Below are 444,554 nucleotides of genomic sequence, written 5' to 3' on the forward strand. Positions count from 1 at the left end.
GTTCACTCCCCAGATGGCCACATGGCCAGGGCTGGGCCAGGCCGAAGCCAGGAGCCAGGAGCTTCATCCGGGTCTCCCACGTGGTGCAGGGGCCCAAGCAGTTGGACCATCTCCCACTGCTTTCCCAGGCTTGTTAGCAGAGAGCAGGATTTGGAAGTGGAGCCGCTGGGACTTGAACCAGTGCCCATGTGGGATGCCGGTGTCACAGGCAGTGGCTTTACCTGCTATGCTACAGCGCCAGCCCCAAAGGCTGGATTCTTCTCACCATTCAGGGCCAGCGAGCTTACTGCCGCCTCCGGGATGCCCTCCCTGACCTGCTCCTGGCTGCGCCTCCCTCCCCAGCACCCCGTCACCCTGTGTTCCTCTGAGTCTCTTAGCAGCTCTGCAGAACACCTGCACCTGCAAGTATGGGGTTCACCCTGCGTGCAGCAGGCGCCTTGGTGGTGGACGCCCTGCACTTGCCTCCCTCACCGACCAATCCTGAGACCCCGGAGTGTCGCACGCAGGGTAGGCGCTCCGTGAGCATTTGCTGAAGGCCAGCAAGTCCCCACACACACTGAGATGCCAGCGAAGCAGCGTGGCGGCCCAGGAGGCCCGCAGCCTGCCTGCCGGGCCTGTCCTCGTGGGCTGGGCTTTCCTGCAGGAGATTCCTCGGCGTGCAGTGGCCAAGGTCACGGCCAGGAGCACCCGGAGGCCGAGCTGCCGAGCTGCCGCCGCGTGCGTGCCGAGCGCCCCGTGAATCCTGGCACCGCTGGGTCACGGTCCCCGGGCCTGCGCTTCCCGCAGGCCGCTAGCGATCCGCGCCTCCCGCTGGGTCCCTCTGGGTCCTCCGACACTGCTTGGCCTCTGGCCCTCGCGTGTAAAATCCCGATGCTCTTAGTCCACTCCTGCAGTTTGCTGTGAGCTTGGGCTGGGCACACAGGAAGTGCCGGGAGGCAGGAGCCACCACCAAAGCCCAGCCCGGCCACTCCTGCGCCTCCCCCTCACCTCTGCCCAGGTCCTGCCCGGTTCTGACCTGGCCTTTACAGAAACGCCCTCCCGCCAGGAACCCGGGGACAGCCATGGGGGAAGTGTCCGAGTGAAGGAAGCCGAGCTGGGGGACTGCGGCTTCTCCGCGGCCCGAGCAGGCGGGACAACTGGTAACCACCTCCCTCCCGGTCCTGGGAGGCCCGGCGTGGCAGGAGACTAGGTGTGCTGGAGAGGCCACGCCCCCAGCTACCCCGAAAACCCACCCCTCCCAGCATGCATTTGTGCACTGCTGGGGTGGAGCCCTTGTGGCCTGTGGCCTCCCAAAGCCCCGCCTCTCAATGCAGCTGCACCGGGGAGCAGGTTTCGGAGGTGGTCCCACATTCTGGAAGCTTCCACAGCGAGAGCCGTCGTCGCCATCGTCACACGGGTTTGTGGCAGCTGTGACCTGGGCAGTGCAGGAAGCCACCACGCACCCCGCTGCAGCTTTAAGCCGCAACACCGAGAGTGACCACCCAGGCAGCTGCATGGGCGGCACCGAGCCCCTTACTGTGCCGTGGGGGCTCTGGGGGACCGTCCCTGCTTAGCGTCTTCAGGTCTTCAGTCTCGGGGTGCAGGGCTCTGCCTGCAAGTTTCCAGAGCCCCCGGGATGACGAGGGACCAGCGCCCGGCCCCTTCCCAGGCTGCTCTGTGGGGCGGCCGGGTGGGAGCAGCGAAGTTCCAGGATGGAGTGGGACAGGTGGGCTCAGGCCCGGCACCAGCCTCTCGGAGCCTCAAGGATGCCGGTCCACCCAGGTGTGCACGGCTCCACGCAGGTGCATTGGGGCGCTCCTTCCCCGGTGCACACCTTAGACCGCCTCCCCCCGGGGGGGCCTCCCCAAGGCTGCGGGGTGTGTCCAGCTGCAGGCCCTGCTGGGACTGGGCATGGGACCCCAGGCTTGTGGAGTTGGCCTCCACGGGCCGCTGGAGCCAGTGGGGGTCAGGTGCCAACGTTCCTGCTTCCAGGGTTGGGTTCCAGGATCCCCAGAAGCCCCTCCCTCCCGGTCCCTCACTGCGGCTCCTGGGGCCACACCCCCAGCACAGAGCCGGCCTCCAGGCCTTCGTCTCAAGCTCCGCTTTTGGGGGACGCCCAGGCTGGCTCTGGCTTCCTCCCACTGATGCCCAGGCTGCACCCATCTCCCGTGTGCACACACACGCACACGCACACACGTGCACATGCACACTCGTGAACACACACGCATGCACTCACGGCTGTGTCCCAGTCTGCCTCCGAACACAAACCAAACCACATACACAGGGAGAGGACTCGCCAGTGAGCAGCGTGCTGAGGCTCCCGAGGAGGGCACACAGGCCGCAGTGCCCTGGCCGGGCTGGGCGTGCAGTCGGCGGAGCCGGGCCTGAGCAGGGCGGGGGCGCACGGGGGGCTGAGGGTGCAGAGTCGGCGGAGCCGGGCCTGATCAGGGTGGGGGCGCGTGGGGGGCTGGGGGTGCAGAGTCGGCAGAGCCGGGCCTGATCAGGGTGGGGGCGCGTGGGGGGCTGGGGGTGCAGTTGGTGGAGATGGGGCCTGAGCAGGGTGGGCGTGCGTTGGGGGGCTGGGGGTGCAGTTGGTGGAGATGGGGCCTGAGCAGGGTGGGCGTGCATTGGGGGGCTGGGGGTGCAGAGTTGGCGGAGCCGGGCCTGAGCAGGGCGGGGACACGTGGAGGGCTGTGGCTGCCCCACATTGCGTATTTGGCCGAGCCAGGCCTGAGCAGGGCGGGGGCGCGTGGGGGCTGTGGCCGCCCCGCAGTGCGTGTTTTCCTTCTGCAGGCTGGATGAATGCAGCCTCAGACAGACGCTGCCCCGCAGCTGTTTGTGGCGGCCCCGCGGCCGCCAGCGACTTTGAACCGGGGATCGGAATGGAGTCTGACAAAGGGGCCAGTGTGCTTAAGGGAACTTGACCGAGCCCAGCGAGGCCGGGCAGCGGGGTTCGCAGCTGCGCGGGGGAACAGACGTGGGCTGAGAGCTGCCCGGGGCCCGTGGCTTGGGGCAGTAAACCTGACACTTTCCAGATGTACGGAGCCCGCCCGCTGGCACAGTCTGCAAACACACTGTCCCAGGTGTGTGCACACGCGTGCACACACAGGCACTCGCTCTGCAAGGCCGCATTGTGCGGGAGACCCGGCGGCCTCGGTGACACATTCCACACCCCAAGGCTGCACTGGGAACCCAGGAGCCGGATTTCTAAACAGCTCCACTTCAAAGTCGGCCCAACAGCTGCACGCGGGCACCTCGCTCTTGGTGCCTGGCTCCAGGGTGGGTGGAGGGGGACGCTGGGCGTGCCTTCCAGAGAGTTCTTATGAACCTGCTCCAGCATGAGCCCCGAGAGCAGCCCCAAGCTGGCCACGCCCTCCCATGCCCACCTGGTTCAAGCCAAGCCCACGAGGTCTGGATGCACGGGCAAAGGCAGCCCCTGGACTCCAGGAGTCACCCACCGTGGCGTCACCACGGCCTCGCGCCGTGGCAGCCTCTGTGGCTCACCGCTCTGCTCAGCGGTCCTGGCTGGAGGGACAGATGTGCTAGGGATCCCGAGGACCCAGCAGAAGCAGCAGGTGGGGACAGGGTGAGGAGGAGCAGGAGGGGACACAGGCGAGAGGAGTCCCACAGCCCACGTCACAAGGCAGGATGCAGCCATGGCCTCCGGGGACCCCAGAGCAGGCGCCGGCCAGCCCCTGCGTCAAGACGCCTCCGATGGGGACGAGGGGCACCCCGCTGGGAGTGGCTGTGCTGGCTTCTCCCTCTCATCTCGCTCGCGGGGCGCCTGCAGCCCTTCCTCTGTCGTCAAGTGTTCCGGGCAACCACAGGCGCTGCGGTTTGCTCACGCGGTCTTAAGCCGATGGACATCATGGTTGTCGCCCCTAAATCCGCCTTGGACCCAAGCACCGGTCGCTTATGTCTACAGCCGGCCCTGGTCCCGGGCTTGTACGTGGGGGGTCCGTGCCTCCAGTGGGAGCAGCCCCGGGAAACCCACCCCACTCCGCAGGCCGTGCTGCAGCTCCAGCCGCCGTTCCCCTGCCCCGGCTCCCAGGCCCCTCCCTCGCCTCCAGAGACAGCCCTGTCATACAGGCACTGATCCTGACCCCCATCCCGTGCCCGATTCCACTCCTGTGGCAGCTGGTGGGTTAGGGGAGACCCCTGGAGCGGCCGAGAGACCAGGGACCCCCGGCATGTGGCTCAGTGGTCCCTAGGAAGGAAAGGAGCGCAGGCCACGTGTGCGTGGCTCTCGGCCTTGGGAAGGCGGGCTCCGGGCTCCAGGCTCCAGGCTCCGGGCTCCGGGCTCCGGGCTCTGGGCCTTGGGAAGGCAGGATCTGGGCTCCAGGCTCCGGGCTCCGGGCTCTGGGCTCTGGGCCTTGGGAAGGCAGGATCTGGGCTCCAGGCTCCGGGCTCCGGGCTCTGGGCTCTGGGCCTTGGGAAGGCAGGATCTGGGCTCCAGGCTCTGGGTTCCGGGCTCTGGGCTCTGGGCTCTGGGCCTTGGGAAGGCAGGATCTAGGCTCCAGGCTCTGGGCTCTGGGTTCCGGGCTCTGGGTTCCAGGGTCTGGGGTCTGGGCTCCAGGCCTCTGTGAGCAAGGCCTGGATCAAGGGTTTGTGACATCACCACCACCCATGCGCTGTGGGAGGGGGACGATTGTACATGGGTGGGCGAGAAACAGAGAGGCAGAGAGAGAGAGAGAGAGAGAGAGAGAGATCTTCCATCTGCTGGTTCACTCCCCAACTGGCCGCAACCGCCAGATCAGTGGCTGCACTGATCTGAAGCCAGGAGCTTCTTCCGGGTCTCCCACGTGGGTGCAGGGGTCCAAGCATTCGAGCCATCTTCCACTGCTGTCCCAGGCCATAGCAGAGCTGGATCGGAAGTGGAGCAGCTGGGACTCGAACCGGCGCCCATATGGGATGTCAGCATTGCAGAGGTGGCCTTACCCACTACGCCACAGCGCTGACCCCTTTTCATCTCATTTGAAAGGCAGAGAGATAGACAGAGACAGAGATCACCCAATGCTGGTTCACCTCCCAAAGGCCCTCAACAGCCAGGGCTGGGCCAGGTCAGAACCAGGAGCTGGGAAGTCCATCCGGGTCTCCCATGTGAGCGACAGGGACCCAAGTGCTGAGCCATTGCTGCTGCCCCCAGCATGCATTAGCAGGAATCTAGAATCAAGAGCAGAGCTGGGACTCGAACCCGGGCGCTCAGATATGGGATGCAAGTGTCCAGGGCACTCATAACTGCTGTGCCGCACGCTGGCCCCGGCCCCGGCTCACCTATGTCTCTGGCGGGCCTGTGGGGCGGGGTAGACACAGTAAGGCTTGGAGTCAGGGCGGCCCTGCACCCCGGGCAGCCCCGAGGCCACCAGAACACTGGCCTTTGCCGGAAAGAACAGCAGCCAGATCGCCAGTGATGCCCGAGACCCCTTGCCCTGTTCTTCCCCCAGGGCACAGCACGCACGGTGCTCGCGCACGCACACCCGAGGCCGCCCTGCACCTGCAGCCGTTGTGGGCATGGGAACCTCAGAGGGTGAGAGGGCTCTGCAGCAGAGGGCCACCCCGTCCCTCCTCGTCCTTCAGAAAGTTCCAGAAAGCTCTGGGACTTGGGTGGGGTGGGGGTGGGCCCGCTCTGCTGCACCCTGGATTCTGGTGGGGGAAGTGGCTGACCCCTGAGACGGGGGGAATCTGTTAAGACGGAGGCGGGGGCGCCGGTCCCCGCCGTAGCCAGGTCTGAACCAACCTGGGAGAGCAGGCCGCGGGAGGAAGCAGGCGGCAGGTGCCGGCACGGACCCAGGGGAGGGGAGCTCCGCAGCCTGGAACCGGGCGAACGCAGGGCGGGCACGGGCAGAGGAGTGAAGCAAGTCTTTGAGAAACAAAAGCACGAGTTTGCTGCGGAAGCCCCAAGCTTAAGGACTGGAAGCCTTCCAGGAGGAGGAGGGGCCCACACGGCACCTGGTGACAGCTCTGGGCCGTGTCCCGACTTGCCTGACGCCAAGAGTTGCCCAAGTGCAGGTAAAAGCCCAGGCCCTCCCCCGCAAGGCCGGCAGACTTAGCACCTCAAGGGATGGAGCCTGGGATCTGGGGGTGGCCGGGAGAGCAGTGATACTCAGTGGGCCAAGCTTGGTGTCACGGACACCGAGGACCGAGGGGACGGGCTCTGGGCCACGCTTCTCAAGACCGCTTCCCCGAGCAGCGGCATCAGCACCCGCCCCCACCGATGCCTCAAATGCAGGTTCCCAGGCCCGCCTGGCCCACGGCATCACGCAGGATCTGGGCGCTCAGTCACATGTGAGCGCCTCTGTCTGGTTGCACCAGGGAGGGGAGGGGAAGGAGGTTTCTAGGAGGAAGGGCTTCACCTTTGCGACCTTCCCATCCGGACGCCCGCAGCGTGAAGCCCTGGAAACAGCGGAAATTGCGAGAGGAGCAAGCGGAGAGGGCAGAGGAGGGGGACACGAGCCACAAAAGCCAAGAGAGGGAAGGTTCTGGAAGGGCCACGTCCACATGGTGGCCAGTGGAGGGAGCAGGCAAGGCCTCGGAGGCAAGATCCGGGCCCCCACGGGCGGTCACCACGGCTTCGCCCAGGGCTGAGGAGCCCGCGTGGCCAGTGTGGGCCCCTCCTGGGGGGGTGGGGAAGTGGAGGGGGTCAGAGACGGGGAGGGAAACGCCTGGGCCGGCTCAGCTCCTGGCGGATCCAGGGGAGCAGCCAGGGGACGCCGGCGTGTGCCGTTGAGGACGAGGGATGTGGAGGGACAGCCCCGTGTAAGCTGAGCAGGAGCCACGCACTCCCCAGCAAGCGTGTGTCACGGGCCGGCCCCTGTGCCCCAGAGACACAGCCACGTCCCCAGCCTGCAGCCGTGCCCCACCTCACCTGCCCAGGGCTGTGCAGGTGTGGATAAGGGGCAGCCGTGAGGGTGGGCCACAAGCCGGCTAACTTCTGCTTGGGAAGTGGGGGCGACCAGGAGAGAGGGCCACCAAGAACTGGGGGCGCGTCGGCTCGGAGCTGCCCGCACCAGCGTCCAGGGCCGTGGGCAGAAGCTGCTGCTGCTGCAAGAACCCGATGGGCAGGACTGGCTACAGCAGCCTCAGGGAAGCGATGCGTCGGGGGCCCTCCTGATAAATGGCCGTCCACGTGACGGGCGGCCGAGGTGTGCGTCCATGTGATGGGTGGCTGTGGTGTACGTCCACGTGACGGGTGGCCGAGGTGTGCGTCCACGTGACGGGTGGCCAAGGTGTGCGTCCACATGACGGGTGGCCGAGGTGTGCGTCCACATGACGGGTGGCCATGGTGTGCATCCACGTGACGGGCGGCCGAGGTGTGCGTCCACGTAACAGGCGGCTGAGGTGTGCGTCCACGTGACGGGTGGCCGAGGTGTGCGTCCACGTGACAGGCGGCTGTGGTGTGCGTCCACGTGACGGGCAGCCGTGGTGTGCGTCCACGTGACAGGCGGCTGTGGTGTGCGTTCACGTGACGGGCGGCCGAGGTGTGCGTCCACGTGACGGGCGGCCTCGCTATGCATCCACACAGATGGGCGGCCTCGCTGTGCGTCTGTGTGGACAGGTAGCCTCAGTGTCCATGCACATGGACGGGCAGCCATGGCGTGAATCCATGCAGACAGGAGGCCACAGTGTACTTCAAGCCAGGCAGGTGGCCCTGGAGTGTGAAGCCAGAGGTCCCCATAGAGGACCGATATCACCAGACCCTACCAAAAAGCCGAGATCGGCTCACTGGACCCCAGCAGATTCATGACCCGGATGCAGTCCCAGTCCTGGCCCTGGAGCGGGGCCTCCTTGTGCTGTGAGTATAAGGCCACCTTCCGGGGCCAGCCCCGTGGCGCAGTAGGTTAATCCTCTGCCTGCCTGCGGTGCTGGCATCCCATATGGGCGCCAGTTCTACTCTCTGCTGCTTCTCTTCCAATCCAGCTCTCGGCTGTGGCCTGGGAAAGCAGTGGAAGACAGCCCAGGTCCTTGGGTCCCTGCACCGGCGTGGGAGACTTGGAAGAGGCTCCTGGCTCCTGGCTTCGGATCAGCACAGCTCTGGCTGTTGTGGCCAACTGGGGAGTGAACCAGTGGACAGAAGACCTCTCTCCCTGTCTCTCACCTCTCACTGTAACTCTACCTCTCAAATAAATAAAAAAAAATCTTAAAAAAAAAAAAGGCCACCTTCCTTCTTCCGCTCCATTTAGAACAAACGTGCAGCCAACACACACAGCGTAGGGTGTCGCTCCGTGGCGGCGGGGACGCGGCATGGGCAGCATCCACCGCGCTGTGCAGCCACCAGCACTCATCACCAACAGGAGCTCTGCGCCCACTGGCAGTGACGCCTGCTCCCCTCCGCCCCACCCCGGGGGCCTCCGTTACCTCTGTCCCCCAGGGTTTACCTGTCTGGTGCCTCTCCTATGCTCAGCCGTGCATTGTGTGTCCCACGTCCGGCTCGGTGGCTCCGCCCATGGCTGAGCCAGGGCCCATGGGAGGGAGAGGGCACCTGGCTTACCTGTCCATGCCCCAGGAGCCACGTCAGTCATTTCCACTGTGGCTCCGGGACAGGAGGCCACTGCTGTGACCGAATCCTGTCCACTGAGCGTTCCCAGTCCCAGGGCGCCACCGAGCACGCAGGCGAGTGCGGGGCCGGCGCTGCCCCCGGGGGTTCTGCCCTGCACCCCCAGTGCCCGGGAGGGTTTCTGCTGAAGACTTGGGACACAGGAAGCTCACGGTGAGAGCCACGCACTCGGCCCCGAGCCGGGGGTGGGGGCGGAGACAGCGCCCCGGCTGCGCTCCTGGTGCTGGGGGTGCAGGGAGCACGCGGTGACGGCTGGCGGCTTTCCCCCAACCTCCCCAGCCTCCCAAGAACCCCGTGACCCCACCGCGCCGGGCACCACGGGCTCGCCCTGCTGCCCCTGCTGCGTCCGTTGGACCTGCAGCTCTGCCCCTCTGTGCGGCCCTTCTTTCTGTCTGGTGGATTATTTTATTGATTTGAAATGGAGAGAGGCTGAGAGGGAGAGAGGGAGCTGTTCCATCCGCTCCTTCACCCCCCAAAATGCCCACAATGGCTGAGGCTGGGCCAGGCTGAAGCCAGGAGCCGGGATCTCCATCCGGGTCTCCTGCAGGGGCCCACACACTGGAGCCCTCGCTGCTGCCTCCCGGTGCACACCAGCGGGAAGCTGGGATGCAGAGCGGAGCCAGGACGGGAACCGGATGCCGGATGCAAGCGGCCGAGGCAGCAGCCCCAGGCCTGTCCCTCCCACGGGGCGGGTCCTCGGGGGCGTCGCCGAGCCAGTGCCAGTCTGTGCCGGGTCCCCGAGTTTCATAACCCATCACGCGGGGCTGCAGCTCTCCCGGCCGCGGCGGGGGGCGGTGTTCAGCCCAGGTGGCCGCTGTCCGTCTGCGTCTGCTGGGGACACGCGTGACGCCCAGTGGTTTTGGTGGCACTAACGCGAGCCTTCGGGGGAGAGCATTCACATCCCTGGCACCGTCCAGGCCGGGGACACAGCCGCCTCCCCGCCCTCAGCTGCCGGTTCCCAGCTCTGCGCGTGGACGCGCCGGGATTTTGAGGACATTATTTCTATTTTTAACCCACCCGGATGCTCCAGCAATAGTAGCGTCTGGCGTTGTTTTCGTTGGCAGCTGTGTCTTCTGCGGTTACTGAGATACAGGCCCGGGTGTCCGCCGCTCCCCGCCGTCCGCCTGCTGTGTGCGTCTGCGCCTGCGCGAACGCTCACCCTGCTCTGAGCGGCCGCGGCAGCCCCGGGTTCCGGGCGAGCCCCCCCCTCCCTAGTGTGGCTTGCTCCCATGGTGAGCGCGTGGTCCCCACTGTGGCTTTCGATGATGAGAGGGGTTTGGCTCCTCCCACCTCCACACTGTGATTGCGAGGGGGTGCCTTCCCCTCCCCACGGGGCGGGGCAGGCTGAGCAGGCGCCAGGTGGCCGAGCTCACCACCTGGCTGGGCCCCCCGTGTTCAGCCAGGCTCAACGGCATCACAGTGCATGTTCACCGTGGCTTTCTCACTGGGAGACCCGCCTGGGAGACCGGACTGTGGCCAGCTGCCTGACCCCCTGCCCGGTCCCAGCTCCCACCTGGGCCCCCTGTGCCCACCTGAGCTCGGAGGCTGGGCCCCATCCCAGAACCCCAGTCCAAGCCCCGGCCCCAGAGACGCTGGGCTGCAGCTGGGCCCCCTTTTGCGCCCCATGGGCCTCACCCTCCGTGGGCTCTGGATTCTACCCTGGGCTTGGCAGGAGGAAGGGGGGAGGGGGAGATCCATCCCAGGGCCCACGTGTGCAACAGGGTCCCCGGAATCCGCTGGTCCCAGCTCCGGGGGTGGGGGCAAAGGCCGGGGTCAGATCCGTCCCCGCGTGGTTGTCCGAGTGTTCTCAAACACGGAGGCGGAATCCACGTAGTGCGAAACCCAGCACTTGCGTGCACAACGCAGTGGCACTAAGCACCCTCCCCCGCTCCGTGCCAGGCAGGGCCACCCCTCGGCGAGCCGGCACTGCCGCTTCCTCCGCCCGCGCCCTCAGCCTTCGGCCGTCCATTTTGCTTCTCTGGCTTTCTCCGTGCTGGGTCTTCCGCACGGTACGTGGCCTTGCGTGCCAGGTGCCTGCTACCCGATACGATGTCCCCAGGGCCCCTCCACATGGGTGCAGTGTCCACAGCGTTTTGAGGCGGGCTGGACACAGGGGCCAATGACCTGGCCGAGCCCGTGTCTCCCACGCGCGTGGAGAAGTGCCGCCCTGGCCTCAGCAACGGCTCTGGGGACCCTGAGGCCAACCCTGGGCGGTCCTCCAGGCTGGCCGGGCCGCAGGTCTGGCCGGGAGGATTCTGTCCACCCCAGCACCGTGGGGCCCGCCACGTGCCAGTCCCGGCCTGCTGGGAAGTTTGTGCTGCTCCCGAGAGCCTGTTTCTTGGCTCCTGTGCCGATGAGGACGGGGCCCTCAAGAATGGAGACCCCCGGGGCCAGCGCCCTGGGTTAAGCCGCTGCCAGCTACACCAGCATCCCACATGGGCTCTGGTTCGAATCCTGGCTGCTCCACTTCCAATCCAGCTCCCTGCTAATGGCCTGGGAGGCAGCAGAGGATGGCCTGAGTTCTCAGGCCCCTGCACCACGTGGGAGACCCAGAATTCCTGACTCCTGGCTCCTGGCTCCTGGCTCCTGACTCCTGGCTTTGGCCCGGCTCAGTCCCGGCTGTTGTGGACATTTGGGGAATGACCCAGTGGATGGAAGATTCTTTCTCTCTATCTCTATCTCTATCTCTCTCTCCCTTTCAAATAAGTAAATAAATAAAGCTTTAAAAAAAAAAAAAAAAGAGCGGGGACTTCTGAGGACCTCACACCGGAAGACCAGCTTGCGAGTGTGGATTTTCCACGCGGCCTGGGCGCCGCTCTCCTTCCCTCAGAGGGAAAGGAGGGGGCGGGGCCGTGGGACAGGACAGTGCTAAGGAGCCAGACTCTCCTCGTAACTGGACGTGCCGAGACGCGCAGCGGGAGGCGGGCCGGGGAATCAAGATTGTCTCAAGGGCTGGTACAGACGCTCGGTGAACAGTGCTGGAGTGTGCCAGGAGCGACTGAACCCACAGGCAAAGGGCACTTGGGCGGCGGAGCCCCGGAAGGCAGAGCGGGTGTGGCTTCCCGTCCATCCTGTCCTCTTCCGGTGGAATTTCTTTTTAAATTAAGCATCTGCACGTATCAGAGGGATTTCGAGAGGATTGCAATGGCAAGCCCCCATCCTTCGCTGGGAAGGGAAGACCACGTCCCCAGGCCACAGGGGAGCCTGGGTCCCACCAGCGTGGCCAGTACCCTGCTTTTGGTGTGAACAATCCCAACACGTTTATCTGAAGACGTCTACACACGTGTGAGAATCTCCATCCACGCCACGTGTCGTGCTTATTTATTTGAGAGGCCAAGTTACGGAGGGGGGAGGGGAGGTTTTTCATCTGGAAGATGAAAAAGGCCAAAACAGCCAGAGCTGGACCAATCAGAAGCCAGGAGTCAGGAGCTTCTTCCGGGTCTTCCATGTGGGTGCAGGGGCCCAAGGGCTTCGACCATCCTCTCCTGCTGTCCCAGGCCACAGCAGAGAGCTGGATGGGAAGAGGAGCAGCCGGGACTGGAACCGGCATCCATAGGGGATGCCGGCACCACAGGCGGAGGCTTAGCCCACGACCCACCGTGCCAGCTCCACGCGCTGCCTTTTTAAGCTGCGTTTCCGTCGTATGGTCCTGTACCTGCTCTTCACCCAGTGCCGCCCTCCCCGAGCCCATCACGCTGATGCCGGCGACATGGGGCCTCCTGTGCTTGCTGCGTGCGCTCTGCCCCCGGCACGGAGGCCCTGCCGCTTAGCAGCTGGAGCTCCCCTTGGTGGGTGCTGGCGGTGAGTCCAGTGCTGCGGGAATCGGTGCCATTGTCCCCGTCCCCTTGTTCCTCTAAGGTCCTGACCACCCCCAAGCACTGACGCACAAGTCATGAAGAGCTGCAGAGTGTGTCACACACGGTTCACACGGCTGGAGCCAGGTCCACTCCTGAGCCGTGGGTGCCGACGCCAGGAGGTGCCGGTGGCTCCTCGCCGTGGGTCACGACCTGGGACGTCTGAGCAACGCTCCCCCAGGGAATGCATCCGGGGCGGGGCCCTGGGGCTCCAGGTACACGGGGTGAGCTTTCTGGTTGCTGCCAAGGGTTCTTCCAGGGTTTCGTCCCAGGATTGTCCCACGGCGATGAGAGTTACGGCGCCCACAGTGAGCGGGGCGGGGTGGGGTGAGCACCAGATTTTATGGAGAATCACAGAGGATTGAAAATCAAGAGCCTGCTTCCCGGGGGGGCCCGGGATGGGGCGGGGGTCCCATCGAGATCCGGATATCGGGAGCTTCTGTAAGGAGTGCGTTTCGATCGATCGATCGATTGATTCTTTTATTTATTTATTTATTTATTTATTTATTTATTTATTTTGACAGGCACAGTGGATAGTGAGAGAGAGAGAGATAGAAAGGTCCTCCTTTTGCCATTGGTTCACCCTCCAATGGCCGCTGCGGCCGGCACGCTGCGGCCGGCACACCACGCCTATCCGAAGGCAGGAGCCAGGTACTTCTCCTGGTCTCCCATGGGGTGCAGGGCCCAAGCACTTGGGCCATCCTCCACTGCACTCCCGGGCCACAGCAGAGAGCTGGCCTGGAAGAGGGGCAACCGGGACAGAATCCGGCGCCCCGACTGGGACTAGAACCCGGTGTGCCGGCGCCGCAAGGCGGAGGATTAGCCTAGTGAGCCGCGGCGCCGGCCGATGGATCGATTCTTTATGCAGCTTCGATGCGTGAGGGGTAAACCTGGCCCTCCGAGAGCTTTGCCTTTCAAATACGCAAAATAAATCTTGAAAAGAACACAGATACGAACACAGTCTCCCCCCTCGCACCTCCAGGTCATCGCTGTAGATGAGCGGACATGCCTGGGGCTCTGGGGACGCCCTGGGCGTGGACCCTTCAAGCCTAAGTGACAGAAAGCTAGCCCGAACGGAGCGAAGCAGAGGACGCTGCTGCCTCCGCAGCTGGGGGCCGTCGAGCAGGTGGCTGCGGCCCCCCGCACTCCCAGGGCTGACCCTACTCCGCCTCTGGGTGCTGCTTCGCCCCACGCTGGCGTCCTTCCTGGACGGCCAGATGCCCCCGGCTTAGCCTGTGCTCCCTCGGGGGCCAGCAGTCCACATGTTTTGCCCAAACTGCCAACCAGAGTCTCGGCGAGGGCTCTCGCGCCCTTGGCTTCGGTCACACTCCCGTGTGGTGACCTGGCCATGGGCTAGGAACACGCTGAGTGGCCGAGCGTGGCTCACGGTTCCACTCCTGGTGACGGGATGAGGTGGGATCCCGCCATGCGGGAAGCCAGAGCCAGGGAATAATTACAGACCAGGCAGAGGCGCGGGAGCTGGGAGAGCACTGGGACCTGCCCCCCAGGGTGAGTCGTGCTTTTTATTTTTTTAAGATTTTTTTAATTTGAAAGGCGGTGGAGGGGGAGAGGGAGAGCGCACGCTTCCGGATTTGATGTACATTCAGGTTGTTTGCGGGCTTTTGTTACAAACAGTGGAACAGTAAAGTCTCCTGTACGCATCTCACTCCTGCTCTGGTAAACCCAGAACGAATTCTGAGAAGTGGAATTGTGCTTTGTGCTTTTTATAGCTAGAGAGATATTGCCAATCCACTCTCTGTATTTTATACTGAAATGCATGTATGTATATGTGGCTGCACTTGTCCGTGCATGTAAATGTGTGTGCACATGAGCGTGCATGCGTGTACACATATGCATGTCCATGTGTTTACCTGTGTGCACATGAGCGTGCATGTGTGTGATATATGTGCATGTGTTGGTGTGCATGTGAACATGTGTGTATGCGTGTGCATCGTGTGTATACATGTGCACATGTGTTTAGGCGTCTGTGTATGGCTGCCTATTCCAGTTTCTCCCGTGCACCGTGACACTGTCATGTTCGGCTGGGGGCTTCCCTGCTCCCCTCTGGTGTTATCTGCAACGAAATGTTCTCGTCGGGGTCACAGGCTGGGGTGTCGGGGTTTAGACTTCAACACAGCAGCAACACAGGAACGACGTATGATGGGGGGAGGCACACTGGCCGTCACCCTTCGCTACAGAACACGCAGTTTCAACTCGAAACCCTCCCGGCTGCTCCCTGCTGGCTCCCAGCGGCCACAGAGATTGAAATGAGTTCATCCTTCAGTACAGGTGCCCAGGCCCCAGTTCTCATCCTCTGTGATGTTCCCCAAGGTGCCCGTGCAAACACACACACAGGCACACTGCACGTGTGCACACACTACACACACAGAGCACACACATGCACACCCAATACACACATGCACACACTGCACATGTGCACACACAGTACACACGCATGCACACTGCACGTGTGCACACACAATACACACAGAGCACACACATGCACACACTGCACATATGCACACGTGCACACACAACACAGAGCACACACACATACATGCACACTGTGCATATGCACACACAGTAAACACAGAGCACATGCATGCATGTGCACAAGCACACGTACACGCATGCACACAATAATTACAGAGTGCACACATACACACACAAGCACGGGTGCACACACAATACAGAGCATACATGCATGCACACACAAAAACACAGAGCACACACATGCACGCACACTGCACGTGTGCACACACCATAAACACATAGCACACACAATGCACACTCCAGTGTGCACACACACAAGCACACATGCACACACAGGCATCCAGGCCCACAGCAAGATTCCATTTCCATGGAGCTACATGTTGGGTTAAATCGAGGGGAAAAAAGCAGAACTTGGAAAAACGGACTTTGGATGCTGCCCAGCCCCGCTGTTTGAACAAGAGTGTGAGGACTCCGGGCGCTGGCCTGGCCCCCCCCCCCCCCCCCCGGCCTCGAACCCTGCCTCTCCGCTTTGCTCCAAGTCTCGAGCACAAGGGCCCAGTGTGGCGGGAGGCGCCCGGGCAGACACAGGTCTCATTATGTGCAGCCCTGCCCCTGCCCGCCGCCCCTGGAGAGCAGAGGGGACCCCACGGACCAGAGTGCCGACTGCGCCCCATTTCCAGCAGACGCCGCCGCCACTTCCGCAAGGGCCGGGGCCAGGCCTCGCGGGTGAGGGCCCGGCCGGCACGGGCGCCCACCTCCGGGTCGGCGGCCCCACGAGGCATTCGGAGAGACGGGCACGGACTCCCGAACCAGTCTCTCCCAAACCTGCTTCGGCCGAGCTCATCATTGCTGCCGCGCCCTCCGCTGGGGGGTGGAGCCCGCCGGGGTCCGGGCCAGAGACAGGCGGCCGTGTGGACGTCCTTGTCCTCGATGGTCGATGCTGTCTTTGATCAGGTGGAGGAGGACCTTTGCCTACCGTGCGCCCTGTCCCCAGTGTTCCCGCCGGCTGGGCCGCTTGGGCGCGCCAGCGATGCCATGGCTGTGGCTCCAGTCCCCGTCCCCCGTGTACCTGAACAGCACCCAGGGCAGCATCTGTCCTGGCCACGTGCCTTGCTGTGGCCATCGGGGAAGAGGGCAGGGCCGGCATTAGACCCGTAGCCTTCGTCCCTCGGCTTCTGCCGCTCCCCGGGCAGTGTCTGTCCATGTGGCCTGAGCCGGCGCTGCCCTGGCTGATGCCACATGGAGAGAGGGAGCTGGGCCCTCCAGGCCCTGGTCACGCCGCCACCCGCCCCATCTTCCAATGCTTTCCCAGGCCGCAGCAGAGAGCTGGATCAGAAGTGGAGCAGCCAGGACTCGAACTGGTGCCCATGTGGAATGCCAGTGCTGCGGACAGCGGCTTTACCTGCTGTGCCACAGCGCCAGCCCCGGGGTAGCTCTTTAAGGAGCCATCACCCCTGGATTCTCTTTTACCCATGGTGATTTCAAGAGCCTGACGTGAGGGGCCAGCGCTGTGGCGCAGTGGGTTAAGGCCCTGGCCTGAAGCGCTGGCGTCCCATATGGGCGCCAGTTCTAGTCCCAACTGCTCCTCTTCCAATCCAGCTCTCTGCTATGGCCTGGGAAAGCAGAAGAAGATGGCCCAAGTCCTTGGGCCCCTGCACCCACATGGGAGACCCAGAAGAAGCTCCTGGCTCCTGGTTTTGGATTGGCGCAGCTCCAGCTGTTGCAGCCATCTGGGGAGTGAACCATCAGATGGAAGCCCTCTCTCTCTCTGTCTCTACTTCTCTCTGTAACTCTGTCTTTAAAATAAATAAAAATACATCTTCAAAAAAAAGAGCCTGTCGTGGGAGACCCACACTGCAGCACGTTGGAATCCACTGCTTTATGAAAACCCAGCGTAAGAAGTTTGCATTAAACACGGGCTCAGGATGAACGGAGGGCGGCTGTTTCCCACTTCCTGTCGTGGGGGAGATGGCACTCGCGGGGTTTCCCTTTATGGCCTGGCTCCTCGGAAGCTCGGGGCCGAATCAGACGCTCCGTGGTGGACACTGCTCACTCTCACGGTTGCACTGGAGCTGCTGTTTCTGGGGCATGAATCCTTTTTACTGTGTTGTGTAAAGATACTCTTGTCGTAAGCTGTCTCCAAAAACCAATTTTGTGCTGGAGAGGAGAGGGCAGGCGGATGAACGTAGTCCTCAGGGCAGGTGTGAGCTGTGTGCGTGGAGCTGACCCAGTTCCCCGAGGCCCGGGACTGCAAATGCAAACACCGCCAGGGAAAGCAAACACGACTTTGAGTTCTCACAGCGAGCTCTGGGTCAGAAAGGAAAACACACACGTCTCCTGGAACAGCCGTCTGTCTCCCTGCCCGACATCTGTGCTGCTCATGGCCCAGACAAGCCCACGTTATTCCTGACGCCACCTCCAGGGAGGTGCCTGGACGGAGATGTGGCGGGGACAGAAGCCACGAGGGGCCCCACGCCTCGGCCAGCCACCTCCGACGGCCCCACACCTCCATGAGGGTGACCGAACTCCTGGGAATGGCAGCACAGCTCCTGCCCGCTACTACAGGGGTCACTGGGTGTTTCCAGAGCTGGGGCTGAGGGCGGGGGAGGGGGCCAAGGGGAAGAAGGCCCAGACTGGGTGGCCGTGTGTTCAACCTCCGCCTGTGACCCACAGAGCACACGTGACTCGAGCAGGAAGGACACGGCTGATGGGGGCGGGGCCGGGGCGTGCTATGGAGGAAGGGACACGGGAGGGGGCGAGGCTGAGAGCAGGTCCCTGGGTGGCTGCAGTCATGAGAAGAGACGAGACGCAGAGTCGGGTGCACGCCTGGGGGTGGGGGGAGGCCGCGCAGGTGCAGGGAGAAGCCACGTGATGGGGGCCGGCCGGGTGCCAGGGCGTGGCCGGGCCTCACTCTCGAAACCTGGTGAGCAGGCTGGGGCTGCTGCACCCGCCCGGCAGCTCCAGGGACCCCCGAGCAGAGACGGGAAGGGGCGCTCCGGCCAACGGCAGAACAGCCCCAGCAGCCGGTGTCAGCGGAGGTCGGAGTTCAGAGGGGCCGAGGGAGCCCAGGAGGAGCTGGAGGGGCCGGAGCCAGCCGGGCCTCCAGCCGTGGCCAAAGCTCCGGGTTTGATGGTAAGGGGGACGGGGAACTGTCACAGGCTCGGAGCCAGCCGGGGGCAGACTGATGTCTGTTCAAGGTGACTTTGGCTGTTGCGGGGAGAGGTGCCTGGACGGTGGGGCAGGGAGTGGGGGGCAGCAGGGGGCCAGGAGGGCGTCTGCTTCCCTGACTCCTCCCAGAGCAGGAGGCCACGCCCCCTGGCCACAGCACCCTCCCTGCCTGGGCGCGGGGGTTCTGCACCCACAGACCTCGCGCAAGCAGCTCCCGTCTTCCCTGACCGGCTTCTCGTCACCGTGACCGCACGGCCGGGGCGGCCTGACTCCACAGAGACCAGACGCTCGCGCCCGTGCTGGGACGCCGCCCCTTGCCGCCCGGCTCATCGCCCCAGCCCGCACACGATGAGGCCGTGAAGGGTTTTCTCCGCTGTTTTTCACGGGTGCCTGCTGCTGGGCCGCTGGGCCAGGCTGTCTTGGGATTCTCGCAGGATTTCTGAGCCCACGTGTCAGGTCTGGCTGGGGACGAGGATGCGGGCCCCACTGCGTTCTCACATGTGTGTCACCACACGTGTGTGTCACCACATGTGTGCACCGTCATGTGTCACAAGTGCACCATCACACGTGTGTGTCATGCATGCCATCACTCTGTGTCATCACAAGTGTACTGTCATATGTATCATCACATGTGCATCACCAAACATGTGCGTCATGTGTGCCATCACGTGTGCCATTTCATGTGTATCATGTGTGTCACCATGTGTGCATATCACACACGTCATCTCACATGCGCACCATCGCACGCACCATCACATGTGCATTGTCACGTGTGCTACCACGTGTGCACCATTACACGCGTGTGTCATGTATGCATCACATGTGCACCGTGTGTCATTGCATGTGCATCACATGCACCACCATGTGTGCAGATAACACAACTGTATCATCCCACATGTGCACCATGTGTGTATCACCATGTGTATCATCACACGTGTGCCCCACCATGTGTGTGTATTGTCATATGTGTGCGTTAGACTGGCTGGGGACAGCCCTGGCTGGCCTGGAGAGGGGCTCGGCTGGGCAGCGTGCGTGCTGGGTCTTGGCCATCTCACAGCCGGGGACTTGCCATGATCTACAGGGGCAGACACTGCCACTCAAGCTGGTTGGGCACAGCCCAGGGGACTTGGGCTCCCGCCTCTGGCCTGAGACCAGGGCCCCCCAATCTGCCGGGTGGGCTCCCCAGACGCTGGACACCCAGGGGCACTAATGGTCTCAGAGCAGTGGCGTCACTGAGCGCGATGCTGGGCTTTCTGTAGCCCAGTTGGCCCTGGTGCGCTGGATCGCATCATGGCACAGAAGTGCAGGGAACAAGGCTCCGATGGCTGAGCGTGCACTTCTCTCCTGCAGCCAGGAGATCCGGGGTTGCACGGCACCCTGGATGCCAGCGGCCGAGGATCTGCCACTCTGCACTGGGCTTCTTCCTCAAGGTCCAAATGACTGCCTGAGCTCCAGCCATGGAACCTTCATTCCAGCCAGCAAGAAGGAGGGACAAAGAGTAGAGTGACCTGTTCCCGTAAAGACACCTTCCAAAAGCTGCGGGTAATTGCGCCTGGCTCCCGGTGGCCAGGCCTGAAGCACTCGGCACGCCCACTGCAAGGCCGTGGGGAAGGGCGGCGTCCCAGCCGGGAGCCAGCAGCCCCCCCTGAAGCTGGCTCGCACCCGGCTCCTCTTGGAGGCTGTCCTTGGCCACCAGCTGCCGTGCTGTGCAGACGCCCAGGGGACAGGCCCAGCGCAAGTCCAGCCCCGCCGAGCCCCCAGCCCATCGCGGCCCGACTCAGACGTTGGGGCAAGGGTGCCTCCTGTTACTCTTGGCCGGAGCGCTCACCGGTCTTCCCGGCTGCCGCCCAGACACCGCGGGGCAGAGAGAAGCCACGCTCACCGGGCCCTCCCGCCAAGTCTGGTCGTGTTCTGTGAGGGGTGGAGGGAGCCCTGGGGGCGGCAGGCGGGGAGCAGGACTCAGAATGGGGGGAGCAGCTGACCACCCAGCTGACCCCAGGCTCCTCTGATGCCCTGAGACCCCCGGGAATGGAAGGGGGACGGGGCAGACTTCGGGGCACCTGGCAGGGCCTGCAGGCCTGGGGGAACACGGCTCACTCTCAGGGCGGAGGGCGTGGCCGTGCCACTGCACCCCCACGGCACACGTCCGCCAGGCCCCGGGGAGGCTGTAGCTGCCGGCCGGGTTCACGTGGAGGCTGCAGGGAACAAGGCCCCACTGTGGGCCCGACGCAGGAAGGCAGCCGTGCAGGCGGCAGCGCGGGAGGGGCCCGGGCGCCCAGCCCCTTTGATCGGCGGGCGGCGCGGGCGGAGGGTTTTCGAGCCTCCCAGCCAGCGCCCTATCTGCAGGCAGGCGACGGGAAATGCCAGGGATTCAGCAAATATTGACGGAGGGCCGCGCACACAGCTCCTTTATGAGGTGTGGCTGAGACCACAGCGCCCGCTTTCATCGGGAAGCAGGCTGATAGTGCAAGGCGCCCCGTGGAAACTTCCAGAAAATATCTGCCGCGTGCTGGGCTCTGCCATTTTAGAGACTTGGTGTCGGACAAGGAGCGGCGCTCCCTGGTCTTGTGCTGCTTGCGTTCCAGCAAACAATGCCCAGGCGGTCGCCAGTGTCCCCCAGCAAGTCCTTAAACGGAAGGGGACGGGACGGTAGGGAACTGGCATGCCACGGCGGCTGTCAGTGATGGCTACAGTCCTGCTCAGGGCCCCTGACAGCTAGACTGAGGCCCCGGGGAGCCACCCCTTCGTGCACCCACCCCAGGCTTGCCGAACGCTGCCCGGGTGCAGGCTTTGGGATCTATGGCAGAACGAACCAGACAACCCCCACCCCAGCCCGTTCTCATGGAACCCACTGAACCTGGAGCAGGGAGCTAAGCCACCACCCAGTAAATCAATGGTGTTAAATTCCAGCGAGCGACACATCGCAATGGGAACAAGAAGTGGAGCAGGCGGGGAGAGACAGGTGTGCCCAGGCCAGGGGCAGGGGCCGGCAGAGGCAGCCAGGGACAGAGCCACGCAGGGAAGTCGTCCCACGCGAGCCCAGAGGCCACAGTGACCTCATGCTTGCTACACAGCAGGCGTGACCTGGCCCCGCCCCGCCCCAGCACTCCAAGTGCACCCCCACAGCTCCCAGAGCTCCCGGTCACCTCCCCTGATGCCCCTGACACCGAGGGCCTCCTCCAGTCCATTGGACTGCCACCTGCCTGAGCCCATGGCTGCCCCGCTCTGCGACCCAAGATGCCCGGCTCCCTGGGTGACCACCGTCCTGCCTGTGTGGACCCCCGATCTGTCCCTTCCAGGGCCCGCTGCCCCCACAGCCCCTCTCTCAGCCCTGCCTCTTCCTCCAGACAAGCCTGGGGGCTGCGTGGCCTCCGTCCCTTGCAGCTCAGCTTCCTAAGTCTCCCAAGACCCAGATGTAGTGCCATCCCCGTCTCCCTGTCTCCCTCCCCATCTCCCTGTCTCCCTGTCTCCCTCCCCGTCTCCCTGTCTCCCTGTCTCCCTCCCCATCTCCCTGTCTCCCTCCCTCCCTCCCCATCTCCCTGTCTCCCTCCCCACAGGCAATGCCAGAGCACGCCGGAGCAGCAGCAGAAGCCCCTTACCGGGGCCCACGGCCCTGATCACGTTGCTGTCCACCCGTGGGTCTCCCACTGTGCCCAGCCCCGGGCGGCATCCAGCATGGGGTGAGGACTTGTGCACTGGAGAGATGAAGATCCAGCCCACAGCCGCCCCAGCCTGCTGCTACTCACAGGCCACCCACAGACCTCGGGTGGACAGCGGCGGTCAGCTGGGCGTGGAGGACGTGACTTCCCTGCCCCGGAAGGAGGCTCACTCCCCCCCACCCCCCACTGCCGGGACCCCAATGCCGAAGCACCGCGTTCAGTCCTGATCGCAGGCGGGGCTGTGTCCTGTCTTGCTGGACAGCACTCCGCGTCAGTCTGGATTTTGTCTGGGCTCTCAGCGTCCGGAATGCCTGCTCGGGCCAGCGTTGCGGTGCAGCGGGGCCAGCCGCCACCTGCGACGCCAGCATCTCGTTTCAACGCTGGTTCAAGTTCCCGGGGCTCCGCTTCCCACCCAGCTTCCTGCTGATGTGCCGGGAAGGCAGCGGACTGGCGCGTGCCACACCCTGACGGGGTTCCAGGCTCCCGGCTTCGACCTGGCCCCGACCATAGCACCCATCTGAGGGTGAACCAGCAAACTCGCACCTCACCCCCACGTCACCCGACAAGGACCCTGCCCTGGTGCCAGGGTCACCCACCTGCTCCTTACAGCAAAGCTGGGCCCCCGGCCCCTGGGGTTCCCCACCAAGCACGGCCCTGAGCAGCACATGGGGTCCCCCCTCCTGGGTCACTGGTGGAGGTGGCCAACAGTGGCCACTGGGCTCCTGTGTCTGGTGCTGGGTGGGGTGTCCCACATAGGGCAGGGGACCCCTTCTTCACCGTGGGGTGACCGCAGCCCTGGCTGAACCCACTCCACCTGCCTTGCACCATTCCTGCCCCCCACAGCCCAGCCCATTGGCTCCTGGGGCCCAGATTCCGCCGCCTGCCCCCACACACGGCTTCTCCTGGGCTCCCCCGACTGGCAACGCAGACGCCACCTCCCCAGCCCACCCTCAGAAACCCCTCCCCGGCCCAGGCCCCGGGAGTCCCAGAGGAGATGAGGCTGGAGGTGTCAGAGCTGGGTGTGTGGGGGGGGCATCAGCCGTGCAGAAGCCCCGCCTGGGGCAGCCTGGGGGGCGCTGGCCAGGGGCAAGGCCACGAGCCCTGCGTGGGGACGCCCGCTGGGTGTGGTGACTCCTGGGTCCCCGGGGTGCTGATAAAGCCGCGGCCAGGGGATGTGGCCGTGAGAAGGCTGCCGCCAGGGCTGGCAGACACCCACGGAGGTTTCAGAACACGTTCGCCGTGGGTAAGGAGGCGCTGCTGGACTCGGGCCTCCTGGACAGGAGAGCGTGCGGTGCATGGCCGCATCGGCGGCGCGAGCAGGAAGCTGCGGCCGGGGGGCCGTGAGCAAGGAGGGCAGGGGGCACACACACTTGCAGAAAGAGAAGCAGCCAACGCCTTTCTAAGCAACAAAGTTTGAAAAGAGTCACAGGGAGACACGGGGCAGACACAGAGGTACCTTTCATCTGCTGGTTCACTTCCCAGATGGCCGCAACAACCCGTGCTGGGCCAGGACAAAGCCGGGAGCGTCCTCCAGGTCTCCCAGGCGGTGCAGGGGCCCGAGCACTCAGGCCGTCCTCTGCTGCTTGCCCAGAAGCTTCAGCAGGAGCTGGAGTGGAAGTGGAGCAGCCGGGCCTCGCCCACAGAGGCACATGCCATCCCCGCTGCGGCGACGAAGGGCAGGGGCAGCTCTCGCGGTGGGGCCCAGGCCATCCATCGGTTAGGAAGCAGCGGGTTCTGCCTAGACTTACCCAGCCAGGGCACCCACGGCACGCCCAGCCACGAGTCAGCTGGAACGCACCTGGTGGCCCATGACAGAAAACACAGCTTCCGCGGGGGGCCCTCCGCCGTCTCCCGACGCCCCCAGAGCTCGGCTGATGCTGCAGCTTGGGGACGACACCGCCACTCTAGTCCCTTCTGTCTTCACTGCCTTCTCTCTCTCCTCGGGGTGTTGAGGTGGCTGCCACGGCTCCAGGTACACACAGCATCCAGAGGTGAAAAGGGAGCCCTGTCTTCCTCGTGCCTCTCTCTGGGGGCTGAGAATCCTTTCCCAAAAGCCCCCCGCAGGCTTCTCCTCACTGTTCATTGGCCAGAATTGGGCCACATGAGCCTGCCGAAGCCAGAAAGCACCCAGAGGGGAGGGGCCACCTGTTTGCATCAACCAATCAGAATCTGGCCATGTCTGGAGGGGCGGAGCAACCATGGCAGAGGGCAGGCACCCTTCCTAGCGACGCATTCCTATCCCCCCACCCCAACCCCCACCCTACACTGCAAGTTCACGGCCAGGTTCTTCACAGGCCCCGAAACCACTGGCTCTAAACTGAAACCGGAACCTCGTCTTTTTCGATTTCGTTGGTCTTCGGCCTTGACAAACGCAGCGATGCCTCTCCAGGCCACGCCTCACCCAGCGCCAGCAAAGTGGAGCTGCAAACAAAAGCGGGAGGGCCTCCCGGGCTTCCACAACGGATTCTGAGCTCAGCCTGTGTTCGGAAGATCCGTGTTGCCTGTAACACACAAGGTCACACAAAGTTCAGCTGGTGCAGAAGTGGCTGAGAGAGAGAGGGAGGGGAGAGAGGTGGAGAGGGAGGGGGAGAGAGGTGGAGAGGGAGGGGGAGAGAGGTGGAGAGGGAGGGGGAGAGAGGGGGAGGCACGCGGGAGCCCTCACGGCGGTCAGCTTCCCACGCAGTGATGTACAAACACTGCCCCAAGGACCCGTGAACGCAGACGCAGAGCGGCTCACAGAATCCTGCATATGCGACCGGGACCACCCTGGTCAGCCCGCGACGCAGGCCACAAGCCCCCCTCGGCAGAGTCCCACACCAGCCTCGGTGCGAGCGCAGATCCAGCACCAAGCCTGCGCTCGCTAGCCCACGGCAGAGCGGCCCCCGCGCATAGACGGGCGTGCTCCTGGGGCTCCTGTGTCTCACCCTGTGGGGCCGTGATGGCAGTGCCCGTCAGCAGCCAGCCGTGGCAGAGCCAGTGTAACAGCAGCTGGGCACCTGACTTCCAGCCGTGCGGGCCTGGGGGTTTACTGACAGGAAGGAGGTGGCAGGGAGCACGATCCCAGGAGAGGCTGGGTGACAGTGCTGCTAACATCATCATCACCACCACCACCATCACCATCACCATCACCACCACCACCACCATCACCATCACCACCATCACCACCATCACCACCATCCCCATCACCACCACCACCATCATCATCATCATCATCACCATCACCATCACCACCACCACCACCACCACCATCATTATCATCATCACCACCACCACCACCACCATCATCACCATCACCATCACCATCACCACCATCACCACCACCATCACCACCACCATTATCACCATCACCACCACCACCATCACCATCACCATCACCATCACCACCACCACCATCACCACCACCATTATCACCATCACCACCATCATCATCACCACCATCACCACCACCATCACCATCACCACCATCATCATCACCACCATCACCATCACTACCATCACCACCACCACCACCACCATCATCACCATCACCACCACCATCATCACCATCACCATCATCACCATCACCACCACCATCACCACCACCACCACCACCACCATCACCACCATCACCACCACCACCATCACCATCACCACCATCACCATCACCACCACCATTATCACCATCACCACCACCACCATCACCATCACCACCATCACCACCACCACCACCACCATCACCATCACCACCACCACCACCACCACCATCATCACCATCACCACCACCACCATCATCACCATCACCACCATCACCACCATCACCACCACCACCACCATCCCCATCCCCATCACCACCATCACCACCACCATCACCATCACCACCACCACCACCATCACCACCATCGTCGAGGGCATAGCTCTGCAGGGAAATGGCACAGAGTGTGAAGACCCAGGCAGGAATGGAGCACAGGGACCTCTCCTTGGGGGTCCTCTTGGCCCCCATGGTCTCAAGAACCATGCTAGGGGCCAGTGTTGTGGCACAGTGGGTTATGTTGCCACGTGCGACTCTGAGATCCCATATGGATGCCAGTTCAATTCCCAGCTGCCCCACTTCTGACCCAGCTCTGCTATGGTCTGGGAAAACAGCAGAAGATGGCCCAAGTCCTTGGGCCCCTGCACCCACGTGGGAGACCTGGACAGAGTTTCAGGCTCCTGGTTTGGCCTGGCCCAGTCCTGGCCATTGTGGCCATTTGGGGGAGTGAACCAGTGGATGGAAGACCTCTCTCTGCCTCTACTTCTCTCTCTGTGACTCTGCCTTTCAAATAAATAAATCCTTTTTTAAAAAAATACACACCATTCACCAGAATGTATTGTGGATACTTGAAAGCATTAAAATTAAATTCTTCATATTAAGAAATAAAAGAACCACACGCTGCTCACACAAACACAGGCACACAAAGGTCCACACGTGCCCAGAGGCACCACGAATGCCCGCCCACCGACAACACAGACGAGCGTGGGCCACACGATGAAACACAGCCCACTGTCACAAGGCGTGACGCCCCGACACCTGCTCCATTGTGGCTGCACCCCAAAACCACGAGGCTGCGTGAAGCCAGCCGGCCAGGAAGGGTGGCGGGCAGGCCGCAGCGCAGAGCCCGCACACGGGCCCACCTCGGCGTGACGCTGTGCACCTGCTGTGCGTCCTGTACAACTCTCATTTATTTTATAGAAACTGCAGCCTGGCAACAGGTCCGTCTGTGTGGACACAGAGGGACTCGGGGCGGCGCAGACGCGGGGGAGATGAGGAGTTCGCTACGTTTCCACGTCACCAGATCTGTTGCAACGAGCAAGCTGCTTCCATGCACCCCACCTCCTGCAGAGTACATGATGCCTGGTTTGTTCTGTAAAAATCTAATGAATCGGGGGAAACGCTGGCGCCTGTCTTCCCAAAGCGATGCCAGGAGAACCCTTCTTGGAGTTGAACGAAGAGGGATGGAAGACCACTCCCTCTCTGTAACTCTGCCGCTCAAGTAAATATGTAAATCGCAAGTAAATAAATAAATAAAACCACTGCAGCTGATGGGCAGTTTCCGGAGGGTGGCCAGATACAGGATAAATGCTAAATGCGCAGCTGTGGTCAGGGCCACAGAGAATGCTGGGGCAGGAAACTAGAAGGACTCATGTCAGGACGACGACAGAACCGGGCTGGAGAACTCGCATAGATCTGCGCAAGCGGGAGAAAAGTTCGCCCTGTACGGGGCGGAGTTCACGCTCACGGTGCAGTTCCAAGAAAACCCCTCAGAGGATTTTCAGCATAACTTGGAAAGCCGATTCTAAAGTTCATCTAAAATGAAAAGCCATGACATTGTGTGAAAGAACAATAATGAGGGGCCGGCACCGTGGCGCAGTGGGTTAATCCTCCGCCTGCAGGGCTGGTATCCCATATGGGCGCCGGTTCTAGTCCCGGCTGCTCCTCTTCCAATCCCCTCTGTCTCCTGCCAGATGTGCCAAGGCACCAGGCATCCTCGGAGCTCCTGGCTTCAGACCGAGACGGCGCCAACACAAAGGAGGCAGAGCCCAGGCTGCAGAGGCTGGGCCGTGAGTGGTCAGCCGAGCCGGCAGGGCTGCCCCGGCCAGCACTGGCCCTGCAGCCTCAGGTTCGTTTCACAGGTAAATGCATTGAAGTGACTTTCACGTTGTTTATAACGCAAATTACCCACTGTTTTAAATACAGATTAGACACATAAATAGAAGAGAAAAAAATGCCCAGAAAAGCATGTGTGTGTGCATATATCAAATAAATAAAATAAAGAGAATAAAAGAGGCGGGTTTTTGTTTTCTAACCCTCCTGGAGTGAGGCAGGCTTTCTTAAACAGGAAAGGAAAGAGGAGGTGCTGTTCTCACGTGCCCTCTGCGCCAGGGCCCCGCGCTCCTGGGCAGGGGCGGGAGGAGGGCTCCGGGGGCAGGCAACAGGGTCTCCCCCAGCGCGGGCGCCATGTCTGAGCTCCCAGACCCGGGTAGAGAGATGCACACGGCTGTCCGGACAATACAGAGGCTCCAGGCCGCGGACTCGAACCCTGACCCCGTCTCCGCGTGAGGACAGGGCTCTCTCTCCCCAGCGGAGCTTCCCGGAGTCACGGGGAAGCCTGCGTCCGTGCAGTCCGGCGCGCTCACTGGTCCCATGGAAGAAGACTGCACGGTCACCGGCAGCTGGGGCTTACCGCGTGGAATAGCACAGCTCTCTGAGTCTTGTTTTCTGGGGCCGGCACTGTGGTACAGCTGGTAAAGCCACAGCCGGCTGTACCCGCATGCCTTATGGGCGCCAGTTCGATTCCCGGTTGCCCCACGTCCAATCCAGCTCCCTGCTAATGCACCTGGGAAAGCAGTGGAAGCTGGCCCAAGTCCTTGGGCCCCTGCGCCGGCGTGGGAGACCCTGAAGAATCTCCTGCTCCTGGCTTCAGCCTGGCCCACCCTTGGCCTTTGTGGCCATTTGGGGAGTGAACCAGCGGACGGAGGATCTCTCTTTTCTCTCACTCTGCAACTCTGCTTTCAAATAAAATAAATAAATCTTTTCTTAAAAAACTCTCATTTGCCTCCTCTGTAAAATGGGCATACCAGTAGCATCAACTTTGTGGAGCCGAGTGAGCCTCCCACTGTTAGCCGTCGCCAGGATTGGCTTTATTTGCCCCGTGTTAGTCTCCTCCCTCTCACGGCTTCCGTTTCTGCTCCTGGGCCTCCCTTACCTCACCTTAGGGCTTAGCACTGTGGGGAGCAAAATAACCACCCTCCCCACTGAAGAGGCCCCTATCCTAACTCCCTGGGTGGGCTGGTCTCTGCCTGGGGTAACCTGGTCTATGCCTGGGGTGGCCTGGTCTCTGCCTGGGGTAGCCTAGTCTCTACCTGGGCTAGCCTGGTCTCTCCCTGGGCCAGCCTGGTCTCTCCCTGGGCCAGCCTGGTCTCTACCTGGGTCAGCCTGGTCTCTACCTGGGCTAGCCTGGTCTCTGCCTGGGCCAGCCTGGTCTCTCCCTGGGCTATCCTGGTCTCTCCCTGGGCTATCCTAGTCTCTGCCTGGGCTAGCCTGGTCTCTGGTGAAGGCCCCCCTGGAAGCAGTCTGATCAGGACTGAGCGTAGCAGTGTTGTTTGGAGGTTGCCGGCTAAACCGCCAGGGAGTGAGCAAAGGAGGTGACGGGGGAAGGAGGAGAACGCAAGGGTCTTCCTGCCCGCCAGCGCCGCCTGGGCCTGGGGCTCAGCCCCACAAGGGGCCCCGGGGCCATGGTGCAAGGCGACACCTGAGTTACCCCAGCTGGACGGAGAGCACTGCCTTGGACAGCGCTCTGATTAATACATACAACACCCACAAATGCTCGCGTCCATCAGTTTATGTGGCAATAGATACAATGAAGCGATGCAAAAATGTATCCCAACTAAGCCGACCAGGGACTGCCTTCAGGCAAATGCCTCGCCAGCAATCGCCAGCGCTCGCTGCAGTCAGCAGCTGAGACCGAGGAGAGGTGGGGTTGGGGGGACGCCGCATCCCCAGGAAAGCCAGTGTTACACAGGGGTGCACACAGGGCATGGGCAGGGGCACCCCAACCACGGGGCCGGGCTCAGCATCCCCCCAGGAAGCTCTTGGACATCAGCTGCCTAGCCAGTGCACGGCCCCTCGTGTGGATCCGGGAGAGCGGCCACAGCAGCGTCCCCGACCCACAGGGGCCCTCAAGGCTGAGAAAGCATCCCGGCCTGCCTGGAGGACACTAACGCTGGCAGCCACCAAAGGCTCGGGGAGCTGGGTGGGAGCCGGGGACAGGGCCGGAGCGCGAGCAGGGTCCCCGGATGACCTCAGGAGCCCTGCAGCCAGCTCAGGCGTCACAGCCGCGCTGTTTCCTAGCCGAGCCTCGCTCTGGCTTGTGCAGAATTTTTTTTTTTTTTTTTTTTTTGACAGGCAGAGTGGACAGTGAGAGAGAGAGACAGAGAGAAAGGTCCGTGCTGATCCGATGGCAGGAGCCAGGTGCTTCTCCTGGTCTCCCATGGGGTGCAGGGCCCAAGCACTTGGGCCATCCTCCACTGCCCTCCCAGGCCACAGCAGAGAGCTGGCCTGGAAGAGGGGCAACCGGGACAGAATCTGGCGCCCCGACCGGGACTAGAACCCGGTGTGCCGGCGCCACAAGGTGGAGGATTAGTCTAGTGAGCCGCGGCGCTGGCTTTTGTGCAGAATTTCAACACGGAGACGGGGGGGGGGGGGGGGGGGCAGACACATGGGAACTCTCAGCTTTTTTTTTTTTTTTTTTTTTTTTTTTTGGCAAATCTAAAAGCATTTCAAAATCAAAATCAAAGCTGCTTTGGCAAGGAGAAGTAGGCCGTGTGGGGAGCCTGGGTGCTGGGGTATTTGGCACTCATCGCCCGCAGCTGCCAGGCGAGGACCAAGGGGGCCATTGTAGCAACCAGAGCTTCCCGGTGCGGGCGGGGCCGCGGGGAAGCCGTGATGGGCAGGAGCCTGGCAGCCTCGGGAGCACTCGTGAAGCCAGGAGGGAGCACAGTGCCCCCACTCCTGACGCCAGGAGGGAGCACGGTGCCCCCCCCCCGCCCACAGAGCCCTTGCAAACGCTTCTCAATGGCAACTCCAATACGCGCTTTCCATGAACTTTTTCAAGACCTCTTGCTGCCTGCATTACTTTTTTTTTTACACCAGAATGAACCTTTCGTTTCCACTTTTCCATGAACTTTTTGAAGGACCTTCGTACCCCCAACCATTCAATGGCAGCCCCTCCCCTGCTGCCCCACCCCCACCCTGGCGACCCGCTCTTGGTCGCCCTGGGACCCGGCACATCGGCGGGCAGGGGACAGAGTCCTCCTGGTGTTGAGAAGCAAACTGTAGTGTGCAGTTTCGGGAGACAGTGACCAACGCACGCTCCCTGCACAGGTTCCACCTAACCCCAGAGACCACGGACCTGGGCCGAGGGACGCCTGGTGTCCCGGTGCATCACTGCACAAGGCCGGGCCGCCTGAAGGCTCATCCCTCGTGGAGTTCACGGAACATCCACACTGCAGGAGCGAGGCAGCGCCTCCCACGCACGGCCGCCTCTGCTTCCAATTAGCGCCGCAGGCCGCCCTGCCAAGCCCGCCAGGTACCACGGGACTCCCAGCTAAGTGCGGGAATAATTTTTAAAATTCCACTGGTAATGATTTGGAACTAAGAGGGGTGGGTTTTTTTTTTTTTTTTTCTGCTGGGATTGCTAAGGAATTGCGCATTGTTTTGATTCACACAAAAGCCGGGTCCTCTTCAGCCTTGCGCCCTGCATGGACACCCGTGGACGCCCGTGCTGTGCCGTACAACAAGGCTTTAGGGTGGGCTTTAGGGTGGGTGGATCTAATTAAACAAGACTGCTTTCCCCCTCCCTTCTGTCCTGGCCGTGAAAAGCGTCTGTGAGTTTCAAAGGACGCGGAGACACGGGGTGGACCATGAACCCCGAAACCAGGGTGCTGATCAGCACCTGGGGCGGCCCCGGGGTCAGGAGGATTTGGAAGCCTGCTCAGCCCTCCTGCATCACCACGGGGTTTTGCTGGGTTCTGCCCCAACCCCCCTGGGGACGCAGGTCTGCATCCTGGCTGCAGGGAGCCAGGGCTGCTGGACGGGTCAGGGATGGGCAGGGGACTCCGGGAGCCCCCGCAGAGTGGCGACTGCAGACGGCGCGGTGGCGGCCAGCTCTGGCCGGCTCTTCTCGTCACATTGCCGCAGGCGGCGCCCCCATCCCATGACCCTCAGGGTGTGCGTGGAAAAGCCCCAGGCAGACTCCACATGGAGAAGATGGGGCCCGAAACACCCTGATGACACTGTCGGGCCCCCCCCAGCCCACCCCCGTATCCAACAGTGCCCAAAGCCTGCAATGTCCAGCAAACAAGACGACAGATTCCGCAGGGATTATTCCACTGGGGGTTTCTGCCACTCATAAACCGGTTTGTCAAGAAAATTAACAAAGCCTGGGTGAAGCTGTTATTTGTGGGGCCGGCGCTGTGGTGTAGCAAGTAAAGCTGTCCCCTGTGACGCCGGCATCCCGGGTGGGTGCTGGGTCGAGTCCCAGCTGCTCCACTTCCAATGCAGCTCCCTGCTACTGCTCCTGGGAGAGCCGTGGAAGGTGGCCCAAGTGCACCCATGTGGGAGACCCGGGGGGAAGCTCCTGGCTTCTGGGGTCCGCCCAGCCCTGGCCGTTGCAGCCATTTGGGGAGTGAGCCAGTGAATGGAAGACCTCTTTCTCTCTCTCTCTGTAACTCTGCCTTTCAAATAAATAAAGTAAATATTTAAAAACAACTACTCCTAAGGGGCAGATGGCTAGCCTGGTGGTTAGGACGTCTGTGGTCCACATCGGGGTACCTGCTCATGCACACCCTACGAAGCTGCACTGTTGGTTCAAGTGGACGGTTTCCTGCCAGCCACGTGGAAGACCTGGGCCCGGCTCCTGACTCCCGGCTTCAGCCTGGCCCAGCCCGGGCCGTCACATCGGATTGGTGCGATCTGCCGTCCCAGGAACCTGAGGTCATCCCCGGATAGAAGCCTCATTTCCCGCCTGACAATCTCTGGAATCCAGTCGTTCCCTTATTACGTATGAATATAACACGGGAAGAGGGTCTCTACAGGCCGGGGACAGTGTGGGTGGAACCTGCACTCTAACCAGGGCTGCTTTCTGGAGAAGACCTCGGACCCTGACCCTCGGGCAGTGTCTTGGTCTTAGTCAAGCTCACCTTCGTCCACCCAGGAACGCCTGGCAGCCCCCTGCCAGGGGCATAGTCCCTTCCACGGCAGACTGCCTGTCAAATGTTCTCAGGGTTCTACTGAAATCGTGGAAGGCCACAGGCTCCCCAGCCTGCAGGGAGGAAGGGAGAGGGAGAGGGAGGGAGAGAGAGGAAGAGAGAGGCAGAGGGCTATGGAGCAAGACTCAACCCCTCTGCCCTCCAAACGCACAGCGTCTCTCCACCAGCTGGGTTTCTGCCCCTTGCACCCCTCGCCACATTGGTTAAAGTGATGACAAAATGAGGCACACGTGAAAAGCGGCCGGACTGCGAAGAGGACATTTCAGTAGCTCCCAATGCATTGCTAACCTTGGCAGGCTACCTCCCTGCGACCACCAGCCAGAGCGTGGTCGCTGTGAGCCATGCTACACAGCAAGTGCAGAACCTGCAGCCTGGAAGCCAGAGCCATCTCACCGTGTCCTGGGCGTCAGGAGTTCAGGGCTTGGCTGGGTGGCTCTTCTGCTCCACGTGGTATCCACAGAGATGGCTCTGTGGTGCCCTGCCAACAGACGGGCTGGCCCAGGAACCCCAGGATGGGTCCATTTGTCTGCCTGGCATTTGAGGGGATGGTTGGAAGGCTGGTCCCAGGTGACTCATCCATACGAGGGTCACATGTGGCCACTGCCACACGTGGCAGGCTTGGGATAGTCCATTTTCCTACGTGGCAGTGCAAGGCTCCAAGCACAAGCGGATGCTTCAGGGCTTTTGCAGTCACATGGAGTCACCACCACCCAGGTGTTGGGGACGAGGACAAAGTCCCAGCTCTCAACAGCAGGAGGGTAGAAGAATCTCTGGATCTAAAGCTACTGCACAGTGTTAACCATGTTCTGTTGGCCCGAGTGGGCTGTGGTTCTGTGTTTTTTTTTATTTTTTATTTTTATTTTTTTTATTATTATTTTTTTTGACAGGCAGAGTGGACAGTGAGAGAGAGAGAGACAGAGAGAAAGGTCTTCCTTTTGCCGTTGGTTCACCCTCCAATGGCCGCCGCGGCCGGCGTGCTGCGGCCGGTGCACCGCGCTGATCCGATGGCAGGAGCCAGGAGCCAGGTGCTTTTCCTGGTCTCCCATGGGGTGCAGGGCCCAAGCACCTGGGCCATCCTCCACTGCACTCCCTGGCCACAGCAGAGGGCTGGCCTGGAAGAGGGGCAACCGGGACAGAATCCGGCGCCCCGACCGGGACTAGAACCCGGTGTGCTGGCGCCGCTAGGCGGAGGATTAGCTTAGTGAACCACGGCGCCGGCCCAGTTCTGTGGTTTTGAATCATCTTCTACCGTCCCAGACGGAAGAAGGACATGGTGGGAGGACTTCCCGGAAAACTCTCTGGTGGGCAGGTTAGTTCTCAAGAAGAAACCCACCCAGGACGGCAGTGGTTGTCCAGTGTCCAGGGCAGGGCCCATCTGCTGTGCTCAATCCGCGCTCTGGCCTCGGCCCGTCCTGAGGACGGTTTGGGTCAGCTCAGAAGGAAGTCAGAACGCTGGTCCAGACAGCGCATCCGAAAGCTGCGCACGCCGACCGCGGGTCCTGCCCCTTCCTCGCCCTTTCTTTCACTCATTCTTTTTTCCCATCCGTCTTTCTGCTTATTCGACAACAGCTCAGTACACCCTGGGGCTCTGCTGGCCCCGGAGTCGGCCTGACCGGCTGGGAATCTCCGGGATCCTGGGCCGAAGGAAGGCGACGGCCGCAGGTGTTTCGCTCCAGGGAGGAGGAGCCGATGCCGCGCAAGCCGGGACCAGGCTCTGGCGCCGAGGTCAGCAGGCTGTCCTGCAAGGGGCCGCAGAGCCTCCCCGAGCCGCATCAGCTCTGCCCGCTGTGGCGAGACAGCAGCCACAGGCAGTGCGGAGACAAATGCACAGGCCGTGAGCCGATAAAGCTTTATTTAAAATAAACAGAGGGGCCGGCGCCGCGGCTCACTAGGCTAATCCTCCGCCTTGCGGCGCCGGCACACCAGGTTCTAGTCCCGGTCGGGGCGCCGGATTCTGTCCCGGCTGCCCCTCTTCCAGGCCAGCTCTCTGCTGTGGCCCGGGAGTGCAGTGGAGGATGGCCCAAGTGCTTGGGCCCTGCACCCCATGGGAGACCAGGAGAAGTACCTGGCTGCTGCCACCGGATCAGCGTGGTGCGCCGGCCGCAGCGGCCATTGGAGGGTGAACCAACGGCAAAGGAAGACCTTTCTCTCTGTCTCTCTCTCACTGTCCACTCTGCCTGTCAAAAATAAATAAATAAATAAATAAATAAATAAAAATAAAATAAACAGAGGGAGGGGACGCTGATCTCCGAAGAATACAGCAAAAATATTATACAGAGTCGGGCTTGGACAGAGGGGCGAGGGCCAAGGGGAACCAGGAAGAAACGGGACTGGGGTCACGCCTGGGGGGGCCCTAGCCGCCATGTCGAAGCTTCTGGGGCTCCCAGGAGGGGCACTGGGCGGCGGGGCTGCAGGGGACGCCTGAGTCCCAGTCCCAGCTCCGCTCCGGATTCCAGCTTCCTGCTAACGTGCACCCTGGGAGGTTCCAGCCCCCACGTGGAGACCTGGGTTGGATTCCTGACTCCTGGCTTAGGCCTGGCCAACCTCTGGCTGTGGCAGGCATTTGGGGGGTGAACCAGGAGATGGAAGACCTCTGTCTCCCTGCCCTTCAAATAAAATAAGTAATCGTTTTTTTTAATTCTGGGGTTTTGATTCCCAAAGCAATGGACAACCAGTGAAGGCTGTTAAAGAGTTAAAACAGAAATTTGGAAAAGATTTTTTCGGAACTAGGACGCTGAAGGACCCATTTTCTCAGAAGACATTGATTGGGACGGCAGCGCTAGGGGGCGTGTCTCGGGGGTCTTGTGAGCCAGGGAACAAGGTCCCAGAAAAACAGTCTCAGTACCTTTCCAAGACACTAAAACGCTGTCCACACCCGGAAGCGCTAACCCGGAAGCTGCTCCGGGAGCGCCTCTAGCTGTTCCAGGCCGGCTCTCCACAGGGATCCCCGGCATCTCACTTTGCTCACCGTGCAATGCGAGTATTCTTGCGGAGGACTTGGCTCCAGCGGTTTTTAAACCATTCTCTTCCTCGGTGCTACTTTTTCCATTGTCTAGGCAGCTACAGAGATTGTGGGGAGGAAGGAGGTCCTTCGTGACCCAACGCGACCTTCCCAGCCAAGCGGATTTACATATTCATGGCCCCGGGCAGCTGTCACAAGAAAACCTGCAGAAACCAGCCCTGCGCCTGTGGGTGCCTTTCTGGAGCTTGCCCTTGGCTAGACAGCTTGCATTGTTAATGCGCAGGAGAAAGCTTTTACTAAACCGCAGGAGAAGGACGTGGGTCAGTGTGTGCCCGGTGGATGGGGAACGTGAGCTCAATTTGCAGGGATTCATTAAGCGATTTTCTAGAAGAAACAAGGTGACTCTGACCCCCTCGTCAAGAGGGAAAGGGGCTCCAGGAATCACAAGGCCACTGCTCAGGCTCTGACCAAATCAAAAGACAGACAGAGTGGCTCTTGGGGCCGGCGCTGTGGTGTAGAGGGCAAAGCCGCCGCCTGCAGTGTTGGCATCCCATATGGGCGCCGGTTCAAGTCCTGGCTGCTCCACTCTCTGCTATGTCCTGGGAAAGCAGTAGAAGATGGCCCAAGTGCTTGGGCCCCTGCACCCACGTGGGAGACCTGGAAGGAGCTCCTGGCTCCTGGCTTCGGATCAGCACAGCTCCGGCCATTGTGGCCAACTGGGGAGTGAACCAGCGGATAGAAGACCTCTCTCTCTCTCTCTCTCTCTCTCTCTCTCTCTCTCTCTCTCATTCTCTCTGCCTCTCAGTAACTCTGCTTTCAAATAAATAAATAAATCCTTAAAAAAAACTTGTTTTCCAGATCTTGCCCACGTTTTCGGTGGCCTCACCCACACCTTCCACGCCTGCCTCACGTCACTGGCAGCTTCTGATGATTTATGGAGCAACTGAGACTCCAGGGCCCCGGGCTCTGGGAACTGAGGGAAGCCGGCTGCAACCCACGCACGCGAGGTTCTTCAAAACGTTCACGGAAATTGTGTGTCACAGAAAGATCGCAGAAAAATTTGCGCAACAAAGTCAACACATCTCCAAATTCCACGGAGTTCCTGAAGTTCTCGCGTATGTCAATGATACCACAATGTTGGAATCAAGTAAACGTTTTAAAAGCTAAGTCACGAAATGACCGTGCAGTCTTGGCATACAATAGTAGCTACATTAAAGCAGGAAACAAAAAGAAATGCACCCGGAGTCAACGTTCGGGGCTGACGCTGGGGTGATGGCACGGACGGAGGCGGCGCTGTGCGGGGCTGTGACTGTGCATGCCCCTCTAAAGTAGTTACCCGGGGCGGGCATCGCAGTTACAACGCTGCTGGGGACGCCCACATCCCGCCCCAGAGTGCCTGGGCTCGATTCCAGCTCCGCGCCCGGTTCTAGCTTCCTGCTAAGTCTGGGAACAGCCAAGCGAGGGCTCAAGCCCGTGGGTGCCGGTCCCATGTGGGAGACCCAGGAGGAGTTCCTGGCTCCTGGCCTCAGTCCCAGCTGTTGCAGGCATGTAGGGAGCAAACCAGAAGACAGGGGGTTCTGTGTCTCTCTCCCTGCCTCCTAGTAATTTTTTTAAATAAGTGAAATATAAAATGATTATGTTTGACGTTTGCCCTAATGAAAAGGTGGCCCCCCAGTTTGGTTCCTGGTCGGTCCAGCCCAGCCTCTGTGGTTATTTGGGGAGTGAACCTCTTTCTGTCTCTCCCTCTATTGTCAAATAAATCTTTAGAAATTAAAATAATAAGCTTATCTTTTAATTCTATTTTTGTCCCACAAGCTTTTTGAAGCACCCTCGTACAAAGCCAACAACTGAGGACGCCACAGCGAACGGCCATCCCCGGCTGCGGCCACCTCCGACAGGAGCCTGGGGTGACCGCGGGTGCGGGAATGAGCGAGGGGTCGGGACGAAGGCATTTGCGCCACAGTGCAGGGTGCAGGTCGGCAGCATCCGGTGTGAGCGTCTGCATAGCCCGGCTTGGGGTGGGGGACGATCCTGTGCCTGGGCGTCCCAGGCCCTGGGCTCCCGCTGCCCACGCCCTCCCCACGCCGTGCCCCGGCTTCCTCGTGTGTCGCAGCCCATCAGGAACCCGGTGCCGCTGTCGCTTTCTGTGTTTGCAGCCTCCAGCCAGAGCGCTGCCCCCCACAGGACAGAAGTGACCTCCCAGAGAACCGGAGGGGTTTGCAAGATCCACTGCGCTCCCCGGATAAGCCAAGGGTGGTGCCCGCAGCGGGCGCTCTCGGGGCTGGACTTTTCCACTCGGGCACGCGAGGCCGGGGCTGGACCTGGAGCAGCCTCGGCTGGCACGCCGGGGCTCCGAGTGCTCTCCTGTTTCAGAGTGACCCAAAACAGACTGAGCCACACCGGAGCCGGCCCCGGCCTGAAATCCAACCTGGAGCAGCCTCCGGTCGGGCTCCCATGAAAGGGGGCAGGAGAGAGCAGGGCAAACAGACGACGCCTCCCTCGTCTGGCCCACAAACCCCAAAGGCTTGCTTGTCTGAGTCCCAGGCCAGCGGCCAGCAGAAGGCACAGGGACTGTCCCCAGTGCCAGGCGACAGGAGAAGGACGGGGCTTAGATTGTGAGGAGCGGGAAGCAGAAGGGCTGGGGACTCTCCTGTCCCTGCCCAGGCCCCCCGCCACCACTGGACATGGTGCCCAGGCCCCCCCGCCACCACTGGACATGGTGCCCAGGCCCCCTGCCACCACTGGACATGGTGCCCTGGAGCCACTGGCTACCGCTGGACACGGTGCCCAGGCCCCCCCGCCACCAGTGGACACGGCACCCAGGCCCCCCCTACTGCTGGACACGGCGCCCAGGCCCCACCAGCCACCACTGGACACAGCACCCTGGAACCACCGGCCACCACTGGACACAGCACCCTGGAACCACCGGCCACCACTGGACATGGCACCCTGGAACCACCGGCCACCACTGGACACAGCATCCTGGAACCACCGGCCACCACTGGACACAGCACCCTGGAACCACCGGCCACCACTGGACATGGCACCCTGGAACCACCGGCCACCACTGGACACGGCACCCTGGAACCACCGGCCACCACTGGACACAGCACCCTGGAACCACCGGCCACCACTGGACACAGCACCCTGGAACCACCGGCCACCACTGGACACGGCACCCTGGAACTGCTGGCCACCACTGGACACAGCACCCTGGAACCACCGGCCACCACTGGACACGGCACCCTGGAACCACCGGCCACCACTGGACATGGCGCCCAGGCCCTCCGCAAGGTGCGGCCTCCCTGCGGCCTCCTTTCCAACCCCAGCCTGAAGAGCAGAGCCAGTGAGCAGAGCACGCTCGCTTGTGTCTTTCGTTTCCATTCCTCTGGAACTGGGGCGGCCGTGCCCTTGACCTTGACCTTCGAGGTCTTCCACAGCTCGGCCCCGGGGCCGACACATGCCCAGCCTCACGCCATGGCGCCTTTGGCGCGAGCACCCGCGTTTCCCCCCACCAGCTCCAGCTTCCCCCCTGCAGCAGAGGGCCTCGCTCTCCCAGCTCCCCCCCACACCTGTGAGCTGCACCCCTCCCGGCCCCTCACCCTGTGTCCTTTGTGTCGCTCCCCGTTTTCGTGGAGGAACGACACAGGACCCTGCGCTATTCTTTTGTCTGCTCGGCCCTCCCCGGGTTGGCTACCGTCCCTCCCACCTCCGTGGAAGGGCGGTTCCCCCTGCCACTTTCCCCACTTCCGCGGGGGAGCGGCACACCGCCGGCCGGCTCTCTCGGGGGCTGCTCAGGTGTTCCTTCAGATAGATGTTCCCTTAGATGTTCCTGGTGCATGCCGTCTCTCTCCTCCTTTATAGTCCTCCTCCGCCAATCCCAACTCTGCTACCCACACGCCGAGTACGCTGCTCTCCCCCAATCAGGAGCAGGTCCTGCTGCTTATTGGTTGAACTGGAGGCAGCTGCGTAGAAGCTGTTTCCTCCTCTCCCAGCGCCATATTGTGGGAGAGCAGATGCATAGAATAAGTCTTAATTCCAGTAACTTAGTCTAGTCCGAGTTGCTCCTCACACTTTGTCCTGAGACAGCTCGGCTGCCAGGCCTGGTGGTGTAGGTTCTTTCTCTCCTCGTGTCCTCCAAGGTCAGTGCCCGCCCAGGCCTTCAGGCTTCTCGATGCCCCAAGGAGCCCCCTCCATCGCTTCTCCCTCCCAGATTTCCCCTCCACGGGTCAGAATCGCCGAGCGTCTGTGGGGGCAGCGGGGGCGCCCCGAGCCCGGTCTCCCCGCCCCCCGCCCCCCCAACCCCAAGCACACCACCGTGCAGCAGTGGTCCTTGCCAGGCTGCCCGCTGCCCTCACAGGCCCTGGAGAGCACCTGCCTGCACAGCAGAGGACACGGGCGCCAAGGGGAAGGAGGGCTTGTCCCACACCACACCCGTGTCCGGGGACAGTCAGGCCTGGCCCGGCTCTGACCACAGAAGCTGAATGTGACCGCGGGTGCTGTTGAAACGTCCCCAGTAGGCCACGTATGAACAAGAAAGAGCTGACATTGGCTTAATAAACAGGGGTCGCCTAGCCTGATAGATCCAGCATCTCCCCACTGCCCAGCAGCTTCGGTCCCACCGGTGGCGCCCACCCACAGGCGCAGAGCTGTTTCCCGGCACACCGCACCCCCTTACGGGTCACCCCTGGACACCGCTCACCCCCGACGTCTCTGTGACTTCTAGAAACTCCCGGCTGGTCTCCGTGCCCATCCACCTTCCAAAGCCTTTCTTTCCAGATTCCCGGGTTGTCTGCGGCCACCCTGCCCTGGGCGGGGAAAGAAACAGGGTTCCCTGAAGCGTTGTTCAGCTGAAGTACGAACTCGGCCCACAATTCGCCTGCACACTCCCACGGCAACGCGCGCGCAGGCGCACTTGGGCTCTCATAAAGACTTTCTCCTCCTCGCTTCGCCTCTCCTGGGCCTGGGCTCCCACAGAGGCCAGCCGGTCCAGGCAGCCGTCCTGCCGCCCCAGCGCAGACACTGGGCCTGTGGTCGGGTCCTGAGCCTCGTCTCCCAGCGGCCCGCTGTCCGCCCTTGTCCATCCGGCCTGCTCTGTGCTTCTTCAGAAGGAAGAGAACTGCAAGCCGATTCCCTCTCTACAGCTGCAAGTCCCACGAGGCTTGACCTAGGATAAGCCGCGTGGCCCGTCTGTCTCCTCTTCTGCTCTTTCGGAAGCTCTGTGAAGCCAGGATGGGCGGGTGGGTGGACAGACGGACGCATGGGAGGAAGGCAGAGAGGGAGGGAGGGAGGGAGGGAGAACGGATGACAGTGACAGGGTGGGAGGGGTGGATGGATGGATAGGTGGGTGGGTGGACAGACGGATGATAGGGTGGGTGGATGGATGGGGGGGTGGATGGATGGGGGGTGGATGAGGGGGTGGATTGAAGAAGGAAGAAAGAAAGGCAAGAGCTGAGGGCAGCTTATGCCCCTTCCATGAGCGCCTTGGATGGGTCAGGCCTGGGCCTCCTGGTCAGCTGCCCAAGTCTCCTTTAAAGTTGTGGCCACATGGGCCTGGCGCCGCGGTGCAGTGGGTTAATCATCCACCTGTGGCGCCGGCATCCCATATGGGCACTGGTTCTAATCCAGGCTGCTCCTCTTCCGATCCAGCTCTCTGCTGTGGCCTGGGAAAGCAGTAGAAGATGGCCCAAGTGCTTGGACCCCTGCACCCACATGGGAGACCTGGAAAAAGCTCCTGGCTCCTGGCTTCTGATTGGCACAGCTCAGGCCCTTGTGGCCATTTGGGGAGTGAACCAGTGGAAGGAAGACCTTTCTCTCTGTCTCTGCCTCTCATTGTCTATAACTCTACCTCAAACAAATAAAGAAAATCTTTAATAAATAAATAAAGAGTCATGGCCACTGATAGATGCCAAAGGGGCAGAAGCTGTGTCCCCTCCATGGAGACACTGTGTCCTCTCTGGGGAACTCAGAAACTCAACCTCTGTTCCCCCCAATGCAGAAAAATGAATTCCACCCCCCCCACCCCCCCGCTCTGCAGCCAATCCCACACTGCCAACCACGCAGGCCCAAATGCCTGGGCTCGGCGACATTAGGGTCTGCTTTCTGCGCTCCTGCAGGGCCCAGGGCTCTTTGCAAAGCAGCAGCGCACAGTTACCCACGGCGCAGGAGGCCTGCGTGAGGACACGTGCAGCCAGCCAGGACAGCCACCCTGCCTCCGCCTGCATCGCGCTCGGAGCTCTGCCCCAGGAGCGAGCCGGGCCCACTTCGGTGTCGCCTCCTCTCGCAGAGACCATGGCCGTGAGGACGTGAGGGCACGTCAGGGTGAGGGACCCCGTTCTCCAAACGCTGCTCCCCACGGGAGCACCAGGCCCCAAGATGACCCCGAAATGGGGGCTTGGAGAAAAGACGGGCCCCCCCCACCCCCGCCTGTCCAGAGGAAGACAAATCTAAGATCCGTGTGCTCGGAGCAGGGTGAGGACCCTGCACGTGGGACAAACAGCCGGGAACAGGAGAGTGTGGGAAGGGAAGCAGGCAGGCCTACAGCGGCCACAGCGGTCACGCGCATCCCCTGGACCTGGTGGCGGGCGTGGCTGTGTGAGGCCCAACCCAGGGGAAGCTGAGCCGAGGGCACTGGTTTGCAACCTCCTGTGCAGGCTGCGATGGTGGCCAGGTCAAAGGTTTTTGGTGTTTTTTTTTTTTTTTTTTTTTTTTTTTTTAAGGTGAAGGGCTTGTAGTTGCCAGAGAAGGAGAGAAGGAAGGGGAGAGGAGGGAGGAGGAGGGATTAGGGAGACGGAGCCCAAGAGGAGGGCAGCAAGGGACAGGGGAGGGGGAGGGCAAGGCCAGCTCAAGGCAGGGTGCCCCCATGCAGGGGTGCACCGGGCAGGCCCACTCCAGCGAGGCCCCCCTGCCCCGCTGCACAGGCTTCTTTTCATTGGCTTATTCTAGACCCACCCCCTGGGGACAAAACCCCTTCTGAGGCCTGCCTTGCTCGGAGAAAACTGAAAATGAGGAGTGGTGCCTCGCCGCCAGGCCGGACGGCGTCCTTCCTGCCAACGCGCACCACGTGCAGGGGGAAGCTGCCCGGGCCCCCCCGGCGGCTCCTCCGGCCCGGCTTTGCAGTCACAAACAAGGCGGCTTCCAAATTCTGCGGCCCAAGGTGAACCGTGCGCGCGTTCTGGGCAGGAACCGGCTCCATCCGACTTCAGAAGGACGCGGGCCGCGGTGACCAGGAGCTGCTGCCGTGAGCGGCCGAAGATTTATTCCCGAGCCCCGTTTCTCATTTAAAGGAACGCTGCGCCCGGGGAGACGCATAGCTTCCCGACAGCGTGGAACGGAACGAGGCCGCAGGATCCAGCCTCGGCTCTCAGATCAGATCCGCAAGGTAAATAAAGCATAAATCCCCGTTACAACGCGATGCCGGCTAAACGCCTTTGACAGCTCGGAATTTCCCATGGAAACGCTTCCAGCTGTGACCCCCGGCGCGGCTGCAGGGGTCTACGTCTGTTTAGAGGAAGCTCAAACGCGACACGTGGCCCGACAGTGAGTCCTCCCCCCTCCTGGGGCCTCCGCCTCTCCCCTGCACAGGATCGGACAGAAGCAGCCCGGTTCAAAAATCACTGACAAGAAGTGGGAAACCCGGAGACCCCCTGGGCCTCCCCTCACCACTTTCCATCCGCTGGGAGCCGAGGGGAGGTCTGGTGAGAGGATGGGGGCTGGGGGCAGAATGGGAGCCTGCAGGACGGCTGGGCCCGCAGCCTGTTTGTGTCAATAAAGCTTTATTGGCACACGGTCATGCCCACACGTTGACAGGCCGTCCGTGGCCCGCAGTGTACGGCTGGGACAGAGACCATAGCGGCCTGGACACCAAAGCTGTCTGCAGCTGACTAGAAGACCTGCCTGCGAGGAGCCCAGGCCATGGTTCTGCGGCCGGCAGAGGGACACGGGCAGCTGTGCAGCCGCCTGGCAGGGAGCACGAGGGGCGGCAAGTGCCGTGACACCGACTGCCCTGTCTGTGCCCTGCCACGATCAGCCTGGCATTGCTGGCGAGCTCCCGGCTCTGTGGCTCGGCAGACCGGGCACAGGGCGGCTGGGCCCTGGGCTCAGGATGAGACTGACAGCCCGGTCATCCGAAGCGTGGCCCCCATCCACGGTCATGCGGCTGTGTCCTTGTCACACGGCCCCTCTGTCTCCAAGCCAGTCCTTCTCGGAGGCCGTCACCTCTGGGCTCTGACCGCCTTCACCTTGGCGCTCTAGACCCAGAAGCCACCCTGTGAGCCGGTCCCGCCCACGCGGACAGCGTTGGGCTGAGTAACGGGGGCAGGGGCGTGCCCGCAGGGGCGGAGTCTTGGAGCACCTGGCACCTCTGCCTGATCCCCCGGCTTCCCCACCCCACACAGCACCAAGTCTGGAGACAACCAGCAAAGCTTAGCGCTTGGAGGCAGGAGGCCACCCCGGAGCTGGGGCCTCTGGGAAAAGGGGCGGGGCACCAGGGCGCGAGGTGCCCAGCCAGCACCAGCGGTCGTCTCCACGGCCGAGGGTCCCACGCGTGTGGACCCCACCGTGCTGATGCTGTCTCACGCTGGCACGGAGGACTCGGCCTGAGGATCCTGGCTCCCCCTTTCCTTAGCGCGCACCTTCCTGCAGCCCCAAAGCGCTCTCCCTCTTCACCTCGCCCAGCCGAGCCAGGCCTCCTGCAGGCCCCGCCGGGCCCCTGCTCCCGCAGCCGAGCCTGCTACACCCAGCGCCAACAAACCCCGTCCGGCAGTGGGCGCTGAGAGCAGGGAGGGAAGTCAAAGTGAGACTGTGCCCGGGGGACACGAGGGCCACCCCTCAGAGGCAGCCGGGCAGAGGCCGTGGCTGGGTGTCAGCTCCCGCACCGGAAGCCAGATCCGGCCCCACGCCTTCGTCTGCCCGCCCCTCTTTCCAGAATGGAAAGAATGTTTGTCCCCACGTCCTGCCTGCCGGGGGACCTGAGGGATGTGACGAGACCACCAGGGGTCCGTGGGGATGGGTTTGTGGCATTGAGTGCCCAGCAATGAGCCGGCCAAGGTGCCTGGGGAAGGCGAGGCTTGTAGGTCACCTCCCACGTGGCAGCGCGGTGCCCAGGGGTGTCAGGGGCGTCCCCGCTTCTCTCCCGCCCTCCTCGGAGTCACGCCTGCTGCACCCGTTCTCCTGTCTTAGAGGCAGCTCCGAGGAGATGTCCCATCATGGAGGCAGACAGCGAGAGGATGGGGAAGGAAAACCAGCCGCACAGGCCCCCAGACGCAGTGATTTGGCCCCTGGCTCTGCGGGAGCCAGAGTGGAAGCCAGAATCTGACTGGCCACCTGGCGCGACCCAGAGTGTCCCCAAGCCAGGACGAGCCCACCGCTCAGGCTCGCACAAGAAGACGCCAGGGCCGGCGGCCCCCAATCATCTGCAAAGCGGGGCACGGGGGCTGCTCCCCCAGCGAGCCCCGCCCCCTCGCTCCCAGGTCAATCCAGTCACTCCCCCCACCCCGGGTGCCTGGCGCTCTGCTGCACGGCCCCCCTGACAGGGCTACACATCGGCATCTCAAGGACAGAGCTCGGGAAACCAGGGGAAGCCATCACCGCCTCACCCCTTCTAGAAAAAGCCGCCGACCCCTGGCCGCGTCCTTCATGTCGGCTCTCAGCCCAGCACAGAGGTCGTGAGCCGGGGAATCTCACACCCTGGCAGGTGCCATAAATAGAACCGCGTGTGAGCCGGCGTGGGGGTCGACCTTGACTTCTGACAAGTACAGACGCCTTCCCGCCAAGCCTCAGCTCCACGGCTGGGGGTGGGGGAGGGGAGGGGGTGCCCATCCACAGAGCCCAGCTGACCTCCACACAGGGAGTCCCGGGCGTGGCCACCCTGGGCTCAGCACCTGCCAAAGGGAACCTTGGCTCGCCTGGGTGCACCTGTGGCCGCGCTGGGCGCACCTGTGCTGTCACGCAGCTCTGCCTGACTACAAGACACCAGGGGGGAAAGGCTCGGTTAGGGCCAGCGCCTGCAGTGCCGGCACCTGGTACCCTCGGATCCGAACCAGCTCCCTGCCAAGACGCCTGGCGAGGCAGTGGATAGCGAGGGGCCCGAGCACCTGGGAGACCGGGACGGAATTCCAGGCCCAGCCCCTGCCGCTGCGGCCATCTGGGGAGTGACCCAGGGGGTGGAAGACCTCTCTCTCTCTCTCTCTCTCCCTCCCTTTCAATTAAAAAGTCTTCTGTGCTTTGTATTCCTCAGGCGCACGTCTGAATGGCAGCAGCTTGTGTGAACTTCTCTCTGTGCAGCAGCACACTCTGCCCGGGCCGCACACACCTGGGGGCAGAAGGTGGTGGGGGGGTGGGCAGACGGCTTAGCCTCGCTCTGCCCCTCCCTCCCTGCTCTCAGAGGGGCCGCTGTGAGCGGTGTTTGATGACACACAGCAGTCACGAGTGCGCCCCCTGGAGTCTGGTTTTAATGTGCATTTCTTTGAGCCCAGCTCTGGCAGGGTCTTCCGCGTGCCCAGGGTGGCTGGGTGGTCCACGGCCCGGCTGTTTCCTTGGCACCTCCCTCCCTTTCCCAGAGCTCACCCATGTGCACCGTGACACCCCCACCGGGAGCTGACCCTTGCTCTGCTGGGCAGGCTGCAGGCCCTGGGGGCACGGGGTACCCCGGGGGTACAGAGACACTCGCCCGGAACCTGTCGCCCGCAGGGAGGGGAGAGAGAAAGGCCTTGGCTCTGGGGCTTGGGGAGGCACGGCTGTTCGTCGGCACAGTCACATCCGGGCGGCCAGGCACCCTGGAGAAACACTGCCCCAGCCAGGTTCCGACCAGCACCTTGGGGGTGCTGCTCCGGTCAATGCCCCTGCTCCAGTCAATGCCCAGAGACGCGGCTCCGCAGGAGCCCAGCCCATGTCCACGGTGGCTCCCGTGTGGCGCCCCGGCCAGAGTGCCCTCATCTTCCCGACGCCCGGAAGGTCTTCGTTGATTGCACGCAGGATGTCCCCAAGCAGACCCTCGGGCACGCAGGGGTCCCCCATCTGCCGGAATGTTTGCAACCACGGAAGCCCCCGAAGGCTGACGCTCCAGCCAGGAAAGCACAGGGGGTCCCTGGCAGTCCCGGCGCCCGCGTCCCACAGAGCAGCGCCCGGGCTCGAAGCGCAGCCCGGCTCCTCGCCCCAGCTCCCAGGCGATTCAGACTCCGGGAGGCAGCTCAGGTCCTTGGGTCCATGACTGAGCTGCAGCTCCTGGCTTTGGCCTGGCCCAGCCCTGGCTGTAGTGGGCACCTGGGGAGTGAGCCAGGTGGAATCTCCCCTCTCTCTTTCTCACCCTGACGGCCTTGCCCCCGGCTCTTGATTGGCGCTTCACGACTAAGTCGGCAGGTGCAAATCAGACCAAACCTCTCGGAGGCGCCTGATGCGCCCCGACGCCTCCCCTCGCTCTGCCCCACTCGCAGAGGGCAAGCAGCTGGCGTCTTTCTTTACTGAGCCAAGGAAAGCCAATGGCAGTCACAGCCACCGGCCTCAGCCCGAGCCACGGATTTCCACGGCAGCCACTGAAAGCTGAGGGCTTCTTTCCCAAGTCCTTCTCTCGGACCACCCTGAGGCCACTTCTGACTCTCAAAATAATCCCAGTGGTTTGTAAGAGATTTCCACGGGCTGAGAACCCCACCGCTGGCTTCTGCACCTTCCTTCCGCCTCCTTCCACAATCCATCCTCCCCCCACCCCCACTCTTTACTCCCGGCTAATGGGAAAGACATTTAAAAACAGGACAGTGTGTTGCAGTAGACTTCTTGATTCTGAAAAATCAGAGGTGCATTTTAAAGGAAGAGGACTTGTGGGGAGGCGGGGAGCCCATGTTCCTGGGGTGTTGCGCTTGGCTGCCCCCTGGTGGACGCTCTCAGTAGCGACAAAGCCGCATCCCGGGAGAGAGGGAGACGAGGAGGGGAGCAGAGGGAGGTGCAGGGAGGAGGAGGAGGAGGAGGAAGAGGGGCCCAGCACCCCGGCTGTGGCTTTAAGACACCCAGCGTGTGGGGTTCGGTTGGGGCAGCCACAGGGACCACTGCTGCCCCAGAGCGCTGCAGGGCGTGCTCGGCTGGAGAGGTTGCCTGCGCATCTCCCACCCCACCCCCAGGTTCCCAGAGGGCAGCAGGAACTCTCGCAGGATCTGCCTCCAGGGCTCCTCTCTGGTCTCCCGCAGCCAGCGGCCCGTGCACCGAGGCTGAGCCTGCGGAGAACCTTCCCCGGGAGTTGCAAACGGTCAGCTGCTGCCACGGCACGACAAGAGAGCCACCAAATCCGCGGGAAACGCAGAGGCCGGCCTACTTTGGTGCAAAGCATTTGGCAAATCCGTGCATCGCTCTCTCGTAACGTGCCATGTCCAAGAACATTTTGAAGACCGCTCCTGCTCCGTGGGGACGCGGCCAGCTGGGAAGGGGCGCCCCCCAGCAACGCTCGTCCCGGTTTCATTCTGGTTCCCCCGAGGCTCGGCTGACACCGCGGGACAGAGAACCGTCCCTCTCCGGCCAGCCCTGCTGGTTTCATTCCTGTTCCCTTCCTGGTCTCCCAGGGCCCCAGCCCCCTGGTGAGCAGTCCCGTGGGCGGATGTGTTTCCCAGACGGGAGAAGATGGCTGCACCCGGCACGGCCCACAGCCAGGGCCCCGTCGCCCACGGAGCTGATTCTCTGAAGACAGAAGCTGCTTCCCAGATTTATACGCCCTCGCTCGCTCTAACATCTGAGGGTTACACACAAAGCACTGAGATTTTAGAAACTGGGCGGGGGCTGGCGCTGTAGCGGGTAAACCCGCCACCTGCTGTGCCAGTTGCCGGCCTCCCATAAAGGCACCAATTTCAGTCCCAGCTGCTCCACTTCCGATCCAGCTCTGCTATGGCCTGGGAAAGCAGCGGAAGATGTCGCAGGTGCTTGGGCCCCTGCACCTGCGTGGGAGACCAGGAGGAGGTTCCTGGCTTCCATCTGGACCAGCTCTGGCTGTTGCGGCCATTTGGGGAGTGAACCAGCAGATGGAAGACCCCCACCCCACCCTGTAACTCTGCAGTGTGAAGTCAGGAGCCAGGAGCTCCATCCAGGTCTCCCACATGGGTGGCAGGGGCCGAAGCGCCTGAGCCGGTGCCAGGTACACACCCTACCTCCAGGTACATCAGCAGGAGCAGATGGGAGCCCACACAGCCAGGGCGCAAACCCGGCACGGGGGCAGGAACCGGGTGCCCAAGCCGTGGCTCAACGCTGCACACCGAGGCGTCCACACCAGGCGTTCAGAGTCAGCGGCATGGCCGACTCACCCTCACCCACGCCACCGAGGAGCAGGCTCAAGGCCGCGCTGCAGCTTGCTGGGCCCCGGGCACGGCTTGCCTGTGTCCCCCGAGGGCTCGTGGTCCCCACTGCTGATGGTGACAGGTGTGGGGACCTTCCAGGTCCACCGAGTGGGAGATCTCTGGGGGGCCCTGAGGCACGACACAGACGCTCCCCCTAGATGGCGCTGGCCTGTCAGTCACAGGGAACTCCCGCCCCTCCAGCAGACCCCAGGCCCTCCCACCTGCACGTGTCGGTGACACGAGGGAGACCCCAGCCCCACAGACCCCTGTGATGTTGCCGACTCCTCCCTGTCCCCCTGGGGCTCAGAAGAATCCCCAGGGAGGGAAAGAGGCCACATCTTGGCACCCAGGGTGGGGATCCGGTGAGGCTTCTCCAACAGCTGGGCTCACGTCACCGCGAAGTTCAGTAGTCGGGGAGACACTGGGGGAGACCTTAAAGGGCTTTCTGGGAAAACATCTGGCCCAAAACGCTCAATCATTTGAGGCCAGCAAGCGCCCCCTTGTGGCTGCAGGCTGACAGTGTGGCCTGGCCAACAAAATGGCTGACTGTGGGGCGGCCGGAGCCCGGGACGGCTGAACTTGGAAGGCCTGAGGCTCCTGGCCTGGCGGCAGGTGGTACCACCTCCCAAGGCCAAATCCGGATGTCGCTGGCCACGTCCCATCCGCCAGTCCCGGGGCCTCCCCTACCACCGTTCTCTCCAGCCTGCCCCCAGCTGCACAGCACGTGGGACACCTTTGCAGAGGGCCCTGCAGGGGTGCAGCGTCTGGATGGGGGGTGGGGAGACAGCCAGGCTCGGGCTCAGGGTCCGCTGGGCCTGGCGAGGCGGGCGCCCCGTCAGCCTCTGTCTCACCGTTTGCACATCTGTACAGGGGGCACGCTGCACCTGCTCGGGGAGTCGTGGCGAGTGAGTGCCAGAGCTGTATCTTGGCCGCCCGCACCTCGGCACTCTGGGCTGATCCCAGCGCCCTGACCTCATGGCGACATGCTGCAGGCTGCAGCCACGCTGAGGGGCCCGCTGGTCCCCAACCACACGTGGCCACCAGCCGTTCTCAAAGTGGGGTCCCCAAGCCACAGCATCATTGCCACCCCGCCCCCCTAAAATGTATTAGAGACGCAAACTCTTTCCTCCGCGACCCTCAGAGCTCTCCCACAGAAGCCGCTGGGTCTGTCCCGGGAAGTGCGAGGGGCCGTGGGGCAGCTGCAGGTTCCTGCGGGCGCTGGTTTGCCGGCCCCCAGCACTGCACTCACTGAGCGCTCCGGCTGGTTCCTGAGTCCCACAGCCACGGTGACAGTCGCGGGATGGGGCTGGGAGTCCCCTATGCCGCAGCCTCGGGGCGGGACGGAGCAGGAAGCCCACGGGGAGTTTCTGATGCCCGGCTGAGGTCGCCCTGCCTCTTCCTCTCCCGCTCTCCTCGGCGGCACCTGCACAGCCAGCCCAGCTGAGACGGGGGATCTGTGGACTCGGGCGCCTGGGGCTCTTAGCTGGAAAGAATGGCCCTGGCTGTCAGGGAGCACCTGCTGGGAGCGCTGCCGCTTGGGGCCCTGGCAAGGGGTCTCCTTTTCCGCCCACGGCACAGGCGAGGCGATGGCTTTGTCGCTTCATGGTGTACGCAGCTGACCTCGGCTCCCATCATGCATCTCTCCAAGGAGACCGTCTCTCGCAAACGCGCCTTTCGTTTTTTGTAGCGACTTCGTCTCCTGCGGAATTGAAGTCTCACTGGAACGACGCGTTCTATCTTCCCTCTTACGCCAGTGACGGTGAAGGCACCAAGCCAGCACTGGCCTGGTTGGTAGAACTCGATAGGCATTTACCAAGCTTGCAAGCAGCTGCGTCGGGGTAAATGCACTTGGGTTGTCAGGTTCGGTGTGCCACAGGCTGGACCGCGGGGCCACGGAGTTCCGTGACACCTGTGGTGGCGATGGGACGGCACTTGTCGTGAGCCGGAAAATGTTTCATGGGTGAGGAGACATCTTTGAAAATGAATTCAGGGGTCGGCGTAGTGCGTCGTTAGGCTAAGCCTCTGCCTGCGGCACCGGCATCCCATGTGGGCACCAGTTCAAGTCCTGGCTGCTCCTCTTCCCTTCCAGGTCTCTGTTATGGCCTGGGAGGGCCGTGGGACGGCCCAGGTACTTGGCCTCTGCACCTGTGTGGAGACCCAGGTGACGCTCCTGGCCCCTGGCTTCAGATCGGCGCAGCTCCGGGCTGCTGAGGCCATTTGGGGAGTGAACCAGCGGGTGGAAGACCTCTGTCTACAGCTCTGCTTCTCCAGTCAATAAATCTTCAAAGTGAATTCAAAGGGCAAGTGCGGGGTGGCAGTTTTTCTCCCAAAGAACCAACCAAATAAAAACGTTTGGGGAGATGTGCAAGGTTGCCATGGAAAATCCCCAGGAAGCCACCGAGCCCCCGCCCCGGGCCATGGCGACGAGAGGGTGCATCTCCCTCATCACCCCCTGCCTCATTCCAAAGCCCAGTGACTCCAATCAACTTGCGCTCCCCAAGGGGCCGGGGGCTCCACCGCCGCCTGTGAGTCGCGGGCCCGGGACACCGCCAGGTGCCCTGCCCGCCAGTCAAATGCATCCCCAGGGCCGAGGGTGGGGGCCGCTGATTGAAAACAGATCGGCCTGCTACCTCCACAGCTACAGGAGTCTCAGTGAGAAGCGAGGGCTCGGGGTGCCTCTGTAAAAGGAAAACACCTCTCGCGGCATCACGGCCTTCAGACCTACTGGGTGCTGGGTGCCAGGGCGTGCAGACCCACTGTGTGCTGAATATGAGGGTGTGCAGACCCACTGTGTGCTGAGTGCCAGGACATGCAGACCCGCTGTGTGCACAAAGTGTCACAGTTGCAGACCTACTGGGTGCTGGGTGCCAGGGCGTGCAGACCCACTGTGTGCTGAGTGCCAGGGCGTGCAGACCCGCTGTGTGCTGAGTGCCAGGACATGCAGACCCGCTGTGTGCACCAAGTGTCACAGTTGCAGACCTACTGGGTGCTGGGTGCCAGGGCGTGCAGACCCACTGTGTGCTGAGTGCCAGGGCGTGCAGACCCGCTGTGTGCTGAGTGCCAGGACATGCAGACCCGCTGTGTGCACCAAGTGTCACAGTTGCAGACCTACTGGGTGCTGGGTGCCAGGGCGTGCAGACCCACTGTGTGCTGAGTGCCAGGACATGCAGACCCGCTGTGTGCACCAAGTGTCACAGTTGCAGACCTACTGGGTGCTGTGTGCCAGGGCATGCAGACCCACTGTGTGCTGAATGCCAGGACATGCAGACTCGCTGTGTGCACCAAGTGTCACAGTTGTAGACCTACTGGGTGCTGGGTGCCAGGGTGTGCAGACCCACTGTGTGCTGAATATGAGGGTGTGCAGAAGCTGAAGTTCTGATGCGGAGGACAAGCCACACAGCTCCCTTGCCAGTGGCTCTGGGAGAGCGGCCTGTGGTGGTCACCATCTTCCCAGGGGCTGTCGGGGACCTGGGCCCGAGCTTTGTGGAGATGCACAAGCTGCCAGGAAGTGACCCCACGTCCCGCTGTGGCTGGGGACACCCACTCTGCCCCCTTGTGCCCTGTGATTGGACGCTCGGGGCCCTCAGATGGGGCTTCGCGGGTTTGACTTTCCTCTGTCAAAGCGATTGATTGACAGATACCACTCTACTCGCGGAGGACAGAAGCGCTCTGTGGACTCATCCAGCTGGGTCCCTTGGTGAGCTCAGCCCTTGAACTGTGTGGTCAGTGCGTGCTGCTCTTGAACCTGGACAGCGGGGTCCTGGCCCGGCCCCATGCTTTAGAGGTGCCCACTCGGACCCTCAGAGGCCCCAGGGTTGAGCCAGCTTGGAGCCAGCCCCACTGCCCGCCCCGAGCTTCCTTCTCAGGCGACAGCCTGGTCCCCACGTGCACCCTCCCTGGCCAGGGCGTCTGCAAGGTGGCCTGCACGGACGGCCAGAGCTCAGGCTGGAGGCTGGGGCTGCCGCGCAGGCAGGCGGGGACGGGCCAAGTCAGGCCAAGGTCGCACAGGTCCCTCCTGTGCCACGTGGTCCCAGGCGAGCTCCGGGAGTCGTCGGATCTCTGGGCCACGGCCATGGGCAGGATGGCGGAGCAGTCCTTACCCGCTGCTTTGTTGACTGGATTTACGGCTCTTCCAGGGCGGGTGTGCAGGGTCCAGGCGTCCACGTGGAAGTGATGTCACGAGTGGGAGCTCCTGGGGGTGTTTCGACAAACAACCTTCTGGTATATACAGAATAACAGCTTAAACGATAATAATGCATACATGAAAACAAAAGGGTTAAAAGTCATACGGAACTGGTAAGCGGCTGAGGGGTGAGCACTGTGGCTCAGCACAAGCAGCCACTTGGGACACCCGCATCCCACGCTGGACCCGGGTTCAAGTCCCAGCTCTGCTTCTTTTTTTTTTTTTTAACAGTTTTTTATTTTATTTTTATTTTTTGACAGGCAGAGTGGACAGTGAGAGAGGGAGAGACAGAGAGAAAGGTCTTCCTTTTGCCGTTGGTTCACCCTCCAATGGCCGCCACGGCTGGCGTGCTGCAGCCAGCGCACCGCGCTGATCCGATGGCAGGAGCCAGGTGCTTCTCCTGGTCTCCCATGCAGGTGCAGGACCCAAGCACTTGGGCCATCCTCCACTGCACTCCCTGGCCACAGCAGAGAGCTGACCTGGAAGAGGGGCAACCGGGACAGAATCCGGCGCCCCGACCGGGACTAGAACCCGGTGTGCCGGCGCTGCTAGGTGGAGGATTAGCCTAGTGAGTCGCGGCGCCAGCCTCAAGTCCCAGCTCTGCTTCTGCCCCAGCTCCCTGCTGATGCACCCCTGGGGAGGCAGCAGTGCTGCTCACGTACTCGGTCCCTGCCACCTCTATGGGAGACTCGGCTGGGCTGCTGGGCCTCTGCTTCAGCCTGGCCCACCCTGAGGGCGGGTGCCAGGAGCCCCCCAGGCCAACTGCTTCCTGCAAACCTAGCCCCTTCGTGCCCTCTCCTCCCTCCATGGGCGCCGCGTCTTCAGGCCTCTGATGCCTCCTCTCCTGCCCAAGAGGGGCCTGCCCCCACCCTGTGCCTCCTTTCTGGACGCCAGCGCCCGCTGTCACCCAGCCCGCATGAGCCTGGGATTCCAGGGGCATTCTGAGTGCCTGTGTCACACGTCTGAAATTTGAAGGTTGCTAGGCGTCCTGCATTGCCTCCGGCGAGCCCCAGGGCCCTCCCCCGGCCTCCCGGCAGCCTGCAGGATCCAAGGGTGCTGGAACCCAGCGTCTCCCTTGCTCAGAGGGGAAGTGGGAGTCAGGAGCTTGACCTCAGCCATGTATCCGTATTTTTTCTGCCCACGTGGTCAGGAAGCACACGCAGGTGAAACCTCCCTCACAGCGCACGGCGCGGCCGGGGCGGGGGCGGAACGGGCAGTGCGTGGTCACCAGAGGAAAGCCGCCTGCCCGTTCTGCACAGTGTGGGGAGGGCAACGTAGGGAGGGCAACGTGGGCCACAAAGCCCCCAAGGGCGCCCCCCTCCACTCAGCAGCAGGAACACGGGCAGCAAGCCCCCAGAACAGCGGCGTTCCGACACAGGAGGTGCCCACGGTTACGTGGCTCAAATGATAAAGAAAGGTGATGAACTTGGCAAACCACCCACGCGTGCCCACGCCCTTCCCTTCCCAGTCGGCATCGACACCGTGCGTTCAACACCTTGGCATCCAGCAATAGGAAACAACGCCCAGTCTTCACCGGAGGGAAGAGATTGGACAAACCACCCTGTGCTGGCTAAGCCGACTCAGTTGAGGGGGAGGGCCAGGTGCTGCGGAATAAGTGGAGACATCCAGAAAAGGAGCGGCCCCGAGCGGCTGGCTTTGTAACGGCACTGCCCACGGTCAAGATGCAGGAAGCAAAGCTGCTATGGGGGCGGGGGTGCTGGGGTGCAGCGGGCTAAGCCGCTGCCTGGGACGCCCACACCCCACACTGGAGGCTGCTCCGAATCCTGGCTTTCAATCCAGCCCCCTGCTACTGTGCCTGGGGAGGCAGAAGATGGCACAAGTGCTTGGGTCCTCTAGCCATTGTGGCCATTTGCGGAGTGAACCAGTCAAATGGATTCTGTCTCCATCTGTCTCCCTTTCAAGTAGATAAAAAAATAAACATTTTCTTAAGTTCATGGAAAATGGAATTAAAAGATTTTTTAAAGGACAGGATAGCTGGCTAGCCATTTGGGGATATCCACATGGGTGCAGGGGCCCAAGGACTTAGGCCATCTTCTACTGCTTTCCCAGGACATAGCAGAGAGCTGGATGGGAAGTGGAGCAGCCAGGACTCGAACTGGCACTCATATGGGATGCCAGCACTGTAGGCGGGGCTTTACCCCCTATTCCACAGCACTGGCCCTGGGGAAATTTTTGAATCTTTATCTCATTCTGCATGAAATTTGGTGTAGACTGACCAAGGAAACAAATGGAAGCACGCTGCACTGAGCCACCGCACGGCGAAGCAGGGGCCCGGCGCCCCAAGCCCCAGGTCCCCATGCAGCGAGTGGCTGTGCTGGGTCAGCAGCCTTCCACAGCAGGGCTCTCCATCTCCTGGGCCAAAGAAGGCCCTCCTCCCTGGAAAAACAGGCGCACACCCCTGCACGCAAGTTAAGATTCCGGGTCTCCAGGTTCCAGCTTTGAGGGGCTCCCGGTGTGGGGAAATTAGTTACACAAAGCAATTCCAAGATGGTGCCCAGAGGAAGGAAGGTGGGCGGAATCCAAAGTTGTTTACCACCAAAGCTGACTGGCCACGCAACACCAGGGGAAGTGGCGACAACCGATAGCAAGTGTACAGACATGGCCAGTCCTGTGAAAATCGCCCCGTTAACATGACCCTTTCAGTGACTGGTTGGTCTTTATGCCCTGCCCCAATGACTGCAGTTTTGTGTTATAAGAGGCTCTGTTACGCGTGAGATAAATGAGTTCTTGCTGGACTTGGCTCCCCACTACGTCTGATCGTCTCCGGGATCGGGAGGCTGGGGCACGGGCGAGCGGCGCACTGACCCTTCCTTGGACCCAGTCCATCCTCGTGCAGGTGGACTGAGACCCTGCACCCCGGGCTCCGTGTTCCCGCGCATCTTAATACTTCAGGATAGGAGCTGTCACAACACCCAGTGACTGATTTCACAGAAAATCCGCCCACGTACCCTGGGAACGTCACCTCAGGGCCCCTGCCCCTCAGGGGGCAGCTCCGTGGCCTGTGGGTGCCCGAAGTCCTCCCAAGGTGACCACACCTCTTCCGCCCCACCACGTTCACTCATGCATGGTGCCGAGTTCTGGCCCACTTGAGCCTGGACACGGGACCCACTGTCTCCTCCCCCACCGACCCCTTTGCCCATCTGAAAGCCACTCCCTCTCGGCACCCCATCCCCCAGCTCCAGGGAGGCCCCGTCACCCAGGGTCCCACGGGAGACCTTGCCGCCAGACGCCGCCTTCGACAGGCTCCCTCGTTGTCTTCCTGTCATGGACTCCCCTGGGAGGTGGAGTTCTTAGCGTGCACCTGCATCCCGGAACCCCACCCCCACCCCCGGCCAAGTGCACTGCACACACCTCACCCCCGGGCTGCACAGCCTGTAGTGTGCACACCGTGCAGCGTAGTGAGGACGCACAGGAAGGTGTGCAGTGCTGGGCCCCGACTCACCGGAGTTTTTTTTTAAGAGATTATTTATTTGAAAGGCAATGGGAGGTGGTGAGGAGGGAGAGAGAGGGAGTGAGATTGTCCACCTGCTGGTTCACTCCCCATATGGCTGCAGACAGGCCCAGGCCAAAATGCAGACAGGAGCTGCTTCTGGGTCTCCGTGTGGGTGCAGGGGCCCAAGCACCTGGGCCATCCTCCACTGCTTTCCCAGACGCATGAGCAGGAGCTGGATCCAAGGGCTGGCGTGGGCTGCCAGGTCCCACCGTGAACCAGAACGCAGAGTTCCACGGAAGCCAGTGAACACCAAGAGCTGTCAGACCGTGCCCAGCCAGGGCCGACTGCCGGGCCAGGGGCAGGCTGCGTCCACCAGGGCCACGGGGGTCCAAGGGAAAGGCCAGCAAGCACAGGCGAGACGGGGGAAGGGAATCTCTGTGTAAGAGTCTGGGGCACAACATACACGTCAGCCCTACACACACACACACGGCCCACCACACACACCAAACCACCACACACACACACACACACACACAAAACCATTATACACGGCCCACCACACACACACACACACAAAAACACCACACACGGACCACACACACACACACACACACACACACACAAAACCACTACACACGGACCACCACACACATACACACCACACACGGACCACACACACACACGGCCCACCACACACACACACATACGGCCCACCACACACACACGACCACCACCACACGCCCCCCACCCCCCACCACATACACACATACACACAACACCACACATGGAATACCACACACACGGCCCACGACACACACACACACCAAACCACCACACACGGACCACCACACACACACACACACACGACCACCACCACATGGCCCCCCCCCACACACACGGCCCACCAGACACACACACACACACGACCACCACCACACGGCCCACACACACACACAGACGGCCCCCCCCCCACACCACACGGACCACACACACACACCCCACCACACAGCCCACACACACACACACCACCATACACAAACACATGGACCACCACCACACACACAGACCACAGGCCGAATTCACACGACTGCATGGCAAGCGCAGAACCCTGTTATAAAGTGATTTTATTAAATTGATTTGGACATACTGTAGGTCAAATAATATTTTCTGAAGATAACAATTATGGACCTTAAAGCTCGACATAAAATTAGTAGCTTCCAAAGTGTTAGTCATCCTCCCCAGCAACAGCGTGATAAAATAATTCAACTATGTAGAAATATAGAACTCTAGGACTAGCTGGAACTCGGAATCATGGAGCCTGCCATCCTCACTGCGCGAGGAAACCCAGACCCGGAGATTCGGCGACTCGCCCAAGCTCACGTACCTAACAGCAATAAAGCTAGAAATCAAACCCATCTTCTCCTAAAACTAAAATTCTATCAGTGATATTCTCAGCTGGCTGTCAACTAAAAGTCTAGGCTTTTCTCGAACGCTCCACACTACCGTGGCAGGAAGGGGTCAGCGGCCGCGTCCACCGGGCCTGGAGGGGCTTCAGCAGATCCCGAAGCCGGCCCTCCACGGCAGGGGAGCCCTGGGAGGGACTCGCGGGCCGGCAGCAGGAACAGCCAGGCGAAGACCCTCGGCCCCCCACCCCTCGGCCCCCCACCCCCGCTCCGCGTGTCGAGGTCTTAGAGACAACCCCTTCCAGTTCAACAGAAATTAATTCAAATATGGAGACAATCAAGCTTTGCGTGTGAGTCCTCACCCCCCGCCTCAGTCCACAAACAGCGACTCGGTCACCCACTCAGAGCTGCAAAGACCCTCCATGTCCCCAAGGACTTCCTGAGCAAAAGGACTGCATGTGGGAACTCGGCCCGGAACGGGGAGGAAGCCACGTCAGACACGGGTGCTCCTGTCCTCGCTGTGGGGGACTCTGGCCTTCAGTCTGCGAGTCCCTCCGACCTCCTCAACGTCAACCCAGCACCGAGCAGCGCCTGCCTCCCCGCGGCCCACCACCCCCAGCACCTGCCTTCTTCCTGTCCCTACACTCAGGGCAGGTCCTGGAGCGAGCACCCCATCCGGGGCTTCCCTGACCACTAGCTATGTCACCCCACCCCCGCCCCGCCCCCACCACCCCACACCATCACCCTAGTTTATTTCTCCATAGCACTTAATCACTACCTCAAACTACACTACGTACTTGCCTATCGCCTCTCCTGCGCCAGACCAGGTCGGCAGGAGCAGGCCCCTTGCTGTCTGCTTAGAGGTGTCCCCAGCACCAGCAGTGCGCGGCACACAGCAGGTCCTCAATAAATACGCGGAGTGAACGAAGCAAGCAAAGGACGGTGGACTCACGGGGCTGCAGCCCCGCCCGCCGTGGCTGCCCCGTCGCCCACGCAGCACGAAACACCCACCCACCGGCCACTCAGTAGGGCGCCCCTGGCGGCCAGGACCGCGCGCCGCACAGGGCCCGGGGCAGGGGGGTTCTGGATGCAGAAAATACCCCCTTTGCTTGCTTCTTCCTCTCTATTTACATTCAGCTATTTTGGAAAATTCAAGTTAAAAATGTGATGCAGCCACTGGAACACTAAGTCTGAGTGACAGGGACACAGTGATTAGCAGATCCACGACACTAAAGCCGCGTGCAGGGCGCCCGCCCGCCAGTCACGGGCGGGAGTCACCTAAAACCTAGCCGCGAGGTCACGCCATCCAGGAAGGGGTCTTTCCAGGTACTCTGAGGACACTCGGACAACGGGGTCAGGAGCGCTGGGACGCGTGGAAGCTGCGTGGGCTTGATCAGAGCACGACCCTGGGGTCCGTCCCCGATGGCAGTAACCAGGAGGCTCAAGTGAAGGGGAGGACGGGCCTGAGAGCTGCGGGGACAGCCCGGGACCCTTCCGCTCGGAGGGAAGGCGGCTGGGAAGGCCGGGCGGCGCCCACGGCCTGCGGTATCTGCACGTGGGGGATTCCTGCTGGACTCCCACACGCACCCCTGAGCAGGGCCCAGCGCCCGCATAGGCAGACCCTCACAGGGACTCCACGGTCACAGCCAAGTCCAGGAACAAACTTGGCATGAACCAGAAAGCGACCCAACACGGCCTCCTCAGGGGGACGCTGGCCAGGGCCGCTGCAGGTTATTTCTTGGGACAATGTGGGTATTTACAGGGTCTCCTTCCTAGTGGCACTTATGGGTTTGAAGATTTTTAACTCAGCACGCCTCACATAACTGCTATCTTGAGATGGTTCCGCTCCTTGGTGTGGACCCTCTGGTGGATGCACAGGCTCGTGCTCTGGCTGAAGGCCTTGCCACACTCGTCACATTTGAAAGGCTTCTCCCCCGTGTGGACCCTCTGGTGGATGCACAGGCTGGAGCTCTGGCTGAAGGCCTTGCCGCAGCCACAGCATCTGTAGGGCTTCTCCCCCGTGTGGACCCGCTGGTGGATGCACAGGCTGGAGCTCTGGCTGAAGGCCTTGCCGCACTCGTAACACTTGTAGGGCTTCTCCCCGGTGTGGACCCGCTGGTGCATGCACAGGCTGGACGTGTGCCTGAAGGCCTTGCCGCACTCCTCGCATTTGAAGGGCTTCTCGCCGGTGTGGACCCTCTGGTGCATGCACAGGTTGGAGCTGTTACTGAAGCCCCTTCCGCACTCACTGCAGACATAGGGCTTCTCCCCGGTGTGCACGCGCATGTGGATCTGCAGGTGGGAGCTCCAGTTGAAGGCCTTGCCGCACTCGTAGCACTTGTAGGGCTTCTCCACGGTGTGGATCTTCTTGTGCCTGTTCAGCTTGGTGGTGGTGCTGAAGTCCTTGCCGCAGTCGTCACACTTGTACACCTTCTCTCCTGTGTGGTCTCGCCCGTGGCTGTGCAGCTCCGATATGTGGAAGAAACCCTTGTCGCACTTGTCACACTTGTGGGGCTTCTCGGCCGTGTGGCTCTTCTGATGCATAAAGAGGTCGGCTCTCTCCGAGAAGAACTCCCGGCACATGGGGCACTTGTAGATCATCTTTCCTATTTGGTATCGCGAGTTCGAGAACACGTCCGGACACGCCGGCTGCGGGACTGCTGTCTGCCAGTCTCTCACTTGGCCATGGCGGCCGCCTATCTGGGGCTGGCTCCGCTGGGCGGGCGTGCGGCCAGCCTGAGCGTCTCCCTGCCTGCGTTCCTACGGAAGGCTTCTTCCTGCATAGTGCCCCTCCCAGCGCTACAGCGGCATTCGCCTCGCGCGCCTCTGGACTCACTCACGAAACCCGCCTTGGAGATCCTGAGTTGTCAACATTCCCAGGGCTGCCAACGCCAGAGCCGGCGGCCGAGCCCTGGGGCCTCCGCTCGTGGGGAAGTCCCAGACGCTCCCTTCGAGGGAAAGGACCGCACAGTGTGTCCCCCGCGCTCGAGGGCGAGCGTGCCGGCGGTCAGGAGCCCCTCAGCCTCGCCGGAGTCAGCACATCTTCCTGGCCCCTGCACGTCGGCCGGGCGCGTCCGGGGAGCGGCTCCTGGGCTCCGGCGGGGAATTCCCTCGTGGGCAGCACCCGGCCTCCTGCAACGAGAGCACAAACAACTGCGCTGAGCCTCTTCTGCGGCGCCCACAGGCCCCACAGGCCCCCTGCAAAGCGACAGCAGCGACACAAACCTCTCCTGACCTTGAGGCGCGACTCCCTGACCTCGCGCGACGGCGGCTCCTAGACGTGCAGGTCTGGAGAAGAGAACCGAGATGTCAGGCCTGCTCCCGGCCCAGCTGTGTGCCCCAACTGCAACCACGGACAGGCAGAGTTATCCAAACACCAGCACGGAGAACACGGTGGGGCAAAGGGACCCTCAAAGACCGACACCGGAGTGTCGCCAGCAGCCCGCCCTGCCCACTAGGACCTCCCTGCGGAGTGCAGCAGGCACAGTGCCGGTGCCGGGCTGTCACTGCTCACCCACAGCGAGGACACGGACAGGACGCACCTGCTGCCACGGCGTCCGCAGGGCCCGGCCGCCTCGCTACGGCTCTCCACACCCCAGGCTGCCTCAGGGCCTTTGTGCACATGGTGCCTCCCCATGCTGCAGGGCTGTGCCAGGTGCTGCTGCCTGAAGTAGGAAATGCCCCTGGCGAGTCTCCTGCATCTCAGAGCACACGCAGCTGACAACTATCTCATCTGTCCCTGCTTTCTGATCTGTCCACTGCGCGAGGAGGGAACTCAGCCAGGAGCTCAAAGCTTCTCCAGAGACAGACGCCTAGAAAAACCACACTCGCGTCCATCTTGTCTGTGGGGCTCTGCCCAAGGACACGGGTAAGAGCAGGAAGCGACTGACAAGGCAGTGTTTGCCACACCGCGTGGGGGCCACGCAGGCCCAGCCAGGCCCTCCCGCACCAGCAGACACCGCCAGGGCAGGAACCCAGGGCCGCTGCACGGGAAGCGGGCCCTTCCTGGCTGCGGCGGCCTGGGTCTGCGTGCAGAGAACTCGGTCACGGTCGCCTGGAGCGCCGACTGACCACCTGGGTGGCAGGAGGGAACGCAAACGAGGTGAAGACTTGGGGGAAGACACTTGGCTCCACCGCGCGGGCTTGGGAAACACACAAGTTGACAGATTCCAAAAATAAAAACACACAGAACTGGAAGAGAAAACAGCCTCCAGAATCCTCAAGCGAAATAGAGAATGAGCCCTGACTGTCCTGCTGGTGAGGCGAGCGCAGGAGGGCAGGCGTGCACACCCTGCAGGCCCAGCCACTGACACGGAAGCCAAGCTCCGCTCCAGCCGGCCCTGCGACAGCCCGAGAGGCGGCCAGTCCTCACGGACGCTGCTGGGAACCAACCGCGAGTCGACAGAGAAAGTAAGCACACGCATCAGGTCCAGGGGAAACCTCCCTCCAGTCTCTTCTCTGGGAGCTCAGCTCGCCAGCACAGCCTGGAGGCAGCAGGACCAACGGAATTCGCACGCGGAGCCCTGGGGGAAGGGAGGTCTCCCTTACACAGCAGACGCCCTGGCCACACGGGACAGGGACAGCGCCGGTAAAGCCATCAGCTGAAACACCGCATGAGACCTACACACCTGCTGTTCCCCACAGCGCGGGGCAGCGGGCAGGCAGAGAGGAAACCCCGATGCTGGACCAAATGGAAGTAGTGAGGGCGCCAGCTCTGAGCCTGAAAACTGGCCGGCAGCAGGAAGGAACCCAGCCCGGATCCTGGTTTCCTCCAGGGGCTTTTGCAAGGCAAGGAAACCCCTCTCACACGAGGGCCCTTAAGGAAACACCTGCCTCGGCCCACCAAGGGCAGAAGGCTGGCACTCACCAGGGTCAGACAGCAGTCACCGGTAGCCCCGACCAGCCGCAGCCTGCCCCGGCACGGCGGCACAGGGCGGGTCAGACCTCATGGTCTACCAAGGGGACCTTCGCTGCCATCTGGCGCACGCCAACCTGCCACTGAAGACACGGCGGAGGAGTGGGGGCGGGGGCGGGCCGCCTGGCAGCCGTGGGAACCTACACCCACAGGGACAAAACAATGCCGCCGGAGCGGGTCTCAGGACACTCGGCAAACACCAGGAAGGGGCAGCAAAGGGCAGAACTGCTGTGGGCGCCAGGCCTCCAGGATGGACGCACAGGTGACTGGGACGCCCCGCGTGCGTGCGGCCGCAGCTCCTCGGGTTAAACCCTACCATCATCTCCCTGCTCGTCCTGCGGCAGCAAAGCCCAGGCACTGCGGAGCTGCAGGGGAGCTAAGGCCAGCCCCAGTCCAGCCTCAGCGTGTCCAGGACAGCGGCAGGCAGGGCCGGGGCAGACACGGCAGAGGACAAAGCTCGTGGGGCTGCAGGCCTCCCTCCCTCACAGGCCAGGCCCAGCAGGCAGGTGTGCCGGGCCCCCCGGGGAACCACGGGGCAGGGGGCAGGGGGCAGGCAGGGCGGTCATCAGGCCATGAGGAGAGGCTGGCTCTGCTCAGAGCAATGGGGCTCCCGCGGCTGCCCCTCTCGAGGAGGAACCGGGCCGCCACTGCGTCCGGGTAACACCATCTCCTGGTCTCCCACGGGGGTAGGACACACACCCTGCAGGCAAAGAAAGCACAACAAAGCAAAACAGAGTCTGGCAAGTGTGTCACGTGACTAACCAAAGCCAGAAAGACAAACCAACGACCACGCGGTTCCTCTGCTGCAGATCCACAGGCCCCTGCCCCCATCCTCACAGGAAGTACAGGAGCCCCTAGGCCGCACGCACGCTCCCCAGCCTCCTCCCCCACGTCACAGGCTTGGCCCACCGAGGCCACCTGGCACCCCAGGCAGCAGCCGTCACTCCTCACTCGGAGTCAAAGCCCGGCTCTCCTGCTTCCAAACAGTGCCGCTGCAGGCAAGGTCTGCCACGTCCACTACCAGACGAGCCGTCTCCACGCCTACAGCTCTCCGGCCTAGGACAGCGCGCAGCACTGACCTCAGTGCCTGGGTACAGCCAGCACCGCGCGTCCCTCCTCCCACCTGTGCCAGCAAACACAGGGGCGCGCGGCCGTGCACACTCTGCTGCCACCCTCGGTGGCCTCGCTCTACCCAGCAACCACGGGTTGTGAGAGCCGAGCTCCCCGGGCCCTGCCCTCACTCCCAGTACAGGCACAGGTGCGGCCAGGACCCGGCTCAGCCAGCACGGAGGCGCGCGACCCGCCACGACCTGGGGCGGCTGTGCTCTCCTCGCCACCGTGCCCATCGCCCGCCGCTCACCACCCAGCAGTCAGTGCGGCACCGGCTTCCCAGCAGCCACTATCGCGCTCCACCTGCCTTTGTCCTCTGCCAGAGCCTGAGTGGGACTCCAGCCGCGACACACACTGCCACCACCGCCGTCAGAAAGCACCGCCCAGGCCCCTGCCCAGGCCCCCAGAACTGCAGCTGCAGGCTGGCACCGAACGCGGGCCTCACGGCGCCCAAGCTGCCGAGGCGCTGGCCGGGGCCGTGTGTCCTGGGCGGGCCTGTTACCTGAGTGAAATGCTCTTCGTGAAGTGTTCTTGTGGAAACCCCACCGCACTCCACCCTCCCCAACGGAGGGGGCTGGGCAGTGCGCACCCAGCTCAACGCCTGCTGTCGGGGACAGTGGCCCGAGACCCCCTAACCCAGCTGGCACCAGCTTCCTGAGCAAGGGGGACCTGGCCTTCTCTCGCAGTCGCTCCCCCGGGGGCTCCAGCTTCGGAGGCAACGCTGTCCCTGCGCAGGCGCAGAGCTCTGGTGAAGAGGCCCTCCGGAGCCAGGAGCCCGTGCAGGCTGCAGACGCCCAGGTAGAAAACTGCCTGGTATGAAGGGACTACCAAGCCTCGGCTGGCCTGGCACCGCGTCAGACAAAGCCACGGGTTCCAGAAAGGCCAGGGAATTCCTTTCCAGCTTCATTTCTGCGCAGTTACGGTGACCAAAACAGCAGCCCCGGAAGCGCCGTGGGTGGAAGCCTGTGCCGCCGCAGCGACCTGCCAGGCTGTAGGTCTGCCTCTGCCCAGTGTGCCGTTAGGAAGCGGCCATTTTTCATTAGAATGTCACGCGTCAGCACGCCACGGTTTACTACTCGGGAATGAATTACTGCCGGGGCCAGCGCTGTGGTACAGCAGGTTGGTCCACCACCTGTGATGTCATTTCCGAGCAAGCTCCCTGCGAATGCGCCTGGGAAAGCAGCAGGGGATGAACCCCGTGCGTGAGCCCCTGCACCCACAAGACGCAGATGGAATCTCAGGCTCTGGCTTTGGCCCGGCCCAGCCCCAGCCGTTGCCGCCATTTGGGGATTGAAGCACAGGATGGAAGACATCCCCTCTTCCCCAGTAACTCTGCCTTTCGAATAAATAAAAATAAGCTAAAAGGTTTTTCATTTACTTATTCCCTTCATCTGAAAGGCAGGGAGACAGACAGAGCTCTCCCATCCACTGGTCACTCTATCTGAAGAGGAATGACCGGGCCAGACCAAAGCCAGTGTCCAGGAACCCCACCCAGATCTCCCCCAAGGATGGCGGGGCCCAGGCACTTGAGCCATCACCTGCTGCCTCCCAGGTGTGCGTCGTCAGGGAGCTGGAAGAGGAGTGCAGCCGCACTCTCGCAGGGGATGCAGGCGTCCCCAGCGACATTTAACCAGCGCAAACGTTCGCCCCCAAGTCCATTCTGTGAATGAGGAAAAGTGGGGTGGCCCAGTGCCTTCCCAATGCCCACTTCTGCTGTGAAACTTGAAGCAAACTTAAGGGATAGTCATCGAGGTCCTCCACGATACTTCAGAGACTTTACACACAAGAGGACTAAGAGCTGAGCACAAGAACCACACTTCACAGGGCTTTTTTTTTTTTTTTTTTTTAAGATTTTATTTATTTATTTGAGAGGTCGAGTTACAGACAGTGAGAGGGAGAGACAGAGAGAGGTCTTCCCTCCGCTGGTTCACTCCCTAAATGGCTGCAAAGGCCAGAGCTGTGCCATCTGAAGCCAGGAGCCAGGCGCTTCCTCCCAGTCTCCCACGCGGGTGCAGGGCCCAGGTCCTTGAGCCATCTTCCACTGCTTTCCCAGGCCACGGCAGAGAGCTGGATTGAAGCGCAGCAGCCGGGACCGGGACCAGGACCAGGACCAGAACCAGCACCCATATGGGGATGCTGGCGCCACAGGCAGAGGATTAACCTGCGCCACAGTGCCGGCCCCTCACAGGGCTTTCAGAAACTGTCACGGGGCCAGCGCTGTGGCATACCATGTTAAGCCCTGGCCTGCAGCACCAGCATCCCATATGGGTGCCAGTTCAAGTCCTGGCTGCTCCACTCTGATCTAGCTCCCTGCTAATGGACCTAGGAAAGCAGCAGAGGATGCCAAGTGTTCAGGCCCCTGTCACCCACCTAGTAGACCCGGACAAAGCCCCTGGCCCAGCCCCGATCACTGCGGCCATTTAGGGAGGGAACCAGCTGATGGATGACCTCCATCTCCCTCCCTCGCTCGCTCTCTGCAACTACGCCTTTCAAATAAATCAATCTTTTACTTCGGGGAAAAAAACGAATCCGTCCCATCAGCCAGCCACTCAGGGTGCACCTCTACCTTGCACCATGTCCCCCGCCTAACAGTCCTCCTCAGAGATGACCAGGAAGCCCCAGGAGGCCAAGCCACCGATGTGAAGCAGGCCTGGGCATGCGCACTGGCCCCTCGCAGCTGCCAGGGCCTGAGGCCACAAGGACATCAGATCTGCTGTCGCTGGATGAGGGGGCACGGCCGAGGCAGCAGGCACCTCCAGGGCTGCGTCACAGGGAACCCAGCTACTGGGATCACACAGGCCTGACCCAGTGCTGCTCGGCTCTGCCCTGTCTCAGAGTAACAGAGCTGTGACCGTGGAATGCCACGGCCACGCTGCCCTGCCTCGGCGCACCACCTCAGCATCCCAGGGTGGGTCACACCCCACACAGGCCTGACCCATGCAGCTCGGAGCTGTGACTGTGGAACGCCACGCCATGCTACCCTGCCTCTTTCATCAGCACCCTGGCCTGGGTGCACCGACTCAGCATCCCAGGATGGGTCACATCCCACAGGCCCTGCACGGTCCCTTACGACAGCTGCTCCGCACGACCTGCGCCACCTCGGAGGTGACAGGCCACACTGACACCCACCTTAGAGGGTGCCAGCCTCCCACCTGGGCAGTGGGCTTCCAGAAAGCCTCTGACCAGGCTTCCCGTGGCTCCTCCCACTTCTTCTCCCTCGTCGGCAGGTGTGCAAAGCCACAGGCCACCCCACTTTTCTCACTCACCCAAGTGACCTCGGGGGGCAGCGGCTGACACGCTGCCAGGGACACCTGCACTCTGCTGCAACACCTGGGCCCCTGGCACTCACGCGAGACCAGGACCGAGCGCCAGGTCCTTGGCTCCAGCCCGGCCCAGCCCCAGATGCTGTGGGCAGCTGGGGAACCTCCGTCTGCCTTCCAGACACACAAAGTGAACTCCAACACAGAAGCCGCGGCTGTGGGCGCCCCCTCTGCCAGGCCACCCAGCTCACGGGGGAAGGCGCCGGGCACCCACTGGACTCAGAGCTCTGCACAGCAGCACTCCCCGCCACAGCACGTCCCAGCAGGTCCCAGCACGTCCCCAGGCGCTTCTGACGACCAGAGCAGCCTCAGAGCCTGCCACCGGCTGCCATGCCCAGGCCCCAGCGACACTCAGACGCCCGTCTGCTAGCGCCTGAGCGCGGGGCGTCTCACTCAGCAGTGAAGAGGCCCACATCTGGCACCCGAGGTCCATTCCCGGCTCCTGTGACGCAGATCCTGGAGGCAGCCTCATGGCTGGAGGAGCTGGGCCCCGCCACCCACGTGGGAGACCCCAGCTCCAGCCTGACCCAGCCCCAGACACTGCACCGCTGGGGAGTGAACCAGCAGGTGGGAGCTCGCTCTCTCAAATAAACATCAATAACAGGAATAACTTCCCCAAAGGTTTTTTTTTTTTTTTAATTTTTTTGACAGGCAGAGTTAGAGAGAGAGAGAGGCAGAGAGAAACGTCTTCCTTCCGTTGGCTCACTCCCCAAATGGCAGCTATGGCAGGCATGCTGCGCCAATCTGAAGCCAGGAGCCAGGTGCTTCTCCTGGTCTCCCATGGGGTGCAGGGCCCAAGCACTTGGGCCATCCTCCACTGCACTCCCTGGCCACAGCAGACAGCTGGCCTGGAAGAGGGGCAACTGGGACAGAATCTGGCACCCTGACCGGGACTAGAACCCGGGGTGCTGGCGCCGCAGGTGCAGGATTAGCCTAGCGAGCCGCGGCGCCGGCCCCCACAAAGGGTTTTGAAGTAAAAACGTATGCTGTTCAGAGGAAGTTCTGACTGAGCAGGATTCTCCAGCCAGACTCAGGATGTCAGGCAGGGCCCACTCTTGTCCCCTCTGGAATGAGCTCAAACTTACAGGTGGCACCTCGGACGCCGTCCTGTCTGCATCCCTGCCCCGGTCACTGGACGAGACCGGAAGCCAGACGAGAAGCCGTTCTGGGTCTCTTGGAGCAGGTGCCCTGTGACCATCCTGAGACCACTCCTACCTGGAGCCCTGACGAGGCTCCCCGCGCCCCTGGTTTCAGTGAGCTGCGTGGGAGAGATGCTGTCTTCCTGTGCTGGGAAAGCGGCTCCTGGCGTGACCCGGCCCAGACTCCTCACGTGGAGAAGCCACGTCTGGTCTTTCGGAACTGGAGTCACCACGGACGTGAGGTGGGACCCAGGGAAGGGGACAACGAGGACAGAACAGCAGCACCCCCTTGAGGCCGGGGCTGGGACCTGGGCTGCTGCAGCGGCACAGGCGGCGCGGGCACACGGCCACCCTCCTTCAGCAGGGATAGTGCAGCGCGCAGCTGGCTGAGGGCCGAGGCCCGCCACTGCCTGGGTCAGGGCTCACGGCAGACTACTCTGCACCCTCTGCTGGGACAACCGGGGCGAGCGCCCCAGCACGGCTCAAGCTAAACGCTTGCTTCCTCATTTCCTCGGTTTCAATCAGGCATGGCACACGCACCCACTGGCCAAGATGCTCTCTCCCAGGGGCTCCCGGCCGTGGGGCTCTTCTCTGATCTAAGGCCAAGGCCACCGCGCATGAGTGCCTGACTCCTGCCCCCACCTGCGCCCTCCTGACCCCCTCAGAGAACTGGCCTTCACACACCGAGCTCAGTGGCTGTCCCGTGTGCATGGCACCACCCTGGCCTGCTGCTCGGCTCCGCGTTCAGCAACCCCTGTGCGAGGGACAGACGGCCTCCCGGAGCCGGCCCTGCCCACAGCCCACGCCAAGCCCAGGCTTATCTTATCATCTAGCAAATGTGTAACACACGATACTTGGGCGGGCAGGACACCAGGCCTGCGGTCAAAAGGCCCAAGTTCATGGTCATGTCCTTGCCGGGACCCTCTAGCCGTGTGACCACAGGTGATGCACCGCATCAGCCCCCAGCTGACTCAGCTACAAAGCAGACAACAGCGCTCCCTCGCAGCAGGCCATCAAGGTCAGAGGCTGCGCAGAGGCACAGTGCCGGGGTGACTGGCACGGCCTCTACTCCAACACCACCCCGACACCCAGAGCGTGTGTCCATACCCAGTGCCCCGGGCCGGGGGAAGAAGTCCACCCTCCGCGGCCGACTCTCCGGCCTTCCCCGCCTCCCATACCCCGCCTGCTCTGGGCTGGGGCAGAGGCAGCCAGGCCGGCTCTCAGGCACCACGAGCGACTCTCGAGGGACCAAGCCCACGCTCAGGCCCAGGAGAACAAAGAACAGACCGGCGCTCACGTCAGCCCGGGAGAGGGAGGAGGGGCGGCCACAGTCGCGGGGGCGGCGATCCAGAGGAGACAGCGGCCCAGCAGCAGGACCCCCGGCGCCCCCGCCCCCGCCCCCGCCGGTCAGGGGAGGGAAGAGCTGGCAGCTTTCCGAGACGGGTTTTAAGAGCCGTGATCCGAGCACGGAAGATGGCCCACCTCATCTGCGTTAGGCGGACCGTCCAGGGAGTTACCTACATGCTCCCCGCTGTGAAAACTCCAGAGCGCCCACCCCCTCCCTACAGGACACCCCCGAGGCCCTATCCTGCTCTCCAGGAACCGGACTACGCCAGGTCACGCCTGCCAAGCCCGGGACGGGGCAGACCTGAGGGGCAGGCTCGCTCAGGAAGCACCAGGGCCATATCACTCAGCCGGAACCAGAATGCTGGCCAGGCCTCGGAGGTGGGGTCTCAGGATGAGGGCCCGCCCACAGGGGAGCTCCCAACAGACTCTGGAAGGCGGCGTGACCTGGGAAGAGTTCCTTACCAGTGGCTGGCGCGGCGTCAGGCAGGGTCTTGGCAACCCCCTCCCCCCACTTCCGGGTCTCTTGGAGCAGGTGCCATGCGGAGCCGAGGGTCCCACCCCCGGGGCAGCACTGCACGAGCAGGGCCGTGTATCTCAGAGAACCCCGTTCTCCCGAGGCTGGTGGCAACCCTGTGCCTGAGACCTGAGTCTGGGTCCTCCCCGCCACAGTGGAGACAGCAGGCCGGGGCACCTGTCAGTGAGCCACCCGACAGAGCCAGCGACAGGGAGGAGCACACGGCCATCACATCCAGCTTCGAGTGTGGCCACCTGGAGACCAGCGCAGCACAGGGTAAAGAGAGAAGGCCGCCAGGCCCTTCCCCAGAGCAGCCCCAGCCTACCACACAGCCACTGAAGCCACGAAAGGGAGACACCACCAATCCACGTGGCCTTACCCTTCCACAAGGACACAGTCACTGGGCTCAGGGCGACAGGGGCCGCTCACTGAGCCAGTTCCCCTCATGGATGGGGTAGAGAAGCCATGAAGGGAGGGGGCCCAGAGCCTGGGCGACGACCTCTAGCAGCAGGGCGAGGAGAGGTTTTCCTGTCTCCCGAGTACACACGGGAACAGCGTGCAACGCTACGGCACGTGCGAGCCACGGCCACGGAGGCTGCGGCCGCACACAGAACATGCCGGAGCTCAGCAGTGCAGCTAACGACGACCAAACCCCCGACCAAGGTCCACGCTGTCCTCCGGAGTCGAAACTTCGAGAAACGATTCCAAATACAAAGCTTCAAAGACAAGCAAAAGAAAACAAGTGCTCGTGCCGGGAATCCAACGGCTCTGAGTGGCGCTGGCGAGGAGACTGACGCCAAGCCACAATCCCAGGTCCCCAGAACTCCCGCCCACGGCGACGGCTGCGGTGCAGACTCTGAGAAAAATGCCAGAAACCTACAGAGTAACAAACTCAGCTTTCAAAGAGGTTCTGAGACCTCAGAGAAGATGGGGACGATGGGAGAGAACGGGCGGGGCCGGGGCCTAGAGGGTTACGGTGCCGCTGGCGGTGCTGGCCCCCGCGGCAGAGCAGGGGTTCTGGTCCCAGCTGCTCCGTCTCTGACCTGGCTCTCTGCTCATGAGCCTGGGAAGGCAGCAGGTGAGGGCCCCGCCACCCATGAGAGAGACCCAGATGGAGCTCCTGGCTCCTGGCTGGCCCAGCCCTGGCTCTTGTGGTCATTCGGGCAGTGAATCAATCAGCACACAAAAGCTCTCTCTCTGCCTAACATATAAAGCTTTAAAAACGGCAAGACAAGGCAAGACAGACGGCACAAGACAGCAGGCGGGACGCACTGAGGCTGTTTCGCCCAGCACAGGCCTGCGAAGCAGCAGACGACGAAGCTCCCGGGGACGCTGAGCGCCGAGGGGGACGCGCTTAGAGAACCTCCAGAGACCGCTGCGGCTTCAACTCCTCAGAGCAGACTCCCTGGCGGGGACATGGGGAGAAGCCAGGGGCACACTTACGCAGTGACAGGATCCAACCCGAGACCCTCCAGAGGGGCGGCAGAAGCAGGACTCACGGTGGCTGCAGGGGACAGCGGCCTGAGGACCCTGCTGGGCGAGAGGAAAGCAGGTGGCCAGTTAGGGTCACCAAGTCTTCTGAAAGCGGCTACAGCGAACAGCGGCCCCAGCGCAGAGGGCGGAGCAGGGTGACAAGATGCCGGAACGGGGCACTGGCCGTGCACGGCGCCCTCCAGGCTGCAGGAGCCCTGACACCACAGCCAGCCTCTCGACCCGCGGCATCCACACCGAATCGCAGGCTCACAGGGCCCTGGTTCCAGCACTCACACCGACCCAAGTGCTGAACCATCGCCTGAGGCCTCCCAGGGTCTCCACCAGCAGAAGCTGGAATCGGGAGCAGAGTCAGGACTCGAACCCAGGCCCTCCAATATGGGAAACCTGTACCTTAACTGCTAGGCCAAACGCCCACCGGCCTAACTCAGGATCCTTTTTTTCTTAAAAAAAAAAAAAAAAAACAACTTACCTGAAACACAATTAGAAAGGGAGAGACAGAGAGATCTTCCACCTGTTGGTTCACTCCCCAGATAACCACAACAGTCAGGGCTGGGCCAGGCCAAAGCCGGGGTCGCAGGGACCCAAGGACTTAGGCATCCTCTGCAGGGAGCTGATCAGAAAGAACTGGAGCCAGTGCTCATAGGGACGCCAGCATGGCAGGTGGCAGCTTCACCCGCTGTGCCACAAGGCTGACCTCCCAGTGCTCCCTCTCTACTTCCACCCCACCCACGACACTGCTGACGTTCCTCCCTGACCCCGCTGGCCACTGCTGTCTGCAGTCGTCCGGCTCCTGATTCCGAGTTGCACTGTCGCTGCAGAAACTGTCTGGGCCAGGTGTGCAGTGCAGACGCCGCCTGCGGTGCCCACAGCCCAGTGCTGGCTTCGTCCTGCTCCACCCTACTCCAGTCTCCTCCTCTGAGGACTCTGCCAGGAGACAGAAGGCTCCCGGAGCTGGCCACCTGCCACCCACACGGGGACCTGGACGGAGTTCCCAGCCCCGGCCGCAGCACCGCAGGCATCTGGGGAGTGAACGGGTAATGAGAGCTCTCTCGTCTGTCTCTGCCTCTCAAATAAATTTTAAAAAAGAAAAACCACTGAGAAGCCCCCTACTCAGTCTGCCGGGGAGCTTCCGTGCCTCTGCGAAGCCCAGTGCTGCCAGGGGCTCCAGCTCAGCTCTCCTCCACTCCCACCTTGCCCACCAGTTCTACCATCTCAGCCCCGCACTCTCACCATGGCTGCAACTGCTCCTACCGCCTCCAGAGGGCGCTCCCACACCTGCTCGGAACCAGCAGGGACGCAGAAGGGCTCACCCACAGCAGGCAGTGGCAAAGCAGGGTGACTACTCCTACAGCTTCCTGATTCTACTTCTCAGCCTCGGGGCTTATCACGAGGCCCGAACCGTGTCCAAATATAAAGCTATAGTAATTAAGTTGTTGCTTATTAGTTAACTAAGGAGCCCGTCACGTTTCAGCCGATGCCAAGTACGTGGAATCCCCGAAATACTCTTAAACCCCGTCAAGTCCCGTCCTACCCACATCTCAAATGGCGCTGAAAGCCAAGGACCAGCAGGGCGTCTGCTCTGCAGCAGGCTCCGGCCGGCTCTGTGAACCTCTACCCTGAGTTCCCAGGCAGACTTCAGCCCTTCTGGGACCCTGTTGCAGAACAAGGTGTGGAGACGCACGCCGTGAGCCCGCGGGGACGTGGAAAGGCCAGGCGCTCTAGGCCGGCCTACAGGACTCCCCGTAGCACGCCGGGAGACACGCACACTGTGCAGTCCCGAGGCAGATCAGAGGTGCAGGAACCCCACAGCGTCAGACGGAGACACACACTGCGCTGGCCAGCACCGCGGCTCACTAGGCTAATCCTCCGCCTGCGGCGCCAGCACCTGGGTTCTAGTCCCAGTCGGGGCGCTGGTACTAGTCCTGGTTGCCCCTCTTCCAGGCCAGCTCTCTGCTGTGGCCCAGGAGGGCAGTGGAGGATGGCCCAGGTGCTTGGGCCCTGCACCCGCATGGGAGACCGGGAGGAAGCACCTGGCTCCTGGCTTCAGGTCGGCGCAGCGCCGGCAGTAGCAGCCATTTGGGGAGTGAACCAACGGAAGGAAGACGTTTCTCCCTGTCTCTCTCTCTCTCTCTCTATAACTCTGTCTCTCACTGTCTAACTCTGCCTGGCAAAAATTAAATAAATAATAATAATAATAAAAAAGCTCAACTGCCAATGCTCCAAAGCTGGATCTCTCCCAGTTTGCACAGACAGGCATCTGCGACCGGGCACTAGCCTACATCTGGTGCAGTGAGCCAGGCTCACGAGCCCACGAGCGGAACCAGTTTCACTCCTGATGCCAGGTCACACCTCCAGGCCCCGGAGCCTGCCGCTCCTGCCCACCCGTGACTCCTCTCTGGAGCACCACCTGCGCGTGTCTGCTGCTCCCGCAGGCCGCGCAGTGAACACAGCCGCGGGGAACTGGCAGGGGCGATCTCAGGACGGCCTCTTGAAGCAGCCACACCTGGGCTGAGTCCGCCACACCCAGCAGTCTCGAAGGCAGGAGGAGGGCAGAGGGCAGCTGCCCTGACCTCTGACCCCCGCCAAGCAGCAGCCTGCGACGCCGGGTGCGCTCCCGCACACAGCACGTTTCGCCATTTCCGGAGGGCGTTACTTGCTCCCAACCACACGTGCTCCGCTGAAGGCATCCTCTGAGGTGCCCACGCAGGGACGTGGCACAGCCGCCCAACCTCCGTCCCACGCTAACAGGCGGGCGGGTGCTTCCACCTGCACGCAGGGCCAGGCCCCACCACCTCTGCTGCCGCTGCGTGTGACAGAGCAGCTCGTCCACACAACCACTCCCAACACCAGGACCTCACGGGAGCCCGAGAAGCCTCCAGCACCCACCCACCCAGGCTTCCAGATCCCTGCGGGATGCCGCCAGTCCAGGACAAGCTGGACATGCCCAACGTTAAAACAACTGACCAGTGTGCGGTTAGCTCAGAGAACGTACCCTGCACCCCACCCAGTCATACACACACACACACACACGGCGAAATCCCTGTCCATAACCCACGTGTCCTCGAAGTCCTTCAAACACAGCAAATCCAGACAGGAATCCGTCCCGTCCTCACCAAAGCCCGCCGGCCCCCAAGTACAGGAAGTCACCAAGGCCCCTCCCGGCACTCTGCCACCTTCTCGGGGTTCACGAAAGCTTCCAGTCTCACTTCCCCCAAGTCCATCATCTCCTCCGCTGCGCTCTCCCCGCCTGAACACCCACATCCCACATGGGGTGCCTGGTGCAAGCCCCAGTGCCCTGCTTCTGACCCAGCTTCCTAACGTGTACCCTGCGAGGCAGCGGACGGTGGCCCAAGCATCTGGGGCCAACACCTACATGGGACATCCTGATTGGCTTCGGGCCGGCCCCGTGCTGGCCGCTGTGGCAGTAAACTGGCAGGTGGAAGATCTCTGCTTATCTCTCTCTCTCCCTGCCCTTCAAATAAAAATAAACTTTGTGAGCATCCCTTTGATGATTCCCAGCCGGCTGCCACATCAAGAAGTGTGTTTCTAAGGTTCCTGATACACAGGGCCAGCGTCACTCAAGTACTAGGTACCACAAGATGCGTAGTCCAAACTAGACCTCTATTAAACTCAAGTGAGAAACTGTCACCCTTTTATTTCAAAACCATGCTCATTACCTGAAAACTGGAAAGTATCAAAGCAGTCTCGCCTCTGTGCACCCCCAGGGCTCCCCATGCCTTCTCCCAGACAATACAAGTTCTACTTGTATTCAGGACACACTCAACTATTTTGTCCTGCATTTTACAAAAAATGGGATTAAACTTGCTTTTCTGGCTCAATAGCACATTCTGGACACCCATCCAGGCAACGTCAAAGCACCCACACCCATCTCCTGAAGCTCCACACGAGGGGCCGAGTGGTGGCCCAGCAGGTCAGACGTCCAGCTGTGATGCCCGCGTCCCCGCTGCTCCACTTCTGACCCGGCTCCCTGCTAATCCATCTGGGAAAGCAGAAGACGGTCCAAGCACTTGGGCCCCCGCCACCCACCTGGGACACTAGGACGGAGTTCCAGGCTCCTGGCTTCAGCCTGGCCTAGCCCCAGGTGGTTTGGCCACTTGGAGAGTGAGCCAGCCAATGGAAGAACTCTCTCCCTAACTCTTCTCTTCCAAATAAAATAAACAGATCTCAACAAAACGAAACACTACTCGTGAGCAGGCTACCCGGGTCCCGTCCCTGGCTGCGCTCCTGACTCCCGCTGACGCAGACCCTGGGAGGACGACAGCTCACGTCGCCGGGTCCCTGCCGGCCACGCTGGAGGCAGGACCTGAGCTCCCCAGCTCCCGGTCTCCACTGGCAGAGCTGGCTCAGGCCTCGGGGTAACCCAGCGAACAGCGCTCGCTTGTTCACTCTGCTTCTAAACAATTTAAAAAATCATTGTATTTCAAGGTATATGAACCAGAACTCACTGTTACCTCCTTTCCCTCATTATAAATGCTGCTGCAAGAAACCTCACTCACGTCACCTGACGTCCTCTCCGAGGTGGTCCCCAACCACCTGAGCCAAGGCAGACCTGTGTGTGTGTGTGTGTGTCCCCGACCACCTGAGTCAAGGCAGACGTGTGTGTGTCCCCGTCCACCCAAGGCAGATGTGTGTGTGTGTCCCCGTCCACCTGAGTCAAGGCAGATGTGTGTGTGTGTGTGTCCCCAATCACCTGAGTCAAGGCAGACATGTGTGTGTGTCCCCGACCACCTGAGCCAAGGCAGATGTGTGTGTGTGTGTCCCCGTCCACCTGAGCCAAGGCAGATGTGTGTGTGTGTGTGTCCCCGTCCACCTGAGTCAAGGCAGATGTGTGTGTGTCCCCAACCACCTGAGTCAAGGCAGACGTGTGTGTGTGTGTGTCCCCGTCCACCTGAGTCAAGGCAGATGTGTGTGTGTGTGTGTCCCTGACCACCTGAGTCAAGGCAGACGTGTGTGTGTGTCCCCGACCACCTGAGCCAAGGCAGACCGGGGGTGGGGGGGTGGGGTGGGGTGTTGTCCTTAATCACAAGTGAAGCTGAATTCCTCGTTTTGTTATTTTCATTTCTCAGAGAACTATTCGTATTCTCAACCCATGTTTTAATTCTGTCAGTTCTTTTTATCCTTTATACATGTTACGGAAATATTTTCCCCAGTCATTTGCAGGTTTTTTTTTTTTTGACAGGCAGAGTGGACAGTGAGAGAAGAGAGACAGAGAGAAAGGTCTTCCTTTGCCGTTGGTTCACCCCCCCAATGGCCGCTGCGGCCACACACTGTGGCCAGCACACTGCGCTGATCCAAAGCCAGGAGCCAGGTGCTTCTCCTGGTCTTCCATGCGGGTGCAGGGCCCAAGGACTAGGGCCATCCTCCACTGCACTCCCGGGCCACAACAGAGAGCTGGACAGAAAAAGGAGCGACCAGGACAGAATCTGGCGCCCCGACTGGGACTAGAACCCGGGGTGCCGGCGCCGCAAGGTGGAGGATTAGCCTAGTGAGTTGTGGCGCCGGCCAAAATATCAACTTTGATTATGGTCAAATTTCTCTTTCTTCCTTTACAATTTTAGGTCTTGGACTAAGCAAAGGAACAAGACATCCTCTCACACAACAGATTCTCTGATACTTCCTTCAACCTTTACAGGCTTTTCTGCTGAGTTAGCTCTCTGAGCCATCTAAAAGCCATTTTGAACACAGAGAAGCAGGACCCTTCCTTCCAAATAAAGAGCCATTTATTCCTGCCCAGTACCTTGAGTTCTAATTTCCCACTGTTGGAAAATGCCCACTTTACCATAAAGCTCTGGACGCTGTCCCTGCGCCCCGCTTCCCGTGACCGTGGCCTGCATTTCCGGTACAGCCAGTCCATCGCTCCTTCTCTAGTCGAGAAAACAACTTGAGCCACTCCAGCGAATCCACTCCTCCAAAGAACTTTAGAAGCAACTCAAGTGGCCAAAGAAAATTCCCAGGGGGATTTCAACAGGAACCATGCGGGACAGGGTTGGTGGGAGGGCACCGCGGCCTCCGCACCGGCGGCTTCCCTGCGGGGAACAGCGGCCGTCTGTGCGTTTACGTAAGGCAGCTGTCCCGTGACTTCCGGAGTCTGACTTCAGGAGGTCTTGGTACAGTCACATTTTACTCTAAAATGTGCTCTAGTTGACTGCTGTTAAGACCACCAGTGAGATCAGCTTTGCAAGCACTCAGCAAGCCGCGGGGTGCGCTGTCTGCACATCCGCACCCTCGTGGACGTGGGCTCTCACTACTCTCAGTCACGTGAATTCTTTACGCACACTCCCTCAGCCATCGCCTGTCTGTTCCTGCTCTGTGGCTTGGCTTTGAACCGCGAGGTTTCCTTTCCCTTTGCTTCTTTAACAGTTTAGAACGTGCATGGGACCTGATGTTATTGTCTCCATCTTTCTAACAGCAAACGTGATGCCCTGTGCGTGCCTGACCACCAACACCTGCGAGGGAGGGGCTCTTCCCTTCGGGTCATGCTCCACCCACCTGGGCAGCACCACAGTCCTCTTCCCGGGGCCCAAGGTCCACCCCACTTCCTTCAGACCTGCGGGCATTTGCGGTGGCTCCTTCATCCCCGACTCCACTGCCCACGAGGGAGCTGATCCGGGGGACACTCGACTGCTCCTGTGACTGGTGCAGGCGACGCTAGAGCCAGGACCATGCTGTCCTAACACCCACCTCTGCAGCACACGCAAGTGTCGGCCCCTGGGCGCCCTGCAAGGACATCCCGGCTCGGGGACGCGGCTCCCACAGCATCCCGTTTCCTCAGGCAGCGTGGTCGCAGTCAGGTTTTTTGTAAATTTGTTTTCAGTGCTTTCTGCTAGGTTACTTTTGGTATTCAGACAGCTATTCCAATGGGGTACACGCATCACACGCCTGCATCATATACCTCATATACACGCATCACACACCTGCATCATCTACCTCTTATACACGCATCACACGCCTGCATCATAGACCTCATATACACACATCACACGCCTGCATCATAGACCTCATATACACACATCACACGCCTACATCATAGGCCTCATATACACGCATCACACGCCTGCATCATCTACCTCATATACACGCATCACACACCTGCATCACACTCCTGTATCATATACACACATCACACACCTGCATCATAGACCTCATACACGCACACAACTGCATCACATACATCCTATACACGCATCACACCCACATCATATACATCCTATACATGCATCACACACCTGCATCTACCTCATATACACGCATCACACACCTGCATTATAGACCTCATATACACACATCACACACCTGCATCATAGACCTCATATACACACATCACACACCTGCATCACACTCCTGTATCATATACACGCATCACACACCTGCATCATATATATCCTATACACGCATCACACGCCCGCATCATAGACCTCATATACACACATTACACACCTGCATCATAGACCTCATATACACGCATCACACACCTGCATCATAGACCTCATATACACACATCACACACCTGCATCATAGACCTCATATACACACATCACACACCTGCATCATAGACCTCATATACACGCATCACACGCCCGCATCATATACATCATATACACGCATCACACACCCACATCATATACTTCATATACAGGCATCACACACCTACATTATATACCTCATATACAGGCATCACACACCTGCATCATATACATCCTATACACGCATCACACCCACATCATATACATCATATACACATATCACACCCGCATCATATACACGCATCACACCTGCATCATATATACGCATCACACACCTGCATCATATACACACATCACACACCTGCATCATATACACGCATCACACCTGCATCATATACACACATCACACACCTGCATCATATACATCCTATACACACATCACACCCACAACATATACATCATATACATGCATCACACCCGCATCATATACACACATCACACACGTGCATCATAGACCTCATATACACGCATCACACACCTGCATCATAGACCTCATATACACACATCACACACCTGCATCATAGACCTCATATACACACATCACACACCTGCATCATAGACCTCATATACACACATCACACGCCTACATCATAGACCTCATATACACGCATCACACACCTGCATCATCTACCTCATATACACGCATCACACGCCTGCATCATATATATCCTATACACGCATCACACGCCCGCATCATATACATCATATACACGCATCACACGCCCAGCCCAGCATCTGCTCGGCTGTTTCCCTTCTAGGAATAGCACCTGCAAATCCTTCCTCTGTTTTAGGGCCCCACCTCTTATTTGTCACTATGGCAAAACCTACCAAAACCACGTTAAATGATGTCTCAACTTTTATTCTGACCGCATGTTCTGTTTAGCCTGGAAAATGAGGTTAACATTCCCATGCCCTTTTGCATTAAAGTGCCTTTTTAATCCCACTTTTGATTCCACCTTAAGAAAGGAGTTAATTTTTAAATCAACATCTGTCTGACCTTAGTGGAGCCGGCAGTAGGACTCAACGTGAACCCAAGGTGAAGCCCTGGTCTCTTCTGGAAGGCCTGCCTGGCCCTCCCCAGCTCTGCGCCCCAGCTTCCCCACCCCCACCCCAGTTCCGCACGGGGCAACCGGAGCGGCTGTTAATAATTCAAATCTTCTATGTCACGCCACTGCCTCAAACCAACCCTCACAATGGTTTCCCATTTCACTGTGGATAACACACAGCACCTCGGCCTGCCCTGCAAGACCCTACTTGATCTGGCCCGGAGCCTGGCACACTGCCCCTCACCCACTTACCCGGTCCACACTCTGCTTCCAGCCCCTGGAATGGGCACAGCTTTCCCCCTCAGGGCCTTCCCACACGCTGCTGCTCCGCCCGGACAATTATCCCCACCTCACTCCACAGGCCGCCTACTCACCCTTCCAAGCTCAGCGTCTTGGTTCTGCCCCTCCCCAGACCCTCCCGGGCCTGCTCTCCCCAGCCTCACGGGCCCCTTCTTTCACAGGGCATTCGCAGCAGCTCCCCAGTTGGTGAACGCGCTGTAGCTGTGCCATCCTGTCTCTGACCCCACCCCAGAGAGGACGGGGCAGCCGCTTTGTGGCCATTCAACAGAACTAAGAAAACCAGCTGCAACTGCCACCACGACCCCCACTGGCGCCCCAGAACGCTCAGACAGAGCCTCCTAACTCGGAAAACCCATCTTCCAGGAAGGGCACGAAGCCGGCGTGGCCCCGCTGCCGCCCGGGAGATCGGCCTGCGGCTCAGATCAGGGGCTAAGCTGGGTCACTGTACAGGTGTCACTGGGTGAGGCGGCCTTCGCGGGCAGCTCCGCATCCGCCTTGCTCTCCAAGGCGTGGGAAAATGCTCCGTGTGGGGTTCTCCAAAGTTACTGCTCACAAAACCACGAGCCGCCAAGCATTCAAAAACGACCACGTCCAGGACTCGGTGATGGGCACATCTGGTCACACAGAAAACACCCAGCAGTGCCCGGGTCCCGCCGGCCTTCAGCCGTGACCTCACCTCGGCCTAGGCACTTCCGCACGCCCACGGCCCCACGCAGCTGCCCGCAGACAAGCGAAGCTGGCAGAGGCCAAGGGCACGGGACTTGTCAGGGGCCAGTCCCAGCGCCCACAGGTGAATTTCACAGCCCGCGAGAACGCCCCTGCAGGCGCGGGTCTCCTCTCTAATTAGCACAGGTCTGTGCGAAGGGTTCATCAGAGACCACCGCCGCAGAGCTGCTAGGAAGTTGACTTCAACTGCCGCCCTGTGGAGAGCGGCTGGGTAAGCCACTCCGTGGCCAGAGCGCGGAGGGACACGCGGCTCTGCGAACGAGTTGACGTCTACGCTAACACTCAGAGCCGAGGCACGCTGGCACTCGTCAGAGCATCCCACGGGACGCGCGTGGAGACCGGGAAGGGCCCGGGGGGGGGGGGCTCCGGAGCATCTACAACCGCAGGTGCCCGCACCCGCGCACACACTTTTCCTATCTGGAGCAGCGCTGGCGGGGGCTTCGACCATCCCCGAGATGCGACCCTTTTTCCAAAAATAAAAACAAGTCAGCGCATTTACGAATTTCAAAACCCTCTCTCAAGGCTCAAGTCACCGGTGCGTGGCGCAAGGTCACCCGTGCGCTCCCCGGCGGCGGCGGCGGCGGCGAGGGAAGCCGAAATCCGTTTTGTAAAAAGCCGCTGGCTCCCGAGGCCACGGCCGACTGTCACGAAGTACCGCACCGCGCCGCTCTCGGAGGCGTGAGCAGGCCCCTTTGTTGCGCCGGGACAGGCCACGGCCAAAGTGGGGGCGGCCGCGGGGCTCACAAAGGAGCGGGCCGCGAGGGCAGAGTCCTCCGGGGCCGGCCGGGAGGGCGCGGCGGGCGGCGGGTGGGGGAGGGGGAGGGGAGGAGGAGGAGGGGGCGCGGGAGCCGCTTACCTGCGCGAGCGGCCCTGGTCGCGGTCACACAATGGAGGCGTCCGGCGGCGGCCCCGTGCGCCGGGTGCGCGGCGGGCTCCTCGCGGCCTCGGCCGGGCCGGGCGCTACAAACACACAACAGCACAGCCTGCGGCGCGCCGCCGCGCCCGCCCCTCCGGGGCCCGCCTGGAAGCGCTCCCAGGCGCGGCCCCACGGGCCCCGGGGCCGGCCGCGCTCCCCCTTCCCCCGGCCCCGACAACAATGGAGCCCGGCCCGGGAGTCCGGCTCCCGCGGGGCCTCGCCCTGCCCGCCGCCATCGGCGACCCCAGGCCCCGCCGCCCGCCGCCCCGAGGCCCGCGGCCTGGCCGGCGGCCGCCCGCCCGCGGGGAGCCGCGCCGACCCCCGCGGCGCGCCCGAGGGGCCCGCGCGGCCCCAGGCCCGTCCCGAGCGCCGGCTTGTTTTTCTTTTCTTCCCACCCCCGCCCCCCGCCCCCGCCCGCACCCCGGAAAAGAAGGCCGGCGACAGCTCAGCCGCCGCCAACTCACTCCAAGTGAGGGGTGCGGGCGCCCCAGGCCGCGGGCTCCGCGCACCCACCCTCTCTCTCCTCCGGGGACACCTCACAGGTGCGCCTCCGAGCCGCGCGCGCGCGCTCCGCACACCCAGACGCCTCCGGGGGACAGCGCGCGTGCGCACGCACGCGGCCGGCCGGCCCCGGGGGAGCGGGACCCGCACGCATGCGCGAAGCCTCCGCGCGCGCCCCCCCACCGCCGGTCGCGCGCCCGCGCGCCCGCTCGCTTCTCCCTCCTCTCCCCGCCCCCCCCCGCCGCGGCCCGCCCTTGCCCGCGTTGCCCGGGGCAACCGCAGTGCGGCCGCACCTGAGCTGTGCGCCTGCGTCCCACCGGCCCGACCCTCCCTCCCCCTCGGCCCCGTCCCCCTGCCCAGCCGCAGCCCCGGGGAGCCGGGCGGCGCCCCCTCCCCGCCCAGTGAGTACCAGCCGGCCTCCCCGCCCCTCCCGGCGGACGCCGAGCCGCCGCCGCCGCCGCCGCCACACGCCGCAGCGCGACCCGGCTCGCCGCCGGCCGGCTCCCAGGGTGCACCGCGGCGGGCGCTCGCTGCGAGCCGGCGAGATGCGCTGAGCGGGCGGTGCCCACTGACCTCCCTCGGCGGCCCGGCCGGGCAGGGCCGGAGCCGAGGCTGCCCCGCCCGCCGCCGCCCCGCCCATGGGCTGCGGGCCGCCGCCGCCCGCCGGGAGGAACGAGCCGAGCCGGGGAGCCGCCTGAAGGACCGCCGCGGCCGCGCCCGCAGGTGAGGCGGGGCCCGCGGAGAGCCCAGTCCGGCCCCGCTCACCTGGCCCCGCTGGACAGCGACGGAACAGCCGCGCTGCGCGGTGCGGGCCGGGGCGCGGGCCGGCGGCGGGCGTGGGGGGGGGGTCTCCTGGCGCAGACACCCAGCGGGGCGGCCGCGGCGTCCGGCCCCAGGCGGGGGAGGCGAGGCCGGCCCGGGGCGGGATCCGCATTGCAGGTGCAGCGGCGGCGCCCGGGGGGGGGGGTGGCGCTGCGGGCGGCGGAGCCCCCGGCCGCCCCCGCCGCCCCCGCCGCCCCCGGCTCTGCGGGCTCGCCTTCCTGCTGCCCGCGACCGTGGAGTGGGCAGCTGCGGCGTTCGCCGGTGCGATGCGGAGTCGGCTACCGCCACGGAGCGGGCCGGGGCGCGGGGGGGGGGGGCAGCACCGCGCGCCGGGCTTGCGGTTGCGACGATGAAGGTTTCACCCCAAAACCAAGGCTTGAGCGCGTCGCGCATTCCCGGGAACCCGCGAGTGGGAAGGCTAGCATGGCCGCTTTGAAACGTGCGGTGCGAAGTGGGCTTATTAGGGAGCGGCGTTTGCGGCTGTTCCCTTTGGGGGGGCGGCACAGTCAAGAATTCTGCGTTTTCTCGCCGTTGAACTGTAGGAGGGAAAGCTGCCAACATTTACAGCGGTTTTTACTTCTGATTTGAAATGTACGGATTTTTTTTTTGTTTGGCTAAATGTTGCAGATGTGTTTGGAGGAAACTCTAGGCTGTGTCTTTATCTGTACACCTGTGCACAGGGGCGGGGGCTTCAGAAAAGCCTGCGGACGTGGAATTAAAAGGTAACTTTGTCTCGTTGCAAAATTTGAAATCCATGATTTATTTTTTCGCGATGGCTCGCCCCACGAACTCTTTGAAGGCCCCCTGTAGTTAAACACCCTGAAACCTTAAGGTAACTATTCCTCCACATCGCTTCTTAATCACTCGGGAAGTTTAGGCTTTTTTTTTTTTAGGACAGTTATTTCATTTTTACTGTTAGGTTTAAACAGATTTTATTTTTTTTGGAAATTAGATGTTTTTATTGTTAACTCTTTTTCAGAAGCGAATGGGTGCTTTTACTCAGATGGTCCGTCTTGGGCTCTTGGCTCTTTTCTTTCCTGAATCGGATCCATGGGATTTTAAGGTCATTGCCTCCCTGGGGTGCGCGTGCCCCAGCACTGATGTTAGTGACAGCGTGGATGCTTTTAAAATCCAGTTATCGAACGTTGTTCTCTTAAGTCTGGCCAGAAAAGACTTTCTGGAACCAGGTCTGCCCGGTACAGAACGGGCACGTCTGGTAGCCAGGCTTCCTCCCGTCGCCCCACGGCGTCCCCGGAGGCAGAGGCTGGCGCCGCCCGTGCCTCCGCGGCAGCGCTGCAGTCCGGGTTTGAGGCGGCCCCAGGCTGCAGACCAGCTGGGCCGGCGCCAGCCTCCGCACCTGCGCCCCGGATCCCCAGTCCACCTGCGGGGAGTGAGCGCGTCCTGGCTGTGGGTCCTAGTGCCAGGGCTCCGGTGACTGCTTCGCGCCTAGCAGGAGGCAGGTGTCCCACGCCTCGCCTGGGAGAGCTTCCCGCGGTGGGAAGGGGGCCTGCGCCCCACTCGGGGGCCTGCTCCCTCCTCGGGTGCCCCACCTAGCAGAGCCGCTACCGGAGTCACAAGGGCGGGGAGCCTTGGGGTTCCAGTGGCAGCTGGATTTGGGGAGCTGTGCATCTCCCTCTGGCTCTGTGGTTCTCACACTGGCTTGTCCGCCATGCACCCGAAGCCTCAGCCCCGGGAAGGTTTCTCAGGCCCGCCTGCCCTCAGAGCTGGGTCTAACTCTGTTGTGCGTGAGTGTGGCGCAGTGCAGGTCACAAAGCTCCTCTCGCCTAATAAAGACTTTTTAGTTGTGATCTGATTTTCTCCCTTTGACTTTTATTTTCTACAATAAACTTTTAATCAGATGGAAAATTATCTTTTCTAGGAAACCAAGCAGAGGAGTTTGCTTTTTAAAAGCGTTAAAAATGGGCTGATGTCAGCTCTCCTTCTGAGTCAGGGAGTTGTGAAGCTGCATCTTTTTTCTTAGATGAAAATGCTTTTTAAAGATGCTAATTAAGAGGTGATTCTGTGCTTGCTCTGCGTCTTCATTCCTCTTTATTTCATTACTCCAACATGACTCAGGTTTCACAGCGAGACGTCCAGTCACATCCACCCACAGTGAGCTGCACCGAACTATTCCCCAGTGCGTCTGGGAGAGTTTAGGTACCTGCTGGCAGCCAAGAGGAAGCTTGAGTAGTGTCCCGGGGACGGGAGAGCTGAGGTGACCGACCTCAGCTCCAGGAGTAGGGGGGCCGCGGCCAAGGGGGGATGTCACTGGGTGGCTACAGCTCCCAGCCCCGTAGTGCCCGAGACAAGTGCAGCGAGAGCTAGCAAGGCCAGTCGAGTTAACCCAGGGTCTGAGCTGACTCAGGAAGAAGCTAGAGAAAACACAACTCTGAGGTCATTTGTACATGCACTTCATTTAAAAAAAACTTGAAACATCAGTCCTCTCTTCTGTAGCATGAGAGCGTCTCATGCCTCCGTGCCAGTCACTGCATCCGAATTCGGGTGTGAGAAGCGAAGTGACAGGGACTCAGAGTTTGCACAGGAACGCATCGTGCGTGTACCCGTATGCGTGACAGGGAGGGAGAAGAGCACCCAACTAATACAGTGAGAAAACCTTGGAGGTAGTTAATCAGGGAGAACACCACGGGTGCTACTTTACGTAGATTTGCCAGGACAAAAGATGTAGGAGTAAGGGAGCCAGGCAGGTAGCAGCCTCAGTAGAGGTGAAGGCTTCCAGCCCAACCCCTGAAGACGTCACACAGATGTGTTCGCGTGCCCTTTAGAAAACCGTGTGCATTCTTAACGCAGACCCAGACTTGATGGACTCAGCTGTCAGGAGCTCTCTGAGAGGGAGATGGACATGTGTACTCCCAGGCTCCCGCTTACCAGAACAACTTTATGGAGCCGGAAGTGTCTACCCTGTGTCACTGTCAGGGAAGAGGGTCAAGCTTTTCTTGTTGTTTCTGAAGTTCTTTATCCTCGCTGAATTCTCGAGACAGCTGGGTTGAGGAGCTTAATGCTGGCAATAAGGCGGGGAGGGCAGAAGGAACTTTGGAGAAATGGAACGTGGAGCACAGCACGTCCTGCCCTACAGGTGTTCTCGGGCCACACGCGGGCTGCCGAGCTTAGATCTGTGCAAGACCCTTCTCCTTTGCACTTCGCATTCCTTCCCGTCCATTTCCAGGGCGTCCTAGGCTCTTCTTACCATGCAGGGAGTGTCTGGGGCTTCCCTCTAAGCCCATTTTCTTATGTGGCTTTGCCTTGGCATTACTGCTACCTACCCACAAATAAGCAATTCCTAGTATCAGTACAAGCTGACTCTCTTAAGATTGATTGATTGGTTGATTTGAGGGAGAGTTAGAGGGAGACAGACATAAATCTTCCATCCTCTGGTTCACTCCCCGAATGGCTGCAACAGCCAGGTCTGTGCCAGGCCTAAGCCAGGAACCAGGAACTCCATCTACATCTGCCACATTGGTGACAGGGACCCAAGCCCTTGGGCCATCTTCCTCTGCCTTCCCAGGCGCCTTAGTGGGAGCTGGACTGGAAGTGGAGCAGCCAGGACTCTTGTGCACACTGGTATGGGTGTGGGTGGCCCTGTGCCCCAGCGCTGCACGGCATTATACTCTGATCCCATCTGGGAAGTCACTCAGGGCTTGTGAGAAAACACTCGTTCCCCCAGATGACGTTCCATCTCTGTCAAACCGTAATCATCCCAGGATCGCCATTGCTTTCTAGGGGCTTCTAAGCTAGTTCTTCGCTGGTGAGTCGGTGTAGGAGGTGAGACTCCTGCCAGGCCCTGAACGTGGAGGGAGGCTCCTCCTCACCCCGGCTGGAGGTGGTTCCCCTGCCGCGAGCCGCTTTTTACACAGCGTAAGTTCTGTGCATTGGTGAGAAACATGAAGACACGATTTGCGTTCCCATCAACAGGACTGTGACCATGGATGAGCACAGCCTGTGCTCCCCGGAGGCCCATCTGTCTCACGCAGTGAGTCGTTCTGATCTTCAGTTGAGTCCCCGTGAACAGCCCAGAAAGTTCCCGTGGAGTAGAGCGGCAGCTCCGGCCACTGAGGGGCTGACTGCTGACCGCAGGCAGGGCGGGCGGGCTCTTTGGGAGGAGAAAACGGGTCTGTACCCTCCTCAGTCTCTGCCCTGTGTGGTAGCTACCACGTGGTTTTCACAGGGTCTTTCAGTTCTGGGAGGCTGTGGGTCCCCTCAGGGAGGAGCACACCCAGACTCTTGTTGGGGGCAGAGGTTTTTTAAGGGGAAGACAAACCAGCAGGTGCAGGAGAGCCAGGCGGGAGAGCTCCTTGCAGGCAGGCTGAGAGCCGTGTGCCTGGAGGGCGCCCATCTCGTGCGAGGTTCCAGGGCGAGTCAGCCGCCAGGATGCTGCCGGGACCTTCCTGTGCAGGGACCCCGGCGAGTCTGGAGCTCAGGTGCCTTAGCGGGAAGCCAGGTCTCTCTGGAAGCTCCTGAGCCGTGGGTCCGGCAGGGGCTGCCAGTCCCGGCACGTGCGTGGAGTGGACTCGGTCACAGGCCTCTTGCACGTGGGCGTGAGATGCACGCTCTTCAGTCACTGGCGTTTCCCAGCCACAGAGCCAGTTGCACACACCTTAATGTTTGCCCATGTGAGACGTCCCAGAAGCCTGTGTGGTCTCGGGGGGGGGGGGGGAGGGGCGTCCCTGGGCTTTGTTTACGTGTGTGCGTTCTGTAGGTGGACTTGCAGCCACTTCAGTTTCTGCAGGATCCTGGCCAGGTTATTTTCTCAATTCTGGGATGACAAGTCATTCCCTCTGGCCCCGGGTGAGAGCTGGATCAGAAGTGGAGCAGCCGGGACTTGAACCCGCGCCCATATGGGATGCCGGTACTACAGGCAGCGGCTTTACCTGCCAAGTCACAGCGCCGGCCCTGACTCCGTCCTGAGAGGACCTGTTCTCTTGTGGGACCTGATCTGGGGCAAGGACAGCATGGAAGGGAGTTGCCGTGGGGACGGACAGGGTCTGGAAGCATGACCAGCGAGAGCCTTGGCCGTGCCACTCAGCCGGGGAGGCTCCCTGAGCAGGGAGCCCTGGGCATCTTCACAGTCGTCCTGGAGCGTGAGGCTGAGAACAGAGCGCCCCAAGGAGCAGCTCTCCCGGGGCTACCAGTGCCCTCCACACACTTCAGACACTTCCCCCCCACCCTGATGTTAAGGTGTCTAAGTGGCTGTTTTACACTTTTTTATGTAGGGATTTTAAAGTGTGGTTGTAGACTGTTATCAGACATGGTAGGTATCCATGGTGCATCGATTGGTTTTGCCTTGTAGCTGGTCGTCTGTGGGGATTGTTGGGCGGCAAGGTATTTTTTTTCCTGTATGAATTTTCATTTCTTCATGGGCCTTTAAGTAAAGAGAAATTATTGTCTAATTAGGAAACGCACATGATTTCCACTACGGAATAACCCCACTGTGGACGCAGCAGCTGTCAGCAGCGTGCGTCTGAAGGCGCTTCGCGGCTTATGGGACAGCGCGCCGCAGTGTGTGACAGCCCTGAGGAGCAGCTGGGGCCCGCGCGAGGAGGTCCCTGCTCTGGTGAGGGCGCAGGGGTCTGTGGTCGGGTCTGTGAGGCAGGTGTAAGGAGCCAGGGCGCTGCACGCCCTGTAGTCTTGGGACGAGCACTTCTCCCTGTTGTGTGATGAACGGGTGCAGTGTTGTGGCCCCCACCCCCACCCGCGGCCTGCAGTGCCAGCTCCAGTCGTGCGCTGCTGGTTTCCCTACGGTGCCTGGCTCAGAGATGCCCACAGAGAGCTCCCTTCATTGCCCAAACACGCACTGTAGCTTCGCTCAGCCCCAGAGGGGGCGGCCCAGCCTCCTCTCACACCAGTTCACGGAGCAGTGTGTGGAGGGCGAACTTGGCGACTCGATCCTTTGTATTCCTCTGCCTTGTGTGGAGACCCTCACTCTTGTCCTTAGTGCAGAAGCTCTTAAAGAAACGGCACATGGCTTTTCAGCCGGTACCTGGGTCACTGCACTGCCCTCTAGCCTGGGGCTCCCAGCCTGGGGAGTCGTTCTCACCCGGTGAAGACCTCGGCCACGCGGAGGCCATTTGACGATTCACCAGCTCAACACTGATTTCTGTACTTCTCCAATATATTTGTGCGAATTATAAAATGTAGATCATGGCTTTTTGTAAACAGTTTCCTGGTGACCATGGAGCCTGTACTTTTCTTTTCTCACCGCCTGGAATGCTTTTCTTAAAGTGTAAAATATTAGGTATTTTGGCATGATTTCATGAATCCCTTGAGTCTTTAAAAATCCTCATTAGGTTTATATATTTAGTGATTCCTTTCCATTGGAGAGATTAGGAAGGGACGCGGCAGCATGCCTGGAGCCTCGCTGCCTGTCCTGCACGGCGTTCCCCTGTGGCAGTTTCGGGACGGGCGGCCTTTGACTGCACCGTGGCATCGGCATCGCTGCGGGAGGCCCCAGCGCTCTGTGCACCCACCTCTCGGGGTCGGCTCACCGCGGTGCTGTGTACCCACCTCTCGGGGTCGGCTCACCGCGGTGCTGTGTACCCACCTCTCGGGGTCGGCTCACTGCAGTGCCGTGCACCCACCTCTCGGGGTCGGCTCACCGCAGTGCTGTGCACCCACCTCTCGGGGTCGGCTCACCCAGTGCCGTGCTCCCACCTCTCGGGGTCGGCTCACCGCGGTGCCGTGTACCCACCTCTCGGGGTCGGCTCACCCAGTGCCGTGCACCCACCTCCCGGGGTCGGCTCACCCAGTGCCGTGCACCCACCTCCCGGGGTCGGCTCACCCAGTGCCGTGCACCCACCTCCCGGGGTCGGCTCACCCAGTGCCGTGCACCCACCTCCCGGGGTCGGCTCACCCAGTGCCGTGCACCCACCTCCCGGGGTCGGCTCACCCAGTGCCGTGCACCCACCTCCCGGGGTCGGCTCACCCAGTGCCGTGCACCCACCTCCCGGGGTCGGCTCACCCAGTGCCGTGCACCCACCTCCCGGGGTCGGCTCACCCAGTGCCGTGCACCCACCTCCCGGGGTCGGCTCACCCAGTGCCGTGCACCCACCTCCCGGGGTCGGCTCACCCAGTGCCGTGCACCCACCTCCCGGGGTCGGCTCACCCAGTGCCGTGCACCCACCTCCCGGGGTCGGCTCACCCAGTGCCGTGCACCCACCTCCCGGGGTCGGCTCACCCAGTGCCGTGCACCCACCTCTCGGGGTCGGCTCACCCAGTGCCGTGCACCCACCTCTCGGGGTCGGCTCACCGCGGTGCTGTGTACCCACCTCTCGGGGTCGGCTCACCCAGTGCCGTGCACCCACCTCTCGGGGTCGGCTCACCGCAGTGCTGTGCACCCACCTCTCGGGGTCGGCTCACCGCGGTGCTGTGTACCCACCTCTCGGGGTCGGCTCACCCAGTGCTGTGCACCCACCTCTCGGGGTCGGCTCACCCAGTGCTGTGCAGGAAAGCCAAAGCTCACGCCGTCAGAAGGCGGAGGTCGGGTCTGCATTCTCAGGCAACGTGCTGTTTGCAGGGCTTTTCTCCAAGCAAAAGAAATGAGGAAGTGCCTGGGCTTGATCCGGTGTGGGGGCAGGGGAGCTGCGCCCGTCTGCACCCCTGCCTCGCCGGGAGCTTAATGTGGGAGAAGAAGGGCGTCCAGGTGGTCCTTCCCCTGCCAGTGGCGTCTTCCCAGGGTCAGGAGCTGTCTGTCACAGGAAGGAAGCCGTGTGAGGTCAGGGCTGGTCACCCCACCACTGACCAGGAAGCCCAAGCAGAGTCAAGTTGCGGTCCAAAGGGAGGAGGGGGAGACCTCTCTCAGACTCGGTGGCCTCTGGCCCTGGGTTTCCTACCTCCATCGCCATTTGGAACCAGGTGATTCTCTGCCATCGGGCCAGCACCCCGACCCTCTCTCCACTGGATGCTCCCTGAACGCCTCACCGGTTCCCACAGGGAGAGTCTCCCTGCACGCTGCACGTGGTCAGGCACGGTGCTGGGGCCTGTTTGTGAAGCAGGCAAGGACCGAGCTCCATGGGAAGGGGCACTATCAGATCTGCGTTTGTGTCCGTCTTCTGTGTGGAGATACCTGGCCGCACCTGAAGAGTGTGTCTGTCCATGGATTACCCGGGCAAACTCACAGCGAACTTCTCGGAGCGAGAGGTCGTGGCCCAGAGGACTCAGCAGCCTCCAAGGCCGGTGTCTGACGCTCGTCTGCAGACAGACACAGCCGCGATTTTTCGCCCGTGGTTCAGCACGAAGCACAGTGAGCCCGTTCTTGAGCCCCCACTCAGGTTATTTTTCACAAGCACCGAGCAAGAGGGCAAACCTGAGGACCCTCCGGCTTGAAACACAGGGAAAGAACCTTCCGCCTGGAGTTCAGGGAGTGGGGCTCTGCACGACCTCACCCTGCGTACACACGGCACGGTGACCAGCTCAGACACTGGCGCCAGGGCAGTTCCGGAACAGGCAGCCGTCTGTCCTTGTGGGCATGGGTGCTGTGTGCCTACGGAAGAGGGTACTCCTGTGGGCATGGGTGCCGTGTGTCTAAGGAAGACGGTGCTCCTGTGGGCATGGGTGCTGTGTGCCTAAGGAAGAGGGTGCTCCTGTGGGCATGGGTGCTGTGTGTCTAAGGAAGAGGGTGCTCCTGTGGGCATGGGTGCTGTGTGTCTAAGGAAGAGGGTGCTCCTTGTTGTGGGCATGGGTGCTGTGTGTCTAAGGAAGGGGTGCTCCTTGTTGTGGGCATGGGTGCCGTGTGTCTAAGGAAGAGGGTGCTCCTGTGGGCATGGGTGCTGTGTGTCTAAGGAAGAGGGTGCTCCTGTGGGCATGGGTGCTGTGTGTCTAAGGAAGAGGGTGCTCCTTGTTGTGGGCATGGGTGCTGTGTGTCTAAGGAAGAGGGTGCTCCTTGTTGTGGGCATGGGTGCCGTGTGCCTAAGGAAGAGGGTGCTCCTGTGGGCATGGGTGCCGTGTGCCTAAGGAAGAGGGTGCCCTTGTGGGCATGGGTGCTGTGTGTCTAAGGAAGAGGGTGCTCCTGTGGGCATGGGTGCCGTGTGTCTAAGGAAGAGGGTGCTCCTTGTTGTGGGCATGGGTGCCGTGTGTCTAAGGAAGAGGGTGCTCCTGTGGGCATGGGTGCCGTGTGTCTAAGGAAGAGGGTGCTCCTTGTTGTGGGCATGGGTGCTGTGTGTCTAAGGAAGAGGGTGCTCCTTGTTGTGGGCATGGGTGCTGTGTGTCTAAGGAAGAGGGTGCTCCTTGTTGTGGGCATGGGTGCCGTGTGTCTAAGGAAGAGGGTGCTCCTTGTTGTAGGCATGGGTGCTGTGTGTCTAAGGAAGAGGGTGCTCCTTGTGGGCATGGGTGCCGTGTGTCTAAGGAAGAGGGTGCTCCTTGTTGTAGGCATGGGTGCCGTGTGTCTAAGGAAGAGGGTGCTCCATGTTGTGGGCATGGGTGCTGTGTGTCTAAGGAAGAGGGTGCTCCTTGTTGTGGGCATGGGTGCCGTGTGTCTAAGGAAGAGGGTGCTCCTTGTTGTGGGCATGGGTGCCGTGTGCCTAAGGAAGAGGGTGCTCCTGTGGGCATGGGTGCCGTGTGTCTAAGGAAGAGGGTGCTCCATGTTGTGGGCATGGGTGCTGTGTGTCTAAGGAAGAGGGTGCTCCTGTGGGCATGGATGCCGTGTGTCTAAGGAAGAGGGTGCTCCTTGTTGTGGGCATGGGTGCCGTGTGTCTAAGGAAGAGGGTGCTCCTGTGGGCATGGGTGCCGTGTGTCTAAGGAAGAGGGTGCTCCTTGGGGCGTCAGCAGGTGGCACCGTGCCTGGCACTGGCCCTCAGTAGAAACGGCTCCGTGTCTCACCTCTGCCCCGAGATGCAGGCTCTCCCACCGCTTCCTGTATCCTCCAGGCCTTAAGTGGAGATTTTGCCTCTGTTGTATAAAAGCCTAGCGTCTTCCATTGCCTGTGTCTTCTGTCCCAGCTCCCTAGCCACGGTCAGTACGCAGTGTGAGCCCACACGAGCTCTTCTCACCCTGTTTCCCACCACTGCCCAGAATGATCTTTGCATGTCAGAGCTGTCCCTCTCAAACGTCCCATTTACCTCACCGGAAGTGCCCCTGCTGTCCGAGCCCTCCATCCTTGGACACAGCTCTGTCCCCGCCCTGCAGTCAGCCGTCCATCCTGGCAGTCCTTGCCCCGCATTCAGTAGCTGCCTTGTGTGCCTGTCAGGGCGGAGGGACAGGAATGCTGCAGAGACAGGCGTGGCCCTGCTCTCCAGGGCTTTGCAGTGGCTGTGGCTGCGTGCATGGACCCCTCTCCAGGCCTGCCTCTCTCAGGAGTTGCATCATGGTGGCATCCCCAAGTTGTAGTGCAGACCTGGATACACAGTGGCACGTTGGAAACATGCTGGCTTGATCTTTAGCATACTGGTGTGTATTTACAAGGGGGACTGACCTATGGTAGCAGGCCTCATAGACTCTGAGAGTTAGTTTAAAGGCAGAACTGATACTGACAGCCATGACCATAACCTCTTGGTGGTTTCCGTGGCGCCAAGGCGCTGGGATTCATGGAACAGTGCCTTTTTCTTTTTTTGACAGGCAGAATTAGAGAGAGAGAGAGAGAAAGGTCTTCCTTTTCCATTGGTTCATCCCCCAAGTGGCCGCTGCGGCCGGCGCTGCGCTGATCCGAAACCAGGAGCCAGGTGCTTCCTCCTGGTCTCCCGTGCAGGTGCAGGGCCCAAGGACCTGGGCCATCCTCCACTGCCCTCCCGGGCCACAGCAGAGAGCTGGACAGGAAGAGGGGCAACCGGGACAGAATCCGGTGCCCCAGCTGGGACTAGAACCCGGGGTGCCGGTCTGCAGGCAGAGGATTAGCCTAGTGAGCTGCAGCGCCGGCCGGAACAGTGCATTTTTAAATGGAGACAGTTCTGAAATGGAAGTAAGATTGTCTTTTGTGGCAGATAGAGTTAGCTTGATGAAACTCGCTGCGTTGCCCTTGCTTTTCTCACTTTGTCCCAGCCCAGGCAGAGCATTGTCAGAGCACAGCACTAGCACAGCCTGAACTCCCCAGTTTCTGCCCCCTGTCGGTGGCGGGGATCCCCAGCTTACTGGCGGCGTGGCCACGCCCCACAGCTGACGTCGGCCTGGGTGTCTGTGCTCAGAAGTGATACAGTGGGCTCGAAACAGACACATTTCACAGCCGTCCATACGCTGCACCCAGTAAGATGCTGCTGTGGGGCGGTGGGGTCCCAGGTTGTTCTTATTCCAGTTTCCTGGCCTCTGTATGAGGTAAGAATTCAAGGCAAAGACGTGCGTAGCGTCCAAGAATGGGAGCAGGAGTTACCGAAGGAAGTAGAGCAGGGTCAGACACGAGAGTGAGGCGCCTCGTGAGGAGAGGCTGCCCCCACCCCTGGTCAGCGGTGCCCTCTGTTGGAAAGGCCGCGGTGCCCTGGCTGAACATGTGGATGGGGTAGAGTTTCTGTGAGAAAGTTTCATGGCGTCTGCACGTGGAGCTCAGTGTACGCGTGTTCATCATGGCGTCGGCACATGGAGCTCAGTGTACGCGTGTTCATCATGGCGTCGGCACGTGGAGCTCAGTGTACGCGTGTTCATCATGGCGTCGGCACGTGGAGCTCAGTGTACGCGTGTTCATCATGGTGTCGGCACGTGGAGCTCAGTGTACGCGTGTTCATCATGGCGTCTGCACGTGGAGCTCAGTGTACGCGTGTTCATCATGGCGTCGGCACGTGGAGCTCAGTGTACGCGTGTTCATCATGGCGTCGGCACGTGGAGCTCAGTGTACGCGTGTTCATCATGGCGTCGGCACGTGGAGCTCAGTGTACGCGTGTTCATCATGGCGTCGGCACGTGGAGCTCAGTGTACGCGTGTTCATCATGGCGTCGGCACATGGAGCTCAGTGTACGCGTGTTCATCATGGCATCTCCGCGTGGAGCTCAGTACTCAGCACTCAGTGTACGCGTGTTCATCATGGCGTCTGCACGTGGAGCTCAGTGTACACGTGTTCATCATGGCGTCGGCACGTGGAGCTCAGTGTACGCGTGTTCATCATGGCGTCGGCACGTGGAGCTCAGTGTACGCGTGTTCATCATGGCGTCGGCACATGGAGCTCAGTGTACGCGTGTTCATCATGGCGTCTGCACGTGGAGCTCAGTGTACGCGTGTTCATCATGGCGTCGGCACGTGGAGCTCAGTGTACGCGTGTTCATCATGGCGTCTGCACGTGGAGCTCAGTGTACGCGTGTTCATCATGGCGTCGGCACATGGAGCTCAGTGTACGCGTGTTCATCATGGCGTCTGCACGTGGAGCTCAGTACTCAGTACTCTGTACGTGTGTTCATCATGGTGTCTGCATGTGGATCTCAGTGTACACGTGTTCATAGTGGCATCTCCGCGTGGAGCTCAGTACTCAGCACTCAGTGTACACGTGTTCATCATGGTGTCTGCATGTGGATCTCAGTGTACACGTGTTCATAGTGGCATCTCCGCGTGGAGCTCAGTACTCAGTGTACGCGTGTTCATCATGGCGTCTCCACGTGGAGCTCAGTACTCAGTGTACACGTGTTCATCATGGCGTCTGCATGTGGATCTCAGTGTACACGTGTTCATGACGTCTCTGCGTGGAGCTCAGTGTACACGTGTTCATAGTGGCGTCTCCGCGTGGAGCTCAGTACTCTGTACGTGTGTTCATCGTGGTGTCTGTGGTGGCGATGGCGTGGGTGCAGGTGGGAAGTGGGTGACTGGATTAACACACAAGAAGAGGAGTTAGCATGCAGGCTGGAGACACAGAGACTGCTGGACCCTCCCCGCTCCTCTGCCCTTCACTGACTCCCTGCCTGACCTCTTCACCCCTCCCCCAGCCCAGGATTTTTCATCCTTTAATCTTCGTGGGAGGCGGAGAGAGGATGGTGTATCTGCCATATCTGCCTGGTGCGGCACTGGTCTTGTCCCTGCCTGTCCAGGGAACGGAAACCTCTTGCTAACTGGTCTGGAGACTGGGTCTCAGGAGGTGGGGTATTGCCCCCATCATTGTCAGAGGTGGAGTCCCTGTGTAACCATGATTTCTGCGAGTAACTTGACAGTTAAGATGGGGCCCAATTGGAAAAAGAAAAGGGAAAACATATTCTTCCTAATTCTGCCTGAATGGTAAAAGCTGGAAGACTTTCCTTACCAAAGATAGAGAACCACGGCCTGGACATAAATGCTCGTGAGATCTTTCCAGGAGTGCAGTGTTGCTAAAGGCGGCAGATTCCGAAAGTCTCTGTACAGACGCCACCTTGCTCTGCCAGCAGATAGTCTGGGGCTACTTCGTTTTCCATGACCACTTTGGCTGGGGAGCCCAGACAGGTGTAGTTGCTCTGGCACCTAGCAGGAGTCTAAGCTCTGCTGCCCCAGGCGGTAGACAGATGTCTTAGAGCAACTTCGTGAGCGTAGCGGCAGTGTGCTGAGATTCGGGAGAAGGGGTGGATAGGACATATCCACTGGAAAGTTCAGTAGCCTTGATACCTTTCCATGAGGAAAAGTGTATAATACAGAACAAAATTTACTTCTGGCTTTTTGCAGAGATGTTGGGATCCTCAGGTGGCTTATAGGAGGAGGCGGAGTTACCCTCTGTGTGCCTGTGAAGACCCCCCACGTGGAGGTTACAGCTGTCTCCAGGATCTTGGGGACAGCAGCCGCCTTCGCTGCCCTCTGCCGGGCCTCCGCTCCCCTGCTGCCGTCTCCTGCCCTGCGCAGCACTCGGGAGGCTCCCGAACTGCCCGCAGGAGGCTGAAGTCACGTCCTCACTGTTCACGGGAGAGTCCGCGCGGTCAGTACGCCCTCCTCTCCATGCGTCTGCCTGCGCGTCCTCACTGTTCACGGGAGAGCCCCGCGCGGTCAGTACGCCCTCCTCTCCGCGCGTCTGCCTGCGCGTCCTCACTGTTCACGGGAGAGCCCCGCGCGGTCAGTACGCCCTCCTCTCCGCGCGTCTGCCTGCGCGTCCTCACTGTTCACGGGAGAGCCCCGCGCGGTCAGTACGCCCTGCTCTCCGCGCGTCTGCCTGCGCGTCCTCACTGTTCACGGGAGAGCCCCGCGCGGTCAGTACGCCCTGCTCTCCGCGCGTCTGCCTGCGCGTCCTCACTGTTCACGGGAGAGCCCCGCGCGGTCAGTACGCCCTCCTCTCCGCGCGTCTGCCTGCGCGTCCTCACTGGTCACGGGAGAGCCCCGCGCGGTCAGTACGCCCTTCTCTCCACGCGTCTGCCTGCGCACGTAGACCCAAGAAGGCACATTTGGAGTTTGCGTAGGTGATCACCTCGTTGGCCCTTTCAGCCTCACAGGCCAGAGTGCTGGTTGGCAAAGCCTGAGCTCCCACCCCGGGAGCGAGATCCACTCTGGCGCACCCTTTCTAACTCCTTCCTCCGTGCAGCTGCTGCGGCCAGCAGACTGTTCAACGTCTGGGTTTCCCAGAGGTCCCTCAGGTCCAGGGGGCCTGCTGAGCCCCTCTGCTCTGCGGTGTCTACGCACGAGGGCCTTCAGGTGGCACAGGGTAGCTGGATTGAGGACGTGGCGTGCTTTGAGAGTTACTGCAGAAGGGCCTGTACTCAGTGAGGCACCGTCCTGTTAGCCACAGATGTCCTTTAACCTCCGGAGCCCCTTGCGTCTGGTGTGGACTGTGAACTTCAAGGGGAAGGCCTGAAGTCAGCGTGGCGGCTTTCTCTGCAAAAGCTCAGTAGTGTCGCTCCCCCTCTTCGTGGAGGAACGACACAGGACCCTGCGCTGTTCTTTCGTCTGCTCGGCCCTCCCCGGGTTTGCTGCTGGTTCTTCCCGGGTTGGCTGCCGTCCCTTCCACCTCCGTGGAAGGGCAGTTCCCCCTGCCACATTCCCCACTTCCGCAGGGGAGCGGCACACCGCCGGCCGGCCCTCTCGGGGGCTGCACAGGTGTTCCCCTTAGATGTTCCTGGTGCATGCCGTCTCTCTCCTCCTTTATAGTCCTCCTCCGCCAATCCCAACTCTGCTGCCCACACGCCGAGTACGGTGCTCTCCAATCAGGAGCAAGTCCTACAGTTAATTGGTTGAACTGGAGGCAGCTGTGCAGAAGCTGTTTCCTCCTCTCCCATCGCCATATTGTGGGAGAGCAGATGCATAGAATAAGTCTTAATTCCAGTAACTCAGTCCAGTCCGAGTTGCTCCCCACAAGTAGCAGGCACGCAGGTCCTCCCGTGGCCTGAGAGTCCAGCTGCTCGGATAGTAGGTCCCTGTTGCGGAAGCAGGAGTGCACTCGGCTACCCCGCTTCTGTGCTAGAGTGAAAGGCTCATCTAGAGTCGAGATTCCTAGTGTGGGAGACCTGATCAGCAGGTCCTTAGTCTTTGGAAAAGCCTCCTGTTGCTCTCCTGTCCATTCAGGTGGGTCAGTCCCTTTAAGCCCTCACATAAAGTTTTGGCTCTAAACTTGAATCCCGGGATCCAGAAACCTGCCGTTGTCAGGAATGCTCTTAGCTGGTGGCCCTGTGCACAGTACAACTGCCTTTCCTGAAGTGACAGGACAGGCTTCCTCAGGGACAGACCATGTCCCCAGTAAGTTGCTTCCTGTCTAGAAATCTCAGCTTCGGTTGGAGAAACGTTGCATCTTTAATCCTCTGAAAAGTTAAGACCTGGACGGTGTTTTTGTCCAAGCCCTCCTTGGAGGGAGTGCAGATGAGCAATCATCTACGTATGGAGACGGCGCCAGTCTTTAACAGGAGCCGTGCTCCTGGCAGGGCATTGCCCGCGGGCGAGAACTGTCCTTGGTGCTTTGAGGAAGGACTGTCCAAGTGTACTGCTGAGTACTGTTTGAGGATGGATCAGTCCATTTGAAGGCAAACAGATACTGGGATTCTCGGTGTAATGGCATGCAGGAGAGGGCACCCTTCAGTTCCCGGACCGAGAAACAAGGCACCTGCCTTCCATATCGAGCAAGAACAGTGCAGGGATTGGCACAGCAGGGTGGAGGGAAATAGCTGCCCACTGACGGCGCCGAGTCCTGAGCCGTCGTGTGGTCACCCCTCTGGCTTCGGGGGCAGGGTGAGGAAGCTGGCACAGACCCAGGACTCGTGTTTGAGGAATCTCAATCAGAAGTGGGAGTCCTCACTTAGCTTCTGGATTTAAGGTGCAGGAGTGTCGTCTTGGCCTCTAAGGACCGTGATGAGGCCAGCACGTTCCCGACCCCAGATTTGAGGGTCTGCTCCAGCTTGGATTTCAGCCGGGACTTGTCTCAGTGCTCCTTAGCATTAGGACAAGAGACTCAGACTTCGGGGTGATTGAGCTGAGAGTGGCGCCCAGGGATGGCAGCGAGACCTCGAGTAGAGGTGCTGGACGCCGGCACCGCTGGGCATTGGTGCGAGGGCAGCCGTCTGGCGATGCAGAGGCAGAGAAAGTTCTTGAGAGAGAGGCCTGCCCTCGGCTCCTGTCATGGTGAGCAGTTTGAGGACAGGACTCCGTGTGGGAATTCAGTGCAGGGCGGCCCCTGTGTGAGTGAGGAAGCCAGTAACCTTACCTGGGACGCTGAGGTGCTTATCTGGGCTGTGGGAGCTGCCTGGCTGCCCGGCCTCTTCAGCCCTCAGGCAAGGGCATGAGGGACCCGGGAGACCACCTCCCTCAGAGCGGAAGAAAGCCCCGTGTCCACTGACGCAAGGGCCAGATGGGCTGTCGGGCAGGGGCGTTCCAAGCGCCAGTGTCCCAGCTCCTCACACCTGAAACACTCTCTATTGGGCCCTGCGGCAATAGCAAGACACCCTCGGGTGACTCCGAGGCCACCGGGTCTGGTTGTGCAGGCCGCTGTCCCACGTTGGAGCACCCTCCTCGTCAGCCCTTTCTTTTGAACACCTGGAACTCTAGATCCGTATCCGATTCGTGGGAGCCTGGGGTCCCCCTCGCCAGTTTCTGAAGCTTCCTCAGTACCTGTGCTGAGTAGATGGAGAAATGGTACCAAACAGGGCCCGTTCTCAGGAGCGCTAGGTCAGTGTTCCTCCAGGCGTCTGCCAGCCGTCCTCGGAACGGGCGTTTTCTTTCCTGTGCCGTCTCGCCTCCCAGGCTTGAGTGCATCCCCTCCTCCACTCTGCTGGCAGAGTGTGCGCGGTCTCAGTGCGTCATTCACGGTGGCCTCTTGGGCAGCCCCAGTCAGGTGCTGCTGTTGGCACTGCTGGAGCCCCAGCACAGCACTGAGGCTTTGGGGGTCATCAGAGAATCAGCGGGAGCCTCAGACTCACTGCTTCCTTCTGAGGTGCAGCTGGTGGTTACGGCAGGGCCACGTCGGAGACCAGAGCCGGGGCCCGAGGCTCCTCAGTGGATTTGGTAGGATCTTTGGAAACATCCCCAGCTTTGTTGACAGCAGTTGAAGTCAGTCATGGAGAAAGGACATGTCCACCAAAAGCCTCAGCACCTCCATTTGCGACCTGTCTCGGGACAGAGCCTACTGACATCTGGCTGGAGGAGGCCCCACTGCGAATGACGAGTTGCGCTGACTCTGGGAGGGGGGACAGGGTGGGTTGCACGGTGGCAGTCATGGGAAAACAGGCAAAGGAGAAGCAGGTTCTGAGGGTGCAGGGGAGGACCTAGCGACCCCCAGGGATGGTCCCAGCATCAGGACATGCTGAACTCAGGGTGATGGAGGGCCCACCAGTAGTGGGTCATCCACTGTGTCTGTATGTTGCTCCCTTACGTTCCTGGTCTTTAAGAGCAGTGGTGCCCACAACTCCCAAGAGTGGGGTTTTCAAAGAGGACTACAAAGACCTGGATGTAAGGAACTTGTGCCCAGTTTTGTTGTCTCTTAGGAAAGAGTCAAGATGTGAGTAGTATTAAGGTTGAGTCCCGTGTAGTGGCCGGGTCTCCCCATTTTCTAGTTTATGTCTTGGCCAGAGAATGTTGCAGGAGGAAACAAGTTCTTGGTTGTAGTATTTAGCTTGAGAGGTTCCCGGTTACCAGAAAGCATGCCAGGGCTGGGCCCATGGGAGTGGATGTGGTTACCTGTCGCTGGAAGTCTGTCCATGACCCAGGGAGAGGAGAGGAGGGCATGGCTCTGCGTGAGCCCAGTCACACAAAAGCAGCCTGCTGGAGCCCTGTGTTATGAAAGATTGGGCATCTAGAGGTCTCCCTGCACCCCAAGTTGGGGCTCCCTGGGATCCATACCCCAGCCTTTCCACAGCCTCCCTAAGGCTGATCCAGCCCTGAAATCTTACACATCTCAGATGCAGCTGTCCGTGCCCCGGTTATTCCCGGGGACTTTCCCCTCCATGCCTCGGGCTCCTGGGTCACAGTGGGTTGCACCACACCCAGGGCTCAACTTGAGTCCTGGGGGGCGCTAAGCTGCGTCCAGGAGTCCTTAGACCTTCGAGCTTCCCCATGCCTGGGGTACAGCTTGAACCCTAGGGCAATGACTTGCATCCAGGTATCCTCAGACTCTGGAGCTAAAACCCACATCTGAGGTCTGGCTTGAACCTCGAAGCTTTTGAAAGGAGTGGGGAGCTTGGGCATGAGAGATGCCAAGCTCCAGCCAACTGGTAGCAGCCTGAAGCATAAGCTGACACTGAGAAACAGGGCCTAGAGCTGCCCCTGGAAGCCAGAAACCACAGACATTCCAGCTCGAATGGCTTGGAGCAGCCTGCATCAGCCACCCATGATGGGGCCAGAGCTCCATCCTGCCTCTGGACATTTCTGCCAGGTCAGGGTTATGAGCCGGGCAGTGGACCCACTGCCCCAAGCAGACCATGAGCTGGCCACTGGGGCTTGGGTCAGCGGACAGGGGAAGGGAGGAATGGCAGAGTGTGCTCCCCAGACATGTTGGCCAACCAGGCAGGTAAACTGTCCCCACCCAGGGGAGGTACAGCAGAAGGTGGGCACCTGGTCCAGCCTCCAGAAGCCGGCTGATTCCGGTCTGTGATGTCCCGCTTCCTGGGAGCTGCCCCAAAGCCTGGACGCTGAGCCCTTGCACTGGGCCCACAGATTTGGGGTGCCTGTGCTTGCTCCATGGCCTTTGCTGTCCCGTGCTGCTCCTGGCTCCATGTGTCTGCAGCCACAGAAGAAGGGCAGGCAGGGTGGCCACACGTTCACCACCCGCAGTGGCCAGACCCTGGCACCGTGCTCCAGAAGCAAGATCTGGCTCACCTTTGAGGAGCCCAGCAGGGGTGATCTCACAGCCTGTGCCAGCTCCGGGATGCCAGGTGGCCTGTGCGCTCCCTGCTGAGAACTGGGAACTAGCCAGAGGCCTGTGTCCCCACCGCAGGCTAGCGCATCTGGGCATAGTTCTCCCTTGGCTTTCCCAGGTTGCATCTGGCAGCTGTGACTGGTGACCACTGCCTTTCCTCACTGGCTGCTGCCCGTGGCTATGTGCTCCGTGGAGCTTCCAGCCTGTAGCTGGCTTCAGTTACTAAGACATAGCAAAGAAGTCCCCAGTTTAGCATTTCAAAGGCCCGCCAGAGATGCTGAGCTGAAGAGAAGAGAGCTTGACCACCCTGGCATGCACTCCCCAGATGTCCGTGCTGTGTGTGTGTCTCTCTCCCCAGCTCTCCTGGCTGGCTCACCACTTAATGCTGTGGGACTTGGGGTCCCCCAGCTGTTTCATTCTTGCCTCCATGTGAGGTAAGAATTCAACGCAGAGATGTGGGTAAAGTGCGAGAATGGATCAGGCTTTATCTAAAGAGAGAGCACGTTCAGACATGACTGTAGGAGACACTCACCCCGAGGAGAGGAGTGTGCCGCACCGTTCAGTGGTCCCATTGGTGTGGTGCCCTGAGTACAAAAACAGGGTTTGGGCAGGGTTCCGTGCACACAGTGCTGTCGAAAGTTTCGTGACATCTGCACGCGTGTTCACGCCATCTCCACGGGCAGGTCACTGTACAGGTGTTCATTTTGCTGTCTCCACGTGGGGCTCAGGATATGTGTGATCATCATGGCGCCTCCACGTGGAGCTTGGTGTACACACATCATGCCGTCTCCACGTGGAGTTCAGCGTATGCGTGTTCTTTGTGGCAGAGGCACAGGTGCACCACGGGAAAGCGGGTGTGCTGAATCGACACGCGAGGGGGTGGAGTCAGGGTGGGAGACCACAAGAGACTCCTGGAAGCTCCGGCTCCTGTCTCCCCATGCATACTGGATACTGAGTGCCACAGGCTGCAGGAGGGCCTGCCAAGCCCACACTTTGCTTCCTGCAAAGAGGGCACTTGAGCTTTTAGGTGGCTTGGTAATTTTTAGCCTCTTTATTCGACAGCTTTCCCACTGACCCCAGTTAGTTTAAGGCATGCTTAAACTAGCTGCACTTTTCCCTCCCCCCACCTATCCTCATGCCAACCCAGACTCTGCCTGTACATCCAGCGATACAAAGTAAACCGCCTGTGGGGTGAGTAGGTCACCACGAGTGCCAGCCTTGGAGAACACTTTCTTAAAGACGCGGCTCAGAGGTCAGAGGCAGGCGTTACGCTGGGTGCTGAGGCAGCAGGGGAAGAGAGAGAGAAGGACCCTTCTCGTGAGGTGTGCGTGCTGGTGAGAGATCGGTGGCCTGGCTGACGTTGGCCAGGGACGCTTGGAGTCGTGGCGAGGCCCAGGATCATCATGGGCGTTGGAAGGAAACGGCTGAGCAGCGGCCACAGCAGAGCCCCCGGGGGGCTCCAGGTGCGGAGGAGCCGGCAGAGGACCTGCGTGCTGGGGAAACAGCAGCAGCGAGCCGTGGTTCTGGGCAGGTGCTCGTGCAGCTGTGGTAGGCGCTGGCAGTGCCAGGCTACTTAAATTTTACTGAATCCAAATAAAAACAAAATGGAAAGTTCACACGCCACGTGTCAAGTTCTGGATTTGCTCTGTGCACCTGGGGCTGCTTGACTGGACAGAGTCGAGTGTTCTCGTCATCACCAGGTTGTATTGGACAGTACCTCTTCAGATAAGCTCACCCGAGTGTCACACACCTGGAGGCATGGCACCACCTTCCCATTTGGCAGACAGGGAAAGTAAGGCACAAGGGGTTATGTGTGATGTGCCCAAGGCTGCAGAGTGAGTGAGCGCAGAGCTGGGGTTCTGAGCCTGGGGCTGACCCTTGCCCTGCTGTGAGCATGTCAGTCTGCATCATTGCACGAGGGGCCCGAGCATCCCTGGAGTTTGACGTCCTCAGGACCTCCTGGAATGAGGGGCAGCCACGCCCATTAAGCAGTCACGCCCCAGCTCATTTGTCACCGTAGCTCACAGGTGAGGATGGGACATGCCCACTGCACAGTCCACCTTCAGCTGACCGTGGCGATGTGCAGACCACCCCTTAGTAAGATCTTGTTGCGTGTTTTGAGAGGGGGCTGGAGGAAATTTTGAACAAGGGATCGGGTCTTTCTGACTGATGGCGCAGGCCTGTGTCAGTGCCGTCACTGTGTCTGAAAAAAGGCGTCCAGGGGCTGGCATTGTGGTGTCATGGGTTAGCTGCCACCTGCTATGCCAGCATCCCACGTGGGCACCAGTTCAAGTCCCAGCCGCTCCACTTTCAATCCATCTCCCCGCTAAAATGCCTGGGAAAGCAGCAGAGGATGGCCTAAGTCCTTGGGCACCAGAACCCAAACGGGAGACCTGGAAGAAGCTCCTGGCTCCTAGCTGCAGCCTGGCCCAGCCCTTGCCATTGCAGCCATTTGGGAAGTGACCAGAAGATGGAAGACAGAGCGCTCTGTCTCTCCCTCTGTTTCTGTAATTCTGCTTTTCAAATACATAAAATAAATCTTTAAAAAGAAAGGCATCTACCCGGCACCAGGAAAATTCTGTGTGGTCTCAGCAAGGCATTGTAGCTCCCCTCTCTGCACCTCAGTTCCCCATCCGTGGAGTGAGGAAACAGACGGTGCCTACTGTGGGCTGTTGTGGAAGCTCTCCGTGCAACCCGAGACACAGCGTGAGGCACGCCTGGGCCACATGATCAGGATGCACAGGACACAACAGGAGTGCCTCTGCTCCTCCCTGCTTCCAAACACCGCAAGTTTGGAAACCAAGGCCGCTCTAGGGAGGCCCAAGGCAGAGCAGTGCCAGCCTTGGAAATGGCTTTGCTCTCAGCTCCTGTGCTTGTGAACTTAGGCAAGTGCCTTACTCCTCCTTAACACGGCCGTTGTTGCGCCTGATGGCTCGGCTGTTTGGAGAGTGCAGTGATGGGCCTGGCCCGGACATTTGGTGAATGCGGTCAGCTTCTTGTGTTTAAAATGTGCTTTTGAGTGCTTTCCTGCCCAGCTGCCCTTACCCACGGTGGGTGTCGAGACAGAATTGATGGTCATCAAAGCCGACCTGTGTCCAGCTTGCCCACCATTAAATGCAGTGGTCACACCCTCAAAAGGCCTGGGGCAGGAAGGGGGCCTGCACATAGCAGCTGCTGCGCTGAGATGGGAGCTGCTTCACCCCCGACCAGTGAGAGAAGTGGTCGCCACACGGGACCTACGGTGCCTTCCTGCCCGTCTGGAACACCGGGCGCCGGCTGACCGGCAGGCCAATCAGAGCTGGGTCCCCTGGAAGACGCCGATGCACGTAGCCTGAGGATCGTGAGCTTCACGTGGAAACCTGGGCACTCGGAACCACACTTGCTGGCTTTCCGAAGCGTGGCTGTGTCAGCTGCTTATTAGTGAAAGTATCTGAATCAAAGTGGGCCCGGAAAGAGTGCGTCACAGCTGAGGATTATAGTTGGTCATGTGAAACGAACAGGAGGTCACATGACAAAGGAAAACAAAACCAGGCCGCTGTACAAGTGGGAAGAGTGGCAGAAGCCCAGACGAAAGATGGTGACCTCCCGAGAGGTCAAGGACAGAGGAGTGTAGGCTGTGGTGGTCACTTCCCCGCCCCAGCTTCTTGCACGCGGCTCCCACAGCTGATTCTCGCTCTGGGAAATCTGCTCGTCTGTCTGGTGCTTCTGGGCCATGGCGATTGCCTGAGACTGAGGACAAGCCCTCATGGAGCAAGCACACAACTGCCCCCCTTGGGTCATCCTGACCTGCCCTGGGGCCTGGCGCTGCTTGCAGTTTGCGTGACAGGCCGTCCTGACGGGCGGATGTTGTGCGGGCAGCTCTTCTCTCCTGAGCATGGTGCACGTAGACTAAAAACTGGGATGTGTGACTCTGGGAGTCCTCTTGTTCCCCGATGGGATAAAGAAGAGAGAGCACAGGGCTGGCGCCGCGGCTCAATAGGCTAATCCTCCGCCTTGCGGCGCCGGCACACCAGGTTCTAGTCCCGGTCGGGGTGCCGGATTCTGTCCCGGTTGCCCCTCTTCCAGGCCAGCTCTCTGCTGTGGCCTGGGAGTGCAGTGGAGGATGGCCCAAGTGCTTGGGCCCTGCACCCCATGGGAGACCAGGAGAAGCACCTGGCTCCTGGCTTCAGATCAGCGCGATGCATCAGCCACGGCAGCCATTGGAGGGTGAACCAATGGCAAAAAGGAAGACCTTTCTCTCTGTCTCTTTCTCTCTCACTGTCCACTCTGCCTGTCAAAACAAAACAAAACAAAACACAGAAGGAACGTCACGGGAGCGGTCTGAAATGTCCGTCAGCGCACCCACTCTGCACGGCGCGGGCAGCCCCGGACAGGAGACGCTTGGGAACAGACAGTCCGTGAGGGGACCGTCATGTCGCTGGTGCAGCGGGGAAGGGCAGGCGGCCTGTGTCCACCAAAGGCTGCCGGAAACGGAGATCCAGGGACTGGCCAATGCCTTCTTAAAAGAGTAGGTTTCTCTTTTTAAAACACTGCCACGTAAGACGCGTTACTCCACAGAGACGTCGGATAGATGTGTGTTGGCGGCCCCCAAAAGGGGTGGTTGTTTACTCACTGAACCGACTGGCAGTGGACTGCTGGCGTGACTGCAGCCCTCCACAGCCTCCCTGCTCTGAAGCAGCCTGCACTGTGGGGACCTGGAGCCCAGCGCAGAGACGTGGAGCCAGCAGAGGGGCTTTGCCCGATGGCACAGCTTAGGTCTGTCTGAGACGCCGAGTCTCGGTGGGGCCTCATGGGTCGGGTCTCCTGGAGGTGACGCTGTGCAGCGCCCAGTCTTGCTGCATGTATTCTGTGGCAGCCAGTGAGATAATTGGCTTTTGTGTGTGTGTGTGTGTGTGTGCGCGTGTGTGTGTAAGCAAACCATGAAATGTGTGCTGGCTAAGTTAGTGTGGAGTTTCAGTTGATGAGTGCCATTTCCCCTGAAAACGGGTTTCACTGTCAGGCAGCCCCGGGGAGTCTAGGAGGGAGGCCCGGTCAGCTGAGGCAGCTGCGGAGGTGCCGCTGTTGGGCTGACCATAGAGAGAGATTTTTAAAGCAAGTGACTGAGGCTTGGGGCCTTGGAGCTGCGATTCAGACTGTAACCATCAGGCACTGAGATGTAAGGAGCAGTTCCTGTTTCGTTGGTGTGAACAGACGTTTTGGCGTTTGGGTTGGCCAGGTCTTTAGTCATCAGCCAGTGGACAGCTTGGATCTGCAGCCACATAGGGAGTGGCTAGGACCTGCCTGTCCCTTCAGTTGCAGGGACATTGCCTGCTCTGTGAGTTGTGTCTTGAATCCGTTGGCTCACGGTTCATTTTGACAAAGGACGCTGCTACCAGGTGCTGAGTGTCGGCTCCAGTCTATGAAACGGGTTATTTGGGTGGTCCCTGGAGGGTCGTCAGCCTGGGGCTGCTCCAGGGACACAGAATGGGAGGCGGGTGCGAGCAGGCCCCAGCAGAGCCACCACGGCCCTGCCTGCACACAGCACGCCCTGCCTGGTTCTGAGGGCAGGAATGGGAGCTGCGTGCCTGCCACCTGGGTGGGGTCTGCATGGGGTGCCGGTGCCCTGACTCAGTGGAGGCACCAGAGGACCCGAGCGTGTGCCCCTCTCAGGCTGAACAGCCCACTTAGCACACTCCCCAGCAACCTGAAATACAGCCTGCCTTCCTCCTGAGACGTCTTACCAGCATACAGACATCCGACACGGTTTTTAAATAGACGCCAAACAGAAACTCTCAAAGTATGCGATCATCAGAGTGCAGAAAACCCAGTTAGTAACTCCATCCCCTAGGCCTCCGGTGGCTGTGGACTTCCCAGGCGGGCCGGGTCGCGTTGCACGTCTGATTGCCAGTCTCTGGGCACGTCTGTTGCAGCCTCAGCGTCAGGCCGAGCATGCCCGCAGGGGAGACGCTGTCAGTGCCTGCAGCACTCCAGGTGGGCTGCTGGAGGATTGCAGGGAGGCACCGAGTGCATTTCTTTTCTTTTTCAAAGATTTATTTATTTTGAGAGACAGGTCTTCCATCACTGGCTCACCCCCAAAATGGCCACAATGGCTAGAGCTGGGCCAATCCAGAGCCAGGAGCCAGGAGCTTCTTCTGGGTCTCCCATGCACTTGCAGGGACCCAAACAATTGGGCCATCTTCCACTGCTTTCCCAGGCACGTTAGCAAGAAGCTGGACTGGAAGTAGAGCAGCCGGGACTCAGACCTGTGCTCTGATACGGGATGCTGGCACTGCAGGCGGTGGCTTTACCCACTATGCCACAGCACGGGCCTCCCAAGTTTTTCCATCTTCTGCTGCTCCTCCCAGGCCATTAGCAGGGAGCTGGATCAGAAACGGGGCAGCCAGGATATGAACTGGCACCCATATGACATGCCAGCACCACAGATGGTTGCCACAGTGCCAGCCCCTGCATATAGCTTTATTAAAGAAAGACTTATTTGAAAGTCACAGTCATACAGAGAATGGGAGAGAGAGAGAGAGAATCTTCCATCTGCTGGTTCACTCCCCAGCATGGCTACAACAGCCAGGGCTGGGCCAGGTGGAGCCAGGAGCCAGGAACAACATGCTGGTCTCCATGTGGGTAGAAGGAACCGGAGCACTGGGGTCGTCCTCCACTGCTTCCCTGGGAGCGTTCCCGGGAGCTGGATCCCAGCGCAGCAGCCCGACTCCGGCTGCGGCTCGGATAACGGGGTGCCGGGCGGCCTGCCTGCGGGCACTGCAGAGCGGCCGGACGTGCAGCTTCTGACATACTCTGCTGCTTAATCTCTCACGGATGTCTGAGTGCTCCTTGCGGTAAGTAAGACGTGCGCAGTTCAGCGGCGTCACGCCAGCCCTCGTCAACATTCAAATGACTCTCGTGATGGTCTTGTGAAAACGAAGACTTCTCTCCTCTTTCTACTGGAGTTTCCTCTTCCAGCTTCTAGAAGCATCCCTCTTGGAAGTCGTGTCTGTCGCCCAGCCAGAGGATGGGGGTGCCACAGGCATCTCCTCCAGCAGTGTTCACGTGGAGACCCTCGGCTCTGCGGCGCGTGAGCCACACGTCCTGCTTGGTGTTTTGTCTGGACGCCCCGCCCTCGCCGCCTCGCGTGTATCCCGTGGGTGCTAGGACGACCCTCGTGTCATAAGAGAGGAAGGTGAGGGCATGGACGGGGCTCACCTCGGAGGTGCTCAGTCAGAACCGGCTCCCGGGTTCCGGCTCCCACGCTCAGCTCATCAGCCCCCCTGTTCCTGCTGGGTTAAAGCCCGATTCTGTGAAGATGACATTCTTGCGTCTGAAAAACAAGTGCACCTTTTGCTTTTGACACTTTTTATTCCAATTGGTGATGGTGTTCACCCGTTTCACCAAAATATTCCCAGAGTCACTGTCAGGTGCCCATGCGCCCTTGTGCTTGCTGCCCTGGCTTTGGGATCTTCCGCTCGCTCACCAGTTGGATTTCCGAGCACATGTGTAGTAGTGACGGTCGGCTCCCCCAGGCAGGTGCCTGTGAGTCCAGAGTCATCCAGCGAGCGCCTTCAGGGCGGCAAAGAAGGCTCCTTTCTGAGAAGCAGGCACTTTGGACTGAGAGTCCGTGGCCTAATTAGCCGTCCGCCTTTTTTAGCCTCTCGTAGAGGACTATGGGTGGTTTCAAAGGAAGAAGTAGGTTTTGCTGTCCCGAGGGCGCCCTGCTCTGCCTCTCTCTCTGCTCCCCAGGCAGCTGGAGGACGGGCCACCGGGAACGCCGCCGTGTGCGTGTCTGTGCCCTCGGGAGTTTTAGCATTGCTTCGCTAGCTCGTTTCCTTACGTGGGTGATGCTTGGGAAATGCCCTTGTGGGGCTAAGAAAACTGCCTGGAGGTTTGCTGATGGAACAGTTGACCGTGACTTCCGTAGAAACAGACAGCTGCTGTTTGTTGAGCTCGTACTGTGTGCCAGACGCTGGCTGAGTGCGCGTGGGTAACCCTGGGAGTCAGTCCTCAGGCGGAGCGGGCGGCAGAAGGCCGTGTTCACCCGACACAGTTGGACAGCCCGCGTCTGTGTGCTCGCCGCCCTTCTGTCCCGTCGTGTCCTGCCTGCCGCCTGCGTTCCCTGGCAGCAGGGCCTGAGCTATAGGACATCAGAGCGGAACAGAAAGTTCCCAAGAGAAGGCCCGGAGCTGCTGGTGCAGGATGCGGAGACGCGGCGGTGGGGTCAGGAAGCCAGAGGGCGGCCGGGCTCCAGGCGCTGCAGCCTTCCTGGCAGGGGAGAGCCGCCTCGAGCGGGTTATAACTTATTCATGACTAGAATCTAAAATAGCTTGCTATAACTAATTCAGAGCCACCACCTGAGTACTGTGCGCTGTGGTTTTTTCCAGATTCTAAAATTATTACCCTATTTCCAAAGGCTTTGTGTTCAGCTAAAAGGTAGGCCTGGTTCTGATCACCCAGGCACAGAATAAAGGTCCCGTTTCCAAATGGGAGCCCCTCTCCTGCCACCGGTGCTTCTCTTCTTTCCCCGAGAGACGTCGCTCGTGGACGCCTTGCAGCACTTCCCGGCGTTGTCGGGAAATGCTGGGGTGAGGTCATGTTCCCATCAGTGCTCTGCAGTGTTGTGATAAATGCGGCGGGATTCTGGCTCGGCCTCCAGAGTGCGACGTAACGCATGAGTTCAGACGTGAAGCACGAACGGAGGTGAGGTAGGCGAGGGGGCGGGAGGAGGTGTGCCGAGCGTTTCAAGGCGTGCAAAGGCCCTGCATTGGAGGGGCGACAGAGCACACTGGGTGAGCCCACGGCCTGGGGGGGGGGGTCCACTGGACAAGGATGGGGAGGGGCAGGCCGACACTGGGGTGGGACGTGTTACACTCAGTAGCCAAAGCGTGTGCAGGACAGATGTGTGTGGTAGAACAGCTGCTAAGGGAAAAAGCGTAGTTTGGAAAGAGGCAAAGATAGGTCTAGCCTGGGTTCTCTGCGCCGTGACTTCAGGGCCCTGATGCTGACTCCACCCCGGAGGGCTCCTGGGCTTGGCGAGGAAGAGGGGACTGTGCCCTGGCCCTGTAGGATCCCGGAGATGAGACACGCCTGTGGCTGGGTGCCAGGTCTCAGTCCTTGTTCCCAGGCTGGCCTTGCAGCCTTGCTAGGGTGCTGGCCTGGCCCACGACTGCCCCTCCGCCACCTTCTGGGAGACGCGGCTGCAGTCGAAAGCAGGGCTCACTGCCGAGCCTCTCTGGTGGGCGGCGGGGCTTTCTGGCAGTGTGCGGGCGGGAGGGTCTGCCCCCCGGGCCAGCGCTGTGCTGTGCTCGGATGGGCGTCGCCTGGGCTCACGCTGCTGGGGCCCGGCCTTGCCTTCTGGGCCCACGCGTCGGGGTGAGAGCGGGGGTGTTCACAACTCCAGAGGCGTCTCAATTTCTCCACGCAATTCAATCCCCAACCCACAGCCCCCGAGAGCTGGGAAAAGCTGCCGGCCCAGCCGCGTGTCCCGACTTGTGTTCCTGTCTCAGTGGGATGTGCGCCTCAGTCTCCTCCGAGGGGAGGGAAAGCAGAGACAAAGCCAGAGGCCGTATTTCAGCTGGCAGCGCCCTGCAGGCGGCTGGGGGATTCCTGGCAGGCCCCGTGACCCTGCGCCGCTGGAGAGCCCGGGGCGGGGGGCAGGCGCGTCTTTATGGCTCCGTAAGAAGCTGTGGTCGCTAGAAAGTGGTGGGGTGCTCCGCCTGTCCGGGGGCTTCAGAGCCTACAGCTACAGAATTTGGGACCAGAGGCCTGTTTCAAGCCTTAATCTGAACCTACAGAGTGAACGTGAGTTGTCAGGCATCTAACACCTAGTGAGTTCACTGCAGGGACAAAGGGCTGCGGCTCACCTCCAGCACCCTGCTCGGGGTCTGCTCCTCCCAGGGGCCGTTCCTCCCGCTCCCACCAGAGCTCTCTGGGAGGTGTCGAGCTGTGCGCATTCCCGAGCATGGCCCTGGGACGGGCACGCGGAGCTGAGGGCAGTGTCCCCACGGGGAGAAGAGGACCCATGTCCAGGCGCTGCCATCTGCCGTTTAGAAGTTGCTGAGCCGGCGCCGCGGCTCACTAGGCTAATCCTCCGCCTAGTGGCGCCGGCACACCGGGTTCTAGTCCCGGTTGGGGCGCTGGATTCTGTCCCGGTTGCCCCTCTTCCAGGCCAGCTCTCTGCTGTGGCCAGGGAGTGCAGTGGAGGATGGCCCAGGTGCTTGGGCCCTGCACCCCATGGGAGACCAGGAAAAGCACCTGGCTCCTGGCTCCTGCCATCAGATCAGTGTGGTGCGCCGGCCGCGGCGGCCATTGGAGGGTGAACCAACGGCAAAGGAAGACCTTTCTCTCTGTCTCTCTCTCTCACTGTCCACTCTACCTGTCAAAAAAAAAAAAAAAAAAAAAAAAAGAAGTTGCTGATGGCCCCCAGCAGTGCTTAGCACCCAGACCAGTTTGCATCAGGACAAAAGTCAGGATACGAGGTTCCACCATCTGTGGCGTGTGTCTCGGACACAGCGAGCCCTTGTGCAACACGTGCTCCCTGGGTGCCCCCCGCAGCACACAGTGCTCATCCGTCCACCCCTGCCCTCGTCCAGCCTGCCCACCCTCTCCTGCCTCGGCCTCCAGAGCACCCAGCTGCTCCCGTGGCTTCGTCCCTGTTGCTGTCCTGGAGTGAGGGGCTGTGTCCTACGGTGACTACAGGTCATTAGCAGCCGAGGGTAACAGCGGAAAAGGTCACCAGCGTTGAGCTGCGCGACTCACTTGCCCTCAGGATAGCAGAGGTGTTCTATCTTTAGGAACAGGTGAGAAAATAGTGATTTGGTTCCTACTTCCAGATGTGATTTGTCCCTTGGGCCCTCAGTAGACTTTTCTTACTTGGATGTACCCTGACGTGCGGGTGACCCTGCTGTGCAGTTGATCCTGGCATACAGGTGCACAGGTGGACCCTAGTGTGCAGGTGACCCTCGTGTACAGGTGGACCCTCTGTGCAGGTGACCCTAGCGTGCAGGTGACCCTCTGTACAGGTGGACCCTGGTGTGCAGGTGACCCTGGTGTACAGGTGACCCTGGCGTGCAGGTGACCCTGGTGTACAGGTGGACCCTAGTGTGCAGGTGGACCCTGGTGTACAGGTGACCCTAGTGTACAGGTGGACCCTCTGTACAGGTGGACCCTGGTGTACAGGTGACCCTCGTGTACAGGTGACCGTAGTGTGCAGGTGGACCCTAGTGTACAGGTGACCATAGCATACAGGTGGACCCTAGTGTACAGGTGACCATAGTGTACAGGTGGACCCTGGTGTACAGGTGACCCTAGTGTACAGGTGGACCCTAGTGTACAGGTGACCATAGCATACAGGTGGACCCTAGTGTACAGGTGACCATAGCATACAGGTGGACCCTCGTGTACAGGTGACCATAGCATACAGGTGGACCCTAGTGTACAGGTGACCATAGCATACAGGTGGACCCTCGTGTACAGGTGACCATAGCATACAGGTGGACCCTAGTGTACAGGTGACCATAGCATACAGGTGGACCCTAGTGTACAGGTGACCCTGGTGTACAGGTGACCCTCGTGTACAGGTGACCCTGGTGTACAGGTGGACCCTAGTGTACAGGTGACCCTGGTGTACAGGTGACCCTCGTGTACAGGTGACCCTGGTGTACAGGTGACCGTAGTGTGCAGGTGACCCTAGTATACAGGTGACCCCGGCGTGCAGGTGACCCTAATGTTTGGTATCTCTTCAGTAGAGCCTTTTACATCAGCACAGAGAGAGAGAGAGAGGGAGGGAGGGAGGGAGAGGGAGGGGTCTTCCATCTGCTGGTTCACTCCCCAAATGGCCGCAATGGCTAGAGCTGCGCCCATCCGGAGCCAGGAGCCAGGAGCCAGGAGCTTCTTCCAGGTCTCCTATGTGGGTGCAGGGGCCCAAGTGCTCAGGCCATCTTCCACTGCTTTCCCAGGCCACAACAGAGCTGGATCAGAAGTGGAGCAGCCGGGACTTGAACCGGCGCCCATATGGGATGCTGGCGCTGCAGGCCAGGGCGTTACCCGCTATGCCACAGCGCCGGCCCCCTGTCCTGGTCCTGTCGCCAGTGCTCGTCCCTCACTCCCCTCTGGCACCGCCTTTCCGGCCCTGCTCTGCATGGCGGCGGAAGTGTGCACCTTCAGAACGAGCAGGCAGACCGGCGCCCACCACGTAGATCATCGGGCGGTCACATCAGGCTGTGACAACCTGGGATTGTCGCAGACTCCAACGCTGCCCATGGCGCCGGGCAACAGCATGCCATGCACGGGAACCCTGGAGAAGCAGTTTCTCTCCGAGAGTGCCCTGGCAGGGGGACTGGGGGGTGTGCTCCGAGGCCCTGGTCACGAGAACAGTTCATAGCAGATAACCCGTCTGTCCCTGGTGTGCCTCAGCCCTGCACGCGGCGCCTTGGTTTGCTCTGGTCGCCTCTCCAGGCAGATGGCTCACTTCCCCCACCTCTCCCGGGTCACGGGGGGGCCACAGCCTTGACGGGGGTGACCGAGGCCTGGGGGTGAGGACAGAGGGCAGGGACCGGGGGCAGGCCCTGTGTGGAGCTCCCCACTCTGCCTTCTCCCTCTTGCCGTCTGCGGACAGCACCAAGAGCCAGGTGCAGCCCGGTGCCCGGTGCCCGGCTGTCCCCTAGGGGGCAGTCACGTTCCCCGCCCTGGGTGTGGCAGTCACAGCCTGCCTGAGGCTGGCAGCTGGGTCTGAGCCTGTGACCCCGGCTCCTCAGGCCACCTCTGCACCCTGCTCCTCTCCAGTAGAGTGACGTGGCCCTGGACAGGGCTCCACGCCTGCGTCCCCGGCCTGGTGTCTGTGCACCCACCACGGCTGTGGCACGCGGCAGGCACTCAGGGAGTGGAGGCTTCAGCGCCCACGGCTGGGCCTCCTGTCCAGGCTGCACTGTCTCCTTGCGCTTCCTGGGGGAGGCCCGCGCCCCCTGCACTGAGCCAAGGAGAGTGGGTGGCAGTGACCACGGTCTTCCCTGCAGGCCACCTGGGTGTCAGCATGGCGGCCACGAACCTGGAGAACCAGCTGCACAGCGCGCAGAAGAACCTCCTGTTCCTGCAGCGGGAGCACGCCAGCACGCTCAAGGGGCTGCACGCCGAGATCCGGCGCCTGCAGCAGCACTGCACAGGTACCGGGCCGGGCCGCGCCCCTGCGCCCCTGGGTCTGCCCGCACAGCGAGATGCCCCGTGTCGGGTGCGGAGCGCCCTCTGGGGGATACAGGACCTTGAGAAGATTGAGACCCAGTGTTGGGATCGCCAGTGCAGGTGGAGCTGGTCCCCGAGGCGCAGCATGCGTGCTGTGAGCTGCTCTGGTTCTGGGGTGTCGGGATATGTTTGGGGGCCGTGGGGAAGGGGTCTGGGGAGGCAGGAGGGTGCCATTAGCCCCCGCTCGCCTCTGAATCGCCTCTGTGGGGTGGGACTCGCGGCGCCCCCTGGGGCGTTCTCAGAGCCAGGAGGGATTTGATGTGGACTGACAGAACTGACTGAATTTTCCCTCTTAGATTTGACTTATGAGCTGACGGTCAAAAGTTCTGAACAGACAGGTAAGAACTGCCCCAGCCCCCGCCCTCAAGGTGGCGCTGCCCTTGGTGGGTGGCGCAGCGGTGGTCGGCACAGAGCACGGGCTGTGCGGGTCACCAGGCAGCCAGGGCGCCCTGCGGAGGGTGGGCGGGCCTGGGCTGTGACCAGGAGGCCGCGGCTGCACCTCGTGACTGACACGCGTGTTTTTCTGCTTTTCCTGCGGTGAATCCACGTTCCTCCTGAGACAGCAGGGGGCTGAGGGCAGGGCCGGGCAGAGCGGCTCCACCTCTGTGTCCCCCTGAGCACGCCTCTCGGTGCGGCTGGGCCGTGACCGTGACCTCAGTGCTGGCAAGTCCCCAGAGGGTCTGGAAGGTGGTGCAGACGGGCCTCCTCCAGGGCCCCTTAGGCTCCCCCTGCTGGCAGCTGGGGCTGTGCGCCCCCAGGGCGGGGCACGGGCGTGTGTCGGCGCCCCCTCTCCTCACCAAGCGTGCTGGCTGCGTGGCCGAGCGTGTTACGTCCCCTAAGTGCTCCCGTCAGGAGCCAGACGGCCCGTGTGTTTGGGGGGCCGTGGAGAGAAGGCACTGGCCTCATGGGGCCTCAAAGAGGAGGGAGGAGAGGAGCCGCGCGTGCATGGACGCGGCACGCCCCCACCCCGGCCCGTCTGCGGGGCCCGTCCTTGTGTGCGGCCTGCCCGGGCGGCCCCCAGCCCCAGGGGCTCAGTGCTGATGATTTGCAGGGGTGGGGGAAACCATTGCTTTACTTTGTTCTCTCCCGAAACCACCTGTCCCAGACAGCTGCAGGATGCCGGTTGGAACCCAGCTCCTGCGTGGTGATGGCCAGGGTGTGGGAGCAGCCTGGGATCTGTGTTTACGAAGCCGCCTGGCAGCGACCCCACCAGATCCAGGCCGGCACCGCGGTGCCTGGGTTCAAGTCCTGCCCCGATTCCAGCTCCCTGCTAGTGCACACTGAGAGCAGTATTTAAAGTCAGAATGACAAGGAGCGAGAAAAAGGTCTTCCATCCACTGGTTCACTCCCCAAATGGCTGCAACGGCTGGGCCAGCCCGAAACCAGGAGCGTGCAGCTCTGTCCAGGTCTCCCTGTGGGCGCGGGGACCAAGCACGTGGGCCGTCCTCTGCTGCTTTCCCAGGCGCAGGAGCAGGGAGCTGGGCTGGAGCAAAGTAGCCGAGCCCGGAGCTGGTGCCCGTTATGGACGCCGGCGTCTCCGGCCTCAGCTTAGCCCACTGCCGCGGCGCCGGCCCCTCCGCGCCTCCTGAGCCGTGCGCGCTTCAGAGGCCGCTGGGGTTTTGTACTGTTGGCAAATGGGGGGGGGGGGCTCCTGCAAACCAGCAGTGCACTCCCAGGCCCACGCTGGCCTCTCGCCCTGCAGGAGACGGGTCTGCCAGGAGCAGTGAGCTGAAGAGGAGGTGCGAGGAGCTGGAGGCGCAGCTGAGAGCCAAGGAGGACGAGAACCAGCAGCTGCTGCGCGAGCTGGAGCAGAGGAACGCCGCCATCGCCGTGCTGGAGCACACGGTGCGCGAGCGCGAGCGCAAGTACCTGGAGGAGCTCAAGGGGCGCAGCCACAAGCTGAGCGTGCTGTCCAGCGAGCTGGAGCAGCGGGCCGGCACCATCGCCTACCTGACCGCGCAGCTGCACGCCGCCAGGAAGAAGCTGCTCAGCTCCGGCGGCACCTCGGACGCCAGCCCGGCGGGCAGCCCCGTGCTGGCCGGCTACAAGCCCGCGCCGCCCAAGGACAAGCTGCCCGAGACGCCGCGCCGCCGCATGAAGAAGAGCCTGTCGGCGCCCCTGCACCCCGAGTTCGAGGAGGTCTACAGGTTCGGGGCCGAGAGCCGCAAGCTGCTCCTGCGGGAGCCCGTGGACGCCATGCCGGACCCCACGCCGTTTCTGCTGGCCCGGGAGTCGGCCGAGGTCCACCTGATCAAGGAGCGGCCGCTCGTCATCCCCCCCATCGCCTCCGACCGCGGCGCGAGCGAGCAGCACAGCCCGGCCCGCGAGAAGCCGCACAAGGCCCACGTCGGGGTGGCGCACCGCATCCACCACGCCAGCCCGCCGCAGGCCCAGGCCGAGCTGGAGACGCTGGCGGTGGACCAGGTGAACGCGGGCAAAGTGGTGCGGAAGCACTCAGGGACGGACAGAACTGTGTGACGCCGGGGCCCGGGGTCCACGCACTGTGACCACGACCAGGAATCATCCGCTCCTCGTGTCTCCTGCCCACGCATGCCTGTCCACCGCCCCCGCTCTGGCCCCAGCGACGTCCCTGCTGCAGAACGCGTGACCAGACGCCCGCAGGCTGCATCGCTCGCTTCTGGTCCCACTCCGTGTAGCCCGAGCTCGCTCGCGGACCAGGCCCAGCACCACCGACGTCCGTGACACCTGACAGCCACGCGCCTCTACAGGGTGAGCGCAACACGTGCCAGCCTCGGCCCTGCCCCCCGTGCTCTCCTGACAGCCCCTCCGCGGGCGGCAGCCGTCACCCAGCAGCCGTGTGTCACAGGCCCAAGATGACGCCTCCTGTCACCACCCCAGTGTGTGTGCATATTTTTTGTTAGTGTTATCCAAAATGTTCAAGATCCCAACAAACTTTATTTTCTCAACCCGCCTTCATTCTGTCCTGTGTCTTCTGTTACATCACAGGGGGGTACGTGAGGGTGGCGGGCCGAGCCCTCCTGCCCGGGGAAAGCCCCCCTCGCCCCCTGCTGGGCAGAGCCCGCCCTGGGCGGCCAGTGGCTGCTGACCCCACCCCAGAGACCCAGCGTGTTAGGTGGGAGTGCAGGCGGGGCCGAGATGCGTGGCCCAGAGAGAGGAACTTGAGACGTCTTGAAACACCGCAGTGTTTATGTTCTACTACACAGAAGCCCAGAGCAGTAAACAGTCCAGCGATCCGGGCAGAGGGGCAGGGCGGGGCGGGCGTCAGTCCGAGTTGAGGGTGAGGCACACCCCCTGCAGCACCCAGTGAGAGATGTGCCTGGTCGTGAAGAGATCCGCTTCGAACACCAGGCCGACTCCCATGGCGTTGCGTCTCATGGACGTGGTGTAGACGGGGGTGCGGAAGGTGTTCTGCGAGGGAGCGGTGGGTGAGGGCCCCCCAGACACGGCCGCTGTGCCCGCACCAGGAGGGAGGGGCCTCCCCGGCCCGCAAGCTCAGCCCCGGCGTGGGGCCCGCGGGGCAGGCGAGAAGGGGCGGGGCAGGCCGGCACCTGCAGCTTGAGGCGGTGGGCTTCGATGGGGATGATCTTCAGGATGGGCAGGTCCACGACCAGCACCTTGGGTTTGCTCTTGACGAGGCAGCCTCGCTCTGTGTCCCAGTCAGCACCCTCCAGGTACAGCCCCGACACAAAGCACCCTAGGGAGCAGAAGGAGCCACGTGCGGGGAGCAGCCCTAGCAAGGGACCCTGCAGACCCGCAGGTGGGGAGGGGCGGGGAGGGCGCAGCGCTGGGGACCTGGCGTCGGGACACAGCAAGAGCACGGAGACTGGTCGCCCCGAGCCACAGCTGGCACCGCGGCAACCCCAGCACCCCGGGGAGCCTCACACAGAGTGGGCTCCGAGGCCCATGGAGAGGCAGGGAAGGCGCCTGTCCTGTGGCCCCGGGGCGAGGGGCCGCCCAGCCTGCCCGAGCTCCAGGGGGTGGGGCCAGCAGCCATCCCCAGCTGCCCTTGCCCAGTGGGTCACCGCCCCGGCTCCCAGGGAGCCACCTGCTGACCCGACTCCCTGCCAGAGCCAAGTCTGGCCTAGGCGCCTGTTCCCACAAAGGCTCAACCCCAGTCTCAACAAAGAGAAACGTGGGTGCCAGTGTCAGGGCCGGTGGGGCGCACACAGTCGTCGGCTCAGGGGGAGACTGTACCTTGCCCCGCCCGCTCGTTCACTTCCTCTGCATCTTGGAACTTGGTCACTTGCGTGAACAGGGTGGACCGGTCCAGGGGCCAGCCGTTCTTCCGGCACGTGGCCTGCACCAGGGCCGTGAGGTAGGATTCCGGGATGTGCAGCCCCGAGAGCCACATGACGCCGGGCTCCCCCTCGGTGACCTGGGGGAGGGCAGAGCAAGCGTGGGGGCTGGGGGGGCTGCCACCAAGTGCCAGAGTCAAGGCTGACCAAGAAGGTCACAGTTCACCTCGGCAGCGATTGGCAGTGCACGTGCAGGGAGACCTGGCTGGCTGCCAGACTCCAGATGGATCCGAGTGTAAAGAGGAGACCCTGGAAAGACCTGGCCCCTGCTGGGCGCGGTCTCCTGCCCTGGGGGCGGGGATACAGCCCAGAGCCGCGAGAGCTGGGGAGAGCGGACTGCATGGGAATGCAAACCTACAGGCGGAGAAGCCTGCAAAAGTGCTCCCAGCGCTGTCGGCTGAGGGCTGAAATGGGGCCAGGGCTGAGCCGCCGCTGGGGACACCGTGTGGCCACTGGGCGAGTCCCAGGTACTCCATGCTCCGGTCCAGCTCCGTGAAGTGGCAAAAGTGCACCTGCCGCCTGGTGGGAGACCGGGTGAAGTTCCAGGCTCCTGGCTTTGGGCTGGGCTGGCCTGGCCCGGCCCTGGCCGTTGGCAGCCATTCGGGGAGTGAACCAGCATTTGGAAGATGTCTCTCCCTCCGCCTTGTCACTCTGCCTTTCAAATAATAAACTTTTAAAGTCAATCAAAATGACAGAGGCCTGAGTCAGGTTAAGACACACAGGTAATTCACAGAAAAGAAGCCAAGCCTGTAAAATACGCTCGACCTCAGCACAGTTCCAGGGATGCAGAGCAGAGCGCTCGCTGCTGCCACCGCCCGGCCCCCAGCGTGTGCAGGACGCAGAGGTCTGTGGAGAACGAGGCGTGTCCAGAGAGCCCCAGGGAAGCCCGTCCCCACTCTGAGTGCACACACTCGGTTCCGCCCCTCCCGCTGCTGGAACTGACCGTGGGGTGTGCACGCGTCCGTGCCCCGCGTGTCGTCAGGGCGCCTGTAACGAACGCCCTCAGAAGGGCGAGCCAGGCTGCAGGATAAAGTCAGCCGTGCAGGGGCCGCACCCCCGTCAGAGGCCAGGTTCGAGCCCCAGCTGCTCCCCTTCCGATCCAGCTCCCTGTTAGCTAATGAGCCTGGGAAAGCAGCCGGAGACGGCCCAGGTGCTTGGGCCCCCACACCCACATGGGAGACCCGGATGGAGTCCTGGCTCCTGGTTTCGGGCGGGCCTGGCCTTTGGACACTGGCCGCTTGGGGAGTGACCAGTGGAAGGAAGACCTCTGCTGTGTCTCTGTGTGGCTCTGCCTGTCAGGTCAGTCAGTCCATCTTCACACGTGCATTAGCGCCACGGGAGAGAAGGCACAGAGGAGCCCGCCGGGCAAGGTGGGAGGTGCTGGAGGACGCCCCGCCCCCACTCACCCACGACGTGTACTGGCTGAACCTGCGCAGGAAGTACACCATCCAGTTTCCCAGGGACTTGAGGGTGTCGGGGGCCAGCTTCCTCCAGATCCCGGGGATGTGCCCGATAAACAGAGACCGGGCCACGTCATCCAACTCGTTGCTCATCCCAACCTCTCCGGCCAAGGCCTGTTGACAGAGCCCAGAGCAGTCGGTGGGGCAGGCGGGGCAGGCAGGGCGGGGCGGCCGGGGGCGGCGGGGCTGCGGGCGCCCGGCGCGAGGGGCTGGCTCACCCTCTGCAGCTCGGCCAGCGACCGCGTCATCCGCACCACGAGCTTGTTGAAGCGCTCCAGCTCCTGCAGGAGCACCACCGAGGTGGGCGAGATCCCGAAGCCCAGGTGCTTCCTGACCTGGTCCAGGTCGAAGCCCCTGGGCAGCCTGTGCTCTATGTCCTTGGCCACGTGGCCGATGTAGTCGTCGCGGCTGATGCCGCTGCTGGATTCCCCTACAACCAGGACGCTTCTGAGGGGCAGCAAGGCCTCCGGGCCCGGGGCGGGGCCGCCCGAGCCTCCAGGCCCAGGAAAGGCGCCGCGCCGCCCACTCACCCGTCTGCGGCTGCAGCTCCAGCAGGTGCCCCCACATGTCGCGGGCCGCCTGTGTGTAGTAGCCGATCTCGGCGTTGGAATGAAGGCCGAACACCTCGGGCGTGTTGGCCAGAGGCAGGGCCTCAATGGCTTCTGGAACCACAGAGAACAAGCTGGGCTCACACTGCAAGCCGCCCCCCAGTTCCTGAGCACCCAGACGTGCACCGCGCCGGGGGGCGTGTTGCACACGCCCCAGTGCCAGCCCAGCTGGATGTCCCTTCCCTGTAATGCCAGTAGCCTAGTGAGCTCCCCGCCAGGCTCGGGTACCCCGGGAACCCACAGGCCCTCCCTCTCTCCCTCCCGCGCAGGAAGCCGGCAGGCCAAGAGCAGCCGCTGAGCCCCCTCCCAGGCCCTCCGCCCTCCACGCCTGACCAGCCTTGCAGCCCCAGCAGGGGAGGGGTTGGAAGATAACCACGACAACCACGGGACAGGAAACAGCCGAAATCCACGGCTTCCCTTAGAAGCCCCTTTAAGAATCCTTTTTCCGGGGGCAGGCATTTAGCGCGGCAGTTAGGACGCCCCTTGGGACGCCCGCATCCCACATCAGTGTCGGTTCAAGGCCCAGCCGCTCCCTGCTGTGGGCGCCCTGGGGGACAGAAGACGGCCCAGGTCCTCGGGCCCCTGCTGCCCACGGGGGAGACCCGGATGGTGTTCCAAGCTCCCAGCTTTGGACCGGACCAGCCTTGGTTGTTGCATGCATTTGGGGAGTGAACCAATGAGTACGAGATTCTCTCTCCCTCTCTCTCTGCCTTTCAATCAAAATTTAAATAAATGAATAGAGTCGTTAAAAAGGCCTTCTCAGGTCTGAGAAATCTCACCAACGAATTTCTCCTTGACGTCGCCGACGGGGATTTTGTAGTCCACCTCCTCGTTCCGGAAGAAGTGGAACGGCTGGAAGGTGTCGAAGATGAAGTCGCCCAGGTACTCGTCCATGTAGGTGGTCAGGATGCGGCGGTCGAAGCTGTCGATGGCGCGTCCTCCGTACATGACCTGAACCAGAGGGCCGAGGGCCGGCTGCGGGGGGCTCGCGGGGCCACAGCTCCCGCCCATCGGCTCCCATCAGAGGAGCTGCTGACAAATACGGGGGCCTCGGTGGGGCCTCCCGAAGTGACAGCTCCCTCAGAGAGCCTGGGGACCCCTACCAAACGGATCAGACAGGCCAGCAGCAAAACAAGGACCACAGAAGCCAGCAGCCGTCCCGGCCACTGCCAGCGTTACGGCAGAGCTCATGGGACGCATTCCCGTGACCCCGGGTCAAAAGCTGTGGACTCCACGTCCCGAGACACGCCCAAGGCGCGGCTAGGCAGGGCCCCGAGACTCCAGGCCGCTGAGGGGCCACGTGACGGGGGCCCCTCAGGACCGGGACCATCTCACGGGCTCCGCAGCCCCCACCTCTCCGATGAGGTACTTGAGGCTGCCCCACGGGATGCGCGGGTCGCGCTGCTGGAAGGCCTTTGTCAGATACGTGTTCAGGATCTCCATGCAGACCTGCAGGGGGGAGGCCAGGCCCGTGAGAGGCGGCGCAGCCCGCAGCCCGCAGCCCGCTGGAGGCGAGGCCGCCGCCCAGCCCCCGCCGCCGGGGGCACCTGGAAGTCGGACTCGTTGAAGTCGTAGTACACGTTCCAGCCGATCTTGCCGAACTTCCTCCTCTCCTGCACCACGGCGTGGAAGAAGGCCAGCACGTAGACCAGCGGCTTGAAGGCGGCGTGCGGGCACCGCTCCAGCAGCTCCTGCGAGATCTTGAAGTACGTGGCCCTCATGTTCAGTTTGAGCCCGTTGGGCGGCTCCGTGACAACCTGAGAAGCAGCCAGCTGTGGTCGGAGGCCACGGAGCCCTGGGCCACGCTGGGCAGGCGCCTGACGCACGCAGCCATCCACCCCCACCCCCGCCGAGGCCCCGGCACCAAAGTCAGAGGCCACCGTGTGCAGCCAGCGCTGGCCCCAGCTGGGCAGGTGACCCAGCCCCGCTCTCAGCTCGGGGTCCCCAGCTGGGAGTGGCAGCAGCTACGGCTGCTCCCACCTGCGCCAGGAGAACGGCCCCAGGGGGCAGCAGTTGGGCGGGGCCCAGAAGCCACCCGGGGCTGCTGCAGGCTGGGGGGGCTCTGTCATGAGAGGGGAGGGGGGTTCCACAGGTGTGACCGGGGGCGAGCCCGCCGAGACACTGTTGTAGCCACACAGAAGTGGCAGACACGGCCTGGGAGTCCAGCACTGGGCTGACAGGCGGGGGACAGCGGCCCCTCCCCAGCACCGGGCTGACAGGCGGGGGACAGAGAGAGGGGGTGGGGGTATCCGCAAGGTTCGCACAGGTACATGCACACACACACACACGCAGGCAACACACTTCTACACGTGCACACACATACAAATGCACCCACAGACCACGTACACACACACACACAGATGCACACGTGGGCGGCACACGCACACATACATGGTTGTGTATATGCACACACATGTGCATGTAAATGCACCCAGAGACCACACACACGCAGATGCACACGTGGGCGGCACACGCACACACATAGTTGTGTCTATGCACACACATGTGCATGTAAATGCACCCACAGACCACGTACACACACACAGAGATGCACACGTGGGCGGCACACGCACACATACATGGTTGTGTATATGCACACACATGTGCATGTAAATGCACCCACAGACCACGTACACACACACAGATGCACACGTGGGCGGCACACGCACACATACATAGTTGTGCATATGCACACAGAATGCACGTAAGTGCACAGGCAGCCACATACACACACGCACGTGCACACACTCGCACACACACACTGGCAGTGGCCCTGGGACAGGGCTGCGGTGTTGGGGTGCACGTCCCGGGCCAGACCTTCAGGGACTTCTGCAGAATCCCAATGGGGAAGCCCTTGGTGGGGTCAGTGGTGAGCCACAGGCGGAAGTCGGGGTGCGGCTTGGTGATCCTCTCCAGGGACTTCTCCAGGTCCTTCAGCCACCTGACCAGGAGGTGACAATTCTGCAGCATCAGCCACTGGCCGCGAGCCACGGCCGTCTCCAGCAGCTGCAGCGCCACCTGCGCAGGGGGAGGGGGAAGAGAGGCAAGGGCTTGGGCCCCGGAGCCAGAGACCCACCCCGCCCCGGGCCGGCGAGGGGGCGAAGGAGCCCTGGGAGACACGGCCCTCCACGCCCCCGCCAGTCGCACCTGCACCCCTGGGCCCCGAGGCAGGGCCCTGACCCAGGCCAGGTGCACCAGGCGGCGCGCACGCCTCTGCCCCGGCGCTTCTGGGCTCGGCCTCACAGGCGGCGGGGCAGTGCTGATGCCGAGCAGCACGGGGCAGGGGCCCAGGGAGACCGTGGTGGTGCGGGGGAGGGCCCATTGTCCTCCTAACCTTCGTTACTGCTCTGTCGGACACACACCCAACCCACACTACTGCCCGGTTAACGCGCTCCTAGCCGGCCAGCCACGGCCCAGGTGCACAGCCGCGTGTTACCTTCTCTTGACCTTGACCCATGGCGAGGAATTTGAGGCGGTTGCCTCCGAAACCACATCGCTCGGCTAACTTCATGAGGTCGCTGGCAGGGTCGGAGCCGGGGCTCAGGATGAACACGATGGGGGAGTTGGGCGTGCTCTGCTCGAAGATGGCCTCGAAGCTGATCATGGGGGGCTGCACGTACCTGGGGGCGGGAGGAGCACACTCACGAGGGCGCAGCGCCCTGGGCCGCCGCTCCAGTCCCATCCAGCCCCTGCTGGCGGCTGGGGCAAGCGCTTGGGCCCTGCTCCCGCATGGGAGACCTGGAGGAAGCTCCCGGGTCCCGGCCTCAGCCTGGCTGTTGCGACCTTCTGGGGAGCGGACCAAAGGACAGAAGCACTCTCTCCTTCCCTCTCCCTCTCTCCTTTTCTCTCCCTCTCCCTCTCCTTTTCTCTCCCTCTCTCCCTGTCACTATGCCTTTCAACTCGATAAATCTTACCAACAAAACAAACAGCTCTCCCTGGGGGACAGCTGCAGGCCGGGAGCCCGCCCGTCTGACCAGCACCGTCTCCTCCTCCTGCCTGCCGCCCTGGCGGGCTCTTTGCCCGGCCTGCCCTGTCCGGGAGCCCGGTCTCTCCACAGAGGGCCCCTCTGCCCCCCTGGCGCGGCTCAGCGCCCGCGTGTTGGGCTCAACAGGTTTATCCGGGGCTGGGCGCCTCGGCACAGAGCCTGGAGTCACCGGCCCTGGCCCGCGCACCCCACATCTTGAGTTTTGGGGTGTTAATTTCCTGCTGCTATGCCTTGCATTGGGTTTGTCCCCCAGGGCTCCTGTGCAGGAGCTTAGAAGGGGGGGTGCTCAGGGAGGCCGCCCTGGGAGGGGTTAGGGCCGCTGTCCCAGGACCACTTACAGAGCGAAGCTGCCCACGTGCCCGGCCCTCCCGTGCGTGGCCACTGCCCTCCCCACTTCTCTGCCGATGCCGACACCAGAACCAGAACCAAATAAGTTTTTTTCTTTACGCATTACCCAGCATCAGTTATTTGGGTGTTATTTCATTTAGTTGAAAGGCGGAGAGGGAGGGGGAGGGGGAGGGGGAGAGAGAGAGAGAGAGAGAGAGAGAGAGAGATCTTCCATCCACACGTCACTCCCCAAGGGCCCCAGCAGCCAGGGCGGGCCAGGCCGGGGCCAGGAGCCAGAGTCTGCCCAGGTCTCCCGCACGGGTGCAGGGGCCCAGGCACCTGGGCCGCCATCTGCTGCCTCCTGGGCGCATCCGCAGGGGGCTGGGTCGGAGCGGAGGTGAACTCCACCCCAGGACGCGGTGTCCCTGCGGCAACTTCACCCACTGCGCTACAACCCCACCCGGTCAGCTGGGAGCGGCGGCATAAACGGACTAAGACCGTGGCCAGCACCCGAGCGTGGAGAGGTCCCATGCAGGACTCTGGGTGGCTTCCTTCAAAGCCTGGGGTCTCACCTCTCCGGCCCTCTTGCCACCTGCCGGCAGTGGCCAGGAGCTGAGCAGCTGCCTATGTGGACCAGGCCCAGACGAGGGGCCCTGCCGCAGGCCCCCCCCCCCTTTCCCCCGCTGCCAGCCGCACAGGCACAGCCCTGTCGGCGACCGCGAGTCACCTCCCTGGCCTTGCACTCAAGCCAGAGCTGCCGTGTGCTCCCGGGGCCCGCCGGGGCACACAGAGCACCTGCCACGAGCCTGGTCCCGACTGAGACACGCTACACGTGTGAACTCACACGGATCCTGCACGCTGAGACACGCTGCACGTGTGAACTCACACGGATCCTGCACACTCGCTCCCCAAAACAGCTACGTGAGAGCTCTCAGCCACCTTTGCCCTGGTCACGTGTTGAAATAACGTTTTGGTGTTCTCGGTTACTAAAACACGGTGTCAAATTCTGCCGGCTGCTTTCTCTCGCGGCCACCAGGCCATCTGAAGTGGCCCGCGTGGCTCAGGTTGCATTTCTCCTGGGCACAGCCGTCTGGGGAGGCCACCGCTGGCGGGCGGGGCTCACACGGAGGGGACGTCAGGTGCGAGGCCCACAGCAGGAGGGACGCGCTTACTTCTCCCCCATCGTGAGCGTCACGTAGTCGGTCACGGCCCGGTACACGCGGTCCACGCGGAAGCAGCGCAGGACGAGCAGCCTCTGGAAGGGGGTGACGCTGCTGTCGTAACCCAGGGGGAGCGGAGACTGCTCGAGGGAGTCCAGGTCGTACCACTGGCAGGACAGAGAACACGCACCCTGCGTCAGCTCGGAGGTCGCCGCAGCCCCGCCTTCGCGCGAAGGTGCCAGCAGCCGCGGTAAAGGGACGAGGGCCTGCAGGTACGGGGACCAAGCCCAGTTCTGACCTTGGTCTCGCGTTTCCACTCCGAGGAATCACAAACGTCACAGGGAAGGACCGAGCCTTGTTCACCCCGTCAAGCACTGTTGGTGCTCAGTGACTGCTCTGGGATGTGGGGGGGGGCTGGGGGGCAGATGGACGAGTAGGGAGGTGCATGGGTGGCGTGCAGGTGGATGCATGTGTGAGTATGCGGGTGGGTGCATGGACAGACGGACAGGTAGGTGGGGTGGGAGGGTGGGCTGATGGACGGAGACAGATGGGTGGGTGGACAGACAGGTAGGTGGATGGACAGATGATAGTTGGGTGGGTGGAGGGAGGGAGGGAGGGAAGGACAGATGGATAGGTGGGGGGGTACATGGATGGAGGGACAGATGGACACTTGGGTGGGTAGAGGGATGGATGGAGGGACGGATGGGTGGGTGGGGGATGGGTAGGTGGATGGGTAGGTGGATGGGGGGTGAGTGGACAGGGAGGATAGATGCTCAGATAGGTGGATGGACAGACTGATGGTCCTCCCACGTAACTGTGACTTAGACAAGGAAGAATCCCACCCCGGCGGCTGGAAAGCACGGAGGACACTGAGCGGCCGTCACGCACTCGGGTTAAGACGCTGTGCAGGCTTGCAGATGGCCGAGGAGACGGCGCGCTCACCTCCTGCCAGGCCGCGGGGTGCTTCTCCACGTCGTCCGGGAGGTTCCCGAAGGTGTCGGGGAACAGCTCCGACAGAAGCACGATGTCTTCCCAGCCCTGCTCGGACAGCCACGCGCACGGCTTCTTCCGTCTGCTCTTCTCCAGGGAGATGTTTCCTAGCCACGACACAGCGAGCGCAGTGACCCCTCTCGCTTCCGCGGGCCACCAGCAGGGACGAGAGCAGAGAGGGGTGGCCGCTCTGAGCCCCGCACAACCTCCGAGACCTGGAGGTTGGGAACGGGCGGGCGCACGGGGAGCCACAGGCAGGAGGGAGGCGGCGGCTGTTACCTTTCAGGAAGAAATCGAGCTCCTCCTGGGGGACCCTGCCTTCCGCCTGCTCTATCTTGATGGTCATGTTGAAAGAAAACAGCAGCTTGTGCCGCTCAAACAGCCCTGCGGGACCAACGTTTGTGGGTGCCGGCGGCCCCGCGTCCGCCTCACAAACCAAAACCCTCCTGGGCGGCGGGCTGAGCCCCAGGCCCCCCGCCTGCCCCCCCACCCTGACCCTCCTGGACAGCGGGCTGAGCCCCAGGCCCCCCGCCTCCCCCCGCCACCGACCCTCCTGGGCAGCGGGCTGAGGCCCGGGCCCCCCGCCTGCCCCCCCCCCCGACCTTCCTGGGCGGCGGGCTGAGCCCCAGGCCCCCCGCCTGCCCCCACCCCCGACCCTCCTGGGCAGCGGGCTGAGCCCTGCGGGGACCTTCCTGGGCGGCGGGCTGAGCCCCAGGCCCCCCGCCTGCCCCCCCACCCACCCTCCTGGGCAGCGGGCTGAGCCCTGCCGGGACCTTCCTGGGCGGCGGGCTGAGCCCCAGGCCGCTCATCTGCCCCGCCGGGACCCTGCTGGGCGGCGGGCTGAGCCCCGCTGGGGCCCTCACCTGTGCAGCCGTAGTTGTAGATGTTGAAGGTCAGCGTGTCCATGATATTCTTCAGCCTCTTGAGGAGGATGGAGTCCGGCAGCGACTTCTTCAGGGACAGGCCGAAGACCTCCAGGAAGGCGGTCAGCGAGTGCTGGTACATGGAGTTCACCAGGGCCATCTCGGACAGGACGAAGAACAGGATGGCGCCGCGCCGGGCGGCCGGCCGGTAGCCGTCCCGCAGCCTGTCGATGTCCAGCGCCGTCTTCTCAGCCAGCTTCAGCTTCTCGGACACCTGGGGAAAGGCGCCCGTGACCCGGGGCCAGGGAGGCGGGGGCGGGGCGGGGGCTGGGAGGCCCCGGGCGAGTCTGGGCAGGCCCGGCTCCCTCGCCTAGGCCCCTGGCCTTTACTCCCAGCTCAGCTCCCCCCAGGGGGTGCAAGCCCAAGTTCAAGGGAGGAGCGAGCGCCCCCGGCCACAGGGGCTGGTCCAAGGCTGGCGCGCGACTTCAGTAACCCTCTAACCCTCACCAGGGGAGCGAGATTAGTCCTCGGTGACCCCCAAGAGCTGGGCCCGAGGCCAGAGCAGTCTTGTGACCGTGAGAGGAGCCGGAAGAGGGTGAAGCTGACCCAACAGAAGGCCCAGCCCGGACACAGACACGCGTGGAGTCCTGGAGCCAGTCCTGGGCGCCTCCGCTCCCCAAGATGACGACCTTCCTTTTACTTATTTATTTATTTATTTATTTTTTTGACAGGCAGAGTGGACAGTGAGAGAGAGAGACAGAGAAAAAGGTCTTCCTTTTGCCGTTGGTTCACCCTCCAATGGCCGCCGCGGCCGGTGCGCTGCGGCCGGCGCACCGCGCTGATCCGATAGCAGGAGCCAGGAGCCAGGTGCTTTTCCTGGTCTCCCATGGGGTGCAGGGCCCAAGCACTTGGGCCATCCTCCACTGCACTCCCTGGCCACAGCAGAGAGCTGGCCTGGAAGAGGGGCAACCGGGACAGAATCCGGCGCCCCGACCAGGACTAGAACCCGGTGTGCCGGCGCCGCTAGGCGGAGGATTAGCCTAGTGAGCCGCGGCGCCGGCCCCTTTTACTTATTTTTTTAAGATTTATTTATTAATTTGAGAGGCAGAGTTGAGAGGGAGAGGCAGAGTTGAGAGGGAGAGGCAGAGTTGAGAGGCAGAGGCAGAGGCAGAGGCAGAGGGAGAGGGAGAGGGAGGGAGAGAGAAAGAGACACGGAAAGACAGAGAGAGATCTTCCCTCTGTGGTTCACTTTCTAAAAGGCCACAATGGCCAGAGCTGGGCCAGGCCATGCCAGGAGCTTCTCCCAGGTCTCCCACGTGGGTGCAGGGGCCCAGGCACTTGGGCCATTCTCACTGATTTCCCAGGTGCATGCGCAGGAAGTTGGATTGGAAGTGGAGCAGCTGGGACTCGAACCAGCGCCCACATGGGATGCCGGCGCTGCAGGCCGCGCCCTCCCTTTAACTTAAGCCACACAGGGCTGGGTTTTCCGCCCTCGTCAGTGGACAGAGGCCCTGGGAGCACCGTCAGGACGCCTCCCCTTTTCCTATCACGCAAATCCTCAGTGACTCGAAGCCCGACTCTGATGAGCTCCCAGGCGGAGGGGACGGATCCCGGGTGGACGCCCCCAGCCCCCCGGCTCCCGAGCCCCCGAGGTCACGGCTGGATTCTCCTCGGGCAGACGCGGCACTGTGCGCCGGCCGCGGCGGCTACCTCTGTGGCCTTGGACTTGGTCTCCTCCAGGGTGTACACCAGCTCGGCATTGTCCAGCATGTTCCCCGTGGACGTGGCCAGCTCCCGCAGGAGCGAGTCCTCCAGGTCCCGCAGCAGGTTCTTGTTGTCGCTCGTCTCCTGGATCAGGTGCTCCCGCTGCTCCTCCAGCTCGTGCCGCTCGTGGGCCACCAGCACGCTCAGCAGCTGGTCCTCCAGGCCCTTCAGCGTGACTGGGGGACACGGGTGGACCTCACCGGCTGCGGCCAGGGCAGCAGCCAGGACCTCTCCAAGCCACTGCCAGGGCTCCAGACAGAACAGGCGGCTACACGGCCACACGGAGCCAGGTGGTGCCATGAAGACGCCCCCACAAAGGAAACACCGTATGCTGGGGGGCCCGGGCTCAGGTGCTCAGCCCCTCCAGGCAGCCGGCAGACAGCCCTGGGGGAACGCGAGCAGCGGCATCCAGTTCCTCTTAGAGGGTGGGAGGGGGCGGCAGGGACCCCAACCTAGCCCGTGTCCGCCCACGCCCCTGTGGAGCCAGGTGGCATGGCCTGCACCTGATCCCACGGGCTGCAGTGCTGCCCAGTGACATCCCAGTGGCTCTCCTGAGACCACCGAGGGTGGGGTCACTCCCCGCCCCGCCCCCTAGACCCCGCCCACTCTGCCCCAGGCCTGTCTGTCCTCACCCGTGTAGTTGATCACCATGGCCTTCCCGAACACCGACGGCGGGTATCTGGGGTTGGCCAGCTTGGTGTTGAGGTAGAGCCGGAAGTTGGAGTCGTAGTCCACCTCCTTGTCTCCCAGGATGATGAACTGACGACCTTGGGTGACCTTGATGTTCTTCTCTAGGACGTTGTCGATCACGGGGTCGATGTACTCATCCACGTCGTGGAACAGGAAGGGGGTCCCGTACTTGACCGACATCTCCAGCTGCTTGAGGAAGTCGGGGTCATTGAAGGAGGCCACCTGGAAGAGAGGGGTAGCACGCTGGGTGGCAGCTGGTGGCAGGGAGGGGAGCAGGCGCATAACCTGGGGGCACCCAGGGCAGGCTCAGGGCAGCCCCTCGCTCCACATGCCCGGGAGACCCCAGAAGGGATCCCAACCCTCTGCCCCATTGTGCCCTAGCACCTCTGCTGGCCCTGCCTCCCTCCCTCCCCACCCAGGAACTACAAGGGGACCCTGGGGAGCCGGGGGCGGGGCTGGAACGGGGGTGTGGGGGCTGAGGAGGGGCGGCCCCGGGGGGGGGAGCGCCAGGGAGCCCCATGAATCAGCACGTTTGAGCTGTCCCAGCCACGTGAGCGCTTAGAGGCACCTGCACACCTGGGCGCCGGGGCCGGCACAAGAAAAGGTAAAACTGAAAACCGCAGATTTGTCCAGCAGGAAGCAGCCGGGCCCCACCACCCTCTCCTGGGTACGAGGGGGCTCTGAAAGCTGCTCAAACGCCATTCTCTGTATTGTCGTTACCATCGTATCCATGTGAGAGGCAGAGAACGGGATGAGCGACATCTGCCACCCACCAAGTGGCGCCCCCCATGCCCGCAGCTGAAGCGGGAGCCTGGAACGCGGCCCGTGCCCACCGTGCGGGTGGCAGGACTCCCGCACGGGGCCATCACGGCTGCCTCCTGGTGTGCACCAACAGGAAGCTGGGCCTGAAGTGGCGCCGGGACTCAACCCGAGGGCTCAGATAGGGACGCGGGTCTGGGCCGGAGCCGGCTGTCCAGCAACCGCCCTCGCTCTGTCTCCTGGTTCCGTTTTCCCACAAGCTGCTCAAGGCCGCTTGTGCACCTAGAAGGTTGAAGACACGGCGGCCCCAGAGCGGAGAAGCCCGGCGTTTGTCGGGTGACAGAGACACGCATGTGGCCCGGTCGTGAAAAGGAACGAGCCAGAGTGGACGGCTCTGCTGGGAGGGTGGCCGCCGACGTCCCTGCGGACGCACGGCCCCGTCCCAGAGCCCTGTGCTACAGCCGCAGAGCCGGTGGGAGACCCAGAAACTGGGCAGACGGACGCGCACGTGAGAGGCGGCTGGGGGCACCGGGGAAAGCCGGGCGCTGGCCCTCGGGAGGGCATGGGGGACGCAGGGAAACCGCCACCGGGAGAGACTTTCAAGAGAGGGAAGCGTGGTGAGCAGCCTCTCCAGAGAGTCTGCGCCCAGGTGCAAAACCCACGCCGAGGCTCGGCCAGGACACAGCGCCAGAGGCCAGAGCTGGAAGCTGACCGGGAGGCGCCTTTCCTCCAGAGACTGCCCGTCCGGGTCCCTCCCCCCACCAGCACCCGTGAGAGGGGATGTCCCCAGGACCCAGCGGCCCCGGTAATTCCTCCTTGCCACGTCAGAGCCAGGGAACTCGGTCGGACCTCAGAGCTGAAGGAGGGCACTGCCCCAGAGGAAAGAAATTCCATTCCCGCTCCGACAGCAGCGAGAGATCAGAGACCCCTGGAAGACCGTCTCACTTCGGGTTTCAGAGCGTTTTCTAAATTCTAGAGCATCCACACCCACAACGATGGATGAAAGGGAGGAAGCAGAGGAAGGGGGGAGGGGAAGGGGGAGGGACGCAGGCCACAGCATGGACAAACAGCTCAGCACTACGCTGAGTGACAGAGCTGGACGCGAAGCTGCAGCTCCGCGACCCCTTTCCTAGGCAAATCCGCAGGGACAGGAAGTGATCCGTGACGGCCAGGGATGGGGGGGAAGGGGGGGGCAGTGGTGGAAGGTTTGGGGGCGGCGGCAGCTAAAGGAGATGCATTTCCCCGGGGGACGACACACGAGTTCTAAGATGGACCTGACGGCTGTCACACAACTTTGCCGGTGCTCGGACCCCACGCTGAACCCCGCGGTGCGTGGGTGACTTCTCCGTCAACCTGGGCTCTCGCCCTCCCTGCCCACCGTGCCTGGGCGCCCAGGGCCCCCAGGGACCTGAGAGAAGCAAGAGCTTGGCTGGGGGGTGGGGGACGCGGGAGGAGCCCCTACCCGCAGGTTGTTCTTCTCCTCCTTCCTCTTGATCCAGTTGAGGGCCTGCTGCTGGGGGTCGATGCAGAGGGGGAAGCGGCTGGCGCGGGTGGTGAGGATGCCGTTCTGCACCGAGAGCTCATCGGGGGGCAGGCCCTGGGAGCCCCACCTGCGAGGGCAGTGGGGTCTGCCTTCTGCAACAGCCCCCCCGGCCCCTGGAGACGAGCAGCCCCCCGGGCACCCTCACAGACCCTGGAGACGAGCAGCCCCCGGCACCCTCACAGCCCCTGGAGACGAGCAGCCCCCGGCACCCTCACGGACCCTAGGCACCCTCACAGACCCTGGAGACGAGCAGCCCCCGGCACCCTCACAGCCCCTGGAGACGAGCAGCCCCCGGCACCCTCAAGGACCCCGGGCACCCTCACGGACCCTGGAGACGAGCAGCCCCCGGCACCCTCACGGACCCTGGAGACGAGCAGCCCCCGGCACCCTCACGGACCCCGGGCACCCTCACGGACCCTGGAGACGAGCAGCCCCCGGCACCCTCACAGCCCCCCGGGCACCCTCACGGGCCCCGGGCGCCCGCCGCACACCTGCTGATCTCCACGTCGTCGGTGAGCAGGTTCTCCAGCCGGAAAGGCTGGCTCAGGGGGATCTCGCGCTCTCGGATGTCACTCTGCCACACCTGATTGACCATCTCGTCCCGGAACTCCCAGGTGAAGGCGCCCTCGTAGCTCAGGAAGGCGGCGCACAGCAGGCAGTCCCCCAGCAGCTTCACGCGACGATGCATCAGCTCGTCCAGGTCGCTCAGCCACCTGGGCCGGGCGGAGGCCGCCTGAGTGCCGCCTTCCGGCCACGCCCACACCCTGCTGGACCCCACGGCCCACGACCCTGCCTCGGCCACACCTATCCGGCTACCCCACCACACCCCGTAAACACCGGCCAAGGTCGTGTCCACTCCGAAAGCTAAGTGCTCGCTAGAGTGAAACGCCACGGGAATACCAGGTGTGTTCTGCGTGGGCCGCCCGCACTCCTGGTCACACGCAGCGTCCTGACAGAGAACTGGGGCCCCAAGGAGCGCAGACGAGGAAGCAAAAAGAGGAAAATGGTTCTGAACAATGAAGAACCACCACCAGGGCTGGCGCCGTGGCGTGGCGGGTACAGCCGCCGCCTGCGACACTGGCATCCGGTATGGGCGCCAGTCCTAGTCCCAGCTGCCTCACTTCCGATCCAGCTCTCTGCTGCGGCCTGGGAAAGCAGTGGAAGATGGCCCAAGTGCTTGGGCCCTGCACCCGTGTGGGACACCTGGAAGAAGCTCCTGGCTCCTGGCTACGGACTGGCTCAGCTCCAGCCATTGCAGCCATTTGGGGAGTGAACCAGCAGATAAAAGACCTCTCCCCCTCTCCCTCTCTCTCTCTCTCCCCCTCCCCCTCCATCTCTATAAACTCTGCTTTCAAATAAACAAATGCATGCGCACACACACAGAAGTAGCTGAAGCAGCTGACACCTTGCTAACAGGGCAAGGCAGAAGGAAACGTGGTTTAAAACACGCTCTCTCTGGGGAAGGGAGACCACTGGTCCATTTTGCAATTTCCCACCCCGGTGGACCCAGGGACCTCCAAGCTCAGCAAGTGCTGTCAGGGTCCCCAGTGGCCACACGTCTCCCAATGCCTGGTCAAAGACGTGGACCTAAGGCCAGCGGGGACACCGCCCAGGCCAACAGAGGCCTCCCGGGCTTCAGAGACGCTGACAACCTCCTGTTCCCACGAGCAAACACGATTCCAGCACTTTCCACACCACACCCACTCACGCCAATCGGAAACTACGCGGCCAGGTGTCATGTCTGGGAGGACACCAGCCACGGGGCCCTGCGGAGGTGTCTGTGAGTGACAGACGGGGGCTCTTCCCCCACACTCAGGAGCCGAGGACTGAAGGTCACCAGGAAGCAGACACCCCCTCCAAGGCTCCTCTCTGGGTGCTACTGGGTCTTCCTGCCTCCTTATCCCTCAGCAGTCACTCAGTAGACCCGGGGACTGGTGAAGACGGGGTCTGCGAATCGACCATTGGCCGCCTTAACCTGGACAACAGCGAATGAAGGCCTCGTCCCAGGGTCTGCAGATTTTAACACGGAATAAAGAGTGCAGGAGGTGAAAAGTTCCACAGGTGGGGTCAGCCTCAGGAGGATCGCTCGCCTGGGCGGGGGCGGGGCAAGGCAGGGGGAGGAGCCGCCTGCCTGGGCGGGGTGTGGGCAGAGCAGGGGAGGAGCCGCCTGCCTGGGCGGGGACGGGCCAAGGCAGGGGAAGGAGCCGCCTGCCTGGGCGGGGTGTGGGCGGAGCAGGGGAGGAGCTGCCTGCCTGGGCGGGGTGTGGGCGGAGCAGGGGAGGAGCCGCCTGCCTGGGCGGGGTGTGGGTGGAGCAGGGGAGGAGCCGCCTGCCTGGGCGGGGTGTGGGCGGAGGAGGGGAGGAGCCACCTGACTGGGTGGGGGCGGGGCAAGGCAGGGGGAGGAGCCGCCTGCCTGGGCGGGGTGTGGGCGGAGCAGGGGAGGAGCCGCCTGCCTGGGCAGGGTGTGGGCGGAGCAGGGGAGGAACCACCTGCCTGGGCGGGGTGTGGGCGGAGCAGGGGAGGAGCTGCCTGCCTGGGCAGGGTGTGGGCGGAGCAGGGGAGGAACCACCTGCCTGGGCGGGGTGTGGGCGGAGCAGGGGAGGAGCCGCCTGCCTGGGCGGGGTGTGGGCGGAGCAGGGGAGGAGCCACCTGACTGGGTGGGGGCGGGGCAAGGCAGGGGGAGGAGCCGCCTGCCTGGGTGGGGTGTGGGCGGAGCAGGGGAGCAGCCGCCCGCTGGGGTGGGATGGGCAGGGGTAGGAGGGCGGCCCGCCGCCGAGCTGACCTGACGTTCTCGGACCCCAGCCCCGAGATGAGCTTGTCGGCGGCGATCAGCCGCCTCTCCATGATCTCGGCTTCTTCCTGCAGCTTCTGCTTCTCCAGGATGGCGGCCTCGTACTTGGCGCCCAGCGCCTCCAGTTCTCTTTGGATGGCAGCCAGCTCGTTCTGGATCCGCTCGAGCTCCCGTTTGGTGAGGTAGAAGTTCCGCTCCAGCCTGGCCACCTGCCGGAGGGCGCTTCAGTCGCCGCGGTGCCCACCGAGGCCCCTCTCGGGGCACAGGCCCCCCGTCCAGCTCCACGTCCCAGTTCAGACGTCTGCTGGGCTGCCTGTGACTCCACCCAAGAACCCAGCAGCTGGTCCCACTGTGGGTTCTAACTCTCGAGTCATAAAGCAGGACTTCAAAAGGCGGGATCCACCTTATGACCATGTCCTCAGGGACACTGCAGGGTGCTGGGGGAGCCTGGGGCACCACTGAGCACCCCACAATGCCAACGACTGACCCACCACAGAGAACCATGGGGTGGGGCTGGGAAACCCACATCTCTTTAAAGTTTTATGGCCTGATTTTATTTATTTGAAAGGCAGAGAGAGAAAGAGACTGGTCTTCCATCTGCCAGTTCAGCCGCCGAATGCCCACAGCAGCCACGGCTGGGCCAGGCCAAAGCCAGGAGCCCAAAACTGAATCCAGGTGGCAGGGACTCAAGGACCAGGGGTGTGGGTCAGCAGGAAGCCAGGACTGGGCTGCAGGCAGGGCCGTGACCCCCGCCCAAAGGACCCTGGAGACCTCACATGGAGCCGGGTTCTATCGCTGAGAGTGGACTCGCAGGGCGGTGGGGGAGACGTGGCCGTGGCCACACAAGGGGCCGTACCTTCTCTCTCTTGGGCTTGATTTCTCTGAAGACGTCGCAGTAGCCCATGACGGCCTCAACAAACTTCAGCATCCCCAGCCCAGCCTTGCTCACGGCCTCCATCTCCTCGATGGTGGTGTTGAGGGTCCGCAAGAGGCCTGGGGAACAGGGTGGGGTGGGGTGGGGGCCGTCAGCTACCCCCAGGAAAGTGGGGCGGGTTCATCAGTGTGGCCAAACCACACGGAGCACATGGGAGGCCTGTCACGGCCACCTAGGGCGTCCCACGACCCATGACCTCCGAGCATCGCAGGGAGGGGCACGCAGGGCTCAGGCAGCAGCCAGTTGGGATTCGGGGTGGGGGGGGTCTGTCCCCTGCGCTTGCGAAGTGGGCAGGGCTGCAGCCTTCCACAGCCAAAGACGGGGCCAGAGACTACCAGCTGACAGGAAGTGGCAGGAGGTCAGGTCACAGCCGCCCTGGGCATAGCCACACCCAGGTGGGCCCCTAAAGAGGGTCTGCTCTCCCCTCTGCCCTACAGGGGCTGCCATTTCCCTCTGTCCTCCACAGCCCCGCCTCCTCCCCACAGCCCCACCTCCTCTCCACAGCCCTGCCTCCTCCCTTCACAGCCCTGCCTCCTCTCTGCGGCCCCACCTCCTCCCTCCGCCACACGCTCTCACTCTTGATGTTTTTCACTTGGCTCTGGGAGATGGCATCGAAGTCAAGCTCCATGAGTGAGCGCAGGAAGTTGGGGTCGGACATCATGCCCTTGGCCGTCTTCCAGTTGAGCTCCTTGTAGCCCTTCATGATGAGGATGCACTCGCACACGGTCTGCACCTGCTTCGGGGGCTTTGCGAACGACCTGGGGAGGAAAGAGGGAACGGCAGGTGTCACTTCAGCCAGCAGGAGTCCCCCCAGCCAGCAGATGTCACCTTGGCCAGCAGGAGTCACCTCTGGCTAGCAGGAGTCACCCCCGGCCAGCAGGTGTCACACTTGGCCAGCAGGAGTCACCCCTGGCCAGCAGGCATCACCCCAGCCAGCAGGCATCACCCCCATCAGCAGGCGTCACCTCCACCAGCAGGCGTCACCCCCACCAGCAGGCGTCACCCCCATCAGCAAGCGTCACCCCCATCAGCAGGCATCACCCCCATCAGCAGGTGTCACTCCCATCAGCAGGCGTCACCCTGGCCAGTAGGCATCACCCCCATCAGCAGGTGTCACCCCCATCAGCAGGTGTCACCCCCATCAGCAGGCATCACCCCCATCAGCAGGCGTCACCCCGGCCAGTAGGCATCACCCCCATCAGCAGGTGTCACCCCCATCAGCAGGCATCACCCCGGCCAGCAGGCATCACTCTGGCCAGCAGGTGGCCCCAGGAGGGCACCAGGGAGCCTCGATCCCAACAGCAATGTGGGCTCTTGGCCGGGCACTTCCCTGAGGGCAGGTATGGGTCTCACCTAGCAGGCTGAAATCGCGTGGTGGGGTCATCAGATTCAAACCCAGGCTGCCCAGAATCAGCACTGCAGGGTGGAGCCTGAGACCACACTGTGGTTACAACGGGGTGATTCCTCAGCCTCTAAGCAGTGGCTGCTGTGGCCATCAGCACTGTCATAATCTCTGTCATCATGTCTCCCCAGGCACCATGAAGAGTCGGGCTCCAGGGCTTGGGTGCCCTGCTCTGTTCTCACAGCCTGGGAGGCCTGGGAGAATTGGGGTCCCCTGGGCTCTTGTGAGGCTGGGCCACCCCTTCATGGCACTCTTCGGCTTAGCGGAAGCTGGCCAGTCACTGCTTCTCCAACACCCAGACCCCCAAAAGGAAGAGGAGGGGGACAGCTGTGCTGGCACAAAGCCCAGGAGTCCTGAGCCAGCCTTGCAGGCACTGCCTGGCCTTGGTCTCCTGCGGCCGGCGGTGGGCGGAGGTCACGGGCTCCACAAAGCCGTGAGGAAGGCAGAAGCTGGAGGAGGGAGCAGAGCAGAAACGAAAGTGAGGGAGCAGGAGGGAGAAGCGCGGGGGTGAGCACGGCCCCTGCAGGGGTGGGCGCCTGGGCAGAGCCCAGCCTGGTGAGGAGGCGACAGAGGCAGAGAGAGAGGAGGAGCAAGAGACACAGAGAGAGAAATCGAGGCAGACACAGAGCGTGGCAGAGCGAGAGAGGAACGGCTGACCAAGGCCTTTCTGCCCTGGGAAAACCCCCCACCGCCCGCCCAGGACTCTGCCCACGCCCACAGACAGCGCGGGGAGGGCACCACACAGCCCGGGGACAAGCCGGGGCACCGGCCAGGAGGCGGGGCAAGCCCAGTGCCAGCACGGCCCTGAGTCATGAAGGAGACGCTCCTTAGGCCGGCACAGGCTGTCGGGGGAGCTGGCACCGCTGCCGACTGCCTGTGAAGCTTTCCTGGGGGTAGGGAGGGGGCCTCAGCACAGCCCTTCCTTCCCCACCTCCTCGGACGCCACTTCTCGGTGCACGGTGCACCGGGGCCACCTGGGGGAACAGCTCCAGCCCCGACCGCGGGCCGGTCCACTGCCCACCAGCCCCAGGGCCTGCTCAGAGCCGACGGGCAGGAGCCGACACTCAGCCGCTATCCAGCAAAGGAAAGGAAGGGGAGGAGAATCCGAGGCCAGCAGCAGAGGGAGCCCTGCACCCCGGCCGGCAGAGGAGCGCCGGCCTCCGGCGGGCGTGCAGCCGGTGACTGAGATGGCGCTCGGGGACCTCCAAGTCCCAGATCAGAGCTCCCAGGGTCAAGCACCCCCTCCACTCTGGCCCAACTCCCACCTCATGCGCACCCTAGTGTGTGCAGTGATGGCTCAAGCAGTGGGGTCCCCACCACATCCACGTGGGACAGCAGGATGGACAGCTGCCCAGCCCTGCCTACTGAGGGTATTCAGGGAGTAACCTGCCACATAAAAATAAGCAGGGAAAACACACACACATGTACGCATGTCCCCCACGGGCAAACATGCACACACATGCACACATGTACCCCACGGGCAAACACACACACATGCACGCATGTACCCCACGGGCAAACACACACACATGCACACATGTACCCCACTGGCAAACACACAGATGTACACACGTACCCCACGGGCAAACACGCACACATGCACACACATGCGTGCACCCCATGGGCAAACAGGAAAATGCTCTGCCACTCATGGCACAGATAAACACCAAGGACGCAGCCTCCCCTCCCAGCGCCTGGGCCCAGCACCCAGCTCCAGCTCATCCCCAGGATGGGCGCTCGGCCTGCCTGCCCTCCCAGCGCCTGGGCCCAGGCCCCTGCTCCGGCCTGGCAGGCAGCAGGTGGCGGCTCAGGTCCTCGGGCTCCTGTCACCCACATGGGAGACCTGAATTGAGTTCCCAGCCCCTGGCTTTGGCCCAGCCCAGGCATTGTGGCCTTTGGGGAGTGAAGCAGCGGATGAGAGCCCTCTGCTTCCCAAATAAGAGAAAAACAGTAAAGCTGACCTCCCCGCCATACAACAAGCTCCTGGACACGCGTAGGCACACGACAGTGAACCACGACCCAAACACAGACAAAGCACACGACAGTGAACCACGACCCAAACACGCACAAAGCACACGACAGTGAACCACGACCCAAACACGCACAAAGCACACGACAGTGAACCACGACCCAAACACGGACAAAGCACACGACAGTGAACCACGACCCAAACACGGACAAAGCACACGACAGTGAACCACGACCCAAACACGCACAAAGCACACGACAGTGAACCACGACCCAAACACGGACAAAGCACACGACAGTGAACCACGACCCAAACACGGACAAAGCACACGACAGTGAACCACGACCCAAACACGCACAAAGCACACGACAGTGAACCACTACCCAAACACGCACAAAGCACACGACAGTGAACCACTACCCAAACACGGACAAAGCACACGACAGTGAACCACTACCCAAACACGGACAAAGCACACAACAGTGAACCACGACCCAAACACGGACAAAGCACAGAGCAGTTCACAGGAAAGGAGATCCGTGCAATTGCCACAGTGACTTCCAGACATGAGGACCCCCCCCCCACGCGTAGGAGAAATGCAAATCAAAATGAGACCCTTTGTGCTAAGAAAGCAACATCCCAGCACTGCACTGCGCCCCCTGTTGGTGAGGCTATAAAAAGGCAGGCACTCTGGAAGTCCACCCGCCCGGAGGCCAGCTCCGTGTGCACCCCCAGCCTGGGCAGTGCCACCTCCAGAACCGAAGCCGCAGGTGGACCTGCCCAGTGCGTGGTGGACTTCGGTCTGGCTTGGTCTCCGCCAGGCTGTCTGTAAAGCAGGGGCTGCCAGGTTAGCTGGGCGCAGGCAGCCTGGAAGTGGGGGAGGGGGCTTCGCCGCACTCCCCCCTGCAGAGTTCCAGTGTGCACCAGGACTGCAGGTGTTCCGCGTTCTCCAAAGCCTCGGGATCCACGGTCAGGGGCCGGCGCTGTGGCGTAGCCGGTAAAGCTTCCACCTGCAGTGCCAGCATCCCATATGGGCACCGGTTCTAGTCCCGGCTGCTCCTCTTCCCACCCAGCTCTCTGCTGTGGCCTGGGAAAGCAGTGGAGGATGGGCAAGTCCTTGGACCCCTGCACCCGTGTGGGAGACCTGGAAGAAGCTCCTGGATCCTGGCTTTGGCCGGGCTCAAACCCGGCTGTTGGGGTCACCTAGGTAGCGAGCCAGCAGATGGAAGACCTCTTTTTGTAACTCTGACCTTCAAATAAATAAATAAATAAATCTTTAAAAACAAACAAACAAACAAACAGGAATCCAAGGTCAGGTGCCAAGGAGACCCTTGTGTACCCGGGTCCTTGACCAGGGAGAAAAACCCTCGGAGTGGACGCTGGGCACAGTGGCCAAGCCACCACCTGGGAATCCCAGCTCCCGGCGTCAGCCTGGCCCAGCCAGGCATCTGGGGGTGAACAGCCAGATGGGAGGGCTTCCTGCGTCCAGGAATAAGCACAAGAGGAACGTGGAGTCCTCTGACGGATACAGGCTGAATGAACGGCGCAGCGGCCGCCACCGTGCGACTCTTCCCAGCATGCCTTCTCAAGGCCGTCACCCGGGTAACAGCTGACGCTGGCACGGCACTGGCCTTGTGCCCGTGGCTGTGACAGCTCCTCACCCGGGAGCCCTGTGGTCTCCAGAGAGGACCAAAGACCCTGAGACGTGGCACGGTGACGGCATCCTTGGTTCACAGGGAGGATGGGTGCCCCGCCGAGGGCCACTCGGCACCGGGGGGCGGCCCCAGGCTGTGTGTTCCCTGCTCTCACCGCGGCGTCCAACACAGCACCCCGGGGTGAGCCGGGCCAGTCACGACGCCTGCCTAACTTCAGGGGACGCCTCACGCTCCCCGGGATCCCGGGGAAGCCAGGGGTCGATGGGGGGCACAGCCCCTCCCTCCAAAGACACCCCCTCACGGTCCTCCCAGCCGTCTGCTCTCAGTGCCCAAGTCCTACGACCCTGGAAAATGCGCCGCGACTACGCCGCCCACCACCCAGCCTCAGTCTCTCCGCTCAGCCCCGACCGTCACACACCCATCCCCAAGCCCCCACCCCCGAGCGCCACGCTCTGCAGAGCGCAGCACGCGGCCTCCCCAACGTCTCCGGCTGTGCTCCTTCCCGGAGCAGTGAGCAGATTCTGTGTGGGAATTCACCTGCGTTTCACCCACAGGGCCACACGGGCTCCCACGGGGCTCCCACGGGGAACACGGGGAGTGCAGGGAAACCTGAGGGAGCGGGCAGCTGGGAAGGCCGAGCAGCGGCCAGCCACGTGGGGGAGGGGCTGGGTGGGCAACGCAGGGCGTCTCCCTGCTAAGGCACCGTGGAGATCCATGACAGTGCCCCGGGGAGACCAGGCTGTGCAGGGTGCGGGGTGTGGGTCGTGCACTAACCTAACCCTAACCCTAACCCTAACCCCTGCACTGGGGGTGACTCGCCGCCTCCCCTGCCTCCTTCCTGACGGTAGGAGCCCCCTCTGCTTCTGGGACATCACTTCACACAGTGAGCTGCAAGGCACCTGCCCCCTCCCCCCACTCAGCTAGAATGGCTCCCTGGCCTTCGTTACAGGTGTGCAGGACGCTTGGGCGTGGTTTCGGTGCCAAGGGCGGGCTGCCCGGCTCTGTCCCCGGCCCTGTCTCAGTCTGCAGGTGGGGGCAGTTAACAGTTCCTGAGAGGGAGAGCTGAGCCCCCCGCCCACCCGAGGGCCACGATCAGCACGGCCCAGGCGCACCGGGCGTCCGCAGTGGCCGCCGGATCTCGGCCCTGGAGCACCTGGCGGTGGCGGCTACCTGATCTCGGTGACGTCCGACTTGTCCAGCTTCTGCAGCTCCAGCTTGGCGGCCTCCAGGACGGGCATGACTTCGGCCAGCGCCGTCTCGGCCTCGGTCTTCTCCACGGCGATGATCTTGTTCTGCTCCTCCACCTCCATGGCCTTCTCCTCCGCCAGCTGCTTCTTCTCCTCGGCTGCGGGGGGGGGGGGGGGGGGGCGGTCAGGGCAGCCGGCGCGGGAGGACGCGCTCGCCACGGCCCGCGTGTCCTGGGCCCACGGGCAGCCCCGGGAGTCCTGGTGGGACGGCAACCCTCGCAACACCTGGGCGGCTGCTCTGACCCTGGCCTTCCCCGGGGGGCCACGGGGCCCCGGCCGTTCCCTCCCGGGGCGGCCACAGGCTCCGAGAGGGCTCCCGCCCCACAGTGCTGGCTGCAGACTCCCATCTGCCCCTCCTGCTCCCGGCCACACCCCCAGGCGCCTCCCCCCGCCTCTTCCCACCTCAATCCCCTTCTCCCAGGTTCCTCAGGCCCAGCTGGACAGCTGCCCTCTTTGAGGGGGCCCGGCCGCCTCAGGCCCACTCAACCATCCCTCAGCTCAGCTAACTGGCATCATGACCCCAGCGCTCTGCAGCTGCCTCACTAAGGCGGACGCATCTCCCCTGCCTGCTCCTCCACGCCCACGCCACGGGCAAGTGGCAGGCTTGGAGTCCTGGAGCAGGAGCATGGATGCAGAGCGAGGGGCGCGGGCGCCCTCAGGAGGGAGGAAGAGGAACTGCAGGTGTTGCAGGGCAGGGGACGGCAGGGACCTGGGGGCCACGCCGCATACTCACACTGGGCACATGCAGGGAGAGCCACCTGAGCCGGAGATACGTGGGAACCACCCCACCTGCGGAGCGCCCCAGCTCAGCAAGCCAGGTGCCAGGTAGAGACCAGGGTGTCCCCTCCCCACCACGGGCTGGGACCCCACAGCGCAGGCCCGGGAGCAGAACAAAACTCGCAATTCTGGGACTATCACTGTGGCATAGCGGGTAAAGCCCTGCCCGGCAGTGCCGGCATCCCACATGGGTGCCGGTTTGTATCCCGGCTGCTCCACTTCCAATCCAGCTCCCTGCTGATGGCCTGGGAAAAGCAGAGGAAGATGGCCCCGGCACCCCACACAGGAGACTCAGATGAGGCTCCTGGCTCCTGGCTCAGGCCTGGCTGTTGCAGCCATTTAGGGAGAGAACCAGCAGATGGAAGATCTGTCTCTTTCTAACTCTGCCTTTCACAACAATAAAATAAATGCCAAAAAAAAAAAAAAGTCACAGTTCAAGTATGGAGCGTGTGGACTGCGACCGCTCTCCCAGCGTCATCAAGCTGGAGATCGCTAGGTGGGACCACAGCCAGGCAGGGGCCCTCTGCCAGGCCAGCTGCCTCCATTGCACGGAGCAGAGACCGACACGGTCAGGTCAGGAGAAATGAGACCTCATCGGAAGGAGACAAGCTAATGCGCGGAAATGTGGGGCTGAAAGTCAGGGATGGGGTAGCCGGGGCCCAGGGCTGGAATCAGCCCATCCCGGGCAGTGGGTGCTGTCACCTGGCGGCTGCTAGGGTGACAGGGCGGAGGGGCAGGCAGGGCGAGCGGCTGAGAATGGGCGGGAAAGGTTGCCGACAACAGAAATGATAGCAGCGGGAGCCCAGAGGCCCCGAGAGAGGGCTGCGGGCGGTGTCTCCGGCAAGACGTAGGTGGCCAGGCAGCTTCCTGGCAGCAGCGTGGTCCAGGTCCCTGGCTGCTCAGCCAGGAGGGCCCGGCCAAGGGGCCCGAGAAAGGTCCTGGATGTCCCAAGGGACCACCGCCAAGGCCAAGCGCCGGCCCGGCTGGCTCAGCTCACAGGGCTCGGGAGATGGCTGTCCTGCTGGACAAACCCCCAACGCATTCCCCACGCAGAAGTGACGGATGTAGGGGTGAGGCGGGCGAGAGCCGCACAGGCACCTGTCGGCGCACCATGGGCTCAAGCCACCAGCTCGTGTCTGTGCGCAGCGGATGAGACCGCGCGGACGCCAGCTGTGCCAGACCGGCAGTGCAGGGGCCCGGGCGGCTGTGCCCGGCGCCCGTCCCCGCTCACCTATGGCCGTGTTGGTGACGATCTCTTCCAGCAGGGCCTCGCAGGCGGCCGACTTCTCGGCCAGCACGATCTTCTGCTCGGCCAGCTTCTGATTCAGCTCGTCCAGCTGGATGGTGGCCTCCTTGAGCTTGTCCAGGCCGCCCTCCAGTCGCTTGCACTGCGCTGGGGGCAGAGAGAGCCCCGTCACCGTCCAGGGCCAGGCCCTCCGGGGGCCTCGCCGAGGTCCCTCCACCCCGGGCTCACGGGAAACGAATCAACGCTGTGTGTGTAGGCGTCCCCGGTCCCGCCCGGCCCGAGACGTGAAGTCCCCGGGGACTTCAAAGAGTTTGTGGGCTGGTGTCGGTGCCGAACAATCTCGAAATGAGGCCCCTGGCGCTTCTCACCATTGCACCTCCCTGGGGCGCGGCCGCAGCTGGGCCTCGCTCTGAGAGGCGTTTTCCAGGGGCGGGCGTCGGGTGCAGTGAAGATGCCACGGGGGACGCCTGCACCCCTCCCAGAGCGCCAGGGCGCAAGTCCTGGCTCTGCTTCTGCCCCTGCTTCCTGCCAATGCCCCTGGGAGGCAGCAGAGATGCCCAAGTGCTGGGGTCCCCGCCACCCATGCGGGACATGGGGACTGAGTTCCGGGCTCCTGGCCGTGACCAGGCCCAGCCCTGGGTGCTGTGGGCATTTGCTAGGAGATCTCTCTCTCCCCTTTCAAACAAGTAAATTAAAATGCATGTCATTGCAAGACTGAGTGTGCAAGCATGCTCCCCATGTAACAGCCACAGGACAGGCCCTCCTCCTCCGCCTCCACCCCAGGGTCTCAGCGACAGCAGGAGCTGTGCCGCCCCCTCCCAGGGCGCCCAGTCAAGCCCCACCCACTCTGCTTCCCGTCCAGCCTGGGGAGCCCCGTGCCGGCTCCGGTGCTTGGGCCCTGCTCCCCCGGTTGGAGACCTGCGTGGAGCGCTGGGCTCCTGGCTTTGGCCGCCCAGCCCCAGCCGTTGTAGGCATCTGGGGAGTGAGCCAGCAGACGAAGGCGCTCTCTCACATCCCACCCTACCCCCAGCTGTAGATACACATATGTGTGAGTATGCAGAGCGAGGCCTTCCAAGTAGCTGAACTCTAGAAACCGGTGAAGGCCAGCACCTGAATCCCGGCCCCGCCCTGGAAGCACGACGCCGCCGGCCGCCCCGCCCCCATCTCTCACCCCGGCCCCGCCCCGGAAGCACGACTGCGCCGGCCGCCCCGCCCCCGTCTCTCACCCCAGCCCCGCCCCTCACCCCGGCCCCGCCCCAAGCACTACGCCCCCCCCCCCCGCCGGCCGCCCCGCCCCCATCTCACCCCGGCCCCGCCCCTCACCCCGGCCCCGCCCCGGAAGCACGACGCCGCCGGCCGCCCCGCCCCCGTCTCTCACCCCAGCCCCGCCCCTCACCCCGGCCCCGCCCCTCACCCCGGCCCCGCCCCGGAAGCCCCTCACCTATGTTGCACTGCGTCTTCTCGTCCAGCAGCTTAGCGTACGAGTGGATGAAGTCCAGGTAATTCTTGGGGGTCACGTAGTTGCTGCGCCTCAGCTTCTGCAGGAATTGTTTGCTGAATTCGTCCACAGATTCGTGGACCAACACAACGTGCTCCACCAGGTCGTCTATGTTCCCTATCGGGATCATGGGATTGTCCCCTACGGGGAAGGAGCGAGAGAAGGCGCCTCCTGAGGACAGGACGCGCGTGCTCCCCGACGCGAGGAGCAGAATCTCCACCTGACCCCACGACGCCGCTCCGGGCCCGAAAGACAGGACTCAGCCGCTGCCACCACGGCCGGCGGGGCCACCAACCCCGACGGCCGCCGGTGATGAGAGGGCACGGCGTGCTGCATCCAGCCCCGGAAAGAAACGAGGCACTGACGCGCTCCAAGTGCGGCCGAAAGCCAGAATCGGAAGGGGAAGCGAGGCGGGAGTCCGTTTCTACGCCACCCACAGGACCAGCAGACTCGGGCGGCCGGGAGGGCGGGCGCCAGGGCCAGTGTCGGTTTGGGAAGACGAAAACTGATTAGAGACAGACAGTGGTGACACTGGCCACGTGCGCACTCAGAACCGGTTCAAAGGAGCGCTTTTATACGCGTTCGATCGCAATAAAAATGATGTGTTAAATTTCCTTTATCTGAAAGGCAGGGAGAGAGAGCGTCCACCTGCTGGTTCAGTCTCCAGACGCCTCTGAAGGCCAGGGCCGAGCCAGGCCAAAGCCAGGACGCAGGAGCTCCCACTGGGCCCCCACATGCGTGGCAGGGGCTCATCAGCAGAGAGCTGGAACTGTAAAGGGAGCCGATCGAAACCAGCACTGCGGCGCAGGACGCAGGTGTCCCGGGCAGCAGCTTCGCTGCCGAGCCGAACGCCCGTCTCCAGAAAGCATCGTTGTTGTTTTTAACGTGACCCAAAGGAAGGGAGAGGGCGGCTACGAACCCCGCGTGGCTCGGATCTGCCGAACCAGGAGCCAGGTTCTCCTCCCAGCTGCAGGAGGACCCAGCGAGGCAGGAGGGGCCGGGGGCTCACTCGGGCTGGCTAGAGAGTTGTGGGAGGCACCAGGTGCCTCACGTCTCAGAGATCCGTCCAGGTTCCGGGATCCGGCCGTGGGTTCCACAAGGGCCACGGCTGCCTCACGAACCCCCACGCTCTGGGGTGCACTCCTCCAGCCCAGACTACCAGGGCAGGGAACCTGCAGTTCAGTGGCAGGCACACACACGTTCCGGGCGGCGTTTGCTGACGACCGAAAGCAAATCCAGGTACCAACACATGGGAGTGGCCAACACACCAATGAAAACCGGGGTGTGGCTGTATCGGGGGCGGCAGACTCTGGCCCAGAGGACAAATTTGGCCCACAAGGCGGTGTTGCGAATAAAGCTTTATTGGGAGGCAGACGTGGCCATCCACTTACACACTGACACTGCTGTCACAACACAGTGGCAACAGGGTGGACGATACCTGGCAACCCTTGGCTATACCACCAGCAGGGAGTCGCTCCACCCAGCCCTTGAGCCTGACCTGACCTTGACCTTGACCCTAACTCTACAAGTGCATTAGGATTCAAGTTATGACGTTGGCTTGTGGGAAAATGGAATTAAAAAGTTTAGGGGCTGGCACTTTGGCATAGTGGGTAAAGCTGCCACCTGCAGTGCCAGCATCCCATATAGGGGCTAGTTTGAGTCCCGGCTGCTCCATTTCCGATCCAGCTCTCTGCTATGGCCTGGGAAAGCAGTACAAGATGGCCCAAGTCCTTGGGCCCCTGAACCTGTGTGGGAGACCTGGAAAAAGCTCCTGGCTTCGGATTGGCCCAGCTCCAGCCGTGTGGCCATTTGGGGAGTGAACCAGCAGATGGAAGACCTTTCTCTCTGTCTCTCCCTCTCTAACTCTGCCTCTCACATAAATAATTAAAAAAAAAAAAAACAGATGAGGCCTTTGGTGTCTCCACCTTACAAGGAAACCCAGTGCAGCTGTCCTTGGGCATCCTTGGGGCCAGGGTCAGCAACTCTGTCCGAGGAGAGCCCGACAGGGACAGCACAGCCTCTGTTGCAGTCACTCAACTCTGCAAGTGCAGCCACAGCCACTGTGTGAACCAACGAGTGAGCCTCGTTACCAATAAAACTTTATTTAGCAAGGCAGGCAGCGCCTGCTGCCACTGACACCTAACCCATCCGTAGCCTGGATCGTCCTCCGGAGTCTTCTGACATCACTCGGGACGAACACACAGCCCAGGAACTGCCTTTGTGCTCGCGGGGGCCAGGCTGAGAATCCCTGGCCCAGGCGAGGAGAGCGGCTCGGGAAGGGCGGGCCTGGGCGCTCCCATCCCGCTTCAAGTCTCAGCTCTGCTTCTCTCCCAGCCCCTGCAAACCGTGTGCTGGGAAGCAGCCGTGCCAGCTCAGGTGCCTGGGTCCCTGCCGCCCGTTCTGGCGTCCTGGCTCCGGGCTATTGCAGGCGTCTGGAGAGTCAACTACTGGATGGGAGATACCTCTTCTCCCTGTTTCTTTCACGCACATTGAAAACATAAGTGGGGCTGGCGCTGTGGCGCAGCGGGTTAACGCCCTGACCTGAAGCACTGGCATCCCATATGGCCGCCAGCCTGAGACCTGGCTGCTCCACTTCCTATCCAGCTCTCTGCTGTGGCCTGGGAAAGCAGTACAAGATGGCCCACGTCCTTGGGCCCCTGCACCCGTGTGGGAGACCCAGAAGAAACTCCTGGTTCCTGGCTTCAGATTGGTGCAGCTCCGGCCATTGCAGCCAACTGGGGAGTGAACTAAGATGGAAGACTCTCTCTCCATCTTGCTCTCCCTCTCCTCTCTCTGTGTAACTCTTTCAAGTAAAATAAATAAATATTAAAAAAAAATAAGTAAAACTTTAATGAACAATTGCCTCGCTAATTAAAGCCCGCAGCACAGTCCCCACCCGTGACTCACCTAAAAACGACTTGGCCACGGCATGCAGGGCCTGGGAGGGCCAGGGCATGAACCAGTCGATGCCGGTGTTATTCACCAGACCTGGAAGACAGAGAGGGAGGGACGAGATGGCGCTGCGCACCCACAGAGGCTCAAGGACCCCGCCGTGGTCTCCAGCAGCCGCCGCTGGGGAGGAGCTGGCCCGGGCTGAGCCACTCAGCCTGGACGATGCTGACATCTGGGGCCAGGCTGTACCCTGCAGGGTGTGGGACAGCATCTTCTGCCCCCCACAGACACACCCCAGGTGCCACCCCTGTGCTGAGCTGTGACAACCAAAACAGCTCCAGGCCACAGTCCCCTGGGGGCAAAACCCACGCCCCCTTTCCAACAGCAGGAGCCACGCTTTCCACGGGGCTGGTGGAATTTTCTAGGGAGGGGGGAACCCGCAGAAAGCGCCCCCTCCCTGCCGTGGACCTTCCCCCTGGGGGCGGGGGCGCATGCTGCCGTGGGCTCGGAGGGAGGCAGAGCGGGGCCAGAGCCCCCCAGGGCGGGCACCCTGCTGCTTCAGAGGGCGGGGCTGGCGGGCTCCATGCCAGGGTACCTGGGAAGTTCCGGCACCGCGTCCTCAGGGTGTCCCCCACGGGCGACATGCCCAGGACGATGTGCAGGTTGTTGGCGCTCTTGTTCACGAAGTACTGCCACAGGGACTCCTTGGCCGGGCCCAAGCCCAGCCTCGCCGCCTCCTGTCCGATCTGACCGAGGATCGACTCCTTCTCCTCCTCCTGGAACAGTGCAGGAACCATCCCTGGGGACACAGACGCGGGCTGGAGTCGGGGGCTGGCACGCAGGGTGGGGCGGCCGGGAAAAGGCAGCAGGTGCCGTGGTGCGCAGGAGGGTATGGGTCCCGACGCTGAGGCCCAAGGCCCAGTCACCCGCCCCGGGCAGAGTCCTCCGAGCCTCAGTCTTCCTGGCCGTAGAATGGGGAGGCAAATGCCTCCTGCCTGCCTGGAGGGGCCACCGTGAGGCTGGACAGCGACTGCGTCTGGGAGCAGGTGCTCCGCTGCAGGCGGCTGCCCCACCCGCCCTGCACAGCCCAGGAGGCGCCTGGCCCGGTCCCAGGCGCTCTGCCGTCACCGCCTGGGCAGCACTGTGCTAGCAGCGTCTAGGGGCGGCAGTCAGGATACCCCGAGCTGCGCCGCCCACAGTAGCTCACGTTTTCTCTCCCGCCCCAGAAGCCTGCAGTGAGACAGGATCTCTCTCTGAAGGCCCTGGGGGAGGAGCCTCCTTTCTTTTCGGCTCTGGCAGGTGCTTGGAGAGGGAGCTGCCACTCTGGCCTCGTCCCCGTGTCTGCCCCCCCCCCCCCGCAAGGACGGCTGTCCCAGGTGTAGGATGCACCCTGCATCCAGTGTGCCCACCTCTGCAGAGACCCCTACTCGTCCTAAAGCCCCACCCACATCAGGACCCGCATGTGTCTCTGTGAGGGGCCAGCGTCCCACCCTCCACGGCAGCCCTGAGCCCCAGGTCCTCAGCTGTGGAACGAGAGCCGGGGCACCTTCCCCTGCAGCTGCAATGCCCAGTGAGCACTGGGGAGGGTGCCCGGCGGGGGGGCAGGGACGCCCGGCTGTCCCCGTGACGGCTGTCCTGACGGGGGGTGGGCTACCGGGGTCTCATTTGCACAAGTGAAGATGATCAAACCCACTGCAGGGGCCGCAACCAGGGAGAAACGGGATGCGGGGGTGCGGGGCCCCGGACAGGGTCTGCAGGGGTCACGCTGGGAGCTGGGACCGGCCTTGGCCTTGACCTTGACCTTGGTCATACCCGACGTCAGCATGTTGTTGATGAGCTCCAGGAAGCCCTCCTCAGCCACGTGGGCATCCGTGAACAGAAAGATCATCGTCTTGTTCTCGACGCCAAGTTTGACGTAGAGGTTCTTCAGATCTTCCCGGAAGTTGTTCTCCGAGTAGCCTCGGCTCAGCAGGATCTCGAATACCTGCAGGCACAGGGGGCGGAGTCACAGAGGTCGCCGGTTCAAGTCCCAGCTCCTCCACTTCTGATGCAGCTCCCTGCTCAGCACACCCCGGGAGACGGCGGGTGACGGCTGGGTCCCTGCCGCCCAGGTGGGAGACTTGGACTGAATTCTGGTCTCCTGGTCTTGGCCTGGCCCCGCCCCGTCTGTCATGGGTGTTGGAAGAGTGAACCAACAGATAGAAGATCTATGTCTTCCTCTCTCTCTCTCTCAGTCTCTCTCTCTTTTTCTATTACTCTGCCTTTCAAATAAATATTTTTTCAAAAGAAAAAAGGAATGGAAAGAGCAGTGTCCGTGGTGAGAACAAGGTCCTCGGAGTCACAAAGAGGGAGGGCGGCAGGACCTGGGGAGCGGGAGGGAAGCGGCGCTGGGCCCAGCCACCACAGGTGTGTGTGTGTGTGTGTGTGTGTGCAGCCCCGAGTGTGCAGCGCCCAGCAGGAGGCTCGCAGTGACGGCCCCCTCGGGGGAGGGGCGCAAGGCGCTTCGGTGAACTTGTAATTCTTAGAAAACCCGTGCACGCAGACAAGGACGCACACGCGGCAGGCGGACTCGCCTCGTAGCCGGCCGTGAAGGCGGCCAGCCTGGACAGGGACTGCTTCCCGGAGCCCCCGACCCCCACCAGCAGGGCGTGGCCGCGGTCCATGCGGATGATGCGGTGCACGCGGGTCAGGTGCTCCAGGGCGTCGTCGAACAGGACCAGGTTCATCTTGGTGTTGCTCTCGTTGTACTCCTCCAGGATTTCCTGAGTTAACACGGGGGGGTGGGGGTGGGGCGTTCGGCTCAGCAGCGAGGACAGCACCGAGGGGCCTGCGGCCCCCATCACAGTGCCGGGTCCCCCCATCACAGTGCCGGGCCCCAGTGCCAGCTCTGCTCCCGGGTCCAGCTTCCCGCTGACGTGCACCCTGGGTGGCGGCCGCCAAGGCTCAAGCACCTGGGTCCCTGCCGCCCATGTGGGAGACCCGGATGGAGTCCCCTGACTCGACTTTGTCTTGGCCCAGCCCTGGATGGCGCAGGCACTCAGCAGGGAGCCAGCGGATGGGGGAGTCCCTCCGTCTCTCTCCCCCTCTCAAGATGAAGGAAAACAAGGCCCCCGGGCCCTGCGCCCAGGATTCTAGGAAGGAGGAGAGGTCTTCTCTCCTGAGCATCCATCGGGGTTCACAGTCAAGGTTGCCATCTGCTGGTCTCTTCCTGGCCAGCAGGGGGCCCCACAGGTGACAGGGACTTAACCAGCAGGAACTGCGGAGGAGCCCGGCCCGGGGTCCCCACGTCTGGCTCTGGGTCAGAACCCCGCAGCAGCCCTTGGGGCTGGACCAGGCGACTCTCGGTGGGGGCTGTCCCCACTGAACGAATCCCCACGGCAGCCCCGGGCAGCACTGGGCGAGTGGAGCCCGCGTGCGCAGCCCCCACACCCAGCCTCAGGGGTGTGACCCGTGGGCCCCCGCGCACACCTGGAACAGGGCCTTGGCCGCCTCGTAGTCCTGGATGTCCTCGTACACACGCGTCTCCTCCTCCTGCAGAGCCGTCCGGAAGTCCCCGAACAGGACCGGGTCCCTCATCACCGCCTCGGCGTCCTCGCTGAAGTGCTCCATGACCAAGCTGCCGATGTGCTCCTGCACCTTGCACCCGGGACCCCGGGACGACCCCATGAGGACCCTCGCTCGGGGCCGTGACTGCCAGGTGAGCTCGGGACTCCTGCGCCACCTCCCCCACCCCCCCCGCCTGCCATCCCTGGAGCCCTACATGCACAAAGCAGCGGGGCTGCCCCGGCGCCAGGCCAGCACTGACCAGCTTCTTGTCCATCTCGTTGATGAGCCGGTCGTGGAACACCCGCAGACACTCGTTCCTCCAGACACGCACCATCTGGGCCACCGTCTGGAACCTGCGCCGGGAGAGGCGTCGTCCGCCACCGCCACCGTCACCATCACCGGGCCAGCAGTCGGCCCTGGCGCTGCCGCTCTCCCCCCGCCCCGGTCTCACACTGACACAACCTGGCAGCCAACGGGTGAAACACAGAGAGCGTGAGGGCAGCACCCACGGCCACCCACCCACGGGGCAGCCGGGAGCCTCCTCCCACAGCACCAGCGACGTGGAATGGGCTCCCGACCCCACACGCCCCAGCCAGTGAGCCGCTGGCATTTAGTCAGCACCCGCTCCATCCGGCCCCATTCCGGAACCTTTCCTGGTTTCTACCCAAGAGGCGTCACTGCCCCCAAAACACCTGCAGCTGCCTCCCCCTGGGGGTCACTCGGGACGCTGCGAGGGTGCCCAGAGCAGTCTGGGAGCACAGAGAGCGGCCGGACGAGGCACGCACCACGAGCTAGGCTCTTGCACACCCCTGTGGGAAGGCATCGGTCTTGCTTCCTGGAGAAGACTCCCAGACCCGGCCATGAGTCCCTTCTGTCCCCGGCGCGTCCCTCGCCTGAAGACACTCACGACAGAAGCAGCCGCAACCGGCAACGAACACCCAGCCTCAGAACCGGCGATGTGGGCCCACCCCGGGGCGCTGACACCTGTCCGCCTGGCCAGCCGGTGTCTCCTCTTGGCTCAACAGCTTACAGAGCACCAGGCCTTAAATCAAGGGGTTCTCTCCTTTCTCCACCGAGCACAAGCGAAGGCATCGGGTGATGCATCCAGCACCGCCCTGAGTCGTGGGACTGACTCCACGAGCCACGGAACACTCACCGCTCCGGGTGCGTGAGCACGAGGCCGTTGAAGACCCGAGAGAGGTCGCGAAGGTTGAAGATGTAGTGGAACTTGGACGGCGTGGGAGGCAGGTCCTGAACAATGTTTTTGTAAAGGGTCAGCGTGCAGGTGGTCAGCTCGCCACTCACAGCCACGATGCTCTCGTGGAAGGTCTGTGGAACCAAGACACCCCCCACCCCCAGCCAGCATCAGCAGCTCAGCCACACGGCGGAACACGTGACCACAACGAGGGGGGGACCCCTGACGCTCGCTGCAGTGCGGACCCCCCCCCCCCGCCCAGGGAGGGAAGCCAGCCCCACGGGAGCAGAAGGCAGATGGGTGGCTGCCCCGGAACCGGCTTCCTCTGCAGGGAACCAGGCAGTGGTGACGGCGGCACAGCACCATAGGTGCAGCCAACGCCTCCCAGGTGTGGACTAAAAACGCCCAAATGATGAACTTCACGTTATGTGGATTTTACCAAAACTTTTAGAAACTTATTTGAGAGGCAGAGCGACAGAGAGAAATGCAGAGATCTTCCATCCGCTGGTTCACTCCCCAAAGGCCCACAGCAGCCAGGGCTGGGCCATGCTGGAGCCAGGAGCTCCCTCAGGGTCTCCCGCGTGGGTGGCAGGGGTCTCAGTGCCGCCTCCCAGCGTGCGCACGGGCAGGGAGCCGGGCGTAGAACCAGAACTCAGACCGAAGTTTCGGATCCAGTGCAGGGTTCAGGTGTCCCAGCGCTGTGTGCTGTGCCATACACAGTCCCTCCACACACTAGAGGTTTAACAACAACAGAGCCCAGAGAAGCCGACCATGGGATCTGGTCTTCTCGCCCTGGATTCTCACGCTCACCGACGCGGCAGCGCGCAGTGAAACCAGAAACCTAAGCCCGCTCTCGGTCCGAGGTTACTAACCTGGAGCAGACCCCACAGCGCTGGATTCGGAGCCTTCAGCTAGGTCACAAAAACCCAGGTGCTCACGAGGCTGGCGCTGTGGTGCAGCGAGTGGAACCGCCCCCTACAGCCCCGGCTGCTCCATTTCCAATCCAGCTCCCTGCTGTGGCCTGGGAAAGCAGTGGAAGATGGCCCAAGTTCTTGGGCCCCTGCACCTGTGTGGGAGACCTGGAAGAAGCTCCTGGCTTCGGCCTGGCCCAGCCCCTGGTGCTGTGGCCACTAAAGGAATGAACCAGAGGATGAAAGATCTCGCTCTCTCCCTCTCTCTAACTCTTTCAAACAAAATATTCAAAGAAAAAAGAAAGAAAAGAGAGGAGAGAACCCAGGCTCTCATAGCTCCCACTGACCACCCCTGGCCAGGCACGGCTTTGCCTTACTGCCCTGTCCCCTGGCCTTTGAGGCCAGGGCCAGGATGAGAAGGTCATTGTTCAAATGAATGGGTTCCATTTGAGGGGACAAACAAACCCTACCAACTGTAGCAGGAGCCAGTACCTGGTGAGCACGTGCTGGACAACATGCCACACGCGTGTGTGTGCCACATGTGTGACCTGCACTTTGCTTTCATCCTGCCAAAACCCGTGTGCAGTGGCGCCATCATCACCTCCCAGCTCAGGTGAGCACGGGAGCCACAGACAAGGGTCTCAGCTGAGAAGCAGAACGGGGGCTGCCGAGCCCAGGCCCTCAGACCCACTGCCCAGACTCCACACAGGACGCCTGCCCAGGCCCATGTCCGACGCCCACGGCCCAGGGTCCCTCCTTCCATTGCAGTAAGTTACAGTTGTATTGTATGACTGCGTCGGTAGAAAGGTGAGTGTTTTTCCTTCTGATTTGGGGAGAAATTTAAAAGCAAATGTTGCAGCCGGCGCTGTGGCATAGCGGGTAAAGCCTCTGCCTGCAGCGCCGGCATCTCATATGGGCGCCAGTTCGAGTCCTGGCTGCTCCACTTCCGATCCAGCTCTCTGCTGTGAGAGGCCAGAGCCACGCCATGACAGGCTTCTCACAAGACAAAAAAAACAGACTAGGCCCAGGATGCGCCTGGTGTGAGAAAATGAAACCTGACACCGGGCAGTCCTTGGTCTGGTCCGCAGGACCAGGTGGAGGCAACCAATAAGGTGGGCCTTCCTTGGTCCTGCAGGGCCAGGGGAAGGAAGGAATGCGGACGTAATACTTGTTTGCCTGGGAACTATAAAAACCCTGAGGACACAGAGAAGGGGGTCTTGGTCTCCCAGCACTACACTGAACAGGAGGTCAGGCCCCAGCATGCTGGACCTACAAATAAAGTCCCTTTGTTCTTTGCATTACGGTGAGTCTCACTGGTTCTTTCTATCTGGGCAATCCAGAACACAACGCTGCTATGGCCTGGGAAAGCAGTAGAAGGTGGCCCAGGTCCTTGGGCCCGTGCACCAACATGGGAGGCCTGGAAGAAGCTCCTGGCTTTGGATCGGCACAGCTCTGGCCATTGCAGCCATTTGGGGAGTGAACCAGCAGATGGAGGACCTCTCTGTCTCCCTCTGTGCCTCTCTATACCTCTGCCTTTCAAATAAAATAAATAAATCTTTAAAAATAATAAAATTAAAATACATCTTCATGGGCCTGGCCGCACAGGTGAGGCAGCCCCCGGTGGCCTCCGGACCCCCACCCCCACCCCACCCCTACCCCCACCCTGCCGGCTCCCCCAGCTGTGACTGCTCACCGAGGTGTGGCCTCCCGACTCCCCCCCCCCCCGCCGGCTGCCTCAGCTGTGACTGCTCACGAGGTGTGGCCTCTGGACACCCCCCCCCGCCAGCTCCCCCAGCTGTGACTGCTCACGAGGTGTGGCCTCCAGACCCCCCCCCCCGCTGGCTCCCCACGATGACTGCTCACCGAGCTGTGTCCGGACACCCCCGCCGGCTCCCCGAGCCGTGACTGCTCACCGAGGTGTGGCCTCCGGACCCCCCCCCCCCGCCGGCTGCCCCCCGTGACTGCTCACCAAGGTGTGTCTGGACCCCCACCCCCACCCCACCGGCTGCCCCCGTGACTGCTCACCGAGCTGTGGCCTCCAGACCCCCCGCCGGCTGCCCCCCGTGACTGCTCACCGAGCTGTGTCCGGACCCCCCGCCGGCTGCCCCCCGTGACTGCTCACCGAGGTGTGGCCTCGCAGGATGGAGCAGTAGATCAAATGCAAAGACTCCTCCGAAGGGAAGAGGACGTTGAAGACGCTGAAGAGGGACAGGAACCTCGGGTCCACCTCGTTGCGGCCGCCTCCCGCCTTGCCCATGGCAGCCACGAAGCCCAGGTCGCGGAGGGTTTTGCAGGTCAGCTCCTTGCCCCGGTCGTACAGGTAGCCTTTCTCCAGCAGCAGCTTGAGCAGGGCGATCGGCTGCTGGGTGCCGTATTCATCCACCTTGGTTTTGTTGTGGAAGAAAAGAGAGCATCGGATCACCAAGCAGGACTCCGAGCGGCCCTACTTGAGCCCCGGCGGCAGCTCAGCCCCCCCCCCCCACACCCTGGTTTGGTCTTGGGGGCCTCTCGAAGCTTGCACTCGCACATTCACTCATGGGTGTGCTCCCCTCTCGCGCTCCCTCCAAGCTCCCTGAGGGGAGGCACAGGAGGCGCTCAGTAAAGATACTCAACTGGATGGCTGGGTGGGTGGGTGGGTGAGTGGGTGGGTGGATGGGTAGGTGGGTGGGTGGATAGATGGATGGATGGGTGAGTGGGTGGGTGGGTGGATGGATGGGTGAGTGGGTGGGTGGGTGGGTGGGTGGGTGGATGGATTCATGGGTAGGTGGGTGGGTGGGTGGATGGATTCATGGGTAGGTGGGTGGGTGGGTGGATGGATGGATGGATGGATGGGTAGGCGGGTGGGTGGGTGGATTCATGGGTAGGCGGGTGGGTGGGTGGATGGATGGGTAGGCGGGTGGGTGGGTGGGTGGATGGATGGGTAGGCGGGTGGGTGGGTGGATGGATGGGTAGGCGGGTGGGTGGGTGGATGGATGGGTAGGCGGGTGGGTGGGTGGGTGGATGGATAGGCGGGTGGGTGGGTAGGTGGATGGATGGGTACGTGGGTGGGTAGGTGGATGGATGGATGGATGGATGGGTGGGTGGATGGATGGATGGATGGATGGGTAGGTGGGTAGGTGGGTGGGTGGATGGATGGATGGGTGGGTGGGTGGATGGATGGATGGGTGGGTGGGTGGATGGGTGGGTGGGTGGGTGGGTGGGTGGATGGATGGGTGGGTGGATGGGTAGGTGGGTGGGTGGATAGATGGATGGATGGGTGAGTGGGTGGGTGGGTGGATGGATGGGTGGGTGGGTGGATGGATTCATGGGTAGGTGGGTGGGTGGGTGGGTGGATTCATGGGTAGGCGGGTGGGTGGGTGGATGGATGGGTAGGCGGGTGGGTGGGTAGGTGGATGGATGGGTACGTGGGTGGGTAGGTGGATGGATGGATGGATGGATGGGTGGGTGGGTGGGTGGATGGATGGATGGGTGGATGGGTGGGTGGGTGGGTGGATGGATGGATGGATGGGTGAGTGGGTGGGTGGGTGGATGGATGGGTGGGTGGGTGGATGGATTCATGGGTAGGTGGGTGGGTGGGTGGATGGATTCATGGGTAGGTGGGTGGGTGGGTGGATGGATGGATGGATGGGTAGGCGGGTGGGTGGGTGGATTCATGGGTAGGCGGGTGGGTGGGTGGATTTATGGGTAGGCGGGTGGGTGGGTGGATGGATGGGTAGGTGGGTGGGTGGGTGGGTGGATGGATGGGTAGGCGGGTGGGTGGATGGATGGGTAGGCGGGTGGGTGGGTGGGTGGATGGATAGGCGGGTGGGTGGGTAGGTGGATGGATGGGTACGTGGGTGGGTAGGTGGATGGATGGATGGATGGATGGGTGGGTGGATGGATGGGTGGGTGGGTGGATGGGTGGGTGGGTGGATGGATGGATGGGTGGGTGGGTGGGTGGATGGATGGATGGGTGGATGGGTGGGTGGGTGGGTGGATGGATGGATGGATGGATGGATGGGTGGGTGGGTGGGTGGGTAGGTGGATGGATGGATGGATGGGTGGGTGGGTGGGTGGATGGATGGGTGGGTGGGTGGGTGGATGGGTACGTGGGTGGGTACGTGGGTGGGTGGGTGGGTGGATGGATGGATGGATGGGTAGGTGGGTGGGTGGATGGGTACGTGGGTGGGTACGTGGGTGGGTGGGTGGGTGGATGGATGGATGGATGGGTAGGTGGGTGGGTGGATGGGTGAACAGATGGGTGATGCACACACAGGCGAGTGAATAAATGGGTGGAAGAACAGAATAACAGTAAACAGACGGACAGATGTCTGGGTGGGGGGTGCTGGCTCTGCACTCTTGGGGGGGGACAGTGGTTCTGCAAAAGGATGCAAACGCCTGTGGCCGCGCATTAAGGAAACTTCGCCCCTCGCAGGCTCTGGCTCCAGAACACCCCGCTGCGCAGCCTAGCGCCCTCTCCTTGGTAAACCCGGGGTGGGGGTGGGGGTTCTCGGGCAGCGTCTGCCCCTGCTTCCCGTGTGCGTGGGCTGAGCACACGGGGTCGCCACCTGAAGCGCAGCTCATTTGGGAACCCCTTCCTTGGACGCACGCCAAGCACGCAAAGGCCGCCTGTGCCCTGCCCTGCAGGACAGAGCAGCCGGGAGGGCCCGCGTGTGCCTGCGCGCTGTGCCGCCGGCCACCTTGGGCATGTTCATGTCGTCCATGAACACGAGGAGGCGCTTCCCCATGGGGGGGCCGTAGGTGTCTTTGGTTCGCTTCTCCACGCTGGCTTCCAGGTTTCTCTGGATGTCCATGGACGTGGTGCGGGAGGAGAAGTTGACGATCAACACGATCTGAGGCGGAAAGGCCGGGTCAGAACACGGGGCCCCTACGCCACCGCCCACCGTGCAAACTCAGGGGTCCCTGCCACACCGGCTCGTCCTCACCCCGCGGGAAGCCTTCCCGTGGGAGCAAGATCTACCCTGGGCACCAGCCTGAGCTCCAGCCGCCCAGCGAGGCGCCTGTGTGTGCTGTGGGAAGCCACCGTGGGCGGGGGGCGCGGTACACGCGTGGGGCAGGGACGCCCGTGGGGAGCGACTTACGTTGTTTTCTTCATTCAGATTTTTGAGGAAGTTCTGGGTAGTGGCCGTCTTGGAGGTGCCGGATTCTCCGACCAGGATGACCGGCTGCTTGACTTTAACCATTTGCTCCAGCATCCAGGTGGTGCGGGTTGTGTCCACCGTGTGAACTGGAGGGCGACAACCAGGGTGGGCGCGCGGCAGCAGCACCCGGAGCGTGAGCCTTTGGCCACTGGGGGTGTCCGAATCCCCCGAGCCCCACCAAACGCATCCTCAAAAGCTGGGCCGGGACCCCAACAGCACACACGCGAGTGTGACCTTGCGACCCCCTCCTAGGAGCCGTCACCCTGGCCGCCGCCGCCCGCGGCTTTGTGGAGGCCTAACTTCAACGTGGCACCCACACCCCCGTGTAAGAAGTGTGCGTTGGTGGCTGGCATTGTGGCGTGGCAGGTTACACCACTTCCTGCGACTCCGCCACCCCCGAGTGGACACCAGTTCAAGTCCCGGCGGCTCCACACCCACCCAGCTTCCTGCTGATGGGCCTAGGGAAGCCGTGGAGGACGGCCCAGATGCTTGGCCCCTGCACCCGCTTCAGAGACCTGGACAGAGCTTCAAACTCCCAGCTTCAGCCTGGCCCAGCTGCAGCTGTTGTGGCCATTTGGGAAACGAAACAGCGGATAGAAGGTCCTCATATTCTTTCTTCTTCTCTCTCTCTCTCTCTCTCCCCCTCCCCGTCTCTCTCTCCCCCCCATCTTTCTCTCTCTCCCCCCTCCCCGTCTCTCTCTCTTCCCCTCACCCGTCTCTCTCTCCCCATCTCTCTCTCCTCCCCTCACCCCTGTCTCTCTCTCCTCCCCTCTCCATCTCTCCCCCCTCCTCCTGTCTCTCTCTCTCCCCCGTCTCTCTCTCCCTCTCTCTCTTCCCCTGTCTCTCTCCCCCTCCCCCGTCTCTCTTTCCCTCTCTCTCTTCCCCTGTCTCTCTCTCCCCCCATCTCTCTCTGTCTCCCCCGTCTCTCTCCCTCTCCCCCGTCTCTCTCTCCCTCTCTCTCTCTCCCCCTCCCCTGTCTCTCTCCCCCTCTCCCTCACCCCTGTCTCTCTCCTCCCCTCTCCATCTCTCCCCCCTCCTCCTGTCTCTCTCCCTCTCCCCCGTCTCTCTCCCTCTCCCCCGTCTCTCTCCCCCTCTCCCCCGTCTCTCTCTCCCTCTCTCTCTTCCCGTCTCTCTCTCCCTCTCCCCCGTCTCTCTCCCTCTCCCCCGTCTCTCTCTCCCTCTCCCCCGTCTCTCTCCCTCTCCCCCGTCTCTCTCTCCCTCTCTCTTCCCCTGTCTCTCTCTCTCTCTCCCCCTGTTTCTTTCTCTCCCCCCCCCATCTCTGAATATTCGTATGATCAGTCCACACCAGGAAGCCAGGCAGCTGGCACTCACCCAGGATGTCAATGAACTTCCTCTCTGGAGAGTGAACGTACTCTGGGACTAGTTTACTCCATGGGATCCACTGATTCCGTTTGGGGTCAAAGTGAAAGTCATACAAGGTTGGAAGGTGACCTGTGGTGAGAAGGGGCTGTCTCGCCTGGGTCCGAGACAGAACCGGAGCCCTCCCGGCCCGCGCTGTAAACGGACAGACACTGGTGGGCACCTCCAGGCGACTGCCCCTCGGGCAGTACTTGAGCCAAGGCTACTCAGCCCGTGGACGGACACTGGCCACCGGGAGGGAGGTCGGGCCGTGCAGGGCGGGCTGGAGCCAGCAAAGGGACACTGTGTGGAGCCAGAGCGGCAGGTGCGGCTGGGAGCGGGGTCGCAGCTGCAGGGCGCTCTCCCCCATGGGAACGGGGCAGGCTCCCCACAGACCCTAAAGGACTTGTCCCACCGTTCCCTTCCCCCTTTGGTTGAGACCCCGGTGCCAACCAGACCCTTCCCGACTCCTTGCAATGCAAATGGCACAGCAGAGAAGTGGCACAGGGCGGCTTGTGACACGATCAGAGGGAGGCTGCCGGGGCTTCAGAGAGCCCTGCTCTCCCGCCAGCTGCCTCCCCCCCCCCAACAGTGGCAAATTCCCTCCTTCACCGGATAAAAACTCTTCAAAGGACAGACTGGCGCCAACCTCTGCTTCACGTAAAGCAACCTGTCTCTGTGGCCGCCTCTCCTTTCCGGGGGTGCGAGAGGCCAGAGCCCGGAGCTCCTCCAGACCCAACGGACCCCTCCCTGGTGACGCGGCAAGACCAGCGAGACCGGACAGGAAAGGGGTCTCAAGGGAAGAAGACAGGAAGCCAAGGAGCCTAAGGGCAGCAGGCAGGGGTGAAGGGTCAGAGGGCACAGAGAGCCGGGTTGGGGGGGGCACCCAGAGCGCAGAGGGAACACAGGGAAGTCAGGGCAGGTGGTCCTGAGTGTCCATGGTGAAGGGGGGAGGGGTTTGAGGGGGTTGGGGGAGGCAGGCCTTGAGCGGGGCCGGGGAGGGGGAGCAGCAGGCCCCACAGTCAGAGGCAGGAAGTCCTGGGGGGGGGAGCCATCCTGGGGGGGCACAGGCCCTTCTCTGGGGGCCCCCACTGTCAGAGGCAGGTAGGTGGTCCTGTGTGTGCACGAGGTGGAGGGGGCAGCTGTGGAGGGGTTGGGGAATAGCAGGCCTGGCAGTCGGTAGCAGGGAGTCCTGAGAGAGTGGGTGGCCGTCCTAGGGGGGCACAGGCCATCCTCTGGGGGGGCCCCGACAGTCAAGGGCAGGTGGGGGGGCGGCTGTCAGGCAGGGGACAGCAGGCCTCACAGTCAGAGGCAGGAAGTCCTGGGGGCACAGGCCATGGCGGGGGTCCCACAGTCAGAGGCAAGTGGTCCTGTGTGTGCACGAGGTGGAGGGGGCGGCTGTGGGGGGGTTGGGGAGTAGCAGGCCTGGCAGTCGGGGGCAGGGAGTCCTGAGGGAGTGGGCGGCTGTCCTAGGGGGGCGCAGGCCATCCTCTGGGGGGGTCCCACAGTCAAAGGCAAGTGGTCCTGTGTGTGCACGAGGTGGAGGGGGCGGCTGTGGGAGGGGGGTCAGGGAACAGCAGGCCTCACAGTCAGGGGCAGGAAGTCCTAGGGGAGTGGGGGGCCATCCTGGGGTGTGAGGGTGGGGTTTGGCTAGAAAGGACAAATCAGAGCTGTTGGGGCCACTGAGCTACGGGGAGAAGCCCCTGTCGGGTGGTTTTCACTTCTATGTCCAAAAAGAACCTCTGCAGAAAGAGAGGAGACCCCGGGGGAGCTCCCGGCTTCAGCCTGGCCCAGCCCGGGCTGCTGCGGGTCTCTGGGGAGTGAGCCGGTGAACAGAAGATCTGTCTGCCTCTCTGCCTTGCAAACAAAATGGAAACAAACCAGAAAGGCGGGAATCGTTCCCTATTTATAAAAAGTAAAAAGCCACAGCAGCCCAGACCCCTGCCCGGAAGCCCCTGGAGCAGGGCCCCTACCTGGCAGTTCCCCGGGCCGGGCCCAAACCCCTTCCGTGTCCGCGGTGGGCAGAGAAGCGATGCGCTTGATGCATTCGTCAAAGCGGAGCCGCCCGTCCTCCAGCAGGGAGGCGCCCAGCGAGCAGTACAGGGCCTCCAGGAAGCAGCACTCCAGCACGTCGGCGTCCTCCCCCTCCCCCTCGAGCAGGGCGTCCAGGATCCTGGTGAGCTGCGCCACCTGGCTCGCGGGCAGGCACCTGGCTCAGCCCGGAGAGTGCACCTGCGTGGGGTCTGTTCCCGCCCCAGACCCCCGGGTCCTGGAGCCCAGCGCCCGCGCCCACGCCGTGCTGACGGCGCCGGCGCTCGGCTGGCTGGCACGCACCCCCTCCCGAGCCCACGGGTGTCCGAGCGTGCATAGCGAGGGCCGCCCACCATGTTGAGGTCGGTCTGGGGCACGATCGTCTTCAGCTTCTCGGCCTGCCTCCCGTCCACGATGCCCTCCACGATCACGTTGATGAGGTAGGGCACGTACTTGTCGAAGAGCCGGTCCAGGTCGTTTTGCTCCACCTGTGGGAGAGCGCGTCCCAGAGCGTTCCCAAGGCGGGAAGCAGCTTCTGATGGATGGCGCGCTTGGCCAATGGGAAGCCCCAGTGATGGCGCCTTAACAGGTGTAAGGACATTTGTCCTTCATGTTTCCATGCCGGGCGTCCACCCCACTCCCTGGGAGAGGAAGGGGAGGAGGAGGAGGCGAGGGATGGAGGAAGGATAACAGGTCCCACTGGACAGAAAGGGGTACGCCCATGGTCACCCAGCAAAGAATGCAGAACCTCAGAAGGCCCTGTGCCCTGTAGGGCAGCCACGGCCTCCAGGGACTGCCTGGGGCCTCAGCGTCCCTCCTCCCGGGGGACAGCATCCCCGACAGTGGTCCCCTCGCTCCCTGGGTCTTCTCTTCTCGGGTGTCATCCTGTCCTGGTTCCGACTTCCCCACTGCCCAGGGCCCTGCTACAGACACGGCCAGGTCACCCGCGTCCCTTTGACAACGTGCTCTGGTATCCCAGGTGCGGCTGGGCCACAGACTGCACCTGCCTGCCACACCCATCCCCGCCCGTCACCATGACAGCGCCCCTTCCAAGGAGCCTTGTGACACATGGTGGGTGGGCTCTGAGGTCTGACACCGTGAGATCCTGGGGCCTTCCCACGTGGCACTCACCCAGCTGCTCCTGGACACACGCTCGTCGGTCACCACCCTATGTGCCAACCTGGCAAACCGTTACTGGCACACGGTCACCCCCACATGTGTGTGCACCACGGCAGCAGAGCGGAGCAATTGCCAGAGAGACCACGTGGCCCACACACAGGGCCAGCGATGTTTACTGCCGACCCCACGGCCGGAAAGCCTGTCAGCCTCTGCTCTGACCCTGGACATCCTCACCCAGCCCGCCAGCTGTGAACCCGACACACGTGTCGACCGTGTTTCTGTCTGGTTTGGCTCACAGACAAAGCTGGCCAAGGACGAGGTCTTGGCCTCCAGCTACAGCTCCCTCGGGGCTGTCACCGGCCCCGCCGATGGTAAGCTCTCTCCAGAAACCATCCTCACCTTGTTCTGTCGCTGACTGACCCATTTTTTCCAGTATGGCTGGTACTTCAGGTTCTTGGGGTCCACGTAAACCATGCCACACCGAGACACGGTTGCAGGGGAGGCGTACTGTAAATCTCCAACCTGGGGAACAAAGAAGACCAGTCACGCCTGCAGCTGGACACGCGTGGACTCAACGCTGGGGGGAATGAAGACGACCGGTCACGCCTGCAGCTGGACACGCGTGGACTCCACACGCGGGATTCACACCTGCAGGAATCCCAGGTCTCACCCAGGCTAATGCGGCCTTCAGGAAGCTTTTAATCAAACCCCTAGTTTCTGACAGGACAACTACGCTTTTTAAAGTTTTCCTCTACTACGGAAGTAATGCGAGAATTAATACATTGTAGACTATCTGACAAAAAATAGAAAAGCATACAGAGGGAAAAAAGCTACCACAATCCCACCACCCAAAAAACAAACACCATTTCGGTTGTTTCCTTTCTGTCTTTATTTATTTTCTTAGTGTGGTTGAGATCAGGGAATCTGAAACTTGACGAGCACACAGCTAAGCCAGCAATATTAAGAAATACACATCTAGGGGCCAGTGTTGTGGCGCAATGGCTAAAGCCGCTGCCTGCAGTGCCCACGTCCCATATGGGCACCGGTTCGCGTCCCGGCTGCTCCACTTCTGATCCAGCTCTCTGCTATGGCCTGAGAAAGCAGTACAAGATGACCCAAGTCCCTGGGTCCCTACACCCATGTGGGAGACCTGGAAGAAGCTCTTGGCTCCTGGTTTCAGACTAGTTCAGCTCTAACTGTTGCGGCCAATTGAGGAGTGAACCAGCAGATGGAAGATGTCTGTCTGTCTGTCTGTCTCTCTCTCTCTCTCTCTCTCTCTTTGCCTTTCCCTCTCTCTTGTGTAACTCTAACTTTCAAATAAATAAATAAATCTAAAAAAAAAATACACATCAGGCCAGTGCCATGGCTCACTTGGTTAATCCTCTGCCTGTGGCGCCAGCATCCCATATGGGCACCGAGTTCTAGTCCTGGTTGCTCCTCTTCCAGTCCAGCTCTCTGCTGTGGCCCAGGAAGGCAGTGGAGGATGGCCCAAGTGCTTGGGCCCTGCACCCGCATGGGAGACCAGGAGAAGCACCTGGCTCCTGGCTTTGGATTGGCGCAGTGCCAGCTGTAGCAGTCATTTGGGGGGTGAACCAATGGAAGGAAGACCTTTCTCTCTGCTTCTCTCTCTCTCTCTAACTCTACCTGTCAAATAAAAAAATGCATATCTCTCTCTTCTAAAAAGCACATGGCTGAGTCAGCCGATCAGATAACTGTATGTGTAAATACTCGTGCACTCACAAGATTCAGCCAGCCGAGTGAGGACAACATTAATATTAAGAATGAAAGCAGGGAGGACCTACTGGGAGAGCAAGGTCGCCCACCACGCGGAAGACGAGCCGCGGGAGCCGCAGGGTCTGCGCGCCAGTGCTGGAAGGGGAGTGGATGTGAGACAGATGACCAGCGGGGAGAGCAGGGATGCCCAGGGCTCCGAGTCCACACATCCGCGCTGGAAGGGGAGGTGAGCTCAGTAACCGGAGACATTGGCGGGGAAATGGCGGACAGAATCTAGAGGGAAGCAGGCTTTGAGGCGGAGAAGTTCACCAGACTGACTACAGGAGAGAAGAAAAAAAAGGGGGGGGGGGTACTGGTACAAACAAGTTTCTCTCTCCACCAACCTTGCAAAGGCGAGCAAGAGACAAAGAGCAGGCCCCACTCGGGATATACATAACAACATGGGAGAGCTAAGGAACTGAGTCGCTACAATTCAGTAGCCTAGGCAACCCAGTGGGAGTCCTCAGCAGAAACTGAGCCCGCACAGACTCTTTGGGTAGAAGCCAGAGATCAGAAGCTAAATACCATCAATTCTGCTCAGCCATGTGGTATTACTTACCTCCTGAATAAAAAATAAAATAAATAAATAAATAAAGAGAGAGAGAGAGAGAGAGAGAGAGAGAGAGAGATTCACCACACATAACCTGAGGGTGTCACCTTTGCACACCCGTAACCCGGAAGAACCAAGCAGAGCTCTCAGGCCACACCCATCTCAAGCCTCCAAGGCTCCTCCAACAGCAGGTGGTCCACTTAACACAGACATAGTATAAAAAAAAAACTCACAGTGAGGGAAGAAGAATTAACAATGCCAACCAACAAACACAAAAATCGAGGGAACAAGGTCAACGATGACACTATGACGCCTCCAAATAAACAAAACACCCCAAGCCAAGATTATGAAGATGATGAGATAGAAGAAATGCAAGATACGGATTTCAAAAAATTTATGATAAGAACATTTAGAAGTTTTCAAAAGCAAATCCTTGAACTACAGAAATCCTTATTGGACAGGATTGAAAATCTCTCTCGTGAAAATTAAATTTTAAGGAAGAATCAAAATGAAACGCAGAAACTAGTAGAACAGGAAAGTGTGATAGTGAAGAGAAATCAAAATGAAATGAAGAGCTCAATAGATCAAATGACAAACACATTAGAGAGCCTTAAAAACAGAGTCAATTAGACAGAGAGAGAATATCAGACTTAGAAGACAGAACACAGGAAAACATACAGTCAAACCAAAGAAAAGAAGAGGAAATAGAAATCTAAAAAATAGGCCGGCGCCGCGGCTCACTAGGCTAATCCTCCGCCTAGCGGCGCTGGCACACCAGGTTCTAGTCCCGGTTGGGGCGCCGGATTCTGTCCCGGTTGCCCCTCTTCCAGGCCAGCTCTCTACTGTGGCCAGGGAGTGCAGTGGAGGATGGCCCAGGTGCTTGGGCCCTGCACCCCATGGGAGACCAGGAAAAGCACCTGGCTCCTGGCTCCTGCCATCGGATCAGCGCGGTGCGCCGGTCGCAGCGCGCCGGCCGCGGCGGCCATTGGAGGGTGAACCAATGGCAAAGGAAGACCTTTCTCTCTGTCTCTCTCTCTCTCACTGTCCACTCTGCCTGTCAAAAAAAAAAAAAAAAAAGAAATCTAAAAAATATTGTTGGGAATCTACAGGATACTATTAAAAAAAAAACCAACATTCGAGTTCTAGGAGTTCCTGAAGGCATGGAGAGAGAGAAAGGATTGGAAGGCCTTTTAGTGAGATACTAGCAGAGAACTTTCCAGGTTTGGAGAAGGACAGAGACATCCTAGCACAGGAAGCTCATAGAACCCCCAGTAAACATGACCAAAAGAGATCCTCACCACGACATGTTGTAATTAAACTTACCACAGTGAAACATAAAGAAAAGATCCTAAAATGTGCAAGAGAGAAACGTCAGATTACTCTCAGAGGATCTCCAATCAGACTCACAGCAGACTTCTCATCAGAAACACTACAGGCTAGAAGGGAATGGCGAGACATAGCACAGGTGCTAAGAGAGAAAAATTGCCAGCCCAGAATATTATATCCTGCTAAGCTCTCATTTGTGAATGAAGGTGAAATAAAGACCTTTCATAGCAAACAGAAAGCGAAAGAATTTGTGGCCACTCGTCCAGCCCTGCAAAAGATACTTAAAGATGTGCTACACTCAGAAACACAGAAACACGGCCATCAATATGAAGAAGGGAAAGGAAGAAAACCTACCAGTAAAAGAGCATGGGAAGCTCAAAGCATATACTAGAAAATATCTCCGGGAAAATGGCAGGGCAAAGTCACTATGTATCAATAGTCACATTAAACGTTAATGGACTTAACTCTTCAGTTAAAAGACACCAATTGGGGCCGGCGCCGCGGCTCACTAGGCTAATCCTCCGCCTAGCGGCGCCGGCACACCGGGTTCTAGTCCCGGTCGGGGTGCCGGATTCTGTCCCAGTTGCCCCTCTTCCAGGCCAGCCCTCTGCTGTGGCCAGGGAGTGCAGTGGAGGATGGCCCAGGTGCTTGGGCCCTGCACCCCATGGGAGACCAGGAAAAGCACCTGGCTCCTGGCTCCTGCCATCGGATCAGCGCGGTGCGCCGGCCGCAGCGCGCCGGCCGCGGCGGCCATTGGAGGGTGAACCAACGGCAAAGGAAGACCTTTCTCTCTGTCTCTCTCTCTCACTGTCCACTCTGCCTGTCAAAAAAAAAAAAAAAAAAAAGACACCAATTGGCTGATTGGCTTAAGGAACAAAACCCAACTATTTGTTGCCTACAAGAAACACATCTCTCTCACAAAGATACAAGTAGACTGAAAGTGAAAGGTTGGAAAAAGATATTCCATGCCAACAGAAACCAAGAAAAAAAGCAGGTGTAGCCATATTAAAATCAGACAAAATAAACTTTAATACAAAAACTGTTAAGAGAGACAAAGAGGGGCACTATATAATGATTAAGGGTTCAATTCAACAGAAAGATAGTTATTATAAATGTATATGCACCTAATTACAGGGCACCGGTCTATTTAAAAGATATGTTAAGGGACTTAAAGGGAGATTTAGACTGTCGCTCCCCCTCTTCGTGGAGGAACGACACAGGACCCTGCGCTGTTCTTTTCGTCTGCTCGGCCCTCCCCGGGTTTGCTGCTGGTTCTTCCCGGGTTGGCTACTATCCCTTCCACCTCCGTGGAAGGGCAGTTCCCCCTGGCCACATTCCCCACTTCCGCAGGGGAGCGGCACACCGCCGGCCGGCTCTCTCGGGGGCTGCACAGGTGTTCCCCTTAGATGTTCCCCATAGATGTTCCTGGTGCATGCCGTCTCTCTCCTCCTTTATAGTCCTCCTCCGCCAATCCTAACTCGGCTGCCCACACGCCGAGTACGCTGCTCTCCAATCAGGAGCAGGTCCTGCTGTTTATTGGTTGAACTGGAGGCAGCTGCGTAGAAGCTGTTTTCTCCTCTCCCAGCGCCATATTGTGGGAGAGCAGATGCATAGAATAAGTCTTAATTCCAGTAACTCAGTCTAGTCCGGGTTGCTCCCCACAGATCCCCCTTTCTTTTTATTTTTTGGCGTTGATACGCGCCTGTCTTCGGTGTCCCGTGGCACACACTCTGCTCTACTTGCTAGAGTTGCCACAGGCTCTTACAAGTCCTATCAATCAGGCAAACCGAATCCGGGTCCTCTCTTCGCCATGTTGTGAGGAGGTTTTTAGGCACTGATGCATGCCTGTGTTCGGTGCCCTGCAGCGCATGCTCTACTCTGCTAGAACTGCCTGCAGGTGCTTACAAAACCTATCAGGCAAACCGAATCCAAGCCTTCTCATTGCCATGTTGAGGGGGAGGCCTTTCTATTTCTCTATTTCTCTATCTCCGGGCATTCCTATTTCTCCCATTTTACTTCTATCTTCCAGCATTCCTATTTCTCTCATTTTACTTCTAAACTTCTGTTTCTCTTATCCCCGCGGTTTCCCGGCGCCCGCCCGAGGCTGCTTCTCGGCACCTCGCCCCGCGGCAGCTTCACGGCTCTGCGTGGCTTCCCGGCGCCTTGCCCCGCCGGCGCCCGCCCCGCGGCGGCTTCACAGCTCTGCGCCGCTTCAGCCCGCGCTTCTTTTTTTTTTTTTTTTTTTTTTTTTTTTTTTTTTTTTTGACAGGCAGAGTGGACAGTGAGAGAGAGAGAGAGAGAGAAAGGTCTTCCTTTGCCGTTGGTTCACCCTCCAATGGCCGCCGCGGCCGGCGCGCTGCGGCCAGCGCACCGCGCTGATCCGATGGCAGGAGCCAGGAGCCAGGTGCTTTTTTCCTGGTCTCCCATGGGGTGCAGGGCCCAAGCACCTGGGCCATCCTCCACTGCACTCCCTGGCCACAGCAGAGGGCTGGCCTGGAAGAGGGGCAACCGGGACAGAATCCAGCGCCCCAACCGGGACTAGAACCCGGTGTGCCGGCGCCGCTAGGCGGAGGATTAGCCTAGTGAGCCGCGGCGCCGGCCCAGCCCGCGCTTCTCTCATCTGCGCGGCTCGGCTTCGCGCGCACACTCCGCGGTCTCCACGCACTTCGCGCCCGCACCACGGCCTCGCGCCAGCCCTGCGTTCCCTATCTATTCACGCCCCGTGCTCTCTCTGCACGCGGCGGCTTCCGCGAATGTTTCCGCCACCACCGGCATTCAGTCCAAGTTCCCCGGACTAACCTGGTGAATTTCAACCTGGCGGCCCATGTCTCTGCCTCTGGTTCCAGATCTTCGCCTCTTGCTCCCCGGGGTGACTTGAAGAATTCCAAGGTGGCTTATATCTCCGCCTCGGCCTGCACTCGCGGCTTCATCCTCCCTAACATTTTTCTCTACCCGGTATGTTTCCTTAAGTTTTCTTCCAACAATATTCCTCTCATTTCTCCTGGCTACTCCCCACAGTCCGTATCCGAGTCTAAGTTTCTTCTAGGTTTCACTTTCACTTTCAACCTGCAGTCCGTATCTAAGTTTCTTCTTGCTTTCACTTTAAATCCTAACTTCTTTCCCACAGTCCATATCCGAGTCCAAGCCTCCTCCAGGTTTCACTTTCGCTTTCAATCTCCTAGCTTCCCCGCCATAGTCCGCATCCGAGTCTATGAAAGCTTTCACTTTCGCTTTCAATCCTAACTTCTTTCCCACAGTCCATATCCGAGTCTATGCCTAGGCTTTCAATAGCTTCTTCCGGCACCTAGGCTCTTTGCTAGTCTCTCTCTCCGGTATTTTCCCACTTCTTCCCGTTTCTTCCCTCCTAAGTTTCCTATCCGAGTCACGGCACCATTATGTCGCTCCCCCTCTTCGTGGAGGAATGACACAGGACCCTGCGCTGTTCTTTTCGTCTGCTCGGCCCTCCCCGGGTTTGCTGCTGGTTCTTCCCGGGTTGGCTACTATCCTTTCCACCTCCGTGGAAGGGCAGTTCCCCCTGGCCACATTCCCCACTTCCGCAGGGGAGCGGCACACCGCCGGCCGGCTCTCTCGGGGGCTGCACAGGTGTTCCCCTTAGATGTTCCCCATAGATGTTCCTGGTGCATGCCGTCTCTCTCCTCCTTTATAGTCCTCCTCCGCCAATCCTAACTCGGCTGCCCACACGCCGAGTACGCTGCTCTCCAATCAGGAGCAGGTCCTACAGTTTATTGGTTGAACTGGAGGCAGCTGCGTAGAAGCTGTTTTCTCCTCTCCCAGCGCCATATTGTGGGAGAGCAGATGCATAGAATAAGTCTTAATTCCAGTAACTCAGTCTAGTCCGGGTTGCTCCCCACATAGACCCCAATACAATAGTACTGGGGGACTTCAATACTCCACTCTCAGAAATAGACAGATCATCCGGACAGAAGATCAACAAGGAAACAGCAGATTTAATTGACACTATTGCCCAAATGGATCTAACAGATATCTACAGAACTCTCAATCCTACATCTAAAGACTTCACATTCTTCTCAGCAGTGCATGGAACCTTCTCTAGGATTGATCACATACTAGGCCATAAAGCAAGTCTCAGCAAATTTAAAAGAATTAGAATCATACCATGCAGCTTCTCAGACCACAGTGGAATGAAGCTGGAAATTAGCAACTCAGGAAACCCTAGAAAGTATGCAAACAGATGGAGACTGAACAACATGCTCCTGAATGAACACTGGGTCATTCAAGAAATCAAAAGAGAAATCAAAAACTTTCTGGAAGTAAATGAGGATAACAACACAACATATCAAAACTTACGGGATGGCCGGCACCGTGGCTCACTAGGCTAATCCTCTGCCTTACGGCGCTGGCACACTGGGTTCTAGTCCTGGTCGGGGCACTGGATTCTGTCCCGGTTGCCCCCCTTCCAGGCCAGCTCTCTGCTGTGCCAGGGAGTGCAGTGGAGGATGGCCCAAGTCCTTGGGCCCTGCACCCCATGGGAGACCAGGAGAAGCACCTGGCTCCTTCAGATAGGCGCGGTGTACTGGCCGCAGTGCACCGGCCACGGCGGCCATTGGAGGGTGAACCAACGGCAATGGAAGACCTTTCTCTCTGTCTCTCTCTCTCACTGTCCACTCTGCCTGTCAAAAAAAAAAAAAACTTATGGGATACAGCAAAAACAGTATTGAGAGGCAAGTTTATAGCAATAGGTGCGTATTATCAAGAAATTGGAAAGGTACCAAATAAATGAGCTCTCAGCGCATCTCAAGGACCTAGAAAAACTGCAGCAAACCAGACCCAAATCTAGTAAGAGAAGAGAAATAATTAAAATCAGAGAATAAATTAACAGGATTGAATCAAAAAAAAATACAAAAAATCAGCCAAGCGAAGAGCTGGTTTTTTGAAAAAATAAACAAAATTGACACCCCATTGGCCCAACTAACTAAAAAAAGAAGAGAAAAGACCCAAATCAATAAAATCGGAGATGAAAAAGGAAACGTAACAACAGACACCACAGAAATAAAAAGAATCATCAGAAATTACTACAAGGACTTGTATGCCAGCAAACAGGGAAACCTATCAGAAATGGATAGATTCCTGGACACATGCAATCTACCTAAATTGAACCATGAAGATATAGAAAACCTAAACAGACCCATAACTGAGACAGAAATTGAAACAGTAATAAAGGCCCTCCCAACAAAGAAAAGCCCAGGACCAGATGGATTCACTGCTGAATTCTACCAGACATTTAAAGAAGAACTAATTCCATTTCTTCTCAAACTATTCAGAACAATCGAAAAAGAGGGAATCCTCCCAAATTCTTTCTATGAAGCCAGCATCACCTTAATCCCTAAGCCAAAGAAAGATGCAGCACTGAAAGAAAATTATAGACCAATATCCTGATGAACATAGATGCAAAAATCCTCAATAAAATTCTGGCCAATAGAATGCAACAACACATCAGGAAAATCATCCACCCAGACCAAGTGGGATTTATCCCTGGTATGCAGGGATGGTTCAATGCTCGCAAATCAATCAATGTGATACACCACATTAACAGACTGCAGAAGAAAAACCATATGATTATCTCAATAGATGCAGAGAAAGCATTCGATAAAATTCAATACCCTTTCATGATGAAAACTCTAAGCAAATTGGGTATAGAAGGAACATTCCTCAATATAATCAAAGCAATTTATGAAAAACCCACGGCCAGCATCCTATTGAATGGGGAAAAGTTGGAAGCATTTCCACTGAGATCTGGCACCAGACAGGGAGGCCCACTCTCACCACTGCTATTTAACATAGTTCTGGAAGTTTTAGCCAGAGCCATCAGACAAGAAAAAGAAATTAAAGGAATACAAATTGAGAAGGAAGAAGTCAAACTATCCCTCTTTGCAGACGATATGATTCTTTACTTAGAGGATCCAAAGAACTCTAAGAGATATTGGAACTCACAGAGGAGTTTGGCAAAGTGGTAGGATATAAAATCAATGCACAAAAATCAACAGCCTTTGTATACACAAGCAATGCCATGGCTGAGAAAGAACTGCTAAGATCAATTCCATTCACAATAGCTACAAAAACAATCAAATACCTTGGAATAAACTTAACCAAGGATGTTAAAGATCTCTACGATGAGAATAACAAAATCTTAAAGAAAGAAATAGAAGAGGATACCAAAAAATGGAAAAATCCTCCATGCTCATGGATTGGAAGAATCAACATCATCAAAATGTCCATTCTCCCAAAAGCAATTTATAAATTCAATGCAATCCCAATCAAGATACCAAAGACATTCTTCTCAGATCTAGAAAAAATGATGCTGAAATTCATATGGAGGCACAAGAGACCTCGAATAGCTAAAGCAATCTTGTACAACAAAAACAAAGCCAGAGGCATCACAATACCAGATTTCAGGACATACTACAGGGCAGTTGTAATCAAAACAGCATGGTACTGGTACAGAAACAGATGGATAGACCAATGGAACAGAATTGAAACACCAGAAATCAACCCAAACATCTACAGCCAACTTATATTTGATCAAGGATCTAAAACCAATTCCTGGAGCAAGGACACTCTATTCAACAAATGGTGCTGGGAAAATTGGATTTCCATGTGCAGAAGCATGAAGCAAGACCCCTACCTTACACCTTACACAAAAATCCACTCAACATGGATTAAAGACTTAAATCTATGACCTGACACCATCAAGTTATTAGAGAACATTGGCGAAACCCTTCAAGATATTGGCACAGGCAAAGAATTTCTGGAAAAGACCCGGGAAGCACAGGCAGTCAAAGCCAAAATCAACTATTGGGATTGCATCAAATTGAGAAGTTTCTGTACTGCAAAAGAAACAGTCAGGAGAGTGAAGAGACAACCGACAGAATGGGAAAAAATATTTGCAAACTATGCAACAGATAAAGGGTTAATAACCAGAATCTACAAAGAGATCAAGAAACTCCACAAAAACAAAACAAACAACCCACTTAAGAGATGGGCCAAGGACCTCAATAGACATTTTTCAAAAGAGGAAATCCAAATGGCCAACAGGCACATGAAAAAATGTTCAAGATCACTAGCAATCAGGGAAATGCAAATCAAAACCACAATGAGGTTTCACCTCACCCCGGTTAGAATGGCTCACATACAGAAATCTACCAACAACAGATGCTGGTGAGGATGTGGGGAAAAAGGGACATTAACCCACTGTTGGTGGGAATGCAAACTGGTCAAGCCACTGTGGAAGTCAGTCTGGAGATTCCTCAGAAACCTGAAAATAACCCTACCATTCGACCCAGCCATCCCACTCCTTGGAATTTACCCAAAGGAATTTAAATTGGCAAACAAAAAAGCGGTCTGCACCCTAATGTTTACTGCAGTACAATTCACAATAGCCAAGACCTGGAACCAACCTAAATGCCCATCAACGGTAGACTGGATAAAGAAATTATGGGATATGTACTCTTTAGAATACTATACCGCAGTGGCCGGCGCCGCGGCTCACTAGGCTAATCCTCCGCCTAGCGGCGCCGGCACACCGGGTTCTAGTCCCGGTCGGGGCGCCGGATTCTGTCCCGGTTGCCCCTCTTCCAGGCCAGCCCTCTGCTGTGGCCAGGGAGTGCAGTGGAGGATGGCCCAGGTGCTTGGGCCCTGCACCCCATGGGAGACCAGGAAAAGCACCTGGCTCCTGGCTCCTGCCATCGGATCAGCGCGGTGCGCCGGCCGCAGCGCGCCGGCCGCAGCGGCCATTGGAGGGTGAACCAACGGCAAAGGAAGACCTTTCTCTCTGTCTCTCTCTCTCACTGTCCACTCTGCCTGTCAAAAAATAAAAAAAAAAAATAAAAATAAAAAAAAAAAAGAATACTATACCGCAGTAAAAAACAATGAAATCCAGTCATTTGCAACAAAATGGAGGAATCTGGAACACATCATGCTGAGTGAAATAAGCCAGTCCCAAAGGGACAAATACCATATGTTCTCCCTGATCGGTGACAACTGACTGAACACCAAAAAGGAAACCTGTTGAAGTGAAATGGACACTATGAGAAATGGTGACTTGATCAGCATAGCCCTGACTGTTAATGAACAACTTAATACATTATCCCTCTTAGTAGTTTTTTTTTGTCTGTTCTACTTAATACTACTGGTTTAATTCTGTAATTAATACACAGTTATTCTTAAGTGTTAAAATTTAACTGAAATGTGATCCCTGTTAAACATAAGAGTGGGAATAAGAGAGGGAAGAGATGTACAATTTGGGACATGCTCAATCGGACTTGCCCCAAGTGGCAGAGTTAGAAACATACCAGGGGATTCCAATTCAATCCCATCAAGGTGGTATGTACCAATGCCATCTCACTAGTCCAAGTGATCAATTTCAGTTCACAATTGATCATAATGAAAGGACTAAGAGTCAAAGGGAGCACATAAACAAGTCTAGTACCTGCTAATACTAACCGATAGAATAAATAAAGGGGAGAGTGATCCAACATGGGAAGCGAGATACACAGCAGACTCATAGAATGGCAGATGTCCTAAACAGCACTCTGGCCTCAGAATCAGCCCTAAAGGCATTTGGATCAGGCTGAAAAGCCCATGAGAGTATTTCAGGCATGGAAAGCCAAGACACTCTGGCAAAAACAAACAAACAAACAAACAAACACCTAAATGAAAGATCTCTGTGGGTAAGATCCCAGTGGAAAGAACAGGTCTTCAAAGAAGGAGGTACCTTTCTCTGAAGGGAGGAGAGAACGTCCACTTTGACTATGACCTCGTCTAAATGAGATAAGAGTCAGAGAATTCAAAAGGCTTCCATAGCCTTGGAAACTCATGACTGGAGCATAGGGAGATTACTGATGCCATAAACAGGAGTGTCAATTTTTAAAGTCAACAACAGGAGTCACTGTGCACTTACTCCTCATGTAGGATCTCTGTCCTTCATGTGCTGTACATTGAGATTTAATGCTATAACGAGTACTCAAACAGTATTTTTCACTTTGTGTTTCTATGTGGGTGCAAACTGTTGAAATCTTTACTTAATGTATACTAAACTGATCTTCTGTATATATAGAAAATTGAAAATGAATCTTGATATGAAGGGAAGGGGAGAGAGAGCAGGAAAGGGGAGGGTTGCGGGTGGGAGGGAAGTCATGGGGCGGGGAGCCAATGTAGTCCATAAGCTGCACTTTGGAAATCTATATTCATTAAATAAAAGTTAAAAAAAAAAAAGAATGAAAGCAAGTCCAAGGACCACAAACACTGGTAATGGATGCAGGGGATGGAAGACATTCAAGAGCAGAATCCAGGGAAAAAAAATAGAGGCTCAACAGAATGCCTGATATGACAGAGGATTTGAAAGAACAAACAAGGATAAGATGAAGCGAACAGCATGGGTGGGGAAAAACAAAGGCAATTACAAACTCCAGGCAAAACAAATGGCTCTAAAGGAGCGTATTCACTGTGGCTGGCCCCATAGCAAGTAGCTCCATATTTACAATCATGTAAATTCTGCTCACTGCTAACCAATTTAGCAACCAGCAATCTGAGGAGGGAAGGTGGGCTAGTGGTACAAGAGAAGAATCCTTCTTTGATAGCTGTCAACAGATAAGGTGCAAACTTGATCAAGGAAGAAACAGCTTGCTAGACAGGCTGTTGACAGGTACTAGGACAGTCATCAGGAGAAAAAACTCAAAAAAAAAAAAAAAACAGCAAAAGTGGCCACCTGTGGGATAGAGGTAATGAGGCCAGCAGAGACCAAGGAACTGCACTCAGTGTAAACTCTTTCGTGTTGTTTCTCTGACAGTCACCTATGCTTTTTACTGCTCCAATAAACATCTAAGTTTTTAATTGAAGAAAACCTTGTTGAACATTTTGTGAGCACTATAAAAACTTGAGACATGGAATTCAAGGCCATGTTGATTTTGGCGTGAAACTCCCTGAGGGCCCTGCACAGCTTTCTCGTCCTGTGCGTCTCATGGGGAGGCTCCTGCTCCTCACCCCTACTCACCTCGAAGAGCAGTGCGCAGTGCGCCTGGAGCCGGATGCGCTCCCCGTTGGCCAGCGTCAGCAGCTTGTTGTCGTCCATCACGGAGTTCATGTTTTCCACCCACAGGGCGTCCACGTCGCCGTCAAATAAGATGTACCTGCAACGGCCACAGGAAGGTGAGCCATTGGTGTTCCCTCCACATCCACATGAGGCATCTCCCCCCAGCCAGAACCGGACACGCAGCACCCTACTGGTCCAGGGCCACTCCTGAGTTTCTCAAGGAGGGATCACAGGAATGAGTGACGGCCAGCTTTGGCTTGTGGCACCCGCAGAACGTCCCCCACTCAGCCACACGGACCCTCACCACAGCGTGTGGAAAGGGAAGCTGGGCACCATCAGCCACATCTGCCAAGGAAAGCCGGGCTCAGAGAAGCATTCTAGCACTTTCCATGACACTCTGCTGCCTTGCCGTGCAGCGTGGGACCAGGAGCCTGGCACTGGACAGCACAGTGTCAGCAGCCCAGCTCAGCCCCTGGCCTTGGGCAAGGCTCTCTCCCCAGGCCTCCGTTCCCTCCAGGGGAAGCTGCAGACAGCCCTGGAACTCCCACACCACAGAATGAGGACAGATGGGTACCAAAACCACAAAGCACAAGTGGGAACCTGGCGCTCCGTGAAGGAGCCTCTGGGACTTGACTCGGTCTGCTGGGGTCCCAGCAGGGAGCTCCGATATAAAAGTTCTTCTTTCCCCATTTATTTCTTTTTTAAAAAGATTTATTTATTTATCTGAAATGCAGTTACAGAGAGAAAGGGAGAGATACAGAGAAAGGTCTCCCATCTACTAGTTCACTCCCCAAATGGCCTAACAGCTGGAGCTGGACCTGGCTGAAGCCAGGGACTTCCTCTGGGTCTCCCTCGTGGGTACAGAGGCCCAAGGACTTGGGCCATCTTCTGCTGCTTTCCCAGGCCACAGCAGAGAGCTGGATCGGAAATAGAGCAGCCGGGACTCAAACCGGCACCCATGTGGGATGCAGCATGGCTTCAACCCACTGTGCCGCAACACCAGCCCCTCTTTCCCCATTCCTAACCCCAGCTAAGTATCGCTAAGCCGCCCGGGCGCCCTCCTGCTCGCAGCAACCCTTACTTGCGCTCCTTCTTGTCGGTGGGCCTGTTGATCTCCCGGAAGATGTTGGACAGCACCCCGTCCGTCCAGTCCCGGGTGGTGGGGTCCAGGATGCCGTAGAGCTCTATGACGCTCACAGCTTTGGGATTCAGGATGTACAACTTCGTCATTATGCCGAGCCTGGAGCAAAGGCGAGGCTTCAGCCGTGGCTTAGGCAAACCTAGTGCAAACATCTGGGTTGGGTGTGGGAGGGGCTCCATGCTTTGGAAGATGCAGTCCATGCAAACCTTCCCCGGGCTTCTGTTTGCTCTCAGCTGTGCACACGAAACATGAAGGAACATTCTTTTCTCTCAGCAGAAGCACGGCCCCAGCACACGTGAGGTCTGTGCAGGAAGCACAGCTCCGCGTCACTTTCACATACGTGTCATACTCCTGCACATGCAGGAAGCACGGCTCTGCGTCACTTTCACATACGTGTCATGCTCCTGCACATGCAGGAAGCACAGCTCCACGTCACTTTCACATACGTGTCATACTCCTGCACATGCAGGAAGCACAGCTCCACGTCACTTTCACATACATGTCATACTCCTAAACATGCAGGAAGCACAACTCTGCATCACTTTCACATACGTGTCATACTCCTGCACGTGCAGGAAGCACAACTCCGCGTCACTTTCACATACATGTCATACTCCTAAACGTGCAGGAAGCACAGCTCCGCGTCACTTTCACATACGTGTCATACTCCTGCACGTGCAGGAAGCACAGCTCCGCGTCACTTTCACATACGTGTCATACTCCTGCACGTGCAGGAAGCACAGCTCCGCGTCACTTTCACATACGTGTCATACTCCTAAACGTGCAGGAAGCACAGCTCCGCGTCACTTTCACATACGTGTCATACTCCTGCACGTGCAGGAAGCACAGCTCCGCGTCACTTTCACATACGTGTCATGCTCCTGCACGTGCAGGAAGCACGGCTCCGCGTCACTTTCACATACGTGTCATGCTCCTGCACGTGCAGGAAGCACGGCTCCGCGTCACTTTCACATACGTGTCATGCTCCTGCACGTGCAGGAAGCACGGCTCCGCGTCACTTTCACATACGTGTCATGCTCCTGTACGTGCAGGAAGCACGGCTCCACGTCACTTTCACATACGTGTCATACTCCTGCACGTGCAGGAAGCACAGCTCTGCGTCACTTTCACGTACATGTCACATCACGTCATACTCCTGTACGTGCAGGAAGCACAGCTCTGTGTCACTTTCACATACATGTCACATACGTGTCATACTCCTGTACGTGCAGGAAGCACAGCTCCGCGTCATTTTCACATACGTGTCATACTCCTGCACGTGCAGGAAGCACAGCTCCGCGTCACTTTCATATACGTGTCACATCGTGTCATACTCCTGTACGTGCAGGAAGCACAGCTCCGCGTCACTTTCACATACGTGTCATACTCCTGCACGTGCAGGAAGCACAGCTCCGTGTCACTTTCACATACGTGTCATACTCCTGCATGTGCAGGAAGCACGGCTCTGCGTCACTTTCACATACATGTCATACTCCTGCACGTGCAGGAAGCACGGCTCCGCGTCACTTTCACATACGTGTCATGCTCCTGCACGTGCAGGAAGCACAGCTCCGCGTCATTTTCACATACGTGTCATACTCCTGCACGTGACACCTTCATGCCAATGTTTCCCAAAGGCGCAAAGGGGACAATTCTGTCACCAGACGACACAACGTTCAGTCTCCTGGTGGCAGGACATCTGCTGTGTGTCACCAACTCTACAAGTCAAGCAAACAGGGCACTTGCCCTTACCAGGCCCGACCTCGCTAAAGGAAGACGTGGTACAATTCACCCCAAGAAACACAAACCACGGTGCACAGCTACAGCGGCACGCCTGCAAGTTACATGCACGCACTGTTACACGCGCACACACAGCATGTGACAGTCCCTGGAGTCATCTAGCAATGAATCAACCACAGAGCGAGTCGCGTGAGGCTGGCGTGGCTCACTTGGAGCCAGGGAGCCCTCGCCCCCGGCGTCCCTGACAACACGAAGGAAGGAAGATGCTTCCGCTCACTGACTCGTTCCGACCAAGACCACCTAGAAATTGGAGTCACCAAGACCTTTGCTGGAATACTCAGCCTCCCCCAACTCTGTCTGGGCTCCCGTGCGAGTCGGGAGAGAGACGGGAGGTCAGACCACCCCCACCGTGGGCACCAGGCCGCTGACCCACGCACGGGGGCCTCGGGTGCAGCAGCTTTTTGGGATCACTCTTCCCTTCGAGCAGAGTCGCCCCTGCGGAGCCAGGGACACCAAACCCCAGGGCAGGTGACCATCTCCCTGGCCACTCTGAAGCATCGCGACCCCGGGCTTGTTCTTTTTTTTTTTTTTTTTTTTTTTTTGACAGGCAGAGTGGACAGTGAGAGAGAGAGAGACAGAGAGAAAGGTCTTCCTTTGCTGTTGGTTCACCCTCCAATGGCTGCCACGCTGCAGCCGGCGCACCGCGCTGATCCGATGGCAGGAGCCAGGTGCTTCTCCTGGTTTCCCATGCGGGTGCACGGCCCAAGGACTTGGGCCATCCTCCACTGCACTCCCCAGGCCACAGCAGAGAGCTGGCCTGGAAGAGGGGCAACCGGGACAGAATCCGGCGCCCCGACTGGGACTAGAACCCGGGGTGCCGGCGCCGCAAGGTGGAGGATTAGCCTAGTGAGCCGCAGCACCGACCCCGGACTTGTTCTAAAGCAGCCACTCAGATACTAGGGACGTGGGATTTGATTGTCAAATGTTCCTTGCAAGCAGTGGGCAAACAGTCGTGGCAGTGTGGCCGTTTGCATCCTGTGACACGCGGACTGAGCCAGCAGCAAGATGAGCATAGACACAAAGTGGACTTGGGACAAATTCACCCTCCTAAGAAGTCACAGCCCAGGGCGGGACCTGGTGGCATGGCCAGCAGCCCCCCACCCCCAATGGCGCCCACTCACCTGGTCTGTGCCTGGCACAGCGTGTTGACGACCACGGACTTGCCGCCTCCTGTGGGCCCCACCACCATCGTCGTGTGGCGGGTGAGCATGGTCTCAAACAGCTGCACCACTTTGTCCACCTGGGAGACAGCGACAGCTGTGTCGTCACACGTCCTTAAACACACTGCTCACCACGACAGAACCCCCACACCACACAGCTCGCCCATTCAAAACACGCAGCTGGGTGGCGTCTCACACAGTCGCAGAGCTGCGAAACCACCCCCACCACCAGTTCTAGAACATTTTCAATTCCCTCCCCCCCCGAGCACCCTGTACCCACTCCTGCTCCCCCGCCCCACCCCAGCACCCTCTCTTCTCTCTCTCTCTGGATTTGCCCATCCTGGACTTTTCCCATTAATGAAGCCATGTGACATGTGTCCTGTGCGTGGCTTCTGTCACTCAGCATCGTGTCTGCAAGTTCCCTCCGTGCCATAGCGCAGGTGTCAAGATGTCACGCGCTTTTCTGGCCAGATCACATGCATGCTCCATCGCGTGGCTGGACCACATCTGTTCATCTGTTTGGCGGCTCAGAGACTGCGCTGTTTCCACTTTTTAAGAACAAATACGAGAGGCTGGCACTGTGGCGCAGTGGGTTAATGCCCTGGCCTGAAGCGCCGGCATCCCACGTGGGTGGGCGCTGGTTTAAGACCCGGCTGCTCCACTTCCCATCCAGCTCTCTGCTATGGCCTGGGAAAGCAGTGGAAGATGGCCCAAGTGCTTGGGCCCCTGCACCCACGTGGGAGACCTGGAAGAATAAGATTCACATAAAATTTTGTATTTTGTATTTTCGCGGCCTTGGCTGAGAACGTGGCCCGCGGCCCAGATGTTCTTCCGTGCTCAATACACAGGCAGTGAACCAGATGAAGTACCCACAGTTTTAAACTCATTCGAAAATTGAGATTTTTCACATAAAATGTCATGATTTTCTGTGACGTATATGCCACATTTATAAAAACAAAATACAAAATTTTATGTGAATCTTATCAGCGCAGCTCTGGCCATTGCAGCCAATTGGGGAGTGAACCATCGGATGGAAGATCTTTCTCTCTCTCTCTCTCTGCCTCTCCTCTAACTAACTCTGACTTCCAAATAAATAAATAAATCTTAAAAAACAAGTATGAAAGGCCTCTTCTTTTTATCAATTTTAGTTATTTGAAGGGCAGAGATCTGGCATCGGCTGGCTCACTTCCAAACGCCCATGTCTTGGGCTGGGCCAGGCCAGCTCTGGGTCACTTGCGTGGGTGACAGGGACACAAGTACTTGAGCCCTCAGCGCTGCCTCCCAGGGTGCGCATCAGCAGGAAGCTGGAATTGGAAGCAGAGGTAGGACTTGAACCCAGGACCCCCAGCATGGGCTGTAACTGCTCCCCCAGTGCCCATGCCGTGTTTCTGTTTTCTGGTAACGTTGCTGGGAAAAGCTGTTAGCAGAGTTCTGAGTAGAAAAACCCCTCATGTCCTGGGCAGACCCGAGAACGGAACCTCCGGCCCACACGGCCACGCCGTGTCCAACCTGCTGAGGACCCGCAGGCTGGCTCCCACAGCGGCTTTGTCACTCCACGCCCCCGCCTCAAGGGACGAGTTCCTGGCTGGACAATGTGCTCACCTGCACGGGCGGGACCGTGTAGCCCGAGGCTCACCTGCACAGGTGGGACAGTGTAGCCCGCAGCTCACCTGCACAGGCGGGAGAGTAGCCCGCGGCTCACCTGCACAGGCGGGAGAGTAGCCCGCGGCTCACCTGCACGGGTGGGAGGGTAGCCCGCGGCTCACCTGCACAGGCAGGATGACGTAGCCCTTGTCCTCCAGCACCTGCTCCACGGCGTCGTTGAAGTCGGGGTAGCGGACCCGGGGGCAGTCGAGCCCCGGGAACAGATCGGAGATCAGGCCCAGGAAGAGGGGGACGTCCTCAAATACAAACTTGGGCAGGTTCATGTCCCGCAGGGCCCGCATCAGAACCACGTCCTGGACGAGACCAAGCGGCGTGGCCAAGGTGTGGGCAGAGGCCGTGGGTGTGGGGCCGCCACCCCTCCCATTCTCACACCGCGGCCTCGGCTGAGAACGTGGCCCGCGGCCCAGATGTTCTTCCATGCTCAATACGCAGGCGGTGCACCAGATGAAGTACACACAGTTTTAAACTCATTCGAAAATTGAGATTTTTCACATAAAATGTCATGATTTTCTGTGAAGTATATACCACATTTATAAAAACAAAATACAAAATTTTATGTGAATCTTATTCTAAGTGTTGATGGGCCATTTTTCAAATGTCTGAAATTTTACATGAAAAAGAAAATCTAAAATGAAATAGGTAAAAGTGAAACATCAAAATTAAATTATATGCAAAAATAAAACAGAAAGCCCTCAAGCGTGGTCACAAAGCAGACACACGCCCTGCTGCCCACACGGCAGGTGGACCCAAACCCCTGCCTTGGGTAAGTCCATCTGCCACGTAAGAAACGTGGCCGGTCCTTCTGCCACTTAAGAAACATGGCCAGTCCTTTCACCTGCGTGGCAGAGGGAATATCAAACCCCACACGTGTGGCTCATGGATGCCATCTGCCTGCACCCTTCTGCCCCTGACCCTGAGACCACGGGTGGAACGTAGCGGCGGAGGCATCAACACCTTCCGCCTGGAATGAGGACACTGAACCTGACCCTGAGGCAGGAAGTCTCCAAGGGGGAGAACCACAGGAAGAGCAGACGACCAGAGGCGCAGCAGCTGCACCCCCGCACGCCGGCTGAGCCCCGCGCCGAGCCGCCCGCCTCCCCCAGCCCGGCGGGGGCCCTACCTCCTTCAGCTCTGAGGAGCCCCTCTTCAGCTCCCCGGCCATCACCAGCACCGACTTGAGGGCCCGGAGTCCGAAGTCGTAATGGTGCTGCTTGGACAGCTGCTCCCGCGCCAGCTTGTACAGGACGGTCATCTTCTTGGCCAGCGTCTTTGCCACAGGAAGTGGGGGGGGGGGCGTGAGATGACGCCAGGCAGCAAGCATCTTCACGCAGGAGCGAGACCGCACACTGGCGTCCCCATGCGGCCATCAGGGCAGCAGACTGGGGCCGTTCTCCCCAACACCTGCCTTCCCAAGGCGCCCCGGCTCTCCCCAGGAGCCAGGGGAAACCTAACGGCCTCAGTTCAGAGAGTAGGGCCCTCGAGCAGCAGGCTCTGACCGAAGCCCACCGACGAACCTGCCTGCCCCCGTGTTTGGGGACAGCTCGAGGGTCAAGGAATCAAAGCCCCCAGGACCCCCACCCCACTCCTGCTGGCATAGAAACAAAAAAGGGGAGCTCTCATTCCAGACGCAAGGTCCTGGCGCCAACAGGCAGCAAGAGCTCCGCAAAGCAGCCACGCGCGGCAGGGGACGCCCTCATGGCCCCTTATGTCAGCAGCACTTTCCAGAACCTTCTGGAAAGAGCTACGTGCGTGCACTTCGTAGGTATTTTTGATGATCATAAACTGCATATATATATATATATATATATATGCCACATATAAGGGATTTTCAAAAAGCTCGTGGAAAATAATGTGTTATTAAAAAACCATGTACTGAATTCATTTTTTTTTTTTTTGGCACCAAACTACTCCATTTGCTTCACTCCCTCTCCCGTGGCCACCCCGATGCCCCCGTGTCCCTGGGGACACACAGGAAGCCCGCCCCGAAGGGCTGCCTGCTGCAGCGTGGACGCAGTGCAGGCATGGGCACGGAAGGCGTGACTGAGGGGTACGGAGGCTGTGTGAGTGCCGGGGACACGGCAGCAGGGCGACTGTGGTGACGCGGACGCCCGCCCACACACATGGTGACAGAGAGAGGAAGGTGAAACCTGGAGAAGCCGCTGAGCTGACGGCAGGACACAGGGCTCTGTGTCCTGGCTGGGACAACGGACCGTGGCCACTGCCAGTGTTCAGAACGGTCACAGTCCAGGCACCTCACCAGAAAACCAAGCACGGCTTTCAGTTTGTGTTTCTTGGCACCAGAATGCTCCTTTTCACTTCGTCCCTCCCCGAGCTTTCTGCAGTCCCTGCACCACCCGCCACGCAGCCACCAGGAGATCTGTTGCCATGAGCCACCTCCTGCCAGGCTTTTCCGACACTAAAGTCGTCATTGCTTTCACAGAGAGAGGGCAGGAGGGCACACGGGGCCCAGGAAGCCAGCAGCGCGGGCGGCCCCACCTTGGCCATGAGGAAGCCCTCGGAGAACAGCATGATCTCGCAGATCTGCTGCAGGTCCGGCACGATCACCACCACAGGCCGGAACAGGGCCTTCACCGACTCGGGCAGCTCTGTGCGGCCCGCGTAGCCGGGGTTCATGGTGATGAAGATGCCCATGCGGGAGTCCAGGGAGATCTCCTGCCCCTCGAACTGCAATGTGGGGGCGGCGGGAGGAAGAGAGTGGAGGGAGAAGGAGAGGCGTCACCAAGCTGCCCAGCCCAGGGCATGGGCGGCCAGGTGCCCGGGGTGAGGTGGGTGTGGCCATGGGGCTCCCCTAACCTGGGGCCCCAGCTCTGGGGGGGCCCAAACTCTGGGGAAAGCCCACGGCCAATGCGGGGGCCTGGCCCCGACCACCGCAGTGTCCGGCCTGCGCACGGCTGCCGGCCCCGCCATCTCACCTGGAAGGTGGTCAGCTGGTGGATCAGGGCGTTCCGGATCGTCTGGATCTGCGACGAGATGACGGAGAGCACGGACGCGTCGATCCGGTTGAACTCGTCGAAGCAGCCCCAGGCCCCACACTGCGCGAGGCCCGAGAAGATCTTCCCGACCGCCTGGGGCGAGAGAAGCGGCCACGTTCACCCCCGAAACGCCCGGCGCGCCTCTTCTACGCTGAAGCCACCCACGAGGGTCGGCGCGGCACAGAGGCGGCCGCCCCCCGGGCTGATCTTCCCTGCAGGACGCCCGAGCGCCACGCCACATGACACACGCTCACATTTTTGCACAAAATGCAGATTTCCAGTTACTCTCGTAATACTAGCAAGTCGTGTGCACTGCGCCACGTGGCGCCAGGGAACCAACGCTGAGCTCAGCTCTTCTCCGGGGCCACAGCCCCCCCCCCCACTCCCTAGCGCCCTGCTCAGCTGCTTTACTCCATCTGCCCGAGCCTGGCTCCACCTGCGGCTGCCAAAGCAGCCACGTGTGCATTCTGAGGCTGCGGCAGCGAAGAGCTCCCTACTACGCGCTCCCAGCCGCCAACACGCCGCACACGGAGGACCACGGGCCCCGCTCCTCTCCGCCCAGCGGCCTGGGCGCAGAAGCAACAGCAAGGCCTTACTTTGTAATCCATGCCCTCGCCGCAGTTGGTCACGACGCAGAGTAAGCCCAGGGCTTTGGCGAGGTCCTTGGTGGTCTCGGTTTTGCCGGTACCTGCCGGCCCAGCCGGGGCCCCTCCCAGATACATGGACAGTGCCTGTCATGGGCCAAACGCAAGCATCCGGTCTCTGAGTCACGGCAGGGAAGGTACAGTGTCCAAGTTCACCACTCTGACAGCACACGTGGGACTAGGTAGGCAGAGATGAGTGACAGGCGGATGGATGACGGACACAGAGCGAGCGAGCGCTCACTGGGGATCTCAGGGGCCCACTGCGGGTTCAGCGCTGCTGCAGGCTGGCTGTGACGGCAGAGCTCACATCTGAACGGGTGACCGGCGTGGAGAAGGCGGTCCTCCCCCGTGTGGGCGGGGCCTCCAGCCCACTGAGGCCTGGACGGAACACACAGGTGGAGCAGGTGGAACAAGCCCCCGGGACTCCTGAGGCAGGAAGTCACCGTCTCCAGCCCCTAGGCCCTGGCTGGAGTGCACATCACTGCTGCTGAAGCCACACCACTGGGCTTCTCAGCTCTCCCTCCAGCTTGCAGGTGGAGGGGGCGGGGCCCGGCAGCCTCTACAGCTGTGTGAGCCAGCAACCTAGTAACAAATCTGCACATGCACACACACACGTGTGTACACACATATAAACACACATGCACATATGTACACATACACACATCCATACACACAACACATGCACATATAAACACACGCACATATGTGTACATACACACATACACATCCATACACATACAACACACATGTACACATATAAACACAATGCACACATGTACACATACACACAACACATGTACACACATATAAACACATGCACATATGTATACATACACACATACACTTCCATACACATACACACAACACACATGTACACACATATAAACACAATGCACATGTGTGCACGCATACACACATGCATGCACACATGTGTACACACATATAAACACATATGCACATGTGTACACATACATCCATACACATACACACAACACACTTGTACACACATATAAACACAATGCACATATGTATACATACACACATCCATATACATGCACGCATAACACACATAAACACATACATATATACACATATACCAACACATCCACCTACACACAGAACACATGTGTACACACACATAAACACACATGCACATACACACATCCATATACATACACACATAACACGTGTACATTTAAACACTCATCACATATGTACACATACACACACATGCATATGGATACACACATACACAAATACACATCCATATACGTACACACAATATGTGTACACACATAAACACACATACACATGTATACATACACACATGCATTCATATGCATATACACATGCATATATACACGTATAATGCACATGTACACATACACATAAACACATATACATACACAGAATACATACAGACATAGATACACACGAATACACGCATGTACATACACATGTAACATGTATGTACATGCAACACATGCATATATACGCATAACATGCACATGTACACACATGCATGCACATACACACAATACACACATCCATATGCCTACACACATAACACAAGCATACATGTGCATATGCAGACACGAACATACACACATGTATATACACATACATGCACACACATGTGTGTATACACATAAACACACCTACACACTTGTGTGTGCATACACCTATGCATACATGCACACATGTGCTTACATACACATACACACATACATTTGTACACATGCACACACATACACGTATGCACACATACACACATATGCACCTATACACAGACACACACACGAAGGTCTTCCAAAAGGTCAAGGGAAATGTGTATTATGAAAAAAACTATGCATTGATTTCAAAAAATTTTTTGCACCAAAATAAATGTACCCTGTTAAAGAAATTATATTTTTAATTAATTGTTTGAGAGTCAAAGAGATTCAGAGGCAGAGAGAGGGCGCTCCCATGCTTTGGTCCACTTCCCAGATGCCCAGGGGAGTGGACGATGGCCAGGCCTGGGCCAGGCTGAAGCTGGGAGCCTGGAGCTCCACCAGGCCTCCATGCCTGCATTACCAGGAAGCCAGGGTCGGCAGCCAGAGCTGGCACCAGACCCAGGCGCCCGGGTGCGGGACGCGGGCACCTGAACAGCCAGGCCAGAGCCCCAGGCCACACTCAGCTTTTCGTCCATTTGCCCGTGGACTTTCTGGAGCTGCCCGTGGGTCTGTATTGGTGCTGTCTCGGCGGGGAGGGGCCCAAGCATACTTTTTTTTTTTTTTTTCAAAACCAAAGAGCAGTGGGTGGTGCGGGCTCCATGGACGCCCCCTCCTGGGCTCCTGGACCCACAGAGGTGATGAGACAGCTGGGGGGGACACATGATGGGTGGGGGTCACAGCTCAGGGGCTGGTGGACAGCACTGCTTGGACAGGGCCGAGTTTGCCCTCCGTCCCGAGGGAGAGCCCATCTCTGCCTTGGAAGGCTGCACCGCCCCCCTCCCACAGTCCTGAGACCCCCCCCCCCCCGACTCCACAGGGACCAGAGCCCAGGGACCAAGCTGCACACAGGTGACACTCACTACCGGTGACCACCGGGTGGCGTCCTGGGCCCTCACCTGCGTGAGCGTCAGGTAGATGCGGTCGGTGAGGGGCGTGATGACCAGGCGCCCGTTCAGGCCCATGTACTCGTAGCCGTAGCCGAAGGTGCCGGTGCACTGGCGGATGCTCAGCTCGTCCGGCTCGCGGTCCCAGTAAAACCGCAGCTGACTCTCCCACTCGAACTCCCGCGCCTCCATAATGCTGGGCAGGGAGAGACCAGGAAGAGGAGGAGGAGGAGCGGGCGGTGGGGTGGGGTCGGGGGCAGAGCGGAGGCAGCCGCGGCGCGCCCAGGGCCCCACCTGCTCCGTATGAACGAGTCCACGATGTCCCTGGCGTGCACGTCGATGATGAGCACCGTGTTGTACTTCTTGCGGTCATTCTTGCTCAGGGGCGTGGTGATGCGGGTCACCAGCTGGTCGATCTGCTGGTGCATCTTCCTGCCGTAGTTCTTCATGGCCTGCTTCTCCCCGTCCTGCACCTTGCGGAACACGTCCTCCACCTCCCAGGTCCACCACACCTGGCTGGCCACCAGCACCACCATGCCCTGGTACAGGAGCATCCAGTCCACCCTGCGGGGGAAGCAGAGCTGTGAGGGACGCGTGCCGGCCCGGGGACAACTGCCAACGTCGGTGCCGGCAGGGATCTCTCTTCAGTCTGTGTAGGGCAGGGAAAGGAAAGCCTTCAGCTGGGGGCCAGCACTCTGGTGTAGTAGGCTAAGCAGCCGCCTGCAGCGCCAGCATCCCATGTGGGCGCCGGTTCAAGTCCCGGCTGCTCCACTTCCAATCCAGCTCTCTGCCATGGCCTGGGAAAGCAGTGGAGGATGGCTCAAGTGCTTGGACCCCTGCACCCATGTGGGAGACCCAGAAGAAGCTCCTGGTCCCTGGCTTCGGATCAGCACAGCTCCGGCCATTATAGCCGTTTGGGGATGAACCAGCAGATGGAAGATCTCTCTCTCTAACTCTGCCTTTCAAATAAATAAGTGAATCTTTAAAAGAAGAAGAAGAAAGCCAGCCTTTACTTGAGCAAAGGCCAGCGAGATGCCCCTGACCACCCAGCACAGCTCCAGGCCAGCGATGATACCTCTCCTGAAAAAACAAACAAACAAAGATGCCGCAGGGCCACGGCTGCTGAGAGGCACGAGGCGACTGCAACCTCTCTTCACAAGTCTCCGAAATGACCCTGTGTCACAGGAGTAGTCACAGGTGCACAGCAGCAAGCAGAAAGACATCCCAAAGGAGCCGAATCGCCTCTGCGCGTGGCCGGGCTCGGCCGGGCTCCCAGCAGCTGAGCTGCACCTGCCGCCCCGTCCCACCCGCTAAGTCGCAGGAGAGCATGGCGGGGCGGGGCGGGGCGGGGCGGGGCGGGGCGAGGCGCTGGCGGCTGGTCCTCCAGCTCCTCGACTCCCTCTGCACCTGCTCTCCTCACTCCAGCGATTCCCATGGGCAGGCCTCCAGTCAACGGACCTGGGCGTAGTGCAGGTGGGGGACAGAACTGTGTCCCAGGTGGGGGACGGAGGTGAAGCCCAGATGGGGGACAGAGATGGGGCCCAGGTGGGGGGAAAGAGGGGGCCCAGGTTGGGGGACAGAGGCAGAGCCCAGGCTGGGGGACAGAGATGGGGCCCAGGTGGGGAGAAAGAGGGGGGTCAGGTGGGGGGACAGAAGTGGGGTCCAGGTGGGGGACAGAGATGGAGACCAGGTGGGGGGACAGAGGCAGAGCCCAGGTGGGGGGACAGAAGGGGGATCCAGGTGGGGGACAGAGATGGGGCCCAGGTGGGGGACAGAGATGGGGCCCAGGTGGGGGACAGAAGGGGGATCCAGGTGGGGGACAGAGATGGGATCCAGGTGGGGGGACAGAGGCAGAGCCCAGGTAGGGGGACAGAAGGGGGATCCAGGTGGGGGACAGAGGCAGAGCTCAGGTGGAGGGGGACAGAAGGGGGATCCAGGTAGGGGACAGAGATGGGGCCCAGGTGGGGGGGGGACAGAAGTGGGATCCAGGTGGGGGGACAGAAAGGGGATCCAGGTGGGGGACAGAGATGGGGCCGATGGGGCCCAGGTCGGGGGACGGAGGCAGAGCCCAGGTTGGGGGGGCAGAAGTGGGATCCAGGTGGGGGGACAGAAAGGGGATCCAGGTGGGGGACAGAGATGGGGCCGATGGGGCCCAGGTCGGGGGACGGAGGCAGAGCCCAGGTTGGGGGGGCAGAAGTGGGATCCAGGTGGGGGACAGAGATGGGGACCAGGTGGGGGGACGGAGGCAGGGCCCAGGTGGGGGGACAGAAGTGGGATCCAGGTGGGGGGACAGAGGCAGGGCCCAGGTGGGGGGACAGAAGTGGGATCCAGGTGGGGGACAGAGACGGGGCACAGGAGGGGGGACGGAGGTGGGGCCCGGTGTTTGGAGCACAGAACTTCACAGTCTACCCTAACCTCACCTTAGTGAATTCTATTCACATGGCTTCCTGTGCTTTGCCCACCACTAACCCCACAGTGCCATCCCTGAACACCAGCGGATGCTGTCTGCGACCATGGCGGTGGGAACAGCTGGAGGTTGGGTGTAACTGGCACCTGTTGGGTCCCCTAACACCTGGGACAGTCCCCTGTCACCAAGATAGAAGCATCCGCATCGGACAGCAACGGTGCTGGGGCTGAGAACCCCGCCCCCTTGTGTGTCACTGGTCCCCACGGCTCAGAGCCACCTCTAGCACCACAGAGAGCCCAAGGCAGGCGGCCAGGCCAGAGAACACACGTGGCAGTTTCCGCCTTCCGTGGACGTGGTCAAAGGGTGGAGCATGGCAGGGCAGGCCCCACCTGTCTCAGTGCCGCCTGTTGTTGAATTTTGCAAGTCTGCAGAGTGGAGAAACCAGCTCCACTTCCGATCCAGCTCCCAGCTAGCGCACCTGGGAAAGTGACAGAAGATCTCCACGTGGGAGACCAGGACGAAGCTCCCGGCTCCTTCCTGGCTTCCGCCTGGCCCAGCCACGGCCATGGTGGCCATTTGGGGAGCGAACCAGCGGATGAAAAACCTTTCTCTCCCCGCCTGGCTCTGTAACTCTGCCTTTTAAATAAACAAACAAGCCTTAAAAAATAAACACCACCCCCCCCAGCAGGTTCCTGGGCCCCAGCCCAGAGCTGGATGTGCATGTGGGGGAGGCCCCGGGGGCCCTGGAGCGCACTCCGAGAAGCCCTGAGTGCTGGGGTAATGCCAGCTGCCTGCCAGCCCACGTGCCGCATTCCAACAGCGGGCCTGGCTGGGGCGTCGGCTGGGGCCTCACCTGCTTCTGTCCTCGCAGTAGCGAAAGATGGCCTCTTTGGTGATGCGCCTGTTGGACCTCCTCATCTCGGTCAGCACGGCAGTCATCCAGTCCTCCACGCGGCCCTCGGCCCGCACGATCTTCCCAAACTCCATCACTTCCCCTTCGGCCGAGATCATGGCGCTCACCAGCTTCTCGCCGCCGTCCCCGTCGCTGAACCGCAGCATGGCTATGTTGTCGTACATCTGCAACAGCAGCCGGGCGGGTGGGCGGTGTGGGCACGCAGGGGCCGGGCCAGCACTCCTTCCCCACACGGGGGCTCCAGGGCACAGACCCCCGGTAGATTCACGAGGAGAGGAGAAGCCTGCACGGCCTGTACCCGCTGGACACAGAGCAGGCGGGCGGGGCAGGGTCAGAGACCTGGGGGTGGGACTTGCAGCCCCCCCCGGCCCCCCACCGCCCCCCACCAGCGCAGGCCAGGAGCACTGGATGCAACCCCGTGGGGCAGACGCAGGGACTCCTGCCAGCACAGGAAGGGGCCTGCAGACCCACATCGTGACTCTGCTGCTCGGATCAGAAAGAGACGAGAGGGGCGGGCCCAGGGGCACAGCAGAGCACTGCCTACAGGGATGGCATCCCATGTGGGCGCCCGCACAAGTCCCGGCTGCTCCACTTCTGATCCAGCTCCCTGCTGACGCGCCTGGGAGAGCAGCGGCAGATGGACAAGTGCTTGGGCCCATGCACCCCCACGGGAGACCCAGATGGAGCTCCTGGCTCCTGGCTTTGCCCTGCCCTGGCGACTGCAGGCATACGAGGGAGTGAACCAGCAAATGGGAGATTCCTCTCATGCATTCTCTCTCTCTGCCTTTCAAATACATAAAAATAAATGTAAAATTTTAAAAGAATGGAAGCCTCCCCTTCGAAAAAGGGAAACATGCGTGCTTCTGGAAGGAACCCAGCATCCCCGAGAGGGGAGGTGTGGACAGAGCTTGGTCCCCACGCTGGGCTTACGTGGCCCTGAGGAATTCCTGGACGACCCTGGTCTCGGCTGGGGGAGATCTGGCCCCGCGGGGACTCTTCCGTTTGTCCTCACCGAGGAGGAGATGGCCTGAGGCAGGTACGGGCCGGGAGCACGGCCAACAGCCCCCAGTGCACGGGACGCGCCGGCCGGCTCGCCCAGCCTGGCGCCAGCAGTGCCACGGCCCAGGGGCCAGCTGCAGAGCCCACGGGGGCGTCACCCGCTCCCTGCCCGAGGGCAGGTCTGCTCTGATGTCTCCGCCCCTGTTCTGTGGGCTCAGGCAACCGTTTAAAAGTGATTTGAAAACACAAAACTCGCTGTGGGAGCGGGCGCCCGGCCCGGCAGTGAGAGCGCCACGTGGGATGCCCACACCCCGTATCAGAGCGCCGGGGCTCCAGGCTCAGCCTGACTCCGGACCCAGCTCCCTGCTCCCGCGGACCCGGGGAGGCAGCAGGTGATGGCCGTGTGGGAGACCCAGAAGCTCTGGGGAGTGAGCCTGTGGATGGAAGGTGTCCGTCCATCTGTCTGTCTCTTCAGCTCTCTGAGTAGCTCTTTCAAATAAGTAAATAAATCTTTAAAAAAAAAAAAAAAACTGCAGCAGCCTTTCATGGTCTCTGTTTGTTTGTTGTTAATTATTGGGAGGCAGAGACAGAGCTGGAGAGTGCTCCTCTCTGCTGGCTCTCTCCCCTGATGTCCACCACGCCGGGCTGGACCAGCCCAGACCCACGAGTCAGGAACCTAATCCAAGCCTCCCATGTGGGTGGCAGGGACCCCACTGCTTGCACCATCACCATGGCCCCCCCGGGGGGTGCATCAGCAGGAAGGTGGGGTCAGGAGCTGGAGGCCGGTGTCCAACGCGGGACGTGGGCGCCTTCCCCACAGCCACCACCGCACAGCTTCAACCTGCAGGCCACGGCTCACAGCGGAAGGACAGGCGGGGGCCACAGCAGGAGGATGGGCGGGGGAGGACGGGGAGAGGGCAGCGGGAGAACGGGCCGGGGGTATGGCAGGACAACAGAGGACAGACAGGGGCACAGCAGGAGGACGGGTGGGGGGCAGGGCGGGAGCATGGGCAGGGGCACCGGGGGTCATGGCGGGAGGACGGATGGGGGCACAGGGGAGGACGGACTGGGGGAGCGGGATGATGGGCGGGGAGGATGTGAAGGGGGCACAGGTGGCGGGGGGGGGGGTTGGAGGGGGAGGAGGGGCGGGGAGGGGCGGGGCCGACCTTGATCATGTGCTCCTGCACGCAGAGCGGGTGGCTGCTGCCCAGGATGCTGAGCAGCTGGTCGGGCTGGGGGCGGGGCGGGGGGCGGGGACCGTGGGGAGGAGGGGCGGGGACCGCGGGGAGAAGGGGCGGGGCGGGGGCGGGGCCGACCTTGATCATGTGCTCCTGCACGCAGAGCGGGTCGCTGCTGCCCAGGATGCTGAGCAGCTCGTCGTCGGAGATGAAGAAGAAGCGGGGGAAGGCGTTCCTCTTGGTGTCCAGGTAGTCGTTGAGGCTCTTCTGGCACCGCTCCAGCCCCTCGGCGATGTGCTGCAGGTCGCTCAGGCGGTTCGGGGCCTCACAGCACCGCTTGATCACGGGGTCCTTCAGGGTCTCGCTCATGATCTGGCCAGGGCGAGGAGACGGCGTCAGTCACCGCGGCATGGGCACCGGCGGGCACAAAGCTGGCCCAGGGCCCGGCGCCACAGCCAGGCGGGCCACGGGCGGAGCCCGTCAAGCTCTTTTTGGAAAAACAAGTATTTTATTTGAAATGCAGAGAGAGAGAGAGTCTTCCGTCTGCTTGTTGACTCCCCAAATGGCTACAGAAGCCAGGGCTCGCTCAGGCCGAAAGCAGGAGCCAGGAGCTCCATCCAGGTCTCCCACGGCGGGGCAGGGGCCCAAGGCCTTGGGCCACCTTCCACTGCTCTCCCAGGCCACAGCAGGGAGCTGGGTCGGAAACAGAGCAGCCGGGACACGCACTGGGGATGCCGGCACTGCAGGCAGCAGCTTTACCCGCTACGCCACAGCGCCGGCCCCGGGGCTACCAGATTCTTAAACAGCATCTTCCAGCTCCACAGAACTCTGGCTGCCGCTGTCTCCTTCCACCTTCTCTGGAGGGCTGGCCTCAGGCAACCACCCCAGTTCTGCTCGCCGCTGTGCCCTACGCGCCCGCCGGCAGCAGGCTGACACGGAGCAGCCCCTCACCCCTCACCCGTCAGCGCTTCCTGACTGGAGGGAGCCAGCAACGCCACCGCGCACCGTCTGCACACGGAGAACACTCCCTGCCGCTCCCCGTGCGGCAAACGCAGAGCGAGCGACAGCCCTGGTGCCCATCCAGCGCCAGGGAGGCGGGCACTTCTCCAGCTGCCCGTGTATCCAAGTGTGCCCAAGACGGCGTGAGGAGCGCTCACTGTGCCGTGAGACCATCGTGTGTGTGTGTGTGTGTGTGTGCGTGTGTGTATTTATTTATTTACCTATATATTTATATAGCAATCGATATTCTGGAAACACACGCGCTCAACTGTGTGGCATCTGGGGGTGGCACTGGGTGCAGCAGTGGGGGAGGGACATCCACAGGTTCAAGTCCCAGCTCTGCTTCTGGTGCAGCCTCCTGCTCACGGGCACCCTGGGAGGCAGCAGGTGACAGCTCAAGTGCTGGCCCTGCACCCACGTGGGAGACCTGGATGGACTCCTGGCTCCTGGCTTCAGCCTGGCCCAGCCCTGGCTGTTGTGAGCATTTGGGGAGTGAACCAGCAGGTGGAAGATCTCTCTCTCTCTCTCTCTCTCTCTCTCTCTCTCTCAGTATGCTTGTCTGTGTGTCTATCTTCCATGAGAAATGAAAATAAAGTAAAAATTTTTTAAGTAAAGTAAAATGGTCATCCTGAGCAGGAGGATTATGGGTATTTGTTCTTTGCTCCTTTTTTTGCCTTTTTATAATTTTCAAATCCTTCTATAATGAATTTCAATAATTACCTTGTGTTTTTTTAAAAAACGGTTTTTAAAAAGAGCTTATGCAAAGGCTAAGAAAAAAAATCACAAACTCCAGTGGACAAAAAGAACAGAGGGGCCGTGGGGGGGGGGGGGGCTGTGTCCGGAGAGAAAGACTTCATGGCAAAGCCAAACAGCACAGGGCTGTGCCGAGGGCAGCGGTGGGGACGGCAGCCCAGCCCCGCGCGCATCTCCTGCGAGGACGTCTACCCGTGCCCCCTCCGCTGCACGCCACGCCCGGCTTCCAGCCCAGAAACAGCCAACGCTGAGGCACAGCCCGCGCTGTCCTGAAGGCAAAGGACTCTGGGAAAACAGAGCCCCCACTCCTGGAGCACCACCACTGCCGCCACGTGTCACACTAAGCCCGGAACACCACAGAAGCCAGGAGCCACCCACCCCTCATGACACTGAGACCATGGCGTGTGAGCGAGCGCACTGTGGGAGTGCAGTGTAGACACCTGTATGAGCGTGTGCACTGTGGGAGTGCAGTGTAGACACCTGTGTGTGTCACACCAAGCCCGCAACACCATGGAAGCCAGGAGCCACCCACCCCTCATGACACTGAGACCACGGCGTGTGAGCGAGTACACCATGGGAGTGCAGTGTAGACACCTATGTGAGCATGTGCACCATGGGAATGCAGTGTAGACACCTGTGTGAGTGTGTCACACCAAGCCCCGGGACACCACAGAAGCCAGGAGCCGCCCCTCATGACACTGAGACCACGGCGTATGAGTGAGTGCACCATGTGAGGGCAGTGTAGACACCTGTGTGAGCATGTGCACTGTCTGAGTGCAGTGTAGACATGTGTGTGAGTGTGTGCACCATGTGAGGGCAGTGTAGACACCTGTGTGAGCATGTGCACTGTTTGAGTGCAGTGTAGACGTGTGTGAGTATGTGCACCATGTGAGGGCAGTGTAGACACCTGTGTGAGCATGTGCACTGTTTGAGTGCAGTGTAGACATGTGTTTGAGTGTGTGCACCATGTGAGGGCAGTGTAGACACCTGTGTGAGCATGTGCACTGTTTGAGTGCAGTGTAGACATGTGTGTGAGTGTGTGCACCATGTGAGGGCAGGGTAGACACGTGTGTGAGCATGTGCACTGTTTGAGTGCAGTGTAGACATGTGTTTGAGTGTGTGCACCATGTGAGGGCAGGGTAGACACGTGTGTGAGCATGTGCACTGTTTGAGTGCAGTGTAGACACCTGTGTGAGCATGTGTAGCATGTGAGTGCAGAGTAGGCCCCACCCCCACCCCGCCCCACCGCGCAGGCCCCCACCCCGCCCCACCACGCAGGCGCCCGGCACTTGCCCTTCTAAACACCCTGTCGATGTTGTCGAACTTCTTGGCCTCGTCCGGGAGCTGAGACCGGATGTCTCCGCCGATGAAGATGCTCTCCAGGTACATCCACTTCCTCTGAACCGACATCCAGACCTGCAGGGGACGGACGGGCATCAGCGGGTGCAGCACCACACCGGGGCCGTGTGGACGGGCACCAGCGGGGGCAGCACCCACACCGGGGCCGTGTGGACGGGCACCAGCGGGGGCAGCACCCACACCGGGGCCGTGTGGACGGGCACCAGCGGGGGCAGCACCCACACCGGGGCCGTGTGGACGGGCACCAGCAGGTGCACCACGGACACCAGGGCCGTATGGCAAAATCCCAGCGCTGGCACGCGCTCAGCTCCACGCGGGCCAGGGCTTTCCAGGGGTCGCCTGACCGACCCCTCTGTGCCAAGTACACCGTTGTCCCCATGTATCCACGGCGCTGCTCTCCTTGGGCTCAGGTGTCCACGCTCACCCACGCCCACGAGGGTACAGGGCAACGAGGTGCTGAGAGAGCACAGCGGGCCGGCGCTAGGCTACCACCCGCAGCACCGGCATCCCCAGGGCTGGTTTGAGTCCCAGCTGCTCCTTTTCCAATCCAGCTTCTTGCTAATGCACCTGGGAAAGCACCCCACGATGCCCCAAGTCCTTGGGCTCCTGCACCCACGTGGGAGACCAGGAAGAAGAGCCTGGCTCCTGGCTTCGGATCAGCCCAGCTCTGGCTATTGTGGCCATCTGGGAGACCTCTCTCTCCCTCTCTCTCTCTCTCTCTCTCTCTCTCTCTCTCTCCCTGTCTCTAACTCTGCCTCTCAAATAAATAAATAAATGTGTTTTTTTTTTAAAAGAAAGAAGTTAACATCCACCACAGTTCTATGTGTGCACAGGAAGAAACACAGCACACAGCGGGGTCGGCTCTCTCCACGGCTTTGGGCGGCCGTGGGAAGCCCAGAACGCGTCCCCTGTGGGCAGGGAGTGGGAGACGTGGAAGACTGCTGCAGGCGCCTGCCCACGTGTGGCGACACCCACGGCTCCTTCCAGCCCAGCACAGGGATGAGCCCGCCGGGAGCCCGGGATCCGTGGCAATCATAGACAGGCTGGGTGGAAGCCCACGCAAAACCCACGCCGCGTTCCCTCCGCTCAGCAACCCCAGCCTGAGGGATGCACGCGGCAGAACCCAAAACAGGGACTCCAACAAGCAGCTGGACACGGAGGCGACAGCAGCCAAAGGTGGCACCCGCCTGCCACCAACCGATGACGGGACCAATGAGACACGTGCCACCCGTCCCGCGGGATCTCACGGCGCCACGGACAATGGCAGCAGGGAGGGGCCCTGGAAGCACTGTGCTAACGGGCGCCAGACAGAAGGGACCACGCGTCGGCGGCTCCACCCGTGGCAAATGCACAGAGAAGGAACAGACTGGTGCTTGCCGGGGAACCGGGTCTCCTTCTGATCCGTGGATTCAGATTCTGGAACAGGACAGAGACGGTGGTCACCCAGTGTGAGTGTGCCGAATACCACCGAACGGGGCACCTGAGCCTGGCTGCAGTCTATGGCGAGTACATTTCACACGGGTAAAAAAGCCTTCTCAACTGAGCAGGAAGACAAACAGCGCCACGTCTGCTAAGAGCTTCCGCTGATAAACAGGACCTCACCAGCACACCAGCATCACCACGGAGAGCCCGGCATGCTGGGAGGCCCGGCCTGGGCCCGACGCCCAGCCCAAGCTCAAGCTGTGCCCGGGAGCAAGGTGCTTGCCTGTGGCCTGTGCGGGGGAGAGACAGCCACACAAAGGTGGTGAAGGCGCCTGGGCTGCTCCCAGGTGGCTGGACTCGCCTTGTCCACCAGTGAGGAGAGCCCCAAACCACCCAATACGGTAAGAGCTTGTCCGGCGCAGCCCCGTGTGGCAGGCCAGGTTGCAGACTGCAACAGCGGATGACAACACGAGGCAAGCAGAAGAAAATGTACGTGAGGTGAACCTCAAAAGCCAACGTCACACAAGCCAGAGACAGCAGACGCAAAGGAGGGGGCGGATTCTGACCTCAGAAGTATAAAGTAGAGAGAATCAGAGAGAAGAAACTACAGTGAATGTTCACAATTCTCAGTGTGATTTTAAAGGAGACAAAAGCATCCTTGCGACAAGAACAGAACAGCACCAAACAAGAGCAGGGATGTGTGAGAAAGAAGCAATGGGACTTTCTGAAATAAAAAATACTAACCAAATGTAGTCTGGGGTGACCCTGCGCCTGGTGGGCGCCCGTCTGCCCAGCCCATGCAGGCGGCTAACCTGACTGCTGGCGGGTGGCAGGAGCCCCAGGCCCACCTCCCTGACCCTGCCTCCTGCTGAAGAGATCAGGGAAAGCGCTCCCGGGTGTGGCCAGGCCCCTCAGGAGGGCTCCGTAGGCTCCGTGACCCGCCATCTGATGGAGAAGCTCGCGGCGCCAGTGTCGGCTCTCTCCTGTGCAATCAGTGTTGCCCTGAACTAGCGACGCCCCCTCCACCTGCCCTTCAAAAGGTGTGCTTGCTCGTTAATAAAGGGACACGTTTACCAGCACTTGTCTCCAGCACTTCCTGTCGAGAACGCCATTGCCCCACCCATGCCAACAGTGCGTGGGCCTCGCAGGACAGGCCCACAGCAGTCATTGCAATTAAAAAAATAAATAAATAAAATAAAACCACCTCGGTCACCCATCTGCTCCCCCAGAAGAGAACGCGGGAACGGAGCCGCTCCGGCACAGTGCGTGCGGGCCAAGCTGCGCCCGCGCTGCCTCTCACCTCGATGACCTCGCCGATGAGTGAGAGGCTCTTCTCCCACTTGTGCACGGCCTGCAGGAAGGGGCCCACGAATCTGCTCCCCGAGATGCTCTGCAGGTTCACGGTGTTGTCGTCCAGGCTCTGCACGATCTCCTCCACCGACCCCAGCACGTAGCCGCGCTCCTGCGTGCCCTTGTAGTACTTGACCACCGTGAACTTCATGTTTTCCCACGTGTCGAGGATTTCCTTCACGGCCTGCCCGGGGACAGACAGGACGATCAGGCCCGCTCGGGGACCCCAGCGCAGCCACTCCCACAGCCGCTCTGCGTTCTGGGGCAGGCGCTCCGGCACGGCCACCTGGCCTCGGTTACTCAGCATCTGCCGGGCTCCAGGTAAGCATGCTACACACGTGTCCTCGTTTATTTGGTCCCAGGACCGTGTTTGCAGTGTGCATACAGGCATGTGTGTACCATGTGTGCATGTGTGTGTGATGTGCATGTGTTCACACCCATATGTTTATGGACATAAAGAAATGTGTGTGTGCGTGTGCATGCATGCCCTTGAGTGTGTGCACATGTGAGCCATGTGTGCATGTGTGTGATGTGCATGTGTTCACACCCATACGTTTATGGACATAAAGAAATGTGTGTGTGCGTGTGCATGCATGCCCATGAGTGTGTGCACATGTGAGCCATGTGTGCATGTGTGTGATGTGCATGTGTTCACACCCATATGTTTATGGACATAAAGAAATGTGCGTGTGTGCATGTGCATACATGCCCATGAGTGTGTGCACATGTGAGCCATGTGTGCATGTGTGTGATGTGCATGTGTTCACACCCATACATTTATGGACATAAAGAAATGTGTGTGTGCGTGTGCATGCATGCCCATGAGTGTGTGCACATGTGAGCCATGTGTGCATGTGTGTGATGTGCATGGGTTCACACCCATATGTTTATGGACATAAAGAAATGTGCGTGTGTGCATGTGCATACATGCCCTTGAGTGTGTGCACATGTGAGCCATGTGTGCATGTGTGTGATGTGCACGCATATGCATGGGTCTATGCACGTGTATGCATGCATGTGCATGCCTGTGTCCATGTGTGTGTGCATATGCATACATGTCCATGGGTATGTGCACGTATGTGTGTGCAGGTACATGGACGTGTGCCTATGTGTATACCATGTGGGCTTGTGCACGTGTGTGTACTATCTGTACACATGCATGTGCACTTACACGTGTGCGCACACTTTAAAACAGGGAAGAACATGTGCTAACACATAACCACAGGTATCTTCAGGAGGCCGGATTACTCGTGATTTGTTCATTCCTGCTGCTCTGGGCCAGGACCACCCACCACTTCCGTAGCAAACGAAGCCATCATTAGCAAAGACCGGAAGTGTGCCTGAGGCAGCGGCAACGGCAGCTCCTCGTCCCTCAAACTCAACGCACACCGGGCACACGCGCCTCGCCTCCGAACAAAGCCCGTCCGCCCCTGCCCCCGCCCCGCCGGCGCACCTTCTCGATGGCCACCTCCTTGACGGCGGCCGTGACGATCTCCCCCAGGACGTCCGCGTGCCTGTGCAGCTCCATGGCGAACATGTTTTCCAAGGTGAACGTCTCCGTCATCTCAAAAAACACGCCCGTCTTCTCCATGAGCTCCTTCCAGTGCCTGCGGGGAGTCGGGCCCCCCTTTACAGAGGGGACAAACCCCGCCAGGCAAACCCCCGTGACGCAGCCGAGTTCTGAGATACGAGGACACCGCCAGCTCACGCGCCCAGGCTGCCAGAGGGGAGCCCAGGACACGCCATCCTGCAAGACACCGCCCTCGCACCGCTGCACGGCCGGACAGGGAAGCGCACCAGTGCGGGGCCGGCGCTGAGGCACAGCGGATAAAGCCACCGCCTGCGGTGCCGGCAGCCCCACGTGGACGCCGGTTCACATCACAGCTGCTCCACTTCTGATCCAGCTCCCTGTCAAAGTGCCTGGGAAAGCAGCGGAAGATGCCCCAAGTCCCTGGGCCCCTGCACCCGTATGGGAGACCTGAAGAAGCTCCTGGCCCCTGGCTTCAGCCTGGCTCAGCCGCGGCTCTAATGGCCATTTGGCGAGTGAACCAGTGAGTGGAAAATCTCTCTCTGTCTCTTCCTCTGTCTATAAAACTCGGCTTTTCAAATAAGTAACTCTTTTAAAAAAATGTTTTTTTATTCTTTTCATGTATCTGCTAGAAATTTGTAAATTACATGAGTTGGGTCCTCAAGAAGTTCATGAAAAACGTGTCTTATGAAAAAAACAGGCACAAACTTCAAACATTTCTTGTTCCACGGTGAGTGTGCGTCACAGCCCTGCCTTCCAGGAAACACCTGAACTGACCTCACGTGAGCGTCCCTCTGTGGATGGGGCCTGCGTGGGCCCCTTGCCGTTCTTCTGTTTTCCTTGCGAGTTTCCAAAAAAGACCCCCTCCCCGCGGGCAGTGGCAGCCGGGGTGCAGGAGCACGGTCTCCCACGTCATCACTGCCCCCACCCCAAGGAGCTGCCCAAGCCTCGGCCATGCATCTAAGCAGAGGCGATGAGCGAGGGGCACGTTCCCCCACACACGCACACACGCACACGCACACGCATACATGCACACGGGCCGCAGCGGGGAGCACACACACACACACACAACCACACGGGCTGCAGCGGGGAGCTCACACACACACACACACACGCACATGTGCACACACACACGCACACCCACGCGGGCCACAGCGGGGAGCTCGCACACACACGCGGGCCATGGCGGTGAGCTCACACCTGTCTCTCAGCGCCTCGTGCTTCAGGTCCAGCAGCAGAGGGATGGAGTCCTTGAAGGCCTTCATCTTGGCCTCCAGGTGGAAGGCCACGGACAGGCCGCGCACCGACCGCGGCAGCTTCCTGAGCGCCTTGAAGAAGCCGTCGATGCCCTCCTGCAGGATCTGGACGTTCAGGTTGACCCAGAGCGCCTGCGACCACTCCTCCTTGGCGACCTGGAGAGGCGGGGGGGGGGGGGGGCGGCTCAGTCGGCAAGGCCGCCTGGGGGGCACGGGGGCTGCGGGACAGCGACAGCCAGGTCCAGATGCCCGGCCACGCCCGGAAGTGCCAAAACACTCTAGCTCCGGGACCTGGACCTTGAACCAAACCACACCAGCTTCTGTGAGCCCTTCCAGAAGGGTCTGCAGGGCCCACTCCAGAAACACACATTCCCCTTCTAGACCTAAGTGAGGGGTGGGGACAGACAGAGGAGCTGCTGGGCTCCTCGTTCAGACGCCGGGACAGGTGCCGCTCCTCCCTGGTCACAGTGGCTGGGCAATGGCTGACCCGGCCACCAACCACACCCGCGCGCCGGGGGGGGGGGGGGGGCGCTCCACCCACGTGGCAATGTATGGGGGCGGCCCCAGGAGATGGCTGCACACTGGTGACTGGCGGTCACTTCTACACCTGGAGCCCTGGGCAGACCTCTCTCTGAGCCGCAGACAAGCACAGGTGTTCCAGTCTCTGAAACCCGTGCTGGGGTCTGAGTGCCGTGGGCGGGTGGGAGGGATCCGGGCACGGCTGCTGGCGGAAGAATGGAACAGCCCCCTCCCCGTCCCCTACAGCCTCCTACCCCCACCCCCCGAGTGACACAGTCCCTGGCTCTTCACAGACGCTGGTGGGGGGAGGACAGAGGCAAGCGCAGGCTCAGTGCCCCCCACCCCCACCCCAGCTCTGGCCAGCATGGCAGGGGCCTGCAACGCACTAAGTCACTCTCCCAGTGAATGAATGAATGAATGAATGAGCGGTGGGAATTAGCACCGGGAACACAGAACTAAAGAGAGCCCTAGACGCCACGCTGTTCCCGGTTCACACACCTTATTTGCCCAGTTGTGGGGACTGCACGCGTGCCACACAGGATTAACCCTTCACCGTCTTGAGACGGGCAATTCCTTGCCGTCCGGCACTTTTCGGTGCTGGGCAGCTGTCACCACTCCCTAGCTCCAGAACTTTCCAACACCCCGGGTGGGGGGGGGAGCCTGAGGCCCACCAGCAACAACTGCAGCCCGCCCCCAGCCCTTCAAGGCTGCCTGCTGCTCCCGCATTCACCTTCAGGGACTCGTAGAGGTCGTAAATCATCCGCAGGCCGCTCATCTCCTTCTGCACCTTGAGCAGCTCCGGGTACATGGTGATGGGGAGGTCGAACAGCTTCTCCGCGTTGGCCAGCTGCTGGCGGCTCCTCTCGTGCTTGGCCAGCTCTCTCTCGAAGCTGCCCAGGAGCTCCACTCCTGGAGAACACAGGGACGGTGACTCACCAGACCTGAAGGCCTACAAGGCTGGGGGACAGAGGACCAGCGGTGCGCGTGCACTGTCCCTGCAGCCACACGCAGAAGCACTGACTGCATCGCAGCCAAAGCCAAAGCACCGATCGCACCTGCAGCTGGCAGGGGAGGGCCTGTCGATTCTCACCCCCAGAGCGGTCGAGAACGGAGCTTACGTTAAGGGGACGCGCTCTGGCCCTCGCGGTGGTCTGCGTCCCCAGCCTTGCTGCCCCTGGAGACCTCCAGGGCAGCGACGATGTCCCATGCACACTGCTGCTCCCAGTCCCCACGGCCACCCCCTCACGCCATCCCCGCCCACAGTCGCCACCCAAATGCCTTCCTTTGCAGTATCCCTAAAGGGACGCAATTGGTCCCCCCCCCTTTTTTTTTACTTGAAAGGCACAGAGAAAGGCAGACAGACACACACGTAGACAAAGAGATTTCCCTCCCACTGGTTCACTCCCTAAATGACCCCGACAGCCAGGGCTGCACCAGGCTGAAGCCGGGAGCCCAGAACTCAATCTGGGTCTCAGGCACCAAACACCCGCCCCCACCCCGCCCGTTTCTTCCGTGTCCCTGGCAGCCTTGAACTTGCTCCAGTCTCGTGGTATTTGCGGAGCTTTGTCTAGAAGATTCTCAGTGTTTTTCTTGTCACCCTTTTCTTCTGTTATTTGAAGGGCAGGGCAAACAGGAAGTGGCCAGGGTCCAAGCCCAGGAATGAACGTGAGTGTGTGCGGAGTGAGGTGGGCAGGAAGCAGGACAGGGACAGGGGTGGACCTCTGAGCAGCCCCGCCCACCGCACCTGTCTCGGTGCCTCCACACAGCAGGTCCACAGATGCAACCTCCAAAATCGTCCACGGAAACAGCAGTTAAGGAAGAAAGACACTTAAGCCATGTCTCAATGGCCACTTCCCATAAACCCCTGCAGCGAAACCTTGTCTGGGGCCAGGACGGGGCGCAGTGGGTTAAGACACCGCCTGTGCCGCCCGCATCCCATGTGGGTACCGACTTGAGTCCTGGCTGCTCCACTTCTCATCCAGATCCCTGCAGATGTGCCTGGGAAAGCATCGGAAGCAGGGCCGAGTACCTGGGCCCCTGCACCCACATGGGAGACCCAAACCGAGTTCCAGGCTCCTGGCTTCAGCCTGGCCCAGCCCTGGCCATTGTGGCCATCTGCGGAGTGGACCGGCAGATTAAAGAGCGACACCCTTCTCTCTCTCTCCTGCCCCACCCTGTAACTCTGCCTTTCATATAAATAAAATAAATCTTGAAAAGAAAAAAAAAAGAACATACATCATCCAACAGCCCCATAAAATCGACGGTGCCATTCCTACCTTTATCAAGGTCCTCACCAACAGACCCGGGGCCTTCGCTGTAAAAACTCTTGGCAAACTGCTCTATCTGGTGTCTGTAGTTCATGATTTCGCCGCGAGTAATCTGACAACGACACGGGGGTGTCGGCCCAGCCACGCACGGCTCAGCCACGCTCGGCCCGCCCAGGGGCTACGCGGGGAAGGTACCTCCGTGAAGGTTCTCTTTATGCCCCCAAGCGCGTGCTCCACGTTCTCGGAATCGGTGAACAGATTCAGCCACGTGCTCTCCAGCCTCTCCACGAGCTCCCGCTCTGCCTCGGTCGGCTAGGTTCCAAACGGTAGAGCGAACAACCCGTCACCACCAGCCCAGAAACGACGCTTCTGGTCAGCGTTCTGCCCTGCGTCTGAAGGACTTTGCCTTCCACAACACAGCCTAGGTCGTTCGAACCCACTTAAAGAAAAAAAAGCTACCTGAAATGTTAATATTGCATTTTATAATTAAAATAATAAAAAGTTTTAATTTTTTTATAAAATGAATTTTAGAGATAAAGAGATGACCCAGAAAGCCCTGCTTAAACCGAAGCCCAGCTTCAGATCAACTTAATCGGATTAGAATAGGTCAGTTTTGCAGGCTGGCGCTGTGGTGCAGCGAGGCACCTGTTCAAGCCCCCGGCTACTCCACTTCTGATCCGGTTTCTTGCCAATGTGCCTGGAAAAGCAACGGAAGACGGCTCGAGCACTTGGGCCCCTGCCACCCATGTGGGACACCCGGATGGAGCACAGTTATTTTTTCTTTCTAACACACACCAGGACGGCCGTGGAAGACGCCCAAGTGCTTGGGGCCCTGCGGCCCACGTGGGCAACCAGGATGGAGTTCCCGGCTCCTGGTTTCAGCCTGGCCCAGACCTGGCTATTGTAGGCATTGGGGAAGTGAACCGGCATATGGATGATCTCTCTCTCCTCTCTCCCTCCCTCTCTCTCTCTCTCTCTCATTGACCAAGGAGAAACAAAGACTATCAATCTAGAGCTGCATAGAATTTACGTGTCAGCACTCAAGTTGCTGAGCTGCTTCAAACTCCAGCACCCCTAGAGGCCTCGTGGTGAGGGAGCAGCGGCCTGGCTTGAAAGCTGAAGACCTCCCATCAGACAACCGTGCAGGATACAAAACCCCACCCCCACCCCAAACCCAGCTGTGGACTCTGAGCTCCTTGCAATCCATGTCAATAAAAACAAGGACGGGCCGGCTGGATCATCTGCCAGTTTCCTTTGTCATCTCGCATCTCTCTCCTCTGTCTACAACTCTGCCTTCCAATAAGTAAATAAATCTTTCATTAAAAAAAAAAAAAAAGAACAAGAGGTTGGAGAAGAGGAGGAGGAAGAAGGGAAGACAAGACTGGAGGAGGAGGAGGAGGAGGGAAAGAAAAGGGGAAGTAGAATTTGTGCAGGTACCGACTGCTCTACAAAAATACCACTCAAACACGCACATCGGGAAGCAACCTGAGCTCTTGTCACTGTGACTGCGGGGTCGCCACACACGCATGTCCTGTTACAGGCGGCCGCACGCCTGAGCAGCGCCCCCAGTGGGGGCCTTGGCCGCCCACGCCCTGGCGCCGACTCACCAGGATGTTGTACATGGCCATGGTCCGGTACCGCTCCTGCACGTCCCTGTATCTCAGCTCCATGACCAAGGACTTGCTTCTGATTTCGGCAATTGTGGCGAGCACAAACTTGAGGTCTTCCAGAGTGTTGGGGCTCTTCTTCAGGTTTTTGGCCAAGTGCTGGAAGGCGAAGTTCAAAGGACACAAAAGGGACAGAGAAAACTCAGCCAGGCCGCCTCCTCGGCCAGACGCCCCGGTGCTGCCGCGCCCGGCGCCCGGGTACCTCCATCTCCTCGTGCAGGCTGTGCAGCTCCTCTCGGGCCGAGTCGTTGAGGAGCCGGCCGAGGGAGATGACCCAGGACTTGGCGTTCTCCTGCACGGTGCTGGCCAGGGGCCCCAGCTGCAGCCTGACGCAGTGCTCGTCCTTGGTCAGGGGGTGGCGCATGACCTCGGAGGCGATCTTGGAGTAGAACTGCAGCTTCTCGTCGTACAGCACGCAGGCTGGCTTCCTGGCCGCAAACTTCTCCATCACGATGGCCTTGTCCAGCTTCCAGAGCGGCCGGTACCGCTTCCACTTCTGCAGGTACTTCATGAGGTTGACCAGGAGCCTGTGCACGTTCTGGGGGATCATGACCGCCTGCTCGATTATCTGCGGGTTCTGGGAGACGTCGCTGTAGAAGCTTATGACGACCACTTCTTCCTCCTCGCCCTTCTGCGGAAGGCACTCGATGCAGCTGCCGTTCATCCATCGCACAAAATGCTGGAAAAGCAAAGACGGGGTGGGGGGCCTGCGTCCACCCCTCTGTCACTCAATCGCTAAGTCTCCCGAGTGCTGGAAAATCGCTGAATTGCTAAGACATCGTGCCGGACTGCAAAGCTGACCCCAGTCCTTGGTCCCCCCCGTCAACAGACGGACTTTTACTCCCCGGCCCAAGCTGGCCTCGGGACTGGACCTGACCAATGTGGCAGGAAGCAAGTGCTGAGCCCCTGGCCCGAGAAGGCCTGCAGCTGTCACCCTCTCTTGAAATCCTGCAACCACCAAGTGCAGGCACTGGAGCCAGCCTGCCACGCTGAGAACTGAGAGCCCAGGCGCCCCGAAGGGCAGGACCGGGTCGCAAGGCAGGACGTGAAGGATTCCATCTTGGACCTGCCGAGTCCAACGTCCCAGGGGAGACAGCAAGTTGGCAGAGGTGTAGAAAAACGTGAGTGACAGACAGCTCAGAGCTGGGGTCGTCCCTGTGATAAAAAGCCACAGGAGGGGCCGGCACGGTGGCACAGCAGGGCAAGCCACCACCTGCAACACCAGCACCCTGTATCGGATGTCGGGTTCCAGTCCCAGCCGCTCCGCTTCCAATCCAGCCCCCTGCTAAGGCACCTGGGAAAGTGGGGGAGGACAGCCCGAGTGCTTGGGCCCCAGCACCCACGTGGGAGGCTCCTGGCTGTGGCAGCTATTCGGGGGGTGAGTCAGCGATTCCGTGTGCATGTCTGTCTCTCTCCCTCATCTCCCTCTGTCCCTCTACCTTTTAGATAAGCAAAATAAAAATTTTTTCTTCAGAAGCCACGGGACTGGTCACGATCAAGCAGAGGCCGACGGAAAGGGGCCGGGTCAAGCTTTGGGCCGCTCGTGGTTTCAGACCCGTGCAGGGGGCAGCGGGCAGACACAGGACCCGGCGGCCCCGGGCCCCCGCCCCGAGGAGCAGCGCCCCCACCTTGGTCATCTCCATGCAGCTCCGCACGCAGTGCACACACATCTTGTCGATCTCGTTGGCATTGGGGTGCAGGATGATCTCGGGGGCGGTCAGGATGGTCTCCGTTTGGAACAGGGGGACATTCCCAAGGATCAGAGAATTGAAGGACTGCAGATTCCTGGGGGAGGCAGACAAGAACGACCCGGACCTCGCGGGAGCCGGAGGACCTGCGGCAGACCCCAACGTGGGGCAGTGCCGCGGCCGCAGGTGGAAGGCTGCCAGCCAGAGGCGGCGGTATCCGACGCACGGGGCCATGTGCTCCGGGGTGTGTGTCCCAAACTTAGTCAAGCAGTGCATTTCCACTCTGGGGACCTCGACCACCTATCGGCTGGGGAATGAGTAAAAACGATGACCCAAAAGCCGCTCAACTCTGGCTCGGGAGGACAAACACTCGTCCTGTCAGCCGCTCTGTCCTCCCTGGCTGGAGCCCCGACCCCGTGACCCCCAGACCTGCTGCCCCCTTCCCTGCCCCGACCCCGTGACCCCCAGACCTGCTGCCCCCTTCCCCGTCCCGACCCCGTGACCCCCAGACCTGCTGCCCCTTCCCCGTCCTGACCCCGTGACCCCCAGACCTGCTGCCCCCTTTCCCACCCCGACCCCGTGACCCCCAGATCTTCTGCCCCCTTCCCCGCCCCGACCCCATGACCCCCAGACATGCTGCCCCCCCTTCCCCGTCCTGACCCCGTGACCCCCAGACCTGCTGCCCCCTTCCCCTGCCCCGACCCCATGACCCCCAGACCTGCTGCCCCCTTCCCCGTCCTGACCCCGTGACCCCCAGACCTGCTGCCCCTTCCCCTGCCCCGACCCCACGACCCCCAGACCTGCTGCCCTCTTTCCCGTCCTGACCCTGTGACCCCCAGACCTGCTGCCCCCCCTTCCCCGTCCCGACCCTGTGACCCCCAGACCTGCTGCCCTCTTTCCCGTCCTGACCCTGTGACCCCCAGACCTGCTGCCCCCCCTTCCCCGTCCCGACCCCGTGACCCCCAGACCTGCTGCCCCCTTTCCCGCCCCAACCCCGTGACCCCCAGACCTGCTGCCCCCTTCCCTGCCCTGACCCCGTGACCCCCAGACCTGCTGCCCCCTTTCCTGCCCCGACCCCGTGACCCCCAGACCTGCTGCCCCTTCCCCCGCCCTGACCCTGTGACCCCCAGACCTGCTGCCCCCTTCCCCTGCCCCGACCCCGTGACCCCCAGACCTGCTGCCCCCTTCCCCTGCCCCGACCCCGTGACCCCCAGACCTGCTGCCCCTTCCCCATCCTGACCCCGTGACCCCCAGACCTGCTGCCCCTTCCCCCGTCCCGACCCCGTGACCCCCAGACCTGCTGCCCCCTTCCCCCGCCCCGACCCCATGACCCCCAGACCTGCTGCCCCCTTCCCCCGCCCCGACCCCATGACCCCCAGACCTGCTGCCCCTTCCCCTGCCCCGACCCCGTGACCCCCAGACCTGCTGCCCCTTCCCCATCCTGACCCCGTGACCCCCAGACCTGCTGCCCCCTTCCCCCGCCCCGACCCCATGACCCCCAGACCTGCTGCCCCTTCCCCTGCCCCGACCCCATGACCCCCAGACCTGCTGCCCCCTTCCCCTGCCCCGACCCCGTGACCCCCAGACCTGCTGCCCCTTCCCCATCCTGACCCCGTGACCCCCAGACCTGCTGCCCCTTCCCCTGCCCCGACCCCGTGACCCCCAGACCTGCTGCCCCCTTCCCCCGCCCCGACCCCATGACCCCCAGACCTGCTGCCCCTTCCCCTGCCCCGACCCCGTGACCCCCAGCACAGCCAGAGGGACTTGCCTGAAACCTGTGATCCCACCCCACACCCCCCCACTGGAAACACTCCCAATTCCCGTCGCTCTCAAAAATGAGAGAGAACTAAAGAAAAATACTTTCTCAGGAGGCTGAAGCCACGGGAGAAGTCCCTGGGTGGTGACATGAAGGCCACCCTGGATGCTCTGAGCATAAGAGCAGTGGTGGGGGCCGGCACTGTGGCATAGCAGGTAAAGCCGCCACCTGCAGTGCCGGCATCCCATATGGGCGCCAGTTCTAATCCCAGCTGCTCCTTTTCTGATCCAGCTCCCTGCTATGGCCTGATTAAGCAGTAGAAGATGGCCCCAAGTGCTTGGGCCCCTGCACCCATATGGGAGACCTGGAAGAAACTCCTGGCTCCTGGCTTCAGATCAGCCCAGCTCCAGCTGTTGCAGCTATCTGGGGAGTAAACCAGCAGATGGAAGACCCCTCTCTCTTTCTCTCTCTCTGCCTCTCTATAACTCTGCCTTTCAAATAAAAAAAAAAAAATCTTAAAAAAAAAAAAAGCGCCGTGGTGATGGATTTCAAAGGCTGATTTCTCAGGTCACCCCTAAGCTGCCAGCCTGTGCCCCGGCACAGCTCAGGGGCCACCGCTGTGACCAAGTCCGGCTGCTCGGCCCAGCCGCTGGTCTTCCAGGCCGGGAGGGGGGCACGCGGGCTGCCTGGTGTGAAGCTGGCACACGACACACACGTGACGAGCACGCTCTCCAGGGGTCGCTCCAGACCAGCAGGAAGGGGGCAGGGCCACTCAGGCGGTGTGAGCGTGGTGCCCTCTGGGGCTCCGGCAAATACCGAGTGACAGCAACTCCCCACCACCAGGCGAGCACAGACACACGCGGCTTCCAGACGGCCGAGGTAGAGGTGGGGCCGAGCTCCCTGGTGGCCGTGTCCGGGGACCCCAGGGCCTCCCGAGAGCGTGCGCCCAAGGCCGGCGGCCAGGACACGGCGGGCAGAGGGCCCCACCTGAGCACGAGCTTCGTGAGCGCCTCGTAGATCTTGCTCTCCCAGTACTCGTAGTAGGCGGCCAGCTTGGGGGCCTTGCCTGTGTTGGTGTGGACCACCAGCCCCTCGACCTTGGTCAGCAGCGGCCCGATGGCCAGGTACCACCTCACCATGTGCTCCACGTCCTTGGCCCGCTCCCGCTCGATGTGCTCAAAGAACTCCTTCACACCTGCGGAGAAGGTCACGTCCAGACATCAGCCCCCGACCTTGACCCCGAAAGCAGAGGACGAGCCCACCCCCACCCCAGTGGTCAGGGCCTGGCGTGTGCACAGGGATGCCCGCCCAGGTATTCCACGCACGGACGGTGGCCTCGGATCCTGGGCAGCTTTGCCTCTCGACCACGCCTCGCTGCTTCAGGAAACCCGTGTGACTGCCTGGGTACCCACAACACGACCACCACACAGAAGAACTCTTTCTGACCCTCGGGCGTGGGATAGGACAGCGGCACCGTGGCAGCCAGGAGGACGCCCGCCTTCTCCCCACGCAGGCCCGGGCAGCCACACCCACCTGGGATGTCCTCCTCGCCCTTGGGCACCGGGTACTTGAAAAGATTGATGGACTCGATGAGCGTGAGCCTGGAGGAGATGTCGTCCGCGTTCTTGTGGATCTGGTGCACGAGGGACTCGAACTTCCCGATGGCCTGGCGGCACCGGGTGATGTAGTCGGCGATTCCTGCAGGGACACAGGCAGGGGCCGGGCTTCCGCTGCGTCTCCCCGGCGCTGCCCACAGCCCCGCAGGGGCCCTGGGCCCCAGTCAAGCCCCTGTCGAGCTGCTTCCTTTCCAACTGTGCCACAGGCATGGTGGCAGTGTGCGGGGGTAACACTCCGGGTGCTCCATCTACACTGCCCGCGGCCTGCCAGGGAGACAGCAAGCCTGGGGACGACACCCCCACAGCGAGGAATGGCCACCAGTCTCGCACTTTGTCCAAAAATCTCAAAACTGACCACAGACTAAACTGGAAAACATGAAACTGGCATTTTCCGGGGGGAGGGGGAGTCTGTGAGAGGTAGGTGTAGGCAATACTGCTCAGCTTGACACCAAAATGGGAATCCGGGGGGACAGGACCTCACCACAAGCCAAAACGTGTGCTGAGCGGGAGGTCCCGCCCAGTGCACAGAGACGCGGCACGGGCGGCAGGAGACGTCCACCAGCCGCTTCCCCAGCCGGGGCCCGGGAGAGGGGATGTGCGAGGAACTCAGAGTTCGGCAGCAGCAGTGCCAACGATCCCACGGAAAACGCAGCAGTTCCGATGGCAGGCAAGGGGCTGGGTAAAGGTGGTGCCTGTGGCGCCGGCATCTCATACGGGCACCAGGTTCCTGTCCCGGCTGCTCCACTTCCCACCCAGCTCCCTGCTGACGGCCTGGGAAAAGCAACAGAGGATGGCCCAACTGTCTGGGCCCCTGCACCCATGTGGGAGACTCGGACGAAGCTCCTGGCTCCTGGCTTCAGCCTGACCCAGCCCTGGCCATTGTGGCCATCCGGGGTATCAGCCAGCAGATGGAAGATCTCTCTTCTCTAACTCTTTCAAATAAATAAAAATATCTTTTTCTAAAATAAAAAAGATGCCAGTTAAGACACCTGTGCCCGACGTCAGAGTGCCTGGGTTTGAGACTCCCCTCTGGCTCCTGACCCCAGCTTCCTGCTAATGCAGACTGGGGGAGGCAGCAGGGGATGGTTCAAGTAGTTGGGTTCCTGCCACCTACATGAGCAGTCCAGATAAGAGCTCCTGGTCGTGGCCTGGCCTGGCTCGGCCCTGACTACTGCGGGCATTTGGGGAGTGAACCAGCAGATGGAAGCACTCGCTCTCTAAATATAATCTTTAACCTTTTATTAAAAGATTTTATTTATCTGAGAAGTAGAATTACAGAGAGAGAAAGAGAGACAAAAGTCTTCCATCCGGCCGGCGCCGTGGCTCACTAGGCTAATCCTCCGCCTGCAGCATTGGCACCCCAGGTTCTAGTCCCGGTTGGGGCACCTGGTTCTGTCCCGGTTGCTCCTCTTCCAGGCCAGCTCTCTGCTGTGGCCTGGGAAGGCAGTGGAGGATGGCCCAAGTGCTTGGGCCCTGCACCCGCATGGGAGACCAGGGGAAGCACCTGGCTCCTGGCTTCGGATCAGCGTGGCACACCAGCCGCAGTGTGCCAGCCATAGCAGCCATTTGGGGGGTGAACCAACGGAAGGAAGACCTTTCTCTCTGTCTCTCTCTCTCTCTCTCACTTTCTAACTCTGCCTGTCAAAAAAAAAAAAAAAAAAAGTATTCCATCCACTAGTTCACTCCTCAAATGGCCACAATAGTCAGAACTGGGCTGATCCAGAGCCAGGAGCTTCTGCCAGGTCTCCCACGCAGGTGCAGGGGCCCAAGCAGTTGGGCCATCTTTTACTGCCTTCCCAGGCCATAGCATAGAGCTGGATTGGAAGAGGGGCAGCCAGGACAAGAACCAGCACCCATATGGGATGCCAGTGCCACAGGCAGAGGCTTAGCCCACTAAGCCACAGTGCTGGCCTCAAAATTTTAAACTTTTTTTTTTTAAAGATTTATTGATTTGAAAGTCAGAGTTATACAGAGAGAGGAGAGGCAGAGAGAGGTCTTCCATCCGATGGTTCACTCTCCAGATGGCTGCAATGGCCGGAGCTGTGCCAATCCAAAGCCAGGAGCCAGAAGCTTCTTCTGGGTCTCCCACATGGGTGCAGGAGCCCAAGGACTTGGGCCATCTTCTACTGCTTTCCCAGGCTGTAACAAAGAGCTGGATTGGAAGAGGAGCATCTGGGACTAGAACCGGCGCCCATATGGGATGCCAGCGCTTTAGGCCAGGGCGTTAACCACTGCGCCACAGTGCCAGCCCCTAAAATTTTAAACTTTTTAAGTAAGAAAATAGGTGCCAGCTTTGTGGCACAGAGGGTTAAGTCACTACTGACAATGCCAGCCTCCCATGTCAGGGCACCGGCTCGAGTCCCAGCTGCTGTTCCCAGTCCAGCTCCCTGCTAGCATGCCTGAGAATACAGCAGGTGATGGACTAAGTACTAAATACTTAGGCCCCTGACAGCCATGTGGGAGACTCAGGGGGAGCTCTAGGCTCTGGCTTCAGCCTGGCCATTGCAGTCATTCGGGGAGTGAACCAGTGGATGGAAGACCTCTCTCTCTCTCTCTCTCTCTCTCTCTCTCTCTCCTTCTCACACGTAACTCTCCCTTTCAAAATAAATAAATCCTTTTGAAAAACCGTATCAGCCGGATCTGTAAACACAGGTAAACGATGATTCCACAACAGCCTGCAAGAATGTGTGCCCCCCGAGGCTATGGGGCGTGAGGAGGTCTGTCACGGTACCGAGCGAGTTCCAGTTCAGCCGCTTGTACCCGGACCGGAACACCCTGATCAGCTCCTGAGAGTGGTCGTCCAGCAGCACGGTCTCGGCCTCGTTCAGCGTGCCGATGAGCGCGTGGTAGTGGTCCAGCATCTGCTGGATCCCGTGCGTGTACCTGCGGGGGAGAAGGGGGCGCACCTGCGTCACCACCCACCTCCACCCCAGCGGCTCCCAGTGAAGCCCGCCAGACACTCAGCAGCCAAACCCACAGGGCAACCGGGCCTGGGACCTATAGCTCCGACCAAGAGAGCCACAGGCACTGGGGACGCCACCACCCTGCTCGCGACTTCCTGTTTGTTACTGGCAGTGTACAAGGCGCCTCATTGTGGCTTCTGGGTGGATGAGTGAGTCCACACCTTCAACACTTGCTGGTTTGAATTACAGAGTCCACAGAGATGGAAGCCGGGGCCAGGGTGGGGCAGGGTCCCAGGTGGGGCGGGGTCCCTGGGGACACGGCAGCAGCCTCTCACCTTAGGAATTTGTCCTCCTGCAGAGCCACGTTCCTTGCCAGCTCGGGGACAATGAACCCCAGCTGCTCCAGGTACTTGGCTTCATGAATGATCTCTTTCAGAGCAGGAGCGAAATTGATGATGAACACAGTGCCCCTCTCGGGGGCCGCCGAGGCCTCGTCCGGGGCGGTGGAGGACTGTGGGACAGATAGTTCAGGTTCAGCACATGAGGTGGGGGCACAGAAGCCACCGGGGCCACGTGACCTCTGCAGAGGTGAAGGCGGCTGGGGAGCCGGCCGGCATGAGCCTAGACACACGGGATCCCAGCGCCGACAGTGGAAAGCTGGGAGATGCTAGGAGATGCGGGCAGGTCTGGCAGGACTGGGTGGGGGATGGGGCAACAGCCACCATATTTGGGCAGAATTTCAGGGACCAAAAACCCAAAACTGCCATGCCCAGGTCTTTCCTCCTGACAGCGGGGGCACAGTCATCCTCCCCATCCAGGGGTCCACATCACGGATTCAACCACCCATGAGAAATACTCAGAAAAATGTAAGTCTGTAGGGAACAGGCACAGAGCTCCCTTCCTGCCATTCAGCCTGAACAGCACAGCACAGCTCCTTACACAGGAGCCACCTGGCGTCTGGTACCCTGGGTAACTGGAGACTTAAGGAGAACGAGAGGACTGTGGGAGCTACATGCAGGCCCCTGGGAGCTACATGCAGGCCCCTGGGAGGTACACGCAGGCCCCTGGGAGCCACATGCAGGCCCCTGGGAGGTACAGGCCGGCCCCTGGGAGCCACATGCAGGCCCCTGGGAGGTACAGGCCGGCCCCTGGGAGGTACATGAAGGCCCCTGGGAGGTACAGGCCGGCCCCTGGGAGGTACAGGCCGGCCCCTGGGAGCTACATGCAGGCCCCTGGGAGGTACATGCAGGCCCCTGGGAGGTACAGGCCGGCACTGTGCCTTTTTTTTTTTTTTAATGCCAGGGGCAAAGAGAGCTCCAATCCCCTGGTCATGCCCCAGATGCACGCGCTGCCCCAGCCCCTCTTCTCCCCGCCCAACCCTTGCCCTGCTCGGCCTTTGATCCTGGAAACACCCGTCCACGGCAGCTCCCCACACCACAGGCAGTGATGCAGGTGCCGGGCCGCCCGCCGCTGGGGCCCGGGGCCGAGGCCTGGGGGCGGCACCTTGGTGAGCAGGCTCCTCTTCATGAGCGCGGGCAGCGTCTGCTCCGTCATCTCCCTCCACTGCAGGTACTTCCGGTCCTCGTAGTCCTTCATCGTCTTCCCCACCTCCAGGTACTTCTGCTTCACCTACCGACCATTCCAGGCAACCGTCAGCTCAGCCTGCGGGGCAGCGTCCCCCACCTCTCCACCTGCACTGCACAAACTCATGAATCAAGTGCACTGCTGAAGGCTCGTGGAGGAGGGGCCGGCGCTGTGGCGCAGCGGGTAAAGCCACTGCCTGTGACACCAGCATCCCCCGTGGGCACTGGTTCAAATCCTGGCTGCTCCGCTTCCCATCCAGCTCCCTGCTATGGCCTGGAAAAGCAGCAGCACATGGACCCACGTGGGAGACCCCACTTCATGCCACAGTGTCTGGGTTCACAGGCCACAGCCACACTTGCACATGAAGAGACTGTTGGGAAACCAGGGTCTTACACTGTGAGGTCGACCAGTTGCCCAGAGATGGTGCAGTTCCCCACCCCCCTCCCTAAATGTCCAAAATAGTTATTACTTGGGTCACTAAGGATAAGGTCTTCTAATCCCTGCTCTTGGTCATACAAATTGTGGGAAGGAACAGTATCACAAGCAAGTGGCAGGCTCCAAAGAGACTGAAGACCAAGTACAAGGAGAAGCCCAGGTCACCACTACCTGACAATGCCAAACAGAAAGACCACAAAGGTAGTTTCACAGATGGGCCCTGGGCTGGCGCTGCAGCACAGTGGGTTAAGCCACCACCTGCGACAGCGGCACCACGTGGGCTCCAGTTAAATCCCTGCCGCTCTGCTTCTGCTCCAGCCCCCTGCTAATGGCCTGGGAAGGCAGTGGAAGATAATCCAGCTTCTTGGGCCCCTGCACCCATGTGGGAGAGCTGGGTGGTTCCAGCTCCTGGCTCCAGCCTGGCCCAGCCCCAGCCATTGCAACCAGCAGATGGAAGATATCTCTGTCTCCCCCTCTCTGTCACCTGCCTTTCAAATAAATATTTTTTTTAAAAGAAGGGGGGTGGTGTCCTGGGGCTGGCGCTGTGGCGTAGCAGGTGAGACTGCCGTCTGCAGTGCTGGCATCCCAGGTGGGCGCCGGTTTGAGTCCTGGCTGCTTCACTTCTGATCCAGCTCTCTGCTATGGCTTGGGAAAGCAGTAGAAGATGGCCCAAGTCCTCGGGCCCCTGCACCCACAAGGGAAGACCCGGAGGAAGCACCTGGTTCCTGGCTTCGGATCAGCACAGCTCTGGCCATTGTGGCCAATTGAGGAGTGAACCAGCAGATGGAAGACCTCTCTCTCTGCCTCTCCTTCTGTGTGTAACTCTTTCAAATAAATAAATAAATCTTTTTAAAAGGGGGGGATCCTAAATTGGGGTACACAGGAGGATCCCCCTAAGGAGCAGGCATGGGTTTGAAACCAAGCCGCTTCTGTCCATGGCTTCTGGAAGGTGACGCCACCGAGATCCACAGTTCTCTCAGATGGCATCAGCTGCCCCCAGCCCCCGTAGGCTCAGGACATGCCAAAGAGACCTACTTCCTGTGACACTACCGAGATCCACTGTTCTCTCGGATGGCGTCAGGTGCCCCCAGCCCCCATAGACTCAGGACGTGCCAAGGAGACCTACTTCCTGTCCCCGCTCACTGTCCAGTATCTCCTCCACCTCCTGAAATCTGAGGATGGTGTGCTTGATCCGGTAGAACAGGGAGCGCTCCCAGTAAATGGCGCCTGCGACCGGCGGGTGGTTCTTGTACAGCGGAGGGTTCTCCAGGTTCTGCACGAAGATCTTATTCACTATGTCGATCTGAAAAGCAACCACAGGTGTTCTGCACGAGCCACAGACACTACCTCGTCAGCCAAGGAACACTGGGGATTTGAGTCTATAATGAAACAAAAACCGGAATGTCAAGAAATATCCTGGGGCCAGCACTGTGGCATAGCGGGTAAAGCCACTGCCTGCCACATCAGCATCCCACATGGGCGCCGGTTCGAGTCCCGGCTGCTCCACTTCCAGTCCAGCTCCCTGATAATAGCCTGAGAAAAGCAGCAGAAGATGGTCCACGTGCTTGGGCCCCTGCACCCGCGTGGGAGACCTAGAAGAAGCCCCTGGCTCCTGGCTTCAGTCTGGCCCAGCTTTGGCCACTGTGGCCATTTGGGGAGTGAACCAGCAGATGGAAGACCTCTCTCTCTCTATCTTGTAACTCTGCCTTTCAAATAAATAAATCTTAAAAATACGAATTCTAACACCCAATGATCTCAAGGAGTAAAAACATAAAATAAACAAACATTCTAAGATAAACAACAGTGCGTCTACTCCTCACACACCACCTGCTGCCTCTGCTCACGCTCCCGGGTAATTTTCTTTGGTTTAACGCACGCGCTGCTCCCTCTGCCTCACGGAGCGTGCGCACCATGTGCACTGGTTTGACTGGATCACCGGAAGCCCTAGAATCCTGCAGACCTGACGGGTGGCAGCCTGCCTCTGGGCTCTCGTTCAGGTATTCCAGTGTGGTTGGCCCCATGACGCCCATATCCTAATGCCCAGAACGGCAGACGTGCCGGGTCCTGGGAGGATGGGGTGTGGAGGCTGCGCTGGAATTCAGGTTTGCCGATCCGCTGGCTGCCCGGATGCTCTGTGTGAGCCCAGGCTCCTCACAGGGACGGGAGCAAGGAGGCAGGCTGGAGGATCTGGGAAAACCAACAAGCCCCTCCCCTGGAGCTCCAGAGGGGAAGCCAGTGCAGCTGCCACCCAGCCCACAGTGCACGGGAGGCGGTGCGTGCCGAGACCACGTCAGGGCCTCATCCCGCCCCTGTCCAGCCTCCGTGGCCTGCCTCTCCCCGCATTCTCATTGTGTGGTCTACATGGGAGCCTCAGCACCTTTTGGGCTGTTTCTCCCACTAGATACTGATTTCGTGGAAGGCGAAATCTGAGTTTTGTTCACCGCTGTGCTGGGGCTGCACGCGTGCCAGGAGAAGTTTCCTGGATTAATTACAAACACAAACCGGATCCTTGGACACGGGAGGCCGTGGCTGGCACTGCTGGTGCCGTGGTTGCCACTAGCCCAGGCTTCCCACTGAACTCCCCGCACGCAACAACAGGCCCCCTGTGGTTGGGCCGCTGTGTTGTGCGAGAGGCCGGCCACGGGAACTCCGAAATGCAGATGGGAAAAGTTGGGCAGCGGGGAGACTCCGTCGCTGGCGTCCGTCCCGCCGAGCGCGTTTCCCGCAGCCGCGGCAGCCGTCCGTCTGCGGTTACCTCTTTGCAATACTGGGCGAGGATGTCGTTGAACTTCATCATCATCTGCCGATTAATCGCCTCCCGCGAGCGGATGTGCTTAAACTTTAGGAGCATGTCAAACGCTGCCTCGGCTGAGCGGAGTGTCTTAAAGGATTCATCAATGAAGTTTTTTGCTTCTTTCTCAATAACCTGCAAAAAAAAAAAAAAGGTGGGGAGGGGAGCATGAAAATAGCTCTCGGGCACCTGGAATCATCCTGCAGAAACCAAGTGGCAGGAAGCGAGAGGGAGAGCCCGCGGCCGAGGACGCCTCCCACCGGGCTCCCGCGGCAGCTGCTCTCCATTCAACGTAGCAGATCAGCTGCCTTAGCGCCGGCCGATCAGAGAAGAATCTGCTAAAGTATGAACGCTGGCAGGCTAAGGGTGTGGGAGAGGCTGCAACAGCAGGGGAGGTGGTGCAGGAATTTCCAGCAGAATGAGAGGCACTGACTCTGCGGAAGGCAGAGACAGCCCTTCGTGCTGGCACTGGGGGAGCTGGTCAGTGTCTGCTCCCCCGAGAAACTTCCAGAAGGCTGAGCACCGGAGGAAGGGAGGAGCAGGGGGTGGAGTGCAAGCGAGGGGCACACAGAGGAGCCCCTCCCCACCCAGCACAGCCAGGCCACTGCGCATCCTCCATCCCTCCCATTCCACCCCCCCGCCAGAAGCCTGGCAGTTTAGTCCTAGAAAAGTAAACCAGACGAGAGTAGGGCCGGCGGTGTGGTGCCTGCGAAGGTTAAGCCACTGCTTGTGACACCAGCATTCCGTACTGGCAGGTAAGTTCTAACCCAGCCGTTCCACTTGTGATCCGGCTCCCTGCTAATGCGCCTGGGAAGGCAGCAGAGGACGGCCCCCTGCCAGCCGCGTGGGAGACCCGATGGAGCTCCAGGATCCTGGCCTCAATTGTGCACAGCCCTGGGAGGTCTCTCTGTCACTGTCTCTGCCTTTCAAATAAAAAGATATTTTTTTAAAAGAAAGCGATGATTAGGGGCCAGCATTGTGGTGGGACACATAAAGCTGCTGTCTGCAATGCCAGGACACCAGTTCAAGTCCCGGCTGCTCCACTTCCAGTCCAGCTCCCTGCTAATACACCTGGGAAAGCAGTGGAGGATGGCCCGAGTGCTTGGGTCTCTGCACCCATGTGGGAGACCAAGATGGAGTTCCTGGCTCCTGGTTTTGGCTTGGCCCTGCCCCGGCTGCTGGAGCTATTTGGGGAGTGAATTAGCAGATGGACGATCTCTCTGTCTCTCCCTCTCTCTGTAACTCTGCATTTCAAATAAATAAATGTTCTTTAAAAATAGATATATGAATGCATACTTGAGATAAAATCTGAGAAATGAGTATACAGCAGGGAGGGCCACCCAGGCCGCTCCACGCAGGAGTCAGCAAGGCAGTCATGTGGGGTGCACCAGGCCATGCTGCATGGTGTGGCGTCTGCCCGAGACTGGACAGGCTCGGGGGTGGGGGGAAGATAGTGCCACGGGCTTGGGGGGGAGGGCGGGGGAGATAGTGCCACAGGCCCTGCTGTGTGGTGTGGAGTCTGTCCGAGATGGAACAGGGCGGTGGGGGTGGGGGGAAGCTGGTGCCACGGGCTTGGGGGGGGAGGGAGAGGGAGTAGCACCACAGGCCAGGCCGTGTGCGTGGAGTCAGGCTCTCAGATCCTGCCCCTGCCGGCTCTGCCTCCCTGCCCCCCCCCCAGGGCACTGCCTCACGCCATCTCCCAAGCCTCTGTCGCTCCTCAGCCCAGAGCTGCTGTGGCCAGGGAACCCTCCTGACGGACAAGTCTCACTACACCACTCCCTGCTCGACAGCCCGCCACGGCTCCCCACTGCCCACTAGGCTGAGCCCCTTCCTCACCCTCCTCCCCCCACGCCCCCAGCCCACAATCCCTCCACCGCCTCGCCCCAGGCCGACACCAGACCGCCCGCTGGGCCTCCCCCCAAACAGCTCCTGCTTGCTTTGCTGCTGTCGCTTCTAACGGGAACTCCGGAGGGTGCGCAGACAGCGTGCAGGGTGAGAAGACCAGGCGCGGCTCAGAAGCGGTCGCGCCGAAGTCCCTTATCGCCTAACTCCACTTCCATGAACCTTGAGAAGTGTCCCTGACCCAGAACCCCGCTCGCTCGCTGTCGCCGTCCTCACCCCCACCTGCACCTGTCCCAGGGCCTCCCGAAGCCAAAGGCCGTTTACACCTGCTGCTCTCCTTGCTGCCGACCACACACACACCCGCCCCAGACAAACAGACTGGCACTGCGGGAACCCAGCCTTGCGCGGCTGCCCGTGTCCCACCCGGGGGACAGGACTGGGGCGGAGATGGCTGGGGGGCATCTGCCTCCACCACGCACTTCTGCGCTGTTTCGTGCTTTACAAGTGAGCAGATAATTAAAACAAAACAAAAACCACCCCTCGAGCAAGCATCCGACGTGGCAGTAAGCCCCCGCGTGGAACGCCTGTGTCCTGTATGACAGTCTTTGCTCCTTGGCTTCCAATTTGGCTTCCAATTCGGCTACCGCAGACCCTGGGAGGCAGCAGGTGGTGGCTCAAGTATTTGGGTCCCCGCCACCCACATGGGAGACCTGGATGAGGTTCCAGGCTCCCCACTTCAGCCTGGCCCAGCCCTGGCTGTTGTGGGCATTTGGGAAGTAAACAAACAGATGGAAGATCTCTGTCTCTTTCTATGTCTCTCTCCCTTTCAGATAATGTGAAAATTATTCTTTTATTTAAATTTAACTAGTTTTTCGGGGCCAGCACTGTGGCTTAATGAGTAAATTCACCGCCTGCAGTGCCAGCATCCCATTGGGTGCCAGTTTGAGAACCGGCTGCTCTACTTCCTATCCAGCTCTCTGCTATGTCCTGGGAAAGCAACAGAAGATGGCCCAAGGCCTTGGGCCCCTGCACCCACAAGGGAAGACCCGGAGGAAGCACCTGGCTCCTGGCTTTGGATCAGCACAACTCTAGCTGTTACAGCCATTTGGGGAGTAAACCAATGGATGGAAGACCTCTCTCACTCTCTCCTTCTCCTTCTCTCTCTCTCTCTCTCTCTCTCTCTGCCTGTGCCTCTCTGTAACTCTTTCAAGTAAATAAATAAATCTTTTAAAACATTTAATTTTCGCCGGCGCCGCGGCTCAGTAGGCTAATCCTCCGCCTTGCAGCGCCGGCACACTGGGTTCTAGTCCTGGTCGGGGCGCCGGATTCTGTCCCGGTTGCTCCTGTTACAGTCCAGCTCTCTGCTGTGGCCCAGGAGTGCAGTGGAGGATGGCCCAAGTGCCTGGGCCTGCACCCCATGGGAGACCAGGATAAGTGCCTGGCTCCTGCCTTTGGATCAGCGTGGTGTGCCGGCCGCAGCACGCCGGCCGCGGCAGCCATTGGAGGGTGAACCAATGGCAAAGGAAGACCTTTCTCTCTGTCTCTCTCTCTCCCTGTCCACTCTGTCAAAAAAAAAAAAAATTAATTTTCAAAACCTCTAAATGTCACTAAATAGCCAGGCAAATTTCACACCAGGGAAACACGGTACCCGCTCCCACGATGAACTCGACAAGCGGGTCACTTGCCAGAATTTCAATCTTGAAGTCGTCCATCACGTATTTCCAGTACTGGGAGGACTTGATGCAGAAGGGGTCAAAGGTCAGGTGCTCCATGGGGGTGACCAGACCGTCCACCCGGCACAGGACGTCGTCAATGCGCTTGGGGTCCCCGGTCACCGCCTTCAACTCTGGGCCAAATATGTTGTAGAATTCCTCCATGACCTGTGTGAGCGACAGAGCAGTGGGTGGGGAAGATCCTGACTGCCAATGGGAACCCCCCCCACGCAGACACCCTCCTCCCCGCCCACGCCCCCCAGAGCCCCTACACGGAGGGTGAGAGCCACACATCCCACTCCAACCCACGGCCCCTGGAGACCCTGCATGGAGGGCGAGATCCCCACGTCCGGCCACGGCCCACGGCCCCCAGAGAACCTGCACGGAGGGTGAGATCCACACATCCCACTCCAACCCACGGCCCCTGGAGACCCTCATGGAGGGCGAGATCCCCACGTCCAGCCCCGGCTCACGCCCCCACCCTCCTCTCACTGCCAGACCCTGACACCTTGCGGCCATCCGCCCTCTCTCGGCCCAAGGCTCCTTCTGTCTTCAGGCCGGGGCACTTGCGGTCCAAAGCACCTCGCTGGCTCCTCCCCCTCACCACACATGGCTTCCTCGTGCCCAGCCCTTGTGGACCAGGTCAGGCACAGCACACTCAGCTGCGCTTTCCACTGCATTCACTGGTAGCCACGGCCATTGCACCTGCTGCTTTTCTCTCCCGCTGCACAGTAGGCTCTGTGAAGCCACACAGTAGGTGTGACCGGGCAGGGCCAGTGTCCTAGGTGTGACTCCTGGGCGGTGCACGGGGCCCCACGTTCAGAGGGCCCTGATCTGCGGTCAACATTCTGCTAGGGCCCTCGTGAAATTTTTAACAGGGCAGGCATCTGGCCTGGCAATCGGGACCCTGGTTAGGACACACGTCCCACAGCAGGCTGCTTGGGTCTGAAGCTCACTTCTGGTTCCTGGCTCCAGGCCCTGGGAGGCAGCGGTGACGGCGCAAGTACTCGGGTCCCTGCCACCCCCATGGGAGACCTGGATGGAGCTCCCAGCTCCCAGCTTAGCCCCGCTGCAACGGGCATTTGGGAAGTGAGCCAGCAGATAGGAGGGGTGTGTGTGTGTGTGTGTGTGTGTGCGTGTGCAGTTTTCAAAGAAAACGAAAGTAAATGAATATTTTTTTAAAAAAGGAGGCTAAGAAATGTTCAGAGAGGAGCAGGTGTCACTCCCTGGGAGTCGGCCCACGCACTCGGAGGAGGAAGCGCAGAGCCAGCGGAAGCCGGAGACCCTTCCATCCCCGGAAGCTGGGGGCAGGGGGCGCCGCGGGATGTGCGAGGGCTGAGAAGCAAAAGGAAAGCAGCCGTGTCTGTCGCACGCGGCGTCCCCACGGCTCGGCCACGGTGAAAGACCACGCACACGAGCTGGGAACGAGAATCGCATCGCCTCGCTGGCCGCTCATTTAGAAGCCCGCGTTTCTGTACTTTCCTTTCTTGTCTCTCCTGACACCACAGCAACCCAAAAAAGCCTGACGGGGAGAGACACCAAATGAAAAAAAAAAAAAAAAAAAAAAAAAAACAACCATGTTTGAATTCCACAGCATCGCTTCCCCATGTTTTGGACAAGGAGTCTCATGTTTCTCTCACACACCGGGCCTGGCAGCCCCACGGCCATTCTGGTTCTGCTCCCCTTCATTCCTTCAACGGCAACCCTGAGCCTCTGGCACATTCTGAGTTCTCTGGAAATACCCAGATTTAGGGGCTGGCGCTGTGGTGCCTCGGGTTAAAGCCCTGGCCTGAAGCACCGGCATCCCATATGGGTGCTGGTTCTAGTCCCGGCTGCTCCTCTTCCGATCCAGCTCTCTGTGGCCTGGGAAAGCAGCAGAAGATGGCCCAAGTCCTTGGGCCCCTGCACCCATGTGGGAGACCAGGGAGAAGTGGCTTTGGATCAGCACAGCTCTGGCCGTTGCAGCCATCTGGGGGAGTGAACCAGCAGATGGAAGACCTCTCTCTCTATCTCTACCTCTCTCTGTAACTCTGCCTTTCAAGTAAACAAAATAAATCTTTGAAAAAAATACCCAAATTTAATAAGCAGGTGGACAGATAGACAGACATATAAGTAGATGAATGGATGGGTAGATAGAAGGGTGGGTAGATGGGTGGGTTTTAGATAGATGGGTAGATGATGGGGTGCTGACGGATGATTAAGTGGTTGGTGGATGGATGAGTGGGTGGATGGATGAGTGGGTAGATGGGTAAATGGGTGGGTGGGTGGGCTGATATATGGATGGATGGATGGACGGACGGATGGATGGATAGATGGATCGATGAGCAGGTGGATGGATGGATGGATGGATGGATGGATGTGTGGATAAATGGTTGGGTGGGTGGGTAGATATTTGGATGGATGGATGGATGGATAGGTGGGTGGGCGGATGGATGTCCACCAGGAAGGGGCAGTGGCCAATTCATCCAGTCAGACCCTGACCTCTTGGGTCACGCATCCAAAAGCAGTTAGGGATCGGACCCACACGGGGTCATGGGCAGTGGGCGAGGATGTTATGGCCCGAGAGGAAAGTGAAGAGAGAGGGTCTCAGTCTGGCCTTGGAGGAATTTTTGAGGAAAAGAGACAGGCGGGGGCCTTTGCAAGACACAGAAAAGGAAGCAGGGAGAGGCAGCCCAAGGTGGGTGCGCTCGGCACGCACCCCGGTCATACCCATCACGGAGCACAGCCTGACGCTCCAAGACATCCCTCCTGCCCCGGTGCATTCTGGTACTTTCTAGTGTGCTCCACGTGTTCCTTCCAGTGTCCCTCTTTGCTTGCCCCTGACTCCCCAGCTCTGACTCAGAGAAGCCAAGCTGCTTCCCACCAGGCAAGCTCGGACCCCACCCGCTGCCCTCCTGTCACTCAAAAGCACGCAGCCCGGCCCCCTACCTGCAAAATGTAGTAGAGGTCCTGGCAGATGGTGGCCATGTAATCCGTCCGCTCGAACAGCCGCTTCCGGTCAAACTCCCAGCGCGCCTCCCGGCCCGAAGCCTCGATCTTGGCGCGGGTGTCAAAGTAGGCCTTCTTCCACAGTCTCAGCGTGTTCTTGGCGTCCAGGGTTTTGCGCTGTGCACTCGCTCGGTTTTCCCTGGGAAGCGGACAGCGCCGTGGAGGGGGAAGGCAGGGCGGGGGGCCCAGCTCGGTTCCCAGCAGGAGCGGTGGCCTCGGGCAGAATGCTTTTCCTTTTAGCTCAAAAAACGTAATTTCTTCTACATCCGGGGGGTGTCACACGTTTGGGGGGGTTATCACGTCCTAGGTGTACATGCTGTGTACGCGTGATGAACGGTCATGAGTGCACACGCTGTGTACTGTGTGACGTCATGGCACAGTACAAACACTTGTGTGTTGTACATCGTGTCACAATGCACACGCTTGCTACCGTGTGACGTCGTGTCACAGCACACGTGTCTGTGGGGTACTGTGTGGTGGCTCAGGACGTGCCCACGTCTGGAAGTGATCAAATCATGGTCACTAGTATTTCTGTCTCCTCCTCTGTGCCGTATGCGTGGCCTTCGCAAGCCTCTGTTCTCGGCCCCCATAAATCATGGCCACGGTCGCCGTGGGCCAAGGCCCGGCCACACGTGTCCAGTGCAACCTGTGCCCGGCTGCCCCGCCTCCAGCACACACCGCTCTCCACTCGGACCCAGGCTGCCTCAGCCTCCATCAACAAGAGGATGCGAGGACGCTCCCTGCCTCGCTGTGTGCCTGGCTTCTCCCGTAACACCGGGACCCCAGGAGCCTCCCTGTCATGAGAAGCTCCGGGTACACCGGAGAGGAAGCCCAGGCTGGGGACTCGGCCCCGCCGCCACTGCTGCCCACCGTGCAAAGCTGTGGTCGTGTGCGGAGCTCTGTTTGCTGCAGGAGGGGAGCCGGTGGCCGTGGGTCCTACGCCAGAGGCCATCGTGGCGGCCATGACACCTGTGCAGCCTGGAACACCACGGTGCTGGTGCTTACGTTCATGGAATTTTTATTTACGCATTTTCACTTTACTGGAAAGGCAGAGACACAGACAGGGGGACTCAGAGACAGAGAGAGAGAGAGAAACAGAGATCATCTCCCATCTGCTGGTTTACTCCCCAGTTGCCCGGGACAGCCCAGGCTGGGCCAGGCCGAAGCCAGGAGTCAGGAACTCAGTCCAGGTCCCCTGTGTGGGTGTCAGAGACCCAAGTCCTCGAGCCACCGCCTGCTGCCTCCAGGTGCACATTACCAGGAAGCTGGAACTGGAGCCCGGGCACTCCCGTGTGCAATGCGGGCGTCCCAAGAGGCATCTTCACCTGAGTCAAACACTTGTCCCCTTGATCTTTATCAAAAAAGTGAAAAAAGGGGCTGGTGTGTGGCGTAGCGGGCAAAGCCGCCACCTGCAACACTGGCATCTCATATGGGCGCCAGCTCCACTCCCCATCCAGCTCCCTGCTGGGGCCTGGGAAAGCAGAAGATGGCCCAGGTGATTGGACCCCTGCTCCCACGTGGGAGACCCGGAAGTAGCTCCTGGCTCCTGGCTTTGGTCTGGCCCAGCCCCTGCCACTGTGGCCATCTGGGGAACCAGCCAGCAAATGGAAGATCTCTCTCTCTGTCTCTCCCTCTATCACTGTAACTCTTTCAAATAAATAAATCTTAAAGAAAGTAAAGTGAAAAGGCGTTGGGGGAGCTGGGGTCCCAGACTAAGGGCCCCCTGTTCCCCATCGCACCGTCTCCAAGCAGAGCCAGGTCAGTCCCACACAGCAGGTGCCACCCAGCCATGGAAAGCAGCAGGGGACACACAGAGCCACAAGTGGGCGGGCCCTGGAAGCAGGTGCTGAGCGCCAGGCCCAGAGGAGCCCACCGCATGCGGTCCCCAGGGCCAGTGGGGCTGCAGGGCTTGGGGGCAAGTGCTAGGGCTACAGGGCGTCCTCTGGGGCGCAGGAAGTGCCCCTCCGGTGGGTGGTGGTGACAGATGTGCAGTCCTAGGACCTGTGAAACCGCTGAGCTGCCCGTGGCGGCCAAGTGCGTGGTGTGGGGGCTGCAAGTCCCCCCCGGACCCGCCCTGCCCTTACTTGAACAGGGTGCGCAGGTTCACCACCCTGCAGACCCTCTCGGCGATCTCCCAGGCGACGCGCTCCATGAGCGGGATCATCCTCTCGTCCTTGTTGTAGTGCCGCGAGATGATCCACACCATGCGCAGAGCGCTCATCATGGAGGGGATGGTGTCCAGGACCACGTGGAAGCCGGACCCGTGCGTGATGTTCTGCGGGGGGGGGGGGGGGGGGGAGGGCGCGTGATGGTCTGCAGGGAGGGGAGGGGGAGGGCGCGTGATGGTCTGCGGGGAGGGGAGGGGGAGGGTGTGATGGTCTGCGGGGAGGGGAGGGGAGGGGGAGGGCGCGTGATGGTCTGCGGGGAGGGGAGGGGGAGGGCGCGTGATGGTCTGCGGGGAGGGGAGGGGGAGGGCGCGTGATGGTCTGCGGGGAGGGGAGGGGGAGGGCGCGTGATGGTCTGCGGGGGGGGGTGAGGGCGCGTGATGGTCTGCGGGGAGGGGAGGGGGAGGGCACGTGATGGTCTGCGGGGAGGGGAGGGGGAGGGCGCGTGATGGTCTACCCGGGGTGGGGGGAGGGTGTGTGATGTTCTGCGGGGAGGGGAGGGGGAGGGCGCGTGATGGTCTGCGGGGAGGGGAGGGGGAGGGCGCGTGATGGTCTGCGGGGAGGGGGGGGGAGGGCGCGTGATGGTCTGCGGGGAGGGGAGGGGGAGGGCGCATGATGGTCTGCGGGGAGGGGAGGGGGAGGGCGCGTGATGGTCTGCCCAGGGGACACAGAGGTGGGGAGGGTGCGTGATGGTCTGCCCGGGGTGGGGGGAGGGTGCGTGATGGTCTGCCCGGGGGACACAGAGGTGGGGAGGGTGCGTGATGTTCTGCGGGGAGGGGAGGGGTGGGGGTGCGTGATGTTCTGCGGGGAGGGGAGGGGTGAGGGCGCGTGATGGTCTGCGGGGGAGGGGAGGGGTGAGGGTGCGTGATGTTCTGCGGGGGAGGGGAGGGGTGGGGGTGCGTGATGTTCTGCGGGGGAGGGGAGGGGTGGGGGTGCGTGATGGTCTGCCAGGGGACACAGAGGTGGGCAGGGTGCGTGATGGTCTGCCCACGGTGGGGGGAGGGTGTGTGATGTTCTGCGGGGGAGGGGAGAGGTGAGGGCACGTGATGTTCTGCCGGGGAGGGGAGAGGTGGGGGTGCGTGATGGTCTGCCAGGGGACACAGAGGTGGGCAGGGTGCATGATGGTCTGCCCACGGTGGGGGGAGGGTGCGTGATGGTCTGCAGGGAAGGGGAGAGGTGAGGGTGCGTGATGGTCTGCCCGGGGTGGGGGGAGGGTGCGTGGTGTTCTGCGGGGTAGGGGAGGGGTGAGGGTGCGTGATGGTCTGCCCAGGGTAGGGGTAGGGTGTGTGATGATCTGCGGGGTAGGGGAGAGGTGAGGGTGCGTGATGATCTGCCCGGGGTGGGGGGAGGGTGTGTGATGTTCTGCGGAGTAGGGGAGGGGTGAGGGTGTGTGATGTTCTGCCCGGGGTAGAGGAGGAGGGAGCCAAGTGGCCGTGGCCCAGGTCAGGGGCCCCAGGAAGAGGTTCGAGACGAGCCTGCACCTGCAGAGGCAGGATGGGGACGAGGGGGGACGAGGCGACCTGCACCAGCGGTGGGAAGGACGGGCACATCCACGTACCACTCACGCAGGATGTGTATGCGTGTGTACACACACATGTGTGCGTGTGTGTGTGTTGTGTAAAGAGAATACGTGCTCAGTAGTCCATGGAGGGCCCAGTTCGAGGGCCCCCGACCCTACATTCCGCTGGCCTGGTATCTGCCAAGGCCTTGCCGAAGCCTCACGTGTCCTGCTATGCACGTCACAGGCTACACCCAGCGCCAGGGGTCCCCAGCACGCCCACGGAAAATGCATTTTGTTGGAGAAGCTATGTGTGGATTTCAGGAACTTTTTTTTGCACCAGAATAAGGTCACATTTTAGTTCCGTTCTCTGCATACGCTTGGGGAAGTGTCCCGGCCCAACGCCAGCACTTCGAACACAGCTCAGAGGCAAAGCCAGTGCACGCTCAGGCACCCAGGACAGCTTTTCAAACACTTGCCATCTGCAGCTGGTGCCTCCACGGACATAGGACAGGGGAGCTGAGAGCTGACTGTGTGTACTGAGTAGCACACACACGCATGCACACGCACACGCAGCCTACACACAGTACATGCGGGAAGGCACGTGGCCCAGTGGCTGAGACACTGCTTGGAACACCTGTGTCTGACAGGAGTCCCTGGCTCTGCTCCCAAACCCAGCTCCCTGCGCATGTGCACCCTGGGAGGCAGCAGGAAGTGGCTCAGGTGCTTGGGCCCCTGCCACCCACGGGGCAGACCTGGAGGGAGCTGCTGGCCCCTGGCCTCAGCCTGGCCCAGCCCCAGCCTTTGCAGGCATTTGTGGAGTGAACCAGCAGATGGATCTCTCTCTTTTTCTCTCCCCTCCCCCCAAATAAAATAAACAAAAAAGCAAAGGCAGCCACAGTGACAACTCGGTCCCATCCCCCTGCAGCAGGAGGCAGACTCCTCTCCCCACCCCCCGAGCCTGCGGCCACCCCTGCTCTGGCCAGCAATGCGGCGCTGCTGCCCAGCACGGCCCTGCGTCCTGACTGCGTGACGGCTCCAGCACCTTCAAGGCCCCTGGGTGAGATGTCACAGGAAAGGGGTCCCCCGGGGCCGGCACCGTGACACAGTGGATAAAGCTACCGCCTGCAGTGCCGGCATCCCATATGGTTGCTGGTTCAGTCCCAGCTGCTCCACTGGTGATCCAGCTCTCTGCTGTGGCCTGGGAGAGCAGTAGAAGATGGCCCAAGTCCTTGGGCCCCTGCACCCACGTGGGAGACCTGGAAGAAGCTCCTGGCTCCTGGCTTAGCCTGGCCCAGCCCTGGCCATTTGGGGAGTGAACCAGCAGATAGAAAATCAATCAATCAATCACTCTCTCTCTGTGCAACTCTGCCTTTCAAATAAATAAAAGAAAGAAAGGGGGTCCGCCCAGCCCAGGCCCCAGCAGACGTTTAGGAGCCCAAGGGGCCGCCCGCCGAGCTTTGCACAAGTTCCTGTCCCACAGGATGGAGACACAAACATCGCGTCTGTTGTCTATTGCTAAGAAAGCTCTCTCCATGTCCCCCATCACTCTGCCTCTCAGCCAAAAATTAACATCCACGCATTTTTTTAAAAGGAAAGAGAATTAAAAATCAACACATAGACCGGGAGACTGGCAATCAGCCAGCTGGTCAGGAAATCGCAGTGAGAATTTGTAAAACCGCCCTCCGCAGAGCACCTAAGGACACAGTCACGGGGACAGGGACCAAGTTTCAATGGGCGATGGGCGGCGGGATCGGCCAGTGGGGGCCTGGGGCAGCGGGGGGCCGAGGGCTTTCAGCCGTGGAGCGGAGAACACAAGCCATGACCCCGCTCGCCCACACAGAGCTCAGCACCCAGCGGGCGCCCCATGGACGGCAACGCGGAACTGCGACACGACACAGCCATTCCACTCCCAGGCGCGGATCGGCTAAAAACCCGCGTCCCCGCAGAAGCACGCAGGCAACGCGCCGGGGGCTGAGCCCCCAAAGGGAGGACGCGGCAGGGGCAGCCGGCACCACGGGAAAGCCCGAGAGCACGCGCTCCAGGGCAGACGCCGGATGCAGGGGCGCAAACCCCGCGGGAGCCCAGGCACCTGGGGTCTGCAGGACGCGCGAATGCAGCGACTCCCGGGGGGCCGTGGGTCAGGGGTCCTGTCGGGGCCACAGCTGCAGCTTGGGGGGGACGAGGCCGCCGCGGGCAGGTGCCCGGCGTGAGAGCGGGCGCCTGGGTGGCACGGCCGGGCCTACCTTGAAGTGGCGCTCCACGGTGGACAGGAAGCGCACGTTGTCCGAGGCCTCCATGTGCAGCTTGAAGAGCTCGGTGAGCACCGGCTGCAGGTTGGCCACCAGCATGGACTCGGCGTGCCTGATCACCTCCAGCACCTTCCGCACCACCGGGAGCTTGGTCTGCTCGTGCAGCGCGCTCAGGGTCGCGTTCCTCTCCCGCCAGAACTCGATCTCCGCCAGGGGCCCGTTACCCTGCGGGGCGACGCAGCCAGGCCCCGGCTCTCAGCACCCGCGCGGGGACCCGTCGGGCTGGGTGCTGCGGCTGGGAGCGCTGGGCCAGGGCCCTCAGCCCCTCTCCAGATGGACGGACGGACGAGGTGGCGCGCGGAAGGGGGACCCGCAGGGGCTGCAGAGGACAAAGTCCCCAGAGAGGAGGCGGACAGAGACGCAGAGTCCTGGGCAAGCTGCCGAGCACCAACCTCACAGGGCCCAGAGGGAAGTCAGGGGACAGCGAGGGCGGGGCTGCAGCGTGCAGGTCCCGGCCCTCCCGCCCCGCCGCTTCTCCCACCGGGAGCCCGCGCGTCACCTGCGGCGTCTTCTTCAGCTGGCTCTCCAGGGCTGTGGAGATCTGGTTCAGCCAGTTGATCACGCACTGCTCCAGCGCCTCCAGGGTTTCGGGGTCTGCGGCGAGCTCGGACACCTCCCCCTCCACGCTGATGGTGGGCATCTCCAGCTTGATCTCGCCTGGTGGGCAGGGAGGGCTCCGTCAGCCACCCCGCAGGCCCCTCGGAGCCTACTCCAGCCCGGGCTGCTCGCTTCCCATCCTGCTCCCTGCTAGTGGCCTGGGAGGGCAGCGGAGGGCGGCCCTGCACCCAACCTGGGAGACCTGGAGGAAGCTCCCGGCTCCTGCCTTCAACCTGGCCAAGGCTCAGACATGGCCATCTGGGGAGAGAACCAGTGGATGGAAGACCTCTCTCAGGGGCCGGCACCATGGCTCACTTGGTTAATCCTCCGCCTGTGGCACCGGCATCCCATATGGGCACAAGGTTCTAGTCCCGGCTGCTCCTCTTCCAAGTCCAGCTCTCTGCTGTGGCCCAGGAGGGCGGTGGAGGATGGCCCAAGTGCTTGGGCCCTGCACCCGCATGGGAGACCGGAAGGAAGTACCCAGCTCCTGGCTTTGGATCGGCACAGCGCTGGCCGTAGTGGCCATTTGGGGAGTGAACCAACGGAAGGAAGACCTTTCTCTCTGTCTCTCTCTCACTGTCTATAACTCTGTCAAATAAATTTTTTTAAAAAAAACACCTCTCTCTCCCTATCTCTCTCTTTCAGTTATAAATATTTAGTAGAATTAATATTTTCTAAAATAGTCTATTAACATTTTTTAAAAATTGAACAAGCAGCCAGAATTCAACAGATATTTGAGAAAACCTCCAGCATGAAACAGAAAAAGAAAAATCAGGGGGAAACGACCTCAGAAGAAACGGACATGATGTAAAGCAGAGACCATTCCCAAGAGAAGGCCCAGCTGGTGGTCTCGGAGACTCGAGACGCGTGCAGCCATCAAACAAAATGGAAAATGTACAAAGAGTAAGAGCGCCTTAAAAACATGACAGCCGACAGCATCTTCTGTCTCTCCTCTAGCCGTAACTCTGCCTTCAAATAAATAAATGAGTAAATCTTCCCAGTAAATAAATATTTACTTGAAAGGCAGAGTTACAGGGAGAAGGAGAGAGAGAGAGAGAGAGAGAGAGAGAGAGGTCTTCCATCTGCTGGTTCACCCCCCAAATGGCCACAATAGCCAGGGCTAGGCCAGGCTGAAGCCAGGAGCAAGGAACCAGGTCTCCCACATGGGTGCAGTGGCCCAAGCACTTGGGCCATCTTCTGCTGCCTTCCCAGGCCATAGCAGAGAGCTGGATCAGAAGTGGAGCGGGGGCCAGCACTGTGGCATAGCAGGTAAAGCCACCGCCTGCAGTGCCGGCATCCCATGTGGGCGCCAGTCCAAGTCCCGGCTGCTCCACTTCCAATCCAGCTCTCTGCTGTGGCCTGGGAAAGCAGTAGAAGATGGTCCAAGTCCTTGGGCCCCTGCACCCATGTGGGAGACCAGAGGTTCCTGGCTCCCGGCTTTGGATCGGTGCAGCTCCAGCCTTTGCAGCCATTTGGGGAGTGAACCAGCAGATGGAAGACCTTTCTGTCTCTCTCTCTGCCTCTGCCTCTCTGTAACTCTGCCTTTCAAATAAATAAATCTTTAAAAAAAAAAAAAAAGTGGACACGAATCAACGACCACTGGGACGCCAGCGTCACAACGCCACAACACCAGCCCCCTCTGTTGTCTTCACCACCGAGAGACTCACCTGCCACCTCCGCCCACCACGTGGGCCCGTATCCTCACCCCACTGCTCATTCTCCCGGGCTCTGGCACTCTGGCCAGGCCGCCACCCACTCGAGGAGGTACAGGGGCGCTTGACTCAACAGAATTGCTGCATGCGACCCTCAGATGAAGTCAAGCGCCACCTCCTCCACGCAGCCCCCTCTGGTTCCCCTTCCCCCACTCCCCCGTTGGCTCTCCCACTACCAAACCCTGGAGGCCCTCCTGTCTTTCCCGAGCTCTTCCCTCCGCCACGGCTCCGTGTGTGCCAGGCGTCCCTTCTGCGGACGGCTCGCTCGGCGCCTCCCCCATGACGGCAGCGTCGGTGACACAGACGCCCCTGCTCCCCGCCTCCCGGCCGCCTCCTCCGGCCGCCTCCTCCGGGGGTGGGCCGGGTGCTCACCCTCCAGCTGCTGCATGGTCCTCTGGATGCTGTTGGCGAACTTCTGCACGTTCATCAGGAACTCGTCCCGGATGAGCTGCACGCCGTGGTACTCCACGGCCTCACCGGGCACAGCCGGCAGCACCATCTCGTACTCCATAGTGCCCGCCGTCTCCCCGGCGCCCAGGCCCGCGGCCGCCTCGGCTTTGTGCTGATTGAAGGACAGCGCCGGCAAGAACACCTGAAACGCCAAGTGCACCAAACGGCTCGCACCGCGTGGCTGCCGCTGGCTCTCGTGGGCTGGTACCCTGACATCGGGTGTGAACACATGAGCCATGCTGACCCAGGGCACAGACCCAAACAACAGAAGCTGGATTTGACTCAAAAAGATGTAATGGGGGCCGCCGCCTGCAGTGCCAGCATCCCATACGGGCTCGGGTTCAACTCCCGCTGCTCCACTTCCGATCCAGCTCCCTGCTAATGCGCCTGGGAAAGCAGTAGAAGATGGCCCAGTGCCTGGGCCCCTGCACCCGCATGGGAGACCTGGAAGAAGCTCCTGGCTCCAGGCTCTTGGCTTTGGCCAGCCCCGGCCATTGAGGCCACTTGGGAGTGAACCAGCGGATGGAGGATCTGTCTCTCTTTGTGACCCTGGCTTTCAAGTAAATGTTAAAAATAAATAAGAAGGTGTCCTCAAACAACCATGGTGTTCAGAAGTCTGGTGGCGACCCACAGGGTGCCCAGCTCTCGGGAGCTGCCTGTCCACCCCTCCCCCACCACCACTGACCTCCGCCAGCACTGCTCCGTGGCAGCCACCAGCAGCGGCCAAACCCACCAGCCCGTTTCGCCTGTGGCTTCCCGGCCTCCAGCGTCCCAGAGAGCACTGCCTCCTGCTCAGGTCGCCCAGGCCCCAGGCCCCCCGGCCCCTCCGCCTCTGCTCGCTCCCTTGCTTGCCTCGCCAGGTCCCTTGGCTCGGCACCGTCTCCGGTGAAGGGTCACTCTGCTCAGCACATAGTGGGTACGGCACGGGGGGGGGGGGGGAGACAGGAGCTGGGAGGACTCGGCTACTGCACCAGTCCTAGTAACCTGGACACTGGTGGTGTCAGTGAGGCCTCCCTCCCCCCTGCCCCCAGGCAAAAATCAGAGAAGCCCCCAGCTTCACCTGCACCCCCCCTTTCCGGTCTGCCATCAGACTCCTTAACTCTGGCCGCTGTCTACTATTCCATGTGTTTCCTCGCTGGTCTTGGTTAACGAGAAGCTTCCAGACCGGAACGGGAGCTCCGTGGGGCAGGGACCCAAGTCTGGGACCTCACGGGCAGCCCTGAGCGTGTCGCTGTGCTCCGGACGTACACACCTGCCTCGGCCTCCACTTGGAGGCTTCGGAATTGCTGGATTCCCCACCCCCACGCAGGCTCCCGGCTGCTCGGGCCCCAGGGCCCCCCGATACCGTCAGCTCCTGCCTCGGGGCCTTTGCACCTGCAGTTTCCCCTGCCCAGGACGCTCCTCCTCCAGGCCCTCCCTCCTCTGCCACCTTCGCCTCATTCGGATCTCAATTCGATGCTGCCTGCTCCGGCGGTCTCTCCCGAGCCCCTCCGCGCTTCCCCTAGAGCTTGCGCCCAGTGAAGGGGCCTGCCTGGGAGGTCTTTTGGTTCTTAAAGCAAAACCTGACATCACATCCTGCTCAAGGTCACACACGCTACCAGGGTTGGTCTTCCCCGTGCCCCCATCACCTCCTGGATTTTGTCTCTTATCTCTCGCTGCCGTGCCCGGGGACGTCACCCACGCCGCCCATGGCCTTGCCCTCCATGTGGGAGCTGCCACTGCCCATCTGTGCTCAGGGACACCGAGCCTGCCCGCGCCCGCTCACCTGGCACAGGACGTCCCTCAGGAAGCCGAGCACCTGGCCGCTGATGACGCCGTACTCCAGCGTCTCCGGCATGATTTCCATGGCCTCCCTCATGTCGCTGGCCTCGGCGACGGTCTCTGCGTGGGGAGAGCGCCGAGGGCCAAGTCAGCGCACAGGGAGGAGGCCCTCTCCCTGCTGCGGTCATGGCGTGGGGATGCTGCGGCCACAGGCCCAGAACATCCTCTACTTTGTGTTGAAATGAAGCCCCGGGCCGGCAAGCAGCAGAAACGGCATGGCCACGCTGTGGCTCGGGAACGCTGCTCACGAGGGCCACGCACACTTGTCAACCTGGCTGGAATATGTAGATGGATGGTAATAGGAAGGGTTTTGGTTGTCTAGAAACATCCATTTGGGGCTGGCACTGTGGCACAGAGGTGAAGCCACCGCCTGTGATGCCAGCATCTCACCTGGGCATCGGTTCCAGTCCCGGCTGCTCCACTTCCCAGCCAGCTCCCTGCTAATGCCGAGTCCCCGGGCCCCTGCCTCCTACATGGGAGACCCTGATGCGGCTTCTGGCTCCTGGCTGCAGCCTGGCCCAGCCCCAGCAGATGGAAGAACTCCGTCTGTCTCTCCCTCTCTCTGTAACTCTGCCTTTCAAATAAAGAACCGAATAAAGAGGGAGGGAGGGAGGGAGGGAAACAAAAGACAAGATCCTTGGGCTCCTGGCTGCTGTGAACAGAGTCTGTGTCCCTCAGGTTCCCGGGGTGGGGCGCAGCCCTCGTGCTGCGATTGGCACCCTCACGGTTTGACACTCCAGCTGCCCTGCTCTCTGCTGTGTAAACCAGCAAGTGCCCTCTGCCCCAGACACAGGCTGCACCAGCCCCTTGAGCTTGGACCCGTAGCCGCCAGAACCGTGAGAAACAGACAGCTGGCGTCTTCGGCTCGGTCTGTGCCTTCTGCCAGAGCAGCCCCAACCGCCTGCGACACCTGCCAGCCGGCGTGCCCACCACCCAGCAGCTCCTCCTCAACCCATCGCCCACGCGTCTCGTGAGCCCCGGGGCTTTTATCGAGACAAACTTGCTGACAGGCTGATCGACGCCACGCAGGTGACCTGGACCCTGTGCCCAGCCTGGCGGGGGAACGAGGCAGAGAGACGGCCACACCGCGGAAGCAGCTACCATCTGGGCAGCAGGCCGCGCTGTTCCTGGCTCAGTGCGTCTCCATGGCGATACAGCAGCACGGTAGCCGTGAATGAATGACGGGTGCAGAGGGGCGGGCAGGGAGCTCAGCGGTTAGGGACCCTGAGCGCCTGGGTTCCACTCCTGGCTCCAGCTCCCGACTCAGCCTGGAGGCAGCAGTGGAGGCCCCAGTAACTGGGTTCTTGCCACCCACAGGGGAGACCTGGATGGCATTCCCAGCCCTGGCCGTTGCGGGCACTTGGGGAGTGAATCAGTGGATAGGAACTCCCTCCCTCCATATTTATCTCTCTGCCATGCAAGTGATACGGTTAATTTTTAAAATAATTTTTTTAAGTTCACAGAAAACGCGTATGAGGGAAAGGCCATACATGGATTCAATTTCTGCACCAAAATGCAGATATCTATTTTTAAAAGATTTTGTTATTTATTTATGCATTTGAAAGGCAGGGAGAGTGGGTGCTCCCATCTCCCGACTCACTCCCCAGATGCCCACGACAGCCAGAGCTGAGCCAGGAGCTCCATCCGGGTCCCCCATGTGGGTGGCAGGGGCCCAGGCACTTGAGCCATCACCACTGCCTCCCAGGGTGCCTCTGCAGGAAGCTGGAACCCAGGCACTCAGGCACTCCTAATGGGACTGTCTTAACCGCCAGGCCAAAGCACACCCATCAGTTTTGTCTTTTTTTTTTTTTTTTTGGACAGGCAGAGTTAGACAGTGAGAGAGAGAGAGACAGAGAGAAAGGTCTTCCTTTGCTGTTGGTTCACTCCCAAAATGGCCGCTATGGCCAGCACGCTGTGCCGATCCGATGGCAGGAGCCAGGTGCTTCTGGTCTCCCATGGGGTGCAGGGCCCAAGCACTTGGGCCATCCTCCACTGCCTTCCCGGGCCACAGCAGAGAGCTGGACTGGAAGAGGAGCAACCGGGACAGAATCCGGCGCCCCGACCGGGACTAGAACCCGGGGTGCCGGCGCCGCAGGCGGAGGATTAGCCTAGTGAGCCGCGGCGCCGGCCCAATTTTGTCTTTTTATTCTTCTTCCCAGGAACTTTCTGAGGCACCCTGGGCTGAACTGTGTCCCCTGGGTGAGGGTCCTGCCAACCTCGGGCCACGCCGGCTCATCTGCTGTGCGTGTGGCTCTGCTCACAGACCCCTGGCTGCCGTCACTCACGCCCGAAGGCCACCGCAGGGCGAACGGCCCCCCTGCACAGCTCGCTCCCACGTGAGAACCAGAGCAGGGAGAAGTGCGGGCAGAACGCGGCCCGGTGCAGGCTCCGATCCCCCTCGCTCTGCCCGCCCACCCGTGACCGCCAAGGGCACTGCGAGGTTTCGGTGAGTGGCGAATTCGCAGGTACCCCGTCTGTAACTACCAGGGATCCAGTGCACCAACAGAAGGTTACACCCCAAGAAAGGGTATAGGGGAAAGCTCGCTCGCTCTCTCTCTCTCTCTCTCTCACACACACACACACACACACACGCACACACACCTTTCGTGTTTCTGAGGAAAAACACCACGTTCTGGTCCAGGAACTCCTCGGGGATCGGGATGCAGAGCACCTGGAGGTAGGTCCTGTCCACGATGCGCTTCACCAGCCTCTGAGACAAAGCGGACCAGACGCCGGTCAGAGCCGAGGTCCGTCGTCCACCCAGACACCCCCACCCCGAGTCACAGGTGCCGGCCCGGCCGCAGCCGTGTTGCAGCGTGGAACCCGTCCATGCGGCAGTGAGGTCCCACTGTGGGAGGCCCGGCCGCCACCGCCGCCCACCCAGGCTTCCCGGCCTTGGCGCTGCCGCAGGAAAGAGGTCTGGCAGCAGGCCTGCGCTGTGCGAACCTGCCCTCCGCTGGCCTCGGGGACCGGCCCTGCACGGCAGCTGCGTGGCTGTCTGACCTCCAGGAAAAGCGGGAGGGTCGTCCAGAGACTCCCGGTCTGAGAAAGGCAGGCCCCGCGTGGGGCTCCCAAGCGAAGCCCAGGGCCCCAGACTGGGGCTACTGCTGTGGTGGCAGAACGTGGTGAACGTGGCCACGCACGGTGACTGAGTGCACACGGTCCCCCTGGATCCGAGGGAGGCCCCGGGGACCCCAGCGCCATCTGTCCCCTGGCTGCGCCATGTCCGGGCTCAGCGGGGACACACCGGCCCGCTACCCGCCCAGTGAGGACGCAGAGCCGGGCGTACTTTGGGGGAGACTCTTTCTGAGCTTGCTGCTTCTTCGTCGTCTCCGCCGAGGGAAGGCGGGGCGATGGACTCGCTTCTCAGCTGCAGGTTCTTAGCTGCAAAACAGGATGGGCGCGAGGTGAAACGGGCAGAAAGCCGGGATTCCTGCCCCGTGCCGTTCCCCGCGCATGCGCACCGTGCGCAAACGCATCCTTGCCGGAGGAAAAGCTGTGGGGCATCCCGGACCGCTGTCCACGAGGAATCAACACGCGCGTGTGCATGTGCGTGTGTGTGCGTGTGTGTGTCCAGTTCCAGAGCCCAGCGAGGGGGTTCTCAGCTTTTCACCTAACAGGCGACTTAGCATCCATGAGAGCCACAGTGGACAGGTCACCACTTCCTCCTCCTCTGCAGGACTCAAACCCCATGGGGCACAAGACGGCGGTTCTCTCAAGTCCCCATGGTCAGTGCACCTGGGGCAGCCGGGGGAGCACCAGGCCTCGGCCCCGGGGGCCCCAGCACAGCTGGCAGTCAGTCACAGGGAACGGAGGGATTTCTGCAGGGCTCAGCTGTCGCGGTCAGCGCTGCACACAGCCAGTGTGGCTCCAGAACCGACTCGGAGGAGGCGGGGACCCCTCCCGGCTGCTGCTTCCCTCACCCAGAGAACGGGGGGTCACTTCCCGCGGTCAGATCCCGGGGGTCACACCGAGAAGCACCCAGCACCTGAGCTGGCAGAGGAAGCAGCTGACAGGCGGCAGGACCAACGCAGCCGGGTGCCGCTCACCACCGACCGGCACAGACACCGAGGCCGCCGCTGACGCCGCAGTGAAGTCGGCTTGAAGTGGAAAGGGACACACGGCAGGTCCACAAGTGCTTCGGCCCCAGGCGAGCCTGGGCTGCCCCGTGCTATCACGGGAGAGGAGTTCCAAGCTTCCCAACACAAAGAAACGACCTTGTTTCTGCTGGGGGCCCTGCGGATTTTTTTTAAGATTTTATTTATTTATTTGAGAGGCACAGATACCGAGAGAGAGAGAGGTCTTCCATGCACTGATTCACTCCCCAAATGGTCACAATGGCTGGAGCCAAGCCAATCCAAAGCCAGGAGCCAGGAGCTTCTTTGTGGTCTCCCATGTGGGTGCTGGGGGCCTAAGCACTTGGGCCATCTTCTACTGCTTTCCCAGGCCACAGCAGAGAGCTGGATGGGAAGAGGAGCAGCCGGGACTAGAACCAGCACCCAAACGGGATAACGGCACTGCAGGCAGAAACGTAGCCTACTAGGCCACAGGGCCGGCCACCATGTGGGTGCTTGTAACACCACTGGCGAGCCATACAAAGTGATCAACGTGAAAACCAGCCTGCTACAGATGGGCTGAATTCTGTGGTTGCCTTGGCAGGGCCAGACCAAAGACATCACTGGCCTCACTGAGACCCCGGCTGGAGGTCCCCGGCCCTCGATTCGGTCAGCACACCATGCCCCTGGGAAAGTACAGTGGCCAGGTGTCAATCAGAATCGGTACACACCCCCTGACCCGGAAGTAACGCCCCCTCACTTCCCCGGCCTTCCGGCCCCATCTCCCCCGGTCCTGGGTCTGCTGTCCCCTAGGAGGCCTCGGTAACCGCTCTGGCTGCCGGGTCTTATTAAAGACGCCTGCCTCACGGCGGCCACTTAGTGCCGCAGCTCAGACGCTGCTGGACCCGGGCCGTGCTGTGGCACAACAGGGTAAGGGGGCATCCGCTGCAGGCGCCAGTTCGAGTCCCAGCTGCTCCCACTTCCGGAAAGCAGCAGAGGATGGCCCAAGAGCTTGGGCCCCTATGCCCACGGGGGAGACCGGGTGAGTTCCTGGCTCCTGGCTTCAACCTGGCTCAGTCCTGGTAGAAGATTCTCTCTTTCTCTCTGTAACTCTTTCAAGTAAATAAATCTTTAAAAAAAAAAAATGCTGCCTGGGACTCCCCACATCCCATTTCAGAGCGCCTGGTTCAAGTCCCCGCTCCTCCACTTCTGATCCAGTATCCACCATGGGAGGCAGCAGGCGGTGGCTCAAGTGCTTGGACCCCTGTCACCCACATGGGAGACCCAGGCGGAGCTCCAGGCTCCTGGCTTCCGCCCGGCCCAGTTCCAGCTGTTACAGGTATTTGGGGAGTGAACCACGGGAAGCCTGTCTCTCTCTCTCTCTCTCTCTCCCTCTTAAATTTTTTGAAAACAAGGCCGGCGCCGCGGCTCACTAGGCTAATCCTCCGCCTTGCGGCGCCGGCACACCGGGTTCTAGTCCCGGTCGGGGCGCCGGATTCTGTCCCGGTTGCCCCTCTTCCAGGCCAGCCCTCTGCTGTGGCCAGGGAGTGCAGTGGAGGATGGCCCAGGTGCTTGGGCCCTGCACCCCATGGGAGACCAGGAAAAGCACCTGGCTCCTGGCTCCTGCCATCGGATCAGTGCGGTGCGCCGGCCGCAGCGCGCCGGCCGCGGCGGCCATTGGAGGGTGAACCAACGGCAAAGGAAGACCTTTCTCTCTCTGTCTCTCTCTCTCACTATCCACTCTGCCTGTAAAAAAAAAAAAAAAAAAAAAAAATTTTTTGAAAACACAAAGAGGCAGGAGAGGAAGACAAATGCATAGGGAAAGGCCAGGTGACCACAAAGGCAGGGACGGGGCTGACGCAGCCACGGAAGCTAGAGAGGCCAAGGAGTGGCCCCTGTCACTGGCCTTCGGCCGGTCCCCAGAACTAGGAATGTGACACGCATCACTTTCAGCCAGCTGGCGCCGCCCTGGGACACTCGGTGCACCTGCTGACAGCCCCGCAGTGGCCCTCTGCAAAGACGCACACCCTCCTCCCGGTGAAGCCTTCACAGGCTGCCTGCCCCGGGGCCCGACACTGGTACCACACCTGGAGCTTTGTCCACTGCCGGCGCCACACTGGGAGCTTTGTCCACGTGCTCTGTTTTCTCAGCGCCGGTCTCTTCTTCCTCATTCGCCTCCTCGGACAGCACAGGTACGTCATCTTCAAAGCCACACAGCCAGGAAGGAAAGACAGAATGTAAGTTTGCACTGCACAAGACCCAGAGGTGGGGAAGTGGCTCACTAGGGAGCGGTGTCTGTCTCAGCAACCCAGAAAGAGCCCAGTTACTGGAGCCAGCTTTCGGCGACAGCAAGGAAAGACCATGCAAATTCTGCCGAGGGGCCAGGGCCACAAGAATGACCACAGAGCCCCCCTGCCCCAGCCCAGAGACACAGAAATGACCCACCAGCCTGAGCACGAGGCCCAGGGGTGCTGGACATCGGGAATGCTATGTGAGGTCGCCAAGCCAGGCGTTTGACGTCAGTGAAGACAGCACACTGTGTGTCACGTGGACAGTACCAAAATTTTTAAAACTGAAGAAACAAAAAGACTCAAAATAATCACGTAAACAGGCCAGCACCGCGGCTCACTAGGCTAATCCTCCGCTTGCGGCGCCGGCACACCGGGTTCTAGTCCTGGTCGGGGCGCCGGATTCTGTCCCGGTTGCCCCTCTTCCAGGCCAGCTCTCTGCTGTGGCCCGGGAGTGCAGTGGAGGATGGCCCAGGTGCTTGGGCCCTGCACCCCATGGGAGACCAGGAGAAGCACCTGGCTCCTGCCTTCGGATCAGCGCAATGCGCCGGCTGCAGCGGCCATTGGAGGGTAAACCAACGGCAAAAGGAAGACCTTTCTGTCTGTCTCTCTCTCTCACTGTCCACTCTGCCTGTCTAAAAAAATTTAAAAAATCATGTAAACATGAATTAGAATAAGGAAATATGTCTAATTTCATCTAAGGGATTGGCAAAAAATGTTTTTTAAACTGTAACCTGCCAGCACGGTGCTGGGGTCGGGCACCGTGGAGCCACTCTGCACAGCAGACTGGCAGGACCTGTGCGAACTGCAGACCAATTCCTGGGTAAACTGCGTGCTGCAGACACACCGGCAGCTATGGGGTTAGTACTCTGAGAAGCCAAACACCAGACACGCAGGGTGGATCCATGCACTTAAAGTTAGGGAGACATGGAAGAAATCCCCGGACACACAGGACAGGGGAGGACAAGGCACAAAATAACACTACAGTAAGATCCTAAGGGGACCAGCACTGTGGCACAGTGAGTTAAGCCACTGCCTGCAGTGCCGGCATCCCATACAGGCACCGGTTCGAGTCCCAGCTGCTCCACTTCTGATCCAACGCCCTGCTAATGTGCCTGGGAAAGCAGCAGGAGATGGCATGGGCCCCTGCACCCACGTGGGAAGCCCAGAAGCAGCTCCAGGCTTCAACCTGGCCCAGCCCTGGTCACGGTGGCCATTTGGGGAGTGAACCAGAGAATCGATCTCTCCTCTCTCTATTTCTCTCTCTCCCTCTCTGTAACTCTGCCTTTCAAATAAAGAAATCAATCTTAAAAAAAAAAAAAAAAAAGATCTTAGGGACCCTTTATACATCTCTATGCTGGCATTTTACACATATATATAATCACATAGAGAACGATACAGATGATAAATATCTGAGAAGGATCTGGCAGGATACACACAGATATCAACAGTGGTCACCTGCAGGAACGGGAGGAGCGCCGGGGCTTAAGGGCTGCTCAACGCCTGCTTTCCCACATTTTACTTTACCCAATTCTACACGGTGTTAGGAGAACACCACTCTGGCAATACGTGTGCAATTTTTAAAAAGTATTTGGTGGTACATACATACGACCACATTGTGTCCCTGTCGGAACAGCACCCGGGGCTGGCTGCTACCGGGGGGGGGGGGGGGGGGGGGGACGCCCCCACTTCCTCACCCCCTCCCACATCCATCTGTGTCCTGCCGTGAGCAGGGGAGAGACAGGCAGGAAGAAGGGACGAAGGCCACCGGTCCTCTGGACTGAGCTTCCCTCCCCCAGAGGATCCGGTGAGACCCCGGGCTCTGTGGGGCTGGGGGCTCAACAGTCAAGGGAGCGAGTGGAGCTCTCCCCGCTCTAGCCAGAACCCCACAGGCCGGTCCCTCCAGGATCAGCAGCTTGGCCTGGTCACCTGGCAGTGACCAAGGAGAGGAGGCACAAGGGTAGGGCAACACCAGGGCCCAGGGGAGGCAGCCCCGGGATTTCTGAGTGAATTCACCAGGGGCTCCTGTGAGGCCAGACCGACCTGTGTCCACGTGGGATCGGGCCACCCAGGAGGAGCCCCGCACATGGACATGGGGACCACGGCCACCAGCTCTGCAGACGCTCTCCCAGGGCGCCAGAGCCAGGCCCCTGTTTCGGGGTTTGTTTCCTTTTCAAAAATGCAGTCAGGGTCCCCGCCGCTGTGGAGCGGGTCAGACAGTGGGGGCTCCCGGCGGCTCGGGCCCCCAAGTTCCCGGGGCCCACCCCAAAGCGGACGGGGCCTCCCCGGGGTCGGGTGGGGGGCGCTGGGAATCCGGCGTTTGCGCATCGCTAACACTGCAGATGGCCCGTCGCCTTCCCAGAGCCGCGGGCTTGGGCATCCCCCGACCCCGCGGCGCGCGCGGCCCCCTCCTCAGCCGGGACCTGCGGGCGCTCACCGATCTCCACCTCCTCCTCCTCCGGCACCACCTTGCGGCAGAAGAGGAGCGTGGCGGCGGCCTCCTCGTCGCTCCTCTGGTTGAGGAAGTGCAGGACGAGGTCCTCCGCCTCGCCGTCGTCCCGGCTCAGCAGCTCCTCGAAGAGCTGCGGGTCCGTGAGCCCGAAGGCCGCGTACACACGGTCGCGCATCCACAGCACCCGCAGGTCGTCCATGGCGCCTGGCGGGGCGCAGCCTGCGCTGCCCGGACCGGCGGGCGTCTGTGGCGACGGCGCCCCTGGCAACGGCCGCCCGGGAAACGGCCGCCGCCCGCCGCGCCCCCGCGCCCCGAGCCCCTGCGCGCGGGCCACGCGCCCCCGGGCGGATGCGGCCGAGGCAACGTGGGGGCGCGGGGGCGCGGGGGCGCGGGGGCGCGGGGGCGCGGGGTGGCCGGTGCCCGCGGGAGCCGCACCGCGGAGGGAGGGGTGGAGGGGCGGGGGCGCGGGGGCGCGGGGGCGCGGGGTGGCCGGTGCCCGCGGGAGCCGCACCGCGGAGGGAGGGGCGGGGCGCGCGGGCCCTCTAATAACGCACACAGCCACGTTCTAGAAATATAGACGTTTTTATTGGTCGTTAGTAAAAGAGGGCCAGTACCGACAGGAAGACGCCCCGCGTGGGACCCGGAGTGTTGGGAGCACGCGTGGGCGCCCCGGGCGGGCCCGCTGCAGCCTCCACAGGAGGACGCCCCGACCTGAGGCAGAGCGCGGACACGCAGCAGGCGGCGGTCTCTGAGACCCCGGCCCGCCCAGGCCACCCTGACGGCCCGGGTGACAGCCCGGACCCCTCCTCCACCCCGCGTCACGGGGAGCGCCATTAACGGGCCAGGAGCATCCGATGGCGCGGCGGCGGCGGCCCGGGGGCAGCCCCGGCTCAGGTCCTCACTGTGGAGTCCGAGTCCGAGTCCGGCTCCGGCCCTGGCTTCTGGCTCCGGCTTCCTGCTGGTGCCAGCCCCGGGAGGCGCTGGGGAGGGAACCAGCAGATGGCAGCTGTCTCTGTCTGTCTCTGCCTCTCAAATAAATACTTAAAAAAAATGCAGTGTGCAAGGTTCTAAGCAGTAGCTTCAAAACAAAACAAAAGTCAGCACTCTGGCCACATCACTGCAGCCAGTGACCAAAAAAACCAAATTTCCCCTGGAAGACACAAGTGTACTTGCAGAGTTCTTCCACAGCAGTTAGAATTCCGGAGTCTTTCCCGTGGAGTCGCACGCTGCATAACCACCGCGGACGCGACCCTCCTCTCCTAGGCGCTCATTAGGGTCGGAGGAGGCCCCCACGATGCCACACCCGCAGGTGGCACGTGTCCCTGGCTGTCCCTAGTCTGGGGTAGACGTGGGGGGCATCAGGTGTGCCCGCCCCTCGCCTGGGGGCCCTGCGGAGAGCAGCACCCGAGGTCCGAGGCCCCGGCAGGACAGGCGCCGCCGCCCAGCCGTACCGCGAGCAGCGCCTGTTTTGGGACCGAGTTCTGCGGTCCCGGCTGTGCTGCCCGGCGCTGTGCGCCTGCCTCTCGGCACCGGGGCCCGGGGCCCAGCGCTGCCAGTCCTGGCTGGTAAGCCAGGCCCCAGCTCTGCCCCACACCACGGCCCAGGAGCGTGGTGACACACAGGCCCTGGAGGGTGTCACTTGGCATCGTAAGAACGTGACAATGCCCCACGTTTCTTCTGGGAACTGATGATCTAAGTGAATTCTAAAATGAAGCAGGAACATTGTAAGAACGCACACTGCAGCAGAGTGTTCAATGGGAGCGGCCCAGACTCCCGCCGACCAAGGCCAAGGAGGCGCCGGCGTGGTCGCCCGTGGCGGGGTCTGGCCTCAGCTCATTCTTCATGGGACCTCGGTTACTAATTTCTAGTCTGAAGGTAAAAAAGTATGCTGTTCTCAAGGATAAGTACAGTCTCTCCTGGTAAAATATCTTCATTTATATTCTGTTACAAAAATAGACAAAGCCCTACTCTGCTGCAGCCCCTCACTCCCCGGCCCCTCCGGGCGCCTGCGGCAGTCACACGGAGCTAAGGCTCGGGCTGTACTTTATCTTCCGCAGCAAACAATGATCAGAACTGGTCTGTGTGAGGAGAACAGGAAAAGGATTTCCTACAAAAATACCTACGTGGGAAAACCACTTACACCCCTTTATCCCATTTTCTCCAATTATTAAAACAGGACAAAACCGGAGAAACGATCCTCCGCCTGTGATTCTGCACGGCATGAGAGAAAAGTTCACGGGTTTTTAACGAAGCAGAATAAACGTGAATCTTTCCGATTATCTACCATTAAATTTTTTCAAAAAAGTAGAGTTAACTTCAGCTTTTGGAAAATACTATCTGGCAACATCAGGTGACAGAATAACTTTTTTTTTTTTCAAATAAGGTCTAAAAGGAATGAAAGATTTAAACCATTTTCAATTAGTCATTCAAAACTGGCTTTCCTCCCCAAATGTGACATTCTAAGAACTAACTTAAACATAACATTTGGCATTAACTTGTATCTGCTCATAATAAAAACCAAAAAGAAAACAAATTAGCTATCTGAGATTGGAAAACTTTACAAAATATTTAACATACGAGGAAGAGGTATATCTTACAGGATTATTTGGCTGTTTCATAAGGCAATCAATGAGACAGATTTTTTGTATCATAAATCTGACATAAATGAAATTCTGTAACATGATAATTCCCGTAGCTCCGAACGCCTGTGGGTCACAGCAGTGCATCACGCCACGTCGTCCTCACCACCGAACCTCGATGAAAGCAGACTGAACGAGAAAGGAACAAATTTGGTGCCTGCGCCAGCATAGAATTTGTTCTGAAATTCTACCCTAAAAAAAGAAACAAACAAGAAACCCACGTGTTAATGTGAATTTTTGACGTTGCTGTGTTTCCTGGAAACAACATCTGTGCGGCTTTTCCACACATGCTCCTGGCAAGAGAACTGTTACTTAGCTGAGCGCTGGCTTTTCCCTGTGTGCCAGAAACACGAACCCATCCTGCCCGTCCCACGCAACCCCCACCGCACCAGGAGGCTGTCAGGTACCAGATCCACTGGAGTGACTGATACAGTGTGCAAAGCCGTAAGAAACAGTGGAAACAGCTTAGAGTAGGACAGGGCGACCTGGCAGACCCAGGGAGAGCTCGAGGCACGGGACATGCGTGCTTAGAGACCTCTGCAGGCGTCCACCTGCTGACGGCATGACGACGGTGCAGAAACCAGAGCGGGAGCCCGAGGGACGTGAGCAGACGCCGGCGCTAGCAGGAGCCTGGGGGACGTGAGTGGATGCCAGCGCTAGCAGGAGCCCGGGGGACGTGAGTGGACGCCGGCGCCGGCGGGAGCCCAGGGGACGTGAGCAGTGGCCGGCGCTAGTGGGAGCCCGGGGGACGTGAGCGGACGCTGGCAGGGACAGGGACTCACCAGTGCAGGCGGATGGCGTGCAGAAACGCGGACAGCCCCTCCATGACCAGGAGGATGAAGACGGTGAGCACGGCGAAGAGCGCGATGACCGGGAGCAGCAGCAGCACGCCGTAGGTGGTGTCCACGCGGAGGCCCACGCGCATGAGCATGGCCCACAGCACGTCGGACAGCTCTGCAAGGGAACGCGCCTCTGACAACGCTGGACGTGACACACGCATCCACACACGGAACACGTGTGTCGCCCTGAGCCTGACCGGGCGCTCCAGGAAAACCAGAGCCCCTGCTCCCAACGGCAGATCCTGACTCAGATCAGGGACAGGCCACAGGCACCAGGCGCCCGCTCCCGGCTCTGCCCGGAACGGAACCGCTGGCTGCACCTGTGCACAGTGGGGCGATGGCCATGGGCTCTCCTCCAGCCGGGCTCACCCAGACCTCTGGCTGTGCTTCAGTGCAAACAAGCCGTGGTCGGGAGGCTTCCCCGAGCACAGTAGAGCAGCCACATAGACAGGGCCGCCATCGGGCCTCTAGTGTGCAGTTACAACACGTGGGTGCAGGGACCCAAACGCCTGAGCCATCATCTGCTGCCTCCCAGGATGCGCCCTAGCAGGAAGCTGGGTCAGAAGTGAACTCGGGGGCCAGCGATGTGGTGACGCGGGTAAAGCTGCCGCCTGCAGTGCCGGCATCCCATGTGGGCGCTGGTTCTAGTCCCGGCTGCTCCTCTTCCAATCCAGCTCTCTGCTATGGCCTGGGAGAGCAGTGGAAGATGGCCCAAGTGCTTGGGCTCCTGCACCCACATGGGAGACCTGGGGGAAGCTCCTGGCTCCTGGCTTTGGAACGGCCCAGCTCCAGCGATCTGCAGCCACCTGGGGAGTGCACTAGCGGATGGAAGACCTCTCTCTCTCTCTCTCTCTCTCTCACTCTGTCTCTAAGTAACTCTGCCTTTCAAATAAATAAATAAATCTTTAAAAAAGAAAAAGGAGGAGTGAATTCGGGGACTCTGATAGGGGATGCCGGCATCCCCCGCAGCAGCTTAACCCCTGCCCCACAGCACCCACCCGGTGTCACGCTTCGTTACGTTGATCTCTGCTGGGCCCTTCTCCCTTCCAGTTCCCGGTTTTTATAGAACATCCTGTCAGTCTGTCACTGCTCAAGGAGCCCACACAGCTACAGGAGTTGCTGTCTGTGCAGGGGCTGAATGGTGACACACAGTGGCCAACCACAGCAGGCTGGGGGCTGATCCAGGACGTGTGGCAATGGAGACTTGAGCACGCGCCCACCACTGGGCCTCTGCCAGTCAGAACTCTGCATTGGGCCCCACGTAGGGGCTGCTCGCTGGGAATGAACCCTGTAACTTGCAGCAGGCTGAACAAAGTAACGGCCATAAAACAAAAGCACGTGGAGGGGCAGCACTGTAGTGTAGTCGGCTAAGCACGTGGGGGGGGGGGGGGGGTGAAGGTGGCACTGTAGTAGTCGGCTAAGCACGTGGGGGTGGGGGCGGCACTGTAGTGTAGTCGGCTAAGCACGTTGGGGGGGGTGAAGGTGGCACTGTAGTGTAGTCGGCTAAGCACGTGGGGGTGAAGGTGGCACTGTAGTGTAGTCAGCTAAGCACGTGGGGGTGAGGGGCGGCACTGTAGTGTAGTCGGCTAAGCACGTGGGGGTGGGGGCGGCACTGTAGTGTAGTCGGCTAAGCACGTGGGGGTGGAGGTGGCACTGTAGTGTAGTCGGCTAAGCACAGAGGGTGGGGGGCGGCATTGTAGTGTAGTCGGCTAAGCACAGAGGGTGGGGGGCGGCACTGTAGTGTAGTCGGCTAAGCACAGAGGGTGGGGGGCGGCATTGTAGTGTAGTCGGCTAAGCATGTGGCGGGGGTGAAGGTGGCACTGTAGTGTAGTCGGCTAAGCACGTGGGGGTGGGGGGTGGCACTGTAGTGTAGTCGGCTAAGCACGTGGGGGTGGGGGTGGCACTGTAGTGTAGTCGGCTAAGCACAGGGGGTGGGGGCGGCACTGTAGTGTAGTTGGCTAAGCACGTGGGGGTGGGGGCGGCACTGTAGTGTAGTCGGCTAAGCACGTGGGGGTGGGGGCGGCACTGTAGTGTAGTCGGCTAAGCACATTGGGGGGGTGGGGGCGGCACTGTAGTGTAGTCAGCTAAGCACGTGGGGGTGGAGGTGGCACTGTAGTGTAGTCGGCTAAGCATCCGCCCTAGGCGCTGGCATCCCATATGGGTGCCAGTTCATGTACCAGCTGCTCCTCTTCCAATCCAGCTCTCTGCTAACGGCCTGGGAAAGCAGTGGAAGACAGACCAAGTGCTTGGGTCCCTGCCCCAACATGGGAGACCTGCAAGCGGCTGGCTGGTTCCTGGCTTCAGACTGGCCCAACTCCGGCTGTTGTGGCCATCAGGGGAGTGAACCAGTAGATAGAAGACACCTCTCTCTGTCTGACTCAACCCCTGAAATAAATAAGTAAAATCTTTAAAACAAAAGTGTTAACAGCAGAGCATGCCTGCCAGAGGGTCCTGGCCCCTTGCGAGTCTCAAAGGCCCTCCTGTGTTAGGGATTATTTTCACAGCACCGCAAGGCCAAAACAAGAACCCAAGTCCAGACACCTCAGCGGTACTCAGCGTTCACAGAATGACCGGAAGAGAGGCTGCCGACACCCCTCGGCGCCCCACCGAGCTCAGCGAGGACTTACGTGCGTGAGCCAGGCTCAGGGCCCAGAGCCGCAGGTAGGAGGCCGTGTTGGAGATGCAGCCGAGGCAGTACTCGATGGAGTGGATCACCTGGGTCATCAGGATCTCCCCGAAGTTAAACTGCAGGAGATGACACGCGTGCGTCAGCCCCACAGGCCTGCCGGGGAAGAGCCGGCTTCCAGGAGACTGGTGGGCATGGTCCCGGCATGACGAACAGGGAGTCCCAGCTCTGCGCCAACCACAGCCTTCCCCTGCCCAACTCTGCACCCCTCCAGCCTCAGTTTCCCCTGTGCACACGACCGCCCCAAGAGCCGCAGTCTCCGACAGCCCAGTCTCCGATTACAGCACAGCTCACAAGGAAAGAGTCCACAGCTGAACCGGAGGGCGGGGAGGGCGGGGCGGGGGCTCCGGGCCCCCGAGTGACAGCTCCAGAGCAGGGGTGCTGGTCCTCTCAGCCCAGCTCGTTCCCTCTGACCCTGTGCAGGCACTCCTCGTCCCAGGTTAAAGCTCTACACTGCCGGACAGTGACAGGGCGCTGACCCTAAGAAGCTTTGTCAAATCCTCATTAAGTGGCCAGTCTCCAGGACAAGACAGCAGCTCAGAGGAGAGCCAAGTGCTCGCTTCCACCTGCCCAGGACAGCACCACCTTTCTCTGGGGCCCACCTGAGCCCCAGAGACCCTGGGGGACCCCTACCCACAGCTCTTGCGCACTGAACTGTGTCCCTCAAATTCCCGTGCTGAAGCCTTAACCCCAACCTGAGTGTATCTGAGGCAGGGACTTTGAAGGGACAGCTGAGGCCACGTGTGGTCATAAGGGTGCAGCCTGATCCCCAGGACCGGAGGAGACACCAGGGGCGCTCACAGGAGGAGGGGCCACATGAGGACACAGCACGGAGGTGGCTGCCCAGGAACTGAGGAGAGCAGCCACAGGGGAGGCCAACACTGCCTACACTGGGCTCCACACAGCGGGGAGACACATCTCTGCCGTCGGAGCCGCACTCCGCACAGTCCAGTGACAGCACATGCCCTAGCCAGCACTACCCAGCTGCTCCCCCAGGGTTCGCCGTGCCAGCGCCGAGCAGGCCAGAGCGCTCCTCTCCCAGGGGAAGACTGAAGGCCGCCGGGCTGTGGCCAGGCTCCTGGCACGGCGGAGCCAAAAGCTTCAGAGGAGAAAGCAAACTCACAAAGCATCAAACCCACCAAGGCCTCGCAGGTGCACATCCAGAAACCGTGATCACCGCTCCAGAACCAGCCCCGTCCTGGCCCAGTGCGGGCCGCAGGCCTCCCCGACACCGGGAGGGGGGCGGGTCTCCAGCGTGTGCGACCACAGCGAGCTCTGGCCACCAGGGTCTGCAGTCACTCCCGTTAATGCTGGAGAGAGCAGCAGACAGGTGAAGCCCCGAGATGAACACCCGTGCTCCTGGGTGGCGGCACCGACTGGATGAGCCGCGCGGCCTCGGGAAAGCCCGAATCGCCGCTGTGTTTCGGGCTGCGGACGTCCCGTCGGCCGGGCCCCCGCCTGCCTCCACTCACCTCTTTGCACGGCAGCTCCCTGCAGCCGTCTTCCCTGGGGTCGCCGCCGCCCTCTACGTCCTGCGTCCCCAGCAGTGACACCTCCTCCTCGCTATCCTTCCTCACGAGGGTGTAGCCACTCTGGCAACCAAAGCAGACGAGTCAGCGCCTGGGAGCCACTGGCCACGACAAAGCCAGAGGACCACGCACCTGCTGTCTCCACGACTCAGCTCTCTCTCTGGGAACAAAAAAGCTCTTTAAAAGAAAAAAAATCATTTCACACCCACTAGGACACCATCGTTAAAGAAACAGAAAACAAAGGCACTCCGGCAAGCACGCGGGGAGCGGCAGCTGCTGCTCGCCGGCCTGTGACCGCGGCAGCTCCAACAGCACTGCCGTGCGCCACGGCGGCTCCGCTTCTGCTCGGCCTCCCAGGACAGCCGGGATCGACTCTGAGAGAGGCAGCTACACGCCGCGTTCACAGCAGCGTTAGCCACCACATCCAAACCGGCACGAGCCAAGCGCCCATGAACCCACACACACAATAGGGCCCAGCCGGGTAAGCCGCCACCTGTGACGCTGGCATCCCAGTGAGTGCCAGTTCAAGTCCCAGCTGCTCCACTTCTGATCCAGCTCCCTGCTAACGCGCCTGGGAAAGCAGGAGACGGCCCAAGTAGTTGGGCCCTGCACCCACATGGGAGACTCGGAGGAAGCTCCTGGCTCCTGGCTTCAGCCTGGTCCAACACTGGCTATTGCAGCCATTAGAGGAATGAGCCAGTGGATGGAAGATCAATCTCTCTCTCTCTCTCCTCCCTGTCTCTCTGCCTTTCAAATAAATTTTTTTAAAAAAAAGTTAAAAAGGGAGGAATATGGAAAAGAAGTCTGAATTACGCCAAGCTGTGCTGAAGGAGAGCTCGCTCCTGGCGGGCAAGCTGCCCCAGCGGGACCTGCTGCCCGGCACAGGACCAGCTCCTGAAGCTTCCGCACGGCCCACAGCACCAGCGTCCCAGGAAGCAGCCCTGGCTTTTACACCGAGAGCCTGGGACCCATCCCCAGTCCCCTGCGAACAGAGCCGGTCACGCGCCCAGACGCGCAGCAGCTCACACTTACCCGGCTCACGCCAAAGCAGCTGCGCCCATTGTGTAGCCACAACAGAAACAGGGGCTTTCCCAGGAAGAGGACGGGGACAGACAGGGCGACGACCACCAGCAACACTCTCTGGACGTGCTCCTGCGGGGGCACAGGGGGTGTGGAGGAAGTGACGCCGTGAGGGCGCGCCGGGCAGCTCCAGACGCAGCCAGCGCAGCCAGTGTGAGGCCAAGCACGGCTGTGGCTGAGCCCACAGCCCAGCGCTAGCGCTGCACAACACCGCTGACCAGCAGTGACCAGCAGTGACCAGGGCGGTTTCTGGGTTCCGACCAGGAAGAAAATGGTGGGAAAACTCCAGACAGAGTCAAGCTCCAAGGAGCACCTTGCTGAAAACACTGGAAATGGGAAAATACAAGCAGAATGCCTTTTCCTACTCATGGGGCTCACGGGGATGGGGATGAGGATCATTATTGTTATTAATGAGTATCTGACAGGCTGGCGCTGTGGCGAGCAGGTAAAGCCACAGCCTGCAGTGCCAGCGTCCTACATGGGCGCCAGTTCAAGTCCCAGCTGCTCCACTTCCAGCTCTCTGCTGTGGCCTGGGAAAGCAATGGAAGATGGCCCAAGTGCTTGGGCCCCTGCATCTGCATGGGAGACCCGGAAGAATCTCCTGGTTCCTGGCTTCAGATCAGCACGGCTCTGGCCATTGCGTCCAATTGGGGAGTAAACCAGCAGATGAAAGACCTCTCTCTCTCTCTTTCTCTGCCTCTCCTTCTCTCTCTGTGTGACTCTGACTTTCAAATAAATAAATAAATCTTAAAAAAAAATAAAAAGAATGAATAACCAAAGGCCAGAGTCATAGTGCAGCATAAAGCTGCCACCTGCAGGGCCAGCATCCCATACGGGTGCTGGTTCAAGTCCTGGCTGCTCCACTTCCTATCCAGCTCCCTGCTAAATACCTGGAAAAAGCAGTGAAAGACGGCCCAAGTGTTTCAACCCCTGCCACCCACATGGGAGACCCAGATGAAGGTCCTGGCTCCTGGCTTCAGCCTGGCCCAGCTTTAGCCATTATGGTCATTTGGGGAGTGAACCAGTGGATGGAAGATCTCTCCCTCTCTCTCTGTAACTCTGACTTTAAATAAATAAATAAATATTTCTTTTTAATCAGTAACCAAAGGAAGCGTTGCCTTGGGTCAGCACTGGGAGCTAAGTAGGGGCAGGTCTCTGTCAGTACTGGGTGCTAAGTAGGGGCAGGTCTCTGTCAGTACTGGGTGCTAAGTAGGGGCAGGTCTCTGTCAGTACTGGACGCTAAGTAAGGGCAGGTCTCAGTCAGTACTGCGCGCTAAGTAAGGGCAGGTCTCTGTCGGTACTGGGCGCGAAGTGAGGCAGGTCTGGGTCAGTACTGGGCACTAAGTAGGGGCGGTCTCTGTCAGTACTGGGTGCTAAGTGATGCAGGTCTCTGTCAGTATTGGGTGCTAAGTGAGGCAGGTCTCAGTCAGTACTGGGTGCTAAGGACAGGTCTCAGTCAGTACTGGGCACTACATGTGAGGCAGGTCTCGGTCAGTGCTGGACACTAAGTGAGGCAGGTCTCGGTCAGTACTGGGTGCTAAGTGAGGCAGGTCTCAGTCAGTACTGGGTGCTAGGGAAGGTCTCTGTCAGTACTGGGCACTAAGTAGGGGCAGGTCTGGGTCAGTACTGGACGCTAAGTGAGGGAGGTCTGGGTCAGTACTGGGTGCTAAGGACAGGTCTCAGTCAGTACTGGCACTACATGAGGCAGGTCTCAGTCAGTACTGGACGTTAAGTGAGGCAGGTCTTGGTCAGTACTGGACGCTAAGTGAGGCAGGTCTGGGTCAGTACTGGGTGCTAAGGACAGGTCTCAGTCAGTACTGGGTGCTAAGTGAGGCAGGTCTCGGTCAGTACTGGACACTACGTGAGGCAGGTCTCGGTCAGTGCTGGGCACTAGGGAAGGTCTCGGTCAGTACTGGCGCTCAGTGAGGCAGGTCTCGGTCAGTACTCGGTGCTAAGTGAGGCAGGTCTCAGTCAGTACTGGACGCTCAGTGAGGCAGGTCTTGGTCAGTACTGGGTGCTAAGTGAGGCAGGTCTCGGTCAGTACTGAACGCTCATGAGGCAGGTCTCGGTCGGCACTGGACACTAAGGACAGGTCTCGGTCGGCACTGGGCGCTAAGTGAGGCAGGTCTCAGTCAGTACTGGGTGCTAAGTGAGGCAGGTCTCGGTCAGTACTGGACACTAAGGACAGGTCTCGGTCAGTACTGGGCACTAAGGACAGGTCTCGGTCAGTACTGACACTCAGTGAGGCAGGTCTCTGTCGGCACTGGACACTAAGGACAGGTCTCGGTCGGCACTGGGCGCCAAGTGAGGCAGGTCTCGGTCAGTACTGAACGCTCATGAGACAGGCCTCGGTCAGTACTGGGCACTAAGGATAGTTCTCGGTCAGTACTGGACACTAAGTGAGGCAGGTCTCGGTCAGTACTGGACACTAAGGACAGGTCTCGGTCAGTACTGGACTCTCATGAGGCAGGTCTTGGTCAGTACTGGACACTAAGGACAGGTCTCGGTCAGTACTGACGCTCAGTGAGGCAGGTCTCGGTCAGTGCTAGGCGCTAGGGCAGGTCTCGGTCAGTACTGACGCTCAGTGAGGCAGGCCTCGGTCAGTACTGGACACTAAGGACAGGTCTCGGTCGGCACTGGGCGCTAAGTGAGGCAGGTCTCGGTCAGTACTGGATGCTCAGTGAGGCAGGTCTCGGTCAGTACTGGACGCTCAGTGAGGCAGGTCTCGGTCAGTACTGGACACTCAGTGAGGCAGGCCTCGGTTAGTACTGGGTGCTAAGTGAGGCAGGTCTCGGTCAGTACTGGATGCTCAGTGAGGCAGGCCTCGGTCAGTACTAGACACTAAGGACAGGTCTCGGTCAGCACTGGGCGCTAAGTGAGGCAGGCCTCGGTCAGTACTGGGCACTAAGAACAGGTCTCGGTCAGTACTGGACACTAAGGACAGGTCTCGGTCAGTACTGACGCTCAGTGAGGCAGGCCTCGGTCAGTACTGGACACTAAGGACAGGTCTCCGTCGGCACTGGGCTCTAGGGCAGGCCTCGGTCAGTACTGGGCACTAACGACAGGTCTCGGTCAGCACTGGGCGCTAAGTGAGGCAGGCCTCGGTCAGTACTGGACACTAAGGACAGGACTTGGTCAGCACTGGGTGCTAAGTGAGGCAGGCCTCGGTCAGTACTGGACACTAAGGACAGGTCTCGGTTGGCACTGGGTGCTAAGTGAGGCAGGTCTCAGTCAGTACTGAACGCTCATGAGGCAGGTCTCGGTCGGCACTGGGCACTAAGGACAAGTCTCGGTCGGCACTGGGCGCTAAGTGAGGCAGGCCTCGGTCAGTACTAGACACTAAGGACAGGTCTCGGTCAGTACTGGACACTAAGGACAGGTCTCGGTCGGCACTGGGTGCTAAGTGAGGCAGGCCTCGGTCAGTACTGAACACTAAGGACAGGTCTCGGTCAGTACTGGACACTAAGGACAGGTCTCGGTTGGCACTGGGTGCTAAGTGAGGCGGGTCTCGGTCAGTATTGGGCACTAAGGACAGGTCTCGGTCAGCACTGGGCACTAAGGACAGGTCTCGGTCAGTACTGGGCACTAAGGACAGGCCTCGGTCAGTACTGGACACTAAGGACAGGTCTCTCAGCACTGGGCGCTACGTGACGCAGGCCTCGGTCAGTACTGGACACTAAGGACAGGCCTCAGTCAGTACTGGGCACTAAGGACAGGTCTCAGTCAGCACTGGGCGCTACGTGACGCAGGCCCTTCACGGATCTTCCTGCCACAGCACCTGTGCTCCACTGAGCGTCCCTGAATTTACCTGCTTCCATGTTCATCTAAAAAGTTTTAATAAAGTGATAAAATACACTTAAAAAGAAAATCATGAACAGAAGCATAAATAAAAACAAAGTCAAAAGTTCAAAAGGACGCAAACGTGCAGCCAGAAGTTCGCCCAAGTTCTCCGGGGTACGCTTTAACAAACATCGTGAGACAAACCCTCGGGTCACACACGTCTTCCCACCAGGGCTCACGGCCGCCCAGGGGCAGCAAGCGTGACGTCATGCCCAACCGGAGCCTGGCGCGCTGTGGTGACGGCAGGTGCCCACGGGCCACGGGGAGAAGACACCCACCTGGCCCCGGTAGAGCCCACTCGTCGTGCTGGCTGGGAACAGAAACATGTTGATGAACTCGATCAGAATGCTGGGCGCCGCCCGGGAGGTGTCCGCCGAGTACACGAGCCACTTGTAGATGATCATGAAGATCAGGTACCCAAAGATGCACAGCATGAACAGGAGCTCCGGGATGGAGACCAGGTAGACATTGAACTTCTTCCTGAAGTGCCTGGAGAAGGGCGGCAGCGTCACCTCACTGGGCAAGTGCGGAGCCGCGGCCGGCACCGACGACGGCACTGCAGTGCAGCAGGGGAGGTCGCCGCCTGTGACACCAGCGTCCCGCAGGGAAGTGCAGGCGGCAGCCCAGCTGCTCTGCTTCCAGTCATAGTGCAGCATAAAGCTGCCACCTGCAGGGCCAGCATCCCTGGCAAAGCAGCAGAAGATGGCCAAGTGCATCCACCCTGCCGCCCACACGCGAGACCTGGCTTTGGCCTGGCCCAGCACTGGCCATTGTTGCATTTGGGGAATTAACCAGCAGATGGAAGATCTGTGCATGTGTGTGCGTGCGTGTGTGCGCACGTGTGTGTGTGTGCATCTCCTCTCTGTCATTCTGCTGATAAATGACTGTGGAAATAAACAGGAACTTGCAGAGTGCACACCTCCCCACTTCCGGGTAAGCCCCCTGAGGACAGAAACTTCTTCCTGTCCCTTCACTGCTGAAGCCCTCGTGCCTGGAACAGCACCCGGCACACACCCTGTGCTCCTATTTGCCAGATAAAGGAGGCTCCTAAGCAATGCGGGAGGACTGCGTGATCACACACAGCAGCATGACAGCTACCCCTCACGGCTACCCAGGACAGCCGCAGCAGGCGGTAACACTCGGACACACCCCTGGCTTATTACAAATACGACTTTAGAAAATATGTACTTACAAGTGGTTAAATATTCCCAGAATGACGCCAAAAGTCATGTGAATAATTCCTAAAATCACAGACATTTTCATTTTGAAGGAATTTAGGAAAGTGAGGCGGTTTGTGGCCAAGTTCCAAATCTAAAAACAAAACAGAACAGGAGACCACCCTCAGCAGCTGGCACTCGAGAAAGTTCCGGCTTCAGCTGAAAGCAGCTTTCGATCTAAAGAGGAAACAGCATTCAGACTCGATGCTGTCAACCGGGAACCATCGGCTTTCCTACACCAGGCCAGACTGTGAAGGACCACGTCCACCACCACCAAGTTCACAGAACGCTGAGCACACAGCGTAAGGTTTAGGGCACAAGCCCAGGTAGAAACAGCACAAAGAACAGCACAGTGCAGAGCAGAAGGTCCCTCTGGCCCCCAGCCCTCTGGGGAAGGGAATGGACACTCGCAGGGTCCTGGGCTCCATCCCCTCCCTTCCCTGGGCAGGGGTACAGAATACGCATTAGAACACACCGACATGTGGGATACACTCTCTGACACGTGTGTTTTGACAGTTTAGCGGGGGGGGGGGGGGGGCAGAAGTGTAACAAGCAGCTGGACCCAGACTGAGCTGGGCCCAAGCACAGAGTGGCTCTGACCCCAGCCTCCCAGGCCCCTGGCCAGCAGCTCTGACCCCACCCACCCAGGCCTCTGCATCCCCCCCAGGCCCCTGCCCAGCAGCTCAGACCCCAGCCTCCCCCCCTCACAAGGCCTCTGCCCAGCAGCTCAGACCCCAGCCTCCCCCCCTCACAAGGCCCCTGCCCAGCAACTCGGACCCCAGCCCCTCTAGGCCCCTGCCCAGTGATGGCTTTGCTTTCTCCTTGAAAATTAATCACTACAGTCCTGCCTGTAGGTGAATTATGAAAAGAGAAACAAGGCATATTAGGAAAGAAAAAAATCACTTTTAATTAAAAATAAATTTTAGATTTAGGGGCCAGTGCTGTGGTGCAGCAAGTTAAAGCCCTGCCCTGAAGCACCGGCATCCCATATGGGCGCCGGTTCTAGTCCCGGCTGCACCTCTTCCCAACCAGCTCTCTGCTATGACCTGGGAAAGCAGTGGAGGATGGCCCAAGTCCTTGGGCCCCTGCACCCGCGTGGGAGACCCAGAAGAAGCTCCTGGCTCCTGGCTTTGGATCGGCACAGCTCTGGTCATTGCAGCCATCTGGGGAGTGAACCAGCAGATGGAAGACCTCTCTCTCTCTCTCTACACCTCTCTCTGTAACTCTTTCAAATAAATAAAATGAATCTTTAAAAAAAAAAAAAAGATTTTAGAATGAGGCATTTTGGGCTGGAAAGTAAGAGAAGGGTACCGGTGAGCTTCCCTGGTTTGAAGGCGTGGAAGCCAAGCCGGCAGAAATTTCTGGAGCGTGGTCTCGGACAGCGCAGCCCTGGAGGGCGCCTGACTCCACCCATACTCACCTACCCACAAACACTCTGAAAGGACACAAGGAACCACCCGCCCACAGAGGCTGCTGAGCAGGGGTAAGGCTGGGACTGGGAGGAGGAGGCGAGTGGGAAAGGGACTCATCCACTGGTTTGCTCCCTGAATGTCCGCCGTAGCCAGGGCTGGCGCAGGCCAAAGCCAGGAGTCAAGAGCTCCATCGTGGTCTCCTACATGGGTGGCAGGGACTCGGGCACGTAGGCTACCCGCTGCCTCCTGGGTGTGCTAGCAGGAAGTTGGACTGAAAGTGGAGCAGCCAGGTCTCAAGCTAGCTCTCTGCCACGTGACGCAGGCACCCCAAGCAGCAGCTTGACAGGCCGTGTAGCAGTGCCCAGAGACAGAAAGAGAAAGACAGACACAGCACCCATCGTCCGGTTCACTCTCCAAATGCCCACAAGAGCCCAAGCTGGGAACGTAATCAGGTCTCTCACCTGAGTGGCAGGGACCCAAGTACTTGGGGCACCACCACCACCTCCCAGGGCCTGAATTAGCAGGAAGCTGGAGTCGGAAGCTGGAGCCAGGAATCAGACCCAGGCACTCCGACGTGGGACGTGGGCGTCCCAACCACGGGGCCAAATGCCTGCTCCAAGCGGGGACTTTTTAAAAGGCTGGAGATGGCTCATCTCTTTATCTATGCGTGTGCATAAATACAGGTATAAACATGTAAGAGCCCTTCGTGGAGAATGGGATTAAAGATAAGCTTCTTTTGGTACAAAAAAAATCCATGCACGTGAGAAGTTCTCAGGAAGTGTGGGCAGAAAGTGCATTGTGAGAAAACGATGCATAGATCTCTTCCGCCACCAAAATCAAGTCATCTTTTAATCCCTTTTCCCATAAACACCCTGAAGTCCCCACACACGTGTCTGCAGGACCCAGGCTGCAGAGCCAGGAACTCATCCTCACTCTACCCCAGCACTGCCCAGGGACTCCCACCTCCCTCTAAGCCCCTCTCTGGGACTGAGAATCCCCAGGAAGGCTCCTGGTGGTTCAGGGGACCTCTGCTCTGGGATTCCCAGGCCTGAGCCTCACGGGGACCCAGCCTGCTTGGGCCCCATGTGCGGGGCGGGGGTCCTGGCTCCCAGCCTGCTTGGACCCCCATGTGCGGGGCGGGGGTCCTGGCTCCCAGCCTGCTTGGACCCCCATGTGCGGGAAGGGGGTCCTGGCTCCCAGCCTGCTTGGGCCCCATGTGCGGGGCGGGGGTCCTGACTCCCAGCCTGCTTGGGCCCCATGTGCGGGGCTGGGGTCCTGGCTCCCAGCCTGCTTGGACCCCCATGTGCGGGAAGGGGGTCCTGGCTCCCAGCCTGCTTGGGCCCCATGTGCGGGGCGGGGGTCCTGGCTCCCTGCCTGCTTGGGCCCCATGTGCGGGACGGGGGTCCTGGCTCCCAGCCTGCTTGGGCCCCCATGTACGGGGTGGGGGTCCTGGCTCCCAGCCTGCTTGGACCCCCATGTGCGGGGCGGGGGTCCTGGCTCCCAGCCTGCTTGGACCCCCATGTGCGGGAAGGGGGTCCTGGCTCCCAGCCTGCTTGGGCCCCATGTGCGGGGCGGGGGTCCTGACTCCCAGCCTGCTTGGGCCCCATGTGCGGGGCTGGGGTCCTGGCTCCCAGCCTGCTTGGACCCCCATGTGCGGGGCGGGGGTCCTGGCTCCCAGCCTGCTTGGGCCCCATGTGCGGGGCGGGGGTCCTGACTCCCAGCCTGCTTGGGCCCCATGTGCGGGGCTGGGGTCCTGGCTCCCAGCCTGCTTGGACCCCCATGTGCGGGACGGGGGTCCTGGCTCCCAGCCTGCTTGGGCCCCCATGTGCGGGACGGGGGTCCTGGCTCCCAGCCTGCTTGGACCCCCATGTGCGGGGCGGGGGTCCTGGCTCCCAGCCTGCTTGGACCCCCATGTGCGGGAAGGGGGTCCTGGCTCCCAGCCTGCTTGGGCCCCATGTGCGGGGCGGGGGTCCTGGCTCCCAGCCTGCTTGGGCCCCCATGTACGGGGTGGGGGTCCTGGCTCCCAGCCTGCTTGGACCCCATGTGCGGGGCGGGGGTCCTGGCTCCCAGCCTGCTTGGGCCCCCATGTGCGGGAAGGGGGTCCTGGCTCCCTAAGAAGCTATTTTCCTTCTGCAAATACTTTCCAGTCCAACCAAGACCCAGCAGGCACCAGAGAGCCTTAAGCTTCCTTTTAGCTCTAAAACACCACGTGGCTTCTTTCTCAAAGAGTCAAAATTAATGCACATACACAAAGAGACTTAAGGGGCCGGCGCCATGGCACAGTGGGTTAATCCTCCGCCTGCAGTGCCGGCATCCCATATGGGCGCCGGTTCTAGTCCTGGCTACTCTTCCAATCCAGCTCTCTGCTATGGCCTGGGAAAGCAGTAGAAGATGGCCCAAGTCCTTGGGCCCCTGCACCTGTGTGGAAGACCTGGAAGAAGCTCCTGGCTCCTGGCTTTCGATTGGCTCAGTTTCAGCCGTTGCGGCCATTTGGGGAATGAACCAGTGGAAGGAAGACCTTTCTCTGTCTCTCCCTCTCACTGTCTGTAACTCTACCTCTCAAATAAATAAAATCTTCAAAAAAAAAAAAAAATTGTAGGGGCTGGCACTGTAGCACAGCAGGCTAATGCCTGGCCTAAAGCGCCGGCATCCCATATGGGCGCCGCTTCTAGTCCCGGCTGCTCCTCTTCCAATATAGCTCTCTGCTGTGGCCTGGCAAAAGCAGTAGATGTCCCAAGTCCTTGGGCCCCTGCACCCACGTGGGAGACCCGGAAGAAGCTCCTGGTTCCTGGCTTCAGATGGGCGCAGCTCGGGCCGTTGCAGCCATTTGGGGAGTGAACCATTGGATGGGAGATCTCTCTCTGCCTCTCCTCTCTCTGTGCAATTCTGACTTTCAAATAAATAAATAAATCTTTAAAAAAAAAAAAAGGCAAAAAAATTGTAAACAAAGAAGAGGCTTAAGCAATGATATCCATTCTGTGGCTCCTGAAGTCACTTTTCACTGGAGTAAAATGGGCCAGAAGATGTCAGTGTTCCACCCAGAGGCAGCAGGTGGTGGCTCAAGTCCCTGGCCCCTGCACCCATATGGGAGACATGGACTGAGTTCTCGGCTCCTGGCTTTGGCCTGGCCCAGCCCCAGCCATCACAGGTATCTGGGGAGTGAACCAGCAAATGAGAGCTCTCTACTTGTCTCATCCTCTCTCTCTGAAATAAATAAAATAAATCTTACTTTTAAAAAGGAAAAAGAAACAGAAACACGTCGGGATGTAGTGCTCTCTCCATGGACCGCTCAGTCTGGGCACGGGCCTTACTCCCCCAGTGCAGACGCGCCAGCTCGCGGCTCCACGCACACGTGACCTGCTCAGAACACACCCAGCCGGGACCACCCGGAGCTCGGGCCCCAGGTGGGACAGAGCGCGGAGCACCGTGGCAGTGAAGACACTCACGGGATCGATTCCAAACGGGTAGGGGCCTCGGAACACTCCAGGAACACTGGGATCCAACTGCAGGACCCTGCTGCGCCTCACGACGCTGTCGCTGCAACGCAAGGCAGAGTGAGCCGGTGGCCGCGGCTGGGGGCCAGACCGCGGGGAGGCGCTGGCAGCCACCGCTCGGTAAGGGGCACCTACTTCCACAGCACCAGGCTCCTCTGCTCTGCCGGAGAGTGACTGGCGCTGTACATGGCGGACACGTTCCACCCAGAGCCGAACAGGTTCACCGACTTGGAGAAGCAGTCGTTGTAGACGAGGCCCGTGTACACAGAGAACAAGCCCATCAGCAGCAGGATGTAGCGGCCGTTGAAGAACATCCTCATGATCTGTGAGACGCAAAGGCGGCAGGAGCTGTGTTCAGGCAACAGCAGCAGCTGCGGGCCCAGCCACGCCTGCCTCCAGGTGACAGGCCACACGGCTGAGCCCTGGCGAGCCAACATGGAGGACAATGCCTCTCGGGATGCTTGCTTGGTCCAGCAGCTAGGAAGCTGACTAGGAGGCCCGCATCCCATATCCGAGTGCCTGTGTCCGAGTCCCAGCTCTGCTCCTGATTCCAGCTTCCCTGGGACACAGTAGTGACGGCTCAAGAACTTGGGTCCCTGCCACCCATGGGGGAGACCCAGATGGAGGCCCTGGCCCCTGGCTGCAGCCTGGCCCAGCCCTGGCTGTTGTGGACACTTGGGGAGTGAACCAGCAGGTGGAAACTCGTTCCTTCTCTCCTGCTCTATTTCTCAAATAAATAAGGCAAAAAGAAAACCCGTCTTGGGATGATCACTGCTAATGCTCCCTGATCAGGCGTAATGAGCTGGCGTGTTTGCAATTTTACCTCCTGGGACTGATTCAGCCTGGGATGGTTTTCATTCAACACCAACAAGAGGGCAAACAGGAACATCACAAAGCCGTGCCCAAAGTCCCCGAACATCACAGCAAACAGGAAGGGGAAGGTGATGATGGAGAAGAGAGCTGCGGGAGGACACAGGCGGGAGGTGTGAGTGCCGGTGCACACAGCACGTCTGCGCGAGGCCCGCACGGCGACGGCCCACGATCCCGACTCGCTCCAGACAGGAGTGAGGCTCAGCTTACGGCCGTGCAGCAAGAGGACAGAGCTGCATCGGAGGGTCCACGTGCCCAACACCGACCACGCTCTCATCCCGCGGGGGGACTCCCACCTGGGTTCACTTCTCTGTAGCTGCCCACCCCGTAGGCGTCCACGATGTTCTGGAAACCCTCGGTGAACTTGTTGGTGCGGATCAGAGTTGGGGGTGTCTCTTTGGTTGGGATCGTGTTCATGAACGAAGGGAGTGTGGCACCACTCTCTCTCTGTCACACAAAACACGAAAACACAACAACTGCCCATCACCTCACGGCCTGGCTGCCTGCCCCGGGCCAGGTGACAGGGAAGTCAGTCGGCACCTGGGACGCAGGCAGGCTCAGCACGAAGACCAAGAGGAAGAGGCACCTCTTCGAGGGTGGGGGCTGTGGGAGGGACCCCTGGGGGCTGCTGTCTCCCAAAAGGAAGGAAAAGACCAACAGCGCAGCAGAAAATGGGCAGATGGTATGAACAGGCAATTCACATAAAGAAAATTCAAAAGGTCGTTCAACCTCACTGGTAACAGAAGGGCAGGCTCTGTCTCAACTGACCCAGAAGTTCCGCTGGGAATTTACCCCGCAGCTGCGTGTGCCCAGGTCACACGGAGCTCACTGCAGGGTTAGCTGTGGAAGTGCAAACTACCCAAATGACCAGGAACTAGTCAAAGAAACCACAGTGTTTGCACACAGTACTAAATAGTTAAAAAAATAAAAATATAAAAAGGTTTTTTAACGAACAGCCTTGGAAAAGAGCATCTGCTCACATCTGTGGCGAGCAGACTCAGAACAGCAACACCAGCTTTAGTGCACTGAGCAAGACCGCGGGCAGGAGGAAGCACCGAGCGAGACCGCGGGCAGGAGGAAGCACCGAGCGAGACCGCGGGCAGGAGGAAGCACCGAGCGAGACCGCGGGCAGGAGGAAGCACCGAGCGAGACCGCGGGCAGGAGGAAGCACCGAGCGAGACCGCGGGCAGGAGGAAGCACCGAGCGAGACCGCGGGCAGGAGGAAGCACCGAGCGAGACCGCGGGCAGGAGGAAGCACCGAGCGAGACCGCGGGCAGGAGGAAGCACTGAGCGAGACCGCGGGCAGGAGGAAGCACTCACTGTGCCTCCCACGTGCCTCTACCTTCTACTGAGCCCCGGGAGCGTCCTGCTCACGCAAACAGCACATCTACCACGCGCGTCACACCCAGCACTCTGCGCTGCGCCCGCCCCCAGGTTCTCTGAGCCCCGCAGCGGGCCGGCAGCCTACCGAGCCCTCCTCCAGCGCCTGGCGCAGGGCCTGCAGGTGGGCCGCGGGGCACCAGACCTCGGCGATGAGGCACTTGTTGGTCACGTCCAGGCTGCACATGTTCAGTGTGTGGTAGATGGCTTTCATCTTCTTCACCTGGATCACGCGGCCGTACACGGACTCGGCGGCCTTGCACAGCACCTGCCTCAAGTAATCCTCGGTTTTGTGCAGCACCTGGGGGAGCACAACACGGCTTCCAGGCAGGAGCACTGGCTTCCCGTCTCGCACAGGGCTGAAGGGTCATCAGGACCTGCGTACGGCGGGAGAGCCAGGAGCTGGGCAGAAAACAGCCGCTCAGCCCGTGAACCTCAGAGGTGCCTCTCGAGAACACAACGCGGGACACGGTGGGAGGTCACCGCCTACGGGGCAGCCCAACTGGGGAAGACAGCTCCCCTCTGGAGTCTTACCTATTCCCAAGTTTAGGCCGGCCCCTGCCACCCAGGAGCCACCAACAGCCCACCCCATTCCTTTCTGCCAAAAAAATCCACTTTGGCCAGCACTGCGGCGTAGCGGGTTAAGCCGCTGCCTACAGTGGCATCTTATATGGGTGCTCCTCTTCCAATCCAGCTCTCTGGCTACTGGCCTGGGAAAGCAGTGGAGGGTGGCCCAAGTGCTTGGGCCCCTGCACCCATGTTGGAGACCTGGAAGAGGTTCCTGGCTCTGGCCTGGCCCAGCCCTGGTCACTGTGGCCATTTGGGGAGTGAACCAGCAGATGGAAGATCTCTCTCTCTCTCTCCCCCTCTGTAACTCTGCCTTTCAAACAGACAAATAAATCTCTTTTTTAAAAACTATTTATTTATTTGAAAGGCAGTTACAGAGAGGCAGAGGCAGAGGCAGAGAGAGAGAGAGGGGTCTTCATCTACTGGTTCACCCCCCAAATGGCCACAACAGCCAGAACGGGGCTGATCCGAAGCCAGGAGCCAGGAGCTTCTTCCAGGTCTCTCATGCAGGTGCAGGGGCCCAAGGACTTGGGTCAACTACCACTGCTTTCCCAGGCCAGAGCAGAGAGCTGGACCGAAAGTGAAGCAGCCAGAATTCAAACCAGCACCCCCATGCCAGCACTGCAGGCAGCAGCTTTACTTGCTACGTCACAGCATTGACCCCAACAAATAAATCTTAAAAAAAAAAAATCCCTTTTTGCATGAACAGGTCAGAACCTACGTTCACTGCCTGGCACCAGAACCCTCACTGATACAGAGGACGCAGGGGGAAGGGTCCCCGCCACCCCACACAAGACCTGTTGTCATGTGTCATCAGACAACCCAAGAATCCCTTCCAGCATCCCACCATGACCCCAGGCTAATGAAACCAACCATCCAGGAGCACGCCTGCCCGGCTTGTCCACAGCCACACTGCCCACTCACGAGGGAGCACACGGCTCCGGGAGGGACGCGCACTCACAGTGTACAGATCCTGGATCCGCGTGTTCAGCCCCTCCTGGATCTCTCTGCGCTCCTCGGCGGTGCCAGGGTAGGGGTAGACGTGGCAGTGGTAACTGGAAGCAGAACTCAGTCTCAGCTCAGGACCGCGGGGCCTGAGAGCAGCTGCCCCCGCCCCGACCCTCCCACACGGGATAAAGTCTTCCTCTGCGAAAACAGAACGGGCGCAGGCACCCACCCGGGAAAGCGCTGTGAGGAAATCAGCAAACACCTCTGAACCCACATCGGCACGCGCTCTCCCACCCCAACTCGGGGAGCCCCGCTCTGAAACCCACCAACATCCCCAGGCCCAAATCACTCTACAGATTTAAAACACAAAGACGCACACACAGGTGCACACACACAGGTGCACACACACAGGCACGTGCACACACATGCTCACACACACGCACACACAGGCACACACACATACAGGCATACATTCACATGCTGACACACACAGGTGCATGCACACACACACTCATGCACACATAGGCACACGCACACACAGGCGCACTCACACGCTCACATAGGTGCACACACAGGTACACACACACTCATGCACACACAGGCACACGTTCACACACACAGGTGCACGCACACACAGGTGTACGCACACACACACATGCACACATGCTCACACACACACAGGCGCACACACGCTCATGCACACACAGGGCAAGAAGAGAACTGAGCTCTGGCTGCCCAGGGCCTCCTCAGAGCCGGCGCTTTCTCAGGGTCACTGGACACTGGGTCATGCCGGCCACCTTAGCACGCGAACACCAAACTTAATTCCACTCAAGGTCTGACTCTGGAAATATCCTCCCCTCGCTTTTACCCTGTGGAATCAGGTTTGCCAGCTGGGCATACCCTGCCTAATCTGCGCTAAAATACATGTGCATCTGTTAAAAAACAGCAGTTCCCCCAGGCAATACCTAAAAACCACCTCCCACGCTGCTGAGATCTCAACACCAGGAGCCGGGACACACGGGCCCCACCGACCCAGGAGACACCGGCAGCCTCGCGGTTCCGGGCAAGCACACCCAGCCTTCGGCTGCTGCTCACGTTTCCTGGCCAAGGCAGAGTCCCAGGCAGCTGCCTGCGCCCCACGGACAGCTCCCACCGCCTCATCTCAGTCCTACAGGACTCGGGGACTGGACCCCCCTGCCTTTTACACATGGTGACTTGTCCAAGCAGTTCCAGCCAGGAAGTGGCCGAAGGAGTCTCTGGATCCAGGGAGGCCCCGTCCATCCGCATGACCCCTCCTTCTCCACAGTGCAGGGGAGGGAACCCCCCAAGCTGTGCCACGGGCCCAGTGGTGCCACCAGAGCCCAGCGTGGAGCTAAAAGCAACAGCAACTCCAAACAGGAAAGTCGGAAATCATGGGGCCAAAACCCAGCACATTTCTCCCCGCAGGACACTGGTGGAAAACCAGAGGTGACGATACAGAGGTCAGGACGAGGCGCGGCTTCTCTTACCAATCGCAGATCTTCTTGACCTTCTGGCCGATCTGCTCTCCCCAGAAGGACACCAGAAACACACCCCACTTCACCACTTCTCCCTACAAGGAGCAAACAGGGCCAGGCGTTACTTCCGAGGCGCCGCGGCTCCAGTGCTGCCACGGAGCTAGGGCACTCACTCACTGACTCGGCCAGTCCTCCTCCCCCCAGGTCCCATGGCCGCGGAGCCCCTCCTCGCTGCGGGGGGAGCACCCACAGGACAGCCCCAGCAGGGCAGATGCTCTGGGCACCCAACACCACACTCCCAGCAAGTCTGGGGCGGCGCCGTGTCCTCCAGGTCTGCAGTCCACACACAGCAGGGTTCCCCACCTGCATGCTTCTGCTGCCAAGCACACGAAGGCGTCACCGGCCCTTTGGGGCTAACACAGGGGCTGGAAAAGCTCCGCCAGCCCCGAGGTACATGGCTGGCGGCAGCGAGAGGAACAGGAATGAACGGGCAGCATACACCAGGCCAGGCGCCTTTCAGCAGGGCGTCGCCCTCAGACTGCGAGGACTTCAGAGAACACGAGGGTGTGCCCGCAACACGGAAGTCGAGAAAACGGGTTTGGATTCTGGCCTGTTTGCTACGGGCTACTGTAGAACGGGTTTGGGTTTTGGCCTGTTTGCCACGGGCTACTGGAGCTGCTGGAGATACGGCAATGAACACACGAGGTAAAAGCCCCTGGCCTGGGAGGGGAGGGGAGCTGACGTCCACATGGACAGCGAGAGACGCGAAGCCCAGGAGGTCAGTGCAGGGTTAGGCCACTGCTCTAGGCGCCCATCTCCCACATAAGAGCGTCAGTTCCGGTCCTGGCTGCCGCACCTACAATCCTGCTTCTAATGGGCACCCTGGGGTGCAGCAGATGATAGCTCAAGGACTTGGGACCCTGCACCCGCCTGAAGAGCTGGATGGAGTTCCTGGCTCCAGGCTTCAGCCTGGCCCAGCCCTGGCTGACGCAGGCATTTGGGGAATATTTGGGTAATAAACCAGCTGATGGAAGACCTCTCTCTTGCTCGCTCGCTCACTTGCTCTGCCTATAAAGTAAATGAAAAATAAAAATAAACTTAAAAAAAAAAAAAGACAGAAACTAAGGCTGGAAGGGGAGACGGATGGAGGGCGGGGCTGTGACCCCAGCGAGGGGGCCTGGAAGGCCTCCCTGAGAAGCCACGCTGGGGCAGGCGCAGCAGGCGAGGAGCCTTCAAGCCCAGGAGCGGCCAGCGCAGACGCAAGCTCGGGGAGGCCAGAGAGTGACAGGCGGCGGCAAAGGAGAAGGCCCGGCGTGGGAGGCCAGGACCCCTTGAAGCAGAGAGTGCCACGATGGGACTGCAGGTGTACAGGGATGGTGCTGATGCGGGGGGGCAGGGGCAGGGGCAGGCACGCACGGCAGCGCCGGCCGGCAGTTGATGGCAAGTCCTGACACGAGCAGTTTGGAGGGGCAGGGTCGGGGGGAAAGGAGCAGCTCGGCCCAAGGCCCTGAGGGGAGACATCTCCCGGACACTTACGCGGGCAGTGAGGCAACAGCCTGGTGTTCAGCACAGAGGACAAATCGAGGCACACATTCAGGCATGGAATTTAAAGCATGAAATTATCCAAGAGCCCAAAGGGCCGAAGGAAGACAGAGCTGTGTCCTGGGGGCAGGGACAGGGCCAGGCTGGGGGGGAGCTGAGGAGCCACTGCAAAGCCACACAGGTGTACACCCCTCAGCCAAGGACAGGGTGGCATGGGGGAGTGGCAGCAGGGGGAGATGAACTCTCCAGGGCGACTGAGCACCCAAGCACCCTGGCCTTGGTGTCTCACCCTAACCTCTGCTACAGACAACCTGGGCTCCTGGGAGGAGCAGCTGCCGCCAGGGCTGAGGCAGGCAAGCTGAAATGCGATGCCAGCCAGAGTGACAGCCACCAAGTCCACAGACAGCGACCACAGGCAGAGGCGAGAGGGAAGGGGCAGCAGGGCCGAGGTGTGCGGAGGGACAGACGCCGCCGTGCCCTCGGAGCATCTCCACAAGTGACCGGCGATTCGCACCAAAGAGCAGAGCTGAAGGAAGGGTGCAGAAAGCCGGCAGACACCAACAGAGAGCTGACCGGGCTGCACGGACAGCGACAGCGACAGCGACACCGGAGCCTCCTGCTGGGACCTGCTGGAGGGTGGGAGCGTCGACTGCAGGCGCTCCCCCGAGTGTGGGGTCTCCCTCTGCTCCGAGTCCGGTCTGACACGGGGCAGGGAGGGGGCAACAGCGGCCCATGGCAGAGGCCATCCGCGCAGGGGAGCAGCCGGGGGCACCAGCAGAGCCCGAACGGGGTGAGAGAGGCGTCCAGACACCAGGGGCCCGGCGGGCGCACGGAACTCGGAGCTCAAAGGAGCAGGGCTGGGCGATGGCGGGAGAGCAGCTGCTCATGCAGGGACTGAGCAGCCAGCGTGGAGGGCCAGGAGCCAAGCTCCCCACTCCGAGGAAAGGAGCCAGAGACGGAAACGGAGGAGGCCGGGACCAGGCCTGGGGTGCTGGGCTGCGGACAGCAGCGCAGCAAACAACGCTCTGAGTGTGTCTGCCGACGGCTGACCCAGAGCTGCGGGAGGGCAGTCACAGCTCGATCTGGGTATCTGAGTACGCGCGAAAGCCAGGGCGTGCTCCAAAGATGACGGGAACAGGTGAAAAGCCACAGAAGCTCCGGTTCCGACCCGGAGAGGCAGCGTGTCGGCAGAGCACAGCCGCCAAATCCAGCAGGAAGAGGGTGCGAGCTGTCCCGGCACCTTTCCCAAACGCTCGCTCGTCACACAGGCAAAGTGAAGCCTCTCAGTGCAGGGGCCCAGGGCCTAGCGAACACTCCAGAACAGGCCGCAGAGCCACGTGTCGCGTGACAGGGCGCCCCGGGAAGAACACAGCACCACTTCCTGCCAGGGACACATGACCTGAACCTCATGAGAAAGTAGCCGACAAACCCAGAAAACACCAGCCCGTGGGGCCGGCGCTGTGGTGTAGCGGGTAAGGCTGCCACCTGCAGTGCTGGCATCCCATTCGTGTGCCGGTTCAAGTCCCAGCTACTCCACTTCCGATCCAGCTCTCTACTGGGAAAGCAGAAGACGGCCCAAGTGCTTGGGCCCTGCTCTTGCGTGGGAGAACCGGAAGCAGCTCCTAGCTCCTGGCTTCAGATCGGCCCAGCTCTGGCTGTCGTGGCCATTTGCAGGGTGAACCAGCGATGGAAGACCTCTCTCTCTCTCTCTAACTCTGCCTTTCAAATAAATTTTTTAAAAAAAGAAGACTGGCCCATCATTTTTTAAGTTGCAAGGTCATGGGACTTGAGGAGAGCCTAAGAAACTCCCAGAAAAAGGAGACCAAGGACACAGGACCCCCAGATCAACACATGGTTCTAAACCACACCCTCTGCCGGGACAGAACCGGGACGGCAAGGTACATCTGGTATCTAGTCCACATCTTGCCCTGGTCTCATCTTGGCAACAGGGAGAGCGTCCTCGAGCTCAGGGACCACACGCAAACGTGCCGGAGGATGGTCAGACAAGACATCGGGTTCAGGAGGAACGTTCCTTGGCCTAGACTCGCACTTCTCTCCCGTCTGCCACAGGCAGCAGGTGGTCACGCCGGGCACTCACCGTTTCGGGGTCTTCGAGGGGCTCGTCCAGCTCGGCGTAGGTCAGAATGGTGTACCCTTTGCAGACCCGCCACAGCATTTTCTCAAATGCTTCCACTTTTCCTTGGTTAATCAGGCCAGACACAAACCTGTGAGACAACACAGACCACCCAGAGGCAGTTAGAGGCAACCAAGAGGAGTGAGGAAGACAATCATTTCCAGCCAAATGGTGAGGCAGCCCCAAGCTCTCCAACTGCAGACACCTGACACGCTGCACAGAATTTATGTTAATGCTTGTTTATTTATTTACTTATTTATGCGAAAGGCAGAGTGATAGAGAGTGAGAGACACGGAGACAGAGTTCTTCCATCTGCTGGTTGGCAGACAGCCCAACCAACAGAAGCCAGAAGCCTGTATGTAGCGCCATCCTGGTCTCCCAGGTGGGCAGCAGGGGCCCAAGAACTTGGAACACCTTTCCGCTGCCTTCCCGGGCGCATCAGCAGGGAGCTGAATCGGAAGCAGAGCAGCCGAGACTCGAAGCAGATGCTCCAATACGAGACGCCAACATCACAAGTGGTGGTTTAACCCACTGCACCACAAAACCCCACCCCACAGAGAGTGCTTTTTAAAATACGTTTAAATGGCGGCCGAGCCAGGAGTAAACAGAAACTCCTGGAGTCAAAACCTGAGACAGACAGTCTGGTGCTTAGGGCAGGCCTGGGCGCCTGGGCAAGAACCGATCTCCCCAAGGCAGCACCTGTCCACACCCAGAGCACTTGCACAGGGGACCACGAGTAAGCTGGTGTGCTTCAGTTTGGATCTGCACGGAGGCAGAGTCTCCCCTGAGAACTGATCAGCGTGGGTTAGAATTCACCCAGGTTTGGGGCTTGCGTTCACAACGCGGGGCCGGCGCGCTGGCGCAGCAGAGGAAGCTGTCACTTGTGACGCCGGCATCCCACATCAGACTGCCGGTTTGCAATCCGGCTGCGCCACTTCCAACCCAGCTCCCTGTTAACGCACCTGGGAAAGCAGCAGAAGACGGCCCAAGCACTAGGGCACCTGCACCCACGAGGGAGACCCTCCTGGCCCAGCTCTGGCTGTTGTGGCCATTTGAGAAGTGAACCAGGGACTGAAGATCTCCCTCCCCCTCTCCCTCTCTGTGGCTCTACCTTTCAAATACATGAATAAATCTGTTCTTTTAAAATGTGCACTCCCTGCACAGTCAGAACACCAACAGAGAGCCCGCCCTGAGGGGCAGACGTGCAGCGGCTGCGGGCCAGAGGGCGTGCTCGGACTCTCCCAGCCCTGCCGATGAGGAAATGAGAAACGATGAGGAAATGAGAAACGTAAGCTTGCGAGCATTTCTGTAAATATTCACAAACTGTAAATCACAGGTCACACAGGGAGGTGGGCTGCCACCAGTTCAAGTGAGCAAACAAACAGGAGAAAAGGCCAAAGGAAAGCGGCATGAAGCAGGACCAACGAAGACAAACGGCCCGGCCCGGCCCGGCCCGGCCCGGCCCCCGCGATCCCGGCAAGCGACAAGACCTCTCCCTCCAGCCGTACCCTGCCTAGTCGACAAGCTGAGCACAGGAGGGCGGCGGCGTCCGGAACACCCCCTCACCCAGCGCAGGCTCAGCCACGGGAAGGCTCACGGCCCCGGCACTGCCACCTACCCTAGTTTGGCTCCCAGCCTCTGCATGTTGTAGTCCAGCAAAGAATCATTCTCCAAGGAAGGGAATTCTTCGTAAGTGGGTTCAAACTAGAAAGAGACAGAGCAAACCACGCACGTCTCATTAAAAGTCACACTTTATTTCTCATGCCATCTTTTTTTAAAGAATTATTTTATTTCTTTGAAAGAGTTACAGAGAGAGGCAGAGCCAGAGAGAGAGAGGTCTTCTGTTCCACTGGTTTACTCCCCAAATGACCGCAACAGCCAAAGCTGAGCTGATCTGAAGCCAGGAGCCAGGAGCTTCTTCTGGGTCTCCCACGTGGGTGCAGGGGCCCAAGGACTTGGACCATCTTCCACTGCTTTCCCAGGCCACAGAGAGCTGGATCGTAAGAGGAGCAGCCGGGACTAGAACCAGCGCCCATATGGGATGCCGGTGCTTCAGGTTGGGGCTTTACCCACTACACCACAGCGCCAGCCCCTCTCAAGCCATTTTTCTAGACACATTCTCAGAACATCTTACTTAGAGCCGCTGTGAAGGCTGCATAACTTGGCTCTGATAAATAAGGAGACACTTCTGCATCCCTTCCTTGGAAGGCACCTGAGGAGTTCTATGTAAGAGCAGTTAAAACTGACGTCACCGCCCTAGTCCGAGCGGCGATGAGTGCGTCAGAGGCCACGGCTTGGTCACGGGAGCGCGAGATGACATGGACTTTCCTGTCACACACCACAGAGCACAAGTGACGTCCCTGCTCTCAGTGCCTCGGAATAACCGTGCTGTTCAGTCTCACAGAGAGGCTGTTCACAGGGTGGGCATTTGACAGAGGCCCTGCAGAACACCCCTCAGGAGGCCTGCGTCCTGTCTCAAGGTGCCCGGTGGAAGTCTTGGGTTCACTCCCACGCCAGCTCCCTGTAACGCACCTGGGACGCGGCAGGTGGTGGCTCAAGCCCCTGCATCCCCACCACCCACGTGGGAGACCCGGACGAGTTCCGGGTTCCTGGTTTTGGTCTGGCCCGGCCCGGGCCGCTGAAGGCATTTGGGAAGCGAGCCAGTAGCTGGAGGATCTGTCTCTGTCTCTGCCTTTCAAATAAGTAATTTTTTAAATGGGGGGGGGGGGGGGGGGGCAGTTTGTCAACTGCAGACTACAGCATTTTACACAAATGAAGCGTGTTCATTGCTAAAACCAACCCGCCCAGAACAAGGCTCCCGGGGCTTTTTAATTTCCTACGCTCGGGCAGCAGCAGCAGCACGCAGCGGCACAGGCGTGCTCCGTACCTCCACGCTGCGCTTGACGAAGGCCTTGGTGACCCGCAGCACGTGCGTGTACTCGACCAGCTCCAGCAGGTTCCTCCTCAGCTTCTCCTTGTTCCTCGTCACTTCCCGCAGCTCCACCTCCAGCTTCTGCAGCTGCTCCTGAAACACACGGCGGCTGCAGGCGACCCTAGACGACCCCGGACGACCCGGACCACCCCGGACCACCCGGCACAGCTCCAGGCACCCGCCCACCGGTACCAACACCAGCGGCGTTACAGCCAGAGCCGTGCACGGCAGACGGAGGCTTTGCCAACGCATCTCACCCGGGCCATCCGTGACGGCTGCAGGGCAGCAGCGGCTCCGAGCGGCCCGGCCCCTGCTGACCCACCCCACACGTCCGTCTCCCTCTCCACCTGGGTCCCCTTTACTTCAGCAACACAGAACTGTGCTGAGACCATCTCCCCTGAACGGGTACTCCCTTAGTCCCCAGCTTAAGATTTTCTGTGCGATTAATTGGGCATAAAAATTCGAGAATAATTCTTCGTTACTAATGAGTTTATCAGCAGCAGGTGCGTATCCCGGGGCCAGGACACCAGTTCAGACGCCTGTGTCCCATGCTGCAGCGCCTGAGTTTGACTCCCGGCTCTCACTCTGGCTCTTGGCTCCTGCTTCCCACAGCGCAGACCCTGGGAGCAGCAGTGATGGTTCAAGCGACTGGGGTCCTGCCACCCACACGGCGGGAGCTCCCAGCTCCTGGCTCCGGCAGGCATTTGGGGACTGGACCCGCAGTTGGGAACACATGAGCACTCTCACCCTGTCTCTCTCTCTCTCTCTCTCCCTCTCTCTCTACCCCACCCACGTCTCTCTACTCTCAAATTATGTTTAATTTTTTTAAATGAGTTTACCAGCACAGCAACTGAGGAAAACAGTACGGCTGTTCCTCTGCAGGCTACAGCAGAACCAGCACGCGCCCCAGCAATCCCACTGCCGGGCGCAGAGCCTCACTCCGCTGCAGGGGCACCTCGCTCCCAGCTCACTGCAGCCGACACGGGAGGGCGTGCGTGCACACTGGGACTCTCAGGTGCAGCAGCGTGGCACCACCACGTGAGGTGACACGAGCCAGGCACAGAGACAAGCGCCACATGACCTCACTAACGCGCAGAGCCTTTCAACACGGGTGGCAACAGGAAGCTCACAGCACAGTGGCGCTTACCGGAGCTGCGGAGGGAAGAGGGCAGGCAGGGATGGGGAGGGCGAGTGGGCTCTAAGCCACAGGAGACGCAGGAGCAGTCCTGGGCCACTGCGCGGTGCGGTGACTAAAGATGACACTAACTACTGTAGCTTTCTCTAGTGAAAACAAGTCCCGGGGACAGGAGTGTGACTGTTTTCTCCACATAGAGATGTTCACAGGGCCAGACACACTCACTCTCCCTGCACACTACACGTGTCCACACAACGGAAACGTCACAGGATACCTCATAAGTATGACAATTGTTTACATGTCTGTTAAAAAACACTTCTAATGAAGAAATTAAGAGGGCCGGTGCTGTGGCACAGTGGGTAAAGCCGCCACCTGCACTGCCAGCATCCCATATGGGCACCAGTTTGAGACCCGGCTGCTCCACTTCTGACCCAGCTCCCTGCTATGTCCTGGGAAAGCAGTGGAAGATGGCCCAAGCGCTTGGGCCCCTGCACCCGTGTGGGAGACCCGGAAGAAGTTCCTGGCTCCTGGCTTCAAATCAGCCCAGCTCCAACCATTGCGACCATTTGGGGAGTGAACCAGCAGATGGAAAACCTCTCTCTCTCTCTGCCTCAGCCTCTCTGTAACTCTGCCTTTCAAACAAATAAATAAATCTTTAAGAGAAAATTAAGAACTGACAAAACTACATGCAAGATAACCCTAATAAGGCGTTGCAAAACTAAGCATCACAGCCGTGGAGGCAGGGCTCTGTAAAACCAGTCAGCGATCGAAGAACGCCCCTCTCAACAAACCCCCTAGCACACCACATCCAGGACTGCGTGCGGCTGTGTAAGCACCGCCCACAGCCATCAGCACGTCTGTGGTCACCTCGTCCCCACCCCATCTGACAGGCCACACCACATGCCTGCCTCCTCCTCTCTCCCAAGGCCACTCAGCCCACATCACTGGCCTTCCTCCAGGTAAACAGAGCGGCCCTGGTCCCACGGCGGGAGCTGTCTCACAAGAGCCCCCGCGAGCTCTGGCTTGGGTCCACAGTGATGAACCAGAGGATGACACGGAACCCGACGTGGCCGCCTCGCAGGGGGACGCCGACACACAACACCCGACTGCGGGCACACGCTCCCTCCCAGCACACAGCCGTGAGTCCGGAGGGACCCTGGCTGCTGCCCGTCCCAGCAGATCACCACCTGGAAATCAAGGGGGCGGGCAGGGAGCGCAGGGACAAAGGGCAGGCCTGGGCGGCGAGCCCGGCGCGGGAATCTGCTTCCTGAGGCATCACCTGACCAGTGAGCGGGTGCCATGACCCCGGGGGACGGAGCCACGGCGCCGCCTTGAGAGGAAAGGCGGGAAGGCACCAGGCAGCACGGGTGTGTGTGTGTGTGTGTGTGTGCGCACCCAGACCGCCGCACGTCTCACCTCCATCTCCAGAACCTGCTTCAGGGGCGGTGCGGGAGGACTGGCCTCTCCCTCGGGAAGGGCGATATCCGCTCTGCTGATTTCCTGCACCAGGTACACTGGGGAAATCAAGTTAGCACACGAGCTACAACCCGCGAAGCCCAACCTCGTAAACGCACAAAGCCCCCGACCTGCAGGCACCGCCACGCCGAGGCTGCGGCCACAGGAAACCCTCCCAGCTCTCCCACTCCAGAACCACAGCAGATCCAGGGCAGCCCCAGGAGACGCCACCACGGCTTTCCAGCAGTCGTCCTTGGGAGCCGGGCCCCCAGGAAGTCCCCGAGCTCCAGCAGGCAGGGCACCCGGGGACAGGGTGGAAAGCCAGGCTCTCGGCGACTCCCGGGGCAGCCCTCGTGCCGGGACGCGGGACGACCGGTCTGCCCTGGCAACTTAAGGAAAAACTGGATTTGTGAAACAAACAGCACACCAGCCAGAACCAACTTCCTTCCTTTAGCTTGTGTTTTCAATCCTGTGGGGAGCCCTCTTCCTCAGGACCGAAGCCACGGCACCTGCTGAAGTGCCTGCCAGGCCTACCTCCGAGAAGTGTTACCACCTGGAGAGTGGGCCAAGGCGTGAGCGCGGGATGGGGAGGAAGACAAAGCAGTCTTCCCAAGGACACGGCAAAGGCAGCACGGGCTTTCACGGCTTCCGATGGACACAAACGGCTTTAAGCAATTTACAGCCAACTTCACTTCCGAATTCCGTTTTTTATTTTTATGTTTAGTGTGCATCCCTTTAGAAACAGTTTAAGCTACAGGAAGTCCTAGACACATCTCAGGGGTCATCACCTTTGCCCTCTCACTCCCCACTGACCCACACGTGTTTAAAAGACAAGGACACAACGTCGCCCACAAACACACCCCAAGGAGTAACTGGTACAAAAGGGAACGGACCTCCAATGGCCGCAAGTTACTGCTAATGTCAAGCATGTAAAACCCAGGGCTGACGTGGTGCAGCGGGCTGAAGCCACCACTTGCAACCCCCTCGTCCCCTATCAGAGCGCTGGGTCACGTCCCCGGCTGCTCTGCTCCCACTCCAGCTTCTGACTGATGTGCTGGGAAGGCGGAAGTGCTGTCACCCATGTGGGAAACGGATGAAATTCCTGGCTCCTGGCTCCAGCCTGGCCCAGACCTGGCTGTTGCAGCCATTTTGGGGAGTGAATCAGTGGAGATCTCTCTGTCTCTCTCTCTGCCTTTCAAATAAGTAAGTAAATCTTTAAAATATACACATGACATTCAAACTTCCAGAAGTCATTCTGAAAGTCGTGCTTCCTCCCCACCCCACGTCTTCTAATTCTTCTACAAAGTCTGTACTCCAGCCAAATGTCTGTCATTTCCCCTCTTTTAATGTTTATTTTATTTATTTGAAAGACAGAGAGAGAGAAGTCTTCCATCTGCTGGTCCTCTCCCCAGAAGGCTGCAACAGCCAGAGCTGAGCCGATCTGAAGCCAGGAGCCAAGAACTTCCCCCAGGTCCCCTACTTCAAGGATGGGGGGCCAGCACTGTGGCATGGCAGGCTAAGCCTCTGCGGTAGCGCTGGCATCCCATACGGGCGGCTGCTCCACTTCCAGTCCAGCTCCCTGCTAATGCCTAGGCCCTGTACCTACATGGGAGACTCGGAGGAACCTCCTGGCTCCAGATGGGCCCAGCTCTGGCCATTGCATCCATTTAGGGAGTGAGCCAGCGGATGGAAGACCACTCTGTCTGTAGCTCTGCCTCTCAAACAGATGAATAAATCTTTAACAAACAAAACAAGGATGGATCTGTAAACAACTACTTGAGGCTAAGAAGTTAAAGGCTTTAGAGATGAAGGAGGCAGCCCTGGGTGCTGAGTCTGTTACTGGCTAACAATATGAGCTGCCCTGCCCTGCCCTGCCCCGCCCTGCCCCGCACCTGCGAAGGAGGCCCTGGAGGAACGACCGTCAATGTGTCCGCCAGGCTGCCTTTGCGCCCTGACCTAATCTGACATTAATATATTAAGGTATAAATAATATTTTTAAGCTAACAAACCACAGAAGATTGGCTACCTTAATACCAGGAAATTCTCTGCAGCCATTAAAAACAGCAAGTGAGCTGCCCCCCGCCCTCCCCGCCTCCATCTTTATTTGAGAGGCAGGGAGGGGTGGGGGAGAGAGCTCTCCCCCACCCACTGGTTTACTCTTCAAAGGCTTACAGAGGCTGAGGCTGGGCTGCAGCCAGAGCCAGGAGCCAGGAACTCAATCCAGGTCTCCCGTGTGGGTGGCGGGGACCCAACTAAGCGAGCCATCACCAGGGCCTCCCAGGGCCTAAACCAGCAGGAAGCCGCAACAGGGGACGCGGCCACCTGAGTCTCCGGCCCAACTCGCCCCCACGAGTTTATGGACAGGAAGACGCTACGGAAAGCTCTCTTTAGTAAAGAACAAGGGTAACAGAAGACCCTCCCATGGTCTCCGTAACCCTGCTTCTGCAGACGGCAGGCGAGGTCTGGATCAATCTGCACGACAACAGAGCCACTACCGGAGCACGACCTTTCCTCTCTGCCTTCCGGTACTTTCTACAACGATCCGGTTCACTTTCATGAACACCATCAAGCTGTCAAACGGAAAGTGAACTTACCCAATATTCGCTCCAGCTCTTCACACCTCTTCACCTCACCAACAAATTTTCTTTGAAAAGAACTTACATTCTGGTTGAGCTGAAAGATGAAAAATCTGCTTTACTCTTCTAAAACATGAAAATGCATTTTATTTTTAACACAAACGCTATTGCTGTGGGTGTGGGGAAGCGGGCCCCACTTCCACCCTCCTGGATGGGCCATGAGCCACATGGCTCCTATGCCATCATCCAAAAAGTCCCAAAAATATCCCTTGGCCCAGGGGCCGGCACTGTGGCGCAGTGGGTTGAAGCCCTGCCCGCGGCGCCGGCATCCTATATGGGCGCTGGTTCAAGTCCCAGCTGCTCCTCTTCCGATCCAGCTCTCTGCGACGGCCCGGGAAAACAGTGGAAGATGGCCCAAGTCCTTGGGCCCCTGCACCCACATGGGAGACCCGGAAGACGCTCCTGGCTTCGGATCGGTGCAGGTCCAGCCATTGCGGTCATCTGGGGAGTGAACCAGCAGATGGATACCTCTCTGTCTCTACCTCTCTCTGTAACTCTGTCTTTCAAATAAATAAAATAAATCTTAAAAAAAAAAAAATCCCTCGGCCCAGAAACACCCCACCCAGAAAGCGCATTGCTGCAGCAGGTTGACCCCAGAACCCCACACGGAAGCGCCAGCTCCAGTCTCGGCTGCTCTGCTTCCAGTCCAGCTTCCCGCTAATGCACCCATGCAGGCAATGAAGACGGCCCGAAGACAGCCTGGGAACTTGGGTCCCTGCCACCCACGGGAGACCCAGAAGAAACTCCTGGCTTCAGGCCAGCGAAGCCCTGAGCATTACAAACGCCTGGGCAGCGAGCCAGCACACAGAAGACACCTCGCTCTGTCTCTCCCTCTTTCCCTCTGTAACTCAGCCCACGTGCAGACCATGCCCAGGAGGCGGAGCAGTGGTGGCCGGGGCGGTGGGGCCGGCTCGAGACGAGGGCTCTCTGTACTTGGGCACGAGGACTCCTGGGTGACCGCCCTACACCGGACTGCGGGGATGGCTCTGAAAACCACGACTTGCACACCTGAAATGGGTGAGTCCTGGCACACAGCTTTATGCAGCTGAACAGAAACTGATGTTCAGCCACACAACTGACCAATGTGAATAACAAAAACCAATGTTTTAGATGACCCGGACTTTGATTATATTAAGAAATGTTTTATTAAGATTTTCAGGTATGATAATAATGTTAAGCCTATGACTTTTTAAAAATCCTAATTTTTTTTTTTTTTAATTTTTTGACAGGCAGAGTGGACAGTGAGAGAGAAAGACAGAGAGAAAGGTCTTCCTTTGCCGTTGGTTCACTCTCCAATGGCCGCCGCGGCCAGCGTGCTGCAGCCAGCGCACCGCGCTGATCCGATGGCAGGAGCCAGGAGCCAGGTGCTTTTCCTGGTCTCCCATGGGGTGCAGGGCCCAAGCACCTGGGCCATCCTCCAGTGCACTCCCTGGCCACAGCAGAGAGCTGGCCTGGAAGAGGGGCAACCGGGACAGAATCCGGCGCCCCAACCGGGACTAGAACCTGGTGTCCCGGCGCCGCTAGGCGGAGGATTAGCCTAGTGAGCTGCGGCGCCGGCCAATTTTTTAAAATTTATTTGAAAGACAGAGACAGACAGACACCTCCCATCCACCAGTTCCCTCCCCACAACCGCAGGGGCTGGACCGAGTCGGAGCCGCAGCACAGAGCTCCACCCAGGCCTCCCACGTGGGCGCTCCTGCACCAGGGCCCACCCCATGGCTACTAGACACACTCACTGAAATATTAAAGTATATGTCTTTGGGTTTACTTCATCCAGTTTGGGAGAGGGGAAGGGGTGAACAAGTGGCCGTCACTCTACATTATGGGACCCGGGGGTCACTGTGCCCTTGTCTCCACTTCTTACAACACAGAGCTTAAAAAAATTAAACATTTAATGTTTAATGAAATTAAGAAATTGTCGAGATTTGTGTATAAAAGGCAGATTAAGGATACTCAATGTGAGTTAACTATATAAAAACATAAATGAAAACATTAGTAGAGAAATGATCCACATTACAGAAAGGTGAGGAGTTACTCCCTGAGTTATGGGATCCTGCGGTCTGCATTTCTACAACAGACACATACGGCTTCTGTAGTTAAAAATAAAATCAGACCAATCATTTTTTTTATTTTTTATTTTTATTTATTTATTTTTATTTATTTATTTATTTTACAGGCAGAGTGGACAGTGAGAGAGAGAGAGAGACAGAGAGAAAGTTCTTCCTTTTGCCGTTGGTTCACCCTCCAATGGCCGCCGCGGCCGGCGCGCTGCGGCCGGCGCACCGCGCTGATCCGATGGCAGGAGCCAGGAGCCAGGTGCTTTTCCTGGTCTCCCATGGGGTGCAGGGCCCAAGCACCTGGGCCATCCTCCACTGCACTCCCTGGCCACAGCAGAGGGCTGGCCTGGAAGAGGGGCAACCGGGACAGAATCCGGCGCCCCGACCGGGACTAGAACCCGGTGTGCCGGCGCCGCTAGGCGGAGGATTAGCCTAGTGAGCCGCGGCGCCGGCCTCAGACCAATCATTTTTGCTGGAAGCATTTAACACGAGACTGTCTCGTTCCGCCCAGGGCTCGTCCTGGGCACCCTCAGAAACACTCAGACAACCGCTCGGCAGGAAGGTCCTCCCAGCACCGGGGAAGCGGGCGCTCCCAGTCTCAGTTCTTGGTCAGTTTTTTTGTTTTTTTTAGAATTAAGCAGAAGATAATTCCAATTTCACTTCTGTTTGTCACCTTCTCATTCCTTTCTGGAGGTCAGATAAAGCCACCAGTTCCGAGTCCCTGACGACAGACGCTACCCTACCTGCAGAGTAAGAACGGGAAAGGGAAGCGATGCGGCCGCCGTCCGTTTCCCCCTGCCCCGGCAGCAGAGTAACTAACTGCACAGCACGCCCCACACCCAGGGGCTTCCTGACACTGGCTGGCCACCGTCAGCTCACATACACTGCCTCTCCGCTGTGGGGCTTCTTCTACAAAGTTAAGTTTCAGTTTTGGGTTTTTTTTCCCCTTTTGAAGGCCTACAGTATAAAACACATTTCAAGAGAGATGCATCTGAGACAGGCATTTAACGGAGATCCCGGGCCCTGGCACCACCGGCACCGATATCCCCGCGTGGTCTTCCCGTTCCAGCAGCTCCAAGCGTGAGATGAGCTTTCCCAGACGAGACCTGCTGGCCAGCGCAGCGCCTGGCACCTGTCTTCCCGGGGCTTACCCCTGGCTGTCACCCACTCCCTTCCCCAGAGCCAAGCCAGCAAGAAGGACTGAATCAGCGAGAGCGGGAGGGAGGCGCCGCGCCCGCGGGCCCCGCAAGGAAGAGCCGGGCGCAGCATCCTGGCTTCAGCTTCCTCTGGACCCCAACGCCCTGCACCTAAGGCTGCCACCCAGCAACAGGAGCACCTGCTGGGATCTCTCGGTTCCCACTACGGGGCGGGCGGATCCGCCCCTGCCCTGCTGGGCTCAGCGCGGCACCTGCCAGCTCCAGGAACCAGGAAGAGCCCGGGACGCCTCCCCCACGCCTCGAGTCACCCCGGGACGCCAGACCTTGGGCAGGGTGCTCCCCCGGGAAGGCGGAGGGCGCTTAGGGCACAGCAGGCGGCGCAGGCGGGAGGCCGGAGCATCAGCTCCCTCCCGCCTCCTGCCAGAACTCGGGACTGGGGCCGCCCTGCGCACCAGCTGGGTCCCCAGTCAAGGCTTGTTCGGCCACTCCACAAGCGCCCTATTGACGGCCGAGGGGACCCAGCAGGCGACCAGTCAGGCAGGGGCCGCCGCCCGCTGGGCACACAGCTCCCTCCACCAACGCGCGGGGCTGCGGCCTCTCCCCGGCCGCTGCCAGCTCACTCCCCACAGCGAGGGCCCCTCTCCCCGAGGCCGGCCCGACGGCTCCCGAGGGCTGCACTTTCTGGCAGACCCGTCTCCCCGCCTCGGCGCCCTCTGCTCCCGCGAAGCGCCCACCATCACCCCACGGGGACGCCACGGGGTTTGCTCTCCGCGCGGCTCGGCGCCCCCCGCCCCGGGGAGACCCCGACCAGCAGCCCCACGAGCCGGGGTCGGCCGCCAGCTTCGCGGAAGCTCGGGGAGGAGGCAGGCCGGGGCCTCGCGTCCCCGCCCGGGAATGGGAACACGGGCGCGCCCTCCACGGCCGGGGGACACTCACGTCTCGGAACTGGACCAGGCCCTTCTCGCCCAGCGCGCTGAGGCACTCGTAGGCCGTGCCCGACTGCAGGAAGAGCTGCGCCAGGCACATGGGCTCGCTCCGGAACAGGGACCCCATGGCGGGCCCGCCGCGCGCTCAGCCGGGACGGCCCGGGCCTCGGGCTCTTCCTGGGCCTGGCCGCGGCCGCGCAGCATGGGGCGCCGGGCTGCGGGACCGGCCCGGGTCCTGCCACCGCGGCCGCGCTCCCGCCGCCGCCGCCGCCGCCGCCGCGCCAGCCAGGCCCCGCCCCCGAGCCGCGGCCGGTTCCGGTTCCGCCCCCGCGCCCCGCCCCACGCCGGCCGACCAATGGGTGAGCGGAGTTGGGCCGAGCGGCGCGCAGGCGGCGGCGGCCGCACGGGGTGGGGGCGGGACGCTCGCCATTAAGGGAAGAGAATCACTTTCCAAATTCGGATTACCGACGGTGTGCAAGATCCTTCTGCTACCGCGACTACGATCACCTGGCACGGAGAAGACTGACGGGGGAGGGCCACGTGGCTCCCCCGGGGCGGGGCTTGAGACGCCCACCCCCGCCCCTCCGGCCCCTAGCTGGGACCGGTGCACCTCGCAGGTCGGGACCAACGTGCCTGGCCAGCTGGGACCGGTGCGTCTCGCAGGTCGGGACCAATGCGCCTGGCCAGCTGGGACCAGTGCGCCTCGCAGGCCTGAACCGATGCGCCTGGCGGGCCGGGACCGGTGCGTCTCGCAGGCCGGGGACCAGAGCGCTTGGCGGGCCGGAACCGGAGTGCCTGGAGGGCCGAGACTGGTGTGCCTGGCAGGCAGGAACCCCGCCATCCTCGCTCCTCTCCATGGCCGGCTGCTTTGCGGGACGCCGGAGCCTGGCCTCTCTTTCCCCACCCCTCAGCGGCGGGGCGATGTGCGCTTCTGAGGCTTTATGCCGAAGTCTGGAGCCCAGTTCCTGGAGCCCCCACCCCCGCCTCCCAGGGGCTGCACTGGCGGGACTGGGGTCCCCGGGGGTGGGGCGGCTCCTGGGATCTGCGGAGTTTACGGAGGCCGGCTCTGCTGTGGTCTGGTGTTGGTGATGAGCTAGATTCCCAAGGTTACCTCTCCTGCATTTCACTGGGTGCAGGCAGCATCCGGGCAGCTGGACCAGGTGCGGCCGTCAGTCACTCGACACCTTACACACTTTCAGCAAAATAAACGTCTCATTTATTAAAGCTTGCAGAGGCACACCCTTGGGGAAAGGCCTGTGGTCTCTGGAAGTCAGGCCTGGCGTATCCTGGTCCAGGGGTTACTGAGGAAGGCGGCCAGCAGGAGGAACCAGGCCAGCAGCAAGCCCTTGGCCACGCACTGGGAGTACGGCTCCCCTGAAAGACAGCGGGCACAACCGAGCGATGTCAGTCCTCAGCTCCTTGCGATCACGCAGGGAGAACCAAACCATGCAGAGTGACGACGCTAAGAGCCAACATGACCATGTAGTCTGTAACCACCCAGAAACCCGATTTGTCCTACCTTGATAATACCGGGTCAGCGGATATAGAAGTTGTGGCCAACACACCTCGTTTCTGGTACAGTCGTACTCTGTAAAGTTGATCTGGAATCTGAAACAAAGTTTTGAAAGGTTACGACAGGTGAACCGAGACTCGACTACAGCATAGGCCTTCTACTTCTGAATGCATTGTCCCCGGCCAGCTGGGTCAGCGACCGGGTTACCTTGTCCGAGGGCGGGGTGGCTGCGCGGGTATCTTAATGAATCGGACTGACACGCCGAGGGGGAGGAGGCCGGCCTTGTCCTCACAGGTCAGGCCACACTGGTACTGCCAGTTCACCGTGGAGAACCTGGGAGGGAAAGGTCACACCGGCCACTCAGTGCCCTTCGTTTCCAGTCTGCCAAGAACACCAAGCACCGAGGGCTTCAAAACACCCAAGGTAATATGGATTAGAAGTTTATCTGGGCGCAAAACAGTCTTGAGATCCCATGCGTCGGTTTCGGGGACATGCATTTTCCATGAGCTCCTGGGCACCTGGTGTGACCTTTCATGTCAGTTTGCAGACAGACCCGAGAGAGCCAAGAGCTTCGGGAGCCCCGGGGGACCCTGCACCCAGCTCCAGCCCTGCTGCTGTCCACCAGCTCGCTCTACAGAGGTGCTCCGAGTCACCTGTCTCAACAGTAACAGTCCTGGGTGCAGACCCCCTGCGGCCGGCCCTCCGATGGCTGCCGTCTGTTACCTCTGCCCACCCAGCACCGCAGCCCTTCTCTTTCCTTCTGGAAACTGCCCCAGTGTTTCCGTGGGGGACACCCTTGCCCACTCTCAGTTCAGTAGACCAGAAGGCACCAGCCTCGATCTACGCCTGGGCCCGGCACCTGAATCCCGCCAATCAGAGCAGTCTATCATCCGGCCACAGTGCTTGCCTCAGAAAGGCCCACGTGACCCAGATGCACCAGGAAAGATCTGCCCAAGTGGTTTATGGACAGACGGGAGGAGGCTCCATGGGATGGCACCTGGACTTGCTGGCGTGTCTTTGCCATGTGCTGAGGAGAACAAAGCCAAACCAGAGGGAAGAGCAGCCAAGAGACGGTGACAAAAAGGCCCGGCCACCAGGAACTGCTGCATGTGCACCTTCCCAACCCTGCACCAACAAACTCCCTTCTGCTCAAGGCAGTGTGGCCTGGGGCCCTCCACTCACAAGCGGTGAGGGGCTGACACACGGCCCTACTCCTGCCTTACCCCTTACTGTGAGGAGACTGCAGCTCGGAGAGCTCAGATAACTGCCCGAGGCCACAGGGAGCCCAAAAGTGGGAGCCCCTCACCGGAACCTGCCTATCTGCCTCCACCACCGGGCAGTGTTCCCTGAGCAGCGTGCCAGTCACAGGCATGGATTTCAAGATGTGCTCAGCACCACGGAGCCCACTCATCTCCGACATACAGCTGTGTGAGTACTGTGAGGTTTCCTCTGGGGCCGGCGCTGCAGCATTGTGGGTAAAGCCACCGCCTGCGTGCTGGCATCCCATACAGCTGCTCCACATCCAATCCAGCTACTTGCTAATGGCCTGGGAAAGCAGCAAAAAACGGCCCAAGTGCTTGAGCCCCTGCCACCCATATGAGAGACCCAGAAGAAGCTCCAGACTCCTGGCTTCAGATCAGATCAGCTCCAGCCGTTGCAGCCATGTGGGGAGGGAACCAGCGGATGGAGACCTCTCTCTCTCTGTGTCTCTCCCCACCTCTCTGTAACTCTGCCTTTCAAATACATAAATAAAACTTTGAAAAAAAAGAAAGATTCCTCTGTAAACACAATTCCACACAGTCGTCCTGCTAACAACTGTCAAACAATCAGTCTCAGTCAGTGTCTCCAGTTCTCCCTGCGCCCTTCCCTGGACCCCTCTGAACAACTGGACTCTCGGTTGGCGTCTCCCAGTCCTCCCTGCGCCCTCCCCTGGACTCCTCTGAACAACGGGACTCTTGGTCGGCGTCTCCGGTTCTCCCTGCGCCCACCCCTGGACTCCTCTGAACAACTGGACTCTCGGTCGGCGTCTCCGGTTCTCCCTGCGCCCGCTCCGGACCCCTCTGAACAACTAGACTCTCGGTCGGCGTCTCCGGTTCTCCCTGCGCCAGCCCCTGGACTCCTCTGAACAACTGGACTCTCGGTCGGCGTCTCCGGTTCTCCCTGCGCCCGCTCCGGACCCCTCTGAACAACTGGACTCTCGGTCGGCATCTCCCAGTTCTCCCTGCGCCCGCTCCGGACCCCTCTGAACAACTGGACTCTCGGTCGGCGTCTCCGGTTCTCCCCGCGCCCGCTCCGGACCCCTCTGAACAACGGGACTCTCGGTCGGCGTCTCCGGTTCTCCCCGCGCCCGCCCCTGGACCCCTCTGAACAACGGGACTCTCGGTCGGCGTCTCCGGTTCTCCCCGCGCCCGCCCCTGGACCCCTCTGAACAACTGGACTCTCGGTCGGCGTCTCCGGTTCTCCCCGCGCCCGCCCCTGGACCCCTCTGAACAACGGGACTCTCGGTCGGCATCTCCCAGTTCTCCCCGCGCCCGCTCCGGACCCCTCTGAACAACTGGACTCTCGGTCGGCGTCTCCGGTTCTCCCCGCGCCCTCCCCTGGACCCCTCTGAACAACTGGACTCTCGGTCGGCGTCTCCGGTTCTCCCCGCGCCCGCTCCGGACCCCTCTGAACAACTAGACTCTCGGTCGGCGTCTCCGGTTCTCCCTGCGCCAGCCCCTGGACTCCTCTGAACAACTGGACTCTCGGTCGGCATCTCCCAGTTCTCCCCGCGCCCGCTCCGGACCCCTCTGAACAACTGGACTCTCGGTCGGCGTCTCCGGTTCTCCCCGCGCCCGCCCCTGGACCCCTCTGAACAACTGGACTCTCGGTCGGCGTCTCCGGTTCTCCCTGCGCCCTCCCCTGGACCCCTCTGAACAACGGGACTCTCGGTCGGCGTCTCCGGTTCTCCCTGCGCCCTCCCCTGGACCCCTCTGAACAACTGGACTCTCGGTCGGCGTCTCCGGTTCTCCCCGCGCCCGCCCCTGGACCCCTCTGAACAATGGGACTCTCGGTCGGCGTCTCCGGTTCTCCCCGCGCCCGCCCCTGGACCCCTCTGAACAACGGGACTCTCGGTCGGCGTCTCCGGTTCTCCCCGCGCCCGCCCCTGGACCCCTCTGAACAACGGGACTCTCGGTCGGCGTCTCCGGTTCTCCCCGCGCCCGCCCCTGGACCCCTCTGAACAACGGGACTCTCGGTCGGCGTCTCCGGTTCTCCCCGCGCCCGCCCCTGGACTCCTGACCGCTGCTCCGAGACCTGCTTGTACCTCGTCTCCACGCCGAGTATCTCCTGCTGGATGAGCCCCTGCACCGCGCCAGCCTCTGCGATGAGGACGCGGACACTCAGCTGGGCAGGGACGTCCAGGCAGATGCCACTGGCGCTGGTGGGCGGGTCCGCACCTGCACCGGGGGCGTCCACACCTACAGACAGGTCAAGTCAGGCTTTTCTCCTCCGGTGTTGTGACAGTGGAAGGCTGAGAAGGGACTGTCACCGGGAGTCCCCCGAATGAGACCGCAGCCTCGACCAGGCTCTGGCCGCCTCTCACTCCCTAGCCGTGCGACCCCTCGAAGCCGGCAGGGCCACGGGTCAACATGCTTAAAGTGTTTCCTAAATCAGTCACTGGAATTTTCAAAGGCCCGACAGGCGTCAAAACGTGACACAGCATGGCTCAGCTCTGCGCTCCCCGCGGCAGTCCCCCGCCAGTCCCCCGCCTTTCCACAGAAGTGCACGTGGCCACGGGAAGAGTGGGATGCACAGAGAGGTGTCGCGGGCAAGAGCCCAGACGCTTAGCACTTGGCTTGGTGTGCACCTGAATACCAGCAACGTGACTTCCTAACGTGTTGGCACAGCAGCACCGCGGGCAGAGCACGGAGTTGAAGGGAATTCGCTTTCATCCACCCGGAGGGCTGGGCACAAGCGGGAAAAGCCAGCGGGGCCGATGACGGGAGGCAGTGGCAGGCTCCGAGGCGACCCTCGGGTTTGTTGAAGGTCGGTGACACGTTCCTTAGCACACCTAAGTTCCTGGTCTTTGACACCCACAGGTCAACGTCACCTCTCATCTGCTGATTAACTGGGCTCACAGCTGCTCTTTGCTAAGCCAAGATGAGATGCCAGCACCTCCGACCTCAGGCCTGGCCACGCTGGGCTCTGCGTGGCACCTTAGTCCCACAGTTCGTCCTTCTCCGATGCCTTGACCGATTCCCTCCCTCCTCCAGGGGTTGTTACCTGGCCTGCCTCACTGGCCTAGAAGGCAGAGCCTGTTTGCAGAAGGCAATAGAACCCTGGGCCTCGTGCCCTGAGTAGGGGCTGCGTCAACACAGGGCTGCCTGGGAGCCCTCCCAGAGCTGGACAGCGGTGCAGGTTCTCCAAGCCAAAAAAGACGCCAGCGCTGTGGCACACCAGGTTAAGACACGGCCTGCAGTTCTGGCATCCCATAGGGGTGTTGGTTCGAATCCCAGCTGTTCCACTTCTGATCCAGCCCCCTGCTAATGCTCCTAGGAAAGCAGTGGAGGATAGCCCAAGTCCCTGGGCCCCTACACCCTTGTGGGAGGCCTAGGAAGAAGCTCCTGGATCCTGCCTTGGACCTGGCACAGCCCTAGCCATTGCAGCCATTTGGGGAGTGAACCAGCAGCCGGAAGACCTCTCTATCTGTCTTTCTCTCTCTCTGTAACTCTTTGACATAAATCAATTAACTTAAAAAAAAAAAAAAAAGGCTCGGCAGGCATTTGGAGCTGTGGTTAAGAGGCTGCTTGGGATCTCTGTACTCATTTCTGGTCCCGGCTACTCCACTTCCCATCCAGCTTCCTGCTAAGGTGCACCCCTGGGGATGGCAAGTGACAGCTCCAAGAGCTGGGTGGGTCCCTGCCACCCACAAGCCAACCCCTGATGGAGTTCCAGGTTCCTGGCTTCGACCTGCCCAGCCTTGGCTGTTGCAAGCATTCAGGGAGTGAACCAGTGGGTGGAAGATCTCTCTCTTTCTCTCTATTTCTCTGTTTCTCAAGTAAAATTTCTCTATTTCTCTGCCTTTCAAATGAAATGAAAACAAACAACAACGTTATAACAAACAAAAACAGCATCACAAAAAGAGGTGAAAGACGGAAAGCACTTCCTGTCTGGACCACAGAGAGGCGGCCTCTGGGGTTGGGATCCAACACGACGACTGCAGGACCAGCGCACACAGGACACACACATGTGCAGCTCTGACTTACGTATGATCTCGAGCCAGCCATCGCTGAGGTCGCTGTAGTCAGAGTTGCCTCTCATTGCCACATGAGTTGCTTGTATTAATGAACTCAGTCTTTCAACAGCATTCTCCCTACAAGAGAGTAAGACAGTTTGCAACTCGTGGTCAGCAGGTCTGGCCCCGAAGTCCTCAACAGTCAGTGTCCAGCTGTGCTTGAGAGGAACCTATGTATCTAGCTAGGATTCTGAGTCAGAAAATTTAGTGAAGATCCAGAACTGGAACTGGACCTCCCTCCTTTCTTGTATTATCTATGTTTGTCAGTCTCTCTGCTTCTCAAATACATAAACAAGATTTTAAAATAAGGGAAGGGAGGGGCGGCGCTGCGGCGTAGCTGGTAAAGCCTCCACCTGCAGTGCCAGCATCCCATATGGGTGCTGGTTTGAGTCCAAGTTGCTGCACTTCCAATCCAGCTCGCTGCTGTGGCCTGGGAAAGCAGAAGATGGCCCAAGTCCTTGGGCCCTTGCACCTGCAGGAGACCCAGAAGAAGCTGCTGGCTCCTGGCTTCAGATCGGCACAGCTCCAGCCATTGTGGCTGTTTGGGGAGTGAACCAGCAGATGGAAGACCTCTCTCTTTGCCTCTGCCTCTCTGTAATTCTGCCTTTCAAATAAATAAATCTGAGAAAGAGAGAGAGAGAGAGAGAGAGAGAGGACACCCCCACGTTGTGGTATAGCAGGTTAAGCCACTGCCCGCAACACTAGCATCCCATATGGGTGCAGGTTCAAGTCCCAGGTGCTCTGCTTCCAATTCAGCCCCCTGCTAATGTGCCTGGGAGAGCAGCAGAGGATGGCCCGAGTGTGTGGGCCCTGTCACTTAGGTGGGAGACCCGGATGGAGTTCCAGGGTCCTGGCTTCTGCTGGGCCCAGCCCAGGCTGTTGTAGCCATTTGGGGAGTGAATCAGCAGATGGAAGATCTCTCTCTGTCTCTCCCTATCTCTGTAATTCTGTCAAATAAATAAATAAATCTTTAAACATATAAATAAAAAATAAGAGAGCGAGAGAGAGAGAGAATGGGAAGAGACAGGTTGGAAGAGCAAGTAGAAACAATTCAAGGACTTTTTTTAATGACTGAAACGGCTTCAGCCCCAGAAACGAGCACTGCTTCCTCTACACTGACGTTGAATCAACTCTAGCACAAGTTCGTATTTATTCATTATCATTTTTATAATTTTTAAATTTTCAGTTTATTGGAAAGGCAGCAACAGAGAGAGACTGACAGAGGAAGATCTATTCATTGTTACACTCCCCAAATGCCCACAACACTCAGGACTAATCCAGGCCAGAGCCAGGAGTTCGGAACTCCATCCAGGTCTCCCGCCAGAGTGGTAGGGAGCCCACCTGAGCCATCACCTTCTGCCTGCCAGGGTGCGCATTAGCAGGAGGCTGGAATTGGAGACAGAGCTGGGACTTGAACCCAGGCACTCCAGTATGGCATGCCGGCATCCCAAACAGTGCCTTAACCACTAGGCCAAACACTGGCCCAACTTTTACAGAATGTTCACCCGTATTCATGTCGTCTTCCTCATGGGTGCAGTGAGTTAACTTTAATCAGCCACTCAGGACACGGACAGCTCACTGGTGACTCACTCACCGGAGCGCGGTACAGTTCTCACGGATCCCGACTTCTAACAGGCACCCGGACGACGCATCTTCTCCAAATAAAATGGGTCTCACAGTCGCCGACGTACACAAACCCCTTCCAGCTGTAACAGGAAAAAACTATCACCTCTTTGTTTTTACTGGGTAAAAGGTTCATTTCAAAGTTTCTATTGACAGAGAAAAGAATGAGTAGAAATAAAGTCCCCAGTTTTTGAAAGCTGACATCACTGCTGCTCTGGTCCTTCCTGTACCACATTCCAGGACCACGACCAGGGTTTCCTCTGAACATGACCCCCAGGGCCTCTGGAGGGTGTGGCTACTTCCCACCACTCAGGGTGGAGCTACTCGCATGCCCCAGCCAGCACCATGCGCGGCTACAGGCGGTGACGACAAGGGACTCTCGGGACAATCCTGCTGAGTCCTCTCATTCTGATAGCCAGCACTGCAGGTGCAAACAACGGGAACACTCCTTAGAGCAAAGACAACTGCAGAAGCACGGAAAGTCACCACCACCCCCCGCCCAAGTCCGCTGCCACTTAGGAGAGCTGATGACTTGATCCGACCACGGCAGTGCTCCCGATTCTAGCTTACCAGGGCGGCTAACCAATCACCTGGCTGCCAGACGGACAAACTCGTGACGTTGTTCAGCCTGTCGGTGTTCAGAGCCCGGACAGGCCTGCCCAGCTGGTAACCTAGACAACACAGCAAGTGAGAGTCAACACCTTTCCTCCTAGGCTCCCACATGCAAGGCTGGCATTCCACACTGGAGGGCAGGCTGGAGTACCGGCTGCTCCGCCGCCAATCCAGCTTCCGGCTAACTCACCTGGGAAGGCAGTGGAAGACGGTCTGCGTTAGCAGGAAGCTGCAGTCAGGAGTCATAGGTGTGTTCTGGACCCAGGCCCTCCACCTACGCATTCCCCCTTTTACTATTCTTTTTTTTTTTTAATTCTTTTTTTTAAGATGTATTTATTTACTTATTTATTTGAAAGGCAGGATGACAGAGGAAGACAGAGTTTATATCTCCACTGGTTCACCACTACCACCAAATGGCCACAACAGCCAAGTGGAAGCCAGGAGCCAGGAGCTCAACACTGGTCTCCCACAGGGGTGACAGGTGGCAGGGGCCAAAGCACTTGGGCCATCTTCTGCTGCCTTCCCGGACACATGAGCAGGAAGCTGCATTGCAACCAGGGCAGCCTGGACTCAGACCGGCACTCTAATGCGGGATGCCAGCCTCACAAAGCTGTGGCTTAACCGGTGCCACGTCCCTCCCCCACGTTTACCTTCTTAATCAGGCAGGGATGCGTGCTGAAGGAGCTAACAAAGGTCGTTTTTAAAGAACCCCTTCTTTTGCATGGCTTTGTTGACATTGTATGTAGTGATTCAGGGGCAGGCATTTAGCCTAGCAGTTAAGATGCCTGCAACTCACGTCAGAGCACTTGGGTTCAATTCCTGACTCCAGCTTCCTGCTAACGGGCACCATGGGAGGCTGCCACCCTCGGAGGGCTGTGTTCCCAGCCCCCGTCCCAGCCTCAGCCCAGCCCTAGCTGTAAGGCATTTGGGGAGCGAACCAATGGATGGGCATACACTCGCCTGCATTCTCTCTCACACACGCTCTTTAATAAATAAAAGTTTTAAAAAAAAATTTTAAGTTCATGGAAAATGTGTATTGTGAACAAACTCTACATGGACCTCAAAATCTCTTCACACCAGGGGCCATCGTCTCACCTGGATTTCCAGAATATTCCTTCTCGTCGCCACTGTTATAACTTAAAAACTGCACTGTAAATCTCTGCGTCATTGTTCCTAGAAACAAAACAAAATAAAAACACAGTGTGTGCTACTCCACTCGGAAGGGAAGATTCCCCCATGGTCCTACTTTATTTACCTTAAAATTTCATTTTGACACACACACACAAAATGCTGCCTCTTTGATTCATCATAAAAAGACACCAGAGATGGCTCTTAGTTTTATGTATCATAACGACGAGAATCTTGAAGACAGAAATAAACAGAAGCGTCTCACACTGCCACCAGAGTTACCTTTCCAGGAGGCACTGACTTCCGCCCTGATGACTCTAACGTTCACTTCACTGATTGTGTTATTGTTCCATCTGAAGACGTAATGCTCTTCCACGGTCACGTTTCTGGGGGCTGACCCATTACCTAAGAGTGTTTCTGCAAGTATAAGAACACATTCAGAAATGAGAGGCCCTCCTGGAGCTCACGACTGCCTGGGCACCGGCCACTGCCTGCCCCTGCCCAACCCAACTCCTAACGCAGCACCTCTGTCAAGGAAGTGGCAGTGCCCAGCCTCTCTGTTCCACCACAGCGTCCTCGGTGAGATCTGGCCCCTTCCTAGCACCCGGCTGAGATGTGGCACAGAGCGCACCCTCAGGGAGAGGTCTGTGGGATTTCAGAGGCCTCCCCTCCCAACAGGGGCCAGCGAGGTGCCCCCAGCTCTACTGACACTTGACGAAGTAAGGGGTACACTGGAGAATTCAAACACCTTGAAAAGTAAATAGTACCCAGCACTGAAAACAAAGCCCTGGTAACGTCAGCCAACTGTAACCCATGTGACTGCATCACAATTACAAAGACTAATAATCTAAGAAAGCAGGAAGTAAAAACATCATGTCCTAAAGAATCCCTTAATGGTGTGGCAAACGCCCAAGGCCTGCGAAGGAGCCAGCTCAAGGTCATGGGAGTGAGTCTCAAGCAAGCAGGACACACAGGACAAAGAAGAGACGGTGCTACTGCGATGCTTTCTGACTACCGTGAACAACTCTACAACGTCTTCCACTACGTACGGTACTCGTAGGAAGGGACCCACACCCTCCTGCAGCAGGGACATGAAAGTGTACCATGAAAATACCTGTAGTGCTGATGTATTTGCCGAGGTCCGTTGCTTCCTCGTAGGTTACTTTTGGCGTAACTATGCCTAAAAGGAAACATACATGACCTTCCTGGGGACCACATGGCCTACGTGGCCAAAGGAAAGCTGGCCAGGCAAACACGGCCGCTGCGCCTCCCCCACGTGCCAACTGGGAACCCCCTCCACCATCAGTCATAAGCGAGGGGGAAAACCCTCAAGTTGGAGACAATAACCTGGCAGGCCTCCCTCCCGAGAACCCACAGGAGCACAGCACCGGTGGGAGCGGCAAACAGTCTGTGGGTCCCTCAAGACGCCATGTTAGCACCTGGCATGGCAGGTGCATCCCTGTGTGTCCCGCCAAGGGAAATGAAGACACTGTCCACACGCAAGCTGCCTGCGGTGTTCACAGCGCCACTGTCGGTGAGAGCCAAAAGGTGGAGACACCAGCTGACAGATACCACGTGGCCTGGCCACGCGCCCACTCTGACTCCACCTTCGGTGGAATGAAACATCGACCCATGCTACCACACCGAGGAACCGCAAAACCACGACGCTAAGCCAAAGACACAAAGGCCACACAGAGGGTGCCTCCGTTGGTGTGAGATGTCCAGAACAGGCAAATCCAGGGATGGGTCCGAGCGCAGGGGAGAACGAGGGCGGCTGTTCAGGCCGCAGCTTCCTTCTGGGCGAGGAACGTTCTGGGGCTGGACAGAGGTGACGGCTGCACAACACTGTGCATGCAGCCAGTGCCACTGAGTTGTGCACTCTGACGTCACGTGAACCTTCAACCTTCAAAAAAGCACTGATAGGCCGGCGCCGCGGCTCACTAGGCTAATCCTCCGCCTGCGCGCCGGCACACCGGATTCTAGTCCCAGTCGGGGCGCCGGATTCTGTCCCGGTTGCCCCTCTTCCAGGCCAGCTCTCTGCTGTGGCCAGGGAGTGCAGTGGAGGATGGCCCAAGTGCTTGGGCCCTGCACCCCATGGGAGACCAGGAGAAGCACCTGGCTCCTGGCTTCGGATCAGCACAGTGCACCGACAGTGGCGGCCACTTGCGGGGTGAACCAACGGAAAAAGGAAGACCTTTCTCTCTGTCTCTCTAACTCTGCCTGTCAAAAATGAAAATAAAAATAAAAGAATAAAAAAGAATAAAGAAGCACTGATAAGGCCGGCGCCGTGGCTCAATAGGCTAATCCTCCACCTTGCGGCGCCGGCACACCGGGTTCTAGTCCCGGTTGGGGCGCCGGATTCTGTCCCGGTTGCCCCTCTTCCAGGCCAGCTCTCTGCTATGGCCAGGGAGTGCAGTGGAGGATGGCCCAGGTGCTTGGGCCCTGCACCCCATGGGAGACCAGGAAAAGCACCTGGCTCCTGGCTCCTGCCAGGATCAGCGCGGTGCGCCGGCTGCAGCGGCGGCCATTGGAGGGTGAACCAACGGCAAAGGAAGACCTTTCTCTCTCTGTCTCTCTCTCTCACTGTCCACTCTGCCTGTCAAAAAAAAAAAAAAAAAAAAAAAAAGAAGCACTGATAAACACTATGCCCTCTACGGCGTGGAGCTTTTCCCAAAAATACTTTCCTCAGTCAGCCAGGAAGAAGTGACCGACGTGCTCACAGCTACCTACTCCACCCTACTGTTTCCAAACTGACAGCACATACCTCCTACGGTCCCATTCCTTATCTTCGTGTTGATGATTCCATCTCGCTCTTGGTATGCTTCCAGATGGGTGGTGCATCTGACATCAAAATTCTGCAGGAATGCCACCGGGGCATTCTGCATACACTGCCCGGCCAGGGACACCTGGGGGTGGGGGACAAACCCACAGCTACGGCCTCGCTGCCAGCCAGGGACACCTGGGGGTAGGGGACAAACCCGGCAGCTACGGCCTCGCTGCCAGCCACAACAACAGGTCAGGGAGTCTTAGCACTATCCTTTCCGCTGCCTGCTCCTACTGCTAACCTGCTGCCTAGATCACTGACAAACTGACCAGTTGAGTACAATACTCAATGAATTTGCTAATCAAGGCATGGAAGCCACTAACTGAGGAGTCACAACAAATATTACCTAATAAAAACAGAGGACTAGACATGAAGCCGCCACTGGGGACACGCACCACGTATCACAGTGCCTGGGATCCAGCCCTGCCTCTGATTTTGATTCGGTTTCCTGAATCAAAACGCACACGCTGGGAAGGCAGCAGCTGATGGCTCAAGGATTTCAGTCCCTGCCACCAGACAGGAGATCTGGATGGAGCGCCTGGCTTTGCCCAGCCCCGGCTGCTGTGAGCATCAGGGGCATGAACCAGCATGTAGAAGATCCATCTCTCTCTCTCTCCCTCTCTCTAGAATCTCACTCTCTCTAGAATCTCTCTCCCTCTCTCTAGAATCTCTCTCCCTCTCTCTAGAATCTCTCTCCCTCTCTCTGTGGCTCTTTCAGATAAACAGACAACGGCCACCATTACCTGTGGAACAGTGAGATATGCCTTATCCAGAGTCATGATGGGATCTCCTTGTTTGTAACCAAAGTGCGAAGAGTCTTTTGGCTCGGCGTACAGATGCACTTGCGAGGCAGCGCGGGGTCTCTGGGAGCTGCGAATCAGAGACGGACTTTCACTGACACTCCCGCAGGCATCTGCTAGAACACGGCTCTCCTCTGAGCTCTTCGTGTTTGCAAAGACGGAAATCCCAGGGAGCTTGAACATCTCAACAGCGCAGGTCACAGACCCCGTGAGCCCCTACCCTAGAGGGTCACGGACCAGCTGTGTGTGCCGTCCATCCACTTTCAGTGAGGCCCAATTCCCTCAAATACTTCACGCAAATCGAGCTGCTAACGGAAATCTAGAAGCGGATCCTCGAAGCAAGGACCCCCTGGAGAGGCACTGAGAAAAACGTGGCCCGAGGGACGAGCGGCCAGTGGGGCTGCAGAGCGCTGCCCCGGGCACTTACACAGAGCCGTGATAGAAGTAGCCGAGGAAGGGCGAATTGGCCAGGGGCGACTGCACACACAGCCAGGGAAACCAGTCCGGGACCTGCTGTGCCACCCCGGCGGAGCAGAGCTGATCAAACAGAGGACTGACGTCCCCGCCAAACACACCGCCGAGACAGGACTGCGCGAACAGCTCCCGGCCCTCCGCGGAGCACTCCTGGAAGCAGAGGAGAGCGGCAGTGAGCAGGCGAGCCCTCCCCGGGCCTCCGGGCAGCCCAGCGGGGTGAACAAACAGCATCCGTGCCATCTCAGAGTGCCTCCACCAGCTCCAGAATTCCCTTCACAGAGCCCTAGCAAACGTGACGCCTTCCAGGGAACCCCAGCGTGCTGGAGCCTGAGAGGCGCCCCACGTGAAGGAACAGAGCACACCCCAGATGGGGGCTCCAACAGAGGACACACAGCCCAGAGAAGCCTAAGGACGTGCTTGGGCAGAGTTCCTACGCCACAGCGCCGGGCAACACAACCCATTCACTCACCAGTCACCTGCTCGTCCACACCTGCCCGGTTTCACAAAGGATGGTGGGACCGAAAACTTACAACACATCCTCACATCCTCAGTCCTTCTCCTGCTGAGGGTACAACAGTGATCTGCTGGCTTGTTTTTGAACTGGGGGGTGGGGGGTGGGGTGGGGAGGAGGACAAGTGGTTACATTTTTTTAAGATTTTTATTTATTTAAAAGGCAGAGTTGCCAGCGCCGCGGCTCACTAGGCTAATCCTCCGCCTAGCAGTGCCGGCACACCGGGTTCTAGTCCTGGTCGGGGAGCCGGATTCTGTCCCGGTTGCCCCTCTTCCAGGCCAGCTCTCTGCTGTGGCCAGGGAGTGCAGTGGAGGATGGCCCAAGTGCTTGGGCCCTGCACCCCATGGGAGACCAGGAAAAGTACCTGGCTCCTACCTTCGGATCAGCGCGGTGCGCCGGCCGCAGTGCACTGGCCGTGGCAGCCATTGGAGGGTGAACCAACGGCAAAGGAAGACCTTTCTCTCTGTCTCTCTCTCTCACTGTCCACTCTGCCTGTCCAAAAAAAAAAGGCAGAGTGATATGGAGGGAGAGATGGGGATCTTCCATCCATTGGTTCACTCCCTAAATGGCCACCAATAGCCCAGGCTAGTCCAGGCTGAAGCCAGGAGACCAGAGCTCCATTTGGCTCTTCTGTGTGGGTGCAGGGGCCCACGCACTTGAGCCATCTTCTACTGCTTTTCTCAGGCCATTAGCAGGGAGCTGGGTTAGAAGTGGAACAGCTGGGACCTGAACTGGCACTCTGATATGGGGTGCCGGCATCACAGGCGGCAGCTTCACCCACTGTGCCATAACACCAGCCCCTACATTTTGTTTTAGTTTATTTATTTGAGAGAGACATGGAGAATTTCCAATTCCTGGTCCACTCCCCAAGTGCCTGTGAGAGCCCAGGCTGGGCCAGGGTTGAAGCCAGGAGTTGGACACTCAATCCAGGCCTCCCACGTGGATGGCAGGAACTTAACCAATTGCGCTACCACAGCTGACTCCCACGGTCAGCAGGAAGCTGGAGGCAGGAACCAGATGTGGGTGTCGAACCCAGGCACTCTGATGCAGGATGGCAGCATCTCAGCCACTCGGCCAAATGCTCGCCCCCGTTCTACCGTTTTAAAAAAGAGCAATGTGAACAAAAAATTGTGTCCTAAGTGACAGGCACAGTTAGCTAACAGTCACCAGGCAGGGAATCCCAGTGGGCCGGGGCTGGTGCTGCGGTGCACGCGTGTCAGCCAGCGAAAGGCACTTGGAAAACACCAGGTGGGCTGGCGTGGGGGTGATGTGGGTTCACATGAATACACACCCTACTCTCTCCAACCACGACAGCACACCTAAAACTTTGCTAAGAGGGTAGATCCTACGTTGAGTGCTCTATCACAAAAGGAAATAAAACAAAACAGCAACAAAGGAGTGAGAGGAAACGTGGAGGTGACAGACAAGCTATGGTACTGATTGAGGTGATGGGTACCTGGGTGCACTCACCTCCGCACACACCAGACCGTATACATTAAGTAGCTATAGCTTGTCGGTTTAAAAAATAAATATTTGTTCCGCTAGTGGGGGTGCGAAAAACCCAACCACATGTAACTGCACTCATCCAAACACGGCAGTGATTCAGGTACCAGCAAGTGCACTTCTCTTACATTCTGCATTCCTCTTAAACCTAAGTAAGAATTTAAAAATATCTATCCATCCTGGGATTAGGCAAGTTTCTAAAATATGACACCAGAAGCACAGAGCAACAAAAGAAACACCTAGATTCCATCATATTAAAAAATCTGTGTTTTAGGCCGGCGCCGCAGCTCACTAGGCTAATCCTCCGCCTAGCGGCGCCGGCACACCGGGTTCTAGTCCCGGTTGGGGCGCCGGATTCTGTCCCGGTTGCCCCTCTTCCAGGCCAGCTCTCTGCTGTGGCCCGGGAGTGCAGTGGAGGATGGCCCAGGTGCTTGGGCCCTGCACCCCATGGGAGACCAGGAAAAGCACCTGGCTCCTGGCTCCTGCCATCGGATCAGCGCGGTGCGCCGGCCGCAGCGCGGCGGCCGCGGCGGCCATTGGAGAGTGAACCAACGGCAAAAGGAAGACCTTTCTCTCTGTCTCTCTCTCTCACTGTCCACTCTGCCTGTCAAAAAAAAAAAAAAAAAAATCTGTGTTTTAGAAGACACCAACAAGGAAGTGAACAGCTGGGCCAGCACTGTGGCTCCGCAGGTTAAACCACCGCTTTGGTCATCAGCACCCCTTGTGGGCACCATTTGAGTCCCTGCTCTCTGCTTGTGATGCAGCTCCCTGCTAATGCTCTGGGAAAGCAATGGAAGATGGGCCAAGCATCTGGACCCCTGCACCCACATGGGAGACTTGGAAGGAGTTTCAGGCTCCTTGTTTCAGCCTGGCCCAGTCCAAGTGGCCACAATGTGACTCAGCAGATGGAAGACCTCTCTCTGTCTCTTCCTATCTCTCTCTCTGAAACTCTGCCTTTAAATAAATAAATAAAAAAGTCTGCAAACGCTCTGAACAGACCTTTCTCCAAAGAAGATACACAAGTACACCGTAAGCACACAAAAAGCTCAACACCATTGCCACTAGAGAAATACAACTAAAAATCACAATGAAATTCTACTGCACACTTGCGGGGATGGCTATAACCTAACCAACACCAGACATCAACAGCGCTGAGGGCCTGCAGAAACTGCAACTCACAGCAACTGCTGGTGGGGACATACAGAGGTGCAAGAGCCTTGGAAAACAGTTCCCCAAAAGGGTAAACACAGTCACCCAGTGATCAGCCGTTCCCTCCAGGGTCTGAACCCAAGAGAAACAGAGACAGCCACACAAGCACTGCACACCAGGCTCACGGCACCATCGCTCACGACAGCCACAGTGAAAACAACGCAAACGTCCTGGAGCAGACAAGCAGATAAGAAGCAGATGCTATGGGGCTGGCATGTGGCACAGCAGGCTAAGCCTCTGCCTGCAGCACCAGTATCCAATATGGGCACCAGTTTGAGGCCCAGCTGCTCCACTTCTGATCCAGCTCCCCGTTAATGTGCTTGAGAAAGCAGTGGAAACAAGAGGACCAGGGCATGGGGGCACAGGTGCTAACAGGGGGGACCAGAGGACAGGACACGGGGGCACAGGTGCTAACAGGGGGACCAGAGGACAGGACGTGGGGGCACAGGTGCTAACAGGGGGGACCAGAGCACAGGACGTGGGGGCACAGGTGCTAACGGGGGGGATGAGAGGACAGGACACGGGGCACAGGTGCTAACAGGGGGGACCAGAGGACAGGACACGGGGCACAGGTGCTAACAGGGGGGACCAGAGGACAGGACACGGGGGCACAGGTGCTAACAGGGGGACCAGAGGACAGGACACTGGGGCACAGGTGCTAACAGGGGGACCAGAGGACAGGACACGGGGCACAGGTGCTAACAGGGGGGACCAGAGGACAGGACACGGGGGCACAGGTGCTAACAGGGGGAATGAGAGGGACTGCAAACAGGCACAGGGTTCTTTTTGGGGGTGTAGGAAAAATTCTAAAATTAGATAGTCGTGACAGCTGCACAATTCTAAAAATCATTGAAAAACCACATTTCCTTCCTTTTATGTTTCCTAAAGGCTTGTAAATAAATAATATTCAAATCAGCCGCTCAGTGTAAGTATAATCTTCACAATCTTGCCTTTACCCAAAGAGATATGTCTTTTCCTTCTATTAACTAAAGACCCAATTGGAAAGCAATTTGCAACACGAAATACAATCCTAGTTTTGAGAGACCACCCAATACACAGCTACTGATGGGGAACTGTGGGTGCCGTGCCCCTGTAACCTTGAGAGACCACCCAATACACAGCTACTGACGGGGAACTGCGGGCGCCGTGCCCCCGTAACCTTGAGAGACCACCCAATACACAGCTACTGACGGGGAACTGCGGGCGCCGTGCCCCCGTAACCTTGAGAGACCACCCAATACACAGCTACTGACAGGGAACTGCGGGCGCCGTGCCCCCGTAACCTTGAGAGACCACCCAATACACAGCTACTGACGGGGAACTGCGGGCGCCGTGCCCCCGTAACCTTGAGAGACCACCCAATACACAGCTACTGACGGGGAACTGCGGGCGCCGTGCCCCCGTAACCTTGAGAGACCACCCAATACACAGCTACTGACGGGGAACTGCGGGCGCCGTGCCCCCGTAACCTTGAGAGACCACCCAATACACAGCTACTGACGGGGAACTGCGGGCGCCGTGCCCCCGTAACCTTGAGAGACCACCCAATACACAGCTACTGACGGGGAACTGCGGGCGCCGTGCCCCCGTAACCTTGAGAGACCACCCAATACACAGCTACTGACGGGGAACTGCGGGCGCCGTGTCCCCGTAACCTTTGCGCTCAGCAGTGAACGTACCTGGTCACAGCAGCAGCGGATGTCGCAGGCCCCGGCTGTTAAATTACAGGGACAAGGCCCCAGAGGCTGATACACTTGGTTGGGAATAACAGTCGCATTCTCTGCAAAGCATACAGAATAGGAAAGTTCATGAACTCGGACAGGGCATTGCCACGTCCTCCGCACTGCGCGGGGACGCGAGACACTGCATTTCCTGTCACCAGTTCCAAACATCCCACGTCAAAGAATTTCACAAGCCATGCGTACACCACATCTGAGTCCTGCACTGACCCCATTAACTACTGGTCTACCGCATCTGCTGCTCCCAGAAAACCCGCATCCAAAAAACACGCCAGCTATGATGAGCTGAAGAAGTCACGGTTGATCGGCCGACTAAAAGTTGCAAGTTCAGATAAATGCATGGCATGAGTTCTATCTTTCAATAAGCTGAATATCCCTTTTCATAACACAGAATGACATTAAGCATCTACTCCTTCAAACTCATTACCTCTTATTTTTTTTATTTATTTTTTATTTTTTGACAGGCAGAGTGGACAATGAGAGAGAGAGACAGAGAGAAAGGTCTTCCTTTGCCATTGGTTCACCCTCCAGTGGCCGCTGTGGCCGGCGCATCACGCTGATTCGAAGCCAGGAGCCAGGAGCCAGGTGCTTCTCCTGGTCTCTCATGGGGTGCAGGGCCCAAGCACCTGGGCCATCCTCCACTGCACTCCCTGGCCACAGCAGAGAGCTGGCCTGGAAGAGGGGCAACCGGGACAGAATCCGGTGCCCAGACTGGGACTAGAACCCGGGGTGCCGGTGCCGCAGGCGGAGGATTAGCCTAGTGAGCTGCGGCGCCGGCCACAAACTCATGACCTCTTTTTAGCTGACCGAACCGAAGCCTTGGCGACATTTTAGCTTATCCGGAATCCACCTGGCCACAAGCTCCTACGTCGTTATACTACATCCCCAGTGCCAAGTCCCTCTCATATCATAAACGCACATCTTCACAGCAGATTCTGCTGCAAGGAAGAGGGAAATTAAGTCAAGGGAGGACTTCAGGGGATTTTACCTGCAATAAATGAACTATTCCAGCCAGTCTGAAGCATCAACCCCCTTGGGGTCTCCTCTCTCTGAACTGAGAGTCACAAAGGTCTTTCTAAACATACAAGGTACGCGCCGGCGCCGCGGCTCACTAGGCTAATCCTCCGCCTTGCGGCGCCAGCACACCGGGTTCTAGTCCCAGTCTGGGCACCGGATTCTGTCCCGGTTGCCCCTCTTCCAGGCCAGCTCTCTGCTGTGGCCAGGGAGTGCAGTGGAAGATGGCCCAGGTACTTGGGCCCTGCACCCCGTGGGAGACCAGGAGAAGCACCTGGCTCCTGCCTTCGGATCAGCGCGGTGCGCCGGCCACAGCGGCCACTGGAGGGTGAACCAACGGCAAAGGAAGACCTTTCTCTCTGTCTCTCTCTCTGTCCATTCTGTCAAAAAAAAAAAAAAAAAAAAAAAATACAAGGTACGCCATATCCCTTTTCTGCAGAAACCCCTGGCCCCACTCTGCCTGTCCTCGACACCTCCATCTTGCTCTTCCCTCACTCTCAGGGAGGAAAGACAGGTAAATAGATCACGTGACCGGAAAGGAGTAGACACCATAACGGATTCCTCTTGGGAACCCAGGAGGGCACCTGGAGCAGAGAAAAATACAAGCCCACAGCATCCAAGGGAGATGGCGCAGGTAAGAAGCCACGAAGAGGGATCGGCACTGTGGCACAGCAGGTTACGCCTCGGCCTGCAACACCAGCACCCGTGCGGGCACCAGTTAAGAAACCCAGCTGCTCCACTTCCCATCCAGCTCCCTGTTAATGTGCCTGGGAAAGCAGCAGACAATGGCCCAAGTCTTGGGCCCCTGCACCCAGGTGGGAGACCCAGATGAAACTCCTTGCTCCCAGCTTCAACATGGCCCAGCTCCGGCCATTGTGGTCTTCTGGGGAGTGAACCAGCAGATGGACGATATCTCTCTCCCTCTCTGTCTGTGACTCTGACTTTCAAATAAATAAATAAATCTTGGGGCCAGTGCTCTGATGCAGCAGGTTAAGGCCCCGACCTGCAGCACCAGCATCCTATACGGGCGCCAGTTCGAGTCCCTGGGAAGGCAGCAGAAAGGACCTCTGCACCCAAGTGGGAGACCTGGAAGAGGCTCCTGGCTTCAGCTCAGCTCAGCTCTGGCTGTGTGGTCATCTGGGGAGTGAACCAGCGGATACAAGACCTCGCCTGCTCTCTGGCTCTACCTCTCTCTGTAACTCTGTCATTCAAATAAATAAAATAAATCTTGAAAATAAATAAATCTCTTTAAAAAAATAAAAGGAAAACCAGAGATTGCCTTTTCTGTAAGACAGACAAGAACACAGCTGGGCAAGTTCAGGCTTTGGAGGTGGAACGTTTTGAATTCCAGAATGTTCACTCTGGTCAACCCTGGGCAAGTTACAGACCCTTCCTTAGCCTAATGCTCCCCCTTGAATTCCCCTGCCCAGCGCAGGAATTAAACAAGACAAGGCGTGCAAACGGTCTTGCACACAGTGGGTGCTGAAAAATGCTGGTGCCACCCCCTCTCATTTCCAACAGCCTGTTTAAGAGTCACACAGGTGAGGTGGGAGTCAGCAGGGTAGACAGAAGACTCTGGGTGAACATTAAAGAGGTTCCCTTTGGGGGAGGAGCATCATTACGGCATCGTTCCCCGACACCTGCTCTCACTGCTCACGTGCCTTGCAACAGATCTGAGCCGAGCGTCCATCTCCAGGTACTCTTCACATGCCAGAACCCCTCACCATTGCCCAGTTTCTAAATAAAATGGTTTTCAGGAAAAAATAAATCTAGCATTTTTCTTACAGCACCACCCTCAAAAAAAAAAAAAAAAAAAAAAAAAAAAAAAAACCTTAAGATGATATTTAGAAAGCAAAGTCCTCACTCTCACTCAGCGCTTCTCTGCCCTCACATCACCCCCGGCCTGGCTGGGGTATGCTGGTTATCAGCTTCCCAGATCCCACTCCAGAACTTACTCAGACCCACAGAGAGGTGCTTTGATTTCTGCCTCCTCTCTGACAGAAGACTTCAGGCTGTCTGTGGCTCCCTGCACCTGCCTTTCTCCCCAGGCAGTGTGCCGAGGGCACCGCCGGCAGCTGAGTGGCACTGGCCTGGCTCCTCCTAGCCCTCCTCAAGCAGCAGGAGGCCATGGGGGATGGGACGAGGGATGCCACCTAGGGATTCTTCCCTTGACGGATGCTGGAGTCTGCCGCAGGGCAGAGAGCAGGCCCCTCAACACGGTCCCCTTGGATGGAAGCGCCTTTGCCCTTAGCAGTTATCTGAGAGGGAGGCCGATGGACAACATGTTCTCACGTCCAGAGGTGCATACACGAGTCCCAGCACCAAAGCCAGAAAGGAGCTCAGAGCCCAGCCAACAGTAAGAGACTGGTTAGCTAAGCAACGGGACACACACACACACACACATGTAGGCTGCCATGCGGCTGTGAAATGAATGAGGTGACCCCACCTGTGCTCAAATGAACAATCTCGGAGCTACAAAATCTCCAAAAACTACAAACTCAGGAATCACGTTAGTGTGGTATCGTGGGTTTGCTTGCTTGTTTTTTTTTTAGGGAAGGAATACATGTTTCTCTAAGCCTAATCAGCAGACTTACTCAAAGAAGGGGAATTGTAGGTCAAAAGTTTTCACTGAAAACCTAGTGTTTTTCTATAACCTCAGGAATCTTCATTTTTTATTTTTTTTTCTTTAAACAGAGCTAGGGGGCTGGCGTTTGGCCTCCGCCTACACTGCTTGCAGACCACATGGACACAGGTTTGAATCTCAGCTGCTACACTTCCCATCCAGCTCCCTGCTAACGCAGCCTGGGAGAGCAGCAGAAGATGGCAAAGTGCTTGGGCCCCTGCACCTGCATAGGAGACCCAGAAGAGGCTCCTGGCTCCTAGCTTCATGCTGGCCAAGCCCTGGCTGCTGTGGCCATTTGGGATTGAACTAGCAGGTGGACCATCTCTCTTTCTCTCACTCTACTTCTATTTGTGCCTTTCAAACAAATAATATTTTCTTTAAAAAAAAAAAAAAAAAGCAACCTTGGGGCCAGTGCTGTGGCACAGCAGATTAATGCCCTGGCCTGAAGCACCGGCATCCCATATGGGCTCCAGTTCGAGTCCCAGCTGCTCCTCTTCAGATCCAGCTCTCTGCTATGGCCTGGGAAAGCAGTGGAAGATGGTCCAAGTCCTTGGGCCCCTGCACCCGTGTGGGAGACCCGGAAGAAGCTCCTGGCTCCTTCCTTTGGATCAGCGCAGCTCCAGCCGTTGCAGCCATCTGGGGAGTGAACCAGCAGATGGAAGACCTTTCTCTCTATCTCTACCTCTCTCTGTAATTTCAAATAAATAAATTAAAAAAAAAAAACCTTAATTTAAAAAAAAAAAGCCATGGGTTCAACACATGGAAACAAATTTCACCTACTCCCAAAAAGGATTTAAGACAGCTTACAAAGATGCTAGCAGTGGAACCAGATAAAACAAACCTTAACTAAGCAATCCACAGTGAAAACCTCAACAATGAGAAGACACGAGGACATCCACAACAACAGAGTACAGGATCCTTGCCTGAAGCGTGTGGCGTCAGGGAAGAGTTGGCGTAGATCTCCACCTGGATGAGCAGATGTGCTAAGCAGGTGGCGTTGTGAGCCGCCGACACCAGGAGGGTCTGCACCAGGCACGGGGACTCGGGAACGGGTTCTGTCTCGCTGGAGGAACACGGGCCTCCCTTCCATCTGACCGTCACCTCCAGCGAGTTCTGGAAGAGACAGACCGCTGTGCCTTCAGAGCCAGGGGACCCCAGCACCTGTAGGGGCGCCTCTGGGAAAACAGCAGGGAAGCAGCCTAGGACAACGGAACTCCCTCCCACGCCTCCCCTGACCCTCTGGTGCTGCCCAGTCTGACACAAACGCTGCCCACAGTCTAATTCCGCTAGCATCTCCTGGTTTCCCCATCATCCTCGGGGGCTGTCCCCCGCGCCCCCCGCACCCGGGGATGTTCTTCCTTGGGCCCAAGTGCAGCGGGGCTGTCCCCTCCTTTCGTCCCCAGGGTGGAGGCCTGGCGCCCAGGAGAGGACACACGGCTCCGCGCTGGACACCATCGGTGGCTCGAGAGCGTTCTACAGCACCAGACCCATCTGAGAATCTCCCGGGAAGATGCAGGCCTCCGGCTGTGACAAACAACCTGACGCAGGGCACGGCCGGGTGCCCCAGCCCCGGGCTGGACGGGTGCCCTTCCAGTTTCCCCAAGGTTCGGCCTGCGCGGCCAGAGCGCCCTCACCACAGCCGGGGTCGTGGCCAGGCTCCAGGCGGCCGTCTCGTTGCTGGGCGGCAATCCGCAGGCCGGGGCCGGCAGCACTCCTGGGGGAGAGAAGGGCAGAGGGCCACGCTCAAGCCAGCGGCCAGCAGTCCCCGCCGCGGGACCCCTGCGTGGACCTCGGTAGCAGCGCGCGCGGACGGCCCGAGGAGGGCTCCGCCACTGCCGCTTCCAGCGTGCGCCCGCCTGCGGGGCGCCGGCAGCACCGGGTCCCGCGCTTCCTCCCCGCGCGTGGGCAGAGCCGGGGCCCTCGGCCTCTTTACCCGCCTCGGCCTGCAGCGCGGCCAGGGTCACGGTCACATCCTCGGTGCCTCCCACCAGGGTCGCGCTGACCGCAGGACCGGACATTCGGATGAAAGACGGGACGAAAACTGGAGGGGAAGGAAAGGGACGGCCAAGGGTCACTGGCCACGGCGCCCAGACCCCCGGGACCCGCGGCATCCCTGCCCCGGCCCGTCAGCCCGGCCTCCTCGGCCTCCGCGCCGCGGCACACACCCAGGTCCCCCCGCAGCGGCCTCAGTGCTCCCTGCAGAACAAGGAGCCCCAGGAGGAGAGGGGACGGCGGCGGAAAGCCCATGCCTTGGGCTTCATGGGCCGCGACGCTCGAACCGCGCGCGCCTCACAAGCAGGGAAGAACCCGGCGGCGAAGTCCCTGCCGCCGCCGCCGCGCGGGCGCCGCCATCTTGTCAAGCGCACGCCTGGAGCTATGGCAACCGCCAATCGACTTCCGGCTGGCAGAAGCAGCGCCCCGTGATTGGGCCGACGGAGAAACAGCCCGCCCCTGAGCCGGGCTGGACGTCCCGGCCCCGCCCACCAGGGCGCGCTACCTCTCGAGGCTTCAGATTAAATGAGGTGAAGGCTCATGGGGTCAGGCCGATGTCTGACGTAAGGAGCGGTTTGGTGCCCGGGAAGCCGCAGAGGTCGTTCCAGTCCCCGTGAATTTTCTTAAGTCCCGCACGTGGTGCTTAGCCAACAGTGAACGCCAAATAGTGTTTTCTTTTTTATAAAAAGAGATATATTTTAGACGCAGTTACAGAGAGAGTCTTCTGTCCACTGGTTCACTCCCCAAAGGGCCGCAGCGGCCGCGCAGGTGCAGGGCCCAAGCGCCTGGCCGTCCCCCACTGCTTTCCCAGGCCGTTAGCAGGGCACTGGATGGGAAGGGGAAGGGGAGCAGCCGGGGCTCAGGCCAGCGCCCCATGGCATCAGCACCGCCACGGCGCCGGCCCCCACAGTGCTGATAGAAACCCAGCCTCCTGAAAGGGCTCCGAAAGGCTGACACCTTGTTTGTCAAAGGCCTTGCAACAGCCAGGGCTGCGCCAGGTGGAAGCCGGGAGCCAGGGCTTCCTCCGGATTTCCCACGTGGTGTGCATGGACCTAAGCACCTGAGCCATCACCTGGTGTCTCCCAGGGGAGCTGGACTGAAAGCGCAGTATCGGCAAACCAGCTATCCAGTGTGGGATGGGGGCAACCAAGCAGTGACCCAAGCCACTGCACCCATTTTTAAGGCTATTCATTTGAAAGAACAACAGGAAGAGAGGGAGACAGATCTTCCATTCATTGGTTCATTTCCCCAAATAGCTGTAACAGCCAGGGCTGGGCCAGCTCAAAGCCAGGAGCTCCACCCAGGCCTCCCACATGGGTGCAGGGACCCAAGGACTTGGGCATCCTCTGCTGCCTTCCCGGGCGCATCAGCAGAGAGCTGGATAGGAACCGGGTAGCTGGGGCTCCAGTGGGCACTTCAGGAGAGTGAATCTGCAGATTAGGTTGACGTGGCCAAACTCAATCTTGTAAAGTTTGAGAAGGGAAGCCTTCCTGAGTAAGCCCGGCCTGTATCCCTCCTCCCACACATTTCACAGAGAGGCTCCCATAAGTCACTGCGTTTGAGCAGGACGGTTTGTGACAGCTGGACACAGTCGGGTCCATTTATCCTCATGGGAACCAGAAGTCCAGCCTAGCAGGAGACCGGGTTTGGACCTGGTAATCCAGGGCTGTGGAGTGGCGCGGCCTGCTGACCAGCAAGGCAGAATGCATGCATGAACCAAGATGGGAGCATCTCTCTCTCTCTCTCTCTCTCTCTCTCTGACATTCAAATAAGTTAAAAAGACAAAAACAATAAGAGAATATGGAAGAAAATCTGGGAGGGGAGAGTTTCAATTCTATTATAAAACAGAGGTGTGGGGCTGGTGCTGTGGCATAGTGGGTAAACTGCTAGCATCCCACATGGGCGCCAGTTTGAGTCCTGGCTGCTCCACTTCCAATCCAGCTCCCTGCTATGGCCTGGGAAAGCAGAAGATGGCTTAAGTCCTTGGGCCCCTGCTCCTACATGGGAGACGGGGAGGCAGCTCCTGGCTCCGGGTCGACACAGTTCTGGCCGTTGCAGCCATCTGGGGAGTGAACCATCGGATGGAAGACCTCTCTCTCTGCCTCTCTGTAACTCTGCCTTTCAAACAAATAGATCTAAAAAAAAAAAAAAAAAAAAAAAAAAAAAGGTCGGCGCTGCAGCTCGCTAGGCTAATCCTCCGCCTGCAGCACCGGCACCCCGGGTTCTAGTCTCAGTTGGATGCCGGTTCTGTCCTGGTTACTCCTCTTCCAGTCCAGCTCTCTGCTGTGGCCCGGGAAGGCAGTGGAGGATGGCCCAAGTGCTTGGGCCCTGCACCTGCATGGGAGACCAGAAGCACCTGGCTCCTGCCTTCAGATCAGTGCAGCGCGCCGCCTGCAACATGCAGGCCGTAGCGACCACTTGGGGGGTGAGCCAACGGAAAAAAGAAAGACCTTTCTCTCTGTCTCTCACTGTCTAACTCTGCCTGTCCAAAAAAAACACGCACAGCAGGTAAAGCTGCTGCTTGCAACACCAGCATTCCATAAGGGCGCGGAGTCAAGTCCTGGCTACTCCACTTCTGATCCAGTTCCTGAGTAATGCTCCTGCGAAAGCAGTGGCACGCAGCCCACATACTCTGGCCCCTGCACCCACGTGGGAGACCCAGATCCCAGATGAAGCTCCTGGCTCCTGGCTTCAGCTCAGTCCAGTCCCAGCCATTACAGCCTTTTGGGGAGTAAAACAGCAGATGGATGTTCACTTGCTCACTTTCTGTCTCTCCCTGTCTCTCTGTAACTCTGCCTTCAAAATAAACAAATCTTTAAAAAAGGAAAAAAGAAAAGTGCATATTTTAAAAAGAGTTGAATGGGCATGAGATAAACAATGAGTAAGTGAGTGGGAAAGGGGAGGGTTGTGGGTGGGAGGGACGGTATGGGGGGGGGAAGCCATTGTAACCCATGAGTCGTACTTTGGAAATTTATATTCATTAAATAAAAGATAAAAAAAAAAAAAAAAACACACAATGAGTAAGAGGAAATAATTCAACCAAATACGAAAACTTAAATTATTATATAAAATACTTCATAAACACAACAGTTAAAAACAAAACTTGGGGGCAGGAGCTGAGCCTAGCAGTGAAGACGTGTGTTCAGGCACCTGCATCCCACACCAGAGGCCTGCGTTGGACTCCTGGCTCCGGCTTCTGGTTACTGTGGTCCCTGGGAGGCGGCGGTGAAAGCTCAGGTAGTCGGGTTCCTGCAGCAGTGTGGGAGATCCGCATTGAGTTCCCAGCCCCAGCTATCACAGGCGTTTGGGAAGTAAACTAGTGGGTGAGAGCTCTGTCTCTCAAATAAAGAAAATTATTTTTTAAGTTTATCGTGTTAAAAACAAAAACAAAACAAAAAAACGGAGCCAGATTGTGGTGCAGGGGTTGGGCCTCCGCTGCAATGCTGGCATCCCAGTTCGAGTCCCGGCTGCTCCACCTTCAACCCAACTTCCTGCTAATGCGCCTGGGAAAGCAATGGAAGAAGGCCCAAGTCTTTGGGCGCCTGCACCCGCGTGGGAAACCTGGATGGAACTCTTCATCTGGGAAGCGAACCAGTGCATGGAAGATCTCTTTCTCTGTCTCTCCCTCTCTCTTTGAAACTCTGCCTTTCAAATAAGTCAGTCTTAAAAAAAAAATTAAGCAAGTATATTAAAACATTTTAAATGAAAAACAACCAAAGCCTTACTGGTTTGTTGAAATTATTCACCTGTTAGACATGCAATGATTTATTTCCTAGACGTCTAACAGTGATTCTCATTCTCTTAGTGTATGAAATATTATAAATTATTTTTAAAGATGGACTCTTTAGCTCAAGGATTAACAAACACTTGCAAAATGATCACCAAAATTCTTGTATTTGTTAACAAGACTGCAACTCTAGAATACAGAATCTACTTCAAAATATCTTACCAAACCCCAGTTACTAAAGTGGTATAAAGAGAAAACTTAAATCTTATTTACATATAAAAGTTTTGTAAACAAATGGGTTTTTGTCATCATAGTTCTCATAACAAACCAAAAGCATCCACTACTCCTTAAAATCCTTCCTAAACTACATTGGAACTTAAAAGAACTTCTAATAAATCCAGGGAAAATTATTAAGTAGTAAAATAAATTTTTATTGTTGAAATTACAAGGAACATTTAACTTATAAAAGTCTTCAGTATTCAGGTAAAGGCTTCTAGAGAGCATTCTCCAACAGGACTGTGTGGTTTCTCCACTACAGAGGACAGAATTCCACCTGGGGACACACAGTTTCCCAACAAACTCCCTCAGAACCCACGCATCAGCTTTTATGAACAAACTCTGCACACAACTGTTTTTGAAGGAAAATTTGCTACCAGGCCTCCATGCCTGTTCCCCTTTGCCACCCAAAATCAGAGTTTCTGCTTATTCCGTGACGGGCTGCAGGCCTGCTTGGACCACGGACACCAGACTCCGGATAAACGTCTGCTGGATCTACCCTGAACCTCAGCCAGGACACCTGCGGAAGCTAACTGCTGTCTCCAGAGAGAGACGTCCTATCCTGATGGATGCAGTCACTCTAGCAATGGCCCCTTGTCCCAAAACTGTGTTCAGACTTCACCCACTGTCCATGTCCCAGGAAGGCCTTCCGTGTGGGTCACGGGTCCTGAAGCCCCCGTCGGAATGGGCTGTCACAAATGACCAGCCATTAAAACATGTCACCAGTTGAGCTTTCCTCCACCCTTGTGAGCAGAGCTGGGGATGGACTGCAGAGTAATTCCCTCCAGTAAACGAGTCCCCGGAAGCACAGGCTGCGAGGGCCACTGCAAATCCTCCCTGTAAGAAACTCCGACGTTAAGGATGACCCAGCTGTGTTTTTATCAGAGTCTCCCCAGCAAAGGCTCTGCCAACGTCTCTGACTGCTGAAGACGGGAGAACGTTGTCACGCAGACACCTTCAGTTTCTTTTTCTTGGCCTTCAGCATGGGAGGCAGCGAGATCTTAAAGGCTGTCCTGCAATGACACGGAGGGGAAACCATGAGTTAATGCTCTAAGTCGCGGAAGGGTGAGCCACCCACACCGCTTCAAAGACACTCACTCGCACGTGGTGCAGATAGGGCTGAAGCTGCAGAATACTGCAAATCAAAGCCAAGAGCAGACGGTTAAATCAGAGTCTGAGAGACTTTCTGCCCCCAACCCCAACAGGGACAAGTAGGTACAGGAACTTACTTGACAGACACACAGAACAGACGTAGCCGATTTCAATGAGGTTTCGATGACAGAAGCAAGCAGCCCTGTAGTCCACGTGAACTGGGGGTGGCAGGATTAACTGCGATCTCTGATCTTGATCGGGAAGAAAAACCCACTGTAAGGGAGAAAGGCAAGGAACTTTTATTTAAAACATGGGAAAAAGCAAATGAAGTCAGACCATAGATGACCACAAACACTAAGGAAATGCTGACTCGGGGTTTCCTTGGCGTCTACTGAGAAGCGCGTACGGAGCTCCTACCCGTAGGGGCACAGGGCGCAGCACGCACAGGACACTGTGCACACAGCAGAGCGCCCAGACTACCTTCCCCCTCGCGCCGCAGCTCTGAATCTCCAAGGCCACCCAGCTTTTCCTTCCCGCCAGGTGCTAATCTTGGAGGTATCAGCGGGGTTGTTCCCACGGCTGCCCCACCAGGGACTCTGCTCGGGGACCGGCTCGCTGCTGCTTCCTCACCAGCAGGTACTGCAGGAGGGACGGCATCTGAGGCACCTTCAGGTACAGTCCCCCAGTGATGTCACAAGCCTGCAAGACACAGAAACGGCCCTGCACACCAGCACACACCCAGCTTCCCGGGGAGGGGAGCCTCTCCACCAACTTCTCCAGCCCACAGAGAGGACGTGTTCCCGGAGGGCATGAGGGCCAGAACCTCAGGCCACTTCCTGGGATGTGCAAACATCCAAGGAGGACGTTACATCCAGTGAAAACACCAGGCACAGAAAGCTGGGAACTGCATGCTTCACTCAGGGGGTTAAGCCATGGAGTGCGACCCCAGGCTAGAGGGTAGAACAGTGACCGCTCGGGGGGAGTGGAGGGAATGGGGAGAGTGGAAAGCAGGTACCAAAAATACAGACAGACGGGCGCTAACGAACACTACGTAGGCTGAAATGTGCGACCAAGAAGCACACTCAAGCCCTCTGATTTCTCACCCTGAAATGTATGTGCCAGCGCAGGTACAGGAAGGGTGAGTAGGTTTAAGCGGCACAGTGAACACCGCGTTCCTACCATCAGGCATAGAAACAGGACGACGCCAGACCTTTGCCTCTCCCTTCCCCCACCCCCGCAGGAACCTTCAATGGGTTTTCTAGTTTTTTGCTTTTAACTGGTCTTTTAGGAAATAATATTACTGAAGGCCAAAAAACATTTATCAAGAGACTATGATAATCTCTACAGCCCTATTTCGGTTTTTTTTTCTTTCTGGTTAAAGTAAAATTCAATTCCAAACTTGTGATTAAAAACCACATATAATAGAACAGAAACACAATGCAAGTCATATTGAGTGTGTAATTTATAATTTCTAGTAGCCACATTTAAAAAGGTGAAATTAGTTAATGACATATTTTATTTAACTCAATATATCCAATCTATATTAATATTTGCTCAACATAAAAATTGACTTTCCTAACTACAAATAACAAGCATTCTCTTAAAACATACCTGTTGGAGGAGTCCTGAATCGGTGTCTAAAACGCAGGCATCAATCAAAATATTCTGAAAGGAATATTTTGAAAATATTAAAGGAACAACCCCAGTAATAATTACTTTGAGCCTACATGTGTGACTATTCTTTGGTGTTTTTTTAAGTATGAAGTTTTAAATCTTCTTTTTTTTTAAGATTTATTTTATTTGAAAGACAGAGTCACAGAGAGAGGTAGAAACAGAGAGAGAGAGACATCTTCCATCATCTGGTCCACTCCCCAAATGGCGGCAATGGCTGGGGCTGGGCCAGGCTGAAGCCAGGAGCCAGGAGCTCCTTTCGGGTCTCCCACATGGGTGCAAGGGCCCAAGGACCCGGACCATCCTCTACTGCTTTTCCAGGCCATCAGCAGAGAGCTGGATCGAAAGTGGAGCAGCTGGGACCCAAAATGGCGCCCATATGAGATGTGGGAGCTACAGGCCAGGGCTTTAACCTGCTGCACCACAGCACCAACCCCTTAATTTTTTTGTTTTTTGTTTTTTGTTTTTTTTTAAGATTCATTTATTTATTTGAAATGCAGAGTCAGAGAGAGAGAGAGGGAGTGAGGGAGAGACAGAGATCTTCCATCTTATAGCTTATTCCCAAAAATGGCCTCAATGGCTAGGGCTGGGCCAGGCCAAAGCCAGGAACCAAGAGCTCCTTCCAGGTCTTCCACATGGGTGCAGAGGTCCAATCACTTGGGCCATGTTCCACTGCTTTCCCAGGTAAATTAGCAGGGAGCTGGATTGGAAGTGGAGCAGCTGGGATTTGAAGAGGCGCCCATATGGGATGCTGGCACAGCCTAACCCGGTACGCCATGACACCAGCCCTGTGCCAGACTGCTCTTAGAACAGGTCACTTAGTGTGTGTGACTGCAGGCAGATACTTCATCTGCATCTGGGAGCTAAAGCACCCCGGTGTGGCTGGGCTGTGGTCACAGCCAGTGGGTGGTAAGGCTGTCACCCACTCCCCTGTCCCCAAAACCAACACTTTTCAAAACATCAGGCTGCCCCTCCAAGATCGGGGGTGTTGTGTGTGACTACAGAAGCACTTTTTGTTCTTTTTAAAAAATATCAAAAAAGAAAATGTATGCGTCATAATTCATAAGAATACTTTAGTCACTTGTGGACCAAAAATATTGCACCTTTACACACCTTTAGTAGAGAAACTGAGGCAAGGTTTATGCAGCAAACCACCAAACCAGGGGTCCTGCGGCAGACGGGGCACTGAATACCATGAAACTGTGCCAGCTGTGCTCAGCAGGCACTGTTCTGGGGCCAACTGGTTTCTCAAGGGTCTCAGGGCCGAAGTGGCAGAATAGTAAGACTAGTTAGTCACAGGCCTCTCCGAGTATCAATCGGGAAATGATACTGACGCCTTCGTCATGACAGACACGCAGCAGAAGGCTCTCACGCACCTGCTTCTGTGCTGCGAAGATGACATTCATGAAGTTCATATACTGCAGCGCGCTGTCTTCCGCGGCCTTAATCACCTACGAGCACAGCCACATCAACACCTCACAAGCACATGCTGCTCTCGCGCGCAAACCCCACAGCGAGCTGCAAGCCACACCAATGTTGTTTTCAACCTGTCTGCCTACTTACCACGATTAAAAACCTGAAGTGCAAAGGCAACGTTTCCTCTAACCCCGGCACCCAGAGGAAACCCTTGTGAAGAGTTTGATGAGCACCCATCAGAGCACTGCAGGGGGCATGGACAGACACACACGCACAGGTGCAATGGGCTGGCACTCTGCCTAGTGTCCTGCAACCTGCTGTTACAGGTCAAAATACAGGGGGGACCATTTTGACGCCTACGAATTAGAACACATAGCACACTTCTGGCTACCTTTATGGATTTCCACGACTGCACCAGTTATCTACAGAGGACTTTTAAGCAGTTTCCAGTTCTACTTTGAACCCTTCTCTGATGGCAGCCTCACACAGCCTTTGCATGGCTTCCAGACTGCCTCCTAAAGATCATCACTGACTGCTACAGGGTATGCACACTGGGTGTTGACCCAGGTTACCCACTGCCCTGCAGAAAACCCAAACCAGGGTACCCTCCCATTGGCAGTGCGAGAACAACCAGTCCTCAATATTACCATCAACTCTGGGGACCACCAGGGTTTTCAATCAGGCTAAACAACAAGCAAACGCTGAAAACCCCATTATTTGACATTTTCTACTTACTAGTAAAGCTAGTCTAGCTATCTTTCAAATAAATAAAATAAATCTTTTAAAAAAAGCTCTTTTTCCCATCATGCTTTCCAACTGTCTGTAACTGTCTATCCAGTTGTAGAGCATTGACTTTTTTAATCTTACCAATATTCTCGATTTCATCTCCTGATTATCTATGAAGAGAGAAAAACAAATTACAGTTTAAGTGAATAACTTACCATTATTAACTGAACAAATTAAAGTACTAGACACGTATATTTCTAACCAATGTTGAAACACTGCCCCGAACACACAGGAGTAAAACACAGGCTCCTACCTTTCACCTCCTTGTTCATTCTATGAATATCTACATTTCCTCGTATTAAGGAATACAGAAATACCGTTTTATTTCATAAATATTTAAACAGGGGAAAGCCCCTCGAGTTCTAGTTAGAGAAGGCCAGCACCGCCCTGCTGAGAAAGGAGACTGCGTTCACTGTCAGACACACGAGTGCGCGCTCATCCCATCACAGCACGCTCCGTCGCAGACTAAAATTCCAACTCTGGCTTGTCCTACTGTCACCACCCAGTCCTAGACCAGGACACTGGGGCAGTCAAGTGTCCCAAAACAAATCTGAAAATCACACAGAGTTGACCAGGCAACTGGAATCAAAATCTGGGACAAATACATAAAAACTTAGAGCAAATCTCACAAAAAGATAAAATCAAAATGCTGAGAAAGGTGCTGCTGCCCTGAGCTAATCCCCTGCCTGTGGGAAAGCGGCCACTCATTTATGAAGCTTCACAGTCAGTCAGTGGCTTTTAAAATCAAACACAGCTCCCAGCTCAAGGAAGGTGAAAATCAAAAAAGCAGCAGTTTATCAAAAAAGAAAAGAAAGCATCCTGAAGCTTTTTTTTAAAAGACATTCTGCAAATCTTTCTCTTTGTTTTTTTCATTCTGTTACAGGAAGAAGGATGAATGGAGAAACTCATCATTTTTCTACTCTTCTATTTCAAGTTTTTAATGGCTTGTACTAAAAATATTTCAAAGGCAAGATAAACACACTTTTCATTATCTCCCATTTTAGAATGTCCATGACTCCCATTTAACATGGACACACAAGTTTCTAAAAAAATGTCCCAACCTGAAAATGCTAACCACACAGGGCCAGCCTTGTGGGGCGGTGGGTTAAGCCACCACGTGCAGCTCCAGTATCCTGTACCAGAGCACTGGTTCCAGTCCCAGCTGCTCCTCTTCCAGTCCAGCTCCCTGCTAATGCACCTGGGACAGCACCATAAGATGGCCCAAGTCCTTGGGCCCCTGCAACTCATGTGGGAGACCCATATGGAGTTCCAAGCTCCTGGCTGTGGCCTGGCTCATCCCTGGCCACTGTGGCCATTTGGGGAGGAAACCAGTGGATGGAAGATCTCTCTCTCTCTATTGCTCTACCTTTCAAATCAAATAAACAATTTTTTTTTTAAACAATACATTGATTACATAAGACACCTCTTGAAGAATTTAAGCACCAAGGATACAGCAAAGGGCTTTGGCCAGGGATCCTGCCAGCAGAGTTTCTGTATGCTGACCCTTTATGTCACCTACAAACAAAACAACAACAACAAAAAACATTAAAAACGGGATTTTTAAACAGTCTTGACCTAAAATCATTTTCAAACCAAAGCATTTTTTATGAATGTAATCAAATGATGACATGTTCAACCTGGGTTTAAAAACATACATAGCAATCTGTACTCAGTAATGCTTAAATAAGCAACTTTTGACCTTTTTTCAATTTAAAATGTCCTGGCATCTTTTCTAGAAGTAGGGGAAATAGAGAACTACTGTTTACTGGGCACGAAGCTTCAGTTTGGGAGGATGGACAATGCTGGAAGGTGGTGGTGATGCAGGCATAGTCACACCAATGTGCTTGACACTACTGCACTGGGTACCGAAAAATGGCTAAAATGGCGATTTTTGTCATGCATATTTGATTACATTAAAAATGTTAGCCTGGGGCTGGCATTGTGGCGTGGCAGGTGAAGCTGCCACCTGTGACGCTGGCATCCCATTTGGGCCCAGGTTCATGCCCCGGCTGCTCCACTTCCGATCCAGCTGTTAATGTGCCTTGCGTCCGTGTAGGGAGACAGGAGTCAGAAGGGCAGGTGGAGGAGGCCGTCACAGGGCTCTCCACCTGGAGGGCGCTGGGCTGTCACTATCTGCGGCATCGCAGTGTCTGCCAGGTCGAGGCCAGGGATGTTGCTAAGTAATGCGCAACGCACAGAAGAGCCTGCAGAGCAAAGAACCATCCAGCCCCAAACGTCAAAGTCATCTAAAGGACAATTAGGGTCAGGTTTGGGAGCTGCTCATAGCTGACTAGATGCCGAATGCAAGAAGAAAAGAGTCAAAAATTAAAGTTCAAATTTGGAGAACTAGGTGGAAAGCATGACAGAAATACAAACAGAAATGGTGGTGTCGCTGAGGCAGAAGACAATGAGACTAAAGTGCACTAAGGAGATGGGGCGAGGGAACACAACTGTGGCACTGCAGGTTACACTACCCTGGCAAAGCCAGCATCCCATATCGGAGTGCAGGTTCAAATCCTGGCTGCCCCAATTCCAATCCAGTTCCCTGCTAATGCGCCTGGGAAAGAAGCAGATGATGGCCCAAGCACTTGGGTCCCTGCCACCCATGTGGGAAGCCTGGACAAAGTTCCTGGCTACTGGCTTGGCCTGGGCCAGCCCTGGCTGTTGCAGGCATTTGGAGAGTGAATCAGAGTTTGGAAGATCTCCCTCTCTCTTTTTCCTTGTCACTCTGCTTCTTCAATAAATAAATAAATCTTTAAAAGAGAGAGAGGGTGGGACAAAGACTAGGAAGTATTCCTATACAAATGATAATTACAAGCAAAAGTGGTTGAGAAAACAGAGGGAAAAAGTCAGAAAATTATACACAAGATAGGCCAGTGTTGCCATGCAGCAGGTTAAACCACTGTCTGCAACTCCAACATCCAACATGGGAGCACCAGTTCAAGTCCCGGCTGCTCCACTTCGAATCCAGGTCCCTGCTAATGTGCCTGGGAAAGCAGCAGAAGATGCCCAAGTGTGTGGGCCCCTGCACCCACATGGGAGACCTAATGGAGTTCCAGGCTCCTGGCTTCAGCCTGGCTCAGCCCTGGCCAGTGAGGGCCATCTGAGGAGTGAACCAGCAAATGGAAAATCTCTCTCTCTCTCTCTCCCCCTCTCTCTCTTCCCCCTCCCTCCATCACCCTGCCTTTCAAATAATTGAAAATTATTTTTTAAAAAATGTACAGAATTAAAAAAAAAAAAACCACCACATTTTAAGGGACAAGACGAAGGACAAGTCAGTAACGGAGAGTGAGAAAGGAAGGTCCCGGAACGAGGGCAGAAGCAGGGCCAGAGGCCGTGCTCGGGAGCCGGAAGCCATCCGAGAGGCACAGGCTGTGCAGCAGCGCCCAGCGCAGAGGTGGAGCAAGGCCCAGGGAGGCTGGGTGACAACGGCCGAGAGCGCAGAGGGAGAGGGAGTGGTGTGTGCACGCGACAGCATCACAGCCTCGGGACTCTGGACCAAGTCCTCAGGGACAAGTCCTCAACATCAACTCCATTTGCAAAATAGTATTGGTGGTAGAAATGATGATGATAAGAATAATAAAAAAAACTGTTACTTTTTGTCATGAGGTCTCTAATCTCTTCCACAATCACTTCATTTGCTGCTGTTAGCAGTTCATATTTTCCGTCTTTACTTCCTGAGGGGTTAAATTCAGAAGATGGGTTGCCAGGGTCTCCAAAGAAGTCTCCAACTCTGCCATTCTTCCCAGGATATAAGAATCGGCTGAAACACAGCAGGAAACGCTACTCACACCAGGCCTTCCTGCCCCGCTGCCACTGCCGGTCAGATGAAATGCAGGGGCAACAGGAATCACAGCCAGCCTCTGACCCACACGTTCCAATGCACAATGCAATCAAGCATCAGGAGTGGCTCTTGTTCAACATCTGCATCTGTACTGGACACGCACACACTGCTGTCACTGTTCTACAAACAGGGCGGGACAGCTAATTCACAGACTGGACACACACCACTGCTGTCTCTCTTCCATGAACAGGGCGGGACAGCTAACCCACAGACTGGACACGCACACCACTGCTGTCTCTCTTCCATGAACAGGGCGGGACAGCTAATTCACAGACTGGACACACACACCACTGCCGTCTCTCTTCCATGAACAGAGCGGGACAGCTAATCCACAGACTGGACACACACACCACTGCCGTCTCTCTTCCATGAACAGGGCGGGACAGCTATTACAGGGCACTCACACTGGTTGGGGTGACACGTGACCTGGGGTGAGTTAATGTCTATGGCAGGATGTAATTGGCTCTATGCAAATACTACGCCACTGAGATGAGGGACCTGGAACTGATGCCCCACAGGTACTAAGGAGTGACTGCACCAACCGTGGATTCACAATGTGCTAACACACACTGCTTTTTTTTTTTTTAAGACTTATTTATTTATTTGAAAGGCAGAGATAAAGAGAGGGAGAGATATCCTCCACCTGCTGGTTCACTTCCCAAATGGCTGCAACGGCTGGACCTGAGCCAGGCCAAAGCCAGGAGCCAGGAGCTTTTTCTGGGTCTCCCACACGGGTGCAGGGTCCCAAGCACTTGGGCCATCTTCCACAGCTGTCTCAGGCACATTAGCAGGGAGCTGGATCAGAAATGGAGCAGCCGGGGCTCAAACCGCACTCACACGGGATGCCAGCACTGCAGGTGGAGGCTCAGCTCTCTACACAACAGCACCGGCCCCACACAGTTCATCTTTTAAAAATGAATAACAGGTAAATCGGCAAGCACGTGGGCCGCCACAGCATGCTTCACAGTGACAACGGGGCAGGGTCACCAGGGCGATTCCCACATTCACCTCATCTGGCGACACCAAAACAGATTCACTCGCGCCAAATCCTAACAATGAGTCTACTGTCTATCCCTTTAAGAAAAACACCTGGGCTGGTGAGGAGCAGCGGATCAGCCATCCCACGTGGGCGCCGATTCGCACTCTGGCTGCTCCAGCTCCGACCCAGCTCCCTCCCAATGCACCTGGGAAGGCAGCAGCAGATGGCCAAGTGCTGCGGCCCTGCACCCACGTGGGAGACCCGGATGAAACTTGCTGGCCTCGGCCTGGCCCAGCCCTGGCTGTTGTGGCCATTCGGATGCTGAACCAGCAATGGAAGATATCTCTCTCTCTCTCTCTCTCACTTTGCCTCCAAATAAAGAAAGAAGGGTTTCAGGGTCCACACAGATGGAAACGTGCTGACTCTTGAGCTGTGGCTGTCTTTCACCTCCACAGGAAATACTCCTGTGCAACCCAGAGGAAGAACAGCATGCACCAGCCAGCACTGACAGGCAGACACCGCAGCAGCCATACCTCTCCTGGATGTGACTGGCGACCACGGCCAGTTTGTTGGAGCGATTCATGAACAAGTGGGAGTTCCCCAGCACCATCACGGCATCGATGCATTTGGATAGAGTAAACTGCCAAAAACCAACGGCATGAGAATGAATCAGTATCCAGACTACCAGGTCCCGTCTCAAAACAATCACGACCACTTACGCCACACACACTCATTCACCACTAGACTTTGCTCGCGAGCTCCCCCTGCAAAGCCACAAGCAGACACTGGACAACTGCAGTTTTCTGACCGTCCTTTAAACATGGAATCAATTTCACACCAGCACAAAAGCAACGTCTTAGGGAAAACAAACACGACACATCTTCTCTAACAAAATAACTAGTAAACTTTTGCTATATATGGAGTATTTAATACACAGAGATTAAATTGGAGATCTGTAAAAGTGTTAATTTGTTCACATTTACTAGCAGTGCAGGGTATTTTCATAATCCTAGAACAAGGCATGTCCTCTTAAAGGAGGCAACTCTGGGAGCGGGCGCTGTGGCTCAGCGGGTTAAGGAGCTGGTTGGGACACCCACACTCACGTTGGAGTGTTGGTCAGAGCTCTGCTTCTGACGCAGCTTCCTCCTACTGTGCACAATGGCCCCGGTACTGGTCCCTGCCATCCGTGTGGAAGGCCACATGGAGCTCCCAGCTCCTGGCTTCAGCCTGCCCAGTCCCAGCTTTTGCAGCCATTTGGGGAGTGAACAAGCAGAGGGAAAATGTCTCCCTGTGTCATTCTGCCTTTCAAATAATTTTATTTTTAAGATTTATTTATTTATTTGAAAATCAAGGTTACAGAGAGACGGTGAGAGACAGAGAGACAGAAAGAGGTCCTCCATCTGCTGGTTCACTTCCCAGATCGCACAACTGCTAGGACTGGGCCAGGCTGAAGCCAGGAACTTCCTCCAAGTCTCCCACCCTGGCAGCAAGGGCCCATCTTCCATCACTTTCCCAGGCACATCAGCAGGGAGCTGGACCGGAAGTGGAGCAGCCGGAACATGAACCGGTGCTCATACTGGATGCTGACATGGCAGGCGGTGGCCTTACCTGCTGCGCCATAATGCCAGCCCATCAAATAATAAACGCACACACACACACACAAAATTAGCAGCATTTTTTGTAGACATAGACAAGCTTAACCTAAAATTTATATGGAAAGTCAAGAGAAGTAGAACAGTTAAAATTTTGAAAAGGAAAAATAAAGTGACAAGAATCGAGCAGACTTCCAAGAAGTACAACACCGGGGCTAGCACTGTGGTGTAGTGCATTAAGTCGCCAATTACAGCAACAGCATCCCATATGGACACCAGTTCGAGCCCCAGCTGCTCCACTTCCAATCCAGTTCCTTCCTAATGCGCCTGGGAAAAGCAGCAGAAGATGGCCCAAGTCCCAGGACCCCTGCCACCCAAGTGGGAGACCCGGATGAAGCTCCTGGCTTTGGGCTGGCCCAGCTCCTGCCATTGTGGCCATGTGGGGAGTGAGCCAGCAGATGGACAATCTCTCTGTTTGTCTCTCCCTCCCTCTCTGAAATTGACTTTCAAATAAATAAATAAGTCTTAAAAAAAAAAAAAAAAAGAGGTACTACATAGGTATTGTACATTAGTCAGGATTGTGCAGTGTTGGTGCAGGGACAGACACAGATCAACAGAGCAGAGGCCCTAGACAAAAACCCACTGGGGTATGCACAACTGTTTTTTGACAAGGGTACATAAGTAACTCAATGGAAAAGGATAATCTTTTCAACAAACATCGCTGGAACATTTAGCAACAGGCCAAAAAAAAAAAAAAAAAAAAAAAAAACAAAGAATAAAACAAAACCACAACCTAAATCTCAGCACATTAAGAAACTAACTCAAACTGATTCTAGCTTGAAATGTCAAACTTTTCAAATAAGTCATTGGCAAAAAAATCTTTACAATCTACGGCTATTTGAAGAGTTCTTAGATTTAGCACCAAAAGCACAGTCCAGGTTTTTTCTTTTTTAAAATAATGTGGACTCTCATCAAAATTGATCTGTGACTTTCTTAAGTATAAAAGAAAAGCTAAACTTTGAGAGAAAAAATTCGCAAACCATTTATACGATAAAGGACTTGTATCTAGGAATGCAAAGAAAGTTCAAGGGGCCTGCACAGTGGCACAGTAGGCTAAGCTGCCCCCTGCAGCTGGTTAGAGTTCCAGCTGTTCCACTTCCCACCCAGCTCCCTGCTAATGTACCTGGGAAGGTAGGGGAAGATGGCCCGAGTACTTGGCCCTCCGCCACCCACGTAGGAGGCCCTCACAGAGTTCCAGCCTCTTGGCTTCAGCATGGCCCAGCCTTAGCCACTGCAGCCATCTGGGCCATCCTCCACCACCTTCCCAAGTGCATGAGCTGGGAGATGGGTTGGATGTGGAGCAGTGAGGCCTCAAAGCTGTGCTCCATTGCAGGCCGCCCGCACCTCAGGCACAAGCTCGGCTCACTGCAGGACAGCAGCACCCTGATGCTGCACGGACACACACGCACTAAGGCAGAAGCGGCAAGGACACATGCGTTAAGGCAGAGTGGCATGGACACACAAGTTAGCTAGGGCAGAAGCGGTGTGGACACACGTGAGTTAGCTAGGGCAGAAGTGGCGTGACACACACAAGTTAGCTAAGGCAGAGCCGTGTGGACACACACGAGTTAGCTAGGGCAAAGCGGTGTGGACACACACGAGTTAGCTAGGGCAGAGCGGTGTGGACACACGCGAGTTAGCTAGGGCAGAGCGGTGTGGACACACGCGAGTTAGCTAGGGCAGAGCGGTGTGGACACACACGAGTTAGCTAGGGCAGAGCGGTGCGTTCACACGCGAGTTAGCTAGGGCAGAGCGGCGTGGACACACGCGAGTTAGCTAGGGCAGAGCGGCGTGGACACACGCGAGTTAGCTAGGGCAGAGCCGTGTGTTCACACGCGAGTTAGCTAGGGCAGAAGCGGCGTGGACACACGCGAGTTAGCTAGGGCAGAACGGCGTGGACACACACGAGTTAGCTAGGGCAGAGCGGCGTGGACACACACGAGTTAGCTAGGGCAGAGCGGTGTGGACACACGCGAGTTAGCTAGGGCAGAGCGGTGTGGACACACACGAGTTAGCTAGGGCAGAGCGGTGTGGACACACGCGAGTTAGCTAGGGCAGAGCGGTGCGTTCACACGCGAGTTAGCTAGGGCAGAGCAGCGTGGACACACGCGAGTTAGCTAGGGCAGAGCGGCGTGGACACACGCGAGTTAGCTAGGGCAGAGCGGTGCGTTCACACGCGAGTTAGCTAGGGCAGAGCGGCGTGGACACACGCGAGTTAGCTAGGGCAGAGCCGTGTGTTCACACGCGAGTTAGCTAGGGCAGAAGCGGCGTGGACACACGCGAGTTAGCTAGGGCAGAGCGGCGTGGACACACGCGAGTTAGCTAGGGCAGAGCGGCGTGGACACACGCGAGTTAGCTAGGGCAGAACGGCGTGGACACACGCGAGTTAGCTAGGGCAGAGTGGCGTGGACACACGCGTGTTAGCTAGGGCAGAGCGGCGTGGACACACGCGAGTTAGCTAAGGCAGAGCGGCGTGGACACACACGAGTTAGCTAGGGCAGAGCGGCGTGGACACACGCGAGTTAGCTAAGGCAGAGCGGTGTGGACACACGCGAGTTAGCTAAGGCAGAGCGGTGTGGACACACGCGAGTTAGCTAGGGCAGAGCGGTGTGGACACACGCGAGTTAGCTAAGGCAGAGCGGTGTGGACACACGCGTGTTAGCTAGGGCAGAGCGGTGTGGACACACGCGTGTTAGCTAGGGCAGAGCTGCCCGAGGCCCTCCGGCTCTCACCTGAGACTCCTTCAGCGCCTGCTTTCCCCACCATATCGGGTTGGTATCCACTATGATGACCAGGAGATTCAGTTCATCTTCTGTCAACAGAGGTAAAATGAAAGACACCAGCGTCATGGAAGTGCGTCAGACCTCACACTCTAAATGCGTAACTTCAACCCGGAGCAGGCAGCATCACAGCCTTGAGGTGCCTGTCATCCCAACGTCCAGCGACTGGCAGGAGGCCCGGTCTTTGAGGACGCACTTGGCGGCCGTCCTCCAGGCACTGGAGCGTGAGCCCCGTGAGGGCGGGGGTCTTGTGTTTTGCTCACAGCTCATCCCCGGCTCCCACCACCCTGCCTGGCGCACATCTACCGAGTGAACCCGCAGACACCTGCCGGTCACAGAAGGCGGCGAGGGGCCAGCGGCGAGAACCCCTGCGCACAGAACTCCAGGCTCAGACGACTCAGGGAGGCGCAGGAGTGAGTCTGGGCCCAGGTCCCTCCTGGTAGCTAGCGGCAAGTGGCCAATTTTTAGGAGGCAAAAGCCAAAAAGGGAAAAGCATCCTCCACGCGCCTAAGGCCTCTGCGGTGAGAACAGCATCGGGCTGCCCTCCACAGGGACCCACGCGCGAGGGGCTGGCGCTTCCGGGCGCCCAGCGCACCCCGGCGCGGGGAGCCCAGGACACTCGCGCAGGGGCACAGGCGGCCCGCACTCCGCGCCCCCGCAGCTTCCTTCCTGCTGGCCTGTCTCCTCTCAGGACAGCCCCCACGCCGTCTTTGTCCGTCTGAACCCTCCGGACTCCTCCAGGCTGCAACCCAGTTCTTTCCTCCGGCAGGAAGCCGCGGCGCCCCATCGGAGGGGGTGGGAACGCCGGCCCGCTCTGCACCACGTCCCGGCACCGGCCATCCCACAATCCCACCTACGGCGACACCCGCGGCGAGCATGGACGCCTCCCTTCTCTTTTTCCCAACCCGTCACAGCCGCTGGGCCGCGGCGGCATCTCACAGCCGGGCCGACGGCGTCCGTCTGTCTCGGCGGTGCACCAAGCCACGTCTCGGGTCAGACGAGAGAACCTGCCCTAAGCCACAGGGCCCGCAGGCAGGGCCGGGCCGGGGCCCCCACTGCTCGCCTCCGCCGACGCTGACCGATCTCTCCTCCCGGTCCTCCCCATCAGGCTGCGGGCTGCTTTAAAAATGACATTTTATCGCCGATCTTAGGGCGAGATAGTATGAATTCTCCATCACGCCCCGCCCACAACTCCCAATCCTCCCAGGAAGCTGCCATTCAAGCCTGTCCAGGACGCCCGAACCTACTCACCGCACAGTCCTGGGATACTGTCTTCGAAATCACTTTAACCGACTGGCCACCTGCCTGTCTCAACCGCTAGGCTGGCCCCTGCCTGTCAGGTTCTCTGCCGCCTTCTCCCGAGCCGAAAACGCCCGGCACTCAGGACGGAGTTACCCAGTGAATGCACACTCCGGTCTCTCCTTAACAGGTCCCACCCAGCCCCAAGGAGACACCATCTGGACCGAGCCCCCCAGCGAGCCCCCCAGGCCCTTACCATCGGACACCATGGTCGCCCCGGCACCTCAGCGCAGAAGAAACGGCTGTTAGCCGAGTCCCAACGCCTGCGAGTCGCAACTTCCGGCGCCGCCGAGTGACGTCACGCGGTTTGGCCCGGGCCGCGCGCCGTACCCAGGGCCCCGCCTCCGGCGCGCCGGAAATGAGGCGCGGAGGTGCGCCGCGCGCTGTCAGCGTCCGACCCGCAGCCGGCTCGCTCGCTGGACCAGCTCGAGGCAGCGCGTGCGGCGTCGGGACCCTTGGCCTCCACAGTCCGGAGGGCACCATGGACAACAAGGGTAAATGGAGTCGGGCCAGGGCTGCGGAGCCGCGTGGACGTTCGTCCCGGCTTCGCACACCGGGGCAGGGCTCCGGGAGAGGTCCCTGTACGAGCTCGGGCTGTTCGGCCGGGGCCGGCGCCACCAGACCGCTCTCGCTGCCCCGGGACCCTGAGACGCCCGCAGGCCCCGCCCACGCGCGCCTCGTCGCCGGGCAGTCCCTCGCGAGACGGAGGGCGCGGTGTCAGGAGCGCGACCCCCGCCCCGGCGGCCCTCGGCGGAGGCGCGAGGCGTCGGGAAGGAATGCAGGGGCGCAGTGGGCGGGCGTCGGCGTGCGCCCGAGTGGACCTGGGTTCGCGCGGGCTGCAGGAGCGATGCAGGAGAAGCTGGCCCGATGGCCGAGTCCGGGGTCCTTTCAGAACTTGTGCCGGGCCGGCGCCGCGGCTCACTAGGCTAATCCTCCGCCTTGCGGCGCTGGCACCCCGGGTTCTAGTCCCGATTGCCCCTCTTCCAGGCCAGCTCTCTGCTGTGGCCAGGGAGTGCAGTGGAGGATGGCCCAGGTGCTTGGGCCCTGCACCCCATGGGAGACCAGGAGGGGGCACCTGGCTCCTGCCATTGGATCAGTGCGGTGCGCCGGCTGCAGCGCGGCGGCCATTGGAGGGTGAACCAACGGCAAAGGAAGACCTTTCTCTCTGTCTCTCTCTCTCTCACTGTCCACTCTGCCTGTCAAAAAAAAAAAAAAAAAAAAAAAAAAAGAACTTGGGCCGAGGAGGGGAAGGAAGACGACCGTCGGGGCGTGGGGTTTCTGAACCCCACTCCGTGGCTCTCCCATCCCTGTTCTGAAAACAAGGGATTTTTATTATTACTTCGTCTCTAGCTGTCATGTAGTCGTCCACCTGCTAGATGAACTGAGTGGGCCCCGTCTCTCTCCCTTCCCAGAGCTGATCCAGTACTTCAAGTCTCAGATGAGAGGAGACCCTGACATGGCCTCGGCGGTGGCCGCCATCCGGACCCTGCTGGAGTTCCTGAAGAGAGACACAGGTCAGCCCTGGGGATGCTGGCCCAAGTGAGAGAGGCGGGGGCGCCCGCCCAGGGTAACGCAGTCCCAAGCTCAGCTTGGCCCTTTCACTGGCAGCAGCCCTCGAATTATCCCGAGTGCAGAGGGAGCCCTTTAAGTCAAGGGAGCCCTGAGGCCTAAGTCACGGCAGTGGAGGGGCCGGTGTCTGGCCTCGCAGTGAAGACGCAGGGTAGGAAAACGGCCGGAGCGTCTGGGTTTGAGTCCCCGCTTCCTGGGACCGTGCACCCCGGAAGGCAGCAGGCGCTGGCTCCGGTACGGGCGTCCCTGCCGCCTGTGTTGCCTTCTCATCTCCCGGCCTCACCTGGCCCAGCCCTGGCTGTTGTGGGCACTCGGGGACTGATGCGTCGGGCAGGAGCGGTGCCCGTCGTGAGTCTGCTCGCCAGCTTTCTCAGTGTGAGCACTTGGGCCTGGCGTGACGTTCGTATCGGCAACACAGCAGTACTGAAGCCTCCTTCCATCCCAGGGCTGGCTGGGGACGTGTCCTAGGGCAGCCTGCAGCGTGGCGCTCTGGGCTTGGAGTGACTTCCAAACACTTCCTCGTCCCGGCCCCTGCGCTGCCCCCAGCACGGGCCTCAGCCCCCTGGTCTCGGGTGGTCCCCGTCTCAGGGCCTCAGCACGGTGGTGGGTGGGCCTCCTGTGGCTCCGCCCTTCCTCTTCAGGTCACGGTGTGGACGGCCCTCCGCCCCAGAGGCCGACCCCACTCAGTGGCCCTCCTAGTCATCGCCCGGCTTTTGTCTCCTCGTGACAGCCTGGAACTGGCTTGTGTGTGTCTGAGAGTGCTTGCTGGTCGCCGCCTCCACGGGGGAGGGAGCGCCGTCGGCAGAGCCCGCCTGCCTGGGTCACAGCGTGTGCCCGGCTCCACGCGGTGCCTGGCCGGAGTGAGTGCACGAATGGCCCAGTAAGGCGCTGGATGCCGACATGAGCACCGCGCCTTTGCTCATCTCAGGGGAGACGATCCAGGGCCTGAGAGCGAATCTCACCAGCGCCATAGAGACGCTGTGCGGCGTGGACTCCTCCGTGGCCGTGTCCTCCGGCGGGGAGCTCTTCCTCCGCTTCATCAGCCTCACCTCCCTGGAGTACTCGGTAGGCCCTGCCCACCCTGCCCTGCCCGGCCCACCCTGCCCGGCCTGTCCAGCCCTGCCCTGCCCTACCCTGCCCTGCCCTGCCCTGCCCATCCAGCCCGGCCCGGCCTGTCCAGCCCAGCCCAGCCCTGCCCTGCCCAGCCCTGCCCAGCCCTGCCCTGCCTGTCCAGCCTGGCCCCGCCCCGCCCCGCCGTCTGTCTGCTGCTGCAGATGTTCTCGCTGACCTGGTCTCCCCCCTCATCTGTGCCTTCCCTCCCAGGATTATTCCAAGTGTAAGAAGATCATGATTGAGCGGGGAGAGCTTTTTCTCAGGAGAATTTCTCTGTCGCGAAATAAAATTGCAGACCTGTGCCACACTTTCATCAAAGATGGGGCGGTGAGTAGATGCCCGCCCTGTGGTGAGGAGCAGCAGGCGCTCGAAGTCAGACTCCCAGCCCCACCTCTCCCGCTGCGCAGCCTCGGACGAGTCGCTCCACCTCTCTGCACGGCCGTTTGATCTGCGGCAGCGTGCCTGGCACACAGCCAGTGCTTGTGGATGCACACGTCGTCGGTGTCACTGGAACAGGCGGAGGGCAGAGGGGACAGCAAGGGCCGGTCCCGACTTAATGAGGTGCTTTACCAGGGGTGGCTCCCTGGTTAGGGAGCAGCAGACTGCCCTGAATTAAGTCCCAGAGCAGCTCTCAGCACGTGTTCCTGCTGGCGTCTGCCCGAGGACGGTGTGTTCCCCTTGACTTGGTTTGCGACGCTGTCACAGCGATGCAGGGCTGTGTGAGGGGACAGGAAATGCGCTCAGCCAGGCTCCCGGCACAGGGTAATCGCCTTGAGTGGCGTCCCTCCCGCCAGCAGACGGCTCCGCGGCCCACGAGCGTGTCCAACCACAGCCAGGCTCTTAAATGCTGCGCTGTTTCATCACCTGCCCCCACCTTTGAAGTGTTGTTCAGGACAGAAGCCAGGAGAAACGAGGGGAGGCTGGCACTGCCTCTCGCCCAGGCCGTGGCGCCACACTGCGTTCCGCTGGGCTTCTGTGGGCCCCTGCTCCAGGGCGGCGTGCTGCACACACGTCCCACTGCACCTGCATCCCTACTGGGCACCGATTCAGACTGCACGTAGAGGAGAGCCGCACGAGTTGGAATGTGGGGGTCCTGGCTCAGTCCAGATTGATTCAGGAGGCTCTGGGGCAGGGCCTGGGAACCTGCAGTTCTACCAGGCTCTGGCGTGAGGCCCTGAAAGGAGCTGGAGCCGTGTCCACCCCTGTGCGTTACAGCCCCTGGGCTCTGCCTAGCCGGTGGTCCTGCCGATTCTGCGGATTGCACCCATGGAAGGTTTTAAACTTAGTTAGCCAGCATGGAAGTCGTGAACCTTCAGCTTCTCTCCAAATCACACGCCTGGCAGTGGTCAGAGCACGTGGCACTAGCAGGAGCTGTGGCGCCCAGGCCCGTGGCCTGTCTGCCTTGCTGCGGGCCTGCCTGGATGGGTGCCCTGCCTGGTGCCTGCAGGCCCCAGTGCACAGGTCACAGCCCAGAACACAGGCAGCCAGGCCTCTGAGGCTCACGAGGACCTCAGTGGGGGTCCCCCCTGCACCTGCCAGGGGAGGGGAGACCCACACTGCAGTCCCCTGCCAGCACCGCTCTCAGCATCGAAACTCAGCACACGACAGGGCTCCGTTCTGAGTACCCTTGGTCCGTGAGGAGACAGCAGCCTGGGCGCCGGGAACACGCGGCACCGTGCAGGTGGCGGGGGACCCCGCGAGTGGCCGTCTGACCAACTTCCTCTCTGCCCACAGAGGATACTGACGCACGCCTACTCCAGGGTGGTCCTGAGGGTCCTGGAGGCAGCCGTGGCGGCCAAGAAGCGCTTCAGTGTCTACATCACAGAGTCGCAGCCGGACTTGTCCGGGCAAGTACTCCCTGCGCAGCCACGCCAGGACAGAGCACGCCCCACACCCCCGCACAGCCTGCCCACCAGCCACGCAAGGACAGAGCACGCCCCACACCCCCACACAGCCTGCCCACCAGCCACGCCAGGACAGAGCACACCCCACACACCCCTGCACAGCCTGCCCAGCACCTACCGCAGACCCACAGGCACAGAGCAGGCCCGCACACCCCTGCACAGCCTGCCCAGCACCCACCACAGACCTGCAGGCACAGAGCAGGCCCGCACACCCCCGCACAGCCTGCCCAGCACCCACCACAGACCCGCAGGCACAGAGCACGCCCCATGCAGCCTGCCCAGCACCCACCGTAGCCACAGCACGGACACAGCATGCACCCCCCACACAGCCTTGCCTTTGGTTCACCAGGAATCTGCAATAAGCCATAGTACAAAATTGTTTATTTTTGTTTGTTTTTAGCAAGATTTGTTTGAAAAGCAGATTTCCAGAGATAGAGGAGACAGAGACATCTGCTGGTTTACTCCCCAAATGGCCAAGACAGCCAGGGCTGGGCCAGGCCAAAGCCAGGGGCCAGGAACTCCATTGTCGCCTCTCAGCGTGGGTGGTGGTGCCTAAGTACTTGGGTATCTTCCACTGCCTTCCCAGGCACATTAGCAAGGACTGGATGGGAATTGGAGCAGCTGAGGCTTGAATTGGCTCTCACATGGCATAACAGCACACTAGGTGGCAACTTAACCCACTGGGCCAAGATGCTTGACCCGAGAGATTGTTTCATTGGAAAATTTTTATCATGGTCGGCGCTATGGCATAGCTGGTTAAAGTCCCAGCCTGGAGTGCTGGCATCTCGAATGGCACTGGTTCAAGATCTGGCTGCTCCACTTCCAATCCAGCTCCCTGCTAATGTGCCTGGGACAGTAGCAGAGGATGGCCCAAGTCCTCGGGCCCCTGCACCCCAGTGGGTTTCCTAGCTTTGGATTGGGTCAGCCCCAGGCGTTGTGGCCATTTGGGGAGTGAACCAGTGGATGGAAAACCTCTATGTCTCTACCTCTCTGTAACTCTTTCAAATAAATAAAAATTTTTAAAAAGTGCTTATCAAGGAATAGGTAATTGACATCTCCATCTCTATATGGAAGATAAAGCAAAACATGTCTTTTTTTCTTTTAGTTTCCTTGTCTTACCCAGAGTCCCTGAGAGTGTAGTTCTCCTGACATACTGCTTCCTAGAGAACCCCATTGACCCCAGCTCTCAGGCTGGGTGTCGTGGCGCAGCAGGCTAAGCTGCCACGTGAGAAAGCCACTCCTGTGCTGTGTCGGCCCTGCCTCCAGTCCAGCTCCCTGCCAGTGCAGCTGGGAGGCAGCAGGAGATGGCCCAAACACTTGGGCCCCTGCCAACCTCGTGGGAGACCGATGGCATTCCCGGCTCCCAGCTTTGCCTGCCCCAGCCCAGCTGCTGCAGGCCTCTAGGATGGGAGACTCTCCCCCTCCTCCCTCTTCCGTCCGACTGCTTTCAGTTCTTTCCTAAAGGAGCCCAAGTGCAAGCCTTGGAATCCGCACCACAGTCCATATAACTGAGTTTCCACCGACACGGCTTGTCAGTGCCCAGCTTCAGTGACTCAGGGACGTCACTTTATCTAACGTTCTCAAAATGTCATCTTCAGTAAGAAAATGGCCAAAGCCCTCTGCCACCTCAACGTCCCCGTCACCGTGGTGCTGGACGCTGCTGTCGGGTAAGCACCACCAGCCCCTGCCCCCCCCAGGGTGAAGGTTTGAGGCAGTCATAAAACCGCCCTGGGCAGCGTCCCGCCTCTTAATTAAGAGCTGCCCTAACAAGCAAGGCATTACAAGGTCTGGACAGTGTGGGTGGAAGATGGGCTGTGGGGTGTCACCTGCTGAGCCGTGTGCCACGGGCAGGGGGGTCAGTGCACTCAAAGAGCCAGGTCCAAAGGCCGGGTGGGTCAGCGGTCAAGGTCATCGGGGCTCTCCAGCCAAGGCTCAGCTGCTCCCGGGGCCAGCCGTGGGCAGGCTGGGCTGTCATGTCCTGGGTGCTGGGGCAGCCTCCGTGCAGGCTGGGCTCCCCTGGGGGGAAGGGGCAGCAGCGTGCTGGGCACTCAGCTCACCAAGCAGCTTCTCTCCCGAGACCAGCGTCACGCGTCCCTTGGATTGTGGGTGTTAGAACAGCAGTGATGGTTCGTGGGAGGCAAGCGCCCAAGGTGGGCGGTGAAGGAAGTCAGGAACACTCTCAGTATACCTGGAGGCAGCCAAACCCCTCTGAGCCACGCACGCGCCTGGCTGAGGTCGCCGCGTGCCTCTGCTACAGTGCCGGGCTCGAGTGCTCTTTTGATAAAAGGTCATCGTGGCTGGCGCCTTCCGTACTGAAAGGGAATACGGATCTTCCCAGAGGGCCCAGCGTCAACAGCACTGCTGTTCCCGTTCCTTTAGCTATATCATGGAGAAAGTGGACCTCGTCATAGTTGGTGCTGAAGGAGTTGTAGAAAACGGAGGCATCATTAACAAGGTAGGGGCCGCCCCTCTCCCCGCTGACCTGGGCGCTGACAGTGCTGTGTGCCTCTCCACGCCAGGGCCGCCCTGTGAGATCCCATAAGCCACTGCACCGCTCAATCAAATTTTGTTCTAATTTTCCTTGGAGATTGATGTGCATAAATTAAGATGGGGTAATTTATATTTACACAGCATAATTTGTATTTACACGAAACGAGTCTTAATTAGAGTTGGGGTTGGCAGTTTTGTTATTTTAATGGGGCGCTGACCTCAGCATAATTCATCTTCTCTGCATTGCTTATCTGGGAAACGTCGGTCTGCAGTTTATTCTCATTTGTGGTCGATACATGAACAGATCTGCCACATAATAAGTGCGGCTCAGCAGCTCTGAGTACATTCACAGCCTCGCTGACTGTCCTTGTCTGTTTCCAGAACTTTCCATTCTTTCCTCACGCAGTCCGTCGCGATTAAACACCTACCAGCCTTTCAGCCTCCCTGAAGGCCCTGGTCGCCTCCACTCTGCTTTCTGCTACCTGTGAGCACGGCTGCTGTGGCTGGGCACGGTGTTGCCGAGGTGTAGGCACGGGGCACGTGTCTGGCCCTCACTGTTCCCTTTTTAACTGATCCGTAAGCAGCCTGCATGTCTACGCAGTACCACGTGATGTGTGGCACTGAAGTGGGGGGCGCGCTGTGTGTGCATCCCAGAGCTTGGGCTGTTTGGGCTGTTTCTGCGTCCTGCCCCTGTGAACATGGTGGATCCGAGCCAAAGCCCTGGCTGGTGTCTCATTGACGCGCGGAGGTCCATTTCCCTCAGGGCCCTCAGGTCGAGTGATGCTGGGCGTCTTCTCGGGTGCGGAGGGACCTCTGACTCTGGGACCTCTGTGAAAGGCCCTCTGGTTCCAAGCCCTGTGCCCTTGCTGCGGGTTCCACGTCAGAGTTGCTCTAGGAGCTCCCCTTCGCCCTGTCTTCCCAGATTGGAACCAACCAGATGGCTGTGTGCGCCAAGGCACAGAACAAGCCCTTTTACGTGGTCGCAGAAAGCTTCAAGTTTGTGCGGCTCTTCCCGCTCAACCAGCAGGACGTGCCGGATAAGTTTAAGGCAAGAGGGGGCATGGGAGACTCGGCCTAACCCTTGGAAGAACTAGTGCCACCAGCGTTCCGGTTAGACATTCACCTGCCACTGCCGTTCTCTCCAGCATCAGTCGGGGGTCCTAAAACTTGCACTCCATGTTTGTCCCCAGAATTTCAGTCTGCAGCCCCCTGCCCACATAGCCAGTGGAGTGTGAGGAGAGGAGCCAGGAGGCTGGCAGCCGGGGTCCCAGCTTTGGAATCCACTCAGCTCCCCCCCCACCCCCGCAAACCTGTGACCAGGGGCAAGTGCTTTCACTGTCACTTGGCTTGCTTCCTGTCTGTCATCTGACAGGAGCTGGGGACTCCGGCTGTCCACAGGGCCTGGCACGTGGCAAGCACTGGCCCCCTCCTGGCCACACGCTGCCAGAGCTGTCTGAGGTAGCAGCACGCCCGAGCTGGCGCAAGGCCTCCCACTAACGCGTGCTCTTATCCCCGCAGTACAAGGCAGACACTCTGCTCAAGTCCGTAGAGACCGGGCAGGACCTCAAAGAGGAGCACCCATGGGTCGACTACACCGCCCCGTCCTTGATCACCCTGCTGTTCACGGACCTGGGTGTGCTGACGCCCTCCGCGGTCAGCGATGAGCTCATCAAGCTGTATCTGTAACGCAGGCCCCTGTCTGCCGACGCCCCCGGCGAGCCAGCCAGAACTGCACTGTTTTAATGAACATTGACGGACCACTGGAAACTTCAAGTCTGAAATCTTGGGGTCTTTTTTACTCGCCTCGCAATGCATTCACGGCCCTCAACCCAGACTGTGCTTGTGGTCTCCAGAAGCTCATCCTAGGTTTTCAGCAGCTCAACAAACAGTTTGCCGAAAGCAGCGCAGGCCTCCACGGCGTGACCGGGACGCCTGTCACACGGCGCCTTGCAGGAAGGTGAAGAACACGAGCCGAGTGTGCCTCTGGCTCAGGCGGTGAACAGGGCCGAGTGCCGCATCCCTGCACTGGCTCCCGCCCCACGGGAGACCACTGAGGGGGAGGGAGAAACAGCACGGGCGCTCGTAGCCCGCACAGCCTGGCACACACGGAGACACCTTCCCCGACACTGCAACCTCACATTCTGCCTCTGTGAGATGGTGACTTCCTTTACATGTGTCTGGGTCCTAAACATCCTGCCTGGGAACAGGTTCGGCATCTTTTCAAATAAACTAGGATCACGATGTTGATGTGTGCATCAGTAAGGCAGGCCGGCCCTTCTGGTCAGACACGGCAGCACGCCCACAGCCAGGCCGGGCGCTGGCCTGGTGGTTAATACACTCGCGTGCCCCACCTCAGTTCCTGGGTTCCAGCTCCAGCTTCCTGCTGATGCAGACACGGGGAGTCACTGATGACAGTTCAAATGACGGGGTTCCTGCCACCCTCGGGGACCTGGATTGTGTTCTGGGGCTGCTGGCTTTGGCCTGGCCCAGCCCGAGCTGTTGCAGGCTTTAGGGCAGCGAATTGGCATAGGAGCTCTGCCTGGCGCTCCACAACGACAGAAACGCCAATCAGAAAGGCATGGTTTATTCAACAGGAGGCGTGAAATTCAAAACGCCCTCCCCAGAATAGGACCCGATTCCTCCGCTTTTCTGATACTTGCCTGGGGGTGATTCTTAAAACAGCAAAAGCCCAGCACACTCGCCCGCTATGAGGAGCTGCAGGCAGGGCTCCAAGGGCAGTACGCGTAGGCGCAGGGGCCCAGGGCGGTCACGTAGGCGCAGGGCTCCAAGGGCAGTACGCGTAGGCGCAGGGGCCCAGGGCGGTCGGGCGCCTGACCGTGCTAAGGAGCTGCATAAAGCAGACTGCAGTGTGAAATCCAGGGACAGACAGCGACCAAGGCCAGCGCTGACGCCTGTGTTCACTCCCTGTCAAACTTCCTTCTGTGACACCCGCCTCCAGGGCTGCTGGGATTTCAGTAAAACCCAGACAAGCGTGCAGTCCCCCCGTGTCTGACTGAGGCAGGCCCTCAGCCCTGCTCGCCAGCCGGCCCTGGTCTTATGCTCACCAGGGACTGGGCATCAGCAGGCGTCTTCCACGTCAGAGCCCCCGACGTCCGCCGCCGCGCTCGGCCTTTTCCCGCTTGTCAACACCCCCTTCTCGAATTCCTCCTCGGTGATCTTGCCCTTCTTTAACTTCTTCAAGAGCCGTGTGTCATTAAGGAGCTCCTCCATGTCCTCCTCTTCGATATCGGAGCCCTAAATGCAGGAGAAGCCACAAACCCCTGAATTTCTCCAGCCATACCCACGTGAAACCAGCAGTTTGTCACCATCACACCATACAATCTGTTCGGAATGCTAAGCTATGGAAACTTAAACAAGGGATAAAGTGGCCAACTGTACCTCTTGCCTTTTCCTTTTTTCACTCATTTTTTTCTTCTTCTCCCTTTTGGCCTTCTGCTTGGACCAAGCTTTATTTTTTATGAATTTTCTTCTCCCTTCATTGTCGCTTTTCTCTGTCCTTTGTTGTTCCAGTCGTTTCTGCCTCTGCTTCTCTCTCGTTTTATCTTTAAATGGGATCGTGTCCGTGTCAACGTCCACAGGCACGAAGTCTGGGAAGTGCTTCCCTCTCAGTTCCGGCATCTTGGGCATCCTCAGCAGGGCAAAGCCGCGAGCAAGGCTGGCAAAATCGAGATCTGATTGAACAAAGAGCAGCATTAGCCCACCCACGCAGGGCAGGTTCCCGACAGTACCGCTCCTAACCACAGGACCTAGTGGAGTCACTCTCTGAACACAAGGACAGCTGCACGTGTACAGGGTGGAAGGAAGACTCGGCAGCTGGGCACTGGTGGACGGCGTCTGCTCAAAGCCCAGGAAGTCGCCCTTTGAAACGCCTGGAGGCAGTGACCCTGACAGGCGCCTAACAGCGCTGCGAGAGCGCGGCTTGACCCCAAGACTGTCACACAGCTCCGACGACGCGGCACGGCCAGGCCCAGCTCACCCTTTAACCTGAAGATGAGGTTGCACTCGTGTTTCGCGTAGGCCTGGATGTAGGACACAAAGGCTCTCATGCCCTTTTCAAACACAGCTCTGTCGGCCAGGGCCATGGACCTGAGCTTGGGCAGCAGGTCCGCTGGGTTCCTCTGGAGTTTCATCTCCTGCAGGGGACACTGCACAGAGACCACGGGCTCAGCTTCCCACGCCAGCATCACCTCAGCCAGCCCGGGGGCTCCCCACTCACAGGCCTAAAGCCGATCCCACCCAAGTATATCACTTGGTTCAAAAACTGTTCTTAAAGATTATTGAAACAGAGTCCATGTGATAATTCTGACGTGGTAGCAAAGGATGGTAACCCTAGGTCGGCAGTCCTAAGTTGGGACCCTGGCCCGGGCCCCAAGAAGGCCGGCACCTCCACAGACATGAAGCCAGCCGGGGTCCCTGGCAGGACCAGCCCAGCCCGCATGAGTCTGCAGCCTCTCCCTGACATCCTAAACAGACAGCTGGGTTGGGCATTTGATGCAGCTTGGACACCCTTATCCCCGACTGCAGGCCAGGGTTGGCATCCGAGCTCTGCCTCACTCCAGCGTCCCGGTGCCCCCTGGGAAGTGGCATGCGACCGCCCAAGTGGTCTGGTCCGCATCACTTGGGCTGAACCCCCAACTCCTGGTTTCAGCCTGGCGTGAAGAGAACCAGCAGAAGGGAGGTCCATGTCTACCTTTCAGATAAATAAAATGAATGAAAACTTACTTTTTGGTTAATTGCTAGGAAATTGACATAGGCCTCTTCCATGGGCAGGAGGAACACCAGAGCGCTGCCGCCGTGGCCGATGCGTGCGGTGCGACCACAGCGATGCACGAACGCACTGCGGGAGGGGCAGGAGCGCGGGGTGACGGTGAGCGCGGGGTGGCAGCAGTGTGGGGCGACAGCATGCAGCTCCAACCCCACAGCTCAGGGCTGACACGGCTGCTGACCAGGGTGGGAGATGGAGGGCTGCCACTAGGGGGCCTTGCACACACTCCCAGAGACACCTCACCTCTGCTCCAACTACTTTCCTGTCTTTCTTGGGCCATACAGGCAGGACATGGTCCCAGTGAGAAATCTGGGAACAATGTAAAATACAAAGAATAAACAAAGTCTAATCTCTGAAGTAGCCACTTCCCGTGTTTGGGAGCATGTGTTGTGGATTTTGTTTCTGTGGGGAAAATATATTTTCATGGGCGGAAATTTTTTCATTTAAACATTTCTGTAACTGCTGCAATGTGTCACTAATGACATGCCACAGGCTGTGTCTCTGTGAGGCGAGAGACGGTTCTGTAGGGGCCAGTGCTGTGATGTCACAGGTTAAACCTCCACCTGCAGGGCTGGCATCCCGTATGGGCGCAAGTTCAAGTCCCGGCTGCTTCACTCCCAATCCAGCTCCCTCCTAATGTGCCTGGGAAAGCAGCAAAGGATGGCCCAAGTCCTTGGGCCCCTGCACCTGCGTGGGAACCCTGGAAGAAGCTCCTGGCTTTGGCATGGCCCAGCCCTGGCTTTTATGGCCATCTGGGGAGTGAACCAGCAGATGGCCAATTTGTCTCTGGCTCTCCTCTCTCTCCAACTCTGCCTTTCAAGTAAATAAAAGATAATAAAAATAAATAAACACTGTTCTGGTGAACCTCGGAGTACATTTCTCACACTCAGGATTCTTGTTCCATGAGGCTCAATTCCAGGACAGAGGGCAGCATCCCACCACACTGTACCTCGCACTGCTGGGCGGGTCGTACTGCAAAACCCAGTTCACTTCGGGAATGTCTATTCCGCGGGCCATCACGTCCGTGCACACCAGGATCCCACTGGAAGAGAACACGGCAGGCACACGGCACGGTGAGCGAGCAGGCCGCGTCTCGCTCACCAGTCTGCACCGACCTCACCCACACCCACACGCGGCTCTGGAGCTGTTCACAAGCGGATGCTCATGGATGATAATTTGATGTTTTTTTCCCCTAAGAATCCCCAATCCTTTACAAATTCCCAATGAAAACTGTGAGGAGGGGCAGAGAAAGGGTTTCTAAATGTGTATTTCCATGTGAAAAACTAAATGGGTGGTCTCATTCTTTGCCTCAGAAAACAAGGACAGGGGCAGCACGGAAGGTGCCCCTCTGCCCTGTGCTGCCCAGGGAGGAGACGGCAGAAAAGTATGTCCACACACGGAGACCAGTGAGACTCGGGACCGCGGGTTCCCGGCTGCTCCCCCTGCCCCTCTGTCCTCCCCAGGGCCAGGCGTGTGAGCAAAACACCCGGTTTCAGTCTCTGTGGACCCCAGATTCTGGTGGGGCTGAGGCCAGAGAAGGGCGGAGCGGCTGTGGAGATGTGGAAACCGGGAACGCGGAGAAGGTCCAGGTGAGAAAACAACGCGTGCAGGGGCAGGGGCAGGGGCAGCGGCCGGGGCAGAGGGGCTGGGAGCGAGCGGGGCGGCGGCCGGGGCAGAGGGGCTGGGAGCGAGCGGGGCGGCGGCCGGGGCAGAGGGGCTGGGAGCGAGCGGGGCGGCGCGCGGAAGCCGACCCTCCCCCCGTGCGGCCGGCGCACCTCGGCAGGCTGCGGAACTCCATGAAGATCTTATTGCGCTTGTGCTTCATCTTGCCGTGAATGCACAGGATCTGCACGCCCCTCACCAGGGCCTCCAGGGCCTTCCCGTAGTACTCGACGCAGGCGCAGGTGCTGCGAGAGGGGACACAGGCTGAGCGGCGCGGGCCACGCTGGTCGTCCTAAGCTGGGGCAGGCGGCCGTGAGCACAGACGCGGACGGCCGACTGAGTCCTGATCCTCTCTGGGAGAACAGGGAGGGAACGGCTCCAAGTAACAGCCGCGGCTCAGCTCCAGATCCGAGACCCTCTCCGCCAACGAAAGGCCAATCTATTGGCAGAATCCATTAAACAGGTGTTAAAGCCACAAGGCTGTACTCCCACTGCCAAAAGCTGGTCCAGCGAGGGAATCTCCCCGGCACGAGGGCCCGAGATCTCAGAGCACCCCAGCTGCCTGGGGCTCAGCACACGGCCCACAGATGGCCAACCACAGCCTCTCGCCCAGATCGTCTTAATTTATATTCTTTCATCTCCTTGAAAGACAGAGAGATGTATCTCCCCTGTGCTGGCTCACTCCCCAAATGTCTGCAAATGTCAGGGCTGGCCAGGCCAAAGCCAGGAGCCCAGAGCTCCACCTGAGTCTCCGATGTGAGTGGCAGGGCCTCAACACTTCAGCCGTCATCTGCTGCCTGTCGGGATGCAGCGGCAGGAAGCCGGATCAGAAACAAGCAGCCAGCACTCAAACCAGCACTCCAGTGTGGGCTACGGGTGTCCCAAATGGCAGCCTAACCCACTGTGCCACAACACCACCCCAAGAGATGTCAGCCTTCCGACTGCCATTCAAGGACAAAAGGGGCTGAGAGGGGTCATCCCCCGGGACTGCGCCCTTCCACTGAGCCCGCGAAGCTCTCGAGGGCTCACTGCCCCCGTCTTCCGGGGCTGTTGGCCAGCTGCCCTCTACTGAAGCGTGCCCTGCTCCCGTCTCCACGGGAGGCTGCCCGAGACAGCCTTCAGCTTGGCCACCACTGCCCCTCCCGGCCTTTCCACCTGCACCAGCATGTGACAGAGGGTGACACAGGGGAGCGAAGACCAAGGAGGTCCCAGGAACATTAGCCCTGACCGTGCAGAGGCCTTAAGCCAGCGTCGGACATGGCTACTTCTGGACTGCTTTCTGCAGGAGAAAGGCGACCCCTCCCATTGGAGCCAGGAAGCTGGGCTCTCAGTTACATGCAGCCGAAGGCCCCCCCACAGCCCTGTCCTGACGGATCCCAAACCCGAGGGCCAGTGCACCTGCACTTTAGCTGGGGGAGAGGGGCCTGAACCCCCACCCCCCTGCCCAGGGCCTAGAGTGTCACCTGAAGAAGACGAGATGTTTTTCCTGCTTATGATTGCGAAGAAAATGCACCAGCTGATTAAATTTCTCATCCGCCTTACACACCTGCAGAGAAGGAAAACCAGTGAGAGAAAACACTGGCAACGGTGACTCCTCAGATATTTTCAGCCTCAGCCATGAATCTCAGGGATCTGAGTCCTCTGTGAACGGACAGACTGGGCTCAGGAGCGTCAGGGCACCCAGCATGGAGCCCACAGGGCGCTGCCACGATGCTCATCTCAGTCACACAGTGACGTAACTACGCAATGATGTCATCCACTGCCCCAGCACACACGCAGGCACCAGGCCGGAGGGGTGAACACACTGCCCTGGCACACACACAGGCACCAGGCCACAGGGGTGAGCACACTGCCCCGGCACACACGCAGGCACCAGGCCACAGGGGTGAGCACACTGCCCCAGCACACACACAGGCACCAGGCCACAGGGGTGAGCACACTGCCCCGGCACACACGCAGGCACCAGGCCACAGGGGTGAGCACACTGCCCCGGCACACACGCAGGCACCAGGCCGGAGGGGTGAGCACACTGCCCCAGCACACACACAGGCACCAGGCCACAGGGGTGAGCACACTGCCCCGGCACACACACAGGCACCAGGCCGGAGGGGTGAGCCCACTGCCCCGGCACACACACAGGCACCAGGCCGGAGGGGTGAGCACACTGCCCCGGCACACGCGCAGGCACCAGGCCGGAGGGGTGAGCACACTGCCCCGGCACACGCGCAGGCACCAGGCCGGAGGGGTGAACACACTGCCCCGGCACACGCCAGGCACCAGGCCGGAGGGGTGAGCACACTGCCCCGGCACACGCGCAGGCACCAGGCTGCAGGGGTGAGCACACTGCCCCGGCACACGCGCAGGCACCAGGCCGCAGGGGTGAGCACACTGCCCCGGCACACGCGCAGGCACCAGGCCGCAGGGGTGAGCACAGCTACATGGAGAGTCCTGCAGGGCTCTCCAGTCTCTCCTGCACAGGTACAGGGGGTCTCGGGGGGTCTCGGGGCGTCTCAGGGATGGTCTCCACAGTCTCTCTCAATGCACCAGGTGCTCCATTCCAGCCCCAATTCGAGTCACCTGAGTGCATCCCCCTGATTTTTGCCACCACTCCCAGTCTCAAATTCCTTTCCATGAACTCATGTGTCTACACGTTCACGTGGGTGAATGCAAACGGGCAGAGCAGGACTGCGACCACACAACAGTGTGCAGCAGCAGCATCGGCACCGCCTGGGAACTACGAACCGCCCCAAACACCTTCCGTGGGTGTGCACCGATGCTCTCCAGTGGGGCCTGCAAGTTCACCCCGTTCATTAAGGGCCAAAGGCAGGCTGTGCCCCCCAGGCAGGCTGTGCCCCCCCAGGCAGGCAGGCTGTGTCCCCCAGGCAGGCTGTGCCCCCCCAGGCAGGCAGGCTGTGTCCCCCAGGCAGGCTGTGTCCCGCCCCAGGCAGGCTGTGCCCCCCCAGGCAGGCAGGCTGTGTCCCCCAGGCAGGCTGTGCCCCCCCAGGCAGGCAGGCTGTGTCCCCCAGGCAGGCTGTGTCCCCCAGGCAGGCTGTGCCCCCCAGGCAGGCTGTGTCCCGCCCCAGGCAGGCTGTGCCCCCCCAGGCAGGCTGTGTCCCCCCCAGGCAGGCTGTGCCCCCCCAGGCAGGCTGTGTCCCCCCCAGACAGGCTGTGCCCCCCCCAGGCAGGCTGTGCCCCCCAGGCAGGCTTGCCCTGGCCCCCACCCCCAGCTCCTGCTCCGAAGAGGCTGAAGAACACTCAGCAACACGCAGGCATGTGCACGAGGGGCGGCTTCTGAGGCACAAACTCGAAGGCTCACTCTATCTTCAATCTGCCTGGCCGTGCCAGGGACGGGACAGCAGCCGCGCCCACGCCCGCGTCCACGGCAGCCAGGGGAGACTGGGCTCCCCTCTCCACGAGCAGCAGCCATGCTCAGGGCTTGCGGAGCCCCCCTCTGGCCCTAAAGAAAAGCCCCGTGCCCGGAATGTTCTGCTGGGCCCTGTGAGCAGTGCCCCTGGCCTGGGACGCTCTGAACTCCTAGATGGTGCTGCCTCCCCACTGCCCCGCCCTCAGATGCCCCATGGCCCATCCATCGAAGGGGGAAAGGGATGAGGTGGCCCGGTCACTGAACAGCCTACCCCCCGAGGCCCGCCCAATGCTTGGGACAAACTCCCGAACACCGCAGCGAGGTCCTCCAGACACGGTCAAACACGCAGGACACGGGCCGGCGCCACGGCTCACTAGGCTAATCCTCCGCCTAGCGGCGCCAGCACAACAGGTTCTAGTCCCGGTCGGGGCACCGGATTCTGTCCCGGTTGCCCCTCTTCCTGTCCAGCTCTCTGCTGTGGCCTGGGAGTGCAGTGGAGGATGGCCCAAGTGCTTGCGCCCTGCACCCGCATGGGAGACCAGGAGAAGCACCTGGCTCCTGCCTTCGGATCAGCGCAGTGCGCCGGCCCCAGCACACTGGCCTCGGCGGCCATTCTGGGGGTGAACCAACGGCAAAGGAAGACCTTTCTGTCTGTCTCTCTCTCACTGTCCACTCTACCTGTCAAAAAAAAAAAAAAAAAAAAAAAAAAAACCACGCAGGACACGAGGGCGCAGGTGGAACGCCCCCGCCTGACAGTCTCCTTCAGACTCGGCTTCTGACTCCGCTCTCCTTCACATCTAGCCGCCCTGCTGACACAGGCTCTTGTGTGGCCCAGACCACCGTGTGCAACTGTGCCTGCACCCACCCAGGCATGGACGGGCAGTGGACAATGTGCTTAAAACACATAAACAGGGGCCAGCACTGTGGCACAGTAAGGCCGCCACCGTCAGCAACCCACGTGGGCACTGGTTCAAGTCCAGGCTGCTTCACTCCCAATCCAGCTCCCTGCTAATGCACCCAGGAAAGCAGCAGCAGATGGCCCAAGTGCTTGGGTCCCTGCATCCATGTGGGAGGCTCGGAAGAAACTCCTGGCTCCTGGCTTCAGCCTGGCCCAGCCCTGGCTGTTACAGCCATTTGGGAAGGGAATCAGCAGATGGAAAATCTCTCTCTCTACCTCTGCCTCGCCCTCCTTGCAGTCTTTCAAATAAATCAATCTTTAAAACACACACACACACACACACACACACACAGAAGCAGGGCCAGGTGTTTGCAAACCTGCATCCCACATCAGAATGCCCAAGTTCAATGCCCAGCTCCAGTCCTGACTCCAGCTTCCTGCTAAGACAACCCTGCGAGGCAGCAGGTTGCATTCCTGATACCCATGTGGAAGACACGGAATGTGTTCCCAGCTCCCTGCTTTGGCCTCAGCCCAGACCCAGCCACTGTAGGCATCAGGGGAGTGAACCACCAGCTGGGGGCACCCTCTGTCTCTCCAATTCATAAATAAATACCTTTCTTTAAAAAACACACTATGCTGGGACTGGCGCTGTGGTGTAGTGGGTAAAGCCACTGTCTGCAGTGCCAGCATCCCATACGGGCACCAATTCAAGTCCTGGCTGCTCCACTTCCGATCCAGCTCTCTGCTATGGCCTGGGAAAGCAGTGGAAGAGGGCCCAAGTCCCTGGGCCCCTGCACCCGCCTGGGAGACCTGGAAGAAGCTCCTGGCTCCTGGTCTCAGATGGGTGCAGCTCTGGCCATTGCAGCCACTTGGGGAGTGAACCAGCAGATGGAGGATCTCTCTCTCTCTCTGTGCCTCTCCTTCTCTCTCTGTGTAACTCTTGCAAATAAATAAATAAAAATAAATCTTTAAAATAAAAACACAAACCCTATGCCCAGTGGACTTAGTCACTCAGGCCACAAGGAGGGCCACCCAGACCATCTGTCCTCATTCTGTCCCCAAATGCATGTGAAAGGTGCCACAAGGTCTCTGATTTGCTATCCTGGGAAACAGCAGGCAAATCCCGGGACAGCGACCACAGCCCTGAGCGGCGGGCCGGCGGAGCTGCACATGCTCACCATGTAGGAGTTCTCCAGGCGGGACGGCGTCTTCTGCGTGCTGCTGGCCGCCACGCCCTTCTCCTTCACCGAGATGCGGACGGGGTTGCGCAGGCCGGCCCTCACCAGGTTCTCCACCTCCTGCGTCTGCGTGGCGGAAAAGAGACCCGTCCTCCTCTGCTTCGGCAGGAACTCCAGGATGGTGTTTATGCTGCAAAAGGGCTCACTCAGCCTCGCTCGCCAGCACGTCAACACACAGGGCCGCTGTGCCACACGGGGCTTAACAAGACTGCGGGGAGCCGCCCAGTACCTACAGCGCGTGTGACTTAAGAAGGATTATGGTCATTCGTGCTTCTTTACACTTTCAATTATCCAACGTAAGAACATAGTTACGGCTGTGTAATGATCATAAAAGACTCTGAAATTAAACCTTCTGAAGGCCAGCGCCGCGGCTCACTAGGCTAATCCTCCGCCTTGTGGCGCCGGCACACCGGGTTCTAGTCCCGGTCGGGGCGCCGGATTCTGTCCCGGTTGCCCCTCTTCCAGGCCAGCTCTCTGCTGTGGCCCGGGAGTGCAGTGGAGGATGGCCCAGGTGCTTGGGCCCTGCACCCCATGGGAGACCAGGAGAAGCACCTGGCTCCTGGCTTTGGATCGGCGCAGTGCGCTGGCCGCGGCGGCCATTGGAAGGTGAACCAACGGCAAAGGAAGACCTTTCTCTCTGTCTCTCTCTCTCACTGTCCACTCTGCCTGTCAAAAATAAAATAAATAAATAAATAAAAATAAATAAACCTTTTGAGATGAAAAATCACTGTACTGTAGGCTTAAATGAACGAATGAGATGGTATATGAATTACATCCCAATGAAGCTGTTCACTAAAAAAACACCAAAAAATAAAAATAAAGAGACTTAAAGACCACGAGGGAAGATCAGAAACGAATCAAACTGGGCGGCAGAGTTCCGAAGGTCGAGCTCGCGGACGATTTCCAGCACACACGGGTGATAAACGCGCGACCCCGAGGCCACAGGAATCCATCCACCCTCCTTCCTACGGCACCTGCGCCCGCCCCAAAGCCCCCGGAGGCGCACCTGGCCTCAAAGCCCATGTCCAGAAGTCGGTCGGCCTCGTCCAGCACCAGGACGTCCAGGGCTTTCACACAGCTGGCCAGGTCCAGGCCCTCAGCCTTCCTCCGGAACATGTCCTCCAGGCGGCCCGGCGTTGCCACGACGATGTTCCCGCTAGGGGAAGAGGGTCGCCCTTAGCACCTCTGCATCATGGGAGTTCCGTGAGTACCGGGTTTCAGGAAGGGCCACTTTCCCCAAGTCCCCTAAGGCCCAGGAACAGAAGGAGGCCACGAGCGGGAAAGCAGGCGCTGTGGCGCAGGCGCCAAGCCTCCATGTGGGATACATCCAGGATCCCTTCGCAGAGTGCGGGCTCAGGTCCCAGCTGCTCTGCTTCCGATCCGGCTTACACGCCTGGGAAGGCAGCACAAGACTGCCCAAGTGCTTGGGCCCAACCACCCTTGTCGGAAACCAGGATGGGGCTCCTGGCTCCTGGCTTCAGCCTGGCCCGGCCCTGGCTGCTGTGGGCAGTTAGAGAGTGAGCCAGCAGATAAAAGATCTGGCTCTCCCTCTCTCTCTGTTACTCTGCCTTGCATATAAATAAATCTTTTTAAAAAGGAAAGAAAAGTACAAATGTGGAATTTTATCTTCCATGTTAAAAATTCAAAACCTGGCAATCCTGGGCTGGTCCTTTGAGCTGGACGTGAGTGAGGGGCACCTCCTGGCCAGCTCCCCACAGCCCCAAGCCCACATCATCTCCACCGTTCTCCCGAGCCGCGTTCGTCAGGGCCTCACGGGAGCAGTCAGCGAGCCGGCCTGGAGAACACACCTCTTCTGCGGAAGAGGCTGCTGGACAGGCGCTCAGTCAGGCCCACAACACACACCGCTTCCCCTTGGGTTCAGTGCCATGGGCAAGCAAAGAACGGACAGACGGAAGTGAGCTTACCCTTGCTTCTTAAACCTCTCGACATCTTCTCCAGGATTCCGGCCTCCGATCCAAAGAATCTGGCTGAACAGTAAGCGGGTCTCTGAGCACGTGCGCACAGCAGCAGCCACGCTCCCGGGGAGGGCGAGCGTGCATGCGAGCGTGCGAGCGTGCGTGAGTGCGTGTGTGCGTGCGTGCGCGGGGTTTACCTGAGCTGCGGGAAGTGCCTGGTGAAATGCGAGAGCACCTCGTCGATCTGAATGGCCAGCTCGCGCGTAGGGGTGATGACGATGGCGCCCACCTGCCCACGCGAGGGGAGGGTCTGTCAGTGCACAGGGCTCTCGGCAACGTCACACAGGCCCCCGCCCTCCACCCCACAGAGGGAAGTTCCAGAGAGGACAGCACTTCCTGTACTTTCTCAGCAGCGGGGTCACAGCACGGGTCAGCCCTTACATCAGGGCACGGGTGCTCCCCGAGAACACCGTGTGGGCCAGATGTGAGCCACGCACCGCAGCCCGGCTCCACCAACCCATGAACACGTAGCCTTCGAGACTCCACACTTAACACGCTCACACGTCTCCGGCGCGTCCACATCCAGCTCACTCCCGGCAGCACTCTAACCGTGCCTGAACGAGGCTGCCTGACAGGTGTCCTGTGCACAGCACACGCTGTCACAAGCTAGAGGGCATGCTGGCACCACACTGGGGGCCCACAGCAACATCACCAATTCGGCTCGAAACCCTGAAAGCCCGGCCCTGCACACACCACGGGGCGTCCAAGCGCCCGAGGCGAGCCAGCTCTGCGGGCGGCGTGACTGCGTGACTGATCCGCACGGCAGCCCGCACACTCGGCCAGTCCCGAGCCGCAGCTGGGCGCTGCCGCTCCGGGTTCTAGACCCGCCCCTCGCTCGGCCCGCGGCTCCCTCACCTGACGCTCACCTCGCTCTTCTTTAGCTTCTCTTCCCTTCGCAGGAGAATTTCCAGGATGGGGATGACAAAAGCGAGGGTTTTGCCGCTGCCCGTGACCTGCGGAGGGAGGCGGAGCTGTGGTTTGTCTCGCGCTCAGCTGAGGACGCCACGCGAGCAGGCCGCCTCCGTGCCGGGTACTCACCGCTTCCGCAGCCACGTCTTTGTTCCTCATGAACAGAGGGATGGTGGCGGACTAGAGAGAGAACAAAGCGCTGGTTAAAGGACCCCCGGGCTGCGTGGGAGGCCCAGCCCCTTACACCTGGGCAGTAAGGACACCCCGGGCTGCGTGGGAGGCCCAGCCCCTTACACCTGGGCAGTAGGACACCCCGGGCTGCGTGGGAGGCCCAGCCCCTTACACCTGGGCAGTAACTGGACACCCCAGGCTGCGTGGGAGGCCCAGCCCCTTACACCTGGGCAGTAGGACACCCCGGGCTGCGTGGGAGGCCCAGCCCCTTCACCCTGGGCAGTAGGACACCCCGGGCTGCGTGGGGAGGCCCAGCCCCTTACACCTGGGCAGTAAGGACACCCCGGGCTGCGTGGGGAGGCCCAGCCCCTTACACCTGGGCAGTAGGACACCCCGGGCTGCGTGGGAGGCCCAGCCCCTTACACCTGGGCAGTAGGACACCCCGGGCTGCGTGGGAGGCCCAGCCCCTTACACCCTGGGCAGTAACTGGACACCCCGGGCTGCGTGGGAGGCCCAGCCCCTTACACCTGGGCAGTAAGGACACCCCGGGCTGCGTGGGAGGCCCAGCCCCTTACACCTGGGCAGTAAGGACACCCCGGGCTGCGTGGGAGGCCCAGCCCCTTACACCTGGGCAGTAAGGACACCCCGGGCTGCGTGGGGAGGCCCAGCCCCTTACACCCTGGACAGTAAGGGTCGCGGTGGAGGGGCTGGCACTGCGGCGCAGCAGGTTAACCTGGCATTTCGTATGGGCGCTAGCTTGAGTCCCGGCTGCTCCACGTCGGATCCAGCTCCCTGCTAACGCACCGGAGGACGGCCCAAGGGCTTGGGCCCCTGCACCCATGTGGGAGACCCAGAGAAAGCTCCTGGCTCCGGGCTTTGACCTAGCCCAGTCCTGGCCACTACGGCCATTTGGGGAGTGAACCAGCAGACAGATGATCTCTCTCCTCTCTCTGTCTCTGTCTAACTCTTTCAAATAAATATAAATCTTAAAAAAAAAAAAAAAAAAAAAAGGCTACAGTGGACCCCACCACAAGGGGACTCAGAGGAAGCAGACAGGGCGGAGGGGACACAGCAGGCATGCCAGCAGTGTGAGCACGCAGAGTGTGCCAAGAGTCCTGGGTTCCAGCCCCGCCCCCTACTTTTCCTCCTCAGATCAGGAAGGGGTTGCAGACCCCGTGGTTCAAGGTCTCGTCCAGCTCTGAAACCAGGTGCAACGACTCAAATAAACCCTTTCATGTTAACTAACGTGGAGGGCTCCACACGGTACGAGCAGCCGGGGGCTCTGGTTTCAACAACCAAAGTAGCTAAACCAGAAGCAGATCCAGGCCTTGGCCTCCAGGCTGCTCCCACTAGGACCCCACGTCGGGTCCCCAGAGCCTGCACAAATGCAGCACAGCACTGTCACAGGTTCCCACGGCCTCCACACAAGTGGGTCTCAGCCTCGACATCTCTGCCCTCCCCGCTCCCCGGCTCCTCCCCAAGGAAAACCTGGCAACATCTGGAGACACTTTTGGTTGTCCAAGCCCAGGGAGCAGGGACCTGCCGCGGGCTTCGGGCAGGCGGATTCGAGGAATGCCGCGAACACCAGAGTGCTCGGCACAGCCCCGCAACAAAGAATTTTCCAGACAAGACACCATCAAGGCCGAAACCGAGGCCCCTGCTCTGGATCAGTGCTGTCCAACAGGAATATAATGTGAACCACACACACGGCTTTAAGTTCTCTAGGAGTCACGAGAAGAGTAAGAAGAAACGGTGAAAGAAGTTTCAATAGTATACCTTATTTATGGCCAGCACCATGGCTCACTAGGCTAATCTTCCGCCTGCGGCACCGGCACCCGGGGTTCTAGTCCCGGTTGGGGCGCCGGATTCTGTCCCGGTTGCCCCTCTTCCAGGCCAGCTCTCTGCTGTGGCCAGGGAGTGCAGTGGAGGATGGCCCAAGTGCTTGGGCCCTGCACCCCATGGGAGACCAGGAAAAGCACCTGGCTCCTGGCTTCAGAACAGCACAGTGCGCTGGCCATTGGAGGGTGAACCAACAGCAAAAGGAAGACCTTTCTCTCTGTCTCTCTCTCTCACTATCCACTCTGCCTATCAAAAAAAAAAAAAAAATAGTATACCTTATTTAACCCAATATGTCCAAAATATCATCACTTTAGCTTTTAGTCAGTATTCAATAATTAACAAGATATTTTCCATTGATGTTTCATAGCAAGTGTTCAAAATTCAGTGTCCTGACAGACAGAGCACCTCTCAGTTTGGACTAAGCGTATGTCAAGTGGCCAACGGCTCTGTGTGTGGGAACAGCTCCAGGGTGAGCTCTGCAGGCAGACACTGGGTCCACCCAAGGCACGGAGACACACGGAGACACTGGGTCCACACGAGGCACAGAGACACACAGAGACACTGGGTCCACAGACACACGGAGACACTGGGTCCACCCGAGGCACGGAGACACACGGAGACACTGGGTCCACCCAAGACACGGAGACACATGGAGACACTGGGCCCACCCGAGGCACGGACACTGGGTCCACCCGAGGCACGGCACTCCCACCACCTGCTCCCACCCCGCCTTTCTTGTGGAATCTGCCCGACACCTCAACTCCGATCTGATACCCGGAATCCCTCTCAGCCTTCCGCATCAGCGCGTGGTTAACACCGTCCACCCAGCTACTAAAAACAAAACCTCGGGTCATCCAGATTCCTCTTTCATAAACCCCCACACCCGGTCCCTCCGCAAACCTAACGCTACCCTAACCTGACTTCTGGATCGCACTCTGCCACCCATCTCCAAGCCACCGCCATCTCACCGCCAGCGGCCTGCTGCCTCGCTCACCGGAAAGCCCGTCCTCTGCACACCACACCCCTTCTGCTCTTCCACGGCATCCCTGCGCTGAGAATCAAGTCCATGTCCCCACAGACCCTGCACGATCCGGCCTTTGGCGTGCACGTCTTACACCACGCACGAGCCCGGAGCTCATGCGAGCCAGCCCAGGGCATCCGCATCTCCCCGGCTCACCCGCAGGCAGCTGTCAGGCCTCAGCTAAATGACAACTCCTGGGGCGGCCCAAGCACCGCACCTGACCCATCCCACGCCTGCACACACTTCCAGGACACCCGCCAGCGGCCGAAGTGGCTTACTCCCGACTTCGTTCCCTAACGGACCTCACCTGCACCGGCGTCATGTACGGGAACCCCAGCTCCTGCAGCGCGCCCAGCACGCGCGGGTGCAGCTGCACCGGCAGCGACTCCCAGGAGCCCTCCGTCACGTGCTCCATGGCGCCAGGCCCCGCCGCCGCCGCCGCCGCCGCCGTAACATCTGCGGACCCAGCCAGCGAGCACTTCCGCTTCCGGCGGCGCAGCGGCCGGGCGGAAACCGTGCTTCGGCAACAGGGTTCCGGAGGCCGCGGCGGAGGGGTTTAGGCGGGCACGCGCACCGCACTGCGCAGCCGCCTCGGCTCCCGGCGCCGTTTCGTGAGGTGAGCGGGAGTTTCGGCGGGAGGAATGCCGGCCAGGCGCCCGTCAGAGGCAGGTGGTAGCACGGCCCCGCGGCCGCGTCCCGGCTCGCGGACACGCAAAGCGGTGCCGGGACGCGACCCAGGGCCGGGCGGGCGCGTCCTCGCGCCGCCACCCCGCGCCGCCCGCCATCGGTGCGGGCCCTGAGGGACAGGGCGGGCGTCTGCCGTGCGGGACCCAGCCTCGCTGGCCCAGGCCCGGCTGCCGTGGCGTGTGGGAGCGCGCCCGGCGGACTGGAGGCGCTTCTCGCTCTGGCTTCGGGAACTTGCCCGCGCGGGAGGCGCGTCCCGCCAGGGCGGACACCAGTGCCCGGCGCCCAGCGGGGCGCAGAGCGGTCACCGCGGGGGACGAGGCCCGAAGCGGCGCGGCCGCCCGGGGCGGAGCCGTTTGCCAGCTCCAAGCCTGCTCCCTCCCTCCCAGACGACCGTTAGAGCGCGGACAGCGCGGGCCCCTGGAGGAAGTTGCTAGTGCGAGCTGTTTCCGTCCCACCGACTTGGGCCAGTCGTTGAGCCTCTTAAACTGGTTTCCCACATCCATAAGCCAGTGGCAGAGTGAGTGCGAATAATTCAGACTTTTCCCCAAAATTTAAAAAAAAAATACTTGAGAAGTTAATCATCAAAGACAGACACCACACAGGGAATTCTGTGCAGAAACTAAAACTGGGTTCCTGCTCACTGCCCTCAGCTTATAGCGGGTGAGCATACATTTAAAACAGGCTGATTACTCAGAAAACGAAGGCCATGGGCAGGCACTGTGGCGCGCCTGGGATCCAATCTGTCTTCCGCTCCAGCTTCTGCTAACACCTGGGGCGAGCAGGTGCTGGCTTAGGCACCCGAGTCCCCGCCAACCACATCAGACACATGGGCGGAGCTCCTGGCTTCAGCCTGGACCAGTCCCACCTGCTGCAGGCATCAGTTAAAAATGAATTTACAAAGCACAGAATGTTGGTACGTACCAAATGTGAATTAGTCACCATTAATACATAAAACACAGAATACTGACTGTTTTTAAAAAGAATTGTTTATTTACTGAACCTGGGGCATATTAGATATATAACCAATTTCAAATTTACATCTTTTAATTCAGTTTTGAAGTGTTTTTACACACACACACAAAATTGGCAAGCAACAGTTACCCTAAGGTGAAACACCCTCACCTTATCAATGAACTGTTGCAAGTTATTGTCATCCAAGGTTGAAAAAGTATTTGTCCTCAACATGGAAACTGTAACAAATTTAAATTAATTATATAAAACTTGTTACTTATAGTTTTTCCCTTGCAAAGATCCAAAAAAAATGTACAAGTAACTAATATACATCAGTCACAACATAATCCTGGATCATCCCATACCAACAACAGATGCTCCTTTAATTTCAAACCCATCATCAGAGATCAAAGAGAAAAGTCATTCCGTTCTATATAAAACAAAATTCACATGTGCCAAAAAAAGAAAAACCCAGGAGAAACAAACAAAAAACCCTAGAGCCGACATGACATCCAGTGCCCTAGGTTAAGTGGCCAAAGACCACTGGTGAAAAGTAAAATAGTGGCTGGATGTCACTGCAACAAAACCCAACAGGCTCCAAGCCTCTGCCATCAGAAATCCAGACTGTTCCAGTGACGTGAATGCATACTTTGTACCTGCCAAGAGTGGACATGGACGTGGCAGCACGGGGAGCTCTAGCATTTCCTGAACACCTGGAGAGTGGCTTTCAGAGCAGCTTCTGATGAGGTTGGGCAGAGGCCCGACAATGGTTATTAGCTGCTCTGTCACCAATTTATATGGAGGCGATTGAAGCCTACAGTTTGATATAAAAAACTGAGGGGGAACTGCGTGTCAGAGGAGTCTTACCTTCAGAGCAAAAACAAACAACAAAATGACCCAGCCCGAGCAAGTTCTCCAAGAGAACTCCGCCACTAGGCAGGGCCGACAATGGCAACATTCAGATTGCTGCTCCTCACATGGACTCAACAAAATGACTTTTTAATGATGTGAACCACAGGATGAGGGGGCCCAAAAATGCAGTCATTTTAGTAGAGATCTGTCAGGCACTGTGCCGATACCCTGACCAAACTGCAATTTAGTATGAAAACAAAAGATCTCCTGAAGACTACTCCTATGTGTCATTTACAGTGTTTGAGTTCTGAAAGGACTTGTATCAGGAAGGCAGCACGCTAAGAAATTATGCCAGATGTCAGATTTTCACTGTCACTTTCTTAAGAAGGTGTTTCTCCCCCACTATCTACTCGTCGCAAAGAAAACAAACCAAACCGTGAATGTACAGTTCAGAAAAGAGGAACAGAAACTAATGACATTATTATGACCAAGGTGTTTGGTAAACAGTGAGTTATGAGTTTGGGATCCTCAGGAAAAGGCTTTTTAAACCACCCTCCGGACTTCAAAAAACCTCTTCAGGTAGTAGATCTGTCCCAGCGTCATGGCAACCAGGACAAGGGCTTCAAAGAAGGACCAGAGGACCACTCTGCTGTTGGTGTTGTCGTTGACTGTGGAGGATAAAAGAAATTAAAAACAATCCCCCCAAATAAGGCATAATAAATAAGGCATTTAAATCACCTCCTAGTCTTGATGTGAAAGTGACATTTTACACAGCATTCACAGTGTCTAAATGCATCTATCCCCACACGCGGACATACTTGGAAACAGGGATTTACAGCTTTAAAGGGACCGCCAAGATTGAGTAGAGCCAAGCTCATGAATGGAGAGTGAAAGGAAGTGTGATTTGCCCAAGATCACACTTTCAGGAATAAAATCCACTCCAACCTCCTTTCTCTCTCATCCTTGAAATGTCCTGTATTAGAATCTTTTTGCTGAATCAGAAAATAGACGTTAAAAAAGTATGTATTATTTCAAGATCACAGTTGAACAACAGGGACAATCTCCTAGTCAGTGTCTTCTCCCTTAAGCATTCATTCAGCAAGTACTTACTGAGGACCTGGCACCCACTCTGGAGGGGAGAGGCTTCTCAGGCACCAACACAGTCAGATATAAGACAGCCATCATAGGCTGGCGCTGTGGCACAGCGGATAAGGCCACTGCCAGCAGTGCTGGCATCCCATATGGGAACCAGTTCAAGTCCTGGCTGCCCACTTCCAATCCAGCTCTCTGCTATGGCCTGGGAAGGCAGTAGAAGATGGCCCAATTCCTTGGCCCCTGCACCCGCATGGGAGGCCAGGAAAAAGTTCCTGGCTCCTGGCTTCACATCAGCCCAACTCTGGCTGTTGCGGCCAACTGGGGAATGGAGCAGCTGATGAAAGACCTCTCTTTCTCTCTGCCTCTCCTCCTCTCTCTGTGTAATTCTTTCAAATAAATAAATCTTAAAAAAAAAAAAAAAAAAGACAGTCATCACGCAGTCCAAGCTCAAAGCTAAGGATTTTATTCACAAGAGTTAAGTCCTGACTACTCTGTATTACTTTCCTCTGCTTAATTTATCACTACTCTTTTAAGTTCCTGATCAAGTTCTACAGCCTTAACTTTTTTAAACTACTTGGTAGGGGCTGGTGCTGTAGCGTAGCTATTGAACTAATGATCAACAGGAAATGAAAAGCATTTATCATGCTTCCAAGAGGTTATCTTTCAATTATTCAAAAGTATGTGACTTTTCAAAGAGACACTTGCCAAGAACATTAACTAAAAGTCTAAAAACCACCAAAATCACTGAAATTTTAGTGCTAACTCCATGAGATGGAGGTTACTTCCGCTGAAAACCTAGCAACCAATTCCTAGCATAACTCAAATGACTCATTATGTTAGGACTGTGTCTAATACATGGTTCCATAAATATTTCAAAATACCCAGCAATCATTAAAAGTGAATTTAGAGGCACAGGAAAAATGTGTTTAAAATCTTAACAGTTGGGACTTGTGTTGTGGCACAATAAGCTAAGCTACTGCCTGCAACATCACTATCCCATATCTGAACACTGGTTCGAGTCCCAGCTGCTCCACATTCTATTCAACTCCATGCTAATGCACCTGGGAAGGTAATGGAAGGTAGCTCCAGAACATGGGCCCCTTCCACCCACAAGGGAGGCCCTGATGGAGTTCTAGGCCCCTGGCTTCAGCCTGGCCCAGACCTGGCCACTGTGGCCATTTAGGGTATGAACCCATGGATGGAAGATCTCTCTCTGTCTTTCCCTGTCACTCTGCATTTCAAACAAATCTTTTTTTTTTTTTTTTAAGATTTATTTATTTATCTGAAAGGCAGAGTTAGAGAGAGGAAGGCAGAGACAGAGATCTTCCATTTGCTACTTATTCCCCAAGTGGCCACAACAGCCAGGGCCTGACCAGGCCAAAGCCAGGAGCCAAGAGCTTCTTCCAGGTCTCCCACATGGGTGCAGGGACCCAACCACTTGGGCCATCTTCCACTGCTTTCCTATGCACATTAGCAGGGAGACAGACTGGAAATGGAGCAGCCAGGACTCAAACTGATGCTTACATGGGGTGCTGGCATTACAGACAGCAGCTTAACCTGAAATACAACCCTGGCCCCACACAATCTCTTAATTGTGAATATAAAGCATATTTTTCTCTCCTAGTAGTTAACCTAGTAGTTAGCCAGTAGTTAAGACACCCACATTCCGTATCGAAGAGCCTACATTTGACAGCCACTTCCAGCTCCTAACTCCAGCTTCCGGGTAGACCCTTTGAGGCAGTGGGGATGGGGTTCTGTCACCCAGGTGGGAACGCTGGTGTGAGTTCCTGACTATTGGGTTTGGCCTGGCCTGGTTACTACATGCACTTAGAAAGTGAACTAGTGAATGGGAGATCTACCCTGTCTGTACCACTCTGTGTTGCTCTCAAATTAACAAAACAAAAAATTATCTCTTTTTAATTTAGAGAAAAGTACATCTTTAAGTAGAACACACTGAAGCATTACAACAGAAGGCAGCCAGCGAGGAAAGCATGCATAAGGCGCGTTTATGCAGTTCACCTATCACCCTGGTCTGGAGGCAGCAGTCACTGGAGCAAAGGTCTTGCAAAGTTCACCTCCGAGAAGTGGGGGCTACAGATGTATACAGAAACACTGGGGACTACTCAATTTACATAAATAAACTGACTGCCTGAACTTCAGTTCTCCAACCTGTTATAGGTTGAGCATCCCAATTCAGATACTGAAACCCAAAATGCTCTCTGAAAACTGTAACGCTCCAAATCCTGAAATGCTCCAAAATCCAACACTTCTGGGGCCCAGACACGATGAATCAAAGTTTAACTTCAGGGCCAGCAAGCAGGTAAAGAGCCTGTAGTGCCAGCATCCCATATGGGCACCGGTTCAAGTCCTGGCTGCCTCACTTCCAATCCAGCTCTCTGGTATGGCCTGGGAAGGCAGTAGAACATGGCCCAATTCCTTGGGTCCCTGCACCTGCAGGGAGGCGCAGAAGTTGTTCCTGGCTCCTGGCTTCGGACCAGCCCAGCTCCAGCCATTGTGGCCAACTGGGGAGTGGACAAGTGGGTGGAAGCGCCCACGCTCGCTCGCTCTCTCTGCCTTTTAAATAAATAAATAAAATAAATCTTTAAAAAAAAAAAGGCTTAATTTCCTGTAGCATTTTGGATTTCAGATTTTCAGATTATAGGTGCTCACAGAAAAGCCCATGTAAATATTCCAAGACCTAAAAAACTGACATCTGAACACTTCTGGTCCCGAGCACTTAGGATAAGGGTACTCAACCTGCAACACTTCTCTTTTTATTTATTCGAAAGGCACAGACAGAGATCTCCCATCTGCTGGTAACCTCCCCCAAATGCCACAAAAGCTGGAGCTGGGCCAGGCCAAAGCCAGGAGCTGGAACTCGAGAGTGTCCCAAGTGGGTAACTGGAACTCAGCTGCTTGAGCTGTCACATATGGCCTCCCAGAGTACACACAGCAGGAAGCTAGAACAAGAGCAGAGCTGGCACTCAAATCCAGGCACTCCCGTATGATACGTGGTCATCTCACCCCATGCTATCTGCTGTAATGCTGTTAACACGAGTACTTACTCACTATTTGTGAAACAAGTATATGGGGATTTCCACTGCAGCTAACAGTGGGAGACCGGCAGACAGGCACACCCTCTGGCCTCTGTGTTCCGAAGAGCTTGGGATGTCATCAAAGCCATCAGGTCTAACTAGTTAAAACTGCGAAGTAGTGAAAATTTTTAGCCCTCCGATTACAGCAAGGTAGCCAAGGTGAGGGGAGAAGATGCAAACCCCAGAGGATGATCAAGTGTACAGTGGCAGCCAGCAAAGACATTGTGGGGGGAACAGGCAGAAGTGTGCCCCACTACCCCACGGACTCGAGGGGCTTCTCCGGTCTGTTACATTTACCCCATATCCTGCCCAGGTAAGGGCTCTACCTGAAAGCACATCTCCAGCAGTGGCAGGAATAAATTTAAGCAGTAACAAGAGCAGAAACCCCATCTTAATTTCAAGATGTGCCAGTCTCTGGGTCAATCTTCTGTCCACTCCCTAGCCCAATTCAGAGCAAAGAACTACTTGGGGCCGGCGCCGTGGCTCAATAGGCTAATCCTCCACCTTGCGGCGCCGGCACACCGGGTTCTAGTCCCGGTCGGGGCGCCGGATTCTGTCCCGGTTGCCCCTCTTCCAGGCCAGCTCTCTGCTATGGCCAGGGAGTGCAGTGGAGGATGGCCCAGGTGCTTGGGCCCTGCACCCCATGGGAGACCAGGAAAAGCACCTGGCTCCTGGCTCCTGCCATCGGATCAGTGCGGTGCGCCGGCTGCAGCGGCGGCCATTGGAGGGTGAACCAACGGCAAAGGAAGACCTTTCTCTCTCTGTCTCTCTCTCTCACTGTCCACTCTGCCTGTCAAAAATAAAAAAAAAAAAAAAAAAAAAAAAAAAAAAGAACTACTTGGAGGATCAAAGACTTAAACCATGGCATTTGGTCTGCAAGTCAATATGGCACCTCTTAATTTGAAATGCAAAAGTCTAATATGCAGTGCTCTGCTGTATGCTACACAGACTTCTGTAACCGAACACAGGTACTAATCACCACTGTTCCCAACTCACAAATCTTGGAACCCAGATACCCACCCAGTGACTTGCCCATGTAAATGCTTTGCTATTTTCTATTCTAACTAGAGTAGACCTTCCGTTTGAGAAAAAAGTTTAAATCTCAGTATACCTTAATAACGGGTATAAAACAATGAGATAATTATAAAACCCACTGTAATACTCAATTTATGATTTCTCTTTCCCCTTCTTAAGAAATCCATCAGCTTACTCCTTAGCTTACCATGCAATGTAAAAAAAATCATAGCAACTTATGATGAATCTTAATAGTGCTTTATGATTTAAAATGCCCCAATAATACTATAATTTAGTGCAACACTCTAAATGTGTATACTCAAAAAATATTTTTCCACAAGTTTTTTTTGTTTTTTTTTTTTTAAGATTTATTTATTTTACTTATTTGAAAGGCAGAGTTACAGAGAGGCAGAGGCAGAGCGACAGAGGTCTTCCATCCGCTGGTTCACTCCCCAAGTGGCTGCAACAGCCAGAGCTGGGACAATTTGAAGCCAAGAGCCAGGAGCTTCTTCCAGATCTCCCACACAGGTACAGGGGCCCAAGGACTTGGGCCATCTTCTACTGCTTTCCCAGGGCATAGCAGAGAGCTGGATTGAAAGTGGAACAGCTGGGACTTGAACCGGTGTCCATATGGGATGCCAGCACTGCAGGCAGCAGCTTTACCCAATGCACCACAGCGCCAGCCCCCACAAGTGCATTTTTAAAGTCAAAGTTTAGTGGGCCAGGACCAGTACTGTGGTGCAGTGGGCTAAGCCTCCGCCTGTGGCGCCTGCGTCCTATATGAATGCATGTTCATGTCCTGGCTGCTCCTCTTCTGCTACAGCTCTCTGCTTATGGCCTGGGAAAGCAGTGGGAGATGGCCCAAGTGTGTGGGCTCCTGCATGCGTGTGGGAGACTGTCGCTCCCCCTCTTCGTGGAGGAACGACACTAAACCCTGCCTAGGCTTCATATCCGAGTCACGGCACCATTATGTCGCTCCCCCTCTTCGTGGAGGAACGACACAGGACCCTGCGCTGTTCTTTCGTCTGCTCGGCCCTCCCCGGGTTTGCTGCTGGTTCTTCCCGGGTTGGCTACTGTCCCTTCCACCTCCGTGGAAGGGCAGTTCCCCCTGGCCACATTCCCCACTTCCGCAGGGGAGCGGCACACTGCCGGCCGGCTCTCTCGGGGGCTGCACAGGTTCCCTTAGATGTTCCCCATAGATGTTCCTGGTGCATGCAGTCTCTCTCCTCCTTTATAGTCCTCCTCTGCCAATCCCAACTCGGCTGCCCACACGCCGAGTACGCTGCTCTCCTCCAATCAGTAGCAAGTCCTACAGTTTATTGGTTGAACTGGAGGCAGCTGTGCGGAAGCTGTTTACTTCTCTCCCAGCGCCATATTGTGGGAGAGCAGATGCACAGAATAAGTCTTAATTCCAGTAACTCAGTCTAGTCCGGTTGCTCCCCACAGGAGACCCAGAAGGGGATCCTGGCTGCTGATCAGCTCAGCTCCAGCTGCTGCGGCAATTTTGGGAGTGAGTGAGAGGATGGAAGATTTATCTCAGTCTCTCCCTCTCTCTGTGTCTTACAAGTAAATAAATCTTACAAAAAGAAAAAAAAAAAAAAAAAGGTTTAGTGGGCCAGCGTTTTGGTGCAGTAGATTAAGTCACTGTTGGCAATGCTGTCATCCCCTGTGGACACGAGTTTGAGTCCCAGCTGCTCCACTTCAGATCCAGCTTCCTACTGATGTGCCTGGGAAGAGCAGAAGATGGCACAAGTACCTGGGGCCCTGTTACCAACATGGGAGACCTGGATGGAGCTCCAGGCTCCTGGCTTTGGCCCGGTCAGGCCTTGGCTGTTGCAGCCATTTGGGGGAGTCCAGCAGATGGAAGATATCTCTCTCTGTGTAACTCTGCCTTTCAAATACATACATGTCTTTAATAAATAAATAAAGTCAGCGTCTAACACGACACGTTGAGTTTCCAAGCGAGGGAGAACAGGCATTGGTCACACCGCACGGCTGCACTTACTGGCTCTGTGTATCCTCTCTCGCACCTCCATGTACTCCTGCTCGTGCTTTACGGCTGTCATGGCCACTGCCAGCTCGTTGATCATTTCTTCTAGCTTGTTCTGATGAGCTACGGGAGGATTTGAACACATGTTAGCACACGTTTGACAATCTCTCTTCCAGAAATACTTGTTTAACAATCAAAACAGTCCTCAGAGAGGCTTATAAAAGGAACTATGTTTAGAATGGCTCAGACATCAACGTGGAGCACTGCTGAAGCACTGGTAACAATTTAATTGTCAAAGCATTTTTTGAAAGTTCATTCCCAGGAGAGAAACTTCTTTCAAGGTAGGAAATATACTATAAAATGCTTACTAAAGGAAAATAGCACTAAAATTTTCTTGTAATGAACTGTTGCTGTTAAGACATTTACTGATGAATAAACTACAGAGAAGTAAAGACTGAGGAAGAGAGAGCACAAAATAAACATTAAAGATTTCAAAAAGTTCACAGAAAATGAGTTACCAAGAAAAAACTCTGCATGGACTTCAACATTTCTTGCACCAAAACAGATTCATCTTTTAACTCTATTTTCCATGAATATTTTGAATTAAATGAGCAGGAACGTATTTAAGAATCAATATCCTATACATACAACACTTAAACTAAAATTGAAATCTCCTCCTAAGAATCACATTAACTCTAAACGTTAATTCAGAAGTAACACCAAAACAGACTTTCAAACTTCCCAAAGCTGAGCAGAAAAAGCATGGCACTCTTGGGAAAATCCGCAGCAACTCACTCACTCCATGATGGTCAAACAATGAGTTCACAACGTGGGGAGCAGCAGGTATTGCAAATACAGACACGAGCTCTCAGCTACGCAGTCTTCAACCAGATAATCTACTTTAGCCAAAATCGAGGGGGAAGACATTGGGCTTGGTGGGTAAGATGGAGGTTCGAATGCCCACATCCCACAGCGGCGTGCACAGGGGCTATTCCCAGCTCCAGCTCCTGCATCTAGCTTTCTGCTAATACAGACCCTGGGAGGCAGCAGAAATGGCTCAGCTGACTGGGTTCCTGCCACCCTCTCGGGAGATGTGGAGTGAGATCCTGGCTCCCAGCTTTGGCTCAGCCCAGCTCCAGCCCTTGCAAGCACTCCGGGGGACAGACCAGTGGATGGGAATTCTGTCTCTCAAATAAATTAATATATAAATTTATAAAATACAAAACACTGTTTCTAAAGAATAAGCACATGTTTCTAGGCAGTGCTATGGCAATGAGCAAGCAGGCAATACAAGGGAACATTCTCAGGATGAGGGGACTCTGTTCACCCCCACCCTAGACCCAGGGCCTCCCTGGGGTGCCAGATTCCCACAATCCTAAACTCCTAAAAAGAAGCTAAGGGCCACCCAACATTTAATGCAGCTAAGTTCCTCACCAGCTTCACTTCAGAAGGCCCATGCACCACACAGAACCTTCTGTTGAGGGCTTCGTGGGGTGGCACTGCCAACATTTTGGCCACGTGTCCCATGTCGTGGGGAGCTGGCCAATGCCTTTCTGGAGGACTCAGCCACACCCACGGCCTCTAGTCTCTAGGTGCCAGCGGCAGCCACCCACTGATGGACTCATCAGATTCCAAGGCATCTGCTGAGATGGCCAAGGTCCCCTGGGAGGCAAAGACCCCCTGCCTTGAGAACCACTCAGTACCGGAAGGCGGGATTTGACAGCTGCCGTTCCCTGACATTAACAAGCAAGAGCAAGAAGGTGAAACGCTGTTCAAGGACTACTTACGACATCCAACAACCATGTTCGTTGGCCACTATTTTTTTTTTTTTTTTTTTTTTGACAGGCAGAGTGGACAGTGAGAGAGAGAGACAGAGAGAAAGGTCTTCCTTTTTTGCCGTTGGTTCACTCTCCAATGGCCGCCACACTGCGGCTGGCACACCGCGCTGATCCGATGGCAGCAGCCAGGTACTTATCCTGGTCTCCCATGGGGTGCAAGGCCCAAGCACTTGGGCCATCCTCCACTGCATTCCCTGGCCACAGCAGAGAACTGGTCTGGAAGAGGGGCAACCAGGACAGAATCCGGCGCCCCGACCGGGACTAGAACCCGGTGTGGAGGATTAGCCTAGTGAGCCACGGCGCCGGCTTTGGCCAGTATTTTCTAATCATGTAAATAGGACCCACTTGCAGAAAATGAACAAACATAACACACTCCCCAAAAAACTCCTAATTCTCAAGAACAGCCAAGTCCTGCCCATCACAAGACCCTGAAAAATGAGCACAGGAAGCACTAAGTAGCCTGATTCCCTAGCTTGGATGATGTTATCATGCTAGTGCAAGGGGGTGTGCTAAACAACTGCTAGCTTCTAGAAAATCCTGGCATGTACTGTGGTCCCCAAACGCACGAGCACACACATGTATTGTGGTCCAGAAATACATGTGTGCATGCACACATACACACTGTGGTCCCCAAACACATGTGTGCGTGCACACACACACTGTGGTCCCCAGACACATGTGCGCACACACACACATGTACTGTGGTTCCCAAATGCACACATACAGTACTGTGGTCCCTACACATACGTGTGCACACATAGGTACTATGGACCCCAAACACACAAACACACACACAAGTACTGTGATCCCCACATGGGCACACACAGATGTACTGTGGTCCCCAAATGCACACACACATGTACTGTGGTCCCTATGCACACATAAACACACACACACACACACACACATAAGCACACACATACTGTGGTCCCCAAACGCATACGCACGCGCACACACACACGTACTGTGGTCCCCAAATGCACACACCCATGTACTGTGGTCCCCAAACACACACACACCCAAAGGTACTGTAGTCCCCAAATGCATGCGTGCACACACACATGTACTGTGGTCCCCAAATGCACACACATACACAGGTACTGTGGTCCCAAACACACACGCACACACACACACATACTGTGGTCCACACACACGCACACACGCACACACACATACTGTGTTCCCCAAATGCACGCACGCATGCATGCACACAGACACACAGGTACTGTAGTCCCCAAACGCACGTGTACACACACACATACTGTGGTCCCCAAACACACACACATGCGCACACACAAGCAATTAATCCAGAACAGCCAGTCAAGGTCACTGCTGGTCAGCTGGGTAATAAGCAACCTATCCACACATGTGGCCGAGAGAACTTTTTCACTGTTATCTGCACATGGCTCCTAGCGCTGCATTCCATATCCAAACAAGCTGCAAGCCGGAAACTTGAATGGTAAAACAAGCCTGCAAGATTAGTTATCCAAGCACCACTTGCAATCAGCTAGGTTTAATTAAGACATTTCTTTCCCACCCTTCAGTTTTCACTGTGAGGAATCAAAAATGTTACTACTGATAAGTCAATCGCTGTGTTCTCCCTGATACTAATTTTAAAATAACTCATACTCCTGTCAACCAAACAGAAAACCACAATAATCAATCTCATTAGTTGCACTTTTTTTTTTTTTTAAAGAAAGAAACACACTCATGCCAGCAAACTGAGGTTAGAAAAAAGGAAAGCAGAGATTAGACACTGGCAAACAGGATGCTGTCGTCAGCAGTCCACGTACCGTCCCATGTGTCTCCACCACCTGAAGAAGCAGAAGACGTGAACACGAGGAAAAAACCGAAAAGTTTAACCACAGTAGTCATATACACCAGGATTAGGAAATAACACAACCAACTGCCCACGACTCTGCAACCTGACACGTGAGACCACCAGGGAGAAAGTGACCCAGAAGGGGCAGCCACCAAGATTGAACTTCCAGAAACTTGTCAGGGCGCTTGCCTAAGTAGCAACCACATCTCAAAAGAGATGCACAGTTTGAGGGCGGTGACCTCGGGAGGAAAAAGGAGTTTTGAGAGCCCAGTGCTGGGTTCTGCCAGACACCAGCGTGCAGGAAGGCAGGGCCGGCGGCTCACCTTCTGTCTCCATGTCCTGGCCTTTCGGGGCCTCCCCAATGTCGATGGTGAACATCACGATCTTTGGGGTCATGGTGGACATCCTGTTGCTGAAACAGAACTTGTACGTCCCGTCCATGTGAGCAGCAAACGTGTACTTCCCACTGGACTCCCGGTCCCCTTTGTAGATGCCCTTATTGTCAGGGCCTGTGATCTGGAGGCAGGGCAGACAGACAGGAAAGGTCACCCAGAATTCGGCATCACGAACTTGGCAAGCAGCGCCTGCCGGCGCGGACACTCACTACGCACAGGGCGGCCCCTCCCTGTCGGCGACAGCGACAGCGACAGCGGCGGGCGGCCACGCTCTCCCGCTCCCTGGAAGCCGGCCCGTCCCCTGGCTCTCTAAAGCACCGGTCACCGCCGACTGGGTGGAGGTCTCGCGTGTCCGGTTTAAGCCTCAATCCCCTCACACGGACCCCGCACCTTACACGTGGCCTGCAACCGGCCTTCCACCACCAGCAAGCAAGCGGCTTCCATCAAAACCCAATTAGAGCCGCTTAGGGACGCAGAAGTCTGGGGAGTCCGTGTTTAATCTGCCTCGAGGGAAAAGGCCTGCACCGGAAAGGCGGAGACCGAAAATCCCCTCCCGGCCGGCTCCAGGCACCCGCCCTCCGCCCGCCCCCGGCCCCGGTAATCCGAACAGCGGACTGCAAGGTCCAGGCTGACAGGTTCTCCCCGCGGACCGCCAGTTCTCTCCAGACACGCTGCCACCGCTCCGCCCAAAACGCACGACCGACGGCACCTCGCCCTCTCCCAGGTCCCCGGGGGCTCGAGCGACACACGGGCCACACGCTGTGTCTACGCCCACGCGCCGCCGGGCCCGCCTCGCTGCCTTCCGACCACTTTTTTCAAAAGTTTCCACGCCGCGTTCCAACAGTAACCCGCAGCACCGAGGGCGCTCGCTTCCCGCGCCGAGACCCGCCTCCAGCCGCGCCGCCGCGACGGGGCCCCCAGGCGCCTGCCGTGCGGCGCCGGAGACCCGAGCCCCGCGGGTCGAGGGGCGGCGGCCCGGCCCCTCCCCGCCCCGGACGGCGGCCTCCGAGCCTCGCCCCCGCCTCGGCCGCGGGCAGCGCGCCCGCACCTCCACGTCGATGTCCAGGAAGCCGCCCTCGGCCACCTCGAAAATGAGGCCCATCTTGGTGCCCGAGGTGACCCGCTCGAAGAAGCACTCCTCGGCGTGCGCGTCGATGCTGACGAAGTAGCCCGAGGCCGTGGCCAGCAGCGCGGCCAGCAGCACCAGCAGCTCGGCGAGCGTCACCATAGTGGCACGGAGGCCCAGGCCAGCACCGGGACCGCGGCCTCCACAGCCGCCGCCGCCGCTCACCGCCGCCGCCGCCGCCGCTCCGCCCCTTCCGGCTGCGCCGCCGACGGGGCTGATGCGGGCGCCGCCGATTGGCTGGCGCGGGCGGCTGCCACGTAACGGACGCACGGCGGCCGTCGAGGGACACGGCGGCCCGCGCGGCCCGCGCCCGGACGGCGGCTCCGAAAGGCCAAAAGTGGTCGTCACCCGCCTTTTCGCGCTCAGAGGCAAGTTCACGTGGCCTTCCGAGAGAGTGACCGCATCGCACGGGATCTCGCGCGCTCTCAGGATCGCCCGGGAATCCGGGGAGGCCTTCGGACGCTGCAGGGGAAGTGGACGGGGTGTGAGGGGTGGGGAGCTCGGCCCGCCCCGGCCGCCCCGGCCCCCGCTTACCGGGGCTCTGTGTTTACGCGTGCCACTGTCGGCGTGCAGGCCCTGACCACACACACACACTCGTTGCGGGGTCCGCATCTCCGCGGGACAGCGCGCCCCCAGCGCCAGCCGCCGCCTGGTCCCCCGCAGCTCAGCCCCCAGGTCGCCTCCGTCGTGCGAAACCTCCCTGGCGTCGTCCCCACAGTCCGGCGCCCCCGCGGCGGGTTCGAGGCTGTGTTCCGGCCTTCACCGAGCGGACCCGGGACCAGGCGGCGCTCCGAGCCTCAGTCTCCGCGTCTGTGAAAGGGGCGGCCGTCAGCTGCCGGCCAGCCGCTGTGTCCCCGGAGACGGCGGGCGACAGGGGGCGGTAGCGGCCCGGAGTGACCGCGGCGGTGTGCGGGAGGCCTCGGGGCTGTGGCGGGCTGCCTTCCCGGCCCGCACCGCTGCGGGGCCGCGCTGGCCTTGCGCGTGGAATTGCCCCGTGAGTTTGCATTTTTCAACTTCGTGACTGACGTTCTGAGTTGATTTGGAGGCGTTTAGCATGTGGACACTTGGCGTCAGCGGAACGCCATAACCTGCCTACTGTGGGCTTTTATGAGATCAATCAGACGACCCGGTCCAAATGTCTGGAGGAATCCGAGTTTGCTGCTTAGGCACCAGGGAGTGGAGGGCATGTGGCAAATGGAGCGCGGACGTCCGCTAAACACACTCCGTTACTTTTTAAAAACACAGCAGTGGGCTGCGCCGGGGCTCACTTGGTTAATCCTCCGCCTAGGCGCCTGCATCCCATATGGGCGCCGGATTCTGTCCCGGTCGGGGCGCCGGATTCTGTCCCGGTTGCCCCTCTTCCAGGCCAGCTCTCTGCTGTGGCCCGGGAGTGCAGTGGAGGATGGCCCAAGTGCTTGGGCCCTGCACCCCATGGGAGACCAGGATAAGTACCTGGCTCCTGGCTTCAGATCCATGCAGCACCGGCTGTGGAAGACCTTTCTCACTGTCTAACTCTGCCTGTCAAATAAATTTTAAAAATTAAAAAAAAAAAAAAAAAAAAAAAAAAAAAAAAACACACAGCAAGGGGCCACAGGTGAAGCCGGCGCCTGCAGTGCCAGCATCCCATATGGGTCCTGGTTCAGTCCCGGCTGTTCCACTTCCAATCCAGCTCTCTGCTGTGGCCTGGGAAAGCAGTGGAAGATGGCCCAAGTCCTTGGACCCCTGCACCTGCATGGGAGACCTGGAAGAAGCTCCTGGCTCCCGATCTGCACAGCTCCGGCCGTTGCGGCCAATTGGGGAGTGAACCAGCAGATGGAAGACCTCTCCTTCTCTCTCTGTGTAACTCTGACTTTCAAGTAAATAGATAAATCTTAAAAAAAAAAAAAAAAAAAAAAAAAAAAAGAGCGAGCTGTGTCTGCACGGTGTTCCAGCGTAGCCTGATCCGGAGGCCTCACGCTCCGTCGGTCAGCACCACGGCGATCCGTTTCTGTCGCCATCTACCACACAGTCCAACGCAACCCCTTCTGCACGGTGGTTCAGGAACTCAGCGTCCCCTGCTAGTAACTCTACCACTCCACAGGATTTCAGGGTCCGCCCTTGGGGTGGGGGAGCCCCCTTAGCGGGATCTGCCCGCGTTCCAGCGTCCAGAACTCAGTGGCATGACTGCAGCGGCACGGGAGGCCAGGAGATGCATGCAGCAGGCGCCCCGAGGGGAGAGCTGCCCCCAGAGGCAGTAGAGCGGCCAGCGCGCACAAGGATGTGCACGCAGATTCTGTTCCTGCTGGGTTTCCATCTGTATCTTACGTGAGGCACAGACACTGTCCATCCGCTGTTCACCCCTCAGGTGCCCACAACAGCCAGGTTGGCCAGGCTGAAGCCGGGGCCTGGAACTCCCATCATCCGAGCCCCCATGCCTCCCAGGGTGCACATGAGCAGGAAGCCAGGACGCAAACCCAGCAGGTGTCCCAAGCAGCGTCACAACTCCTGTGCCAAACGCCCACCCACAATCTGTTCTTTTCTTTTTTAAGGATTTATTTCAAAGAGTGAAAGACAGAGAAAGGGAGATCTTCCACCCGGTGGTTCACCCTCCAATTGACTGCAACAGTTGGGGTGGCTCAGGCCAAAGCCAACGGCCAGCAACTCCATCCAGGTCTCCCAGGTGGGTGCGGGGCCCAAGCACTTGGGCCGTCTTCCACTGCTTTCCCGGGCCACGGCAGGGAGCTGGGTCAGCAGGGAGTGGCTGGAGCAGGAACTAACCAGTAGCGCTGCAGCCCAGGAAGTGAACAGGAAAGGCCAGGGCAGGTCACGAGGAGGAAAGCGAGGTGCAACGTGTTTTCAGCGCCAGCGTGATCGCAGCCAGATTTCTGGTGAGACCGGGTCTCCGGGTGAGTCCTGGGCTTTCTCTGTTTGTCCTGCTTTGGCTTTCGGTGCTCAGTGTCCACTCACCCTCTGTGAGGCTGCCTTCGTTCTCTGCTGAGGGTCCGCCTGATGCCATCATCCCCTGCCTTCCGGGTGGACAGCCTGGCTCCAAGCCGGGGCAGTCAGCAGCTCTGGCTCCCCAAGTGCAGTGGCTGCTCCCAGGTGGGCAAGTGTCCCTCGCGGGGTTAATGGCCTCCAATGAAGATTCTGAGGTTAATGGGACCGGTAAGCCGTGGCCATGGAGGCCCCAGGGCCACCTCTGCTGTGGGAGTCGCGTGACATCATCATCGTGCAACCTGTGGCTTCTGGATTTAAAAAAACTGTTAACACCAGAATACACTCGTCTTTTAATCCCTTTATTCCCCAAAGTTTGTGAAATGCCCTTGTATTTGCACACACACACACAGAGTTCCTTGTATTTGCACTCACACACACACACACACACACACAGAGTTAGAGACAACGCACGAGAGTGAGCAACAAGTCTGTCTGCAACTCTCTGGAATAAAAGTTCTTTGAGGGACTGCTGTGGCATAGCAGCTAAAGCCCCACCTGCAGTGCCGGCATCCCATATGGGCTTTGGGTCAAGTCCTGGCTGCTCCACAGTACTTTTAAATTTTACTTTAATTTAGCTTTTTATAGAGCTATGAATTAGACACAATGGAACACATAATCGCATTGCGGTTCCCCATATGCGTGCATCGCCAAACCCACCTCTCAGGCTAAGACAGAAGAGGTTGGCTCAGGGGCCGCCTGCAAAGCGCCACCTCCCGTGTGAGGCAGCTACGGCTCCGACCGCTGTCACAGGACTGGCTTGCATGTTTTCTGTTGGTTTTTAATTAATTAATTTATTTATTTATTTACAGTTTAATCTACAATTCCCACAGCGGCCAGTGGTAAGCCTGGAGGGGGCAGGGACCCAGGTCCTGGAGCTGTCACCTGCTGCCTCCCAGAGTGTGCACTAGCAGGAAGCTGGACGGGAAGTGGAGTCCAGACTCCAACCAGACCCTGAGAGATGGGCTGCAAGGGTCCCAAGGGCATCTGAACTGCATCTTAAACGCCCATCCGCAAGTTTTGCATGTTTGCTTGTTTTTGGCTTTTTAAAGATTTATTTATTTGACAGCGAGAGAGATTTTCCATCCGGCTGCTTCACTCCCCAAGAGCTGCAACAACCAAGGCAGTGCCAGGCTGAAGGCAGGAACCCTGGGTTTCATCCAGGTCTCCCACGTAGGCGCAGGGCCTGTGACTCGGCCGTCCTCTGCTGCTTTCCCAGGCGCATTGGCCGGGAGATGACTCGGAAGTGGAGCAGCCGGGTTTTGAACACGGACTTCTCAACCAGCAGCTTGACCCCCAGGCCACAACGCCAGCCCGTGTTTTGTTTTGTTTTTTCATTTTGTTTTGTTTTTTAATAGTTGTGGTAAGCCTGACCTTCTTTGTTTTTCTTTTCATTTCTTTTCTTCTCTTTTTTTTAAGATGTATTTATTTGTTAGAAAGGCAGAGAGAAAGGTCTTCCATCCACTGGTTCACTCCCCAATTGGCCACAATGGCCAGAGCTGAGCCAATCTGAAGCCAGGAGCCAGGAGCTTCTTCCAGGTCTCCCACATGGGTGCAGGGGCCCAAGGACGTGGGCCATCTTCAGCTGCTTTCCCAGGCCACAGCAGAGAGCTGGATCAGAAGAGGAGCAGCCAGGACTCAAACCAGTGTCCATATGGGATGCCGGCACTGCAGGCTGCGACTTCACCCACTACGCCACAGCGCCGGCCCAGATGTTGTTCTGGAATCAACTTCATTGATGTATAATAAAAACATGTCCCTCTGACATCTCCTTCTATCCAAATGTCCTTGTGCCAGTTGCCGTCCCCACATCACCTCCGGCCCCGGGAGCCCCTGCTGTTCCTGTCCCTTGAGCTTAGACTCACCTCCCGGCAATTCCACAGGAAAGGGATCCTGCAGAGTGTATTGTACGGGGCTGATTCTCACAGCGTCTGCTCGGGAGCGTCCTCCGTGCTGCCGAACAGGGACTGACTGGTTCTCCATTGCTGCGTAGCATTTCACTGTACGCACGGATCCATCTATTCTGCTGAGAATGTTCCGCTAACTTCCTGTTTCAATAATTTGGAGGGGGCCGGCGCTGTGGCATAGCGGGTAAAGCCGCCGCCAGTAGTGCCAGCATCCCATATGGGCGCCGGTTTGAGTCCCAGCTGTTCCTCTTCCAGTCCAGCTCTCTGCTGTGGCCTGGGAAAGCAGTAGAAGATGGCCCAAGCCCCTGGGCCCCTGCACCCGCGTGGGAGACCTGGAAGAAGCTCTGGCTCCTGGCTTCGGATCGGCGCAGCTCCACCATTGCGGCCATTTGGGGAGTGAACCAGCAGATGGAAGACCTCTCTCTCTCTCTCCCTTTCTCCCTCTCTCTCTCTCTCTCTCTCTCTCTCTGCCTCTCCTTCTCTCTCTTTGTAACTCTGACTTTCAAGTAAATAAATAAATCTTTTAAAAAATAATAGTAATTTGGAGCGCATCGTTTCACTGCCAGGCGGGATCATCACAGTGTGGTAGAGATGTAGATTGTGTTAATTCTGACAGTTCGCCGAAGTGGCTTTGCCAGCTGCACTGCTACCCGCATTGTCTGACCTTGACAAGTGTGAAAGATGCAAGAGAGCTGGTGTGGTGGGAACGTGCAGAACCAGAGAAGATGCGGCTGAAGAGGAAGGAGGAGCCGGGTCCCCGTCCAGTCCCAGCTGCCAGAGAGCAATGTCAGCCGCGAGAGGGGCCTGCCTTCGCCGCGGTGCTTACTGTGCCACCTGGGACGCCTTTGGGGCTGCAGCGATGGCTCAAGTGCTTGGCTCCCACCGCCCACAGAAGGCCTGCATCGGGTTCCCAACTCCTGGCTTCGGCCTGGCCCAGTCCTGGCTGTTAGGGCCTTTGGGGAGTGAGCCAGAGATGGGAGCTCGCTCACTCTCTCACTCTCTCTCTCTCTCTGCCTTCCAAATGCGTTAAATAAATATTTGGTAAAGGAACCCATGAGGAATATTTACATCAGAAATTGACAAGGTGAGCTTTGCATCTTGGAAACCGCAAGGCTGCGGCCCAGAGCCAGCGCCCTCACCAGCCGCTCTGGGTGGTGCTGAGAGCAGCCCTGGCCTTCAGCCTTCCTCTTTCAGCCCGAGTTAGAAGCAGGCAGGGGCCCCAGCAGGAGTAGGCACCTGAGGGTGTAACATGCTTTGGCCACTTTTCATAAACTTGAGAGAACCAGAAATTAAGTGTCAGTGGGCACAGCAACATTGTTTAAAATAGCTGAAACCAGGAAACACTTGGAATGTGGACCAAGGGCGGATGATCGAGCACATTATAGCAAATCCACAAAATAGAATGCAGCAGGTACTGCCTGCTTTATTTTTGTAAGAATGAGGGAGATATGCTGAGCTGGAAAAGTGACTATAGGCTATTATTATTTTTTTGTTTTGTTTATTTATATGATAGGCAGAGTTAGACAGTGAGAGAGAGAGACAGAGAGAAAGGTATTCCTTCTGTTGGTTCACTCCCCAAATGGCCGCTACGGCCAGAGCTGCGTTGGCCCGAAGCCAGGAGCCAGGTACTTCTTCCTGGTCTACCAAGTGGGTGCAGGGCCCAAGCACTTGGGCCATCCTCCACTGCACTCCCGGGCCACAGCAGAGAGCTGGACTGGAAAAGGAGCAACCGGGACTAGAACCCGGCCCCCATATGGGATGCCAGTGCCACAGGCGGAGGATTAACCAAGTGAGCCACAGCGCCGGCCCCTAGGCTATGACTTTTTTTAAAAAAAAGATCTATTTATTTGAAAGGCAGAGAGAGATCTTCCATCCACTGGTCCACCCCAACAATGGCTGCAATGGCCAGGGCTGGGCCAGGCTGAAGTCAGGAGGCAGGAGCTCCATCCAGGTCTCCCACAGTGGTGGCAGGGCCCAAGCACTTGAGCCCTCACCTGCTGCCTCCAACCCTACTAGCGGGGGCCACCTGGAAATGGGGAGACTAATGCCCCCTGGAGGACTGATTAGGGTCCCCACGCTCCTTGCCGATGCACTGTTCTGAGTCACTGGTTTCCCCATCCTCCTCAGAGACACCCGGAGAGGCCAAGCAACCGGCTGAGGGCCCCGTTAGGCTGGGACAGCTGTGCTGGGCTCTGCCTTGACTGCTCTCCCTGCTCTGCACCAGGTCTCTTCTTCCTGTGCCCTGGCTGTCCTGGTGCCAGCCTCTCCAGTGAACTTGGGCCTCTGCACCCATGTGGGAGACCCGGATGGAGTTCCTGGTTCTTAGCTTCTATCTGGCCCAGTCCCAACCGGCGCGGCCATCTGGGGAGTGAACCAGAGGATGGAAGATATTTCTGTCTCTGTCTCTCCCTCTCTGTAATTCTGTCTTTCAAATAACTAACTCGTATAGCTCAGCCTAGAGGTTAAGACACAAAAAAACAGAGGAGTGCCTGGTTTGCTCTCTGGCTCCGGTTCCTGACTCCAGATTTCTACTAATGCAAACTCGGGGAGGTAGTGGTGACGGCCTGTGTAATTGGGCCCCACCACCCACATGCAGACCTGGAATGAGCTCCAGGCTCCTGGCCTCGCCCCAGCCCAGTCACAGATGTGGCTTGCATGTGGGGACTGAACCAGAGGAGGGAAGCACACTCTGCCTCTCTGTGTGTCTGTCTCCCTCTCTCTGCTTCTCAAATAAGTAACTGAAAATATTTTTGGTTTTTGTTGTTGTTGTTTTGTTTTTGTTTTTGTTTTTGACAGGCAGAGTGGACAGTGAGAGAGAGAGACAGAGAGAAAGGTCTTCCTTTGCCGTTGGTTCACCCTCCAATGGCCGCCGCGGCTGGCGTGCTGCGGCCGGCGCACCGCGCTGATCCAATGGCAGGAGCCAGGTACTTATCCTGGTTTCCCATGGGGTGCAGGGCCCAAGCACTTGGGCCATCCTCCACTGCATTCCCTGGCCACAGCAGAGAGCTGGCCTGGAAGAGGGGCAACCGGGAACCGGGACAGAATCCAGTGCCCCGATCGGAACTAGAACCCGGTGTGCCGGCGCCGCAAGGCAGAGGATTAGCCTGTTGAGCCGCAGCGCCGGCCTGAAAACATTTTTAAATAAATAAATATTGGAGGCCAGGCACTGTAGTGTAGTAGGTAAAGCCGCCGCCTGTAGTGCCAGCATCCCATATGGGCGCTGGTTCAAGTCCCGGCTGCTCCACTTCTGATCCAGCTCTCTGCTATGGCCTGGGAAAGCAGTAGAAGATGGCCCAAGTCCTTGAGCCCCTGCACCCATGTGGGAGACCCAGAAGAAGCTCCTGGCTCCTGGCTTCAGATCAGCCCAGCTCTGGCCATTACGGACATTTGGGGAGTGAATCAGCAGATGGAAGACCTCTCTCTCTCTCTCTCTGCCTCTCCTTCTCTCTGCGTAATTCTGACTTTCAAATAAATAAATAAATCTTTTACAAAATAAAACATAGAGTTGAAAGTCAGGAGGGGCAGGTGGGGCGGAGCTGGACTGCTGAGGCCTGGGAGAGCCGGCGGGCTCAGGCGTGTGCCCCCAGGTCTCCCCTGGCGCTCTCCTGTGGTTCCTCAGGCCCCGGTGGCCCGAGTTTCCAGGAAGCAGTGACTTCTGCAGAATCACTGCTGCTCTCTGCCACGTGCCCCGCCGCAGTGGCTCCCAGGGTGAGGAACGCCGTCACCGTCACCGCCGCAGCTCCTCCTCCTACCCTAGCTGTCTGGTCCCCAGCCCCCAGCCCTCGCCCGGCTCTCCCCACTCTCCAACCTCCTATTCCTCTTGGGGCACCAAGTGCCCCGTCCTTCCAGCACGGCTGAGCACACCAACACCTTCTCGTCCTTGACGCTCACAGTGTTTAATAAAGCAAATGCAACGCAGGAGCAGGCATCCAGCCGGCAGGAAGACGCGGCCGTCCCAGCCGTACCTGGCTGCTGCTCCTGCTCAGTGGGAAGACGTGACCGTCCCAGCCTACCCGGCTGCAGCTCCTGCAGGGCACCCGGCTGCGGCTCCAGCCTTCTGCCGGTGTGCATCCTGGGAGTGACAGCCCAGGTTGTTGGGGTCAGGATTTATACGAGGATTAAAGAAGAGAAAATGGGCAAAATGCTTAGCACAGGGCCTGTACGTGTAAGAACTGCTGACGTTAGCCAGCACCGCGGCTCACTAGGCTAATCCTCCGCCTGTGGCGCCGGCACACCGGGTTCTAGTCCCGGTCGGGGTGCCGGATTCTGTCCCGGTTGCCCCTCTTCCAGGCCAGCTCTCTGCTGTGGCCAGGGAGGGCAGTGGAGGATGGCCCAGGTGCTTGGGCCCTGCACCCCATGGGAGACCAGGAGAAGCACCTGGCTCCCGGATTTGGATCAGCGTGGTGCACCGGCCGCGGTGGCCATTGGAGGGTGAACCAACGGCAAAGGAAGACCTTTCTCTCTGTCTCTCTCTCTCTCACTGTCCACTCTGCCTGTCAAAAACAAAAACAAAACCTGCTGACGTGCGGAGCTGGAAATCAGACTTGCTAGTTTACGAGCTAAAGATGTTCAGCAACTGGGACAAGTAACCATAAAGTCTTCCAAGACGTCTTGGGGCCTCCCATGGACGCCTAGACCGCAGGTGGTACTGAGCCCTATATATATACATGAATCTCGAGTTCCTTCAGCCTGGCCCAGCCCTGGCTGTTGCAGCCATTTGGGGAGTGAACCAGCGGACAGAAGATTCAAAGCAGGACGCCTGGAGGGTTCAGAAAGACGAGGCCGCAGCACGGTGCCGGTCCACTGGGCAGAGGGCAGCAGGGCTCTCCGGCCGGGACCTGTGCCGGCCGCCAAGCTGCAGACCGTCAGCTCGTTCTGCTCCTTCGGTGCAGGGCTGGGTAGGGTTGAAACAAGCAGCTCTCACAGCTGGGGCAAGCCAAGCCCTGCACACACACAACACTGAGACACTGTCCAGGGGCTGGCAGGGAACAGGAGACCCAAAGCCGCAGTGCAGTACCTTGGGCGAGCAGCAGAGGGAGCTGCGCTGGAAGGGGCAGAGCCTGGGGCAGGGAACAGCGTGCTTGGAGGACAAAGGCGTCCAGGCCACAGTGGCCGGCATGTGGGGAGCTGGGGAGTCAGTGCTCCAGTGTACCCTCTCCCAGTCCCAAGTCTCCCACGGGGCAGCTGGAGCCGGAAGCCACCCTGGAGAGGAGGCACTTGGCCGCATTCACAGACACAGCTTCCTCGGGCCCAGAGCAGGGTGAGTGACCAACGGAGATTCCAGCATTGTCTTCCATGTTTATAAAAGTGCACGGAGTTTGGATGTCACTTGGGACCCATAGTCTATGTCTGAGTGCCTGGTTCAGGTCCTGGCTCTGCTTCTGACCCCAGCTTCCTGATCACGTGCACCCTGGGCAGCAGTGGACGATGGTGATGGTTGAAGCGCCAGGGTCCCTGCCACCATGTGGGAGACCTGGATGGAGTTCCCAGCTCCGGGCTTTGGCCCGGCCTGTGCAAATATTTGGGGCGAGAGCCAATGGATGAGGGCTCTCTGTCTGGCACTTGCTTTACGTCTCTCTCAAAAACAAAAACAAAAAAACACTAACCTTCATCATCTGGGGTACTTATTATTTGGGTTCAACTCCACGGTATGGGACAAGATACCTGGGACTGGTGCTGTAGTGGGCTAAGCCTCCTCCTGCAGCACTGGCATCCCATATGGGTACCAGTTTGAGTCCCGGCTGCTCTGCTTCCCATCCAGCTCCCTGGGAAAACAGCGAGAAGGTGGCCCAAGTGCTTGGGCTTCTGCACCTGCTTGGGAGACCAGGAAGAAGCTCCTGGCCTGGCTCCTGGCTCCTGATCAGCCCAGCTCTGGTCATCTGGGGAGTGAACCAGTGGATAGGAGACCTTTCTCTCTCTCCCTCTGTCTGTAACTCTATCTCTCAAATAAATAAAATCTTAAAAAAAAAAAAAAAAAGAGTCGGCGCCGCGGCTCACTAGGTTAATCCTCCGCCTTGCGGTGCCGGCATACCGGGTTCTAGTCCCGGTTGGGGCGCTGGATTCTGTCCCGGTTGCCCCTCTTCCAGGCCAGCTCTCTGCTGTGGCCAGGGAGTGCAGTGGAGGATGGCCCAAGTGCTTGGGCCCTGCACCCCATGGGAGACCAGGAGAAGCACCTGGCTCCTGCCATCGGATCAGCGCGGTGCGCTGGCCGCAGCATACTGGCCGCGGCGGCCATTGGAGGGTGAACCAATGGTAAAGGAAGACCTTTCTCTCTGTCTCTCTCTCTCACTGTCCACTCTGCCTGTGAAAAAAAAATAAAAAATAAAAATTTAAAAAAAAATTTAAAAAAAAAGATACTTGACCTGCTGTAGTGGACTGAATGGTCCCTGGGGCTTGTGACGTGAACGTGAGCTTCCTTGGAAAAATGGTCTTCGCCGCTGTGAGTAAGCATCTCGAGATGGTGAGGTCATCCTGGCTTGTCAGAATGAGCCCGACAGTGACCGGCATCCACACCGACAGCAGGTGACGTGAGACGGAGGCAGACGTTGGACGGGCCTGGTCATAAACCACAGACCACCTGGGGCCACGGAAGCTGGAGGAGGGCCAGGAAGGAGCCTCCCGGAGCCTTGGGTGGTTTCGTGGCCTGCTGGTGCCAGGAGTTTGGATTTCTGGCCTTCAGCCCATGAGAGAGCAGGTTTCTGAGTTCGAAGCCACCAGGTTTGTGGAGTTTGTCACAGTCACTACAGAAAACCGCAGAACTCCCACACCCCCCAGTCCTTGCAACAGGGCGGCCACTTCCTTTCCGTGGCTGTGAGCATGGAGGGCTGCTCCGGAACAGGGAGCAGGAGCTGCGGCTTGGACCGGAAGCCGACTGCTCAGGTGTGAGCCTGGGTTTCCCTGCTGGCTGCCCGGGCAGATTCAACCTCTCGGCCTCGCTTGCCTCGTCTGCGCCGTAGGGACAATAATACTTCCCTCCCAGGTGTCAGAAGGCAGCAGTGCTTAACCCTGTTAGTCTCAGGACCCCTTCACCTTTTATTTTTTCCATCTTCTTGAAAGGGGCAGTGACCCCGAGAGGTCCTTCATCCACTGGTTCACTCCCCGGATGCCCACCACGGCCAGGGCTGCGCCAGGCTGAAACCAGGAACTCCTCGGGGTCTCCCATGTGGGTGGCAGAGACCCACGCACTTGGGCCATCGTCTGCTGCCTCCCAGGATGCATTAGGAGGAAGCTGGGCAGGAAGCAGAGCCGCCCAGACTCCACTAGGCACCTGGATGTGGGAGGTGGGCACCCCAAGCAGCGGCTTAGCCGGCTGTGCCACAGTGCCTGGCCCCTCTACAGGCTTCAGTGACTGAAGCCAGCACACAGCCTCTGCTGGGTATGCTCTGTCTAGGGATGTCAACCGTAATTCAAAATGCAAACATGTTTTTGAGACTTATGATTTAAAAAGGGTAGAAATATTACATGTTAAATATTTTTTAAAGATTAATTTGTTGGGGCAGGCGCTGTGGCGCAGTAGGTTAATCTGCCTGTGGCGCTGACATACCATATGGGCGCCAGATCGAGTCCTGGCTGCTCGTCCTCCAGTCCAGCTCTCTGCTGTGGCCTGGGAAAGCAGTAGAAGATGGCCCAAGTGCTGGGGCCCCTGCACCCACGTGGGAGACCTGGAAGAAGCTCCTGGTTCGGATCGGCCCAGCTCTAGCCATTGTGGCCAATTGGGGAGTGAACCATCGGAAGGAAGACCTTTCTCTTTGTCTGTAACTCTACCTCTCAAACAAATAAATAAAAATTTTAAAAAAGATTTATTTATTTATTTGAAAGGCAGAGTTACAGAGGCAGAGAGAGACAGAGAGGCCATAGCAGAGGGCTGGATCAGAAGTGGGGCAGCCGGGATTCAAACTGGCGTCCATATGGGATGCCAGCACTGCAGGTGGGGGCTTTACCCATTACTCCACAGCGCCAACCCCGCATGTTAAATATTTTTTAAATAAAAATTAACTATGCTTGGGGCTGGCATCTATGAAGACAGCGAAAAGGGGGCAACCTCTCAGAGGCCCCCCTGGGCACGGCGACCCTTTTCACAGAGCCCAGGGAGTCAGATTAGGAAGCAGTATCTGTAAAGATCTTGGAATGGGACTCGCACTATGTATTTTGTAGCTAAATGTGAAGCAAATACTCCGTGCATCCTAAACTTTTTTTTTTTTTAATATATTAATCAGTGGGTACCAGGTCGGGGTGAGACTTCTGCCTTGGGGAGCTCACAGTCAGACCGGGGAGGCCTCTTGTGTAACCAGAGCTGCCCAGTGGCGGCCAGGGGTGGGTGGTGGGCGGCTGCAGACTGCGGGAATGCAGGGGAGAGGGTCCCGGGCCCGTGGCCTGGGTTGTGGTTCAAAACAGGTTCTCCTGGGGGTGGCAGGGGGGTCTCAGGGACGTGCGGATTGAGCCAGGTCCAAAGGACAGGGGGCTGAGACACGAAGACTCGCGGGGCCGAGGTCCCGGGCCGGCCTCGCCCTGGCTGTGAAGTGGCGTTCACGGCACCGGGAGCCGCGCTCGGACGCCGGACCCCTCCCCGCGCCTGCCCCTCTCCCAGCGCGGGAGCCGGAGCGCAGGGCCTGGCGCCGCCCTGTTCGCCCGGTGCCCGAGCCGCAGCGGAGGGGCTGGGGCCGGGGTCCCTGCCTTCACGCCAGAAGCCCCACCCTGTTCTTGAGGTGGGGGCCGCCCCCTCCTCTGCCCGGCCTCGACCCTCCCCGGCAGCGGGTGGCGGAGGAGGAGCCGGGAGCGGGAGGCGGGCGGGGAGCGGTGCCCCGAGGCGGCAGCCGAGCAGGCGGTGGGTGCGCGCGGCCGCGGGGACCCCAGGGCGCCACCGGGCGGCGGAAAGCGGGCGCGCCCCTCGCCAGCCCGGGATCGGGGCGGGGCGCGCGGCATCCCCGCGGGGGGAGCCGGTCCGCCGGCCTCGTCGCCGCCGCCAAAGTTTCCCGGAGGAGCCAGGGGCCGCCCTTCCTCCCGGGCCTGGCCGCGCGGACGCCCCCCGGGCGCGAGCCGTTTCCGTGGGCAGCGGGGCCCCTCGCCGGCGCGCCCGGCGCCTCCATTGCGCCCAACTCGGATTCCCAACTTGGGAGGCGCCGCGGGCCTGCGCACGCGCGCGCCTTCCTCACCTCCCCTCCTCCTCCTCCTCTTCCCCCGCCCCCACCGGGGAGCAGGCTCGGGGCCGAGCCGGGCGCCCTGAGCCGCCGCCCGCCCGGCGCGCCCTCGCCCGCGGGCCCCCTGAGCACGGGGCGGCGGCGCCGGGGCGGCCGGGCCGGCTGCCCGCGACGCCAAGTTTGGGAGTTGCACTAGTTGGCGGGGCGGCCATGGAGCTGGAGCGGGGGTCGGAGCCGGCGGCCGAGTCGGCGCTGGAGAAGAACGTGGCCGAGCTGACCGTCATGGATGTGTACGACATCGCGTCGCTCGTGGGCCACGAGTTCGAGCGGGTCGTCGACCAGCACGGCTGCGAGGCCATCGCGCGCCTCATGCCCAAGGTCGTGCGCGTCCTGGAGATCCTGGAGGTGCTGGTCAGCCGCCACCACGTCGCGCCCGAGCTGGACGAACTGCGCCTGGAGCTGGACCGGCTGCGCGTGGAGCGCATGGACCGCATCGAGAAGGAACGCAAGCATCAGAAGGTGGGCGGCGGCTCGCTCCGGCCCCTCGGGGCGGCGGGGCCGCGGGGCTCTGCGAGTCTGAGCGGACGGGAGGAGAGCGCCCGAGCAGGGAGGGAGGCCCCGGCCCGGTTCTGCCTGGCAGGTGCCATCAGACACCTTTGCCGTTTCATAGCTGGGTGACCTTGGGTAAGTTACCTGACCTCTCTGGGGTTTGCGGCCTCACCTGGCAGCGGTGGGCACCTTTCGAGAACGGTGGGGTGAGGCCGGTAAAGTGCCCAGGTGCTGTTTTCCTGGAAGGAAGGGAGCCCCGGCTCTTCAGTGTCCCCCGTGGCACCAGGCTCCTTTCTGGTCCCCAGGGAAGGGGCTGGGACCTGCGGCCAGTCTCCAGGTCCCTGCTGCAGCCGTTCCGGGGCTTCCTTCATTTGCCCGCCTGTGCCCTGGGGGGCTGGCCGGCCTGGATTCCTTTCTTTGCCCCTCAGGACCCTGTGAGGGAGGAGTTACCTTCATCTCACAGAGGGTGGGAGTGGAGTCGGTGGAGATGGCTCCCCGCCTGCTTGAACCCCAGCGAGAGGGGCTTGGAGGCGGCTGCCCGTGCCACCACAGAGGGAGTTTGTCTGAATCACGGCTTCCCACTGGGCCGCGCGTCCAGACGGGGAGTCTGGGGAAAAGGAAGTGGGAGATATGTGGTTTCCGGCCCCGACCTCAGCCCGGGAAGTCCTGGCAGGCCCTGCAGGCTGAGACTGGGAGGAAACAGCTTTCCTGGGGGGCTCAGGGTGCCTGGCCCGCTCTGGCTTGCCCTGCGGCCTCAGGAAACACAGCTGGCCTCCCCGAGCCTCCCTGGCTGGCCACCACCTGTTGTGTGTTTCGGGGAGAGCTGGCAGAGCTGGGGCTGCAGCCTGCGCCCGAGGGCAGGTCCTGGGTGGCCGAGAGCGCGGTTGCCAGGTTGGACTGCCTGTCCTCACAGGTCCCTGGCCCTGAGGTTCCATGTCCAAGGTCACACTCGGAGCCTGAGCCTGCCTCGCTCCTCTGCTCAAGTTTCGGGATTGCAAGGAGCCACGCAGGCTTTGGTTTCGAGACCCCGCCCCCCCCCCCAGGTCTGCCTCAGTTTCCTCGGCTGTGAAGTGGGAGAACAGTCGTTACCTGCTAGGGACAGTCGTTACCTGCTAGGGTGTGTGAGGATCCATGGAGGTGGGAGAAGCCCAGTGCCCAGGGCGGAGCCTGCCGGGCGCGAGGCTTCGCAAGTGGTCCCCCTATTTTTAGGCCTGGGCGGACTTGCCGCTGGACACTGGGGCTGACAGTGGGGCTCCTCCCCGGAGGCCCCCATCCCTTCCAGAGGGCCAGAGTGGGAAGGGGCCTTTGGAAACCTGTGTGTGCGGCTGCCTGTCACTGACCGGGACTTCAGGGCTCAGCCCCTGTCACACGGAGGCCCTGGCCCCCGTGTCCCCAGCCCTGGTCCTTTGGTGCTGCCGCGGCTGGCAGACACCCTCGGGAGCTGCTGGCGGTCGCCAGGCCTGAACAACTGCACTTGTTGCTTCTGGAGCACGCTCAGCCAGGACGGAACCAGCAGCCCGTCCAGAGCCTGGCTGGCTGTGAGCAGGGAGGACCAGCTCATGAATCAGAGGACAAAATCCTTTTCGCAGGCCCCTTCCTTCCGTCCTGGGGACCTGCAGAAACTCCCGAGGTCCTTTTCTGTAGCCTTGAGTGCTGTTTCCATGAAAAGTTTTCCAGGTCTGCCTGGCCGCCCGAGTGTGGCTCCAGCGAGACGCGCCCGCCTCCCCCGCACACGCCGGCGCTTGGTCAGTGCTGCGCATCCGTCGGTCTCAGACGCTCAGTCTGCAACCTCACCCACAGGCCTGGCCTGCAGGGCACCCTCCTCGGTGCCATGGGCAAGCAGAGAAAAGCCAAGCGGTGGGGGCAGGGGCCCCCATGCAGGGCAGCAGTGGGGTCAGAAGGAGGCGTGGAAGCGCACAGTCTTTGCAGACCAGTGGCTGTGCACGGGCGTGTTTAGTGAGCTCCGTGGGCACTGGAGTGGTCTTGACCCTCGTGGGCAAGGCCTTTTTGGGCAGGGTCATCAGACAGAAGTGTGATGTGGCTCCCCGGTCAGTGGGACAGGCGAGGGGAATTTTCACACATCCTACCCGAGGTATTTTCTGGGTGTCAGCCCTGTAAGTAATTATGAATGAGGTCTTCTGCATTCACTTTTTTCTACTCCATCTCTGAACCTGGTGTGTATTTAACCCTTGTTGCACGGGTCATTTCCGCCAGACGTGGTCCAGGCGCTTAACGCCATGGGTGTCATTAGAGCGTGAGGAGAGAGATTTAAAACCAACATCAGCTCATGGGAAATGGCATGAGAAAAATACGACAGTGCCTCAGAAAATCTGAGAATGGAATTGACAGATAAACTTACTTTGGTGCGTAAATATTTTGAGAGGCCGGCGCTGTGGTGCAGCGGGTTAAACCACCTCCTGCAGTTCCGGCTTCCCACATGGGCACCAGTTCAGTCCCGGCTGCTCCAGCTCCCATCCAGCTCCCTGCTTCTGGCCTGGGAAAGCAGCGGAAGATGGCTGGAGTGCTGGGGCCCCAGCCGCCCACGTGGGAGACCCGGGCGAAGCTCCCAGCTCCTGGCTTCCGTCTGGCCCTGCCCTGGCCATGTGGTCAATTGGAGAGTGAACCAGCAGAGGGAAGATCTCTCTGTCTCTCTGTGTCTAACTCTGCCTTTCAAATGAATAAGTAAATGCATCTTTTTAAAAATGTTTGAAATCCAGGGTGGGCATTTGGCTTAACATCCATGCCACCCTGTGGCATCCCATATTGGAGTGCCTGGGCCCCTGCCCCTCTCTGCTCCTGGGCCCCTGCCCCACCTCTACGCCTCGGTCCCTGTCCCTCTCTGCTCCTGGGCCCCTGCCCCACCTCCGCGCCTGGGTCCCTGCCCCACCTCCGCGCCTGGGTCTCTGCCCCACCTCCGCGCCTGGGTCCCTGCCCCACCTCCGCGCCTGGGTCCCTGCCCCACCTCCGCGCCTGAGCCCCTGCCCCAGCTCTACGCCTGGGTCTCTGCCCCACTCTGCGCCTGGGTCCCTGCCCCACCTCCACGCCTGGGTCCCTGCCCCACCTCTACGCCTGGGTCCATGCCCCACTCTGCGCCTGGGTCTCTGCCCCACTCCACTCCCAGTCCCAGCTTCCTGCTGCTGCACAGCCTGGGAGACAGCAGTGATGGCTGAGGAGCTGAGCTCCTTCCACCCACCCACACCGGGAGACCCAGATTGGGTTCCTGGCTCCCGGCTTCAGCCTGGCCCAACCCTGGCTGTTGCAGGCGTTTGGAGAGTGAAACAGTGGGTGGGAGGTAGCTGATGTGTGTCTCTCTCTACCTTTCAAATAAATAATTAAACTTTTTTATCTATGCAGCTTCTATGACATGCATTTCCATGAACTTTTAAAAGACCCCTCCTAGACCAAGGAGATGTCTATTATGACTATCAGTTTTGTTGAGAGGTAAAGTCAGAGAGCTCCTATGCACGGGTTCACTCCCGAAATGCCCACGATGGCTGGGGTGGGCTGGGTTTGGAGCAAGCAGCTCAATTCAGGTCTCGCAGGGGGGAGGCAGGAACCCAGTTACCTGAGTCCTGACCACTGCCTCCTAAGGTGCGCGTCGGCAGGAGGCTGGAGTCAGGAGCCAGAGCCGGGGTTGGCCCCAGGCCCTGTGATGTAGGACACTATCTTAACTGCTCCTCTACCCGTCCCAAAAAGGAAGATGTTAGGAGACTGGCTGGGGTGGGGGTCTTACAGGTGGGGCGGTCAGGAGGGTGAGAGCTGAATGATGTGTAGAGCCAGCCACAGAGAGATCTGGGAGAGAGGCATTCTGGGTAGGAGACACAGCAAGGGCCAAGGTCCTGAGGCAGGAACCTGTGTGCTGCAAGCAGGGAACACAGACAAGGCTGGCGTGGCTGGAGCAGTGTGGGCGAGGGAGGGGCTTCCCCGGGAGATGAGGGTAGGGGTGGAGGGACCTTGCTGGCTGCAGTCGGCAGTCAGAGGCTCACTGGTGCCGAGAGAAGGCAAAGGAGGTGAGCAGCGGAGGCGGTTCGGGGCGGGCACGTTGGCTGCACGGAGCCAGGTTGAGCTCTTCGCGGTGGGCTCGGAGGAAGGGGCTAGAGAGAGGAGGAGCAGCCGGGAGAGCAGGGCAGGCGCGTGAGAAGGAGGAGGAAGGTGTGGTGCGGTTGCACCTGGAGACTCGGTGCCCAGAGGTGTGCTTGACCCACGCAGCCAGTCCTGGCCCCCCCAGGCCTGAGTGGGTCTCCCTGGGTCCTGACACTCCCTGGGTGTCAGGAAGGCTCCATTCCTGCGGGGGGTGCCAGAGAGGAGCCCGCCGCTCAGCCCTTCCCAGCTCCAGGGCCTGGAGGGTCTTTGGCCTGGTCTGCGGCCCCTCCCTCCCACCCTTCCCCAGGCAGCTGTGCGGCATCTGCACACACACCTCTGCACCCACACCTCCTTGTCGCCGGCTCCCACCCCCTGCCTCCCTCCTGCAAGGGGCTTCGCACGGTTATGGAAGAAGGGGGTTGGAAGCGGTTTGGGGCAGGCTTGTGGTGTACAGTTCAGAAGGCGCCAGTGAGGACATGGACGCGTGTGTCGCATATCCCATTACCTGAGTCCAGGACCCCGCTCGGGCGTCCAGTTCCACTTCCTGCCACTGCAGGCCCTGGGAGTCTCAGGTGAGGGCTGGAGTGCTGGGTCCCTGCAGCCCACGTGGGAGACCTGGTGGAGTTTCTGACTCCTGGTTCTGGCCCTGGGCCCAGCCCTGACTGCTGTAGGCATTTGGGGAATGAATCAGAGGCTGTGAGCCCCCTCCCAGCTCCCCACGTCTGTCTCTCTGTCCTCTGCCTTGCAAATTTTGGTGTAAAAATATTGCAGAGTCCATGCATGATTTTTCATGAAACACACTTTTTTTTTTTTTTTTGAGAGGCAGAGTTAGTGAGAGAGAGAGAGAGAGAGAGAGAGACAGAGAGAGAAAAGTCTTCTTTTGCCGTTGGTTCACCCTCCAATGGCCGCTGCAGCCAGTGCGTTGCGGCCGCCACACTGCGCTGATCCGAAGGCAGGAGCCAGGTGCTTCTCCTGGTCTCCCATGGGGTGCAGGGCCCAAGCACCTGGGCCATCCTCCACTGCCTTCCCGGGCCACAGCGGAGAGCTGGCCTGGAAGAGGGGCAACCGGGACAGAATCCAGCGCTCCAACCGGGACTAGAACCCGGTGTGCCAGTGCTGCAGGCAGAGGATTAGCCTATTGAGCTGTGGCACCGGCCATGATACACATTTTAAAAAAATGTTTACTTGACAGAGTGAAAAGAGAGTAAGAGGGACAGACAGAGAGAAAAAGAGATCTTCATCCGCTGGTTCACTCCAATGAAATGGCTGCAGCAGCCAGGGCTGGGCCAGGCGGAAGGCAGGACACGGGCTCCATCCCAGGCGCCTGTGGTGGCAGGTGTCACCTCCCAGGGAGGCATCAGCAGGGAGCTGGATCAAGTATATTCCCATACGGGATTCTGGCGTCTCAAGCGGTCGCTTAACCTGCCGGGCCACGACACCAGCCCTGAGGTCACATTTTCCATGAACTCCTTTTAACAAGGTTTGTTTACTCTTTTTGTTTGAAAGGCAGAGTGTTGAGTGAGTGAGAGAGAGAGGGAGTGAGCGAGCCTCCATCCGCTGGTTCACTCCCCAAATGCCCCCAACAGCCTGGCTGCACCTGGGAGCCCGAGGGAGCTGGACCGGGAAGGGGGGCAGCGGGGACTCCCATCTGGGATGCGAGGGTCCCAGGCGGTGGCTTAACCCGCCGCCATGACGCCATGGAAGGACCCTGTGCTGACACCCACCCACCCAGGTAGTCCAGGGTCAGCCCCACCCCCAGCCCCTAACCTAACCACATCTGCAAGGTTGCCTTTTACCACACAGGGTGACAGATTGCGGGGCTCCGGGGATTAGGCTGTGATGTCTGTGAGGTCGTTGCGCTCCTGCCTCAGTCGGCTGCCCTGAGCCCCTGTGGGAGCAGACAGCTCTGCGGCTGGCAAGTCGTGTGTCCGCTCCTTCGTCCCATCCCCACAGCCGCCCCCCGCCCCCACCCTCGCCTCCTGGGCTGAGCCCGCTGCACCCACACTCCGTGATGACCTCTCTGTCCCCGGTGCTGCTTCCTGGCGGGGGAGGTGGGATCTAGGGCTTTAGCTGGAAGATGGACGGAGGCTAAGCTGACCATCCGGCACCTGCCGGCCTGGGAGGGCTGCGGAGGCGCAGGGAGCCATGACATTCCGGGGCCCTGGCAGGATTCCAGCCACTTTCCCTGTAGTCAACCTGGGGTCCCCACAGCACCTCCCAGGACAGAACCCATGCCCTCCCCCTCGTCTCCAGGACACCCGGAGGCCGAGTGGCGTGCCCACCTGCCCAGGGCACTCCCGTCAGTAGCAGGCGGCAAAGAGGGGCCTCGGAGTCGGCTCTGGGGTCTGGGCCTGAAGCCACGACTTTGGGCAGGCGGCAGTGGTGATGCCCGCACACGGTTTATGGTTTTACCACGTCCATTTCACGTTCAGGGCTTTATTGAGCTTGCCCCACACCGTGCAGTTCATCCATTTGAAGTATCCAGTGCGGTGGTTTTCAGTCGATTGGAGAACGTTTTCATTACTACAGAAGACCTGTACCCATAGATCGCGGCCCCTCTGCCCCAGGGCTCCGCCCTGCACGGCACCAGTCTCTCCCTGTTCTGTGGATCGGGCTGTTCCGCACAGTTCATGTCCACAGGACCACACGACACCGGACCTTTAGTTTCAGGCCTCCTTCTTTAGCATAATTGTTTTTAAAGATTCATTTGTTTATTCGGGGGCCTACGCTGTGGCTCAGCAGGTTAAACCACTGCCTGCAGCACCGGCATCCCATGTGGGCAGCATTCAGGTTCCGGCTACTCCACTTCCGATCCAGCTCCCTGCTAATGCACCTGGGAAAGCAGTGGAGGATGGCCCGAGTGCTTGGGCCCTGCACCCATGTGGGAGACCCGGAAGAAGCTCCTGGCTCCTGGCTGCACTGCAGCCATTTGGGGAGTGAACCAGCGGATAGAAGGTCTCCCTCTCTCTCTGCCTCTCCCTCTCTTCTCTGTAACTCTGCCTTTCAATTAATTAATTAACTTAAAATTTTATTTATTTGAAAGGCAGAGCATCAGAGAAAGAAAGAGAAATAAAAAGCTCTTCTGTCTGTTGTTTCACTCCCCAAATGGCCACACCAGCCAGGGTTGGACAGGTTGAAGCCAGGAGCCAGACCTCCATCCGGGTCTCTCACACGGGTGGCAGGGGCCCAAATAATTGGGCGTCACTGCTGCCTCTCAGATGTATTAACAGGAAGCTGGAGCGGAAGTGGAGCAGCCAAGACTGGAACCGGAACTCCCGTATGGGATGGCGTTGTCCTGGCCTAACCTCGTGGAGCCCGCCCCTATGTAACGTTAACTAAAGCTGCAGCGTTGTCAACGCTCTGTAACCTTTTACATCTGCGTGACGGTGCCTTGGGGCGATGTGGGGGTCCGCGGCTGAGGGGCGTCTGCGTTTGGCTGCTCTGAATTGTGCGGGGCCCACGTCCACCTTTCCTGGAGCAGAACCACAGCGCCCCCTGTGGCAGCGTTGTCCAAAGTGGCTGCACCTCTCGCCCTCCCACCAGCAGCGTCCAGGGCTTCCAGTAGCAGACGGCAGCCCCCGGGGAAGTGATGCTCGGGGCTGATCTCGTGTGTCCCCACTCTGCCGTGTCTGGGTCCCCAGCTGAGGGGAACTGGCTCGGAGTGATCCAGGGAGTTGCCAAAGACGCCTTGAGGAGAGCCGTGCGTGAGGCAGCCGGGGAATTGGGGCAGGTGGCGCTGCCTGCCTGGACGGCCCCAGGCGCCTGGCAGCCTCTCCCCCTGGGCGAGAGGTCTGTGCAGACCCCGCGTGCAGCCCAGAGGGTCGGACAGGTGGCTGGGAACAAAGGAGGGGACCCGCACCCCTCCTCTGTCATCCCGATGGTTGCTGAAAAGTGCAGTCCGGCTTCGTGCGTGTCCGAGGGCAGTTCCGGGACAGTTGTCACCCGGCCAGGCACTCGTGGCATCAGTGGGGTGCCTGCCCTGCAGGAGGCACCTTCTGTTTTCTTACGGAGGTGCTGTAGGGGTTAGCGGTGGCCTCGGCTGCTCACCTGCCCGCCGCCTGGTCCCCGTGGGGAAGGCGGCAGCCCAGAGCCCGGGGCTGGGCAGGCTGTGCAGGCTGTGACTGTGGCCCCCGCCCTGGCAGGAGCTGGAGCTGGTGGAGGACGTGTGGCGCGGCGAGGCGCAGGATCTGCTGTCCCAGATCGCCCAGCTGCAGGAGGAGAACAAGCAGCTCATGACCAACCTGTCCCACAAGGACGTCAGCTTCTCCGAGGAGGAACTGCAGAAGCACGAAGGTAGGGGGCGGGGCAGGGCGTGCACGCTGTCACTCCAACCCCTGGGCTCCGGGCTCCCCCGACCCTGGAGCCTCCGCTGATGGCAGCTCACAGAGGCTGCAGCACTCAGGGCAAGACGGAGGCCTTGCTCTCGTCACGTGGTCTTCCGGTGCAGAGGAGGTCGCCGATGCCAGCGGCACGGTCCCTTCTGGTGGGGGCCTGGCCCTCGGCACCGTCGTGGCTCTGAGAGGGAAGGGTTGCTCTGATGAGGCTGGAATCCTCGCCTTAGATGCCTGTTGTCGCGACGCGCGATGAACACACCGAGTCCTGAACCCAGCACTTGGATGCCGGCTGGCTTTGACTGAATCACCTGTGTGCCTAAGCTGCCCCCTGATGTTAAAAAGAAGGTCACAGCCGTATCTCCCTCGGGAGGTTATACCAAAGATTAAATGAGTCGGTGGGCGTAGACGGCTTGGAACCCTGTCTGGTACCTAGCAAACCGCAGCAGGCGTTCCTGGTGTTCTCGGAGCTGCTGTTATGGTGTCTGCCTCCTTACTGAACAGATGAGGAAAAACGTAGACTGAGGGGGCAGGGGGTTGCCTGGGGTCACAGCGAGTTGGTGGCAGAATCAAGACCAGAAGTGGCCCCTGGAGGAAGGCTTCTGCCTCTCTGGGACCTTGGCGTAGGCTTGGAGGAAATGCAGGGTTCAGGCTGCCGGGGAGATGGAGATCTTGCCCAGCCCCGAGAGTGGCCCACTGTGGCATCCCGGAGCCCAAGAGCTCGTGGCCCCCAACAGAGGGCAGTGTTCCTTCACTCACCCGTCTCCTTTGTCACCAATGGAACGCCTGCTCTGTGCCTGGGCTGCGCTGGAGACTGGGATATGTGATGTGGCTTGAGTCTCTCTCCTACAAAAGGGACGGGGGGGGAGAGCCTGGCCCAGTGATGCACTCAGCCCCGCAAGTGAAGGCGAGGAGTGAGACAAAAACAAGCAGAACACATGACAAGTGAAAGACAGGCTCAGGCGTGGAAGGCCCTGGGAGGTGTCAGTCAGTTACATCGGAGGTTACATTAAGTGTAAATGAGCCAGATACTGCAGTTCAAAGACAAGGATGGTTAGGCCGGTGTAAGTCCAGCTGCCTGTTCTTTGTAAGAGACGTCCGTCCGTAGTAAAAGTTGAAAGCAAAAGAGGAGAAAAAGATACACCATGCAAATACTGACCCAGAGGACGCTGTACAGTGATGTGAATGTAGGACAGATAGACTTTAAGGCAAAAGCATCAATAGAGGTTACTTTCTAGTGATAAAACAGTTCTGCAGGAAGATCTAGTGATTTTTTAAAAAAGATTTATTTTGTTATTTGAAAGTCAGAGTTACACAGATGTGGGGAGCAATCCGGACTAGACTAAGTTACTCAAATTGAGACTTATTCTATGCATCTGCTCTCCCACAATGTGGCGCTGGGAGAGAAGTAAACAGCTTCCGCACAGCTGCCTCCAGTTCAACTAATAAACTGTAGGACTTGCTCCTGATTGGAGGAGAGCAGCGTACTCGGCGTGTGGGCAGCCGAGTTGGGATTGGCGGAGGAGGACTATAAAGGAGGAGAGAGACGGCATGCACCTGGAACATCTATGGGGAACATCTAAGGGAACCCGTGCAGCCCCCGAGAAGAGCCGGCTGGCGGTGTGCCGCTCCCCTGCGGAAGTGGGGAATGCGGCCAGGGGGAACGGAGGTGGAAGGGATAGTAGCCAACCCGGGAAGAACCAGCAGCAAACCCGGGGAGGGCCGAGCAGACGAAAGAACAGCGCAGGGTCCTGTGTCGTTCCCCCACGAAGACGGGGAGCGACACACAGAGAGAGAAAGAGGGGTACAGAGAGAGAGAGAGAGGTCTTCCATCCACTGGTTCACTCCCCAATTGGCCACAACAGCCAGAGCTGTGCTGATCCAAAGCCAGGAGCTCCTCCCAGGTCTCCCACGTGGGTGCAGGGGCCCAAAGACTTAGACAATCTTCTACTGCTTTCCCGGGCCACAGCAGAGAGCTGGATCAGAAGAGGAGCAGCTGGGACTTGAACCAGCGCCCATATGGGATGCTGGCATTGCAGGCAGAGACAACCCACTGTGCCACAGTGCTGGGCCCAACCAGTCTTTTAAAAATAAAAACAAAGAATCATATCCTAATTATGCTGGGAAGTTTTTAAATAGACGTGTTTAATTGAAAGGCAGACAGCTCTTTCGTCTGCTGGTTCACTCCCCAAGTCTAGACTGCTACGTTGGATTTAGTGCTGTGAACTTTCCTCACTTATCTGGCAGAATTTCTGTATCAGTACGGATCTGTTCTTCTTTTCTCTTTTTCCTAAATTTTAATTTATTTTTATTTACCTGAAAGACACAGAAACAGACAGAAAGATCTTCCCATCTGCTGGTTACTCCCCAGGTGCCCGTAACAGCCAGGAACTGGGAACTCCATCTGGGCCCTCTGTGCGGGTGGCAGGGGCCCGTGTCCCTGAGCCATCATCTGCTGTCTCCCATGGTGTGCGTTAGCTGGAAGCCGGGCCAGGAGCAGAGCCGGGGCTGAGACCCAGGCGGGCTGATGCGGGCTGTAGGCATTTTAACCTCCGTGCCAGATGGCCCCACCCCGCCCCGTTCTGGTCTTTTGGAAGGACAGAGAAGCAGTTTAGCTTGGGCTTGGGAAGTCTGAGCCTGGAGAACAGGCTGCTGTTGTCCGCCCGACTGGATCCAGCCATGGTGGGGTTGAGCCCGGTCCCTGGGGCCGCTCCCTCATCTGTAAAACGTGGGCTTTGTTTTGAGCCCTGAGTCAGTTCGGGCGGACGCCGGGCACTGGGAAAGCCCGGGTCAGTACTGGCTGCCGTTTGCCCCGTAAGCAGTGCTGTGGTCTGCAGGTCACCCGTGTAAATCGCACAGTTCCGGTGTTTTCTGTAGGTGCAGAGCCGGGCCCTGCCACACTCGCAGAATGTCTTCATCAGCAGCCACCAGTCCACGCCGTCTCTGCGGATGTGCCGGCCCGGACGTTCTGCAGGAACGCAGCCGTGCAGGGCGGGTCTGCTGTGCCTGGTGCGGCAGAGTCGCGGTGCGGCCGCGGTGCAGCTGTGTCGGGAGCTGCCTCCCTGCTGCTGGCGGCCGGGTCGGATTCCAGTCTGTGGAGACGGCGTGTCTGCTTCACCTGCTCACCCCCCCGCCGACTTCCAGCTTGGTCCCACGCTTCGGCTGCCACGAGCGTTTGCGTGGCGTGCACGTACCGGCTGTTTTCCGTTCTCTGGGTACAGGCCTAGGAGTGGCGCTGCTGGGTCATACAGAGACTGTACCAGACCTACCAAGGGCCCTGTAGCCATCTTTTTATGTGTCACATTTCTGCAGGGCGCGCAGGCCTCTAGGGTGCCCCGGGAACTCAGCCCGAGGCAGTGAAGCCGCAGAGGCCACGGCTGAGAGCACCGAGCCGCCTCACCACAGCTGTGTGCTTCCACGGTGTCCCACGGCGCTGCCCGGCTGTCCTGCCGCAGCCCACGGGAGTGCAACCTCAGACGCGCTGTCCGCTGTAGCGTGGGTCAGCCCCCAAAGGGCCAGCCCCGGAGGCTGCTCAGCTCCTCCACTCCATCAGCCCCCCCCCCCCCCCGAGCCAAGCAGCCCGGCAGATGCCAGGCGTGCCTTCGTGGTTATTTTTACTTTGCCTGGGAAGCCATGGGAACGGGAGGATAGACTTCCTCCACCTGTCAGGGGAACGGACATCAGGCAGATGGGGCCCTGGGAGGAGGTGGAGCCCGTGAACGTGGGGTCCTGGGCCAGGGGTGACCTTGAGCAGAGGCCGGGCGGAAGCCGGGGGTGGACTGAGGGGTTGAGCGTGCAGCTGCCCAGTTTCTGTGGGTGGCACAGTGTGGCTTTCTCAGCACTGGGTGGGCCCTGCACTCGGAGCCACCTTGGTGGCCTCCTCTCCCTCTCCCTGGGGCCCCTGGACCCTGTGCTACACCTGGAGCCTTCCTGCCCCTAGACAGCGAGCCGCACTCTCAGAAGGAGCTTGCCAGCGTGCAGCCGGAGGCGCCTGGTTAGCGGCTAAGGCACACCCAAGGGGCTGGCGTGGTGGTGCGGTGGGTTAAGCCGCCACCTACGATGCCAGCATCCTATATCGGGTCTCAGCTGCTCCACTTCCAATCCAGCCCCCTGCTGATGGCCTGGGAAAGCAGCAGAAGATGACCCAATGCTTGGGCCCCTGCACCATGTGGGAGACCCGGAAGAAGCTCTTGGCTTCAGCCTGGCTCAGCCATTGTGGCCATCTGGGAAGTAAACCAGCAGATGGAAGACCTCTCTCTCTGTCACTCTTTCAAATAAATAAACAGAAACCACCCTGGGTGGGCGTTCAGCATGGCAGCGAAGACCTGTGTGGGGCGCCTGTTCTGCGTGTCAGCGCTCCGGGCTCCAGTCTGGCTCTGCTCTGAGTTCCACTCCCTGCCCATGTGCACCCTGGGCGGCAGCAGTGGTGAACCAGTGGCTGGGAGATTCTCTCTCTCTCTCTCTCTCTCTCTCTGCTGTTCAGATCAACAGTGACAGGAGGAAGTGGCAGGCGAACCATCGCTGCCGCCTTCCAGGGTCTGCAGTGGTGGGAGCCAGAGCTGGGAATTGAACCCAGGCCCTCTGATGCCCTCGATGCAGGCCTTACCCACTAGGCTTGCGCTCTGATGTGGGGAGCCGGCTCACGAACAGAGGCTTCTCCCGCCGCACCCTGGCGTGCCAGCCCCTCTGGGTTATTTGCCAGCCGTCCTGCCGGGGACTTGCCTAGGATGCAAGTGTGGGCGGGCCGTGCGTGTGCCCGCTTCAGTCGGTGCTGGCCCGGGCTGCTTCCCCACTGCTGTGTTCTGAGAGGCGCCTTGCTGGCGATGGCGCCGGCGCACACGGAGACGGCTGTGGCATCACCAGTGGCGCAGTCTTGGGTCGCCTGTCATATTTGCAGCCTGTCACTGGCGAAGGTGTCGGCCATGTGGTGACACCGTTTTCCAGGGCAGCCTCCGGCATCTCCAGGGTCCTGGGGGTTTTCCGTGCTCTGCCTCCCAGCGAGGGGGCCATGGCAGGCACAAGCAGGAGCCCGCCGTGTGGTCCCGTGACCGCCTGCTGTGTCCTGAGCATTGCTTTCTCAGTGGGCTGTTGTCACCCATTTTATAGATATGGAGACTGAGGCACAGAGAGGCCAGCCCATAGCCACACGCCCAATAACTAGGAGCCGGCGTTTGAGCCACAGAGGCTGAGCCGGGCGTCACTGAGCAGTGTCCTCTTTCGTCACATGTGAGGATACAGGTGCTCCCTAATAACTCAAACCTGCGCCCGGGTGGGCGTTTGGTCCAGTGGTCCAGAGAAAGGGGTCGAATCCTAGCTCTGGCTGCTGACTCCGCTGAGACCCTGAGGAGCAGCAGGTGATTGGTCAAGTACCTGGGTCCCTGCCACCGACGCGGGAGACCCCGAGGGAGCGCCTGGCTCCTGGCTTTGGCCTGGCCCAGTCCTGGCTGTCAAGGGCATTTGGGGAGGGAAGCGGCAGATGGGCGCTCCGGCCGTCTGTCTGTCTGTGTCTGCCTCTCAGATACGACCGCAGTGCTGAGAAGGAGTGAGTGGGGGGTGGGGGAGTGGGCAGAGGGAGAATCGGCTGGGCTGGGGAGTGGAGGGAGGGAGGGCTACTCGGGGGTGTCAGTGAGGAGGGGACTCTGCGGGCGCTGGCGGTGCTGGGCGCGCGCGGGGAGGCGGCCCCCAGGCGGGTGAGAGGAGGGGGCCTCCAGGCCGGCGAGGGGAGGCGGTGCAGCCCCCACTGCTGTCCCCCGCCCAGGCATGTCGGAGCGGGAGCGGCAGGTGATGAAGAAGCTGAAGGAGGTGGTGGACAAGCAGCGGGACGAGATCCGCGCCAAGGACCGGGAGCTCGGCCTGAAAAACGAGGACGTGGAGGCTGTGAGTGACGCCCGGGCTGTGCCCGCCCTCCCGGCCGGGAGGGACCACTGGGGCGGACCCTCTGCCCCCCACCCCTGCTTCCTCGCTTGCCTTCTCCAGTCCATGGTGGGAGGCCCTGCCCCGAGCTCCGGGGGCCACATCCCTACTGGGAGGGCGTGGCAGTGCCCAGTGGCCCGGGTGACCCAGCTCCGTCCACACCCCGGGGAGGCCCCAAGGCCCCGTCAGCTTGAGCTGAGGCCCCCCAGGCCACCTCAGCCGCCCTCTGCCGGCAGATTGGGCGTGCTGCGGGCTGCTCCAGGAATCCACGCGTATCTGCCCGAGTCAGAGAAAGACTTCGCTCTCTCTCCTCGCGTCATGGTGTATCAATTCTATGACACCGACCTCCCACCTGCCCTAAGTTTATCCTGGGAAACATACAGTTGCCCATCTCTGGTGTCACCGGAGTTGTAAGAAGATGAACAGATCCAAACAGAGAACGAGGTGCGCCACGCGGATGGCACGCGCCGGCGCGGGGCACGGCCTGAGCCGCCGTCCGTGGTCTCCCCTCGACAGCTGCAGCAGCAGCAGACTCGGCTGATGAAGATCAACCACGACCTCCGGCACCGCGTCACGGTGGTGGAGGCGCAGGGCAAGGCCCTGATCGAGCAGAAGGTGGAACTGGAGGCCGACCTGCAGACCAAGGAGCAGGAGATGGGCAGCCTGCGCGCAGAGCTGGGAAGGCTGCGGGAGAGGCTGCGGGGCGAGCTCAGCCCGGACGCGGACGCGGAGGAGGAGCCCGAGGTGAGCGGGCGGGCCGGGGGCGGAGCCTGAGGTGAGTGGGTGCGGGGCACAGGGTGGAGGGCGAGCTCAGCCCGGACGCGGAGGAGGAGCCCGAGGTGAGCGGGCGCGGGGCGTAGGGCACAGGGCGCTGGGCAGGGGAGGAGCCTGAGGCGAGCCCGTGCGGGGCACGGGGTGCAGGGAGCAGGGCGGGGGAGGAGCCCGAGGTGAACGGGCGCGGGGCGCGGAGGTGGCGGGGGAGGGCGAGGCTGAGCAGCGGTCCTGGGGTCTCCCCGTTGTACTTTAGAAAATGGGAGGTCCGGAGAGCAAGCCGCTGGCCTGAGGACACACGGCAGGGTGGGCAGAGGCAGGGCTGGGTCTGGAACCAGGGCTGGCGACCGGGCACTGCCGTCTGTTCCCTCCTTCGTCTGTTGGCGAGCCCAGACTAGGCCCTGTCCACGAGGTGCTGGGGGTTTGGTGTGGGCCCCAGATGTGTCGGTAATCATGCGATGCTCTGTGCCCCAGCAGAGACCTGGGCACAGCGTCCACCTCGCCACCCGAACACAGGTGCCCAGAGGTGGGAGCACCGTGTGTTGTCAGCTGATGAGTGGTGATCAGGCGGGGGCTGTCCCCACGGGGGCGGGGGGAGGGCATGCCAGGAAGGAACCCTGGGAACCAGGCTGTCCCCAGGAGGCTGTGTGTGGGGCGAGGCCATGTGCACAGCGTCCACGCGGTGCCTCGGACGGCTGGGGCCGGGGAGGTGGGAGCATGGCCGCGGCTGCTCGGCGTGACGGGGATGTCCTGGACTTGGACGGCGGCGATGGCTGCACGGCTCTGAATGCACTAAACCCCTGGGACTTTATACTGGAAAGGGGGGATTTTGTGGTATCTGAATTATATTCCGAATTTTCAAGAGAAGAAATGCACAGGGAAGGAGAGGCACAGGGGCAGGGGGCCGTCGCTGGAGCCAGGCTGCCAGGGTCGGGGCCAGGCGCGCTGCTGGCCACCTCCGCGACCCTCTGTGCGGGCCCCCTCGTCTTACCCCAGAGTCGTTCCAGGAGTTGAAGGAGCTGGGTCACTGGAAGCCAGTGTCACCTGTTGTCACCAGCACAGTGCGGGGTCTTTCCCAGACGGAGAAATGTGTGAGAGCGAAGTAGGGAGTGAGTTCCAGGCAGGGGATGGGTGTGCTAAGGCCCTGTGGTGGAGAAACTGCAGTGCCGAGTGACGGGGAGGTCAGGGAGGTGGGCAGGGGTCAGTCCCGCAGGCCACGTGGAGGAGAGGATTCGGTTTTCCCTCTGAGAGCAGTGTGCTGGGTGCTGTGAGGGTTCAGGGAGCTCACGGCCCAGTGCGGGCGACAGCCTGGGCACCGGCAGCCTCGCTTTGCCGGAGCAGCTGGGGGCTGGGAGAGTGCCCGGAAGTCAGGGCAGAGACGGGCAAGGGGGGAAGGTGAATTGGGGGAGGGGTGTCACCGAGGCCGCTGCTCGGGTTCCGGGATCCCACCGAGGGGGCAGCCAGAACCCCTCCCAGAACCGCCCTTCTGAAGAACGAAGGCTCAGACGTGGACCGGCAGGCCCCGGCCCCCAGGGGAGGGGTGGCCCCCAAGGGTGAGGCGGCCCCCAGGGGTGGGGCATCGCCCAGCTTCTGAGCAGACACGGAGGCAAAAATGGCCGGACATCCAGCATGAGTGGAGGCAGCGCCCTGGGTGTCTCCACCCGCACGGTGGCCCTGTGGCGTGGGGCGTTGTGGCAGGGCTGCGGCGTGAGGCTGAGATCCGGACAGGGAGCAGGTGGCCAACAGGTGGCACAGCAGGTGGCCGGGCGCCAGCGTGCGCTCTCCCTCCGACAGGTTTTCACTGACTGTCTGAGGCCTGCGGGCGCTGCGCTAGTCACCTGGGCTGGAGGACAGGCGTGCTCGTGGGCAGGTGGGCTCACGGCCCAGCGCTGTGTCCTGAGGGTGTGAGGTACAAGAGAAGGGAGGGGCCTGCTTTAGTGGTTGAGCCGGGGGAAAGGGGATTGGTTGGCCAGAAGTTTTGAGTTGGGAATGGCGGCGGGTTCCAGGTGCCAGGTGCTGCTCTCGGCGCTGGGGCCGTTGTCCGGCAGGCTCCCACCGCAGCCTGGCCCCTGGTGCTCAGCCGGCGTAGCAGTCCCAGGAGAAGAACCTCGCCCCTTTCCCAAGACTCCCAGCGACAGCCGCGGGGAGTCCTCTCCTCATTCCGCCACCCACCCATCACTGTGGCCACTGGTGTAGCATACGTGCCTTGCCGGGCCAGGAAGACTGAGAGTGGGGGCAGGGTCTTCCTCCAGCGGCAAGCTGCGGTGACTTAGCCCCAGGTGCAGGCAGGGGCGGGGGTTGGGCAGTAGCTGTGGTCTGCAGCTCTGGCGACCTGGAGCCAAGAGTGCCACCCGCAGGGCTCAGAGCGGGAGGGGTATGCAGGCGTCAGCAGGCGAGTGGGGAATCAGGGCAGTGGGGGGAGCTGGCCCAGACGCATGGCCATGGGATGCGGGGGAGGGGGGCACGCTCAGGCCTGTCTCCCTGGTCCGGCGAGGCCCACAGACCTGACCCCAGCCCGCTCTCCACCTCTGCAGCAGTGCCCCTGGGCGTGGCTGTGGGGAGGGGGGCTGGCTTCCCTTTCTGGCAGTCGAGGGGTGGGGGTGGGGGAGGAGAGGCAGGTGGTGATGACCAGGAACCTGCTGAGCTGCTCTGGTCCCACGCCCGGGACGGGCTGCCCTGTGCATCCCTCGGGCTGTGTGGAGTTCGCCTCGTTGTCATCCAAACAGGGGCTGCAGCTGTGCTGTCCCGTGGCCCGGGCCCTGGCCCGGGCCCGTCCGCCTCTCTCTGGTGGCCAGTGAGGTGCCTCGTCTGACCGGCGTGTGTGCTGGGAGAGGGCGCGGTGAATGGCGGGGCAGGGGCCGGGCCGGCCGGCAGGTGCAGCTTGTGGGATGCCCGGGGTTTCCCGCAGAACGCGGGGCAGGCTGTCCTGGCCTGGCAGCCGTGGAGCCAGCCTGGAGAGCAGGCAGCCGTGGTGGGAGCTGGGAGCCCAGAGCTGGAGGGGAGTCCCCTCCCTTCACTGCTGTGTCGGGCTCAAGCCCGGGGCAGGCGCGGTGGCGCAGCGGGCGTTCTGGGCGCCTGCACATCATAACAGGAGCGCGGGTCCAGTCCTGCCTGAGCTGCGTCCCGTCCCCACCGCCGCGGCCGCGGAGCCCTCCCCGAGGGCGCCAGGCAGCTCTGCAGCACGAAGCTCGGGGGCTCGGTCGTGTTTATACTTCCCAGCGCTGCACAGTCACCATTGCTGTCCCTAAAAGGCAGCAGCCCCTGCTCACCGGCAGGCACTGCCGTCCCCCCCGTCCATGGCTCCGCTTTCTCCATGGAGGCCTTGTCCTATTCTGGTGCCCGGTGCGCCTTCCAGTTCCCACTCCTCGTGTCACGGCCGAAGGTCCACCTGCCTTCCACAGAGCTGCAAGCCCGGCTGTTAACAGCTGCCCCTTGGGTTTCTCCGCCCCCGGGCCCTGCTGGCCTAGGACATTCTGGTTAAAGTGGACGGCAGGTCATATCTAGGCGAGTTTATGCCTGCTGGGTGGAGGTAGCGAGCCGCCCAGAGCACAGATGGTCATCCCCATAGCTGTCCTGGTGTGGAACGGGGTGGGTGTCGGCGCAGTGGTTAGGAGGCCGCGTGGGATGCCTGCGTCCTGCATCGGAGGGCCTGGGTTCGAGTTCTGGCTCCCCTTTCAGTCCAGCTCCCGGCTGATGTGCACCCCGGGAGGAGGCAGCATGCGGTGCCTCTGGTACTTGGGCCCCTTCCTCCCACGAGGGAGACCCAGATGGAGGGCCTTGCTCCTGGCTTCAGCCTGGCCCAGCCCTGGCTGTTGTGGGCATTTGGGGAGCGAATCAGCAGATGGAAGCCATCTCTCTATTTGCCTCTGTCTCCTGTTCAAAAGAGTAAAACACTAATTTTAAAAAAATTTAGAAAAGGGCCGGCGCCGCGGCTCACTAGGCTAATCCTCCGCCTAGCGGCGCCGGCACACCGGGTTCTAGTCCCGGTTGGGGCGCCGGATTCTGTCCCGGTTGCCCCTCTTCCAGGCCAGCCCTCTGCTGTGGCCCGGGAGTGCAGTGGAGGATGGCCCAGGTGCTTGGGCCCTGCACCCCATGGGAGACCAGGAAAAGCACCTGGCTCCTGGCTCCTGCCATCGGATCAGCGCGGTGCGCCGGCCGCAGCGCACCGGCCGCGGCGGCCATTGGAGGGTGAACCAACGGCAAAGGAAGACCTTTCTCTCTGTCTCTCTCTCTCTCACTGTCCACTCTGCCTGTCAAAAAAAAAAAAAAAAAAAAAAATTTAGAAAAGGGCTGGTGCCGCGGCTCACTAGGCTAATCCTCCACCTGTGGCACGGCACCCTGGGTTCTAGTCCCGGTTGGGGCACCGGTTCTGTCCCAGCTGCTCCTCTTCCAGTCCAGCTCTCTGCTGTGGCCCGGGAAGGCAGTGGAGGATGGCCCAAGTGCTTGGGCCCTGCACCCGTCTCTCTCACTAACTCCGCCTGTCAAAAAAAAAATAATTTAGAAAAGGAAGTATGTGCGAGGAGTGGGAGAACAGGTGCTTTGGCTCTGGGGCAGCACGGGCCACTCCCGGGCAGCCAGGCCTCACTGCCGCTTACCGGTCTCTTGGGCCTCCCTGGGCAGGGCAGCTCCCTCAAGCCGTGCCCAGAGTGCCCGCAGGGACGAGTGCACACCTGCGGATGGACCTGGCGTGTCCCAGATAACCTCCCTGGCCCGTGGTCCCTCGGGGAGTAAGCCGAGAAGGGCCGCTGCCTCCGGCCGATGCTGTGCAAGCCACTGGTCATCGAGGGAGGAGCCTTTGCGTTCTCTGGGTCTGGCCAGTGCGGTCCTGGGCTGCCCGTGGCACCACAGTCACTGCCCCGAGGCCTGGGAGAAGCCGGAGCTGCAGGCTGCTCTCGTCCGTGTACTTTCGGGGGGAGCGGTGGTCCCCGAAGCAGAGCTTCTGCACACCCCTCGGGGACCCCAGCTCTAAGGGATCGGATCCCTGCTTCCCCCAGAAAGCCGTCCCTGCCCGAGAGGAAGAACTCGGGCTCTGAGGAAGCCTTTGGGGGTAGGCCGGGGTTGCCACAGCCTCAGAGGCCTGCGCTTCTAGGAATCCCCTGTGTGCTAGCAGGGCCTGGAAGCGCTCCTGGGAGGAGCGGGGGGCCTGCCCTTGGCCCCCAGGGAGCTGGGAGTCGGCCAGTTCCTCGGAAGGCCTTTGCCCCTCCCCCAGGCCGTAGGGTCTTCTGTCATGCGGCACCTGCAAGGGACACAAGGAAGCAAGTCCCTCACCCACTGGTGACCAGCAGGACCTAGCTGTCTGTGGCCAGAGGGTGGGGCCAGAAGGACACGCATAAAGAAAGGCAGGCGGGGCCGGCGGAGTGAGCAGAGTGAGCTGAGCCTCCTCCTGCAGCGCCCGCATCCCATGTGGGCGCCGGTTTGAGTCCCGGCTGCTCCACTTTCTGTCCAGCTCCCTGCTGATGGCCTGGGAAAGCAGTGGAAGATGGCCCAAGTGTGGGAGACCCAGAAGCTCCTAGCTCCTGGCTTCTAGTCAGCCCAGTGGTCATTTGGGAAGTGAAACAGCGGATAGGAGACCTCTCTGTCTCTCCTTCTCTCTAACTCTGCCTCTCAAGTAAAATATAAATCTTAAAAAAAACAGCTGCCACCCAGTGTCTGTCTGTCTGCCCATCCTTCCTTCCTTTCTCTTTCTTTTTGAAGTTTTATTTATTTCTATTTCAAAGGCAGGGGGTGGGGTAGAGAGAGAGAGAGATCTTCCAGCACTGGTTCACTTCCCCAATGCCTACAACAGCAGCCAGGACCGCGCCAGGCCGAAACCAGGATCCCAGAATCCACATGGCTTCCCTGTGTGGGTGGCAGGGATCCACTGCTGCTGCCTCTCGGGGTGCGCACCAGCGGGAAGCTGGACTGGAAGCGGAGACAGACGCTGAACCCAGGCACCCGGGTATGATGTGGGCGTCCCAAGCAGCGGCTAACAGTGCCGGCCCTGCTGCTTTAAAAACTGTCTTCGCGTGTCTGCTTCGGCGGCACATACATCAAGTCGAACGATGCAGCGACGAGTAACGAGGGGGACGGGCGGATTCGTGGAGCGTCCTGCGTTTTTTTTCCCCTGAACGTGTCGCGTGCCGGAGCCACGAGGCGCCCGTCCTCCCCGGCAGGGAAGCCGCTCTCGCGGTCACTTCGCTGGCACTGCCATTTGCCACTGATGACCGTTCTTCTCTTCCTTTGGGAGAGAGCGAGAGGAGGATGCGGTCGGAGTGGTAAATGAAAAATAGTTAATTACAAATTTATTTATTTGTGAGACAGAGCTCTCAGCCCCTGGTGTAACCCCCAAGTGCCCACGGCGGCTGGGCTGGCTCAAGCTGACGTCGGGAGGCGGAGCCCCAGTCACCTGAGCCTTCACCGGCGCCTCTCTGGGCCGGCCTGGCAGGAAGCCGCAGTCAGGAGCCAGCGCCAGAGATCCAGGCTCAGCTGTGGGAGGCCACACGCCTGCCCCCCAACCCCGATGCTTTTCCCAGGAGCAACCCCAACCCCAGACTGCACTGTGAAGTCTCCTTGGCAACCGGTGCAGCAGGGTTTGCAGCGCGTGACTGCCGTGGGGGCCCCAGGCGGGTCTCGGGGTGCCAGATTTGCAACCTCTTGTGTGTGCGACTAATGCCCCGAGTTCCTGCAAACTCCTGCCCGTCTGCAGACCCCGCGCCCAGGGCTGCCTCCGCAGCGCTGTCATCCCTGTTCTCAGCACTCAGCTTGGGCCCCCTGCGCCCCGAGCCTCCGGCCTGTGAGCTGCTGGTGGTGCGGGTCTTCCCCAGCCCCTGCTGTGTGCTGCTGATCTGTCTACGTCCAGCCTTGCTCCATGGTCAGCGTGGGCAGCTGGCATTATTTTTTTTTTTTTTTTGACAGGCAGAGTGGACAGTGAGAGAGACAGAGAGAAAGGTCTTCCTTTGCCGTTGGTTCACCCTCCAATGGCTGGCGCACCGCGCTGATCCAATGGCAGGAGCCAGGTGCTTCTCCTGGTCTCCCATGGGGTGCAGGGCCCAAGCACTTGGGCCATCCTCCACTGCCCTCCCTGGCCACAGCAGAGAGCTGGCCTGGAAGAGGGGCAACCGGGACAGAATCCGGCGCCCCGACCAGGACTAGAACCCAGTGTGCCGGCGCCGCAAGGCGGAGGATTAGCCTAGTGAGCCGCGGCGCCAGCCAGCAGCTGGCATTATTGAGTGCTTGCTGTATACCAGTCACTTGCTAAACGTGGTCCTGTGTTGAGGACACAGATGTGGCTGTCAGGTGGTCCCAGGAGCAGCCCCGGGGCTGGACCCAGCGGACACGCCCTGGAGACACAGCAGTGCCGACTCCCAGAATTCCTAGCAAGTTTCATCCTCCAGTGGCTCCTCCCCTGCCCACAGCGGGAAGCGGCCTGGTGCCACAGCCAGGTGGTCCGGGGGACAAGATGTGTGCCAGGCTCCGGCTTCTTGCTGTGCCAAGGCACCGCCCCTGCTGCCCGCTGCTCCATGGCTTGGCATGACCAGACCTGCCCTCCCTCCCCGGCCTGCCGGGCTGCTCTTTGTCACCTGATCTGCCTCGTGGGCTTCAAGTGTCCTGTCCCGGGAACAGCTTGTCCCAGCTCTCCCTGGATCTGAGGCCTTGCGTCACCATCCAGGCTGGAGTCCCCTTCTCCTTGGGAACTGCTGTGGTTTTGGTTTTCTGGGGTAGGGGTGGGAGGAGTACAGAATATCGTCCCACTTCCCCTATCCCAGAGCTTTCCACTGTTGTCTGGCCTCTGTCCACTCTTCTTGGCTATGAGTTGGTGGCTCACGGGTGTCGGGGACACTGCACTACCTTGGGATTACAGGCACCTGTAGGCTTGGGCAGTGAACAGCCCCCTGGGAACTGTGTCTCTCAAATAAATAAGAAAACTGTTTTTTGCAAACAGTTCCACAAATCACTGGCCCTAACTCAGCTGTTCCGTCCCGGGCATCTGTCTAAGAGGACTGGGAGGCACTGCAGTACCAGCGCACGCAGGTTCTCGGCGGCGCTCCTGACAGCCACAAGCCGGGAAGACACAGATGGCCATCCACTGAAGAAGGGGCCACCTAAGCGTGGCAAGCGTGGCCCAGGCACACAGCGGGCATTACCACGAGAGGAACACAGCCTTGCTGTGTGCGACAAGGAAGCCAGACGCAAAATTCCATGGTCGGGAAATGTCCAGAGTAGGCAAACCCAGAGACCAAGGGTAGATGGGGGGGAGAGGGGCGGGGGCTGGAGAGCGCCAGCCTGCTGGGGGCGGGGTCTCTCTTTGGGGAGGTGCAGCTCTCCCGGAAGCACAGAGGCGGTGTCTGCCCAGCGCTGTGGAATGTGCCTCTGAGTGCCACTGAGCTCTGCGCCATGGTAATTTTTGTGTCACTAGTTTTATTTTTTTGACAGGCAGAGCTAGACAGTGAGAGAGAGAGAGAGACAGAGAGAAAGGTCTTCCTTCCGTTGGTTCACCCCCCAAATGGCCGCTATGATCTGCAGCCAAGAGCCGGGTTCTTCCTCCTGGTCTCCCATGCGGGTGCAGGGCCCAAGTACTTGGGCCATCCTCCTCTGCACTCCCGGGCCACAGCAGAGAGCTGGACTGGAAGAGGAGCAACTGGGACTAGAACCTGGGGTGCTGGCACCGCAGGCGGAGGATTAGCCTAGTGAGCCGCGGTGCCGGCCAATCACTACGGTTTTTTTTTTTTTTTTTTTTTTTTGACAGGCAGAGTGGACAGTGAGAGAGAGAGACAGAGAGAAAGGTCTTCCTTTGCCGTTGGTTCACCCTCCAATGGCCGCCACGGCCGGCGCGCTGCGGCCGGTGCACCACACTGCTCCGAAGGCAGGAGCCAGGTGCTTCTCCTGGTCTCCCATGGGGTGCAGGGCCCAAGTACTTGGGCCATCCTCCACTGCCCTCCCTGGCCATAGCAGAGAGCTGGCCTGGAAGAGGGGCAACCGGGACAGAATCCAGTGCCCTGACCAGGACTAGAACCCGGTGTGCCGGCGCCGCAAGGCGGAGGATTAGCCTAGTGAGCCGCGGCGCCAGCATCACTACAGTTTTTTAAAAAGGCTTCCTTGTGTTGGGAGAAGGTGGGAGGTGGGCTCTGCGTCTGACTGGGTTGGTGACTTTGTGTGGCTGTGTAACTGACGAGGAGGAGAAATGCCTGAGAGTGCCACCCTGAACCCCCAGGCACCATGCTCAGAGCCCCTAGGGAGGAAGAGGCTTGGCCAGACAGGGGTGATGGCTGGGAGAACGCAGGTGTGGCTTCGGGTGGAGAAGCCAGGGCGGGCAGACTGGTCCCACCCGCCGTGGCCAGGTTAGCCATGGTCCTGGAGAGCCTGTAGAAGCCAGGGCAGGCAGACTGTGGTTCCGCTCGCCATGGCCAGGTTAGCCATGGTCCTAGAGAGCCTGCAGAATACAGGCAGCAGATTAACGAGGCCGGCAGCACCGGAGGCGCACCGTTTCTGATCCTGGGACGGCTTTTCCAGCTTGGGATAAAACCCTGAGTCAGGTGGGGCTGTGTGGGATGCGGGTCTGGCTACAGATGCAGGCGCACGAGGAGAGCAGGTGGCCGCGGCTTCCCTCCCCGGGGAGGCTGCACAGAGGCCCCCACGAGTGCTGAAAATAGGCTGCTCGCCCCCGGGAAGCGTGTGGGGGCCGGGCTGACCGCGGGCACTCAGCGGCAGCATCTGTGCCTCCTGCAGGCGGAGCTGGGCGGACAGGAGTGCGTCTCCGACGCGGAGAAGGCGGCCATGGATCTCAAGGACCCCAACCGCCCCCGGTTCACGCTGCAGGAGCTGCGGGACGTGCTGCACGAGAGGAATGAGCTCAAGTCCAAGGTGTTCTTGCTGCAGGAGGAGCTGGCCTACTACAAGAGGTGAGGCTCCCTGGGGGCTGGCCCCTCCTGGAAGCCACAGGGTTCCTGGGTGCCCTCCCCCGCGAGCTCTCGTGCCTTCCTGAAACCCTGGGGCCTCCAGGACTCTGCAGCTGGGAGAATGAGGACGCCCTCCCCACCCCCACCCCCACCCCCACCCCTGCAAGATCTGGAGCAGCAGCCTGAAGTCAGGCAGAGATGCAGACCCTCACACTGGGGGGGCCTGTTTCGGGGGCACCTGAGTGGGCTGGCCGTCTCATCCCGGACGCACTCACGCTCACCAAGCTTGTCCCACCCCCGGGGCCTCTGCACTTGCTGCCCCCAGCGCTCCCCGTGGCTCACAGGTCCCCTCCCGCGCCCCCATCCAGGAGAGCTCCCTGTCCCAGTTCCATCTGTCATCTGGCCAGGTCTACTCCGCATGCTCACGGAGGTGCTTGTTTTGTCGTCTGCTGTGTGGCAGGCAGTGAGCAGCTGGGAAGCCGACTCTGTCTTGTTCATGGCTAAGTTCCCAGCACTTAGGGCAGAGCCCAGCACATAGTAGGTGCACGAGAAATATCTGCTGAAGGGAAAGCCAGGAGGAGGGGCAGATGCGCCAGGGACAGGAGTGGGCCAAAGTGCCCCTCCCTCCGAGGCGGGACCACCCCCCCAGCTGAGAGACCCTGGGGGCAGAGGCACCCGGGCCCCCTTCTTGGGCCCCATATTCCAACTCCCCACCCCAGATCATCAGACAGTGCCCTTCTGGAATGTTCCAGCTCTCCCAGAATTCTTGACTCTCTCTCAATTCCTCCCAGTGAAGAAATGGAAGAGGAGAACCGGATACCCCAACCTCCACCCGTCGCACACCCGAGGCTGTCCCCCCAGCCGGAGTCTGGGATCAAGCGGCTGTAAGTGACACGCTTCCTGCACGTGGGGCTGCTTTGCCCACGGCTGTCATCCGGGCGTCCCCCCGGGCACCTGCTCCCAGGGCCAGGCCTGTCTTTGACCACATCCTGCTGAGGTGCTTCATCTGGGAACACATCGGGCCTGCTCCCGATTCTGGGCTCCCCCCGCCCGCGTGCTTCCCCCCGGAGGCTCTGGCTGGGAAGGGGAGAGGCTTGGACCTGTGGCTGCTGCTCAGGAGCTTACTGAGGGTGTGTTGGGGGTGGGAGGGCCGGGTCTGTGTGTTTGAGGACAGTAAACAAGCCTGGGGGACAGGGAGGTCCCTGCACCTGCGGGGCCACAGCCCCCAGCTCTGAGAGGTCGGGAGTGGCCCCAGGTCCACCCACTCCGTGTATTTCTGTGCTGACTTGGTGCATACTACACGCAGAGTCAGACCCCACTTGCCGTGGGGGACACACAGCCATGACCTTGCCCTGTCCCTCAGCTAGACCAAGAGCCCCCAGCTAGACCAAGTGACTCGGGCAGAGATGGTGCCATGTTCCAGTTCTGAGCCCCGCAGCCTGGATGAAGATGAGGGTGCCCTGGCCCATGTCGCTTAGCACGGGCTCCCTTCCAGACCTCTGGCCAGCTTCAGATGGCCTGTCAGCTGGGCTGTAGGTCCCTGCTGGCCTCGGGAGGGGCGTGGTCCCAGCTTGGGATGAGATCCATATTGCCGAGAGGTGAAGCATGGGACCAAAGAGGCTTCCCTTGAATCCCAACTCAAAGTAGCTTGAGAGGAAGACTTTAGCTAAGCCGCCGAAAACCAGGTTGCCCCGGCTTTGGGCTCAGCTGAATCCAGGCTGTGGTTCTGTCCCCCCCGCCTTGGTTTTCCTCTCTGTGGGCCAAGCTGATCCAAGCCTGGAGCTCCATCCAGGTCTCCCATGTGGGCGGCGGGGACTCGAGTACTTGAGCCGTCACCTGCCACCTCCCAAGCGCATTGGCGGGAAGCTGGGCGAGAGGCAGAGTAGCGGGGGCCGAGCCAGCGGTCCACGGGAGGCAACACAGACCTGCCCCAAGCCTCTGTTTTCTCCTGTCTGAAACCCCAGTTCAGATTCCCTCTTCCCGAGTCAGAGTCAAGTCTCATTGGCTCTGCCCGGGTCACATGACTGCCCCTAAGCCAATCACAGGAATTGTCCAGGTCTGTGTCTCGCGCTCACCCCTGAGGCCAGAGTAGCTTCAACTCCACCCAGGTCATGTGGACCGACAACAGCTGGGATGGGGCTGGGTCCCCGTGGGAGGTCAGAGAGCCAGACAGAAACACAGGTGGCCTCCGGAAGCCTTGGGTCTGGATTCTGTGCAGTGCTCAGGCCCTGGTCAGCTCCTACGAGAGAGGGTGGCCTGGCTTACTCCCTGAGCCCCTAGCCGGTCCCGCCTGTGAGGATGAGCAGCACCCGTGTGGGGCGCTTGGGGAAGCTGCCGGAAGCTGTCTGAACCCAGACAGTGCTGCCTGGGCTGAGGGTGCCGGGAGACCGAGAGGTGTGTGCTGCCTCCTCAGCCGTTCGTCCCCGGTCTTGGGAGAATCAGCCCTTTCTGGCAGCGCCCCCAGTACCCACGCGCGTGTGGGATTTAAGGATGCCTCCCAGAGCTAGGCTTTTCTCACTCTGAAGTGCTGTACGCCAGCCCCCCTTTTTCCAAATAGGTAATTAGAGTTGGCTTTTGCAAATCTTGGGTTGCAACAGTCTAGAGGAAAGTTATCGGAATTAGCCAGCACATCTCCCCACCAGTTCTACCACACTGAACAGACAGACTCTGGGGTCCGCCTCTCTCTTCCAGACTGTTCCTAAGGGCTCGGGGAACTTTCCAGAGCCCCTCTCCCCTTCAGCTTGGTCTCGGGTTGCTCGGCAAGACCTGGGGCTCTGGGCCTGGCAGAGGCAGCAGCTGGGGCTGGGAGTGCACGAGACAGAGACACGTCAGGGACGGAGCGCGGCCGGCACCCCTCACCCGGCGCTGCAGTGCCAGGCCCGTGGCAGCGCCGGCCTCCAGAGCAAACTGGCACAAAAGGCTTTTGAGCAGCACAGGCAGGACACTGGCCATCTTTGTGCACCACGGCCGCTGACCAGGAGCTGCGGCCCAGGAGCCCAGGGCGGGAAGGAACTTGGGGCAGGGCTGGGGCTGGGCTGGGGCTGGGCTGGGGCAGGGGAGGGCAGTTCTTAGACGGTTCTTAGCCCCTCCCTCCTGCGCTCCCCCTGCACCCCGCTGGCCGGCTCTGGGGGCGTCACTCACACGGTCAGTGTAGCTCACAGCTGCTTCCCGGCCCAGCCTCGCGCCCTTGGCAGGGTTTTCCCCCACCTCCTCCTTCCCCAGCCACCAAGGGGGCGTGCAGGGGCTTCCCCAGCTGAGCGCACTTGCACTAAGCAGTCTTCCACCCTGTCAAAGCCTGGAATTGGGACGATCATCCCCATTTCTAAGACGGGGAAGCCGAGGCCCAAAGCAGCCCACTGACTTCCCTTGGATCACGCTGCTGGAAGCACCCCAGATCGGGACTTGAACCCGTGCCTTCTGGCTGCGTCCCCTTCCCAGTCCCCAGCTGTGAGCCAGCTCCCCGGTCCCTTGTCTCGGGTACACCCTGAGTCAGGGACGTCAGACTCCGTGTCTCTGGGCTGAACTTGACAAGGGCACCGGAAGCTGCTGCTGCCAGTCTAAACAGCGAGCCCAGAAGACACTCCAAGAATAGCGTGTGACCGAGCAGCTGCCGCCTGGGGACATCACGTGGGAGCCCCGAGTGACCTCAGCCTCGTCCCCAGTGCACGCTGGCACCAGCGCCCCCTCTTGGTGTGGTGGCTTCCCTGAGGCCGGGCAGCGGGGCCCTGGGTGAGGGGAAGGCGGGAGGCCGCCGTGGGCAGAGGGACAGCCAGGAAAGCCGCAGCCCGGCACTGGCCTAGCAGAGCGAGGGCGCGGCTCCGGGTAGGCGGTGCCCCCAGTCTCCAGCGCCAGCAGCACTTTCTGTCCCCGTCCTCCTCCACACCACCCCTCCCCAACCCTACTGCCACCCGCCTCGGCCCAGAAGCAGCCTGCTCACAGCCGCCCGCGCGCTGCCTGAGTGGCATCCTTAGAGCTGCGCTGGGTTTGAGCCTTCCAGAAACATCAGCGGCAAAAGGGGATCACCCGGCCGTCCTCCCGCAGGGTGGCGTGGTGGGGAGGGGGCTGTGTCCATTCATGCAGACACAGACACTCAGACGGGACAGCCCGGGCGCCGGCAGCTGGCCAGGCCCCAAGTGAAGTGGGGTGTGTTCGGGGCTCAGACCCCTCATTGGCTGTGTCCTGAGGGGCAGCTGTTTGGGTCCTGGTGTAGGCGGGGGCGGAGTGGTGTGGCTTGGGGCCCCTGAAAGCTGGCGGCCTGGCCTCTGCAGGTGGCCCCGTTCCTGGCACTGTCTCTTCTCCATCCCCCTGGGGGCTTCTGCCACTCGGAAGGACACTGGAGGGGATACGGACAGAGAACCCCAGCCCTCCTGCGATGGCCGCTGCCTGGCCTGGCTCACCCAGAGGGGCGAGGAAACCGCCCTGAGACCATGCCTGGTGGCACAGAGACCGCGGCTGCCGGCAGCCAGGCCCCTGACAAAGGGGTCACCACGAGCCCCAGGACCCAACCCGATGCCTTCCTTCCCGGCCCAGGCTGAACTGCGCCCTGGCGGCTGTCACTCGGTGTCCTCTGGAGCTCTAGCGGAGCACCGCAGACGCCGGCTCAGACCACACGGCCGCGGCGCCATGCCTGCCGGGGCCCGGGAGCGGGAGCGCCCCAGCCTCGCGCCTCGCACTCGCTGGTGTTCCTGGGCCTGTGGAGGTGCCACCCCCGCCCCTGCCTCCTTCTGCACGGGACTTCCCTCAGGTGCCCCCATTGCAAGGACACCGGTCATTCAGGATGCCCATCGGGGAGGGACCCTGTTTCCGAATGGGGTTGCCTCCTGGGCCCCGGGGGAGGATGCGGCCCGTGAACGTAAAGCGGGGACACCTCTGACGCAGTCTCAGGGGCGTTTGGCGAGTGTTTCATGCCTCCCCGTTTTTCTCTTCCCTGTGTCTACCTGTGCCTCTCTAACCAGGATCTTTACAGCCATAATGCCCATGGTAGCAGCTGGACTGATACTAGATGACCCCGCCCTGCAGCCTGCCCGACGACTTGTCCCCCTTGTAGGCACTGTGTGTGTGTTGGGTTGCGTTTGAGCTGTGCCCCTGGCGTGGCTGCTGCATGGCCGGCACCTGCGTGTCCCCGTCTGCGGCGGGTGTGGGAGCTGTGGCGGCAGACACACCTGCACAGGGAAGCCTCGGAACTTTCGGCTCTGTCACCGATAATTCTTTCTGTTTCTTCTGTTTCTGTTCTAAAACCACCTTGTCCATGGTCCAGTAAAGAAGGTCCTTTAAGTGACGGGTCAGTAGCCGATGCCCACCGCGACCCCCGCGTGACACTAACACCGTGTGTCCACGCCCAGCTTTCTAAACTGCTTCATTCAGCCAGGCCGTCACGGTCCCCGGATCCTGTTAAACAGGGAGCAGCAGAGGCGGGATGAGGCTGATTCCGTCCCTGCTGAAGCGGACGTGGCTGTCCCGCTCAGCTGAGGCGGCAGGGCGAGACGTGACAGCCGCGTGCTGCCCTGTTTTCAGCTGGCTCCCTGCCCCAGTTACTCCGTGGAAAGAGCTCAGGAGTCACCAGGGTTGAAAACTGTAGTCGCTGTCACCTCCAGAAGGACCTCAAAATGTGCGTGGCACATGGAATTAAAAGGTCAGCTTATTTTGGTGCAAGAAAACTATTGTAAGATGTATTTATTTACTTATTTGAAAGGCAGAACGACAATGAGAGAGGGAGAGACAGAGATCTTCCACCTGCTGGTTCACTCCCCGAATGGATGCAACAGCCAGGGCTGGGCCAGGCAGAAGCCAGGAGCCAGAAGCTTCTTCCAGGTCTCCCACAAGGGTGCAGGGCCGTCTTCTGCTGCCTTCCCAGGCCACACACAGCAGGGAGCTGTAAGGGAAGTGGAGCCGCCAGGACTGGCGTCACAGGCAGCAGCTTCACCTGCTGCGCCACCGTGGCAGCCCCCTCCGTGAACTTCTTGAAGCCACTGTGTATGCATGGATTTCAGATTTTTTTGCACCACAATAAACATCTTTTAATTCCATTTTGCACAAACCTTTTGAAGTACCCTCTTCCACTGGCATGAGAAGAGCCCTCAGGCCCTAGGGAGCCTCTTGTCAGGCCCCGGTGGCTTGCCCTGGCCGTCTGATGAAAGGACGCCGGTCACTGATCCTGCCAGAGCGCGACCGCCCACACGTGGTTGCAACCACAGCCCCGGCAGTGGCGCTCCGAGCAGCCGTGGGGGACAGAGGCAGCCGAAGCCTCTTCTCCAAAGTGTAGACGTCTGCGCCCTCCTGCCTGTTCCCCCGGAAACATAACACTGCCACTCTATCTTTGCCCGAGTTCAGAAACCCGGATGCCAGAGATAAGGACCTGGCGACAAGAGAAGCCCAGTGGCCTTGAGGGCAGCTGGCAGCCTAACGAGTTTGTGGGAGATCGAGTGGGCTGAGGCCAGGTTCACCGGCCAGGGCCCTCGGTGCCATTCTAAACATACACCACCCCACCCCACCTGGCAAGATTTTGCTCAACTCCTGCCTGCACGTTTGAAGGTGCTGGTCGGTCAGCAGTCTCTGGTCTGCATTAGCTGTTGCTCTGCCGCTGGCTGGAGAGACATTCTCGAGGCCGTCAGCGGTAGATCCAGGTGTGGGAGTACACAGCGTTCACCTAATCAGAGAGCCGTGTGTGCTGTGGTTGACTTGATCTGTTTTCCAGCTGTCTCGTTTTTCCTGGATGCCCACAGGAGCCTCGCCCTGGGCGGTAGTGTGCATGACTTGGGCTGCGCTGTTACTTCTGTGGTCTCTGGGTGACGTTAAGCACGCAGCGGTCCACGGGAGGAATACTCCTCCGCTTACAGCGGAGTCGGCCTGTCTCCACGTGGCCGCTGAGTGCGCTTTCCCGGCATCTGCAGGCGTGTTAAAGACCCCGTGCTCCGCTGGTGGCTCGTTTCCGCTGGGCACGGGAAGGCGCCCCGGCCGGGGCCGAGGTGGGAGATGCCTCACACATCCCACACGCACACGGCGTTCCCGCACCGTGTGACCTCCGTGGTGCTGTGAGCCACTTGGAGTCGCTCTGACCCACACCCCCGAGGCCTCTCGCACCTTGAACTGATTCTGTTTGCTGCTCTGTGTCCCTGGCATTGCAGACAAATGTGGAGCGCCCAGCAAAGCTCAGCTCTCACGTCTGTCCTTGCTCTGCCTCCCCAAGGTTTAGCTTCTTCTCCCGAGATAAGAAGCGCCTGGCCAACGCGCAGAGGAGCGTGCCCATCCACGAGTCCTTCGGCCAGTGGGCCAGCACCCAGCGCGACGACGGCTACACGGAGCAAGGACAGGAAGCCCTGCAGCACCTGTGACCTTGGGCCTGAGAGACTGCAACCACGCCTGCAGCCCAGGGGCCCCCGCCTCCAGGCTCGCCCTCAAACAAACTGCTTTGGGGACAGGCATTGGAAAAGTGATGCCGAACTCTACAGGAACGAGTGTTTATACCCAGGGCTCTCTCCGTTTGTACTAGATGACTGATCCCGTAGGATATGTATTTGATTACTCCGTGGACTGAGGCCAGACTTTTGCGTTAACTTCAGTAACACAGCTTCTTTAAGCCAAATACAGGACTTGCCACTGTAACTGCTGTTTGGCTTGCTTGGTGTAAAATTCTGTGTGTAGAGGTTTTACGGCCACGTCTGTCCTACTGTGGTGGGAGGCAGGAGACGGGTAGCTGGCCGTTATCAGGAAAGGGCGGTCCCAGCAGATTCTGTAGGACACTGACGGGACAGGCAGGGCCTCGGAGTCACAGGAGGAGCTGGCCCAACTCCAGCAGGCCACCGAAGCCACGGGTGACAGTCCCCACAACGCCTGGAGCAGGTGGGCCCGCCGAGGCAGGGGCTGCGCGCCTGGGACTCTGCTGTGAGTTTGCAGTGCTAACCCAACAAAGTTGCTGAGGATAACACACCGCGACATCTGTGTGTGCATCTCTTCTCCTTTTCATGTTCACCGTCTCAAACACGCGGTCCTCTGCGAAGATGAAAAACATCCCAGAGCTGACGGGGAGCAGGGCACAGGTGCATGGGTGATGAGGCAGGGGGGTGGCTGGGCAAACCGCTTGGGGGCTGCAGCTCTGGCCGACCCTCAGCTGCAGAAGCCTGTGTGTTATTAGGGTTTTCTTTGCTAACACCACACCTGCAGCTGAGTAATTTGTAAAGAAAGGTTTGGGGAACTCAGAGTTTGGGAGGTTTAAAGTTCAAGGCCAGGCAGCCCCACTGATTTGGTGCAGCTTTCGTGACAGAGGCACTGTGGGGGGAGCCGTGAGAGGGACAGGAGGCGTGGCAGACAAGGAGCGAGAGCATGAAGGGGCCAGCCCTGCTCACAAGGACCCTCTCTGGGTTCCACCAGAACTAATTAATTCCTTCCCTGGGCAGCGCCCCAGTGACCTCACGACCTTGCACTACAACCCTGCCTCTGAAAGGTTTTACACCCTCAGTGCTGGTGCACTGGGAACCAAGCGTCCGACAGGGAAACACCTGTGCACTGCATTTCAGTCTACCCATCACCGCTGCACCCCCCGGGTGAGCCGGGGACGGCCCTCGGGCCACTGGCCTTCTCCCCACCTGTGGAGCACCCCCAGGGCGGGGCTGACACCCCCTGACGGCACTCGGGTACTCTGATGGGGTGGGGGGCACAGTCTACACAGCCGCGTTTGTGAGACCGTCAGGTGGAGTTGCAGAATCTACCGTGCACGGTTTCAGGTCGCTGTGGAAACCATCAGACACCAAAATGCCGCTTGAGTGGCCTCAGGCTTGCCTGCCTGTCAGGGTCCTGAGGATCCATGATCCGGAGGGGGCGCAGCAGGAGGAGTGGAGGGACCCCCCCCCAGGACTTTGCAGCAGGTAACCAGAGTTGCTCGGTCTCTCCTGAGCTTCTGCCTGCAATTATGTACACCACTGTGTACCCACACCCCCAGTGTACACCACCTGTGTACCCACACCCCCACAGTGCACACCACCTGTGTACCCACACCCCCACAGTGCACACCACCTGTGTACCCACACCCCCACAGTGCACACCACCTGTGTACCCACACCCCCAGTGCACACCACCTGTGTACCCACACCCCCACAGTGCACACCACCTACACACCCACCCCTACAGTGTACACCACCTGTGTACCCACACCCCCACAGTGTACACCACCTGTGCATACCCTCAGTATATACCACCTGCACACATCCACACCCAGTGTATACCACCTGCACAGACCCAGTGTACACCACCTGCACACCTACCCCATAAGTGTACATCACCTGCACACACCCACACCCCACAGTGTATACCACCTGCGCACACCCACACCCGTGTACACCACCTGTGCACACCCATACCCCACAGTGTACACCACCTCCACACCTGCACACACCCACACCCAGATCCCCACAGTGCACACCACCTGTGCACACCCACACCCAGTGTACACCTCTACACACTCACAGCCAGTGTACATACACCACCTCCACACACCCACATCCAGTGTACACCACCTGCACACAGACCCACAATGTATAACTCAAAAAGTTCCTGGAAAATGGAATTACAAGTTTATTTTGGTAGAAAAAGATTTTTCTATTCATGCAGTTTTTCATGGTACACCTTTCCCGTGAGCCTGTGGAACTCCCCTTGTATACGGTGCACAGCCTGTTCTTACACAAACGGCGGCCTAAGGCTCCCGTACAAGCTGTTCTGCACCTCTTTCCCCTCATTCCTAGGTAAGGCCTCCCGAGTTCCTGCGATAGTGCTCCCCGGGCCGCTTGGCAGCGTCTGCAGACATTTGTGGTTGACATCTCGTGGGCGAAGGCCAGGCTGCTGTAACTCCCCCCCACACACACACACAGGACAGCCCCATGGGCAAGGACTGCCCCACCTGGATGGCAGAGGTGCTGAGGCTAAGGGGCCCTGGTCTGCCATGCAATCTGCATCACTCATCAGTGACCACCCGGGCCCCTCTGACGGACAGTCCCTCACTCACACACCGTGGCACACACGCACGCAGGCGCAGTGGCCTGCAGAACAGATCAGGAGCAGAACTGCTGGCTCAGAGGCCCCTGTGGCTCCTGGGCCGGGCCGGGCCGGGCCGGGCCGGGCCGGGCCGGGCCGGGCGCTCCCCCTCTCAGGCCCCCACAACACCAAGCCAGGGCCAGAGCCTGAGCGTGCCAAGTTCTGACGCTCAGAGCTGACAGAGGCGTACACACTGCGATGGGACCTGCGTTTGCTCCTGTCTCACACACTTCCTGGAAGTGAGGCCGTCCCGTGGAGCTCAGGAACCCACCCCCTCCAGCTACCACGCGTGTGGGGCCACAACAGGAAGCACTGCTGTAAATGAGACGTGTGCGAGGGCCGAAGGGTGTTCCTGCAGTGCTGTTCTGAGCCTGGGAAGCAGTCGGAGTCTATCCTGGAATCTGCAAAGGCAGGGCATGTTCTTCTGGAATGATTCTAACAGCCGACAGCAGTTTTCAAACAGCAGATTGGTCTGGTCCCTGGGTAACCTGGGAGATTCCCCCTCTGTGCAAACCCTCCTCGTGAACACGCAGCTGTTGGCTGTTAGAATCGTTCATTACTGTGTGTAAAACGTGCTGAATTGCAAGAACCTGAACTTTCAGAGATGACAGCCGCTGGTAAAAACGCCACAGGTCCCTGTCTGGGGAAACCACGGGCCGGGGCAGTCTCCTTCAGTGCCCTCCGAGAGGGCGGCGCCGCCACTGGCACTCGCCGACTCCCCCACTCCCATTTTGTTGTCTTTATGTCTTCACAGCGCGGGGAGGCTGCTGTGGACCTCAGCCCTGCGACTTTGGTTCTGAATTCTAAATGCCAGATAGGAAAAGAAACAAGCCAGTCAGCATTCTGAGGACAGCAGGGTAGTGTTTGCCGGACAGTAGCTGGGTGCTGACTCAGACGTCCAGTCCGGCTTCCGGTCTTGTCTCTGGACAGTCCATGCCCATTCCCTTTCAATTCAGAAAACCCTTGGGCTGTGGGGACGAGGGTGTCCAGGAGTCACAGGTGAGCACAAAGGACTTTAGGGCAAATCGTTTCAAACAGGTGGGAGCAAAGACACCACCCCCCCCCCAGCTACGCACAGCCCTCTTCCCTGTCGGGTGGCGTGCCCTCAGAACCGCGCGATGAAGACGACCGATTCAGGACGCTGGCTCCAGCCGAGGCTCTGCAGCCCCGCTGCCTCCCGCAGACGCGCTGTGATGCCACTGCCGGCCAGCGCTGCCTCTACTGGCGCCGCCTCTACTTGCTCCGCCCCCTCCTCTCCTTCCCCCGGGCCCTGTCCTCCCTGAGGTCCCTCTCCCGCTCCCAGTCGCTGTCGGGCCAGGCCCTGGCCTGCTCTCTGTCTTGCCATCTCTTCTCGCGGCCCCGGCCGTGCTCTCGGTCCCTGGCCCTCGAGTCCCAGTGCCGTTCTCGGGACCGAGAGCGCTCCCTCCTCTCCCTCTTCCCCTCTCTGTAGAGCTCGTTTTTAACAACTGGCAAGTTAATGGGTTTCCGGAAAGGCCGGTCCCGGCCCCCAAACCTCAGCTGCCCCGACTCCTTCTTGCCCCCCAGCCCACCCCCGAGGCGCCGGGGGATCCAGCCCTTGAGGGTCCTTTCCAGTTCGTAGTCCACGAAGATCTCGTGCTGGTCGATCACGAGGCCGTCGGCGTCCCGGTAGGCCCGCAGCAGTGCGCGCTCCTCTTTGTACTCCACGAAGGCGTAGCCCTTGGAGAAGCCGGTGACCAGGTCCCTCACCAGCCGGAGCCTCCGGATGTCCCCGTAGCGGGAGAAGACCTCCTTCAATTTGTCCTCTTTGGTCTGCAAGTTGAGTCTCGCCACGAAGAGGGTGAGGAGGGGGTCTCCGGTGACGCCCTTGTTGGGGACGTAGCGTGCCAACATCGCCCTCCAGACGGCGCGGTCGTGGGGGTCCTCATCGGTGCCGTCGATGCTGCCGGCTTTAAGCGGGTCATACTCCTTGGCGATGGGCATCCAGTCATTCATGTTCTAGGAACGACAACGGCAAGTGTGTGTGCAGCACCAGCCGTGGGCCACCCCTGAACCCCCACAACAGCCCCGCGGAGCTGACGCGGACGGCAGCCCTTCTACAGACAGGGGAGGTGCGCATGCCCACACTACGCTGATGGGTGGGGTGCACAGTATGAAAGCGAGGGGGTCAGGCTCCAGGGACACCCTGAACCACTCCCCAGACTCCTGTGCAGGAAGCAGAGGGCAGTGGGCTTCATCCATGGGTTGCATGTGGTTTGGCCTCATGAGGGCACTCACAGACTAATTTTCACGTGGTGCCACGGAGTGAAATCCACACTCCCCCGCAGAGATTTTAAAACAATCACAGGAAAAGCAGCCTAAGAATTGCTGTGCAAAATCACTTCTTTTTTTTTTCCTTTTTTAAAAATTACTTGAGAGTCAGAGTTACAGATGGAGGCAGGGGGGTGGGGGAGAGAAAGGTCTTCCGTCCACTGATTCACTTCCCAAACGGCTACAACAGCTGGAGCTGGGCCAATCTGACACAAGGAACCTGGAGCTTCTGCTGGGTCTCCCACAGGGGTGCAGGGGCCCAAGGACTTGGGCCATCCTCTACTGCTTTCCCAGGCCACAGCAGAGAGCTGGATCAGAAGTGGAGCAGCCAGGACTCGAATCAGTGCCCATATGGGATGCTGGCACCGTAGGTGGTGGCTTTACCAGCTATGCCACAGCAAAGGCCCCTTCTGTTTTCTTTAGAGAGACAGAGACCACTCCCATCCATTGGTTCACTCCCCAAATGTCTGCAATGGCCCCACAAAGAGCCAGGATCTGGAACTCAACCCAGGTCGCCCACGAGGGTGGCAGGGGCCCGGTCACTTGAGCTACCACCACTGTCCAGCAGGAAGCTGGCCTCAGGAGCTGGAGGCTGGCACTCAGCCCAGGCATCCAATACGGGACACGGCGTCTTGATCGCTACGCCGAGTGCCTGCCCAAACAACGACATTCTAAAAAATCCTTACAACCAAGAATTCCAGAAGTACGCCAATGTGGAGAACAGGAGAGCAACCACCAGTGGCTCCAAGCAGGGCCAGCAGCCTGTGGCCAGAATAATCCAGCTCAGATTATTCCGAAACAAATTCCAGATATTGTATCATTTATCTGTGAAATTTTCAGTATGCATCACTGAAGATAAGGATTTTTGAGAAAACAAAACTGCAAGGAGAAACAGTGATGCGATGTAGCGTTTTACAGCGGAGAGCAAATCTGATCCAAGTGACCCAGCAGCAGGCTTTCTGGCAAAGGGAACCCGGAGTCCTCCTCCAGTCACAGCTCACGACTGGCGTTTGCAGAACCTGCCGCGATGGCAGTTCAACCCAACACCTGTCCTTCCTTCTGCCTCATGCATAATAATTAATTCATGGCCTGTCTGCTGGAATAAGGCAAACGCCGAGAAAGCTTACGTGCCCACCTCGGGAAACGTCAGCATCCACGCTGAGATAACGTTCTGTAAAAACCGGAGCCGGGGCTGGCGTGCGGCTCAGCAGGTTACGCTGCTGCTTGCAATGATGGCCTCCCGAACCAGCAAACCAGCTCAAACCCTTGCTGCCTGGTTTCTGACCCAGTGTCCTGCGTATGTGCCTGGGAAGGCAGCAGATGGTGGCCCCTGACCCCACCCAGGTGGGAGACCCAGATGGAGGTCTAGGCCCACGGTTTCGGCCTGGCCCAGCTCTGGGCTTTGCAGCCACTTGAGAAGTAAGCCAACACATCCAAGATATCCCTGCTTCTCTGTCACTCTACACTCTGCTTTTCACATAAATTTTCAAAATGAAATCCAAAGCTCCAGGGCTGTGGCTGATACTGTAGCGCAGGAGGCTTAGCCTCCACCTATGGCGCCGGCATCCCACATGGGCACCAGTTCGTGTCCCAGCTACTGCTCTTCCGACACAGCTCTCTGTTATGGCCAGGGAAAGCAGTGCAAGATGTCCCAAGTGTTTGGGTCCCTGCACCCACGTGGAGACCTGGAAGAAGCTCCTGGCTGCTGGCTTCAGATCGGCTCAGCTCTGGGCATCTGGGGAGTGAACCAGCAGATGGAAGACCTCTCTCTCTGTGTCTCTGTCTGTAGCTCTTCCTCTCCAATAAATGAATAAAATCTTTTTAAAAAGGGGGCAAGCATTGGCCTGGCAGTGAAGCCACCGATTCCTGGGAGGCAGGGGTGGTTCCCGCCGCCAGGGGAGGCCTGGGATGAATTACAGGCTCCAGGCTTCAGCTCAGCCAAACCCCAGCCGCTGCAGGCACCTGGGGGTGAACCAGGGAGGGAGGCGCTCTCTCTCCTCAGTCTATCTTACTCTGCCTCTCAAATAAATAAATAAATTTTAAAGCAGAACTCTGTAAAGTACTTCTCACTCCTAACAGCATCTTTCCACAATATTTATTTATTTATTTATTTAACAGGCAGAGTTAGTGAGAGAGAGAGACAGAGAGAAAGATCTTCCTTCCATTGGTTCACTCCCTAAATGGGAGTGCCGATCCGAAGGCAGGAGCCAGGTGCTTCTCCTGGTCTTCCATGGGGTGCAGGGCCCAAGCACTTGGGCCATCCTCCACTGCCTTTCCGGGCCACAGCAGAGAGCTGGCCTGGAAGAGGAGCAACCAGGACAGAATCCCATGCCCCGAGCAGGACTAGAACCTGGTGTGCCAGCGCCGCAGGCGGAGAATTAGCCTATTGAGCTGCGGTGCTGGCCTACAATATTTATTAAAATGGTTATCTACAACTTCCCCCCCTTCTCCAGTTTCCCAGGAGTCTCTCTGCTTTCGCTCCTGCGGGGGAATGAATGCTGCCGAGGTGCACTGCGGAATCTCTCCCTTACCAGCGAAAACGCCAGACACCCACAGCATGGAGCCGGAGGTCACGCGCTGCAGGCGGGCCTCTGACCTGCACATCCCGTCAGGAAGCAGGCTACGCCCCGTGAGCGTGCCCTACGCCCCCAGCCCCAGGCCTGTCCCTGCACAATCTCCTCTGCTGGGAACCTTCCCCGCCATCCCACTTCTACTCTGCGGGTGGGAACTCTGCGGGCCCCTCCGAGGCCGGCCGCGGACCTGCCCCGCAGAGCCACCTGTCTCCAGCCCACTCAGAACTCACAAAACATGTCTGTGTCCCAGCCAGCCGGCACAGGAGCACTTCGCAGACTGGAAGGCGGGACGCTACACCGTCTCCCCCAGATGCAGGGAGGGGAACACGTGCCTGGCACCCTGAGCCGGCACCGAGGACGTGGCCTCTGGTGGCCTTGGCAGGGAGACAACTTCAGGTCTGCTCCGCGCGCCATCACGACCGGAGCTTCTCCACGTGGAAAAAAGTGAGAGCCAGCCCATGTCACCTCGCTCTCCCTGCCCTGGCGAGAGCCAGCCCCATGTCACCTCGCTCTCCCTGCCCTGGCGAGAGCCCGCCCATGTCACCTCGCTCTCCCTGCCCTGGCGAGAGCCCGCCCCATGTCACCTTGCTCTCCCTGCCCTGGCGAGAGCCAGCCCCATGTCACCTCGCTCTCCCTGCCCTGGCGAGAGCCAGCCCCATGTCACCTCGCTCTCCCTGCCCTGGCGAGAGCCAGCCCCATGTCACCTCGGTCTCCCTGCCCTGGCGTTGGCTATGGAGACAGCCTTCTAGGGGGCCAGTGCCTCACCTCTGACCCCGGGGGGTGTCAGGGTCCTGAGTCCCCCCCTCCCGGCCACGTGCAGGCCGTGGGCACCACAGCTGCCGCCACCTCACACGGGCAAGGTCAGACACACAGAGGCTGAGCAGCCGCACCCCGGTCCGTGTCACCCCAGAGCTGGAGCGCCTCTCATCTCCACCACCGGCCCGATTCTGGGCGGGTGGGGCCCGGGCGTTTCCCACCCCCAACAGAAAGACTCCCTCCTCATTCGCAGCACAGAAAAGCCACAGGGGCCCACCACGCTGTGCTGGCATCCCATCCCATATGGGCGCTGGTTCAAGTCCTGGTCACTCCACTTCCGATCTAGCTCTCTGCTGTGGCCTGGGAAAGCAGTGGAAGATGGCCAAAGTGCTTGGGGCCCTGCACCCGCGTGGGAGACCCGGAAGAAGCTCCTGGCTTCGGATCGGCGCAGCTCCAGCCGTTGCAGCCGTTTGGGGAGTGACCCAGCGGATGGAAGACCTCTCTCTCTCTCTCTGCCTCTGGAATTCTGCCTTTCAAATAACTTTTTTTTTTTTTTTTTAAAGAGCCACCCAACAACACTGCCCTTACTGCACCAAGTCAAGCTCCCGACGGCTTCCAGGGAATCCGAGGGGCATCCCCTCGTGTCGCCCTGCACTTGGGGCTCGCGCTCTCGCTCCCTCTCCCGTCTCCGCGCCCCCCCCCCCCACCAGGTCTCACGGCCCCGAGCCCAGCGTTCTCTCCGCGCTGGGCGTCCTGCGGAGACTTCCCGCCAACGACCTCCGCGTTTCCACGAAAACTATCATCAGGGACACACACGCGGGGCAGCGGAGCGCGCGGGGCCGGGAGCCGGACGCGGGGCAGAGCGCAGCTCGCTCGCACCCGAGTCTGGGCGGCGGTCACCCGCAAGGCGCGGCCAGGCGCCTCGGCCCCCGGGGGGGGGGGGGAGGCCGGGCCGGCCCGAGCGCAGCCTGCCTAGCTCGTCCTCAAACCAGCAGCTCCCGGGGCTCCCCGCCCAAGCGGGGAACGAAACGGGGGCCCGCGGCGGCGACCTCCACCCCGGGCATGCGCCGTGGCGCCCGGGACCCCAGGGCGGAAGTCTCGGGGTGTGGGGGGAAGGCCCGGGCGGCCGACTCCCCGCCCCCGCCCTGACCGCCGGCCCCTCCCGAGCCGGGTGGGCGCGGGGAGGAAGGGGCCATCCTCCCAACGCAACTCTCACCCCCGCTCCCCGCAACACAGCCCCGGAAGGCGCCCCCTCTGCCAGGTCTCAACATGGCGGCCCCCACGACACGGACCCGGCGCCCGGGCCTCAGTCCTCCTGCCTTCTCCCCGCGTGGGCCCTGTCCCCTCCGCGCCCTCGCTCACCGCAGCAAAGCTTGGGCTCTTCCCACGGAGTCAAGCGCCGGGCTCCACGCCACGGAAGATTCCTCCCGCCGGCCTCGCCCGCACTCTCACTTTGGAAGCAGCAGATTCGCCACAGACGCTGGCTTCCTGTTATTTTTGTATTCAGAAATACTTCATCACGAGGTTGAGCGTCGTGCGAGTGGCTTTTCCGAGAACGAGCTTTGTTGTGTTTCTGACTTTCTACACGAGTACAGAAGCCGGCCGGCTGAGCATCGGAAAGATCGAATGTGCAGGTCGCGGAGCAGCTCACTTTCTCCTCCCAAAATGGCGGCGTCGGCTGGCGGGGAGCTTCGTTGGTGGTCGCAGGCTTTTCGTAGCCCCCGGGTTTGTTAAGTTCACTTTCCACACAAGCAAAGCGGGCTTTCAGAGTCGCTGACTTTCCCAGTCCCTGGGCTCAATCTCTAGAAAAAAAAATTTTTTTGGGGGGAAGTCCTCTGATGAGTCGTGGAGCAAACTGAGAGACCCCCCGGCGTCAGAGCCACGGTTACAAAAAATGGAAACCTGGGCGTGAGGGGCGAGGGAGGCGGCAAGGTGCGGTCGAATGAGTGATTTGATGGGCTCATCCGTTCACCTGGATCAGGGTGGCGTGGAGGTAGCCTTTTTTTTTTTTTTTTTTTTTTTTTTTGGAAAGTCAGAGTTACACAGAGAGAGGAGAGGCAGAGAGAGAGAGAGAGGTCTTCCATCCGCTGGTTCCTGCTTTCCCGGGCCCCAGCAGAGAGAGGGATTGGAAGAGGAGCAACCAGGACTCGAACCGGCGCCCATGTGGGATGCCAGCGCTTCAGGCCAGGGCGTTAACCCGCTGCGCCGCAGCTCCGGCCCCGAGTTGGGCTTCCTAAGTCCCGGCGCTGGGTGTCTTCCGGGAGCACCTGATCAGCCCCTTCCCCGTGTGGGATTTCTGCAGACGACTGGGCCTTACTCCTGGAAGGTGATGTTACCGCCCATTGCTGCAGTCATAGGAAAAAGGTATTTTTTTGGTGCGCTTTTCCCCATAAATACACATTTTTCGGACACTCTTTGAAGATCCCTGGTATGCACGAGTTTCAAAAAATTCTTGCACCAGCGTAAATTTCATTTCGTGCCATTTTCCACGAACTTTTCGAAGCCCCCCGAGCGGCTGGGTTAGTTGAGTGGTCCCCTGAGCAGAGCCAGGCTAGGACAGGAGGTGGCACTGGGCAGGGCTAGAGTTAGTGGAGGTGCCGCCTGTGAGTCCTGAGCACGAGGGAGCTACGCTGGGCCGGCCGGGGGCTGCAGGGTGATGCAGGTGCGCCGCCGGCGAGGGCAGACAGAGCAGCAGTGGGGACCTCGCCAGCCCAGTGGGTCGCTCTGCGCCCGTTAGGGGTGTCACAGCTCGTGCAGAAATGCCCAGGCCCTCATGTCCCTGCTGTGCCCAGCCAGCAACACAGGGTGGCCTGGGGAAAGGGTGTCCCCGGCTGGACCCAGGTGCTGCAGCTGGGAGCCCTCTGTGAGACGCACCCCTTGCGCCTGTCCGTCAAGCTCTTTTTTTTTTTAAGATTTATTTATGGCCGGCGCCGCGGCTCACTAGGCTAATCCTCTGCCTGCGGCGTCGGCACACCGGGTTCTAGTCCCGGTTGGGGCGCCGGATTCTGTCCCGGTTGCCCCTCTTCCAGGCCAGCTCTCTGCTGTGGCCCGGGAGTGCAGTGGAGGATGGCCCAAGTGCTTGGGCCCTGCACCCCATGGGAGACCAGGAAAAGCACCTGGCTCCTGGCTCCTGCCATCGGATCAGCGCGGTGCGCTGGCCGCAGCGCGCCGGCCGCGGTGGCCATTGGAGAGTGAACCAACGGCAAAGGAAGACCTTTCTCTCTGTCTCTCTCTCTCACTGTCCACTCTGCCTGTCAAAAAAAAAAAAAAAAAAAGATTTATTTATTTATTTATTTGAAAGAGTTACACAGAGAGAGGAGAGGCAGAGAGAGACAGAGAGGTCTTCCATCCAATGGTCCACTCCCCAGATGGCCACAAGAGCTGGAGCTGTGCCGATCAGGAGCCAGGAGCTTTTTCCAGCTCTCCCACGTGGGTGCAGGGGCCCGAGCCCTTGGACCATCCTCCACTGCCCTCACAGGCCATAGCAGAGAGCTGGACAGGAAGTGGAGCAGCCGGGTCTCGAACCGGCGCCCATGTGGGATGCCAGTGCTTCAGGCCAGGGTGTTTACCCACTGCGCCACAGCGCCAGCCCCCGAGTTCTTACTTCTATTGTTCATTTTTTTGATTGTAAAAAACGCACAGCACTTATGATCTTAGTCATGTCTGAGTAGTGCAGTAGTTTTACATTGCTGTGCAAGCTCTAGAACGTTTTCATCTTTTAAAACTGCAATGCTGTTAGCCATTCAACAGCACCCCCTTCCCCAGCCCCCAGCCCCTGGCCCGAGCCATTCTCCTGTCTGTCTCCGTGGTTTGACCACCCAGGTGCCTCCCACGAGTGGAACCAGGAAGTATTTGTCTGACTTCTCTAAGCAAAGGGTTCTCAAGGCCTGTCCTGGTTGGAGCGTGTGTCAGGTGACGTCGTACAGATGGACTGCATTTCTGTTTATCCCCTCGTGGATACACCGATGGGCACTTGGCTGGCCACTATCACGTGGCTGTGGGGGACAGTGCGGCTCTGAACGTGGGTGTGAAAAATATGTTTGAGAACCTCCTTTCCGCTGTTTGGGCTCATAGCCGCAGTGGTCTTGCTGGACCAGGTAGCCGTTCTCTGTGTCATTTTTCAGGGACTGCCGGACTGTTTGAGATCACTGCACCAGTGGATGTTCCCACCAGCAATGTACAAAGGTTCCATTTTCCCCGTATTCTCACCAACACTTGTTATGTCTTCTTTATCTTAAAAAAAAAAAAAAATTGGCCGGTGCCATGGTTCAATAGGCTAATCCTCCGCCTGCGGCGCCGGCACACCGGGTTCTAGTCCCGGTCGGGGCGCCAGATTCTGTCCCGGTTGCCCCTCTTCCAGGCCAGCTCTCTGCTGTGGCCAGGGAGTGCAGTGGAGGATGGCCCAGGTGCTTGGGCCCTGCACCCCATGAGAGACCAGGAGAAGCACCTGTCTCCTGGCTTTGGATCAGCGCGGTGCGCCGGCCGCAGCGGTCATTGGAGGGTGAACCAATGGAAAAAGGAAGACCTTTCTCTCTGTCTCTCTCTCTCTCACTGTCCACTCTGCCTGTCAAAAAAATTAAATTAAAAAAAAACTTAGGGGCCGGCGTTGTGGCACAGCACAATAGGCCTGTGATGATGGCATTGCTGTATGAGCACTGGTTTGAGCCCTACCTGCTCCACTTCCAATCCCGCTCTCTGCTGTGGCCTGAGAAAGCAGCAGAGGATGGCCCGAGTGCTTGGGCCCCCCACCTATGTGGGAGACCTGGGTGGAGCTCCAGGCTCCTGGCTCTAGCCTGGCCCAGTCCTGTCACAGACATTTGGGGAATGAACCAGCAGATGGAAGATCCTTCTCTTGTTTTTCCCTCTCTGTAGCTCTGCCTTTCAAGTAAACAAGCAGCTTAAAAATTTGAGAAGCAGGTAGAGACAAAGACCAACAGAGATGACGAGAGGCCTCCTGCTGCTGGTTCAGTCCCCAGAAGCTTGCAATGGTTGGGCCACAGCCAAAGCCAGGAGCCCAGAATGCCGGCCAGGTCTGCCAAGTGGGTGGCAGGGGTTATCGCTGCTGCCCCCAAGGTCTGCACTGACAGGAAGCTGGAGTCAGGAGCCAGAGGCAAGACTTGAATCCGGACTTCCTTTTTTTTTTTTTTTTTTTTAGGATTATTTGAAAGGCAGAGTTACAGACACACACATAGTAGAGAGGTCTTCTGTCTGCTGGTTCACTCCCCAAATGGCCACAAAGACCAGAGCTGGGCTGATCCAAAGCCAGGAGCCAGGAGCTTCTTCAAGGTCTGCCACACAGGTACAGGGGCCCAAGCAGAGAGCCGGGTAGGAAGTGGAGCAGTCAGGACTCAAACCGGCACTCGTATGGGGTCCTGGCGCTGCAGACAGCGGCTTTACCCACTACACCACAGTGCTGGCCCCTCTCCTTCTTCTTCTTCTTCTTTTTTAAGATGTATTTACTTATTTGAAAGAGTTACAGAGAGAGAAGAGAAACAGAGATCTTTCATTTGCTGGTTCACTTCCCAAATGGCTGCAATGGCTGGGGCTGGGCCAGGCCAAAGTAAGGAGCCAGGAGCTTCTCCCAGGTCTCCCACGTGGGTGCAGGGGCCCAGGGACTTGCACCATCCTTTGCTGCTTTCCCAGGGGCACTAGCAGGGGTGGAGTCAGAAGTGGAGCTCCTGGGACTCAAACCAGCACCCATATGGCAGCAGGTTTCAACTTTCCCCGTCTATTTAATGAGGGTGGGAGTGGAGTGGAAAGAGCATTGAAGGAGATTACAGTGAAGGGACTAAGGTCCCCCACCCTGCTCTCCAAATCAGCCCTGCATCGCAGGGCAAGGCCAGGCCAGTTAAACTACAGACGGCAGCCTAACCAGCTATGCTACGGCACTGAACCCCCATGCTTTTAAATTTATTTTATGTATTTGTAAGAGAGAGTGAGAAGGAGAGACAGAGAGAGAGGTCTTCCATCCACTGGTTCACTCCCTAAATGGCTGCAGCAGCCGGAGCTGAGCAGATCCCAAGCCAGGAGCTTCCTCCAAGCTTTCCACGCGGGTGCAGGGCCTAAGGACTTGGGCCATCTTCTACTGCTTTCTCAGGCCATAGCAGGGAGCTAGATCAGAAGTGGGACTAAGGACTTGGGCCATCTTCTACTGCTTTCTCAGGCACACCAGCAGGGAGCTGGATCAGAAGTGGAACAACTAGGACTCGAACTGGCACCCGTATGGGATGCTGGCGCTGCAGGCCAGGGCTTTAACCCACTATGTCACAGTGCTGGCCCTTCTTGATCTCCTTTCAAAACTTTTTATTTATTTACAATTTATTTGAAACACAGACAGAAATAGATCTTCCATCCATTGGTTCACTTTCCAAACACCCACGTTAGCCTGGGCTAGACTAGATGGAAGCCCAGAGCCTGGGATTCAATCCAGATCTCCTCCGGGGTGGCGGGGACCCGAGTACTGGAGCCGGTACCTGCTGCCTCCCAGATGCGTGGGAGGAGGAAGCTGGATTGCAAGTGGAGCCGGGACTGCAACCCAGGCACTCCTGCTAAGGGACTCGGGCTTCCTAAGTGGCGCCTTTGTTAGGGTCTAAAAAAAAGCCCACCGCCCGAGGAACGACTCCAAGAGACTTTTTCTCTCATGCAACCAGCAAAGGGTTAAATTTATTGATCCAACATGTTGGGGCCCTCTGACAAGGACAGAGGAGCAGTGAGGAACTACAGCATAGGGTTTATAAAGGCAAAAACCGCAAAATCGGGAGGAGGGAGAGAATACACGGTTGCTAAGCAGTTGCTAAAATCTTACAATCAGCAATTTTAAGACATAGACAAATCACATCTTCATTAGCAGCCCAGGTAACCCAGGTGCAACCTTTCTACTTTTAAGCTTGAGCAATCATGCTAGGGGGGTTTTGTGCGTTGCCAAGGGTGATGTAGTGCACTGCTATTGTCCGACTATTTGAGATCATAGTTTCAGACCAGAGTCTCACGGGGGGGGGGGGGGGGGGGGTGCTTTCCCAGAATGCAGTCTCAAGTGCTCCAAAATGGAGTCCCTACTGTCAAGGTGCTACTTTACTCTGTCTTATTTTCACAGCTGTACCAGGAAGGTTTAAACCTGTAAGCTTAAGCTTAACTTTTGACACCCGTACATATACAATTTTAACTCTTCACCTTCACCGCCGTGCCGAAACCCCGCGCCACTACCGGTCTTGCTGGGCAACCTGAAGGCGTACGTCATGGCTGCCGCTCCAGCAGTCGCCAGAACACGTTCTACAAACCTAGCGGCAGGCCCGGAGGACAGGCATTGCTGTAGGCACGGAACCACAGTGCAGTGTTGCTGTGAGGGCCTGAGCGCACCTCACTCTGAGAGGAGGGTGGCCTGGCGCGGCCTCGCCCTCGGATGCAGGGCTGATTTGGAGAGAGGGTGGGGGACCTTAGTCCCTTCACTGTGATCTTCCACCCCACTCCCACCCTGATTAAACAGACTGGGGAAGTTTAAAAAGGATTGTTCTCTAATGCTCAACACTAGCGGCCTGGGCACCGCCCTTTCTGCAGGGAGGTTCTTTGCCGAGCGTTAAACTGCTAGGGATGAATCAGGAACCCAGGAGCGCGGGCTGTTAACCCAGACCGGCGCATCTCCAAGATGCTTGGTGTTCCGGTGTGTGATTGAAGGGTGCCAGACCTAAAGATAATGTAGAGAACAGGTGACAGCCAGCCTCACGGGACCACTCAGGACAGAAATGGAGCCACAGGTGTTCAGGGAGCCCGCACGCTGACTCTGCCTCATGGACCAGGCAGGACCCCCGCAGGTCCTTGTCCCCGAGCCTTGCCTCCTCGTGGGCATTAGCCCCCGTCGTGGACAGCTCCGTCTTGCTCAGGTGAACCCACTCACTTTTCATTTGCAGTTCACTGTTTCCGTTCTGTCACTTGCTTTGCTCAGAGTCAGGGAGGGGAACTCCAGCCCCCACCGCTACGGCCTGTCCTCACAGGGCACAGTGGCTTTGGGTTATTTTTAAAACTTGGTACAATGACAGATCATCGGGACTTTTTTTTAACAGCTTTGTTGTGGACAAATGAGGGTGCTTCAGAAAGTGAATGGAAAACGGAATTAAAAGTATGACTTTAGTGCAAAAAAATTGTTTATAACGTGTGAAATATGTATTATGAAAAGCTATGACTTTAAACATTTTTGCATAAACTTGTTGCTTGTTTATTTGTTTATTTTTGATGCAGCAGAGACTGGCAGAGCTCTCATCCCCTGGTTCAGTCCACAGATGTCCCAAAGGGTTAGGGCTGGGGCAGGGATGGAGCCGGGAACTCAGTCCAGGTCTCAACCATGGGTGGCAGGGACCCAGCCTCTTGCCCTCGGAGTTTGCAGTGGCAAAGCTGGAACTAGGAGCTGGAGCCGGGAGTTAAACCCAGGTTTCACAGGAGATGCAGGTGTCGTAACTGGCAGCTCAGCCTGGGCCAAAGGCCAAAAGCCTTCTTTGCTTTTAATTCCATTTTCCCATGAACTTTTCTGATGTCCCCTTATATTCTATGAACACCATTGATCCAGCTTTTTTTTAACCTCATTCCCAAATAATTATATGAACTGAGAAATCTTTTATACTGTATATTTTTCTAGTGCAAGTAGTTCATAATACCAACAGCCAACATTCATTTAATTGAATACTTACTATGTGCCAGACACAGTTCTAAACGCCGCCCAGCGATCTTGTGACATCACTGCTATCCTTGTCCCCATGTTGCTGTTGGGTGGCGGAAACTGGACTTGGGGAGAGTTTGCTGTCTGGCGTCACACAGCCTGCAAGTGGAGGGCAAGCTTTGAGCAGGCCCCAGCACCCACTCCCTTGAACGCTGTGTTACCGCTCGCTGCCTTCAGACTTGAACACGCATCAGAATTACCTAGAGGGCTGGTGAGTTACACACTGCTGCGGCCACCCGCGGGGTTCTGGTTCAGCCAGCAGAGAATTTGCATTTCTGAAAAGTTCCCAGGTGACAGTCATGCTGGTCCCGGGACCACAGGTTAAGGAGCCTGCTGCAACTCAGAATCTGTGCAACAGCGAGCAGGGCCGTGATCGGCTCCCAGCAGACGCTAACATTCTGTGCAGGGGGTGCAGGGCTGTGGCGCAGCAGGTAAAAGTGGCCCCTGTGGCACGGGCATCCCACATCCCACATCCACGACGGTCCGAATCCTGGCTGCTCCACTTCTGATCCAGCTCCCTGCTAATGGCCTGGGAGAGCAGCGGAAGATGGTCCAAGTGCTTGGACCCCTGCACCCATGTGGGAGACCTGAAGGGAGTGCCTGGCTCCTGACTTTGGCCTGGCCCAGCTCAAGCCATTAGGGCATCCAGGGACTAAACCAGCAGATGGAAGATGTCTGTTTCTCCCTTTCTCTCTCTGTAACCCTGACTTTCAAATAAAGAAATCTTACAAAATAAATAAATAAATAAATCTGTGACGGATCCAAGAATTAGGTTTGCTGACGCTGTGACGACAGCCGGGATCCGCCGATGCTTGTGACAGGCACTGGGGGGGCATTTCCCAGGGGCGTGTGTCCCCCCCCGGGCCTTCAGTCCTGGGGGACTGTCCCAGGGGCGTGTCCCCCCCATGGGCCTTCAGTCCTGGGGGACTGTCCCAGGGGCGTATCCCTCAGTCCTGGGGGAGTCCCAGGGGTGCATCCCCTGGTGGGCCCTCAGTCCTGGGGGACTGTCCCAGGGGCATATCCCCCACCGTGGGCCCTCAGTCCTGGGGAACTGATACATTCCTTTTCCCAGCACATGGTGAGGAGTGAGTTTGGAGAGATCAGGGAACTTAATCAGGCTCAGGGACCAGCAAGTGCACAGTGCTGAGGCTCAAGGCTCAACTGCACTCTTCTGTGGTCCCTTTGGATGCCACAGATTCTGAACATAGCAGATGCTGAGTGAATCATGAATGAGTGACCTAAGGAATATTTGATTTTTACGGGGCCAGCACTGTGACATAGCAGGTAAAGCCAACACCTGTGGCGCCGGTATCCTATATGAGCGCTGATTTGAGTCCCAGCTGTTCCACTTCCCATCCAGCTTCCTGCTAACGGCCTGGGAAGGCAGCAGAAGATGGCCCAAGTATTTGGGCTCCTGCACCCACAAAAGAGACGTGGAGGAAGCTCCTGGCTCCTGGCTTCAGATGGGCCCAGCTCCATCCATTGAGGCCATTTGAGGAGTGAACCAGTGGATGGAAGACTTCTCTCTCTCTCTGTCTGTGTAACTCTTTCAAATACATCAATAAACTTTTTTTTTTTTTAAAGAATATTTGATTCTCAGATCGAAAGCGTAGCAGCTCGCAGGAAGACTAGTTGGCATTTGGAAGGCTTGGCCGCCGGGGCCTGCCTTCTCAGCCAGGGAGTGAAGCAGGAGGGAAACAGAGCACCTTCCAGGGTGAATTTCTGGGGAGATTTCAGAGCTGAAGAACTTTCGACGAGGTCACGGTGTAGAAAAGACTCACAGCCGTGGTGGCTGAGAAAATAAAGTTTAAAAAGAAACGGCACACTTGACCCTCTCCTTGGCCCCGTTTGGGGAGGGGACTTCCCTCCAACAGCTGAGACATTCACCTGCCGTGAAATTAACCTGTGTAGCGGGTGTGGATGGGGGTTTTTAGTATCCACACGTAGTTGGGCAACCATCGCCACAGCCCAATTTTAGCACATTTTCATCACCAAAAATCCCTGTCCTTCGTAGCAGACCCCATTTTCCCGCCCCCGAATGTGGCTAGGGGCACATGAAGCTGCCCCGACTCTGGATTTGCCTGTCCTGGGCTTTTTAGACGTGGAGTCACACCACCTGTGGCCTGTGGACCGGCTTCTCTGACTCAGGCGGACGTGTTCAGGTCCACATCACGGCATGAGTCGGCGCTTCTTTTCTTCCTCCTCCACCCCGGCACTTCATTTTTTAAAGATTTTATTTATTTGTTTGAGAGAGAGGGTTACAGACAGTGAGAGGGAGAGACAGAGAGAGGTCTTCCATCCGCTGGTTCACTACCCAAATGGGTGCAATAGTCGGAGCTGAGCCAAACCGAAGCCAGGAGCCAGGAGCTTCTTCCGGGTCTCCCACACGGGTACAGGGGCCCAAGCCTCTAGGCCATCTCCTGCTGCTTTCCCAAGCCATAGCAGAGAGCTGGATTGGAAGAGGAGCAGCCAGGACTAGAACCGGTGCTCATATGGGATGCCGGCACTGCAGGCAGAGGATTAACCACTGAGCCACAGCGCCAGTCCCCCAGCACTTTATTGAGATACAATTTCCCTAAAGGAGACCTGTCAGTGTCAAGTGTACAGTTCCACAGGTTCCCACCTGGCTCTGCTGGAACCTCCACCCACACGGAGTCGAGCACACTCCAGGGAGTTTCTCGTGCACTTATAAAACGTCTGCAAAAATACACATACCATGGAAATTGCCATCTTAACCATTTTTAAGAGTATACTTCAAGCCGGTGCCGCGGCTCACTGGGCTAATCCTCTGCCTTGCGGCGCCGGCACACCGGGTTCTAGTCCTGGTCAGGGCGCCGGATTCTGTCCCGGTTGCCCCTCTTCCAGGCCAGCTCTCTGCTGTGGCCAGGGAGTGCAGTGGAGGATGGCCCAAGTGCTCAGTCCCTGCACCCCATGGGAGACCAGGAGAAGCACCTGGCTCCTGCCATTGGATCAGCGCAGTGCACCGGCAGCAGCACGCCGCCCACGGCGGCCATTGGAGGGTGAACCAACGGCAAAGGAAGACCTTTCTCTCTGTCTGTCTCTCTCACTGTCCACTCTGCCTCCACTCTGCCTGTCAAAAAAAAAAAAAAAAAAAAAGAGTATACTTCAGGGGGCTGGCATGTAGTGGAACAGGTAAAGCTGCTGCCAGCATACCATATGGGCACCGGTTTGTGTCCTGGCTGCTCCATTTTCAACCTGGTTCCTTGCTGATGCAATTGGGAAAGCAGTAGAAGATGGCCCAAGTGCTTGGCCCCTGCACCCACACAGGAGACCTGGAGGAAGCTCCTGGCTCCTGGCTGCAGCCTGGCCCAGCCTGGTGCTTGTGGCCACTTGCTGGGAGTGAACCAGCAGATGGGAGTTCTCTCTCTTTTATCTCTCTGTAATTCTGTCTTTCCAATGAATAAAATAAATCTTTTTGTAAAAAAGGAGTGTAGTTCAGTGGTGATAAACATTGTACAACCTATCTCCAGAATATCTCAGCTTCCCACTGAGACTGTGCCTCTGTTTAACACTAACTCCCCATTCTCCCTCCCCAGGCCCTCTCTGTCTCTATAGATTTGCCCACTCTAGGTACATCACAGGGTGGGGATCATACGAGAGAACTTCAAAAAGCCCATGGAAAAGTGGCATTACAGGAGAAGTCGGGGTGTGCATTTGGCAGAGTGGTTAATGTGGGGAGCAATCCGGACTGGACTGAGTTACTGGAATTAAGACTTATTCTATGCATCTGCTCTCCCACAATATGGCGCTGGGAGAGAAGTAAACAGCTTCCGCACAGCTGCCTCCAGTTCAGCTAATAAACTGTAGGACTTGCTCCTGATTGGAGGAGAGCAGCGTACTCGGCGTGTGGGCAGCCGAGTTAGGATTGGCGGAGGAGGACTATAAAGGAGGAGAGAGACGGCATGCACCAGGAACATCTAAGGGGAGCATCTAGCTGAAGGAACATCTGTGCAGCCCCCGAGAGAGCCGGCCGGCGGTGTGCCGCTCCCCTGCGGAAGTGGGGAATGTGGCCAGGGGGAACTGCCCTTCCACGGAGGTGGAAGGGATAGTAGCCAACCCGGGAAGAACCAGCAGCAAACCCGGGGAGGGCCGAGCAGACGAGAGAACAGCGCAGGGTCCTGTGTTGTTCCTCCACGAAGAGGGGGAGCGACAGTTAAGATATGGACCAGGATGCCTGTGTCCCACCCCAGAGCCTGGGTCAGGGCCTGGCTTTGCTCCTGATCCTGCCGGCCTGTTCACTTGCTCTCTGCAAGCCAGCAGGCAATGGTGCAAGTAGCTGAGTCCCTGCCACCCACGTGGTAGGCTCAGCTTGGGTTCCCAGATCCTGGCTTCAGCCTTACGAAGCCCTGCTGTGGCAGGCATTCGGGGACTGAAACAGCAAATGGGAGCTGCGCCTGTGCTTCCATCTGCTTCTTATTAAAAACAAAACAACCACAGGCTGGCGCCGTGGCTCACTGGGCTGATCCTCCACCTTGCGGCGCCGGCACACTGGGTTCTAGTCCTGGTCGGGGCGCCGGATTCTGTCCCGGTTGCTCCTCTTCCAGGCCAGCTCTCTGCTGTGGCCCGGGAGTGCAGTGGAGGATGGCCCAAGTGCTCGGGCCCTGCACCCCTTGGGAGACCAGGATAAGCACCGGGCTCCTGCCATTGGATCAGCACGGTGCGCCAGCTGCAGCGCGCCGGCCATGGTGGCCATTGGAGGGTGAACGGCAAAGGAAGACCTTTCTCTCTGTCTCTCTCTCTCACTGTCCACTCTGCCTGTCAAATAAATAAATAAATAAATAAGAAACCTCTCGATCTCTCTCTTTGTCTCTCGACCCCTCTTGACCTCTCTCTGTCTCACTCTCTCTCGATCTCTCTCTTACACTCTCCTTATCCCTCTTTTCCTTCTTCGACCCTTCCCTCTGGTCTGTTGGGTTTCCCCACCAATAAACCCTTTTCCCTTTTTAAAAAAAAAGGGGGGGGGGAGGGGGACAACGCTGTGACATAGTGGGTAAAGCCACTGTCTGCAGTGCCAGCATCCCACATGGGCACCGGTTCTAGTCCCAGCTGCTCTACTTCCAATCCAGCTCTCTGCTATGGCCTGGGAAAGCAGTAGCACCCATGTGGGAGACCTGAAAGAAGCTCCAGGATCCTGGCTTCGGATCATTACAGCTTCAGCCATTGTGGCCAACAGAGGAGTGAACCAGATGGAAGGCCTCACTTTCTCTCTGCCTCTCCTTCTCTCTCTGTGTAACTCTGACTTTCAAATAAATCAAAATCAAAAAAAAAAAAAAAAAAGTTGGAATCGATGCTGTGGTGTAGTAGGCTAAGCCTCCACCTTCCACCTGCAGTGCCGGCATCCCATACAGGCACCGGATCACGTCCTGGCTTCTCCACTTCCAGTCCAGCTCTCTGCTGTGGCCTGGGAAAGCAGTGGAGGATGGCCCAAGCCCTTGGGCCCCTGCACCTGTGTAGGAGACCCAGAAGAAGCTCCTGGCTTCAGATTAGCTCAGCTCTGGCCATTGTGGCCATTCAGGGAGTGAACCAGCAGATATAAGACCTTCTCTCTCTCTCTCTCTCTCTCTCTCTCTCTCTCTCTCTCTGTAACTGCCTCTCAAATAAATAAATAAATAAATAAAACCTTTTTTTAAGTTTTGGCATGAGGATGTTGACATCCACACTGAACTTTTTCTCGTGATGCACATTTTCCGTGAACTTCTGGAAGCCCCCCCGCATGGTGCTTGTGACTGCCTCATTTCCCGTAACAGCGCCTTCAAGGTCTGTCCCCCCTGGAGCCCACGTCAGAGTCCCCTGCCTTTGCAAGGCTGAGTCATATTCCTGTCATGGGAAGGCCACATTCTGTGTTTCCACCTGTCATCAGTGGCCACGTGATGCCTCCACCTCTCAGTGTTATGCATGGTGCTGCTGTGAGCACAGGCGTGCACGTATCCGCTTGAGAGATGTCTCCAGTCCTCCTGGTTCCATACCCAGAAGTGGTGTTGCCGGGTCTTGCTGTAATTCTGTTTGCACATTTTGAAGAACCTCTGTGCTGTTTTTGCCGCAGTCCCACCATGTCACGTCCCATGCAGCAGTGCATAAGGGTCCAGAGTGTGCACATCCTAACGCGTGTTTTCTTTTCATTTTCAGCCTATTTATTCGAGAGGTAGACAATGACAGACACTCCCCAAATACCACAAAGGAAGCCAGAGTCAGGAACACAACCCGGTGTCCCGCATGGGCGGCAGGCATCAGGAGCTGGAGCTGGGAACAGAACCCCAGGCCCTCCAGTGTGACACAGGACCGCAGTCCCAACCAGACACTGGCTCCTACCATAGCATCCAAATGGGCACGAGGTGGTGTGTCATACCGATTTTTTAAAAAGATTTATTTATCTGAAAGGCAGAGTTACATACAGAGAGAAGGAGAGGAGGAGGAGGAGGAGGAGGAGGAGGAGGAGAGAGAGAGAGAGAGAGGTCTTCCATCCGCTGGTTCACTTCCCAATTGGCTGTCACAGCCAGAGCTGCGCTGATCCGGAGCCAGGAGCCAGGAGCCTCCTCTGGGTCTCCCACATGGGTGCAGGGGCCCAAGGACTTGGGCCATCTTCCACTGCTTTCCCAGGCCATAGCAGAGAGCTGGATCGGAAGTGGAGCAGCCAAGACTAGAACCAGCGTCCGTATGGGATGCCAGCACTATAGGCGATGGCTTTACCCACTACGCCATAGCGCTGGCACCTCCTCATATCAGTTTTGATTTGTGTTTGCCCAATGATGAGAGGTGTTGAGCATCTTTTCTTATGCTTGTTAGCCATTTGTACATCTTTGGTGAAATTTCTACCTAAGCCCTTTGTCCATTTTTAATAGGATTATTTGCAATGTGTTGTTGAGTTGTAGTTCTTTATGCTATGTTTATGTCAGATACAATTTGCAATATTTTATCCTATCCCACAGGTTGATTTTAAAGTATATTTCTTTGAAAGGCAGAGTAAGAGAGAGAGAGATTATGATGTACTGGCTAACTCCCCAGATATCTGGCTGGGCCAGGATTCAGGAATTCATCCGGTTTCCTAGTGGTTAGCAGGGACCCAAGCTGTTTAGTCACTTCCTGCTGCCTCTCGGGGTGCGCATCAGCAGGAAGCCAGAATCCGGAGCCGGGGCTTGAACTCGGGCACCCAGGTGCAGGGTGCAGGCGCCCCACCCAGCGCCCCAACCACCTGGATCTACTCTTCTTTCGCTGCCTGTGCTTTCGGAGTCAATCCCTGGACTCGCTGTCGAATCTCACATCACAAAGCGTCTCCCCGAGGTCTTCTTAGTTCTTACATCCTGATCTGATTCATTTTAAGTTTTGTTTTGTTTGTATAAGGTGAGGGTCAACTCCATTCTTTTGCATGTGGACCTCCAGTGTTCCCGGGATCATTTACTGAAAATACATCCCTCGCTGAGTGGTCTTGGTGCCCTTACTGAATGCCATTTGACGGCGTGCGCGTGTGTGGGGGGTTGGATTTAATTCCTTCCTTCCTTTGGATGGCTGGGTCACG

The 444,554-nt window shown here is 59.3% G+C and overlaps 11 protein-coding genes, 1 long non-coding RNA gene and 1 other non-coding gene across 41 annotated transcripts; 4 read left to right on the forward strand and 9 right to left on the reverse strand.

Moving 5' to 3' along the window:
* Positions 1–15,237: 15,237 nt before the first annotated feature.
* On the reverse strand, positions 15,238–23,928 carry LOC127486957 (uncharacterized). The gene is made up of 2 exons (XR_011385249.1): positions 23,456–23,928; positions 15,238–23,313 (listed from the first exon to the last, which is right to left on the reverse strand). It is a non-coding gene; the product is annotated as an uncharacterized protein (transcript).
* Positions 23,929–57,507: 33,579 nt separating this feature from the next.
* ZNF664 (zinc finger protein 664) lies at positions 57,508–83,104 on the reverse strand. 15 transcript variants are annotated; one of them, XM_070066099.1, is made up of 5 exons: positions 83,086–83,104; positions 82,116–82,219; positions 71,593–71,679; positions 61,030–61,092; positions 57,508–60,936 (listed from the first exon to the last, which is right to left on the reverse strand). In XM_070066099.1, the coding sequence occupies exon 5, from the start codon at positions 60,403–60,405 to the stop codon at positions 59,620–59,622; it is 786 nt and encodes a 261-aa protein (XP_069922200.1). In that variant the 5' UTR covers positions 60,406–60,936; positions 61,030–61,092; positions 71,593–71,679; positions 82,116–82,219; positions 83,086–83,104; the 3' UTR covers positions 57,508–59,619. The 15 variants fall into 15 exon arrangements, with proteins under 15 accessions (XP_069922200.1, XP_069922202.1, XP_069922199.1 ...); XM_070066101.1 differs by having other exon boundaries at positions 71,593–71,682; positions 83,086–83,103; XM_070066098.1 differs by lacking the exon at positions 83,086–83,104 and adding an exon at positions 82,689–82,842.
* CCDC92 (coiled-coil domain containing 92) lies at positions 83,007–118,789 on the forward strand. 3 transcript variants are annotated; one of them, XM_051831334.2, is made up of 4 exons: positions 83,007–83,077; positions 115,635–115,781; positions 116,154–116,195; positions 117,560–118,789. In XM_051831334.2, exons 2-4 carry the CDS (start codon positions 115,652–115,654, stop codon positions 118,333–118,335), a joined length of 948 nt encoding a protein of 315 aa, XP_051687294.1. In that variant the 5' UTR covers positions 83,007–83,077; positions 115,635–115,651; the 3' UTR covers positions 118,336–118,789. The 3 variants fall into 3 exon arrangements, with proteins under 3 accessions (XP_051687294.1, XP_051687293.1, XP_069922197.1); XM_051831333.1 differs by lacking the exon at positions 83,007–83,077 and adding an exon at positions 83,144–83,399; XM_070066096.1 differs by lacking the exon at positions 83,007–83,077 and adding an exon at positions 111,334–111,410.
* On the reverse strand, positions 118,754–249,292 carry DNAH10 (dynein axonemal heavy chain 10). 2 transcript variants are annotated; one of them, XM_070066094.1, is made up of 79 exons: positions 248,981–249,292; positions 246,343–246,456; positions 243,490–243,584; positions 242,802–242,910; positions 240,145–240,260; positions 238,302–238,521; positions 236,120–236,277; positions 235,555–235,785; positions 231,730–231,920; positions 229,586–229,784; positions 226,631–226,825; positions 223,068–223,238; positions 221,439–221,615; positions 219,797–219,922; positions 218,629–218,804; positions 218,122–218,273; positions 215,308–215,472; positions 214,762–214,969; positions 211,959–212,115; positions 210,533–211,009; positions 210,271–210,429; positions 208,859–208,975; positions 208,673–208,775; positions 207,127–207,305; positions 205,822–206,033; positions 204,547–204,700; positions 203,044–203,277; positions 200,256–200,378; positions 197,349–197,582; positions 194,974–195,197; positions 192,008–192,277; positions 191,726–191,909; positions 189,070–189,204; positions 188,414–188,566; positions 187,977–188,165; positions 186,601–186,747; positions 185,582–185,773; positions 183,777–183,895; positions 180,796–180,954; positions 179,676–179,811; positions 166,396–166,518; positions 165,231–165,365; positions 164,820–165,036; positions 162,820–162,939; positions 161,428–161,573; positions 161,026–161,178; positions 158,469–158,729; positions 155,397–155,569; positions 154,500–154,593; positions 154,163–154,324; positions 153,268–153,456; positions 152,507–152,678; positions 151,290–151,493; positions 150,710–150,790; positions 147,746–147,943; positions 146,290–146,451; positions 144,205–144,379; positions 138,585–138,766; positions 137,931–138,067; positions 137,066–137,283; positions 134,775–134,996; positions 134,203–134,350; positions 131,924–132,203; positions 131,238–131,467; positions 129,528–129,801; positions 128,944–129,048; positions 128,617–128,771; positions 127,687–127,841; positions 125,639–125,822; positions 125,020–125,220; positions 123,750–123,959; positions 123,556–123,651; positions 122,982–123,153; positions 122,125–122,256; positions 121,813–122,024; positions 121,541–121,708; positions 120,034–120,214; positions 119,388–119,533; positions 118,754–119,247 (listed from the first exon to the last, which is right to left on the reverse strand). In XM_070066094.1, the coding sequence occupies exons 1-79, from the start codon at positions 249,192–249,194 to the stop codon at positions 119,101–119,103; spliced, it is 13,794 nt and encodes a 4,597-aa protein (XP_069922195.1). In that variant the 5' UTR covers positions 249,195–249,292; the 3' UTR covers positions 118,754–119,100. The 2 variants fall into 2 exon arrangements, with proteins under 2 accessions (XP_069922195.1, XP_069922194.1); XM_070066093.1 differs by having other exon boundaries at positions 154,163–154,330.
* A 266-nt stretch (positions 249,293–249,558) lies between these two features.
* ATP6V0A2 (ATPase H+ transporting V0 subunit a2) lies at positions 249,559–289,273 on the reverse strand. Its single transcript, XM_070066095.1, has 20 exons — positions 288,977–289,273; positions 284,785–284,863; positions 282,152–282,249; positions 279,556–279,693; positions 278,287–278,372; positions 276,633–276,759; positions 273,005–273,087; positions 271,510–271,603; positions 270,070–270,282; positions 268,898–269,048; positions 268,555–268,691; positions 267,867–268,054; positions 267,684–267,774; positions 262,801–262,919; positions 261,887–262,097; positions 257,721–257,840; positions 256,632–256,751; positions 255,101–255,218; positions 252,417–252,588; positions 249,559–251,826 (listed from the first exon to the last, which is right to left on the reverse strand). Exons 1-20 carry the CDS (start codon positions 289,091–289,093, stop codon positions 251,721–251,723), a joined length of 2,568 nt encoding a protein of 855 aa, XP_069922196.1. The 5' UTR covers positions 289,094–289,273; the 3' UTR covers positions 249,559–251,720.
* An 886-nt stretch (positions 289,274–290,159) lies between these two features.
* Positions 290,160–314,198, reverse strand: TCTN2 (tectonic family member 2). 2 transcript variants are annotated; one of them, XM_008251636.4, is made up of 18 exons: positions 314,064–314,198; positions 313,748–313,855; positions 313,449–313,528; positions 312,738–312,927; positions 308,118–308,218; positions 303,169–303,365; positions 302,685–302,811; positions 301,882–302,023; positions 300,232–300,297; positions 299,400–299,534; positions 299,085–299,162; positions 297,968–298,048; positions 297,349–297,460; positions 295,726–295,832; positions 293,784–293,937; positions 290,687–290,812; positions 290,486–290,574; positions 290,160–290,340 (listed from the first exon to the last, which is right to left on the reverse strand). In XM_008251636.4, exons 2-18 carry the CDS (start codon positions 313,830–313,832, stop codon positions 290,237–290,239), a joined length of 1,974 nt encoding a protein of 657 aa, XP_008249858.2. In that variant the 5' UTR covers positions 313,833–313,855; positions 314,064–314,198; the 3' UTR covers positions 290,160–290,236. The 2 variants fall into 2 exon arrangements, with proteins under 2 accessions (XP_008249858.2, XP_008249857.2); XM_008251635.4 differs by having other exon boundaries at positions 313,980–314,195.
* A 3,745-nt stretch (positions 314,199–317,943) lies between these two features.
* On the reverse strand, positions 317,944–333,668 carry GTF2H3 (general transcription factor IIH subunit 3). Of its 2 annotated transcripts, XM_002723335.5 has the most exons (13): positions 333,525–333,668; positions 331,982–332,061; positions 328,131–328,237; positions 326,371–326,537; positions 324,227–324,289; positions 323,028–323,057; positions 322,856–322,884; positions 321,949–322,023; positions 320,513–320,566; positions 319,532–319,600; positions 319,039–319,174; positions 318,908–318,944; positions 317,944–318,822 (listed from the first exon to the last, which is right to left on the reverse strand). In XM_002723335.5, the coding sequence occupies exons 1-13, from the start codon at positions 333,535–333,537 to the stop codon at positions 318,753–318,755; spliced, it is 930 nt and encodes a 309-aa protein (XP_002723381.1). In that variant the 5' UTR covers positions 333,538–333,668; the 3' UTR covers positions 317,944–318,752. The 2 variants fall into 2 exon arrangements, with proteins under 2 accessions (XP_002723381.1, XP_069922210.1); XM_070066109.1 differs by lacking the exons at positions 326,371–326,537; positions 328,131–328,237 and having other exon boundaries at positions 333,525–333,655.
* Position 333,669: 1 nt separating this feature from the next.
* EIF2B1 (eukaryotic translation initiation factor 2B subunit alpha) lies at positions 333,670–342,645 on the forward strand. Of its 2 annotated transcripts, none has more exons than XM_051828881.2 (9): positions 333,670–333,822; positions 334,741–334,842; positions 335,826–335,962; positions 336,221–336,337; positions 337,745–337,861; positions 339,517–339,581; positions 340,294–340,369; positions 341,327–341,452; positions 341,923–342,645. In XM_051828881.2, the coding sequence occupies exons 1-9, from the start codon at positions 333,687–333,689 to the stop codon at positions 342,088–342,090; spliced, it is 1,044 nt and encodes a 347-aa protein (XP_051684841.1). In that variant the 5' UTR covers positions 333,670–333,686; the 3' UTR covers positions 342,091–342,645. The 2 variants fall into 2 exon arrangements, with proteins under 2 accessions (XP_051684841.1, XP_069922209.1); XM_070066108.1 differs by having other exon boundaries at positions 337,745–337,857; positions 339,513–339,581.
* A 327-nt stretch (positions 342,646–342,972) lies between these two features.
* On the reverse strand, positions 342,973–358,764 carry DDX55 (DEAD-box helicase 55). Its single transcript, XM_002723340.5, has 14 exons — positions 358,576–358,764; positions 355,367–355,417; positions 355,195–355,281; positions 354,466–354,557; positions 354,278–354,340; positions 353,359–353,508; positions 352,293–352,482; positions 348,316–348,398; positions 346,966–347,097; positions 346,140–346,232; positions 345,148–345,262; positions 344,402–344,570; positions 343,804–344,096; positions 342,973–343,659 (listed from the first exon to the last, which is right to left on the reverse strand). The coding sequence occupies exons 1-14, from the start codon at positions 358,681–358,683 to the stop codon at positions 343,483–343,485; spliced, it is 1,803 nt and encodes a 600-aa protein (XP_002723386.1). The 5' UTR covers positions 358,684–358,764; the 3' UTR covers positions 342,973–343,482.
* Positions 358,765–359,923: 1,159 nt separating this feature from the next.
* Positions 359,924–374,685, reverse strand: TMED2 (transmembrane p24 trafficking protein 2). Of its 4 annotated transcripts, none has more exons than XM_051828880.2 (5): positions 373,668–374,685; positions 371,936–372,128; positions 371,584–371,604; positions 367,968–368,075; positions 359,924–361,426 (listed from the first exon to the last, which is right to left on the reverse strand). In XM_051828880.2, the coding sequence occupies exons 1-5, from the start codon at positions 373,743–373,745 to the stop codon at positions 361,302–361,304; spliced, it is 525 nt and encodes a 174-aa protein (XP_051684840.1). In that variant the 5' UTR covers positions 373,746–374,685; the 3' UTR covers positions 359,924–361,301. The 4 variants fall into 4 exon arrangements, with proteins under 4 accessions (XP_051684840.1, XP_051684838.1, XP_069922208.1 ...); XM_051828878.2 differs by lacking the exon at positions 373,668–374,685 and adding an exon at positions 373,056–373,335; XM_070066107.1 differs by lacking the exon at positions 371,584–371,604.
* Positions 373,373–378,547, forward strand: LOC127485657 (uncharacterized). Its single transcript, XR_007912604.2, has 3 exons — positions 373,373–373,501; positions 375,662–375,792; positions 378,269–378,547. It is a non-coding gene; the product is annotated as an uncharacterized lncRNA (long non-coding RNA).
* Positions 378,548–387,147: 8,600 nt separating this feature from the next.
* On the forward strand, positions 387,148–420,274 carry RILPL1 (Rab interacting lysosomal protein like 1). 4 transcript variants are annotated; one of them, XR_011385252.1, is made up of 8 exons: positions 387,148–387,669; positions 395,925–396,075; positions 401,872–401,990; positions 402,543–402,770; positions 412,503–412,675; positions 413,464–413,556; positions 417,628–417,953; positions 419,859–420,274. XR_011385252.1 is itself a non-coding variant. In XM_051828877.2 (8 exons), the coding sequence occupies exons 1-8, from the start codon at positions 387,361–387,363 to the stop codon at positions 419,862–419,864; spliced, it is 1,167 nt and encodes a 388-aa protein (XP_051684837.1). In that variant the 5' UTR covers positions 387,148–387,360; the 3' UTR covers positions 419,865–420,274. The 4 variants fall into 4 exon arrangements, 3 of the variants coding, with proteins under 3 accessions (XP_051684837.1, XP_051684836.1, XP_002723379.1); XM_051828877.2 differs by having other exon boundaries at positions 417,628–417,715; XM_051828876.2 differs by having other exon boundaries at positions 417,930–417,953.
* Positions 420,275–422,215: 1,941 nt separating this feature from the next.
* SNRNP35 (small nuclear ribonucleoprotein U11/U12 subunit 35) lies at positions 422,216–429,813 on the reverse strand. Of its 3 annotated transcripts, none has more exons than XM_008251630.4 (2): positions 429,676–429,813; positions 422,216–424,672 (listed from the first exon to the last, which is right to left on the reverse strand). In XM_008251630.4, exon 2 carries the CDS (start codon positions 424,667–424,669, stop codon positions 423,929–423,931), a length of 741 nt encoding a protein of 246 aa, XP_008249852.1. In that variant the 5' UTR covers positions 424,670–424,672; positions 429,676–429,813; the 3' UTR covers positions 422,216–423,928. The 3 variants fall into 3 exon arrangements, with proteins under 3 accessions (XP_008249852.1, XP_051684844.1, XP_051684843.1); XM_051828884.2 differs by lacking the exon at positions 429,676–429,813 and adding an exon at positions 429,530–429,625; XM_051828883.2 differs by lacking the exon at positions 429,676–429,813 and adding an exon at positions 428,907–429,074.
* Positions 429,814–444,554: the final 14,741 nt, after the last annotated feature.

Source organism: Oryctolagus cuniculus, chromosome 21 (genome assembly GCF_964237555.1).
Source record: "Oryctolagus cuniculus chromosome 21, mOryCun1.1, whole genome shotgun sequence".
In the NCBI taxonomy this organism is placed as follows: domain Eukaryota; kingdom Metazoa; phylum Chordata; class Mammalia; order Lagomorpha; family Leporidae; genus Oryctolagus; species Oryctolagus cuniculus.

Excerpts from the sequence above, each read along its gene's own strand:
- TCTN2 (XM_008251635.4), bottom strand. The coding sequence starts at position 314,061 with ATGGGCTTTCCGCCGCCGTCCCCTCTCCTCCTGGGGCTCCTTGTTCTG. Across the intron at positions 300,298-301,881 it reads AAGGAATGGGACCGTAGGAG|GCATAGTTACGCCAAAAGTA; the intron begins GTATGTGCTGTC and ends GTTTCCTTTTAG. Across the intron at positions 299,535-300,231 it reads CAAATACATCAGCACTACAG|AAACACTCTTAGGTAATGGG; the intron begins GTATTTTCATGG and ends TTATACTTGCAG.
- RILPL1 (XM_051828876.2), top strand. The coding sequence starts at position 387,361 with ATGGAGCTGGAGCGGGGGTCGGAGCCGGCGGCCGAGTCGGCGCTGGAG. Across the intron at positions 401,991-402,542 it reads AAAACGAGGACGTGGAGGCT|CTGCAGCAGCAGCAGACTCG; the intron begins GTGAGTGACGCC and ends TCCCCTCGACAG. Across the intron at positions 402,771-412,502 it reads ACGCGGAGGAGGAGCCCGAG|GCGGAGCTGGGCGGACAGGA; the intron begins GTGAGCGGGCGG and ends TGCCTCCTGCAG.
- GTF2H3 (XM_002723335.5), bottom strand. Across the intron at positions 328,238-331,981 it reads AGGCGCTGAAGGAGTCTCAG|TTTACTCTATCCAAATGCAT; the intron begins GTGAGAGCCGGA and ends GGTTTTTGGCAG. Across the intron at positions 318,823-318,907 it reads CCTATCTGCACCACGTGCGA|GACAGCCTTTAAGATCTCGC; the intron begins GTGAGTGTCTTT and ends GTGTCATTGCAG.
- ATP6V0A2 (XM_070066095.1), bottom strand. The coding sequence starts at position 289,093 with ATGGGGTCCCTGTTCCGGAGCGAGCCCATGTGCCTGGCGCAGCTCTTC. Across the intron at positions 268,055-268,554 it reads GGCTGAATCAGTCCCAGGAG|ATCATGAGGATGTTCTTCAA; the intron begins GTAAAATTGCAA and ends TGCGTCTCACAG. Across the intron at positions 257,841-261,886 it reads GTGGGCTCTACCGGGGCCAG|GAGCACGTCCAGAGAGTGTT; the intron begins GTGGGTGTCTTC and ends GTGCCCCCGCAG.
- ZNF664 (XM_070066099.1), bottom strand. The coding sequence starts at position 60,405 with ATGATCTACAAGTGCCCCATGTGCCGGGAGTTCTTCTCGGAGAGAGCC.
- EIF2B1 (XM_051828881.2), top strand. The coding sequence starts at position 333,687 with ATGAGGCGCGGAGGTGCGCCGCGCGCTGTCAGCGTCCGACCCGCAGCC. Across the intron at positions 336,338-337,744 it reads CTTTCATCAAAGATGGGGCG|AGGATACTGACGCACGCCTA; the intron begins GTGAGTAGATGC and ends CTCTGCCCACAG. Across the intron at positions 341,453-341,922 it reads ACGTGCCGGATAAGTTTAAG|TACAAGGCAGACACTCTGCT; the intron begins GCAAGAGGGGGC and ends TTATCCCCGCAG.
- DDX55 (XM_002723340.5), bottom strand. The coding sequence starts at position 358,683 with ATGGAGCACGTGACGGAGGGCTCCTGGGAGTCGCTGCCGGTGCAGCTG. Across the intron at positions 354,558-355,194 it reads AGAAGCTAAAGAAGAGCGAG|GTGGGCGCCATCGTCATCAC; the intron begins GTGAGCGTCAGG and ends TCGCGTGGGCAG. Across the intron at positions 344,571-345,147 it reads TCCTAGCAATTAACCAAAAA|TGTCCCCTGCAGGAGATGAA; the intron begins GTAAGTTTTCAT and ends GTCTCTGTGCAG.
- DNAH10 (XM_070066093.1), bottom strand. The coding sequence starts at position 249,194 with ATGGACGACCTGCGGGTGCTGTGGATGCGCGACCGTGTGTACGCGGCC. Across the intron at positions 191,910-192,007 it reads GACTCGTTCATACGGAGCAG|CATTATGGAGGCGCGGGAGT; the intron begins GTGGGGCCCTGG and ends CTCCCTGCCCAG. Across the intron at positions 128,772-128,943 it reads GCTCGATTTCTTCCTGAAAG|GAAACATCTCCCTGGAGAAG; the intron begins GTAACAGCCGCC and ends TGTCGTGGCTAG.
- SNRNP35 (XM_051828883.2), bottom strand. The coding sequence starts at position 428,948 with ATGCCCCTCGGATTCCCTGGAAGCCGTCGGGAGCTTGACTTG. Across the intron at positions 424,673-428,906 it reads GCCGTCGGGAGCTTGACTTG|AACATGAATGACTGGATGCC; the intron begins GTGCAGTAAGGG and ends TGTCGTTCCTAG.
- CCDC92 (XM_051831334.2), top strand. The coding sequence starts at position 115,652 with ATGGCGGCCACGAACCTGGAGAACCAGCTGCACAGCGCGCAGAAGAAC. Across the intron at positions 115,782-116,153 it reads CCTGCAGCAGCACTGCACAG|ATTTGACTTATGAGCTGACG; the intron begins GTACCGGGCCGG and ends TTTCCCTCTTAG. Across the intron at positions 116,196-117,559 it reads CAAAAGTTCTGAACAGACAG|GAGACGGGTCTGCCAGGAGC; the intron begins GTAAGAACTGCC and ends CTCGCCCTGCAG.
- TMED2 (XM_051828878.2), bottom strand. The coding sequence starts at position 373,235 with ATGGTGACGCTCGCCGAGCTGCTGGTGCTGCTGGCCGCGCTGCTGGCC. Across the intron at positions 372,129-373,055 it reads TCCTGGACATCGACGTGGAG|ATCACAGGCCCTGACAATAA; the intron begins GTGCGGGCGCGC and ends CCCTGCCTCCAG. Across the intron at positions 368,076-371,583 it reads TGGTGGAGACACATGGGACG|CTCATCAGAACAAGCTAGAA; the intron begins GTACGTGGACTG and ends ATCCTCCCGTAG.